Source organism: Saimiri boliviensis, chromosome 6, assembly GCF_048565385.1.
Source record: "Saimiri boliviensis isolate mSaiBol1 chromosome 6, mSaiBol1.pri, whole genome shotgun sequence".
Lineage (NCBI taxonomy): Eukaryota > Metazoa > Chordata > Mammalia > Primates > Cebidae > Saimiri > Saimiri boliviensis.
In genome coordinates this window covers 14,257,322-14,834,037 of record NC_133454.1, presented here as the reverse complement: position 1 = coordinate 14,834,037, position 576,716 = coordinate 14,257,322, and the positions used below count along the sequence as shown (strand labels likewise).

The 576,716-nt window shown below is 38.9% G+C and overlaps 3 protein-coding genes, 1 long non-coding RNA gene, 1 other non-coding gene and 4 pseudogenes across 23 annotated transcripts; 5 read left to right on the top strand and 4 right to left on the bottom strand.

Moving 5' to 3' along the window:
- The first annotated feature begins 14,518 nt into the window (after window positions 1–14,518).
- Window positions 14,519–61,002, top strand: PRSS23 (serine protease 23). 12 transcript variants are annotated; one of them, XM_039462285.2, is made up of 5 exons: window positions 14,519–14,593; window positions 42,645–42,879; window positions 57,486–57,528; window positions 59,178–59,280; window positions 59,441–61,002. In XM_039462285.2, the coding sequence occupies exon 5, from the start codon at window positions 59,454–59,456 to the stop codon at window positions 60,606–60,608; it is 1,155 nt and encodes a 384-aa protein (XP_039318219.2). In that variant the 5' UTR covers window positions 14,519–14,593; window positions 42,645–42,879; window positions 57,486–57,528; window positions 59,178–59,280; window positions 59,441–59,453; the 3' UTR covers window positions 60,609–61,002. The 12 variants fall into 12 exon arrangements, with proteins under 12 accessions (XP_039318219.2, XP_039318224.1, XP_074256473.1 ...); XM_074400372.1 differs by lacking the exon at window positions 14,519–14,593 and adding an exon at window positions 39,252–39,588; XM_074400377.1 differs by lacking the exons at window positions 14,519–14,593; window positions 42,645–42,879 and adding exons at window positions 52,317–52,461; window positions 56,438–56,485.
- A 45,334-nt stretch (window positions 61,003–106,336) lies between these two features.
- LOC141584797 (uncharacterized) lies at window positions 106,337–167,436 on the top strand. Its single transcript, XR_012517982.1, has 3 exons — window positions 106,337–106,425; window positions 158,793–165,018; window positions 165,744–167,436. It is a non-coding gene; the product is annotated as an uncharacterized LOC141584797 (long non-coding RNA).
- On the bottom strand, window positions 164,511–169,764 carry FZD4 (frizzled class receptor 4). The gene is made up of 2 exons (XM_010345661.3): window positions 169,306–169,764; window positions 164,511–166,998 (listed from the first exon to the last, which is right to left on the bottom strand). The coding sequence occupies exons 1-2, from the start codon at window positions 169,588–169,590 to the stop codon at window positions 165,670–165,672; spliced, it is 1,614 nt and encodes a 537-aa protein (XP_010343963.2). The 5' UTR covers window positions 169,591–169,764; the 3' UTR covers window positions 164,511–165,669.
- Window positions 169,765–170,129: 365 nt separating this feature from the next.
- Window positions 170,130–539,538, top strand: TMEM135 (transmembrane protein 135). 8 transcript variants are annotated; one of them, XM_074400364.1, is made up of 19 exons: window positions 170,138–170,222; window positions 240,492–240,603; window positions 241,079–241,157; window positions 246,389–246,486; window positions 248,905–248,965; window positions 289,951–290,078; window positions 292,882–292,974; window positions 315,499–315,532; window positions 373,083–373,148; window positions 447,583–447,629; window positions 504,677–504,718; window positions 511,337–511,483; window positions 514,670–514,739; window positions 518,233–518,400; window positions 520,586–520,649; window positions 521,647–521,723; window positions 525,053–525,151; window positions 525,977–526,044; window positions 528,418–539,538. In XM_074400364.1, the coding sequence occupies exons 6-19, from the start codon at window positions 290,056–290,058 to the stop codon at window positions 528,548–528,550; spliced, it is 1,131 nt and encodes a 376-aa protein (XP_074256465.1). In that variant the 5' UTR covers window positions 170,138–170,222; window positions 240,492–240,603; window positions 241,079–241,157; window positions 246,389–246,486; window positions 248,905–248,965; window positions 289,951–290,055; the 3' UTR covers window positions 528,551–539,538. The 8 variants fall into 8 exon arrangements, with proteins under 8 accessions (XP_074256468.1, XP_074256465.1, XP_074256466.1 ...); XM_074400365.1 differs by lacking the exon at window positions 170,138–170,222 and adding an exon at window positions 170,630–170,770; XM_074400366.1 differs by lacking the exon at window positions 170,138–170,222 and adding an exon at window positions 170,837–170,947.
- LOC141584795 (phosphoglycerate kinase 1 pseudogene) lies at window positions 178,253–190,070 on the top strand (annotated as a pseudogene).
- On the bottom strand, window positions 198,128–198,234 carry LOC120360992 (U6 spliceosomal RNA). Its single transcript, XR_005577356.1, has one exon. It is a non-coding gene; the product is annotated as a U6 spliceosomal RNA (small nuclear RNA).
- On the top strand, window positions 253,685–257,730 carry LOC141584737 (heterogeneous nuclear ribonucleoproteins C1/C2 pseudogene; annotated as a pseudogene).
- Window positions 318,461–319,783, bottom strand: LOC120360950 (E3 ubiquitin-protein ligase XIAP pseudogene; annotated as a pseudogene).
- Window positions 534,800–535,490, bottom strand: LOC101028089 (proteasome subunit alpha type-2 pseudogene; annotated as a pseudogene).
- Window positions 539,539–576,716: the final 37,178 nt, after the last annotated feature.

Below are 576,716 nucleotides of genomic sequence, written 5' to 3'. Positions count from 1 at the left end.
CTTTGTAAACTAGAATAGGATTATGAGAAGGACTCGAACTCTACTAAAATGTGAGCATAGTTTCTATAATCCCTTACGGCTCAGGAGTCATGTGGCCAGAGGTTATAAGATTTGTGGCTTCCCTAATTGCTCCTATAGATATCACAACTATTGTAGAACCTAAGATTGACTTTTTGAGATATTGTTCAGATTGACCCCACCTCATGACTTGGCTAATCCTGTGGCTCTACCCAGAGGCAGACTCAGTGCATGAAGACCATTTTTCACACCTCTATTCTTTCATCCCCAATCAATAAGCAGCACTCATTTCCTAGCACCCTGCCCACCAACTTGTCCATAAAGCCCCTAAGCTCTGAACCTTCAGAGAGACTGAATTGAGTGAGAACTCCAGTTCTCCTTTATGGGCTGGGCTTGTGTTGATTAAGCTCTTTCTCTACTACAGTGCCCCAGTCCCAGTGAACTGATTTTGACTGCACAGAGGGCAGGAAGAACCCATCAGACAATTACAACCTTGTGAAGTTGGTATTATCTTACAGCTGAGAGGGAATATAAGGCTCAGAGAAGTAAGGAGCATTGACCGAAGTCACAGATTCTGTAAATGGCAGAGCTGGAATCCGTATTTCCATGGTCTAAACTGCTTTCATTCTATACTGACAGGCTGTGGCCTGGAGACACTACCCTTGCAGCCATAGCTGATTGGACATCTGACATAAAGCAGCTAATCCATTGGAGCGACCCAGGATGTGTGTGGCCAGACTCAAATATGAGATCTGGGCCAATTTTGTTCCTCTCTTATGATTTTAGAGTGTGGAAAAATCACAGCCAGTTAGCTATGGAGGTTGAGCCAAAGGCTAATGAGACGGACTCAATAAAGGGGCAGCCATTCTGGGCTATGGGCAAACTACAGTGAGGAGCACTGCAGGCAGGAGAGAGGGAAAGACAAGACACCAAGAGACAGAGGGAGAGAGAGGTCAGAGACAGAGACACAGAGCCAAAGAGAATGGAGCCTAGAGCTAGCCACCTTGTCTCCTAACAGAGTCCCAATTTTAGTCCCAAGGAGTCCTAGCTGCACCATAGCATCTATCCTTGGCTTCCTGTGAGGTCTCTGTATTCTTACAATGATCCTTTCCACGTGAGCTCATGTGAATGGGCCTCTGTTGCAACCCCCAAAATTCTGATTTCAACAGCCTGATGCAAGAGCCACCTTATTATCTGACTGCAGGCTCCTCTCTTCATTTACAATAACAGCCACGCCCACCATGTGCCCCAAAACAGCTGACGAGCCACAGTTTCCATTGGCCCAGTTCCTCATCTCTGTTGCTTTGATTAACTTGTCACTGCCATCATCCCTGAATAGAGAATCTTCAGCCTCCAGGCCACTCCCTACTAGTCCTACCATTCCTCTTATGGCCTATCTCCAGGTCTTCTGCCTCCGTGGCTGCAGCAGCCACCATCTAAGGTCACTGGCCTGGAGCTCAAGGGATACCAAGGAGCAGGTGTTCAGCCCTGAACATTGCCTTCCACTCTCATTCCTATAGCTCCCAGAACAATGACCCCCCTCCTCCAATACCCAGATGTGGGTTCTTACAGATTAATCTGCACATATAATAAAGAAAAACAGAAGTAGTCTAGTCAAGAGATTTAGCAGACACTGACTTCTTGTCTAGATTGTCTTCCTAACTGGCTGTGTTACCTCAGGCAAGTTGACCGACATCTCTGGGTCTTGGATTCCTTACCTATATAGTGACAGGGAGGGCGGATGACATGTATTGAGGCCCCTTCCTGCCCTGACATTCTAAGATTGAAATTTGAATGCTAATCCATTTGATTGACATTTAGAGAAGGAATCCTGGATTCTTTCTGAAATGTATGCTTTATCATCACACCTGTTTGGGCAGCAAGTATAACGAAAGCACCGACAGCAGTGCAGACTGGATGTGGAAAAGAAACTGAATTATCACAGAAGATATAGCATACTAACTGAAGGTTCAGAAAAAAAGGGAGGTGGGTTTCATGTCTAAGAGAAGAAGGAAGGTGTGGGCAACTGTATGAATAGCAGAGGTGCAAGGGCATGTGCATTGCTGAATTTGCAAATTTCTAAGCATGTATCACAGCAGGCTGGGCTTGCAGGCTTTATTTAGGTAAAACTCCCATTGAGCTTCAGCTCCCAGTGCCCAGTCTGACTCAGAGCTTCAGAATTTTGGCCTGCAGTGCGATGAGTCATGGTGATGAAATTTCGAGAGAAAAGGACATTCTTAAAATTAGCTGCGAGACAGCAACTGGCTGTGCTTTTGCTCTGTAAGCACCTTTTCCAGGTTATTTGAGTGTCCCCTTTTCCTGGGACCTGGAACCGTTGGGAATGGAGGCCCTGGAATGGGTTTTTCATTTGCCTGCCCTTGGCCCCACAGATTCCCAAAACTCCAGGGCCTCTCAGTGCTTGCTCTTTTCAAGGAAGCAAGCCAAGGACTGGGCCACTGACCCTCAGGCCTGGTCTGACCTTCACTCTTCCGCCTGATATCTTGTGGTTCTAAGAGAATGGAGACCTCAGAGGAGCCCAAGGCTGAGGCTGGGCTCGGCTGGGTTGACCACCCCAGCTACAAGTTCCACCACTGAACAAAGATGGAGTGTGAGGGTGTCTTCTTACCCAACCTAATTCCTTTGACTGCACAGGCCCACTTTGTGCCTTTTGACCGTGCCTCCTCTCAGGGCAGGAAATCAAAGCTGACACTGGCTTTACAGTTGGAATATTTCCATCAGGAATGAAATGTAAACGAACAATTTATCCACTGTTCCCTGTACAACAGAGAGTTCTGTTGAGATTGGACAGGCGTGGCTCAGTTCTCCTCTTTTATTTACCCTGATGGAGAGCTGGTTCTCAATGTTTCCAACCCTCCTCAGGGATGTGCTCTCTAATGAGTATAATTGGGATTCTCTCAACAAATCCAAATATGCAAAGCGCTACCCAGGTCTTCAGGGAATGTGATTGGAACTACAAGTAGGAACTACGAGCCCAGTCCAGCTGGTGTGATTCAAGAAGCTTCAAAAGGCCTAAATATATCTCCCTTTTGCCAAGTTCTTCCTATCAACAGGCATATATTCATTTAGCCTTTCATTTAACAAGAATTGATTTCATACCATCCATATGCCATCACTGAGCTGGATACAGAGAATATTAGCATAAATAAAATACAGATACTACCACAAGGAACACACTTTTTAATATGGGAATACTGGTAAGCAATCAATTATAACGCAAGATGGTGTGCTATTATAGAAGCCTATACAAAGTGTGCAATGCAGAAAGAAGGAATGGAAAGGTAGGGATGTGATCAGGCTACGAGAGAAAAGTAAAGATGTATATTAGTAATTAGGTCAACAAACCAAGAAAAACAGACAAAACCTTTTCTGGTTTGTGTAACCAGTATGTTGAACAAGGATGACTCATGGCATAATACACTATTGACTTCTCCTGTCTTGGATCTCCCCTGCCCAACTCTCTGCTGTTTCAGATCCATCACAGTCAAAGCCATGGGCAGGAGAGGAGGCAAAGGGATAGGACAGATTTGATTTGAGCCTGGTCTTTGGCCAAAGAATTCTTCCCCTGGGTGGGCCAGAGTAGGACTCTTCTCATGGGGGTCAAGCCATGGGTTGCTCCAAGGTCCCTTTATGGAACCTATGTCCTACAGTTGCCTTGACCTTGATAGATGTGTCACTATTCTTGGAGCATTGAGGAGCAGCACATTTCCAGTCTTCCTGCCAAAATCTTTTTGCTTCTCTCACAGGCACTTTCAGACAAGATCTAAGATGATCCACAGAATGGTTCTCTTTCTGGTGTGGCCCACATCTAGTGCTCAGGAAATGACTGCATTCATTACACTGAACAACTCTGAGAATGCAGTCCGGACCCACCCAGCACACCTCCTGGTTCCTCAACTTAGACAGCAATTCATTCCTCTCTCATCCTCTGCCCACAGTGGGCAGGAGCCAGGTCCCAGTCATGGTCTGCCCTCCCAGACATTACTCAGGCACTAGTTCTCTGTGGTCCCCCACTGCAAAGAATATATTTTGATGTTCTCCTGCAGCAACTCCATGCCTCCCTTTAAGGGAAAGGGTTGTAACAGCTCTCTCCAGAGGAATCTCTTCTCTAATCCTCTCTCCAAGCTGGTCCCTCTGATGCTTTCCTCTACTCTTGACATGGCTGAGGGCCAAGACTGAAGGTAAATGACCCCTTTTCTTGAACATCTGTGTCTTGGGGCTATGTTGTCATGCTCATTTTTAAATCTTGATATTGATCATATTTGGTATGTCAGGTGAACTAATGGCAAGAAGTATCCCATTCCAAAGATCTTATGTTCCATCATAGAAACCACCCATACTGGGAATGGTGTCTCCCAGGATGCTCACCTGAGCTGTGTTCTGTTTTTCACAAGTAGGCAAAGGATGGGGACCTCTTGAAGACCTAATTGTTCCCAAGATGTAGTCTATGCTCCCCATCACATAAACTTCTGAGCTCCTTGGTCAAATCCCAGATGAATTTTTCATGCCAGAGTTTACGCAGAGGACTGTGGAGTTGGGGTTGTGACCTGGATTGAGAACAGGAAGCTGTCCCAGTTTTCTCAGTGTAGCTCAGAAAGGGCAGGTTTGGAGTGAATCCCTGTTTCTTCACAAAGAAAATTTTTCCCTCTATAGAGCACTGGTTCAGTCTGACAGCCCATTGCCGCAGGGCACCACCCACATAGCAGAGGATCCACACTCAGTATTACACAGCATCAGCAGAAATGGAGGCTGACCCCCTTGGTGAGGCCACTTCAGTTTCCTTGTTCTTGGTCTACCCATGAGCACTTTTGACAGGTTAAAGCATACTCTTACAAACCAAAGGAGAGAAGTATAGCCCAGGATTCCCAGCTTCTCCACATATTCCTAGCCTTATATCAACTCCACATAAAGCCATCCCTGGGAGCCTAACAGTCAAACTCTTGAGCCCTGCGTAGGCTGTGAAAACTGAGTCACAGGTTGGTGACTCACTGGTTTGAGACCACACAATGAGTCAGGCAAAGAAGGCTGGGGACAAACTTTTATAATCTGAATTCTCCAGACTGCCTCTAGAGAACCACCCTTGACAAAGAGCTGGCTCTGGGGTAAATGGCTGGGAAGACTTGTTGAGACATCCAACCCCACATCAGAGAATAAAGACATACCTTGGCTTGTTACATGTCTCACTGAGAGTTTGCAGTTTTATGCAATAGATTCTAATGTTGTTTTGTAATCCCTAACCCCATTTACTGATAACAAATTCATCAATCACTTCCAATCTGCTGGCTGCCCTTAGTGACTCGGTGTCTTTCATTATTTCCTAGCAACTGCTTATGCTTCAGTGTTTACGAAACCCTGGTACAGAAAGGTTGTCCAGGGACAGGGAGGTGACATAGAGCAGTGGTTAAGTTCACAGGCTTGGTGATTACACAAACCTGGATTTAAAATCTGGCGTCACATTTGATAGAATCTTAGGCAAGTCACTTGCTTCATTTTTTCCATTATTAAAATAGAAATAACAGTGCACTTGAAGAGTTGCCTGGAGGAATAAATGAAATCCTGTTTGTAAATAGCCTGGAATATGGGATATGCTCTATAATTGATTAAATATTATATTATTCATTAAGGATTGATTTCCTTTAATGACTGCTCTTCTTCAAAATGTTGCTAATTGTTTACAATGTTAAATAATCATTTATTAAGGTACAGAAAAAAATTAAGTTTATGCCAATATACAAAAACAGCAGCAGGGATCTAAACCACCCTCAGCACACATAGCCCTTAAGAGAAGGCCTACAGTTGGTCCATTTTGTATCTTTGGGCATGACACAAAGTGCCGAAAAAGTGGTTATAAAGAAATAAAAGGCCAAATGGTGTGTATTTCCACATGAAACATTTTTGGAGTTTGTGTCATGCATATTTGGGCACATTCATTTATCAGGTAAGAAATTTCAGCACATCTCTGCATTAGACATTATGTGAAACACGGTCTAGCAATCCACACACAAAACAGTATAAATACAAGCACACTCCAGGGTATGGAGGGGTTTCAAGGCCACAAAGTGATGTTAAGCTTAGGATGGTCCTGGAAAACATTTTTGAGACAGAATTGGTATTTGAGTCTGTTTGGGCTGCTGTAACAATGACATCAGAAACTGGGTGGCTTATGAATAACACAAATTTGTTCCTCACAGTTCTAGAGGCTCTGAATTCCAAGATCAAGGAACCAGCAGATTTGGTGTCTGGTGAGGGCCTGTAATCTTCATACATAATGCCTCCTTCTGTGACCTCACATGTGGAAGAGGCAAATGAGCTCCCTCGAGACCCTTTCCCATGGGTATGAATCCCATTCATGAGGGCTTTGCCCTGTGACCTAGTCACTTCTCAAAGGCTTCACCCTCTGACATAATCATCTGGTGAATAGGTTTCAACCTACAAATTTGGGGGTGGGGGGTGCAAGATACGAGCATTCAGACCATAGCAATTCAGAACTGGGACTAGAGAGAATAGGAAGGATGAGGTGGGGTATCAGGAAGCAGGAAAAGTTCTGGCAAAGTCTGGGAGAGGCAGAAAACGCTGAAAATACAGAGCTTAGTGAGGCAGTGGCCTGGCCAGACTTAACTGGGGCATTTGTGAGAGATGAGAGTGAACAGTAAAAGCCTTGGAGGGAGAACACCTCACCTACTGGAAAGGTTTCTTGCTTACCTGATAAGGGCCCTGTGGTCTTCACCATCTGGACCCTCCCAGGTGGGAGTAGCTTGCTCTGCATCTCGCTGCAAGGACGAGACACAGGATAGAGGAGGCTCCACTGACCACATGTTTTATGACATTGGCCCAATCACTTCCACTCTCTGAACTTGAATACCCTCAGCCATGTAATAAGTGGGTTGATCTGATCTGAGGTTCTACACTTCAGTATGCAGATGAATCACTGGGAGAGTGAACTAAAATGCAGATCCCTGGGTTTGACCGCTGGATACAGATTCCTAAACTTGGGTTGCATTTTACAGTGCTCCCTCCCCCACCTCAATAGGTAATTCTAGGAGGTGGAATTCTAGGAGGTAGAATTCTAGTGCAAAGTTTCACAAACTTTTCAAACATGAGGATGCATTTTTTACATCAAAAAATTTCCAGAACCACCTCTGTGTAAATGTAGATGAATTTTTATGTTGGTTGTTTGAGAAAACACATAACAAAAAAAAAGAGAGAGAAAACACTTAATTTAAAATTATCTTGAATGTGGTAACAGTTTGAGATGCGTTTGTAGTTTATTAATCTCAGCAGGGGCACATATGTTTGAGAAACAGTATTCTATGCATGTGGAGAGGAGAGGATGTGCTATTTCTTCATAGTCTAGGTGATGTTTGGCATTCCTCTGCATTAGAGTATTGTAATCCACAGACTCCTGGGCATGTAGCTCACAAGTTGAAAATCACTGACCTAAATTAACTGTAAGTTTCTACCTCAAAACTAATCTGTGATTCTAATTAGAGGCCTATGGCTAGTTGGATAAGCACTGTTTCTTTTGCCTGTTTTTGAAATCTAATAAAAAAAAAAAAATCCCAGCTGAGCAAGCACTGCTGCTTCAGGTAATATTGCCCCACCTCCCAAAATAAGTGGCACTGCTCCTTTTCCCATGGATTCATTTTTATCCATTGATTTCCAAGAGGGCTGGGGAGTCCACTAGAACAGGAAAAAAAAAGACTTAAATCTTTTTACCAGGGGATTTAAATACAATGCATACAAACTGTCACTTAAGAGCTAGTTTTGCCAAAAGGGGCTATACATTCTCCTGTAATTGAATCCTCCATCAGAGAAAAGAGATTCAGCAGGCAGCCAGGCCCAGCACAGGCCAGGGCTGGAGGGGAGCCGTTTTTCAAGATCCACTCTGTTAGCTGATGTTAGACCATGCCTTTCCCAGTCATGACACACAGCCGTAAACGGAAAATATGTATGAACTTAAATAGGTCTTTTAGAAAACATGTCAACTCTGTGGCTGAAGATACGAACCCCTGACTGAGGGCTACATGTAAGAAAGTCACTCTCCTCACTAGAGTGGTAGCAGCATGCAGCCTCAGGCAGCAGCTACTACACTTGGCAAGAAACCACCAGCACTGCTTCTCCAACACTGAAAGCATCCCTCAGGTTTCTCAGAATGTTTTGAATGGGTTTCTGTCAAAGACCGGTCTCCTGCATTGACATAGATGAAGGCTCGATGCCCTAAGGATTCCAGTACTACCCTTATATGTTTGCCTTTGCAATGACTGAATGTTCACATTATAGAAATGGAAAGTTGGAAACAATGTTCATCAAATAGACATTTATTGGCTGTTGCTTAGTTCTTTAGGTTTCTTTGACTGTAATGGCTGTTCAGTATAATGGTAACTGGTCTCAAAAACAAAAGCCTGGTTCTTACCCCAGCCTTTAAGGCACCCACAGCTGCAATCTCAGGGTGGTGGGAAGCATATCCAAGAGAACCTTCTCTCCATCAAGTCATGCTTTCTTCAGATGGCTTCTGGTTTCTCAGGGAATGGCTGGCATTTAGCTTTACAGTTGTAGGAGAGACCCTGGGGAATGACTGCAGTGAATTCCACTGGGCTTAGAGACATTCTTTCTTTTGCTCTGTCAACTGGGGTGTACCCAAGCTTTTGATGAGGGCAGCTTCAAAGTACATGAAGTCTCTGCACAGAGTATTCCTTTTTTTTTTGAGACAGAGTCTCACTCTGTCACCCAGTTTGGAGCTCACTATAACCTCCTCCTTTCAGGTTTAAGTGATTCTCCTGCCTCAACCTCCCCAGTAGCTGGAATTCCAGGCCACCATACTTGGTTGATTTTTGTATTTTCTGTAGAGACGGGATTTTGCCATCTTGGCCAGACTGGCCTCGAACCCCTGAGCTCAAAGCAATCCATTCTCTTTGGCCACCCAAACCGCTGGGATTACAGGTGTGAGCTACCATGCCCCACCCAGAGAATTCTTAAATTTCTGACACAAAAATGTCAGGAAGGCAGTATGGAATTGTTAAAATAATGCAGGCTTTGGAACCTGAAAGATGTGACCTCTCTGAGCCTCAGTTCCCTTGCCTATAAAATGGACTTGAAACCATGCCCCCCCTTATAGGGTGGTTATGAGGTTAAACAATAGTGTATGTAAGGTTACCAGCACAGTTATTGTTCAGGCAGTTTAGTGGGATTCAGATAGAGAGAGGGAAGCTTATTTTACAGACTACATCATGGGACTGTTTGTACTTCTTCCTTCCCAGTGTGCCAGACAACATCTGGGCACCTGGTTATAAAGATGCATGAACTCACCTCCCCTTCCCCTTTCACAGCAAGAGCTCAGGCTAGGAACAGTCCAGTTTCCTTTCCAGTGGCATAGACTGCCAAGCACTTACTGCCTCTGGAGGTGGAGGTCATTCTGGATGCCTCTGGCTTTGGTTGTGCTGGGAATGGAAGTTGGGTGGCCACAGGACGAAGACAACAGACTGGCCCAGGGCTGGAAAGCTGTTGACAGGAATGTGAAACAAGATCTTGGTTGAATAGCTATGGCAAATATTCTGAGAACATTCCTCCTCTGTTCTTAGGGTGAGAAGGAGGAGATCTCACCCCAATTGTGGGGGTGGAAAAATCTGCTTTTCATTAGGGGGACATTGTGTGTGGAAGGACCAGCCCTTCCAGGAGGCTCAGCGATCACAGCCTGGGTGTTCACTGGCTGAGGCCAGCTCTTCCCAGCACCCAGAACCAGGCTCCAGGCACTGGATGGGGATGCTAATTGTCAACATAAATTTGAGGTTGTCTCTACCCTTCTATTCCAGTTAAAAGCATCTTTCTCTTTCTACTCTCCAAAAGCAAAAGGAGGCCAATCCTCATCATAGCTTTCCTTTATCGAACACCTATTCACCAAACATCGGGCTATGAAGTCCCAACATCTCTAAGCAATCTCCTTCATATTCTCCTAAGCTTTACCCACTTTCTTTTTGCCTGATATCTTGCCTAATCATTCACTGAGAAAATAAATCCCACCAGCCAAGTACATTTCACTCATTGTAGCAGACAGGGTCCAGCAAGGGAAAGAGAACTGTCTTTAAGTACTTAAAACAGAGAATTTAATACCAGAAAATGGGTCAGGTATGGTGGCTCACGTCTGTAATCCCAATACTTTGGGAGGCTGAGGTGGGCGAATTGCTTGAGGTCAGGAGTTCAAGACCAGCCTGACCAACATGGTGAAATCCTGTCTCTACTGAAAATATAAAAATTAGCCAGGCACGTGATCTATTGCATAGCTGTCATGATAGATGCAGGCACAGAACGCTGAGTGAACAGTGAAGAGGGACATCAAATCCTCAAGTGTGTAGTGAAGAGGAACATCAAAGGCACCTGTGATCCCAGCTACTCAGGAGGTTGAGGCAGGGGAATCACTTGAGCCCTGGAGGTAGAGGTTGCAGTGAGCTGAGATCATGCCACGGCACACCAGCCTGGGTGACAAAGCAAGACTCTGTCTGAAAAAAACAAAAACCCAGAAAATGGTTAAAGGAGAGATGGAAGATGGGAGAAGCCAAACAAGTAGTGATAAGGCTGCCCAGAAGCTGTTGGCACCCTAGCCAGAGGGAGAAAGGGAGAAGGTAGCATGGTGTTCCTTGGACAAAGATGCTGGCTTTACTTGCCAAAGCCAGACCATGGTGGATATCCCTGCAGGAAGCTGGCCTCATGGAGGAGAGGCAGTGGCTGCTGGAGATTTCATCAAAAGAGAGGAGGAGTAATACTTTGCTGCTCCTATCCTCCCATTCTAAAATCTTTCACCCTACAATCACCCACCAGTGCCTCCCATTGACCACACTCAGGTGGAAGAGTTGAACCAGGAGCTAAGAGATACAGCCTGCAGCCCATTACACACAGAGTCAAGGAGAAGGGCATAGAGCTAAGATATACAGCCTGCAGCCCATCACACACACAGTCAAGGAGAAGGGCATGGAATATCTCCAAGGGAGGCACACCTGGGACAGAAATATTCATATTACCTTATTTAGTACACACACAATCATATTCTCAGGTAGGAATTATTGTTATCCCATTTTTCTGATGAGAAAACCAAGTATTATGAGATTTAAAAAAATTCTTAAAAGCTGAGCTATTTTGATATTCTATCTAATTTAAACTCTGCCTGAGATTTAAATTCTCAAACCTCTTTTTCTCTTAACAGTAGAGCTGAGTCAGCTTTAATGAGTTAGCCAGATCTATCTTTAAAGTAAATCAAAGGCTTTCAGGCCGGGCGCGGTGGCTCAAGCCTGTAATCCCAGCACTTTGGGAGGCCGAGGCGGGTGGATCACGAGGTCGAGAGATCGAGACCATCCTGGTCAACATGGTGAAACCCCGTCTCTACTAAAAATACAAAAAACTAGCTGGGCGTGGTGGCGCATGCCTGTAATCCCAGCTACTCAGGAGGCTGAGGCAGGAGAATTGCCTGAGCCCAGGAGGCGGAGGTTGCGGTGAGCCGAGATCGCGCCATTGTACTCCAGCCTGGGTAACAAGAGCGATACTCCGTCTCAAAAAAAAAAAAAAATTTCATTTTTGAAAAGCATCATTATTGAGAAGCACATTAATTGCAAAGAGCCAATACTAAGTAAAACAAGCGTATGGCCTGCTGGAGCTTGACAGCTGGAAGCCTTGGAGAAGGAGCAAGGGGCCTCCGGAAACCACACCGTGGCTGGATAGTGTGAACAGAGCATCACTGGGGTCAGCTCTGTGTCTGCTCAAGACTGCCTGAGGTCTTGCTGAGGCATGTGAGCATTTCTGCCAGTGTTCCTGCCTGGCAGCATTGTTCTAGAGTTCCCGGAGCTGTGTCAGCCACCACTATGAGCCACTTCTTCCTAAAATCTTCTTTGATATCCCTCTTCACTGTACATTTGAGGATTTGATGTCCCTCTTCACTGAACACTTGAGGATTTGGTGTCTCTCTTCACTGTACACTCAGCATTCTGTGCCTGCATCCATCATGGCAGATATGCAATAGAAATTTGAGGAATTAGTGAAAAGACATAGCAATGCAGGATCTCCTTAATGGCATGGGGCAGTGGAAAGAATGTACAGTCAGTTGTCTGTTAGACTTAGAATTACATCCCTATGTGCAACTCACAAGATGTGTGATTTTAAAAAAGCACATGATTTCTGAGCTTCAGTTTTCTTCTCTATATAGTCGGATTTCTATTACCTTCCTTAAAGGGTTGTTGTGGCTATTCAAAGAAATCACATTTCTCAATGACTATCATTTCCTTTCTACCTGATATTTTGAAATGAAACTACTCTGTTCTTTAAAATGTTTTGGGTAAACAGTGGGATTAAATATTGGGCTAGATGAGCCATGGCCTTGAAGCAGGATGAGGATATAAACTAAGATTCAGTACAGGAACTAGAATCCACTTTGGGTAATTCAAGAAGAAAGGAATTTGATGCAGAGATTAGAGAAATAAAAATTTTTGAAAGGGCTGGAAGAGTGGATGTCGAGGGCCACCACTAAACTTTTTAGTTCAAGGACATTCAGTCCACCGTGGCTGCAGCCCACGTCAGGAGGCTGCTACTGCTGCTGCCGTCACACAGGTTGCCACAACTACCTGCAATCCTCAGTCTCTCTAAACTTCTGTGTTCATTTTCTGTTGCTGCATGACAATTTTACCACAAGCTTGGCAGCTGAAAACAATACACATTCATTAGCTTGCCATTTCTATAGGTTAGGAGTCTAGGCACAGCTATGGATTCCCTGATTCAGGGTCTTATGAAACTGCAATCAAGGTATCAGTTGGGGCTGCAGTCTCAGCTGGGTCTCAGTTAAAGAAGGATCTGCTTCCAAGCTCATATGGCTGCTGCTGATGCATTCAGTTGCTTGCAAGATGTCAGAGTACGAGTATCAGTTTCTTACTGGTTATTAGCCAGAGGTCACCCTCAGTTTCTTGTCACATGGTTACCTGATACCTCAAAGCCGGCAAGGAAGACAGCATCTCCTAGCAAGATGGATGTTATAATCTTATACACACAATTCCATCACCTTTCCATATTCTACTGGTTAGAAGTAAGTCAAAGTCCTGCCCACACTGCAGGGATGAGGGGAATCATGGGAAAAGTACAATCAGTGTTGAGGGAATTAACTCAAAGTATCAACACCGATGTCATTTATCTAGCACGTGATATTGAATGTCTGCTCTAGTGGCCAATCTTATTAATATGATGATGTAACATGTATTGAAAACTTACTGTGTAGGTGTCAATCTTGCAACATGGTTAAGAGCATAGGCTTATAGTCATATTACCTGGATTGAATTCAGATTCTGTCTGAAAATCTTTATCTGTAAAGTGAGCATGGTAACAGGACCTAGGTTGTAAAGTGCCTCAGGAAGAGTCAGCACTCAGTGAAGGCTAAGTATCATCATTATGACAGGCCAAGTATTTTACAAACATGGTCTTATTCAGTCTTCAAAATGGCCTCACAAAGTAGCTATTGTTATTATTCCCATTTTACAGATGAGGAAACAGTTTCAAGAACAGTATGTAACTTCCCAAAGTTGGCAAAGCCAGTTATTGGCAGAGTTGACAGTTCTTAGTCATTAAGCTAAACTACCTCCTCTTTATCCTTTGAAGATAAATTTTATTTTCTGTAAATTGTTTTGTTCATTATATTAACAAAAATAATAATCCCTAAAAATGATATAGAACTTAACAATTTACAAAGTGTTTTTTCACTCCAGACTTCCAAAAGAATGATGTAATATGTATTTGTTGTATTGTTTGAGAATATGCAATTATGCTGTAGAAGAGGAGAAAACAAATTAGATCCATGGAATTCATAAAATATGCTAGAAACTATGGCAAGGGTGTCTTTAACATAGAAAGTGATAGAAGGACCAAGAAACACCTAATATTCGTAAGACACTGAATATTCACTGTGCACTAAATATAAATGATACATAAGTATATATGTGATACATGAGGCACTAAATATTCTGGATACAATAAATACACATGAGCAATCAATGTTCCTGAGGCCTTAATTCAGCCATAAATTAAGGGCATCCTTTCTAGCTCCATGTTCTTTGCTCAAGAAACACAAATGAAACTCATGGCTGCTCAGCAGGGTAAGCAAGCTACACCTATTGTTCAGATGTACCTGTCCCTGTATTGCTCCAATAGTGCAAGCATGGGTTCTTGGCCGGGGCACTTTCTGTCTGTGGGTCTCTTTATTCAAACCTTAACTTTTGTCCTGTAACCAAACCATCAGTGGGGAAGGCTGTTATGGCAGACAGACAGACAGGACATATGAACTGCCTACCCCAGAACTCAGGTAGTATGGTCCTTCTACGCTGATCACACCCTATATCAGAGTGCTAACATGCCCCATGTCTTTCCTTTTGCTTTTCACTGTGTGTTTCAAATTGATGTTATAACTTGTATGATTTGGGCATTTTAATTTGGTTACTGAGTCTTTCTGTTCTGTGACCCTTGATAGGAAGTACCAGCTTGACCTTGGAGGCTACCATTGCATCAGGATAATTTTCCACTTGACAAATGATGAGAGGTAGGTAAGCTTCATTATCCTCTCTTTAAATAAAAGGAAATTAAGAAATATAAAAGGCGTGTGACTTGTCCAATGTCAGACAGCAATTAGGTGAATCAACTGGAATTCACACACAGGTTTCTCCAACTTCAAGCCTAATCCTTTTTTTTTTTTTTTTTTTCGCCTAAGCAATATCCTCATGACCACCCTGCACCAAAGATATCAAGGAATATTATTTTTAAAAATTAGTTGGATATTTCTTGTAAGGCTGTAAATACAGTATGCAAATAAGAATTCAAGGCTGTTGTGAGCAGTGGTGTCCAGGAAAAATAGGACATCCCTTTTGCAAAGGCCTGGTTTTGATGGAGCCACACTCACTTGGCATGCCCATCCTTAACAGGACCTCCTTGTTTCAGATAACAGTCACCCTTTATCTGTTCCTCATTGATTCTGTAAACACAGGCTCCTAATGGGCAAGACCCCCAGCCAACAGACACGTTGAGACACTGATGCTGTTAGGGATTAGTTCCAGGAAAAGGAGAGGCTTGAGCCGGAAAGGGTTCCGACGTCTTCAGGTCCATTCTAAAGCTGAATTCCTTGCCAGACAATATCAGCCTTGGAGATTTGGTCTGTGTGTTTGCTCTGGCTCTTTTCATTGTTGACTTTTGGATCAACTCTAGGTTGGCTTGGATATGAAAATTGCTTTCCCCAAATTAAGAGTTAACTTGAATAAGCACTGTTTGGTCGTCCTTCCATTCTTTTACTTTCTGGCTATTTATTTATTTATTTATTTATTTTTGAGATGGAGTTTCACTCTTGTCACTCAGGCTGGAGTGCAATGGCATGAGCTCACTGCAACCTCTGCCTCCCAGGTTCAAGCAATTCTCCTGTCTCAGCCTCCTGAGTAGCTAGGATTACAGATATGCACCACCACGCCTGGCTAACTTTTGTATTTTTGGGAGAGACAGGGTTTCTACATGTTGGTCAGGCTGGCCTCGAACTCCCAAAGTGCTGGGATTACAGGTGTGAGCCACTGCACCCAGCCCTTTCTCGCTACTTCTGAAATCATGTGAAAATAAATGTTTCTGACTAGAAGGATGTGCAGTCTGTGGCCAAGGCCTTTTAGAGAGGGAAGTTTCTCTGGGAAGATAGGACTGAGCTGATTGTATTCTGATTGAATTTGAGATGAGTAAGCTCCTATATAAATCGAACTTTTTTTTTTTTTTTTTGAGACGGAGTTTTCGCTCTTGTTACCCAGGCTGGAGTGCAATGGCGCGATCTCGGCTCACCGCAACCTCCGCCTCCTGGGTTCAGGCAATTCTCCTGCCTCAGCCTCCTGAGTAGCTGGGATTACAGGCACGCACCACCATGCCCAGCTATTTTTTTTGTATTTTTAGTAGAGACAGGGTTTCACCATGTTGACCAAGATGGTCTCGATCTCTTGACCTTGTGATCCACCCGCCTCAGCCTCCCAAAGTGCTGGGATTACAGGCTTGAGCCACCGCGCCCGGCCATAAATCGAACATTCTTAACATGCTCTGAAGTAAATGAAGATGAGCCTCAAATACTTTCAATGGGAAAAAAGAGGTATTCTCATAGAAACTAACTTAAAAACCTTTTTAAAATTTAAGTTTATATGAAGTAGGTAAATCTTTGGCAAACAAAAGTTGTTGAATAATTTCGGTTTAATAAAAACAGCTTTATTTTCTCTGAGTTCGAATTAAGTATAAGTATGCATTTTTATCCTATTTGAGTATGGTTTCCCCAAATTTATCTAGGTATGCTGATAAAATAAGCTAGCATTACTTCCACTAAATATTTAAGATTTATGAAGAATACAAATTTGTGTTTAACCACATCTAATCATTATTCTGAAAAACTTTATTTCAATAGTGATCATGATTTTTAGTGTTCAGCTAGAAGATAATTTGCAAGATGTTTAGGTAACTTAAAACCTTGGACTGACACTACATTAATTAACAGATATTTATTAGATACATCGATCATTTATAAAAACTTAGAATACTGAAAGAATGTTACTAAGTATAATTTAAGTTTATATACATTTGCCTCTTATTTTTATACAGTAAAGAGAAGGTATATTCCCAGCACTTTGGGAGGCTGAGGCAGGTAGATCATGAGGTCAGGAGTTTGAGACCAGTCTGGACAATATAGTGAAACCCCATCTCTACTAAAAATAAAAAAAAATAGCTGGGCATGGTGGCCTGTGCCTGCAGTCCCAACTGCTTGGGAGGCTGAGGCAGGAGAAACATTTGAAGCTGGGAGTCAGAGTTTGCAGTGAGCCGAGATCACACCACTGCACGTCAGCCTGGGCGACAGAGCAAGACTCCATCTCAAACAAACAAAGAGAGAGAGGGAGAGAGAGAGAAAGAGAGAGAGAGAAGATATTTATGTTTGGATTGTTTAAAAACGTGCTTATTTTTTGCCACTTTGAGAAGTTATGCTATTAAAGATGTGTAATGAAGATAGAATGCTGTGGAAGGATTGTGGAAGCAGGATTTTATTTATCATAGCCAAGGCTAGCTAAGGTGTAATCAGTTTATTTATGAGATTTTCATGGTCTTTGAGCTATTTTACACCTCTCTGTAAATTGTAGGTGATGGATATGCAAACTTTGTCTTGTCTAGTAGAGATTAACTGACTTCCTAACTTCTTGTGGAAAGTCCAGGTTGGTGCCTACTTGCAAGTAGGACTGGATCCTGTTACCTTGCCCAAATTTTCAATTCTTCCGGATTCCTTTGCTCTCTGGCTACAACTTTCCAAACTAACTTTTTTGGTGTATCGCCCACGGGCCAAACAGCATTCCTGAGGACTGAAACCTCTCTGTCTATAACCCTCTTGGGACCTTAGGTTGCTGTGCAGTTGGCCATTTTTCCTAGGATTTGAAGAAGCCCTGCAAACTGAAGCTGGACAACTTGATATAAATCTGGAAGGACTCACCATCACTGCAGACCATGCATGAGCAGGAATGACATTCCCTGCGCCCAGGAAGATAGAGAAAAAAGGCTGGCTTGTTATGCGTAGGCAGGTAGGGCTTTACAAAGTCTCCCAGAGTTTCCTGTATCTCTGTGCACCACTGAACTCACAGAATCATTCCTGAGAGATCAAAACTGGCACAGACGTAGGAATGAAACCCAGGCCCAAAAGGAGATTTCAGATATGAATGGTGAATAATTTAAAAACCTGGGTGGGCAGGGAATTGAGGGTTCAAAGAACCACTGGACATCTTAGCAGATTCCAGCACAGGCACATAAGCTCACAGATCAAATGTACTATCCACTCTCACTTAGCCCTTAGAAATACCTCCAGGGAAAAACAGTCATGACCAAATGGACATGCTCTGTTTTGAGCTCTGTTTTGACTTACCACCAGACAGGATAATAGCTCAAAACAGAAACTCCATACAGCTAAAGAAAAGAAAGATATCTGTAGATTATTTGAACCCATTATACATGTCAAGTTGCTCCCCTTCAATTGTATACAAAAACGAAATGCAATACAACCCCAAATCTTTACACTATGGTGATCAATGCTGAGGGATGTAAGAGATACAGTAATTAGTGGGCAGAGTGAGAACACAATTGTCTGGTCTTGAGGTTCTAGTGACCTTCCCACTAACTAAGCACCATACACCAGGAAGAGAATGTTATTGCTGGAAACACATGCCCACTGCTACTGCTATTGTCACTGTGAGCCTATGTTGCCAGAGTCCTAGTAGGCACAGCTAGTGTGGGCTCTGACTCTGGTGAGAGGTCAGGTCACCTGACCTTGGCCTTGACCTTTATGACAGTTTGACATGACACATCAATTTTCTAGCTGGAAAGCAGAAAACTGACACAGGGCTGTATTAGTGCAATCTTTCTGATGGAATATGAAAATGAGCAAGAATTTGGGGAAACTTTTGTGACTTAGTTCCTGTATATGAGACTACATTGCTTCAGAATGCAGCTTTTCTCTTTCTTACTCTATCTTCCAACCTATCAGTTTCCTTTTTCTTTCATGAAATACTTTTGGGTACTTTCCTAGCATCTCAAAGGATCATCTGCAAGGAAATTCCCAGCCCCTATTTTTTTTTCTGTGTGAGGGAGCAGGGGCAGGTGAAGAGAAAGAACACAGCTGGGTATTGGTCAAGGTTAAATCCAACAGTCCTGCCAATGACGTTCTGAGCTCCGCACCAGCTCTTCAGGCTGTGTTTCTGGAGTCAATGCCAAGGACTACTCCTGGGACTAAGAAAACTCCAGTAGGCTGGCCTCATCACATCAGACTCCATGGATCTCATGTATCTGATCTAGAGCCAGAGCAAGGCCCATGGGATTCAGGACCCAGAGAGGCATGAAAGACACTTCCATCCCCTCCTCTCCCTCTTCCCCAACAGCCTACACCAGGTCCCACTTGAAGGAAAAGACATGCCAGATGACTGGGGTATTCAAAAGAGGTTTAAATCATAGGAGAAGGTAACTCAGCCTCCTCCAACTTAGAAAATGTCTGCAGAAAGCTTGACAAGGGAGAAAGAACCAAAAGAAGGCCAGAAAGATACCCTAATGAATTGTGCTTTCTCCATAGTGACCTGATGGAGAGAGCCACTCCGCTCATCCTCATCCAAGAACATGGGTACACAACAAGGGACCTCACCAGATTGCTTTATAGACCAGTGAGATACAAAGTCCTCTTCCAAAACCCTTCAGGTCATTTAGACACAGAATCTATACCAAAGTCCCCACAATGTTGACCCCTAATCTCCTTTCCTAAGGGCCTCTGGTCTTTCCACCAAAGGATATTTCAAAAAGGGTATCCATAACTGTCTCCAAACTCATGAAGAGGGGTTTTGAAGATGATTCTCTAGAGTGCTGTTCTTCATACTGAGCTCCTTCAGTCTCTAGAGTTCCCAAGATAAACCTTAGTGTCTCCACATAAGCAATGGGGAGGCCAAATGGGATGGATAGGCTCCTGATCACCAGTCCCAAGCCAACCAGAGCAGTCTGTTTTATATTTTGGACTTTGGGGTAAAATTTTATCTGCAAAAAGCTCCCAATGCTAGAAAAACTACTTTTAAAACTCTGAACTGGAGGATGCATCTCAGTATCCCTATCCCATCCCCACGGTCAGGCAGACTTTGAGGGAGGAGGTACATGGCAGAGGGTAGAAATGGGCACTGGATCCACAAGTTCCAGGTACTTCACTAACATTGTTAAAGGTCCAGAGAAAGATATAGCCTGTCTCAGCTTATAGCAGCTATGAAGAAATGGTTGTCTTGATAAAGAAATTTACTGTTACTTTCTCCCAATAAATAAAGCTCAGACCCTCCAAAATTTGGCCTGGAAGGAGAATCTCAGGTAGAGAATGGGAATTAGACCTAGAAACACTTTTTCTGTTCCTCTGGGTTCTATGTATCATTTTCCTCTTTGGATTTTCTCAATTGCTCGGTGTATCTACTCTGAGGCATTCCCCCACTATGCCTGGCAAGAGACGTGCTGCTCCCCAGCGTCTATCTGTCTTCAACATCTTTCCTTTTCCTCCTAAAATGGCAACGAGTCACTTCCACAGATTCCTCAGCTGAGATAAGACTGGAATTTTCAAGAAGCAATTAAATATTAAGGGGAAGCAAAATGGAGGGGGAGTACAAATCATTTAAATGATGCAACTTTCAAGCACATGGCTCTGATCCACCTGAACTTTCAAGCATGGGGCTCTTATTCCTCCTGAACTCTATCAGCAGTGAATATTTCAATATTTTAGATACTTCATTTAAAAATGAAATATTTCATAGAACCCGGCAATAGCATGGCCACTGTAACTTACGCGTGCAGCCTCAGAGCCCCATCTGCTTAGCTATAGCCCCATCTTGACCTACTTGCTCCCAACCCCAGAAGAACCCTAGGGTTCCAGAGCATGGAGTAAAACCTACTGTCTTAAACCAGCATGGAAGACGTACAACTGGTAGTATGTGAGATGATTTTAAGTGGCATAAAGACATAACATTAAATAATACTGACACCAATAATTTTTTAAAGCTATTTTCTCTTCAATTCTTTTTTAATTGTTTTGATTCTTATGAAGGGAAGTCTCAGTTTGGGATCAATACATCTTTGACTCCCCTCTTTCTCCTCCTAGGGCTCTAATATTAAAAGACAGCAAACCACAAGCTCAGAACCTTTAGCCAACAATAGTACCTAGCTAGAATTAATGCTATCAATCTGTATGGTTTCCATTGCTACCTGTATCATATTCTGTATGTTTGGACATGTTATTTGACAACAAACTTCACTTCCTTCATTCATGAGGATTAACCTGGATTTATTCTGAATGTATTTATTGAGTGACTTCTATGTGTCAGGCAGCATGGTGGAATACAGTGGGGAACCAGGCAAATGAGATCTTCATTCTCATGGATCTTCCAATCTAGAGGAAGATATAGATACAAACAGACAATTTATTTATATAGTGTGATAAGTGCCACTGGGGGCAGGCAGGATGCTGGGCAGACACTTTAGAGGGATGCCTAACTGGGACTTGGGTGAGGGGGTAGGCAAAGAAATAATTTTTTTTAAATTGCATCTCAGTTTAATTCTGAAGCAGTAGTATTTGATCAAGAATGAGAAGAGGAAACCATATGCACAAAGGCCTAGGTGGAAGAAACACTGAGATAAAATATTGAGTTTCTAGTATATGTCTGGAACATAGCTGGTAGTCAATAAATGGCAGCAGCCTTTAGAACTATTACAGACGAGATGGGGCATATTCAGGGTGGTATGGCTGTAGACCCTATAGAACTCTTACAAAGTCCTTAGCCTCCAATGGTGTTAGATTTATCTCTGTGGCCTCAGTTCCTGACACAAAGTAGTTTCTGGCACATAGTAGATCATCACTAAGTGTTGAAAAGTGAATAATCAAATAAACAAATGAGTGAATAAATGAATAAGTAATTATTAATTTCTGCCAAGGACCTCCCATACTAGAAGCCACATTCTAACTCAGACTTTACCTGGAATATTCTGGTTCCCTCGCACTGTAGAGAGAATGATGCTGCAGCCTGGTTTTGACTTTGGACTGGGGAGATATCCACTGGGTTCAGCTGGAATCATGTGGCCTCTTCCCCTCTAGCAGGGGAGAGAGCATGCTTTTCTCTTCTTATAGCTCTGATGCAAATGAGACACACATAGATGATTCTTGTTTGAAAGTCTGTCTGAATGATATCAATTTGTCATGCCAGAGACCCACAGAGCGTAGCAACTGGTAATATTGTGAAAACAACAACAGCAACAATAAAAGCCACACAAACAAAAAAGAGAGTAGCTGTGGGGCTGCCTTATCTTCTGGAGCCATGTCTGATTGTGGCTTATGGACAACTTAGCAGGTGGAAGTTCATTAAGAACCTGAGAATCAGTTATAGGGAAGTCTGAAGCTAACGGTCATATATTAATGAGTTCATGAATTAATGGGTTATCATGGGAGTAGGACCAGGGCTTTGAGAGAGATGTAGGTTAGCATGCTCAACCCCTTTGCCATGTGATGCCCTGTAACACTTTGGGATTCTGTAGAGTTTCCACCAGCAAGAAGGCCCTCACCAGATGTGGCCCCTTGACCTTGGACTTCTCTGCCTCCATAACTAGAAGAAATGAATTCTTCTCCTTTAAAAATTACCCGGTTTCAGGTATTCTATTGTAAGCAACAGAAAATGGACTAAGATACTGGGCATTGTGCTAAATGCTATATGTGCATTATTTCATCTAGCCCTCACAAGGACTCTTAGCAATAGAAACTGATATTATTCACATTTTGGAGGTGAGAAAACTGAGGCTTGGAGAGTGATGCAACTTGCCAAGGTCACACTTTTAGACAGGCATAGCTGGGATCAAAGCCAGTCTGTGTAACAGCAGAGCTTGTACTCTTAACCTCTTAACCACAGTGCCATAAGCAAAAGAGAGGGGCGGCGGGTGGGCGGTGCGGGTTCAGCATACTGCCTTATTGGAACACTGAATAAATGTTATTCAGAAATCAGAGAAAAGATAAGAAACAGATTGAAGTAGAGCTAGCCACTCAACCAATTTCAATAATACAATCTTTTTTTTTTTTTCTATTTTGAGCCACATTGCTTCAGATTGCAGTGTGGCATTAACTATCAGTTTAGTTTTTTTTTTTTTAAATTTCCTGTTAAGTCAGTTGTCATTATGGCAACAAGGTTAGTCCCTAACAGCAGAGACTGAGTTGTTAGTTATTTCTGCCTCTGGAATTATAAAATGGCCTCTTATTTTGAAAGTTTTTCCTATTTTGCAGAATGACTACTTCTTTTCAGATCTCAGCACCCACACGCTAGGGACCAGTGTGCAAACTACTAATAAAATTTTTCTTTAGATTCACCTTCAAATTCCAAAGTGGGATTAGCCTGCAGAACCATCACTACTCCCTCCAGGACTTGTTCCTTTGAAGTTAGGCCCCGAATATGTGCCTCCAAGATTCACCTTGAACGGGAATAATTTCTGTCGTTGATTAAGGACTAATCAATGTGTATGGAGCAGACAGAATCAGGAGGCCTAGCTGGAACCACTGAGGTCCAGTGAGAGCCCCTGACCCAGAATCCAAATCCATGATACAACCAGGCACTCTTCGATTCTCTCTGCTAGTTTTACCCTCCCTCCCCAAGCTGCTCAGTGTCCTGTCACTGGAAAAGGTCATGCAACTGCTATGATTAGCATGACTACAAATCTCTGTTATCTAATCTCAGTTGGGCCCTCAGTGACACTTGGAAGTCTTTATTAATCCTGAGTGACTCTCCATCACATTCCCCATGGCACATTTTCCACCTGGTTTCCTTTTAAGCCCCAACCCACTCCAGCTCCCTTACCCACATCCCTTTCCTTGCTTACCAGATTGGGGTTGACTTCTCTCTCATTAAAAACTTTCTCATTTCTTCCCATCCTTTCCTAGCTCCTCCCTGCCCTCTCAGGGAGGCCCATCCCCCAGGCTTTATGAGATACTCTCCCCCAACCATAACCCTGTCCTAAAGATTATACTCTCTGTCTCTTCCCCATGATCTCAAGTCTTCTCCTTCAGCTTCCCCAGCCCATCACCTCAGTTTATAAACAGCTTCCAGGGCTCCCCATACAAATAAATACAGGAATGCATCAACAACTTTTTTTTTCAGTGCTTTCTTCCCAAAATGCCATCTCAACTTTCCCTTTAATGGCTACTTTCTCTTCTTCACCTCTTGGACTTCATAATTTTAAATTATATAAGTGATGTATGTCCATGGTAGAAAAGTTAGAAGCTGCACATTAGCAAAAGAAAAAAATCTGCCATGACCCCTCAGGAGTAACCTTGCTATCATCTTGAATTATATCTTCTAAAGCGTTTTCCATGCATATATGTACAAAAATAGGTTAAACTGATTTTAAAATAAAGATAAAATCACATTCTACATTATATGCTGTAACTTGCTTTTCTTTAATTCACAGTCTACTCAACATCTTTGCTTTGGGACCACCAGCATAATACAGGATAATCTCCCATCTCAAGATTCTTAATCTCACTTGTAAAGTCTGTTTTGCCATGTAACAACATGTTCACATGTTCCAGCAGGGATTAGAACAAAGACATCTCTGGGGGAGGGTGGCATTATTCTGCCTACCACAAGTTGTCTGTAGCCTAGGGAAGTGGAAGGGGGCAGAGTGGTAGTTGGGGGTATTCCAGGCACAGGGAATAGCAGAGTGTGATGGGACCTCATTCGCTCCCCACTCCCAAAGTCTCCATGCTGATACATATAGATCTATACTCTCTTAAAAAAATAATGTTTGTAGCTATTATGGACATTTTGTGTGTGTGAACTCAATCTTTCTTCTTCTTGGAAGATACCTTTTTTCCCACAGTGTGTGATTCTGGAAGGTTTGTCAAGGAAGAAAGGTGCATGTGATCAGGCTGACCAGTCACAATACTCCACTCCTTGAGGCACAGTAACTGGGTGAAGGATGGGCAAGTGACCCAAACAGAGCCAATCTGACTCTTTGTGGGAGGGGCCTGATTTGGTTGCTGAGACAAGGAAGTTTTCTTGTTGATACTGTGAGCTCCAGAAATGCTGGAACCACTAGGGGCTATCTTTCCACATCTAGAGAGATCCTGTCTAAAAAGGGAGCCATCCCGGAAGAGAGAATTGACAGAGCGATCAGAGAACATCATCTGAACATTTATCCCAGCCTGCCTAAAGCCAGACAAACTCTATACTCTTCAATTGCATTGCATTAGCCAATAAATTCTTTTTTTCCCCTTTCCTTGAACTAATTTGATTTAGGTTTCTGTTACTTAAAACAAAGAGTCCTCACTAATAAAATATTATTCCTTAATATGGATGCATTAAAATAAAATTAACCAAATTCCCTAATTTCAGTCCTTGGACTGTTTCGAACTTGTACTATTTTAATACCATAGTAAACATCCTTATACTTATATCCCTATGCATATTACTGCTATTTTATAACATGTTTGAAAAAATATATTTAGAATACATTCTAATGTATTCTTTAGAATACATCCAAAGAAACCCAGCAATTAAGCCTACTGCAATCTGGCTGCAGCCCCACAGCTGTGCTTAAATTGTCATCTGCTAGGGCACTGAACATTTCCTGATTGCCACTTCCAGCAATTCTTTTCTTATCCTCATTCTGTTCAACCTAGTCATATTCCTTCTATCTGTAAAATCCTCTTGGGCTTCAATGTGTCTTTCTCTCATCTCCTGTTCCTACTTGCAGGGTTCAACTTGGGCACCAATTCTGAAGAACTGGTAGGACTACTGGGAGGAGTCCCAGTAGTTGTAAACAGTTTTTAAAATCGCAGCAAAGCTTGGCAGGAGAATGTGTGATCAATAATTAGCAGTGTTTCCCAATGTACTTATGCATGGTTGGAGGGGAAGGAGAATGCTGAAAACTGTAGCAAGAGAGCCAAACATTTGTCATTGCTATAACCAGAGTTTCTTAATCTGGAGCGTATAGGTTAGGAGATGCCCTGGGAGTTTCAAAGTGACTCAGAGGCTTTATAAATACCCTGGAGTTAGAGGCAAATATTCCGTGATCACATCCTTAAAGGTATCTAGGAATTCAAGGAAGATTAAGAGCCATTTCTGTAGGATAGTCTCCTGACCTGTGTTTTCCTCAAGTGGCCTTGAGGAACTTACTGTTTGGAGGAGAAAGTCAAGTCACCCAGTAATTACCCACCAACCTGATGCATTAAATGACATCATGAAGTTGTAGGTGGTCCTAGCAAAATTCTTTAGGGAGAAACACAAGGTCCTCTTACACTGCCCTTTGGTCTGGCCCAGCATGACTTAGCTGAGTAGGAAGGGAGCGCCAGCAAGTTGAGAGAAGATACAGCTGCTCTCCATGATGTGCATTTCATTCTTTAATCCTGTTCTCCTAACCCACTCCTGGGCAGCTCTACTTCAGCTTCTCTCAAAACTATTCCTAGCTCTCCAGTGCCCAAGAAGCCCGCACAGTGCACTACCAGAAGCCTCCCTCCAGCTGTACCCCAAAGTACAGAAGTTTGTGACATCTGGAAATTTGCACATTTGGGAAACAGTGCTCAGGTCAGCTACATTTGGCTTTGAATATGATTTGCTTCTGCCCTTTCTGTCTATTGTAGGGCTCTTTAATTACAGTGGCTCCATTTAGATCTCCTTATCTTGGTGACTATCAATGTTTTGAATTCCTTGCTTTTTTCCCCCAAGTTTAATGGGAAATATTTCCTGTCAACATTTCTTCTGTCCTCTCTGGTGATTGTAATTTCAGCTGTTATGTTATCTTCAGTGAAATTCATTAAAAAGGATGAATATCTCATGTTCCAAGATCACTAGCAGAGATGTCAAGATCACTAGCAGAGATGTTAAGTGGAATAAGATTGAACCACAGGCTTCTTCACATCCTCTTGAGACCTCCCAGAATTCAGCCTGAAAATTGTTTCTGTATATACCATGGTCATAGTTCCTCACTGCACCTTGACAGACTTCTCTGGATCCCTTCCAAGAATATAATTTCTTGAGACCAATGTCTCATTAATATTTTAATCTGCCTCCTGTGGCCCATGAAAATCTCTAACCCATGCTTTCCAAATGCCATTCAGACTTCCACAGAGCATCTAGAGTTGAGATTTTTCTCCTCACGTGATTACATGGAGCATTGCTTCACACAAAAATCTGGCATGCACACATCTCAATCTGGCATTCAGAGCCCTAAGTTTGGCGTCCTTTCCTTCTAGAAGTAATATGCATTTTATTCTTTAGCCCCTATAAGGATATGTGCTCTGGACTCAGATGACCTGAGTTCAGATTTTGATGCCTATACTTCCTAACTATGTGACTTTGGAGAAGCTAATTAATATCTCAGAGCCTAAGTTTCTTCTGTCATAGTGACTGACAGAATTAAATTGCATAGCATCATTAAGAGATTTAAATGAGCTAATACATGGAAAGCATTTAGCAAAGCAGAATGGCCCCTCAAAGAGGTCCACACCTTAATCCCTGGAACCTGAGAAAGAAACAACTCAGATGTAATTAAGGCTAAGGACCTTCAAATGGGGAGATTCCCCTGGATGGTCTGAGTGGGCCAAATCTAGTTACATGAATCCTTAAAAGCACAGAACTTTCTCCCACTAGAGGCAGAAGAATGCAAAAGGAGAAGTTAGAAAGATTCAAAACATGAGAAAGACTCAGTGTTGTGGTCTGAAGAATGGAGTGGGCCATGGATGCGAGCTGCAGATAGACCTCTAAGGGGTAAGGTGATCCCTAGCTGACAGCCAGCATGGAAGCAGGGACTTCAGTCTTACAACTCTAAGGAACCGGGATGGCCAACAAATTTGGAGGCAGGTTCTTCCTCCGAGCCTCCAGTAAGAAATGCAGGCCTTCTAACACCTTGATTTTAGCCTGGAGAGACCCATGTTAGACGTCTATCCTACAGAAACTGTGAGATCATAAATTTGTGTTATTTTAGCTGTTAATTTGTGATGGCAGCAATAGAAAATGAATCCATTGTTCAGCAATATTGGCTATGATTTGTCAGCCACACTGACCTATGTAAGCTTCCCCAGCTCTCCTGTCTTCTTCTTCCAGTTGTGGGAAAGTCCCTTTCCTCAAACAACTACCTTCAAAGCCTTGTTCAAATCTGTTTCTTTTAGGTTGTCTTTTATGACCCTTCTATGAGCATCAGTCAACCTCGAGCTTCCAGAGAACAAAATTATATGTTTTCCTCTTTCCCAAATCAGCATTTTGCTCAAGCCACTTACTACCTGTTGTCTTCTCAACTCCATGGAAGGACTCATCTATATTTTACAGACTATATATTTATAAAACTCCTTCTCTGCTGGCTGGGAATGGAAAGGACAATTAATACTCATTGACAGTTTTCTGTGTCAGGTGCTGTGCACATAAATTATGTTATTTTACTCTCAGAAGAACACTATGGGGTAGAGAGATGCTTTTAATAGATAGTTCAGTGAGAAAAACTTATCCAATGACCAACAGCCTCGAAGAGGAAAAGTTGTGATCTGATACCTGGTGGATTCAGGTCTGCTTGATTCTAAATTTGTTGTTCTTTCTATTGTACTGTGGTGTTTCTCATAAATATCACCTTTGTCATCATTACAATGAACATTCATATAGCCCTTTACAGAGTAGCTCACGCTCATGACAAACTTTTGAGGAAAGTTTTATTATCCTAATTTTTAAAGTTCACACAGTCCCTTAGAGACACCATTAGGATTTGAGCTCAGGATTTCTGACTGCAAAAACAGAGTGTTTTTTCCACCATACCACAGCTAGTTCCAATCAATGTCAATGAATTAAATGTTATGCAGCTTCAGGCTTGTGTGCACTTTCTCTCCCTCTTCTAAAATTACTGCAAGGCAGTATTTCTAGCATCTCTAAGTCAGTTGTTTCTCTGTCTTGATTATATGTGCACATCTTCCAGTTCTGGGTCAACTGCAAATTGCTTTTGTGTCACGCTGACTTTTCCCAGATTACACACCCAGATAGGGAATGAAACAGATTATGACACCAGCTTCCAAAGCCTCTTGCCCCCTCCACCCACAGATAAACCAGATCAAATTCCCGTTTGTTTAGGAAATGTGGTCAATTTTAAACCAACATGACTTTTTTAAATGTTGTAAAGTATCCTTAGTATTTACCATTTTAACCATTTTTAAGGGTATTTCAGTGGCATTAAATACCTTGTTGCACAACCATCACCACTGTATATCTCTAAAACTTTTTCATCTTCCCCAATTGGAAACCCACACTCATTAACAATAACTCCCCATTTTCCCTCCTTCCGGCCTCTGGCAACCACCATTCTACTGTCTTTCTCTATGAATTTGACTACTTTCAGGTATTTCATGTAAGTGAAATCACACAATATTTGTCTTTTTATGACTGGCTTATTTCACTTGGTATAATGTCTTCAAGATTCATCTATGCTGTGTCAGTATTTAATTCCTTTTTAAGGCTGAATAATATTTCATTGTAGGCTGGGCACCATGGCTCATGCCCGTAGTTCCAATACTTTGGGAGGCTGAGGCAGGCAGATCACAAGATCAGGAGTTCAAGATTAGCCTGGCCAATATAGTGAAACCCCATCTCTACTAATAATACAAAAATTAGCCAGGTGTGATGGCGCATGCCTGTAGTACCAGCTATTTGGGAGACTGAGGCAAAAAATCGCTTGAACCCAGGAGGCATAGGTTGTAGTGAGCTGAGATTGCACCACTGCACTTCAGCCTGGGTGACAGAGCGAGACACCGTCTCCAAAAAAATAAATAAATAAAAATAAAATTTTATATATATATATATATATTTCATTGTATACATAGCACATATTGATCATTCATTCATCAATCAATGGACTTGAGGTGCTTTCACATTTTGGCTATTGTGAACAATGCTGCCATAAACATTGGTGTACACAAATCTCATCAAGTTCCTGCTTTCAGTCTTTGGGATGTATATTCCCGGAAGTAGACTTGCTGGTAAGGCTAAGTTTAATTCTTTTTTTTTTTTTTTTTTTTTTTTTTTTTTGAGACAGAGTCTTGCTCTGTCACCTTGGGTGGAGTGCAGTGGCACTATCTCGGTTCAATGCATCTATGTTTCATTTTTTAAGGAACTCTCATACTATTTTCCACAGTGGCTACAACATTTTAATTCCCATCAGCAGTACATAGGGCTCTAATTTCTCCTCATCCTTGCCAACACGTTATTTTCTATCTTACTGATAATAGCTACCTAGTGAGTTTGAAGCAGTATCTCATTGTGGTTTTGATTTATAGCTCTACTGATTGTTAGCCATTTGTATAACTTCTTTGGAGAAATGTCTATGTCCTTTGCCCATTTTTTAATCAGTTGGGTTTTTTGTTATTGTCAATGTTACTTTTCGTAAGTAAACTTTCATTTTTTTATTTCAAAAATAACACATCAAGTGTTAACAAAATAAGTTTAAAATCATATTTAATTCCACCACCCAGAAAACCAAAGGAAGTTACATTTAAATTAAAACGTTCCTAGAAATAGCTTAAAGACTTTATATCTAATACTATAGAATGAATATATTAAATGCATTAGGGACCTACTACTTTATAAGCAATTTCTCTGGTTGGATACATTTTCTTTGAAAAAAAAAAAAAAAAGAAAACCCTTATTGCATTTTGCTTGTTATGTTTTTCCTTAAGTCTCTTATTATCTTCATACTTGTTTCATTAAGTTTATTACCAGATAAAACAGGGTCTACATTCCTCCTTGAATATAAATTAGTTTCCTAATTCTGTCCTCTAGAACTATCTTCATTTTTCTTTACTTTACACAAGTTAATGCAAATACTCACTTCCAACACCCCTGAGAACATACATCTAGTTCTGCTGATTCTGTAAAGTTCTCACATTTGCTAAGTGCTCCCCAGCCTGCTTTCCATCAAAAGTTACAACAGTGTCTTCACTACCTCCTAATTATCCATACTACTGGGTTTTGGGTTCCTTGTGAGAAAAAGCAAATAATAATTGGTGCAATGGCATTTTTGTTTAGGTTACTACTCCTTTCTCTATAGAGTTAGACTTAATGCAGCATTTTCTATTTTTGTAATTGTGTATGCAAACATTTCCCCCCAAACTCTAAACCTCATACTATTGACTCCTTCATTTCTGAGTAATTCCTGACCCTATGTCTGGGTGCCTTGATATAGGTTACTAGATTCTCTTGTGCTTCTCCTTTTCATAAAGTGAGGACATTGATTTTTATTTCTATTTATTTATTTATTTCTTCTGAGACAAAGTTTCACTCTTGTTGTTGCCCAGGCTGGAGTGCAATGGCACCATCTTGGCTCACTGCAACCTCTGCCTCCTGGGTCAAGAGATTCTCCTGCCTCAGCCTCCTGAGTAGCTGGGATTACAGGCATGCGCCACCATGCCCAGCTAATTTTGTATTTTTAGTAGAGACAGGGTTTCTCCATGTTGGTCTGGCTGGTCTAGAACTCCTGATCTCAGGTGATCCGCCTGCCTCAGTCTCCCAAAGTGCTTGGATTACAGGCGTGAGTCACCGCACCTGGCTGGGCATTGCTTTTTCTGTACTATCTTCCCAGATATCGCTCTTTAATTACCTAAAAAGTGAACCATTTAATCAAATTTTATTTGTAGAGGTTGTGCCTCACTGTTCAGTCACAGTAGAATCTATTGAATAGACCAACTGCTACTTACTGATAATCTACTTTGGTGAATTAATTATTACTTTTTAAAGTGTTCCATGGATCTGTACTCTGTCTAATAATAACAAAAATAACTTTTTTGAAGTGTTTAGTATATGCCAGGCATTATTCTAAGCACTTAACGTAAGTTAATTTATTCATCCCAACAAATTTGTGATAACTTTATTGTTATCATTTTATGATGGCATTCACATATAGAAATATTAAGTATATTGCCCAAGGTCACATAGCTAGTAAGAGACATGGCCACAGTTTGTACCTAGGTAGGCTGGGTGTTGTATTAGGTGTTGGTTCATGGGACGTGTCCGTGGCTGTCTAGATATATACATGAACTTTCAAATAAGTATGTATTCTCTCAGGAGTTACCGAATGTGTTCATTTATTCAAAGTGTACTTATTAAGCATTGACTTAATGCCTCCGTTATGATACACACCAAGGAGAGAGATTCAGCAAACCAGTATCTACACTTGAGGGAACTTAAATCTAGCTGAGAAAACCTACAGACACAGATACAACGCAATCTAGCTAAAGAGATCTAAGATGCAGACACAACACCATCAAATAACAATAGAATCAACATTTAAGTAAAAGATTGTAAAGAACAGCTTATCTGTGATACCAGAAATCACAAAATGGGAAAATAATTGTAGGATCCATTTTGTCAAGCCATACAATGGACTTGCATTATAGCATGACTACACTTAAGAAGATAAAGAGGAAATCTTGATAGTATGGCTTTATTGGATTAATTCAAAAAATGCTTATTGAGCACCTACTGTGTCAGGCACTGTTCTTGATACTGATTGTTAAATGAGGAAATGGATGCATTGTTGAGATAAATTACAAAATTATTTTCTCTTCAATAGCTTTAAAGAATAGGACAATCTTTATTTAGCCATGCACAGAGGCAGAGAGATGAGCTATGTGATGAAAACTGTACTTAATGATAACAGGATGACCTCGAAGAGGGACAGGGCATAGCCCCTTCTGTGCTGTCCCGTTGAGCTACCCAGGAAGAAGTCATTAAGTCATCTCAGGAGCTCACAGAAGTTCAAGGCTGGCGCTGTGTGGATCATTCAATCCAGTTCTTTATGCCTCCCTTTCCTCCCAAACTTTTTTCTAGAGCCCTCTGGAGCTACATCTGTGATCAGCAAACTGCAGTAGATCCTCATTGCTCTGACCACTCCCTCTCCTGACCTTGTTGAAACTTGGTTATCCTCCAGGACACTAGTTCCCCTAAAATTTCTCAAGGTTATGGTCTCTCTTATACCAAATGTATCTAAGAGCTAGGATGTGGGGTATTTTTTTTTTTGCTCTAATTACTGTTTTAAACCATTTGTCCTTCATTCTCTCTCAAAAACTGAAGCTCATGCCTTGAGATTACAAGAATACCTTGTCGTTGTCAAATATCTACCTCCCCAGATGCCAGTCACTCATCCTCCCTCTTTCACTGAGGGCTTTGGTTATGAGTTCTAGGTCTCCCAACTAGACTGTGAGCTTCTTGAGAACAGAGACCTTCTTTCCTTTGGTCATTCCTGGATCTCCAGCATCCAGGACAATGCTTGGAAGAAAACAGGTACTCAGTCAACATCTGTAAAATAAATAAATGAGTTTTAAAATATATGTTATATGCTATGTTCTTTTTCTCTCGTTTAATTCCCATAACCATCTTACAAGGAATTTTAACTATTATGTTATCTTCTTTTGACAGATGAGGAAACAGGTTCAGAAAAGTTATTTGCTCAGAGACACATAACTGATGCAAATTGTATTAGTCAGAATGGCTTGCTATAACAAAATTCCATAGACTAGGTGGCTTAAACAACAGAAATTAATTTTTTCTACAGTTCTGGGGAAAGTTCAAGATCAGTGTGCACAGGGAGAGAGAAAGAGTTTAACCCTAATTACTTTTTTAAAGACACCATCTCCAAATACAGCCACACTGGGGATTTGGGATTCAAAATTAATTCAGGGAGTGGGAGGAACACAAATATTCAGTTCATAACACTGACAGAGCCAGGATCCAAACCCAGACTTGTCCAGCTCCACAGCCTATATCCTAACTGCTGAATCAGGATGCCGTATTGCCTCTGGGTCCCTCGCTCTGCCCCTGTGTCCCTCACTCTGCCCCTGTCCTGAACCACTACAGGCCAGGCTTCATGCATTGCCAGGATCACCTATTTGTTTCTCTCACTGCACACATTCTCCTTGGAGTTGGGAGCTAACGGTGAAAGGCCTGACTTCGCTCTTCATTACCTTTGTGACCTGGAGCCGATAACTTCACAGCTCTGGATGTGCTTCCATTTCCACCTCAGTAACAGAAGATGATTCTAGGAACTTCTTTCAGGTGTTGAGGGAAAAAAGAAAATAGTCTTCTGACAAGTCCACTGAATGCTTTAGAGCAAAAGCGCCACCTGATTCCAATGTCTTGTTGTTGTGAGTATTTCCCTGAGTAGCACTAACAACTGTGTGGATAAGCATGTGAGAAAGCTGCCTCCATCCCAGCAGGGTGATGCAGCCTAGGGGAAAGGCCCTTAGAGGCTGTGACCAGTATTTTCTGCTTCTTTCTCATTTGAATCATTGTGCTTTTGTTCTGTTTGAATGAAGTTTTTTGTTTGTTTTGTTTTTTGCTCATTTGCTCTACTTATAGACTGGGAAGGATTATCTCAAGGGAATCATTCTAGTAGGCGGCCTCAGGATCCCACTGAAATAGATGTCACCCTGTCTGAAAGTTCTCAGGAACATTATTTATCCACTTGAAATCAATGGACATCTGAAGGTAACCTAAATTATAATAACAGCTAACACTTATACAGCACTAACTATGTAACAGGCTTTGTTCTAAGCACTACTTAAATATTAATGTCCTTAATTTCCACAATAACCACACCCTGAAGTAGATGATCCATCTAGCTAGGTACTATAATGATCATTCCCATAGCTACTAAGCAGCTGAGCTGGGATTGGAACCAAAAGACTTTGGCTCTAGAACCTGTGATCTGAAAGATGACAACATAAGGCTTCTCCTGACATCTGTTACTCCTCTCTGCCTGTCCCATAATCCCAAGTGCTGAAAGATAGGGCCATCCTAGAGGACAGGGAAAGGAAGCATGGGGCTTTATGGGTAGAGGTGAGTCAGGGAGCACCATTGTAGGAATAGAGGCAGAAGCCAGAAGTCTGTGGGACCTGCGGTCACCACCTAAGAGGGTTGGGGCTAGTCCTTCTCCAGGGCTCCCAGATCACCCTAACCAGAAACCTAACCAGCCTGCATTGTCACTGTTAGCTCAATTATGTCCCGCAGGGGGCAGTGGGTTCCTCCAGGGCAGGGCTGCTGTCTAAGTCAGCTCAGGGGTCAGTGGCAATAGGGCAGGGACCTGCGCCATCACCTGGACTATTGTGATCCTGGGCCCTAAAACAATGCACTCACAGCATAAGTGCTCATGAATGAGTAGATGAAAGAGGGAAAGGAACACCACAATAAGCACTTGTATAATGTTTCTTTAGTATTCCTAAATTCTTTACCTTTTATGTGTTTCCACTTCATGCAAAAGTCCTTAAACTTGAATCACCTGAGGAGTTTGGTAAGAAGCCATATTCTCAGGTCTGAAACCGCTGAGATTCTGAATCAACTGGCTCATGTGGCTTTAAGAAACATTTTACTGTAGGCCCTACGTGATTGCTCACGCCTGTAACTCCAGCACTTTGGGAGGCCAAGGCAGGTGGATCACTTGAGTTCAGGAGCTTGATACCAGCCTGGCCAACATGGTGAAACCCCATCTCTCCTAAAAAAAAAGAAAGAAACATTTTACTAGAATATAATATACAAATAGAAAAGTACTCATAAGTGCATACCTTACTGAATCTTCACAAATTACATATACCTAGGTACCCAGCACCTAGATCAAGAAACAGAATATTATCAGAACAGTTTTTAGACCTTTAAACAAACACCATTCTTAATGCCCCAGTAATTCTCATGCAGGTCCCTTGAACACTGAGAAAAATTACAGGAGTAATGAGCAGTGAAACTCAAAGTGGAAACCACTCATGTGTGCATCTTTGAGGATGACAAGGATAAGAGAATTAGAGATACTAGTTCCTTGGACACTGGAACCCCCCATAAACAGAGTAAGTGGCATCGGTATTGGGGTAGGGAGTGAAGAAGGCCAACTGAGTCGCCAACTGGCTTTTTGGATACAGGAGAAGCAGAGCTCATCAACTTCCAACACCTGAAGAGAAAACCTGAGGAGTCAAAAGTCTGTGAATGCCGGGCGAGGGCCTCAGGTTATTAAACAGCTAAAGCAAACAAGCTTTCAGAGCAAAAGCAGAGGGACCTCATGGGCCTTAGTCAGTAAGTCACCTGCTTAAAATAGACGTGCGTCCCTCCTTACGGGTTCCATCTGAACCAGAATAGATCAAGGCCTTCAGAGATTCATTCATTCTCTGTCTCTATCTCTGTCTCTCTCTCTCTCTCTCTGTCTCTCTCTCTCTCTCTCTCTCTCTCTCTCTCTCTCACACACACACACACACACACACACACAAACACACACACACACGGCCCAAGACTTGCTTTGGAATGTTCTTTCCCATGCTCCAGTTAGCGTCTTTTACTATGAATCAAACTAACTTGGATTCTTGAATTACCTCTGCTTTTTTCCTCCTACTTTCCCTGTCCTCAAAATTTTTTGATTCCTAATATTCAGATTTAATGACAAAACTGAAAGTTGAAACCTGACCCTCTGCAAAAATTAAAATATTGAGTGGTCAGAACAGAAGAGATGGTGTTATCTTGATGAACACTTAATCACACATCAGCAGATTATCAGAACACTGAAATCACCTTGACTGTCCCAAGCTGCATCTATATTTTCCCTCCTATATTACAAGTCCTTCAGACCCTAGCTGTTTATCAAGTATAGATACAGAAAGGGGAATAATGGGGAGACATTTGGGCCCTGGACTTTAAACAGTTTCTCTAGTTTTCTAATGTTAAATTACTAACAATCCATCAAACTTTAAAAACTATTTGTTTTTTTAGTGTTTTATATTCAACAGAGGGATGGAAATTTTTTTTTGTTTACTGGGTTTGGCTCCTGAATTCTTTCCCTAGAATTTGTTTACTGTGGGAAAAGGGTTGAAAACATTTCAAAATAACTTTGGAAAGGGGTTATCTGGGCCCTGTACATATTTAAGATGAGTAAACTGAGTTAGCTTTTTGCATAACTTTTTGCTTCCTAGCCAATCAGTAACAAAAATGGCAGTCTGCATCCAGTAGTCCTATGGTGAATTCAAGTATAGTTCATGCCCAGAAACATAACACAGGGAGAACTTTTCACATCCCACTATTGATTTGTTCAATCATTCGTTCATTTATTTATTCAACAGAATGTTATTGAGCATGAATTATGTGTCAGGCACTATGGTAGGTGCAGATCACCAAATGCAGATTCTCTTCCCTGGTCTCTCCTTTTTATATCTTGGTTGGGGCACTCAGATAAATGAAGGAAATACAGCTCTCTAAAATTGTCATCCTTTCCCTCCACCTGTCCCCACCTTCCCAGTGCCGAGTTAGGAAGTTGCATAATTGAGAAAAAAATTGATTCCCTTCGAAGCTGGATCTTCTATCAGTGTTGTTGTTAACATCTGTGTTTTCTCAGGATGATTTTTATGAGTCTAATGAGGGTCAAGAGGCTTCCCAGGCTTCGCAAATCCAGCTGACATACTGCAGCAAGGCTGCAGCCTCCAGAGAACTGTTGATTACAAGACCTGTTGATTGCGTTGTATTGGGACAACCAGCTCTGGCTGGCCCAGTACACCCATCTGCTTTTGCAGAATCAAAAATCAAGTGTTCCACCTAGATTCTTTTCTAATTTTTGAACTTTTGATCTCATTCCAAATTATGTGTTATAGCAGTTTGCATCAGCAGGATGATAGTCATTCCGGAAAACTGAAGGAGTGGCTCTGCCATGTAGCTAAAACTATGCACACAGCAGTGTGGATTTTGGTAACAACTTGAGTCAAGCTGCATTTGTGCTTTTAACACTTTATTTTAATTATTATTTTGAGTTTGAGTCTCTCTCTGTCACCCAGGCTGGAGTGCAGTGGCGCAATCTCGACTCACTGCAATCTCAGCCTCGCAGGTTTAAGTGATTCTCCTGCCTTAGCCTCCCAAGTAGCTGGGATTACAGACATGTGCTACCACACCCGGCTAATTTTTGTATTTTTAGTAGAGATGGGGTTTCACCATGTGGGCCAGGCTGGTCTCAGACTCCCAACCTCAAGCGATCTGCCCGCCTCGGCCTCTCCAAGTGCTGAGATTGCAGGCATAAGCCAAACATTTTTCAAGTAGACATTTTCTTTTTAATAAAACAGAGCTCAAATTTAAAAGTCTTATAATGAGATTCAACAATTTCCTTCATGCAGCTCAGGCATGAGTATCTGGCTTTAAAGCAAATCCAGTATGTGAAAATGGGAATGTGCACCCATCAGATCCGGGGCAAGAGATTCACTTCTCAGAATGAACAATTCTTTTCTTTATCAGAGGAATTTTCATAGTATTCTCTGGAAGGGATAAGCTTTCCTCAAACACAAAATCACTTTGTAAACTTTTAAGTACACTTTTTAGACATCACATGTGCTGTATAAAGAGAAGACTCAGATCAGGCAGATGGTGCATGTTATTTTTCAAGCCATTACCTTATTTAAATGATTTGTTAACATCTGATTGGCATTCAGTGCCTTGCCAATCAGATGCTCAGCCTGCCCTAGTAGCTGGGATTGCAGACGTGCACCACCGTGCCCTAATTTTTTTATTTTTAGTAGAGATGGGGTTTCAACATATTGGCCATGCTAGTCTTGAACTCCTGACCTCAGAAGATCCACCTGCCTTGGCCTCCCAAAGTGCTGGGATTGCAGGCATGAGCCACTGCAACCAGCCAAATTTGCTTCTTTATTTAGGCAACTTTGGGTGACTTTTTATCACTTCCTAATCAAAGGTCCCTTTTCTCCACCTCATTTTTATATCAATTACCAAGACCTAAAGTTTCTCCCTCCAGAATATCACATATCCATTATGTCATCTCCATCTCAATGTCCATAATCTAGTTTGGGTTCTCATGAAGTCTTGCTTGAATGTGCAAACTCTTAGTTTGTCTCTCAGACTTCATTTTCTCCTCTCGCACCTACCTTTCCACAAGCTACCCAATTAATCCTCATAAAGCACAGATACAATGAAGGCACGCTGCCCAAAAGCTTTCGCTGACTTTCATTGCCTACCGAATAAAGTTCAAATTCCTGAGTCTGATATTCTAGCCCCTCTATAGTCTACCTGCAATCTCCACCTTTCCAACTTTTATTTTCTGCTGTATTTCTCAATGTAATTTATATTCACAGGTTATGCTTTCCGGTTGGGTATTCAAATTTTTGAAGCAAGTTTAATACATAGGAACAGGTGAACTTGTTATTTCCACAGCCACATCTTCCAGCTTCTAACTCAAGTAACACCTTGTCCATGAAGCCTTCCCAAACACCATAGCTGAAAATTTTATCTCCACCCTCTGAGTGGTTACAGCCCTTTGTCCCTTCATTACTGAGCTATTACTTCCTCTTCTCTTCCTACATTTTATTATAGCTATTTACAGATATACTTTATCTAGTCCGATCTCTAGAATTTTTAACTACTGGATAGCCACTGTCCTTTCAGCAGGGTCTGTTTCAGATTTACTTTTTTTGTGTATCCCAACCCCTCCTCCCATGGTAATATTTTCTACATGTTTATTGAGTTGGTATAAATGAAGGGATGAGGAAAGTTGTATAATAACTTCTTAGGAAACTTGCTTTTTATGACTACTTTAAAATAACTTATAAATAACCAATCTTATTGAGCTATCCTAATTTATTTTATAAACCTTCTGTTGAAGTTCATCCAGTGCTTGAAAATTGGCTTTTTTAAGATCTAAATTTCATACTTCCCCCTATTTTATGCTATAAATTTGCCAGCATAAAAGTAAAATTTAGGTAAGTCTTTGGCAAAACTCATACAACTTCTAAACTAACATCTTGATGAGATTAAGTACTACAGATGAGTTTAATTGAAAAAGTGTCTCACGATCAACAGTTCCCTTTGAATCATGTTAATAGAAGCAATAATATGCATTTAAATCGTGTGTAATGCTTTACAAAATGTTTCTACAGACATGACTTCATTCCTCTTTCACAACAACCTGGTGAGATCAGTATGGCAGGAATTGTTGGCCTTTTTTACCAGTAAGGAAAAGGTAAGGTCTAAGAGAGGCTAACCAATTAGCAAGTTTCAGTAACTAAGTAGACGACAGAACTAGGACTGAAACTCAAGATCTCTGAACCCTAGTCCAGAGCTCTTCTGATTATTCCACACTACCTACCTGAGGCTAACTAAGGTAACTTCATTCCCTTGTCAGTAATAGGTTTAGCAAAGAATGTATTATGACTATTGACTTCCAGCCATTGCAATAAGAGGACAGGTCTGGGGCGTGGTATAAATTTGTTGCTCCTAAGAGACATAAGAAAAGCCCCCTTTTGATTGTCTTCCGTATATAACTTTATATGATGTTTGCTTGTATCTCCTTCCACCTTGTCACAAGCCTGAGGGCTGAGTCAATACAGAAGAGGGGGCAACAAGAGAAGCAGAGAGGGACCCTTGAGTGCCCCTCACCTGCAGCCACCCTGACCTTGAACTTCTTGATATGTGCAATTATTCATTTCCTTATTATTGTTTAAGCTAGAGTGAATTGAGGTTTTTCCATCACTTGCATCTAAAAGCATCTTAACAGAAACAACATGGGAAACTTAATGATATAAGAATTTGGGATAGAGAGTCCTGGATTTTCATCCTCTCTCCAACACTCTGAACAGAGAATGTTACTTAACTGTTTGGAGCTTCAGGTTCTTGCCAGTAAAAAGAGGGATTCAAGTTACTACTGCTCATGGTTATCTGGTCAAATGCAATAAGGAGAGGAAAGTATCTGGCACATGATCAATTGTAAGTGATCATTAATATTAAGATGGACTCCAATTATATCAATGCCCTAAGTACTTTTTTTAAAAAAAAAATGCAGAAGTAATTTGGTGCAAAAGTATTTGCGGTTTGGGACCGTGAATTTTAAATCATTATAACTAAGCTCAAACACACCTTTACTAATCAAAATAGGAGCCATTACAATCAACACATTTTTGCCAACAAGTAAGAAGTTTATTTCTGTAGTGTAAAAATCCATGCTTCAGGATTCGACGAACTCTTGGAAAGCATTTTCTAAATCCTGCTGGTCGAGGACGCGTTTTCCCTGCAAAAAGTTGTCCAATGCTTGAAGAAGTTGTAGTGTAGTCGGTTGGTGAGAAGTAAGGTGAATATCATGGATGAGGCAATTGTAGCCTGCTTTGTTCAACTTTTAAAGCATTGGTTGTGCAACATGCAGTCAGGCGTTGTTGTGGAGAAAAATCGAGCCCTTTCTGTTGACCTATGCGGCTGCAGGTGTTTCAGTTTTTGGTACACCTCATCGATTTGCGGAGCTTACTTCTCAAATATCATGGTTTTGCTGGGATTCAGAAAGCTGTAGTGGATCAGATGGGCAGTAGACCACCAAATAGTGACCATGACCTTTTTTTTTTATGGTGCAAGTTTGCCTTTGGGAAGTGCTTTGATGCTTCTTCTAGTTCCAGCCACTGAGTTGGTCATCACCGGTTGTCATATGAAATCCACTTTTGTTGCATGTCACAATCCAGTCAAGAAATGGTTCATTGTTGCATAGAATAAGACATCATGCTTCAAAACGACATTTTTTTTGCTCAGCTCATGAGGCACACATGAGTGCATGCTTACTGAGATTTTTTCCACCTTTCCAATTTGCTTCAAATGCCAAACAACTACAGAACAGTAGATGTTGAGTTCTTCAGCAACTTCTATCATTTTAAGAGGTTCAGCTTCAATAATTGCTCTCAACTGGTTGTTGTCAACTTCTGATGGCCAACCATTATGCTCCTAATCTTCAAGGCTCTCCTCTCCTTTGCAAAACTTCTCGAACCACCACTACACTGTACCTTTGTTAGCAGTTTTTGAGCCAAATGTGTTGTTGATGTTGTAAATTGTCTCCGCTGCTTTACAACCCATTTTGAACTTCAATACGAAAATTGCTCAGTTTTGCTTTCTGTCTCGCATCATTTTTATATTCTAAAGTAAATATAAGATAACAGCAAGTAGTAAGTCAGCAAAAAAAAAAAACAAAGTGAGAAATGTGCATTAAGATGATACATAACTACATTTAAGAATGTATTCCAATATACGAATGGTAAATTTCAACAATGCAAAAGCCGCAGTAACTTTTGCACCAACCTGTACTATTTAAAACTATAACTACACAAAACCATTTTATTGGCTAACTCATCCTTTCTTCTCTTGTCAGGTAAGGATCAGAATAAATTCAAAGGTTAATAGCCAGCACGCTTAAATCAAGAATACCGAACCTCTGAGTGAACTTCATTTCCCTGAAGCTTGGAGATCACTGGGCAGGGTTGGGCAGAGGATGAAAGAGCTGATAATAAAATTACAGATTGTAGTTGGGGTTGGGGACTGCTACCAAGACTGGAATTTGCCTTGAAGTCAGCAATCAACCCTTCAAAGCTATGCTAACAAATCAAAGGCTTCTCATTTATTTGTTTTTAATTTTCCTTCAGGAAGGTTTTTAAGGATTTAAGAGTTCAATTTTATTGCACTGAGAAGGAGATGGAGAGAGATTGCCATCTCTTGTCTAGTAAGAGCAAATAGCTTGAATAACCTCATTTTCCAATATGCTATTTATACAACTGTGAGGTCATGGTAATTTAGATAGTTTAGAATTCCTGGTTCTTCCTGGATTGTAGCCAAGTGACTTTTTCATTTTCATATTAAAAGGAAAATTGTCATGTCATCTTAGAGTGGTGTCACATTGCTGGCAAGAGCCCATTTAATTGGCAGCATAATCCTCAAACAATTGTATTACCTATCACCCTGCTGTTTGATGGAGTGGACCCACTACTTGTCTGGAAAGTCCATCCTCACCCTGACTGCACACAATTGCCCAAATAGCAGCTCTGCCAGCTTTGAGTAAAGATAACAAATATCTGTGTGCTCCAGGAAAAACCAGTGGACTCAAGATTGGCCCACTAAGAGTATGTAAGGCTTGTGAGTGTAGTGACATAAGAGCCACTTATTAACAGTTTGAGTTTATGCCTTGATTTCCCAGGGGCAGGGACGATAATGTGAGCAACTGCTTAGAGATCCCACAGGATCTAGGGGCTAACTTCTTCCCACTAATTTTAGGCTGCTGGAAACCCAAATAAAAAAGTCACCCCTCCTTGAGAAGTCCCTACCTGCAGCTGCTGGTGTCAGTACTGGAATCTCGTCCCAGTGTGACCTTCATTGCCTCTGTCAGTGTGACAGGTTCCACAGAGCTGTCACCCTGCAAACTCACCCTTCCTCCAGGAGCACAGACACAGAGCTGCAGTGGAGGGTACCCGTGTGACTTCCCCGTCTGACACAGAATTGCCTTCATGTGGTAAGTCCCACCTCACTCCCTTAGCTCCCAGAAAAGGGCTTTCTTAAACCAGCACAGCCCTGGAAGGACCTCTCTTGGGTCAAGTGGGAGAACCAGCCCTTATGGCATTCTGCAGGGCTTTGAAGTGAAAAGAACACGAATGATTATTCTTGTGGTTTCCCTAATCTGTGTGCTGAGGGCAGAAGGAGCCAGGTGATCCTGTGTTTGGAAAAAAAAAACAAAACAGGTTACTCTTCTGAAAGAAGAGGAAGCAATTTGCTTCTATAGGTATAAATCCTCCTGCTGAACCCCTGGGCCAACTGCCTCTAGCTGGCTTTCCAATGTGACAAATTGCTGCCATTTCCAGTGATGGCTGCGGGGCGCTCCTCACAGGCTCACTTGTTTTTCAGCAGCCTTCACCTCCACAAAGAGACAAAGGGAAACAAACCTAGAGGCCCAGGCTGGAGGGAAGAAGTGCCAGAACAATCTGCTGAAAGTTAAAAATAAGTCAGCACATTGCTCTTTGTTTTCAAGGTCAGATTGACTGATGATTACAGTCAAAACAGCCAAACTAGTCTCCTTGTGACCTCTGTTCAAAATGGCTCCCCATGGCATACCTGATGGCACCCATTCATGGCCCTGCTGCTCCTAGGGCCTGTGCTGAATGCATAAGAGCTGTAAAATGAGCAATGCATGACATCTCCCTCAATCAGCTTTTATACCAGTAGCTATTTATAGCATTGTTATAATGAGTAGCTAAAATAATTTGAGAATCAGGCTCTGTGCAATATGTTAATATTTGGATGCATTTTCTAATATAATTCCTACAATTTCCTTACAGCCCTGTGAGGAGGGTTCTGGTCGCTGCTCCTATTTTGATGCATGCAGGCTTTCCCAGTATGCTGGTTATTTTCTGTCTGCCTCCCTTCCATGAGTTCTCCACCCTTCACTACCCTGCACTGTGCGCAGTAGGCTGGTCCATAGAGATAGCACAACCCAACTCCCTTGTGAGCTGACTTTGGTAGGCATCAGGAGATCAAAATAGGAAGAGAAGAGGTCAGGGTGCTTTTTTCTCACTCCCTCTGCCTTTGGGGAGCCATTTCTTGCAGGAGTTGCAACTCTCTGTGAACTACTCTGCAATTGCAAGCCAGCTTCCCTCCAAGGTGCTTGTGCTTGCTGGGTTCTGGGACAGTATTTCCTCCTTTCTGCCTCCTTCCCGGAGGAGTGATGGCTTCCCACTGTTGCTAGACCCTGGATGCCTCTCTGGCTTCTTTGCTCCCTTTGCCCTGTCTTTACTTCCATAAGTAGCCACTTCATTGAAGTATCTTCATTTGAACTAATCCAGGGTGAATTGTGCTTTTGCCAAGACCCTGAATAATACCCACAGCTAAAAAAGGTGCAGGCCAGAGAGGCAAACTCATAGTATTCAACAGTAGGGGAGAGAAACATAAACTGAAAATAAAACAAATAAAATTACAAGAGCCATGAGAAAGTTGTAGAAAGTGTTACAGGAAATCAAAGGCAAAAAAAAAAAAAAAAAAGAAAAAAAGAAAATACTTTGTAGATGTGACATTGTGTTAGGCTTTTGAAAAATGGTAGGATGTAAATGAATGGATATGAAAGAAAGAATTTCAAATACGAGCAAAGACGGCGAGGCAAAAAAAGCACAGACCACATCTTGGGAACAGAAGTGGTTGAATTGTAGAAGTGGAGAAAAGTTGTGGATGATATTCCTCCAACTTCATTATTTTTTTAAGATAAGGTCTTACTTTGTCACCGAGGCTGAAGTGCAGTGGTGCAGTCCCAGCTCACTGTAACCTTGGCCTCCCAGGCTCAACTCCGTCCCCCTCCCCCTACCCCACCCAAGTAGCTGGGACTAAGCACATGCCACTAGGCTTAGCTAATTTTTGTATTTTTTTTTTTTATAGAGATGGGTTTTCACCATGTTGCCCAGGCTGGTCTTGGGCTTTTGAGCTCAAATCGTGGTCTTTGGGAGGCTACTATACTAGGAAATATCACTTCTGTATTGAAAAGAGGATTCTCTGGTCAAATAAGCTTGGGCACCTTTGAGATAAAGGAGCTTAACTAGATTTCTTTATGCAAGACTTCTCAGAGTATTTGAAATGATAATATGCATATTTAACTACCTTTTTTTTATAGGCAGTTTATTGACGTCTTCCAGAAATGTGGGAGGGAATAGACTCTGGGAAACACATATTGTCCAATGGCATTCTATAATCCTCTGGGACTCCCTGGTAGAGCAACTCAGAACACCCTGTCAAATTCAGAGCATACTGCAAAGTGTTCTTCAGAAAGCCAGTTGAATGTTACAAATCATGGACAAATGACACCTAAAGTACCACCATGTAGCCATAGTATGAGTAGTGAATGTAATTAGCAGACCACCTGGAAATTGAATTTGTTATCTAACATGACCTGTAAGGAAACGATGGTAAACAGACCTTGAACGGATGTTCATATTTATATTCTGGAGAGCGTGGGAGCCCCAGTGGTAAAACTTCGTGTACACTGTGTCCTGTTCCTAGTGCCTGGCAAGCCAAATTATTTACGATCTAATGTTTTCAACTGTTTCATTTTGTTCATTAGAATTTTTTTCTTAGAATTCAAATTTTATTCATTAATTTATTTAATCATTTATTAAGTTAACTTTAAATAAGCCTTTACAAGGAGCTAGATTCTCTGCTAGACTATAGCAGAAAACTATAAAGACTATAAGGAAAACAAGACAGATTTCCTACTCGTAAGAAGCTCTGGATTGTTTGAGTTTCAACATGTAAATACATATAATTACAACATGAGATATAATTTAATACAACCCTCTGAAAAACATAAATTAAACTTACAAATCTAGCACTGAAGGGTTTGGAAGCCTTCAGAGAACAGCTGATATTTGAGCTTAAAGGATGAATAGAATCTTCTAAAAAGAAAAGGAGAAACCTCATAAAAGACCCAAATTCAAATATCCAGACCCCACTTTGAGCCACATGAAAGCTTACTCCATATAAAAGAGTAAAGAGAGAATCCAACATTTTTGGATAAATATAAACATAAGTTGAAAACAAAAGAATTTCCCATAAAAGATTTTTAAAGTTATAAAGATTTCAGAGAAAATTTTCCAATATAAAATCTTCCTCTTCTCTTTTGTTCCTGATGATAAGATCCAGTATGCAAGTTAGAGTAGATCAGAGAAGCCCCATGCTGGTCACTGGAGACTTTTCAAATTTGACCAGAGAAAATGAGAAACACATAGTAATTCCAAAATGTTTCTAATTTTTCAGTTTACAGTAGTGCCCAGAGTATACAGGAAATTGTAAGTACTCAAGTCTGTTTTTCTTTCTGATAATTTTAGATCACCATATTCTAAGTAGGATTAAAGCTTCTCCTCACTATGCAGCTGCTTTTTCTTCCACATGTACCAATATGACAATTTAACGCTACAACGATTTTATATGTTGAGCTTTTATATATTACACCTTCACATATTTACATTCAGAGTGCCTGACTACCTATGTTCCCAAAGACTTAAAATGGGTAATCTATACTTAACAAAAATAGAAATTTTTAGAAAGTTTTGAATGTAATACAAATATATTTATTTTCTTGTATTAAATGCTGTCAAGATTTTTTGAGTGGTTTATCTTGTTGGATTTGTTTTTTATTACAGAAATTTTACTATGGGTTTTTTTTTAACTACATAAAATTTTAAATCCAACACTTATAAGAAAAATGTGGTTTTTCCCTTAAAACACTGATAAATATATAAACCTTGTAGTAATCATGGTTCAATAGATAATTGTTAAATGAATGAACTGATGGTGCAATAGAGGAGATTGGAGGAGGAGACAAAAAATACAACCATGGTTCTCATTTGAGTCTATAATTCTTCTTAAATTCAATATTAAAACTCTCTTGCCTGTAGACCAGACTGAAGACAACAAGAATTGGGAGAGTTGAACAGGAGTCCTGGGATAAATTTTTTCTTAGAAAGTCGGGATTAAATTTGTTAGCATTGATAATATAACAGTTTCATTTATTCATTTATTTACTCATTCAGCAATTTTCTAAAACATTTACTGAGCACTCACAGTAGTAACAGTAGTAGCAGTGATAGTAATCATAATAATAATACATGATGCCAGTTTAGAATTTACTTTGTGCTGAGCTCAGTGCTATGGGTTTTGTACTGATGATCTCACTCAATCTTTACAACAGCCCTACATTAGTCCCATTGTACATAGGAGAAAAGTGAGGCATAGAAGGTCACGTAACTTGCCCACATTTAGCCAACAAATAAATGAATTCCAAGTTGAATCCAAGTCAGTCTGACCACAGAATTTTACATCCTTCGCTACTCTGGGATTCCATGGTAGGCAACATGGGTGCCCAAAAATTTAAAAATGATGTGGATCATCTTCTCACAAGGATTACTATGTCATAAGCTCAAAGACTGTAACAGCAGGTTATCTAGGCTCTCTACTGACAAACAAAAAATCAAGGCCAATGAGTGTGGTGATTAACCCAAGGTCACACAGCACCTCTATGGTTAAGACACATTTAGAATGCTCTACCTTGTGCTATCATTCCAATTCTCTTTTCACTCACTACACAGAGCCGAAAACCCTCACTATCTGAGTAAAAGACAAGATCCACATAACACTTTATTATTATCATCAAAGAAATATGAAACCATATGGAAATGATTTTGAAATATGCCCATTTATTTCCTTAGAAATAATCGTTTTTGATAACTTTCAAATTGACTTAAATTGTTGAAGCTACAAATGGATCTTGGTCTCATGAAAAATAAGCACTAAAATTGAGTTGAGTTGTTGAGTTTAGAGTTGGCGCTGGGACACCTTCCTGCTACCCTGAGCTTCCAAGTTTCATTCAGTCCCATCTTGTTTCCTGCTTTGAGGTCATTTAACAGGTCATTAGTGAGTTATTGCATAACTGGAACAAAAGCAAGATAGAATCAATAGGATACTCAGAGCAGGAGTGACATCAGAATCTGATGCAACCTCTGTATTGCCAGCACGGAAAAAGGCAAGTCTGGGAAGCAATATAACACAACAAAATCCAGCAAAGGAATGGGGCAGACTGGGCATAGGTCACAGCTGTGGTCCTCTGTACTGTTGTATGGCACTGTTTTAAAACTTTGAACCTCAGAATCCTCATCTGCAGAATGAAGAAAATCATAGCTTCTCTATTTGTCTTAAAGATTACACATAATAAGATACATTCCACAGTACCTGGCATATAGTATACATTCATTAAGCATAGCTACAATTACAATTTAGTCATAGTTCTGCTCCCTTAATTTTTGCATCGATTTTCTCATCTATACTGTGGTTATTTGCCTTCTTGTCTGTTACAAAGTAGGTTTGTGAACACAGTGAGATAATGTCCAGATCTTTATGCTTCGAGCCTGTCAGCATCTACCAGAGTAGAAATTATTCCCTCTTCCATGCTCTCTAACTCATGTCTGTATGAGCCTATATCTTGCTTTCTCCTATATTTGATTTTGTTTATGTCTGTTGCATAAAATCCTCGAGGTAAAGGGTATTTGCTTTCTCTACTCCACAGCTCAAATAACCTTATACAGAGTGAATGATCAGAAAATGTGTGGGCTTTGCCCTGAATGAATTTTTGACAAGTAGATTGCTATGCGTTTAAAAAGTATTTGGGAGGCCAGGTGCGGTGGCTCAAGCCTGTAATCCCAGCACTTTGGGAGGCCGAGGCGGGTGGATCATGAGGTCGAGAGATCGAGACCATCCTGGTCAACATGGTGAAACCCCGTCTCTACTAAAAATACAAAAAATTAGCTGGGCATGGTGGCTCGTGCCTGTAATCCCAGCTACTCAGGAGGCTGAGGCAGGAGAATTGCCTGAACCCAGGAGGCGGAGGTTGCGGTGAGCCGAGATCGCGCCATTGCACTCCAGCCTGGGTAACAAGAGCAAAACTCTGTCTCAAAAAAAAAAAAAAAAAAAAAAAAAGGTATTTGGGAATTACAATTACAGAGTTGAACTGAGTTCTTAAAAAGCAGTAAGGATTTCAGGTTTAAGTTTGTTTGTTTTTTCCCCTGGGGATAAAAATGGGACAAGCGCAAAAAGAAAAGCAAACCTCTAGGCTTAGCATGAAGACGTCTGCTGTTTACATTGGTCATTTGCCTCAAGGTCAAAATACAGACCTATCGTTGTCGTGACAATCGTGATGACAGCCTAACAGCCAGGTAGTAGCCTCTCATTTTACTCTTGGAAGCTCCAGGGAACAGCAAAAGTGGTGGTGCATGTTGAAGCCCTGAGCCCCCTGGGACATCTGCAGTTAGAGTCCTGCCTATTAGCTCTTTAGACAGTGAGCAGTACTCCCTGAGACCAGCTGAGGGACTGTTGTGCTCTTGGGCCCTTCTGTCCCTCAGTTTTTCTCTCTGAATGATCGGAATAATTATCTGGTTCCTCATTACTCTAACTTGAAACATTGCAACTACTAGGAAAAAATGAGCAACGAATGTCAAAGCTGGTTGAGGTGGCGCAGGAGGACTGTGCTCGGAAGCAGAGCTACGCATGATAAATATAACAATAGCTAATATTCACATGTAAGACATTGTCCCTAAGCACACTATGTATATTCATTCAATTCTCAGTAGAACTCTGTAAGATAGTCCTAGTTTTCCTCAGAGGAGGAATCTGAGGTACAGAAAGGTTAAGCAAAAAGCCACACAACTAGTAAGTGTCAGACCCTGGATTGGGTTGGTACCCTATAGTCAGATGCCAGTGGCCACTCTTAATTATGTTGCTGTATGGTCCGCCTATAGCCATCTCTTTAATTTTGTGCCTAGTGCAATGTTTTCCAGGTAATAGGTGCCCATTATATATTTGCTGGACTGAAGTAAATCTAATACAACTTGAGCATGATTGATAAATCTCTCCTTTCTTCTCCTCCTTCCAGCTCCACCACCAGTTCCTCTATTAAGATACTTACCTTTTAATGGTGTTTCTTCAATTGGGAGCTACAGATCCTTAGAGATCTTCAATTTAATTTTAAAAAATTTTATAATAAAAGATAAATCGAAACACATTCTGGATCACTGGGATGATCATCTCAGCACCTGCGTGTACTAGTCTTTGGCAGCAAGTTAGCACTTCACTTGCTATGCTAATAAGAAAGAAACAGCACGAAGTTAATACCTAAATAATGTATTCGAGTCTATAGAAAGCCATCGCAACGACATTGCAGATGACACATTGCAATGACATATGGTGTGTGCAAAGGAGATGTGGTAGATGCAATGAAGGAAAGAAGTGAGATCATGAGATCATTAAGTCTGCATAGAGCACCTCATGCATCATGAGAGTGATAGAGCCACAGAGAAGTCAAAGGTACCCACTCCTCAGCCCTCAGTACATAGGACACTAGTAGTAGTCCAGGAAGTGTTACTAATTTCAATTTTATTATTCTGGAAGAAAATTTGTATAAATCTGTTTTGGTTTTATTTGCAAGTTGTTCAAAAGCTGTAACATAGTTTATGTATGGTTTTGTGTGTGTGTGTGTGTGTGTGTGTGTGTGTGTGTGTGTTTTGCAACAGGTCCTCCTCTGTCACCCAGGTTGGATGCAGTGATGATCATAGCTCACTGCAACCTCCACCTCCTGAGCTTAAGCCATCCTCCCACCTCAGCCTCCCAAATAACTGAGACCACAGGCATGTGCCACCACAACTGGCTAGTTTTTTGTTTGTTTGTTTGTTTTGTATTTTTTATAGAGATGGGTTTTTACCATGTTGCCCAGGTCTCAAACTCCTGAGCTCAAGCAGTCTGCCCATTTCGGTCTTCCAAAGTGCTAGGATTACAGGTGTGAGCCACTGAGCCTGGCCTAGATCTCTCTCTGTGTCTCTGGTGTGTGTGCGTGTGCGTGTGTGTGTGTGTGTGTGTGAATGCAACATTTTAAAAGAAAACAATGTAAGCCAAGACTGAAAAGGTCTAAGAAAAATTTGCCCTTAAAATGGTAGAAAATAAAGTTTCCCTTATATTTAAGAAACGCCAGGCCAGGAGCATTGGTTCACGCCTGTAATCCTTGCTGACAAGGGAGAATGCTTGAGCCCAGGAGGTCTAGCCTGCAGCGAGCTATGATCCTGCTACTGCGCTCCAGAATGAGCTACAGAGGGAGATCCTGTCTCCAAAAGAAAAGAACAGACCGCACAATAATGTGTTCAGTGCTTTCTCATTTAAAAGTAATTGCAAACACCAATGCATTAAAACATGTTATTAACACTTCGGTGTGAATAGTACTTTAAACCCTCCCTTTCTGACAGCAGGCTTTGATAGGAGATAGGAAAGCTAAGCTATCTTGATAGAAAGTGTGGCCTCAGTGCAAAATCTTGTCCTACCATTCAGTAGGTGTGTGGCTTTGGGCAAGTCATTAAACCTCTCCAAACCTCCTGTTCCTTATAAAATTAGTGTAATAACTGCACCTTCTCCACCACATGGCCTATATGTAAAGCTAGTTGACAGAAAACGCTCAATACATGGTAATCTATATCAAATATGAATGTATTTGGGAGACAATAGGAAGGCTCTAACACTAGGACCTTAAACGGCAAGGTCTCCAGCCTGGTTAGGAAACGAATCTCCGCACATCCCCAGTTCTGGCCCCCAAGCACCACCACCAAGATAACGGACCACTGAAGTGACTCAGGGAAGCAGGCCCACTGGGCGAGCAGGTGGCTCCACCAGCTGGTGCCCCGATGAAGAACTGAGGCCAGTGGGCTCGCCAGCCAACCTGCCGCTCAGAAGTTGTCATGCCCCTGCGGTGTTTTGGGCCCCACGCAGCGCACTGGGTGCCGTAAGGAAATGCAAAGCATTGGTAGCCCTGCCAGGGGAATGCTGGTTTCTGTTCTTTGGGGACACCAGAGAAACTAGGAGTTCGGTCACATCTTAAGGCGCTCAAAGTTTACGTGGGAGTGGGGAGCGCACAGGTTCTGAGCCAATGCTTCTAATTTGCCCAGGCCTCTCCATGCACTAGGTGTGGCCCGCATCCCTAGTTCTAGGCTGTTGGGACATGCGTCGCCTTTTGAGGGGACCTGGTCTTTTTGCGAGCTGGCAGCGTGCGAAGGCCGTAGGCTCGCTCAGGAGGCCGCGCCCCAGGCCGGGGGATGCGCGGTGTTCGAAGGGCGACGCCGCGCGCGTCCCGGGCAGGATAGTCCTCCTGAGCCTGCGCTGCCTGGGGCCGAGAGGCCGGGACTGGCGGGTGCTGCCGCGCCACCGGGGCCCACCTGCGCGGGGCCGCTCGGCCTCAGGCCCTCTGGGCTGCCCGCCCCTGTTCCGGCCGCAGGCGGGCGGCGACGCGAGGGGGCGCGGGCTGTGTGCGGTGGGGCGGGCGGCGGCCGCGCGGCTTCCCCGAGGCAGGAGGCGGGGCGGGCGGGCCTCGTGTGGCGCGGGGGGCGGACCCGCCAGCTGCCTGCGCCGCTCGCGACTCGCTCGCACTCGGCGGTGCGGCGGGGCAGGCATGGGAGCCGCGCGCGCCCTCCCGGCGCCCACACCTGTCTGAGCGGCGCAGCGAGCCGCGGCCCGGGCGGGCTGCTCGGTGCGGGTGAGTGCGGGCACCGACTGGGGCGTCCGCCTGGGCGCGGGAGAGGCGAGGCGCCGGGAGGAGCGGGACAAAGGGCCGGGCGTGCGCGGGGTGGGGAAACTGCGGGCTGCTAGAAGCACCGGAGACATGGCCTGGGCCGCCGTCGGGGTGCCACGGCCCGGACTGGGGGTCTGAAGGAGCTCTGGGGAGACTCGGGGGATGCAGGGCATTTGGATTCATGCAGTGTCACCCATGAAACGAATGCGGAAAAAAGGTTTTGCGACTGCTGTCTTGGGTGCAGGATGTTGGTTGGGAAGCGGAGAGAGCCGGCTCTGGGCAAGTTGTCCTTCGGCAGGGGCAATGGCTACACCCCCGCGCACCCCACACACACCACCACCACTACTTCTTTTCCTTGAGTTTTGCATATACCCGATTCCATCCAGTTCTGAACATTAATTTTTAACCCTGGGCACGTGATTGTGAACACACCTAAGCAAGCAAGAAAAGTGCAGCAAATACAGGCTGGGAAATAGAATCTTTCCTCTGTAGTCTTAGTGGATGCCCGTGTGCGTTCCGTGGGTGCTAACTCTAGACACTACAGTCTGAACGATAGTTGTTGGAAGCAAATAGTACTGCCTGTGGGCATTCACGACAAGTTAACTTTTAAATAAAAGTATTAAAGTTTTGAAAGGAGCGGGAGAAGACTTGTTCAAATGAAGGAACACCATCACCCCCCTCCAGAATACAAATTAGGTTTGCTTTCCACCACCTCAGGAAAAAGCAGCTGATAAAAATTGTTTGTTTTACTGCGCACTGAGCGACACCAGTAAGAATTCAGAAACGGCTGTGGCTGGTGCAAACTCCCGGTGGTTCAGTGTAGGTACTGGAATAGGGCTTGCTTCTCTCGGCTCCTGAAACTAAACTTGGGGGCTCCCTGTGCGCTCCTCAGGAACAGGTAGGCCCAGAATCCTCTTCACATGGCCATGTGAGAAAGAATTGAATTTATAGATGAAGTCAGCTGTGACCAGAAGCCCTATGTGAAAGTAGTATCAGGATATTTATTACACATTGTTTCAAGATCCTACTTGGGCATGAGAGCATTTGCAACAAGTTTAGAACCGTGTCTTCTATAAAGTCTGTCAGAAGTGGAATGGAGGTGAAGTGGGGAGAAGGTACTTAGAAATATGCCCCCAGAAACCACTGTGTTTGTTTGTGAAAGTGTTTGTAATCATATGCACCCCATCTGCATATGAAAAGGTTATTTTACTTGCAGTTTTCCTAGTTAAATCAAGTCAAGAGGTAACTTGTACTGTCCTGTGCTTGAACTGTGAAGTAAGCCTTTTTCCAAGGTACCTAATATGGATCTTATTTTTGTAACGCTGACGACTTATTCAGGTGGATGGTGAATATGGATGCGTTTTCTGGTTGTAGCCTAAGTGTCCATTAATGTGATGTGTCAGAACATTTTTGTCCCCAGTCTGCAGCGGTTAACAGTCTCAGGTTCTCCCACATATCTCTTCTCTTAGATCCCTTAGGATTTCATCCACCAGGCATTATTCATGCATGACTCCCACAGACTCCAGAGAATTTGTTTCTCATGTTCTCAACATCCACAGTTTTATGCACTCTGTTCTTGTTCTGCTGCCAGGTTTGTCCCAGGCTCAACTCAGTTTACCTAAAATCTGATAGAGAAGAAGCTAAAATTCATTTGACCCCAAGATTGTGTTTAGGGTTGCTGGACTTGTAAGTGCCCTGCAGTTTCCTGTACAAGACTATAATTCTTAAACTATTATGTGATTAGGTCTGTTTTGCCTTCACAGGTTCTGTGACTCAGGAAAATGAGAACAAGCCTGACTACAGAGTATTCACAGAGCTCAGTTCATTTTTAGGCATTCGCTTTAGGATTTAACATGGTTTCAAAGTTCTGTAGCCCTGACCACTGATTCCATGGAAGACCCTCCTTGGTCACCTTTCCAAATGGTGTCCAAAACCTGTATCTTTGCAAACTTTCCTGCCGTTTCTGTCATTACTGTTTATAGCAGCTGCAGGAATTCACAATGTGTACAATAGAGAATATGTGACCTAAGGATGAGGTTTTCCCTCCCATCACTTGTTTGCCATAGGAGTTAAATCATTCTCTCAATCAGTGGCCCTGGTGAGGAAACCTGTATTGTTGTAGTTTTCAAGACTAAAGTGCTGAGAAAGAGATAGTAGTCACTGTACCCAGTCTCCAAAGAGATTGTTGTTTGCATATCTGTTAATGTGCAAAGTCCTGCCACTGAGGGCCTATGCGGTGGCAGAATCCTCAAAAAGTGTAAATGTTTTCAGACAGTGGCTCATATTGAGTGATGGAGGGTGGAATGTGTAACCCATTTATGAATCAGATACCCAAATCCAAAAAAGGAATACAGTTTTACGTATTACTAAGCATGGTGAAAAAATATTTTCTTACCTTTATTTTCCATTCTTCCCTGCCAGTTAGGTGAAATGATACATGGAAATAGTTGGAAACCTTAGCAGATAATTTATGTATATGAGGAACCTTTATGCAGCAAAAGCTTATTCCTAAACATTGTAGACCTAAATTTTCTTCATGCAGACTCAGGTAAAATGAGGATTAAGATTTGAAAATCTTCATTCCTTTTTTAAGGGATGAGTCTTCCAGGCAGCTCCGCAAGGATAAGGTGATTCATTTATGAAGGTGAAAGAGAATTTAAAATTATGTAACTCACGAGTTACTTTTCCAGCTGTGAGGTTATTAATGTTTTCGTTACATCTGTGTATACCTTAGACAAGTGTTTATGTTTAAATAAACAAGTATAGCACAGGCTTACCCAGGGTTTATAAAAATGGGAACAATAATTATTTGTCTCCTGAGAAATTACTCCATTATCATGTGAGTTGAGAAGTTAATGTGAAGCCACCAACCTAATTTGAAAGCATCATAGTGGTGCATCATTGGTTGTGTCATTAATGATGATGAGTCGGGACAGGCTGCAAATGCCTCAGGAAAGACCATTAATGGACAGAAGGGTTGTTTCGCCTCAGGCTCTTCTTTGGGGCCTGTCCTGAGAGCATGCACCCCCAGCCATCCCTCCACGCAGTTCTTGAAAGCTGCCCTCTGCTGGAGTCACAATGTGTACAACAGAGAATTTGTGACCTAAGGATTAGGTTTTCCCTCCCAGCACTTGTTTGCTATAGGAGTTAAATCGTTCTCCCAAACATGGCCCTCTTGCAGACTGATCAGGGAACGCCTGTCTGCCAGACAGGTGAGAGATTAGTGTGATACATTTTCCTTTTTCTTTCCCCTCCTCCTCCTCCATCCTCCATAATTCCATGAATCGATGCTCGTGAGAAGTAAATGACAGCACAGACACTGTAGTCAGCCTGATCCCTGACCTGGACTTCTGTGATACTGAAAAATTATAAAATTAGGGAATCCTGGACTTGTAGAGACCAGAGCTGAAAAGACCAGCTGAAGAGATCATCTGGTTGAGGTTGCTATTCAGAGAGTTTTTTAACCACCCTAAATAAACATTTGGTAAAGGAGTAAACAACTTAAGAAGCTTGTAGCTTTAATATAGACATCAGTTTAAACCTATTTAAGGGCTTGAGAACCTACAGCTGTATCTTCTAATTTCTGATTAGATATTTTTAAAAATACCTAAGCCTAATCAGTTTGAAATAATTTGATGGGCATTAGTTCCTAAAAGTCTGCATTCGTTTCTAAATCTGAATTAAAGAGTTTTTTAATGCAATTTTATAACTTCTAGGGTTACACAGAAGCTTTCAGCAAGATATATTATGCTGTAAGAACAAAGTCTTATCACACAAGTTAGTAAATAGGGTTTAATAATATAGAGAACTTGGAAGCAGAGTTGCAATCTAATAGAAATTAGGACTTTTTAAGTCTCTGTAAAGTTTATTCTTCAAAGTTAAAGCTTCACCCTGTCCTGTTGGGTTAGCAGTTTGTTTTATTTTGTCTTTTTTCTTATAGATGGCTGGATTCTCCTTCACTCCTGGCTAAATGAACAGAATTTAAGTTGTAAGAACTCTGAATTAGTAATATTCTATTATACAGTAGACTCTTTAGCATCCTCAAACAGGATTCTATGATTCGTAACTGATCTCAAAGGTTCTTAAGGCATAATCATTCATCCTTTTGCCAAAGAATACATTTGGTCCTGTATATTGAGAGGTGGGAGTGAGACTGTGGCTGATCAAAGAGGATATTGTAACTGCCATGTTCTTCATGCACACTGAAAATATTCTCTGTAGCTGATAATAATACATGGTATAATGCTACTTCATCTCCTACTCTCTCTTCCCCAAGAATCATATTTTAAAAATGAACACTTGGCAGCTTGGACCTCTGCATTCTGTGTTTTCTTTCTTAAGATAAGCTGAAGTAAAACTTGGCTTACCATGTCTGCTGCTCAATGTAAGCCACATTAACATTCTCCACATTACTCAAAGGGAGGAGAGGATGGTACACTGGGGCCCAAGATACAGCCATGTGGGAGATACGTCACTCCTCCTAGCCTATGTCACACTTGGCAGGGATTCTGGTGTAAGTGGGGCATTTAGTCACCTAGACAGTAACTTACGTGGAGAAAAGGCTGCTTGAGTCCTAAATAAGCCCAAGGGCTGAGTCCTTAGTCAGTAGGTGGGAATAATCATGCAGAACTATGCCCCACAGATCTCCTAATGGGTTGTCATCACCACACCCATCCTACTGCCAAGTTCTCCATTGGCAAGTAGGGCTCTGCTAGCAGTGGCATCCCCTTCCTAGTCCACTTAGAACCTTTAGTCTTGGCAATACTCCCAACAAGCACATGCAAACACGTGCGTGCACATATGCAAGCACCCCGTGATTTCAAGAATTTAAAGAAATAAATGTATTTCCTTCCTACAAAAGGGAGCTGGGACCCTTCCTGTTTGGAAAGATGGAGACAAGTAGAGTTTCAAGGCATCAGGGAGTCCCAAGGAACAGGCTTTTCCAGGACCTTATTTCTTTCTTTTCCTATCCCTATTCTCTCTGACAGAAGTGGAAGCCAAGAGGAAGAGTCAAGCAAAAAGATCCCAGAGGTGGGTGGAACACATATATATTTTAGAAATGCAGAGTGTGGATACTGGGAATGAGGATGGGCATGCCCAGCTACACTACATCAGATCATTGGGGTTTTCCAGTTTTATGCAAAAGAGAGCAAAAGGCACCCGAAGTTGCCAGTAGATATGTACTCTCAAAGAGGAAAAGGATGAGAATAACAAAACACTTTCTTCCTGACTCCTGCTATGTTCCAAGCGCCTCTTGAGACCTATCCCTTCCTTGTCCTTGTTTTTGGATGCTTGGTTGTGAATGAGTTACCCTGCCTGCTGAGTCAGCTTCTGTTGAACCAAAAAAGTCAGAGCCACTGAGAGCCAACTGATGCTTAAACGTTTATGAAAGTACTTTCAGTCTTCTTCATCGTTGTTCTTCTTGTGGGATGATTGATCTGGACATTTGAACATGCCTTGGAGTATAAAATCCAAACTCCTTCATTTATACACATAGCCCTTCAGAATCCAGCTCTTGCCTGTTGCCTCCACCACTTCCTGTGCTCCACCCTCGCTGAGCTAAGTGTGATTCCCAAAGTGACTCACACGGTTGCATATTGCTCTGCCCTTGCACAGACTCTTGTTCCCCTTCCCTAGGTATCCCCTTCTGTCTTATGTTATCAGGCTTCTTTTCAACTTCAGCACCCATCTGAAGCATCAGGTGATGTCCGGAAAGTTTCTAGGGCAATTTGTTCATTTAGAGGGTACATTTAAATTATACAGCTTACTGAATGACCAAAGCATCAAAGCGGGACAGCTCCACAGTGTCACCCTTACTGGGACTCCTATTGCTTCAAAACGATGGGTGCATTTGAAAAGAATGGGTGCACTTGCCAAATAATACATTTGGTCCTCTATATTGAGTGGTTGGAGTGAGGCTGTGGCATGTAATTTCTCAAGCATCACTTCCCCTGCAAGGCCTCTCCTGTTCTTACTCCCCACAACTGGCCTCAAGCCCTTTCTCTGAGCTACCACATCACCCATGTCATTAGCAGTCAGCATGCACCATTTATTCACTTTTCCATTAATACAAGCATCCATTTAACAAATGTTTGTTGAGTGCTAAAATAGACCCAAATTTAAGGCATCTAGCTGGGAATGCAAATACAAACAACTGAAAAAGTAACCAACGGGAACAGTCATAATGTTATACTGATGCAATGTTAAAGCTTTAGATATTGACAAAGATCCTGGTAGTGTACAACATAATCCAAGGAAGGAGAAATATTTTATTAGAGGCCTAGCCACTCTGGAACTCAATATATAATAGTAAAGGTTGTTGTAAATTCAAAGCAAAAAACAAAAAAAGTCTCATACCGTTCTCAGATGCACCATCATTTAAAAACCATAGGAGTAGTGGTAATTATGACACCTTGGAGCTGTCTTTCTTTGATGTCTCAGTCACTCAGTAAGCCATGTAATTTAAATTGATCCTCTGAATGAGCAAGTTGCCCTGAAAATTTTCCAAGTACATGTTACAATGATAATGAGAGAGAAGAAGGAAGGAAAGGCAGGGGCATCAGGAAGATAGAAGAGGAGGTTTCGAATCAAGCACAAAGAGGGCTCAAAATTACATGGAAATTGGGGCCGGTCAATTGATTAGCCAGGGGACTAATGACTGTGTGCATGCTGCTCTGCAGGCTGCCATCGTTTGGGGCATCTTAAACGTAGAAGGGAAGGAACGCCCAATTTCACTTCAGGCACCCAGCCACAGGAACGTTCCCAAGGTCAAGCCCTTGCATTGTAAGTGAGACGTTATCTAAGGATTCCTCTCCACACCCTGATTCCTGAGGAGGGTTCACAGACTTAGAAACAATGACAGGCCTGCTGCTGGGCTTTACCGTCTGCAGCAAATGAACGTTCAGCCCTTGCCCTCCTGACCTGCTTGTCTTTGTTTCTGCAGAACAGTGCTCAGCATGGCGGGGATTCCAGGGCTCCTCTTCCTTCTCTTCCTCCTTCTGCTCTGTGCTGTTGGGCAAGTGAGCCCTTACAGTGTCCCCTGGAAACCCACTTGGCCTGCGTACCGCCTCCCTGTCGTCTTGCCCCAGTCTACCCTCAATTTAGCCAAGCCAGACTTTGGAGCAGAAGCCAAATTGGAAGTATCCTCTTCATGTGGACCCCAATGTCATAAGGGAACTCCGCTTCCCACTTACGAAGAGGCCAAGCAGTATCTGTCTTATGAAACGCTCTATGCCAATGGCAGCCGCACAGAGACGCAGGTGGGCATCTACATCCTCAGCAGTAGTGGAGGTGGGGCCCAACACCGAGACTCGGGATCTTCAGGAAAGTCCCGGAGGAAGCGGCAGATTTATGGCTATGACAGCAGGTTCAACATTTTTGGGAAGGACTTCCTGCTGAACTACCCTTTCTCAACCTCAGTGAAGTTATCCACGGGCTGCACCGGCACCCTGGTGGCGGAGAAGCATGTCCTCACAGCTGCCCACTGCATACATGATGGAAAGACCTATGTGAAAGGAACCCAGAAGCTTCGAGTGGGCTTCCTGAAGCCCAAGTTTAAAGACGGTGGTCGAGGGGCCAACGACTCCACTTCAGCCATGCCTGAGAAGATGAAATTTCAGTGGATCCGGGTGAAACGCACTCATGTGCCCAAGGGCTGGATCAAGGGCAATGCCAATGACATTGGCATGGATTATGACTATGCCCTCTTGGAACTCAAAAAGCCCCACAAGAGAAAATTTATGAAGATTGGGGTGAGCCCTCCAGCTAAGCAGCTACCAGGGGGCAGAATCCACTTCTCTGGTTATGACAATGACCGGCCAGGCAATTTGGTGTATCGCTTCTGTGATGTCAAAGATGAGACCTATGACCTGCTCTACCAGCAATGTGATGCCCAGCCAGGGGCCAGCGGGTCAGGGGTCTACGTGAGGATGTGGAAAAGACAGCAGCAAAAATGGGAGCGAAAAATTATCGGCATCTTTTCAGGGCACCAGTGGGTGGACATGAATGGCTCCCCTCAGGATTTCAATGTAGCTGTCAGAATCACCCCTCTCAAATATGCCCAGATTTGCTATTGGATTAAAGGAAACTACTTGGATTGTAGGGAGGGGTGACACAGCATTCTTTCCTGGCAGCACTTAAGGGTCTTCATGTACTTATTTTAGGAGACGCTAAATTGTTTTTTGTCATTGGTGTGCACGTGTGTGTGTGTGTGTGTGTGTGTGTGTGTGTGTGAGATGTGTCATATAATCCACCTAATTTCTTAAGATTGCGAGATGACTGGCTTTATCATTTGAAAACCGGTTTGTGTATCATATCATATCATTTAAGCAGTTTGAAGACCTACTTTTGCATAGATTAAAAAAAATACTGATGTTTGGGGCAATGGAGAATATTTGACAATTAAGTTAATCCTTCACATTTTTGAAAACTTTGATTTTTATTTCATCTGAACTTGTTTCAAAGGTTTATATTAAATATTTGGCATACAAGAGATATGAATTCTTATATGTGTGTATGTGTGTTTTCTTCTGAGATTCATCTTGGTGGCAGTGTTTTGTTTTGTTTTGTTTTTTTCAGTGCCTGATCATTAATGCTTCCATATGGTAGTGTTTCCATTTAGGAACTTTGACATTTCTTAGGCAGATAGAATATTTTGGATTTGGAGGCATTTGCACAGTAGTCTTTGAACAGTAAAACAATTTGTGTTGACTATATTGATACACATATTAAACTACACCTTATAGTAAACCAGTATCCCAAGCGACTTTTAGTTCTGAAAATAGTTTCTCTTTCACTGCTTTGTAGGAAGCATTTGCATATGGCTCTCCCACCTTTAACGTCTTACCAGAGTGATCAAGAGTGTTTATCCCAATCCTTCCATTTAACAGGATTTTACTCACGTTTCTGGAACTAGCTATTCTTCAGAAGACAATAATCAGGGCTTAATTAGAACAGGCTCTATTTCCTCCCAGCAAACAGTTGTGGTCACACTAAAAACAATCATAGCATTTTACCCCTGGATTATAGCACATCTCATGTTTTATCATTTGGATGGAGTAATTTAAAATGAATTAAATTCCAGAGAACAATGGAAGCATTGCTCGGCAGATGTCACAACAGAATAACCACTTGTTTGGAGCCTGGCACGGTCCTCCAGCCTGATAAAAAAATTATTCTACATAGTTTTCAGTGTGCTTTCTGGGAGCTATGTAATTCTTCAATTTGGAAACTTTTCTCTCTCAGAGTAAAAATACTTGGAAGTTACTTTAAGAAAAGCAGTGTGGCCTTTTCCCCACTAGCTTTAAAAGGGCTGCTTTTTCTGGAATGTTCTAGGTTATAGCTAATTAGGGATAATAGTAAAAATGAAAATTGGGAGATTGCAAGATGGATCGGCATCATGCCTTCCAATGAAGGCCTTCACAAAGGTTTTTATCAATATGATAATCAAATCACAGCATATAAAGAAAAGACTTGGACTTATTACATGTTTTTATTGTATGGCTCTCAGCCTAAGCACTCCTTTCTAAATGTATCAGGGAGAAAAAAGCAAATAGACTACAAGGCACATGTTTTCTGTGCTTGCACACCAGGTAAAACTGCATTGTAGCAATTTGTGAGGATATTCAGACGGAGCACTCTTGCTTAGACATTCTCTGGGCGGCCTTTTTACTTGACATTCTTGAGCTTTTTGAAAGGATAATTCTGATAAGGCACTCAAGAAATGTACAACCACAGTGCTTGCTTCAAATCATGTAAGAAATACAATGCACAGCAAGGAGACGCAGAACCGCCAGGAAAATTCTGAGTTCCAGCACAGTTTGCTTTGGAATCTAACAGGAATCTAGCCTGAGGAAGAGAGGTCTCCATTTTTATGTCTGGTATTTGGGGGTTTTGTTTGTTTTTGCTTTAGCTTGGTGAAAAAAAGTTCACTAAACACCAAGATCTGAATGGATTTTTTTTTTTAATAGATGCTACTACTTTTATGAAGCACCTTGATTCCTTGATTTTTTGCAAAGTTAGACAATGGTACAAAGTCAAAATGAAATCAAAATTTAGTTCACAAGTAGATGTAGTTTACTAAAGAATAATACAACCCATATGCTATATACAGCTTAACTCATAGAACCATAAAATAGTAAAATAATTCAACATGTCCATCTTTTTAGTGATAATAAAAGAAAGCATGATATTAAACTATCATAGTTGACAGAAAAAGAAAAAAAATGACTCATGGTATTATTAATACAATTAGTACTTTACATGTATTAATTACACACATTAGAAGCATATGTGCCTAGTAACGCTAGTAGAACCGCGTTTCCCAAAGTGTGTTCCTTAAACACTCGTGCCTTATGATTTTCTACCAAAAGTAAAAAGGGTCGTATCACCAAGTCAGAGGAAGATGCCTCTCCATTTCCCCTCTCTTTATCAGAGGTTTGCATGCCTGTCTGTACATTAAAAGCTCTGGGAAGATCTGTTGTGAAGAGACAAGTTGAGGTTATAAAATCTGCATTTAAATAAACATCTTTGATCACAAAACCCTTCTTTTCTCATATAATACCTATAAGCAATCTGGTGTTCTAATAAATACATTCTGGGCATCTCTGTAACAGCCTTTTGGTAGAGGTGATAATTAGAAAGAATGATGAGTCCCAGTGGGGTCAGGTGTCAGTGCCTTTAGGGTTTAACCAGACCCTGTAATCAGGATTTGGACATCTTCACAGTGTGAAATAATAAATTTGAAAATTATCTGTCCCTGAGAATCAGAAGTATGTGGAAGAATTGGGGACACATATTTTACATAGACTTTACTCCAAATTTTGAATTTTGGGAAGGAGATAGTGTTTTTAAAAGGTGGGAAAATAACCTTAAAGAAAATAGCCTTAAAGAGGAAATACGAGCCAGTAAATGGCAAAGTTGTATGTGTTTTCTTTCTTTTTACTGTTTTTGGACCAAAAAGGGATTGAAATACCAAGGTTATGCTCCCAGTTCCCTGTTCTTTGTGTAGCTCAATCTACCTGCTTGAAGGGAAGGGAGGCATGGAGTGATGCCTGGATCACGTATTCAAGGAATCACTCTCTCTCTAACAAACCCTACAGGAGGTCTTTAACTCAGAACTTGTTATGGATGACTAAGCCTGCCCTGGAATGATGGCTCTAGGCTACTGTCTGCTAACTGAAGGGTAAATGGCAGCCATCCAGGGCGTACAGAGGAATTCTGACAGTGATCCCCAACGCTCACTGAGGGCTTCCTTCGTACTTTGCCTGGGTTCTGCTGCTGTTTGTGTCTGCAGTTTTTCTTTGTTCTCGTCATGAACCAGCTCAAGTGTGTCTTGAAGTTGCCTCTGTCCGTTGATTTCTATGGATGTTTGATAAGGTAGCCATTTCATTTATCATTCAGAATGGGATTCTTTTGAGATTGCTATGGATAATGAGGCTGGGACAGCAGTTGTACGCCAGGTATGTCTTGACCAACAAGCATGTTTGGTCACTTAGTTGTTAACCTTTCAAAGCACTGTACAGGTGCAGACTGGCAGCCATTCTTGCTAATCAAGGAACAGGTGGGGCGGCAGCTCCCTGCATTTCTCCTCTCTGGGCTTCCATTGTGAATCCTGTGATACCTTCTCTGCCTGGCTCAGCATTTTGAGGGCCTCCAATAGGGGAAGGGCATTTAAAAATCCTTTTGATGAGGTGGGATCACAGTACATATATGGTAGACAGGAAGCCATTTCTGCAAGATGAATGACACATCTGTTTTTAGTCTGGGGTTCCCCCAGAGGAGGAAATAAACCAGCTTCCAGAACAAGAGTAAACAGAGCGTGCCTGGGCATGGTGGCTCACGCCTGTAGTCCTACCACTTTGGGAGGCCGAGGTGGGTGGATCACCTAAGGTGAGGAATTCCAGACCAGCCCTGCTAACATGGTGAAACCCTTTCTCTACTAAAAATACAAAAAGTAGCCAGGTGTGGTGGCACATGCCTGTAGTCCCAGCTACTAGGGAAGTAAAGCAGGAGAATCACTTGAATCCAGGAGTCGGAGGATGCAGTGAGTCAAAGTTGCACAACTGCACTCCAGCCTAGGCAACAGAGTGAGACTCTGTCTCCAAAAAATAAATAAATAAATAAGAGAGAGAAAAAGGAAAAAAAAAAAAGAGTAAACAGGGCTGAGAGCTGAGATAGCAGCCTGGTATGGGAAGATGATGGCCTTCGAGTTGGGCAGACTGATTCCATAGTTGCCTACTTAATTTTGGCAAATAAATCTCAATGCAGTATGGTTTAAAATTTAAACCATCCTATATGGTTTAAAGATCCTCCCTCTTCTGGATTTCAGCTTCTCAGTGGGTCAGTTGAAGCAGAGGAAGAGAGAAAGGAGACAAGCATCTTTATCTTTATCACTGCGATGATGTTCTCTCTTCAGTGGTTACTGCTTCTCGGATAACGCCAGCTCTTCTACCCTCCTTAGCTCTTACCTCGGTGATATAACCCTCTGTCTCCTGCTTTTGGGGCATCTTTATCTAAAAGATAGCTCTCTCAAGTAGACAGCCAGCAAGATGCTTCAAGCCTGCTCATCTTCTTTCCTATTTGCACAACCCACAAGAAACTCATAGGCTTGCTACACCTGTGTGTTAGTAGCTCATTGAGCATCTGGAAGGGAACATATTCAAACCTGAATAAACTGAAGTGCAAGGGACCCTGGCAGGATCAAATTCATTCTGTTTAAGAGACAGATGGGTAAGAGTTCAAAAAAATAGATAGTTCAAAAAGATAGCCAGAATCTATCTTTTTCATATAGAAATTAAGGATTCTGGCAAGATCTTTTTAACTCATCCTACTTGCCAGGGGGATACAGTCAAAGGACTTTAGGTAGGAGCCCTGGTGGGGTCTAATCAGGACTGCTTTATCTGTGAAGGTACAGTAGGCACAGTGCCTAGGGCCCACAGCAGGTTTAGAGATCACACAGAAACATTTTAATTTATTTTAAAATCAGAAGAAAGTGAACTTTTAGAACTAATAAAATGTGTTAATATAATGCTAATGTATTTATTAACACAGTCATAAAATATAATTTTTAATATTTTTAATGGAGGAGGAGACCCATGAAGGCAAAAGTGCTTTGTGCCTATGAAAGTCGCAGTGCAGCCCTGAAACGAATTCATATTTTACAATATCTCTTCAGATGCTGAACGGAAAATGGATTTTAGGCAGTGGGAATGGGAAAACTAGTAATCCAGGTAAGAAATGGCAGAAACTTTAACTGTGGAAGTAGAGCATGTTGAATAGTGGTCATATCTGGAAGAGTATGTATTTGAAAGTAGAGCCAACATGAAAAGGTGTGGTAAAGGAGGAATCAAGAATGACTGCTAGGGGTGGGGCCTGAGCAACCAGGCAGATTCCAGGTACCATTTGCTGAGACGGGAGAGACTAAAGGAAGAGGATTCGATTCTTCTGTGGAAATGAAAACCAAGAATTCCTGCGTCAGTCATGTTAGGTTTCTAGTGGATACCCAAATGCCGGTTGTCAAATAAACTGTAGGATCTCTGACGGTGAAGCTCAGTAGAAATATCTCAAATGCACTTGAAGATGGTATTTAAACCACACAGAGAGAACATTACCTGGGGAGAAAATGTGGCTTGAGAAGAGAGGAGGGCTGAGGACAGAGTCCCAGTCCACCAACATTTAGTTGCTGGGTTCAGTAGAAGAGGAGGAGGAGGATGCAGGAAGAAGCCACCAATAAGACTGAGGACAATAGGGAAAATGTGGCCTCAGAGAAACCAAGAGAAAAAGGTTGGAAGTCAAGTTGAGAGATAAAGAGACTAGGAGTGGGACAAGGTCAGGTTGTGCTTTAGGTTGTGTTGAGAAATGTCCCTCTGGCTGTGGTGGGAAAGACGGGGCAGAGGGCAGGAGACCAGGAGGAGTCTGTCTAGTCCTCCAAGCCCCAGCTGTTTTCATGACAAGCAAAACCCTGCCTTATATATCTCTGTGCGCCCACCATGAGAGCACAGGGCACTGTGCACCAGGTGTGCTTCTCACGCTGTGAATGAGTGATTGATTAACTGAATCCTCCGGGGATACTTGGGACAGCTCTGCCCACAGGAAGAGCAAGAACCCAGGTATCGATGGGGTAGTTCACACGTGGGCTCAGGGTGGCCCACCCCTCCTGCCTGGCCTAACATTTTCTGAGAGCCAGAAAGTACAGGGTGACTCTTCAGTGTGGTATTTGTCTATGTGTACATCAAGTGTGTAAAAATACCAAATGCTTTCTTAGCCTTGATTTATCACTGCCCTTGTCTTTGGGCTATTAAAAGGACTGAGGCCCTCTCTTCCATAAAGAGCAAGAACAGCTTTGAGGAGTGTCAAGTTCCAATCCAATGAAGAAAAACTGAAGTGTTTGCCTTAGAGAGTGAGAAGAGTCTCAGGAAATGAAATAAACAGAATAAGGGCCTAGAAACTGATCCGCAGTCATGGAAACAGTAGCCAGATCTTGCCAACCAATGAGCTGTCTTCTCAGGATGGCCTTCCCTGGCCATCTTCTCTGAAGTTCAATGCTTCCCAACCCCTGTGTTGACAGTTCTTATTGCCCTTCCCTGTTTTATTGTCTCTGCTTTGCACTTAACACTAACCCCGTGTCATATTTTTTTATTTGTCCTCTGCCACTAGATTGTAATCTCATGAGGGCAGGAGTTTTTGTCTGTTGTGTCCCCACAATGAGAACAGTGCCTGGCACGTAGGTTCTCAATAAATAATGCTATTCAAATGGATGGTTGGATGAATTATCCCAGATGGTTTATATGACCTAAAACATGATGAATTAGGATTACTTGAGCTTGGAGATTCCTTGGATCCCAAATGCATCCCAGAATAAAGCTCTTGTGATGTGTTGTATGTATTCTGTTCTATTCTAGCATGTATTACATTGCTGTTTTTATTTATGTGTCTGTCTTTCCTACTTGACTGAAAGCCTTGCAAGAGTAGGGGCTGAGTTCTGTTCTTCTCTGCTTTCCCTTTTCTGTCCCATGGTCTAGCACAGGAAATATTTGGTGAGGAAATGAACGTCTGTCTTTCTCTCTGTCTGTCTGTCATGACTTAGCCTGTCATGACAGAGATCCTCTCCCACATCTCACAGGCAACAAGTTAGAGTTTTGTGCTGTGCATTGCCTCCTCTCCGGCTCCTCTGTCACTGCCCTGATTTCACCTTGTTCTTTCTGCTTTAACTATGACAGCAGATTCCAATCTGGGTTCTGAGCCTTTTAATTCACCCACACCTGCCCAAGACACGTTTTAAAGCAAAGACCTGACCAGGCCCCTCCCCTATGTTTCTTATTGACTAAATATTGGTCACTAGAGGACCAAATTTAGTTTTCTTAACCTTGAATCCATTAACCATCCAATATAGTGATCAGATTTATCCTTTATTGCTTCCCAGAATCACACAGTCTGGCATCTAGTCAGGTTGTACTGAACACATCCGTGTTTTCCACCCTCTATCATTGTTCAAGCTCTCTTATACTCTAGCTAGGTTGCCCTTCCTCCATCTCTTCAATTAATGAATCATTCAGTTATTCATTCAGCAAATGTCCTCAAGCCCACCTTGGTGCCAGTCACTGTGCTGGGGCGGCAGAGATGACGGAGATGCATCCCTGTGCTCAGGGTGTTCATACGACTTCTCATTTTGAGGTTACTGTAATCATGACTCTTGCTGTACCTCCCAAAGTGATGAGGCTCAGTAACTACCCTCTCCACAAAAATATCTTGGTCTCAGTGCAATGGAATTGCCACTTTGTAAATTAAATGAGTTGAATGTTTCCCATACATTTTAACAAATCTTTGAGTTGCCATCCTGCCTGATTATTACATTTCCTTTCTTGGGTTTATTAATACTTGCTCCATATCCAGTTCCCTGATGGAAAATGCCATGTTTGGTAAACTAATATAACCCCAAGCATGACTAATATCCTCTGTGGATAAGCCATTCTGGGACATAAGGTCACTGTCCTTTTAAAGTGACACATTTTACCACTCTGGAATAATTTCCAGACCAGCTGAACACAGAGTCGGAATAGAAATGCCACCATTTTGTTTTTCTGTTCTCACAGGAAAGATGTGTTGGTTGAATATAACATAATATCAGGAAGAATCCATTCAATTCCTTGATTATATCTTTACCGATCAGCCTCTTTATGCTTTATTTTATTCTTCAAACTGTTGAAGTTCCCAAAATCTCTTCACTCTTTTTGTCTGAGGTCTCAAAAATTATAAAATCCTTATGAAGATTCATCTGCAAAAAAAGTTTAACTTGAAAATCCAGTTATTTATAAGACTCACTTTTGTGGAAGAATAAAATATAATGGTCATGCTTGAGTGTATAAATCTGGACATTAACATCTGTGATCAGATTTATTTCCGTTCTATATTTTTTTCAAAATGGCCTATTTTTGCTTGAAAATAAAGTTTTTGAGGGGCAAGAAAGACTTTTATGTGATTTTTTTTTTATTACCTTCTAACTGTGAGCTTCTGTTTCCCTCATGCTTTCTATTTCATGTATAGTATATCTTGGATCATGTTTTTCTTGACTCTGGAACTCCCTGTAACTTTTTATATGGTGTTTCTTTCAGATGCTATTTTTAAAAATTTTTCTTTTGAAATGTGTCAGTCTGTTCAGAGAGTTAACCATGTGGCTATTTTTAAACTCTTTGGATGGCTACAGTTGAAAAGATGAAAAACAAAGGGAGAAATCCTGTGACTGCAGATAGAACTTTTCCAAATGACTGACTGACATTTTTGAGACAAAACTCTACACTTTTATTGCAACGCCTATATTTCTGGCTCATAGATTGTCACCATATTCTAGAAGTAAGACAAAGGCTTGTCTGGTGGACCTGAATACCAATTAGAATGTCTTTTCAAGAGTGTCACTATTCCCCTCTCCTGTTTGCCACTGGCCAGTTGACTTTTTAATAGCCAATGAAAATGCATCCAGGCATCTTGCAGTTTCTTCATGAATTTGATCTTGTAATGAATTTATATTACGTTCAGGCTAGTATCAGATTATTCATTTATGAAACCAGCAAGCATGTATTGAGTACCTGTTATATGCCAGACACTTCTACAAATGCTTTACATATATGAATTCATTCACCTCCCCCTACAAACCTATGACGTAGACATCGAGTTTGTGTTCATGTCAGAGAGGGGCTAATTGAAGCCGGGTAACTTGCCAAAAAACACACAGCTAGAAATGGGATTAATACCTTAGCAATCTGCCTTGGGAGTTCTGCTCTTCTTCTACTAATAGCAAGGTGCCATGAGACTACCAACAATGGAGCAACTAACCATGCCTCCAGGTGAGGAGACGGGAGCCTCAGGGAAGGCAAATACAGAACAAGAGATGTTTGATCCTTGACCAAGATGCTTAGTCCTTGATTTAATCCCTGTTAGCAACTGGTTAGCACATGCCAAGTTAGCTGGAAAGAATATATACCAGAAAAAAAACATGTGCACATATCTGCAAAGCTGCATTACATACCTAAAAACTTTGTATCATTAGTACAAGCGTAAAACAAATCATTTGTTATTTGATTCATTTATACATGCTAATCAAATATTCTCGTTTCCTTTATGGTGTACCACATCATATATATCGTTAATTGAAATCTGTTTTTAATGGCCAACATTCAGAAGTTTCTAGAATGCCTGGGGGGATCTAAATTTTTAGGATATACTGTTGTTCCAACCATTGTTTTTCATTATAACATGATCCTGATCAATTTGTATTTAATAAGTGTTTCTGACCATTTAGGAATACCTTTCCTTTCTAAATCAACAAGTAACTTGAAAAAAATAAATAGAAATTTTGAAATATCACCTTGTTCTGTATATTCAGATTAAACAATCTCAGATTTCTTCATGTGTTGGAAAATGTACTTTAAAAAAAAAAATTTCCAAGGCATCTTCTTTGCCAACCGGACTGACTTTTGCTCATTCTTGGATTGCCCCCTAGTGGTTCATTTAACTTATGACTATTTCCCAGATGCTCATAGGCAATTCTTGGTTGCTTTGAATTTGTTTTTAGTTTGATCCTTTCCACACCTTCTCCCATTTGCACAGAGGGACCTCCAAAGACAGCATCTTTGAATGGGAGTGAGTAATGTGCAAAGTGGCCCAAACCCTTAGTGGTAATCAATAGATGCTATTGATGGTGGTGAAATCCTCCATTCAAGTTTGTTCTCTTCGTTTTTTCCTTTGTGCTCTTTTGAACTTTGCCCACTCCTTACTTTCTTCCCTTTGTTAGCATCCTACTGGAGTGGTGCCAGGTAGTCCAGTGGCACAGGATGACTTACAGGCAATGCTGCTTACAGGCAATGCTGTGTCTTGAAAATGCCAATTAGGAATGCTGAATGCTGCTGGGCGGGAATCCCCTGCTCTCACCCATATAACAAGTCAGCACTCCATAGGCCTCAGTCAGTTCCAGACATCTTGGCTCCTTCTGGGTAGCTGAGGCTATGACTTGCTGGCCCAGACACTTAGGCATCATCCAAATAGCAAGAAAAACCTTTGAGTTTCTAAAGAAAGCCACAGGGAGGCCCAGCCAGCGTCGCAAACCCGATTCTCTGCAGAACTCTGGGTCCAGGCCACCTGCACCAACTAGACCAGAACCAAGAAACTCAGTGCAACATGCCTTATTAATCCAAAACCTTTTTCAATAAGGAAAAGGCCAATTACTGGTTCAACTTAATAAGTAAGAGTACCAGTAATTTTTAATAAGTCAAATGGCTTTATTAAGGGATTTTTCAAGAAAAGGCACTTGCTTTTATCTGAATTTTAAAAGGAGAATTGATATGAAATGTTGAATGAAGATGAAATGAAGATGAATACAGGAGAGAGGTTCATACTTTATATGCAAAATAGTATCTATAAAATAGGACTAGTAATTTCTTCCTAGCAAGCTTGTGAGAACTAGAGATAGTGAATATAAGGTGACCAGTGAATTATCAAGCACATAATAGGGGTTCATTTATTTATTCATTAATTTGGCAAATACTTATTGAGCACCTACTCTGTGCAAGGCACCCATTTGGGTAAAACTAAAAAACATGTGTCTTTGAGAAATTTACATGGTAATTTCCCATCCCATATGCTAAAGAGATAACAGGGGAGAAATGACCACCATCTTTTAGAGACTTGTGGTATCATTTAGGAGATGAAATTTATATTTTATGTGGCTATAGAAAGCAGAACTAGAGGCAGGCACAGTGGCTCACACTTTAGGAGGCTGAGGCAAGAAAATGGCTTGAGCTCAGGAGTTTGAGACCAGCCTGGGCCACATGGTGAGACCTCGTCTCAGCAAAACATCAAAAAGTTAGCTGGGTGCAGTGATGTGTGCCTTTAGTCCCAACTCCTCTGGAGGCTGAGGTGGGAGGATAGCTTGAGCCCACGAGGTCGAGGCTGCAGTGAGCCATGATCACGCCTCTGCACGCCAGCCTGGGCAACAGAGTGTGGCCTTGACTCAAAAAGAAAAAAACAAAAGCAGAACTGGGACCAATGGATGGCCTTTTAAGGGCAGTGGTTTTCATTCAATGAAAGGAAAACCCTGTTTACAACCAGGACTGACCAGAAATGGGATGAAGCCACCTCTGAGAGCAGAGGGGCATGAGCTGGAGGTGATTCTGTTAGAGGGAGTGTTTTGTAGGGAATTTGAGACCTTCTACCAAGTATCTCTGCAGTGTGGGCAAGGAGGCAGTATGAAATACATGTTTGCTTCTGCCTCTTAATTCCAAGAAGCTGGAACTGGAATGGGAAGCCAAAGCCATTGGCCAGAACCAGGGCTACAACTTGAGGGCGAGTGTGGGAGTTTAAATGCAGGGTCCACCCTGGCTACAGCTGAACTGGAGCCACAGATTCCAGTCACTTTCTGCCTCCAGGGATCAAGTACCATGGGACTCCACCTGACCAGCCTGAGAGTTAAGCAGGGTTGCCCCACGGGGGCAAGTTTCTTTCCCTAAAAGAATAAGGAGGCTATATCTGATGACCAGACACAAACATGGAGGCGGAGGGTAATAATGGTAATACATACAATTTATTCAGTTCCTATTTCTTTTACTTCAGTATTCCTAATTTGTAAAAACGTCATGGAAAAAAAATGTATGATTAATCTCATTTGACAGATGAGGAGACTGAGGGTCTGAGATGTCCACTAGCTAACCTAATTTAATATAAACTAGGACTTGAACTGGCTGACTCTGTGCTTCTTCTACTTCAGATGTCCTATAATGAGACCTGTGTGCCACCCTTGGCCTGCTCCTCATGCCCCCACAACTGTGAAGTAACAGGGCTCAACAATTTCTAATTCAATTCAGCTACTACCTCCTGAATACTGACTAGGTTTCAGGACCTGGCAAGAAGCAGAGACATCAGGGTAGAGAAAACAGTGTTCTGCTCTCATGGAGTTCACAGAAGAGTTGAGGAAGTAAGTTTATATCAGATTATCACAAAGCAGTGTGCTTAATGGTACTTAAATCTTTTCATGTTTCCACATTTTCTAATGCATTTTAATGGAGCAAAACAATGTTACATTGGTTTTATCAAGAATTCAGAGCAAGGGGCTTTGGTGAAGAGAAGTTGAAGCCAAAAGAGGGCTCTGCCCTTTGGAAGAGGGGGAAATCATCCAGCCTGGGCAATATGATGAAATCCCGTCTGTACAAAAAATTCAAAAATTAGCTGGGTGTGGCAGCGTACCGCCTGTGGTCCCAACTACTTGGGAGGCTGACATGGGAGGATCACTTGAGCCTGGGAGGTGCAGATTGCAATGAGCCAAGATCAGGCCCCTACACTTACTCCATTCTGGGCAATAGAGTGAGATCCTGTGTCAAGAAAGAAAGAGAGAAAGAGAGAAAGAGAGAGAGAGAGAGAGAGAAAGAAAGAAAATTAAGAACAGTGGGGTGAGGCCTTTGAGCTCTGACACTATGACAGAAACTACTCTTCCTCTTTTCTTTGGAGTTCCTAAGCCCACAAAGCCCAATGAGCAATGGCAAAGAACTGTTTTTGGCTATCTGACCCTCTTTTAGGAGTGCCTAGATTACCTACTTCATTGTGATTTAATCTTAATCCTTTTCTACCATATCTCTCCTCCCAAATCCTACATTGAATCCTAGCCCATGGTGGATGTTATGTATGGACTGAGACAGAGATTTGGGTGCCAGGCATACCAGGGTATTGATTTGATTGGATATGGTTCCTTGATTATGTGTATACATTGGGTATTGCTAACTTAATAAACCCACTTTTAGAGTCTTTGCAAAGTGAGATAGTGGTAAGCCATCACTTCCTTCTATAGGCATAAGCAAATGAGGATGAGATTACAGTTAAATATCTACATCAACAGAGCAGTTCTGCAAACAGATTGGCATAACCAACAAGATTGCGAAGCAGAAGAATGTACAAGTCTCTCTTCAGTCTCCATCAATTGTGGCCCATTTTTTTCTAGGGAGTAAGCGTCTATGGCATCATTGAATCTAGAATCTAAATATTTGCTTTAGGAGATTACGGAAGGCTGGTAAATCATAAATGATGTCCTGATTTTGTACTACCAAGTACAGGTCATTCATTGTTTATTGAAATAGAGGGGGACATTATGTTTGTATCACTCTTTATTCCTTAAAATGTTTCTTCCAGCCTTCCCTTTCACTGTATTTATTTATTACTTTTCTTAAGCTATTTCTGAATTTTATAAAACACTTTACAATTAAGTATGTCTTGTGTTCTCCTCCCATTATGATCCTGATCATCACCATAATTATATTTTCTTACAATTATGTATTGCTCTTCACAGTTCACAAAACATATATTCATGATCTCATAAGTCCCCCAAAAGCCCATAAGACCAATAATGCAGTTATTACATGCATTTTGCAGGTGAGAAAACTGCAGGCTAAAGATGTTAAATCATTTGTTCCAGGGTCTAAGCTCAGTATTTTAGTTTGGAAGCCAACCCCCTGACGCTAAACTCTGTCTGTTAACCACTATCCTAGATCAACCAGGTCCCACATTTGGGCTGTGATTTGGACTTTACTCAGATCTTGGATTCTTCTTTCATAATGTTTTTAAAAATTAAAATAAGTGGCATAATTTACAAGACAAAATGTGTAATTTAAAAGAAAGTTACATATTTGGATGGTAAACTATTTATAGTGTAAAATGCCCCCTCCCCAAAATTTCCAAGATAGATTAATATCACTAGTCATTATTCAGCACTATGTGTTAGGTGCTTAATAAATATTCTGTTGACGGATAGATGGGTGGGTAGATGGATATCAGGCTAGCCATGTTCTGGGCCCTAAAGATACAGCAGTGAACAAGACAGGCAGGTGCACTGGTACACACCACTCACAGTCAAGTGAGCAGGACAAAGCTCACATAGGCTTCTCAGTTTATGCCTGATGACCATAATAATGTTAATAGAAGTAGCAGCTCTAGAGGCAGAGCAATGGAACCTAATTTAGTGTAGAGGCTAGGGTGGGCCTCTTTGAAGAAATTCTGTTTATTCTGAGACCTAAAGACTGAGTAGGAGTTGTCCAGAGGAAGAAGGTAGTGGAGCAGGCAGGCAGTGGTTTAAGCAGAGAGAATAGCATTGATAACAAGCATGAAGCTCCAGAAGTGAGCAGAGTATGACATGTTTAAGGAATGTGGAGAATTTCGGTGTCAGTACAGAGTAGCAGGTGGGTGTGGGGTGATGCCAAGTGGGCCTGGAGGCAGGCAGGGCCTTGTAGACCATGGTAAGAAGCCAGGACTATATACACAAACCATTTCCTGTTTGTGTTTTGGAAGTCTCACTGCAGAGAACAGATCAGAGAGGGGCAAGACCAGAGGATGGGAAACCACTAGATCAAATCATGGATCACCTTTTACAAGCAAGGGCTTTGGAATAAGAGACCTGGGAAATGGGAGCAGGAAGAGTGAGACCCTGGGCAGATAGAGCAGCAAAGGCCTGGAGGTTTCCAGAGCAATTCTGTGAGCAATTCACAGTGCTCAAATGTGGGTATTGTGGGGTGGAGTTTGAGGCTGGAGAGGTCAAGTGGAGTTACATCCTGGGAGGTCTTGAATGCCAAGTTAGGTTTGTTTAGGCTTGCTCCTGTAGAACATAGGGAGTCACTGGAGCTATGGGACCTAGGAGGTAGCACAGTCATATCTAAGGATGATAAAAGTCCGAGAAACACGATCATAGTTTCTACTTATGCAATACCACCCACCAAACACTTTCGATACTTGGCCTCATATAAACCATGATATAATCTCATGTTGTTAATATTTTTGTAATTATTAAGTATAGCTACTATGTATTAAATGCTGAATATTTGTTTGACACAGGGCCAAGTAGTACATATGTTACCTCATACAATTCTCACATTCTTTCTTGTAGAATTTTTATTCCAGTTTAGAGGAAGAAGCTGAAACAGAGAGATAAGTGACTTATCCAGAACACACAGGTGGTAAGAGCATAATGAGGACTCAAACTAGGCAGGATCTTCTGCCCATGTGGCCCATAGGTGCAGTGCTTGAGGCTCCCAGGCTCCTTTCAAGTCTTTCAGGGGCAGCGGCTGGGGAACAATAAGAACATTTGAACCACTTGCAAAACAAGAATGCAAAATGCAGTGACTTTAAAATATTGCAGATAATTTGCAAAAACTGAAAGAATAAGAATCTACATATCTGTAACCTATCTCAACTTTATTAAGTCAACTATACTGTTTATTATGTGTTGACATTTCCATTGCACTTCAACACAATTTAAGGTTACATTTTCTCACATCACAAGATTTCCAGAGAATGCACAAGGATTTCCCAGAAATTGCAAGCAATCTTAAATAACTTATAACCAAATAATTTCAAAAACATAATTATAAAAATATGTCCAAAAACTTACATGACACATGTGCATTTTAATATGTTTGATAGAACATGCTATAGAACGTGAGACCGTCTGGGTTCTGTGATGGTTAAAACACCCCCTGGCTGGCAAATCCAGCCTACTTGTGGGCTTTTCATTTCAGAGAACTGCTTGGATGTTATTATTCAGTTAAGGTATTTATAGGATGGTCTTTTAGCTAAAATAACTAACAGGGAGAGGGGGAGGGAGAAGAGAAGAAAAAGAAAAAGGAGAAGAATGGGAGGAAGGAAGGGAAGGAGGGAGGAAGAAAAAAATATTTAAGGTAACTTTGGTATGACTGCTGTCCTCAGTGGCAGCACATACCTTTGCCAAGTAGACATAAATAAGCTTCTAAGATACGGGTTTGGGAAATACATAATTTACTTTTCTTAGCTCTCGTGTTTGATACCCTGGCCATTCAGACACCATAACATTAATAACTGAAATAATCAAATACTTTAATAGCATCCCCTCTGCAATGCCAGGGAAGGTCTTGCCCAGGAATATTTACTGAGCTGAGTTCTTTCTCTATGACTGAGAGCAGGGAAGCAGGGCTATAGTGAATAGAGCAATGGGGTTGGTTGACAGCTCTGTGCAAACTCCAGATGAAAAGAGACTGAAGAAGTGACTGCTCCAGTTCATGCGTAATCTTGGATTAGATCCTCACATTGGGGGAAAATAATCGTAATGAACGTAAGGCAATTGATGAACTTTGAATGTTAATTTGCTTATTTTGATAGAGAATATCCTTGTTTCTAAGAAAAGAGCTTTGAAGTATCTAGGGATAAAGAGACCTATTTGTTACTATAGTGATAATAATAATAGTAGTTGTTAAAAGAAACTGGACACTCTCTTGCTGGAAGCGGGGGACATGGTTAATGTCTCTCTTTGTGCCCAGGGACTCTACACTTCCTGCATGCCCAAAGCATACCATAACCACAACTGCCAAGGAGTAAAGACTCAGCGAGTCCTAACTCATGTCATAGTAGGACTTGCTGATGAGAAGAGTGGGTGGGGATGTTCTAGTATTTGAGGGGTGGTGGCCAGAAATTCTAACAGTCAAGGCAGTGAAAGTAGGTCACTTGGCTCTAACAAGGCAGGATTTGTGAGCAGTAGAGACTTTTCTGAAAGTAGTAAGGCAGGACAGGCCATTTTAGGGAACGCCTTTTGTAAGAACACAGCAATCTCAGAGCCATCCAGCATTTCAAGCGAAAAACCCTTGTTAACTCACTCTGCTTAAAGGAGTGAGACATAAAGCAATTAAGGTTTAACATGACCTCTGGCCAGGCACTGTGCTAAGTCCTTCACATGCACATCATTTCATCTTTACAACTCCCATTTTACAGATGAAGAAACAGGGCCACAGAGCTCTCAGGTTACTCACCCAAGTTCACACAGCCAGTGAGTGGCCAAATAGTGCTCTAACTCAGCTGTCTAACTACTAATGACCAATCAGACCTCTAGGTATTTTATGTGCAGCAAAAGGCAAGAAGTGGCCAACTATGTATCTGTGAACTAGCCTTCAAGTGCCATGGCAGGGATCCAGAAAGTCCTTGGAAGAAAAACAGAGCTGAGATTTCCTTTGCAATTTTGAAGATTGTCTAGTACCGAAACTAGCAAACTCAGTCCACGGCAATTGTGTTCCGTAGGCAGAAAACAAACCCTGAACACTTGCTGAGATTCCTATGCGGTCACTGCTTGGAAAACTTTCAATCAAATAGAGCAAACAAAAGCTTGGGTGAGTCCTTTTGCTGTGAAAAACAATGAATGCATTGTCAAAAGCTTGAGGGCTCATTCTCCTACCTGCCCACCCTCCAAGAGCTAGTGAGGTTTACCCATCTGCAGCTCCTCAGCCAGAGAGCCAAGGACATCAGCCAGGAGAAAGCTCTCTGCAGTCTTACTAAATGGCCAGCACCTCACTCACCGTCTCCTGTTCATTAATATATTTGCCAAACATGTGTGAAGTACCTACTATTTAGCAGACAATGAGAAAGATACTGACATGGAGTGTGGCAATGCTTAAAATGGGGCTTCTGTGTGGGTTTGGGAGTTGGAGAGTAGTCATTACAGAACCATTACATAAGAATCAGATTTAATCTGTGACACAGTGATAATAATGGCTATACTTCATTAAGAGCACACTACTGCCAAGTATATTGTTAAGCCAGGTGTCCCCAAACTTTTTACACAGGGGGCCAGTTCACTGTCCCTCAGAGCGTTGGAGGGCCGCCACATACTGTGCTCCTCTCACTGACCACCAATGAAAGAGGTGCCCCTTCCTGAAGTGCGGCGGGGGGCTGGATAAATGGCCTCAGGGGGCCGCATGCGGCCCACAGGCCGTAGTTTGGGGACGCCTGTGTTAAGCCATCTATCTATCTATCTCTTCTATCTATATATATATAATTAACTTACATTTCAACCACATATATATCCCCTGTACAACATTGAATTGATAATATTCATATCATCTCTAATTTCTAAATATGGCACTTTAAAGCTACAACAGAGAACCCTTAGGGAGATTTGAATATTTGAGGTCACAGGGATATTTTTCATATGGCAGAATCCTAACTTTCAGAATTTAGATTTCCACACCGGCTTCAAATGCCTACAACACCAAATCCATTCTTTCTTTACTTGCCACTTACCAAAATTTCCTAGACCTGATTTCTTTTCTCCAAAATCCCTTCAAAGAGTCAAATGCTTCAGCAACCCACTAAAATATTTTTCAAATATTGACTTCCTAACAATTAACGTACAAATATGTAAAATAAAGCCACAAGCTGTAGGTAGAGGAATATAAATCCAAATTTAATTCTGTATTATAAAGCAAGGTTGCATTGCAATTCCCTTATTCTGTATTGCAGTGCAATGCCTGACACAAAGGAAGGGGTTGCCTTCTAAATACCCGCATGACTATTAAATCTGAGATTACTTGGGAGCTCGTGTCCATGATTAGTGTTTAAAATGTATAATCATAATACTAATCACAGTCATTTCTTGAGAATTGACTTTGTGCCTCACACTGTGCAGTATATTCTATGTAAATCATTTTCTTCCCCCAACAACCCTGTAAAGTAAGTGATCCTATCTTCATTTTACGGATGATATTCCCCAGGCTGAAACCCTGAGAGAATGGCCTTGAGTTTGTGACTGCAGCCATTACACATACTGTATACCCCATAATGGTGATTATTTTAACTTGATTTTTTTTTCTCCAAAGACTGGCATTCCTGGCCTGACCCAGGACTGACCAAAGGCAGAAAGGCAGGGAGTAGTTGAGGCAGTGCTGGAAATCGGACAGTTGCAACAGGCTCACTCCTTATGGGAGAGGCAGAGTCACAGGACGGAGGGGCTGATGCCATCGCACAGAGGAGGGACCATGTAGTCATGCCTGAGAAGCATGGCCAGTGGTGCCACCAATCCTGGCCAATGACCTCAGTCCCTCTGGAGCTGCCTTGAACAATCACCAGCTCTCATGGTGGCTCTTGCCCAGCAGTGACCTTAAGGACACCTCTCGTCATCTGGCAATTAGCAATATTTTCCAGGGTGGATTAGTTTCCCTTTGCTTCTATAACAAATTAACACATGCTTAGTAGCTTATGCAAGACTGATGTATTATCTTACAGATCTAGAGGTCAGAAATCCCAAAGTAGTTCTTATGAACTATGATCAAATTGTCAGCAGAGCTGTCTTGTTTCTGGAGGCTCTAGGAGAGCACTTTTTCCAGCTTCTAGAGGCTGGCCTCATTGATTGGATGTGGCCATATCCTTCATCTTTAAAGCCAACAGCTAGCATCTTCCAGTCTCTCTTTGAGTCTGCTTCTATCATCACACTGCCTTCTCTAAGTGTGATCTTCCTGCCTACCTCTTAGAAGGACCCTGTGATTGCTTTGGGCCCACAGAGATAACTCAGGATCATTTTGCCATCTCAAAACAATCCATAATATAACCACATCTACGAAGTTCTTTTTACCAGGCAAGGTTAAATATTCCCAGAGATTACTATGTGACCACCTTTAGTGGCGGTGGGAGCTGGGGACAGAGGCATTATTCTGACTACTACACAAGGGAGCTAGCAAGAACCCAGTGGGTAATTTATCCTAGAGCTGGCCCTTCTGCTCTATGGAGGCATCGCGGTACACTGGGGAGGCCACAGGCTTTGGAGCCAGGCAGCTGTGAATTTCGATTCCTGGCTCCACTATATGTGGTCTTGAGCAAGTTACTTAAGTCCTTGACTTCTTGGAGTTTTTGTTTGTGCTTGTGGGGATTACTGTAGTATGGCAAGGGTGATTACATAACTTGGACGTAACATATGCAAAGTGCCTGGTACATCCTTAATAGATGAGGGGCTATCATCACTGTCACTCTGATGTTGTTTCAGCACATTCTGTGAGTGTGATGCCAATGCTAAGTCCATGTTCTCTGAAGCAGAGTGCCTCCCTGCTGGGCCTCAGTGGCAATGCCAACTGTAGAATTCTTTGCCAAAGGACAGGCAGGTGGAGCTGCAGGAGGGAGGAAGCAAGCTGTGGTACAAAGCTCACGATACAGCTGGGTTCTGTTGGATCCTCAGTTAGCAGGTGTATGCTCATGCACTTGTTGGCAGTTTCTACTCAGATGGCCAGTTCCTGGCTTTGGTCCCACTGAGGACTCCATGGACAGTGCTGCCAGCTCAGGTGCCTACTCCTACCCACCTAATGCTGCCAAGGTGTTCTCATGCTCGTTGTAAACATCAAGACCAGACCAGAGGACCGCTAATTGCAAATTCATTTTCCATGCATGGAACAAATGGAAAAAGCCAACAGCTTACCCACAGTCCTTTGAATTGAAGTTGCAAATCCTTCTCACAGAAGTCCACATGGGATTTAATAACCACAGATGTGAGAGACTAGTCATAAGTAATCATTTTTTTCCATTTTACAGGTGGGGATGTCTGGGAGGCATGCTTCCTGTTGCTGGAACAAGAGAGAAGCCTTAATCTCCTTACTTCTTGTGCAGCCTCTTAGATCTTAATTGAGCTGGGATATTTCAAAGGTTGAGGTTCAGCCTGAACTTTTTCAATTTTTTCTTGCATTTAAAAACAGAACCACAAAGGGGTGATGTCCAGCCCCTCAAAGTGATAAGCTATCCAATGACCCAGCTTGATCATCCAGTGCAGCCCTATAGAGTAAACCCATCACTACTGCTGCTGATACCACCACCATCCTTCACCCAGAGAAGGACATGCCAAGGGAAATGTGAGTGATCTGACCATAATGCTCTGAGTACAGGGGTGGGGAGCTGTGGTCAGTAAGAAGAATAGTAGGGTACAGGAGTGAAGGGGTCGGTGCACACAGGGTAAAATGATATTAGGAGAGATTAGGCTCTTATGACTACATAGAGGACTACCTGCATAGTTAAGCAACATTGCCGTATGACTAAATTCATTTGTTTAAAATCCATTCATCATCTATTCATTCATGAATCAGCTCTTCAAGTCAGCATTTATTGAACACCATCTATATGCCAGGCACTGCATTAACTTCTGGTTATTTAAGGATGAGCAAGATACCCATTGCTGTGATTCCAATATGGTTTGCTTGTCCCCAACAAATCTCATGTTGAAATTTGATCCCAATGTGGAAATGGGGCCTAATGAGAGGTGTTTGGGTCATGGGGTGGGATCCGTCAGGAAGAGATTAATAACCTCTCTTGGGATGAGTGAGTTCTCACTCTACTAGTTCCCATGAGAGCTGCATGTTAAAAAGAGTCCCCCATCCCTCTCTCTTGCTTCCTCTCTTGCCACATGATCCCCACATCCAACAGCTCCCCTTCTCCTTCTGCCATGAGCGGAAGCAGCCTGAGGCCCTCGCCAGGTGCAAATGCCCAATCTTGAACTTTCCATCCATCAGAATCATAAGCCAAGTAAGCCCTTTCCCTTATAAATCACCCAGCTTCAGGTATTCCTTTATAGCAACACAAAACAAATGAAGACACCCATGGTGCCCTAGAGAAAGAGACTCAGCACATCAGTGGTGTGGCAGATACGGAACCAGGGTATCTAATTGATCTTTGAGAGCAAAAATGTCTTCACACTAACTAGTGAGTTTCTATGTCTTTGTTTACCTCACTCTTACCATCTGGAATGCCCTCCTTCACAGCTTCTCTGTGTTATAACCACCTTCATCCTTAAGGGCCTGGCACAAGGCCTCCTTCTCCTTTAAAACTTCCCCAAGCTGGCTCTCAAAACTATGCTCTGCTGCCTCTGTGCTCCCACAATGCCTTGCGCCTGAAATTTAGGCTCTATCAGGGCTGATTTCCATGGGAACTGTAGCTGACAACTGTCTTCTAGATCAAACCCCCAGTATCTTAAGAACAGAGTGTCATAAGGACAGGGTCTTGCCTTCGTCATCTTTGTTTTATTTGTTTGTTGGTTTTTGTTTGTTTGTTTTGTTTTTTCGAGATGTAGTCTCGCTCTGTCGCCCAGGCTGGAGTGCAGTGGCATGATCTCAGCTCACTGCAACCTCCGCCTCCCGGGTTCAAGCAATTCTCCAGCTTCAGCCTCCCAAGTAGCTAGGACTACTGCTCTAGGACTCCTGGAGTCAAGCGATCTGCCTGCCTCAGCCTCCCAAAGTGCTGGGATTACAGGCATGCACCATGGCATCCAGCTAATGTTTTTCTGTTTTGTTTTGTTTTGCTTTTACTTTTGCATTTTTAGTAGAGACAGGGTTTCACCGTGTTGGCCAGGCTAGTCTCAAACTCCTGACTTCAGGATCCACCCACCTTGGCCTCCCAAAGTTCTGGATTACAGTCTTTTTTTTTTTTTTTTAGACGGAGTTTCGCTCTTGTTACCCAGGCTGGAGTGCAATGGCGCGATCTCGGCTCACCGCAACCTCCGCCTCCTGGGTCCAGGCAATTCTCCTGCCTCAGCCTCCTGAGTAACTGGGATTACAAGCACGCGCCACCATGTCCAGCTAATTTTTTTTTTTGTATTTTTAGTAGAGGCGGGGTTTCACCATGTTGACCAGGATAGTCCTGATCTTTTGACCTCGTGATCCACCCGCCTCGACCTCCCAAAGTGCTGGGATTACAGGCGTGAGCCACCACGCCCGGTTTGGATTACAGTCTTGAGCCACCACGTCCAGCCACCTTTAGCATCTTTGTAGAGTGTACATACTGAGGAAGGGCTCAATAAATGAATGGCAAGATGCTTTACTTTTCCCCCAGCTTTCTTTCAGGTATAACAACCATCCCCATCCCGAGGCCCTAGTATACACCACTCTATGAAAATGCAAGATAAGTGTCAGGCACAATGGCTCATGTCTATAATCCCAGCACTTTGGGAGGCTGAGGCTGCAGTATTGCTTGAGCCCAGGAGTTTGAGACCAGCCTGGGCAACATAGTGAAACCCTGTTGCTACAAAAAATAAAATTAGTTGGATGTGGTGGCACATGCTTGTAGTCCCAGCTACTTGGGAGGCTGAAGAAGGAGGATCACTTGAGCCCTGGAGACTGAGGTTGCAGCGAGCTGAGGTTGCGCCACTGTATTCCAGCCAGGTGACAGAGTGAAACCCTGCCTCAAAAAAAAAAAAAAAAAAAAAAAAGCAAGAGGACTTTGTAACGGATGGAGTTTTGCCATGTTGCCCTGGCTGCTCTAGAACTCCTGGAGTCAAGCCATCTGCCTGCCTTGGCCTCCCAAAGTGCTGGGATTACAGGCATGAGCCACTGCTCCCTGCCAATTTTTGATAAGTTTTTAATGACTCTGAAATTCATTTGGAGTGAAAAACAGACATAATGTCAGCTATGCAAATGACTGTTGTGAGAAGAAAGGTAGGTAGACAAATGTATCAGCTTTGACAGCACATTGCTTGGAATGTAGTCAGCATTTAATAAACGGTAGATAATAACGTGAGGAGACTAAATACCATGATGTATCCAGAAAGCAGCAGCCATAATGCATGAAGTTCTTAGAAGTCATTTCTGGGTTGAAATGACTACATCTACATTCCTTCATCAAACATCAACTGGGCACCTATCAAGGGTTAGACACTATTTTAGGAGCAGAGGCTATAGCTATGTATGAGACAGACATGGGCCCCGCCTTCGAGTTGCTCAGAGCCTAATGAGACAGGCAGACAACCACTGCAGTCTGCCATGGTAAGTACCAAAAATGACATTGTCCACAGGGCACCAAGGAGAAAGGCCTTGACTGTTTAGGGAAATGGGAAGAAGGGACAGACTCAAAGGAGTTAAATGACATGTCCAAGGTTACACAGCTGGACTAGCTTCTGCAATGCCTCTCAAATGTGATGGTTTAGCTGCCTCATCATGATGCTCACCACCCTGAACTGCAATTGTCCCCAAGAGATGGACCCCAGGAATCTGCCAGATACTCACACAACACCTCCCAGACTGATCCCTGTGACATAAGCTCCATGTCTCCCAGATTATGAGCACTTGGAGGGCAAGAGCTACATATCTTTCAGAGCCCAACACAGGGTTTGAAACACAATGCGTCATCAATAAATATTGAATGTTGAATTAGTGAGTAAATGGTGCTCATAGAGGTTAACTGAGCTGCACAAGATTGCTTGGCTAATAAGCAGCAGGGCTGGTGCCAATATAAGTTATATGACTCTCCCCTTCAACAGTGAGTAAAGGGAGTAAATGAACAGCCAAACAGTGAATGACTCTGCCTGGCCTGCAAAAGCACAGATTCAAATGATTTTTTTTCCCCCCAAATCATTTTCATAAATTATGCTATGTCTCCATCTGACCAGCAGAGGGCAGGCTTGGATGGGACTAGCATCCCAGGCCCCCTGACCAGCGTCATCATCTGTGCCTTGGTTCTTCAGAGAAGGTAGATTTTTTTTTTTTTTAAGGGAGGCAGAAAAACAACAACAACAAAAACAAAACCTACCAGAGCTGAAAGTCTTTTCCAAATTATCCCACCCGTATCAACATCCTGTCTTATTTATTGAATTATTGACAGTAAGTTACTCTTTAGTATGTCAATAATAAAAGGAGGTGTTTGAGTGAACTAAGTTTCTTTCTTTGTAAAAGAATCTGAAACCTGAAACCTAAGTAGTGACATCGTTAACTAGATACTAGATGGTACCAAGGAAAGATGGATTATATCTTCAATTTTAGAAATTAAAACTGGAGGGGATCTTAAAATGATTCTTTACTGAAAACTAGAAAAATTACCATTGCCTAGCAGCCATCTAGGTAATGTCAAAACTGAGACCAAACACATCATCAGAATTACTTCTTTTTTTTTATTTTTCCAACTTAAAAGCCAGTGTGATAGTACAGAATTACTTCTTTATCAATATATTCATGAGTTTAGGCAGAGGATTTTTTTTTTAAGTCAAAAATGGATCTGTAACTGTTGCCCCCATCTGCCTGATGGTAGAGAATTTGATCCAGTGACTTTCATGTAAATTGAGTCAACGTTTCTGATTTCCCAGTCATGTCTGATTTAAATTTCCAAATTCAGGATTTCCACCTGCCCCTTTTCCCCAGGGCTGCATCTAAATTCTGAGGGAACCTGTGGTCATGCTTTAAGATGTGGGGCAGGGGGTCTGGTTGTTGATGGTTGTTGTCTATTCCTCACTGGCATCCGCTGAGGGAGACAGAGTTTCTCAGGTGTCATGGTCCTTCCAAATGGGCATGATGTGAGCTGACAGTGGCCTACTGGCCTGCTCGCGTTTTGTGTTCCATGCTGCTGTCTGGCTGATTTCCCTCACCATACCGTGAAACCCCTCTTGAGCCCTCCGTTTTTTCAGCTTTTGTGGAGAACAGAGGACATTGGGAGTTTTGCGTGCTGCTCCATGCCACTCACTCTGGGATCTCGGGAAACTCTGGGGGGTCTGTCTCAGGTCTTTCCCTAACCCCATAGCCCATCTTGGTCCACCTGACAATGTGTGCACCCCATGTTCTTGTGGCAGAAGTCACATATACAAAACTGCTGTCTCCAATAATTCCAAATGAAGAGCAGGATACAAGTTACTGCACTAATGTATCCCATAGAGGTGAGAATGTCATTCTCCCTCTTCCACGAATATGACCTAGGGATCAGGGACCTGGATAGAAATAGGGTTTCATACTGTGTTTAGTTCCCTGGATCCCTCGTAGCCTGTTGCCTTTCATCAGCCCAAAAGTAGCTTTAATCTCTTCTCCTTGGCAGAGTTAGGGGTGAGCTAGAACAGGCATGGAGGAGGGGGTGAATTAAGTCAAGAAAAGCTTCGCTTAGGTGGTAACATTTACGTTGCGTCAAATTTGAAACATTTTTGACCTTTATATTTTCAAAAGTGTTTTTCAATCTTTCTCATATTCTTCAGGGATTCCAATTACATATACATAAATCACCTGAAATTGTCTTACAGGTCAATAAGATTGTGTTTATTTTTTAATCTTCTTTTCGTATGTGCTTCAATCTTTTGTGGTTTCTTCTGATTGGTCTTGGAGATTTTCACTCCTTTCTTCTGCAGCATCCAGTCTTCTCTTTAACCCATCCAGTACATTGTTCATTTCAAATCTTGTATTCTTCGCTTCCAGAATTGTCATGTGGTTTTTACAGTTTTAATTTTTGAGCTAAAATTCCTCATCTCTGCAATCATTATGCCCACTTTTCCTTTAAATTCTTAAACACACTTATAATAGTTGTAAAGTCTTTGTCCACTAACTCCTACATCCATATCATCTCTGAGACTATTTATATTGACAGTTTTTTTCCTGATTATGAATCATATTTTCTAACTTTTTTCATATCTAGTAATTACTTATTATATGCTGGACCAGCTGAATTGGAGAGCCTAGACCATATTTTCCTCAGAAGAACATGGAGTTTTATTTGAGCACGCACTTGAGTTACTAGCACATCATCCTGATCCGATTGAGACTTGGTTTTATACCTTTTTAGGGTGGGTCTAGAGCTGCCCTGACTTCAGGGAATGATCCTTAATTCTAAAATGTGGTCTTTTAATGTCTCAATTAAATTCTCTGAGTTTTCAGTCAGATTGCTTCACTCTGAATGGTTGGAATGCCAACATCTCCAGGCACTGTGTGACCTCTGGAATCGTTGTTCACCTCTCAGCATCCCAGGAACTCTTCTCTGTTAGGCCTTCGGTAGTCTTACCCTGCATATATGAAGCTTAGTATTCAGTCAAAGACCTAATGGGTTCTCTATGCATATTTCTTATAGTTCCTGTTCCGTACAGTATTCTCTTCTACAATACCCTGTCCCACAAATTCTGGCCACCTCAGTAGCCCCAAACTCTATTTCTATTTCTTCCACTCAGCAAAACTTCAGAGAACTACAGTCTCTGACCAAATCATTTTGTGAGTTTATCTTCTGTTAAGCCTCACAATCCTGTGACTTCTAACATCCAATGGCTGACAACAGTGGCCTCATATATTTTGAAACGTTTTATTGTCACTGATAGTGAGAGGAGAACTCTGATCTTTGTAACTCTACAATGGAAAATACAGAAAGTCAGGAGGTAACATTTAAGCTGAGGCCCATAAGATGACAAGAAGCCAACTATGCAGAAAGCCACAGGAAAAGCATGTTCAGGCAGAAGTGTCAACATGTGCACAGGCCAGATAGCAAAGCTTGCTATATTTATCTACAGAGAAAATATGTATATATGTGTGACTGTATTTGTGTGCACACATCGGTGAGTGAACATCTGTAGAACTAAAGCTATCTCAAATGACATAATAGTAAAAGCATGGGCTCTAGAATCAAACAGCCCAGGGGCAAATCCTGTCACTTACAATTAGCAGCAAGGGATGTTCAGCAATTAACTCTTAATTTCAACTCTTCTGTCAGATGAAGCTTGTTATGTACATGCAGCAGGACTCTCATGGGAATTAAATGGGATAATGTATGTTAAGTATCTAGCAAAATAATAGAATAAATACTATATAATGCATTATTTCCTCTTCTGTAAGTTTTTAAATAATGTTCAAAGAGTGAAATATAATGTATAAATATTGGGGCAATGTATAAAATACAGAAACTATTTTCCAAATACAAATACCATTTTTCTGAGTTCTTCAAAGTTCTTGAACATCAAGTTATTCAACTAGGAACAAAGGAAAATTTCACACATATCCCGCACTTAACACATTCTTGATTTCAACATTCTCTCATTTGGGTTATTTATAAACATATCTGTACTCTGCCCATTCCTCCACCCTCAGGTCATCCTGTTAAGGTCATTTGAGTGCAGAGACAAGTTTTATTTATATTTGTCTCTCCTACAGACAGTGGCTCAGCACCTGGCACATAGCATGTTTATTCAAACATTATGAATTTTTTTCAAAGGAGTAAATAGACATAATTTTTCATACAAGAAAATAAAACTTGGAGTTGTGCATATACCACAACAAAGCAGTCTGTTATAATGGTGAAAATCCAGTTATGCCATTGTGATTCCACTAAATACTGAACAACCCACTAGGAGTAGTAGAAAGACATGGCAAAACAGAGCCCTGATTGCTTTTGTTTGTTTGTTTGTTTTTGTTTTTGATTTTTTTGGAGACGGAGTTTCGCTCTTGTTGCCCAGGCTGGAGTGCAATGGTGCAATCTTGGCTCACGGCAACCTCCGCCTCCTGAGTTCAAGCAATTCTCTTGCCTCAGTTTCCCAAGCAGCGGGGATTACAGGCATGTGCCACCATGCCCAGCTAATTTTGTATTTTTAGTAGAGATGGGGTTTCTCTATGTTGATCAGGTTGGTCTCGAAATCTCACCCTCAAGTGATCTGCCCACCTCAGCCTCCCAAAGTGTTGGGTTTACAGGCGTGACCCATCGCACCTGGCCAATGAGACCTGACCTCAAACCCTAGCTCCCTCCTATTTACTAAATGACCTTGAACAAGTTGCTTCATAGCCCAAACTTCAGTTTCCTTATCTATAACAAAGGAATAATAACTACCTCATGGGTCTGTTATAAAGATTATAAAGAAATAATATATCTAAAGACTCTACCCTAGAGCATCCATGCTACATTGTAGGAACTCAGTTCTTATCATTCAATGGATTCAATCGACCATTAATTAACTCTGAATTTGTATGTACAACAGTAAGTCTGGCTGACCTTCCACAGTATTTCAGGGTCTATAGTGGACACCCACATATGATATTGTCTATCCAACTCCTTCTGTCCATTTGAGAATCATTCTTCCTTCAACTGCAACCATGTGATTTGCACAGGAAATTCTATATTCTTTTTTTTTTTTTTTCCAGATGGAGTTTCTCTCTGTCACCCAGGCTGGAGTACAGTGGCGTGATCTCAGCTCACTATTACCTCTGTCTCCCGAGAAGCGATTCTCCTGCCTCAGCTTCTTGAGTAGCTGGGATTACAGGCACCTGCCACCATGCCCAGCTAATTTTTGTGTGTGTTTATAGTAGAAATGGGGTTTCGCTACGTTGGCCAGGCTGGTCTTGAACTCAAGCAATCTGCCCACCATGGCCTCCCAAAGTTCTGGGATTATAGGCATGATCCACCAGCCCCAGCCTATATTCTTAAAAATTCTACCCCTGGCCATAGCTATTGGCCCAGAGATGGACATCTAACCCAAGCAAGGCCACTCAGACCCCTTCCCTCAATTTTTCAAACTCAAAGTGGGGAAAAGAGTAAATGCCTCACAGATGGTGAATGTTGCAAGATGTGAAACTTGGGAGTTTTGACAACCATGTTCCATTATCAGATGGAGGAAGCCAATCTGTAGAGCAAAAGAATGAACAGATGAATCATGAGAGGCATAAAAGAGAAACAGAGAGGTAGATGTGGAAGCATTTGAGTTCCCAAAACTCAGTTGCCTCAGACCTCTTCCTGGGTTTTAGTCATTCAGACTTTCTTTCATGTGAGGCTCCTGTGTTATTCTGAGTCCTATGCACAGTTCTGAGATGAGATTAGAAATGTAAGGCATAGATTAGGGAAAATGTCTAATCTACATTTTGTGATAGAAAATGTGAGAGAAAATATGGATGGAGACAGAGAAGTCAGGGAGAGTCATCAGACCAAGAAGAGGGTTTAATCTTTGTGAAGAGAAGAATAAGGGGGAAAGTTTGGGTAGAAGAGTCTAGGCTGGGTGCGATGGCTCTCGCCTATAATCCCAGCACTTTGGGAGGCCAAGGCGGGTGGATCACGAGGTCAAGAGATTGAGACCATACTGGTCAACATGGTGAAACCCCATCTCTACTAAAAATACAAAAAAAATAAAATAGCTGGGCATGGTGGTGCACGCCTGTAGTCCCAGCTACTCAGGAGGCTAAGGCAGGGGAATTGCTTGAACCCAGGAGGCAGAGGTTGAGGTGAGCTGAGATCACGCCATTGCGCTCCAGCCTGGGTAACAAGAGCAACACTCTGTCTCAAAAAAAAAAAAAAAAAAAAAAAAGAGTCTAGGGCTGCAGTGCAATTCTAAGGAAGTTCACCAAGTCTGATGGAGAATCCTTGAGCCAAATCACCTACCAGAGGAGTCCTACATCTCCCAAGAACAGCCCAGTACAGAATCTTGCCACATTCACTCACTGGCTTGGAGCAACTTGTGTAGGGTTACCAGATTACATATAGGACACCCAGTTAAATTCAAATTTGAATTTCAGATAAACGATCAATCATTTGTTAGTAAAAATAGGTCCCAAATATTGTGTGGGCATCCTGTGTTTTTATTTGCTAAATCTGACACCCCTAAGCTTGTGGGGCACTTGTATTCACTGTAACACTGTAATAGATTTGAGTGCAGCAGCTGGGACCATCGGCCAATCACGCTCTCACGATCAGGGATCTGTGAGGCACAGCCCCGTGGCCGCCACTGTACACTTTCCAGTAGATTTCTCTTCTTCCTAAACTAGTCGGAGTTTGGCTTTTTCACTTGCAATCTAAAGAATTTGGACTGATTGCTGCAGTTACCCATTGATTTATAACACACCATCCCCAACTTTGTAGTGTAAAACAAAAACTATTTTATTATGCAGTGGGTTCTGTGGGTCATGAATTGAGACATTTTGGAGGGAGGATGGCTTATCTCTGCTCCACAATATCTGAGGTCTCATCTGGGATACAAAAAACAAAGAATCACACAAGTGGCCGGGAGACTGAGTCATCTGGAGGCTTCTTCACTGGCATGCCTGGTGCCTAAGCTGGGAGGACTTGAGGGCTGAGCCTAGCTGAGACTGTAAACCAGAATGCCTACACATGTCTTCTCCATGTGGCATGGGGTTCCTCACAACCTGACTACCTCAGAGTAGTTGGATTTTTTTCCTTAGAGGCTTAGGACCCCAAGTATGACTGTTTCAATAAACAAGGCAGGAACTGCATGACCTTTAATGTCTTAGCCTCAGAAGCCACACAGCCTTACAACTGCTGTATCCTACCAGTGAAAGCAATCACAAGCCACCTACATTCAAGGGGAGGGGACCTAGATCCCACGTTATGATGAAAAAGAATTTATAGGTGTATTTTTAAAGTCCCACAATTACCCAGATATGGTGGCAGGTGCCTGTAATCCCAGCTACTCAGGAGGCTGAGGCAGGAGAATTGCCTGAACCCAGGAGGCGGAGGTTGCAGTGAGCTGAGATCATGCCATTGCACTCCAGCCTGGGCAACAAGAGCAAAATTCCGTCTAAAAAAATATATTAAAAAAATAAAGCGCCACATTAGTTAGCTGACCAGGCTCAGCACACGATTTTTAAAAATTCCTCTTGCCTCTTAATGTCTATCAAAGATCCCGCTCTGGTAGGAATGCTGGCTCTTTCAGAAAGCAATAACTCGAATGCCTTGAGCCTATGGCATAAAGTTCTTTCCCAACATCTACCCAAGAGCATCCTCAGGGGCACCAAGAAGGTTGCTAACTTTTTCTACGCTCTTTCTTGACTAACAACCCTTTGATTAAAAATTTAAGCAACTATGTAATGTAGCAGGAACATCAGAACAAACTTCTATTCTTTACAGAGACCTCCAACCCCATCAATTATTCTCTGTCATTTGGTGTAAAGATGCAGATAGAGGTTACAGCAGCTGCAATGATGTGCAGAAAGTGAGAACAGCCTTTTTTGTCTTCAAAAAAGACCTTGGGCAGACCAACTATCATTCTCATGATCAACTTTCTAAAGACGTTGACAACCTGGATATCAGTAATAAATAGTTGATTGAAAAGCACTTCTTTGTTGTATCATCTGTGCAAGAATCCCTAATTTAAAATTTAAAATAAAACACTATGGGCTCCTTTATAAGGCAGACAAGGATTTAAATTCTACCTTTTCTCCCGTTTTTATTAGGTAGACTTGTACAAGTTACTCTATCTGCGACTTATTTTCCACACAGTGCAATGTCATTAATAACCCTGCCTGAAAGAGTGAGTGTGAGAATTAGAATAATGAATACAAAATAAAGCAGCTGGAACATTGCATAGTGGTGGGTGGGATAGAAAAAGAAATTTTGGAATAAACCATCATCAGATGCTTGCCATGTACCAAACACCACAGTGGAAACTGCAGGGGACACACGGGTGATCAAGGCACAGTTCTTGTCACCAGAAATAACACAGTTGATTAAAGTACTAGCATATCTGCTATGAAGGAATCAGACTGTGTGAGGCTGAGTTCCAAGTAAGGTGTGTCCTAGCATTCTCTGGCTAGCCATTTATTGCCCCAGTTTCCGCAGCTGTTATAATGGGAACAATAATAACCACCTTGCCTACCTCACAGGGTTGTTCTAAATGTTACCTAAATAGTGGGCATTCAAGTGCTTGGTAAGTACTAAAATATTAAAGGTGTAGTCTTGCCTCACTAACCAAAGAGTGGCCCATGGACCACCAGAATTGACATCACCTGGGAGCTGGTTAGAAATACAGACACTCAGGCCCCACCCCAGACCTACTGATTCAGAGACTCTGGTTTAACAAGACTATACGTGATTCCTATGCTCATTAATGTTGGAAAGGCAGTGATCTATGTAACAGTACAACATTACGGTGGAGAAAAAAAAAAAAGAAGCAATTTAAGATTCATTACAAAGCAACCTAGGGGCCCAGGCAAAATGATCTAATAAAAATTAAAGCCTAGTTTGTAAGAAAACCAATTAGAAAAACAAGTGGGCCCCTAAACAGGACAGGGCTATTTATGGAGGCATTCCCAGAAGTTGCAGAATTTTGAAAATGTGCTTTAGTCTCATCACCAATGTCAACTGAGTAAAGAGTCTCCGTTATAAGAAGGAGCTGTATAACCTGTCTTCTACCTGCGTGGCTGAGCCCTGGCCAAGCAGGTCATTTTAGCCGTCTCGGTGAGCGAGGCACTTCATGGTGCACTGGGCTCACTGTGGCAATTGCAGTCAAGTCAGGATGGGTAATGTTCAGTGTAAGAGCTTAGCCCTCACAGTGCCTCAGTCACTCTACTATGGCCTTATCCATTTTACCCTATTATGCGTGTTCAGGTCCGTCTCCTCCACTGCACTGTGAGCTCCTTGTGGGTCAAGGACAATGTCTCTGTTTTCTCTGTAATCCCTCAACTCTCAGCACGGTGCCACTGCAAAACTAATGGGAAGATTTAGTGGGGGGTTAAACGGAAGGTCCCCACTTTGGTCAGATCCAGTGTGGACACCTTTTCTTCTTACAGAGTTTCTGTTCATCTGATCCCCTTCTGTGTACTTGTCTCAAAAGTTTGTATTCTTCACCTGTGCAAAGTCTTTGGATTCATTTTAAACAGAATTCTATGAACATATTTTTACTGAGTGTTTTTCTATTTTGAATTATTATAACTTTTATATACAGTGGGAGATAAGGGAGGTGTTCAACTTTGTTGTTTACATATGGATATCTAGTTGTCTCAGCAACATTTGTTGAAAAGACTATTCTTTGCCACCATTGAATTGTCTTGGTACCCTTGTCAGAAATCAATTTACTGTATGAAACTGTCTCAGCTCTATTCCGTCAATCTCTATGTCTATCCTAATGCCACTGCCATGCAGTCTTAATAATGGTACTATTGTGTTACTTTGAAATCAGGAAGTGTGAGCTCTCCAACTTTACTCTTTTTCAAAATTGTTTTGGCTATTCAGGGGCCCTTGCAATTCCATATAAATTTTAGGATCAGCCTTTTCATTTCTGCAGAAAAAAAAAAAAAAGAAGAGGTAGGGTGAGGGGTGTGTAGCTAGGATTTTGATAATTATTGCATTGGCTCTGTGGGTCATTTTGTGGAGTATCACCATGTTGACAATATTAAGTTTTAACAATTCATGAACACAGGATGTCTTTCCATTTATTTAGATGTCTTCAAATTTCTTTCAGTAATGATTTATAACTTTTGATATACACAGCTTTTTGTATCAACACATCAAAATTGGAATTGTGTTATATTTGATATTACTGCATCCAAAAATAAAATTATTTTTTAAGTTTCGCTTTTACTTGTTCATTGTCAATATATAAAAGTACGCTTTTTTTTTTTAAGTTCCGGGATGCATGTACAGAATGTGCAGGTTTTCTACACAGGTAGACATGTGCCATGGTGGTTTGCTGCACCTGTCAACCCGTCATCTAGATTTTAAGCCCAACGTTAGGTACGAGTCCTAATGCTCTCCCTCTCCTTGCCCTCCACCCCAAACAGCCCCTGGTGTATGTTGCTCTCCTCCCTTTGTCCATGTGTTCTCATTGTTCAGCTCCCACTTATGAGTGAAATCATGCAGCATTTGGTTTTCTGTTCCTGTGCTAGTTTGCTGAGGATGATAGCTTCCAGCTTCATCCATGTCCCTGCAAAGGGCATGATCTCATTCTTTTTTATGGCTGCACAGTATTCCATGGAAAAATACCCTTGATTTTTATATATCGATCTTGCAATCTTCAACCTTGCAGAAGTTATTTATTATACTATTATTTATTTATTTATTTATTTATTTATTTATTATTACTATAGTAATGCTCTTGTGGATTCCATTAAATTTTATGCAATATGATGTCATCTATTAACAGAGACAGTTTTACTTCTTCCTTTCCAATCTGGATGATTTCATTTCTTTTTGCATTCATAATTGTCCTGGCTAGAACCAACAGTGAAATGTTGAATAGACATAACAAGATCAGACATTCTTTTCTTGTTGCTGGTGTTAGGGGGAAAGCTTTCAGTCTTTCACCTATTAAGTACTATATTAACTGTGAGTTTTTGCTAAATACCCTTTTCAGGATGAGGAAGTTCCCTCTAACTGTTGAGGGAACAGGTAGAAGAAACTTTGTTGAGCGTTTTTTTTGTTTTGTTTTGTTTTGTTTTTTATGAAATGGTGTTGGTGTTTGTCAAATGCTTTTTTTTGCATCTATTTCGGTGATCATGTAGGGTTTTTCCCTTTATTCTATTTATATGGTGTATTACATTGATTAATTTGCATATATTGAAACAAACTTGCATTCCTAAGATACATCCCACTTCAGCTTGGTGTATAATTTTTTTTAATATGTGGCTGAATGCAGTTTGCTAATATTTTGTTGAGGATTTTGCACCTATATTTATAAGAGACACTCCTCTATCATTTCCCTTTCTGGTGATGTCTTTGCCTGATTTAAATATGCTGGCCTCAACGAATGTGTTAGCCTCATAAAAAGTGTTCCCCTTCTATTTTTTGGAAGAATTTGTGAAAAATTGGTATTAATTTTTCTTTAAATGTTTGGTAGGATTCATCAGTGAAATCATCTAGTCCTGGACTTTTCTTTGAGGGAAGTTTTTTCATTAGTAATTCAATCTCTTTCTTTGTTAAAGGTCTATGCAAATTTGTTATATCTTCTTGAGTCAAATTCAATAGAGTGTGTCTTTCTAGCAATTTGTGAATTTCATCTAGGTTATCTATCTGATTTTTTGGCATATATATTAATTGTTCCTAGTATTCCCCTGTAAACCTTTTTATTTTTACAACACTGGCAGTAACGTTCCCTTTTTCATTCCAGACTTCAGTGATGTGAATCTTCTCTCTTTTGTTCATGGTCAGATCACCTAAATGTTTGTCAATTTGGTGGGTCGTTTCAAAGAACCAAGTTTTTGTTTCATTGATTTTCTCTATTGTCTTACTATTCTCTATTTCATTATTTCTATTATAATATTTATTATTTACTGCTACCTGGTTTGGGATTAGTTTGCTCTTCTTTTTCTAGTTTCTTAAAGTGGAAGCTTACGTTATTAATTTGAGATCTTATCTTTTTTCAACTTTTAAATTCGGGGATACATGTGCAGGATATGCAGGTTCGTTACATTGGTAAATGTGTGCCGTGGGGGTTTCTTGTACTGATTATTTCATCACCCAGGTATTAAGCCTAGTATTCATTAATTATTTTTACTGATCCTCTCCCTCCTCCCACTCTCCACCCTCTGATAGGCCCCAGTGTGTGTTGTTCCCCTCTATGTGTCCCTGTGTTCTCATAATTTAGCTCCCACTTGTAAGTAAGGACATGTGGTATTTAGTTTTCTGTGCCTGTGTTAGTTCGCTAAGGATAATGGCCTCCAGGTCCATCCATGTCCCTACAAAGAAATTCATCTCATTCTTCTTCATGGCTTAATGATGTACATGTACCACGATTTCTTTATCTAGTCTCTCATTGATGGGCATTTAGGTTGATTGCATGTCTTTGCTATTCTGAATAGTGCTGCAGTGAACATACACGTGTATGTGTCTTTATAATAGAATGATTTGTATTTCTTTGGGTATATACCCAGTAATGAGATGACTGGGTCAAATGGTATTTCTGATTTTAGGTCTTTGAGAAATTGCCACACTGTCTTCCACAATGGTTGAACTAATTTACACTCCCACCCACAGTGTATAAGTCTTCCTTTTTCTCTACCTCATCAGCATCTGTTATTTTTTGACTTTATTAATAGCCATTCTGACTGGTGTGAGATGGTATCTCATTGTGGTTTTGATTTGCATTTCTCTAATGATCAGTGATGTTGAGCTTTTTTTCATATGCTTGTTGGCCACATGTATGTCTTCTTTTAGGAAGTATCTGCTCATGGCCTTTGCCCACTTTTTAATGGTGTTGTTTTTGTAAATTTGTTTAAGTTCCTCATAGAGGCTGAGTATTAGACCTTTATCAGATGTACAGTTTGCAAAAATTTTCTCCCATTCTGTAGACTGTCTGTTTACTCTGTTGAAAAAGAGCCTAAATAGCCAAGGCAATCCTAAGCAAAAAGCTGAAGGCATCATGCTACCTGACTTCAAACTATACTACAGGGCTACAGTAACCAAAACAGCACAGTACTGGTACAAACACAGACATATAGACCAATGGAATGGAATAGAGAATCCAGAAATAAGACCACATACCCACAACTATCTGATTTTTGACAAACCTGAGAAAAGCAAGCAATGGGGAAAGGATTCCCTATTCAATAAATAGTGCTGGAATAACTGGCTAGCCATATGCAGAAAATTGAAACTGGTTCCCTTCCTTACACTATATACAAAAATTAACACAAGATGGATTAAAGACTTAAATGTGAAACCCTAAACTATAAAAACTCTGGAAAACAACAGAGGTGATACCATTCAGGATATAGGCACGGGCAAAGACTTCATGATGAAGGCACCAAAAGCAATTGCAACAAAAGCAAAAATAGACAAATGGGATCTAATTAAACTAAAGAGCTTCTGCACAAAAGAAGAGGGCTTAATCTATTTTTAAATATAGATGTTTACCTCTATAATTTCCTTCTAAGCATTGCTTTAGTGTATCCTATATGTTTTGGTATGTTTTATTTTCATTTTCATTCATTTCAAAGTGTTTTCTAACTTCCCTTGTGATTTTCTTTTTAGTCCACTGGTTATTGGGAATGTGTGTTTGATTTCTACATATTTATGAATTGTAAGCACTTCCTAAGCACCTGAAATTTAGCAGCCCAAAACTGAACTAACTTATTTGTCTCTTCTCTCTACCTCACCTTGCTTTTTATCCTACCTTTCTTAGCTTTATGATATGCATTATTATTTACCCACTTCCCAAGACAGAAACCCTGGAGATATGCCATATTATCAATATTTAATTCTATCTTATGGCTATAGCCAATAAGTCATCTAATCTTATTGCCTCTCCATCTGCTTCCTCCCCAGTTGTTGGCATGCATCATGTTCTCTGTCTTTACCAACACTACTCTATTCTAGATACTGTCATTGTCTCTCTCCTTGACTACAACATCTATCGCCTTTTGGCCTACAGTCTTTGACACTTCCAATTCACCCCCCACATTGCCAACAAAATATTCTTGCACTCATATTTGTTTTGGTTTTGTTTTGTTTTGAGACAGACTCTGTCACCCAGGCTGGAGTGCAGTGGTGTGATGTCAGCTCACTGCAACCTCTGCCTCCCAGATTCAAGCCATTCTCCTGCCTTAGCCTCCTGAGTAGCTGGGATCACAGGCACACACCACAAAACCCAGCTAATTTTTGTATTTTTAGTAGAGACAGGGTTTCTGCATGTTGGCCAGGCTGGTCTTGAACTCCTAACCTGAGGTGATCTGCCCACTTTGGCCTCCCAAAGTGCTGGGATTACAGGCATGAGCCACCTCACTCAGCCTTGCACTCATATTTGATCATATTATTTTCTTGCTCAAAACAATTTCCAAATATCTTTGTATAACACATAAGCCGTCAAGATATGGCCACTGTCTCCCTAACCTGCCTCCTGTCCCACCGTTCCCCTACACTATCACATCTTACTCCGTTCATCCAGAAAATGCAATATTATTGAAAATGCCATGTGTCTTTCATGCTACCATGACATTGAATGGTGTTACCTTAGCTCCTAGGTATCTCCTACCAAACTTGGCATCCCTCTAACTGACATCTTTCATGTCAGCTGCAAAACTGTCACCTCTGGAAATCATGCCCTGTTTCCCCAAACAAATGTAGGAGCTTCTTTTAAGCTCATAATATATTGTGTCTCTATCTTCAGTAAAGCAATTATTTTATTATATTGTGCTCATTGGAATATTTGTGTTCTAATTAGAACATCGCTTCTTGAAGACAGGACATTTATTTTATTCATTTCTGTATTTCCAGTGCTATAGTAAAGTTTGGCCCAAGATAAGCATTCAGTGATTAAATCTCATTGTTTGGTACCCAACCACATGCTATATTACAGCATTACATTTCTATCACCATCAGTGACTCAAGAATTTTTTTGATTTAACTATATCATCCCAAGAACTTTATAGCAAAATTAGCAAAGGAAAGCACAGAAACCTGAAACCCTTTCCAAGCACTATGTCTGAATAATATTATGCACACCATATGACCCTCTTTGTCAGATTTTCTGATTCCATAAATTAGAGATGAAGTCCTGTATTCACTCCTATGATGGTTAATTTTACATGTCAACTTGGCTAGGACACAGTGCCCAAATATTTGGCGAAACATTATTTTATATATTTCTCTGAGGGTATTTGGATGAGATTAACATTTGAATTAGTGGACTGTAAGTATGAGTAAACAGATTACCCTCCATAATGTGCGTGGGCTTCATCCAGTCAGTTGAAGGTCTTGATAGAACAGACTTACCCCCCTTGAGCAAGAAGAAATTCTGCCAGCCGACAACCTTCAGACTTGAACTGCGACATTAGTTCTTCCCTGCATCTCCAGCCTGCTGATCTGCCTTGCAAATTTCGGACTTGACAGCCTTGATATTCATAATCACCTAAACCAATTGTTTAAAATCTCTCTCTCTCTCTCTCTCAATTCACACATCCTATCCTACTGGTCCTGTTGCCCTGGAGAACTCTGACTAATACACTGTCTAGGAATCTTTTCCACCGTCATGGGCATTAGGTCTTTCATTTTAAAAGAAAAATTCAGAAAATAGGTCTATCCACTTCTCTTTAAGCAGAGCAATTTATTATGTTCTTGCTTGTAAGATGGCAAGTGTGCACCATCTGGTGATTAATGATGATGACGATGATAGCAGATAACATTTAGGAAGTGATTGCTCTTTGACAATCATTGTACTAGGTATTTTACATGTTATCTCACATAATTTGTGCAATAGGCCAGTGCAGGGGGGACTCATACCTATAATCCCAGCACTTAGGGAACCTGAAGCGGGAGAATCACTTGAGTCCAGGAGATTGAGACCAGCCTGCAGGGCAGTGAGACTCCATCTCTAAACATTATTATTTTTAATAATTTGTGCAATGGGTGCTTTTGGGCATATCGCCCCACAGTTGTCAGCCCTTTCCAAAAATTGCCCTCAGCTGAAGACAGCGACCTCATCTGAGGCCACACTCCCTTCAGGGAAAGGACGAACTGCTTCCCATGATGGATCCTTGTAGGAATATATAAAGACCCCCTGCACTGCAACACAACTCTGAAGTGCCATCCTAGCTTTAAACTGTCCTGTGAGGTTGGCTGAAGCCTCTGTTCAAACTGTACTGCAGCTTAGCTTCTCGACTGTCTGCCCAAGTCTGCTTCTGTTTCTCCCCCTTCACAGGTGTTAATCCTAAAAGCACTCACTAATAAATTTCCTGCAGGCTAATCTGCATCTTAGAATTTGCCTGTCAGAGAACCCAACCTGCAACAATCTTGTTATGAAGATCAAATGTAATCGTTCACATAAAATGTACTTGGCCAAGACCTAACATTAAGCAAGTAGTCAAACAATGGAATTATTATTATTTGCCACCTAAAAAGGTAGGAATTATTGTTATCCCCAGTTTACAGGTGAAGAAATTCAACTTTAAGGAGGTTAAATAACTTACCCAGTATCACTGTACAGCAATATTCAAGGTAGCTATCAAGTACAAATATGACTGACTCAAAAACTGTACTCGTTTTTATTACACTCTTCTGTCTTCTTTTAAAAATCATTCTGGAGACCTTCCCCAAATGCAATATCTGGAGGAAGGTACATGGTAGGTGGGGACTGGGTTCTTGGAGCAGTGTTCAGTATCAGCTTGGCTTGGAAGTGAATTACAGTCAAATGCCAACTCTGACCAAGATGTGAAATGGTAAATGAGAAACAACCAGAAGGGGTCACAAACACAGTCAGGAAAAAGAAAAAAAAAAAAAAAAGAAGCAGCAGCAGGAACGTCCCAGCAGAAAAGCCAGGACTATCTCAGGAGGAAAATTTCATAGTAAATCTGAGAGAATAGATGAAAAGATTCAGAAAATATTCCCTGTGAGCACTTGGAACACTCCTTTATGAAAGCACTTTAAAAAGTCAAATAGTTCTAATACCACTGTGAAAGAATATTATAACTGTCCCAGGAATCACATTCAATTCTACACATAATATTTACTGTGCACTTACATGATCTCTGTCTTCAAGGAGCTCATAGTCTCGTGTATTGGGAGTAGGGTGTGGGAGGGAAGCGAGGCAGACATATACACCAAACAACTAAATAATATTACACAATGTTGGCTGGGCGCGGTGGCTCACACCTGTAAACCCAGCACTTTGGGAGGCTGAGGCGGGCTGATCACCTGAGTTCAGGAATTCGAGACCGGCCTGGCCAACATGTCTCTACTAAAAATATAAAAATTAGCTGCGCGTGGTGGCGGTCTGTAATCCCAGCTATTTTGGAGGCTGAGGCAGGAGAATTGCTTGAACCCAGGAGGCAGAGATTGCAGTGAGCCGAGATTGTGCCATTGCACTCCAGTGTGGGCAACAAGAGTGAAACTCCATCTCAAAACACACACACACACACACACACACACACACACACACACACACAGAGAGAGAGAGAGAGAAAGAGAGAAGAGAGAGAGAAAGAGAGAGACATACATACACAATGTTACTGAGTGTCAAATTGGAAAAAAAACAAAAAACAAAAAGTAAGTTGCCACATAAAGCATGGTTAATTCTGCTCAGGAAGACCCTAGAAGGCTTTACAGAGGAGGCAACATTTGAACAGGACCTTGAAGGATAACAAGCCTGTCTGCAGTCAAGGGGAATTTTAAAAGACTAGACTCTTTTCTAAGAAGAAGAAGGGACACATGCTATTGTTGCTTTTCTCCAGAGTGTAGGGAGTACTCCGTAAGGAATAATCACTGCATTGTCTGATAATAAATCGTGGACACTTGGTATTTGCCTTATTTCAACAACTGGGGGTAAATCCTCTCGGAGAATCACTCTAAATCCAAGCACTTCACCCTCTGAAAGGCTTGTCATGGGGCAAAAGAAATGGTCCTTTGAATTCACATGTCATGCAATCCCCACCGGAAAAACATGTGTACGGAGAATGCAGCCTGTGCTTGGTGGAGTTACACATAAGAAACAGATGTTCTGCTGTATTCTGAGAGATTGTTGGTCGTTCCTGAGAAATTGTTGAGAGATTGCATGATCATTTCTGAGCCATGTCCCCTAAGACTTAAAGGAGAGCCCCATCTGTAAATCCTAGTAGTAGGCGTTTGTGTCTAGACCACAGGAATTCTATCTTCAGGTTCCAACACTGGGGTGTTTGAAACTGAGAAGGTAACTTCATGCTGACGGCACAGTTACCAACCAGATGCTTCAAAGCTGGAGGATCCAACTGAATTGCTTCAGAAGTTTTCTTGTTCCTAGCACTGCCTAGCAGATGGCAACTTTGTACCTGGGAACTTGCTGCCTGGATGAAGTAATGTCTTTTTGCAGCTACTGTCTCATTGTTTTCAATGAGTGTTGATGTGATGCACAAATGCACCTTTTAGAGCCCTGGTCACTACTCACGGTGGGGAGGTGCGTCGCCCTAATCCTTGGGAGGGGCAGTTTTAAGAAATTAAAAGAAAGTGAAAATGATTCTGTCTGCCCATCTCTGCTAACAACTAGCAGTGGGTAAGCAGCCTTTGATGAGTCCTTTGGTTACTCAGACAAACCTGGTGTGGAGAATAGGCACCGCCAGAGCCTCATGCCTTTTTGTATGGGAGTGGTGTACAGTTCCACAGATAGGCACGGCACACTCCTCTTTTGCCATTCAGAGAGGAGGCAGTATGGACCCTGTCTTAGTCTATTCCTATGGCAGTAACAAAATGTCTGAGACTGGGTCATTTCTAAAGAACAGAAATACATTTCTTATAGTTCTGGAGGCTGGAAGTCCAAAATCAAGGCACTAGCAGGTTTGGTGTCTTGTGAGGATGTGGTCTCTGCATCCAAAATGGTGCTGTGTTGCATCTTGCAGAGGGCATGCTGTGTTCTCACAAGGTGGAAGAAATGGAAGGAACAAAAAAGGAGCTGAATGCACGCCCTCAAGTCCTTTTATAAGGGTGCTGATCCCATCCATGAGGCCGAACCTCGATGGTCTAATCAGCTCCTAAAGGCCACACCTCTTGATATCGTTGCACTGGGAATTATGTTTCAACATGAATTCTGGAGGGACATGCATTCAAACCACCACAGATCTCTTGTGCCTAGAACTCTGGGGGAAGAGGCTGAAAACACTCAGATGAGACTTATCCATTCAGATATGTCAAATTCTGGATATGACCAGCAACATAAATCTCCCTACCCTTCTTTCTCTAATGTGCAGTGGTTCTGCCTGTTAGAATTATCTGGAGAACTTTTTAAAAATACCAATGTCAGGAGCTCAACCCTACAGATTCAAATTTAACTGATCTGGTGTGGGGCCTGGAAATCCTCTGTTTTTAAAAAGTTCTCCAGTTGAGGCCAGGTGCAGTGGCTCACACCTATAATGCCAGTACTTTGGGAAGATGAGGTGGGTGGATCACTTGAGGTCAGGAGTTCAAAACCAGCCTGGCCAACATGGTGAAACCCCGCCTCTACTAAAAATACACACACACACACACACACACACACACACACACACACACACACAAAATTAGCCAGATTAGGCTCACACCTGTAATCCCAGCTACTCAGGAGGCTGAGGCACGAGAGTCCCTTGAACCTGGTAGGTGGACGTTGCAGTGAGCCAAGATCGCACCACTGCACTCCAACGTGGACAACAGAGCAAGATTCCATCTCAAAAAAAAAAAAAAATGTTCTCCAGTTGAGTCTAATGGGCAGCTAACATTAAGAAGCATTGCCCTGGAATCTCATACCTCAAAATAAAGCATAAAATTTCTAAACATCTTTATGCCAGAACAAAAGTTTGCATCAGCTGTTGATAATACCAGTGAAAAAGTATTAATAATAATAATTGCTTAAATTGTATCCATGTAGGGTAAATGCCCCTGCTAGCAATAAGTTAAGCATACCCTTAGAATAACCCTGTATGGGAGACATATCTGAATGTGTGTGTTCCAAGCTAGGACATTCAGGAGTGGCCAACCCAGAAATTATTCCATGTTTATGAGGAACATCTGAGCCTCTGGCCTGTCCCACGGAAGTGGAACATAGACTATACATGAGATTGAGGCCCTAAGTTTTAGGTTAAATGAAGGTTGAGAGATCATCAGGGGAAGGTGTTTAAGTGAAAATACGTATTAAACTGCATGCTGTTTGCAAGTGGTTGCAGTTTTCCTGCCCAGCCCAAAGCCACTGGGCCATATGGTTGTGCTGTCCAGCCCACCACCACTGGACTTTCTCCTTTGTGCATAAGCCCTTAGTAAAACCCGCATCTCCTTTGCTGACTCTGGGTTTCTTCTTCAGCCTTCTGAGCCTGGTACTCTTCCTATTAAGGTTAATCAGGGTTCAGCACAACCACCAGTTAGCAGTTTATAGTTAGCCATTTTCAAAATGCCCTTTGGTTCGGTGAAATAAAGTTGCTAACCAGAAGTAAGCAGGTAGTACGTGCCAGGGCGTGGTCTAAAACACCTAATTATTTGGGCTCAACTCCTTCCACTGTTCCGCCCCGGCTCCTCAATTGCCAAGCCAGTTTTCTGTTATCAGACTGAGCCTGTGAGACATTTACAGCCACCCCTGCATCATTGGACTAAAGCTGAACAGCGAGGTAATTATCTGAGTAATTCAGGTAACAGCAGTTTATTTTTCCCGAATTACCTGGATAATTACCTCAAGCCTAATAAGATGGAGAGAAGCCAGAGCCACATTCTGATGGTTTTATTTCCCCCTCGACAATGCGTTCTTATTTAAAGGTCCTCCCTTGAAGAAATCATTTGTTGAAGCTTGTGTCTTCCTTATTTGCCACAGGATACTCCATAAATCATCTGGAAAGAGTTCCGGTGTGTAATTGTCCAGCTCCTGTGCCTGTTGAAAGCTCCTCCAGGCTGAGAAACACAGCTGGCCTGGATTTCTGATGTGTTCTCTGGGTTATGGGGAGTCTTTAACTCAGGTAATGACGTGACAAAGAGGAAGTCTTCTGAGTGTTAGATATTTGTTTCTCCTTTTCTTTTTGTGTGCTTTCCCACATTTCTTAAACTAAGTAACCAAATATGCTGCACTAGGTCTGATTTGGTTTGCCTGTGTTCCCACCCAACATCTCACCTTGAATCGTAACCCTCATAATCCCCACGTGTCAAGGGACCAGGTGGAGGTAATTGAATCATGATGGCAGTTTCCCCCATGCCATTCTTGAGATAGTGAGTGAGTTCTCACGAGATCTAATGGCGTTGTAAGTGTTTGGTAGTGCCTCCTGCATTCATTCTCCTTCCTGCTGCATTACGAAGAAGGTACGCTTTCCACTCGCCCTCCACCATGACTGTAAGTTTCCTGAAGCATCGCCAGCCATGCCGAACCGTGAGTCAATTAGACCTCTTTCCTTGATAAATTACCAATCTCAAGCAGTTCTTATAGCAGTGTGAAAACAGACTGATACATCATCTTGTTTTCCTGTGCTGAACTTGGTTTGTAAAATGAAGCCCCTTGTCCAGGAAACAAAGCCTGGGCTTTCACATCAAGCCTCATGGCTAGAAACTGGGGAACCCAAAGCCAGCTAACGGGACAGGAGCTTCCTGGTTCTGCTGCTGTCACTATTTGTCTTGTTTAAAGAACCACATGTCTCGCAGAAAGAGGTGTCCATCTCTTTCTGAGAGAGGATTCCTCCCCTGGGGCACCTGGTCCTCTCTGTGAAGACTTACTTCATTTTCACTCCCTCTCTTTTCTCTCTCTGCTGTCGTTGTCTGCTGGCTCCTTCCAGACAGGGTGAAGTCTTCTCCATCCCTGTAAGTAGAAAGTGAGGAACTGAGTAAGATTGGGTGGGAGCTGGCTATGGGTGAGAGTTTGATGAAATAACAATATTAGGAGATGGAAAGAAGAAAATAGAGGCCAGAAAATGCAGCCAGGTCGGATACATCCAGATCAATGCAGCAATACGGAAGCAAGGGGAGTTAAGTTCCAAATAAACATGATACGATGGAAAACCATGGGTTTGGAATTCAATCCTGGCTGCTTAGCTCTCTGTGTGATAATCTTTAAAACTGACATATCGTTAAAATCCACCTCCTAAGGCTTTATAAGAGTGAATTATTTGTTGCGTGTAAATTACTTGGATAAATTTTATACTCACTATTATTATTATTATTATTGCCAAAAAAGGAAATATAGCCAGCTATCTTGAATGCTTCTTGGAATCAAAGTGAAAAAGGTACTATGGGTCTTCTAGTCCTGTCTTTGAAAGATTTGAGACTTCTTCTCATAAGAAAAACAATTAACATATTGATCAAGAATTTACATATATATGTAATGGGTTGAATAGTGCCCCCAAAATTTATGTCTACACTGACCCTTAGAATGTGGCCTAATCTGGAAATAGGGTCTTCATAGATATAATTTAGGTAAAGATCCAGATCAGATCGTGCTGGGTTAGAGTGGGGCCTAAATCCAATGGCTGTGTCCTCATAAGGGCACAGAGAGAAGATGATGTGAAGATGGAAACAGAGATTACAGTTACGCTAGTACCAGCCAGAGGATGCCAGGAATCACTAGAAGCTACAAGAGTCGAGAAGATTCTCCCTTAGAGCTTTCAAAGAGAGCTTAGCCCTGCCACACCTTGTTTGCAGACTTCTGGCCTCCAGAACTGAGAGAATAAATTTCTAATGTCCTAAGCCACCCAGTTTGTGGTAATTTGTTATGACAGCCCTAGTAAACTAATACATATAAGTATCTGAACCCAAAGCTTCGCAAATTATACTTGCTGTGTGTGGTACAGTATGATAAATGCTGCTAATGCTGGTTGTAAACCACTAAATTGATTTCTGACCCACTACGGGTTGTGACTCATGATTGGGAGAAACTGCTTTACTACGTATCTCATTAAAGATGAATGGTGAAGGAAAAAAAATCTTTTTCAGTGATTAAGAGTCAGTGCTGTTCCTCATGGAAATAATTAAGGGGAGATGGCAGAAGCTATCTACTTAGCATAGAGATGTGATCATTATAGATAGATGGATATAAATATATAGATATAGATACACATTATATATTTTGTACCCAAAAGAGCAGTGGCTTAAATATCAGTATATTCTTGTTAAAGAAAAAATTTTAAATAAAGATAAATTCATCACTTTCATACAAATATAAAAGGAATGCATGTCAAAGATTTTAACTCACGAATGAGGAAACTAGTAAGATATTACTATCAGCTCAAAGGAGAATTTAAAATATCCCGCTTGTATAGGTCAGTCAGGAATGCTGAAGCAAATTTACAAATAGATGTAAAACTGGCTTATTTCAAGTGGCAGAAAGAGAGAGGGAGGAAAGCCGGGAATCAGTTCTCTCCACTGGACAGAATTTGTCTTCTGGGTTTTTTTTTTTTCTGTTTTTTGTGTTTAATTGAGATGTCTCACTCTGTCACCCAGGTGGGAGTGCAGTGGCACAATCTTGGTTCACTGCAACCTCCGCCTCCCAGGCTTCTCCTGCCTTAGCCTCCCAAGTAGCTGGGATTACAAACATGCACCACCAAGCCTGGCTAATTTTTGTGTTTTTAGTAGAGATGGGGCTTTACCATGTCAGCCAGGCTGGTCTCAAACTCTTGACCTCAAGTGATCTGCCTGCCTCAGCCTCCCAAAGTGCTGTGATTACAAGCATGAGCCACTGTGCCTAGCCAGAATTTGTTTTCACGTGAAAAAGAAATCATCTCTGCTCTGCTATCAGTTCTGTACAACTTATAGAGTTGTAAAATAGTTCACAGAAAATGAATGGTAGAAATGGCCTGCCTGGGTATGCTACTCAGGACACCCAAGAATCTTTTTGTTGCCCATTTCAAAACGCTTTGCATTAAAGTGAGATTTCAAATCATGAGTTTTAAGTCATATTCCATTTTGATATACAGTAACATAAAGATTTAATCAAATATAAAGACTTAATACAATAATTAAACATCTGTTCTACCCAGAACAGTCTGGGATATTAGAAAGTGAGAGAAATTTTGAATACCAGAGCCAGGGTACAAATCCTGGTCCTGCTATTCATTTGCATATGTGACCTTCTGTGAGTCACTTAACTTCTCTGGGCTTCTGCTTTTACATTCATTAAATTAGGATAATAAATCCACCTTGCAAGGTTATTGTGACATATGAGCCTATTGTATATACAATGTCTATCATAAATTCAATAGTATTCATTAATATTAGAATACTAAACTGAGAACATCTGGATTTTTGACTGCATTTATTCTTTTTTTTTTTTTTTTTTTTTTGAGATGGGGTCTCACTCTTGCCTAGGCTGGAGTACAGTGGTGTGATCCTGGCTCACTGCAGCCTTCACCTCCTGGGCTCAAGTGATCCTCCCACCTCAGCCTCCTGAGTAGCTGAGACCACTGGCATATACTATCATGCCCAGCTCATTTTTGTATTTTTTTATAGAGATAAGGTTTTGCCATGTTGCCCAACCTGCTTTCAAACTCCTTGGCTCAAGTGATTGGCTCTCCTTGAGCTCCCAAAGTGCTGGGACTACAGGTGTGAGCCACCGTGCCTGGCCTATAGTCATCTTTTTAAACAGATATTTGGTACTACTATGTAGTTACAACTGTAGATAGCAGAAGGTAAGTCAAATTCATGTCAAGTATGGCCAGATATGAAGATGAATTAACAAATGATCTGATCAGTCCATCTATAATTTCAGGCAAATTATCAGGAAGTATATAATTTGTATAACACAACCAGCTGTTCATCTTTCTGTGAAGTGGGTAAGGTGGGCATGGGTTTATGGCAGTAGCTGTACAACTTTTAAAATCTGCCTTTGTTTCTTATTTATTTGGAAATAGGGATCTTTTTAAACTTCTAAAAACTTGAAGTAAGTCTCAGAGACCCCCAACTAAAACTGCCAGTTAAGTTTGTACAGGAAACCTTTCTCTTTTCCAAATGTAATTACAGCACAGATATTTCAAGATGTATATTTGTGATAGTATTTTAATAATTTTGTTGAGCCTTAAGGTACAGTATCAAATATGCCCATTCCTTCCAGTTTGGGGGAAGGGGTGGAAATAATAGGGAAGCACAACAGAATGACTTATTCAACCTTCCCATTCTTCAATAAAGCATTGACCTTTATGAAAGAAAACACATAGACACATGCAGGTAAACAAGGACTTCCATTTACCTTATTTTCCATTTTAAATTACAGTATCCGGTCATTCATCTTTGTCACAATCCACAAAAAAAGTTTTGCAAGAACATGTTTCATAAACAAGCTCTCCTTTCAGCATCCCCCAGGAAGGTTAAGGTTTAGATCCTGGGTGATAGAAGCTCTTTTTGTAATTCTCCCCCAAACATCTGTTCAGTCAGTCATCATTAACATCTGTCACCCATTTCTGGGCTCAACCCAGACAAAGCTATGTTTTTCTAACAAACTCCATTTCAAATTGTTACCAAGTGATTCCTACTCAGACTAATCTTACACAAGGATTGAGAAGATGTCTTAATGGATCAAATTCATCTTCCACTAATGCAGCATCTACCCTGAAGCATTGGCAAAAGCCCAATGCCTCAGAGGAAGGGAAATTCCTCATAACATGCTAACACTTTCCTGACTTGAATTGTTAACACTGAACACTTTTAATGCTCTTTAACTTTTCAGGGTTAGCAAAACATCATCCTATACATCTTATGCATATGTATATCTTTAACATCGGCCCACCTACACAAGCCCCAGCAGGTTTGCTTTGCAAACCAGCTGAAATAAGAACATATGAAATGTTTTTTTTTTAATACTTGGCCCAATTATTTCTGTAAAATGGCCGATAAATATTGGTTCATTTGGAAAGGCAGTGAAGTGGTTAAAAATATGTAGAGGAGCCGTGCGCGGTGGCTCACACCTGTAATCCCAGCATTTTGGGAGGCCAAGGCGGGTGGATCAAGAGGTCAGAAAATCAAGACCATCCTGGTCAACACGGTGAAACCCCGTCTCTACTAAAAATACAAAACATTAGCTGGGCATGATGGCGCGTGCCTGTAATCCCAGCTACTCAGGAGGCTGAGGCAGGAGAATTGCCTGAACCCAGGAGGCAGAGGTTTCAGTGAGCCAAGATCACGCCATTGCATTCCAGCCTGGGTAACAAGAACGAAACTCCATCTCAAAAAAAAAAAAAAAAAAAAACTGGACAGAACCAGAGTGGGGCTATAAAAATGCAAAAAAAAACAAAAATGTAGAGGGACCTGAACTGAGATCTTGGAAAATCACCTCTAAGTCAGGTAATATTTTAGTTAATGGCCCTAGGCCCTCAACTACTTAAAGGAAAAATAGGTTCCTTATAGAATTAGAGTTAACGCGCTTTTTAAAAATTTTCTGAGAGAGAGACAGGGTCTTACTATATTGCCCAGGCTGTTCTGAAACTCCTGGCCTCAAGTAATCCTCCCAACTTGGCCTACTTTGAACATGCTGGAATTACAGGAGTGGGTCACCGTGCCTGGCCAAAATAAAGTAATTGACATAGTGCCTGGCACATAGTAAACAACTCAGTTTATAGTGACTCTTTATTTACTTATGTTTTTGAGATATGAAATCTTGCTGTGTCACTCAGGCTGGAGTACAGTGGGACAATCATAGCTCACTACAGCCTCAAACTCCTGGGCTCAAGCAATCTTCCTGCCTCAGCCCCCTGAGTAGCTAGAATTACAAGCATGTACCACCACACCTTGCGAGTTTTTTGTTTGTTTTTTATAGATACTGTGTCTTGCTATGTTGCCCAAGCTAGTTTAAAACTCCTAGCCTCAAGTGATCCTCCCACCCTGGGCTTTGGTTGCTGGGATTATGGTATGAACCGCCACACCTGGCCAGTTTATGGCAACTCTTGCCATCATCATCATCTTCAAAGAAGAAAAAGACCGGAATGGCTTTACCTTGCTCTTTGCTCTCAGCATCTCCTTTTTCTCATTTCTGTTTAACAAGTATTTATTGAGAGCCTCTTATGGGCTAAAAATGTGCCAAATAACATGAATGAGGCAAATTCCTTGTTCTCAAGGAGCTCTCCCTAGAGAAGATAGATAAATCTAGACTCTACTTCAAATCAGATGATAAGTGCTATAAATTTAACCGTAGCATTCCCCACAGTTTGCTTGAAGATTTTTACCACCAAATCTCTGATTTTCTTATTAGAAGTCTTTAATTGGAGGCTCATCTTACACAGTAAGTTAGGAATTTAAACCCCAGGGCAGATATTTCATTTCAATGAGAACCTAATGGTTATAATCTACGTCAATGTTTATAATGTCAATAGTGCGGTGAGGAGGAGGAGGGTTTTCGCCTGTAGTTCAATGAATTTTAAAAACAATAATATTGAAGAAGGCCCCCAAACTGAACCAGATGGGACAAGTGAATTATTATAACTTATTTCCATCAAGAAGTATAGTATAAAAACATTTCAGAAAGCTCCCATAACCCATTAGAGCCTATTTGATATAGAATGATGCTAAATATTAATGATATTTTTTGTTGAGGATCAGAATGCCAAGGACACATTTTCTATTGAATACAGTCAATAGGGAAGGAGTCCCTTTGAGAATTTCATTATGACCGTAGCCAGGGATCCCTTTCCTCATTGTCTGGGGAAAGGACACATGAAGCGGAGCACTTTGCAGAGCTACAGTTCTCTGCTGTTGTTCCTTCATGGTCCCTGTCCTGGAGGACATATGTCTTGTGAAGAAAATCAGTGTCACACCAAAGATGTGATTAATGTGCTGAGACCACACAAAGAATCTGAGTCCATAAGCAAAGGGGGATGGGGCGAGCAGAGGTTTTTCCAGGCAGAGGGAACTTCGTGGGGTGGGGATATCACTTCTCTAAACCTTCATTTCCTGGCCTCTATATGGAAAAAACAAGGCATACCTTTCCGAGTGCCCAGCAGCACTTATGTATACTATCTGGTAGTCATGGGTATTCATCTATGTTAGTTTGTTTTGTGGCCCAGAGTTACTGGACTAGGCAGTGATTAGAAACCAAGCCCAGGTATTCTGAGCACTAGGTCATGCAGGTTCCAGGGCATCACTCTACTACCAGGCCCACCCAGCAGGCAAAGTGTACATGCAAGTCCCAGCTGACCTGCCACCACGTTCACAGGGTAAAGTTGGGAAGTGTTTGTCCCTCAACCTTCAAACCTCCACCTGCTTCAACAGACCTTGGCCTGGCCAGCACGCATTCCTGTGCTCATCCCTTCGCCAACCCCACACCACACCCATGGGATGCTGGTAGGGGAGAATCAAGCTAACTCTTAACAAGTCAAGAAAAAAATACTACCCCGTCCAGGAGTAGTGGCTCACTCCTGTAATCCTAGAAGTTTGGGAGGCCGAAAGGGGCAGATTACATGAGCTAAGGAGTTTGAGACCAGCCTGGGCAACATGGCAAAACCCCATCTCTACAAAAAATACAAAAATTAGCCAGGTGTGACAGCTCACAGCTACTTGGGGGGCTGAGGCGGGAGAATAGCCTGAGCCTGGGAGGTCAGGGCAGCAGTGAGCTGAGGTCATGCTACTGCACTCCAGCCTGGACAACAAAGTGAGACCCTATCTCTTAAAAAAAAAAAAAATACTACCCCAAGGGAGGCCTCAGCCATGAAGTAAATAATAACAAGTGACACTGAAAAGGCTAGATTTTAAAAGATGTTTTTAGTTGTCTTGAAAAAAAAAATCCAAAGGCAACTCTGATAACCAAAGAATGCATGGTCTGTGATGGGGTAAAGTAGGAAACTGAGTTAGATGAGGGAAGGAACTGACTAAACACCTCTCTGAAAATAGAGATGCTTCAAAGTCAATGGGCCTTAAGGACGTGTTTCCTGAGATACTTATTGCAGAATATGTTCTTTTCTCTTAAGACTGGTGTCTTGTTCTCTAAGTTGTTGAGATCTTTAAAACTTGATCTGTTTCCTCCTTAATGCTTTACTCTCATTAAATTGCAGATACTTTGTACTTGGTTTCATAATCTGTAAACCACATTCTGCTTCCCAGGTAGGACATTTGGTAGGGGCAGGCAGGAGAAGACGGCTTGCATGTGCAGCATATGGTCAGGCTCTGTGCCCACCTTGTAATATATATGTGATGACCCAGGATGTGTACTGTTTTTCTTAAATGCATATCTGATATATTCTGCACCCAGAATTCAGAGATATTTCGTAATATAAGCAGATCACGCTACTTCTCTGCTTGCCACCTGCCTGTGACTTCCTACTGTACCCAGAATAAAATCCACACTCTTTACCAGGTGCCATGGGGCCCTGCATAGTCCGGCTCTGAGCCACCTTAACATGCTCACTTTGTGCCACTCTTCCCCACCATGACTATGGCACACCTGTGTTTGCCTCTGACAGTGTATAGGCGACATTCCCTTCTTTTCAGCTCAGATCTACGCATATGCTGCTCCCTCTCCCTGGAATCTCTTTCCCAGGCTCTGCCTGGCTAGTGTCCACTCCTTCAAATTTCAGCATTACTGTTTCTTTTTTTTTCTTTCTTTTTTTTTTTAAAAAAAAAAAAGACAGAGTTTCACTCCTGTAACCCAGGCTGGAGTGCAGTGGCATGATCTCGGCTCACTGCAACCTCTGCCTCCCAGGTTCAAGTGATTTTCCTGCCTCAACCTCTCAAGTCACGAGGATTACAGGCACCTACCACCACACCTGGCTAACTTTTGTATTTTTAGTAGAGACAGGGTTTCACCATGTTGGCCAGGCTGGTCTTGAATGCCTGACCTGAGGTGGTCTGCCTGCCTTAGCCTCCCAAAGTGCTGGGATTACAGGCATGACCCACTGTGCCTGGCCCATTGTCTTTTTCTTAAAGAGGTCTTACCTGTCTCCCAATCCAAATTAGGCCCACCAACTATTGTACATTCATAACAGCCTACTCTTTTTCTTATTACCACTTGTTATTTGTGAGGTTATTTGCCAAATGTCTGACATCCTACACCTGATGGAGAGTAAACCTCATGGAGACATTGACCAACATGCACGTCCATTGTATACCAAGACTGAACACAGCTCTTGTCACAGCACAGTGCATGATAAATGTTTAGAGAATGAATGAATGGCTGGCTTGAACAAAACTACCATCTTTTCTACTCCTGCTGTCAGAACTGAAAGAGTAGAGGTGGCCTCTATACCTTATCTCACAACAGAATACCAAATTATTAAAAGTTCCTGAAACCAAATTGAATTACAGTCAAAATAGTAGGTCGGCTGACTGTCTTTTCCTTCTAGACAAAGGAGGAGAAAGGAGGTCACTGGTCTAAAAAGTTACAAAGGAACTTTGAGGGGGAAAAAAGCACATTTATCAAAACCAAGGAGGCTCTAATTCAGTCTTTTGAGAGGGCTGATCACCTAAGTTTATAGTCATACAGTCACTCACATAAATGCCAAAATGTCAGAATTTAAAGTTGGCATTTGCAAGAGAAGCAGCTGTACCTCCAGGGAAACCTGGCCCCAACAGACCCTGCTCACATGGTACAGTATTTTCCAGTGTTATCCTGAGAAGCCCAGCTGTTCCCATAACTAAAGGCAATTTCCAGTCATTCCTTTGGTTTTCCACTAATTATAAATTATTATTGTAATGGTATAGCATGTCAAGCCATGGTCATTTTTGAAAACCAGGATACATCTGGGGGAAAATAGATAAAAAGGAAACTCATGTCTCTGTCCCTGCTGAACCAGACATGGGTGTTCCTTTAAGGTAGAAGATGGGTATTGCTCTCTTTGTTTACCTAGAGCCTAGAATGGTGCTGAGCACAGAGATTGCCAGTTAATGTCTACTGAATGTCTACATAAATGTGATATGGATGGGAGAGTGTCTAAGCAATTGGTGAAGTTTTCTTTCACTGAAATAAAGTTGACCCTTAGAATATTCATTTAGGAAGATGATGTACTTATAAACTGACCTTGTGCTCAGACCATATAGGGACATTCTCTACAACCCCCACCCCCAAACCTTATCTATTTGCTCCCAATTTCTACTGCTCTATTTAGACTCAGCATATCTTCTGACCTTTGGCAATATCTCCAAACTGGAGTCTTCTCTCTCCTTGGACAAGGCATTGGTACTTAATTCTTTTCTTTCTTAACACCTGTTACTCAGATTATCTCATTCTCACCTTTGGCTGACCTAGATAAGGGTCCTCACTCACTTTAGGTATACTTGGCTTTCTGTCAACCCAAGCTTTCTGAAACAGATTTTAAAGAGAGGTGTCCTAGAAATGGGATAATTGGTGAGCTGCCACCAGATGACAGGTAACAGGCATGATCTCATATATTTAGCTATCAAACTACCTCCAGATGAGGATGACTGAGGAGAAAAGATTAGTGTACATGACGCTACTACCTATGTCTTTTCTAGAAAGACAATTAAAAAACAAAATCCCAAAGCAAGACTTAAACAAAATGACAGCGAGACACAGATTGGTGCTTACTTTTTCTGCTCTCTGCTAATTCCACACTGCTTCATTCAACTACTTTGTTTTCAGGTCTGAATTAAAAGTATCTTTCCTTCCTCCCAAGGATCAAAGATGTATATAATGGTAGTTAAGGTCTTGGACTGTGGACTCTGGAAGGCCAGTGTGGAAATTCTGGGTCTACCACTGAGTAGCATGGGCAAGCTATCTAACCTCTTCAGGCCTTAGTGTTCTTCTTGCCAAAATATGAAAAATAACATCACAGAGGAAGACCGCTCACTGGGATGTCCAGGACCTCCCCTGTCCTGGATTAATGATATTTCTAACATTTAAATTTTTCAAAAGAACTTTTCCCGTTACCATTTGATCCAGTTCTTATATCTTCTGGATATATTTTTTCCTTCTTTCCTTCCTCCCTACCTTTTTTTTTTTCTTTATCCTCCCTACTACCCTTTGTTTGTCTATATGTTCTTACCTATTACATAAAGTAAAGGATAGATACCTAATGTCAATTTCCATGATCACAGTTAAAAAGGTATAAAAAATGTGATATCCAGCAAAATATAAACAAACAAGAATCATCCCAGCTTCTGTTTTACAAGCTACAGGTCACAAGGTCACTGCCCTCACCGGTAATGGTTCATACCCCACTATCTATGTTGTATGGGCTAAGCCTCTGGCATGCCCACTGGTCATTCACAACCCAGCCCTATACACTACCACAACTCCGAGTTGCTCCTTAAGTATTGTAATCTTTAACATATAATCTGTTAAAATCTTTTTGAACAATTAAAATGCTTCCATACCCCCGGGTAAGTGATCTATTTATTCTACCTCCCTCATGATCTTGAAGTTAGGATTAAGAGAGATAAAGTATGTAAACCACCTGGTGTATGATCAGCATAGGCAGGGTAAGCAATAATTTAGAATGTACTGAAATGGGACTGTTTCAGTTGGTAGCTTTTGTTTCTGAAGACCTTTCTCTAATAGCTTCAGAGAAAAATCTAAAATTTTCTCATTATGGCTGGAGTGAGGTAAATCAGAGATAGCATGTGGTTCTGACCTTGCGTACTCACTATGTTTGACAAATAGTAGCCACCTGGAGTACAAATAAAGCTGCAGGAAGGAGTTCTGTGCTCAATCAGCGCTGGCCACTGTGGACCCAGGTTGAAGGAATGACAACATGGGTGCTGTGTATTTGCTGTCCTTGCTGTTGTGATAAGCACATAGGATTGCCAGTTACAAAACCTGGATTTTAGTCCTGCCCCACCTAGACACATCGCCTGCAGCAAATCACCCAAGTTGTGGCTGATTTCCTTGTCTGCTTCCATCCCCATCTTGCATGTTGTATCCTAGTAATCATAAACTGCTTGTGGTTCTCCCCATATATCATTCTGTTGTCTAGTCCGCTGGCTTCCCTTTACCTGGAGTACCTTTCCTATCCTCTAACTGCCACAACTCTGACCCTTCAGCTCCTAGCTCAAGCAGTGCCTTTCACAGGAAGCCCTTCTCAACCCCCAGGTGGAACGAAATACCCCAACTCTGAATGCCCACCCACCTGAGCATTATTCCTCTATCCTATGGGTTAGAAAACTTTCTATAGAGGTTTGTTAGTCAATATTTTAGGCTCTGTAGGCCAGATTGCCTCTGTCACAATTGTCATACTAAACTCTGCCATTATAGCACAAAAGCATCCATGGACAACAGATAAATGAATGAATATAGCTGTGTCCTAGTAAAACTTTACCATTGGTAAAGTTTTGACTTGGTAGCTCATTCCTGTAATCCCAGCATCTTGGGAGGCCAAGGCAGGAGCATCGCTTGTGGCCAAAAGTTTAAGACTAGCCCAGCAACGTATTGAGATCCCACTTGTACCAAAAAAATTGTTTTTTAATTAGTGGGGCGTGGTGGTGCACATCTGTAGTCCCAGCAACTTGGGAGGCTAAGGCAGGAAGATCCCTTGAGCCCGAGTGTTAGAGGCTACAGTGAGCTAATGTCATACCACTGCACTTGAGTCTGGGGGACAGAGTTAGACCCTGTCTCAAAACAACAACAACAGAAACCTTTATTTTTTTTTTTTTATTTTTATTTTTTTTTTTTTATTTTTTTGCGACGGAGTTTCGCTCTTGTTACCCAGGCTGGAGTGCAATGGCGCGATCTCGGCTCACCGCAACCTCCGCCTCCTGGGTTCAGGCAATTCTCCTGCCTCAGCCTCCTGAGTAGCTGGGATTACAGGCACACGCCACCATGCCCAGCTGATTTTTTGTATTTTTAGTAGAGACGGGGTTTCACCATGTTGACCAGGATGGTCTCGAACTCTCGACCTCGTGATCCACCCGCCTCGGCCTCCCAAAGTGCTGGGATTACAAGCTTGAGCCACCGCGCCCGGCAGAAACCTTTATTTTTAAAAACAGATGTTGGGCTGGATCTCGTGATCCACCCGCCTCGGCCTCCCAAAGTGCTGGGATTACAGGCTTGAGCCACCGCGCCCGGCAGAAACCTTTATTTTTAAAAACAGATGTTGGGCTGGATCTAACCTATCAGGTAACATGTCATTCTGAAATGATCTATGTGCATATTTTTCTCCTTCACTAGACTGTAAGCTAAAGGCAGAGATAGACCTTATTTCTCTTTGTACCTCTAACATTCAGCACATAGTGGCTATTCAATACCTTACATAACAATGCTGGAAAATTGGAATAATAATCTCTTTCTGGCGATTCCACAGGGCTATGGATTTTAAGCATGATAAAGCATGTGAAAGGATAGGACAGTAAAAATGCACCATACAAACACATGATGCTCTTTCTACGGGCACATCACGGATGCTCCTGCTCTAGCCTCTTCAGGAGGTGGAGAGTCGTATATGAACCTGGTATTTCCTGCCACAGCAGACACAAAACACCAGCTAAAAACCTCACCCCTTTCAGACTTAACATCTAAGAAGAAATGAATCATTAGCTCATATGCTGAGTTGAGGCATATTAAACCATCCTGAAGTCCTGAAGCTACCCTGAAATGCATGAAAGGCCTAGCAATGTCTGTCTCCCTTTCTTTAAGCTTCTCTTTAACAAATTCCTTCACACTTTTTGAGAAAGTGTCAATATTTGTATCTGTTGAGTTTGTTGTCAAGCTTAATAGAAGACAGAAAAAATGTCTGAGTCCCCAAGATGTAGACACGAAGTCCCCCTCAGCAAGGGTTTCCACTCACTACGCAATGCTGCTCTTACCTAAAAACATGACCCCTTTGCACCAACCCGCTGTGACCAACGTAACAGTGAAAAATCTACAGATGTGAACAGAGAAGGTGAGGATGAAAGATGATCTTGCTGGTGTCCTGGGCTCTTCCCCAGTGATAACACTCATTCACTCGTTTGTTCATTCATTCAATTATCTTGAGAGCCTACCCCGTGCCAAATTGTGCTGGGCATTTATTGTCTTTGTAGAGAGAACAAGGCACCACTGGGATTTCTCAGGCGTACTATTGCCACACAGGCAAGGGCTCTAGGGCCTGGGGGTGTTGGGTGGGGGGTCTGGGGGCGCAGGCAAGAGGAAAGCTAATAACCGTAGTACTGTGTGCCAGTCAGAGGCCATGCCAGGATTGGGAGGGGAAAGGTTCCAGCGCCTTGTCCCGAGGAAACCAAACCTTGCAGCTATTGTTTTCGTCAAAGCCTTAAGCCATGAGCTCGGCTGCCGCCTCCCAGAGGCCCCCAGCAGCGCCGCCCTTAGCTTTTCACCCAGGATCCTCCGGAGCCTGCGCCCCACCCGCGAGCACCTTAGCGGTTGGCCGGCTCGGTGGGCTCGGGGAGGTCATGGCCAGCAGCACGAGGTTGCACCACCTGTAATCAGCCCCGCAGTGCCCCGCCGACTCCGGAAGATTTCACCATGAATCTCCAAAGACTGAACTGCCGCTTTCCTCCATGCCCTGCATTTCGCAGAGGGAGAGATGAGGTCCAGGGAGAGCACTGTTACTTAAAAATAAGACCTGGAACCAACCCAAATGCCCAACGATGATAGACTGGACAGGGAAAATGTGGTACATATACACCATGGAATATTACGCAGCCATCAAAAACGATGAGTTCACGTCCTTTGTAGGGACATGGATGAACCTGGAAACCATCATTCTCAGCAAACTGACACAAGAGCAGAAAATCAAACACCGTATATTCTCACTCATAGGCGGGTGTTGAACAATGTGAACACATGGACACAGGGAGGGGAGCACTACACACTGGGGTCCGTTGGGGGGAAATGGGGGAGGGGCGGGTGGTGGGGAGGTGGGAAGAGATAGCATGGGGAGAAATGACAGATACAGGTGAGGGGACGGAAGGCAGCAAACCACACTGCCATGTGTGTACCTATGCAACAATCTTGCATGTTCTTCACATGTACCCCAAAACCTAAAATGCAATAAAAAAAAAAAAAACACTGCTGGTTAGTGCACAATGAGGCCCAAACCCAGGGTCCTCTATCCCTAGCACTCATTACGACAAAAGCGATGTCTATGTAGGGAGCGCTTGCCTTATGCCAGGCTGTGTAAACATTTTAGGTACGTTATTTCATTCATTCTTCTCAGCCACCACATGGCATTTGTATCTCTGTATAAATTAAGGCACTGAGAAATTAAACAGTGCCTGAAGAGCAAGAAGCAGGAAATAGCAGGGCGAGGTTTCCATCCACTTTACTTAGTGATAGATTCCCGCTGATGTCAGTAAACATAGTCGTGTCCCGCCTGGCTGTTACTAACTTTGGTATATTTTTAAATGGCTGAAAGGAATGTGCTGTATCGTTTTTCATATTTGTGCATCCGGGGACAGAATACCATTGTTGGCCTACACTGGACCCAATTACTGATTTTTTTTGTCTTGCTATTCACATAAAACGTGAGTAGAAACATCTTATATATATGTACATGTGTATTTTTGTATCGTATATACTTTTTGCTATATGGATGACTGATGGGTAATTTTGTATATATGCTTAGACAGAAAAACTGTTCACTGTAGCATCCTCATGGATAACACTGAAACTAGCACGTACTAAGTTTATAATAAGCAGTCATTGAACAAATTAATGATTGGGAAAAAATAATTAAAATGTTAGCAGTGGTGTTAGGGAAATTGTCATTTAAAAAATACTTTTCTATAAGGATATTTTTTTTAATGCTGGTAAGAGCACTTAACATGAGATCTATCCTCTTTACAATTTTTTGTTTCTTTGAGACAGAGTATCACTCTGTCACCCGGGCTAGAGTGCACGCATCGTCATGGTTCACTGCACCCTCGACCTCTTGGGCTCTAGCAATCCTCCCATCTCAGCCCCTGAGTAGCTGAGGCTAGAGGCCTGCACCACCATACCCAGATAATTTTTGTATTTTTTGTATAGACAGAGTCCCTCTATGTTACGCCCAGGCTGATCTCGAACTCCTGGGCTCAAGGGATCTGCCTCCTTTAACCTCCCAAATGCTGGGATTTCAGGTGTGAGACACCATGCCAGCCTTAGCAAAATTTTAAGTGCACAATGCAGTGTTTTTAATGATAGGTACAATGTTATAGAGCAGATCTCTAGAACTTACTCAGCTGCATAACTGAAATTTTCTACCCAGTTGAATAGCAACTCTATTCTTTCCTGCCCCCAGTGCCTGGCAACCACCATCCACTCTCTGCTTCTACAAGTTTGACTATTTCACATACCTCATGTCAGTGGGAATCATGTGGTACTTGTCCTGTGACTGGCTTATGTCACTTAGCATAATGTCCTCAAGATTCATTCATGTTGTTGCATGTGGCAGGATTTCCTTCCCTTTTAAGGCTGAAAAATATTCCATTGTATGTATGTGACACATTTTTCTTTATCTACTCCTGTATCAACAGACATTTAAGTTGTTTCCACATCTCTGCTATTGTGAATAATGCTGCAATGAACATGGGAGTGTAAGATCCTGACTTCAATTCTTTCTAGTAAATACCCAGAAGTGGGATTACTGATCACATGGTGATTCTATTTTTAATTTTTTGAGGACAATCCATACTGCTTTCCATAGCAGCTGTACTATTTTGCATTCTCACCAACAGTGTACAAGGAAATATGTATTTTTAATAATCAAAATATGTATCTATCTATAATGTTGGCCTTTTGGAAAATAACAAGTCAAAAGAAACAGGAGTTCATGTAGATATTCACAGTCTTGAACCAGTTTACTCCTAGAGATTGATCCTAGCAAGGAACAGGAGGAAATAAGAACTGCCCTTGGGCCGTCCCAGAAACACACTGCTTCCTTTGCAGCCACTTCCTGGGACTCACTGGTCCAATGTGAGGGAAGCAACTGGATAAACGATGCTATTTCAATACTACGGGATATTGTGTAGCTACTCAATGATACTCACAGAAACTTTGCAGAACATATAATCTGTAGAAACACAGAAAACGTTTATTAGGTAATGGTAACTGAAAAATATCAGACATGAAAATAGTGTGAGGGTGGTGGAGTTTAGGTAATTCATCGTTATTTTCATTTTCAACTATTTTTATGGTTTCTGTGCTTGCTCATCTGAGTGTGGCCCACTCAAGCTGAGCAATATCAGCCAGGCTCACCCTAAAGCTTATTAGAAATGCAGAATTTTTAGCCCCACTCCAAAGCTACCAAATCAAGATTAGCATTTTATCAAGATACCCAAGTGATTTATATGTACCTTATGGTTTATATTATATCTACATTTTAAAAAATAATGTGTTTTTTGAATGAATTCCTTAATTTGGTCTTCAAGCAATCTACAGATGAAGAGGTAAGATTGGAATTAAGTGACCACCAGAGATGTGCACCAGTTAATATCAGCTGTCAAGCCCAAGTCCCCTGATTCTCAGGCTGCAGCTAAATATGGGTTAGCCACAGCCTGCCTGGCCTTGTGTTTCTGTGCCATGTCTTCCTCCCCTGGCCTGAGATGGACCACACACTGTCACCTTCCTTAGGCTAAACAGCATGGTCAGTGACTACCATCAACAGGGGCCCTTATTTCACAAAAAAGGACAGGCTGAGGTTTCTGAAAATACTCCTGTCGCTCCCATAAGTTCCTGATGGCACTCCCTTGAACCCAATCCAGGAAGCCAAGGATTTAGCTTCCTGTGAGCCCCCTTGGAGTCCTGGAGATGAAAGTTAGCAGGGCAGAGGGCCACCGCACATCAGTTGGAGCCACCCTGGTTTTCATCTAGTTCAACCCCATCCGTTTTTAGAAGAAGAAACGTACCCAGAGAGGGAAGTGACTTGCCTAAAACGACAAAACTAAATTAAAGGCCAAGAGGAAAGGGTGGCATAGAGGGCAACCCAGATATGGAAATTCAGGGTGGTGCGGCTGGGAGCACCTGCAAAGATACCTGCCAGGTAAGGAATGAACAGGGATGTCCAGAGTACTCCCTGAAGAACAGGTGTGTATTATCCTCCCATAATGCTGTGATACTTTGTCATTAATGTATCCCTTTCTGAGCAAAAGTTTATCCTAGCACTTCGTACTGAGAAAGGCTTGCTCCCCTGTCCTGTGTGTTATGCATCCTCAAATGCCTTTGCCCTCTTCAACCACTGACAAAGCAAAATGAGAGTCATTTGAAGGGTGGAGTTAAATAAATAAAATTAACACTTTAGTTAAGGTCTGCTAAAAAGACACAATTTTATTGCACACTCACAATATACCAGGCGCTGTGCTACTCATAAACACTCTTTTCAAAACAGGATTTGGAGACAGCCTTCTTCAAAAGAGAATTGCACATTCAATTAAAAATGTCCTAAGGCCGGGTGCGGTGGCTCACGCCTGTAATCCCAGCACTTTGGGAGGCCGAGGCGGGTGGATCATGAGGTCAAGAGATCGAGACCATCTTGGTCAACATGGTGAAACCCCGTCTCTACTAAAAATACAAAAAGTTAGCTGGGCATGGTGGCGTGTGCCTGTAATCCCAGCTACTCAGGAGGCTGAGGCAGGAGAATTGCCTGGACTCAGGAGGCGGAGGTTGCGGTGTGCCGATATTGCGCCATTGCACTCCAGCCTGGGTAACAAGAGCGAAACTCCGTCTCAAAAAAAAAAAAAGTCCTAAAAAATTCAACTATTCGAATTAGTCTCCAAGTCTACACAAACCACAGGAAATAGAGGATCACTAAAATACATGATTATACACAGACAAATGGACAAATGAAACAGTAATTAATATTGATTGAGTTCAGATTGCTCCTGTAAGATCTGCAAAACTCATATGACGGGGTAAGGTTTTGTAGAACAGTATTTCATCAGGAGATAATAGCTATATCTCATTAGACTAAAAGGAGATGATAGATGCTAGAAGATTAGTTTTCATTACAGCTTTTCTCTGTCTATAATAATACTGTGCACCTTCTCCAAATGACAAAGAAAGTAAATTTATACTCCATCTAAATAACCTCAAAACATTAAGCCACTTCAGGGGAAAATTGGTCAAGAATTGTTTGGTCCCAGTAAAAAGACTCAGCCACAAAACTTAGATTGAATGTGGTAAAATACGTTTTAGTATTTTGCAGGTAAACAGAAATTTATAGTTAACTATAAATAAGGAATCTAAGTGCAAAACATTTATATCCTTAACATTTGCTACTCAAAAGTAATTTCTAAAGTATCTAGAATAAGCTAAACATTTTTTAATAAAGACATACTGTAAGTGTCCACTTTTGGCATTCTAAATATTCTCTCTCTTCTTCTGTTTTGTACAGCAATACTGACTTTTATTTTCTTGAAATTGTCATATAGAGTATTATATTATATGTTTGTTTGTTTTCCTCTTGTGTGACTCATCTATTAGAGTGAGAGAAAGGTTTCTGTTTTTGTTTTTTAAACACTGTGCTTCCAGCAATAAGGATAGTCAATGGCACAAAATAGGTGTTCAATAAATAATTAATGCATAGTGAATTATCTAACCTTTGCTCTCCTCTATCTTGTAAATGTCCTATGTATGATTTTTGTAAGAAATAAAAATAATGTTATTTTAAGAAGTAACAGAATCCCAGAGTGACCAATATGGACCATTATATGATGGGTTTTAAAGGGTGAAGATTTCCTTATTTGTCATTATGTCTTCAGAATCTGCCCCCAAGTAGGTGACTAAACAGGTTTTATGAATAGATGAATAAATTAATTAGGGAATGAGCAAATTATCATAAATAAAAAAGGGCAGGAGAGTATTTTATATATAATTAGCTTATAAGAAATCCCATCCCTTTACATCACACGACTTTTCAAAAAAATTTTAAAGAAATAATTTACTTTTTATTATACACATGGGGTACATGTGCAGGTTTGTTACATGGGTATATTGCATAATGCTGGTTTTGGGGCTTCAAGTGAATACACCACCCAAATAGTGAACATAGTACCCACAACTTCCAACAGCTAATTTGCAACCCTGACCTCCTTCCACCTTCCTCCCTTTTGGAGTCTCCAGTGTGTCTAATATTTCCATTTTTATGTGCATGTGTATCTGTTGATTAGCTTCCACTTATAAGTGAAAACATGCAGGATCTGATATTCTGTTTCTGAGTTATTACACTTAAGATAATAGCCACCAGCTATATCCATGTGGCTATGACAACATGATTTCATTGTTTTCCACATCACATCACTTTCAAACTTTTTTTGTAGTTTTAAAAGTATTGTTATAGAACCAACAATATTGCTTGCATCTATACACCATGATTGGAAAAGAAGTGGAGTGTGTGTGTGTGAGAAAGAGAGATACACGGTCCTGCTCTGTTACTCAGGCTGGAATGCAATGGCATGATCTCAGCTTACTACAGCCTCAACCTCCTAGGCCCAAGCAATCCTCCCACTTCAGCCTCCCAAGTAGCTCAGACCAAAAGCATGTGTCACCATGCCCAGCTAATTTTTTTTATTTTTGTAGAGATAGGGTCTCCCTATGTTGCCCAGGCTGGTCTTGAACTCCTTGGCTCAAGTGCTCCTCCCACGTCGGCCTCTCAAAATGTTGGGATTACAGGCGTGAGCCATTGCACCTGGCCAAAAAGTGGATTTTAAGATGTTTTTGTATATGCCTCTCCAGATTGGTGAAAATAAGAAAGAGGGCAGTGATAAGCAGAAAAAGACAATGATCTTTGATTTTGCATCAAAAGTTTACAGACATAACCACGGGCTTTGTTGTTGTCATTGTAGTTTACTACTGAGTTATGTGATGGTTATCTTTGTACTTATCCTGTTGGGGAATTCACTGAGCTTCTTAATGTGGCTTTCATTAAATTTGGCTTTCATTAAATTTGGAAAGTTTTTAGACATAATTTCTTCAAAAATGTTTTCTGCCCCATTTCTAGCTCCTAGTCTTTGGGACTCCAATTGTACATATGATAGATAGTCCTTTGATATTGGCCCACTTTCCCTGGGACTCTGTTGATTGTTTTTTCCAATGTTTCTTCTCTCTATTCTGCAAGTCAGTGATTTTTAGTGACTGCTCTTTCACTGACCCTTTCTTCTGTCACCTACAATTTACTGTGAAGTTCACCAAGGGAATTTTTTTATTTCTCACATTGCATTTTTTTATTTCTCATTTTTGCATTTTTGCATATGAACAAATTTCATTTGGTTCTTTTTAAAATTTCTATTTTTCTAATGTAATTTCTTATTCGTTAATTCATTAGAAGCCTAGTCTTCTTATGCCCTTAAGCACAGTTACAATAACTACTTTAAAATTCTTGCCAGCTAATTCTACCATGTAGTTCATCTCAGAGCTTGTCTCTGTTAGCCCTTTCTCTTAAGTGTGAGCCATGTTTCCCTGTTTCTTTATACTAATTTTGAATTGTGTCTTGGACATTGTGAGTGATATGTTATAGGGACTCTGTCTTTTGTTATATTCATCCAAAAAGTGTAATTTTTTTTGTTTTAGCCAGCAATTAACATGACTAAATTCAATCTCTATTTCTCACTAAAATAGGCACTAAGTGAAATCTCTGTTTAGTTCTTTTTGGCCTTAGTTGGGCTGCTTGAAGTCTGTCTCACACATGCATAGTTCAGAGAATAGCCAGAGACTTAGGCAGAGTTTTATAAACAAAATTTTGGGCTCCCTTTTCAGTTGCCTTTTCCTTTCCTGGATCCTTCTGTCTTTGATCCCAATTTACAGCTGCTATAGGTACCCTGAATGTTTTCCTCTGGTTCTTCTACTTGGTTCTTCTACTTGGTACTGCATCTATCTGCATTTTAGCTGCCCTGCTTAGTACTGACTGGGGTCTGCCCTTGGCAAAAAAAAAAAAAAAAAAAAAAAAAAAAAATCCCTTTTGTCCAAATGCTAACTCTTGTCCAGCATGGATCTTCTCCATAGGCTTCAGGTTTGTATTGGTGGTTTTTTTTTTCCAATAGTCTATTGTTTTTAATTGTGAAAGTGTTGGTCTAATAGGAACTATTCTGCCAGTAGCAGAAGTAGAACTCAGATTTCCATGTTTTAGAAAGTACTCATTCTATAGGAGTGTTGAGAATGAATTTGAAATGAGACTAGGGATATAGAAACCAGTCAGGATATAGAGTAGCCACCCGGGGAAAGGGTAATGAGAGTTCACAGAACAGCAGCAATCAAGCACAAAGAAAATTTGTATTTGCAAGCTCCAGACTCTTAAATTCCAGCTCTGTAGTGAAATAGCTGAAAACAGTCTGCTCTAAAATATCAAGAGTTTTTGGATAAAGATGTAGCTATGGTGAGAGGGAAGGCAATGATCTTGGGTGGTATTTTCCTAGGACGGAGTGGGATGCGTGAGAAGGGAAGGCAGCAAGAGGTTGAACCCTGGGGGAAAGGCCGGAAATGATAGGACAATAAGGTAACTAAGAAGAGTCAGAGAAGCTGGAAAGTGGTCGTGATGACACTGAGATTAGAAAGTTTCAGCCAAGCACAGTGGCTCACACCTGTAATCCCAGCACTTTGGGAAGCTGAGGTGGGTGGATCATCTGAGGTCAGGAGTTCAAGACTAGCCTGACCAATATGGTGAAACCCCGTCTCTAGTAAAAAAAAAAAAAAAAAAAAAAAAAAAATATATATATATATATATATATATATATATATATATATATATGTTTTTGTTTTAATTAGCCAGGTGTGGTGGTGTGTGCCTGTAATCTCAGCTACTCAGGAGGTTGAGGCAGGAGAATTGCTTGAACCCAGGAGGTAGAGGTTGCAGTGAGCTAAGACGGCGCCACTGCACTCCAGCCTGGGCGACAGAGTAAGACTCGGTCTCAAAAAACAAAGAAAAAAAACAAAAGTTGTAAAAGGAGTGCTATTGATTAATAATATCAAATGCCTCAAATTCATCAGGTAAGCTGAGGTCTAAAAAACTCCCACTGGATGTGCCGTTGGAAAGTCATTGGTGGCCTTTGTGAGAACAATTTCAGAGGATGGTGGACAAGCCAGATTGGAGAGGGTTAAAAAGTGAATGGAAGGTGAGGAAATGCACAGCATTCTATGTCATAGATGCCTTCAAAGCATTTCAATTTCCCTTGTTCTTTTCCACATAAAATTTCTACAAATTTCATAATTGTGTATCATACAATTTTCCAAAAAAATGTAATTAATCCATACTTTGTTCCAGTTTTTATGTGACTATCTTTGAAAAAAGTACCATCTTATTATGCTTTCACATTAACAGAAATAAACAGTTGGAAAAAAGGAATATAAATGTGACAGGACCTTTTTTCCTCTTTTTAGTTGGCATGTAATCATTGTACATAAAAAAACTTCTAATAATTCTGATTTAAATGTGTTAAGTTTCAAAACATCTGAGTGGGTATCAAGTCCGGAATTTAGAAGAGGAAGCCTTATGTATTTTCTTAAAGTTTAATATCCTGTTTAGAATGTGCTGAGTTTCTGAGAACATCTCAGGTTTTGAAAAAATTGGGGGAATATAAATGGAAATTTGAATGGGGCACAAATAACTATGAGGGCTTTAGTGAGTGTGTCAGGATTTAGTTTTACAGCATAGAGACGTGATTAACCACGTAGACTGCCTATCTGGGAACAGCTGAGAAGGAAGAAGGACCAGAGCACATGGCACAGCAGTTGGGAACCATCAGTCGCATCAGTCCAGCTGCCTGGGAACTTTAAAATGAAGAGTGTTTAATTGGAAAGGCCAGAATCTGACTAAGGGGCCAGGGGATCCACGGGAACATGAAAAGAGTGAGACTAGGATTAAGTTTTTTATACAAAGGAGAGCACAAGAAAACTCTTTCATCACAAGTAATGATGCTCTGGGAAGACAGAAAACTCAAAGTGAGTTAGCACCAGGCATACCCAGGGTGTGGCAATGGGTAGTGTTGGCTCAGGAGTGAAACAGACCTGGGTGCAAAACCTGGCTTTGACCTTTGGACAGTTTATCCTCTTTGAATTCTGGTTCATTCATTTATAAAATAGTGAGAATACAATAATAATGTCTCCTCCGGAGGCTTATGATAAGGAAATGAAGTAATGTAAGAGAAGAGGCCAGTGGTGTCACTCAGTAAGACAAATATCTGCTAAAGTTGTAATAATAACATATATAACTAATATATAATACATAAAAGTATATAATATATAATAACATTATGTGTGTGTGTGTGTGTGTGTGTGTGCGTGTCTGTGTGTGTGTGTGTGATTCTCATGTCTCAGCCTCCCAAGTAGCTGGGATTATAGGCACGCACCACCACACCCAGCTAATTTTTGTATTTTAGTACAGACAGGTTTTCACTATGCTGGCCAGGCTGGTCTCGAACTCCTGACCTAAAGTGATTGTCCTGCCTCAGCCTCCCAAAGTGCTTGAATTATAGGTGTGAGACACTGCGCCTGGCTAGACTGGTAATAATATAATAACCAAAAGATAGAAGAAAATGTAAATGTCCAACAATAGATTAACCAACTAAATTATAGTGCAACTGTATAAGGAAATATTTTACATGTATATATAAATAATTTGTATTTAAATTTATATCTGAAAGAGCATAATCGAGTGTGGTGGCTCACAGTGCTTTGGGAGGCTGAGGTGTGTGGATCACTTGAGGCCAGGAGTTCAAGACCAGCCTGGCCAACATAGTGAAACCCTGTCTCTACCGAAGAAAATACAAAAAACTTAGCTGGGTGTGGTGGCACACACTTGTAATCTCAGCTGCTCGGGAGGCTGAGGCACAAGAATTGCTTTAACTCAGGAGGCAAAGGTTGTAGTAAGCAAAGATCACACCACTGCATTCCAGCCTGGGTGACAGAGTGGGACTCTGTCTCAAAAACAAAACAAAACAAAAAGAGCATAATATATAAGGAAGTATTAATCATATAAAGTTAGGCGACCAGACCAGAATAAATAATGCATACAAATACAGTATTTAAAAAGAAGTATATACATCAAAAGGTTAATAGTGGTTGTAGTTTAGACTGAGATTTTGGTTTCCTTTTTACAAAAAATAAAAACCCATAAACACGAATTGTGGTGCTTTCTGATGAGAATGAATTGCTTTTATAAGAATATAGAATTCGAATTGGAGATAATAAATAGTGGATGTTTTCATGTCAGAGGTGTTACCCTTATTAACATATTGTTCTTAATTGCTGTTCCCCAAATCCACCTTTGGCTTAGGCTCTGGGAAAATGGCAACAATCCAGCAAAAACTAAATCTATGAATCTAGAGGAATTAAAAGGATTTTTCTTCATTTTCTTTGGGTAGTTTTGTCCGGCTGGGTGTGCCTCATTCTGACAGGAAGTATATGTCACCAGAAAAGAATTTAATTCTTTGCAGCAAAAAGATGGTTAGTGGAAACAGAAAAACACTCATGCGTGTTTCTCACAGATTCTGCTTCATTGTGTCAAACTGGCTCCCCTTCCTAGCTGGACCCACCCAGAGAGGAGGTGCCCCCCACTCAGGGCCCACCCTGCTCTAACAGAGCAGGAATGTGTAGCAGCCTCCCAGTGCCCCAAGAGGCCAGCTTCTTTGACCCCTGGTATATAAACCTGGCTTTGCCTCTTGAAAGAGTAACCACCACTCTCTTTGCCTCAGTTTCTCGACTATAAAACCTAATACATCTGTCACCACCAGTAAAAAGTGAGCCCCTATGAACACAGGGACTGAGTTTTATACATTTCTGTATCTGTACAGCCTCGCCCAGTACTGAAGCTCAATGTCTATTGACTAAAATGACAAAGTTGTTTCAAGTGGCTTTTTAAATGTGCCATCCAGTGTTGGCAATTAAATTTGTGGGGCCAGGAATGGTGGCTCATGCCTGTAATCACAGCACTGTGGGAGGCCAAGGCAGGTGGCTCACCTGAGGTCAGGATTTGAGACCAGCCTAATTAACATGGCAAAACCCCATCTCTACTAAAATATACAAAAGTTAGCCAGGCATGGTGGCATGCACCTGGAATCCCAGCTACTCAGAAGGCTACGGTAGGAGAATCACTTGAACCTGGGAGATGGAGGTTGCAGTGAGCTGAGATTGCGCCATTACACTCCAGCCTGGGCAATAATAGAGTGAGATTCTGTCTCAATACATAAATTAATTGATTTGTGATCATGGCCCTCTGGAGTATATTTATACATGGTGTAATATTTCTGGGGAAAACAATTAAAGCAAACATAGGGAAATGTTAAGATCTGATAAATCTGTATGGTAGACACACGAATGGATCTAACTAATAGCCATGTTAATCATTGATTTTCAGTTTCCTTGTCCGCAAAATAATATCTACTTCATTGAGACTTTTGTGCCTTGAACAAGAAGTGTTATGTCAAGTGCTTAGCACATTTCTGTCCTTACTCTTAGTTTTCTTTTAGCAAGAGGAATGGAAGGTAGCTCTCATTAGTTGGTTTTTTAATTCTAATGCTTAAAATTGGACTATTTGATTTGTAGCATCTGACCACAGTCATCCTGGCTGTCATCCCACAGTGGCTGTATCCCATAGTGACATAGATATTTCAATGGAGAAAAGATTGGACCACATTAGGGCAGATGACTGATCTCAACCAATATCTCACCCAGTGTTGGAAGCCTTCTACAGTAATGTATGAAAGTGTAATTGATTGCCTATTCATTTACCAAACACCACATGCTAGGCATTGCACCAAGAAGAGGAAATTAAGAAATATGATGCCATAATTTCCTGGCCACAAAAAATTCACTGTGTAGTAGCAGACAGAGACAGAAGCAGAAACAAATTATTTCAATAGAATTCAGTATATGCTAGATTATTAGCCCAAGGGAAGAAGTAAAACATTTACCCACACTTAGCAATCAAATGTAGCTGTTTCATTTTTGGTAATGAGGCCTATAGCTCATATGCGTTTGAATTTTAGAAAATGTTAAGAAGATTCTTTTTGCTGAAAACAAAAAGATATCATCTTCCCAAAGGATGATCTCATTTACGTTAGAAAATAAAATTAAGCTAACGTGTGGCTATATACAGAAAGGAATGTAAATGCGGAGACAAAGCTTGGGCAGGGCACACACCACTGCCAAAGTGCTTGTTGGGAGAGAAGAGAAGGTAATAGGGGGATGAGAAGGTTGTTCCCTTGTTTCTCATATATTTCTGTATTATTTGAATATTTTAAGTTATATGTAATAATTGCATTATTGTATATGTACAGAAAGAAAGGGTCTTCCCCCAGATATCCACATCTGCTTCAGATCTTTGTTCAAATGTCACTTTCTGAATATCCTATTTTTAAATTGCCACCTCACCACCATTAAAATCCCCATCCCCTTTTCTAGTTTATATCTTCATAGAGTTTACCACAATCTGACATCTGACATATTTTACTTTAAAATATATATTATTGTCTGTCTCTCCCCGACAACTAGAACATAGGCTCTGTGAGAGCTGAGATTAGTGTGTGCTGGTTTTGCAGCTCTAAACCCAGGACCGAGGACACAGGCCAGGTGTTCCACAGGCTGACAGCCTGAATCTATACAGCATTATGCTAACAGCCATTATTTCTGAATGGAGAGACTACAGATGTCTTTTATGTTCTTCATTCTGCTACTTGGTATCTGAATTTTTGTAATGAGCACATATTAATTCTATTACCTGAGAAAACAACAAAGCTCTTTGAATTTATTATTATTATTTTTAATGATAACCTCAGAGCTAAGAAAGAGGCTTCACTAGAAGCCACCATGGAAGGTGTAAGGGCCTAGCAGGAGTCAGGCCAAAGAGCAGAGGAGGAACCTCACCTGCTGAGACACTTGGTGGAGTGAGGACAAAACCCCTCCCTTATGACTCCACCACTGCCTCACACTTTTCAGACACCCACACAAATGCCTTGTCTATGGGTCACTGGTTCACAAAGGATCTTCTGCCCCATAGCTTCCCAACCCCAAGCAGTGGGGCCCAGAAATTTGTCCACATCCTTCCATCCAGCAAACGTTTTTATCTGGGTCCTTCTTAGGTTTCAGCCAATTCTTTGCTGAGCAACTTGGCTTCTTGTTTGCGTTGGGAACTAGACTCCTTTTAAGTTGGAGCCATAAAAAGGATGAAATCCTTACCTGATACTTTTCTATTTGGGTATTCAGGCCTGCCACAGATGGAGGGCCTGTGGGCCACTATCTCATTGTGGGCGTTGGCATCTTAGCCCAGAACTTTGAATAAGGCACATGTGAGAGTGAATGCTGAGCTTTTCTCATTCTTTTTTTTTTCTACTTTTTTTTTTTTCTGTTCTGTTTCTAATTGAAAGCCATTGTCTTGAGTGAATGACTGTAGAGACGGCCTAATCCTCATCCTGCCATCGTAGGATCAATGGGAGAAAGCGGTCCTGCCAGTCTGAAAGTTAAGGGACTTGGTTTCTCGTAATTGTTCTGCCACTAACTTGCTACATGATCTTAGTCAAATCATGTTACCTCCCTGGGCCTCCATTTCTTTATCTGCAAAATAAAGATCTCTGCAGTGTTTCTGAAGTCCCTGCCCAAATCACTGTTCGTTCAACTGAGGATCGACAGTGACACCTTGTGGTTCTCCTTGAGCCCTGTCTTCGCTTTTTCTAGCCCAAGTTTAAGGGAGCCAAGGATATCTTTGCCTGTTCCCCTACCTGGCCCACCCACCCCATCAGCTTCACGTAGCACTGCCTTAACCTTGCCTCCTCCTAGATTCGGAAACGTGCATCCACCCTTTGTTCACCAACTGCTTCCCAGACTCAACTTGAACAATGTTGCTAAGATCAAACTACAGGTAGACTGCAGACAGCAGCGTGAAGGTCTGTGCTTCTACGGTGAAGTCTGCAGTTTGGGGTGAATGGAAGGGTGTCAGCCCCACGTGTTCTTTAGGGCTAGTGGTGTAGTCCCAGAGAAAGACCTGAGCAACACCCCAAGAGGAAGACTGAAGATTTTACTCTTTGCCAGCTGTCCTGCTAATTTGTAAAATTATCAGATTCCGAATTGTTCTATGCTTCTGTTTTTCCATTCACAAAATAAGAAAAACCTGCCATTGGCACTGCCTTCAAACTCACAGTCTGTTCATTCGTTTACTTATTTGTTCATCAAATATTTAATGAGCATCTTTCCAATGCCAAGTTGTATGCACCTACCTGTACCAGTAGTCCAAACTTGAGAAGACACAGTCTCTACTCTTCAAGATCCTCTTCTTCTCTAATGAAGAAGAGAGAGAGAGGAAAACCTTCTATTGCCATGCAATAGGGTACACCTTATGGCAGATAATGTATACACATAATGGCTTGGGAGTCTGAGGACAGACATCGAACCAGGCCTGGGAAGAACATTTGACAGAGAACAGGACACTTAAATATGGATTTTACAGAGTAAGTAGGAGTTTGCCAGAGAAGACTATCCAGGAAGAGAGAACAGGATGGGAAAAGGCATGTAAATATGATCTATCTAGATGCCCTGCCATAAAAACAAAGCATAGATCTCTACTGACTGAATTCCCTCCCCTTCCAGATATTACCCCATCTCTCTACTTCCCATTGTGGCCAAGCTTCCCCAAAATTTATGTTCTGTCTTCACTTCCTCATGTTCAACCACCCTCTTAGCTACTGCCCCTCAGTAACTACCTAGCCTGGGTAGAAACAAATGCCAGCATGACACTACACTCAATGACCCTCTGTCATTGTCGTCACTGTCATCATTCCATGGCCTTCCTTTCCCTCTCAGTGGCATTTGCCATAGTGAGAAATTTTCTTTCTTGACTTCTGGTTTCTGTCTCAACTTCGGTGACACCCACTCTCCAAGTCATGCTTCGGGTTCACTATCTGCTCCTTCCTGGTCTTCCTGCTCAGCTCCTCCTACTCCATTCAATATTAAATGTCAATATTCTCTTCTTATTTCTATCTAGGAAATCTCATTCTCACGGTTTTAAATGTCATGTATTGGCTCCTAAATTCTGTATATCCAAACCTGATCGCAACCAGTGAGGTCTCTGCTTAAACGCTACCTGAAGGTTGCGTGATCTTCCCTGACATTTTTCTTCTTATCTGCTTTCCGCTAGATTGAGAGCCCCATGCAGGCAGAGTCATCCTTACTGTCTTCAAACTTGCATCTTTAATGATTAGAACAGTTCCTAGGATACTCAAAAAGTATTTGTTGACTAAATTTCTAAATGAAATATAAGTAAATTTAATTATTTCAAATAAAACAAATCTGTGATTTTGATTGTTTTTAAGAAATTATCCACTCAATTCAGTTCAAGTTCAGCCAGACAAGCCTCACAAAAGGGCATATGCTCAGCGTTTCAGGATGTGATCTAATTTTTAATTGTTTCTTGATGCAAAGTATCACCCTTTTCTTTTCTTTTCTTTTTTGATACAGAGTCTTGTACTGTCACCCAGGCTGTAGTGCAGTGGCATGATCTCGGCTCACTGCAGTCTCTGCCTCCTTGGTTCAAGAAATTCCCCTGCCTCAGCCACCAGAGTAGCTGGGACTACAGGTGTGCGCCACCACGCCCAGCTAATTTTTTTTGTATTTTTAGAAGACGGGGTTTCACCTTGTTGGCCAGGATGGTCTCGATCTCCTGACTTCTAGTATCACCCTTTTCTAGTGACTGTTTGTCCTCCTTCATCATTTACTCTTGCCCAGTGGGAGATTTCCCCATGAAATCCCACTGATGATCTCAGTCAGAACATTTCATTTTCCATGGTTGTTTCAAGTTCACAGACTTCTTCATTTTTGGCCCTTGTGGCAGTTGATATTTTTTCAGGAAATACTATAGTTGCAGCAGGTACTGTTACAGCTTAGTGGGTATTCATGTTGTGGACAACTTTTTACCAAAACACATAATAACCAAATGTCCAGAAGCAGGAGCCGGAGATACAGTGGTCCAGACCTGTAGAAAAGGGAATGCCACTCCTGGCAAAGGGAAGCTATAGGCAGTGCATTTTGTTCAGGGAACAAGGTGGACCTTGTTGGAGGTAAATTTGAGGCTGAGATCCATTTCAGCTTGAGGTTTCCAAGGCACAAAGCAGCTCTCAGGAGCTGAGAGGGACCAAGACATAGAATATCCTCATCTTTCCTTTGTAGCAAGAGCCTTCAGGCAGGAGTACCACTGGTTGCCTGGAATGGAAAATTATCATTAAAATAAAGCTCCAGGCACCTTATTCAGGAAACTTGGGAAATGTTTATAAATAGGTAAAAACAGTAATGGCCAAGGAACATTCCTCTCTCCTACATCTTCATGAGACAATACTGACCAAATTAAACATTCCTTGGTCAACACGGTGGCTCATGCCTGTAATCCCAGCACTTTGGGAGGCTGACGTGGGTGGATCACAAGGTCAGGAGATCAAGACCATTCTAGCCAACATGGTTAAACCCCGTCTCTACTAAAAATACAAAAATTAGCTGGGCGGCGGTGCATGCCTGTAGTCCCAGCTACTCAAGAGGCTGAGGCAGGACAATCCCTTGAACCTGGGAGGCGGAGGTTGCAGTGAGTCAGGATCACACCACTGCACTCCAACCTGGCGACAGAGCAAGACTCCATCTCAAAAAAAAAGGAAGTCTTGTTTCTGAGATTGAGTGCCAGGTCTACCTCTAATAAATCAGTGGCCCTTGGACAATTACTTAACCACTCTCAAATTTTATTTCCTTCTCTTTAAAATGGCCATAAAATGACCAGGTGTGGTGGCTCTTCCTGTAATCCCAGCACTTTGGGAGGCTGAGAAGGGAGGATTGCTTGAGCTCAGGAGTTAGAGACCAACCTGGGCAACATAGCAAGACCCTGTCTGTAAAAAAATAAAAATATAAAAATGAAATGGGCAAAATAATGTCCTTATCCTGTCACTATGAAGATTAAATGAGACAATACCTGTCAAGTGTAGATACGATACCTGGGATACAGTAGTAGCTCAGTAAAAATAAATACTTTTCATCTCTTAATACCTAAGCAGAAGAAAATGCCCTGGAGATATAGATACTCTCTAGAGAATTTTTTTCTACATTTACTCAAACATTTGAATGAATAATACAGCAGCCTAACTAGGAAGGGACACCCAGCATTGAATTATAATTTGTGCTTTCCAGAGCTATCTGCCTATTATTCCGGTATGTTTGTTCACCTTCATATTCCTGCATCTAACAGACTGCCTGGCATATAACAGGTGCACAAAATGTTTGCTGGCTTGAATTAAACTAGACCCGCACTGTAGGTGCTAGCCTCATGTGACTATTAAGCACTTGAAATGTGATTAGTCTGAATTGATTGTGTTATGAATGCAAAACACACACCAGATTTTGAAAACTTAGTAGCCCTTTTGGGGGCTACTAAATGTAAAATATTTCAGTATTAATTTTTATATCCATTACATGTTAAAATGATAATATATCACATACATCCGTTTCAAGAATATATATTCTGATAATTAATTTCACCTATTCCCATCTACTTTTTTTTTTTTTGAGGCAAGGTCTGTGTTGTCCAGGCTGGAGTGCAATGATGTGATCATTGCTCACTGCAACCTTGAACTCCTGAGCTCAAGTGAGCCTTACACCTCTGCCTCCCGAAAAACTAGAACTATAGGCACACATTACCACGCCCAGCTAATTTTATTAAAAAAAATTTTGTAGAGATGAGGTCTTGCTATGTTGCCTAGGGTAATCTCAAACTCAAGTGATCCTCCCACCTAAGCCTCCCAAGTTGCTGGGGTTACCAGCATAAACCAACTTCTATTTCTTTAATGTGATTACTAAAAAATTTAAAATTACATGTATGGATTATACATTATATTTCTAATGGACAGAACAGAACTAGACTATAGGCTACCAATTGCCTGAAAGGTCATTGAATATGTGTATCCCATACTTTTTTCTCTGGGCCTTCTCTCGTTAAAGTTATACAAGCTTTACAAGGCACTTTCTAGTTCCAGCATTCTATGATCTTATGAACTTTAGACTACATTTCTTATGTAAGAATATTAAGTTGCTAGTCTGGGCCAAACACTTTGGTACACATTGATTTAGTCTGTATAACAAACTTAAGAGGGAAGAATGACCCTCCTCATTTAATAAGTGTACAAGAGAAGATCCGGCCGGGCGTGGTTGCGCATGCCTGTAATCCCAGCACTTTGGTAGGCCAAGGCAGGTGGATTGCCTGAGGTCAGGAGTTCGAGACCAGCCTGGCCAACAGGGTGAAACCCCATCTCTACTAAAAATACAAAAATTAGCTGGGAGTTATGGCGCACACCTATAATCTCAGCTATTTGGGAGGCTGAGGCAGGAGAATCACTTGAACCCAGGAGGTGGTGGTTGCAGTGAGCCAAAATCATGCCATTGCACTCCAGCCTGGGTGACAAGAGCTAAACTCTGTCTCAAAAAAAAAAAAAAAAAAAAAAAAACCACAGAAGTTAAGAAACTTGGCTAAAGTGACCTGGCTTGTGATAGAACTGGCCTGGAATCTTTGCCCATTTTCTCCGGTTCTTTGTAAGAATTCCCAACAGAAACAGAAAACACGATTCAAAAGTCAATGTGGGTGCTTTGGCTCGGTTATTCCCTAAGATGTACTTCCTTGAGAACAATCATGTATCATCAGAATCATTGTCAAAAGGTATGGAAGAGGCTCCTTAAAGAATGGAGAGGAAACCCCACTGCTTGTCAAGCTTGGTATATCATTGACACCTAGCGGTAAATGTAAGGAGGCTTCTAAGGAGAGAAGATTGAGAGCCAGAAAAGCAGGGCTGCTAGTGGTTAATTGTTCACCAGCTTCAGGAGACAGGCTGGGAGGGTAGCGGGTGAGTGAAACATTGACCAGTTCTGATTTAGATGCAGGAATGTGTTGGGGAGGCACAGAAAGGCCGGCACCTGAGACAGCTCCCATGAGTAAAATTCCTCTCCCAGAGACTGGGAAAGGAAAAGGGAATGTGCTCAGAGAAGAAAGGGCTGCTGGCCTCAGAGTGCACTTACTTTGCCAACTCCTACAGCCATTTCTAGGGCCTACAACAACAAAAACAAAATGATGAGGACGTGTTTGACTTTTTCAACCCACCAAATTCTGTTACATTTTGGAGAGCTGGGACCAGGAAGTAAGGGATAGATAAAACAAAAATCAGTTAAATAAGTTACTGCCCTTGCCTTGGAGCCAAACTGGAAAATGCAAACTGAACTTGAAGGCTCTTGGACCTGTTTTCAAGTCTTGACTCCACCTAGCCACTTAATCCTAGGCAATTCAGTGACTCTCTGAGTCTCAGTGTACTCAGCTGGAAAAGAAAACTAATAAAACTTATCTCCAAGAGTTGTTATAGTGATTACATGATAATGAGGAAGGTCCTGAGTCCTGGTGCAATCAATGTTGAGTTGAAAAGTAGGAAAGACTACATTCTTTAAAATGGTCCAAGGGCTCCCCATAGCCTTTAGGGAAATGTTCAGTATGACTTTCTTTCCTCTAAGAGCCCAGCTTATCTCCACAGCTTCCCTCCCACCCTCTGCCTCTTCACCCCTACCCAACCCAGGTCAGCTTCTGATTAGTGACACTTTTAGAACCAACATCCTGAATGCTGAGGCTCAGTGTTTCATTCTTTAGGATTTTTTGAAGCCTTTAAGTTACCCAGGGGAGTTGACCCTTCAAAGGCCCGTCTTTAGTACAACCCACCAAACTACCTTGGTCCTTTTCCGGGCTTAGCTCTTGGCCCTGTGGGGCCGAACTTGATCACCTCAGGCATCACTTGACAAGAAGCATGTTGCATTGCTCTTGAAATGCAAAACAAAAATTTGCTGGCTGGCTGCCCAGTTTCTGTTATGTAGACGCAGATTAAATTTCTCTTGGACTGGTTTGTAGAGCCCCTAGATGCTAGATGCTGGAATGAAAAGTGATTTATGTTTTCTCTTGGCAGGGAATTACCCAAGTGAAAAGTGCCCTGAAAAATAACTCTTTAGCTGGTGTGTGTGTGTGTGTGTGTGTGTGTGTGTGTGTACACGTTCGTATACATTTATATGCATGCCCTGGTCTGGTCTGGTAGATAAGTTGCTGCTTACTGGTTGACAAGTTTCAGAAGTAGAAAATCAAGAGCCAGGAAAAGGGACTTACAAATATGCCAACCTTACTAGTACCAGCTTTGCCATGATTAAGTTTTAAATTTGACTTCGAACTCCCTGGCAATCCAGGCAAAAATGGAAACATAATCAGGCATGTAGATCTCAATAACGGAAAGGAAGGCCCTCCTGACCTTTCTTTGGAGCATTGAGAATATTGCAATAATAAAATTCATTTACTGAGCACTCACTATGTACAAAGAGGACATTTTGTGCTTGTAACAACCACTCAAATTAGGTTTTTCTTTTATGATTGAAAAAATTAGGTTCACAGAGGTGATGACTTTTGTAAGACTTCCCAGTTAGTAGCAGCTGGAACCTGAATCACTATCCCAGTCTATCTGACTACAGCTACTAACCAACACTGTCTTTCTAGCCTGTTATAAACATGTCTTCAGCAATGGTTTCATAGCAAATGTGCTACTTTTAATGGCTGTTTGGCCTTCAAATATAAATTTCAAAATTCGTGTGTTTCATGTCATATTCAGACTGGAAATGAGTTGAGTGACTGAGCCTCAGAGGTTTGCTCCATTCCCTTCCCCATCAAAAAGTAAATAATAGCACTAAATATATATTGAGTCTACCATGCTAGGTGCCCTACATTTATTTCTCTATTTAAACTTCACCCAAGGCTAGGTGCAGTGGCTCACACCTATAATCCCAGTACGCTGGGAGGCCGAGGCCGGCGGATCGCCTGAGGTCAGTGAGACCAGCCTGAACAATATGGTGAAACCCTATCTCTACTAAAAATACAAAAATTATCCAGGTGTGGTGCTGTGCATCTGTAGTCCCAGCTACTCAGGAGGCTGAGGCAGAAGAATTGCTTGAACCTGGGAGGCTGAGATTGTGCCACTGCACTCCAGACTAGGCGACAAAAACAAAACTGTGTCTCAAAAAAAAATAAACTTTACCCCACCGAAGTGTGACTTAGAGTCTTAATGAAGGGCTTTTGGCTACCAGTTGCAAGACCTACCTGCAAGAGTTTAAATGACAGGGTATCCATAATTATAAATAATGTGTATCTGGGAGAACTCAAGGACAGGAAGTATGGCTGGGCTTCATAAGAGAGACAAGAAGCAGAAACTGGGAAGTCAGAACCCTGACTGGACCTACTTCTCCAGGGGGTATTGTTTCTTTTGACCCTGCGTCTCTATGCATCTCTATGTTGGGGTGAACCTTCTTGTTTCCAAGTATGAGAACCTCCATTAGCATTACACTCTTGAATTTTGGTTCATGAATTTGGGGAAGGGACCAAGCACTCATGGTTCAACTGTTTCCCCTCCCATTTTTCCCCTCCATCTACATGTGGCAGCCTGTGGCTATTCACAGTTGTCTATGAAAAGTCTGTCTCATTATGCATTCAGCATTGCCACACTAAAACATGTTTATTTGCAGAAAACTCATGCATTACTCTTCCTCTGCCATAACCTCATGCATCCCTTAATTGGTTTGGAAGTGAGGCAAGGAAAAGGGGGCTACTTATTGGGCCCCCGGAAACTCCAACATGTAGTCAGATAGGGTTACCCAGTCATGGTGTCACCCCCACTTCCCAGATCAAGAATGAATAGAACCTCTGGATTCTATTCTTAAATATTTTTTAGATTCTGATTGACCTAACTTGAATCAGTCCACTGTGGATACAATCAGCTCTGCCAGGGGCCTGGAGTCACGTGGTACAAACAGAGAGGAGGAGAGTAGCGGAGGGAAAGAATCAAGGGCTAAGCAGATACCTCAAGGTTTCTATTATAGGCAGGCATTGTCATCTCCTTTTCACCAGTGGGGAAATTGCATCGTAGGGGGAAGACAGTCAAACAGCTAATATCAGAGCTAAAACTCATACTGAGGTCCGATTGACTCTAAAGGTTTTGTTCCTAACACAGAGTTATAAGATCTCAGAAGCTGACCCTGAGCCTGCAGTCTCTAGGTGGCATTGAATAGAATATCCAGCATCATGTAAAGTATTCCAACAGTAAAACTGACAGGAAAGCAGAGATAAGATTTTTACCTTCTTGTTTTGTTTAACTTTTTTTTTTTTAATTTTAAAAATGAGATGTGGTCTCACTACATTGCCCAGTCTAATCTCGAACTCCTGAGCTCAAGCAGTCCTCCCACCTTGACCTCCCAAACTTCTGAGATTACAGGCATGAGCCACTGTGCTTGGCCTTCTCATTTTTAGTGACATCTTCTTTTCCTTTCTCCTTCTGAACTACCCTAGAAATATGAGCTGCGAAGACTAATAAAAAGTATACTGGACCAGACGCAGTGTCTCACACCTGTAATACTAGCACTTTGGGAGGCCAAGACAGGTGAATCACCTGAGTTCAGGAGTTCAAGACCAGCCTGGCCAACATGCTGAAACCCCGTCTCTACTAAAAATACAAAAATCAGCTGGGCATGGTGGCAGGCACCTGTAGTCCCACCTACTTCGGAGGCTGAGGCAGGAGAATTGCTTGAACCAAGGAGGCGGAGGTTGCACTGAGCTGAGATTGTGCCATTGCACTCCAGCCTGGGTGACAAGAGTGAAACTCCGTCTCAAAAAAAAAAAAAGCATACTGTACTTGGTCCCAGAAAGTCTCCACTTGCAAGCTCCATCTCCTTAAAACACACAGATTTAACCGTAAGCTCTTTGATCATCATTCAGTTTTTTTTTCATTTATTTAGCCTATATATATGTATACATATATATGTTAATATAATATATATTCAGCATATGTACTATATACTTATGACATTATGTATGACTATAATATATGTACATGTTAATATATAAGGCATATGTCAAATATTTTATACTTATAAGTATTATAATGTATATCATAGGTTTTATAAGTATATTTGTATGTGTATACATATATACTTATACATGTTTAATACGTATTACATAAACATATACATATATTATATGAGTGTATATGTTTAATATTACATTACATTAACATATATATAACTACATAATACATATGCTTAATATATATTAATGCCTAAGACATATACAGGATATAGCACATTATGTTATGTATTAACATATAATACATATGAGTTATGATTATATAGATATATATATTGAATATCTACAACATGCTAAGTAATTTAAAAATACAACAAATCCTACCAGATGCTTAGCTTCTAATGTAAGAAATGTAAATTAAAACTAACTACACTGAAATAATGTTTCTCTGCTCTCAGATCGTCGAATATCCAAATGTTCTGCAACACATGTGGGTGAGGCCAAGGGGAAACAGGGGCACTTAAACATTGTGGGTGGGAATATAAAGTGGTACAATCCCATGGAAAGCAATTTGCTAAAAAATTATTAAAATACAAACTCAAGGCTGGGCGTGGTGGTTCATGCCTGTAGTCTTAGCACTTTGGGAGGCCGAGCTTGGCAGATCACCTGAGGTCAGGAGTTCAAGACTAGCCTGACCAACATGGCAAAACTTCATCTCTACTAAAAATATAAAAATTAGTCAGGCGTTGTGGCACTTGCCTGTAATCCCAGGTACTTGGGAGGCTGAGGCAGGAGAATCGCTTGAATCTGGGAGGCAGAGGTTGCAGTGAGCTGAGATTATGCCACTGCACTCTAGCCTGGGTAACAAAGTGAGACTCCATCTCAAAAAAAAAAAAAAAATTTCAAATACAAACTCATATACAATTCGTTATGCTTCAAGTGTTCTCACGCTCATAAGAAATAACATCTGTATATGATTGTTATTGCAATATTGTTTATGATAGCAAAAGAATTAAAACAATTTAAATGGCCATCAGCACAGGCCTAGATCATCTATAGAGTAGAACTCTGGGCAACAATGACAGAGAATTTCGGCAAATTGCGAAACCATAACAGTGAGTGGAAAAAGCAGGATGTGAACAGTGTGTAGAGTGTGCATATGTGTAAAAGTTTTATACACTAATATTAGCAATACTAATAATAGTATAAGTAATTAGTTATATGCTAACATATGCAAATATAACAGATAATAGTATTTGTTATAATGGCATATATGTTTAATGCCTGTACAAGATTTTATATACAAACACATATGTATACAATGTTGTATAAGCATTAGAAAAAAACTGATACCAAGAAGTTCCTTTAAAAAAAAATGTGGGGTAGGAAACCAGGCAGATGGGGATAGGGATAGGAATAAAACGATGGAATATCTTTCAAGAATTTTTGAACCAACATAAATGTATAAACTATTCAAAAATTGAGATAAGTTTATGCAGCTGGTACAATGACAACAGTTCCGTGAATGTTAGGGGGGAGAAGCCCAGGGCCTCAGAGGAACATGGAGCGGTGGATCCCACTTAGTCTGCAGGGCGGGGGAAACTCCCTGAGGAAGCGGCTTTTAAACTGAGACTGGAAGAATAAATAGGCAAAGAAGGGAGGGGAGGAAGAATGGCTGACCAGAAAAAGGGTCCCCACATACAAAAGCCCTGAGCAGGGAAACTGCTTCACAGGCAAGGAGTGGAAACATACCCAGTATGACTGGAACACAGAAAACCAGGGGGCAGGGAGATGCAGGAAGGAGTAGCCAAAGCTGAAAGCAAAGTGAGGGCCAAATCGTGCAGGCTACGTTAAAAATGCCTGGACTTGATCCGAAGGGCAATGGGAAGCCATTGAAGGAGTTTAGCAGGAAAGTGATGGGATCAAGGTTACCTTTTAAATGGATTGCTCTAGAGCCTATGAGGAGAAATGACTGGAGGAAGCAAGGCTGGATGCTGACAACTCATATATCTGACAAACTACTTTGGAGAACTGTCTGGCAGTCTCTTATAAAGTTAAACATACATCTACCCTATGACCTAGCAATTTAAATCTTGGGTATTTATCCAAGTTAAATGAAACATATGTTCACAAAAATATTTGTACAAAATATGTTATAGCAGCTGTATTCATAGTAGCAAAAATGATACAGAAAAAGTCACTAAATTTCTATCAAAGAAATGAATTGATACACAAATTGTGGTGTATTTATACAATGGAATACCACTCGGCAATACAATGGAAGGAATTCCTCATACACATAACATGAAAGAATCTTAAATCCAAGAAAAAAAAGCACAGATATGTACATACTGTATGATTCCATTGATATGAAATGAAATCAATATACAAAAAAAAAATATTCCCTAGTAATAGAAATCAGAAAGTAGTTGCCTAGGGGAAGGGGACATTGACTGGAAAGAAAAAAATGAAAGATTATTCTGGGGCGATGGAAATGTTGTATGTCTTGTTGTACGTGGCAGTTACCCAATGTATACAATTGTCAAAACTCATCAAAGGGAACAACTGGACTTGTGCTTTTTATTATCTCAACTACTGAGCGCAAGCGATCTGCTCGCCTTGACCTCCCAAAGTGCTGGGATTACAGGCGTGAGCCAGTTCCCATCACGCTTTCTATTATCTATTAAGTATACCTCAATTTTTAAAAAGAATGGACATTGAGGAAGATAGGAGGCGACTTTAACAATCCAGGACAGGTTGGGGTCGGTGGCTCATGCCTGTAATCCCAGCACTTTGGGAGGCCGAGGCGGGTGGATCACGAGGTCAACCATCCTGGCCAACATGGTGAAACCATGTCTCTACTAAAAATACAAAAATTAGTTGGGCATGGTGGCTCGCACCTGTAGTCCCAGCTACTCGAGAGGCTGAGGCAGGAGAATCTCTTGAACCTGGGAGGCTGAGATTGCAGTGAGCTGAGATTGCACCATTGAACTCCAGCCTAGAGACAGAGCAAGACTCCGCCTCCAAAAAAAAAAAAAAAAAAAAAAAAATCCGGGAGACAGGTGATGGCAGCCTGGTGCCCTATTATTGGGAACCAAATAAAATAACATGTATAAGAGGCCAAACAATAAAGATTCATGCAAACTGTGAACCTTTGTGAGAAAGCGAGGACTGAGTCTAACTTAATCCCTATTAAATTTTGGAGGTGATAGGGACTTCCAAAATTGCCCCTGAGACAGAACCATTGTTTCCAAGCAAGGGCTTGGGGGCGACTAATCATGATCATCTGGTTGGTTTGTCACAATTTGGCAGGAAGTGGGACCGAGGAGTGCTGAGAGTCATCAGAATACTTCACCTTGGGGCAAAAAGCCGGGAAGGGGCAGGAGCTGCTTTTACCAGAAGTCGTTTTCTACTGAAAATTGGGCTTTCCCGAACAAGAAGTGTATTCAGAGATCGCGCCATTGCACTCCAGCCTGGGTAACAAGAGCGAAACTCCATCTCAAAAAAAAAAAAAAAAAAGAAGTGTATTCAGCTGCTGGGCTGGAGTCTTGAATTTACTTTTTGGAAATAATTAGGGTTTGAAGGATACAGCAAAAAGGAAGCAGACTGTCAGTTCCTGAAGCAGGGGCCATCACCATCAGTGACTCTGCCACACAGGCTTAGGAGAGTTTGCTGGGCGCTGGAGAGTGTGTGGGAAATACGGCAGGGCTGCTTGCAAGCATCTGCCTCTGAGTGCAGACATGCTTGGACAAACAGCTGTGTGGAAATCAGGCAAATGCCATCTGAAGAACTGCTCACTCACCATTTAACTTAATTCAACCTTGTTTCCGTGCCTGTTTCTTCAGTGTTAATAAATCTCTGATTATTTGCTTTAATTTAATACTGATTTTGTTTTCTCAAAACCACTTGAAATGAGCAGACACAGCTGGATCCTCCCTATCCTCCCCAGTGGACGCTAAATGCCCTGGTGAAGAGGAGACATCCCCGCACAAAGCAGAGCTGTAGATTCTGTGATGTCCTTTGGAGACCCTTTTCTGAGCTGCAGTGGACATTTGTCATATATTTATTAGTGAATATCTGTCATCAAATCTCTCTTTGTAAGGGTGGGTCACTATTGTGGCTTCTCTTGATGTGAGGTCGGACTCACCTTCCATATCAAAAGTGGACGAAATCACACTCACACTCTCTTGTTCACACATATACACACTCACTCACACCACCCTGGCACAATCTGAGGATCAGCAACTGATTTGGGCTCAGCTCACCAGGTGGTTTTGCCCTGAAGTGTGAATCTCAGAGAGGCAATACAAACAGGCAGGGGTGGGTGGCTGCCTCTGGAGACAGCTGGAGGCCATCCCTTCAAAAGCAGACTGGCCGGCATGCTGCCTAAACTACTCCTGCCAAGACGCCATTGCTGTGCTTCCTCTGGCCTGGACTTGTGACTCTCTCCCAGTTTGTACTCATTTCTAAGGTTAATTCTCTTGATTCTCCGATATGTTCCCTTTAAGTTCTGTAGAGTCTGTTTTCATTGCTGACACCTTCTGATTATGCACCTAAGATGGTGCATAATCATAAGCCAGTGTGATTTCATTGCCTATCTGAAGCCTTCAAAAAAATGCTCTCAAGCAGTATCTCAGACACTCAAATCCAAGGCTTGAATTTGGTAGCAATGGAAAGACACCTGAATGGGTGGGCACGGGAATAGGGTAAGAAAAGTAGAAAAGAGGAAGGGAAAAGGGGAAGTACTGCATATTTCACTCCCACTATAGTCCAGGACTGAGGCTACAGCAATGATCAACATAGGCAGAGGCTCTAACAGATGCCCGGAGCCATCTGGGCATTTTTCCGGCTACCTTATGGTAACATCATAGGGAGGGAGGTGCTCCCACGTCCCAGGTGGGAAGAGTGTGATTCACTGAGGCTGAGAAACTTGCCCTGGGTCACACAGCACATGACTACTGGATCTAGAATCTGAACCAGATCTCATTCCTAATGATATCTGCCCATTCCACTACAATAAATCTGTTGGACAATGGTGGGTAAACCATGGACCTTTTTTTCTTTTTATATTTTGATTTCATTGTTGTATCTATGATTCTGAATGAGTCCAACTTAGCCTAATGATGTAATGAGATCATTGGATTATATATGTATTTACTTTAAAAACACAAGGTAGAAAAGTTTACTGAGTCTAGGAAAAGAAAAGCTAGAGGCACGTCAAAGCCTGTTTTGACTTAAGTGGAATAGATCCAGCTTGAGCGTAAATTTGAGACTGTGTTTGCTTGTGTCACACTCTATTTTTCAAATTACTTTCATATGCCCCTTTTCATTTATTTCCCCCAGTTCTGGATGGGAAAACTGAGGCCTGGGACTTGACGTAACAGATGCATGTTTGCACAGCAAATTATCATGAGAGCCAAAACTCAAACCCATACTGTCTCAGCAAACCCCACTGCCGCTGCCAGCACACAAGAATTATTACTGTACCAAATAAGTTTAACAAGGTGACTTGGATCAATTCCTTCTGATGATTTGAGCTAGCTCCTGGGATCATTTGGGTAAATATTAGGCCCATATGTCTTTCCAAACATATTCCAGCTCTCCCTGTCTTTGTTTTTTTCTTATTTTTTCTACATTTGCACCTCTTCTCCATCATACCTCCCTCCTTTCTCTGTTAAACTCCTCCCCTTCTCTTCTTTACTCCCTTCTTCTCATCCTCTCACCCACAAAAACATCTGCGCATCTTAAATAGGGATAGTGTCATGTGACTAGGGATAGTGTCATGTGACTAGGGATAGTGTCATGTGACTGGGTGGCTGAAATGAGAAGTATTTTTTAAGCTCTTAGAAGCAGAATATTTTCTCGTAGATTTTTTATTGTTTGGATTATTCTGCCAGGCTAATGAAAAAACACTCTGAGGTTCCCTTATCTCAGGCCGACTAGAGGATGCCTTCAAGTTTTTGTTTTTCTTCCCAAGCTGGGTCCTTACAAATGCAACCAGAAGGTCATTCCCAGGTCTCCAAGATAGTGGTAGGTAATCAATCACATCCAGGACATCAGGATCACAGCGATAAGCTCATGCATGGGAGGATTTAGGAGAGGAGAGAGGGGAGCCTAAACTGTCCAGGAACTATGTGCTCCAGCAAAGGCAAGCTGAGGGATTGCTTTTTCTAGGCGTTCACTAGGACAGCCATAAGTATATTATATTCTAGCTCCAGTGAGCATTCTTCCCTTTTGATTTTTGACTCAAAACAAAAATATACATATATAAACTGCTTAAGTATTTCCTATATAATCTGATAAATGCAATTCAGCAAGCAATAAAGATTGTGTTTAACAGCTCCAAGGCCTGGATCCACACAGGGCCCCCAGGCAATAACTAATCCTTTGAAACAGAGAGGACTCCAGGCCTGACTTTGCCAAGGACAAGCTTTGTAAGCTTGATTAAGTCACCTAACTTCTCTAGGCCTCGGATTCCTCAGCTATAAAAGAATGAGCTAGTTTATTCTTTGAACCAATGCTTTTTAAACATCCACTTTGTGTCAGGCTTTGTGCAAAAGCTGGAAATATTTGTCAAGTATAGACACAGTATCTGTTATCAGAGGGTCTCAAAGTTTAATGGGGGAAGAGATGTGTCATAAGAGAAAAGTGCTGTGGAAGGGCAAAGGTAAAATTAACTCAACCCCGGAGCTTATCTTTAGGATTATTTCCAACCCCAAAAGTCTACATGTATGGCATTTTTTGTCTATTCATTTTGTTTTGGTCTTCTTTTCACATGAATTTATGTATTTCATTCTTTCTTGACTAGTTGTTCTCAAATCATTGTTGTTATCAACCATCACCAATTACTAAACACATACTGTTTAATTACCCCAGCTACTCTAAAAGACATTATAATCACCATTTTTTATATAATTACACTGAAGCCCAGAGAGGTTAAGCAACTTACCCAAGCTCATAGAGCTAGGAAGTTACCGAACGGGGATTTGAAACCCTGTCAACTCCAAAGCACATGCTCTTTCTCCTACTTGGTGCTGCCTCAAGTGTATGTAGCCAGTTGGGACAAAAAACATCACTTGCGGGAGCAGGTGTGACTATGAGGTGCTTTGTTCAAATATTATTGAAAATTTCAAGATAGCAACAGCAAAGCATTAAACGAAGTGCAGGGCTCTGAATGACTGCCCAGGTTGCACATCCAGGAAGCTGGTCCTGCCAGCCACAGTTGAGTTTGCAGTGGCATCTCCCACTGAAGCAGAAAAGCTTCATAGCAATTTGCAGGCCCAGATCCCAGTCGCAGAATGTTTCCGTGATCATGCTCTGCATGTAGGATTTCTGGCATTACCCAGAGGGTTCATTGTGAACCACCTGTCAAGACTTGGGGGCTCTGTGTGGTAGCTTTTTCAGAGCACCCCTGGCATCTAACCTAAAGAATATTAATATCATTTCTGGTAATGCCAGTTACTTTTTTAAATGTGGGAAAAGGCACATAATCTTGAGCTGAAAGAGTTTTGCTGGGTGCGGTGGTTCATGCCTAGAATCCCAGCACTTTGGGAGGCTGAGGCATGAGGATGGCTTGAGCCCAAGAGTTTGAGACCAGCCTGGAAAACAAAGTGAGATCCCCTGTTTCTACAAAAAATACAAAAATTCAGCCAGGCATGGTGGTACATGCCTGTAGTTCTAGCTGCTCAGGAGGCTGAGCTGCGAGGATCACTTGAGCCCAGGAGCCTGAAGCCGCAGTGAGACATTATCATGCCACTGCACGCCAGCCTGGGTGACAGAGTGAAAAAAGAAAAAAAAGAGTTCTGGTCACACCCTCACCCCCTTGCTCTTACATTTAGAACACGAGGAGGGGGAACACTAATGCGGTATAAATGGATGTCCATGTCCAAAAGCTCTTAGAATGCAAGCTTCTTTTTAAATTGCAGACTGGAACCGGTACTTGTGCCCTAACAGAGGGTGGTAGGAAAAAAAGCAGCAAGAGCTTTGCAGATGCTGGATTACAAACCTCTCGGCTGAGGAATTAACTCCTATTAGGGTGTTAGCTCCTAATGACCCAGCAGTGGTTGAGTAAAAATTGCCATTTTGGTCAATGACTGTTAATTGGTGGTATTGAATCTTTTGAGATCACAGACTCTTTGAAAAGTATGAACCGTCTCCCCAGAAAAAAGACAGGTGTACATAAAATATTTTTGCATTCAATTATAGACCCTCTGCCATAGCCCTCGATTTTTTAAAACCATATTTTAAAGCATAGCTCCCCTAATTATAGAATTGTCAGAGTGTCTGAACCAGAGAAATTCCATCTTGAGCAGGCACTTTGTAAAATAAGGCTGAAACCTACTGGGCTGCATTTTCAAACCGGTATTTTAAGTCACAGGATGAGATAGGAGGTCAGCCAAGATACAGGTCATAAAGACCTTGCTGATAAAACAGGTTGCAGTAAAGAAGCTGGCTAAAACTCACCAAAACCAAGATGGCCATGAGAGTGACCTCTGGTCATCTTCACTGCTACACTTCCACCAGCACCACGCCAGTTTACAAATGTCATGGCAATGTCAGGAAGTTACCCTCTAAAAGGGGAGGCATTAATAATACACTTTTTGTTTAGCATATAATCAAGAAATAACCATAAAAGCTGGCAACAGCAGCCTTCTGTCTGTTGAGTAGCCATTCTTTTATTCCTTTACTTTCTTAATAAACTTGCTTTCACTTTATGGATTTGCCCTTAATTCTTTTTTGCATGAGATCCAAGAACCCTCTCTTGGGGTCTAGATTCGGACCCCTTTCTGGTAACATAATCTTCCAGTGTTAGAACTAGACAGAAACTTGGAGATTATTTTTGTGAAAGCACCTTATTTCTAGTGGTGTGAAAGCCGAGGTCATTTGGGATAATAAATGGTTCTGCACATTTTCAAGGACCTAGTCCTCTGACTGCGAACTCTACCTTGAACTACTTGCCCCATTCCTAATTTGCTCCTGTCAAAACACTGCAGCCAAATGGAACGATCCAGTGCCACAAATGGCTGCTGCCAGGATGTCAGTGAACATTTGTGGAGCACCCAAACCAGCCAGGGTATTGGGCACAAGAACAGCTCTTGTCATTGAGAAGCTCAAAGACATCTAAAGGAGAAACAAACAAGAACAATATAATATAATTTAACACATGCAATGATAGATGTTTGAACTAGGTTCCGAGGTGACCTAACGGAGGGTGCTACAGGCTCTCCTTGATTGGATCACACAAAGCTCCCAGAAGAGGAAACTCCTATGCAGGGACTTGAAGAGGAAGAAGAAACACTTATGCAGGGACTTGAAGAATGAGCAGAAGGGCCATGGGGGGAAGAGTCTCCCATGGCTGAGTAGTTCAGCATGCACAAGCAGAGAAGGCTGAAACAGCCTGAGGACCTGAGGAGCTGGAAGTGGCTGGGATTGGCTGGAGCATAGAGTGTGTCTGAGGAAGAGGAGTGATATGGCTGGAAGACAGGGGAAGAGCCAGACATGAGGGTCTTGGATATCACTCTCAGGAGTTTGGACATAAAGAAGAATGTCAGCCCACGTGATGGATTAATGAGCTCTTTCCTGGGAATGGTGCAAGGAGGCCAGTTAGTAATCTGTCCTGGACGGCCCTCTGAGAGGTGGGGGTGGGGCTAGAGTCAGGGCAGCCTCTCTGAGATCCCTATCACCTCTTGCTTTAAAAAGCCACTGGAAAACACTAGAGAACCTAAGAGGGCCCCTGTAAAGCGTTCAGAAATGACAGGCACTCAGCCTAGGGTATACTTTTAAGAAGTCAATAAGACATACACAGCTGAAAAGGACAACGCTTCTCCATTAAAAGATGGCCAAATGGGAGGAGGCCTTCTCAAAAATACAAGGAAATTTCTCACTTGATGTATTGACGTTTTCCTCCGCAGAGCTTCACATTTTTCATTCATTCTTAAAATTGAGCCAGTTTAGCCCTAGGAGGTGGGCAGGCTCTGAGAAAACATCAATCAACAGAACATCGCCAGAAACACATAAGAGAAACTTTTCCATGTCACTACTTCTCAGGATTCCTAGGCATTAAGGGTATGTAGGAAGTGCTTGTAAGGAGTGTGTTTTCTCCCAAGCAAATGCATGAACAAAAATTCCTAATTACAGGGACACTGCATTGAGTCTGTTCTGAAGATGTTCTGTCTGTATTCACCACTAGGTGTCATGAGAGCCCTCTTTTAAAAGAAAGCTTCAAAAAACACCTCAGGAATAATTTTCCCATAGTGTGTTCCTATTTCTCTGCAAAAATATATGTATATATTTTTTAACATGAGTAAACATTGCAAATGTTCAGACTTAGCTCTTGAGTGGCTACTAAGGATTATGATTACTCAGACTAGCTGCAAATAGGAGTCCTACAGAATCATAACAAATACATTTTTATTGAAATATCCATGGTAAATATACATCTTACAGGAAATTCCATTGCGTTTACACTATTTATTTAATAGAAATAATCTCTTGGATTATTTGCATTTATTTCTGAAGGAGGATGTTTTTCCTTCCTCAGAATAAGTTCAGGAAATGGGTGAAATGTTCAGGAAGTTAGCTAAATGCTGATGTAAATCCAAAAGGAAGGTCTGTTGTTGTTTCTTTCTTTTTTTTTTTTTTTGAGGTGGGGGACACACACACAAAAAAGCTAGGAAGTGGTTCTCTCATTCACTTATGGAAAATGTTATACTGAATTTCTGATTTAAAAGGAAAAGAATTAGGAAAAAATGTGTGGAACCATGATATCTTTTTCTGTAGATCTGGTTAGGCCGTCCACAGTAGTTAGCAAAGAAAACTGTATCAAGAAACAAAATCTACATGGGAGACATGCCTTGGATTCAGTTTGTCCTAAATTAAATCTTCACTATGAAATTTGAATTGGCTACTCTAAGAAATAAGTGCTGTTAGAAAACTCTGAGTCCTGAAGAGCTGGTGGGGCCCCTGAACACTACATAAACAACTGAACGCTACCCTCTCCTTCCAAGGACCCTGTCCCCTCCACTAACAAACGGTGTTAGGCTGACTCTCGGACTGCAAAGGGGAGTCTAAATGCAGTGAAATTCAAGATCTCCAGGGGTATTTGGTCAGTGTTGCAAGCTGCTGTGGCCTTTGGCGTTATTTATCTGTAGCTTGCAATGTAGGGGTGTGCTGTATCAGGTGTGCAGAGCAAACAGAAACTCCTTGCCTCTGAAACACTGGCATTTTAGAAAGCAAAGATTCGGCTCATTGACCAGAGTCACAGAGGACATAATTTGTTGTGGTTTCTCTGAAAATCACCCCCTCCTTTCCATCTCTCTGCTACCACCTTCATTCAGGCCTTTAGAGTTTCCTATCCAAACCGGTCTTCCTGTCTCCTGCTTGCCTTCTTCCCAGCCCATAGTCCACAGGGCAGACAGAGCAAGCTATGTAAAAACACCAACAGGGACACGCGCCTTCCTTGCTTCCAAACTCTTGCCGACTCCCCAGTGCTGAGAACAGGCGAGAATACGGCCTCCAAGGCCTTTCATAATTTGGCCTCAGCCTACCTTCCCTCCCACTCCAAGAATCTCAAGCTCCAGTTACACTGAGCCACTCACTGCCCTGCACCTCCCGCCAGGCAGCTCTCTGCCAAGTTTATTCCCACATTTATCCTTTTCACTCTGGATAAATGAGGACTGACCATGTACTGTACTTCTTTTAACTTCTATAGAGCAATCTCTTAGTATTTATACAATTATGACTTAACAGTCATAAGAGAAGAAGGTTCAGAGGACATGAGGTGACACACCCACATAAACAACCTACTGGGTGCAAATATTGTAAATTAACATATGTCTAGAAAAGGTGATCAGATGCTGAACCTTGACTAAATACCCCCAATGGCACATAATGAGTGAGTTTCAGTTTTTATATTTTGCATACTGAATTCCAGGGGTGGTTTTGATGAGCAGATCAAGTTTTAAAAGAGTCTTTGGGATCCTCACTTGTCTCTTTCTCTTCTTCTCTGCACCTTCCCTACACATTTACATCAGCAGATATGTCTTTTGAGGGGTCAAATGGTGAGAGGACAGTGGTTTAGCAACTGTTTGCCCATTATGTTGGGTACTCAGCAGCTGTTCTATTCAAGCTAAACCACAAGACCTAGGGACTTAGGAAGAAATCACATAGTACCTGTGGCAGGACTAGTAGCACTGATCCTTTGTGGGGAGGAGGGTAGAAGGAGGCATGGGGTGTGCTGCCGAATACTTCTAGAGGGAAAGGTTGTTTCTTAATTGTCTGTGTCCCCTACGGTGCCTCCCCAGGACAGTGGCTGGCACACGATGGACCCTCATTCAGCGATTCAACAAATATTTACTAAGCAGTCGAGGATTTGTTTTTCCAGGTTTAGAGTTTTAAGCTTGTTAATAACAGCTGAATTCTTTGTCTGTTTTGTCATCTGCACTTTTGGACTCCAAGTTGGACTTCGTATTTCATGATTTTTAAAAAAATCAACCCCTTTCCCTTCCCTAGCTCATTCCGATGTTCTATATACAGTAGACTTCCAGCAAATATTTTTAAAAGGCACCTTACAATAGGCAACACAGTAGGGTAGTTGATCATTCCCTAACCTATCTTTGATGCTAGAGAATTTTCTCTGAAGCTAGTGCCCTAGCATCATTCCAGAAAGTCCTGCCAACCTGATGGTTGTTTGTTTTGTTTTGTTTTGTTTTGAGATGGGGTTTCACTCTTCTCGCCCAGGTTGGAGTGCAATGGTGTGATCTCAGCACACCGCAACCTCTACGTCCCAGGGTCAAGTGATTCTCCTGCCTCAACCTCCTGAGTTGCTGGGATTATAGGCATGAACCACCACACCCGGCTAATTTTTTGTATTTTTGGTGAAGACAGGGTTTCACCATGTTGGCCAGGCTAGTCTGAACTCCTGACATCAAGTGATCCACCTGCCTCGGCCTCCCAAAGTGCTGGGATTACAGGCGTGAGCCACCGCACCCGGCAACCTGATGGCTCTTGTCACCTTTGGTTTCCTTTCTATCCTCGTGACATCACCAGAGCCCTTCAGTTTCTCCACCCAACGAGGTTAAAACCCTGCGTTCCTCCCCTCCTTCCTTACTCCATTTCTTTCCTTCCTCTTCCTTCCTTATACAAATACTTTTGAAACTTGTGCTGTGTGCCAGGCAGTGTGCCAAACTCTTGACAGTACATAAATAGACAACTTTAGGTGCTCAAAGTCACACTCAGGGAGCACAGCTTAGCAAGGAAAATGGATGCATGCACAGACCATTGCAATCAGTGCAAGGAAGGCTCCCAGAGTTGAATGCACAGAGGTTTAAACCTACTTATCAATAAAAGGAAAGGGAAGGAGGAAGTGGCAAGCAGGAGGATCGGGGTTCTCTTCCCAGGAAAGATGACACAAGACTTTAAAAAGGACAGACATAACCTAGGTGAAGAAAGACGGAAGGGAGATACCAGGCAAAAGGAAGCAATGCATATACAAAGGCAAGGGGGCGAGGGGAGAACGATGAAACCAGGATAGGCTTTTCTGTGACTTATCTATTCCATCTCATTGCTTTATATTCTACCCATTTACCTCATAGCAAGTGGAATGATGCAATCCCCCGGCATTTCAGGAAATTTAGATAGCCAATCGTTTAATCTCTTAAAGAGAAAGGCATTGTAATTTGGGCTTTCCATGAGATTAAGCACGTTCTTGAGTGAAAACAGAATTAGGTGCTTATAGGAAACCAGGTGGAAAGCTGATGAAAATCAGCCAGTAGATAGAAAATGCAACACATTTGATTTTCTGTTCTCCTTCCCTGGGATTTTGAGAAGTTGGAATCCTTGGCAATGAGGGTAAATAAATTTATGGGACCTCTTAGCCTAAAGATGAAATAGACTAAAGGAAGAAAAAAACAGGGTAATTCTGAGTATTTCTCGCAAGGCCAAGGTCCATTTTTGGACTAAACTTTTGCCGGTCCAACACATTTTCAAAACATTTCGTGAGATCCTCCCAGTCCTACAATACCAGCTTGAATTGTGAAGGAAAACGAAGGACAGAATAAAGCCCTTCTCCCAGTCTGGTTTATTTCTGTACACAGAACCTCAAAACAGGAGGCCAAGGCTGACCTCTTTAGTCAAGAGTCAGCTCAACTTTAAAATTATAATTGCATGTGAAAGCTAAAATGGGAAAGAGAAAAAATCAGTTCTCAGGACCGAAATGCTAAAAACCCTTAGGTCACATTCCAGTTAGGGTCCTGGCCATGTACAGAGCTCCCATTGGGGGAAGGTGGGCAAGAGACCAGCCAAGACCAATTCAAACCACAGAGTGTCGGGGATCATGGCATTTACTCTAGAGGTGTCTGGTTTACAGATAAAGAAATGTACTATGGTGATTATGCTATATAATCTTTTAAAGAACAGAAGCTTATGGTCAGTTCTCATTATTGAGAAAGGTTCCAAAGAATCTACCCACTCAAAGTGAACTATTTGCAGTAAATACATCAGAAGAGGCTGGGTGCGGTGGCTTACACCTGTAATCCCAGCACTTTGAGAGGCTGAGGTGGGTGGATCACCTGAGGTCAGGAGTTCAAGACCAGCCTGACCAACATGGTGAAACCCTGTCTCCACAAAAATACAAAAATTAGCTGGGCATGATGGCAGGTGCCTCTAATCCCAGCTACTCAGGAGACTGAGGCAGGAGAATCACTTGAACCCGGGAGGCAGAGGTTGCAGTGAGCCGAGATGGGGACATTGCACTCCAGCCTGGGTGACAGAGCAAGACTCTATCTCAAAAAAAGAAAAGAATCAGAGGGATAGAGTCTGTACTAGTTTCCTTGGGCTGCTGTAACAAATTATCACAGACTGGTGGCTAAAGATAACAGCAATTTATTTATTTGAGACAGAGTCTTGCTGCGATGCCCAGGCTCAGGCAACCTCCACTTCCCAGGTTCAAGCAGTTCTCCTCCCTCAGCCTCACAAGTAGCTGGGATGACAGGCACATGTCACCACGCCTGGCTAAATTTTTGTATTTTTAGTAGAGACAGGGTTTCACCATATTGGCCAGGCTGGTCTCAAACTCCTGATCTCAAGTGACCTGCCTGCCTTGGCCTCCCACAGGGCTGGGATTACAGGCGTAAGCCACTGTGCCTGACCCATAGGAATTTATTCTTGCAGAGTTCTGGGGGTTAGAAATCCAAGATCAGGTTGTTTTTTTTCTAGAGAATCCGAGGAAGAATCTTCCCTGCCTCTCTCCTGGGTGGTGGTTGCCAGCAATCCTTGGTGTTTCTTGCTTGGCCTGTCGCGGCATAACTCTAGTCTCTGTGTCAGCCTTCCCATGGCATTCTCCTCTGTGTCCACATTCCCCCCCCCCTTTTTTTTTTATAAGGATACGTATTATTAGATTAGAACCCACCCTAATCTAGTAAGTATGATCTCATTTTGAATTTGATTTGATCTGCGAAGACCCTATTTCCTAATAAGGTCACGTTCACTGGTATCTGGGGTTAAGATTTCAACATATGTTTTCAGGGAGACACCATGCAACCCAGAGGAGTATAAAACAAAAAGAAAAGAAAACCCTGTGTAAAATAAAAATACAACCAAAACCCTGAGCAGGACATGGGAAGACCTGCTGACCAACCTTCTCCTCCCCTTTGGGTTACCCTCACCCTCTCTACTTCCCGGCTTCTCCACTGTAAAGGAAGGTTGTCATGCCTGCCCTGCTGACTTCAGAAATGCCAGGAGAACCAAATAGAATAATGTAAGTGAAAGTATAATTATAAGAAAATATTTCTTTAAGTGCAAGGAATTATTAAGAATTCATTCCAGATTGTGTTGACTTTCCTTAACTTCGTAACTACTTAATGAATAGGCAATGGAATAAGAAACACAGCCCTACTGGGAAGACAATTTAAATTACATACCTCCCTTCATTTAGGGTTTGAGATAAATGTCCAATAGCAATCTTTAGATAGGGATAGTAGTATTGCTGATCCTTGTTCAATGGGCTTTTTACTCACACCGAAACAGGGTGGTATTCAAGTGAAGCTAAAGGGTGGCAAGCAATTTAAAAGCAAGTCAAGAGACCTAATGTTCACATCCGGGGCATCAATAGACAGTCATGGCTCTCCTTCCCTGTCTGTGTGGTCCATAATGCTACTGGCTCCCATAGCAATATCCTGATAATAGCTTTGAATTTGCTTTGTCTGATGACTTCTCTGGATATAGGGACATAGATCACTCAATTTATAAAATTAGCTAAAGAAGCCACTTTCCTGACAAATGTTTCATATGCTCCTGTATATTACACAAACAAAACCATTGTGTAGCCAGAAAAAATAAAAAGATAATCTGATTTTTTTAAAAAGCCCCTTTTCCTTTCCCTTTTTTAAGAGCCCAAAAGTTCTAACAATGATAGGATAACTTTTTTTAGGCCACCAGATTAAGTCAATGGAACTTGGAAGGCAAAGATGGCCACATGTATTTAAAATGCCAAAAAGAGGTGTCATTGGGATAACAATTTGAGAACTATTGTTATATCCAAAGCATCATGTGACCTACTTGAGTGTTACTGATGACCATATTAGTGATCTATTCCATTGACCTTGGACTGTGGGGGTTTGCTGACCCAGGAGAAATCCCACAGGGGAAAAATAGCCCCAGTAAAAAAGAAACAAAGAGGCTCTCAGAAAGCAGTTTCCAATCTGCCCTGCAAACTGAATCCTCCATTTCTCACTGCTGGGTGTATAGGCTTCCCAGGGGCTGCTGTATACTTTCAGAAATATGCCAAAAGTCACACACAAGCTAACAAATGAAACTTTATTTTCCTTTAATACAAAAATTAAATAGCAAGGGGTTTTCTTTGTACAGTGATAAATTAGAAATTTACAGTACAGACATCAATGCAGACATACTTTTGTACATCCTTAAAAGCAGGGTCCATTTCCTTTGAAATTTAGCAATTTATTCAGGGCAGGTGTAGCAGGAAGTTTGCCTGGTACCTCTTTGTTAAACATCTGAAAGTCCCCCAGGTTGGCTTCAAGGTTCCTGGAGCTGTGGGGTGGCATGAGGTTCCAAGAAAGGCCACAGAGCATCCAGCCCGACTGCTGCACAGAGCAGGGGGAGTCACATTTTATCTTTTTGCAGATTATACCTGATATTTCATCCATCTTTCTTACAAAGAACTCAAGGGGCCTTCATTTTTTTTTTTTTTTTTTTTTTGCCTTTTTAAGCCTCACAACATCCCTGTGAGGTAGACTAAATTCAGAAACACCTCCATGCCTCACTGGGAGAGATCTAGAAAGCAGCTTACCCCTCCCAAAGCCCACAGCCAAGTCAGGGCCGCAGCCTATTAATATGACTTGAAAACTTTTACCACCTGGGAGAGAAGATGGACCCGACCTTTGTAGGGCAGAATGGCTCTTGCCCCTCTTTTCAGAAGCCTTCTGGGATGACAGTGGTCATGTACTGAATACTATAAAAGAGCAAGGAGGTATAAAAGCTTTGAGGACATGGCTCATTTAGGACCCCAAAAAGGTCCTTTACGAATTGCCTGGGTAAATTCTGGGAATTTGCTGATGCAAAGAAGAGGAGAAAAAAGGTACATCAGAAACAGAAACAGGTTACTATCAGGGCAACTGAGCTTGCAAAGGGGAAGAGGCATGTTGGGGGATCTCTAAGTCACTTGTCTCCTAGCACTGTCAAGTGTGTCATCACTGCACACGTGCATACCAAGAGACAGCAACAGAAAGCTCTATGTAGGCTAGACTGAAATGAAATCCATTATGTAAGGCTCTGGTATCTGATCCTTGGTAGGAGCAAAATGCTCTCGAACGAGTTTCCAAGATCTATGACCTAACCCCAGAGGAAAGTGATAACCCAGGTCATCTGCCAGACATAATACAAACCCAGATCAGAACTCTGAACTCAAATAAAATAAAGGAACCAATGAATTTTCAGAGTACAGTGTCTTGATATGACTGACTGGAATAGCAACTCTCTCCAGTGCCCTCTATCACAGAACAAAATACAAGATATAAACTGAATTTAAGAGGTTCCTTCCAGGCCAGGCATGGTGGCTCATGCCTGTAATCCCAGCACTTTGGTATGCTGAGGCAGGCAGATCATGAGGTCAGGAGTTTGAGACCAGCCTGGCCAACATGATGAAACCCTGTCTCTACCAAAAATACAAAAATTAGCCAGGTGTGATGCAAGCCTGTAGTCTCAGCTCTTGGGAGGCTGAGGCAGGAGAATAGCTTAACCTGGGAGGTGGAGGTTGCAGTGAGCCAAGATTGTGTCAGTACATGCTCCAGCCTGGCAACAGAGTAAGACTGTCTCAAAAAGAAAAAAAGAAAAAGAGGTTTCTTCCAAAGTCTGTGGCTCTCTTCCCTAAATGTAGCCGTGGACATCTCACCAGAAATCTAACATTGCACCAGTCTGGTGAAATACCTGAGTCTGTCCCTCTAGGGCTGAGGCTGTTGAGCTCTTTTTATCCTCAGGTCCCAGCTTGGTTCTCAACCCAATAAGCATTTAATTAGGTGACCATGAGGATGAGGAGCCAGAGAGCATAGAGGTAAAGGTGCTGGACAGAATCCCAATTCAGAATCTAGACACACAAGTTTCCCAGAACGAGTTTGGGGCAGGCGTCCCCAAACTATGGCCCCACGGGCCACATGTGGCCCCCTGAGGCCATTTATCCGCCCCCCCCTCCCCCGGCACTTCAGGAAGGGGCACCTCTTTCATTGGTGGTCAGTGAGAGAAGCACAGTATGTGGCGGCCCTCCAACGGTCTGAGGGACAGTGAACTGGCCCCCTGTGTAAAAAGTTTGGGGATGCCTGGTTTGGGGAGTGCAGGTGAGAGAGTGACCCAAGAGAGGAAAGTCAGAGAGCATCTCTGAAATTTAAAAAGTGTCACCCTTTTTCCAGTTTCAGGCCCAAGTAAGTTGCCAGCTCAAAAACAGTCTCAGAGATCAGGAAATGGGTCTCCATAAAAGAAAGAGGATGTGAATCAACCAAGTAGTTCGACCAGATGGTTCTGGCCAGCTCCATTCTACCCCATATTCCTTTGCCCTGAGGTTTGGCCTTTATGAAGCAGGAGAAAGGAGTCTTCCACAAAGTAGGTTGGACAGAGGTGCCATTGCACCATGTATAATCTCTGGAGCCCAAGGGACTTCTGAAAAAGCTACAATCAGACCCATTTACTGTAGGTTTCAGAAAAAGAAAAACAATGCTCACCTTTTCTCTAGCAAGATTCTGTCCTCAAATATACCTACACAAGTCACATGGAGCACCCCAAGCCCTGAACTGCCGGCTCCCAGAGCCAAAGCAGATGTGTGAGCCCGTGTCTTTGTGGCCTATTCTTAATAGTCTTCCTAAGGGATTTCTACAGAGATTGTCATGAAGCAGAGCTGGTGCTTTCTGTTAAAACCACCTGTAACTGACTTGGAAGGAATCCTCGGAAAGGGAAAAGAGATATGTTAAAGGTAGAGAGACCCAGGAAGAGATGTAAGGAATGGAGGCAGTGAAACAGATGGGAATTCCAGAGGTCCCTGCTCCTTTCCCAAAGGAACAGTAAAGTTCGGCAAACTTGGGTGCATCCCCACCCTAGATCAGTTAGAACAGAGATGATCTATTTCAGGGCTTTATATACAGTTGGCACCCAATAAATATAATGATAACTGACTTTTTTAAAAAACAAATACTGACTTAAGCGGTGATGGAGTTGATTGAAGGTCACTGGTAACTGACTCCTCAGCCACAGAGTTCTTTTCCTGAAACCATGAACACTCTCCATTGTCTGGAATGTGAAAGGAGAGGTCTATAACCCTTTAACATTGCTAAGGCTACTAATCCAACTGGCCACTTCTGATCAAATATACTTTGCTCCGAAAAGGCAAGAGATTTATGGAACAGGCATCTCAAAACACTAGCTCCAGAACTCAAAACTCAGAAATCAGGGGCCCAGGTTCACCCAAGTGCTCTTTTATTGTTAGTCATTGACAAGAATTGATCACCTACTCCATGCCTGGCTTTCTGCCAGATGCTGCCTTGGTCACACGATCACTGAAGTGTTATGAAGAAAACCGCATTACAAACCCCTATTCTCTCACGGCAAGACCAGTCCCCTACTGCCTGGTCTTCTTTCCCCTGCCTGGGCTAGAGTCCCTGTACAACTCCCAAGACACCAGAGCAGAGCGTGAGTAAGGGCAGGCTCTGGCCCTGGGTGCGTGCTCCAGGGCCCTGGACAGTTATGGGAACTGTCTACAAGCAGCACAGGGAATTCACATTTTACATTTCATAGGCAATGTAGGATCAGATGCAGTTAAAATGGTTCTTCTGGGGATCAATCTCATGCTCCTGGAGCCTGACCCAGAACCTAGCCAAGGTACTCACACTGGGCACACAGCAGCAGGGGCCACCTGTGCCCACTTAGCTTCTGTCTCAAAAGCCGAGACCTTGCCTTCCAAAATACACAATGGACCTTACATGCATCTTGATGTTATATAGCTCAAAAACCAAACAAAAACAGTAAGGAAAGAAGAAGGGAAATGTCAAACTATGGGCATAAGGCTCAAACCAAATTTAACAAAAGAAGAATGCTTATTTCCAGAATTTGACCACCTATTTTGAATTTTGAGTCCCTGGAAATGTTTTTCCACAAAGTGTGATTGAAAAAAAAAAAAAAAGAGCTTCTCTTCCTATTTAAAGCCATCAATTAATAAATAAGTGAGTCATTGCAAAGCAGTTGCTGAAGCAGATAGGTATGAGTTACAAGGAGAGAAACCTGTGACACAGTCAACAATTTGTCCCTAAGATCTCATGATTAGAAGGCCTAAGGCAAGGTAAGAGAAAGGCCAGTTACAGTTTTAAGAGAAGTGCAATTTTTGAGAGGCTGCTAGGGGGTACCCCCTTGTGAAGAATGTATAGGATAAATTTTAAAAGCTTTGGATACCTCCGTAAAAGGCAATTAAGACCTGTGCTATTAGAGTTTGCATTTCATTTCATATGGTCTACACTTTATTCCCTACTAACCAATCAAGCTTCTGGCTGGCATTCTGGAGATTCATTAAGCACCATATAAATACTCCAGGCCACACTGCCTCCAATGAAATCTTACAAGGAGACTTTGCCAATTACTAGGAAACAATTATGCACCAAGTAGTTGGATTAGCCGTCCTCAGTTCCCTTTATAAAACTGAAAAAGTCTCCATTGTCGTAAGTAGACCAGACTCTGATAACATTCTTATGCTAAAAAAAAAAAAAAAAAAAAAAAGGCACTATCACTCTGAGAATGCAAGTTGAAGCTGACCATAGTTTTAAAGTCAGTTGAGTATACTATGTCATGGTCCAAGAATGTGCTTTTAATTGTAATTGACACACACAAATTACACAGCTAATCTGTGTGAATGCAAAGTTGCCAAGAAACTTAACATTTCAGCTCTTCCAGACTGGCGTCTGCATAGATGCAATCACACAAGTAAAATATATTAAGTCCCCACTGCTCAATGCAATAGGTCTCTGGGGTCGGTCAGGTAAGTCAACTTAGTAAATTTCATTTTCCTCTGAATTAAGTGATTGTCAGAAAGTGAATCACCCTTCCTTTTCCCCTGTTTAAGCATGCTGCAGTGCAAAAATTCCTATAAAAATACCTTTTTTTGAGTCATTAATGTAAAATGAAGAAAACAGCAGCAGCCCAAAACAGAGATGTTGAAATTTAAGAGAGGAAAGAGAGAAGAAAAATCTACTGGATACCTTATGTGAGTACAGTACTTTTGTTTGTTAAACAATTCTGTTTTATGACAAAGGCACTGAAGGATTCTAACACCACCTCTTGGGAGTGCGATCCACAAAGTTCTAAACAGCAGACAGTGCACCACAGAAGATGTTTATGTTAGATCAGCCAAACTATAAAACTCTTGTAACACTTCTCTGAACCCAGTGTTTCCAGTGTTTATAGATTGCTTTGCTATCTGAAAGACCCAGTTAGTATTTAAAATTGTAAAGGGTTAAAAAAGTTAATCTTTCTCCCTGCAAGTTACCAACTCACAGCTCAAATCCCACCCTGCAGGGGAAAACAGTATCGCCCTGAACTTCCTGGAATCTAGGCAGGACCTCCACACTCCAAGCTGCGACCTGCTAAAGTGATCAACGTTTTGATTTTTCACAGCTTTGAAAGCCTCTAACTGGCTTTTCCATTTTGGATCATTCCAAAGTCTGCAGCAAAATCATTGTGTTTTTTTTTTTTTTTGATGCTGGGGTCAGGATGGGAGGCAGTGGGTTGATGGGAGTCACTTAATTGTTGCTAGTTTGTATGAGATTCACTGCATACAACTTTTAGTAGAATTTCCACCAAAATGCTGGCAATCCCCCCTCCTTCAAAATGAAGGAAGCTTGGAGGCTGGCTAGCCTTATACCACAGTCTCATTGCCTTTCCCAGGCTTCACCCAACCATTTCCTCTCTTCTCTCTCTTTACCTTTCCAGAATTCACCAATCTGTTGGAACACTTCTGCCACGTGTGAAGAGTTTTCGCAGACCAAATCCACATGCCTGAAGTGATGCCCACCAGCAAAGACATAAAAATTTTTAACATTTCAACAGCCATGTTGGAATCATCTGCAGAATACCGAAAGAGTGCCCAATTGGAGATTTCATAAAAATAACAGGCAATCACACACGTTGCAGGAACTGTGTACAGGACTGAGAAGACCCCAATCTTGACCATCAGTCTTTCTAATTTGTCTGTCTTTGTCCCATCCTTTTGGAGATTTGACCGAATTTTGAACAAAGCCACCAAACCTGCAGCAATGAACAAAGTTCCAATCACCAAATAAGTAAAGAGGGGAGCCACCACGAACCCAGTGAGGGCATCGAGATTTTGGTTTCCAACATAGCACAGGCCAGTTAGTTCATCTGCATCCACCAGTCTCATAATCAAGATAACAATGGTTTTCACTGCGGGGATGGCCCAGGCCGCAATGTGGAAATAAGAGCTGTGCATTTCAATGGCTTCGTGACCCCATTTGAGTCCTGCTGCCAGAAACCAAGTGAGTGTCAGAATAACCCACCAAATGGAGCTGGCCATTCCAAAAAAGTACATCAGCAAGAAAATTATTGCACATCCTGTGTTCTTAAGTCCTTCTTGGATGAGAACGGGTTCTGCTGCCTCTTCAAAATCACAGGATATCCTTTCCCGGCCTACAGTCAGCCTGACAATATAAGCAATGCTATAAATATTATAGCACATACTGAGAAATATGATGGGGCGCTCAGGGTAGGAAAACCTAGAAGAATCAATCAGGAAGGTCAGTACTGTGAAGGCAGTGGAGATGAAGCACAGGCTGGCCCACACAGCCATCCAGATATCGGTGAACTCCTTGGCTGGGCGGCTGTATAAGCCAGCATCATAGCCACACTTGAGAACACAGTTCAGGCTTCTTTTCACCCAGATGTACTGATCGGAATTGGTTCCCACAGAGTGACACTCTTCCCCAGGCTGGATGGGGGTTTTGTGAGGTAAGGGCACCTCTTCATCACCTGGCCCTTCCATGCACATATGGTTGTGGTCATTCTGTGGTGGGAATTTGCTGCAGTTCAAACTCTCTGGCCAGGCAAATCCAAATTCCTTCAGGACGGGTTCACAGCGCCTCTTGACTGAAAGACACATGCCACCACATGGGCCAATGGGGATGTTGATCTTCTCTGTGCACATTGGCACATAAACAGAACAAAGGAAGAACTGGAAGAGTAACAAATGAACAATGAAAAAACAATGACTTGGAAGTCTGACCAAATGTTCCCACAAAGCTGAGCTGAATGCTTCCAGGCTATGTACCTAACTACTTTTAAACCAACCTATAGGGAGTCTGTCTGTTTACTCAGACCTTAAACAAGGGTGCCTGATAATCCATCACTTACACACTTTTCCTAGTTTGGCTCTAGTAATCCTTTCTAGAGGAATGTACATTAAAAAAATAAAATAATTAGGTTCTAAAGAACTGCATAAGCCCTCTTTGCACAGCACTTGAAATAAACCTTAAAAAACTGGCTTTCCCATCTCCTTCCCTTTTAGATACTATTTGAAAAAGCTCAAGAAACTAATATGACTCAGTCAGTTAGGGGGTTTATTTTTATCCCCATTTCTTTATCATTTTAAGAATAAAAGGTAAAAAAAATATAGATCTTATTAGTATTCTCTTCTCCCTACTTTATCCCTTAAAAATTTGTTTAAACTAGACCCATACAGAAACAGAAAATGGCCCAACTGAGACACTGTTAGACTCAAGGATGGGATGCAGATTGAGGTCTATGGTCACTAGGGATTTGTTTGGCCAGGTTTCCTCAATGAATAATAATGAAGCACAACAGGAAAATGTAAATGTTAAGTCGCTGAAACTGCAATAACAGCAGGGGAGAGTCCAGTTGCTGTCCTCAATTCCTCCAGCATTGATAAACAGTCTGCTTGGCTCCTTACAGATGTTGTCTATGAAGTCTAGAGTTACAAGTAACTATTTTCCAGCATGTAAAGGGATCCAGTCTTGTCCTTCAAAACAGCCTGGCTGTCTCCCCAGGATACATGTAATTAAAAATATATATCCCTGCAAAAGCTGTTTCTCCAACAAATTGCCACTGATGTCAGGATATGTGCTGTTTCCAAACTGAGAGCTGGAGGATCATTTCTTAAGCTTTTATAACCTAGTTCTAAAGTTCTGAAACTTCCAAAGGGATATTTCACCAGCAACAGGTCTAATCCCGACCATCTTTCCAAAACCACAAACCAAGTTTTAAAATGACCTATGTAAAAACATGCACCTAATAAGTAAGCTGTATGTCTGTTTTTTATCTCTCAGAAGTTACAGCCAGAACCACAGATTTCTTTTCTCTTTTCTTTTTTTTAGACGGAGTCTCGTGCTGTTGCCCAGGCTAGACTGCAGTGGCGCTATCTCCCCTCACTGCAACCTCCCGGGTTCAAGCAATTCTCCTGCCTCAGCCTCCAGAGTAGCTGGGATTACAGGCATGCGCCACCATGCCTGGCTAATTTTTGGGTTTCACCATGTTGGTCAGGCTGGTCTCGAACTCCTGACCTCATGATCCACCTGCCTTGGCCTCCCAAAGTGCTGGGATAACAGGCGTGAGCCACGGCACTGAGCCAGACCACAGATTTAGTCTGGACAATTAAGGTCTACTTCTTCCCACAATTTCTCTCTTTTCTAAATTTCTAAAAATCACCCAGCCTCACCAATCAAAACATAATCCATGTTAACACTTTAAAAATGTTTCTTTCAGTCTTTTATTCCCCCAATGAATTGTTTTTCTTTTTATTTTTTTTCTTTTTGCAAGATTATAATAACCCTGTATAGGCAAATTCTTATTACTGTTGAATAAACATTTTCCTTATCATTAAATAAGCTTTACATTTTTTAACGACTGCAAAAACATTTCTTCTAATATACCAACTACCTTCCTGCAGCTTCTTCTCACCCTCCAAGCATTAAATGTGACTTCAACTCTGAGGATAAGAAAGAACTCAAACCAATCCAACCACTCCTTCATGCATGACCTCTAAAACTCTGAGGGACACGGTGAGGAGGGGTAACTCAGCAGAAAACGGTGCAGTAGTGTTTTAATACCTCACCCCAAAAATAGTGGGCAGAGGGAAGGTTTGTGAGGGATGGTCCCCTTATCTCTCCCTCCAAGTCTTAGCTGCAGCTGGCTCTCTCCCACTAGCCCACCAAGCAGTGGTGGGCAGAATCCTTGGCGAGATAACCCTCAGCTCCACTGGGCTAGGGGTCTGGCCAGACATGGGTGGGCAAGAGAGAAAAACGGAAGGGCGGGGCGTAAGAGTGGGTTCTTTCCCAGGCCAGATGACTTACACAACGTTTTGGCTTCCAGTCCCTGAGAAAGTGGGGGTGGGGATGGAAATCACTTTTCCAGGAGAGCTGTCCCCTTCGGGCTAGGATGATCAACTTGGCATGGGCTTTGCAAAGTTAGTTTGGAGCGTCCCTCCCCAAGGGGTCCCGCCAGGGGTGGGGGTGGGGGCGCCCACCTGCAGCTGGCTGGAGCAGCCGTACTGGATGAGCGGTGTGAAAGTTGTCAGCTGCAGCTCGGCGTCCGTCTGCAGCTCGTGCCCCACCAGGTTGGGCATCTTGGTCACGTTGTAGCCGAGGTTCTGGCACATGGAGATGCGGATGGGGTCGCAGCGCCGTTCCTCCTCGTCTCCGAAGCCCCGCGCCGGCCCCACCAGCAGCAGCAACTGCAGCAGCCACCCCAGACTGAGCCCGACGCCCCCGGGGGCCCCCGAGACGCTCGGCCCTGCGCCCCGCCAGGCCATGGCCAGCGTCTGGGGCAGCAGTGGCGGCGGCGGGGGCTGCTCCGACAGACACCCCCAGTTTGCACGGGGGCGCCGGCTGCCCGCGCTGCTCCCAGCTCCCGGGAAGGGAGTGCGATACGGCGAAGAGGGGGCAGCGGTCGGCTCTCCGGCAGCTGCGCGCGACTGTGTGGGATATCAGACGCCCCGGGCCGAGACCGAGGGAAAGGCTGCGAGGGTCATGGCTGCAGGCGGCGAGCCCACAAGCCGGCGCCGGCCGCGTCCGCTCGGCGTCTCAGCGAAGCCAGCCAGCACCCTGCGCTGCGCAGCTCTCACCGCCCGAGCCCAGCGCGGCGCTGGAGGCTCGCGGCGCGGCGGCGGGGCGGGACGGACAGCGCGCCTCTCCAATGGCGGGGCGCGGTGGGCAGCGCGGGGCGGGGCGGCGGGGCGAGGCCGCTCTCCCGCTGGAAGGGTCAGGCCCCCGCCCTCCGGCCCCTCCTCCGGCCGCCCCTCCTTCCCTCCCTCCCTCCCTCCCCGAGCGCCCCGCCCGCCCGCTTCCCGGCTCTATCTTCCCTCCCACCCGGATCGTGGCGCGCAGGGGCCAGGCGGGGCACCGAGCCCAGTGGCTCCAGCCGTCCTGCTCTCTCCTCCCCCAGGTGAGAAGTGCGCCCTGTTCCATCTGCCCCCTTTCCTTCCCGTCTCCTTCCAGCTGTCACCTAGGTCCGCGGCCACCTCCCCGTCAGGCAGGGAAACGCACACAAAGAACACGGGATTTGGATAGACAACGAATGTGGCTTTCAGTCCCGCTGTGTGACCTTGAGCAAGTTGCTCAACCTCTCGGCGTCAGTCTTCTCCTCTGTGAAGTCACTTGGGAGGGTTAGAGATAAAGCGTAAAGGCTTAGCGCGGTGCCTGGTACTGCGCGGGTCCACAGCTATTTTCACTCCCGACTCGCGGCGATCCGGGCCCGGCCTCTCCCCGCCCCCAGACTCGGCGGACCTGCGCCGGGAACCGCCCACCTCCCGCCGCCGGGGGGAGGCGCCCCGGAGCTGCGGAGCTGCAGACCCGCCGACGGTCTCGCGTTCCGATTTCCTCACCGCGTGAAATGAAATTCCACAGGGGGATTCGAAAGGAAATGAGACCGGGACTCTCCGTGCTTCTCGGCCCGCCGCCCTTCCTGTCTCGGGGACACGGTTTCTAAATAAGGTTGGGAGGGTGAGAGGGCGGGAGGGGAGAGGCTTGACCTGTGCCCCGGGGCCGAGCAAGGCACACAGCCACCGGGACTCCTTTCTCCCGGGCACCCCTTCCCGACCAGCCTGCGCCCCTGTTTTCCTTACTCTGCTTCTGCGTCGGTTCGTAGGATCTGGGGATCATGCGACCCAGGTTTGTGTTTCATTTCAACCCAACTTTGGTGTTTCATTCCCATCAGCCCAGGGCTTTGTGCTGGTCCGCCGTCTCTCTCCTTTCCAGTCCACCAGTGAAACTCCCAGCAGGTGGATTCCTCAACCATTTACTTGTTAGCTGTCTCTGGTTAAGCTATGATGCCTCGCTGAGCCTCAGAGTTGCCGGCTGTAAAGTAGGGAAGTTCATATTCACCTCACACTGTTGTTCTGAGAGTTCAGTGAGATAATGCCTGTAAATCATTTAGCACAGTGTCTGACACACAGTAAATGCTGAAGAACTTGGTGGTGGTGGTGGTGGTGGTGGTGGTGGTGGTGGTGGTGGTGGTGGTGGTGGTGTGTGTGTTTTCAAAACACCTAGTGGAGATCAATTATGGGACAGCATCCTACTTTCCAGCCTGGTGCTAAAGACAGCTCCAACAGCCATGGACCAAACATCTGGGTAAAAGGCTTTACCCCTCTTCCTGAGATCTTTTTGTCCAACACTTGCCGCTGTTTTCCTGAAACTGTTTTATGTATGTTTTTATCCTCCCATTTTAGCCAATTCTGTGGCATATGGCAGAGGCTAGATGCAAGTTGGAAGAATGTCTGTGCCACTCATGTGACACTCATATGCTGTCTTGTATTTTTAGTCTTCTTATATTGGCAACTAGACTTGGCTGAGAGCAAAAATGGAATCAACTTTTTTTTTTTTTTTTTCTGGTATTTGGCTCTGTGCCTAGAACTGTGTTGGACACAGAGAAGCTGCATTGTCTCCAGTCATCATCGTAAACTCCCAGTGAAGAAGGTTCCGTTAGCCCCTTATAGAGATTAGGAAACTGAGGCTAGAACCAAAGTAACAGAAAATGACAAGACCAACCAAACCAGGGTCAGAAGAGGCTCTTCAAAGATGGAAGGCAGGGCTATTTTCCCAGAAAAAAAATCCCAGCTGGAAATCAATGTACTCAGCAATAGGATTGAACCTCTGTGTGCCTGTGCTGAGTAAATGCATGAAACCCTTGGCCTACAGAGTTGAATAAAGGAGCAGATGAACAGATCCAATGATCAATTAATCATTTGGGTTACAGAGATGAATACATAATCAGATGAATAGATCAAATGAACACATAATCCTTATCCTTTAGGACCTCACAGGAGACAAAGGATGAACAGACAACAATAACGTAGGGTGCTAAGTGCACAGATAGGGAATTATGGATGAACTGAAGGTAGAGTCGGCTGAGTCTGGAGGGCTCCTCAAAGGGGGATGACTTGCAAGATTCAGAGCTACTCAACAAAGTTAAGTTAGCATGCATTTTGCCCTCCTCCTAGGGCAGAGTGTTGATGCTGGGGTGGGGAGGGCGCTGGAAGTGCTTTGTGCTGAAGATAAACTTACATGGTTTATTAAATAGTTAACTCCCTTAGGTCAAGGAGGAGGACCTGTCCCTTATACAGAGCCTGGCACACAAGGAACATCATTAGTGCTGGGTGAAGGAATACTATTTTCACATCAATAGCAAACCTTTTGAACTCTTACTCTTACTTTCAGACACCGTGATACATGCCTTATATTCTTAATTTTATTTATTTTATATATTCTCAGAGCTAAAACTGATGCTCTGAGAGGCCAAGCAATTTGCCCAAGATTGCACAGTAAGTCATGGAGAAGAACTCACGCACGCCTGCCTGGCCATAAACTCTGTGTGCATGGTGCTGCTCTTCCAGAGGAAACTGCTTCATGCCCAGCCTAATCCATAGTTAAAGATGACCCTTTTGTGATCTGGACCTCTTATTCCTAGACCTGGCATCCTGCCTCAGCTTGCTTGAAGCAACTGTCCCCCTTGAGAACACATGAAGAAGTCCCTTCTCTATCAGAAGCCTTTCCTGTCAACGGCTTTTCTTTTTAGTCGTGGAACTCATCACAGGTATTTTCCAAAAAAGAAAGCTAGGGGAATCACATTTCAGTCTGAATGTAGAAAGACAACAAAGACCATAACTCAGAGCTAAGTTTGAATGGCTGGGAGCCCCTCAGCCTCCCTCTCCTGGAGTGGTTTACACAGTCCACAATCTGCTCCTGGTGACAGGCATGGCATGTTTGTCTTTGTTACAGAAAACACTTCCCAAGGGAGTCCTAGGCAGAGGGATATCCACCCTGTGACATGCACAGCATTTCTGAGAGGAAAAGATAGGGATACCTGAATAAAGTGCAGGCCAAGGGCCCCTGCCAACTCTGGCTTGAGTGCCTGGGCAGTTTCCTTGGTCCAGCCTCTGAGCAGTAAAGATGCAACTACTTTGGAGCGGCAATAAACATGACTTCAACAGGCTGTTGTGCAGTTCGAGGGCTCTCCATTTGTATCTAATAAGAGTCTGAGTTCTTATTAACTCCGGTGATGTGTTAATTTTTCAACCTGACATTTTCTGCTCTAATAGATTCTTGTAATGATTACTAAATTAAAGGCTGCATTGGAAGACTAATGTTTAGGTTAAAATGCATCACCTAAGGGGGTGGGAGCCATAAGCATCCTTTCCCTCCTACGGGAAAACCTCTCATTTGCAGTTCTTTGCTAACCCAATTAAGTGCTGAAGTAGTTACCCTAGAGCCTGCTTTTTATTTCCTGTGAAACAATCCAACTAATCCATATTCAGTAGCTTCCAAGAAAAGTCTTATTCCAACCACTCATGAAGAAACCAGCTTCTTTGAATCTAGATAGAACATTTAGAACTCACAAAGAGCTGTCTTGACAGAAAATGCAAGAAAATGGTTCATTATTACCCTCCTTGGTTTTTGAGGGAAATAATTCACTGGGATAAAACCCTATAAGGATTGAGAATTTACTGTGGAACAACAGAAGTGAAGGAAGATGCTATGCCACATCCCATCCGTTTATAAATAGGGTGTTAGATCTCCCCTTGCACCCAAATTAGTTACAAAACAAAAATGCGCCTACTGAGTAAGGTGGAAGGGAACACTGATTTTACTTGAGGAATCAAAGTTCCCAAGAGATTAAGTAACAGCTATTAAGTGGCAGAGCCAAACACCCTTCTTAGTCCATTGCACCACTAGCTAGCAGAGAAGAATTGTCACCACAGAACTCTTGCATGTCAAGGAATAGAAGCTCAAAATTGTTCCTCCTACCCATAAATTTAGAAAGCATTAATTGGTACATCAGACATTCTTATTTATTGGTGGTGATGGGTTAATGCAAAGATGAACAACCAAGAACATCCATGGAAAGCAAAAAATAATGCAAACACACTTTTACCTCCGTAGCCTCATTTCATGTCAGTGAAATTGATCGGTCAAGCTATTAACAAAGTTAAGCGATAGGTTATTGTGAACATGTCACTGAGCTGGCTACTAGGGAGTATGCAGACATGTTAAAGGTGATTTCTGCCTTCAAGGAGCTTACAATCACATTGGGGGAAATTAAGACATGAGACCAATAGTGAATCAAGTTTTTTATGATTAAGTGCATTATGTGGATATGTGGAGCTCTCTTAATTCCAGTCTCCCCTTGCTGTTGTACATAAGCTTCTGTATTATAAAGTTATCAGGTTGTTTTGTTTTTGTCCCTTTCACTCTCCTCTGAAGTCAGAGGCTGTGTCTTTTTCACCACTGTGCTCCTGAACAGCATAGAACAATATTACCTGAAGCATAGAAAGCACTCAGTAGTTATTTGTTTAATACATAAATGAATGGTTCCAGCCATAAGCGATCTGATTATTCAGAAAAAGAGAGCCTGCATTATGAACTGGGTATAGGCAACCACCAAAGTACTACCTAAGTGGGTCCAGAATGATAGTTAAGTCAAGATTATAAACCACTCCTCCAAGCCAGGCATGGTTCACACTTTGAGCTTTCTTCTCAAGTCAGATGTTTTGCCAATTATTTACCTTCCTTTTTATTTGACTGTGTCGGTGTCCATTCTTAAATCTTTTAAGGTAGAAAAATATCTTTTTTTTTTTTGTTTTTTGAGAGAGAGTGCAGTGGTGTGATCTTGGCTTACTTCAGTCTCTGTTTTCAGGGCCCAAGCAATCCTCCAACCTCAGCCTCCTGGGTTGCTGGGACCACACGCATGAGCCAACATACTGTGCTCATTTTTATATTTTTTTTGTAGAGACAGGGTTTCACCATATTGCCCAGGCTGGTCTCAAACTCTTGAGCTCAAAGTGATCCACCCACCTTGGCTTCCGAAGTGCTAGGATTACAGGTATGAGCTACAACGTCTGGCCTACAAAAATAACTTAACAAAAACTGTTTTTCAATTAAGAAGCAAATATATTTCTATATTTCATGAATCAGGCTAAGACATTTTAAAATCACTGTTTATTACTATAGCTAGTCGACCACTCATCTCATTATTTAGTCAGCTGAAGTCATTAGGAATCATATATGCCACGAGACAATTGGTAAAAGCAGGGGTCTCAAGCCAAGGCATTTTAAGTCAAGGGATTATCTGTAATTGGTAAGTTTGTAGAAAAATTAGAATGTAAGCTTAGCTTTGAAGGATGGGTAATTTTTAAAGAGACATTGGGAAGCATGGAAAGGAAGGCACTTTTTTATATTGTGTTTTAGGTTTGGGGGTACATGTGAAGAACATGCAGGATTGTTGCATAGGTACATACATGGCAATGTGGTTTGCTGCCTTCCTCCCCATCACCTATATCTGGCATTTCTCCCCATGGTATCCCTCCCCAATTCCCCATCCACTGCTGTCCCTCCCTTAGTTCCCCACTGCAGACCTCAGTGTGTGATGTCCCCCTCCCTGTGTCCATGTGTTCTCATTGTTCAACACCCACCTATGAATGAGAACATGTGGTGTTTGATTTTCTGTTCTTGTGTAAGTTTGCTGAGAATGATGGTTTCCATGTTCATCCATGTCCCTACAAAGGACACAAACTCATTGTTTTTTATGGCTGCATAGTATTCGATGGTGTATGTGTAACACATTTTCCCTGTCTAGTCCATCATCGACGGGCATTTGGGTTGGTTCCATGTCTTTGCTATTGTAAACAGTGCTGCAATGAACATTTGTGTTCATGTGTCCTTATGGTAGAATGATTTATAATCCTTTGGATATATACCCAGTAATGGGATTGCTCGGTCAAATGGAATTTCTCTTTCTGGGTCCTTGAGGAATCGCCACACTGTCTTCCACAATGATTGAACTAATTTACACTCCCACCAACAGTGTAAAAGTGTTTCTATTTCTCCACATCCTCTCCAGCATCTCTTGTCTCCAGATTTTTTAATGATTGCCATTCTAACTGGTGTAAGATGGTATCTCAGTGTAGTTTTGATTTGCATTTCTCCAGTGACCAGTGATGATGAGCATTTTTTCATATGTTTGTTGGCCTCCTGTATGTCTTCTTTTATAAAGTGTTTGTTCATATCCTTGCCCACTTTTGAATGGGTTTGTTTGTTTGTTTTTCTTGTAAATCTGTTTTAGTTCTTTGTAAATTCTGGATATTAGCCCTTTGTCAGATGGGTAGATTCCAAAAATTTTTTCCCATTCTGTTGGTTGCTGGTTCAATCTAATGATTGTTCCTTTTGCTATGCAGAAGCTCTAGAGTTTAATCAGATCCCATTTGTCTATTTTGGCTTTTGTTGCCAAATGCTTTTTGTCTTTTGGTCATGAAGTCCTTGTCTATGCCTATGTCCTGAATGGTTTTACTTAGGTTTTCTTTCAGGGTTTTTGTGATGTTAGGTCTTATGTTTAAGTGTTTAATCCATCTGGAGTTAATTTTAGTGTAAGGTGTCAGGAAGGGGTCCAGTTTCTGCTTTCTGCACATGGCTAGCCAGTTTTCCCAATACCATTTATTAAACAGGGAATCCTTTCCCCATTGCTTGTTTTTGTCAGGTTTGTCAAAGATCAGATGGTTTTAGATGTGTGGCGTTGCCTCTGAGGCCTCTGTTGTGTTCCATTGGTCTATATCTCTGTTTTGGTATCAGTACCATGCTGTTTTGATTACTGTAACCTTGTAGTATAGTTTGAAGGCAGGTAGTGTGATGCCTCCAGCTTTGTTCTTTTTCCTTAGGATTGACGTAGCTATGCGGGCTCTCTTTTGGTTCCATATGAAGTTTAAGGTGGTTTTTTCCAGATCTGTGAAGGCCATTGGTTTCTTGATGGGGATAGTGTTGAATCTATAAATTACTTTGGGCAGTATGGCCATTTTCACGATATTGATTCTTCCTAACCATGAGCATGGAATGTTTCTCCATCTGTTTGTGTCCTCTCTTATTTTGTTGAGCTGTACTTTGTAGTTCTCCTTGAAGAGGTCCTTTACATCCTTTGTTAGCTGTATTCCTAGGTATTTTATTCTGTTTGTAGCAATTGTGAATGGCAGTTCATTCTTGATTTGCCTCTCTTTAAGTCTGTTATTGATGTATAAGAATGCTTGTAATTTTTGCACATTGATTTGGTATCCTGAGACTTTGCTGACATTGCTTATCAGTTTCAGGAGATTTTGTGCTGAGATGATGGGGTCTTCTAAATATACAATCATGTCACCTACAAATAGAGACAGTTTGACTTCCTCTTTTTCTAATCAAATACCCTTTATTTCTTTTTCTTGCCTAATTGCTCTGGTTAGAACTTCCAGTAGTATATTGAATAGGAGTGGTGAGAGAGGGCATCCTTGTCTAGTGCCAGATTTCAAAGGGAATGCTTCCAGTTTTTGCCCATTCAGTATGATATTGGCTGTGGCTTTGTCGTAAATAGTTTTTATTATTTTGAGATACATTCCATCAATACCTAGTTTATTGAGAGTTTTTAGCATAAAGTGCTGTTGAATTTTATCAAAGGCCTTCTCTGCACCTACTGAGATTATCATGTGGTTTTTGTCTTTGGTTCTGTTTATGTGGTGAATTATGTTTATAGACTTGTGTATGTTGAACCAGCCTTGCATCCCCTGGATGAAGGAAACTTGTTCGTGATGGATAAACTTTTTGATGTGCTAGTGCCATCAGTTTGCCAGTATTTTTTTTTTTTTTTTTTTTTTTTTTTTTTTTTTGAGACGGAGTTCCGCTCTTGTTACCCAGGCTGGAGTGCAATGGCGCGATCTCGGCTCACCGCAACCTCCGCCTCCTGGGTTCAAGCAATTCTCCCGCCTCAGCCTCCTGAGTAGCTGGGATTACAGGCATGTGCCACCATGCCCAGCTAATTTTTTGTATTTTTAGTAGAGACGGGGTTTCACCATGTTGACCAGGATGGTCTCGATCTCTCGACCTCGTGATCCACCCGCCTCGGCCTCCCAAAGTGCTGGGATTACAGGCTTGAGCCACCGCGCCCGGCCAGTTTGCCAGTATTTTATTGAAGATTTTTGTATCTATGTTCATCATGGATATTGGCCTGAAGTTTTCTTTTCTTGTTGAGTCTCTGCCAGGTTTTGGTATCAGGATGATGTTGGTCTAATAAAATAATTTGGAGAGGATTCCCTGTTTTTGGATTGTTTGAAATAGTTTCAGAAGTAGTGGTGTTAGTTTCTCTTTGTATGTCTGACAGAATTCGGCTATGAAGCCATCTGGACCTGGGCTTTTTTTCATTGATAGGCTATTAATTGCTGTCTCCACTTCAGCCCTTTTTATTTTTCTATTCAGGGTTTGACTTCTTCCTGTTTTAGGCTTGGGAGGATGCAAGTGTCCAGGAATTTATCCATTTCTTCCAGGTTTACTGGTTTATGTGCATAGAGTTGTTTTTAGTAATCTCTGATGGTGGTCTGTATTTCTGTGGAATCTGTGGTGATATTCCCTTTATCGTTTTTTATTGCATCTATTTGATTATTCTGTCTTTTCTTTTTTATTAATATGGCTAGTGGTCTATTTTGTTGATCTTTTCAAAAAACCAGCTCCTGGATTTTTTTTTTTTGAGGGGTTTTTTGTGTCTCTATCTCCTTCAGTTCTGCTCTGATCTTAGTTATTTCTTGTCTTCTGTTAGCTTTTGAGGTTTTTTGATCTTGCTCCTCTAGCTCTTTCAATTTTGATGACAGGGTGTCAATTTTAGATCTTTCCTTCCTTCTCATGTGGGCATTTATTGCTATATACTTTCCTTTAGACACAGCTTTAAATGTGACCCAGGGATTCTGGTATGTTGTGTTTTCGTTCTTGTTGATTTTGAAGAACATCTTTATTTCTGCCTTCATTTCATTGTTTATCTAGTCAACATTCAAGAGCCAGTTGTTCAGTTTCAATGAAATTGTGCAGTTTTGAGTTAGTTTCTGAATTCTGAGTTCTAACTTGATTGCACTGTGGTCTGAGAGACTGTTTGTTATGATTTCCATACTTTGCATTTGCTGAGGAGTGGTTTATTTCCAATTATGTGGTCAATTTTAGAGTAGGTATGGTGTGGTGCTGAGAAGAATGTATATTCTGTGGATTTGGGGTGGAGAGTTCTGTAAACGTCTATTAGGTTTGCTTGGTCCAGGTCTGAGTTTAAGTCCTGGATATCCTTGTTGTTTTTCCGTCTTGTTGATCTGTCTAATATTGACAGTGGAGTGTTAAAGTCTCCCATTATTATTGTGTTGGAGTCTAAATCTCTTTGTAAGTCATTAAGGACTTGCTTTATGTATCTGGGTGCTCCTGTACTGGGTGCATATATATTTAGGATCATTAGCTCTTCTTGTTGCATTGATCCTTTTACCATTATGTAATATCCTTCTTTGTCTCTTTTGATCTTTGTTGGTTTAAAGTCTATTTTATCAGAGACTAGGATTGCAACTCCTGCTTTTTTTTGCTCTCCATTTTCTTGGTAAATCTTCCTCCATCCCTTTATTTTGAGCCCATGTTTGTCCTTGCACATGAGATGGGTTTCCTGAATATAGCACACTGATGGATCTTGATTTTTATCCAATTTGCCAGTCTATGTCTTTTTATTGGGGCATTTGGCCCATTTACATTTAAGGTTAATATTGTTATATGTGAATTTGATCCTGCCATTTTGAAGCTAGCTGTTTGTTTACCCTTTAGTTGATGTGGATACGCATACTGATGGGTTTTGACTTTTTAACCTATTTGCCAGTCTGTGTCTTTTGATTGGTGCATTTAGTCCATTTACATTTAAAGTTAATATTATTATGTGTGAATTTGATCCTGCCATTTTGATCCTAGCTGGTTGTTTTGCCTGTTAGTCGATGCAGTTTCTTCATTGTGTTGATGCTCTTTACCATTTGGTATGTTTTTGGAGTGGCTGGTACTGGTTGTTCCTTTCTTTGTTTAGTGCTTCTTTCAGGAGCTCTTGTAAAGCAGGCCTGGTGGTGATGAAATCTCTCAGCAATTGCTTGTTTGTAAAGAATTTTATTTCTTCTTTGCTTATGAAACTTAGTTTGGCTGGATATGAAATTCTAGGTTGAAAGTTCTTTTCTTTAAGGATGTTGAATATTGGTTCCCACTCTTTTCTGGCTTGTAGGGTTTCTGCTGAGAGATCCACTGTGAGTCTGATGGGCTTCCCTTTGTAGGTAACCCAACCTTTCTCTCTGGCTGCCCTTAGCATTTTTTCTTCATTTCAGCCCTGTTGAATCTGACGATTATGTGCCTTGGGGTTGCTCTTCTTGAGGAATATCTTTGTGGTGTTCTCTGTATTTCCTGGAATTGAATATTGGCCTGCCTTGCTAGGTTGGGGAAGTTCTCCTGGATAATATCCTGAAGAGTATTTTCCAGCTTGGATTCATTCTCTGTCACATTCAGGTATACCTATCAAATGTAGATTAGATATTTTCATATACTCCCATATTTCTTGGAGGCATTGTTCATTTTCTTTTTATTCTTTTTTTTCTAATCTTGCCTTCTCATTTTATTTCATGGAGTTGATCTTCAGTCTCTGATGTCCTTTATTCTGCTTGGTCAATTCAGCTATTGAAACTTGTGTATGCTTCACGAAGTTCTCATGTTGTGTTTTTCAGCTCCATCAATTCATTTATACCCCTCTCTAAGCTGTATATTCTCATTAGCATTTTGTCAAACCTTTTTTCAAGGTTCTTAGTTTCTTTGCATTTGATTAGAACATGTTCTTTTAGCTCAGAGAAGTTTCTTATTACCCACCTTTTGAACCCTGTTTCTGTCAATTCATCAGACTCATTTCTCCATCCAGTCTTGTTCCCTTGCTGGTGAGGAGTTGTGATACCTTGGAGGAGAAGAGGCATTCTGGTTTTCGGTGTTTTCATTGTTTTTATGCTGGTTTCTTCCCATCTTTGTGGATTTATCTACCTGTGGTCTTTGTAGTTGGTGACTTTCAGATGGAGTCTCTGAGTGGACATCCTGTTTGTTGATGATGAAGTTATTTCTTTCTATTTCTTAGTTTTCCTTCTAACAGTCAGTCTTCTGCTACAGGACTGCTGGAGGTCCACTCCAGACTCTGCTTACCCGTAGCTCACTTACAGTTCTATAGTGGCTGCAGAACTGTAAGGGTTGCTGACCATTTCTTCTTCTACTATCTTTGTCCCAGAAGGATACCTGCCAGATGTCAGCCTGAGCTCTCCTTTATGAGGTGACTCTTTGGATGTATGGGGGTCGGTGAGCTGCTTGAGGAGACAGTCTGTGCTTTATAGGAGCTCAGGTGCTGAGCTGTGAGCTCTGTTCTTCCGTTCAGAGCTGCTGGGCAGGTACCTTTAAGTCTGCTGCAGCGGAACTCATAACCACCTCTTTTCCCCAGGTGCCCTGTCCTGGGAAGGTGGGGCTTTATTTCTAAGTTTTTGTCATGCTGCTGCCTTTTTTCAGAGATGCCGTGCCCAGTGAGGAAGTAGCCTAGTCACAGTCAGCCAGCAGAGGTGTTGCTGAACTGCTGTGGGCTCTGCCCAGCTGCTGTGTGAACCTCCTTGCAGTTTTGTTTATAGGGGTATAGTTAGAACTGCCTTGGTAATGGCAGTCTGCCTCGGTAATGGCGGACTGCCTTGGTAATGGGTGGCTGCCTCGTAATTGTGGACTGCCTCAGTAATGGCAGACTGCCTGGGTAGTAGTGGACCGCCTTGGTAATGGCGGACGCCCTTCCCCTACAGAGGTGGACCGTCTGGGGTCCAGCTGTGCTTGCTGTGAAACTCTCAGAGCGTTTTAGATTGCTGGTCTTTGTCAGGGTGGAATCTGCCGAGCCAGATCACCTGGCTCCCTGTTTCAGTCCCTTTTTTTTTTTTCAGTTGCATGGGCGACTCTGTCTCCCAGGTGTTTCAGTCGCAAGTTGAAAAGGCCCCTGGATTTTTGTGAGTTTTTGTGCGGAGACCCACTGAGCCAGCTGAAACTGCCGTGCCGGGGGCTCGTGGTGCTTTTTTGCACCACGAATCTCCTGGCCTGGCTCCCTGTTTCAGTCCCCTTTTTTTCAGTTGCACGGGTGACTCTGTCTCCCAGGTGTTCCAGTCACCAGTTGAAAAGGCACCCAGATTTCTGTGAGTTTTTGTGCGGAGACCTGCTGCGCCGGCTCAAGTGGCCATGCTGGGGGCTCGTGGTGCTTTTCTGCCCAGGAATCTCCTGGTCTGTGGGCAGTAAAAATTCATTTGGAAATGCGGTGATCACTCACCCTTGACGTTTTTGCTGGGAACTGCAATCCAGAGCTGTTTCTATTTGGCCATCCTGGATTCCATCCAAGGAAGGCAATTTTAATCATATTCTCATAGACAGCACTCTTATTAATTAATGGAGATGAGAAATAAATATGAATGAAAACAATGCTAAATAATGACCAAAGGGTGAACTGGCTATGACATATTGTGTATAAGCATGAACTAGACGAGATAAAGTCCCAGATGGTGGCTTCAAAACATGGCCTCAGATTCTTTGACACTTCTGTTGAAGGACAGAATTTATGTTCTCTCCCCTTGAATCAGGGAGAGGTTGTGCCTTCTTCATCCCACAGAGTATGCTGTAAGTGTTGCTCTGTGACTTCCAAAGCTACATCATGAAAGATCATGCAATTTCTACTTCATTTTCTGGAAAACTTACTTTTGAACTCTGAGCAGCCTTTTAAGTAGTTCAGCTACTCTAAGACTGCCATGCAGGAGAGGGTACATGCAGGTTCTCCATGAGTCCCAGGTGAGACTGTCCTTCAGCCTCCCCAAGCCAGGTGCCCAAATTGTGAGGAAAGAAGCCATCTTGAAAGTGGATTATCTGACCCCTGCCATTCCTAACCTCTACTGTTGGAATCATCCCAACATCCTTGCTGTGCTTCTTCCGAATTCCTAACACATAAAATTTGTGATGGTCATTGTTTTATTCCTATAGGTTTAGGTTGGTTTGTTGTTTAGCAACAAATAACCAGGACAGGATTAAATAACAAGATATCAAAGGAGAGTGTGACTCAGCTAAGAAAAGAATGATTGTCACCCAAAGATGAATAAAGGGACTTCTTAGTCTCTCTTGGGGAGAGACATGTTCCTCATGTTTTCAGTTGCATGAGGGACAATTGCATATTGTGAAGGGAAAGCATTATTTTGCTCTTGTCTTTATTTGTAAGTTAAGTATGGTTAAAAGAAGTGTGTATGCATCCCAGGCTGACAAGGAGTAGACTCAGGTAGTTTCATACCATGTTAATTTAGCTAAACTGGAATGACCTTTCTGAGAATCTCCTTCCTACATGGTTCCAGATTAGGATAAGCTAAAAGAAAAATTAACACAAAATTGGGAAGTAGATGTGAAGCAGCATTTTTATGTTCTGAAAGTCAGTGCTGGGTATCAGGCATCATGGTGGCTCATGCACACTGTTATGGCTCTGCTGGCTCACCTGTTAGCATGGGGTAGCACCTCGCCCTGCAGCTCCTCCAACTCCTAATAATCTTTATTTTCTCTGAGTCCTGGGCCAGGTGCTTGAGTAGTTCTGTTGCTAAGGGCCCCAGCTTCTTCAGGTCACCTGCATCATCAAGATTAGAGGTGATTAAAGACAGACATGGGATCTAGTTTGTTCCTATGGCTTCCACTTTGCCCCTGATTTCCCAAAATTCATACCAGCTTTCCTTTTTTTTAAAAAAATACCTTTTCAAAGGTTTTATTTTATTTTTAATTGATAAATAATAATTGTATATATTTATGAGGTACCTTATATGTATATGAGGTTATGTTTTGATACATGCATACTTACGGAATGATCAAATCAAATGAATTAGCATGTAAATTACCTTAAATCTTAATCATTTATCTGTGATAAGAACATTTAAAATCCTCCCTTTTAGTGATTTTGAAACATACAATACAATATTTTTAACTATAGTTATAGTATGTTGTGTAATAGAACACCAGAACTTATGCCTCCTGTTTAAATGAACCTTTTTATGGGATCTGTCAGTCAGCGTCTGATCAGAGAAGCAGACTCACTATTGGTATGGTAAAATAAATAATTTGTTATTTGTGTTAGATCTTACACACTGTGGAAGCCAGTGAAGTACTCTCTGCAAAGTGTTGCTCTGTGTCTGGGTTAGGCCTGAAATCACTGTAGTTCAGTCAGTCCTGCAATTAAGAAGGAGAGCTGACCTATCAAAATGCACACAAATTGAAAGTGGAGGGATAGAAAAAGATTTTCATGCAAATGAAAACCAAAAAAGAGCGGGACTATCTGTGCTTATATCAGATAAAATAAAGTTTGTCCAAACTGGAAAAAGAGATGAAGAGGTCATTAATTGATGGTAAAGGGACCAGTCCAACAAAAGGATATAACAATAGCAAATATGCATACACCCAGCACTGGAGCACTCAAATATATATGGCAAATATTGGTAGACCTAAAGAGAGAGAGAGACTGCAATATATGAATAGTAGGGGACTTCAACATCTCACTTTTAGCAATGGATAGATTATCCAGGCAGAAAACAAATAAATGAATTTCAAAGTGAAGCTATATTCTACATACAGGGAAGGGGCAAAAGAACCAAAAAAGAAACAAAAAACAAAAAAAAAAAAGTGAAGCTATACTCTAGATCAATTGCATCTAACAGACATTTCCTCCAACTGCTGCAGAATATGCATTCTTTTCATCAGCACTTGAAATAGATCATTTTTCGGCCAGAAAACAAGTCTTAACACATTTTTAGAAGTTGATATCATATGAAGTATATTTTCTGACCACAATGGAATAAAACTAGAAACCAGTAACTAGAGGAACTCGGGAAACTGTACAAATACGTGGAAAATAAACAACATGCTCTTAAACACCAATGGGTCAATGAAGAAATTAAGGAAATTTAAAAATCTATTGAAACAAATAAAAATGGAAACACTACATACCAAAACCTATGAAATACAACAAAAGCAGTAGAGAGAGGAAAGTTTATAGCAATAAACACCTACATCAAAAAGACAGAAAGACTCCAAATAAACAACCTAACTTCACCTCAAGGAACTACAAAAGCAAGAAGAAACTAAACCCAAAATTAGTAGAAAGCAAAAAATGACACTAAAGATCAGAGCAGACATAAATGAAGTTGAGACTAAAAAAAGATACAGTACAAAAGATCAAGAAAATTAAAAGTTGCTTTTTTGAAAAAATAGAAGACCTTGCATTAGGTCTCATTTGAATAAGAGAAGATTCAAATAAATACATTCAGAATTGAAAAAGTAACATTACAGCTGACACCATAGAAATACAAAGGATTATTAGAGACCATTATGAATAATTATATGCCAATAAATTAGATAACCTAGAAGAAGTGAATAAATTCCTGGACACATAAAACCTACCAAGGTTTAACCATGAAGAAACAGAAAACCTGTAAAGACTAATATTAATGAGTAACAAGATTAAAGCAGTGCTAAAAAGACTTTCATCAAAAAAAAGCTCAGGACCTGATGCTTTACTGTTGAATTCTGCCAGATATTTAAAGAAGAACTAATACCAGTTTTACTAAAACTATTTCAAAAAATAGATTAAAAGTATTCCTGTCCTACTCTTCAGTTTTCTTGTTGTGTCTTTGAATAAACAACAAAAAACTACAGGCCAATATCTCTGATGAACATAGATGCAAGAATTCTCAACACAATATTAGCAAATCAAATTCAACACATTAAAAAGATAATTCACTAGTATCAAATGAGATTCATCTCAGGGATGGAAGGATGGTTCAGTAAAATGAGCAAATCGTTAAGTCTCATATATGGTTCATGAAAAACTTTTTTAAATTAAAAAAAAGCAAATCCGTAATCGTGATAAATTACATCAGCAGAATCAAGGACAAAAACCAGATCATCTTTTCAGTAGATGCTGAAAAAACATGAGATAAAATTTAGCAGTCTTTTATGATTAAAAGCCTCAACAAATTGGGTACAAAAGGCACATACCCAACACAATAAAGGCCATACATGGCAAGCCTACAGCTAATGTCACGCTAAATGGGAAAAAGTAGAAGACCTTCCACTAACATCTGAATCCACACAGGAATGCCCACTTTTACTGCTTCTGTTCAACATATTACTGGAAGTCCAACAGCACAATTAGGCAAGAGAAAGAAATAAAGGGCATGCAGACTGGAAAGGAAGAAGTCAAACTATCCTTGTTTGGAGATGGCATGATGTTATGTTTAGAAAAATGTGACTACTCCACCAAAAAAAAGATTCTAAGAATTTGTAAACAAATTCAGTAAATTTGCAGGATATAGAATAAACACATCAAATAAGTAGTGTTTCCTTATCCTAACAATGATCAGTCTGAAAAAGTAATCAAGAAAACAATCCCATTTACAATAGCTACCAGAAAATACCAAGGAATAAATTTAACCAATAAAGCAAAAGATCTCTACAAGAAAAACTAGGAAACACTGATGAAACAAACTGAAGAGGACACACACAAAAAATGAAAGTATATCTCATGCTCATAGATTGGAAGAATTAATATTTTTTAAATGTGTATACTACCCACAGTGATCTATAGATTTAATGTAAAATACCAATCAAAATCCCTATGACATTTTTCACAGAAATAGAAAAACATTTCTAAAATTTATGTGGAAGCAAAAAATATCTAAAATAGCTAAAGCATCCTGAGCAAAAAGAACAAAGCTGGAGGGATCACAGACCTGATTTCAAAATCATACTACCTGATTTACAAAGTTATAGTAAACAAAACAGTATGGTATTGGCATACAAATAGACATATAAACTAGTGGAAAAGAATAGAGAACACAGAAATAAATCCATGCCTTATACGCATCTCATTTCAACAAAAGCACCAAGAAAGCATACATTGGGGAAAGGATGGTGTCTTCAATAAATGGTGCTGTGAGAGCTAGATATCCACATGTAAAAGAATCAAACTAGACCTCCATCTGTCACCATATATAAAAATCAAAATGAATTGCAGAATTAAATGTAACACCTGAAATTATGAAACTACAAGAAGGAAACATTGGGGAAACACTACAGGATATCGGTCTGGGCATATAATTTTGAAGTAAGACCTGAAAAACATAGGCAGCAAAAGCTAAAAAGCTTCTGCAGAGAAAAAAAAAAAAAAAAAAAAGCTCAACGTTAGGGAAATGCAAATTAAAACTGCAACCCAATTAGAATGTCTATTATTAAAAAGACAAAAAATGCTGGCGAGGATGTGGAGAAAGGGGAATGTTTGTTCACTGTTTCTGGGAATGTAAAGTAGTATAGACATTATAGAAAACAGTATAGACGGTCCTCAAACAATTAAAAGTAGAACTACTATATGGTCCACCAGTTTCACTGCTGGGTGTATAACCAAAAGAAAGGAAATCAGTGTATCAAAGATATCTGTCTTCACATGTTTATTGCAGCACTATTTTCAGTAGCCAGGATATGGAATCAATCTAAGTGTACATTCATACATTAATGGCAAAAGAAAATGTGGTATATCCACACAATGGGATATTATTCAGACATAAAAATCCTGTCATTTGCAGCAACATGGATGGAACTATAGGTTATTAGGTTAACTGAAATAAGCCAGGCACAGAAAGACAAACATTACATGTCCTTACTCATATGTGGGAGCTTAAAAAATTGGATTTCTGGCCAGGCTATGACTCACATCTGTAATCCCAGCACTTTGGCAGGGCAAGGCAGGCAGATCACGAGGTCAGGAGTTCAAGATCAGCCTGGCCAACATGGTGAAACCCCATCTCTACTAAAAATACAAAAATTAGCTGGGCGTGTGCCTGTAATCCCAGCTACTCAGGAGGCTGAGGCAGGAGAATCACCTGAACCTGGGAGGCGGAGGTTGCCATGAGCCAAGATTGCACCACTGCCCTCCAGCCTGGGTGACAGAGCAGACTGCATCTTGAAAAAAAAAAAAAGTATCTCATAGAGGTAGTGGATAGAAGTGGTTACCAGGGGCTGGGAAGGAAAGAGGGAGAGGGTGATGAAGATAAACTGATTAATGGATATAAAAATAGAGTTAGAAGGAGTCAGTTGTGATTCTGCAAGGCCCCCGAGCACAAACTGCAGCCGGCTCCCTCACAGTCTGAATCACCAGCCTCTCTCCACGCTGTATTTCCAAAATGTCTCTTTCTAACAAGGTGACACTGGACAAGCTAGACGTGAAAGGGAAGCCGGTCATTGTGAGAGTCGACTTCAATGTTCCTATGAAGAACAACCAGATAACAACCAACCAGAGGATTAAGGCTGCTGTCCCAAACATCAAATTCTGCTTGGACAATGGAGCCAAGTCAGTAGTCCTTAGGAGCCACCTAGGCTTATCTGATGGTGTCCCTATGCCTGACAAGTACTCCTTAGAGCCAGTTGCTGTAGAACTCAAATCTCTGCTGGGCGAGGATGTTCTGTTCTTGAAGGACTGTGTAGGTCCAGAAGTGGAGAAAGCCTGTACCAACCCAGCTGCCGGTTCTGTCATCCTGCTGGAGAACGTCCGCTTTCATGTGGAGGAAGAAGGGAAGGGAAAAGATATTTCTGGGAACAAGGTTAAAGCTGAGCCAATCAAAATAGAAGCTTTCTAAGCTTCACTTTCCAAGGTGGGGGATGTCTATGTTAATGATGCTTTTGGTACTGCTCACAGAGCCCACAGCTCCATGGTAGGAGTCAATCTGCCACAGAAGGCTGGTGGTTTTTGATGAAGGAGCTGAACTTCTTTGCAAAGGCCTTGGAGAGCCCAGAGAGGCCCTACATGGCCATCCTGGGCGGAGCTGAAGTTGCAGACAAGATCCAGCTGATCAGTAATATGCTCGACAGTCAATGAGATGATTATTGGTAGTGGAGTGGCTTTTACCTTCCTTAAGGTGCTCAGCAACATGGAGATTGGCACTTCTGTGTTTGCTGAAGAGGGAGCCAAGATTGTCAAAGACCTAATGTCCAAAGCTGAGAAGAATGGTGTGAAGATTACCTCGTCTGTTGACTTTGTCACTGCTGACAAGTTTGATGAGAATGCCAAGACTGGCCAAGCCACTGTGGCTTCTGGCGTATCTGCTGGCTGGATGTGCTTGGACTGTGGTCCTGAAAGCAGCAAGAATGTGCTGAAGCTGTCACTTGGGCTAAGCAGATTGTGTGGAATGGTCCTATGGGGTATTTGAATGGGAAGCTTTTGCCTGGGGAACCAAAGCCCTCATGGCCGAGGTGGTAGAAGTCACTTCTAGGGGCTGCATCACCATCATAGGTGGTGGAGACACTGCTACTTGCTGTGCCAAATGGAACACAGAGGATAAAGTCAGCCATGTGAGCACCTGGGGGTGGTGCCAGTTTAGAGTTCCTGGAAGGTAAAGTCCTTCTTGGGGTGGATGCTTTCAGCAATATTTAGTACTTTCCTGCCTTTTAGTTCCTGTGCACAGCCCCCAAGTCAATTTAGCTTTTTTTTTTCACCTCCATGTGGCATTAGCCAAAACCTTCCATGTCAAGATTCAGCTAGTGGCCAAGAGATACAGAGCCAGGAACCCTTAAACAGTTGCACAGCATCTCGGCTCATCTTTACTGCACCGTGGATATGCCTATATTGTTCAAGATCCCATTTGAATTTCTTAGTGACTAAACCATTGTGCTTTCTAGAGTGTATATATTTATATTTTGCCTGTTAGTGAGCTGTGTTAGCTTAGTTCTCTTTTTATGTAGCTTTATTCTAATTAGCTTTGCCACTGTTTCACTACTCAGTGTGGAAACAAGATGAAATTCCATTTGTAGGTAGGGAGATGAAATTGATGATCCATTAAATAAACAATAAAAGTGTCCATTGAAACCATGAAAAACAAAATAGGAATAAGTTCTAGTATTTGATAGTACAGGAGGAAAATTATAGTTAATAATTGTTTATTGTATATTTGAAAATACTAGAAGGGAAAGATTATAATGTTTTCAACACACAGAAGTGACAAATATTTGAGGTGATGGATATCCCAATTATCTTAATTTGAACATTATACATTGTATATATGTATCACTTGTATGCCAAAAATATGTACAACTTTTTATTTGAGATCTATCTCTCTCTCTCTATCTATTTTTGTTTTTTGATGCAAAGTTTTGCTCTTGTTGCCCAGGCTGGAGTGCAAGGGCACCATCTCAGCTGACTGCAGCCTCTGCCTCCCAGGTTCAAGCGATTCTCCTGTCTCAGCCTCCCAAGTAGCAGGGATTATAGGCACACACCACCACGCCCAACTCATTTGTGTATTTTAGTAGAGATGAGGTTTCATCGTGTTGGCCACGCTGGTCTCGAACTTCTGACCTCAGGTGATCCACCTCCCCCAACCTCCCAAAATGTTGGGATTACAGACATGAGCCACCATGCCCAGCCATGACTGCTTTTCTGGTGGGACCCTAATAAATATATACCATAAAAATGATTCATAAAAAGCTAGCAGTGGCAGCTACTTTAGAGTACATCTTGTTTACTCCTCATTTAATGGATAGGGAAACTGAGGTCCCAAATGTGATTTACACAAGTGGCACATAAAGGAATGTTTGAACGAGTTTGCTAACCTACACATTAGGTCTGTGACGTAAGTATTTGCCAGATTTCTCTGACCTATGGAATTGTGACTAGCCTGCTATATCAGATCATAATAGTCATTTATTGAGCCCCTCTGTCAGGTACTGCACTAAGTACCCAACTGCTAAGTACCCCCTGCTAAGTTTTACATAGATTATTTTACTTAATCCACATGTCCTCCAGAATAGATCCTAAATTTGAGTTACTTTTCTTCATTTCTACTACCACAAATGGTCTGGCTCTCTTTCATTATCACTTGGATAAATGTCATTACTGGTCTCCCTGCTTCTGCCATTGCTCACTGACAATCTCTTCTCTACACAGCAAAGGGGATCTTTTAAAACCAGCACCATAGATCATCTTTCTTTTTTTGTTTAAAACCCATCAGTGGTTTTCCATTGCTGAGGGAATAAAATTTGTCAGAGCCCAAAGACTTATGAGATCTGGCCCCACCTCTCCTCTTCAGTTGTAGTCTCTGTCTTGCTCACCACACTCCAGCCACTTGACTTTTCTCTCTTTCTAAAACATGCCGAGCTAGTTTTTGTCATAGGGTCTTTGCTCTCCTCTGCCTAGAATGCCTCTTGTAGATCTTCCCATGTCTACTCCTTCCTGACAGATGTCATTTCCTCTGAGAGGTCTTTCCAGAACATTTGTGTCTCATCCTTTCCTTCAGTTACTCACTCCTTAACCCCGTTTTATTTTTTTCTGAAGTATATAATAATGTATATCACTGTCTTGAGTATTTATCTATTTGTTAATTTTTTTTCTCTCCTAAGTAGAACATAAACTCCATGAAGATAGGGTCTACAGCTGGGCGCAGTGGCTCACACCTGTAATCTCAGCACTTTGGGAGGCTGAGGTGGGCAGATCACAAGGTCAGGAGATTGAGACCATCCCGGCCAACATGGTAAAACCCTGTCTCTGCTAAAATACAAAAATTAGCTGGGCATGGTGGCACATGTCTGTAATCCCTGCTACTCACGAGGCTGAGGCAGGATAGGTGGAGATTGCAGTGAGCTGAAATCACACCACTGCACTCCAGCCTGGGCAACAGAGTAATACTCTGTCAACAAAAAAAAAAGAAAGAAAGAAAGAAAGAAAGATAAAAGAAAGAGAAAAACAAATGTCATAACAATGTAAAGAAATAGTAGCAGCTCATAGTATCCGTTAGACTGTCAGAGACCTAGAAGGAATCTTCCAGATCATCTGCTACTGAACACCACTTAACAGATAAAGCAGTTGAGACCTAGTGAGTGGAAATGACTTATATAATATAGGGTTAAAACTAGAGGTTCCTTACCCTGTTACCAGTACCTTTCTCGCCATATCACTCTGTCTTTTCTCCACTTACCTTCTCCAGAAACTAGGATTTCTGTGGAAACCGGGTTATGGGGTAAATACCAGCCCTTTCCTGTTCTCTAAACTCCCGCCACACGTTGTCATTCACTCACTAAAAATAAATAGACATTCCCTGCTTGCCTGTCCTTCAGAGTGGCCAATCACTCCTCTACCTCTGCCATCCCATTTCTCCTTCCTCCTTGTCAAAACATTTGTGTTTAGGAAGACATTGTGTTGAATGACTTTCTCATTTCTGCCCCTGTGACACAGTTTAAGCCTTCCTTGAGGGACAAGCTAATGAGGTCTGAATTATAGCATCCACATGAGACCAGAGTGGTAGAGGCTCTGTGACTCAGAGAATGTCAAAAGTGGAAGATAACTTAGAGACCAAAAGGTCTACCTCATCACCTTATCTTGCAGATAAATGTAGATACCAAGAGAAAGGGAAATGTTAATTGACTGACCATGCTGATATTGCTAGTTAGATGCAGAGCATGACTAGAACCCAGGCTTTCTGACTTCCCAGTTCAGTACTTACTAGTAATACATTTCACTGAAGCCTTGGCACTCAGAACACAAGGGACACAGGGAGCCCCCAGGAAAAGATGTTGACCAATTGATAATAATTTCCAGCAAGGAAATGAAGAAATTCTGCTTCTTGCTTAGAGGAATTCCCCACCACAGTAACCTTCTCCAGGAAAAACAAAATTTCTTTGTCATCCTAGGGATTTCATGAAAATTGAAGAGATAAATATATGAAGGTCCTTACCACTGGGCTTGGAAAATACTGTTAGATGTCTTTTCCCTCCAGCTTTATTGAGGTATTTTTGACAAATAAAAATTATATATATTTATGGCATATCATATTTTGATACATATATATACCATGAAATGATTACCACAGTAAACCTAATTTACATTTCCATCATACTCACATAGGTACCTTTTGTGTATGTCTGTGTTAAGAACACTGAAGATCAAATCTCTTAGCAAATTTCAAGTGTACAGTACATTATTATAAACTGTAATTGTCATGCTATACATTAGGTCTCAAAAACTTACTCGTTCTGCATATCTGAAACTTTGTATCCTTTGCCCAACATCCTCCCATTTCCCCAATCCCTCAGTCCCTGGCAACCACCACTCTACTCTCTGTTTCTATGAGTTTGAGTTTTTTAGTTGCCATGCATACGGTGAGATTATGCAGTAAATGTCCATCTGTGTCTGGCTTATTTCACTTAGCATAATGTCCTCCAGATTAATACATGTTGTTAAAAATGAAAGGATTTTCCTTTTTATAAGGCTGAATAATATTCCTGTGTGTGTGTGCGTGTGAAATTTTCTTTATCCTTTTACCTATCACTGATGGTAGTTTGATTCTATATGTTGGCTACTGTGAATAGGGCTGCAGTGAACATAGGGGTAGAGATATCTGAGATACTGATTCCTTTTCCTTTGGATATATAGCCAGATGTGGGATTGTTGGAGCATATTATAGTTCTATTTTTAATTTTTTGAGGATATACTGATTTCCTTTCTTTTGGTTATTATTTTGTGTAATAGCTTTACCAGTATACATTCCCACCAACAGTGGACCAGGATTCCCTTTTCTCCACATCCTTACCAACACTTGTTTTATTTTGTCTTCTTGATGATAGATTCTAATAGATGTGAGGTAATATCTCATTGTGGTTTTGATTTGCATTTGTCTGATGATTAATAACATTGAGCACCTTTTCATATACCTGTTGACCATTTGTATGTCTTTTGAGAAATGTCCGTTTAGGACTGTTGCCCATTTTAAAAATTGGGTTGTTTTCTTGCTATTGAGTTTCTTATGTATTTTTGATTTAACCCCTTATCAGATACATTGTATACAAATATTTTTATCCCATTATATAAGTTATCTTTTCATTTTGTTGATTGTTTCCTTTGCTGTGCAGAAACTTTTTAGTTTGATGCCATCCCATTAGTTTATTTTTGCTTTGTTGTCTGTTCTTTTAGGGTCATTTAAAAAACTTCGGCTGGGCACAGTGGCTCATACCTGTAATCCAAGCATGTTGAGAAGCAAGTAGGCAAGTAGATAATGTGAGATTAGAAGTTCGAAACCAGCCTGGCTAATGTGGCAAAACCCTATCTCTACTAAAAATGCAAAAATTAGCTGGGTATGGTGGCAGGCACCTGTAATCCTAGCTACTCAGGAGGCTGAGGCAGGAGAATTGCTTGAACCCAGGAGGCAGAGATTGCAGTGAGTCTAGATCATGCCATTGCACTACAGCCTAGATGACAGAGCGAGACACAGTCTCAAAAAAACAAAAAACAAAAAACAAAAAACAAAAACAACAACAACAAAAAAAAAACAAGAAAAAAAGAAAAAAATGTATTGCCCAGACCAATGTCAAGAATATTTTCTCCATCTTTTCTATTATAGTAGTTCACGTCTTACATTTAAGATTTTTTGTTTTTGTTTTTTTTTTTTTGTTATTTTGTGGGTGTTTTTGGTACAGATGGGGTGGGAAGGGAGAGTCTTATGATGCTGCCGAGGCTGGTCTTGAACTCCAGGCTTCAAACAGTCCTCCTTCCTGGCCTTCTAGCATACTGAGATTACAGGCATGAGCCACCATGCCCAACCACATTTAAATCTGTAATTCATTATGAATTCGTTTTTGTATGTAGTTTAAGATATGGTCTAATTTCATTTTTTGCATGTGGATATCCAGTTTTCCTAGGACCATTTATTAAATAGATCTGCTACTTTAAAAAATCTTAACAGAAATTAGCCAAGTATGGTGGTGGGCACCTGTGGTCCCAGCTACTCAGGAAGCTGAGGGTTAAGAATTGCAGGAGGCAGAGATTGCAGTGAGCCAGGATCACGCCACTGCACTCTAGCCTGGGCAATAGTCCTCAAGTAGCTGACCTGGTTCCTGGGTGAGATGCTGTCTCAGAAAAAATTTCTTTGTTATCGATGTTTGAGAATTTGATTATAATGTCTTGGTCAAGATCTACTTGGGTTTTTTGGGGAGCTTCATGTATCTGAGTGTTCATTTCCTTCTCCAGATTTTAAGAGTTTTCTGTTATTTCTTTTTTTTAAATAAGCTTTTTGCCCCTTTCTCTTTCTCTCCTCATTCTGAATATCCTATAATGTTAGTATTGGTTCACTTGATGTTGTCCCATAAATCCTATAGACGTTCTTCACTTTTTTTGGTTATTTTATTGTTGTTGTTGTTTTCTTGCTGTATAATTTCAAATGACCTGTCTTTGAGATCACCGATTCTTCTGATTGACTGAGTCTGCTGTTGAGGATCTCAGTGGAATTTTTCAGTTTAGTCATTGTATTCTTCAATTCCAGAATTTAAAAAAATAATTTCTATTTGTTGAACTTCTCATTTTGTTCAAGTATTGTTTCTGTGATTTTTGTTTGTTTAATTGTTTATCTGTGTTCTCTTATGGCTCAATGAATTTCTTTAACACAATTATTTTTCATTGTTTGTTAGGCAATTCATAGATATCCATTTCTTTAGAGTTCATTACTTGTGCTTTATTTTGTTCATTTGGTGGTAATCCTGGTGGTCTTGTGTTGGTATCTATGCATCTGAAGAAGTAATACTTTTTCCCACCTTTGCAAACTGGCTTCAGCAGGGAAAGACCTTTACTAGTCAGCTGATCCAGTGATACTGGGTGGACTAACTGTTTGGATTTATGGATGAGCTTGCTGTTGGAGTCCTCAAGTAGCTGACCTGGTTTCTGGGTCTGTGAATGCATGGCTTGGTGTCTGAGTCCACAGTGGGCAGCTTGGTATCTGAGTCTGCAAGGTGGCCTGAAGGTCTGCTTGGGCAAACCTGTAGCTCAGGTCTATATGGGTGCACCTGGTACCTGGGTCTGCAGGAGCAGGCCTGAATCCTGAGTCTGCTAGAGTCTGGGCTGTGGAAGATGGCTTGGAGCATGAATTTGTGGTTATCAGCCTTGCACCTGGGGCTACAGGAGCCAGCCTGGCACTAGAGTGGGCCTCTGTCAGCTTTATTTCACATGTTTCTTGTGGCATTGAGCTCAAACTTGCCTGTGTTAAAGTATTTAAGCTAAATAATTTTTCACTCTCATTTTAAAGTTATCTTACAACTTTTAGTCAAGGTGATGCTGTGGTAAAGCTCTAGGGACATAATTTGTTTTATCTTTTTGGTGAATTGCACTCTTTAGAATTATACATTGTGTCATTCTTTATCCTATGGTGGGGCAGCAAATAATAGCTCAACTGCTTTGCATGTACTAAGTTAATATGATACTCTAAAAGATGAGAACTATTGTTGTGTCTATTTATCAGAAAAGAAAATTTGTAGGGATCAAGGCATTGGCCCCAAATCAGATCTATCAATAGCTACTACTAGCAAATTAGAGCCAGAGAGATGTTAGCAATTCTAACTTAGCATTGTATTAGTTATGTGGTATGGGTCAACTCAGTGTTCATGAGCCTCAGTGTTCATATATCTAAAATAGAGGATAATAAAAATTTGTGAGTGACTGGTATAAGAATGGGTATATGACATAATTCTAGCCAATAAGATTGAAATAGATATGGGGGTGGTGAATTTAGAGGGCTCACCTTTTGGGATATTTTCACTAACTTTTAGAAAGGGTGTGGCAAAAAGACCAACTTCCTCCTTTTACTCCAGCTTTTGGATGTCGTGTAAAGAAGTGATGGCTGTAACTGTTGCTGCTTTTTTGCTACCAGAAGAGGTATAGGCCAAATGATAAAGATGACTATAATGGTAAATTTTATGTCAATTTGACTGGGACCAATAGTACCCAGATATTTGGTTGAACATTATTTTGGGCGTTTCTGTGAGGGTGTATTTGAATGAGTTTAACATTTAAATCAAGAGATAGACTGAGTAAGGTAGATTGCCTTCCCTGATGACTTAATCATTTAAAGGCATGCATAGAACAAAGTGGCTGACCCTCCTCAGAATAAAAGAGAGTTTCTCCTCCCTGACTGCCTTCAAGCTGGGACATCAGTTTCTTTCCTACTTTTGGACTGGAACTTAAACGTCAGCTCTTTTTGGGTTTCATGCCTTCTGCTCTGCAGACTAGAACTACACTATTGGCTCTCCTGGTTCTTAGGCCTTCAGACTCAGACTATAACTATGCCATCAGCTCTCCTGGGTTTTCAGCTTTCCAGCTTACCCTGAAGAGCTTTGGACTAAGCAGATTCCATAATCATGTGAGCCATTTCTTCATAATAAACACACACACATACACTATTTATTCTTTTTCTCTGGAGAACCCTGACAAACACAATGAGAGAACAGGAAAGTGGAAAGAACATGGTCCTTGCAGATGTGGTTGAGTTAGTGAATTAATCAACCTAATAAATTCTGTGTCAGGACACATGGTTAAAAGAAATACTTTTCTTTCTTGTTATAGCTACTTTTAGTTGGTTTCCTATTTCTTGCATCTGAAGGCATCACAATAGACCTAGAAATCAAACTAAGGACTGTTGTGAAAATTTAATGGTGTTCAATAAATATTAAATATTAGTTCTCTTCCCAGCATCTAAATGATAGCTCAAGGCATACTTCTTTATAATAATAATCCCTTGATTGATATAATCTTCTATTTGTCACAGAGAGATTCCATAGACATTTTTCTACTAGACTGTGAGTTGCTTAAAAGTAGAAACCATGTTAAGTTTGTCTCTATTTCTAGTACAGGTGTTGAATGTTTCTTAGACTACATCTTTTTATTATAATTATTATACTTTAAGTTCTAAGATACATGTGCAGAACGTGCAGAGTTGTTACATAGGTATACACATGCCATGGTGGTTTGCTGCACCCATCAACCCATAATCTACATTAGGTATTCGTCCTAATGCTGTCCTTCCCCTAGTTCCCCAACCCCTTACAGGCCCCAGTGTGTGATGTTCCCCTCCCTGTGTCCATGTGTTCTCGTTGTTCAACTCCCACTTATGAGTGAGAACATGCAGTGTTTGTTTTTCTAAAAATATGAAACACTTCACGAATTTGTGTATCATCCTTGCACAGGGGCCATGCTAATCTTCTCTGTATCATTCCAATTTTAGTGTATGTGCTGCCAAGGCAAGCACTAGACTACATCTTTTAATGGATTTGATTTTCAATAACATTGCTGCTCACTTGGAAGTAATGACCTAGGAGCTGGGTAAAGTTAGCTTGACACAACTGTAGATGTATACCTCATAGTAGAGTTGTTGTTATAGAACAGTTAGTTTGGTTCTTTGATCGGCAAACCTTATGTTGACAAGGATGTGCTTACATGTTAACTGCTATTATGCTATTATTTAAGGCCTATGCTATGTTAAAGGTACCAGTTTAACTTAAAAACCAGGTGGCCTATAATTGAACCATTATGTAGAAACTCCATGACTGTTAGGACTGCCACTAAGGACAGACTTAGGATGCTTAGAAGGGCTTGGTCTACCTCAGGGCTCTGGGAAAGCAACAGAAAATGCTATATATGATTCTGAAAGGTAATTTAGAATTTCAAGGATAGTTATCCATCACCTAGCTCCTTCTGCCTTCTGGAGTGTATATCCTTCTGTGTACTATAGGCCAGAAATAGAAAAGAGACAGGGAAAAAAGGATCCCTGTAAGAGACATGTTTGTGTATATATAAGGGGGAGAATGGTGGAGTGGGGGGAGGTTATCATGAGAAAGGAAGCCTATGGCTGTGTGTCTTTTGGCTTCTTCCCGGAAGAGCCTTTCTAAGGAACTTTCAACTCTTTACCAAGACTCCCATGTTGACTTTGTGAATGAAGGGAATCCTTAACCAAGGAGCTTTTTTTCTGCTCAGCAAGCCTGTGAAAAAATGATTATTTCAGGCAGTTGTTTCCTAGTTTAACCTCTAGAGGTTCTAGAATCTAGGTCAGGTGCACGGTACAGGAAATTGCATTTTCATTCAAGTATCCCAGGTGATGGTGTTAGTAATTTTTCAGACTTTACTTTGGGTATTACTAATACAGGAAACATCTGAGGTAGGCAACTTATTTTGAGAAGGCCCCTGACAGCTAATTACCATGACCTAAAATATCTTTGTTAGGGTCTGCCTGAGAGAGTAGAGAATGTAAGTGGAAATTGAGTCTAGAGACCATGATGCTTAAGTGTTTTCTTTAGGAGTTTCTCATGGTCTCCTGTGCTCGCAACAGGAATCTGAACCCTAAATAAAGGGTTGCTTTTAGCCCATTTTCTGTGAGAATTAGTAAAGCCATTTCCTCTAGGTAGATACCATCCTGTGGGGTTCACGGCTTGGAAAGGGAAGTAAGGCTAGATTTTAGTCCCACTTGCCCAAATCAGGGTATTCTTGTGCACTGTACAATCTGTACAAGTGTACATGATGTTCTTATGAAACCCTTCTACTGGTTTTCACTGAGGACGGAGCATTTGAAGATTAATAAAATAAACAAAATGAGCTCTTTGGGGTACCCAATAGAGCCCTAGACAAACAGCATTATTTTCATTCCCGAGTTCAAAATAAATTAGTCAAAATATTACCTTTATTAGTGAGAGAGGCTGGACTGGTCAGTGAATGCTATAGCTCTAACTGTAGCTGCCCTTTATAACCTAACTTGTATAGATATCAGGTACTGAATTTATATTGTTTCTAAACCTCCTCCCCAAATTTTGGAGTTAAATATTATGATCCCCATTTTGTAGTTGGGGAAACTGAGTCAGTAAGTTAGAGAAGCAGGATTCAACGTAGATCTGACTAGACCCAAAGCTCCCCGCTTCGTACTTGGCACTGCTGCTTGTGGGGAACCAGCTGGAATGTCTACAACCAAAACCCAATTAAATCAACCCACAATTCTTAGGAGATTTCCGAAGTTGTATTCTGGCAGAGTTTTTCTCTTTCCCGAAGGTTCTCCTCTGGCACTGACCAGAAGCCCTGGCTCCTCCAGCAGATGCAGAAATGTGCAAAGCCTCAGGTCCTTCCAATTCCGGGTTATTTTTCGTTGCCCCTGGGAGCACTAGGTCTAATGCCAGCACAGATGTACTATTTTGAAACTACATGCATGTCTCAGAAAACTCAGGCAGAGTGCCATTCAAGGATGTATTTTATATCATCACCCCACAGTGCTGTATCACTGCTACTGTCCTTCAGTCTGGGCCTTGCTGTCTATGGAGAAGAGTTGCTTTATTTAGTGTTTACCTCCCAAGCATGTCGGGAAAATCACAATCACAAAACCCAAAGGGATAGGCTGCTTTCATCATTGAAAATGGCTTTCATCATTGCAAAGATACATTTTTTCATGTGATAGTTCTTGTCTTAGGTCACGTTCCTTAGAAACCAACCCTGAGATGGGAATTTGTGCTCAAGTGATTTATTGAGTGTTTTTAAGAAGAGGAGTGAGAGAAACAGGACAGGACAGAAAAAGGGGTTAAGCAAGAATTTGGCTTCTACTGACGTCTTGCTTCAGCCTGATCTCATGAGGAGCACCGAATCACAAATTGTCCCACAGAGTTAAACCCACTTTAAGGTTGAGGGTGGCAGGGCTGACCTTTTGTACTCCCCACGACAGTTAGTCATGGGCCACTGGCTGCAGAGATCAGGTCTGTGTGTGCCTGTGTATGTAGCCTCCCGGTCAAGGTGGCTCCCATTAGCTCAAGGTCTCTTCCTCATGGCCAAGGGTAATTCTCCAGAGAAAGTGGTAGCTGTGAGTTGTATTAGCCAACTCTCCCAGCAGCTGGAGGTAACTGCCTGGGTACACTGGCTGGTAAAGTAGATCTGGACAGGACACCAATAACACTTCTCATCATAAGACATAAGAGTCATTTGAATATGAGTATGGGTTAATTAATCTCAGAGTTCACAGAGACTTTGCCTCATTATATATTCCTTTCTATGCATTTAATTGGTGAGTAAACCAAAAGTGAAAATCACGTAACAAAATAGTCCTACAATTCCAAGTTGCTGTAAGTAAAGATAATATTCAGGTAACTTCACCCTATTTCAACATTCAGCCAGCCTGCTGAAACACGTACCTTTGGATGTTACAGCATATGCTCCATTTTATATGCATTTTCATGACCAACAATGTAGTTTAGTCTTACAGTATAACCAATAGGTGGCACCAGAAACACCCACAGTTATTCCAACTACATAGTATGTATATGTGTGCTAAAATTTCAGTCCCTATCTACTTAGTTTTTTTCATGTGGAAAAGGGACTCATAATATTAAATCTAAACCCGAACTTGGTAACTTACAATTTCCCATTTGCGATTTGACCTCTTCCTTGCAGGGTTATGTGAGCATGAAAAAAAAATAGGGTGATAGGGGCAGTCGATTCAGAAAGAAAACATCTATTCATTAGCAAAAGGAAGGAAAAAAGACTGGAGCCCTGCATCCTTTTCCTTCAAGGTCTCTTGAGTGTATAAATGCCGAAGATTATTAGGAAATATTTGAATAACAGGATAAAAAAGTCAAGGATACTGCCTCCAAAACATGAACTTTATTCCCCACTGAAAACAGAATTGGATGGCAACCAAGTTGTTCAAGGATTGCCCTGGCCAATATCTGACCACAGGGTTCCACTCCGGGAAAGGTTTTTGAGTCCAGCATTCACCATTTTCAAGTTTGTTTCTTTTGAAGTTTGTACTTTATTGTTGGTGAAGGGAAGTAAATGGTGGGGGGCGGGGTGCTACATCTTCCAATTTTTTTCCCAGCAATCCAGCATTGTGCTCTTTTTCTATATCAGACTATTCCAAGGAGCAGAATGACTTAGGGGAGAAAGTACTGAACTGGAAACTAGGCTGCAGTACACTTAATGTTTACCAGGTATTTTTGTAATCATTATTTGACCCTCCAACCATATTAAAAGTGGGTATATTGAATTTCAGAAAGGTCCTTTAGCTAGCAAGGACCTTAACCCAGTTCATCTGACCCCCAAAGCCAAGGCTAAATCTAGATGTGTTGTTATGGGCTCGCCATACAAATTGGACAACTCATTTCACTTTACTGGCCTTTAGTTTCCTCTACAACATAAGGAGCTGGACTGTATGGCCTCAGCACATCTTCCAGCAAGATGTCTCTAGATCCTGAATAGTACGTGTGGAGTGGAGTGTCTTGTGTACTGATTGGGACTGGAGGTGTGGTTTGGCACATAGTCAGTAGGAAGGGAGGGTAAAGCTCACTTTGATAGTGTTCCAGAGTGGAAGGTGACAGGGCTATTATACAATGCGTTCAACAGTCTGGTTCTTGCATTTTGGGGGGGAAAATCAATGCCAGGTTTTGATTAGCCTTTCCTATACCTGTCATCAGCTTATTATGCAGTAAACATCATGCCTCTAGCAGCGTTCCTTTCCAAATGAAATGATCCTAAGTTTTGGAATTTCTCTTTACATGGCATGCTCTTCTGTCCTGCATACCACAAATTATTTTCACTGCCCTTCTCTGAACCATTGCTATTTTTGCTCTGCCTTTTTGATAGCGGGACTGATTAAAGAGTGATTTTATTCTTTTAAAGATTAACTACAAAGATAGAGGCAATAGGACTATTTAAGGATACATATAAATTTCTTGCTCATAAACCTTCATAATATGAACAGAAAAGTCAGGAAAGGGGAAGAAAGGAAACTAACTTTAATTGAGTGTCTACAGTGGATCAAGTTTTCTTCTAGATCCATGTGATATCTTATTTCCCTTCATTCTCTCAGCTGGGAGGCAGTACTGTGTAGGGGTTCCATGCCTAGCCACTTCAGTCAGATAGACCTGGGTTCTCTTCAAGGCCTGAGTGCTACCTTATCATGTAACTCTGAGAAATCTATGCAACTTTTCTAAGCTTTGGTTTCCTCAGTAAGACAACATCCATAAAGGGCTTAGTATTAGCCCAGAGTAAGTGCTCAGTGAATGTTAACTCTCTTCTTGACCACCCTAAAGAGTATACCTTATCTACTTCACACTAGATTTTTAAAAACCTAAGGTTCTAAGAAGCTAAGTAAAAAAATTTCAGACCTATATTGATCTGACACTGATGAGTATCTGTTGTTTCTCTCTCTCTCTCTCTCTCTTTTTTTTTTTTTCACTCTTGTCACCCAGGCTAAAGTGCAATGGTGCAATCTTGGCTCACTGCAACCTCTGCTTCCTGGGTTTCAGAGATTCTCCTGCCTCAGCCTCTTGAGTAACTGAGATTACAGGTGCCCACCACCACACTTGGATAATTTTTTTATTTTGTATTTTCAATAGAGATGAGGTTTCACCATGTTGGCCAAGCTGGTCTTGAACTCCTGACCTCAGGTGATCCGCCAGCCTTGGGCTCCTAAAGTGCCAGGATTACAGGCATGAGTCACTGTTCTCAGCAGATATCTATTGTTTCTTTTTCCCAGAACCACTCTTTATTTAGGGAACCCATTCCTCCACCCATCCCTATTCTGTTTTGTTTTGCTAGAACAGATTTTATTAAGGCTCAAGAGTGAACTCTGGAGCAGATAATATGGCTCAAATCTCAGCTCTGGCCGGGTGTGGTGGCTCATACAGGTAATCCCTGCACTTTGGGAGGGTTAGGTGGGTGGATCACTTCAGGCCAGGAGTTCAAGACCAGCCTGGCTAACATGGTGAAACACTGTCTTTACTAAAAATACAAGAATTAGCTGGATGTGGTGGTAAATGCCTATAATCTCAGCTACTTGGTAGACTGAGGTGTGAGAATTGCTTGAAACCCAGGAGGCAGAGGTTGCAATGAGCAAGATCGTGCCATTGTACTCTAGCAAGACTCCATCTAAAAACAAAACAAAACAAAGAAAAAACCTAATCTCTACCACTTATTGGCTGTATAACATTTGAAAGATTCCTTAACCTTTCTGTACCTTAGTTTCTTCATCTATTAAATGAGAGTGTCAAAAGTCTACCACTTGGATTCTTGTGAAGATTAAGTAAGCTAATAGAAATGAAGTGCTTATAGCAGTGCCTCATGCATGGTAAATGCTCAGGAGCTATAAATCCTTTTTCTTCTCACCCTACCTGTCTCCCAGTGATAGGGTTGGGCACATGACTCAGATATGACCATCAGAGTGTCTTTCCTATCATCTTGTTTCCCATAATTGGTCTAGGGCAAAGTCAGCAACATTTTTCTGTAGAGAAGATAGCAAATATTTTAGGCTTTGTGGGCCATGTGGCCTCTGTCACCACTGCTCAACTTGCTGTGACAGCGGAAAACCAACCATAGACAATACAGAAACAAATGGGTGTGATTGTGTTCCAATAAAACTGAAATTTATGGACCTTGACATTTGAATTTCATATAATTTTCAGGTATTTTAAAATATTACCCTTCTTTTATATTTTTTCACCAATCATTTAAAAATGGCAAAACTGGCCAAGTGCGGTGGCGCACACCTGTAATCCCAGGAGTTTGGGAGGCTGAGGTGGGTGTATCATGAGGTCAGGAATTCAAGACCAGCCTGACCAACATGGTGAAACCCCATCTCTATGAAAAAAAAAAAAAATGACAAAACTCTTTTTAGTTCACATACTTCCCCAAAACAGGAGTCAGGCTGAATTTGGCCGGTGCATCATAGTTTGTTGACTCCTAGTCGTGGTATGGGCATGTGACCCACAAAGGGCCAAAGTCCTGCCACAGGATTTAAGACATGGACTCTGGAAGAGAGTGTGTGCCTCTTCCTTTTGGATCAAGATTACCATGGCCATCTTCATTTCCCACAGGGAGAGTTGCTGTGTATGGCAGGAGGAATGAAGCCGACAGCAAAAAGAATCAGAGCTAAGTAGAGCCAGCTAAGAAGTAAAGACAGAGACACCAAGTCCTGAAAATTTTATCTGAGCCTCTAGATCTAGCCGTGCCTATTAGTTCCATGAGCCAATGATTACTTTTTGTTTTTTCTAATGTAGTTTGAGTCAGGTTTTGGTCACCTATAGTGGAGTTCTGATAGATATTTAAGGGCTTGTTTTTCTTACACAACGTAATACCACTGTATGTAATTATTTTGAAAAAGGGAACACTAGCCTGTATTGTGTAGTTACCATGTGCCAGGCAATTTGATAGGTGCTTTCACATGTGAGCTCTCATTGACTTCTTACAACAACACTCTGAGGTTGGCATTATTATCCTCACTTTACCAAGAACACAGACACATTTGATGCCAGTAGATTGCTTGCTGAGGTACAGTATTTGATGGCAGAATGAAGCAGCTAAAGGGTTTGGGGGAGTGGACTGTTCAGGGCCCTTTTCCCACTCACCTCACTCCCTAAGAAAGAATGATGGCAGAGTATACTGTCAGGGCACACTTAATCCCTTTTCTGGGAAAGAGGACATGTACTGAACAGGAATCCCCACTGTTCCCTCTTCTGGGCAGTGGGGAGTGGCAGTCCTGGAGTTCTTGCCCAGCTGCCCAGCAGAGAGCGGATGAGCAGCTGAGGCACACTGATGAACAGCCTGGGTTAATCCGGGCTGCAGCTTGCAGCTCCCTTGCAGGACCTATCCAGGATTTCCTTCAGAAGTATCACATCACAGCAGCTGGCTGGCTTGAGTTTGCCAACTGCTTGACCCCTAGCTGCACAGGAAACTTCAGCAGGTAGAACTTGGCCAGCCTCAGGAGCAGACACACCCTGAGCTCCTTAGGATAGAACAGAAAGGCTTGCACAAACAGGGCTTGCACAATAGAGGATGAGAAAGCAGCCAGGGAAAATAATCCTTCACATCCATTAACCCTCACCTTGTCACATCAGCCCTTTGAGTTGTGGATTGAAGACAACTACCATATTAATAGCTGCTACTTACTGGACAACTCCTGTATCTCATTCTGTTTATTACAATTGTTGTATGCCAGGTACTTTACCTAAATAATAATAATTATTATCTTAATATTACATACATATATATACATTTTTTTTTGAGACAGTCTCACTTTATTGCCCAGGCTGGAGTGCAGTGACATGGTTTCAGCTCACTATAACTTTCACCTCCTAGCTCAAGAGATTCTCCCATCTCAGCCTCCCAAGTAGCTGGGATTACAGGCACCCACCACCAAACCCAGTTAATTGTTGTGTTTTTGGTAGAGATATGGTTTCACCATATTGACCAGGCTGGTCTCGAACTCCTGACCTCAACTGATCTGCCTGCCTTGGCCTCCCAAAGTGATGGGAATACGGGCGTGAGCCATTGCACCAGCCCAAATTTATCTTAGAAGCCTTGCTAAGTAGACATTAAATATTACCTACTATTTTATGGACAAAGAAACCAAGATGACTAGAGGTTACAAAATGATGAACACTAGGAGGGAAGGAGAATTTGTCCCGGGTCTGTCTCTATTTCTGTGCACTACCATGTGGGATGGGAGATGAAACAGGAGGAGAGGGACAGTTTTTTTCCGGCTTTCAGTAGTTGGACAGGACAGGTCTAGCCACTGGAAATGGATATGGAACATGAAGCTTGAATGCCTCTTCAGGCTTTTTGAAGGCAGGGAATTATGTTGTTTTGTATTTACCTGGTATACCATTAGCACGTAACTTATACTTGGCCTAGAGTAGGAGCTCATTAATGTTTGTAAAATGAATGAGTAAATGAGTCCTGGTGTCTCTTTCTTTTAGTAAAACAGGAGAAGGCTGAGGGGGCACTGACTTGATTATGTCCTCTCTTTAAGTTGTTTCCTGGAACTTTTAGAAGTCATATGAACTCTTATTGGCATCTACCCTACCTTTTAATACAATGGAGTAGAAGTTCACCCAGTTTCGTGGTAAATTTTATAGGATTGCTTTCCCTAATGCCGCGATAGAGGTCTAAAACAGTTAATTCATGTTTCAAAAATTTGTCTCTACCGGACTTCTGGTGGGGGTAGCTTGAAGCAGGGAAAAAATCTGATTTCACAAACTTACTTTAGGGTTACTTAACCAGGCGATCATAAGATCTGGCTGCTGAGAAAGTTAAGCAGAGACCTTTAAAAGGCAAGTCTTTAAAGTGGGGATGGAGGGCAAGGAAGGAAAAATTGGGCACAAAGGTCAAAAGTTGGAGCTTTGCCTATTCTATTCCCTGGCCAGTAGGCAGGCCCTGAACTCAGTTCCCTTTTGCTTGCTCTCTGGGCCAAGGCTGAGTTAGTGAGCTATAAATTCCACTAGTCTAAGTGTGAGGAATGTGGAGATGAATGTGGGGAAGTCTTCGTTCCAGAGGAAAGGGCACAACGGCAGGCCAGCTGGAGATGGAAGACAGAACATATCCCAAGTGCGAGCCAACAGAGATTTCAAATTAGAATCTGGGCTCAACCTGCATCTGGGTTTTAAATACTCTGTGATTGTAAGTGGATAGGGCCGTCAAGTAGTTGGAAGAAAGTGTATTGAGACCTGAGGTGACATGGAGTTGATTTGCCAAGAAAAATTAGTAGCATATTTATCTGATCATTTGTGTCAATATGTGTTCTTGGCAAGGAGAAGCATTTGTGCAGGAACTAGTGAAAGAGGAAGGTTAAAAGGAGGAGAGCCCCATGAGGTGAGCAGCAAGTCAAGTGGTACCCAGAGAAGCCCAGCTGGCCTTCCATCAAAGGCAACTTGATGGAGATGGCAAACCTAAACGACTGGCCACGTTTACCATGTGTTGTGGGTGACACCCTCTCCTAGAACCCAGCAACTGGGATCCAGGCCTGGAGCTTACTTTGGAAGTGCTGTGGAGGATCATTTTTATTGGGAAGTGTGGTTTGGAAGGTAAAACTGTGGAAGACTGTCTATCTTTGAAGATCAGGGTTTGCTGGCACTCACTGAGGATTTCTAGATTCTTGGAAATCTAACAACTGCCTCTTTCCTCACCACAACTAAGTAAAAACAATGAATATGTGGGAACTAAGAATTCAAGGATGAGGGCTCTCTTAAGGTTTGCTTTGAGTGCAAGGATTTAAAACTACAGATAGAGACAGGAAACAGCCAAGGGTCCTCCATAAAACCCACCTCCAAGCCTAAAAAAGCCTGAAGTCTGAAAAACTGGACTGCTAGTCCCAGATGAAGTGTACCCTTTGCCAATAGATTCTCTCTGGATAATGCCCACCTGCACACTGGAGGAATTGGGTGGAGGTAGGGAAAGTTCGTGCCATTTGCGGTGGGGAGGAGCCTGGCCTCTTCAGTTCCTGTATGGTAGCCTGGAAATCAGTCTGTGAGGCAGGAGATCTGTTAGCAGGACTCCATCTCACTTTGCTCAGATATTCTCTTTTGGTTTTTTCCATTTCATTTTACCCAATAAACCCTGCCCTACTCACCCTACAATTGTGTCTGTGTGCCTAAATTTTCCTGGTCGTTTGACAAGAACCCGGTGTTCTACCACACTATGTCCTCTTATTGTGACTTCATTCAGTCATAGGGTACATAAATAGCTAAGAAGGTATTGCATTAATGGCCAGAAAGTAGGCATTTCAGGAAAATGCTCCTTTAATGTGTGAGGTTGGGCAAGCCATTTAACCTCTTTGTGTCTAATTTTCCTTACCTTTTAAATGAAGTTAATAGTATCTTGTCAAAGTAAAATAAAATGATAAGTGGCCAAGTGTTTTTAAGTATGCAAATTGAGTCAACTGGGTTACATGAAAAGGGCTTGGGAATCTGGGTTTAAATCCCAAATCTATGATTTACTACCTGTATAATCTTTTCTTTCTTTCTTTCTTTTTTTTTTTTTTTTATAGACAGAGTCTCTCTGTTGCCTAGGCTGGAGTGTAGTGGCAGGATGTCAGCTCACTGCAACCTCCTCCTCCTAGTTTCAAGCGATTCTCCTGCCTCACCCTCCCAAGTAGCTGGGATTATAGACATGTGCAACCACGTCCTGCTAGTTTTTGTATTTTTAGTAGAGATGGGGTTTCACCATATTGGCCAGGCTGGTCTCGAACTCCTGACCTCAAGTGATCTGTCCGCCTCAGCCTCCCTGAGTGCTGGGATTACAGGTGTGAGCCACTGTGACCAGCCTATAATCTTGGGCATGTTTTCTAACTTATCAGTGCTTTGATTTCCTGGTCTCTAAATACTTCTCTAAAATGTTGTAAAGATTAAAATAATCTTATGTAAATGTCCTACCTTATATATGGGGCTTCATAAATTCTACTGATTATGATAATGACTCTTATAAGCAAGAAATACATGTTATGTGCTTGAACTAATACTTAAGTTGGTGCATGGTAAATGCTAATTATTACTATTTATCATCATTAATGTTTCTACCAGATATGAGAAACCATCTAGAGGCAAAATTCCTCTCACCTCTGAGAAATGATTGAATAAAACAGGAGTGAATCCAAGGTATGCAAAGCAATCTGGGCTTCATTGGATATAGAACTTTTCCTGCCACCTCTGGAAATCCTATTTCACAAGAGGTTTTTTTTTTTTTAATTCAAATGGGAACTGTGAAGGGAATAAAACCACTAATAATATTTAATGCATAGGCAAAATCCAAACAGAGGGTAAGCTCTGGACATGATTCCTCAGGAATAACTCACTAGCAACCACAGCTCCACCAGAATAGTGTTCTGCCAGAAACCTCAGGGCTGGGGTGGTGTCCTTCCACCAGCTCACCACAAGATGTTGTACCAAAGCAGTACAAGGAGTACAGGGAGCCCACATTTTAAAAATTACAGGATAAAGAAGCGGAAGTCCAAAATACTCATAGACAGAATGTATAATAATCTCATCATAATGCCCATAACTGCTAAAAGAGAACTAACTTTACTAGATGGTTTATCTAGTAAAAACTTATGATAGGAGGTCAGGCATGGTGGCTCATACCTGCAATCCCAGCACTTTGGGAGGCCAAAGCAGGAAGATCACCTGAAGTCAGGAGTTCGAGACCGGCCTGGCCAACATGGTGAAACCCTATCTCTACTAAAAAAAATAAAAAATTAGCCGGGTGTGGTGACACTTGCCTGTAGTCCCAGCTACTTGGGAGGCTGAGGCAAGAGAATCACTTGAATCTGGGAGGCAGAGGTTGCAGTGAGCCAAGATAACGCCACTGCACTCCAGCCTGGGAGACAGAGTGGGATTCCATTTCCAAAAAAAAACTTACAACAGGTTAACAAGATGGGTATAGGCTTCCTAGAATACTAATATAATACCTGGATATTTATTTTTCTAACCCAAGGATATAATGGTTACATCTAAATTATTTTCTTCCCATTACATCTTTTTGGACAGAGTTCTATTTTTCTGTTTAATGATGTCCTGAAAATTTAAATGAAAAGTATATTATATAAAAATCAAGCAATAACTTCACATGTTATGTGAGGAATTTTATCTCCAAGAGCCAAAAATAATATAAATTCCCCGTGATATATTATAAATATTTTAATCTTGAATTAAAAATAGAAACCCAAGTCTTACTCAATATATATGTGATTATTTAAAATGTTCAAAAGACAAACATTGAATACAGACAATAAAATTACTTATCTAAAGTAATTTCTGACCTCAAATTCTGGCTGTTAGCCAATTTATGTGACATTTTGTTGACATAAAACATTGATCTAGTGTTAGGAAGAAGGACTTTCTGATGGTGATTTTTTACTGGCTTGGGCAGGGTGTTTTGTAGGGGAATGAGTGGACTGATCGATAAATTATGATGCTAATTGAGATGGCTTATCGGCTTTTCACCAAATTTCTTTCTTGGATCAAGATGATGGAATGATCATGCAAGTCAATCTTGCTTTTCCCACCCCCCAAAGCCCTTAAATTTACATAAATGATTATTTTAAAGTTAAAAATTTTTTTAAAGATTTGCAGACTTAGCAAAAATAAAAATAAAACAATACTGGACACATTCAGTTAAATTTGAATTTCAGATGAACAATAATTGTTTTAGTATAATCATGTCCCAAATGCATTATTTTGGACATGCTGTATTTTATCTGGCAACTATAAAAGTAATAAATTCATAACACTGTATCATCAGTGGATTATAATTATGTAGAATTTTGCGATTGGATTAGATTGAGTTTGTCCTGCAATTCTACTTTTAGGAACTTATGAAATGAAAAGATAATGTTCATAAACACATCTATGTAAGAATATTCACAGAAGCTTTACTTGTAATAGTCAAAAATCTAGAAACAATCAAATGCTTATCAGCATTAGTATGTATGAACAATTTGCCTTTTTAACAAGCTCCAGGGTGCTGCTGGTGCTTCTAGTTCAGGCATTATACTTAGAGAACTTAGAGAACTACTGTTCCATAGCTCAGAGTCAGGGTGACTACAAGTTAAAAGCAGGAGGGGGTCCTGAGACAAGTGTCAGGATAATTAATTGCAGACCTGCATCCAGAATAGCAAAGCCCACCATGTCCTGGATCCCCCATTACCACCACCACTGAGTAGCCAGCAGCAGCAGTCTTGGGCCCTGGGTTAAAACCTCAAGAGACTACCCTTCCAAATAATCTAAACTGCTGATTTGGGAGGGATAATGTATGGGGATAGAAGGCTGGGAAAGACAAATAGACACTTCCAAAATAGACCCAGGAGAAATAAAAAATATGTCATCTTTGCTTAGGAAAAAAATTTACTTAAGTTTTCCCATGCCAAAGAAAAACCCTACTTCTTCTAGTAATGAGGTAGGGAAGGCAAAGGGTCTTCAGCCTGCTTGTCTGCCCTATGCCCACGCTCTCTAAAGTGACATCTTTTGATCACTCTCCATCCATGTACATGCAGCCACAGCCACCCTTTCTTTTAGGGGAAAGACCTGTTGGGAAAACAAGTCTGAGCAGCTGCAGAGGAAGCTCATGCCAGATACCTAAAATCCAAACAGATAGCTAGTGATCACCCGACAGACAGCAAGATTAAGAAGGAGAAAGAACAAACTGACCAGAGGAAGCAGAGATATCTCAGAGAGCAGAGAACATGCAAGGAATACCAATTTATGTACTAGGAGATATGTGAGAGGCTATCACGTTCATAAAACAAAAATAGGCACAATCATAGCCTAAGACTGCCAAAGAAATGTAATAGAAACTAAACATGACTGAGGACAGTTTCTCTCTTGTTTTCTCTATAAATAATCACGGCAAGATTCAATAAAATATGCACAAAAACTGCTGAACAGAAAAAGATATGGCCCTGCCAAAGTAGAGCTGTGGGCTGGCAGGTGGTGCAGCCATGGGATACCTCAAATTGCTCATTAAACTGCAAGAGTATGAAATTCCAGATTTGGTGTGGGAAAGGCATTTTAGGGGTGGTATGTGTAATGTGTGAAAATCAGGCTGTATAAAAGTGGACTATGTGAAAGTTAAGAACCATCTGTGCCCACATTCCTCTTGGCTTTCCCCAGAGCTTAGTAACGTAAATCCATCAGCTTAAACTCAGGGTCACCATTACAATAACTGTATCTATATACCACTTCACAACTTATGGTTTACAAAACACTTTTACTGATTATTGTATTTAATCCTTATCTTGGAAGGTAGTTAATATATCATTTTTTTTTACCCTTGAGGGAATAGAGGCAGCCAGCAATTTTTATCAATAACCTTCCAGGAAATACAGAGACTGGTCAAATGGCATTTTTGCAAACTGCTTCCCAAAGAATGATCTGCAAATTATTGATTCCATATGACAGTAGTTCTCAAACTTCTGTATATCAGAATTGCTTGAGGACTTGTATACACACACACACACACACACACACACACACACACACACACACACACACATTGCTGTCTCTCCTTCCTCCCCGGTTTCTGGATTCAGTAGGAGCCCGAGAATTCACATTTTACCAAATTCCTAAAGTGATGCTGGTGCTGCTGCTGCTGATCTAGGATCAACATTTCATGAACCACTATCATAAGTTGCTAACTGAAGAAAGGTCTCCATGGTTAAACTGAGGCATATTTTTTTGTATAATAGCATAGAAATAGCACTAGCTCTGAAAGGAAAAGAGTAGGAAAAATGAAAATAGTTATACTAGAATAATAGGATTATGAATGATTTTTACTTGAAAAATCTTTTTATATCCCATGAGTTTATCTTTTAAACTAAAGTGGTGAGGGAGGATATAATATACTGAAAAATAACTAAAATAAAAGATAATGCACAAAACTTAACAGAAAATTATTGATGATCTGGGAAAATGTTTATGATGCACAATATAATCTAACCATAGATATTAAAACAAATCTTTCTTTTTCCATGAGAGAGAGGAAACTAGAAGAACTTCTCCAAAATGTGTGCAGTGATTATCTTTGGACGTTTGGGTTTATGCATAATTTTAGTTTCTAGGAAAATACACCTGTAATTTTTTTTAAAAAGATGCTTAGATTCTATAGGAATTCCAGTTTTTAAAAGGAAAAGAAAATCTCAGCTTTTTAAAGCCCACCTTTAAAATTCCACCCCCTTTGTTTAAGCAATCTCTCAGACACAATTACACATTTCTTGTAACATAATTCATATAAAAGGCAATTTGGGGCTATTTACCAGTGCAAAAAAAGGATTATACCATTAAATCAACTAGTGTCAAATTACCACATTTCATCACATATAGACTGTAATTAAGGCAAGTCTAAACTAGACTTATCTCTTTTTTCCTGCTTCCCACAATAATCTAGTTTTGTCTACTTCCCTAGTACTTTGTGTGTGTGTGTGTGTGTGTGTGTGTGTGTGCGAGTGAGACAGAGTCTCACTCTGTTGCCTAGGCTGGAGTGCAGTGGCACATCTTGGCTCACTGCAACCCCCACCTCTCCACCTCCTGAATTCAAGCTATTCTTCTGCCTCAGCCTCCCAAATAGCTGGAATTAGAGGTGTGCGCCATTACACCCGGCTAATTTTTGTATTTTTAGTAGAGACAAGTTTTCACCATGTTGGCCAGGCTGGTCTTGAACTCCTGTCCTCAAGTGATTGACCTGCTTAAGCCTCCCAAAGTTCAAGGATTACAGGCGTAAGCTATCACACCCAGCCTTCCCTAATACTTTTATGTATTATGCCCAACTGTGTTTGAAAACTGCCTCAAAGTAACAGGCCAATCTCTGATATTTATACATAACAATGAATGTTTTATGTATTTCAGAAAAAGAAAGTAAGTAAATCTGTATATGTTGTGGTTTGTTGATTGTGACAACTGCATGCTAGAATGAGTTCCCATGGCACAGGTTCATAGTGTACAAGTTTCAATGTAGAGAAAAATATTCTCCTTAGAGAATAAATGAATCAATAGTTAAAACATTAGGTGGATTTTTCCAGACACACAATATGACTTTTTTGCAATAGGTAGCTTAAATCAGACTGAGGCTGATTAAAATGAACCCAAATGATTATTTCTATAATAATTTCATGAAAATACCCCTTCAAAAATTCAATTAAGGCCAGGCCTGGTGGTTCATGCCTATAATCCCAGCACTTTGGGAGGCCAAGGTGGGCAGATCACTTGAGGTCAAGAGTTTGAGACCAGCTTGGCCAACATAGTGAAACCCTGTCTTTACTACAAATACAAAATTTAGCCAGGCATGGTGGCGGGTGCCTATAATGGCAGTTACTTGGGAGGCTGAGACAGGATAATTGCTGAAAACCAGGAGGCAGAGATTGTACTGGGCCCAAATCAAGCCACTGCACTCCAGCCTGGGTGACAGAGCATGATCCCATCCCCCTCCCCCTCAAAAAAAAAAGGGCTAGGTGTGGTGACTCACGCCTGTAATTCCAGCATTTTGGGAGGCTGAGGCAGTCGGATCACCTGAGGTTGGGAGTTCAAGACCAGCCTGACCAACATGGAGAAACCCCATCTCTATAAAAATACAAAATTAGCCAGATGTGGTGGCGCATGCCTATTATCCCAGCGACTGTGTACGCTGAGGCAGGAGAATTTCTTGAACCGAAGGATGGAGATAGCGGTGAGCAGAGATCACGCCATTGTACTCCAGCCTAAGCAACAAGAACAAAACTCCATCTCAAAAACAAAAACAAAACAAAAATTCAATTCATAATGTATATGTTGTATATCCATTAAGTGCCCAATTCTGTGAGATCTACAAGAAGTTGCCTGCTGTAAAAGAGTTTCTGTCTAAATTGGTAAAGTTTGTACACATGAAACAATAAGAGACAAGTGAAAGTATAGATGAATGGCTCAGGGAAGTTAGCCCACTAAACAAGGGAACGACATCTAATATGCGTCCTAGGAAGCATTTTAGAGGTTGTCACATTCATAAAACAAAAATAGGAGCAATCATAGCCTACAACTGCCAAAGAAATGTAATAGAAACTGGCCAGGTACGGTGGCTCACACCTGTAATCCCGGCACTTTGGGAGGCCTGTGTGGGCGGATCACAAGGTCAGGAGTTCAAGACCAGACTGGCCAACATGGTGAAACCCTGTCTCTACTAAAAATATAAAAATTAGCTGAGTGTGGTGGTGCACACCTGTAATCCTAGCTATTCAGGAGGCTGAGGCAGGAGAATTGCTTGAACCCGGGAGGTAGAGGTTGCATTGAGCTGACATTGTGCCAGTGTACTCCAGCCTGGGCAACAGAGCGACACTGTGTCTCAGAAAAAAAAGAAAAAAAAAAAAAAAAAAAGAAATGTAATAGAAACCAAACATGGCTGAGGATAGTTTCTCTCTGGTTTTCTTTATAAATTATCATGGCAAGGTGCAATAAAATATCCACATCTTTCCCAATCATCTTTAAACCTCTTTAAACACTACTGTAGCAGATCAATGATAGTTGAGAGTGTTTCATAGCATCCAATTCTAGAAGGATTTTAAAGTTTACTAAATTAAAATGAATTCTTGCTCCGGGAAGTCTAGAGTAAGACGCATTTCTTTTCTTCGTTTTTTATCCTACTGTTACCAGCCTTCAGTACATTTAACATTCCACTGCAAACAAGTGAGGAAGTAGACAAATGAGAGTATTTCCTCTTAGGGACATCTGGTAGCAAGGATGCCCTTGGCTACAAGTAAAAGAAAAGGCCACTTAGACATAAATGAAGAGGAAATTTCATATCTCCCAAGATAAGAAGCACAAAGTGAGGGTGAGTTCTAGATGCATCAGGATTAGAAGCTTCTGTCAAGGAACCAGCTCTTTTCTTTATTTGAAACTATCTTTCTCCATCCTCAGGCTGGTAGCAAAGTAGCTGTTGTCATGCCAGGAGGCTCTCCCAGACTGTATCCCAGTGGAATAGTCCAGGGAAACGATGGGAAAACTACGACCATCAGGCGAATTTGGAACACTACCTGATTTGTAAAGTAGGTTTTACTGAAACACATCCATGTGCATTTCTTTTCAAATCATTTGTGGCTGCTTTCACATTATAGCAGCAGATTTGAGTAGTTGCAACAGAGAATTTGAATAATTCTCACAAAGCCAGGCCAAGACAGAGAAGCAGCCAATCACTGCTGTTCATTGTTCACATTATCCTTTCCTATTTCTTTTTTTTTTTTTTTTTTTTGAGACGGAGTTTCGCTCTTGTTACCCAGGCTGGAGTGCAATGGCACGATCTCGGCTCACCGCAACCTCCGCCTCCTGGGTTCAGGCAATTCTCCTGCCTCAGCCTCCTGAGTAGCTGGGATTACAGGCACGCACCACCATGCCCAGCTAATTTTTTGTGTTTTTAGTAGAGACGGGGTTTCACCATGTTGACCAGGATGGTCTCGATCTCTTGACCTCGTGATCCATCCGCCTCGGCCTCCCAAAGTGCTGGGATTACAGGCATGAGCCACCGCGCCCGGCCTATCCTTTCCTATTTCTAATGGCCCATCTATCTGTCCATCCACCAATTTACATGAAGAGAAAACATTCTCTTTAGAGAACTAGTGAATCAGTAGTTCAAACATTAGGTGAATTTTAAAAACATTTTCCAGACACACAGTATAATTTTTTTGCAGTATGTAGCTTAAATCATGATGAGACTGATTAAAATGGCCCCAAATGATTATTATTTCTATAATATGTTCATGAAAATGCCCCTTCAAAAATTCAGTTTATAATGTATATGTTGGCGTACATATTAGTGTTTAAATATATATTAGTATATAAGTAGCAGGGAGGTAGACAAAACTAGATTATTGTAGAAAGCAGAAAAAAAAGATTAGTTTAGACTTGCCATAATTATAGCCAGTATGTGATGAAATGTAGTAATATGACATTAGTTGATTTAATGGTATAATGCTTTTTACATTAGTAAATACAAATACAGAAAATACATTTATCTTCACATCTGAAGTTAGATTTAGGCAGGCATAGGAAACCTTGGGAAGCCACCCAGAAAAGGAATGTAGAAGGAGACTTCCATTGGTAGTTACTAGAGAGAGTGTGTATCTCCAATTTGCTTGACGATCACCTCTGACCTTTTCATACTCAGGCTCCTGCTAAACTAGATATTAATTCTAGTCCTTCCCTTTCCTAGTCTTCCTGAGGTCTTAGAAACCTTAGAAATTAGGCTGGCCGTGGTGGCTCAGTCCTGTAATCCCAGGACTATAGATGGCCAGTGCAGGTGGCTCACTTAAGGTCAGGAGTTCCAGACCAGCCTGACCAACATGGTGAAACTCCATCTTTGCTAAAAATACAAAAATTGGCTGGGCACAGTGCCTCATGCCTGTAATCCCAGCACTTTTGGAGGCCAAAGCAGGTGGATCACAAGGTCAGGAGTTCAAGACCAGGCTGGCCAACGTGATGAAACCCCATCTTTACTGAAAATACAAAAATTAACTGGGTGTGGTGGTGGACACCTGTAATCCCAGCTACTCAGGAGGCTGAAACAGGAGAATGGCTTGAACCCGGGAGGCAGAGGTTGCAGTAAGCTGAGATCGTGCCACTGCACTCCAGCCTGGTGACAGAGTGAGACTCCCTCTCAAGGGAAAAAAAAGAAAAAAAGAAAGAAACTTAAAATTAGACTGAAACTAGAGATAACCCTGAAAAAAATATACAGTTAGGGGACTTAGTCTTTTTTCTTTTTTTGAGGCAGACTCTTACTCTATTGTCAGGCTGGAGTGCAGTGGTGCTATCTCCGTAAAACTCTGCCTCCCAGGTTCAAGCGGTTCTCCTGCCTCAGCCTCCCGAGTAGCAGGGACTACAAGCGTGTGCCACCATGCCCAGCTAATTTTTGTATTTTTAGTAGAGACAGGGTTTAACCATGTTGGCCAGGATGGTCTCGATCTGTTGACCTTGTGATCTGCCCACCTCAGCCTCCTTAAGTGCTGGGATTACATGAGCCACCTCGCCTGGCCCAGCTGGGGTACTTGTCATTTTTTTTTTTTTTTTTGACGAAGTTTTGCTCTTGTTGCCCAGGCTGGAGTGCAATGGCGTGATCTCCACCTCCTTGGGTTCAAGCTATTCTCCTGCCTCAGCCTCCCAAGTAGTTGAGATTACAGGCATCCACCACCACACCTAGCTAATTTTGTATTTTAGTAGAGATGGGGGTTTCTCTGTGTTGTTCAGGCTGGTCTCGGAACTCTGGACCTCAGGTGATCCCCCAGCCTCAACCACCCAAAGTGCTAGGATTACAGGCGTGAGCCATCACTCGCGGCCGGGACTTAATTCTTAAAAGGAGCTTGTGCAAAATGTTAATACTTATCATAATGGGAATGGTACCAATTTTCTGTGAAACAAGATGTGAAGAGAGCCATCATTTATTGAGCATCTGCTATATGCCATGTGACTTACATATTAATTTCAGTGAATAGTCACAATAAGCCTGTGATATACTAAAATTCTTTGGTGATAGATCTGGCTAGAAAATGTAGAAAATCTGAGTACAGTGGATTAAAATTTATGGGATTAGTAGTCCACTAGGTGGTGCTGATACTGATGCAGCTTCTCAGTGATGATAGTGAAAAACTAATCTCTGTCTGCATTAGTATCCTTAGCAAGTTAACATGTAGCTTTATGCAGTTATGGGCTCATAATTGCAAGATGGCTACAGTAGCTCCAGATATCACATCCACATTCAAGTTAGAATTGAGGGAGGCCTGGAGCAGTGTTCCACCCTTGTAATCCCAGCACTTTGGGAGGCTGAGGCAGGTGGATCACATTAGGCCAGGAATTTGAGACCAGCCTGGCCAATATGGCAAAACCCTGTCTCTACTAAAAATACAAAAATTAGCCAGGTGTGGCCTGGTGCAGTGGCTCACGCCTGTAATTCCAGCACTTTGGGAGGCTGAGGTAGGTGGATCACAAGGTCAGAAGTTCGACCTTCCTGGCCAACATGGTGAAACCCCATCTCTACTAAAAATAGAAAAATTGGCCAGGCGAGATGACTCACGCCTGTAATCCCAGCACTTTGGAAAGCCAAGGTGAGCGAATCACGAAGTAAGGAGTTTGAGACCAGCCTGGCCAATATGGTGACACCCAGTATCTACGAAAAATACAAAAATTAGCCCGGCGTGGTGGCGTGCGCCTGTAGTCCCAGCTACTCAGGAGGCTGAGGCAGAAGAATCGCTTGAACCCAGGAAGGAGAGGTTGCAGTGAGCTCAGATCATGCCACTGCACACAAGCCTGAGTGACAGAGGGAGACTCCTTCTCAAAAAAAACAAACAAAACAAACAAAGAAAAAATTAGCTGGGTGTGGTGGTGTGTGCCTGTAGTCCCAGCTGCTCTGGAGGCTGAGGCAGGAGAATTGCTTGAACCCAGGAGGCAGAGGTTGCAGTGAGCGGAGATTGTGCCACTGCACTCCAGCCAGGGCAACAGAGCAAAAACAAAACAAAACAAAAGATTAGCCAAGTGAGGTGGTGCACATCTGTAATACCATCTACTCAGGAGCTGAGGCACAGGAATTGCCTGAGGCATAAGAATTGCTTGTACCCAGGAGGCAGAGGCTGCAGTGAGCTGAGATTGCACCACTGCCCTGCTGCCTGGGTGACAGAGCAAGACTCTGTCTAAAAAAAAACAAAAAACAAAAAAAACGGCAGAATTGAGGGAGAAGGATAAGGTCATACATAGTCTTCCTTTGGTTAGGAATGAAAAATTTTCCCAGAAACCCCATCATCAGACTTGTACTTAGGTATTATAGATAGCAGATGGGTCACATAGATACCCTTAGTTGGAAAGGAATCACAGAGAAAGTAAGGGATATAGAATTGTCAGCATTGTGTTAGATTAGGGGTGGACAAACAACCAAATCTAGACAACTGCCTGTTTTTGTAAATAAAGTTGTCTTGCACCACATCTATACCCACGCATTTACATATTGTCAATGGTAGTATTCACACTACAATGGCAAAGTTGTAACAGAGACTGAATGGCCTGTGAAGTTTAAAATATTTGCTATTAAATGCCCATCGATGATAGACTGGACAGGGAAAATGTGGCACATATACACCATGGAATATTGTGCAGCCATCAAAAACGATGAGTTCATGTCCTTTGTAGGGACATGGATGAACCTGGAAACCATCATTCTCAGCAAACTGACACAAGAACAGAAAATCAAACACCACATGTTCTCACTCATAGTCGGGTGTTGAACAATGAGAACACATGGACATAGGGAGGGGAGCACTACACATTGGGGTTTGTTGGGGGGAAATAGGGGAGGGACAGTGGCGGGTGGGGAGTTGGGGGGAGATAGCAGGGGGAGAAATGCCAGATACAGATATAGAAGGCAGCACATCACACTGCCATGTGTGTACCTATGCAGCTATCTTGTATGTTCTTCACATGTACCCCAAAACCTAAAATGCAATTTAAAAAATTTACTATTTGGCTTTTTTTCAGGAAGATTTGCTGATCCTGGCCTTAAACCACTTGTGAGCCATCATCTAGGCTAGGCACTTTCCTCCCCCAAATAAAACTGGGAGAGCTTCTGATAGCAAAATGAGGGGACAGTGTCACTGAGTAGGTCACTGACATTGTCTGTCATATAGAGCTGTTGTTTCCTCTGTTTCAGATGAGGAGGATCAGAAAAGTTAAGTAACTTGCCCAAGTACACAGGTTGAATGGGGGCAGTCTAAGTTCAAGTTCAGATTCAAAGTTGACTTCATGTCCTTTTGATCATATCATATAATTTTATGAGCTTTGCCCTCTGTGAAGAAGCTATAAGACAGCCATCTGTTATTCAATGCAGCCCTTAAATTAATTGTACAAAAGGACAGAAAGCTAATGAGTCTATCTACATGGGTTCACAAGACAATTATTTACTTTTTTTTTTTTGAGATGGAGTCTCACTTTGTCACCCAAGCTGGAGTCAGTGACATGATCTCAGCTCACTGCAGCTTGCGCCTCCTGTGTTCTAGCAATTCTCCTGCCTCAGCCTCTTGAGTAGCTGGGACTACAGGTTCACGCCACCATGCCTGGCTAAGTTTTGTATTTTTGGTTAGAGATGGGTTTCACCATATTGACCAGGCTGGTCTTGAACTCCTGACATCGTGATCCACCCGCTTTGGCCTCCCGAAGTGCTGAGACTACAGGTGTAAGCCACCGCACCCAGCCAGTATTTACTTTTAAACTGCATTTCAATGTTCGACTTGTGAGTCAAACGCTGTAAAATATTGAAGAGATTTTTTTCTGAGCCAAGTCTGAATGACTGTGGCCCATGACACAGCCCTCAGGAGGTTCTGAAAATATGTGCCCCATGTTGTCAGGGCACAGTTTCATTTTACACGTTTTAGGGGGGCATGAGACATCCGTCAGCTACATTAAGAAATTCATTGGTTTGGTTCAGAAAGGTGAGACAACTCAAACTCGGTTGGTGGGGGGTGGAGATGAAGGCGTGGGGACTTGCATGCTATAGGTAAATTTAAACATTTTCTAATTGACAATTGGTTGAGTTTACCTAAAGACCTGGGATCATAGAAAGAAATTGTTCTGGTTAAAAATAAAAGGTTGTGGAGACCAGGGTTCTTTTGAAGTCTTATAGTGGCTGCCCTTAGAGATGATAGATGACAAATGTTTCCCATTCAGATCCTCAAAGGTGCTAGACTTTTAGTTAATCTCTTTGGAATTGGGAGGTCTTGGAAGAAAAAGATCTAGCTATGTTAATAGAGATTCTTTATAGATACAAATTTTTCCTCCACAAAGGACAGCTTTGCAGGGCTATTTCAAGATATGGCAAAGAAACATGTTTTGGGGTAAAATATTTTTATTTCCTTACTTGTCCAGTAATGTTATGCCAGAGTCAGGTTGGAAAGCAAGTCACAATATATAGGGTTAAATAAAACCCATCTGATGAGAATTTATGATTTGTAGGGCATGACTCCCTAGACCTCTTAGATAGGAATTTGGGCAAGATTTAAAAAATCAGAGTTTAGTCCTCAGTTTTCCATTTGGTTCTCTTTTTGTTACATATAAACACAGGCTATATGTAAACCTGAGCTACTTTAGAATAGTTTTGTGTCTTTTTTTTTTTTTTTTGGAGATGGAGCCTTTCTCTGTCACCCAGGCTGGAATGCAGTGGCATAATCTCAGCTTACTGCAACCTCTGCCTCCCGGGTTCAAGCAACTCTCCTGCCTCAGCATCCCAAGTAGCTGTGACTGCAGACACATGCCACCACGCCTGACTAACTTTTTGTATTTTTAGTAGAGACAGGGGTTTTACCATCTTGGCCAGTTTGGTCTTGAACTCCTGACCTCGTGATCTGTCTGCTTCCACCTCCCAAAGTGCTGGGATTATAGGCATGAGCCACCACGCCCCTCCTAGAATAGGTTTTTAAAAAATTCGTTTTCTCCCCAGTACTTCACATACACCTAACACACAGGGCTCAAGAAAAGTTTGTTATACCCCACACTTCACTATTGTCTCATATTAAGTAAATATATAACATTCATAATTTAGTATATTATCTTCCCAATGAGGCTATGAATTACATCCATGGATACCCGCTCTTCACTTAATATATGTAAAATGGATAAATGACAACTCCATCCCTTAGCATCGGCCCCTTAGAACTGAAAATGATGGCAGTTGCAGCGTTTAAGGGCAATATGAGTGGTCAGCCACCTTTGGCCTGCCTGGTCAGTCTCATCTGTGTGTGATGGCAGCAGCATCTATATGCAGCTTAGGCCTGAACACTGGGCTGTCTCTGTCCCTTCATTTCCTCTGCAACCTCGAAGCAGCAGCAAACTGGTAGGAGAGCTAAGAACAGCAAGGTCAACACAAAAGAAAAGGGCAAAATTTTGAGAGGAAAAAGAGGAAAGTTTTAGAATATTCGTTCTTTTTTTTAGTCTCTCCATAACTCAATCCAAGGGGATCTGGAAGAAACCACCTCCCCTCTTCCTGACTTTCATTTCAAGTTTCTGAAGCTTCTTTAAATTTGTGCTCTATCTCTCTTGGCTGCAGGTCTTAGCCATGCCTGGAAGAATCTTCTTTTTCACTCTGCTGCGCCACTGTCAAGCTAACTTTTCTTCTAAGGTTTTACTTTAGAGTTAACATCCTCCAAAAAGCCTTCCAGAGGTGCCCCCTGATATCACAGCCATGGCATCCTGTACATTGGACCTAATTGTCTGTCTGCCTGTATGAGTCTATAAGCAAAACCTGTAAGAAGCCCCATCTGGCTATTCTATGTACTAAAAAAATAACAGACAAGCGAAAGAATGAGGAAAAGGAGAAAAAATTCAGAAGGTTCCTACCCCTTCCAATGGGTCATGTTAGGCATTTCCTACCTGCTTGTGATTCTGTATGCCCTGGAGGGTTTTATTTACTCCTCAGACCTTGGAAACTGTTAAGCAGAGTTTCTGTTTGGAGATCTTATCTGTGTGCTTCTCCATGGGTATTGTTTCACTGTATCTCTCCAGCCATGCATTCCTCAGCTCTTAAAGTGGGGTAGCCTGTCTGCCTGGATAGAGTGCAAAAGCTACAGTGTAATCTTGCTTTCTTTCAGGACCACTGACCAGAGGAGACAAAAACTGGGCTGATTGGGCTCTTCTGATACAAACCAGCTAGTAGCCCTGTAGTTTCCTTCTGTGTTTAAAATTCCTTATCTGACATTGCTAGCAGATCAGCAGGCCCACAGGTCAACTGAGGGCTTATTTCCAGAGCTGGAGCTTCAAAGAGATGCATGCACACTACTCACTCTCCTGGGTCAGATGGGCTGTGTCAGTGAGTTGGGAGTAATTTGGGATCAGTTAACTGAACACTCGTAAAACAACCCATTAGGTTTTTTTTTTTTTTTTTCAAAAAGCAAAGTTTACTTTTTCCCATTATGAAAGTCGTCAATGCTCGTTGTAGAAAATTTGGCAAATAACAGAAAGTAGAAGGAAAAAACTTCCTTAACAATTTTGTATGCTTGATATATTTCTGTTTAATCTTTTACTATGTTGTTTAATAGTTGTGATTATATACTTTTTGTAATAAATGTGTATTTGTGTTGTGGCTTTTTAAAAATTTAAAAACATAACAAGTATTTCCCCAAATTTCTATATCGTTTGGGTAAACAGAATTTTAATAGCTGCATACTATTTAACTGTTTTCTCATTGTTACGTATTTAGGTGGTGGTTTTCAATATTTTTTCTTTCTTTCTTTCTTTTTTTTTTTTTTTTTTGGAAATGGAGTCTCACTCTGTTGCCCAGACTGGAGTGCAGTGGTGCAGTCTCTGCTCACTGTAACCTCTGCCTCCCAGGTTCAAGTGATTCTCCTGCCTCAGCCTCCCAAGTAGCTGGGATTACAGACACCTGCCACCACCCCCAGCTAATTTTCTTGTATTTTTGGTAGAGACAGGGTTTCTCCATGTTGGCCAGGCTGGTCTCCAACTCCTGACCTCAGGTGATCCACCTACCTCAGCCTCTTAAAGTGTTGGAATTACAGGCATGAGCCACCACAACCAGCCAGTCCCATCTTCTTTTGTGCTGGTCTTACAAGGCTGTCTAGCATGGTAAGAGGCAGTGGTATAGCAGTTAAGAGCAAGAGTGACAGCATCAGACACACCTAAATCTGTGCACAGCTCAGCTTTGCTACTTTGTAGCTGTCTTACCTTGGTCAAGTTACTTCCCTAAGATTCTCTTTTCATTTTCCCCCTTTTTTTTTTTTTGAGACTGAGTCTTGCTGTACCGCCAGGCTAGAGTGCAGTGGTGTAATCTTGGCTTACTGCAACCTTTGCCTCCTGGATTCAAGCGATTCTCCTCCCTCAGCCTTCCAAGTAGCTGGGACTACAGCGGCGCGACACTACGCCCTGCTAATATTTTGTATTTTTAGTAGAGACGGAGTTTCACCATGTTGGCCAGGATAGACTCAAACTCCTGACCTCATGATCCGCCTGCCTCGGCCTCCCAAAGTGCTGGGATTACAGGCTGGCCGCTTTTCATATTTCTTTTTCTTTCTTTCTTTTCTTTCTTTTTTAGAGACCAAGTCTTGCTGTACCGCTAGGCTGGAGTACATTGGCAACTCACTGCAACCTCTGCCTCCAGGGTTCAAGCAATTCTTCTGCCTCAGCCTCCTGAGTAGCTGGGACTACAGGTGCTTACCACCATGCCGAGCTAATTTTTTTTTTTTTGTATTTTTAGTAGAAATGGAGTTTCACCATATTGGCCAGGCTGTTCTCCAACACCTGACCTTGTGATCCGCCTGACTTGGCCTCCCAACGTGCTGGGATTACAGGTGTGAGCCACTACACTTGCCTTTCATATTTCTAAAATAAAATAGGAGTAGCAATAATAGTACCTGCAGCAGCTAGGCACGGTGGCTCACGCCTGCAATCCCAGTACTTTGGGAGGCCACGGTGGGCAGATCACCTGAGGTTCAGAGTTCAAGTCTAGGGAGAAACCCTGTCTCTACTAAAAATACAAGAAAATTAGCTGGGCATGGTGGCACATGCCTGTAATTCCAGCTACTTGGGAGGCCGAGAATGGCTTGAACCCAGGAGGCAGAGGCTGTGGTGAGCCAAGATTGTGCCACTACTCTCCATTCAGCCTGGGAAACAAGAGCGAGACTCCGTCTCAAAAAAAAAAAACAAAAAAAAAAGAAAGAAAGAAAAAGTACCTGCAGCAATCCAAATATCCATTACTGATAGATGGACAAACAAAATATGATACATCTATGCAACAGAATATTATTCAATTATAAAAAGGAAGTATGATACATACTACAGTAGAGATAAACCTTGAAAACATTAAGCTAAGTGAAAGAAGCCAGGCACCAAAGATTATATATTTTATTCCATTAGGTGAAATCTATAGAATAGGCAAATCTATAGAGACAGAAAGGTGATTAATGGTTGCTTGGAGCTTGGAAAGATGGGGAAAGTGAGGGATGATATCTAAAGAGTATGAAGTTTCTAGTTAAGTCTCGCATAGTTTACACTGATTGATGGTGCTAAAGTGTATTTGCGTCTTTGTTGCAAGGGAGATTGGGAATTTGAGTTCAATTTTTCTAAATGGAGAAATTTGCCACTTAAATATGGAAATTTCTCCTAACATAGAAATGTTAATCAAAAGACAATGGACGAGGCCGGGCGCGGTGGCTCAAGCCTGTAACCCCAGCACTTTGGGAGGCCGAGGCGGGTGGATCATGAGGTCAAGAGATCGAGACCATCCTGGTCAACATGGTGAAACCCTGTCTCTACTAAAAATACAAAAAATTAGCTGGGCATGGTGGCGTGTGCCTGTAATCCCAGCTACTCAGGAGGCTGAGGCAGGAGAATTGCCTGAAACCAGGAGGCGGAGGTTGCGGTGAGCCGAGATCATGCCATTGCACTCCAGCCTGGGCAAGAAGAGTGAAACTCCGTCTCAAAAAAAAAAAAAAAAAAAAAAAAAGACAATGGGCAGTCATGATGATAATCAGATGCTTACTATAAGGACAAAGCATAGACTTCTAGAAAACCCAAAATCATAGGAGTAAACAGGGGAAGAGGATCCAGAGAAGAATACAGAGAAGGAAAGGTAGTACAGATGGAAAGAAAATCCCAAAAGAAGAAGAAGTCAGAAAGTGGGTTAGATAAGTTGAAGGAGGGAGTTAGCAAGAGTGATAGTATTATATATAGGTCAAATCAAATAATGATTGAGAATTGTCCACTGGCTTTAGCCATTAGGAGGTCATTCATATCTTTAGTATGAAAGGAATTGCAATTTCAGTGGTCTAAAATGGGAATGATGACATACATACTTATACAGTATCTCAAGACCTGGGAATCTAATCTCAACATGTAGGTGTTGTAATGAACGTCATCATTTTCAATCCTTGTAAAGCCTTATGATGAAGGGACTATTATTACCCCCATTTTACAGATGAGCAAACAGGCTTTGAGATGAAAGGTCACATAGGGGCAACTCTGGGTCTCACAGTCAGACTTGCCTGACCTCAAAGTTAGAAAGAACTCAAGCACTAGATCACACTGCCAATATTTTGTAATAGCTGTGGGTTTTAGGACAGTCCCCAGAATCAGAGATTTCAGAATGGTAAGGGTTTTGAACTCAGTTCCTTTGGTTCTACTTCAGTGGTTCTTTCTTAGATCTGTAAAGCCAGACTATGTCTCTACCCTTGTCTGCTCATTATATTATGTTCTTCTCTTTAATATTTGCTTTTGGATCAATTTCCTCCTCTCTGATGTCTTTTTCTTTTTTAATAGAGGCAGGGTTTCACTATGCTGCCTTGGCTGGTCTTGAACTCCTGAGCCTAAGTGATCCTCCCACCTTGGCCTTCCAAAGTACTGGGATTACAGGTGTGAACCACAGTGCCCAGCCTTTTTTCTTTTTTCTCTGAGTAATCACCCTTGGTGATTACTCTACCTTGGTCCATTTGCTTTGGTAAGTGCTAACCTCTCCTCTGTCTCCAGGGCTGGGCAAATCACTCAGACTTGTCCAGTTAGAATATGCCATTCCTTTGGCCACTGTGATAAGTTTAGGGATAAGCTTGCAATCAAATTCAGGCCACTGCAAGTCTTATCCAAGACTTACATCATACTATTGCGGAAAAGAAGTTATGTTTTCTGTCATACTTAAATCAGGAATACATACAGCTAAAGCTGTAGGAACCACCACATAGAGTGAAGGCTACACTTTGGAGAGCAGATCTGGAATGTGAATGGATTTGGGATCCCAATGACAATTCTTGAGACTTTTGATCAACTCCCATTTAAAGCCAGACTTTTCGTAATGTAAGTCAATAACTTTTTTAAAGGTGGGGTCTTGCTGTGTTGCCCAGGCTGGAGTTCAGTGGTATGATCACAGCTCACTGCAGTCTCAACTTCCTGGCCTCAAGTAATCCTTCCACATCAGCCTTCCAAGTAGCTGGAACTCCACGCACATGACACCATGCTCAGCTGTTTTGTTTGTTTGTTTGTTTTTGTATAGATAGGGTCTCACTGTGTTTCTCAGGCTGGTCTGAAACTCCTGACCTCAAGCAGTCCTCCTGCCCCGGCCTCCCAAAGTACTAGGATTACAGGTATGAGTCACCATGCCTAGCCGTGAATAATTTTTTAGTTTGTTTGTTTAAGTCAGTTTGAATGGAGTTTTCTCTCACTTCATACCAAGAAAGATCTAATGCATGGCTTATTACTGCCTGCATGGTATTTTCTCCCCCAGCTGAATCTTAACTCCAATCCTGCCATGTTTCTCTTTATGCTCTATCCCCACCAATGCCTAATGGTGTCCTGTATATAAGATGTGCTCGGCCGGGCGCGGTGGCTCAAGCCTGTAATCCCAGCACTTTGGGAGGCCGAGGCGGGTGGATCACAAGGTCGAGAGATCGAGACCAACCTGGTCAACATGGTGAAACCCCGTCTCTACTAAAAATACAAAAAATTAGCTGGGCATGGTGGCGCGTGCCTGTAATCCCAGCTACTCAGGAGGCTGAGGCAGGAGAATTGCCTGAACCCAGGAGGCGGAGGTTGCGGTGAGCCGAGATCACGCCATTGCACTCCAGCCTGGGTGACAAGAACAAAACTCAGTCTCAAAAAAAAAAAAAAAAAAAAAGATGTGCTCAGTAAATGTCTGATAGAGTCAGTAGATTGAATGTGGGTTGATTCTGCAACATTCCCTAAAAGTTGTTTTAGAAAAGCTTCCTGTCTGTAAGTTTGCTGACTGCTGCTTTTATCTCTTAATCATGAAGTAATCTGTAGAAGAACTTTCAAATATTTGATCTTTCTATTTGTTTGAATTGACATTCAATGGAACTTAGTGTAAATATGTACTTGGAATACTCACTACATGCTCCAACAAAACAGATTGAAAGATGCAGAGTGAATTGCTGTGTCACTGGCTCAATCTAGTAAAATGTTTACTTTGTAAAAAAAAACAACTTTTTTTCTATGGAACATGATTTCTTTCACACAAAACTACTGATATTCTCTCCACTAAAAAAGGGATAGAGAAATACGACATTTTTCTGTTTATTACCGAGAAAACGTGGCCTCAATTCTGTATCAGAATGGCCATGAGCTCTTGCTACTGTGCACCTTTTAGGAACATTGCTCTTTGGGCTGGGCTCACTAAACCTGAAAGACTCAGACTGACAGAAATACTTTCAGAACTCATTGAAGACCTATGTGAAGTGATGTGTCATAGCTGTGAATAGCTGGAAAATCCTGATTTGCTAAAACAGAAAGAAATAAGGAAGCAAAAAATAACTACTGAGATGGCTGTATCACATTGAAATCAGCAAGGAGAATCTTCTACTATATCTTGATGACAAAAAGCACTGGAGGAAATGTAGTGAATTGATTATATTAATATTTCACTTCATCATAACTATGATGACAGCTGACCCTTACTGAGTACTTATTATATACTCAGTATACTCAGGTACTGTTCCAGACATTTTACACATATTAATAATGAGTAGCAACAGTTATTACCCCGTTTTACAGATATGAAACTGGGGTACGACATAATTACTTAACTTGCTTGAGGTCACACAGGTTGTAGTGGAAGAGCTAGGATTTATACAAGATAGTCTTGATTGAAAGCATCTGTTCTTGGCTGGGCGTGGTGGCTCACACCTGTAACCCCAGCACTTTGGGAGGCCTAGGCAGGCAGATCACCTGACGAGAGTTTGAGACCAGGCTGACCAACAGGGAGAAACCCCATCTGTACTACAAATACAAAATTAGCTGGGCATGGTGGCACATGCCAGTAATCCTAGCTATTCAAGAGGTGGGAGGCTGAGGCAGGAGAATCACTTGAACCTGGAAGGTGGAGGTTGCGGTGAGCCGAGGTCATGGCTTTGCGCTCCTGCCTGGGCAACAAGAGCAAAATTCCGACTCAAAAGCTTACAGGAATATAGGAATACAACCTTTGTAAAAAACAAAAACAAAACATTTTTTCTCTGGAGCATGATTCCTTTCACACAAAGCTACTGACATCCTCTTAAATAAAAATCAAAACAAGCTTGTAGGAATACAACCTTTGGGAAAGGCATCTTGCAACGCCTATTAAAATTTAAATTACATGTACCTTTATTTTTATTTATTTATTTTTTTGAGACAGAGTCTTGCTTTGTCACCTGGGCTGGAGTGCAATGGTGTGATCTCAGCTCACTACAACCTCTACCTCCCAGGTTCAAGCGATTCTCCTGCCTCAGCCTTTGGAGTAGCTGGGATTACAGGCATGCACCACCATGCCTGGCTAATTTTTGTATTTTTAGTAGACATGAGGTTTCACCAGGTTGGCTAGACTGGTCTCGAACTCCTGACCTCAGGTGATTCACCCACCTTGGCCTCCCAAAATGCTGGGATTATAGGCATGAGCCACCAAGCCAAGCTACACATACCTTTAACTCAACAATCCAGGAACATATTCTACAGAAGTAATAGATATATACTAAAGGAGGTACATACAAGACTGTTAATTGTGATATTGTTGATGGTAACTGGAAAATCCTGATGTCCATTAATAAAGGTTGAATTAACAGCAACACAGTCATATTTGGCAGGTTTATTTTGAATGAATTGGATCTAGATCTATTGGCTGGAAATATATCCATGGTGTACCATTAAATGAGGAAAATAAATAGCAGGAACTATATGGAATGTGATTCACTTTTATCAAACAATAAACAAATTATACACACACACACACACACACATTCATAGGTGGTTTCATGAGAATTGAGTGGAATTAGGGTACACTGGGCAGAGAGTATTTGAAAAAAGGTAAGAAAACAAAGACTAAAACAACACAGAACAATAGGCATGGCATAATGTCAAATGGAAGTGTCAAATATAAAATTCTATGTAGTGTTATTGCAAATATGTAGTAATTGAGAAATGCATTTGGGAAAAGCTAGGCAATAACAAGAACAAATGTTAAATCAAACATTAATTTGGTTAAATAGTTATTGTGTGAGAAAACTTTTTCTTGGATTTTGCTTGTTTTTTAATATAGATTTTTGTAATAATGAACCATAAATAGGGGGAAAAAGATTATAAGTCATTTTAAGAGATGACTAAGTCTGGGACTCACAGGTGAAATTAAGGTGAAATTTTAAGGACTAGGCACATTGGCTCATACCTGCAGTCCCATTGCTTTGAGAGGTGGGAAGATCGCTTGAGGCCAGGAGTTTGAGACCAGCCTGGGTAACATGGTGAAACCCCATCTCTACCAAAAAAAGAGAAAAATTAGCTAGGAGTGATGATGTGCACTTGTAATCCTATTTACATGGACTACATATAGTCCTGTTTATATGGAGACTGAGGTGGTAGGTGGGTAGGTGGAATAAGTGGGCACAAAAAAGGTAAGTGAGCCCAGGAGTTTGAGGTTACAGTGAGCTATGATCATGCCACTGTACCCCAGCTGGGGAGACAGAGCAAAAATCTATCTCTAAAAAGAAAAAAAAAGAAATTAGATACTGTGGTCAGTTTATTGCAGTGTGAACATGGGCTCTGTGAAGTGCTATGAAGGTAGCATTGCCAAACCTCATGGCTAGGAGTGCAAGAGGAAAAAGTTGAAGCAGCACTGAGCTGATACGAGACTGATTCCCACATTCCTAATTTGTGACTTGTTTGTCCTCATACCATAGCTGCCTTGAACATATATATTTATTTGGGTACCCATTAGCAACTTGAGAGCTTTGGAAACTACTTATCCCCATTACAAAATATCGGGCATCCATCCATCTAGCTGTTCAGCTAGCAACAGTTGTGTGCCTACCATGTGCCAAGCCATGCACCAGGGGGTCCTTTTATGGCAAAGTTGCTTCTATAACAGAAGATAAATATATTCCCTTTCTCTTCCTCCTCCCATAAACTTTATCTATGCATAAGCATGCTCACTTACCCTGCTCACTATGCAAAACAGAAAGGAAATTGATTTTTTTTTTTTTTTGAGACGGAGTTTTGCTCTTGTTGCCCAGACTGGAATGCAATGGCACAATCTTGGCTTACTGCAATCTCTGCCTACCAGGTTCAAGCGATTAGCCTGCCTCAGCCTCCCAAGTAATTGGGATTATGGGCATGTGCCACCATGCCTGGCTAATTTTGCATTTTTTTAAGGAGAGATGGGGTTTCTCCATGTTGGTCAGTCTGGTCTCGAACTCCTGACCTCAGGTGATCTGCCCGCCTTGGCCTCCCAGAGTGCTGAGATTACAGGTGTGAGCCACTGCACCTGGCCAGATTTTTTTTTTTTTAATTTTTAAGGTCGGGGTGCATGTGCAGGTTTGATATATAGGTAAACTTGGTCATGGGTGTTTGTTGTACAAATCATTTCATCACCTAGGTATTAAGCCTGGTACCCATTAGTTATTTTCCCCATCCTTTCCCTCTTCCCACCCTCCATCCTCCAGTAGTCCCTAATGTGTGTTGTTCTTCTCTGTGTGTCCATGTGTTCTCATCATTTAGCCCCCATTTGTAAGTGAGAATATATGGTATTTGTTTTTCTGTTCCTGTGTTAGTTTGCAAAGGATAATGGCCTCTAGCTCCATCTATGTCCCTGCAGAGGACATTATCTTATTCTTTTTATGGCTGCATAGTATTCCATGGTGTGTATGTACCACATAATGAAATATGAAGCTGAGCGTGGTGGCTCACACATGTAATTCTAGCACTTTGGGCTGCTGAGGTGGGCAGATCACGAGGTCGGGAATTTGAGACCAGCCTGGAGTGAAACCCTGTCTCTACTAAAAATAAAAAAATTAGCCAGACATGGTGGCTTGTGCTTATAGTCCCAGCTACTCAGGAGGCTGAGGCAGGAGAATTGCTTGAACCTGGGAGACGGAGGTTGTGGTGGGCCAGGATCATCCCACTGCACTCCAGCCTGCGTGACAGAGCGAGACTCCATCTCAAAAGAAAAAAGAAAATATGTATATCACATATACACCATGTACAAAGTGTTCCATGATGTATATGTACCATGTTTTCATTATCCAGTCTATCACTGATGGGCATTTCGGTTGATTCCATGTCTTTGCTATTGTGAAAAGTACTGCAGTGAACATACACGTGCATGTGTCTTTATAATAGAACAATTGATATTCCTTTGGGTATATACCGAGTAATGAAATTGCTGGTTTGAGAGGTATTTCCATCTTTAGGTCATTGAGGAATTGCCACACTGTCTTCCACAATGGTTGAACTAATTTACACTCCCACCGACAGTATGTAAGTGTTCCTGTTTCTCCACAACTTTGCCAGCATCTGTAATTCTTTGGCTTTTTAATAAGAATCATGGAATGCTTTTTCTTTCATTGGGGTTAGAGCAAACAATAGGGGGTCACTTTTTAGTAGTAATGGCCCTGTTGAATACCTAATACTGACCATGAGACATGAAGCCCTTTACAATCTGACCCGGACCTGTTTGCTTAGTATCCTCTTCTACCATTTCCCACGTTCTTGCAGTACAAACACACCAAACTTCTGAGTGTTTCCAGAACACAGCATGATTTTGTAAGCTGTTTGTCTTTGGAAATGCCAGTCACTTTGCCTAGAACCCCTATCCATTCTTTAAGAATCACCTCAGATGTCACCTCTTTGAAGTCCTCAATCCCTTTCTCAGATAATTTTGAATTTCTCAAGTATTTCTCCATTCTTATTGTCAGTGCCAGTGATAGTGTGCCAGTGAAACCCTAAGACAATGAATAATCAGAGTAGACACAGAACATCAACTAAAAGATAGGAAAGTTTCAAAGCCTATAAAATTTGACTGTAACTTGATTGAAAGAAAAAAATTACAACTCTAAAGGAGATTGCTCACTTACAAGGCACAGAAAAAAAATGTTCGAGAAGTATATGTGAACAATTTATATCCCAGTATTGCCCTAAATGGTGAAACTTCCTTGCTCAAGGTAATGTAATATTGAGGTTCAGGGGTTCACAGTGCCATCAGCTCCCCTGAGAGGACATTTCTCCCAGTTCTTGGTCTCTTGCCCTCTCAAGAATGAGAGAGGGGACCACGGCACAGTGCACAGTAAATGCCGTACTCAAAAGTGTTGTAGAAAGTGATTTATTTAGGAAGAGACAAAGGAGAAGGAGAGAGAAAGAGCTAACTCTCACACTGAGTGAGAGAATCCAGAAAGATGAAATCCAGGAGAGGAAAGCAGCTTCCACACTCAGTGGAGGGAATAGAGAGAGAGAGAGATGGAGTTTAGGAGGGGCAGACAGGCTTCCACCAGAGATCGTGGAAGGGGACTCCAGAGGGGAAATCCAGGATAGAGAAAAACAGCTTCCATAAAGGGAGTGTTCCTGGAAAGGGATCCAAACATGGAGTCCGAAGGGGTGTGGAAGAAGGGGACTTTTAACCTGGGAGGAACCCCCACCTTCTCTAAGACCCCAGGCCAATGAAAGGAGTTCCCTAGAACTTCCACTGGGGTGATTGACTATCAGTTTCTTCCTGCGCCCGTGAAATTTAAACATAAACGGTTAAGTCTCCCAGATGGAGAGAGATGAGAAGGGGGCATGGCCCTAGGAAGTTCTGGCCCTTAAAACTACACCCCCTTGTGGACCCGGAAAGAGAACACCTTCCCTTAGTAAGATTTGAAATATTTCAGGGTCTCATGACAAAGGTATTAGGGTAGAGGTGGATATCCGGAATTATCAATTTCAGTCCCATCAGCAAAACCATTTTTATTGTGACAATGATAGAACAGGGTATTTTAGCCAGGCCACAAAGCAATATTCCTTAAAAACAAGAAACAAAATACAATGTTAATATTCCAATACGATGTTAATATTCCAGTCTATTTGACAGTTTTATTTCTCATTGACGCGTTTTTGTTGTGGTGGTGGTTGTTTTTTTGGTTTTCTGTTTTTTTTGGAGACGGAGTCTCGCTCTGTAGCCCAGGCTAGAGTGCAGTGGCACAATCTCAGCTCACTGCAACCTCTGCCTCCCAGGTCCTGGTTCAAGCAATTCTCCTGCCTCAGCCTCCTAAGTAGCTGGGATTACAGGCACGTACCACTATGCCCGGATAATTTTTGTATTTTTAGTAGAATCGATGGGGTTTCACCATGTTGTCCAGGCTGGTGTTGAACTCCTGACCTTGTGATCTGCCTGCCTCTGCCTCCCAAAGTGCTGGGATTATAGATGTGAGCCATTGTGCATGGCTTGACAAGTTTTTAAATAAGCATTCTGGTTTTTATTTTTAGTGTCCTGTGCATTTCATTTATCGTGAGTCAGTGAAGTAGGCCCCTATTATCCCTGGACGCTAGTCACAGCATGTCTATGGGCTGGCAAAACAGAGAGATTAATCTTGGAATTTGGCAATCCTTGACACACAGGCCAGTAGTTTTCAACCTTTATTTCACAACCTACATAGTGAATAGTTTTCACAGTCCCTGATATGAATTTCCAGTGTGCTAGATGTAACTTCATTTATTTTCCACTTAAGGATATCAGAATACAAATGAGTACAATGTTGCCTTAGAGATGACCTTGAATTTGCTTTACTTTTTTTTTTTTAAATTTTTTTTGACAGAGTCTTGCTCTGTTGCCTAGGCTGGAGTCCCGTAGCGTGATCTTGGCTCATTGTAACTTCCACCTCCCAGGTTCAAGCAATTCTCCTGTCTCAGCCTCCTGAATAGCTGGGACTACAGGTGCCTGCCACTACACTTGGCTAATGTTTGTATTTCCAGAACACAGCATGATTTATTACTGCATGGCTTATTACTGCCTGCATGGTATTTTCTCCTCCATCTGAATCTTAACTCCAATCCTGCCGTGTTTCTCTCTCTCTCTCTCTTTTTTTTTTTTTTTGAGTCTGGCTCTGTCACCCAGGCTGGAGTAAATATTTGTAAACCATATATCTGATAAGGAGTTAATGCAGTGGCGCCATCTCGACTCACTGCAATCTCCTGAGTAGCTGCGACTACAGGTACCTGCCACTATGCCTGGCTAATTTTTGTATTTCTTGTAGAGACAGGGTTTCACCATATTGGTCAGGCTGGTCTCGAACTCCTGACCTCAGGTGATCCGCCCACCTTGGCCTCCCAAAGTGCTGGGATTACAGGCATGAGCCACCATGCCTGGCTGAATCTGCTCTAATTTTTGAAAGTAGGTGTGGCGCTGAGATTATGCCATTGCACTCCAGCCTGGGCGACAGAGCAAAACTCAATCCCCCCCGCCAAAAAAAAATTAAAAGTAAATTATTATTGCTTGCTTGCTTTTTTTTTTCTCCAATCCAAACAGCTTTATTAAAGATACTTTCCATAAACAATCATGGTATTTCAGGCAGGACATGGGCAGACAGTCGTTAACAGTATACAGCCACTTTCAAACACCCTTCTTCATTGGACTACCAATAATCAGAAAGCCACCATAAAACCCAACTAAGTTTTCATCTGATGCTCTGAACAGGGAAAGTTTAGAGTGAGGGTTGACATTTCACATTTAACAACTTTTCACAAGCCGACCCTGACTTTCAGGAAGTGAAATGAAAATGGCAGAATTTATCTGAAGATCCACGATCTAGAAATGGACCCACTGCTCTTTTGACAGGCGCCATCTCAGTGGGATCACTGGAAAGTCCAGATTGCCTGACGGGTCAGGTCCCAACAGATGTCTGGGCTTAAGGGTGTTAAGTCTGTTCTGAGAGATGGAAAGGGAGAAGAGGACATAGAAGCGAATTTGTGTTTCCATACCACAAGGCTTTTGTGTGCCAAGTGGTCATGTGTGTCGCAGTCAGGGAATCTCTCCTCCTGAGAGCCAAGAGGAAGTCTCTCAAAACTGGAAGGGGAAGGTGTTTTTCCCATATCCATCTAGCTTTGGAGACATTCTATTAGTGAAACATGCCCCTTCCCTTAAAAACAACAAGGAAGTGTTCTGTGTGCTAACAATATAGCTTAAAAAAAAAAAAAGTAAAATAAAATTCTGCATTTTTATAGCCCCACTCTGGTTCTGTCCAGTTTTTTTTTTTTGTTTTGTTTTGTTTTTGTTTTTTTTTTTAATTGAGACGGAGTTTCACTCTCGTTACCCAGGCTGGAGTGCAATGGCGCGATCTCGGCTCACCGCAACCTCCGCCTCCTGGGTTCAGGCAATTCTCCTGCCTCAGCCTCCTGAGTAGCTGGGATTACAGGCACGCGCCACCATGCCCAGCTGATTTTTTGTATTTTTAGTAGAGACAGGGTTTCAGGGGTTCACCATGTTGACCAGGATGGTTTTGATCTCTTGACCTCGTGATCCACCTGCCTCAGCCTCCCAAAGTGCTGGGATTACAGGCGTGAGCCACCGTGCGCGGCCTCTGTCCAGTTTTGAGGGTGAGTTCTGTAAAGGATTTTAGCTGATGAGTGTTAAATTGTATTTTATAAATACAAAATGTAGAATACTACTGCAATATTTGGGCGAGAGAAAATGATGGCCTAAATAAAGGTTCTGGCAGTGAGGACGTAGAAGAAAAGTTAGATTTGATAGGTGTTTAGGAGTAGAATAAATAGAATGAGTGTGTATTGATGGAAGTGGAGTGAGGAGTGGTGTGGTGAGAGAGAGGGAGAAGTTACAGTTAACATCAATTTACTTGAATGAATGTGGAAATAGTAACACCACTAATAGAAAACTGACTATGAATTAGGAGGTGGTTTGGGGTGGGAGGGGATATATTTTACTTTATATATCCCAGGTTTGAGGTTCCCAAGAGAAATCCAGGTGGAGATGTGAAGTAAGATGTCAAAAATACAGATCTGGAGATTAACATAGAATAATAAATATACACTTAAGAGTGGTTGGAATAGGAATAACAATTGAAGTCAAGGTAGCAGTGTGCCAGGTGGAAAGGAATACAGGTGAATAATCAAATCTGGAAGTAATAATACATAAGGTCTGGCTAACAGAAGAAGATGCCAAGTAAGAAAACAGAGAAGAGAGACATTGTGACTCATCAGGGAAATGAAGAGCATGGATTGTCATGGAAACAAAAAGGAGAGAAATCCAAAAAGAAGAGAGTGTTTAGTGATATCAGATACCCCAAAGAAAGCAGTGGAAACAGTGAAAAGTGTTCATTGGCCTTGGCAATAAAAAAGTCATTGAAGACCTTTAAAACAACATCAAAGTACGCAAGCAACAAAAGCAAAAATAAGTAAGTAGGACTATATCAAACTAAGCATGTGCACAAGCAATGGAAACAATCAACACAATGAAAAGGCGACCTATGGAATGGGTAAAAATATTTGTAAACCTTATATCTGATAAGGGGTTTATATACAAAATGCGGCTGTATAAGGAATTCATACAACTCAGTAGCCAAAAAAAAAAAAAAAATCCAATTAAAAAATGAACAAAGGGCCTTAGTAAGCACTTGCCCAAAGCAGACATACAAATGACCCAAGGGTACATGAAAAGGTGCTTACATCACTAATCATGAGGGAATTGCAAATCAAAACCACGATGAGATATAATCTCACACCGCTTAGAAGGGCTATCATCACAAAAACAAAATATATCGACTGTTGGTAAGGATGCAGAGAAAAGGGAACCCTTCTCCACTCTTGGTGGAAATGTAAATTGGTATAGCCATTATAGAAAACATTATGGAGGTTCCTCAAAAAATTAAAAACGGAACTACCACATGACCCAACAATCTCACTCCTGGGTATAGATTAAAGGAAATGAAATCAACATCTCAAAGAGAATCTGCATGCCCATGTTCACTCTAACATGATTCACAGTAGCCACAACATGGAAACAACCTGTCTATTGATAGATGAATGGGTAAAGAAATTGTGTTATGTACAGACAAACAGAATATTATTGAGCCTTAAATAGAAGGACGTATGATAATTTGTAACATAAATGAACCTTGAATGCATTATGCTAAGTGAAATGAACCAGATAGACAAAGCCAAGTACTGTATTATCTCACTTACACATAGACTCTAAAAAAGCTTAACCCATAGAAACAAAGAGCAGAATGGTGGTCGCCAGGGGCTGGTGGCAGGGGAAATGGAGAAATGTTGGTCAAAGGGAACAAACTTTCAGTTATAAGATGAATAAGTTCTGCGGACATAACATACAGCCTGGTGACTGTAGTTATCATGTAATACTACACACTTGAAATTGTTGAGAGATCTTAAATGTTCTTACTCATACCCCAGCCCCCTGAACACATACAGACGTGGAAGTTCACGAGGTGAAGTGATAGGTGTGTTAACTAACTTGATGTGTTAATCATTTTACAATATACATATATCAAATTATCACATTTATACTTTATAAAATTTTGTCAATTATACCTCAAAAAAGCTATAAAACTTTTCAAAAAAAAAAAAAAGAAACTGTGAGGAGATGGATATATTAATTTGGTTGACTATAGTAATCGTTTCACTATGTATATGTATATTAAAGTATATTATATCCCTTAAGCATATACAAAAAAAAGAACCATTTAACATGAGAAAAAAACCCATTGAAGTGTGTAGGTCATGAGTACTGGATGGCAGTAGATTCAAGTGTGAACACAGGGAAGGTGTAAGAGGATGCAGAGTGAGGCTGGGTGGGGTGGCTCACACCTGTAATCCCAACACTTTGAGAGGCCGAGGCAGATGGATCACTTGAGGTCAGGAATTCGAGACTGGCCTGGCCAACATGGCAAAATCCCATCTCAACTGAAAATTACAAAAAGTTAATAGAGCACGGTGGCGTGTACATTTAGTCCCAGCTACTCAGGAGGCTGAGGCAGGAGAATTGCTTGAACCTGGAAGGCAGAGGTTGCAGTGAGCTGAGATCATGCCATTGCACTTCAGCCTGGGTAACAGAATGAGACTCCATCTCAAAAAATAATAACAATAAAAGGATGCAGAGTGGAGTTTGGTGATGAAGGAAATAACAAATAGTGATAGCTAACATTCATTAAGTGCTTATTTTGTGTCAGGCTTAGTGTCTGACATATAATATCTCATCTAATTTTATGAACCATATACAGTTGTCCCCTTTTATACACGAGAAACACACTTAGAACTTAAGTGAGTTGCTAAAGATCACAAAACAAGTATGTTGCAAACATGGCTCAAACCTAGTGTTGACTCAAACCCAGACCCAAGATCTTGACAGACACACAGGGGCCAGAGAAGGTAGGGCTGGGAGTTTTCCTCTTTATATGGTTATAAAATTATAAAAGGAAAGCTTCTTAATGAAATGATAGATTTAGTGGTTTTTTTTTTTTGTTTTTTTTCTTTTTAGATGGAGTCTTGGTCTTGCTCAGCCACCCAGGCTGGAGTGTAGTGGTGTGATCTTGGCTAACTGCAACTTCTGCCTCCCGGGTTCAAGTGATTCTTCTGCCTCAGCCTCCCGGGTAATCTGGCTAAATTTTGTATTTTTAGTAGAAACGGGAAGAAACTTAAGACTATGTAACTATCCCCTGGTCATAGCTGGGGCAATTTGAACATCAAAATGAGTAATGATAATAATGGAATTATAAACCCCTGGATAAAATAGGAATACTTGTGTATACACTAATGTTAGTAAGTGAATAAATTGAAATTTGATGAAGAACAGGATAGTTACATAGTCTTAAGTTTCTTCCCTGTTTCTACTTCACCATATTGACCAGGCTGGTCTCAAGCTCCTGATCTTGTGATCTGCCCATCTTGGCCTCCCAAAGTCCTGGGATTACAGGTGAGAGCCACCACACCCAGAAGCTATTTTTTAAAAAATAAAATATATTTTCTGCTCCTCCAGCTACTTCATTATACAAATAATAATAGCTATCATTTAATCAGCAGATGTGGTGCTAATAATTTACAGGCAATGTTTTATCTCTGTTGCAGAAGAATTGAGTCTAATAGTGGAGCTACAAAATACAGAAATTATAGTACAAGGTGGAATGCGAAAAAAATCACGAGTGAGGTAAGTGCAAAGCACCAAGGGAGCTCAGAGGAGTCGGGGGGATTATTTCTTACCAGAGAAACTCATTCGGTCAACATTCAAAAAATAATTATCATGTGCCTGTTACATCTTGGTCTCAAGAATCTCACATTCCGTTGAGAAAAGGACAAGGAAACAGATAATCTCAATAGTGAGATGTCATTTGATAACTGCAATCAAGCCATCAAAGCAGGCTCCTTGGAAGAGGCAGTACATGAACTATAGGTACTGAAGGTTTGGGAGCTTCTGAATAGAACAGGTTGGGGACCGCTGATATCTCAGGGGTTGCACCTGGATCTCATTACACCAGCCCCATCCTCTAGAAGAGAGAGAGAAATAAGGAGTTGTTAACTTCACCATTCATTTCTCCTCTGAGGTCCTAATTTTGAAGCCTTTAATGGTAACCAGTCCTTCCCCTCTGTGCAACTGGCTTTTCTCCCACTGCAGATTGCACTGCACTTTGCTTAAGTCCACTCGGTTTGTAACCTCCTCTCCAATTTACCAATTCTGATTCACATGCCCTATCTTTGTCCCACAGAGAAGAAACAGCTGGCTTTTGGACTTCCAAACCTCCTGGAAAAAAGCCAAGCTACCATAAATTCCAGAATATGATTGTGTGAATTAAAATGTTCACATGATATCAACCATGCAGTTACTCCAAAGTTTATTTTGGAAAATATTACATTTGTAAAATGGGAAGCATTCCAGAGTATTCCCTTACCTTGAAATATCAGTAGACACAAGGGTATTTTGAGATCATTTCTTGCACAAAAGTTAGCAAATAATCTGTACAATTAGACACATAAAATTGCCTTAAATAACATTAGTTAAGGACTCTGGGGTGTAAAATTTTCTATAGAGTATTTGTTGAGAAATTTGGGACAAAAGGCTATAATTTTTAACTCACTGAAGCAAATTTTCAAAATGCCTTTGAGTTAACTCCCAGTTGCCTTTTATTGCACGTTTCACTTCCAACCATTGATGATTAGACCTAACTTAGTTACAGGTTTCCCAAAATCTTACGTGCTTCAAACTCTATCCCTCTGGCTATAAGAGGCAAAAAGAGTCTAGAGTCCTAGGGAGAACTGCATTTCAACCCTAACAGCCCTGGCATCCAAGGGCCCACGGGGCCTATACATTTCTCCTCTACTTTCCTCTTCCATTCTTTTCTTCTCAGATTGGCTTTGGAGTGCTAAGGCCACAAAAGGAGGGGTTCTACAAGGTCACATGTCCCAGGGAGATCTTATTGATGCACTTCTTTCTTTAATGCATCTCAATTCCCAGTGCCTCTGGTATGTTTGCAGTGGCTACAATACAAATGACATTGGAAGGCATTGAGAAAAAAAGACCTAGAATGATAAACAGGTTACGGTCCATGTATATTTATTCTGGCTTTGAAATTTGAAAAGGCCTGAAACTCAATGTTGTCTATTATCTCATTTATGAAAAAGAAAACCCAATGTGTGTGTGTGTATGTGTGTGTGTGTGTGTGTGTGTGTGTGTGTATAAATGCATGAAGAAAATGGTTACCTCTGGGAAAGAAGTGTAATTAAAGTAAAGGCAGACTATTAAATGTAGATAGATAGACATTTTAAGCTGGAAATGTATTCATGTAGTGTGCGAGTAATTAAAGAAAAATGGTTAAAATAACACGAAAAACAGTCTTTAAAAGGACTAAATGAAATTCTGTGTACTAATACAGAAAGCCTCTCAGAGAAGTGTCAAGTTAAAAGTACCAAGTTTAAAAGTGACATTTGAAGTTCAATTTGGGGGAAAAATGTCAAATTTACCTGCATACAATGGATAGTATATGCATAGAAAATATTATGAGGAATGTATAGGAAATTATAACTGTAGTTACTCCTGGGTGATGAAATTAAAGAAAAATTTAACTTTCTACACTGTATAGTCTCTATAATATCTGAATTTTTAATATTAGTATATAATAATTTTTCTAACAAACTAATTGGCTGACATAGTATTATGCCCTTGTTTACTTGATATTGCCCTGAAAAGACTTACTGGTTAAGTCTCAAAAAAAAACCAAATAGTATATGGGAAGATGTGTATAGATTATACGCCAACACTATGCTATTTTTTGCAAGGGACTTGGGCATCTATGGATCTTAGTATCCCTGGGGTGTCCTGGAACTAATGTTCCAGAGATGCAGAGGGATGACTGTGTGTGTGTATGTGTGTGTACCCCATTAGTTCTAACAACTTGAAGTGTTGGAAACAGCAATACCCAAGTAGCAAGGGACGTACCTAGCATTTTTATTTCTATATACTGTTCTTCACTAAAAAGAATCAGAGTTTTCTGGAGAACTGGCTGATTCTAGGGTAAGGGCAGTGAAAGTAAAAAATGAGCTTTGACTTCCTGTCCTTAAAAACTGTTCAAACAATAATAAAGTACATGTCTAAGAAGCACAGGAGGCAGCTTAAAGGAGTTTCCCCTGGTCATAGCTGGGGCAATTTGAACATCAAAATCAGTAATGATAATAATGGAATTATAACCCCCTGGATAAAATAGGAATACCTGTGTATACACTAATGTTAGTAAGTGAATAAATTGAAATTTGATGAAGAACAGGATAGTTACATAGTCTTAAGTTTCTTCGCTGTAAAAAAACTTTTTAATTATAGAGAGAAAAAGAGTGACTCTGTACAAGACAGCGAATACCATCTTATTCAAGTGACCAAAGTGCCCATTACCAGTAATGGGACGAATCAACACCATCCAAGAGGATGTGATGAGAAGACATGGCATCACTTCTGTGTTATTCCTTTCAGAAATGCATAACAGAATCCCATCATGAGGAAACTTACCAAATTAAGGGTCATTCTAAAAATGGCTTGTAGCCGGGTGCGGTGGCTCATGCCTGTAATCACAGCATTTTGGGAGGCCGAGGCGGGCTGATCACCTGAGGTCAGGAGTTCAAGACCAGCCAGGCCACCATGGTGAAACCCTGTCTCTACTAAAAGTAAGAAAAAAAAAAAAAAAAAAAAGGCTGGCGTGGTGGCGGGCTCCTGTAATCCCAGCTGCTGGGGAGGCTGAGGCAGGAGAATTGTTTGAACCTGGGGGTTGGAGGTTGCAGTGAGCCGAGATTGCACCATTGCACTCCAGCCTGGTGACAGAGCAAGACTCCATCTCAAAAAAGAAAAGAAGAAAGGCATGCAATTTTAAAATGTCAAGGTCATGAAAATCAAGGAAAGACTAGAGAACTGGTTTCAGAGTAAAGGAGACTAAAGAGATATGATATAAATACAACAGAAGAATCTACTCTCTTTTTACTTTGAAGAACACAGAGGGAACAATCTGCAAAACTTGAATGGACTAGAGAGTAATGAAGTGTCGATGTTAATTTTCCTGAGTTTGATGGGTTTTCTTTTGCTGTATAAGGGAATGAGTGATCTTGTTTTTAGGAAATGCTAAAGTACTCGAGAGGGCTAGGGCATCACGTCAACAACTAACAAATGGTTCAGAAAAGAAGGTACCTGTGTTCTTCTTGCAGCTTTTCTGTAGCTTTGAGATTTGTTTTGTTTTGTTTTGTTTTGTTTTAATCAGGTCCAAAGCATCTGCTGGCTTTTAAAGTTACTCAGGTGATTCCAATGTCCAGGTTTGGAAAGTACTGAGTTAAACAGTGAAAAGTGGATTCTTACTCATTAACTTGGGTTTTTTCTTCTCATTTGAACTCCATCATATGAGGGTGCTTGGAAAAATTTAGATTCTTAGGGGTGACCTGAAATCCACTGAATTATAATATCCAGAAATAAAGCATGGAGAGAGAGAGAGAAAGAGAGAGAGAGAGAGAGAGAGAGAGAGACACGTGTGGGTGTGTGTGTATGTGTGTGTATAATATTATGTCTATAAATATATATAATATATATTTAACATATTTATATTTACATATATTTTTTATATTTACATATATGTAAATATCTTTATACATATATATCTATATGTATAAATATCTGTTTATACATACATATCTATATGTATAAATATCTGTTTATACATACATATCTATATGTATAAATATCTGTTTATACATGTATATCTATATGTATAAATATCTGTTTATACATGTATATCTATATGTATAAATATCTATGTTTATACATGTATATCTATATGTATAAATATCTATATTTATACATGTCTATCTATATGTGTAAATATATATGGGTCTTTTTTTGAGATGGAGTCTCACTTTGTCACCCAGGCTAGAGTGCAGTGGCATGATCTTGGCTTACTGCAGCTTCTACCTCTTGGGTTCAAGCGATTCTCCTGCCTCAGCTTTCTGAGCAGTTGGTTGGGACTACAGGTGCACACCACTGAAAGCATGGATATTTTTATTTATAATAAGTAGCTCTTAAAATCAGAAAAGTTTGGGAGACAGTAATTCATCAAGAAGCTCACTGAATCTTTTGTCCAAGGCGTGCAAGAAGGGTTTGGTGATTAGAATAAAAATAGTGAATTGTATCTGTGCAATGAGGAAGGAGAGGTGACTAAAGCAGAGTCAGAGGACAAATATGGCATTCTCTTCCAACAACCCCTTCATAGCTGGTCTGCTGAATTTTCACTCATGTCCTTGGCAGCTCTGTGGAACATAAACCAAGGGGTACAACTCATCATTTTAAGGTCATTTCAGTTGTTACTATCTACTCAGGAATAAACAATGGCTAATTTTCTTGGTTAAGTTCCTTTTTTTTTTTTTGAGATGAAATCTCACTCTGCTGCCAGGCTGGAGTGTGATGATGCGATCTCAGCTCACTGCAACCTCTACCTCCCGGGTTCAAGTGATTCTTCTGCTTCAGCCTCTCGAGTAGCTGGGATTACAGGTGTGTACCACCATGCCCAGCTAATTTCATATTTTTAGTAGAGATGGATTTCATCTTGTTGGTCAGACTGGTCTCGAATTCCTGACCTCAGATGATCGGCCCCCCTCAGCCTCCCAAACTGTTGGGATTACAGGCATGAGCCACTGTGCACCATGCCTGGTGGTTAAGTTTCTTAAACCCTCCAAGTCTCAATTTTTTCATCCATAAAATGATTTGTTATGTGAATTAGGGGCGAATGCTAATTAACATATGAAGACACCTAAAACAGTATCTAATTCAATACAATGATAATTATTATTGATACTTTTATAATCATTATTGTTCTTTCTCCAATTATAATTCTTCTTACTTTTCTTTTTTTTTTTTTTGAGATGGAGTCTTGTTCTGTCACTCAGTGCAGCAATCTTGGGTCGCTACAACCTTTGCTTCCCAGGTTCAAGCCTCAGCCTCCCGAGTAGGTGGACTACAGGTATGCACTATTATGCCTGGCTAATATTTTGTAGTTTTAGTAGAGACAGGGTTTCACCATATTGGCCGTGCTGATCTCAAATTCCTGACCTTGGATGATCCACCTGCCTCGGCCTCCCAAAGTGCTATGATTTCAGGCATGAGCCATAGAAGCTGGCCTCTTCTTACCTTTTTCTGTTGTTGTTTGTTTTCAAAACCCCTTCGAAATGCATTGTCTTCTTGTGTTATCAATTCTCATCAGCTTCTAATCATCAAACACTTTATGGTAAAGATACAAAATATCTAAATAAAAATAATTTTTAAATTCAATTATACTTTCCCATTTTGCAAAAAAAAGTGTTATATACCATGTGTGCCTTCTGTGATTGGTACTGGGATAGAACTTGGATTTTGTCTTTACCTGGAATGCAGAGATGATTATTGAAATGCAGGCTCCATGGAGCTCCTAGTCCAGTGGAAATGATAGATAGCAGATAATTGCTAAGTACATGTTCAGAGATGTCTGAAACTGCCTTTCCTTCTCATTGGTGTGTGGGAGACTGTCGTATTCCCTTATTAAGTATGGCATTTAGGCAGAAAACTTCAATTGGAAGTAAAACCCCCTGATTTCTGAAGAGAAATCAAAGGGTAGCTCCTGCCTGCCTTCCCAGCTAATTGCCTTCTATTACAATGGTGCGGGGGGCACAGGACAGGGAAAGGAGACAAGTAACTAAACATGAAGATGAGGCAGAGGGGCAGAGAGTGCCAGGAAGTAAAGAAAAGGAAGCAGTGTAGTTAAAAGAGGCAGCTGGGGGATGCTTGTTATCAGGACTAAGCAGAATGGCTGAGGGTCCAGGCTCTGGAATCGAAATGCTTAGGTTCATATCCAGCTCTTTTACCTGTGACGTCTTTGACCCTAGGCAGTCCTCTTGATCATGAGTATCCCTGTTTTCCTCATCTGTTAAATGGGGGTCATAAATTATCATCTTCATAGGGTTGTTGTGAGAATTAAATGAGATCATAGATCCAGAACAGACAGAACCTGGGACACAGTAAATGTGTAATAAATACTGGCCCACCTTATGTTGGTGGAAGATGTCTAGGGTGATGCTTGTTGTCTTGGGCATAGCTAGCCATGTAAGACTGCCTGCTGGGAGGACCTGTGTGACTCAGCCACTTGAGGGACACAGACAACAAGCTGCTTGCCTTCCACCTCCAAGAGAGCGGGAGAGTTGCTTGCCTTGCTTCTTGCTCTACCCACAGCAGCTAGAATAGTGTCACTCACTTTGTAGATAGTTAGTAGATAGTCACTGAATTAATGATATATGAATGCATACTTAGAATGTGTTTTAAGGCTTTATTCACCAGGAAAACACCGACTATTTCTTCAAGGCGTAATTCAAACTCTTTGGACTCCTCTGGTCTAACCCTCCAGAACCCCAAAATAGTTAGGCACTTCTGCCTCTGCCTTTATTTACTCATATATCTTACATTATACTTCTATTTTAATTTCCATACATATCTTCCCTATTAGACAGGAGAAATCACAGAGGCATGGACTGTCTTTTAACCTTTGGCACAAGGATGCCTTGCAAGGGGCTAAACATAAGTTTTGTCTCCTCTGCTTTGGGAAGCTTTGGGCTTGAATTATTGAGACACAAAAGCCAATTGCCTCTCAGAAGGTGATAGATGGGATTCCTGAAATTTGGAGTTTGAGATTCATGGCAAACTTTCTAAATCGTATTGCCAAGGGAGGACCTTTTTTGTCTAAGGGTCAACAGAAAACTGCTGCCAGGGGAGGTGACCCTGGAGACCACCTAGATAGTCACTTTAGCTGAGGACATGAAAGGGCCTTTTGTCTGTGAGATGTATAAATATAGAACTTTTGTATTTTTACAATTGAAATGAAAAGTGGACTGGCCTCTGGTTTTTCAATCTGTGAGATGCTAGCACTTCAGCCAGTCTGAATGAAGGTGGATTGATGGTGGGGATTGAAGGGAAATGGTTTTATGTGATGCAAAGGACTCAGCACTAAATGCTGTAGGCTGGGAGATCCAGCAAGGGACATTCTCTGTTGATCATGGCATCAAAAGAATGGAGTCTCTCATGAAGACACCTTCCATCAAAATACCCCTCTAGCTGGTGCAATAAACTGGGTCAGCAGCAGTGTCTGACAGTGAGCTGCTACAGGGCCTGGCTGACAGTGGAAGGCCAACTTTGAACAGCGCACCATGAGGCATGCAGGAATAGTAGTAGGTGCTTGGATATGAGAGCTTACCTTAACTTGAAGCAAAAGTCAAATGGACCTCTCATTTGGAATGTGTACACCCTCCAGAGTTCTCAGAAAATCTAGAAGAAGGGAAAGGGGCCCCAAGAAAGAGACAACAGTTTCCCCAGAAACCTGACATGAGGAGACTCAAGTCATTTTTCATTTGAATAGGAAAACTGAATATGCTGTCATACTTCTACCTTGAGCACTGAGGAGCTGACACCAGCTACAGGTCAGTGGATGTACTTTGGTTTCTATTGTACTGCTTGGCACATGATGGGGTTCATTACATGATTAGAGTACTAACAAATGGATAAACGGAATGTGACTATAAAATAATAAGACTTCCACAAATTCAACTGGGGAGCCATTTTTTTTAATTTTGCAAACTCATGTTAAATAGGTTACTAAGATACAAAGACTGTGTTTATGGTGTGCTCCATATACATATAGCCAGTCTACCTGGATGTACCAGACTATGATTAAAGATGAGATCAGATTTACCTTGTAATGTCCAAATTACTGTGGCTTAAACTTTGATCTCATCTGATGACAGAAAGTCCTGTCTTTTATGAGGCTTCTCTCCACAAGTAGGTCTTTTCACCTTCCATGTTCCACAAACCCATACTGCCCTAGCCACCCCTGTGGTGGCAGACTGCTCATTATAGGTCTACCACTGTCACCCCTCATCTCCCACAACCCCAGGATTGATGCCACTGCAGCCATGCTGGCCTCAGGGAGAGAAAGGCTTTTCTTCCCTTTACTGGATGATACAGGGGTAGACGTAGACCCTTTTATTTCCCACAGCATGATGAACACCAAACTGCAAAATGCTTAGGGATATGAGAAAGGAATTATTAAACTGACAAACAAAAATGCCTACTAATTCTGAATGTTCTCAGAGTCCACAAGCCAGAGCATAGGCTGCCTTGGGCTCTTGGAATGGCAGTCCCCAACCGTTTTAGTATCAGGGACCAGTTTTGAAGAAGACAATTTTTCCATGGATGGTAGTGGGAGATGGTTTTGGGATGAAACTGTTCCACTTCAGATTATCAGGCATTAGTTAGATTCTCATAAGGGTCACACAGCCTAGATCTCTCTCACGCATAGTTCGTAGTGGGCTCCATGCTCCTATACTGCCGCTGATCTGACAGGTGGTGGAGCTCCGGAGGTAATGCTTACTTGCCTGCCACTTACCTCCTGCTGTGTGGCCCAGTTCCTAACAGGCCATGAACTGCTACTGATCTGTGCCCAGGAGTTGGGGACCTCTGTCTTGAGAGTGCCTCCCTGTTCTCGAGATTGGGCCTTCTGGCAAGGTTTGTTTATCTTTTCCCTTTAGGAACAACCTTCAGGAAGTCTGCCCTACTGAAAGTCCAGGCCCCAATATCCAGGAACCCAAGAAAAGGCCACATTTCTCCCTCTGTTTCTTGGGTCTCAAGCCTGCCTCCCCATCCTCTTTTTCTGTTTACTTCCTGTGGGTAAACTCCAGCACTTCCCCATTCATGGGGTTAGGCATCTTCCTATGGCCTCTGTAACATCATCATATAAAAGCAAAATATCCAGTGTGATGTTTGAATATTAATGTGTATGAGAAAATAGCAGGCCAATCTTTTAGCATTAAACCTAGCCTAGTCCCATTTTTTTTACAACATTTTATCCAGCATGAACTCAAAATCAGAACTGCAGTTTCTCTGCAGTCCTAAAGTCTTCTCTCCCAGTCTCCTGTGAGAAGCTGTTTAAACAGGAAGCATGAGCATTTCTATTGCAATAAACAATACCATACAGGCTAGGGTAGTCTACACCCACACTTTAAAGGAAATATTTCTGCAAAGGCATAGTAAACTACTGATATGTAGCTTTGCCCATAACAAAAACAATATTTATATTATTAGGCAGAAAAGTTTAGTTCTCTAGAGATATAGCTGTCAAAGTCCCATTCCTGAAAAGGGTCTGGCTTAATATAAGCATATCTAACCTCATCCATTTAGATAATTATCCCCAAACTAAGAATTAATCTGCCTCAGGATGAATGAAAGTTGCCACCCGCTGCAAAAACTACTTGAAGATCTGAGATTACAACATTCAAGCCACCATCCCCACTGTAGCCTTCACAGATCTCAGGCCCATTTTTCATGAGGGCTCTGGTTTCAAGTATTGTGTGACTGCCTACCCGCAGTGGTTTCTGCTTTTCTTAAGGGTATCACTCACAAAGGGGAATCTAGCCCTAAGAAGAGAGCAGAAAGGAAACTGCTGCCTGCTTCCAGGGAACACGGCCATTTCCCTTTTCCATGGCCACACAAATATGGAACTAATTTTGATTTCTTTTTCTTGAAACTTAGATACCTGGCTTGTCAACAATAATTCAAAAATAATTTTATAAAGGTTTAAGAATTAGAGTTAAATAATGAAATTGAGATTCTTTAGAGATTCAGTTTTTATAATAATAAGTCATACAGAACTAAATAAATTTGGAGGTGTGGATTCTAATGGGTTTAGGTTGCAGAGACTGTCAACTCAGATACATTGAAACAAAAGGTGAATTTTCTCAATCACTTTCTGAATAGACTTTAAGGTTTTATAATGAACAACAGCTGGCAAGTGCTTACGTGTCTATTTCCACTTATTTCGGCCAGTAGCCCAAACAATGAAAATAGATTTTTGCCAATCACAGACTTAAACATCATCAATGGGAATGCCATTTTAAATTTAAAAACACAACTAGGTATGCAGTATTCAGAAATGAGTCATAAAGAACTTTCTATTTTCTTGCCTTCAGTTCTATTCATTCAAGTATTTAATGCCTACCATGTACCAGGCATTGTGCTAGGTCCTGAAGTAGATAGCAATACAGATAAGCAAAGCTGCCATGCCCTTACCTCCTGGTTGGGGAATAGAGGTGAGTGGGGTGACAGAATACACCATTAACTAAAATATTAAAATAAAAAACCTGTTCTCAGTTGATAACAGAGGGACGGGCCAGGTTCAGAAAAGACAATTAGCTCTACCCAAAAGGCTTCACAGAGAATTTGAGTTTCAGTTGGATCCTGAAAGTTAAATAGAAGGTCACCAAAAGAAGGGGAGAAAGATTAAGTATTTGTTGTTTATCTTTGTTACTGGACTGACTATAAGCTCTGTGTGGGTAGGGACTGGATCTTGCTCAATGTTGTATTTTGGTGCTTAGTGCTTGGAAACACCTCAAGTGTTGTAGACTGTTGACTAAACAAATGAACAGTATTTCAGGCAAAGAGAACCATATGTACAATAACACAATAAATAACATAGTGATTTTTCTAGGCTATGGCTTGTAGTATTAACACTATTAGCTCTTGGAGAGGAAAGACATGTATTGTAAGACAGCTAAAAAGGGAAGGTGCTATAGAAGAAACCAGCGGATCTAAATTCTAGTCTCATCCTAGTTATTAACCAACTACATGACTTTGAATAAATGCTTCGATTGTACCACCTGTAGTTTTCCCACTCGTAAAATAGCTTTGGAAGAGTATATTATTGTAAGAAAAAAAATTAAAGATCAAGAATGTATGACTGCATTTTTCCCTTCTTTTTCTAAATGAGGTTTTGCTCTTGTTGCCCAGGCTGGAGTGCCGTGGTGCGATCTTGGCTCACCGCAACCTCTGCCTCCCGGGTTCAAGCTATTCTCCTGCCTCAGCTTCCTGAGTAGCTGGAATTACAGGCACACACCACCATGCCCGGCTAATTTTTGTATTTTTAGTAAAGACGGGGTTTCTCCATGTTGGTCAGGCTGGTCTTAAACTCCTGACCTCAGGTGAACCGCCTGCCTTGGCCTCCCAAAGTGCTGGGATTACAGGTGGGAGCCACTGCGCCCGGCCTCTCCTCTTTTTCTAAATGCAAAATTAATACATGCATCCCAGCTTTAAGATGGCCAATCACATGCATACCGATCATCTCTTTTTTCCTCAATAAGACTCCAGCACTGACAAAAAATTTAATGAATGTTTAAAAACAGGACAGGGATGTCCCTTGGATCTGAAGCTGTGAGTAAATAAGAAACCAGAGCAGTGAGCTGTGGCTCTTCCCACCTCAAAGCTGCTGTTCTTGGTCGTGTACTGCCCTAACTAAGGGCCTTCTATCTTTATCACCTAGCTAAGGAGATAAAAAATTAGAAAGATTGAAACAGAAAGAAGAAAGCTAAGAGATATGGAGGTTACAGAAATTTTACTATCAGTCTAAGGCAGGCATTTAAAAGATGTTTTTGTGCCAGGAATCTCTGTAGCAGTTCAGTGAAGACTATGGATCCCTTCTCAGATTAATACCTTTAAATGCATAAAATGAAATATAACAGAGGACAAGATGGCCGACTACAAGGAGGCAACTGGAACAACTCCCTCAACCACCAGGGACACTTGAGGTAGCAGGGAAAGCTGCCTTGAGAAGTGGTGGGGCAGCAAGCCAGAGGGTTTGGTGCCAGAGTATTTGTAGTGGAGTACAGCTAGGGACAGCCATCCCTCTAGGCTCGACTTGCTCCCTTAAGAGATTTTACCCTGGCCAGGCATGGTGGCTCAAGCCACCTGAGAGAAAAAAAAAAAAAAAAAAAAAAGACTTTAGTCCTAGGGTAACTGTCAGACCTGATCTCTGGCAGGGCGGGCTGGCACATCAGATGTGGCTGGTTCAACCTGAGCACTTCTTGGTCTGCTGGCCTTTTCAGGGCCTCTAGCATGGCCACACCTGCTTACAGGGCAGTCTCAGATGTCCTGGGGCCCACACCATGGCTTCTGCTCCAGCAGACAGTGCCTGACCTGTGGAGAACTCCAGTGATATGGCCCCTATGGCCACGCACCAGTCTGCGTGTTCCCTCCCTATACTGCAGCCTCCCTCAAGCCCACAGCAGCTTCCCACATTGCTTTACTGGCCCATGGCAGGTTTTGCTTTCTTTGCCCTGCCTGCATGTGAGAGTGCAGTCCACTATCCCTCCCTGGCCACTGCTCCCTGTCCCCACCATTGCAGAGGAAGCCTTGGCAAGCACAGAGCCAGAAAGCCCTGTCAGCACCCTGCCCTTCCCCTAACACTATGCAGAGAATACTGTGCAGGGGATCCTCCTGCACCCTGAGGGATTACTCCTGCTTGCAGGCCACAGAGAGGCACCCAGACTTGCACCAGCCAGCACCCTGCCCCTGAGACAACACCACCTCCAGTACGATAGTGCACAGTCTCCAGCAGCCATCCCCCACGCCCCCATGCTCCCCATAGCTACCTTGCCTCCACTACTGTGGTTAATGAATGCAGGGAGACAGGCAACTCTGCATCCTCTAGCACTCTGCTGTAGCTGCCACACTTTGGCCCCCACAGCACAGTGGACTCCAATCTTGAGGATCCAGAGAACAAAGTCAGGTCCCAAGACAAGTCCCCCAGAGTTTGGGCACACAGGCCAGAAGTTGGGAGCTGAGTGTTGGCCCCTAAAATCTCCCAGAAATGAAGCCAGCCAGCTGAATCTACCTTATACTATAATCAAACCCTCAAGGTCGTCAAATAGGATACAAGGGAAAAAAAAAAAAACAAAAAAAACAACCATCCAAAGGTCAATAGTCTCAAAGGTTGAAGGTGGATAAGCCCACAAAGATGAATAAGAATCAGCACAACAACGCTATAAACTCAGAAAGCCAGAGTGCCTTCTTTCCTCCAAATGACCATATCATCCTTCCAGCAAGGGTTTGAAACTGGGCCGAGGCTGAGATCGCCAGAATGACAGAAATAGAATTCAGAATATGGATAGGAGCAAAGTTCACTGAGCTATAGAAGTACATTGAAACGCAATGCAAGAAAGCTCAAAATCTTGATAAAACAATGCAGGAGTTGACAGACAAAATAGCCAGTATAGAGATGAATGTAACCTACTTGACAGAGCTGAAAAACACACTATAAGAGCTTCATGATGCAATCACAAGTATTAATAGCAGAATAGATGAAGAGGAGGAAAGAATCTCAGAGCTTAAAGACTGGCTTTCTGAAATGAGATAGTAAGATAAGACTAGAGAAAAGAGAATAAAAAGTAATGAATGAACCTCTGAGAAACATGGGATTCTGTGAAGAGACCAAATCTATGATTCATTGGTGTCCTTGAAAGAGATGGAAAAATGGAACCAACCTGGAAAACACATAGCAGGATATCATCCATGAGTATGTCCCTAACCTAGCAGAGAGGCCAACACTGAAAGAGATGGGAAAAATGGAACCAACCTAGAAAACACACAGCAGGATATCATCCATGAGTATGCCCCCAACCTAGCAGAGAGGCCAACACTCAAATTCAGAAAATGCAGAGAACCCCAGTAAGATACTCATAAGAAGATCATCCCCAAGACACATAATCATCAGATTCTCCGAGCTCAAAATGAAAGAAAAAATGTTAAAGGCAGCTAGAAAGAAAGGTCAGGTCACCTACAAAGGGAAGCCTATCAGACTACCAAGGGACCTCTAAGCTGAAACCTTACAAGCCAGAAGAGATTGGGGGCCAATATTCAACATATCTTTATTTTTGTATTATTTTTGAGATGGAATCTCACTTTGTCACCCAGGCTGGAGTGCAATGGCATGATATCGGCTCACTGCAACATCTGCCTCCCAGGTTCAAGCAATTCTCCTGCCTCAGCCTCCTGAGTAACTGGGATTACAGGTGCCTGCCATCACTCCTGGCTAATTTTTGTATGTTTAGTAGAGACAGGGTTTCACCATGTTGGTCAGGCTGGCCTTGAACTCCTGACCTCAGGCGATCCACCCACCTTGGCCTCCCAAAGTGCTAGGATTACAGGCATGAGTCACTGTGGCTAGCCAATATTCTTAATAAAAAAAAGGAAATTCCAACCCAGAATTTTGTATCTGGTCAAAGTAAGCTTCATAAGCAAAGGAGAAATAAGATCCTTTTCAGATAAGCAAATGGTGAGGGAATTCATTACCACAAGACTTGCCTTACAAGAGCTTTTGAAGGAAGCACTAAATATGGAAAGGAAAGACAGTTACCAGTCACTGCCAAAACACACTGAAATACACAAACCAGGGACATCATATAGCAACCACATAAATAAGTCTGCAAAGTAACGAGTCAACATCATGATGACATGATCAAATCCACACATAGCAGTACTAACTTAGATGTAAATGGGCTAAATGCCCCAGTTAAAAGATACAGAGTGAGTGGTAAGCTGGATAAAGAACCAAGATCCATTGGTATGCTATATTCAAAAGACGCTTCTCACATGAAATGACACCTATAGGCTTAAAATGAAGGGATGGAGAGAAACCTAGCAAATGGAAAACAGAAAAAAGTAGGGGTTGCAATCCTAGTTTCTGACAAAACAGATTTTAACCCGAAGAAGATCAAAAAAGACAAAGAAAGGCATTATATAATGGTAAAGAGTTCAACAAGAAAATCTATCCTAAATATACATGGACTCAACATGGGATCACCCAGATTAATAAAGCAAGTTTTTAGAGACCTTCAAAGAAAATCAGGCTCCCACACAATAATATTGGGAAACTTTAACACCCCACTGACAGTATTAGATCATCAAGATAGAAAATTAATAAATATATTCAGGACCTGCACTGAGCACTGGATCAAATGAACCTGATGGATATCTACATAATTCTCCATCCCAAGACAATAGAATATGCATTATTCTCATTGCCATATGGCACATACTCTAAAATAGATTATATAATCGGAAATAAAACACTCCTCAGAAAATGCCAAATAAGCGAAATAATTATAAACAATCTTTTGTACCACAGCACAATCAAATTAGAAATCAAGACTAAGAAATTCACTTAACATTTTGTGAAGAGACAAAGACTGAGCTGTTGTGGCCTGTTGCTGCCAACCTCAAGTAGCAGTTGGCTTTCTCCACATAGAACCCAGGAGTAGGAGAGTCAGAATCAAATATTTTCTCCCTCCTTGCTCCTTTTTTCAGCTTTGGGAGAAGTCTTATTATCAAACACAATGGCCAGCAACGTTACCAACAAGACAGATCCTTGCTCCATGAACTCCTGTGTGTTCATTGGGAATCTCAACACTCTTGCCGTCAAGAAGTCTGATGTGGAGGCAATCTTTTCGAAGCATGGCAAAATTGTGGGTTGCTCTGTTCATAAGAATTTTGCAAAGGCAAAATTTAGTATGTTAATAAGAGATATGCCCAGGCTGCTGTAGCAGAAGAGGAAGGCACAATGATTGCTGGCTGGGTTTTTTATATTAACTGGGCTGCAGAGCCAAAAGTGAACCACATGCTCCTCTTCCTTCTCCTATTGCTCAGGCTGTAGTACCCTCAAAATGCCACTGTGTATCAGGAAACACCTCAAGAAGAGGCAAAAATGGCTTCAATTCTAAGAGTGAATAGTGGGGATTTTCCAAGTCTGGTAAGTTGAAAGGAGATGGTCTTCAGGCCGTTAAGAAGGAATTGACCCAAATAAAACCAAAGGTGGATTGTCTCCTGGAAAACCTGGAAAAAATTGAAAAGGAACAGAGCAAACAAGCAGTAGAGATGAAGAATAATTCAAAAGAGGAGTAGAACAGCAGTTCTGTGAAGAGAGATGAGACTAATGTGAAGATGGAGTCTCAGGGGGATGCAGATGATGCTCTTGAAAGGGGAACCTACTAGATGATGATGATATTGAAGAGCGGGTGGGGATGAACAGCTGGAGTTGATCAAGGATGATGAAAAAGAGGCTGAGGAAGGAGAGGATGACAGAGACAGCGCCAATGGTGAGGTTGACTCTTAAGCACATGGTGGCGTTTAGAAATCTTATCCCATTGTTTATTTACCTAGGTGCTTGTCTAAGACCAAAATTTTCACCAGATTCTCTCCCCTAGTAACTTCAGGACATGCTCACTGTTCTCCCAGTCCTTGTCCTTGCTATGTTCGTTAATTCATACTGCCTGTGCCTACTCCCATTTTCACTTCCTTTAGTGCTCCCAGTAGTTTGTTAAGTGTTACTGTGTAATTTTTGCTTTTAATTTTGAAGCCTCTTTATAACTTAACAATAAAAAGGATGTATGGGCCGGGCGCGGTGGCTCAAGCCTGTAATCCCAGCATTTTGGGAGGCCAAGGTGGGTGGATCACAAGGTCAAGAGATCGAGACCATCCTGGTCAACATGGTGAAACCCCGTCTCTACTAAAAATACAAAAAATTAGCTGGGCATGGTGGCACGTGCCTGTAATCCCATCTGCTCAGGAGGCTGAGACAGGAGAATTGCCTGAACCCAGGAGGCGGAGGTTGCGGTGAGCCGAGATCGCGCCATTGCACTCCAGCCTGGGTAACAAGAGCGAAACTCTGTATCAAAAAAAAAAAAAAAAAAAAGGATGTATGGGTTTTCTCAAGTATCCCCAGAAAAATCTTTTGTTTTGCAGGGAGTACAGTTCTTTTTATTCATATGTAAGTTCAGTAGATATTTCCCTAAGTGCAAAGGCAATCTCAATTGGTTGAGTAGCTCCTGAAAGCAGCTTTGAGTTAGAAATATGTGTGTTACATCCCCATCTAAGTGTGCTGTGTGGGGCAGTTCAACACGAATGTAACCATGTATTTTTATGAATGAGAGTTGTCATGTCAAATGTATCCTTCAGAATAATAATTAGTGCTATAGTCTTCTAAAGTTGATACTGTGGGTTATTTTTGTGAACAGCCTGTTTGGGACCCTTTTTCCTCAAAATAAAGAAATTCTTATTAAGCCAGGAATTTGGAGGAAAAAAATCACTCAAAACCATAAAATTACATAGAAATTGAATAACCTGCTCCTGAATGACTTTTGGGTAATGAAATTAAAGCTAAAGTCAAGAAGTTCTTTGAAACTAATGAGAACAAAGATACAATATACTAGAATCTCTGGGACACAGCTAAAGCAATGTTAAGAGAGAAATTTATAGCACTATATGCCCACATCAAAAAGTTAAGCAGATCTCAACTTAACAACCTAACATCACAACTCAAAGAACTAGGGAACTGAGAACAAACAAATCCCCAAACTAGCAGAAGACAAGAAATAACCAAAATCAGAGCTGAACTGAAGGAGATTGAGACTCAAAAAAGAATTTAAAAACACAATAAATCCAGGAGTTGGTTTTTTGAAGAAAATTAATAAAATAGATTGCTAGCTAGACTAATGAAGAAAAGAGAGAAGATTCAAAGAAACACAATCAGAAACAACTCCAATGAGATACAAACAACCATCAGAGAATGTTATGAACACATCTGAGGGGAAATTTACTTGAATTCTTTTTTTTGAGATGGAGTTTCACTCTTGTTGCCCAGGCTGGAGTGCAGTGGTGCGAGCTCAGCTCACTGCAACCTCTGCCTCCTGGGTTTAAGTGATTCTCCTGCCTTAGCCTCCCAAGTAACTGGGATTACAGGTGAGTACCACTACACCAGGCTAATTTTTTATATGTTTAGCAGAGATGGAGTTTCACCATTTTGACCAGGCTGGTCTCAAACTCCTGACCTCAGTTGATCCACCCACCTTGGCCTCTCAAAGTGCTGGGATTACAGGCATGAGCCACTGTGCCAGGCCTGTAATTCTATAGATAACAAAATCGTCATTAGTTTGAGGTAGAATGAGGGCAAAATAATGATACATTCAGAACAATTAACACTCATTACCTGAAAATAAACTCTAACAAAATGAAAATTTCTCTAGAAGGAAGTATTGGAATGTAAAAATAATGCATACTAGTTGGGAAAAAATTAAATAATGTATTAGAATATATATATAAAGTAAAATGTGAAAGGGCTCTGCCTATTCCTTTATTTGTTGTATATTCTCCTGCACCTTTTTCTATGACTATATAAACATACACACACACACACACACACACACACACATACATACAATATCTTTTATTCTTTAAACAATGAGCTCACTCTATATAAAATACTTTGTGTTTTTTTCCCCCTTATTCCCTATGGAATATCATGAATATTCTTCAGTATTAGCATGTGCAGACCTACCTTACGCTTTTTGCTATCTGCATTCCATGATATATCACAAGTTTATACATGTCCCATTTAACATGAACGTTTAGATTATTTTAAATAGTTTTTGCTCTTATAAATAAAGCATGGCTAAGTTTTTTGTTAGCATTTCTATAGGATAGAGGCCTAGAAATATAATTGTTGGGTCACAGGATATGGATATTTAAAATGCTGAGAGGGCCAGGTACACTCCTGTAACCCCAGCATTTTGGGAGGTTGAGGCAGGAGGATTGCTTTAGCCCAGGAGTGTGAGACCAGCCTAAGCAAAATGGGGAGACCTCCATCTCTACAAAAAACAAAAAACAAAAATCAAAATGTTTATAGAACCTGCCAAAATGACTTCTAAAAATATTGCTCATTTATAGTCAGACTAAAAGTACATGGAATGTAGTATTTTAAGAAAGAAAATCTTCTAACATGAGAATATACACAAATACAGAGAATCTGGTTGATATTTTTAAAAAGATAGAAAATATGCATTATTTTGAGTGCATGTAACACATGGCTCTGTCTGTCAGACCATGTGGAAAATATATTTCCAAAAGGGATTACAAAGTAGTCCAAAGAGATTTAGTAAGCAAGGAAGTCTTCAACTATTATTATGTCTTATTCTATTAAAAGCAGATCATCAAATAAATTCTTGCACATTAGTTTGTCTTTTTTTTTTTTTTTGACTCTTGCTCTGTCACCCAGGCTGGAGTGCAGTGGTGCCATCTTGGCTCACTGCAACTTCCACCTCCCGGGTTCAAGCGATTCTCCTGCCATCACCTTGAGTAGCTGGGATGACAGGCTTGCGCCACCATGCCTGGCTAATTTTTGTATTTTTAGTAGAGATGGGGTTTCACCATGATGGCCAGGCTGGTCTTGAACTCCTGACCTCGTAATCCACCCGCCTCGGCCTCCCAAAGTGCTGGGATTACAGGTGTGAGCCACTGCACCCAGTTCAGTTTGTCTTTTACAAAGTAATCTTAATACGAAAACCTCTGCCTTTAGACTTGATTGTAACTATAATAGGATACTGACTTGTGCCACGAAAGTGACAAGATCCTTAGTAAAAAGTATCTGCACCATCTTAAAATTTGTACTGTGCAAGAATATGACTGATGAGCATGTTTAGACAGGTACTTAAGGGAAAACAGATATTGAAAATTTTAGAGAGAGAAAAAATATAGGACCCATTATTTGAGTCTTCAAATAAGAATGTTACTGTGGAGTGCTAACTATAGAGGTTTACCTATATAAATGTATTTTGAAACAGCATTTTACTAATCTAACAAATGTTTGAGTGTGCCTGTATCGTAGATCCAGGGCTAGGCACTAAAGGCACTGCATTAATTTTGGAGGAAATTGCAGCTTTGAGGAATTTAATATATTTGATATGATCAGTTCTCTGAATTACTTTTAGCAAAAATGTGTCTCCGTTTTGCAAATGAGAAAATGGGACTATCAGTTGCAAAGGCAAACAATAGCATTTATTTTAAAAGATTATATTGATAACCTATTATGAGCACCATCTGTCACACAAAGAAATACGAGTCCCTGACTTCAAAGTACTTGCAGTTGTTTTAAGTATTTGAGTTTCAAAACTATATATATATGTGTGTATATATATATATGTATGTATATATATATGTATATGTATATATATAGTTTTAAAAAAGCAGTATAACCTTCACAAAGTAAAATAAAATGCTGGTACTGCATGTCATGCAGGGATTTTCAAAGGAATTGTGAAAACTTAGAAAAAGAGGCACCTCACCATCAAAAAGAGGCACAGAGCATAGAAATAAGAACACTGAGGATATAGCAAATCCCAAAATTAATAATTGAGAGTCACAATATAGTCAGCAAATAAGATATTGTTCCTATGTTTGGCAGAGGCTTCTGATAAGGATAGGAGTAAGTAAGCTCTGTGCTTAGGGGCAAATGTTGCCAACTGAGTGAGTGGTACTGTCTATCAAAAATAATCATTTATTCCAAAGGACATGATTAAGGATAATTGAAAGCCAAGGTGGTTGAGAAGAAAATAAGAATGTCTCTATTTTCCATGAATTCAAGTGTTCAGGCTCAAGTAAATTACATCAATTACGTATGGTAGAACTAAAGTTAATTGGCAGCAACTGTGAAATTGTGACCCTTATGGATAGTTTTGTGTGCTTATAGGTAGTTCGAGAGGAGAGAAAGCTTGAGGTTAGGCTATGAACATTCTAAGTTTTTGTTTGTTTTGAGATGTCGCCCAGGCTAGCGTGCAATGGTGCAATCTTGGCTCACTGCAACCTCTGCCTCCTGGGTTCAAGCTATTCTCCTGCTTCAGCCTCCCATCTGTACCCCCAGTAGCTGGGATTATAGGTGCACACCACCTTGAGTAAAGGCAAATTACAAAATTCATCAAGCTGTACACTTGAATTCTGTGCTTGCTGCTGTGCACAATAACTAAAAATTATGCACACATTAAAAATTTAAAGAAGCAGCTGGGGATGGTGGCTTACGCCTGTAATCCCAGCACTTTGGGAGGCTGAGGTGCGTGGATCACCTGAGGTCAGGAGTTCAAGACCAGCCTGGCCAACATGGTGAAACTCCATTTCTACTTAAAAAAAATATAAAAATTAGCTGGGTGTGGTAGAGGGCACCTGTAATCCCAGCTACTTGGGAAGGTGAGGCAGGAGAATAGCTTGAACCTGGGAGATGGAGGTTGCAGTGAGCTGAGATTGTGCCAGTGCACTCCAGCCTGGGTGACAGAGTGTGACTCCATCTCAAAAAAAAAAAAAAAAAAAAGACCACTGAAGGCCTAATGCAGATGGAAGAGGCTTTATTCTTGAATCACTACTTGCAGGGAAGTTGTCTTGCCCTGAAAAACTGGCCAGTCTGCTTTGGAGTTTGTGTAAACACAAAGGAAATCTTTCTGATTTTAAATTCTCTGAGATTTAGTCTGTGTGGTATCTCAGCATAGCCTAACCGTTCTTGGCTAATACAGAATTCATCATCTACTAACAACCAAGGTCAAAAGCCTGGTTTTGGCAGCATACCAGAGAGGCTCTTTCTTTCTCAGGCTAAGTGATATAAAACAAGCTTACAAATGAGTGTATAAATCAAGATGCCAATTTATTAAATAAGAATAGAAAATAAAAACCTCTCATACAAACTGGGATATCTGTTACTATGATAATATATAAACATTCTTTCTCTCAAGACAGACCTGCATGGGAAGCCAAACCATAAGAGAAGTTTATTTTATCCTCAGAAAAAAAAAAAATTAGTTGGATGAACCAATTGTTTAATGACATCTGTCCAGGGGCAGATATGCATCCCATTTCATAGTTAATTCCTGAGGTCTCTGGGCTGCAGTTCTTACTCCTAGCCATGTGCCTGAATTGCTTCAGTGGCTCCTCCTTTTTTTTCTCCCCAATCCTATCAATACACTTGTCTTCTATGGTATTGCATTAAGTGTACTGTTTTTAGAGAAATGTGGCTGGCCTCTAAAGCATTCCTTGGATACATCTACTCTCATCTATTACATGATGATTTTGTGTTTTTCCTCTCAAAGAATAATCATAAATCTTTTACTTTTAACTTCTGTGGTTGGAGTGGTAGGGGCTTGAAGTAGAGAAGATGGTGTCCTTAGCTATAGCTTCTAAGTACTGGTAACATCATCAAACTAATACAGATACTGAGATTTCTAGACAGTGTATGTACCTGAATATTTTGTAAGGCCATTTGAGAGTATTTTGTACAATCTTTGTACAATCTTTGAAGGGAGGAAATTGTTATCAAAGGCTGGAGAAAAAGGGATGCCTGTTATATAGTGACGGAAAGTTTGGCAACACTGTTGCATGCTGAAATGCCAAAAATAGGAAATATATCTAACAAACTGATGCATTTGGTTAAGGAAATTTCCATACAGACTGTTGGAAGTGCCAACTGACTAAAAAACAAAACAAAACAAAACTATGTGAAATAAGATGTAGAGAGGTGAGATATAAAGGGAATGATTCCATTTTTAAGCAGAATTTAGAGAAAATATACAGAATCTAGGAACTTTGGATTCAAAAATAAAACTGCCTTTTACTCCAAGCCTTTCCAGATGGTAAAAGGTTCTGCATTTAAGGCATTGCCTTAAGGGTAAGGTAAAATCCAGAGTGTGGCTGTTTAGATTTTTTGTAAAGACTGTAAAAAGATTTAAAGCCATTTTATCTAGACCATTTCAGCTAGACAAAAGCCCTTCTAAGTGTATAAGGGCATTTTCCATCAGCTTTCTGACTCTCAGCCCAAGATGGGAAGTGTTTGTCTCAAACAGGCTTTTCTTCTGGTGGAGTGGATTATAATTTGATGTATATGAAGTCCCCAAAATCTTAAAGAGAATTGTATTGGTAGACACACTGCCTACTTGGACTGAAAGGGAATATGCATCTTTTAATACTACAGATTTGAGTATTAAAATTTATATTTACATCTTAGAAACTCAATATTTTAAATGAATGACTTAAGGAAAAATCTGAAGTTATATTGCAACAAAAATCAGTAGAAAATCAGAATCATGGCTGGGCTTGGTGGCTCATGCCTGTAATCCCAGCACTTTGGGAGGCCGAGGTGGGTGGATAACATAAGGTAGGTAGTTAGGGGCCAGCCTGGCCTACATGGTGAAACCGTGTCTCTACCAAAAATACAAAAATAAGCTGGTTGTGGTGGTAAATGCTTGTAATCCCAGCTAGTTAGGAGGCTGAGGCAGAAGAATTGCTTGAGCCGGGGAGATGGAGGTTGCAGTGGGCTGAGATCGCGCCATTGCATTCCAGCCTGGGTGACAGAGCAAGACTCTGTCTAAAAAAAAAAAAAAAAAAAAAAAAAAAAAAGGGAAATAAGAATTATATGTAGCTATTCTGAAAAGCTTGGTTATTGAATGTTGCTGGAATCAAGAGCTACTACAGTATCATATTTTGAGTGAGCCATACTTTGTCATTGTGCTTTTGCCTGATAAGTATTTCTACAATGACTACATATAGGGCTAAACAAGTTTAGCATTGTTAAATCCTGTGCATTAGATCTTTTTTTTTTTTTTTTGGAAATGGAGATTCCATCTTGCTGCCCAGGCTGGAGCGCAATGGCATGATCTCAGATCACTGCAATCTCTGCCTTCCAGGTTCAAGTGATTCTTCTGCCTCAGTCTCCGGAGTAGCTGGGATTACAGGCGTCTGCCACCATGACTGGCTACTTTTCATATTTTTAATAGAGATGGAGTTTCACCATATTGGTCAGGCTGGTTTTGAACTCATGACCTCGGGTGATCCACCAAGCTCGGCCTCCCGAAGTGTTGGGATTGCAGGTGTCAGCCACTGTGCCCAGCCCATATTAATTGTCTGGTGAATAATATGCTATTTGTATAGGACTGTACATCCTAACATGGTAATTTTTTTTTTTTTTTTTTTTTTGAGACGGAGTTTCGCTCCTGTTACCCAGGCTGGAGTGCAATGGCGCGATCTCGGCTCACCGCAACCTCCGCCTCCTGGGTTCAGGCAATTCTCCTGCCTCAGCCTCCTGAGTAGCTGGGATTACAGGCACGTGCCACCATGCCCAGCTAATTTTTTGTATTTTTAGTAGAGACGGGGTTTCACCATGTTGACCAGGATGGTCTCGATCTCTCGACCTCGTGATCCACCCACCTTGGCCTCCCAAAGTGCTGGGATTACAAGCTTGAGCCACCGCGCCCGGCCACATGGTAATTTTTTGTTAATATTTGCTAGTATATTTTAATACTTGTTAAGAATTTTTTGGTTGAAATGTAATGCATTTTAATTTTTCCCATTTAAAACTAAGTTCCTATTTAGCATTTTTTTGTGGAAGGATTATAGATTTTCAGGAATGGATTATTGAAGAAAAATAAGCCTGCACTGCTATTTCTGTAATTTTTTGGACAATTTATGCTGTGTTTTTGATCCTCTTAGTTTCTGAATTGGAGATTTGAAAAAAAATGTGATTATCTTGTTCCTATTCTACCATTGCATATTGGATGTGTTGAGGGGGAGGATAACTTTAACATGAGATCTGCTTCTGGTACTGGGAAATATTCTGGACTTTGGCTAAGATTCAGCAACTGCATGGGATTTTAGGTTGTGTCCCTTGAAAAAGGAAAGGTATATCTATCTGTAGAAAGAATGATGTGCCCAGATATTTGGGTAGCCAGAGACATAGGACTATGGCAGACACTGCTAGTTGCCCCTCATCTCCTCAAATCTGTTTTTTTTTTTTCCTTCCCATTTTTCTCAGTAATAAAACCTCAGATGTTAGCTGGGCATTTGTCCAATTAATTAAAAAAGATTGTATTCCCCAGCCTCTCTTGCAATGAAGTGTGGCCATGTGATTAAGCTTTGTCCAAAGAATGTAAGTCTAAGTAGTTTGTATGGATCTTCTGGGAAAGTTTCTTTTCTTTTCTTTTTCTTTTGAGACAGAGTCTTGCTCTGTTGCCCAGGCTGGAGTGCAGTGGCCCAGTCTTGGCTCCCGCGTTCAAGGGATTCTCTTGCCTCAGCCTCCCAAGTAGCTGAGACTACAGGTGCCCACCACCATGCCCATCTAATTTTTGTATTTTTAGTAGAGATGGGGTTTCACCACATTGGCAAGGCTGGTCTCAAACTCTTGACCTTGTGATCCACCCGCCTCAGCCTCCCAAAGTACTGGGATTACAGGTGTGAGCCACTGCAGCCCAGTCCAGAGAAGTTTTCTTAAAGAAAGGAAGTATGCCCTTCTCTTCCCTACCTGCCCCCCACCCCACCTTTTTTTTTTTTTTTTTCTGAGACAGAGTCTCTCTCTGTTATCCAGGCTGGCGTGTAGTGGCATGATCTTGGCCAACTGCAACCTTTGCTTTCTGGGTTCAAGCGATTCTCCTGCATCAGTCCCCGAGTAGCTAGGTTTACAGGTGCATATCACCACTTCCGGCTGATTTTTGTATTTTTAGTAGAGACAGGGTTTCCCCATGTTGGCCAGGCTGGTCTCAAACCCCTGACCTCAAGGGATCCACCTGCCTCAAGTACTGGGATTACAGGTGTGAGCCACAGTGCCTGGCCTCTCCTCCCTTTTTGCTGGTCTTCCTGGCTAGCATACTGATATCATGCTAGGTGACGTAGTTATTTTATAAGTTAGGGTGGAAATCACAGGTAGCAGTTGGCGTAGCAACCTGTCAGAAAGAGGCTGGGATCCCTAATCGTTATGGAGCCACTATTTTATCCTAGGACTGTCTACCTTTACCTGAGAGAAAGAAACTTTAATCTTTTTGCCATTGTTGTTTTGGGCTTTTCAAATGAGTATTCCACTTTTATTTTCTTCGAACAACTACACCCATCTGATATTATCTTGTTCACTTTTCTTGTTTTCTGGCTTCTCCTTCTACTGTGCTAGTTTCATGAAAATAAGTAACTTTCTGTCTCTCTTGTTTCTGTTTCCTTAGCATAGTGCCTGGAAAATAGTAATGACCCAGTAAATATTTGTAGATGAATGAATGAAGACTAGAAAATTAGCATGGAATTCTTTTAAAGGTAGTTCGTTTCTGCTTTAAGAGACTATGGAGTTTAGAATTCCAAAGAAACTGGTAGGTCGTTATACGCGAGGAAATTGACAGAGGGGTTATATGACTCAGGCAACACACGACCCTTGTCATGCTAATTGTTGGTCAAGCCTAGCCAGGTTTGAGTTCTAACACAGCAGTGCTGCCTCTACAGTGTGTGCTATTTGGTTGATAAGCCCTATCTAGGATGCTGTGGACAGGATTGCAACGTGACGTAGAGTTTGGACAGGATGACCTAGTGCCCTTCCCCACACGGTCGGGGTATGAACAGAGCTGAGATTTGTCAAGCCTTCCCAGGTACCACATAGTTTGGAAAGCCCAGCAACTGGGGGCAGTTCAGTTGCAACTAGCAGGCAGCCCTAGCTTTTTATTACCTAGGACTCTCGGGAAGGCGAGCTGGCAGTGCTGGGGAGGACGTTTCTCCCAGGCATTCCTCTGGCAACCCTCTTCCTCCACCAGGTCTCAACAAAGACATTTAATCCTTTTCTTCCACTACCCTCCCTTCTACTTGGCTTGGTTTCGGAAGCTGAAGTACAGTGTGACCCAAGCCACCTCCCACTGCACTTCTGCCAGAGGCGGCGCGTCCCCGGGCTGCTCTCCCTCGCGGACGGCCAGCGCTGGGTGGGCGGAGCCTCCGCTCACCTCCCGGCACCGCGTACTGAGCGACCTCGCGCGCCGCCGCCGCCACGGGAGCGCGCCCCAGCGGAGGCCCTCTTGAGGGAGCGCGCACGCGCCGCCTCTCCCCGCCTCCCCGGTGCGCGTCCCGCCCCCTTGAACAGCGATACGCCGAGCGCTCAACATCCGAGGACTTTGGCCCAGAGTAACCCCGCTCTCGTGACCTTTCCCCTCCATTCGGCACCTCCGGCGGCCGGCGGGGACGGAGGCTGGCCGCTGGGCTCCCGCGCCCCTCCCTGCAGGGCGCAGGCTCTCCCCCTCCCGGCTCCTCCGCGCTGTTCCTCGTCATGGCGGCCCTCAGCAAGTCCATCCCTCACAACTGCTATGAGATCGGCCACACTTGGCACCCTTCCTGCCGGGTCTCCTTCCTGCAGATCACTGGGGGCGCTCTGGAGGAATCCCTGAAGATCTATGCCCCTCTGTACTTGGTGAGACCCGAAAGCCCTCCCGCAGGGCGAGTTTAGTGTGGAGGTTAGGCCGGGGGCTGCAGTTGGTGCTCCCGAGGGGCTCTGGGGGACTTGCATTGTGTCGGGCTCTCTTTTGGAGGGGTCGGAGTGTTTTGGGGGCGGCTGGGGTATGGGGGAGTCGCAAGGGGAGGATATCCCAGTTCTTGCACGGGAGAAGGAGGAGGGGAATTAGAGGTTGAGCTGTCATCTGAATGCCTGTTGCTAGGCAGAGGATAGGCTCCCAACTTTTAGGATTAAGTTTAGGACACTTAAAAACGTGAATTCAAAGACCACCGTTTTTTTCCTCTGGCCTGCCTTGTGATGGAGAGGTATTTGTAGGTCAGTGAGGCTATGAGAAGAACCTGCAATCGTTCATCATTTGATTTCCCGTTTTATTTTGCCTTTTTTTTTTTTTTTTTTTTTTTTTTAATGAAGAAGGGGTATTTGACCCTAAATCCCTGTGGCCTCAGATCTTGACTCAGTTTTGAGATGACAGGATTGTGATTTGGGGGTTTTGCAAGCATTTTTGCAAGTTCACAGAACGAACTCTTGGGATGAGATTGTTTGTGGTGATGTAAAGGGTGATGCCAGTCTTTGAGTCAGTGAACTTGGTTAGGACATCTGACTTTGTGTCACCTAGTTCCTTCTGTTACACAATTTTATATATAGGGCAATTTATGGAGAAATACTTGGCAATATACATACACATATATATATATATATATATATGTGTGTATGTATATATGTAACACTGAGGACTATTAAAGATATTCTTAAATGTTCTCTCCAAAATCTTTTTTCAATAACTTTATCCTTGATATTAAAGGTTTATTATTAATTGGGCCATTGAAGTGCATTGTCTCATTTTCTTGCCTTATAGAGTTTGTGTCCTAAGAAGACAGAGATCATATTTTTGTATGTCTTCTAAAAGTTTCAATATTTAGCAGATGATCAATTATTATTTCTCATTGAAGTAATTTAGATTTATACCCTAATGTTCCTGAAAATGTGTCATGGCTATATCTGTAAAACTACTTGAAAAGTCGGATTATTTATTTCAGAGATAACACAGGTGAAGGTGATACTTTGTCTGTGGTTGCAGACACCCATTTCATTTTTACTGTGTGGACTGATGTTTCTCAAATGTTAATGTGTGTTAGGAATCCCCTGAGGATTATGTTAAAATGGGGGTTCTGATTCATTAGGTCCTGGTGGGGCCTGAGCCTCTGCTTTCCTAACAAACTCCCAGGTAATGCTAATAGTGGGGGCTGCACTTTGAATAATAAAGATCTAGAGTAGAGGCCAATAATTATTATTGGAGCTAGATTTTTTTTTTTTTTTTTTTTGAGATGGAGTCCTGCTCTGTTGCCCAGACTGGAGTGCAGTGGTGTGATCTTCTCTCACTGCAACCTCCACCTCTCGGGTTCAAGCAGTTGTCCTGCCTCAGCCCCTCAAGTAGCTGAAATTACAGGTGCGAGCCACTGTGCCCAGCTAATTGTTTTGTATTTTTAGTAGAGATGGGGTTTCACCATGTTGGCCGAGCTGGTTTCGAACTCCTGACCTCAAGTAATCTGCCCACCTCTGCCTCCCACAGTGTTGGGATTACAAGCCACCACACCTGGGCTGGAGCTGGAAATTTTTTCCTCAATTTTCTTTCACAAAGATTCATGTTTATCTGCTTTTCCACATTCATTGTGGCCAGTCTGTTTTTTTTGGAGACAGAGCCTTGTTGCATTGCCATTCAGGCTAGAGTGTAATGGCACAATCACAGCTCACTGTATAAGGTCAGATTTGTAAAAATTAAAACATCTACAAACATTGAGCTCTTGATAAACAACTATACAAAAGATTGTTCCTGTCCTCAGAGGATTATGATGTAGGTGGGGAGAGAGTTTATGCTATCTACTTCTCCCTCTGAAAATCCATAGCACTTTTCATTCATTAATTCATTCACCTAACAAATACTTGTCGAATACCTAATACTTGTTATATCTATAGCCTAGATAATTTATGGATTATATTCTATGATAGGGAAGCTCAGGGCAGCAACAGGAATGTAGGTTCTCCTACTCCAACAAGGTGAGTTGGAGGGGTGTTTAGGAAAGAGTTGTGTTTTACTGTTGTATCTCTAACCAGATTAAGTACTTATTGAGGGTAGATTTTTCCATCTCGTGGCCTTGTACCCTTTCATCTGTATATTTGAAACTTTGGGTTGCTACTTATCGGTAGTTGTGAAATAAAATTAGTGGGAACTGAATAGCATTTTATTTTATATTAAGTGACATGGAAATATAGAAAATGTTAGAGCACATTGCACATACTAAGGATAAGCATTGTTTCATGACAGTTTTGTTTCAGTTATCTATGTAGGTGTGGGTGGGGTTACTTGGAGCATATAGCTGTTCTCTTTATAAGTGTTGCATAGTTGATTAAATGTATACCCCCGTGTACTAAGATGCAAGGTGGGTGTGGTGGAAAGAAGTTGGATTTTAAAAAGGGATCAGGCCAGGCCTGGTGGCTCATGCTGTTAATCCCGAAACAGAGGCCAATGTGGGTGGATCACCTGAAGTCAGGAGTTCAAGACCAGCCAGTCTGATCAACATGGTGAAACCCTGTCCCTACTAAAAATACAAAATTAGCCGGGTGTGGTGGTGTATGCTTGTAATCCCAGCTACTTGGGAGGCTGAGGCAGGAGAATTGCTTGAAACTGGGAGGCAGAGGTTATAGTGAGCTAAGATTATGAGATTGCACTCCAACCTGGGCAACAATAGCAAAAGTCCATCTCAAAAAAAGAAAAAGGGGATCAGGGATATCAGGATTTGAATCTCAGCTCTATCAATTATCAGCTCTTTGACTTTGTATATGTTACTTTATCTTTCTTTTTGAGAATTAGATGAAATAATGCATTGATGTATCACATATTTTCTAGTTTATCATAGGTTTTGAATAGTTAGGCATATTCTTCTTCCTCCCTTCTCCAGTGGCACTTAAGAGTGAAGTTCATGGAAGATGGGTAGGGAAGGCTCCCTGAAGGAAGTGGCCCTTGACCTGTGCCTTGAGGATAAGGTGGTACAGACATTGATTCATGCAGTAGATATTTATAGAGTACCTATTCTTAATGGAGAGGAGGGAGGATAATGTAAATTGAGGCAGGTTTTGTAAGAGAAGCAGTGCACACATTGTCTGTAACAGAAGGTTTGCGTACAGGAGTTGTGAGCGATAACAACGTACACTTATTATGCGCTTAGTCCTTTACGTATTTTATCTTTTTTAATCCTTACGCAACTCCATCTTATTATCCCCATTTTATAGGTAAGACAACTGAAGGTTAGAGACATTAAGTGAGTCACAAGATTTAGAGCTAGTAAGGAAAAAGACAGGATTCAGTTCTTGTGGGTTTTTTTTTGTTTTTTTTTTTTGACTCAAAGTCAAACTGAAGGACAGGCTAAAGGAACCACTGAGGGTTTGTGTGTGTGTGTGTGTGCTATTGAGGTATTTTTTGAGCATAGGGGTTACAAGTACAAAATGATGCTTTCATATGCTAAATCTGGTAGCACTGGGAAGACTGGAGAGGAAAATTTTTTGAGAAATTGATGCAGTAGATTCACTAAGTGGCAGAAAGAGAACTCCTGTGGAATCTCACTCTGCTATTTACTATCAATGTGATATTCAGAAAAATTACTGAATCACATGGAGCTTCAGTCCCCTTGCTTTGCAGAAGATGATTGTACGCATTTTTTAAGGGCTGTTCGGAGGAGTTAAATAGGGTAATAGTGCATTAATTATGATCTCTGTCTCTTCCTGTTAAAACAGTGGTTTGTATTTAGACTAGCATAGTACCTCATTAAGTGCTTAATACGTGTCTAAATGATTGAAGGTATGAATGAATGAACTCATGAATAGTATAGGAGTGAAGAGATATTTGGCAGATCTGCCAGGGAAAATGAAACCACAGTTCTAGAGGCATATCCCAGGTAGAATGAGCAGGACTTAGAGGCTAAGGATATTGGGGCAGGATCAGGACTTGTTTATACTTTTAGATTGTCAAGTCAGATTGTTGCAGTTGCCATTATTGCCAGAAATGGAGAAGTTCTAAAGGCAAGCTGGCGTAGGGACCAATGGAGAGCTTTCCGCTTGACCCTCTGAAGGTTCACCAAAAATCACTGACTGGAGGCAGATTGATTAATAGGAGGAAAGGCATGTACAAATTTATTTATCATATATACATGGGAGCCTTCAGAAGGAAGACCTCAAAATACAGGGGAAATTATCTGTTTTTATGCTTAGGTTTAACAAAGAATAGACAGCTATGTAGAAATGTGATCAGACATTAAGGATATGATCTAATGCTAGTAGACTTGATTGAGCAAGGAAGGCCTCTCTGTCTAGATTCTTCTTGGCCTCTCTGAGCGTACATTCTTTTCTTCTGGGGCAGGACCCTCTCTGGAATGGGGGCTTATGACCTACAGTCAAACAAAGTAGGTCCGATAGTTTATGGCCAGTTTTTACAGGGAAAAGCAAAGGGAAAGTTGGTATATTTTAAGGTTTTATGGCTGGCTCTGGGGAAAATGGATTCTGGTTTTTATAACCTGCCTTGGGGAAGATTCTAGTTTCTCCGGCTAGTTCAGGGGAGAATGGGCCTAGGAGACAGAAGAACAGATCAGAGAAAAATTTCTGCTTCTAAGGCTGTTTCTGAGGACTTCATTTTGGAGTATTGTATTCTGAGCCCCAACATGAAGGAAGATTTTTATACAGAGTATTTTCTGGCACCTGTAAAAAGGGTCTTCTATGTCTGCTTTTCATCTGAAACATTATCATGTGTGTTGTACTAAACTGATTTCTTCATGTTTACTTTCTGGTTCTATGCATCTGCCCTCTTGCTTCTTTTAATCTTGATATCTACAATTGTTCTTAGTATTCACCTTCTACTGTTAAAACCATTTCAAAATATACATGTGTGATTCCTTTTATTATAATAGTGAATCTTTGTTTTCACAATTTGTAAAGAACATCAACTCTCACTCATCAATTATTTCTGTGGTTTTTTTAAAAAGCAGATTCTTACGTGTTTTGTAGTATATGGTAACAATGTATGAATATACCAAAAATATATTTTAGGAATTTATATATTTTATTTACTTATTTATCTATTTATCTATTTATTTATTTATTCTGAGACGGAGTTTCACTTTTGTTGCCCAGGCTGGAGTGCAATGGTATGATCTTGGCTCACTGCAACCTCTGCCTCCTGGGTTCAAGCAATTCTCCTGCCTCAGCCTCCCGAGTAGCTGGGATTATAGGCGTGTGCTACCATACCCAGCTAATTTTTTAATTTTTACTGGAGATGGGGTTTCTTCATGTTGGTCAGGCTGCTCTCAAACTCCCTACTGCAGGTGATCTGCCCACCTCAGCCTTCCAAAGTGCTGGGATTACAGGCGTGAACCACCGTGCTTGGACATTTTATTTCTTGAATGTTAATTATTGCCACATATTCTAAATAGGTGGTACCCCTTGCCACACACACATACACATGAACCAGTTATTAAACTGTTTAAGCCCTAGACTACCACTAAGATTAAGGAAAGCATAATGCCCTTGTTTTCGTGCCAAATTTAGAATATACAGTTGTCCACTTAGGAGTATGGATTCTATGCTATTAAGATTCTTGGGTACCCTCCTGAGGAAGGATAACTTGTTCACTAACCTCAGGTGGTTCTAAGACTAACGCTTTTCTTTTCCTAGGTGGTTTTCTTCAGAACCTCTAGATTAAGGTACTGGCATTTACCTTTAGTTGAGTCCTAAGTAGAATCTTTTGCATTTTTGGGAAGGAATGACTTAAACACCATTTTATTCACTGACCTTTAGATGTTTAGGCTCTTCAGTGGATGAACATATTTACTTAATATTTACTCCCTTTGAACCATATAATCTAAGAAATCTATTAGGTTACAAAGGATCAGTTAATCATTTCTAGGCTCTGAATAAACACTTAAGCCAGAGTTGGAATTTCTAGGAATAAAAAACAATTTATGGACAGTCTCATTGCTAAGGGCTCGAAAACCACTGATTGACGAAATCAGTTCAGTGATACAGACTGAGTGTTTAAAGGCAGGGAGTGCTTAAGCAGGTTTTCTGGAGACTGCAAGACCAGCAATGAGAGTATAAAAAGTTTTTGGTAATAGGCATTTGTTTTTATTTTTGGTTTAAGAAAAAACAACAACAAGAAATCCTGAGGTCATTAAAGAATGCAAGCTACTAAGAGTATCTGTCTGGATTGTCTGAGCTTTGGAGACCATGGAATTGTAAATCTCTGCGTAATCCCCCTTTGATTTTTGCTAGAGACCTAGTTTATGGGGTTGTAAATAAGGGACTGACTTTATCTTTCTATTCAATAACCGAATGATTTTTTCATAATTTGTTATTATCCCTTTGGAGATACAAGTCATTCAGTCTTTTTTTCTTTTAAGTGAACAACTGAATGATGGATTTTCCTGTTTATTAATGGGACATTTTGAGTTTGTTGAGGTTGTTTTTATTTGTGACTTCTTGTTATTCTTCGGCTGCTCTCTGTTGAGTACAAATTACAGCTTCTAGCATATCATTTCCAGTTGAGAGGTGAGGACTTAATATTGCAGTAAACACTTTCTCAACTCACTGATTTCTGTAGCAGCTAACTCTAAGTAGAGCAGGCCAAATCTGGTTTACCATTATTTGCCTCTTAGTTGTGGTAGATCAGGGATAAAAATGCATATTGGTAGAAAGAGATCCACCTGGAGGAATGAGGGAGTCAATTCTATACTAATAATTCCTCTGGTAACAGATTTTCCATCAGATTGCGTTCATATCCAACTCATTAATTGGTTTTATTGTGATACAAATTAGTTTGACTAATCAGGCCTTTTATTCATGTTTTAAAAAACTATATATGCCTGAGCTTTTTGACTCTTAAAAACTTTCCTTCAGTTGTACAAGAGAGCTCCGGAAAAAACAAAACGAAACAAAACAAAACAAATTTTCTTTCGGTTATTTGCCAATAAATATTGATGAAATATATGATGAAGGGGAGACTGTGAGATTTGATGAGGTTAAGTAATATCTGAACCTAGACTATTGGTATTGGAATATTTGTCCCCTGTTTGTTTACCAAGTATTTACTGAGTCTGCTATTTGCAAGGCGCTGTTATGGCAGCTGTGTGATATGTGGTATGGTGAGGAATAAAATGAATGAGACATACCTCTTACATTGAGTTTATAGTTTAGGAGGGGAGATTAGGCACATATACTCCTATAATACAAATTCATTGAGATAAATGCCATAAGGTACAGATAAAATAAAACTAAAAGTTGCCAACAGGGATGGTATGCTTGGAGTTGTTTTATAAAGCTTAATCTGACAGTGGCATATGGAACTGTTAGATTAAGTGTAACTCAGGCCGGGCATGGTGACTTATGCTTGTAATCCCAGCACTTTGGGAACTGAGGCCAGAGGATCACTTGAGGTCAGGAGTTCGAGACAAACCTGGTCAACGTGCTGAAATTCCTCACTTATTTAAAATAAAAAACTAGCCAGCGTAGTGGTGGGCATTTGTAATCCCAGCTACTTGGGAGACTGAGGTAGGAGAATCGCTTGAACCCCAGAGACAGAAGTTGTAGCCGGGAGGCAGAGTTCGCAGTGAGCTGAGATCTTGGCTCTCCATCCTCCACGACAGAGACTGTGTCTCTAAAAAGAAACAAACAAACAAGCAACAACAACAAAAATACCCAGTAACTCGGATGTAAAGATGTAAGGTAGAAGAATCAAAGAAAGCCGTAAGATTTTAAGCCTTGCTTACTGGGATATGTAGAAGGTAGTGCTGTGGAAAAAATATTTTTGGTGAAACAAACTGGCTTGCTTTGGGGCATGTTGAGTTTTAGTTACTAGTGCAATATATAAGTGAAGAATGACTGAGGCATTGAGAAATACAGGGCTGCTGTTCTAGAGAGAAACTGAGGCTAGATATTTAGATTTAGGTGTCATAATCATCAAGATGAAAGTTGAAGCTATGATTATGGGTTAGGTCAGTAAGGGAGAGAGAGTTTAGAAAGAGAAGACAAATTGGAAAATGCTTATAGTTGGAGCAGCGGAAAAGAAAGAAGCAGACAGAGCTGTATGAAGAGATTGAGGTGATAATGTTACTAAGTCTTCAGGTAAATGAGTTTTGGGAGGTATTCTAAGAGATGGGAAGAGCGTGGGCTTGAATCTCAGTCCTGCTTCTTACCAGCTTTGTGACCTTGAGCAAGGTTCTTAACATTTGTGAACCTCAATGTCCTCATCTATAAAATGAGGATAAAATACCTATCTGTTATCCTTTAAAAATGCAAGTCAGCTTTTGTTATTCCTCTGCCAGGGGCTTATAACTTTCCAGGGACTTTTCAATGTAAGACAATGTGAAATCCTCACCATGGCCTTCAGAGCCTTATGTGGTCTCTCTGTTGCTTGTTGAATTACATTTCATGCCATTTTCTCCTTTGCTTTTTCACCTCGATTCAGATTTAATCACGCTGTTTAATATTTTGAGTCTATGTTTTATGTAATTTATAATAGAGAGCTCTTGATTTCTAGGGAATATCTTAAATTACACAACAGCCAGTTTGTAAAAAAAAATGAGTATTTTTATGGAATACATAAAAGGTAACTCATTTTATGAGTTATGACTTTGAGAAAAAAATTTGTGCCTCAATTTGTGTATAAACAGTGTATATATGGATACTTTCTTTTATTGATTATGAAAAGATGATGTGGATTGAAAGGCTGGAACGTAGACTTGCTTTGCGTAAATCTGTATAAGCTTTGGAAATGAAAAATGTGATAAGACCTTGACAATAGATTGATCATTTGCTTATGACCAGATTAGTTATTGAGTACTTAGGTGATAGGTGGTAATTAGGGAAGGGGAGTTAATTGAAGTGACTGCTTGACAAATAATAAAACATTTTAAAGAATGTCTTTTTAAAATGTCAGTACAATTTCTTACATTACAGTTACTTCCATTACTTTTACAGTACAGTGAATGTGAAATATCTTTTTATCCCCAGGGACTTAAACTGGCCACATAGAAAGCCTAATAATGGTTGATGCTTTGATGGTTAAGGGTCTTATAATATTTAAGATTTATTATTCTTCCATTATCGTAGTATAGTAGATAATAGAGTACTGTATTAAAGACTTAATTCAAAACTGTATTGACTAGGTTAAACTTTTTAATTTGCCTTTTAATTAATCACTAACCTTAGTTTTTTTCCTACTCATTGATATGCTCTTAAGCAATGTTGTAATTGAGGTTTGTGTATTTTTTCCTTCATGTAATAGGAAATGAATCTGTTTTATCTTTGGATACTAGGAATATAGTTAATAAATATTTGTTAGTGAGCCTGAATAATTAATGAGTCAAGTTAATATGGTGAATTTATCTTACATACCATATATGAGGCTCTGTCTTCCTCATAATTATACTTGAGAGGAATCAGTAATTGAAATAAATAGCCCAGGTGTGGTGGTACACACCTATAATCCCAGCACTTTGGGAGGCCAAGGTGAGTGGATCACCTGAGGTTAGGAGTTTGAGACCAGCCTGGCCAACATGGTGAAACCCTGTTTCTACTAAAAATACAAAAATTAGCTGGGCATGGTGGTGGGTGCCTGTAATCCCAGCTACTTGGGAGGCTGAGGCAGGAGAATTACTTGAACCCAGGAGGTAGAAATTGCAGTGAGTCGAGATCACACCACTGTACTCCAGCCTGGGTGACAGAGCAAGACTCCATCTCAAAAAAAAACAAAAAACAAAAAACAAAAGAAAAGTATTTAGTAAAATGTACCTTAAATAATTTACATGTGAAAGAAAAGTATTAAAGAAGAGTGCTAAATCAAGTGTCATCAGATTGGAGCAAGTTCCTTTTATAAGAATGCTGAATTTTTTCAACTTACTGTCATTTATTTTATATAGCCTTTTGACTCATTAGATTTGTCAGCATGCTTTGGTTTCTTGATTCTTACTTGATCTTGGGGGTTTGGATTGTGATTAATTCACTTTGGGAGTTTCCTTGAAAGATTCTGCACCTATTGGCAGTGATGAATGAAGTCTCGTTTTGATTAGCTTCAGTTTTTAAGCTTTGAAAGAAATAGACATGGGATCTGTTTTTTAGACCTCCATGTCAGAAACTTGCAAGTACAGGAGGCACTGAATTAACCAGGACTAGCCTGAATTTCAGTGTGCCTCTGGCTGCATTTAGAGCCCATGGAGTGTAGTATAACTGTTTTTACTCTGAATCTAAATTTCCTTTCATTGTCTCTTTTCTACCCTTATTTCATTCATCAAATATTACATGTAACCTGCAATGAGTGAGAAATACTGGAGTGAGGAGAACCTGGAGGTTAACAGTGAAGGGGGAAGATAAACTTACATACACATGAAATTATCTGTGATAAGTGCTATTAAGAAGACATACAGAGTGTTACTAGGCTGTCTTACAAGAGGATCCATTCTAGTATAGAAGGTTTGAGAAGCCTTTCCTAAGGAAGTGACATGGTGATTGTATGAATATAATGAAGTGAACATATGTTAGGTTTAACATTTATGGGACAAAACCCAAATTTTAACATGAAGAAATCATGAGAAATAAGGAGCAATTACTTTATAGAAAGAGAGTTTATTTGACAGTTTCACAAATCCAATACCGTGGTCGAGAATTTGGCCTTTACTTAACTTGAAGGCAAAGGCAGTAAGAAAACTTAACTGCCTACAGATACTTCAATTAACAAATTCTCTGAATCTGAAGGTTCCTTTTAATAAAATCTATGTTTTAAATTATAGTAGTCAGAAATTTTCAGTTACAAATGTTAGAAAAAGTATTTTGAACAACTTCTCTTTGTCTTCACCCATTTAAAGGTAAGTTGAGATTGTTTTAGACAAAATTGTGAAGTCTAAGAAGTTAAACATCTTTTTTTTTTTTTTTTTGAGTTGGAGTTTTGCTCTTGTTGCCCAGGCTGGAGTGCAATAGTGCAGTCTTGGCTCACGGCAGCCTCTGCCTCCTGGGTTCAAGTGATTTTCCTGCCTAAGTCTCCCAAGTAGCTGGGATTACAAGTGTGAGCCACCATGCTTTGCTAATTTTGTATTTTTAGAAGAGATGGGATTTCACCATGTTAATAAGGCTGTTCTCAAACTCCTGACCTCACGTATTTAGATCCCAAGAGAGGGTTCTTGGATTTCTTGCAAGAAAGAATTCAGGGCAAGTCATTAAGAAATTAAAGTGGTGAAAGAACAGCTACTCCATAGACAGAGTAGGATGTTCCTGGAAGTAAGAAGAGGATCACTTCCACCCTAGGTACGATACTTGTGTATATGGGGAGATGTGCTCTGCTACAAGGGTTTGTGATAAAGGATTAATTTTCTTAATTACTATATTTTGCAAGAATTGATATTATTATTGTTAAAGCAAAATTAGGAATGTCTTTGTTATTCAGCCATCAGGATATCTGGGCATTCCCAAGTCTGGCTCTGTTTAGGAAACATTATTAATTTATTGCCTTAACTGTAAACATCTAGAGGCTAGGAATGCCTAATTTTCTGAGAATGCAGCCCAGCACGTCTCAGCTTCATTTTCCTATATTTCACTCCAAATGGAATTTCTCTGGCTCACATACCTCTAACACCTTGGCCTCCCAAAGTGCTGGGATTACAGGCGTGAGTCACCACACTCCGCCAAGCATCCTTTTAAAGCTTTCTTTTTTGTGCTGTTTTCTTTTTTTCCAGTGGTTAAGTTTCATGATTAGATTTCTGGTTCAGGTAGGTGGTTAGGGTTACCCTATCAAAGAATAGTAAAGGATTTTTTATTCATCAAATGGTTGATGGACTCATTATTAGACTTTAATATGAGTGAGTTGAAGTGTAGTTTAAATCTTTTAGCATTGGCTTAATCATCTTTTTAATGGAATTTATGTATCAACAAATAGTGAGGCAGTTGTTATTTTTTAGTCAAGATAGCTACTGTTATCTGTGATTTCTTCTCTTTCTCAAATCATCCTTACTTTCTGGTTTTGAACTCTTAGTGTTCATGAGTTCTGTTTAAAGGGTTCAATTCATTGCCCAATATTCACTCAGTTTATCACCCAGTATTCTTATGGGAGAGACTGCAACAAGTATGTATACTTTCTATTTTTCATCTGAATATTCTTGTTCAATTAGAAATGTATTAGATTTTTTCTATTAATTGAAGTATTTCACATTAGAGTCCATAATATTTGTATTTAAGTACGCAGAAGATGGTAGGGTATGAAAGAGTGTTTTGGTTTAAAGTTGTTGTGCTGCATGTAAGTTACATCACTGAAAGTTGAAGAGTGACAGGTATGTGTTTTCAGGATTGTCCTTATATTATAAAAATATTGGTATTACTCAGTTTTGAACATGGGTATAATGTATGCAGGGTTCAATCTGAGTCTTGTTCCTGATCATATTTTGTTTCAGTATTGTAACTTAAGTATATTTTTATGTTTATCTTGAAAGCCTATCTCAACTATTACGTAAAAATTTTTAAATGTAGGAGAGGAAGGCTATTTCAGGTAGGGTATGTAGTAAGGCGTAATGATCATCACTAAAGTTTGATGGTATGATTTTCATTATAGGGAGGCTTTACAGTATAATAGTGATGGAAAACTTTTGAAGGTTGCTTGTATCTTCTCACATATATTATTAACAAGTTGCCCTAGTTTTTTGGCTTGTTGGTTTTGTTTTTAATAAGCTGGTTGTTTGTCTGTTGAGGCAGCATGGTGTAATGCACTGGGTGTGAGTTACAAGATCTGAGTTTTTGTTTTGCTTTCCGATTTATGATGCGATTTCTTCATTTATAAACAAAAGAGAATCCTGCCTTAACAACTTCATGGCTTGCTATGGGAATCATATGAGATAGTGCACATATAAAAACTGTAAGAAGATAGGTAAATATTGCTGTATGATACTGGTTTCTTGTCATTTTGTTTGATATATTTATATTTGGCTTTTGTAGCTTATGATTCTAACCTTAAAAATAAAGATGTTGGAAACAGTTCAGATTTAGCTTATTAGAATTCTTCAAAGAAACAGAAGCCTCGTGTGTGTTTGTGTGTGTGTGTATGTGTGTGTGTGTGTGTAAATAAGGAATTGACTCACAATTTTGGAGGCTTAATAAGTGCCAAGATCTGCAGTTGGCATGCCGGAGACCCAGAGAGCCAATGTGTAATTCCAGTCTGAGTCCAAAGGTCTGAGTACTAGAAGAGAAAATGGTGTGAGTTCCAGTCTGAAGGCCAGTAGGCTGTAGACCCAAGAACTGATGTTTCAGTCAGGTCTGAAGGCAGGAAAATACCAGTATCCTAGCTCAAGAAGTCACGCAGGAGGAATTTGTATTTTGTTCTCTTCAGGTCTTTAACTGAGGAGATGAAGCCCTACTCACATTAGGAAGGGCAATATGTTTTTCTCAGCCTACTGATTCAGATGTTAATCTCATCTAGAAGCACTCTCATAGACAAACCCAGAATAATAATAATTTGACCAAATGTCTAGGCGTTCATTGGCCCAGTCAGGTTGATACATAAAATTAAACATGGTATGGTATGCAGGAAAATTTGTTTGTTGCAACAAGTAATTTTACTTCCTTTATTATGCTATTTTTTAAATTTTTTTATTTTTTGGAGACAGAGTCTTGGACTGTTGCCCAGGCTGGAATGCAGTGGCCCAATCTTGGTTTGCTGCAATCTCTGCTTTCTGAGTTCAAATGATTCTTTTGCTTCAGCCTCCTGAGTTGCTGGAATTATAGGAGTGTACCACCACACCCAGCTAATTTTTTGTATTTTTAGTAGAGATAGGGTTTTTGCTATGTTGGCCAGACTGGTCTTGAACTCCCGGTCTCAGGTGATCCACCTGCCTCAGCATCCCAAGGTGCTGGAATTACAGGCATGAGCCACCACACTTGACCTTTCCCAGGTATTCTGATTCCCAGAGACAGAAATCTCTTCTAAACGCTCAATGAAACAAACCTGCACAACACAAAAAGGAATTGGGGTTGGAGCAGGAAGTAATTATGCAGAGTGAAGGAAATGAGCATTTTCAAAGTGCCTACTATGTGCAGATTACTCTGCTAAATACTTTATATTTGTTATCTGATTTATTAAAAAGTACCTATAGGCTGGGCCCGGTGGCTCAAGCCTGTCATCCCAGCACTTTGGGAGGCCAAGGCGGGTGGATCACGAGGTCAAGAGATCGAGACCAACCTGGTCAACATGGTGAAACCCCGTGTTAACTAAAAATACAAAAAATTAGCTGGGCATGGTGGCGCGTGCCTATAATCCCAGGTACTCAGGAGGCTGAGGCAGGAGAATTGCCTGAACCCAGGAGGTGGAGGTTGCGGTGAGCCGAGATTGCGCCATTGCACTCCAGCCTGGGTAACAAGAGCGAAACTCCGTCTCAAAAAAAAAAAAAAAAAGTACCTATAAATAGATCTTGGACAAGGAAGGAAGAGGGTAAAGTTAACTGCACAGCTGGTTGTTGTCCGCTCTCTTCTATTGGAATTAATTCTTTTTGTTTGCTGGTTTAGTGTGAATGCTGTGTTTCCATCTTCTTTCCTCTTTATTTTTTGTAGACTGGAAATGTAATTTCTATCTCCTGAGTCATCATGGGTGCCTTATTTAGTCTTTGTGCAGGTTGGATCACCAAATTTCTGAATAGTCAGGTTATTTTTATATCATAGTTGTAGTTTCCCTGTGTTTTTGTGTTTTTCTCTGAGAATAGGCAACCTGAACTTCTGTGGGAGCTAGGAAATGACAGGTTTAAATTTATAACATGCAGCACAGATAAGTGATAATTCTCCTCATGTAGAATGTGTTTGGACTTCAACATCAATTCATAGTTAAGAACCACTTGCCTGACTTCAATCCCTGCTCTTCCTCTGTCAGTTATGTCACTTTGGTAACTTCATCTCTCTGTACTAACTTTTTCCTGTCTCTAAAATGGGGATAATAAAATCATTCCCATTAAAATCATGTCCCATAAAATGAGGAGATAGAAATCTACAGAGCCTCTAAACAAGGAGTTTTCAAAGAAATAGTTGTAGGGTTGGTCCACCTTCAGCCTGGTGTAGGCCTTTAAAACATATAAAAATGGCTTCCAAAAGAGCTCTGGTTATCCTGGCTAAAGGAGCAGAGGAAATGGAGACCATCATCCCTGTAGATGTCATGAGGCGAGCTGGGATAAATATATATATATATATATTTCTTTTTTGAGACGGAGTTTTGCTCTTGTTGCCCAGGCTGGAGTGCAATGATGCTATCTCGGCTCACCACAACCTCTGCCTCCTGGGTTCAAGCAATTCTCCTGCCTCAGCCTCCCGAGTAGCTGGAATTACAGGCATGTACCATCACGCCTAGCTAATTTTGTATTTTTAATAGAGACAGAGTTTCACCGTGTTGCTTAGGCTGGTCTTGAACTTAGGCGATCCGCCCGCTTTGGTCTTCCAAAGTGCTGGGATTACAGGCGTGAGCCACCGCGCCCGGCAGTATTGTTCTTATTTATAATTACTATAATTATATGATGAAAATCCTTATGTGTGCTGTGGTTTACATAGAAAATGATAAAAATACGTGGCACACTGGGGAAAACAGAGGTGTTGGTCACTCTGCCTTGTTACCTTGTGTCTGGCTTGGCTAACTAGACTACTAAGAGGGTCAGTGTTTTAGCCACTTGTAAACCTTGGTTAGAAGCTCTGGGTTACAGCAAAGTGATGATAATAAGGTACTAGGTTATTTTCTGTGTCTTATGTTGGATATTTCCCATTTCTCACTATAGACTCTACAGTTTGGTTTATCAATATGGTAAATATATATAATTTATGTACTTTTCTGTTAATGGACATTTAGGTTGTTACAGTATTTGTAATTATGGGCAATGCTATAAATGTCTTTTGGTGGATATAAGCACTTATTTCTTTTGAGTAAATACCTGAGAGTGGAATTGCTGGGTTATGGGGTAGGTACACATTTAATTAGATACTATCAAACAATTTTCCAAAGTGACCACAATTTTACATTGTCATGAGCAGTATATGAGAACTAATCTTAAAGCTACAAACTGTATCAGAATTGCAGTTGCTCTACACTCCCACCAGCACTTATTATATCATCAGTTCTTTGCATTTCAGCCATTCTAATGCGTGTATAGTGATATTTATTTCTTTGATGACTAATGGTGCTGGGAGCTTCTCATATGCCTGTTGGTTGTGTGAATATCTCCTTTTTTTAAAAAAAAAACAATATCAAACTATTTTATTTTGAGATAATTATAGATTCCCATGCAGTTATAAGAAGTAATAGAGAGATTCAGTGAACTCTTTATCTAGTTTTTCCTAATTGTTTCATCTTGCAAAATAGTAGTTTAATATCCCAACAAAAATATTGCCTTTGGTACAGTCAAAATACAGAACATTTCCATCACCTGAAGGATCCCTAATGTTGCCTTTTATAGCTATACTCACATCTTTTCCACTTCCCCACTTTCCCATAATCCCTGACAACCACTAAGTTATTTATTTATATAATTTAGTCAGTTCAAGAATGTTATTGAGGCTGGGTGTGGTGGCTCATACCTCTAATCCCAGCACTTGGGGAGGCTGAGGTGGCCTAAGGTCAGGAGTTCAAGACCAGCCTGGCCATTATGGCCATCTCTACCAAAAATACAAAAAGTTAGCTGGGCATGATGGTGGGCACCTGTAATACCAGCTACTTGGGAGGATGAGGCAGGGAAAATCCCTTGAACCCAGGAGGCAGAGGTGGCATGAGTCTAGATCACGCCGTTGCACTCCAGCCTGGGCAAGTGTGAGACTGTCTTAAAAAAAAAAAAAAGAATGTTATACAGATGGAATCAAACAGTGTGTGTAGCTTTAGGATTACTTCCCCCCCTGCCCCCCACTCAGTATGGTTCTGTGGAAATTCATCTAGTTTATTTCATATGTCCTTTTGGTTGTTCATTTTTGTTGCTGAATAGCATTCCATGTCATGGATATATCACAATTTGTTAAACTGTTTACTTATTGAAGGACATCTGGGTTATTTCTGGTTTTTGACTATTATAGACAAAGCTGTTATAAAACATTTCTTCACAGGTTTTTGTATACACACACATTTTTATTTCTCAGAGATAAATACCCCAGGACTACAGTTGCTGGGACATAATAGTAGTTACTTGTTTAATTTTTTTAAGAAGTGCCATACTGTTTTCCAGATTGCTATACCATTTCATATTTCCACCAGTAATGCATGAGTGATCCAGTTTTTCTGAATCCTTGCCAACATTTGGTGTGGTCACTGTCTTTTATTTTAGCCATTCTGATAGTTGTAATACCTCATTGTGGCATGCGCTAGCATTTTCTTAATGGCTAATGTGCTTATTTGCTGTTTATCCTGTTCTGTGAAATGCCTGTTTATATATTTTCCTATTTTCTAATTGGATTATTTGCTTTTTTATTGTTGAGTTTTGGCACTTCTTTATGTATTCTAGATACTAGTTCTTTATTAGGTATGTGATTAGTAAGTATTTTCTTCTATTCTGTAGATTGCCTTTTTAATCTCCCAACAGGTCTTTAATAGAGAAAAAGTTTGAATCTGGATGAAGTTCAATTCATCAATTTTCTCTTTTATGAATTGCGCTTTTGGTGTCAAGTCTAAGAATGCATCGTTCAGCCTTGTAGCCATAAGATTTGCTCCATTTTTTCTCCTACACGTTTTGTAGTTTAATGTTTCACATTTGTGCCTGTGATCCATTTTAAATTAATTTTTGCATAAAGTTGAGGTTTGTTTTTTCTTTTTTTTTTTTTGAAATGGAGTCTTTCTTTGTCACCAGGCTGGAGCTCAGTGGCATAGTCTCAGTTCACTGTATCCTCTGCCTCCCGGGTTCAAGTGATTCTTCCGCCTCAGCCTCCTGAGGGGTTGAGACTACAGGTGCTTGCCAAACACTCGGCTAATTTTTGTATTTTTAGCAGAGATGGGGTTTCACCATGTTGGCCAGGATGGTCTTGATCTCTTGACCTCGTGATCCACCCGCCTCAGCCTCCCAAAGTCCTGGGATTACAGGCGTGAGCAACTGCGCCCGGCCAGTTTTTCTTTTATTTTAACTTATAGATATCCACCTATTTTGGCATCATTTGTTGAAAAGGCTGTCTGTTCATCATGGAATTGCTTTTGCATCTGTGTCAAAAATTCTGTTGTAGCTGTATTGTGCAGGTCTACTTCTGGGTTCTCTATTCTTTTCTGTTGATCTATTTGTCTGTCCTTCTGCCAGTATCACATAGTCAGATATTTTAGCTATGTAAGTCGTCTTGAACTCAGAATGATTCCTTCTACTTTGTTTTTAGAGTTGTGTTTTAGGTGTTGTAACTACTTTGCTTTTCCCTATAAATTTACAAATAATATCGTTTATATCTACAAAAAGCCTCCAGGCATTGTGATAGGAATTGTGTTAAACCTGCATATCACTTTGGAGAGAATTGACGTATTTACTATGTTGGGTTGTCCAGTCCATGAATGTGTTATACATCTCTATGTATTCATGTCTTCTTCAGTTTCTTTCATCAGCATTGTGTGTTTTTCATCATGCAACTTTTTGTACATATGTTGTAGATTTATATCCAAGTATTTCATTTTTTTTGAGAAGTTATGTATGCTGTTGTATTTTTTCAATTTTGGTATCCATGTGTTGATTACCCTTATATAAAAATTCAGTAGATTTTTGTATGTTTATCTTGAGTCCTAATACCTTGCTCTGAACTGACTTACATTTTCTGTATTCCTCTTTTTATTTTTATTTTTTTTGATTCGGAGTCTCTTACTCTGTTATCAGACTGGAGTGCAGTGATGCGATCTTGACTCACTGCAATCTCTGCCTCCTGGGTTCAAGCAATTCCCCTGCTTCAGCCTCCCAAGTAGCTGGGACTACAAGCACACACAACCATGCCCAGCTAATTTTTTGTATTTTAGTAGAGACAGGGTTTCACCATGTTGGCCAGGATGGTCTCAATCTCCTGACCTCATGATCCTCCCACCTTGGCCTCCCAAAGTGCTGGGATTACAAGCGTGAGCCACCACACCCAGCCGCCTTAAATTTTCTGTGTAGACGATCAGGTTAACTGAAAATAGGGTTAGTTTTGTTTCTTTCTTTGCAGGAATGGAGAATAATGTTTTTTTTTTTTTTGTTTTGTTTTTTTCTGTAACTACTTGAATTTATAACAGTACTAGATCCTGCCCATTGTTAAGTCACAAATGAAGCAGACATTATGTTCCAAATCTTGAAGATACTGGGAGACCACAAGAACTGATGAGGTGGTTGAGGATCAGAGTGGAATTGAAAATGACACTTACCTTTTTGTTTCTAATTGGATAGACAAGATGCTGTTATTTGAGGTAGGGAACTCAGAAGTAAAAGGATATTTGGAAACTACAGTGGTATCTACTTTGGACATGTTGGTTTTTCCAGTGCCTATGGGACATCTACATTTACATGTCCAATAGACATTTGAAGTTTGAACTTAGAATTGGGGAACAGGTTAGGGTTATATTAGGAATTCCCACACTGAGATGGTAGTTGATGTTGTGGGAGAAAATACATGTAGAATGAGTAGAGAGATCTGATGAAGAAATGCTAACAATGGAATAACGTTTAGAAATTGGAGAATGAAAAGAACGCACTGTCACAAAAACCGTAGAAACTTCTCCCCTGTCAAAATTCTACCTGTTTGTCAACATACATCTTAGATGGTTCAGTGAAATCTTCCTGACATCATCACCTGCCTACTCCCTTTAATAATTTCCTCTTTAATAATTTCCTAATACGTGTTTTCTATAGCAATTCGTTCTTCTTCTAGTCTAGCATTTACTACACAGCCATGCTATAGCTTATTGCTTTTGTTTGTGTCTACTTCCCTGTCAAGGTTTTATGTTCTTTGAAGACAAGGGTTGGGTCTTATTCATCATTGTTTTTCCTTTGTATGACAGTTGAAGTAATAGATCAGGCGTCCCCAAACTACGAGACGACGCATGCGGCCCCCTGAGGCCATTTATCCGGCCCCCCTGCCGAACTTCAGGAAGGGGCACCTCTTTCATTGGTGGTCAGTGAGAGGAGCACAGTATGTGGTGGCCCTCCAACGGTCTGAGGGACAGTGAACTGGCCCCCTGTGTAAAAAGTTTGGGGATGCCTGTAATAGATGGTCAGTTTCAGAGGCTTGAAGAGGAAGAGGGTAACAGAAAAATTGAGAATATACCATTAGATTTCTTGGTCACTGACTTTAAAGAAAGTGTTATCTGTAGAAAAGTGGGGAATAAATGGAGAGTTTTATAGTGTTTCTGCTCTCAAGTTAGTTTTCCCTTTTTTACACTCCCTTACTCCTTCTCTCATTATGTTCTAACCTTTTTTGATATATTGTTTCATTATGATGGGGAAGTATTCTTTTCCACAAAAAAGACTAGTAAGGTGTCTGCTATTCTTCCTAATTCAGGTCATATCCCCTTCTCCATGCAATTCCTGCCTTCACCTGTATTAAGCTCACTCTGCTAAACTTCTGTGTTACTTTCTATTATATTACTAACACTTAATCAGTCCTTAGTATCTATATTTCTTGTGCATATTATGATTTATATTGCTTTATTTCCTGGAATGTTAACAGTTTGCTCAATAAATACTTATATGTCATGTCTATCCATATAATTGCTGAATTGTTTCAGGGCTTCTTTGGTTCTAATCTAGAAATCTTCCTTTTATGTTCAGAGCTCACCAAAAAAAAAAAAAAAAGTTTTCAATTTAAAGTTAAAAGCTAAGTCATGAAGACTGATAGGTTGATACTTTTTATAAAACATTCCTGTGATAAACTTCTGCAGTCTTTTGTATTGAAACTTGTTCCTGTATCTGTGTTCTGGTAGTATGTGATACTTATTTGTGTTGTTAAGTAGATTCTTAATATTATTTTTTCAGGCCTTTTTTAATGGACTCCAGGAGGCCAGAAATCATTACTTTTTAAATTTACTTTTTGTGTTACCCACACCCTCCCCCACTTTTTTTTGGCCACACAGTCATCATGTTTGAATAACTGAATGAATTTCTCTGGTTTCTATTAGTAAAGCTCTCTGATAGTAATAGGCTGATAAAATCTTTAATATAGTTTTATTATAGCATCCAATTTTTATTTGAATTGCAATTTTTTTCATTTAAAAGTATATTCCATGTTTTAGCTTAAAACTGTTTTAAGGCATTACAAATATTTATCTCAGTATATGGAAATTATTCAACAAATGACTCATGTTGTGATTTCTTGTTGTATATTTTACCCTTAAGAAATTCAGCTTTCTTCCTTTCTATCCTGAACATTGTATTTTTATAGAGGAACTAGTAAAATGCCAGTGTTTTTACTTTAATTTTTAAATATATGCTTTTATTCAGTAGCTTCCACTTACAAGCTAATTTAAGTGGGAAATGTTGGTTGGATTAAACAAAAAATCCTTTCTCTTTCCAGATTGCAGCAATTCTCCGGAAACGGAAATTAGACTACTATTTACACAAACTACTCCCTGAGATCCTGCAGTCTGCTTCATTTCTAACTGCTAATGGGGCCTTGTTTATGGCTTTCTTTTGCATTTTAAGGTTGGTACTCATAATCACTATAGATATTAATATAGGTTCTTTTGTTGAAATGAAAACAAGTATGTGTTTACATAAATGTTACTTGGGTTACTGTCCCTGTCCTCGTTTTTCCTTTAATCTGTGAAGTGACATTTATGTCAATGAAAGCTTATAAAACCAGAAACTGTGGGCCTCTTGACCTCAAGATGTAATATAAACTTACAATTATTAGTGTAATTCTATAGCAAAAATGCTTTAAGATTTTATACATATTCTGAGGCCTGTTATAGTCACCAGGTTGTTGAATAGGATTTCTTAGCTTTTCAACTTCATAGATCAGGAATTCGAAGTAACTGTCTATGATACAGGTTAGGCCCACCTGCAGTGAATAAACTTGAAAAAGACTATAAAATATACATTTTTATGTATAAAACAGTAAGTTAACTTTTTGTATATTCTATTGTTGGAACTTTTGGTCTTGATTCAGTCTTATATATATTAACTGTGCTGCATCTTTATACGTTATAGTGATGCAGATAGAATTTAGTCTTTTGAGTACTCTCACTTATCTGACGTATTTGTTAGCTCTTTACTTCTTTTTATTTTTTTCCTTTTGATTGCTGAAAACTCAAACTTATAGTGTTTTATTTTTTTATAGCTTCCTATTAGTGTTGCACAAAGTAGTTGTGCAGATATATTTTAATTGCAATTAAAAATATAATTTCCAAATGTCTTTTACAGATTTTTCCCTCAGATCATCAATATTTATAAGCTTTCAGTTTACGCAGAAATTAATTGATAAAGCTTTTATACTGTTGAACAAATCATGCCTTTAAATTGACGTGAAACTCTAAGGAACTTTTTTTTATCATATGCTCTCTAGAAAGTTTCTATGACTTGTTAATTCTCTAATAATAATGGCTAGATTTTTTTTTAAAAAAAATCGCAGTAAGTATACCTTGATATTGCAGCATCTTTCTTTATGTTCTGTGAACCTGTTTGGTTAGGTTCTTAGAGCATGTATCTTGAAAAAATACTAGGAGACTGTAAAACTTACAAGGTCATTGAGGATCAGGGTGGAATTGAAAATGACACATTTTGTTCCCATTTGAGTAGATAAGATGCTGTTACTTGAGGTAGGGAACTCAGAAGTAAAAGCATATTTGAGAAATACAGTGAGATCTGCTTTGGACATGTTGGTTTTTCTGATGCCTAAGGAACATCTATGTTGACATGTCCAGTAGACATTTGAAGTTAGAACTTAGACTATATTTAAAGTAACATCCATGTTATCCCTATAACTGATTCACTGAGTCCGTTTTTCTTCAGATTTTACATTCAATAACTTAAGTCGTTTATGGATTTCATATTGGAGGGAAAACCACTCCAGTCTTCCCTGGATGGAAGTTTTCTGATGTCCATTTCAAAAAATACCCAAGTTATGTGTCCTCAATAGCTTTTCTAATCTATTTAAATCTGAGCTTCAATTTAAGAAATTATTTCAGGCCAGGTATGGTGGCTCATGCCTGTTACCTGAGCGCTATGGGAGGCTAAGGTGTGAGGATTGCTTGAGGCTGGCAGTTTGAGACCAGCCTGGGCAACATGATGAGACTCTGCCTCTTAAAAAAGAAAATTAACCAGCCTTGTTGGTGTGCCTGTAGTCGCAGCTAACTTGGGAGGCTGAGGCAGAAGGATCCCTTGAACCCAGGAATTCTGGGCTACAGCGAACTATGATTGCAGCTCTGCATGCCAGCCTGGGTGACAGGGCAAGACGTTGTCTCTAAAAAATGAAAAATCTTGATTCTTATATATCTGTCTATATATAATTTTCATAATGTATAATTTAGCAGTTGACCACCTTTATTCAGATAATTTCTTGTAATTTTTACTTTGCTACTGCTCCCTTTCTTAGGAACAGATTGTTTTGAAAGGAAAGAAAAAAATCTTCCTCATGTCTCCAGATATTTTCTTTTCCTCTTAAAAGACCCAGGCAGCTACTAGTAATTTGTAATTTATGAGGCACTATGCGGATGCCTACTTTCAAGGAACATACTCTAGTAAATGAAAAATGATGTACACATGAAACTAAAATATTTAAATACTTTAGTAAGTGCTGTAAGAAAAAGTTATCAAGGGTTGTGGAAGCAAAGAAGGGAAAACGTTTATTGAATATCTACCATGTGTTGAAAAATAGTCATAATAATAGTAATAACAGCTAATACTTTCTGAGTACTTGTTACGTGTCCTGAATGGCACTGGGAAATACCTCATATAGTTCTCTTAACGGCTGTATGAGATAGGTAGTATTTTTCTCATTTGATAAATACAGGAAACTGAGAAGCCAGAGGGTTTGTATAGCCAGCAGGTTTGGAGCCAGGGAATCCCTAAATGCTTGTGGTGGGCTATTATTGAAAGGAGTGATACCCATTAGTTTTTATTGTAGTAGCTTTAACAAGAGTTGGTGAGAGGCTTAACTGTGGCAGGGACAGTAGTTTGGAGAAGAATTTGAAAGAGAAATTGCATCTGTAATAATTTACGGGAGTCATTTAATAAGTGGGGTAAGGGAGAAAGAAAGTTAAGGATGACGTGTGTCAAACGTAAGTGGATAGGTGGTTGTTGATGCCATTAACCTAGGAAAATAGAGGAGAGAGAACAAGTTCATGGGGATAGGGAAGAGAGATAATGAGTTTGATTTTGGATATGTTTATTTTGAGGTACTGTGGTACATTTAAATAGAGGATGGATGGAGATGGGAAACTTCTGTTCATAATAACTGAAGTGACCACCTAGGAATTTGATAAAAAATTTCACATTTGAATTTCAGGAAGATACTTGGAAAATTCTACTCATGGAGTCCTGGCTTTGGTGCCGCTTTGCCAGCGTCTTATGTGGCCATTCTCATTGAACGAAAAAGCAGGTAAAATTTTACGTATCTATTTGATAGAACTGATTACTTGTCCCCAACCCCAGCTAGAATTTTTTCTTTTTACTTATCACTTACAGCGATGAGAAATATTTCTAGATATATTTTTTTTGGTTCTGCAGGTATTTGACTGAAAATTAATTTTAAATGTATTAATTATGTATTTATTATCTATAAAATATAAAAATTAACATTATGGGCCGGGCGCAGTGGCTCAAGCCTGTAATCCCAGCAGTTTGGGAGGCCGAGGCGGGTGGATCACGAGGTCAAGAGATCGAGACCATCCTGGTCAACACGGTGAAACCCCGTCTCTACTAAAAATACAAAAAATTAGCTGGGCATGGTGGCACTTGCCTGTAATCCCAGCTACTCAGGAGGCTGAGGCAGGAGAATTGCCTGAACCCAGGAGGCGGAGGTTGCGGTGAGCCGAGATCGCGCCATTGCACTCCAGCCTGTGTAACAAGAGCGAAACTCCGTCTCAAAAAAAAAAAAAAAGAAAAAATAAATTAACATTATGGAGCAATAATAGTCTCTTTTTACTAAAAGATTAGAGAGGTCTGTGATGTGACCTAACTAAAATATGGCATATGCAAGCTGTAGGCCAGGTGGCTCATGCCTATAATCCCAGCACCTCGGGAGGCTGAGGCGGGTAGATTGCTTGAGCCTTGAATTTGAGACCAGCCTGGCCAACATTGCAAAATCCCATCTCTTCAAAAAAATACTAAGAAAATTAGCTGGATGTGATGATGTTCTCATGTAGTCCCTGCTATTCAGGAAGCTGAGGTGGGAGGATCACCTTAGCCCTAGGAGGTCAAGGCTGCAGTGAGCCATGATCATGTGCTACACTTCAGTCTGGGTGACAGAGTGAGACACTTGTCTCAAAAACCAAGCAAATAAACAAACAAATTCTAATAAAAGGTCTTTTCCATAGCCATATTAGCATTTCGTTAAGCGTAAGTACGTAAGAAAATTAGTAGTAGTTTAGTAATAGTTTTTTTATTATCGTCTAGATCTGTACTTCGCTTAATTTGCTTCAGGCTCATTGAATGATCTCAAATCAATTATTGTTATTACTATGATTTTTTGAGATGAAGTCTACCTCTGTTGCCCAGGCTGGAGTGTAGTGGTACCGTCTTAGCCTACTTCAACCTCTGCCTCCCAGGTTCAAGCCGTTCACCTGCCTCAGCCTCCCATGTAGCTGGGATTACAGGTGCCTGCCACCATGCCCGACTAACTTTTGTAGTTTTAGTAAAGACGGGGTTTTACCATGTTGGCCAGGCTTGTCTTGAACTACTGGCTTCAAGTGATCCACTCACCTTGGCCTTCTAAAGTACTAGGATTACAGGCATGAGCCTCCGCGCCCGACCATGAAGCCACTCTTAATACATTTTTGTAAGTGTCATAGTATCTACATTTTTGTGGTTCTCAGTTTGATTATATCAATGATTATAATACTTACATGTTTGGATTATTAGAATGATTAAACTCAAAGGATTGGTGGATGTTATAACCTCAGTAAAATCAAGTCATTAATTCCAGAAACATAAGGTTATTCGACCTGGAAAGAGAGTACATCATGATTGTTGAAGCATGGACTTTGGAGTTGTGCTGTCTGGCTTAGGAGTCCAGCTGTGCCACTTGCTGTGTGATATTCATTACTTGAAAAATGAAAATAGAGATAATCTATTGGTAGAATATCATTAAATTATTTATTTTGAGACGAATTCTTGCTCTGTTGTCTAGGCTGGAGTGCAGTGGCGTTATCTCGGCTCACTGCAACCTCTGCCTCCTGAGTTCAAGCAAACTCAGCTTCTGCCTCAGCTTTCTGATTAGCTGGGATTACAGGCACCTGCCACTGCACTTGGCTAATTTTTGTATTTTTAGTAGAGACGTGGTTTTACCATGCTGGTCAGACTGGTCTAGAACTCCGCACCTCCGGTGATCTGCCCTCTTTGGCCTCCCAAAGTGCTGGGATTACAGGCATGAGCCACCACGCCTGGCCTTAGTTTATTGTTTTTTTGAGACAGAGTCTCCCTCTGTCATCCAGGGTGGAGTGCAGTGGCTTGATCTCGGCTCACTGCAACCTCTGTCTTCTGGGTTCAAGCAATTCTCCTGCTTCAGCCTCCCAAGTAGATGGGACCACAGGCATGAACTGCCACACCATGCCTGGCTAAATTTTTGTATTTTTATAGAGATGGGGTTTTGACATGTTGCACAGGCTGGTCTCGAACTCCTGACCTCAGGTGATCTACTTGCCTCGGCCTCCCAAAATTTTGGGATTATAGGCATGAGCCATTGTACCTGGCCTTTGGGATTGTTTAGATACTTAAGTGAATTAATAGATGTTAAAATGCTTAGAACAGTGTCTGACACATAGTAAGAGTTATATATGTGTTAAGTATTCTTTTTGCTTTGTTTGCCCATAAGTAATCAGAGAGTTATTCTGGTGATGGTAATTTCCTAATCAATTAAAAGTTGTGAATATGGGTTTTGAAAATATATTTTTGAAATACGTCACATATATGAAACTAAAGATGCTTTAAACAAGGTAGCTACTATTTACTCATATTTAGCATTCGAATAATAGCATTTTTGTAGTTACGTACCTGCTTTTCGACACAAACTGTTGAACACCTTTGTAACAGCCAACTAGAATGAATGGTTATTAACATTTTGCCATTTTACTTTGTGTCTGAATGTATGTGTTTTCTGTGTGTGTGAACCGTATGGAAACATGTTATAGACATCATGCCACTTCACTCCTGAATACCTCAGCATTATCTCTTATAATAAGGATAGTTTCTTACAGAATTGCAACACTATTATCACACACAAAACAATTAGCAACCATTTTTTCATACTATCCAGTTCATATTGTCCTAAAATGGCTTTTAATGCTATATTTGAACCAGAATCTAGTCAAAGTTTATGTGTGTTGATATATTTCTTTTGTTTCCTTTTTCTTTTTTCTTTTTTTTGAGATGGAGTCTTGCTCTGTTGCCCAGTCTAGAGTACAGTGACGTGATCTTGGCTTACCACAACCTCTGCCTCCTGGGTTCAAGCTGTTCTCCTGCATCAGCCTCCTGAGTAGCTGGGATTACAGGCGTGCACCACTGTGCCGGGCTAGTTTTTGTATTTTTAGTAGAGACGGGGTTGTACCATGTTGATCAGGCTGGTCTCAAACTCCTGACCTCATTATTCTCCTGCCTCGGCCTCCCAAAGTGCTGGGATTACAGGCGTGAGCCACCGTGCCTGGCCTCCTTTTTCTAAAAGTACTTTTTCTTGAGATAGGGTTTTGATTTGTCGCCCAGGCTGGAATGCAGTGGTGTGATCATAGCTCACTGGAACATCAATTTCCTGGACTCAAGGGATCCTCTTGCCTCAGCACGACCCTCCCACCACTCCCCTGAGCCTCCAGCCAGTGGCTGGGACTGCAGGTGCACACCACCACGCTCGGCTAATTTTTTATTTTTATTTTTATTTTTATTTTATTTTATTTTTTTTTTTTGAGACGGAGTTTCGCTCTTGTTACCCAGGCTGGAGTGCAATGGCGCGATCTTGGCTCACCGCAACCTCCGCCTCCTGGGCTCAGGCAATTCTCCTGCCTCAGCCTCCTGAGTAGCTGGGATTACAGGCATGTGCCACCATGCCCAGCTAATTTTTTGTGTTTTTAGTAGAGACGGGGTTTCACCATGTTGACCAGGATGGTCTCGATCTCTAGACCTCGTGATCCACCCGCCTCAGCCTCCCAAAGTGCTGGGATTACAGGCTTGAGCCACCGCGCCCGGCCTAATTTTTTATTTTTATGTTAAGTAGAGATGAGGTCTCACTATGTTGCCCAGGCTGGTGTGGTCCTGAGCTCAAGTGATCCTCCTGCCCTGGCCTCCCAAACTGTTGGAATTACAGGTGTGAACCACTGCTCCTGACCTATTTTCTTTTAATCTAAGATAGTCTCCCCACTTTTTCCCTCTGCAGCATTGCTTTATTGACCAGGCCAGTTGTCTTGTTGTATGTAATACATTTTTGATTTGTCTGAGTTATTTCTTCATGTAATTGGTGAATTGGTTCAACAATTGGTCCCCAAGCCCAATATCTTTGTGGTTTTGCTCACTTTTAGAGGTACGTACTGCCCTGGTGGTCTTGGATAAGATCTGGAAGAATTCTTTGGATTGAAGCAGAGACTCTTACTCTTTTCCCTTACTTTCTCCCAAATAAATAGGGTCTCTGTCTCTCTGTCTCTCTCTCTCTCTCTCTCTCTCTCTCTCTCTCTGTCTCTGTCTCTGTCTCTGTCTCTCTGTCTCTCTCTCTGTGCTGAGCTTCTTAGAACTGGGAATGAGGTGACACAAACATCCCTGTGGCCACCATCGCTGGGACTGTGCTGGGTCAGACTTGAAGCTATCATAGAAGTGGGTCTTGCCCAAGGCTTGCTATAACCATTAGCTGGCACCACCTTTGTTCACTCAAACCCCTAGGGCTCTATAGTCAACCAGTGGCAAAGCCAGCCAGGTTTGTGCCCTTCCCTCTGGGTGCCTAGTTCCTCCAGGCCCTGCAGTCCAAAGATGCTTTCTGGGAGCCTGGGATTGGAGTAAGAAAAGTTTGCCTAATGTTCTTTCCTACTGTGGCTAAACTGGTACACAAACCACAATATAAAGTCCTTCCCACTCTTCCCTCCCCTTTCCACGGGCAGAGGAGCCTCTCCATGTGGGCACCACGACCACCAGCCCACGGCAGGCTTCTGCTTGGCGACCGCTGATGTTCACTGAAATACCACAGGCTCATCATTCAGCTAGTGGTAAATGCTGCCAGGCCTGGGACTCACCCTTCAGGGCAGTGGGCTCCCTTCTGGCCTGCGGTAGGTTCAGAACTGCTGTCCAAGAGCCTAGACCTGAACTTGGGGACTCCAGGAGCCTGCTTGTTGCTGTACCCCATTGTGTCTGGCTGGCACCTAAGTGCCAAATAAAGTCCCCTTTGGTTTTCCTTCTGCTTTTCTCAGATGGAAGAAGTCTTTTGCTGTAGCCACCACAGCTGGGAATGTGCTAGGACACATCTATAGTCAGCATTTTTCAGAGCGCAAGGCTTATGATGTGCTCCTCCCTGGGCATTGCTCCTGGTTATTCAGGGTCCAAGGGCTTGTCAGTCGGCAGTTGATGAATCCTGCCAGTACTGGTGCTTTCCTTCAAGGCAGAAGGTTCCCTTATGGCCCAAGGTATGTCTAGAATGTCATCCAGGAGCAAGGCTTGGAATGGGGCCTTCATGACTCTGCCCATTGCCTTATCCTACTGTGGCTGAGCTGGTATCCAAGATGTAAGACAAAGTCTTTTTTACTCTTTGTTCTCATCCCCTTAAGCAGAAGGAAGGGAGACATTTCTATTACAGTGAGCTTTTCTGCCTGAGGTTGGGGCAGGGATAGCATAAACATTCCTTTAGCCACCCTTACTGGTGTTATTCTAGGTCACGTGCGACCCTAGTCCTCTGCCTCTGAGCTGTGGCCAGCCCTAGGGATTGCTTGGGAATTGCAGTCCTTGTGTCCTAGACTGCCTTTCAGGTTTACCCAGGACCTCAGAGTACTTTGGTTTGCGGTGGCAAGTCTTGCTGAGAAACTTGAGTTCTGACTGCTATGATGGGTGATTCCTCTCTGACTAGGTCTGGTCCAAATGCTTCTTCTGTGCACAGGCACTGGTTGAGCCCAGCATAGCTTTGCTTTCCACGGTGACAGGGCAGCACTGAGTTCCATGTGAAGTCTTTCAGTCACTGCGCTTTTCCCTCCCCAAGCGCACAGACTGTCTGCACTGCATGAGTGCTGCTGGGGATGGGGGAGGAGCGGTGTCGGTGCTTCAAGACTGTCTCTTTGATCTTCCTCAATGCCTCTCAACAATATGAAGTTAAAACTAGAAACAGTGATTGCTCTCCTGATTTTTGGTTTTTGTGATGGTATGTTTCTGCGTGCAGATCATTTTTAACATTTGGTATTCCTGCAGAGAGCATGAACAGGGTAGGCTTCTATTCTGCTATCTTGCACCATGCTTTGTTTTTCTTTCTTGATTTCTAAAAAATCCACAACTCAAACCAAAGAGCATTAATGCTTACTTAAAGCTTAATGCCCTTTGGCTTTTGTTCTATGTTTTTTAGATATCAAGATTACAACTCTAGCTTTCTTTTTACTTGCATTTTCCTACTATATTTTACCTTTCTGTAATAATTTGTGTCTGTTTTATACACAAAGTAAAGTAGGGTTTTATTTGGTGAATCAATCTGAAAGTCCATTTATTTTAATGTTAGTTAAACCTATATACATTTACTGATACCACTGATATCACTTGTGATACCACTAATACCATTCATCGATACCTCTAATATGTTTGTTTTCAGTTCTGCTACGTTGTTTTACATTATTTTTACCATGACTGTCATTACGTTTTTTAACTTTTTATTTTAAATGATTACACACTCATAGAAAGTTGCACAAATATTGCATAGGGTCATTTGAACCCTTAACCCATCTTCTTCCAATGATGACGTCTTAAGTAACTGTAGTATAATATAAAACAAGGAAGTTGACATTACTGTCAACTATACTACAACCTTTATTCAGTGTTCACTAATTTTTATGCACACTCATTTGTGTATGTGTATGTGTCTATGCAGTTTGTTCTCATGTATAGATTTGTTTACCCACCACCACAATCAATGTCCAAAACTGTTCCAACATTAACAAGGATTGCCCCTGGACTATCCCTTTGTAGTTGCACCCTTCTTCATCAATTCCTGTCTCCTGGTAACAACTAATATACTTTCCATTTCTATGTTTATGTCATTTTGAGGAAGTTATATAAATGGAGTCATGCAATGTATAACCTTTGGACGTAGGCTTTTTCTTTTTTAAACTGAGCATGATGCCCTTGAGATCTCTCGAAAATGCTGCTTCTATTACTAGTTTCTTCCTTTTTATTGCCTGGTAGCATTCTACTATATGGATGTACCAGAGTTTGTTAAACATTCATCTGTTGAAGTACATTTACGTATGTTGTTTTCAGTTTTTGGCTATTTCATTCATGAACGTGGTATATTACTCCATTTAGTTAGATCTTTTATTTCTTTCATCAGTTTTTATAATTTGCAGAATACATTTCATACACATATTGGATTTATACCTGTTTCTCTTTTTGGGAACAATTGTAAATGATTTTTTTCTCTGTTTTTGTAACAGCTTTATTGAGTCATAATTCATATTCCATACAGTTCACCCTTTTGAAAACTACACAATTCGTTGTTTTTTAAAATATATCCATAAAGTTGTTTAACTACCATCACAAACAATTTTAGAACATTGTGTTCACCTCAAATAGAAACCCCTTGAACTGTCACCCCTAATATCTCATTCTCCTTATCCAGCCCTAAGGAATCACTAATTTCTGTCTCTATAGATTACCTATTCTGGACATTTTATTTATTTATTTATTTATTTATTTATTTATTTTTTTGAGACGGAGTTTTGCTCTTGTTACCCAGGCTGGAGTGCAATGGTGCGATCTCGGCTCACCGCAACCTCCGCCTCCTGGGTTCAGGCAGTTCTCCTGCCTCAGCCTCCTAAGTAGCTGGGATTACAGGCACGCACCACCACGCCCAGCTAGTTTTTTGTATTTTTAGTAGAGACGGGGTTTCACCATGTTGACCAGGATGGTCTTGATCTCTCGACCTCGTGATCCACCCACCTCGGCCTCCCAAAGTGCTGGGATTACAGGCTTGAGCCACCACGCCCGGCCGACATTTTATATAAATGGAGTCATACAATATGTGTCATTGGTGACTGGCTTCTTTTACTTAGTATAATGGTTTCAAAGTTTAATGTCATATGTGTAATTTCATTACTTTTTTTTGTCAAATAATAATTGTATCAATATGTCATATTTTATCTAGTCATAAGTTTATGGAAATTTGGATTGTTCTACTTCCTGGTTATGAATGATTCTACTATAAACATTTGTGGACACATTTTTGTGTGGACATATGTTTTATTTTTCAGGATTATGTACTCAGGAATGGAATTGGTGGTTTAATATGGTATCTCTGTTTAGCTTTTTGAGGAACTACCAAGCTGTTTACCAACTATATAAAGGATCTAATTTCTTCATTTTTTTCACATTCTGGCTATCACTGTTATTATATGTCTTTCTAATGATAGTCATTGTAGTGAGTGTCAAGTATTTCATTATGGCTTTGATTTTCATTTCTCAGATAACTAATGATATGATATTGAGCGTCTTTTCATAGTGTTTGACCATTTATGTATCTTCTTTGGAGAAATGTCAATTCAAATCCTTTGCCCATCTTTTAATTGGGTTATTTATATTTTAATTGTTGAGTTGTAAGGGTTCTTTTGATATTCTATATATGTCTTTCTTACCAGATATATAATTTGCAAATATTTTTCACCCAGAGTGTTGTTTTTTTTACCTCATTGATCTTGTCTTTGAAACACAAACTTAAAAAAATATATATTTTTTGAGACGGGGGTCTTGTTCTGCCACCCAGATTAAAGTGCAGTGGTGTGATCTTGGCTCTCTGCAACTTCACCTCCTGGGTTCAAGCAGTTCTCCTACCTCAGACTCCTGAGTAGCTGTGATTACAGGCATGTGCCACCATGCCTAGCTAATTTTTTTGTATATTTAGTAGAGATGGGGTTTTTCCATGTTGGTCACGCTGGGGTCATACATCTGACCTTGTGATATGCCCACCTTGGTCTCCCAAAGTGCTAGGATTACAGGTGTGTGCCACCGTGCGTGGCAAAAATTTTTAATTTTGATGAAGAAGTTCAAGTTACGTATTTTTTCCTTCTGTGTGTGTGTGTGTGTGTGTGTGTGTGTGTGTGTTTTGTTTGTTTGTTTTGGGACAGAGTATTGCACTGTCATCCAGGCTGGAGTGCAGTGGTGCAATCTCTGCTTACTGAAACCTTCGCCTCCTGGGTTCAAGCAATTCTCCTGCCTCAGCCTGTTAAGTAGCTGGGACTACAGGCATATGCCACTACCCCTGCTAATTTTTGTATTTTTTTAGTAGAGATGAGGTTTGCCATGTTGTCTAGGTTGGTCTCGAGCTCCTGACCTCAGGGGATTTGCCCACCTCTACCTCCCAAAGTGCTCAGATTACAGGCCTGAGCCACTGTTCCTAGCCTGTTGTGTTTTTGGTGTTGTGTTTAAGAAATTATTACCAGCATGAATATTTAGCTCCATGTTTTATTTTATTATTTATTTATTTGTTTATTTTTTGAAGTGGAGTCTTGGTCCATCACCCAGGCTGGAGTGCAGTGGCATGATCTTTGCTCACTCACTGCCCTGGTTCAAGCAATTCTCTTGCCTCAGCCTCCCAGGTAGCTGGGACTATAGGTGCGTGCCACTGTGCTCAGCTAATTTTTGTATTTTTAGTATTGATGGGGTTTCACCATGCTGGCTGCGCTGGTCTTGAACTCCTGACCTCAGGTAATACACCCTCCCTTGGCCTCCCAAAGTGCTGGGATTACAGGTGGGAGCCACTGCGCCCAGCCATGTTTTCTTTTAAAAGTTGTATAGTTTTAGTTCTTTTATTTATTTATTTTTTATTTATTTATTTTTTAAATTTATTTATTATATTTTAAATTCTGGGATACATGTGCAGAACACACAGGTTTGTTACATAGGTATACACATGCCATGGTGGTTTGCTGCATCCATTACCCCGTCATCTACATTAGCTATTTCTACTAATGCTATCCCTCCCCTATCCCCCAACTCCCTGCTATCCCTCTCATAGTCCACCACCCCCTGACAGGCCCCTGTGTGTGATGTTCTCCTCCCTGTGTCTCCATGTGTTCTCATTGTTCAACACCCACTTATGAGTGAGAACATGCGGTGTTCGGTTTTTTTGTTCTTTTGCAGTTTGCTGAGAATGATGGTTTCCAGCTTCATCCATGTCCCTGCAAAGGACACGAACTCATCTTTTTTTTACGGCTATGTAGTATTCCATGGTGTATATGTGCCACATTTTCTTTATCCAGTCCATCTTTGATGGGCATTTGGGTGGGTTCCAAGTCTTTGCTACTGTGGACAGTGCCATAATAAACATACATGCACATGTGTCTTTATAATAGAATGATTTATAATCCTTTAGGTATATACCCAGTAATGGGATTGCTGAGGACCCAGTATTTTTAAGCATGGTGAGAGGTGTCAGGATGCATATGCAGAGGGGGTGTCTTTTTTTTGCTGTCCTGCACTTCTTCCTTTGGAAAGTCTCCGTCTGCCCCCACTAACTTGCTGCTGCTTATCTGGAGGCTGAATTCAGAGCCAAAGAATGACGTCTGGTTCACTTGGCTGGAGGAGGTAGGGCAGGGACTGTTCCTGTGCCCCACTGTCATTTATGCCAGAGTTCTGAGTGCTGAGTTTTCCCAGGGGCTCTGAAAATCAGAGTGGGTTGTTGTTTTCTAGCTGGGGTTCAGGCCTCCAGTTTCCTCCTTTAAGGTACTGTCCGCCTCACCCAACAACTTTCTGACTCAAGTCTGCTGGCTCAATTCCTCTTCTTATCTACTCCAGCCTTGGGATGGCATCTCTGATGAGTCCTGCCATACCCATTGTCAGGTTCACGACCATGCCACAGGCCATGTTGAGGTCCAGAGGGAGTGGGTGGATGGGCAGAAAGAATGCTTAGGGGTCTATAGTCAGGTGAGTTATTATTTTTTTCAGCGGCAGCTCTCATTGACCACTTTCTCACACTGTTCGCCCCGTCTCAGCTGCTTGGTCTGGCGGCCTTCACACATAGCCACATGGCCCGCTCTCCCTTGTCTTCAGGGTCAACAACTTAACTCTTTCTCTCTTTGGGCACCAGTGTGTGCCATGCCGTGGCTCCCCTCTGTCCATCTTGCAGTTGGACAGCTTTGGCTCTCTCTCTGTCTGGGCACCAGAATGCCTTTAAAACGGTTCACGTGACTTGATTCTTCCTGGACGCTGGACAAGAACCCAGGTACAAAGAGGGCAGGGGCTGCCACCCTGACCCTCCACTGGGCTGGTTGGCACTTGGCCGATCCCAGATGGTAGAGCTGTAGTTTTAGTTCTTATGTCTAAGTCTTTCATCCATTTTCAATTCATTTTTGTATATAGTGTGAAGTAGAGAGTATTAGGTTTTCAATTTTATTTTTCATGTTTGTTGCTACAACATTTAAATATAATTGATTTTTTTGTGTTTTATCCTGACTTCTGTGACCTTGCTGAACTTAATAGTTTTAAGAGTTTTTGGTACATTCCTTGAGATTTTCTAAATAGACAATTATGTTGTCTGTAGATAGGTATGGTTTCATTTCTTTTCCAATCTGTATATTCTTTATTCCCTTTTCTTGCCTTATTATACTGGCATATTTTTACCTTGTACCTCCTCTTAGGGGAAGGCCTTCAGGTTTTCATCATTAAGTTTATTGTTAGCTGTGGGGTGGTTTTTCAGATGCTGTTTGTCAGTGTTAGGATGTTTACATTCATTTTTAGTTTGCTGTGAACCTTTTTCATGAATGGATGTAATTTTTGTTATATGTCTTTTCTGCATCAATTGATAATCTTTAGCCTCTTTGTACTTGTTTTTTTTTTAATCAGCAAGGACAAGGTCTTTGATAGCGTTGTTTGTCTACAGCTGGATTTCTCAACTTTGGGACTGTTGACGTGTTTTGGGCCAGGTAATCTCTATTGGGAGGGCTCTCTTGTGCAGTGTTCCTGTATATGCCATTAACACTGCCTTCCCCTCACTACCAAGTTGAGATAACCAAAAATTTCTCCAGTCAGTGCTACATGTCCACATGGGACAAATCTCTTCTTGCTAACTAACTACTTACCTATTTTTACTAATTTTCTTAGTCTAGTTTTATCATTTGCTGAGAAAAAAGTGTAAAATCTGCAACCGTGATTCTGGAATTGTCTGTTTCTCTTTTTAATGCTGTCAATTTCTGTGAGCATTTTATTGGTATATGCACTTTTTTTGTTGCCATTTCTTCATGATGTCATGATGAAATGAACCTCTTATCAATATGGAATGTCCTTCTGTAGTTCAGATATTATTTGCTCTCAAGTTTATTTATTTTTTATGTTTTTTGAGACAGAGCCACACTCTGTTGCCTTCCGCTGGAGTACAGTGGCCTGATGTCAGCTCACTGCAACCTCCACCCACCGAGTTCAAGTGATTCTTGTGGCTTAGCCTGTCGAGTAGCTGGGATTACAGGCACATGCCACCACGCCCTGCTAATTTGTGTATTTTTTTGGTAGAGACAGGTTTTCACCATGTTGGCCAGGCTGGTCTTGAACTCCTGACCTCCAGTGATCCACCTGCTTTGGCCTCCCAAAGTGCTGGGATTACAGGCATGAGCCACCTCACCTGGCCTATTTTTATTTGATATTGATATAGCTATTCCAACCTTGTTATGTTTACAGTTTGCATAGTCTGTATCTTTCTTTCCAATTAATTTCAGACATCTATGTCTTTCTAGGTAAAGTATGTTTTTAGCAGATAGCATATAGTGGGTTCTTTTTAAAAAATCTATTCTGCTAATATTAGCTTTTAAATTAGATTATTTAGTTCATTAACATTTGATGCATTTATTGATATGGCTAGATTGAGTCTGCCATTTTATTTTTTTTTCTGTTTTTCATTTGTCTATTCCTTCTTACTTCCTTTGCATAATTTGTTTTTTTTTTTAGAATTCCACTTTAATTTTAATTATTATTATTATTTTTTTGTTATTTTCTTTTAGTGCTTGCTCTGTGGACTACAGTATAACTCTTTAAAGTTTGTCGATGTTACTATTTTACTACCTCTCAAAATGTGGCAGTCTGTCTAGGCTCATCTTAGGACTGCTTACCATTTAATTTGTTTTTTGTTTGTTGGTTTGTTAGTTTGCTTTTTCTCTTTTTTGAACAGTAACATTTGTTCAAACAGAGTAATACCAAAGCAAAAGAGTGTTACTATTACTAAGAGCAGTACCTTCTTAGGGTGTAGGTTTCCTGGATGTGAGGTGATAACATGGATTTGGGTTATTAATTTATTTTCTATTTTACTTTCATTTTTGATAGATTAGGGTTTTTTCTTTTTTTAAGCTTTCTGTTTTTATTTCCTGTAAATGAGCTTTTGCACTAGTGTTTCATTCTTAGATACTGGTTGTTCAAAGAAAATTTTTAGATATTACAGATTATGACCTATTCTAACTATTAGCTGAAGTGTTTTTATTATTTTAAAGACTTAACAAGAAATTTAAGTCTAGCTTTATGTAGCTTCCTTATAACTGTTACCACATTGTTGCTGAAGAAAAATTGATCCTTCCCTTGATCCGATTGTCATATTATTGAACTCTTTGTGTGTGTGTTGATTTAGTTCTTTTGTTTATTAGGCGATACGATTAACAATACTGGGAAATAGCTCTGTAGTTCTTTCTGTTGAGAATTACCTATGTCTGTGTATATCAATCACAATTCCTGGTTGGGTTTAATTAAAAACTTTAATTTTTGTTTTTTAGTGTTGTTCACAAGCCTAGTGACTTAAAAAAAATCAGGTTTTGTATTTTTTTTTTTTCCTTTGGAGTTAAACTTTAAAACAGAGAAAAGCAAATCTTTTTGCTTTATCTCTTGACAAGTCGCGTGTCTTGTTTTAAGTAAATGTGTCTGTGCTTTATCTGGAGTTTGCAAGAGTTAACTTAGTAGCTTAATTAGCTCTGAAAAAGTATTCTTTACCCTCCACGAATTTATGTAAGATTATATTAAATATCAAGGTCATTAAAGCTTATAAGTAATTTGCTGTCATTGGAGTTACGCATATTTAAAAATCATTACATCTAGCACCAAAAATGAAACGTGTAGTATTGTAGTTCTTGTTTGGTAAGGAAAAAGAATTATAGTTATGCCTTTAATTCACAGAGAAAATCAATGATATGTGAGCTGGAAATGTGAGCCTAGGTTCAGGGGAAAGATGGTAGTTAGAGAAATAAAAATGGGAAGTTTTCCTCTGATAGGTGGTCATTGAAACTATGGAAGTAGATTAGTGTGTGAAAGCCGAGTATGAGAAGAGGTCTAAGGTTGGACGGTTAGAGAAGCAGTGTCATTTAAGGAGCCAGTTGGCAACTGAAATGTGTACAGTTCAGTCTTTAAGTTTAATATCAGCAATATAGTAGAAAGAGTGGAAGAAACATACTGTGATAACTAGCAATTTCTTTTTTTGAAATAGTAAATAAATACTGGTAGTCCTAATTTTTAAACCTTTAAAGCTTTAGTAGTGCAATCTTTACTCTGAGATTTTACATTCAGTTGTATAATCAATTTTTCTAAAAGTATTTAATGAGGTGAGAACATATAATATGCACTTATCTCTCTGTCTGGATATAGGTATAAATACATAGATAAAGATCTCTCTATCTGTAAATGTCTTCATCTATACTGGTTTATAAATGTCTTTATTTATGTTGGTTTAAGTTTCTTTCTTCCTAACTCTTTTTTTCTTCTCTCTAATCCATCTATCTATTACCCCCTCCCTTTCTAGTAGTATTAAGCATGCTTTGCTTGCCAGTTTCTGACACCTAGTAAGAGGGCAGCTTACTTAAATCTTAATCTCATCATTGTGGGGTTATGAGAAAGCTTTGAAGTTGTTTCCAGGGTTGCTTAAAAAATTTGTGCCACAAAGGATTCTGATCATAGTAACTCAGCAGGAAGCATTGGTAACATCTAGTTTATCTGTAGGAGGGCTGTTAAGAACTAGTCTTCTTTTTCTTTTTCTAGGAAGTGCTTTGTTTGTGGTTTGGAAAGAAGTTGTTCTGATGGATTTTGTTTTGTAGAATTGCTGTGGAATTTGCTTTGATATTTAGTATTTAGATAAGTTAAGAATTGCTGTGTGCTCACCCATGAACATGGATTAAAATATCAACAATTGCATATTTATTGCAAGCATACTCATTGGTTGAATTATTAAATTGTACTAGAATACTTATGAAACTCCAAACCAGGTGTGACCAGAATAAATGAACTATATAATATGCGAATAAAAAATATCATAAATTTGGTCTGTAAGTTCTTGGTATCTTCAAATTTCATTGGCAAGTTAACTTCACCAGAAGATTAAACACTTTGTAACCTTCTATAAAGTTTACTTTTTATGTAGTGTGTAAGATAGAACATGATCATAGATTCTCGCTATAAATTAGAAATATATTCTATTAATTCCTATACCTTAAGGGAGTATTTTTATATCTTCTAAAACATTCTGATAGATAGAACCCAGTTATACTTTAAAAGATTTTCCAAGATGATTAAATAGCATTTCTTAGTAAACCATTACAATGTTTAGGAATTTTCACTTTCTTTTATTTCTAATATCTCCTTATTTATAGAACATATAATTATTTTTATATGTATATTTCATATGCATATATATGATATACAAATATTTGGAATTTAGAAGTTGCATCGTTCCTACTGTATTCCTCAGTGGCCTGTTATAAAATGTGATATGTAATATGATTTAAAACTTTGAGAAGGTTAGCTAAATAATATATACACCAAAGTTTCTGGAAAAAAATCCCATTATTGATTACACATCTAATTAGTACTGATAATGCTGTTAGATGATAACAATGCTTAGAATTTCAGCAGGATGTGTGGATTCATTTTAATCTACTAAGATATTATAGAACATTTATTTATTTTGTTTTAACATTTTCCTATAAGAATGATGAAACTTTGACTACACAGTTCCTATAGCAGTGGTTCTTCTTCTTCTTTTTTTTTTTTTGAGACGCGGTCTCACCTGTCATCTAGGCTGAAGTACAGTGGTACACTCATAGCTCACGGCAGTCTTGATCTCTTGCGCTCAGGTGATTCTCCTGCCTCAGTCTCCCCAGTAGCTGGGACCACTGGCATGCGCCACCGTGATCAGCTTAGTTTTTTAGTTTTGGTGGAGATGAGATATCACTATGTTGCCCAGGCTATCTCAAACTCATGGTCTTAAGAGATCCTTCTATCTTGGCCTGGCACAGTGCTGGGATTACATGTGTGAGGCACTGTGCCCAATCCAGCATTGATTCTTAGTACTTTTTTAGATAACACCCCTGGAAGTGCACACACATTTAAATTTTGTATGTTGCAACTTTGAGAGATTCAGCCCCTTCTCCAACCAAAATAAATAAATAAAAGAAAGAAACAATGAAAAAAGCCTATGTGTTGTAAAGAAATACTAGACTGCTTATTTGCTGAGCTTTCCCAGCCTTCTAATCTAGTGACTCAGTAGAATGGGAGTATAGGATATGGGTATCGGAATCTCCTGTGAAGTTTAACAAGTTATTTATTGTGCTTGTTGGCCCCAGCTTCTCCGCTTTAGACCTATGCCATCATCTAGTCTAACTGGCATTTCCCCCTCTCCATCACTGTGTTAGCCATGTTTTAATAGGTAACTTGGTTTCCAGAGAGGATTTACTCACCAGAAAGGGAGTAGCCTATTTGTCTTCAGATTTAGGTGAAATACAGTCAAGTGTAAAACAATAAAATGGCATTTAACTAACTTCTCAGTTTTTGTAGTGCTTAACATAACTGAAGTAGTGGTAAATTATTATTCTCATATCATACAGTTATAAGATTGACATTGGAACAGAGGTTGAAGACATTGCGTAAAGGAAATCCTGTCAAAGAGTGTGGCCCTGTAATCCAGCATATCATGCCCTTCACAGATAATATTCTCTCTGGGTGTGTGAATTCAGCAAAAGCTATTAAGGAGGTGATTTGGGGAAAGATAAATTGAAGTTTTGAGAGCAGAATAGGACTTAATCTAATAGCAATACATTCTCTGTTTTTTCATAATAGTAACAGTATGTGAAGGCTTTAGTCTTCCTCAAAGAATAGAAGCCTGTTAGGATGCCATGTTAAACAAGTTAGTGAATTACAGAACTTAAAAATAATTTAGAGCCAGGTACAGTGGCTCATGCCTGTTATTCCAGCACTTTGGGAGGCTGAAGCAGGCAGATCACTTGAGCTCAGGAGTTCGAGACCAGCCTGGCCAACATGGCAAAATCTTATCTACCCCAAATACAAAAAATTAGCTGGGTATGGTGGCATGTGCCTGTAGTGCCAGCTGCTCGGGAGTCTGGGGTTGGAGGATCCCTTGAGCCTGGGAGGTGGACATTTCAGTGAGCCGAGATTGCACTACTGCACTCCAGCCTGGGTGACAGAGCAAGACTGTCTCAGAAGCAAACAAACAACAACAACAACAATAATTTAATAATGCAAGTATTTCCTGAGGAAATAGTGCACTGGATAGAACCTGAAACTGAAGTCAGATGAACTGACTCTGAATTCCAGCTTGTCTTTTTCTTACTTTTACCTTTTTAGGGAAACCACTTCACTTCTCTGATTATTGGTCTTCAATAGAGTAAGGATAATGGTATCTGCATTATACTTCATGATACTGTTGGGTGGATAAAATTTGATTTCCTAATATTGATTCTACCTTGCAGATTGTTAAGTTTTAATGCAACTGTAAGGAGGTCTGAACACTTCTTTGCTTGCTAATAAATTGGTATCATTAATTGGCCCACCTTTGTTCTAATGGTTATCTTTGGTGATTATGTCTCTGTAATACACTTTTTTCTGTGAGGCTGTGTTCTTAGAAATATGTTGTTGGCTATGTGCCTAGTAATTCCATAATCATTTGTTTAGTGTCTCATATGCCTTAGGTGTGAGGTATTGATGCAGGAATTTTCTTGTGCACTTTGCCAACCAGGACCTCCATGGCTGGTAGTGTCCCCTTACCCTGCACCCAGGCCTTGCTTTAGCCCTGGGCCTGCCACTGAAGGCATCCTGCCTGTTTGGCCCGCCTGTGTTATGACTTGTACCCACATTTGGTGGTTCCCAGGTTCTTGTACCATGTCCAAGAAAAATTAGGATATACTGACATATTTGAAGGGTGAGGAGGGCAGAGAAGAATTTTATTGAGTGGCAGAGCAGCTCAGCAGAGGGGATGCGAGTGTGGTCTGCTACACCTGCAGTTTGGTGTTTTTCTTTTGTTTTGTTTTGTTTTTCTCAATGTGGCTGGGTCTGGGGCTTTTATGGGCTCAGATAGGGAAGTGTGTGCTGATTGGTTTGTGAGTATGAAAAAAAAATTAAACCAGAGACTCCATTCAAAGATTGGCACGACAGTGTAGAAAACCAATTACGAAAGGGTAGGTATATGTAAAATAGGTGAAGGATGGGGATCAGTTGGAGGAAAGTGTGCCAAACAGGAAGACTTTTCTCAGTCCAGTCCGTGGATTTGACTTGTAGCTTGGCTTTCAGGCTTTAAACTGTCTTCAGGGTGGATGTCAGATTTCACCAGGGACCCACCCCTATCTGCCTAGGCATTTGACTGCCTCCTGACACTATCAATTTCCCCCTCCGAAGAGGTACATCTAACTGCCTTTAGTTTAAGGATGATGATCAATCTTAACTGCTTCCTATTGACAGGGGGTGCTGTTTTGGGAAAACGGCAGTCAGAACTCCTTCAGAGGCCTATCTAAGGGTCCCTGGTAAAAGAGAGCCATTGGTGTCGAGGCTCTGGTTGCATGAGTTTGGAGTTTGATGGCCTGAAGGTGAGAAGAGACAAACCAGGTTATTAGAAGACATGTATCAAAACAAAACATGGGGTTAAGGACAGCTCAAAAATCCGGAGGCTGCTGACATGCCCAGATAACTGGCGGCTATAGTTATGCCTGCTAAGGCATGGGTGCACGGGGCTTGGTTTGGTTAGCTGCTTTGGTCTTATTTTCCAAAACAAAAAGAAACCGTCAGGTTATGGGCACCCCATTTATTCTCACCACCTGGCAGGATTTGCGGGATAATTACCCAGAATTGGAATATTGATCCAGATTTTTACATTATCCATCCCTTTTGTTTCTTCTGAGCTGTGGCCAGAGATCAGTGATTGGTTCATAGAAATAATCAGTGTTAATCCAAAATGCAGACAAAACTTAAAAACAACTAATGAGACTAGAAGTTAATGACAAGTGTATGATAAGTTTTGAAACTTATTTCTTTCTCTCCGGTCTTCATTTTGTTACAAACAAATCATGATAGGACCAAGTTGTTTGTAAAATAAATTTTAGTCTTATATTCAGCCTAGTCATTTGCATAAAGTGCAGCAAAAATAATTATTTTCACATAAGGTTTTAAAATTGGCTCTGATGGAGCTCTGTTTCATATGGAATCTCAGATAAGACTTTTAAAAGCTAAGCCCAGCCATGGGTTTGTACCCTCACATACCTGTGAATTGAGTAAATTCCTCTCTTTTTGAGGTCTCAAAATAACTTGGGGCTCCTGGGCCGGATAGAAAGTGGCATTCTTTATTCACCACAAGTTAGGAACCCTGTAAAGGAACTGTGTAGACATGGCATGAGGCCAATTTCCTCAAGGGACTTTTATTGGCTCTGCGAGTCAAGCTTAATTCCTTAAAGGGAAGCATACCCTTCCAGTCAAAGCCTTGGTGAAACAACCAGTCTCTCCAGTTGGTTGCAAAAGAAAATGGATTCTTATTGCAACAACTATATTGCCATTTGTCAAGAATACTTACAAAGTTTCCAAATTCTGGAGAAAGCAAGCAGAAAGAAACAGATATTCTTCCAACTTTGTTCATAGGAGTATACCTTACTCAATTGTTAAAAACTTTAGATATCTCAAAAGAAAAGTTTCCTTGACTCTGAAAAATAAAACAAGGATCAGCAATGTTTTAAGCAAAAAAGTTAGAAAAGATTACTTAAGTTTTCTATTAGTTCTGTCCATTCAGTTAACTCTTGTTCTGTTTGACATTCATGAACATTTCATCTCTTCATGAGTCCTGAATGGTTTCCCTTTATTCCAGTGCCACAATTGCCAAAGATCTCAGAAACCTGCATTTAAAGCTGCCTGTCAAAGTCCTGTGACTGTTTATAAACCCATCTTTTGAAGAGGATCAAGACAATTGTCTGTGAATGATAAAATGTCCAGGGTAGTTACAGTCAAAAACACAATTGACAAAAATATTTATTTCTGTGATTGATAATAGCAACATAATAACCTTAATTATGATTGAGCACCAGCATGATGCTGTAAGTGGAAAATTTCACAGATAAATACTGAACACAAACTTTGTTTCATGCACAAAATTACTAAAAATGTTGTATAAAATTACCTTAGGTTATATGTAGTTAGGTCGGTGCAAAAGTAATTGCAGTTTTTGCCAAGTATAGTAAGGTGTATAAGAAACATAAATGAATTTTATGTTTAAACTTGGGTCTCATTCCCAAGTGATTTCATTATGTATATGCAATACTACAAAATCAAAAATAAAATAAAATAAAAAATCCAAACCCCCCCCCCAAAAAAAAAAAAACAGGAAACACTTCTAGTCCCAAGCATTTTGGATAAGAGATACTCAGCTTTGAAATGTATTTATCAGTGGGTGCAGTGTCTCATGCCTGTAATTCCAGCATGTTGGGAGGCCAGGGCAGGAGGATTGCTTGAACCCAGAAACTCAAACCAGCTTGGACAACACAGTGAAACTGTGTCTCTACAGAAAATTATAAAATTAGTGGGCATGGTGGTGTGTGTCTGTAGTTTCAGCTATTTGGGAGGTTGAAGCAGTAAGATTACTTGAGCCCAGGAATTTCAGGCTGCAGTGAACTACGATTATCCTACTGCACACCAGCTTGGGTGATAGGGTGAGATACTATCTCAAAAAAAAAAAAAAATTTTTTTTCAGGCTTTCTCACAGAAAGTAAGGAAACATTTTAATTTTGGAATTTGTAATGCTTTTTTTCTTCATATGTAACCAGCTTTTGGTAAAAATAGGTATCCCTTGAGACGCACTTAACTTTTCTTTCTTCAGTGTATGCGAGACTCTTGGATGTTAATGTTACCTTAATTTTTCTTAGTATAACTTATTTAAAATAAGCAATATTAGAGTATTTTTGATTTAGAATTTAGTAGGAACTAACAAGAATGGTGAGAACTAGTAAGAACACTTTCCATCCATATATAAAAATTATAGAAAAAATGACATTAAAAAAACCTTATAATCTTACAAGTGATTTTATTTAATTGTTTTCCATCACTTTTAAGTTCAGGAGTAAATGTGCAGAATGTGCAGCAAATGGTGGTTTGCTGCATAGATCATCCCATCACCTTTACCAGGGTTTTTTAAAAAATTCTTTTTGTAAGGGCTGTTGGGTTCTCTCATTCTGCTGAAATGCATTAGGATCTGAGGAGGGAGATTGCCAGGAGAGTACGGTACTGTGGGTCCTATAACCCCTGCCTCTTTCAACCATAGTGGGTCCAAAGTTATCTTTTATATATTGGTGACAATGTACATTTTTTCTTTAATCATTTTTATGTTTAACAATATGTAAGTAGATTTAATTAGTAGATAACTAGTCCCTCAAATGTTCCCTAATTTTGATGACTAAATTACGGAGTCCCAGAGTACCTAACTTGACTTTAGCACTGTTCAGTTAAATCATACTGCCTCCATGTGGCTTTAGGAATATTAAAAATCTTAGCAAACCATTTAAAATAATGAACATTGAAGACTGTAGGAATCAAGCATCAAGAAGATTTCATTGACAGTATCACTATGAAGATATGGTGTATTTAAATGAAAGTGATTTGACATTGGTACTTTAGATATATATACTTTATTTTCTTTTGAGTACTGAAAATGTTCATAACTGAAATGAAAATAAATTTTTGTAATTTTCAGAGGTTGAACTCTGCCCTTGAACTCTTAAAATCTGTTAAAAGACATTTCCTAGAGAATAGAATGTGCTTCATTCATTTCTTATATGTAGTATAAGATAAATAGACTGATTAATTGCAGAAAAAGGTTTTTATGTTTGACTTTCTACCTGAATTTTTATTAAATACATTTGGTAAAGAAATACACAATTTTTCTGTAAAGTGTTTATAGAACTTTTGTTTGTCTGTTGGCATTAGAAAGTTCTTTTAGTGCCTGACTTTTTATTTAACAATAAAATTAAAACCAATGTGATTTAGTATGATTTGTAATTTCATTTAATGAAACAAACAATTATGTTGTTGTGAAACAGACAGAAGGCCTGTTTTATTTATTTTTTGTTCAATTTTTATTTGGTTAGAATTGTTCTGTACTTTTTGGCAAGATGAATTAGGATTCTTTATTATGAAATATAGGTTTTTCTAGCATAAATATAGACTAGTAAGGAACTGTACCACTCTTGCCAATAACAAGTAACAGTGGGGAAATAGCAATTTAAAAAATTTAATTACTGACCACTAAGAATATTTAATGACAATGAAATGAATGATTTTATAGAATTTATTTAGAAGCAGCTAATTTTAGGGCACAGAAAAATTAGTTCAACACAATTTACCTTTTTAAAAATTATCAGTTATGTTTCTCAATTCCTGATAATTCTTTATTTATAGGATTCTAATAAATGATAAAGTGATTATTAAGTCAAATTGAAGTTTAATGTCTTCCTTTTAAAATTATTTGCAGGAGAGGGCTGCTCACAATTTATATGGCCAACTTGGTAAGTGTTTTTTTTTTAAACTTTGATGTTTTCCCATGAACTATATCTTTTTAAAATCATGTTTTCTTAAAAAACATAAAAAAGGAAAGACACTCGTATTTGAGGATAATCTTCTCCGTTTTAATGGATAGACCTAAATGTTCAAAAATGCCTTGATACCATCTGGTTTGTTCCTGTTACATAGGATTGAATTTCACTTACTTTAGAAGGAAATCACTGTCTTGTGCCCTTCATTGCCTTTTTTTTGTTTAAGTTTACATCTTCATCTTTGATAGGCTATACATCTATATGGATTTATCTATTTCTTTTTATCTCTTTATGTATATAATTTCATATTCTGCCTCTGTTGCTATTTCTTATGGGAAATATGATATAAAGATGGGTTTTTATGATGTATGTTCTTCTTGGATGTTAAAACAACATTGGTACTATCTCCAAACACTCAATTCACTTAATAATATAATTAGCTAGGCTTCCAAATTTCTAAGTTTACATAAATTAAGTTAATAAAATTTGATATTTTTAAAATATATAATCAAGGTTATGTAAATTTTATTGCCAAGAAAAACATTTGCATGAAAATATTTTAAGGTTGTTTAATAGACTTGATAGGCAACATAGAAAAATTTAACTAGGAAAGATTAATAATTATTTATTTACCTGAGGTTAAGTTCCTGAATTCTGTAACAAGGGAGTATATTTCAGAGTTATATTTAGCAATTCATTTTAGTTATATTTACATTTTGCTCTGTACTTTTGCGTTTCTGTGCTAGATGGTGGTAACAAGAGATAGCTTTTCCATTCATGGAGTTTTACTCTCTAGAGGGAGTAGTCACAGTAGAAATAATAATGTATGAAAAGGACTGAAAGATGATTTATAGGGTCCTGTGGAAATCATATAGCACCAAGCTATTCTGGGTATGTGGGGTTGGGTCAGAGAAAAGTGGGTGGAACCCTTTTTTAGTCATAGACCTGTTTGAGAATCTGATGATAGATATGGACATTCTGCACAGAAAACTGCTCATGTAAGGAGCGATTCCCAAATTTTCATTTCAGAGTGTTTATGAACCACCAGTTCGGAAAGCTTAGGGTATGCCATCAGGTAAATTTATTTAAAAATACTCCAGGAAAATTAGGAGTTCCAATCTCTTTTAATTGTAATGAAATAGAAATTTCAGGACAGCAGGAGAGCAGGATTTCTTTTTGGCATTATTCTTCTGGAAAGAATTCTTACTAGAATGTAAGCTCTGGAACATTTAATTAGAGTCTGTCATGTAGTAGAAATTTGATAAATACTTGTTGAATTAATAACAATCTTGTTGGGTATAGATTCTAGATTTACAATGATTTAAAGATAATAATCCTTTATCTTTGTTCTCTATAGATACTTTCTGGAGTCTGTTGTCAGCCTGTTTTTACTTTTTAGGTAATTTCTCCTTTTTTCTCAATTGTTTTGAAGACTTACTTTTGAAGAATTTATTTTTGGCATATTGGGTTTACTAGGATTAAATTTATTTTTATTTAGTTTTATCAGAACTCAGCTTTTGCAGTCCAAGAATTAATAGTTAGTTCTGGAATTAAAATCTTATCCAACCCCTCTTTGAATCTTGCTTTTCTGCATTCTCTGCATTTTATTATTTTGGCGCATACTTTGAGATGCATGTTAAATGTTCTTATGTTCCTCTTTGTGTTTTCTTAATTGCTCTTCAACAGTTTCCTACTTTTTCATCTGTTTGTGCTGAATTCCGGTTATCTTTTCAGATTTGTCTTCAAGTTAACTCATCTATTTACCCGTTTTTTTTTTTTTTTTTTAATTTTAGTTTTTGGTCTCATTGTGTTGCCCAGGCTGGAGTAGAGTGGTATGATCACAGCTCACTGCAGCTCGAACTCCTGGGCTCAGGCAGTCCTCCTACTTCAGCCTCCCAAGTAGCTGGGACCGTAGGCATATACCACCATGCCCAGCTATTACTTTTTCCTTTTTATTTTTGTAGCAATAGGATCTCACTATGTTGCCTTCACTGGTCTTAAAAGTCCTGGGCTCCAGTGATTCTCTTGCCTTGACCTCCCAAAGTGCTGTGATTATAGGCAAGAGCCACTGTGCCCAGCCAATTTACCTGTTTTTAATGCTTAACCTGTCCAGTAAAAATTCAGTTTGAGTGATGATATTTTAATTTTAAAAAAATAATAAACACCAGACATAACAAAATTCAGAAAATTGCATAATATTTTAATTAAATAATCATCTAATGTATCTCCACAATACTTTTTTCCATCCTATATTGGTTATAAACTCTATTCATTTCTTCATATGATTTTATAGTATTATTTTCTTTTGAAAAAATTGTTATCTAAGACCATACTAAATTTATAAAAAGAATTTCCATCATGATTTTTCATTGATTTCTATAATAACAGACTCTGGGTTTTTAATTGGTCATGAAAATTTGATTGATTTCCTGTCACCAGCATTAGTTGGGGACTACCTGGAATATTTAAATGTCAATGTAAACTTTGCTCCCCAGAAGCCAAATCACATATGGCTGGACTTCCTTTTTAGTTCCTATTTAATACTTTTCCGAAACCCTCACTTTATAGGTTCTTATTATTTGTGTCTCATTTTCTTCTTACAACCTCGGACCAAATCTGTGTTTGATATATTTCACATTTTGTGAATAATTTCTCAGTAATTTAGAGGTCTTGGAATCAATTCTTGCTGTTACTGGCAGATTCTGGATCTGGAGCACTTCATTACTTCTTTTCCCTTTTTTTCTTTTAATAATACTTCCTTCAATTCCCTCCATTCAGTCTTACCTCTGGCTCATTAGAAATTACAGTATAGGCTGGGTATGGTGGTATGGGCCTGTAGTCCCAGCTACTTGGGATGCTGAGGCGGGAGGATTGTTTGAGGGCAGTTAGTCCAAGACCAACCTAGGCAATATAATGAGACCACTCTGTCTCTTTTTGCAGTGAAATCTGACTTGATTCATCTTGTATCTTTCTGAGCACTCAATAAATCTGCAACTAGAACCTCAGGTGACTTACATTTGCTCCCAGATGCCTGAATTTTTTCTTCCATTATTTTCTTAATGTCCTTGAAACTGAATCCCATTGGTATAGCTTCTTGGATCATAGGATTTTGAAAGATGGTGTAATCTGTTCTTCTGGTTAGTAATGATGTTTTTTTGAGCACTTCTCACCAGAGATTCCTCAAGAGAATGGGTTAAAGGGATGTTACTTAGATATTCTTGTTCCTTCTCCTGTAATAGATATTTACACCTTGGATACCACTTAGGATGCTGTTCTCAGGGGTGTTCATTGGGCTTCCAATCAGTTAGCCTTCCTCCACAGCAAAAGCATTTTACTTTATCACCGTAACCTAAAGCATAAAATTCAGTTCTTGCAAGCTGCTGCTTGTTAACTTGAGTACATACACATCCCCAAAGTAATAATCCATGCTTCACAATCTGTGATGAATGGATTTTTTCAGAGGATTTGTTGAATTGGGGAAATTCCTGTCAGAACTCACAACGTCAGATTCACTTCAAATACTAACGTTCTGGCCTACAACAAAGAAGAAGTTAAGAAAGTATTGCCCATGTTCTTCTGCCACCAGTTACCACTATAAGGTTCCCAATTTTTCATTTTTCTGCCACCATAAAAGCACTGCACTTGGTCATCAATACTTGTCGAATAGATTTCAGCTCTAACTAACTCTCTTGGAGGTGAGTGGACATAGTTTGGCCAGTTCTGAAATGACTATAATCGAGCTTCTTCACTATACATGTTGGGTTTCTTGAGTATATGGTATCTGATACATCGAAAGCCTGTCCAATTATCAAAACATAATCTGCATGAATTTCAGATGGCCTGTCTAAGGCAAATTGATTACTGTTTCCCACTTTTCAACTTTGTACTGACCATTTTGGATACCAGGAATAGCAGGTTGTGTGGCACTATTTTAGAAATAAATGCCATTGATTTATTTGGGGATACTTTCTTTTGTCTTCCAATTGTTGAGTCTCCATATTGCCTTCTACTTCTATCCACTGCTGCTTGATAACTAAAGGATCACATGGTATCTCCTTCACCATATAAAGAAAATCTACTTGTGCCAGTGGTGATGCTGAAACAGGACTACTACTTGGGAAACTAGCAAAAGTTTTTAATTCGTTAAACTCTTCTACAAATTTCTCATCCTTGTTGATGTCTGCAGGTACGCAGTTTTTGATCTTCAAAACTATTAAAAGCCATCTTCTCTTGAAAATAGGACTTACTCATCTTTTCTTAGGTGTCATGGAATTCATAAAGGTGCTGTTGGAGGGCGTAAGCTGCCCGCCCAGCTGTGCCTTCCTTCAGCAGTCCTGGAAACCTGGTCATGTAGCCCCTGCTGGGTGAGTGCAGCTTTCTTGCCCTCCCCAGCCACTTATAATATCATTTTATACAGTGAAAATAAAAAAGATAATTCATTATTTCTTCTTGCATTATTGATCACATGTTTTAATAACTTTGTATTTGGAATAGTTAAAACCATATTACTTAATATACAGATTTATATTTATATTTATATACAGATTTATATTTAATATATTTATATAATATATTTAATATATTATATATAATATATTAATATAATATATTTAATATACAGATTTATATTTATATTTATATATAATTGAATACTGATACAGGTAGTGCTTCTCAAACATAGGCATTCTAAAAATTTTTGTAATACATTTTCCATTGGGACAAAAACCTCACACAGTTATGTTGCATTTGTAATAATTACAGTTGTATTCACTTCATTTAATTGACAGGAGAGAACTTGGAATTTGGCTAGTCTTTGCTAAGAATCAGATCTTCTGCTTACTACTTTGCGTGTCTGATGATTGGTAGAACTTTTGATAATCTATCTTTTAGCTATGTGCATTTCAAATTTATTTCTTTTTCATTACTCACGTATTTTCAGGGCTTGGCACCCTAGGACATATCTATATGTCATTATGGCCTCTGGTTCTTCATATCTGTGTCATGACAGGGTAAGTTGGCACAGTAGATGATAGAGTATTCCTGGAAGCCACTCTTTTTTTTTTTTGAGACAGGGTCTGACTCTATTACCCAGGGCAGAGTACGGTGGTATGATCTTGGCTCACTGCAACCTCTGTCACCCAGGTTCAAGTGATTCTCTTGCCTCAGCCCCCAGATAGCTGGGATTATAGGTGTGCACTGCCACGCCGAGCTAATTTTTGTATTTCGGTAAAGATGGAGTTTCACCATGTTGGCCAGGCTGGTCTTGAACTTGTGGTCTCAACTGATCTGTCCATCTTGGCCTCCCAAAGTGCTGGGATTACAGGTGTGACCCACTGTGCCTGGCTGCCACTTAATGAGCCACTAGGAATTAATTTTCTATACCTAGAAGCAACTGGAAAGTAAATTAATGAATATATCATGCTAAAGCAAAACTCAATATATCTTGCTAAACTCTACTAGTAAGCTGGATCCCAAAACCTAATGCTGTTGACCACAAGGGGAAATGTGACAGAGAAATCAGAACATAAAGCGATAGTGATCTTAACTATCTGTGGTTAAAATACCATACTTTTGCAGTTGTTACCAAAATGTGACTATGCAAACAGATTTTGTAGGGCTCTTTTCGAGGCTTGGAAGAAGCCTGTGGTTATGAGGGGTCTGCGCTTCTCCTTCCTCATTCTCCACTTTAGTCACACTGCCCCCTCTGGTGTTCATTGAGCATGACAAGCATGCTTCCTCTTAGGACTTTGATACTTGTTGCTGGCTCTGTTTTGAACTCTTACTGTCACATATCTGCATGGCTTGCTGGTTTTATTTCACTGAGACTGTTGTGAGGCCTTCCGTATCTATTTCACGTGACGTTACAGTCATTCTTCATGTCACCTACAACCTTGCAGTCCCAAACCCCTGTATCTTTTTTTTTTTTTTTTTCCCATGGAATTGATCAACATCTAACATGTATCTTTTTTGGTTATTATTTTATTGTCTGTCTTCCTGCCTTGGAGTTTAAGCTTCATGAATGTAGAGTTTTTGTGTGTTTTATACATTGCTATATCATACCTAGAACAGTGCCTAATGTGTACTTTGTGCCATGATTTGTTAAATGAATTATAGATGAATGTGTTTATTAACCTATTTATGCTGGAGGTTGCAAATATTTTTTTGTGTGTGAAAAATTGACCTTGGCGATGACCTTGAGCAGTAGGATATAAATAACTCCCACAAGCTTAGCATTTCAATAATGGAAAACTAGGCATAAATGGGTTAAAGAGAAGGATTTATGGGAGACATACCAAATTATACCTAGACATTTATTTAAAAACTTGTTTTAAATATTTTAGGTTTGTGCAAAAGTAATTATGGTTTTTGCCATAATATTATTTACTTTACTTTATAAGTAACAACTTGCTTTATTTGACTGCACTAATGAATTTTAGATTAAAAGATACAAAGATTAAAAGTTTGTGGTTGTAGTACTTAGATGAAGCATGTGACTTTATTTTGAACTGAGTATGAACACTCCTGTTTTGCCGGCTTGTGGTGGTGTAATCAGAATTCAGAAAAATAAATGACTGCATAAAATCATCTACTATAAAATGATAAATTATTAAGTGATAATAAATACTACAACTTCAAAAAAAGTTATTGTATAACAAGGTGTCTTAAATTTTCTTAAGAAAATTTGTTATTGTGGCTTTGTTATTGTGCTGCTTTTCTTTCTTATGTTTTCAAGAAAACTTAAAAATATTGTGTCTGCATGCTAGAATAAATAGATTTGAGGGTTTTTTTGTTTGTTTTTCTGAGACGGAGTTTTGCTCTTGTTGCCCAGGCTAGAGTGTAATGGTGTGATCTCAGCTCACCGAAACCTCTGCCTTCCAGGTTCAAGCAGTTCTCCTGCCTCAGCCTCCTGAGTAGCTGGGATTACAGACATGTGCCACCATGCCTGGCTAATTTTGTATTTTTAGTAGAGATGGGATTTTTCCATGTTGGTCAGGCTGGTCTTGAACCCCTGACCTCAGGTGATCTGCCTACCTCAGCCTCCCAAAGAGCTGAGATTAAAAGATGTGAGCCATCGCTCTTGGCCCAGATTTGAGTTTTAATGTAGTTTTTTTTGGTTTTATTTTTTATTTATTTATTTTTTTTGCCACTCACATGCTTTTCTATAGTAGCACACAGCTTATACTTCAGTACCCAAATACTGTACGTATGTATACGTATTTATACACTTATTTTAAAATTATAAGTAAACTTTCTAAAACTTTGTGTGTTGCTTGTTTTAGATTGTAAATTCTTGGGAAGGAGATCTTTGACTTTGATATGATCAGTGTTGGAGAGCACACTTAAAATACTGTATTAAAAAAATTAAAACTTTTATTTGGAAATAATTATAGATTTATATGCAATTATAAAAAATAACATAGAGATCTCATGTTCTCTTTAGCCAGTTTCCCCCAATAGTAGCGTCTCGTAAAACTATAATATAATATCAAAACCAGGATATTTGATTGATACAGTCAAGATACAGAACATGTCCATCACCATAAGGGTTCCTCATGCTGCCCTTTTATAGCCACACCTACTTCTTTCTTCTTCTCACCCCTTCTTAACTCCCATTCATGGTTTTTAGCTATTATGAATAAAGCTGCTATAAGTATTCATCTACAGGTTTTCATGTTTTTATTGGTCTGGGATGAATGTCTATTAATGCAGTTGCTGGGTTTATATTATGGTTACATGTTTAGTTTCTAAAGAAACTGCCAACTGTATTACTGAGTGGTGGCTGTACCATTTTGTTAGGGTTTGCAGTCTAGAAGAAACCTTTGTATTTCTAGGTCTTTAAAATGGAAAGCATTTTTTTGCGGGGGTACATTCATCTGTAAATTTTAGTATTAGAAAAGTTTCTGGGGAAAATACAAACTATGAATTGGTGGTTTTTGCCAGTTGGTTGTAAACACCCATTCATTCAAAACATTAATGAGATTGAAGACTTGACACATAGATTTTGACTATGTCTAAGGGAAAGTGAATTTGAACATGATCATAATATTTTCTGGGTACTAATAATAATCTGATAGGCTTCATCTTCCTTTTTATCTAAGCAGAGCTATTTATTTATTACTACATAACTTTTACTACATGAAGAGGGTGCTTGGTTCAGAATAGGTAGGGATTTAAACATTCAGGGAGAACTGAATTCAATCTAAAGAAATAACTTTTTCTTACAACTTGATTATATTGCTTATGAGACTAAGTTGAAATTGTTGGCTTATAACATCCAACAGTAAAATTTCTAAATGTTGGGAGGTTTTATTTAAACCAAATATTTACTATTTTTTGGTATGTGTTTCTGATTTGGAGAATAAAGAGGAAAGTAAAAATGACCTGTGATTTTACCATTTAGTGATTACTAACATTTAATTATTACATTTTATCCCTTTTTCTGCAAAGTACAGACATAAATATGTAAACACACACACACACACACACACACACATGTGTATATGTGTGTGTGTGTATATATATATGACATTTTAGATCATCATTTAAAAAAAATTGGGGGCATATTGTTTTATGACATAAATTTTGATTGCTGTGCCATATATTTTTATTGCTAATAGGATTTAATCCCGCATTTTCATTTGCTTCTTAGCTATATCTTCCTTACAGTGGGTTGGTTTTATACATACACACATGTATACAGCCCCACTGAAATTGTTGGGAGATGATGAAATAATAGTTATTTGGTTAATAATAGTATTTTGTTAGTTTTGGCTGTGGCAATTATCCATTTCTTAATTATTTTGATTAGAAAGTTTCAAAGACATTGCCGTGTCTTTGAGTGAATACGTGATAGAAGAATATATAGAACTAATTCCACATTGTCTTACTTATCTTTATCTTCATTTTCAGCAGTCAACATTTATTTAGCACAAAGAGATATGTTAAATATTGGTACACAAGCCATTATTCTGCCCTTGCACTTGATTTAGTTGAAGAAACAAGGTATATTTACATATGGATTTTAAATTAATGGGTAAGTAGCATTCCAAGATAGTGTATTCATGAGAAATATGTGATTAGGTCATTTAGAACTTTAAGAAAGAGAGGGCCGGGGCCGTGGCTTTCCCAGCACTTTGGGAGGCCAAGGCAGGCTGATCACCTGAGGTCAGGAGTTTGAGACCAGCTTGACCAACATGGTAAAACCCTGTCTCTATTAAAAATACAAAAATTAGACAGGTGTGGTGGCATGCACCTGTAATCCTAGCTACTAGGGAGGCAGAGGCAGGAGAATTGCTTGAACTCAGTAGGCCATCAAGATAGACAATATTCTGGGTAATAAAAAACATCTCAATAAATTTCAAAAAAAAATTTAAGTCATACAGTTAACTTTTTAGATACAGTAGAATTAAATTAGAACAAATAACTAAAAAATACCTGGAAAATCCCCATGTATTTGGAAACTAGCATGCTTCAAAAGGTATCAAAGAGAAACTAGACAGTATTTTGAACTGAGTGAAAATATAACAGAGTATATCAAAATTTGATATATGTTTATTGCCTATGAGAAGAGAGAATATACAAATTTCTGATATCAAGAATGAGAGAGGTGCGGGAATATGATAGTTCTAGTTCCTGTACATCCACACCAACATTTGAATGTGGTTTGGTAGTTTCTATCAGAAAGGGTTAAATGCCACTTGGTCAAGGTGAATGATCAAATGGGAACATTTTTCGTTTTTTAATTACAGAAGACTTCTGTAGTGTTAGGAACATCTTAAATCTTTTAGCTCTTTTAAAATATACAGTATGTTGTTAACTATGCACTGGACGGTATTTAGTGTTCTACTGAACACTAGAACTCATTTCTTATATCTAACTGCATGTTTGTAGTCATTCAACAACCTTTCTTCATCTCCCCTTCCCCTACACAGCTTACTAGTATTTTTCATTCTGCTGTCTATCTCCATGAGATCAACTTTTTTAGCTCTCACATATGAATGAGAATATGTGATATTTATCTTTTGTGCCTGGCTTTTTTCACTTCATATGACCTCCAGTTCCATCTGTGTTGCTGTAACTGACAGTATTTCTTTCTTTCTTTCTTTCTTTTTTTTTTTTTGAGATGGAGTCTCTCTCTCCTGCCCAGGCTGGAGTATAGTGGCGTGATCTCAGCTCACTGCAACTTCCGCCTCCTGGGTTCAAGTGATTTTCCTGCCTCAGACTCCCTAGTAGCTGGGATTACAGGCACCCACCACCATGCCTGACTAATTTTTGTATTTTTAGTAGAGACGGGGTTCACTATGTTGGCCAGGCTGATCTTGAACTCCTGATCTCAGGTGATCCACCTGCCTCAGTCTCTCAAAGGGTTGGGATTACCAATGTGAGCCACTGCAACCGGCTGACGATATTTCAAGTGAAAGATTCTTTTAACTTATTATTAGATTCAGTTTGCTAGTATTTAGTTAAGGATTTTTGCATCTATGTTCATCAGGGATATTGGCCTGTAATTTTCTTTTCTTGAAGAGTCCTTGTCTGGCTTTGGTATCAGAGTAATACTGGCTTTGTAACACGAGTTTGGGTATATTCCTTCTATTTCAGTTTTTTGGAAGAGTTTGAGAAAGATTGGGCATTAGTTTTTCTTTAAATGTTTATTAGAGTTCAGCAGGTCCTTTGATTTTCTTTGATGGGAAACTTTTTATTATTCTATTTTCTTACTCGTTATTGGTTGTATAAGGTCATTCTTGCATTGCTATAAAGAAATACTAGTATCAGACGCTAGATATTTATAAATAAAAGGGGTTTAATTGGCTCATTGTTCTGCAGACTGTATCAGAAGCATAATCCTGGCATCAGCTTCTGGGGAGTCCTCAGGAAATTTGCAATCATGTCAGAAGGTGTGAAGTGGTAGCTAGCATGTCACATGGCGAAGGCAAGAGCAAGGGCAGGGATTGGGGAGTGCTATACACTTTTAAATAACCGGATCTAACAATAACTCACTATCACTAAGGCAGCACCAGGCCATGAGGGATCCACCCCCATGATCCAAATACTTCCCACTAGGCCCTACTTCCAGCACTGAGGATTGCCATTCAACATGAGATTTCAGTGGGGCAAATATACAAATTATATCATTGGTCTATTTAGATTTTTTTATTTCTTCATGACTCAGTCTTGTATGTGTCTTAAGAATTTCCTTTACACTATGTAATTTGTTGGCATATAATTGTTCATAGTTGTTTCTTATGATCTTTTCTATTTCTGAGGTTGGAGTTGTAAAGTCTCCTCTTTAATTTTTCTTTTTCTTTTTCTTCTCTTAGACTAGCTAAGGGTTTGTCGATTTTTTTTTTAAACCAACTCTTCGTTTTGTTGATTTTTTTTTCTAGTGTTTTTCTAGTCTCTATTTTGTTTACTTCTGCTTTGACCTCTATTATTTCCTTCATTTGTTTACTTTGGGCTTTGTTTGTCTTTTTATAGTTCCTCAAGTTGTAACATTAGATTGTTTGTTTGAAGTCTTCTTCTTTCTACTTTAGAACTGCTTTTGCTGCATCCCATAAATTTTGGATTGTTGTACTTCCATTTTTGTTTGTCTTAGGCATGTGAATTCTTATTTCTATGTAAATACTTGTATATGAATATTATTAGAAACTTTGGTTGTTTGCCAAAATCTAGAAGCAATCAAAAGTTGATTAATAGGTGATTTGATAAGCATATTGTGCTATGTCCTAACAGTGATATACTGAGTTCTCATGTATAAAAGGGAAAGAGCTTTGACACATTGACTAATATGGATGGATCTCAAATCATTAGGTGTGAAAGAGGCTAGAAAAAAAAGAATCATGTAATGTATAGTAATAGAAAGCAGAAATGTGGTGGGAGAGTAGGGAGTGAAGGGATTGGGTGAGAGACAGATAGTACAAAGAAACACAAGAAAACTTTGAAGGTGATAGGTATGTTAATTATTTTGATCGTGATGATCATTTTAGAGTGTATACATACATAAAAGCTTTTCAGAATGTCCTCTGTGAATTTTTGGTGTTTATTGTAAAGTTGTCCCCTTTTATCTGCTGCTGTTATGTTCTAAGACCTCCAATAGATGCCTGAAACCATGAAGAGCAGTGAAACCTAGAAACATGATGTTTTTCCTATGTATGTATCTTGGACAAATTTAATTTTTAAATTAGACACAGTAAAAGATTAACAGCGATAGCCACAATAAAAGAGAACAATTATAATAATATAATAAAAGTTATGTGAATGTGGCATCTCTCTGTCTCTTGAAAATTCCTTGGTGTACTGTGCTATCCTTCCTCTTGTAGTGTTGTGAGGTAATCAATCAACTGCCAGCATGACAAGATGAAGTGAGGCTGATGATGTAGGCATTGTGGCATAGCATTTAAAATTTATGAGCTATTTTCTTTTGGAATCTTCTATTATATATTTTGGGACTACAGCATTTATTTTTGGTAAATAAAACCATGGAAAGCAAAACAATGGATAAAGGGGGACTACTATATGTCAGTTTTACCTCGATAAAGATGTTAAAAAATTACGTTTGCAGCATCAAAAACCCTTCAAACATCCTAGAGTTTTACTTGTTCCTGCAGTGTGTTGACGTAAATCAGCTTTTGCTAACATACTTTTGAAATAATTTAAAAATACCATCTCTTTTTTTTTTTTGCCATTGTTATTGTACTGCATGTCAGCATATTGGTGGATTTTAATTTTTTTATGTGTTAATTAGATAGAGAAGTAAACCGTATATGAATAAGTTTTATTGACTAGCAAACAAATTATCTTCCTTTACTGGAATGGATAATAGAATGGCTTTCTCTGGGTTCTTCCTTCTCTGCTGCCTGGCTTTTTTCAGTCACTCTAGATTTGTTGTTGAGAGAACTTAGTTCAAGTGTTCATCCCTAAAGCAATCATTTATGACCTGAGGAGCAGTATACCCACTGTGGACGTATAGCTGGTTGTGGCAGTATAGAACCTCCTCAAGGAGAGGGCAGTTCTCAGTGGTATTATTTTTGGGCTGCATACCACTTATGCAGAAGGATATAGCATAGTAAAGTGGTTAAGAACACGGGCTGTAGAGTTAAATGGATTTAAATTTGAATCCTGGAAGGCCAGGTGTGGTGGCCCGAATCTGTAGACCTAGCTACTTGGGAGGCTGAAGTAGAATTGCTTGAGCCCCACAGTGAGATTATAGTGAGCCATGCTCGTACTCCAGCCTGGGGACAGAGTGAGACCTTGTCCCTGAATTAAAAAAAAAAAAAAAAAAAATTGAATCCTAGTGTACCATTTAATAGCTTTGTGACTATAACTGCAAATCTGAGTTTCCTCAACTGTCAAATGGAATAATTCATGTATCCTTTTTTGGTGATTATTATGAAGACTAAGTCAATATGACCCAAAAGGAAAAAATGCTATTAAACCTAGCACTTCTACATAGTGATAATGCATTATTCCACTAGGTAAGAGTTGAGTAATTTAAAGAAATGTTTGATTGTTTTGAAACATTCTTTGATAAAGAAACATAGAATTCTGTTTTTGACTGCTTCTTTTAGGAGTGAGAGAGAGAGAGAGAGAGAGAGAGAGAGAGAGAGAATGTGTGATGAATAAATGAGTAAATTTATTTATACATGTAAAGATTATACACATATTAAGGAAGAAGTAATATTTAGGTTATTAGCATTGCACAGTCCTATTCATAATGTGTGATTAGTTTCTTGGAATATTTGACTGGAGCTGACATGAAAGTAAGTTCTGGGACTTAGCCCTGCCACAGATACCTTATATACTTCAACCTAGATGTTTCCTTTTCTAGTTCTGTATTCTTTTACTACCTCCAGACTAAATAGGCCATTGTTGATGTCTTATATGTAGTTTCCTAAACATAGCTATACAGTATATGTAGAAGCTTAGGACTCCTTAGCAAAGAAGGCTTAGTTATTTCTCTCCTCTTTCTACTTTCTTTAATTAATCCTAGGAGTTTTTGTTGATGGCCTATGTTTTGGTTGTGAATCTAAAGGGATTTTTAAAAAATATCTTTTAGATATTTAATATATGGATTTCTGTATTTTTATTTTTTCTGAAATAAGCTCTTCCATGTCCGAAATTTTGTCTTCTGTGCCTGTCTTTGAAATTTCCTGTAGTAATAACCTGAATGCTTTGTATTTAGTGAATTATACCCACATAGAAATATGGCTCATGTTTGTTTATTGCTTTATAACATGCTCCCATACATTTTTACATTTAACCTGTCAAAACCACCCTGTTAAATAGGCCTGGCAGCTTTTATTGTCCCATTTATAGATGAGCAAAACTGAATATAGAAGGATATATGACTTCTCTGTACTCTAATAATATATACAATAATATTGAAAACTCAGGATTTGATCCTGGGTTTAGTGCTTTTACTCTGCTGTTGTAGCCTATCTAAATGTTATTGATTGATGACCTTCTAGAACGTGAGGCATTTTAAATGAATGATACCAGGAAACTGACCTTATATGTGGCAATTATTGCATTCTAGAGGATGATTGTTTTATTTACAGCCTTTTAATTAACATTGAATCTAAAGGTCTGGATATAATAGCAATGTTTATTAAAATTTAATGCTACTGTGACAGCCTCAGGCAACCTTAGCATGGATATTAACTCAGCTTTGTTAAATCATTTTATGTGACTTTGATCTAGAAGATAAGCATTACTTGTACTTCTAGGAGTTAAATTATGTATGTTTAAAATCGAAAAAAAAAAAAACTTACTTAGTTTATATTTGTTCAGTTAACTATTTTAGCCCTAAAAAATTGCTTCCTGTTTTACTGTTGTTCTGTAGCACCCTGGTCATCTAGCCGTATTTCACAGAGTTTTTATCATCTGTATGTGTTTCTTTCATTGTGGTATCCACGGCTATGGTTTATATTTAGTAATTTTCAAAACCAGAAGCAAACAACTATGTCTTTTCATGTGTGATATTTATTGAACTAATTTCTCTTGTGAGACATAGTTTAATTGCTAGATAAAGTATCATCTTTACAATATTGCATGTAAAATTATTATACTAAAATGTAATGGTAAATGGTAAAAACACATTTACTAATTTAAGAGTTTAAGTACTTTAGTTTTAAAACAATGCATTATATGTTAAATTTTTGGAAGGAAATTGTGTAGGACTGATTCCTAGTGTGATGTAGGTTCTTATCATTTGTTAAATTATATGGCTGAATGGCATGTGATAAGGAAGTTTTTCTGCTGGTAATGAATTATATCATTTAGGGTACTTCTCAGCAGACTTTCATGAAAATAACATAAGTTTAACACTTAATTGTACCACTTATAAGAAATGATTAATTGAGGAATTATGCCTAGTTGTATCCTATAATGCATAGATTCTGGAATTTTTACACTTTGGAGTATAAAATATTGGTAGTTGTTTCAATAAAGTGAGCTGTAGGATGAAGAAATTTAAGAGATTATAAATGTCTTATATGTGTAGGAAAAAGTATCTCATTTAGAATATATCTCTAAGGCATGCCCTTTGCATCTCTAGTAGTGATTAGCAAACAGTGGATGAAAAGTCATGGCCCAACTTATAAATGCCAGTTGATGAAAGATGTTCACATTGCAATTTCCATTTTTGCTATAAAGCTACAGGAATCAGACAAGAATTACTTTTCTTGAGACTTGATCTTGTGTTTGTGAGGAAGTATTTATTTGAAGAAAAATAGAGAAAGGAAACAAAGAAAAGTGAAAAGGAAAGAAAAACCTGTTTTCTCTAAAATGCACCTTGACAATGTGGGCCTGAATCTTTCAGTTCTGGCATGTATTATTTTACCTCTGCAGTTATTTTCATTGTTAGCTGATTGGTGAGAATAATAATTTAATAAAGATGTTTTAAATATTTAACTCTTTCATAACACCAAACACTTGTAACAGGATCTAATTTATTGTATTGGTTATTATTTAAGTTGGCTTTCTATTGTGAATGTGGCAGCAACCTGGTAAACATGAAGAGACAGAAAGAGAAAGCATGGAAGATTGGAAAGAAAACTTACAGAATATGGAGACCAACATTTTGGTATTAGTTTTCACACTAATTAGTGTCCACTTGTCTCCTAGGCCCCTGAGTTACTAACCTGGGAATGCTGAGATCTTTTCAGTACTATTTCAGGATGTTGTTTTGTCACAAAGAAAGATTTCTCAGACATTGGTTCTTACTGATTGTATGACGATCTTGGTGAAACCATTTTTCTGTTGTGCCTCCGTTTTCTCAGTGTGAGATATAGGGATCATAATACCTACTCCATAGAGTAATATTGTGAAAAATAATACATATAAAAGATGTACTAGTGTATAGGAAGATCTCAATCAGTGTTTGTTTTTATTATTCCTTTGTCATTGTCATTGTCACTGTGATTATGATCATGTCTGTGAAACATCTTCACAATTCTGAAGGAAAATGATTTGGATCTATGTCCAACCAAACGGTGAATCAGAATCAAGTGAAGGCAAAATATAGACATTTTCAGCTATTTGAGGACTCAGAGTTTACCTCTCATCTAGTCTCTCTAGAAAGAAAATTCAGAATGTATTCCAGAAAAAAGGAATCCAAGCAACAGAAGAATAACAGATCCTAGAAACAGTGAAACCAACCCAAGAATGCAACACAAAGAAATTTCAGGATAACAGCTATTCAGCACATCTTGCAGGGTATTCATCCAAGTTTAAATAGGAAGTCAGAGAAGGCCGGGCATGGTGGCTCACACCTGTAATCACAGCACTTTGGAAGGCCAAGTGAGCAGAGCATGAGGTCAGGAGTTTGAGACTAGGCTGGCCAATATGGTGAAACCCCATCTTTACTAAAAATACAAAAGGTAGGCTGGACGTGGTGTCTCATACCTATAATCCCAGCATTTTGGGAGGCCGAGGTGAGATGGGAGTTTGAGACCAGCCTAGCCAACATAGTGAAACCCCGTCTCTACTAAAAATATAAAAAATTTGCCGAGTGTGGTGGCACATGCCTATAATCACAGCTACTTGGGAGAATGAAGCAGGAGAATTGCTTTGAGTCTAAGAGGTGGAGGTTGCAGTGAGCTGAGATCACGCCATTGTTCTCCAGCCTGGATGGCAGAGTGAGGCTCAGTCTCAAAAAAACAAAACAAAACAAAACAAAAAACCCAAAAACCAAACAAAATGAAAAACAAAAACTAGCCAGGTATGGTGGTGTATGCCAGTAGTCCCAGCCACCCGGGAAGCTGAGGCAGAAGAATTGCTTGAACCTGGGAGGTGGAGATTTCAGTGAGCTGAGATTGCACCACTGTACTCCAGCCTGGACAACAGAGCAAGACTCTGTCTTTTTCTTTTTTTTTTTTTTTAAATAAAAGGAAGTCAGAAGCTCCAAGAATGTAAGTATCATTTGAAAATATTGATTAAGAAACTGAAAATTCAGTGATGTACTAAAACCATGTTTCTTCCAACAGTGAGAAAAGAAAAACAGTTACAGTCTCCATAAAAAACAAAAAGCTATACAGGAAAGTGATAGAACGAATATGAAACAGTAGGACATGATTTTGAACAACTGATGGATAATTGACCTTAACTTTTGGAAAACACGTATAGAGCAGTACAGTTTTAGTTCCTGTCATTACACTGATACTCAGTTAAATGAGTCCCATCACAATAATTGATTATGGACTTTATGTATTTAGTACTTTAAACATTTATTCATTTTTAACTTTTGGGTTTTCTTAACTCATTGAGCTGTATATGTTAGAAAAGTGGACTGTTTTATTAACAGTTAAGCTGCTTTTGTATCTGTTAACAAACCATTGTAAACATGGTGGCCGAAAGAACATAGTATTGGCACTGCCTGAGAACTGGGGAGCATAGATGTATAGGGCTTGGAAATAATTGTACACACTAGTTAACCAAGGATGCAGTACCTGTAATAGCATGCTTCTTTTATAACAAAGGGCTTTGACAGACAAGTTAGTCTTGCAAGTAGCTAGGAAAACAGAAGTCTAGACTAGATGGCTGACCATATTCCAGTATATTCATGCATAGTTACCATTATCGATTATCTTTATGAAAGCAGTATATACAAAGAGTTTTGGAGGAATGTTGAATGTTGAACTATGTAAGAGAAGCTCTGGTCAAAGATGGGGGATGATTAAGCATTTAATAGTATAATGCATAAGGTAGATTTAAAATTACATCAAATAAATTTATTTAATTTTATTTAAGAAATTCATGTAGGCCAGACCTTAAGAAACATCTCTGTGCTGTCCATTATTTTGTTAAAAAACTATGTCATAATGCTCAAATCCTATAGCATATTATTAATATCTCTTTAATAATTAAACCTAAATTCCAGATCATTTTATTTTATACTCATTTTGTCTCTCCATTGGAAATGACTGTAGTGAATTTAATCTTAAAATATCTCTATCCTTATATTTCAAGTAGAGCATTTAAAAAAGTAAAATAAAATGATTTTATTTGGCATCAGAGCTATGATTTACCCCCACCCCACCTAATACCAGACCCTCTTTAAGTAAATACTTTTGTAATTACCTTGCCTTTTATACTTCTGCAGCTGAGCTGTGTTTATATTGAATTTACAACCTTTGAGGTTTATAAATTGTTCAGTATAATGGCTTAATTGGCATTGATTCTTCTAAGTTTTTATATCTAGTTGATTTGAAATAGCTAAATTTAGAAATATTTACTCTTGACTAGAATATTCATGATTCAACTTTTTAGAGAGTATTTATATGAGAATTTTACTTATAACATCAACATTTTTCTTTTTAAACGAAAAGTAAGTTTAATACACGTAGCATTTTGAATTTAATATCACAAAGAGGAAAATAAATCCTGTGATATTTAAATTCATTATTGGGCTGATCATGTTTGAACCTCAATCCAAGAAGATCTTAGGGAAACCTGTAGCATAGTCTTAGAAATTTATTAAACATTAAATTGATTTATATGATATTTAGTTTATTTCACCTATCAGTGAAATAAAATAAAAATATTAACGTATTTTTAAAATTATAGATTAATAGTAAATTTTAGTTACATTACCAAATCGGATTAAAAAATAGATTTATAGAATAATTTTTCATCTATTACTCTTGAAGAATATAAATTAACATTCATTCTATTACTGCTTTATAGATTCTACCCCACTTTGGCCACTGATATGTGTATATATGAGAATAAGTATTTATTAATGTGCCATAAGTGCATGTATTGCCATAGTTTCTAGATCTGAAATTGACAGTTTATGTGAATAATTGTTAGCCTTTATAAACTCAGTTTTATTGTGCCTAAGACAAGAAAGCAATGATATTGAAAGCCTATACTTTCCAACATATGGCTTCAATTTGCATTTCAATCAGAATATGGAAGTCATTACCCTGACATCTGAAACTGAGGTAGCAATAAAAAATTATCACTAACAGGACAGCAGACACAATTTATTTTGTGTTTATTACTGGGTGGCCTACTTGAAACTTTTCAGAAACTTAATTGATTCCAGATATTAGAAAATTAAAATTAAATTATGATATTTATTTTTGATGCATTTAAATTTTAGCTGTCTTAATAGGATTGGTATAAATTGGTGATGAGTATCTATTAAGATTTATAGCATCTATGTATACACACACACACACACACACACACACACACACATTATAGGCATACCTCAAAGATATCATGGGTTTGAATCTAGACCACTGCAATAAAGTGAATACTGCAATAAAATGAGTCACACGAATTATTTTTTTGCTTTTCCAGTGCATATAAAAATGTTTACATTATACTGCTGTGTCTTATGTGCAAAGAATTATTATTATTATTATTTTTTGAGATGGAGTCTCATTCCCGTTGTCCAGGCTGGAGTGCAGTGGCATGATCTTGGCTCACTGCAACCTCCACCTCCTGGGTTCAAGCAATTCTCCTGCCTCAGCCTCCTGAGTAGCTGGAATTATAGGCATGTGGCACCATGCTTGGCTAATTTTTGTATTTTTAGTGGAGACAGGGTTTAACCATGTTAATCAGGCTGGTCTCAAACTCCTGACCTCTTGATCTGCCTGCCTCAGCCTCTTAATGTGCTTGGATTTCAGGCATGAGTCACTGTGCCCGGCCAAAGCATTATGTTTTAAACAATGTACACACTTTAATTTAAAAATATAGCTAAAAGTTGATAATGATCATCTGAGCCTTCAGCAAGTCATAATCTTTGGAAGGCCTTGCTCCAGATGATTGCTAATTAGGGTGGTGGTTGCTGAAGGCTGGCCAACAGTGAAGTTTGGCAAACAATAAAGTTTGCCATATTGATTGACTCTGACTCTTTGATGAAAGATCTCTCTGTAGCATGCAATGATGTTTGATAGCATTTCATGCATAGTACAATTTCTTTTAAAATTGGAGTCAGTTCTCTAAAGTGCTGCTACTGCTCTCTCAATTAAGTTCATGTAATACTCAATTTTTTGTTGTTACTTCAATAATGTCCACAGCATCATCACCAGGAGTAAATTTCATTTCAAGAAGCCTCTTTTTTGCTCATCCATAAGAAAAACACAGAAGTCCTCATCTGTTCAGGTTTTATCATGAGATTTGAGGCATTCAGTCACATCTTCCAGCTTCACTTCTAATTCTAGTTTTGTTTCTCTTTCTACCACATTTGCAGTTACTTGCTTCACTGAAGTCTTGAATCCCTCAAAGTCATCTATGAGGGCGAGAATCAACATCTTTGAAACTTCTGTTAATATGGATATTTAGACCTCCTCCCATGAATCACTAATGTCCTTAATGGCATTTAGAATGATGAATCCTTTCCAGAAGGTTTGCAGTTTGCTTTGCCCTGATCTGTCAGAAGAATCACTCTGTGTGGCAACTATAGCTTTTTGAACTAGTTGTAAGTAATAAGATTGGCAAGTTTAAACTGCTTCTACATCCACGGGCTGCAGAATGGATATTGTGTTAGCAGGCATGATAACAACATTAATCTTCTTGTACATCCGAGTTCTTGGGTAACTTCGTTTGCTGTCAATGAGTAGTAATATTTTGAAAGGAATCTTTTTTTTTTTTTTTTTTGAGTAGCAGGTCTTAACAGTGGGCTTAAAATATTCAGTAAACCATGCTGTAAACAGATGTGTGCTTTGATGTTCCATTTATAGAACATGGGCACAGTAGATGTAGCATAATTCTTTAGGGCCTTAGTATCATCAGAATGGTAAATGATCATTGGCTTCAACCTAAAGCCACCAGTTGTATGGAAAGTTAGTCTGTTCTCTGAAGCTTTGAAGCCAGGCATTGAATTCTTCTCTCTAGCTACGAAAGTTCTAGATGACATCTTCTTCCAGTATAAGGCAGCTTTGTCTGAAATTTGTTGTTTAGCCACCTTCACCAACAATCTTGGCTAGATCTTCTGGAGTACTTCCTGTAGCTGCTATGTCAGCACTTGCTGCTTCACCTTGCATTTTTATGTTGTGGAGATGGCTTCTTCCCTTAAATCTCATGAACTCACCTCTGCAGGCTTCATAATTCTCCAGTTTCCTCACCTTTCTTAGTTTTCATACAACTGAAGAGAGTTAGGGCCTTGCTCTGGATTAGGTTTTGGTTAAGGGAATGTTGAGGTTGGTTTGATCTTCTATTCAGATCACTAAAACTTTCTCCATATCAGCAAAAAGGCTGTTTTGCTTTCTTATCATTCTTGTTATTCACTGGCATAGCACTTTTTAATTTCCTTTGAGAACTTTTCCTTTGCATTTACAACTTGGCTAACTGGAACAAGAAGCCTAGCTCTGGCCTGTCTTGGCTTTCAACATGCTTCCTCACTAAGCTTAATTATTTCTAGCTTTTGATTTAAAGTGAAAGACATACAACTCTTCTTTTGGCTTGGACACTTAGAATTGCAGGGTTATCAATTGGCCTAATTTCAATACTATTGTGTCTCAGGGATTATGGAGGCCTGAGGAGAGGGAGTAAGATGGGTAAACAGCCAGTGGGTGAAGCAGTCAAAACACACACACACATTCGTCAATTAAATTTACTGTCTCACATGGTTTGCGATTTGTGGCACTCAGTCTTGAAAGCAATTATAACGGTAACATTAACGATACCAGGCCAGGTGTGGTGGCTCATATGTGTAATCCCAGCACTTTGGGAGGCGAAGGTGGACGGATCACTTGAGGCCAGGAGGTTGACACTGGCCTGGCCAACATGGCGAAACCATGTCTTTACTAAAAATACAAAAGTAGCCGTTTGTGCTGATGCATGCCTATAATCCCAGCTGCTTGGGTATCTGAGACATGAATCACTTGAACCTGGGAGGTAGAGGTTATAGTGAGCCGGGATTGTGTCACTGCACTCCAGCAGAGTGAGACTCTGTCTCAAAAACAGAAAAAAACAAAAACATTAGAGATTCCTGACTATATTATAACAGATATGGTCATAATGAGAAAGTTTGAAATGCTAGGAGAATGACCAAAACGTGATTCAGAGACAAAGTGAGCACCTTTTCTTGGAAAAATGTCATGGATACACTTGCTCCTTGCAGGTTGCTGCAAATCTTTAATCTGTAAAAAACATAGTATCTGTGAAGTGCAATCAAATGAGATTCCCTTCATATGCATACATAGTCATTGTATGTTTGTAGTCATTTGTGTGACACAGGACTGAAAAGATTCATTTGAAAGTCCTGAATGGATAAATAATTATAGTTAACATTTCTGAATGGAGATCATCGGTGGAAAAAGGATTTCTTGTTATATAAATAAGCTTATTTGCCTTTTTTTTTTTTTCAAGATAGTCTCATGGTGTCATCCAGGCTAGAGTGCAGTGTGGTGCAATCACAGCTCATTTCAGCCTCGATCTCTGGGCCTCAAGCCATCCTCCTGGGTAGTTGAGACCACAGGCATGCACCAGTATGACCCGCTAATTTTTAAATTTTTAATTATTGTAGAGATACCATCTCACTATGTTGCCTAGGGTGGTCTCAAACTCCTGGACTTAAGTGATTCTCCCCCTTTGCACTCCCAAAACTCTGGGATTTACAGCCATGAGTCACTGGACTACTTTTTAGTCTTTTAGTGGGGATATATTACTTGTTTAATACAATATAGCATGACATAAAATTTCATTCATTTCTTTTTTTTTTTTTTTTTGAGATAGATTCTTGCTCTATCACCCAGGCTGGATTGCACTGGCACAGTCACAACTCATTGCATCCTCTGTCTCCTGGGTTCAAGAGATTTTTCTGCCTCAGCCTCCTGAGTAGCTGGTACTACAGGTGCACACCACCATCGTTGGCTAATTTTTGTATTTTTAGGGGTTATCCCCACGTTGGCCAGGATGGTCTCAATCTCCTGACTTTGTGATCCTCCTGCCTTGGCGTCCCAAAGTGCTAGAATTACAGGCATGAATTTCATTAATTTTTAAATTTTGTTTGAACTAAAATATTAATCACAATCATTTAAGGCACTTCAGTGTATTGTTAAAGCAAATTAATATCTAAGTGAAAAATACATGATCTAGAACTTTATTTGTTGTCTTGAATTCAGTTTTCAAGATAATGTTAATTCATTTACCCACCAAATTTTGACGATTCATACGTTCCTTACATTGAATTAGTTGTTGTGGAAACAATGATAAATTGAGAAGCTTAAGGTTTAGTGAGATATAGGTACCAGTAAATATGTATATTACTGTATGATATGATAAACATTATTTTAGCAAAGTGGAAGAAGGACAGAAAAACTGTGAGAAAATGTAGGGACATATTTTCTGTGGAGTCTGCATTCTTGAAGCATGAATAAGAATTTTCTGGATAGGTAAGCTAAGCAAAGCAAAGAGAATTCTCACCTGAGGGAGCCTTGTGTGCGAACAGGGAGTCCTGAGTTGATGGGATGTATTTATTCATCCTTTCTTCGTTCATTTATTTATTCTTTATTCAACTAATATTTATTGTATACCTATGTACCAGTTTGGGTGCTGTGGATATCATAGTGAACCTGACAGACATATTCCTGTCGTAAAATGCAGTATAATGTATAAGAATAAATAATTAAAATTTTGATGAGTGTTGCATAAGAGAAAGCATGGGGTGTTACAGATGTATGTACCAATGTTAAATATAGGAGAAGTTTCTGGAATATTGAGGAGTGGTATGAGATGGGACTGGAAGGAGGGATTTGGTCCAATTTTAAAAGGTGTTATATACTGAGCACAGGAGTTTAAATAACATTTTATTGATTTAAAAAAAAATTAGCTATAGAAGTTTTACAGTATGATTAAAATTTCTACTTTACGACAATCATTTTGAATGTACAGTGTTTTTTTTTTCTTTTGAGATGGAGTCTTGCTCTACTGCCTAGGCCGGAGTACGGTGACATGATCTTGGTTCACTGCAACCTCCGCCACCTGGGTTCAAGGGATTCTCCTGCCTCAGCCTCCTGAGTAGCTGGGACTACAGGTACATGTCATCACACCTGACTAATTTTTGTATTTTTAGTGGAGATGAGGTTTCACCATGTTGGCCGGGCTGGACTCAAACTCCTGACCTCAGGTGATCCACTTGCCTCGGCCTCCCAAAGTGCTGGGATTATAGGCATAAGCCACCGTGCCTCACCTGAATGTCCTCTTAAGGATAGATTATAGTAGGACTGGATTGATAACATGGCCGGTTAGGTTCTTACAGGGTTCAATTAGTAAAACATTTTAATTGCTTAGATGTGAACATAGGCAGCAAAGAGAAGATTTTGGGTATCAAGCTGCATCTGAATTTTTAAATATTTTTTTTTTCCAGTCCATTTTGTACTATTTTCAGGAGATTTCTGCTAGATATTTTCTGCCTAAGTTATATATACTAAGCAAATTAATAGTTTTATTGTGCATGCTTTCATTATGTCCAGCTTTCCCATAGCAATGACTGTTATCATCTTAGTTATTTCACAAAGAAAATAGCCTATTCTTGACTGGTGGCTTTATCTTTTGCTAGGTGTTGTGTTTTTTTGTTTTTTGTCAAATCCTGATTTATTTTAAAACTTTAAGCCATTTGTTATCATAAAAATCTTCGGAGTTTTAATTTATTCATTTAGTTTTTTAGTCTATTCAGCCATTGCTTAGTCATATCTCATTGGTACTATGCAGTACTCATCAGCACTTAGTACTGTACCTGAACCCTCTCTCAGGTATTCATTCTTCTCTTAGGCATTAATGCTCAAGTCTAGAAGTTGAGTAACTTTTTCTATTTAGAGCTACATGTAACTTTTTCTATTTAGAGCTACATAGTAAATTTTGCCAGCTTTGTGGGTCATATGGCCCCCTGTGCCAACTATTTAACTTTGCCAGCATAGGATGAAAACATACATAGACAATGTATAAACAAATGAATGTGGCTGTCTTTCAATAAAACTTTATTTATGGATACTGAAATTTGGATATCATATTATTTTCATGTGTCAAGAAATACCATTCTTTTGATCTCTTGAAACTGTTTATGTGAGTCTTCTAGGGCTGCTTCTTAGGCAACAGAAATTTATTCTCTCTCAGTTCAGTGGCTAGAAACCTGAAAGCAAGGTATTGGCAGAGCTATGCTCCCTCTCAAGTTTCTGGGGGAGAATCCTTTCCTTGCCTCTTCAGGCATCCGGTGGGTCCTGGGAATCCTTGGTGTTCCTTGGTTTATAGTTGCGTAATTCTAATCTTTGCTTTTGTCATCACATGGCCTTCTTCTCTGTATGTCTGTGTGACTTTATATTCAGATTCCCTCTTTTTTCTCTTAGAAAGACACCTGTCATTGGATTTGGTGCTTTCTCTAATACAGTATGACTTTACATTAGCTTGATTACATCTGCAAAGACCCCATTTCCAAATAAGGTCGCATTGACATGAACCAGGATACAATTTGTCATTTGTGGGGACAATATTCAACCCACTACACTGTTAAAAAATATAAAAATAATTGTTATTTTGTGGTCCATACAAAACAGGTGGTGGGGTACATTTAGCCATGTGCTGTATTTGCTCATTCCTGCTTTAGCCAGAGTTGCCTTTTTATTTATTCTCCCAATAAACGCCTTATTCTTACTGAGAAACATGGTAAGAATTAATATTTATTGAACCTCTACTACCTTCCAGACATTTTGCTGGGTTTATTGACATCTTTTCTCTTGTTTATTCTTCAAACAATCCTATAAGGCACATATTATTATCAATAACTCATGAAGCAAACTGAGAACATTATTACATTTACTTGCTCAAGCTTACATAATATAGCTAAGAAATAGTGAAATTTTTTTTTCATTGACATTTTTTGAGTCAAGTGACATTCACGAGGCTTATCTGTGGCACAGAGGATCACGTGGAATAATCTTCATTTAATACATGAGCATGTAGCCGGGTGCGATGGCTCAAGCCTGTAATCCCAGCACTTTGGGAGGCTGAGGCGGGTGGATCACGGGGTCAAGAGATCGAGACCATCCTGGTCAACATGGTGAACCCCATCTCTACTAAAAATACAAAAAATTAGCTGGGCATGGTGGCACGTGCCTGTAATCCCAGCTACTCAGGAGGCTGAGGCAGGAGAATTGCCTGAACCCAGGAGGCGGAGGTTGCGGTGAGCCGAGATTGCGCCATTGTACTCCAGCCTGGGTAACAAGAACAAAACTCCATCTCAAAAACAAACAAACAAACAAATACATGAGCATGTATTGTAATATCCTGGATATGTACCGATGGCAGTGATAAATCTGAATTTAGAAATCTTTCCCCTACAGTAGGTTATATTCTCTTCTGTTCTTCCATGTTCGTTAGTTAATTATTCTGAAGAAGTAATATATTCTCTTCTGTTCTTCCATGTTCGTTAGTTAATTATTCTGAAGAAGTAATTTTCCTTCCTTGTTCCTCCTTCCCTTCATTTATTCCTTCCTCCCTCTTTTTCCCTTTTATGGCTTTCTCTCTTACTTCTGTTCTCATTACACTGATAAGCTTTTCCAGAGCTGAGATTTTATTTAGTCATATTTATTTTTTAATACTTGAAACAGAAAATGCTGTTAAATACTAATTTTGCTTCCTTGCTTTAATTGCTACTTCTCTTACTTCACAACTACTTATTGAGTACTTGCTGCATGTCTGGTATTGTTTTGAGGCTATGGCACAAATGAGGCCCTCTACTTGACTAGACTCTTTAGAACTTCTTTCAATTCTCTGAGCCATTAAAGTGTCTTTCCCCTTAATTCCTATTTTTATCTTAATCAAATTGGTTTCTGATTATAAAGCCAAAGCAACTAGTTAGATATGAAACACTGTACATGTGTATTATGTTTGAGGCCAGGACACAAGTAGCCAGTGCATCTGTCTTTGTAGACCTTACATAATAGAAGGAAATTGGGACAATAATCCAATAAGTAAGTAAATTAAAATTGTAAATGTCAGAGGTGGAAGTGCTAGGTAGAAAATAAGCAGGATAAGAGTGGTTGGTGGGGAGTAGAGGTGCTTTTGGTCTGGAAAGGCTTCTCTGGAGAGATGACATTGAGTACAGTCTGAATTATGTAAAGGAGCTATTAATAGATCTTGAGAAAATCTTATGCAAGAGTGTAATGAATAATAAGTAAACAGGTCCCAAGATGGGAACAAGTTTGATTCATGTGATTTATAGCTAAGGAGTCTGTTATGTCTGGACAGAATGGTATGAAATGAGGTAGAACGGTAGACCAAAAACAGATTGTATTTAGGACACTGTCCTTAGGCTGTGGTAAAGAGTTCAGACTTTAAGTGTAATAGAAAACCATTGGAGACTTTTAAAAAGCAAAAACATGATGTGATAGGATTTGCATTTTTACAACTGTTACTCCAGTTGATTTGGGAAAGAGTAATTGTAAAGGGGATGGACAGCAGTTTTGGAAGATGGGGAACGGTTCTCAGACTACCTGCAGCAGATTAGGAGAGCTCTAGAAAATTTACATATAAATGTTTTACAAAATTCATTTAATCAATCTTTACAGATAATTAACTTAAATGAAGATGAATTTTATTTAACTCCTAAAGTTTATACTGATTTTACTCTTTTTAACAAAGCGTGTTTTGTACTCAGTACCTGGAACTGAGTACCTTTTAGTTCCCTGCCATTTTCACTCACCCTTTTTTGTTTATTTTCAACAGTGGTATCAAGAAACAGTATTGTATTGCATTGGGATCTGCTGTATGGCCAGGCTGGTCTTGAATTCCTGACTTCAAGTTGTCCACTCGCCTTGGCCTCCCAAAATGTTGGGATTACAGGCATGAGCCACTGTGCATGGCTTAGAGTACCTGTATTTTAATTCACAAAATCAATGTAAATCTTTATTGATTACTTTGAAAAATAATTAAATAATCTTCATCAGTAGGATCTTAAACTTAATTTTTGTGACTGTCTCTTTAGAAGTTCATACTATTTTGCCTATGTGCATAAATATATATGTATATAATAGTGTCAAAAACATATTAAAATTACTTTTATCAAATATTTTATAATATTAAATTAAACATTTACTAATAATTATTCATCCTTTCAACAAGCAACAGTTTAAAAATGACTATAATTAAAACAATTACATTAACTTTCTAGTGAAAACCTTAGTATACTGTATTCTACTTTTTTTTTTGAAGGAACTTTAGTTCTCACTAAAAATGTATAATTAAAAAGTGCTAAGGGTTTTGTTTTGCTTTGCTTTTTAAAATATATACACTATATATACTTGCAGGAGAAAGGACTCATTGTATGGTTAGAATGTGATTTTTTTAAAAAACATGTTTTTCATTTTTTGTGTTAAAAATTGCTAATAAAGTTCCCATGTAGTATAAGCCAATGCATGTTTAGAAATACTGTAAGGAAGCATTACCCTTAATGAAGGCTGGCTTTAATTACTAAGTAGGCGTATGTACTATATGTGTTTATAAAATTTATGTTTGCATTCTGAATTCTTCTTAGAGTAATTTATGATGGAAATAAAAGTCAACAACAGAGGTGAACTAGTACATGAAATGGTGAGAAATTATGGAATAAGGGGAAAAATTAAGAATTGGAATCTGTTACATCCTTTTCAAGAATACACATATAAGCGTAGATAAAAAAGTCTGAGCTTATTTACGATATATTTATTAACAGCCTTAGCCTGGTAAAAAGCAAAATCGATTTGAACAGTTTTGGATATTTTCCAGCTCCTGCTTACTTTGTTAAAACCATAAAAACGTTCCTTTTGACTTAAATAAGACAAAGAATTCAATGCCAAGGCCCTGTTTATAGGTTGTTAAACATTTCACTTTGGTGTCGGAGGATAATGTTTAGCATTGTGTTCAATTAGTGTGAACTAATCTACGTTGAAGTGTCAGATTCGTAAATGTTTTGCTTCAATTAATACAAAATACTAAGGGCTCCATTCATTCCAAATTATTGCTCCATGGGTGCCAGCCACACAGTCTCCATAGCAGGCCTTTCTGTGGACTGATCAAGATTCATGGCCTCCAGGTTTTGTGGCACTGGCATTTTAATATCTGGAATGTCACTTTCTTTTTGTGAACTACTCTGTTTTGATCCCAAGTTCTTTCTCCCATTCTTAGTTATGTATGGAATTGAGCTTGTATGATACCCTGATGTAGTTAGAAATAAGTGTAATTTGGTACAGTGTACTGGAAATCTATTAACTTATATAAATTCAAACAAAACTATATGCCAATTTAGGATGTTGGTCTTCAGTAGACTAAGTTTTATAAGAGGTCAGTTAAAGACAACAGCATCTTTGTTTCTTCTTACCAGTGTTAGGGCTAGGTGTTAAGTGGTGAAGTGGGCACATTTTTTGTTTGGTACTTTGACACCTTTTTCAGCATGTCTCTTCCTAGTTTTGGTTTTATTACTTTTTTCAGTTGCCTATTTTTTTAAGTTTCCTGTGTCCATAGATATTTTAACTTAATGCAAATGTTTGTTATTGAATGAAGAAAAAGGCTGAATGTCCAACAGAATACAGTAATGTACATGTGCCTTTAGGCACTGTGAGAAGAAATACCTCCTTTGGAGGTGGGAGGAACTTAGAAAGTTTCTTAAATTCAAATACACGAATAAGTGCTCTATCTCATCATGCTTGAACTAGAATCTTACTTTGGCTTTTTGTTTCTAACTCTAGTTATTCTCTGAAGTGGTTACACAGACAATAGAGACACAGCTATAGATAATAGTGGTATGGTAAAGTAAAACTCTTGGTTTCTAGCCTTTCTTAAATTTCTGTTAAGGATATTAGAGCTGGAAAACAAAACTACAGCCCCTCTATATGCTGATTACTCCCTTTTTTGCTAGTCTTAATTGTATCCGTATGTACATGTATGTTAGTATGTATGATTAGCATGTATGCATGTACATATACGTGTGTACATACTTGCTTCAAATCTCTTATTGATTTTCTTCCTACTAAGAGAAGTTTCAGGAAATGGTTTTGGTTACTGAGTTACTACCCTATGTATGGTACCATTAAGCAGGTAGTCAATAAATACTTGTTGAACAAATAATTGTGCTTTGAAGTATCTTTAGATACTTTCAGGATACTTGAACTGTTTTGTTAACTCTAAGAAAAATACTAGTAGGAAATGAACTCTCATCTGTTAATGGTAGGAGTCCCAATTAGTGTAACCACTTTGGAAAATAGTTTACTTTTAAATAAAACTGAACATGTACACAATAATCCATTCTTTATATTCTAGAGAATTTCTATGTGAAGAAAAATGAAAAATTGAAAAATATCTAACTATATGAAGAAAAAAGGAGAAACCAGAAAAAATATTTAGAGTGGCATGTTCATAGTTATGAAAACTCAATTCAACTGGAGGGTCTATTAGTAGTTAAATGATTAAGTAAATTATATAATTATGTGATGGAATATAGCATATAAGCTTAAGTCGATTCTAAGAAACGCCAATGAATTATTTCTTCCAAATGCCCTTGCTGTTTCCCATTTGGAAATTAAGCATCTTTAAGGTGTTTTTTTTTTTTTTTTTTTTTTTAAACCTGGAGTTATAGCTTAACTCTAAATATCTGGAGCTTTTGCATCTCCTAACTATTTGATTTTAAAATTTAAAACCTCTGCTTTCCTTGTAAAGAAAAAATTTAGTAGCAGCATAGGTTTGTAGAGTTGAAAGGAACAGCAAAGTTGGTATTATTAGCAGAGTTTGCTTTTTGTTATGCATGTTTCTTATTCCTTTTTTTTTTTTTTTTTTTTTTTGAGACGGAATCTCCTTCTGTCACCAGGCTGGAATGCAGAGGTGCGATTTCAGCTCACTGCAATCTTGGCTTCCTAGGTTCAAGCAGTTCTCCTGGCTCAGCCTTGCTAGTAGTTGGGATTACAGGCATGTGCAACCATGCATGGCTAATTTTTATGTATTTTTAGTAGAGATGGGGTTTTGCCATGTAAGCCATGCCTGTATTGAACTCCTCAGGGCTCAAGTGATCTTCCCTCCTTAACCTCCCAAAGTGCTGGGATTACGGGTGCGAGCCATCATGCCTGGCCATTATTGCTTTATGTTTTTGCCATAAATACTATAAAACTGCTTACATGTTGTTTTTGGAAAAAATGAATACTAAATTAATAGAATGTAAATATTCAGGATATGATTTCATAATTCTCCAGACATCTAGAACAAAGAATATAGGAATGCAGAGTGTATACTCCAAGATAATGATTTCATTTTAGTAAGTTGAGGAGTTCTTCAGTGGGCTTCTAGAATTCTTTGTATGCAAGTAGCAGGACACATAACTATCAGTGAATCACAGTATAAGTACATTTTTTTTAAGTAAATTACAAGGAGTTCTGAGAGTACCAGTTCCAGGATTCAGTGATATCAAGGGCCCAGACTCTTTCCACCCTTCACTCTGCTGATCTTGCTTCATTGGCCTTTTGCTTTTGTGCTTATCAATAAATTCTGTGATAATGGTGATAGTAGTGATAGTAAAGGACATAAAATTTCATCTTTCTGCTGTTTTCCTAAGAGGACGTGGATGAACCAACTGGAAGTTAGGACATACCTCTTTGAAAGTGATGTTCTATTGATAACCATGTTAGAAATCGTATGACTAAATTCCTGACATGGAAAGGGAGTGGCCTTTCATATTCCTCCTCCTGCCCTACCATTCCCTCTTCTTTCCCTACTGTCCTTTTCATGGGTTATAGAGATTAGACTGTGTATCTGGGTATCGCCATCATTATCAATGACTCTTGGGACTATAGTATGGGATAAGTAGCTGTTAAACCTTTTATAATTTTAGTTTCTTTTTATTTTTTATTTAATTGTAGAGACTGGGTCTCAATATGTTGCCTAGGCTGGTCTTGATTGAGCTCCTGGCCTCAAGTGCTCCTCCTACCTTGGCCTCCCAAAGTGCTGAGTTTACAGGAGTGAAACACTGTACCTGGCTCATTAGATGTTTTAAAATGAGTTAAAGTCAAATTGTTAGAGTGATCTAATTTCACCCATTTTTTTTATATTGATTAAAAAGATTGGGTAGTATAAAAGGTGCTAATTCTAATTTATGTTATTTTATAGTTTTGTGTTTTTTCTTCTCTTTTCCTTTTTTTAACCTTGGGATATGATCTTTTGGTTTCTTCTTTCTTTTTAAATTGTACAAATATCCTTTTAAAAATTAGGCTTTATTTATTTATACGTATCCTATTTTGCTGTTAAGCTTTTTTTTTTTTTTAAACCAGTTTTTGCTTTATAGAAACTTTGAGTGGAAAGTACAGAGAGTTATAGCCCAACTCCAACTCCAAATATCTGGAGCTTTTGCATCTTCTATTTGATTTTAAAATTTAAAACCTCTACTTTTCCTTGTCAAAAAACTTAGTAATAGTATAGGTATGTAGAGTTGAAAGGGACAGCAAGGTTGGTATTATTAGCAGAGCTTGCTTTTTGCTATACATGTTCCTTATTCCTTAATTTTTTTTTTTTTTTGAAACAGAGTCTCCTTCTATCACTCAGGCTGGAGTGCAGTGACACAATCTCGGTTCACTGCAACTTCTGCCTCCCAGGTTCAAGCAGTTCTGGCTCAGCGTCACTAGTAGCTGGAAGTACAGTTGTACCCCACCACAACCAGCTAATTTCTGTATTTTTAGTAGAGATGGGGTTTCACCATATTGATCAGACTGATCTTGAACTCTGTCAGAAGTTCACCCACTCAGGTGATTCACCCACATTGGCCTCCCAAAGTGCTGGGATTACAGGTGTGAGCCACTGCGCCCGGCCAATTTTTTTTTTTGAGAGTATTTTAACTTAATTACCACCGTAAAAATCCTATCTCCAAATAGTTACATTCTGGGATATTGGGTGTTAGGTCTGTAACATATGTATTTTGGGGGGGATGGGAGGTGCACAATGAAGCCCATAATGGAGATTATATGGAAGGCACATGTCTGGTATTTAAAAATTTTGTTTCGTTTTATTTTATTTTTATTTATTTATTTATTATTTTTTTTTGAGACGGAGTTCCGCTCTTGTTACCCAGGCTGGAGTGCAATGGCGCGATCTCGGCTCACCGCAACCTCCGCCTCCTGGGTTCAGGCAATTCTCCTGCCTCAGCCTCCTGAGTAGCTGGGATTACAGGCATGAGCCACCATGCCCAGCTAATTTTTTGTATTTTTAGTAGAGACGGGGTTTCACCATGTTGACCAGGATGGTCTCGATCTCTCGACCTCGTGATCCACCCGCCTCGGCCTCCCAAAGTGCTGGGATTACAGGCTTGAGCCACCGCGCCCGGCCTTGTTTCGTTTTATTTTTAGAGACAAGGTCTTGCTCTATCATCTGGGCTGGAGTGCAATAGTATGATCACATCTCACTGCAACTGCAAACTCTTGGGCTCAGATGATCCTTCCACCTCAGCCTCCTGAGTAGCTGGGACTGTAGGCATATGCCACCATGCCTGGCTAATTAATTTATTTATTTTTGTAGTGATGGGAGTCTCACTCTGTTGCCTCAGCTGGGCTTGAACTCCTGGGGTCAAATGACCCAACCACCTTTGCCTCTTGAGTAGCTGGGACTATAGGTGTGCATGACTGCACCCAGCTGTATATCTTTAGTATTTTAAGAAGTAACCAGCCGGGCGCGGTGGCTCAAGCCTGTAATCCCAGCACTTTGGGAGGCCGAGGCGGGTGGATCACGAGGTCAAGAGATCGAGACCATCCTGGTCAACATGGTGAAACTCCGTTTCTACTAAAAATACAAAAAATTAGCTGGGCATCGTGGCATGTGCCTATAATCCCAGCTACTCAGGAGGCTGAGGCAGGAGAATTGCCTGAACCCAGGAGGCAGAGGTTGCGGTGAGCCATTTCATTCCAGCCTGGGTAACAAGAGCGAAACTCCTTCTCAAAAAAAAAAAAAGAAGTAACCAGACTGTTTTCCAAAGTGATCATACCATTTTACATTCATACTGGCCCTGTGTGAGAGTTCTAGTTGCTCTGCATCTATACTAACACTTGGAACGACCAGTCTTTTAAAAAAAAGTTTAGCCATTCAAATAGATAAACAGTCATAGCTTTAATTTGAACAGTTCTGATGACTAATGGTGATGAATAAAAAATTAAATTTTTATGTTATTAAGTGTCAGGTTGTTCTCAGTGAACTGTTTTTAAATCTATTGCATATTTTAAAATTCAGTTGTTTTTCTTAATATGGGGCTTTGAGAGCTGTTTATATATTCTGGATACATGTCCTTGATGTACCTATATTTTGTGAAAAAACAGTTTCCATATTCTGGTTTCTTTTTCATTCTCTAAACAATGTTTTTTTTAAAAGAGAATTTTAAAATTTTGATTTAATCTAATTTATAATTTCTTTATTGACTCACTTTTGACATATATCTAAAAAAATTTTTGCCTAATCTAAGGTCTTAAGAATTTATCTTAAGTTTTCTTACTTCATAGTTCTAGATTTTATATTTAACTCTATAAGTTTGCCCTAACTTTTGTGTTTGGTGTAAGATATCAATCACAGTTCATTTAATGTCATTATTTTTGCATATAGTTGTATAAATGTTCAAGTACCATTTATTGAAGAGTTCATCCTTTTTTTTTTTTTTTTTTTTACAGAATTACATTTGCACTATTGTTGAAAAATCAGTTTTACACATATATGTAGGTCTTTTTCTGGACTGTCATCACTTTTATTGATCTATTAGTCTATTTTTAAACCCAAACCATACTGTCTTAATAACTGTAGGTATATGATAACTTTAGCAGTCATGTAGTATTAGTCTTCCGATTATATTCTCTTTAGAGTTGTTTTGACTGTTGTAGGTCCTTTGCATTTCAATGTAAATTTTAGAACAGGTTTTAAATTTTTGTATAAAAAGCCTTTGAGATAACTGTTAGAATTATATTTAATCTCTAGATCAATTTTGTCAGAATTAATATCTTGAGAATATTGAGCATTTTGACCCGTGAAAATGGAATAGTTCTGTGTTTATTTATGTTTTCTTTAATTTTTCTCAGTAGTGTTTTTACTTTTCGCTGTACAGGTCCTACATATTTTTGTTAAACTTAACCACAAGTATTTAATATTTTTTAATGCTGTTCTCAACAGTCTTGTTTTATTAGGTTGAATTTTCAATCATTCATTGCTATTGATTTTGTATGTTGATCTTATATCCTGCAACTTTGCTAGAGTCAATTTTTAGTTCTAATAGCTTCTTTTTGGCATGTTTCATAGCATCCTCTACCTAGATGAACATGCCATCTGAGAAAAAGAGAAAATTTTACTTCTTTTTGAATCTGTATGCCTTATGAGAGTTTAAAAAAATTTTGGAATGGAAGTTTGATTATGTCAGATGCTTTTTCTGTATCTATAGCGATGATCATGTGCTTTTTCTTTTTGAGCTTAATATAGTGAATTACATTGCTTGATGTGTGGCCTTGTATCCTAGAATAAATCCCATTTGGTATATTATTATTCTTACATATTGTTGGATTCCGTGTGCTCAAATTTTCTTAAGAACATTTATAACTATGTTCATGGGGGATATGGGTCTGTAGTTTTCTTGTTAATGTCTGTGTTTAGTTTTGCTGTCTAGGCAACACTGCCCTCATAGAATGAGTTAAGTAGAATTTCCTTCTTTTCGAATTCTTAGGTGAGTTTTGAAAATAGGAATTATTTCTTCCTTAAATGTTTGGTAGAATTTACTAGTGAAGCAATCTGGTCTTTTTTTCTTTGGCAAGGTATTTTACTACTATTTCAGTTTAAAAAAAAAACACACACACACATTAATGTTATTTAGGCTATGTATTTCTTCTTGTGAGAGCTGTGATAGTTTGTGTCTTCCAAGCAGTTTGTCCATTTTCCATTTCATTTAAGTTGTCAAATTAATAGAAACAAAATTGTACATAGTATTTCCTCATTATCCTTTTCATTTCTGAAGAGTTTGTAGTTTATGTCACTTCATTCCTGATAATGGTAATTTGAGCCTTCTCTCTTCTAGATTATAACCTATTTTAGGAAATGTCTTTTGTGGCTCTGAAAAGAGTATTCTACATTTGTTGAGTACAATGCCATATAAACATATTAGATCAGATTGATTAATAGTATTCTTTACTAGGCTTGTATCTTTACTGATTTTCTTTCCACTTTTTCCTGTCAATTTTTATAGAAGGATGTTGAAATCTCTGACTATAGTTATGGATTTGATTGTGAAGTTGTTTCAGTTTTGATTCATGTATTTTAGATGTGTAAACATTTAAGTTTGTTGTGTCCTCTTGATAATTTTTTCCTTTTATTGTTATGTAACAACCTTTTTTATCTCTGGCATTATGTGCTTATATCTAAAAAGAAATCATTGACCTGAGGAATGAGATTACTATTATTGTCTTAGTTAAGTGAATGTCTTTGTAAAAGAAGGTGAATCATTTAAACAAAATCAGCTTTCTGTGAGAACAGAGGAAGGAACTGGAGGAAGGAAGAGGACTGTTGTATAGTCATCCAGCAATTATTTATCACATATGCTAAGTTTGCCTACTTAAAAAAATTATGATAATTAAATGAAGGGTCAAATTTAGATATAATTCTTTATTCCTCACTCTCAAATTTGAAGTAAACAGACTCTCAATTATTATAATATTTGGTATTATCCTCATTTAATGGTTGAGAAAACTCAGTTCTGATAGGAAGAGGGACTCTTTTTTTTTTTTTTCAAAGAGTGGAAGTATAACTCTAAATCTCAGAATTTTTAAAAATTATCTTTTGTTTGTTTTGGCTTAAGTGTAAGAAGATAGCATTGTAGGAAAAAAAACTTAGTGCTTTTTTTTTTAAGTTTTATTATATTAAAAGAAGCAAAGCAGGACATAACATAGTATGTTATTACATCATTGTCACATTGAATAAAACGTGACAACATATATTTACAAAAATATACTCTTCTTTAGAGCCAGATGACTGCTCTCAATTTGGAAACAAACCATCTGCTTATCATTTAAATTCCTGAATTTCTTATACCAGCCCACATCTCTAAACAGAAGTAACGTACTGTTACTTCTTAAAACCACAGTTGAGGTCCACTGTCTCCATATGTAATGCATATTTCCTGTGTACTGAATGAAAACCGATTAGACATTTATGATGTTTAAAAAGACCAAGTTAATTTCTTCTTCTTTTTTTTTTTCTTTTAGATGGCGTCTCGCTCAGTCACCCAGGCTGGAGTGCAGTGGCGCAATCTTAGCCCACTGCAACCTCTGCCTCCTGGGTTCAAGTGATTCTCCTGCCTCAGCCTCCTGAGTAACTGGGAATACAGGTGGCTGTCACTATGCTGGCTGATTTTTGTATTTTTAGTAGAGATGGTTTCACTATGTTGGAATCAGGCTGGTCTCAAACTCCTTACCTCAGATGATCCATCCACCTCAGCCTCCCAGAATGCTGGGATACAGGCATGATCTACTGCGCCTGGCCCCAAATTGATTTCATTAACACAAAAAGCTAATGAATTATTCTTTCAGCATTTGAAATTGCTTTAATGTAGTTAAGTACGTATTTGTTCACACTGCGCTAAACCACATACCCCAAAATAATCAGTAAGTAGGCACTTACTTGACATACTTACTTAATGAGTAAGTCCAAACAACGTCTTACTCATTAGCTGTTATATCTTGCATTTATTCTGTATTTATTGAGTGTTTATCAGGTTTAAGTGGTAGAGGTATATTAGTGAGTGAAATGCAATCTATATTCTAGTGAGAATTGTAAATGAATAAGTAGTTACTATATAGTATGATAAACTGTGGCAGAAGGATTCACATCTGATTCTTAACTTTTTGCTGGGACAAATGGTGGATAAAAGCACAGGTATAAGACCACACCTGCAAGTAAAAGTGAGTTTGGCAATGCTTGTTTGCCAACTTGCTGGTTTTTATGAGCACGTATTTTTCTTCATTGAAGTAAAGTGTATACTAGAGCAATGGTTCTTAATTGGTGACATGTGTAGAATTTTGTATGGAATGAGGGTTTTCTTAACAACTACATTTCTTGGATCCACAGCCTACCTATGAGTATGACATGCAGGCTCTGTTTTATCTTTCCTGGATTATTCATCTCTAGCATTTATTACTGACTTTATTTAGTATTTCTGTTGCTTTGGGCAGCTTCCACCTCTGCTCCCAGTTTATAAGAATTTAAGAAGTTTATATGAATTTAAGAGGAAATCTATCTCTAAAGCATATGAATCTCTGTCTAAAGCATATGTATACTTCCTAAAAAAATTTCCATTAATGTAGCACCCAGGTTTTTCCCAATGATTAGTGGGAATTGAATTATCACTGAATTGAGAACTACTTTTGGGTGGAACTGGGGAGGAGGGACAGGTAGTCTTTTCAGAATATAGTTTTGTTTATATTTGATGAACATCATGTATTTTCAGTTTATAGTTTGATGAGTTTTGGATAATGTTTATAGTCATGTGACTATAAGTACAATCAAGATATAGAATATTGATTTCTTCCTTAAAAAGCCCCTCTGTCCCCATTGCAGTTTTCTCTCCCTGTGTCCTAGATCACAAGCAATCCCTCGTCTACTCTCTATCACTATAATTTTTGGCTTTTTTACAGTTCATATAAATGGATATATGTTTTCATTTATCTTGGGTAGATAACTAGGGATAGAATTGCTGGGCCTTATGTTAAGTATATGTTTAAATTGATAAGAAACTGACAAATTGTTTTCTAAATTGAATGTACCATTTTGCCTTCCCACCAGCAATATATGAGAGTTCCACTATCTCCGTATTCCCTACATCACTTGGTATTGTCATTGATTTTACTTGTTAGCCATTCTAGTTCATGTGGAGTGGTATCTCATTTTGGTTTTAATTTGCATTTTCCTAAAAGCTAATGATATTGAACATCTTTTTGTTGACTTTGGCTATTCATAAATATTTGTATGTGTGTACATACATATGTACACACACATATATATGTACATGTATATATACATATATGAGTATAGGTACATACATGTATGAGTATGTATATATATGTATGTACATATGTATATACATAAGTAGATTTTTTGGGTGAAGTATGTTGAAATCTTTTGGTCATTTTAATTTTTTGGGTTGTATAGCTTATTTTTAACTTTAGTAAGAGTTATTTATATATTTTAGATGTAAGTGCTTTGCCACATATATATTTGCAGATATTTTCTCTCTGAGTTTGTTGTTTACATTTTCATTTTTTCAATTAAGTAATGGGCTATCATGGGCAAACCATTTCACTGCAAGGAGTGAAAGATTTTTAATTTTGATTAGGCACATTTTATCAATGTATTAGTTAGCTGGTGTTGTGTCACAAACCACTAAAAAAATGTAGTGGCTAAAAATAACAGCAGTATTATTTTTGCAGGAATCTGTAGCCAAATTGTTTGTGCATGATAGCCCATTACAGCTTCACTTGATTTTGGCTGGTGTATTTTGACAGCTAAGTTCTGGAATCATCTGAAGACTCACTTATATGACTAGCACCTGAGCCTGAGATATTCAAATAGCTGTATTTTGAAACAGAGGGGACACCTCTCTGTTTCTGTGTAGTTTTTCTTGGCATGGTGGCTTCAAGGTAATCGGATGTACCATGATGACTTCAGTGCTCCAAAGGTATGATGTCTGAAGAGAGTGAGAACAGCATGCAGAAGTCATTTTGCTTGTTATGACTTAATCAGCATCACTTTTCTGTCTCCTATTAGCATCACTTTTCTGTCTCCTTCTGTTACAAAGATAATTTTTAAAGGTTAGTGGTACAAGGAGAGGGAACGTGTATGGAGGAGAGTCAGTGTCACATTTCAAGAAACACATGTAGGATAGGATGTATATTTTGGTGTGGGCATCTTTGGATGGTACAATTTGCAGTGGTGAATTTTTTCTAATGTGTGTGTTTTTTTTTTTTTTATCCCCTAATGTAGTATATCTTTGCCCAAATCAAGATGATAAATGTTTTCTTCAGTGTTTTTTTTTGCAGAAGTTTTATGTTTTGAGTTTCGACATTTAAGTCTGTGATTTATTTTGAGTTAGTTTTTGTGTATGGAGTGCGGTATGGGTTGAGGTTCATATATTTCCGTTCGGAAATTTCATTGTTTCATCTTCTTAGTTGAAGAAACGATTGGTTCTCCATTGAATTCCATTGATATATTTGTAAAAAATCAATTGGACATACAGTGTTGGGTCTATTTTTCAATTCTAACTTTATTACAATACCACACTGTCTTGATTACTTGACTCTTTTTGTAGTAAGTCTTGAAATGATAAGTCTGCCAACTTTGTTCTTTTTTTTTTTAAACATTGTTATGACTCTCTTGTAGCCTTTGCGTTTTTTAATGTATATTTTATGCTCAGATTGTCATTTTCTGCAAGAATGCCTGTTAGATTTTGATTGAGATTGCGTTGACTTTATGATCAATTTGAGGAGATTTGATATTATTCAATCTTTCTGTTTATGTGCATAGCATATTTCTACATTTATTTAGGTTTTTAATTTCTTGCAGCATTATTTTTCAGTTTTTAGTGTTTAGATTTTATACTTCTTTTGTTAAAGTTATCCCTAAATGTTTAACATATTTGTATTCTAATGTAATGGAAATGTTTTCTAAAATTTCATTTTCTAATTATTTTTTTGGTAGGATGCAGAAAACAGTTGCATGTTAAATATGTACATTGTTTTTAATCAGTTTGGTAAACTTAAGACTAGATCACTTTCTTATACATTTCTTAGGATTTTTCTACCTACACAGTCAAAAATATCTGGAAAGTTTTACTGCATCTTTCCCAACATGTATTCTTAAAATATCTTTTCCATGTTTTATTTCACTGGGGTAGGGTAACCAGAAGAATAGCAAATAGAAGTGGCGAGAGTGGCCATCCTGACCTTATTTCTCATTTTAGGTAGAAAGTTGTTTACGTATAAGTCTGATGTTAGTTGTCCTTTGTCAGATTGAAGAAGTTTCATTTCATAGCAGTGTCTACTCTGCAGACGGAAACTCTATTAGTTATTAGAACAGGAATAAATTTTAAAATTTAAAATAAAAATGTAAAAATCTAAAATTTTTTAAAAATTTAAAATTTAACAAGAAAGGCAAAAACTCACAGTTTTTACATTATATAGCAGAAGTCTTTCATGTTTTAATATAAAGAAAGATTAGCTATTGAAAGGTATCTTAATTCCTGGAAGGGGTACAAGAGGAATTTAAGGAATCTAGTAGTAGCAGGTAAAAGCTAGGGCAGGTTAGCAAACGGAGGAACCAAGAACTTGAGAGAGGTTTCTCCTTCCCAAATCCCCTCAGACTTTGCTTTAGATCTTTTTGGAGAGAGTTTGTAACTCATGATTTGCTGGTAGTGTAGAAACTTGTTAAAGGTCATGGACCACAGTGGTCTGTAGAAGAGTCTGCTCTTGCCAGAGTATGGATGAGCTAGAGCAGGTGTGTAGGAAATGTCCGCTGTTTTGGTAGAGAGTTACCTAGGGGTGCAGCTGAAGCTACTGTGCAAGTCGTCTTCAGGAGGTTCCCAGAAGCAGTAAGTAGTTTAGGAAAGCCTGACCTGAGGTTGTGGATGGAATACTGTGGAAGCAGCCCCATGTAGCTGTATCGTAAGTGCTGCTGGAAAAAGCTGATCTGCGTGCAAAAGATTCTTTTGTTTTTTCCCTATTTCAATAATCTTTATTTCGTTTGCATTTTTGAAAAATAGTTATCTTGGATGTAGAATTCTGGGTTGACAATCTGGCATCTACTGTTTGTATCAAGTCTGCCATTAAGTGTATTTTCTCTCCCTAAGTACAAACTGTCTGCTTTTAAGATTTTTTTTCTTCATCTTTGGTTTTCAGAAATTTGAATACGATGTATCCATGTGCAAATTGCTTTGTGTTTTTCCTTTCTGGAGTCGTTTTAGCTTTCAGATTTCTTCCTCCTCCTCCTCCTCCTTTGCCCTCCCTTTTCGTCCCTTCTCCCTTCTTCACTCCTCTCCCTCCTATCTTCCTTTTTTCCCTCCTTTTACTTTTCCTTCTGCTGCTTTTTTCTCTTCCTCCTCCTTCTTTCTTCTTCTTTTCTTTCACTTTTTTCTTCAACATTTAGGAGGTTTTTGACAACCATTTTTTTGATTTTTTTTTTTTCCCTGCCTTCTTTTCTATCTCCTTTCCCGTTGGGGCCTCAATATATGCTGTTGGACTGTTTGATACTTTCTTCTTGGTCTCTTGAGTCTTTCATTCCTCTTCAGTATTTTTTTCTCTGTCTTTTTCAAATTAGAAATTTCTGGTATCTATCTTCAAGCTCACTGATTGTTTTTCTCTGCCATCTCAACTATTCTGTTGAGCTCATCTATTACAATGTTATTTCTGTGATTGTACTTTTTTAGCTCAGTTGTTTCCATTTGGTTCTTTTTTCTAGTTTCATTTTTCTGTTGAAATTCCTTATTTATCCATCTGTTAAAAAACATATTGCCAAGAACTTTTTGAATGTGTTTTCTTATAACTTTTGAGCATATTTATAACAGGTATTTTGACATCTTTGTTTTTGAAATGCGACATCTGGACCCATTTGGAGTCAGTCTTCATTGACTTCTTTTCTTTCTTTCTTTCTCTCTCTCTTTTTCTAACTTGACTATGGAGCACACTTATCTGGTGTTTTTTGTTTGTGTGTCTAGTTATTTTTTTTATTGGGAATTAGCCAGTTTAAGCCATATATTTCCAATTGTTCCTCCAACCTTAAGTTCTGTCCTCTGAAACTTCAAGCCAATAAGCATTTGCTTTCTTTCACCTGAGCTGTTTGCAGTTGCAGAACACACTTAGTGAAAGGTACAGCAGACACAGAGCATCTTTGTCTTTTAGGTATAGAACCTTTCTAGTTTTTGCCTGACTTACTGTCAGGCTCCTGAGTATTTCCCACATGTATGCAAAATTAGGCAGTCAGTCAAGCATTTGAGTATAATTTATATTCAGAATTTGTGTCAGTCTTTCTATGGATTTTTCCCTTCCAGAATTCCCTTCTTAAACTATAGTGGCTACAATTTTTGAACTTTGACATGTTACCACTTTGTGGTAAGGGTATAGTTTTCTGCTCTTGGAACCGCTGGGGAGTTTGGTGAGCATTCCTTGGCAAGAAAGGCGAAAACTCAGTCCTTACATTATGCAGTAGCAGTCTTTCATGAGTAAGTTCTACTTGCATTTGGTTGTTTTTCCAATGTTGCTTTAAGTACTTTTGTCCAGATTTTATATTGTTTTCTGTGAAATGAATGATGTAACCTTTATCTCACCATTACTAGATGTTCCTGATAAATTTCTTTTAAAATTTCAAAACTAATGTATGTACCTGGTTAAAGAAAATTGGGAAAATAGTATAGTATAAAATAAAAATATCTACAAAAATTATCAATAGAACTGTAAATTGTATTTGCTAAGTTATTGCTTATAAAAAATAATTAACAACAAACAGAAGTAAATATTTACAATGAATTATCCTGATGAATCCATACTTGTCCCAGTAGATGAATATGGTGTTATTGTATTAAATTCAATCAGTGGTTACCATACCTTTTTTCTAAAGGGCCAGTAAGTATTTTTGGCTATGCTTGCCATACAGTCTCCGTTGCACCTATTCAGTTCTACTATTGTAGTTTGAAAGCAGCCCTAGACAGCAGGTAAACAAATGGGCATGGTAGTGTGCCAGTAATACTTCATTGATATAAACAAGTGGCAGGCTGGATTTTGCTGCAGGCCTTGCTTTTCTTTTCTGAGGAAAGAAAGCCATTCCTTTCGTGGGAAATGTTTGGTAATGTGAACTGCTGTTTCTCATCCCGAGGGATTAGTCCAAGTGTCAGTTTTTCATTTGTGATGAAGAAAGTGTTACCTCTAATCTTCTAGTTGGGAATATACTTTGGAATTCACTCTATCTAACCATAATGTTTTATTATATGTAATTTGTGTGTGAAAGTGTGTATGTGTGTTTTCTGGCTACTTTCAAGAGTTTTTTCTTTACATTTATATTTTATGATTTTGTTTATGATGCCATCTGGGGATGGTTTTTCTTTTTTTATTATAAATTCACAGTTCATAATTGTATACATTTATGGGGAAAAAGTGATATTATGATCTATGACTACAATGTAGAATAATTAAATAAAGCTATTTAACATATCCATCACCTCAATTACTTCACTTTTTTGTGGCAGGAACTTTTGAAATTTACTCTCTTAGCAATTTGGAAATGTGCTGTACTCTAGTCTATTCTCATCTATATTCACCATGCAGTGCAGTAGAACTCAAAAGAAGAAAAAAAGAGCCATATTTCTCCTGAGATTTTGTACCCTTCAATCACATCTCCTCATTTCCCACCTCCAGCCTCTGTAACCACCATTCTCCTTTCTGCTATGGGTTTGATTGTGTTGAATTCCAAATAAGCGAGAACGTGTGGTATTTGTCCCTCTGGGTACAACTTATATAGCATAATGTTCTCCAGTTTCATCCATATTGTCTCAAATGACAGAATTTCCTCCATTTTAAAGGCTGAATAGTATTCCATTGTGTAAAGACCCCACCTTTTCTTTATCCATTCATCTGTCGATGGACACTTAGGTCGATTTCATACCTTAGCTATTGTAAATAGTTGCTGCAGTGAACATAGAGGTGGAGACATCTCTTCAACAAACTCATTTCAAATCTTTTGGGTAAATACCCAGCAGTGAGATTGCTGTGTCATATGGGAGTTCTATTTTTAGTTTTTTTTGAGAAACTTCTATATATTTTTTCATAATGCCTGAATTAATTTATTATATTCCCTCCAAGAGTATATAAGGTTCCCTTTTCTTCACATCCTTACCAACACTTATCTTTTATCTTTTTGATAAAAGCCATTCATAGGTGTGAGATGGTACATCATCGTGTTTTAATTTGCATTTCCCTGATGATTTCTGATGTTGATTTTTTTTTTTCCCACGTATCTGTTGGCCATTTGTATGTCTTCTTTTGAGAAATGTCTATTCAAGTCAATTATCCATTTTTTCAATTGAGTTTTTTGTTTTCTTGTTATTGAATTGTTTGTGCCCCTTACATATTTGGGATATTAATTCATTATTGGATGGGTGGTTTGCAACCATTTTCTCCTAATCCATGGGTTGTCTCTCTACTCTGTTGTTTTCTTTGGTGTGTAGAAGCTTTTTAGTTTGATGTAATTTCCATTTGTCTTTTTTTGTTTTCGTTGCCTGCACTTTTGGGATCAAATTAAAAAAATCATTGGCTAGACCAATGTTGTTTAGTCTTTATCCTGTGCTTTCTTTTAGTAGTTTTAGAGTTTCAGGCCCATAGTTAAGTCTTTAATCCATTTTGCACTGGTTTTTGTCTTGTGGTGTGAGACAAGACTCTAATTTCAGTCTCCTGTATGTGGAAATCCAATTTTGCCAGCACTATTTATTGAAGGCGCTGTTCTTTTCCCATTGTATATTTGTGGTACTTTGTCAAAAACCAGTTAAAGCCATGTGTGGTGGCATGTACCTGTAATCCCAGCTACTTAGAAGGCTGAGGCAGGAGGATTACTTGTACTCAGGAGTTTGAGACCAGCCTGGGCAATATACTGAGACTCAGTCTAAAAAAAAAATGGTTGATTGTATATGAACCTGCTTTAGTCTCTGGGGTAGTCGGGAGTAGTGCACCATCATGTCAGGCTAAGTGTTTTATTTTTATTTTTTAGAAAATAAAACTGGCTTTCGGATGGGTGTGGTGGCTCACACCTGTAATCTCAGCACTTTGGGAGGCTGAGGCAGGTGGATTACAAGGTCAGGAGTTCAAGACCAGCCTGGTCAACATGGTGAAACTTAAAAAATAAATAAATAAATAAATAAATTAGCCAGGTGTGGTGGTGGGTGCCTGTAATCCCAGCTACTCGAGAGGCTGAGGCAGAGAATTGCTTGAACCCAAAAGGCAGAGGGTGGCAATGAGCTGAAAGTGTGCCGCTCAACTCCAGCCTGGATGACAGTGCAAGACTCTGTCTCAAAAAATAGAAAAGAAAATAAAACTGGCCTTAAGCAATCTTCCTACTTTAGGTTCCCAAGTAGCCGGGAGGCTACTTAAATGTGAGAGCCACTCTACCAGGTGATTTTTGCTTTTTGTATTCACAGCTGTAATTAGCATTCCTTTGTTTTTGGTTTTTCGTTAGTCCATCCCATATTTTTACATTTGAAAAGTCAAAATTAGTATTTGTCAAACATCTATTAATCTCAAAAAGTGCTGCACTAAACTAGACTTTGGATTCCATGTTTTACGCCATCTAACTCTTTACGGAGTGTTTTCATATATGTTAACATCTGCATTGACCACTTTCAGACAGATTGATATTAACTGTGACCATCTTACAGACAACATCAGTGTGCAGAGAGTTTAAATGACCTGCCTAAGGTTACCCAAGTAGTAAACAGTTGGAAGTGAGATAACTAGAAATATAGTTGCCTGACTAATGGGAAATAAATATCTGCTAAATACAACTATTTTTGTTTTTATATTTATAAATTCATGTTAAATTGACCCAATAAAATATTTCTATAGATAATGCCTACGTGATTAAAGATATTGTAAGATGATGCTGTAAATGCATTATAATCATAATACTCATGCCTGTAATCCCAGCTCTCTGGGGGGTGGAGGCTAGGAGATCACCTGAGGTCATGAGTTTGAGACCAGCCTGGCTAATGTAGTGAAACCCTGGCTCTACTAAAAAATGGAAAGATTAGTCTGGTATGGTGGTGCGTGCCTGTAGTCCCAGCTACTTGGGAGACTGAGGCACGAGAATCACTTGAACCCAGGAGGTGAAGATTTCAGTGAGCTGAAATCCTGCCACTGCACTCTAGCCTAGGAGACAGAGCAAGACTCCATCTCAAAAAAAAAAAAAAAAAAAAAAAAAGTAACTGTATATTAAGCATATATTTCTTGTTTATTTTACTTACTGTGTGTTGGTTTAATGAATTAAAAAGTATTGGACTATGGAAACATTGAGTCTCTGTTGAATTTTAAATATTTTCACTTTAGGAGCTACTCAAACTACCTCTGCTTATAACATTTTATATTGTTCCAAAATTCTGCTTTAATCTTTTATCTTGTCCAGGCGTGGTGGCTCATGCCTGTAATCCCAGAACTTTGGGAGGCTGAGGTGGGTGGATCACCTGAGGTCAGGAGTTTGAGACCACCCTGGCCAACATGATGAAACCCCATCTCTACCAAAAATACAAAAATTACCCAGGCATGGTGACAGGTGTCTGTAATCCCAGCTACTCAGGAGACTGAGGCAGGAGACTCACTTGAACCCGGGAGGCAAAGATTGTGGTCAGCGGAGATCGTGCCACTGCACTCCAGCTGGGTGACAGAGCGCGACTATCTCAAAAAAACCAAAACAAAACAAAAAAACAAAACACACACACACACACACACACACACACACACACACACACAACTTTTATCTGTTAGTGTAAGAAAAATTGTTACTTTCTCTTTAAGAGAAGAAGTCTCTGTACATTTCCCACTCTGGCCTCTTACTCCTGGACTCAAAGGATCCTCTTGCCTCAGCCTCCTGAGTAGCTGGGTAGGCATGGCCACTATGCCTAGCTTACCGTTATTGTTACTTTTTATTTTTATTATTACCAAACAGTATGTGTACATGCAGAACACAGAAAATAATTAAAGAAGACACTTACCCAGAGATTGCTACTGTTAACCCCTCAGTGTACATCTGTATAGATCTTTTTGATGCATGCACATATATACACAAACACACGGAAGTCCGATCCAGAAGTTTGCAGTTATTATATCTAGGTTTTATGTCTCTTAAGTCTTTTATTTAGCACTGTTCTTAAAAACAGTGCTTCTTAACTTATTAGTTAATTTATTATTATTTTTATTTTTTGAGACGAAGTCTTACTCTGTTGCCCAAGCTGGAATGCAGTGGTGTGATCTCGGCTCACTGCAGCCTCCACCTCCTGGCTTCAAGCGATTCTCCTGCTTCAGCTTCCCAAGGGTAGCTGGGGCTACAGGCATGCACCACCATGCCTGGCTAATTTTTGTATTTTTAGTAGAGACAGAGTTTCGTGATTTTGACCAGGCTGGTCTTGAACTCCTGACATCATGATCCACCCACCTTGACCTCCTAAAGTGCTGGGATTACAGGTGTGAGCAACCTCATCTGGCTGTTAACTTGTTTTTTAAAAAGGACATTGTAGACAGTTATTTCCCCCAGCCACTGACATAGAAAATATTGATTGAATGTTTTTAGTATTAATCAACTTAGATGTAATGAAAACTCAAAGGAAAGGGACATTTCAATCAAGAATTTGCTATAAGTTTATTTACAAATGCTGAGAATTTGCTCTGTATTCATTATTTTTGACCCTTGTTAATGGTTGTTTAGGTACAAAGAAATAAAAAGCAGTCTCTAGCAGAAGTCAAAAGAAAGTTCTATACTTCACTGCTTTCCTATAGAAACAAAGGAAGCTTAACTGAATTGGCAGAATGCTATTAGGATGAGATATCCTTAAAAATGGTGGGAAGAGCTGATGAAATAGATCAGTTGGGAACAAAGGCTTGAATTTGGTATTCTTCTTCTACTGGAGAAGGTACTGAAAAATCATTTGATCTTCAGATTGCCTAGGGTTTTGAGACATGAGAAAGAAAGTAATTTGACCTGGTTTTGAGAAATTATTGCATTTTTAAAAAAATGCTTGTTGCCTCTACCTTTCCCCTTTTGCTCCACAAACATATAAAGCAAGTAGCCTGACCTACATGAGAACTGGTAAAAATCATATCACTAGATTAAACAGAATTAAAAAAGAAACAAAGATTGAAGGCGTAGTTTAATATATGTGTCATTAAGAATAGAAGAAATTCAATAACATAATAGTTGAGAAATTTTTTTCTTAATAAAAATTTCTGAGAGTAGATAGACCTTTCAACATTTACACATGCTTTAATAAAAATCTATCATAGTGTGGCCGGGCGCGGTGGCTCAAGCCTGTAATCCCAGCACTTTGGGAGTCCAGGGCGGGTGGATCACGAGGTCAAGAGATCGAGACCATCCTGGTCAACATGGTGAAACCCCGTCTCTACTAAAAATAGAAAAAATTAGCTGGGCATGGTGGCGCGTGCCTGTAATCCCTGCTACTCGGGAGGCTGAGGCAGGAGAATTGCCTGAACCCAGGAGGCGGAGGTTGCAGTGAGCCGAGATCGTGCCATTGCACTCCAGCCTGGGTAACGAGAGCGAAACTCCGTCTCAAAAAAAAAAAAAAAAAAAAAAAAAAAAAATCTATCATAGTAAATTTATAAGTTTTGTTTGAGTATGTAAATAACCCTTCTTCTTCCCATTATTGGTATATTATAAACCTTTCAATAAATTATAGTTTGGGTTTATGTTCATATTGTGCTGAATTTACAGAATTTAACAGTTTCCTTTAAAAGATTTAAAAATTTTCTAATTTACCATTTAGATACTAACTCCCCCCATACCTTTGCGTGCGTGTATGTGTGTGTGTGTGTGTGCCTGCATATGTAGAAATGTTTTAAAGATTCTTACCTCTCATTTAAAAAAAGTTAGAAAACTTTTTGCTCTTGCTTATAAATTACATACTGTATTTTACTAATAAAGTCTATAGCCTTGCTTAACTTTGTCTTGACAGTTTCTAAACTGTGAATCTTTCTATTTTTCTAATGCCATAACTGGATTTGCAGCAACAAAGATTTGTGTTTTAGGTGGGCTTAAATGCTGCTTGGCAATTCTGTGTTCTGTTTGCTTATGTGTTCCTATACTCTCACCCCTGTCCTTCTGTTAGTGTCTTTGTCATTCTAAGAGGTTTATTTTTTCTTCTAATTCAGAGAGGGAGAGGGAAGGGGAAGAAAAAAGGGGGAAAGTTACACAGCGGGAGAGGGACAAGGAAAGGGAGAGGAAGAGAGTTTAGTTGTATTTGGACCTTATTGCTTTTAACATAGGTAACAGATTGCTATGTATGTTCTTAATCCTATCTTAAATAGTTATCTTTCTTAGTCATAGCCAGTTTTCTTCTTGTATCCGTAACTTCTTACACCTACTGACTACTTATTTCTACTTAGCTGGTAAAAATGTGTTTAAATCTCTTCTATCCTAAAAATATCCCGTTACCATTTTCTGTCAACTCTGATTCTCTTTCTAGCCACAACTCAATCTCCTTCCTTATCTTTAGTGTCAAACATTTCAAGTTTACTTATACTTTACTTCTCATTCAGTGCTCAACTATGCTCTCATCTGCGTTGCTCTGTTAAAATTGTAAAGTATTTGACCAATTGGACACTGTTGATTACTTCTATAAAGTTTTTTTCAAAATTTAATTAAATATTTGTGTGTAGTTTAAAAGGGAAATGGTGGCCGGGTGTGAAGGCGCATGCCTGTAATCCCAGCACTTTAGGAGGCCGAAGTGGGTGGATCACCTGAGGTGAAGAGTTCGGGACTAGCCTAACAAGGTGAAACCCCTTCTCTACTAGATACAAAAAAATTAGCTGGGCGTGGTGGCACCTCCCAGCTACTTGGGATGCTGAGACAGGACAATTGCTTATACATGGGAGGCTTGCTGTGGTGAGCTGAGATTGCACCGCTGCACTCCAGCCTGGGCAATAAGAGTAAAACTCTGTCTCAAAAAAAAAAAAAAAAAGTGAAATAGTACATTGCAAAGGTTGTAGAAAACATTGGTATTCTTCTTCACCCCTTCTAACACCTGAATTCCACAATGCAGAGGCAACCACTTGCAGTCTTTGTCTTATTTCCTCTGTTGATTTGTTATATCTAAATTAACTTGCTTACACTGCTATTCTTGTTTTGGTTTACATATTACTGACTTCCTACTACAGAAGATGGGAATTTGGTTTTCTTTATATTCTGCGGTATTGGTGGGGATGTTCACAATATGGCAATACATAAATTTTGTTTAAAATAGTATTTAATGTTTAACATATTCTGTTCAAACTGTGTAACAATTATTCATAGCTGAGCCATTGTACAACTTTTCTTGCTACCTTACATTTCTTTCATAGTTAATAATTGCTTCACTTTTTATTTGTTTAGTTTCTTTGTACCTATTACTAATTTGCTTCCTAACTTTGTGACATAAGATTCTTTTTGATATTGTCAAGGATGCCTCATAATTTTTCAGTTATATTTCTCCCTCCATGGAGCTACATCATTTGTGTAAGTTTATCATCTTGTTCCGGTCTTGTCTGACTGCTTCGGACTTACATTTACCTCTGTAATTTGTTGAATCCCAGTTGTCTTTTTGGATTTACTTTGTATTTTACTGATTGTGACTAGGAGGTAGATATTTTTAGATCTTGCAAATCTAAATATTTTTATATTATCTTCAGAATTAAGAGTTTGATTAATACAGAATTCTGTGTGGGAAATTCCTTACCTTCCAAATTTGAAAGCATTTTATTTTATTGTCTTCCAGTTACAAGTATTGCTGTTGAGTAGTCTGGGGTGGTTTTGTTCTTGTTTTTTTGTTTAATGAAATTTCAGGATGTGGTTTAATGTGGGTCTCTAAAAAATCACTGCGCTGAGTATGAGTACTTAGCAGGCTTGGGCTGTTTTTTCTTTTTTTTCCCTAGAGAGGGATCCTCTTATTGCCTGCCTTGAGAATGGAAAGTGGTTGGGGTATAAGCATAGTTTCACTGTTTTTGGATCAATGGAAAGAGATAGAGTAAGTGGTGAGTTGGTATGGGTGGTGGCCTAACATTCGCTATGTACAGTTTGACTTAATATCCCATAGTTATTAGTATAGTGTCTCACTCCTACCCTAATTCTCCTAACTCTGATTTATTTCCTTATGAGAATCTTCTCTTGGTATGGGAGTGAGGTGATCAGTGTCTAACTGGGCAGGCAAGAAGAGAAGAGTCTAACTCCTTTTTAGACTGCTTTGCAGCCAGTCCACCAGTTCTGAGTCTTACCTGTACGCTGGCCTTTTGGTGCCTTTTTATTGATGCTTCCAATTCCTAAAGTTCTGCTGAACATGTTAGTATGTCTTCTGACTCTTGAGAGAGTGAAGTTATAGATACCTTTGTACTGTTAAGTCAGTTACTCTCTTGTTCATGCTCCTAAGTTTCCTTGATATTTTTTGTGTTCCTACAACTTCCTTATTGTGATCTTTGTTTCTTTGTGGTTTATATTCTTTTATTCTTCCTTCTTTCATTTTTGTAGTATTTCTCGAGAGAGTGAAGTTAAGTCTGTATGTTCATTGGAGTATATTTAACCTAATGGCTTTTCTTTATTTTGAAACTACTCTTCACTTCTAGAATTTTATTTTTCTGGAATGCCTTCTGATTCTCATGTTACTTTTTTTTTTTTTGAGATGAATTTTCACTCTTGACTCCCAGGCTGGAGTGCAGTGGTACGATCTTGGCTTACTGTAACTTCTGCCTCACGGGTTCAAGCGATTCTTCGGCCTCAGCCTCCCAAGTAGGTGGGATTACAGGCATGCTCCACCTCACCTGGCTGATTTTTTTGTATTTTTAGTAGAGACGTGGTTTCACCATGTCGGTCAAGGTGGTCTTGAGCTCCTGACCTCAGGTGATGCACCCACCTCAGCCTCCCAAAGTGTTGAGATTACAGGCGGGAGCCACCAGCCTGGCCCTCCTGTTACTTTTTAGCCTTCCCTGCTGTATCCTTTTCTTTTGCCTCACTTTATATATTGTTATTTCCTCTTATTATTTTTCTTCAGCTTTCCTAATTTGTCTCATCAAGTTTTCTGGTTACAGTCAACTTTTTATACACTGATGACACCAAAATGATATTGATAGTTCTTACCTATACTCTGAGGTCCAGTTCCATAATATCTGTTAGGCATCTTTTTATATACATCTCCCATATATATCTGTTTCCTTACCTCTTCTCCAGTTCTCTACCTCTTGTACCCTTTGATTTTATTAGATATATATTTAGTTTTTAAATTAAAAATTCTGTGTTGTTTCTAGTTTATATATAAATTCTTAAAATTTACATTTGGTAGAGTATCCTTCAAATTACATATTTTTGATTATTAAAGGTTAGAAATGCACTCCTTTTATACCAGGTTAGGAAAATAAAAGCACATATTGAACAGAGGAACATGCATCCTCTTCCTGTCTCAACCATCTCATTCATTCTTTTTCCTTCAGCACCAATGGCCTTCTTACTTGTCCTCAAACATGCCAAGCATGATCCTACCTACAGGCTCTTGTGGCCTTCTGACTAGAACCTTCTTTCCTCCAATTTTCAAATTAGTTGATATACTGAAATCTTGTAGAGGGGGTTTTGGCAAAGTGTAAGTATTGAGTTAGTGTCAGCAATTATTACTGTCATTAGAATTGTAATATCCATGCTGGCTATTCACTTTTTCGTTTCACTTAGTTTCTGCTGAAATTATCATCTCCTAAAAGAGGCTACCCTTGATTTAGTGTATTTAAAATATCCCTTCTGCCTCATTGTTCTTCATATACTTATCATGTTTATTTTTTTTATTGTACATATTTACATGCATATGACTTACTTATTTTTGTATTTATTTGCTTCCACTGTCCCCTAGATGTAAACTTCTTAAAACTAAAGGAGTTGTCAAATTGACCCTATCGCTAATTCCTTCAGTTTGCCCTTTACAGTGCTTATGAAATAATTGTTCAATAAATTCTAAACAAATCAATATCCTTTTCTTTCTGTATATTATAGTGTTCTACATGGTATCAATGGAGTTTCCATTAAATATTCTTTGGATACAGTCCTAAGGAGTGTTTTACTAGTGTCTGAATCCTTGGCAATTGTAAGATGGGGAAGCATTGGAAATAGCAAAAACTATTTTTTTTTTAAAATTGTGGTAAAATATATGCAATGTTAAATTTACCATTTTAGCCATTTTTCCATGTACAGTTTACTGGCATTAAGTAGATTCACATTATTGTGCAGCCACTACTACTAATCCATCTCCAGAACTTTGTCATCAAACTGAAACTCTGTCCATCATGTAGTACCTCCCCATTTCTCCTCTCTCAGCCCCTGGTAACAACTGTTCTGCTTTCTGTTTCAATGAATTTGACTACTCTAGATACTTCATATAAGTAAAATCATTCAGTATTTGCTGTTTTGCCTCTGGCTTGGTTCACTTAGCATAATATCTTCAGTATTCACCCATGTTGTACCATATATCAGAATTTCATTCTTTTTAAAATCTGAATAATATTCCATTGTATGTATATACCATATTTTGTTTATTCATTTATTCATTGATGGACACTTGGGTTGCATCTACATCTAGGCTGTTATAAATAATACTATTATGAACATGGATGTGCAAATAACTCTTTGAGAGCCTATGTTCAGTTGTTTTGGGTATATACCAAGAAACAGGTTGCTGGGTTGTATGGTAATTTTATATGTAATTTTAAAAGTAACTGCCTTACTCTTTTCTGCAGTGGCTGGACCATTTTTCATTCCTATCCGCAGTGCACAAGGGTTCCAATTTCTCCACGTCCTTCTCAACACGATATTTTCTATCTTTTTGATAATAGCCTTTCTGATGGGTGTGAAGTGGTGTCTCATTGTGGTTTTGATTTGCATTTCCCTAATGATTAGTGATGTGGAGCATCATTTCAATGTGCTTATTGGCTATTTGTATATGTTCTTTAGATATATTTCTGTTCAAGTCCTTTGCCCGTTTTTATATTAGGTTGTTTAGTATTTGTTTGTGAGTTGTAGAAGTTCTTAGTATACTCTGGACATTAACTCCTTATCAGATGTGCAATTTGCAGATGTTTTCTGTTTCATGAGTTATTTTTTCATTTTGTTGTTAGAGTCCTTTGATGCACTGAAGTTTTTAATTTTTGGTGAGATCCAGTTTCTATTTTTAGTTTGTTTGTTTTGAGATTGAGTTTCGCTCTTGTTGCCCTGGCTGGAGTGCAATGGCGTGATCTGTGCTCACTGTAACTTCTGCCTCCTGGGTTCAAGTGATTCTCCTGCCTCAGCCTCCCCAGTAGCTGAAATTACAAGCGTATGCCACCATGCCCATCAAATTTTTGTACTTTTAGTAGAGACAGTGTTTTACCATGTTGGCCAGGCTGGTCTTGAAATCCTGACCTTGGGTTATCCACCTGCCTCTGTCTCCCAAAGTGTTTGGATTACAGGCATGAGCCACCATGCCGGCCTATTTTTAGTTTTGTTACTTGCGCTTTTGGTGTCATATCCAAGGAATTATTGTCAAATCTAATGTTATAAAGCTTTTATCTTATGTTTTCTTTTAAAAGTTTTATAGTTTTAGATCTTAAATTTATGTCTTTGATCCATTTTGAGTTGATTTTTATACATGGTAGAGGTAGAAGTCTAACTTCATTCTTTTACATGTGAATGTAACTGTAATAGGTCTGTTTCCTAACGTGCACAGCAAGTCAGTATAACAAGACACTAGATTGCAGCAGAGACAGATGTTTAATTGTAGGGCCGCTCAACTAAGAGATGAGAGAAAACCTCAAATCCATCTTCCTGTGGAGTTTGGGCCTAGAGTTTTGAAGGGTTTTGGAGTGTGCCAGAATTTGGAGATGGTTGGTTGGTCTAAGAGTAGAGGGTGAAGTCATGGGACAGGGACATGAAGAAACTGTATTCTCATGCTGGTTTGGTTTCTCTTTGAGAATCTTTAAGTTGGTTGGTGTTAGCTGTTCTACTGAAATTAGAAGTGCAGCTGATTTATACTTAATTATGACTATATTTCTATTCAGAATTCTTGTTAACCCTGTGAGGACAGCTTCACGGATATCCAGTTTTTTACGTTCCATTTTCGAAAAACTTGTCCTTTGCCCACTGAATAGTCTTATTACCCTTGTCCAACATCATTTGACCATATATGCAAGGATTTATTTTTGGGTTCTCTGTTCTATTCCATTGTCTTAGATGTCCATCTTTATGATAGTACCAAATATTTTTGATTACTAGGTTTGTAGTAAGTTTTGAATCAGAAAGTGAATTCTTCAACTTTCTTCTTCTTTTTTTTTTCAAGTTTGTTTAGTCTATTTGGGGTCCCTTAAAGTTCTAAATGAATTTCAGGATGGGTTTTTCTGTTTCTGCAAAAAGTGCCATTGGGATTTTAACAGGGATTGCATTGAATCTGTGGATCACTTGGGTTGTGTTGTTATCTTAATAAAGTGTTCCAAACCATGAGCATAGGATGTCTTTTTATTTATTTGTGTCTTCTTCAGTTTCTTTTGGCAATATTTTGTTGTTTTCAGAGTAAAGTCTTTCACTTTTCCCCCCCTAGGAATTTTTTTTGATGCTGTTGTAAATGGAACTCTTTTCTTAGTTTCCTTTTCTGATTGTTCATTGTTAGTGTATAGTGAGCAATAACTATTTTGGGGTGTCACTTAATATATGACGTTACTAAATTACTTCATCTCCTGTCTGTTCCTTAGTAACAGAAAAGTGATTTGAACTAAATTCAAATGGAAACTAAAATTCAGAATAAATGATAACTTCCGAATTGAATTTAAATGCTAAATTTTAACTTAATTTTTGTTCATTAAACTAAGGTTTAAACTTGTCTAAGCAAACTAATTTGAAACTGTAGTCCTGGACGAATACTAGATTATCAGAATAACCATTTGAAACAGTAAGTTTGAGCTCTTAAAAGATTGTGATAATGATATTTCTGGGGTATAATTTAGAATTTCTAGGTCTTATTGTCCCTTGTAGATAGTTTTCTAGTTGCCTCTTTTCTATTTTATTTTGTTGTTGTCGTTGAGAGGGTCTCACTCTGTCATCCTGGCTGGAGTGCAGTGGTTTAATCATAGCTCACTACAGCCTTGAACTCCTGGACTCAAGCGATTTTCCTGTCTGAGTAACTGAGACTATAGGCATATACTACTTACTGATGGTTCTCTAGGGGTTGCTCTCTGGATATATAATAGTATTGAATGTTTTTCACATTTAGGGCATGAGATATACAATTGAGGAGAGATTATAGATTATATGTATATTTTTTAATTTACAGGCCACAGAAACGCTATTCAGAATGGCTGTAGCAAGAGGAACCATCACAACATTAAGAAATGGAGAAGTAAGATGAGAATTTTGATATAGTTATTAGTTGTTAATTTTATAGTTTGTGATTTTTTTAAATATAAAATGTGATAAAATCTATGATGCTTTGTCTAAGAAATAGAGAGATATCTGATGTATATGCTATTGAATATACCTGATGAACAAATCTGTTTTAATTCACAGTCATATTGGAACCAGATCTTAGGTTGAAAACAAATTGCTGTCTTCTAATCTTTAGTTATCAAATGTCCTTACTCTTGAAAAATGACATTTTATTAATAACTTCTACAAATGTTTTTAATGAAAAAAGAATCCCTTCTTTTGCCTTCTTTCTATTTTGCGTTATATAGAATTGATACTTATTTCTTAAGATAAAATAATTGGAAATACTGACATTTACCACACATGGAGAGAAGGGAAGGAAGAAGGAGAGGGAAAGGGAGAATAAAGCTGGAGATAATTTTGTCTGTAGTGCTTAGTTTTGACTTTTTAAAATGCTCCTGTCAATCCTTTAAAAGATTTTTCTATCACCTCAAATAAATTTTTATTTTAAAATTATTACCAGATTGATTACCACTCTGTCTGCTCTTTATTTTCTTTTTTACTAAGAAAAATTTAGGTAGAGGTCGAATGTAATACCGCACTATTATGTTCCTTTTTCTATTCTTTTGGCAGGTACTTAAGAACTCCCTGTTCTTGGGGAGATGGAGTCTTGCTGTGTTGCCTAGGCTAGTCTTGAACTCCTGGCCTCAAGCGATTCTCCTGCCTCAGCCTCACAAAGTACTGGGATTACAGGCATGAGCCACCATGCCTAATCCTTAGAATTCCCTATTATTGAATTAAGTTCTATGATATTTAATGTAATGTTTATAATCGAGAAACTTTAATATTTAATATTAAAAGTGAGTAAATATCTATGGAGTTAAATAGAATTGTATTACTTCATGGCTATAAATGTATTGGTTGATGTATTTGCTAATCAGGCAAAAATGTGCCAACATTTGAAAAGTATATACATTCTAAATATTTAAGTGTATACTGGCAAATCACCTTGGTATAATTTGTAACATATGTTTTGTCTATGCAGAGAGACTTAATTGATCCCTTTGTATTCTTAAACATTGAAGCATGTGGTGTCATTTCGAAAAAAGAAAACTTACAGTAATAAGGTCATAATAATCTGCCTTTAATGTGTAAATATGAGTTTCAGATTTTAGTAATTAATATATATTTTTTCAATAGGGTAGGCAATGAACTGTTGAACTTATCTTCTTTTATAGGATGGTTAGGGAAATGTATACAGCACAGTGGTATAAGTAATCATCTGAGCATATCAACACATGGATATATACTGAATAAGGAGGAAATAGTTAAAATAGCTGGCTTTTGATCCATTTGTCTACTAATTATTGTATGTTGTTCCATGTGGTAAACCTGGTTAACAATTATTAATGTCATCCAAAGTGTTTAAGCATTCTCTGACCTTCAGTTTCTGTAATGAGGTTAAAGTGTAAAATGCACATTTTTTTCTTACATTTTAAGAGCTCCAAGAGTGGAATGTGTCTTCTAATTAATGGCATCTCATATTTACCATCTGCTATTTTTTACATTTTAATGTCTCTAAAATTAGGAAAGTTCTTTTTTTTTTCCCCCACTGACATTTTTGGTTCTCAGGAAATTTGTCTGTGATATGTTAGGGCTGATAAAATAATGTTTTATGGTTTAAAAAGTACAGAGTGATGTGTAGCAAGCATTCAGTAAATGGTAGTTTGGATAAGCCACTAATTAGTTTTAATTTAATGATTTGATTTTTGGAAGTAGAGGAGACAAAACAAAACAAAGGTATTACTGAACACATGCATACACACACACACACACATACAAACACATGCACACACAGGGACACACACACACACTCACACACACACACACACCCCCATAGATTTTTGGAGATGGTGGGCTAAATGCTATGGAAATGGGTGCTATAATTCCTGACTTTAGAGGCGCTTACTCACTGGTGGGGGAAACAATTATATCAGTAACTGGAAAAAGGAAGATGTTTGGGAGAGTGGAAATGCTTAGTTTAGGCTGAGTCTGAAACTAACCAGTGTCCATATACCACTTGGATTGTGCTAGCTTGAAACTGTGTTTTAGTATGAGGACAATAGTAGAGAATCTGTTTGAGAGTAAGAGATAAACTAAAAGGTTAATTTTAAGTGATTATTTAAAACATAAGCTGAAATCATTATATTTATCAGTATCAGAAATTTGTAATATGCTAAGGGAGGAGAGTGGCAAGGAGTTTATTTATTTGTCCTAGGACATTTAAGAAAATATGCTAGGCCAGTACTGCAAAAATATTTGTTAAGCAGGGATTCATAGGTAACCTCATGACAAGTGTAGCAGGTCAGAGAAAAAAACTGGTATATCCAAATTACAAAAATAACAGTCTTTCAGCAAATTTATCCAGATGCACGATGACAGTAAACTTTGCATGTGTTTCATCTTCCTTGTTCTGGCTTTAATGCTGTATTTTGTCTATTTACTGGACGTTTCTGGTTGGATATTTGAAGAAATTTTAAAATGGGAAAACATTTTCCCCAACTAAGATAGTCTTTGAAGGTGTTCGAAACTTACTTTATAGGTTGTAATGTATTATAGAAGGTCTTAAGCAGAGGAGTTACACTTTGTCTTTTAAAAATCCTCCTCTTAACTCTCCAAGGGAGAAATTACACTGGTCATCTTATAGATAAACTCAGGCTTAGATAGTTAAACATTTTGCTTATGGTCAAATAGCTAGGAATCTGGAGAGCTAGAATTTGAACCTTGTCTCCAAAGTTCATTGATTCTGCTATGCAATATAATTGCTCTCAATGTACGATAATTCACTTAGCCTAAAGCTTTCTAATCTTCATTAGCCATAGGTAATAAAATTCCAAGATTATGTAATCAGCAATGACTTTTATGCATTCTAATTATTACTGTTATCTTTTCATGTTCATGGGATAATATATGGCTTAAAATGAATAGGAAAAAAATACCCTTCACAAATCTGTTACCTCATTGAATATTTAGCTATGGTGGTGGTCTTTATAAAGTCCTATATGGAGAGTAGCTGGATCTTTGTGTCTTAAGTGACTTACATAAGCTGAAAAGCAGATCCATTTTCTAGGTTGAATTTTTTTTTGTTTTTTGGGTTTTTTTTTAGATGGAGTCTCACTCTGTTGCCCAGAGTGAGACTCTGCAACCTTTGCCTCTGGAATTCAAGTGATTCTCCTGCCTCAGCCTCCTGAGTAGCTGGGACTACAGGTGCCTGCCACCATACCTGGCTAATTTTTGTATTTTTAGTGGAGATGGGGTTTCACCATGTTGACCAGGATGGTCTTGATCTCTTGACCTCCTGGGCCTCCCGAAGTGTTGGAATTACAGGTGTGAGGCACTTTGCCTGGCCTAGGTTGAATTTTTTAAATGGGTTTCTCTATTTGAGGGGCTTTTAAAATAGTGACTGTCTATCACTAGTTATTGAATGTGCTTGGCTCCAAAGTGATATTTTTCTGTTTCTAATGGAAAGATGTAGTCCTATCTTCTGCCTTCTGGGTGTTTATGTTTAGGAAGAAACAAGAAACAAGAGTAAAGCAGAAATTGGTGTTTTTTCATTTGGTTTTTCTTAATCTTAAGTTTCGAAAGAGAACCAAGTTTAACAATTCTTCACCATAGGAGGGCAGGATTTCAAACCCTGCTTCTCCAGTAAATCATTTACTTTGTTTTTATAAGCTGCTACTATATATCCTTCTTACGGTAGTGACAGAGAGTCACTGGGAACGTGTAATGAACAAGCTGAGAGACTTCTGTAGCCAGTGAATTGATTAATCCATTGTGACTGTATTAACTTGTTTGAATTTTTTAAGTTTTCAAAATATCAGGCATATCTATTTTCATTTACTCAGGCATTTAAAGTTTTCATATGTGTGTGTTTAGCATTATATCTGGAGTTTATAGAGATTCATGAACGGGAAGAGAAATATACCTGCCTGTTAATTCAGCAAGTATTTGTTGAAGAGTTCTATATTCCTGACATTGTTTTAGATGCCTGTGATCCATCAGTGAATAAAATTGACAGGTATCCCTAGCCTTGGAGAGCTTATAATCTAGTGTATTAATAGCTTATGTTCTAATTTTGAAAGAAAATAAAAAACATACACAACAATTAGGAAGTAATTGCAGTTATTAAGCTTCGAAAGAATATCTAAGCAAGTAGTATATGGGTTAAAAGTACAGATAATTTAAATGATAAGGAAGAAATAAGTAATTAAAATGGGATTCAGTTAATTCAGAAGATTTCTTAAAGGAGGTACATCTTTTATTTATTTTTTTGGAGACTTACTATTTATTTTTCTAATTATACTTTCAGTTCTGGGATACATGTACAGAATATACAGGTTTGTTACATAAGTATGTACATATACATGCCATGATGGTTTACTGCACCCATCAACCCGTCATCTACATTAGATATTTCACCTAATGATATCCCTCCCCTCATCCCCCAACCTCCAATAGGCCCTGGTGTGTGATGTTCCCTCCCTGTGTCTATGTGTTCTTATTGTTCAGTTCCCACTTATGAGTCAGAATATGTGGTGTTTGGTTTTCTGTTCCTCTGTTAGTTTGCTGAGAATGATGGTTTCCAGCTTCATTTATCTCCCTGCAAAGGATATGAACTGATCTTTTTTATGACTGCATAGTATTCTATGTGCCACATTGTCTTTAATTGTCTTTAACCAGTCTATCACTGATCGGCATTTGGGTTGGTTCCAAGTCTTTGCTATTGTGAACAGTGCTTCAGTAAACATATATGTGCATATGTCTTTATATTAGAATGATTTATAATCCTTTGGGTATATACACAGTAATGGGATTACTGGGTCAAATGGTATTTCTGGTTCTAGATCCTTGAGGAATTGACACACTGTCTTCCACAATGATAGAACTAATTTACACTCCCACCAACAGTGTAAAAATGTTCCTGTTTCTCCACATCCTCTCCAGCATCTGTTTCTTCCTTACTTTTTAATGATCACCATTCTAACTGGTATGAGATGGTATCTCAATGAGGTTTTGATTTGCATTTCTCTAATGACCAATGATGATGAGCTTTTTTTCATATGTTTATTGGCCGCATAAATGTCTTCTTTTGAAAAGTGTCTGTTCATATCCTTTTCCCACTTTTTGATGGAGTTGTTTGTTTTTCTTGTAAATTTGTTTAAGTTCCTTGTAGATTCTAGGTATTAACCCTTTGTCAGATGGATAGATTGGAAATATTTTCTCCTATTCTGTAGGTTGCCTGTTCACTCTGATGATAGTTTCTTTTGCTATACAAAAGCTCTTTAGTTTAATCAGATCCTATTTGTCTATTTTGGCTTCTGTTGCCATTGTCTTTTGAAGTCTTTGTCCATACCTATGTCCTGAATGATATTGCCTAGTTTTCTTCACGATTTTTATGGTTTTAGGTCTTACATTTAAGGCTTTAATCCATCTTGAATTAATGTGTGTATAAGATGTAAGGAAGGTGTCCAGTTTCAGTTTTCTGCATATGGCTAGCCAGTGTTCCCAACACCGCTTATTAAATAGGATATCCTTGCCCCATTGCTTGTTTTTGTCAGGTTTGTCAAAGATCAGATGTATGTAGATGTGTGGCATTATTTTCTGTTCTGTTCCTTCGTCTGTATATCTGCTTTGGTACCAATACCAATCTGTTTTAGTTACTGTAGCCTTGTAGTACAGTTTGAAGTCAGGTAGCATGATACCCCAGCATTGTTCTTTTTGCTTAAGATTTTATTGGCTATATGGGCTCTTTTTTGGTTCCATATGAAATTTAAAGTAGTTTTGTTTTTTTTTTTTTTTTAATTCTGTGAAGAAAGTCAATGGTAGCTTGACGGGGATAGCATTGAAGCTATAAATTACTTTGGGCAGCATGGCTATTTTCACAATATGGATTCTTCTTATCCATGAATATGGAATGTTTTTCCATATGTTTGTGTCCTCTCTTATTTCCTTCATCAGTGGCTTGAAGTTTTCCTCGAACAGGTCTTTCACATCCCTTGTAAGTTGTATTCCTAAGTATTTTATTCTCTTTGTAGCAATTGTAAATGGGAATTCACTCCTAGTCAGGAGGCATGGGGGTCAAGGACCCATTTGAAGAGGCAGTCTGTCCCTTAGCAGAGCTCCTGTGCTGTGCTGGGAGATCTGCTGTTCTCTTCAGAGCTGGCAGACAGGAGTGTTTAAGTCTGCTGAAGGGGCACCCACAGCTGCCCCTTCCTCCAGGTTCTTTGTCCTAGGGAGATGGAAGTTTTATTGTTAAGCCCCTGACTGGAGCTGCTGCCTTTCAGAGATGCCCTACCTAAAGAGCAAAGGTGGTACATCTTTAAATGGAGCTTTGAAGAAATTGATGAGTAGTATTAAAGGGGAAGAGGCCAAAAGACTTTGCCAATTAGGAGAAACAATATGAAAAGGGACATAATTGAGGACCAAACTGCAGAATCAAAAAGGACAGTAGGGTGAGTGGTGTCATGTTAAAGGGAAGTAATGGTTGTTGAGTGCCTATACATAAGTGGATTATAATTACCTGTCTTCATTCATACATCAGAATAACTTTCCGTTTTTGGTACTCATATCAGTGTTTTTCCAAAGGAGGTATTTGAGGTTCAGAAAGGGTAGTGTTTTCTTTTAATCACATTTCCCCGAGAATTTGTGATGTGAATGCTTAGGGTATTGATTAAGTTTGTGGTGGAATCAAGAATTAGTATGCTGTCTCTCAAGCAGAGTAGCCAGTGTCCTGTGCTAAGCCAGTACTGTAAAAATATTTGTTAAGCGGGGATTCACAAGTAACCTCATGATAAAAGTATCAGGTAAGAGAAATAATGAAAAAATACTGGTCTGCATGTCAGTAGACTTTCCTATCTGAAACCTTGGTCAGTTTACGGAACTCCTCACAACTTCAGCTTTGTACTTCAGAAAACGAGCTCCGTAGATGATGTTTAACATCCTATATGGCTTTAACGTTTTCTACTTACAAGCAGCTTTGTATGCCCTTTCTGCCTAGGCAGCAGTTTTCAACATTTTTGGCATGAGGGACTGACTTCACAGAAGACAGTTTTTCCACCAGGGGCTTGGTTTTGGGATGAAACTGTTCTTCCTCAGATCATCAGGCAGTAGATTATCATAGGAAGCATGCAGCCTAGATCCCTCCCATGTGCAGTTCACAATAGGGTTCACACTCCTATGAGAATCTTCTGCCTTGGCAGATCTGATAGGAGGCCAAGCTCAGGCGGTAATGCTCCCTCACCTGCTGTTCACCTCCTGCTGTGTGGCCTGGTTCCTAACAGGCCAGGGACCAGTACCTGTCCATGGCACAGGGGTTGGGGACCTTTGTGCTTAAGCCTTTAAAGTTGTGGTTATCAACCTTGACTGAGCTTGAGAATTGCCCATGGAGCTCTGCAAAGCTATAGGTACCTGGGCTCCATCACCAAACACTTTGTCTATACGGTCTAGTTTGGGACTCCAGTATCTGTATTTTTTAAAAGGTCCACTGATTTTAATACTCAGCTGCTATTGTAAACCACTGTTTTAGAAGCATTTTAAAAAATTCTTCTTTCTTCTTTGAACCCAAGGAGGTACAGTCTCTATGAAACAAAACAGATTAAGAAATAGCAAAGAAATTTAAAGTATATTTAGAGATTTTTGTATGTAAAGTAGATTTATGTATTAAGGTTTGTTGCTGTTTCAGTAAGAAGGAAAAGTATTTTTTTTTAACCTCCTTTTGTTTTATATTATGGCATGGCATTAGGTATTCTGAATGATTTAAGCTGAAGAATGGATTTTTTTTAACCTTCCAGGAGCATGCCATACATAAGTAACATAGAATATTTAATATTAGACTGATTGCTGCAATGAGGGCAGGAACTCTTTGTTAGGGATTTTTGTTTCTTAAAGTATAATACCTGGCTGGCATAATAAAGATCTCAGTATATGTCTGATGAATAAGTATAAGATTTATTTAGACAGAACTCAAGTGGTAAATACTACTTTAATTTAATCAGGTTTCAGATTAAGATAAGTATATCTTTATAGGTTTTTGTGGATAAATATAAACACAGTATTGGTGTTATTTTAAAATCATATTTATAATATAGTAATACTTATTTTTGGCATTAATTTTCCATGAATTAAAGAATATTCATGAATTAAATAATTAGACTAAACAATATAATTTATATATTTGATATTTCTTACGCACAGATACTTGATTATTTAGATATTAAGATATATTTCCAACATTACTGAAATTATTATTATACTTAATTTTAATATTATATTTAAGGAAACCAAGCATGTGAATTCTTTATATAAGGCAACCTAGAAGTAAACTCTCAAATTTATATTTTTAGTGAAATCTATTTTTTCTTAAATATTTTTGTTATTATTTTTTTTCTTTTCTGCTTCTCTCCTAGCACTACCTCAGGAAAAAATTTAAGGCTTTAATAAGCAAAGTATTAGTTCAAGTAGTGAAATCTCTGAGACCTGCTGCCTAGTAGAATACCAGGAACTAGTGGCTTGTAAAATCTAAGCAAATAAAGAGATGTTTATTGATAGTGTCCTAAAGGCCAATGTGATGTGAGGCACTGAAATCAGATCTAGTGTTCCTTGTTTTTTCTTTCTTTCCCTGAATAATTATTGTGAGGTAGATTACTAGGTACTGGGTTTCAATTGTAAACTAAACCAAAATGGTTTCTGCTTTTAAAAAGTTTTATAGTCTAGTGGCTGAGTTGTAACCTGCTACTTAGGAACTTGCCAGTGTTGTCTTCTGTAAATAGATGAGCAGCAAGCTCATGCATTGCTTTGTGAGAAATAAATTAGATAACGTGTCTAAGGCAGTTGGCACAATATCTGATACAGAATAAGCCTATTAGAATTAACTTGTTCTAAATCTTGACTTATTTTTATATATAAGTTGTTTTATTTTCTATATTGGGATGAGTAAATGGAGATCTTATGTTTATTTATAACAGTGTGTGAACTGTTAGCTGATAGTAAAAGACAGAGTTTAGATACTTTGATCCACAGCTATACTAATAGCAGTGTTATTGGCACTTTTGAGTGGTTATTTCCTTCCTGTGTGAGTCATGGTATTTGAGTTGGCATATGTTGCCAGTGCCCTCTGCTGTCGAGTGCCAGTATCTCAGTAATACAAAACTTGTTTAGTCACAAACTTGCTGTGTACTACTCAACCAAATTCTGCTGATGATGTTTTTGTTTCTATGCATAGAGTAAATATAACAAAGGAAGTGCAATAATAGAAAAAACTGAGTTCTGCAAACAAACATAAGAATCCTATTAGCCAAACAAGGTAAAGTTTCTTAAATGATGGCAACTTAGTTCTAACAATTACAAGTCTTAGTTGGGCAGAAGTCCCACTGAGATTAATGAGACACCAGCCTTCCAGAAATGCAGACTAAGGCTTACTTGATCCTGTCAAAGAAAATTGGACTATCACTTCGGCAATAAGACCTCTGATTTATGTATCATATTTTAACGGGAAGAAAATATTAAGATACCTTACACATGTCTATTGCCATTGTAATACACATTTTATTAACATGATTTGCTTCTGCCCCGTATCATGTAGGAAAGAAAAGAATTCTGGCCACTCTGGAATATTCCTGAATAACTTTTTCAAGTTTATTCTTTTATTCTCCTGTTGTTGGTTTTCAAAGTGGATATTTAATAAGCTATACATAATCTATTAGAATACAGCTTAGAAAAGTTAGATTTGTTGTTGTTGTTGTTGTTGTTCCTTTTTAAGCAGCAGCTCAAATACAGAAGTTTAAAAAAGCATGTGGGGAGAATGGATAGCATCTAGAGAAGGAGAGAGGAAGTAAGTATGGAAAAGAATCTTGATAAAAAGGAAGGAGATATGACATGACCTAGGGAGTATTTATTTCAAGCAAGGTACAGTAAGTCCTCATGTCATGTTGTGGATAGCTCCTTGGAAACTGACTTTAAGTGAAATACCTTACAGCAGGTCCTCTAATAGCATCCCTTTGTTCAATGCCTTTTTCTTATAACATTAATGAGCGAAAAAATAGTTTTGTTTGTCATACATTGTTTCACTTAAAATAGCAGTTTCCAGGAATCTATCAAGGGTATTATATGCAGAATTAGTTTATATACAGAGACATTCCAGTCCTTTCTCTAATGTAGTCTCCTATTTCTAATGAGTTTTGAACACAGAACAGAAAGTTTGAGATAACCCAAGCTACTGGTCATCACTCTCAGGGTGATAAAGCATTAAAAGAGGCTTTCAAGGAGATTGTGGAGTTACTATTAATATCTTGTTCATGTAGAAAAGATGCATCTTTTAGTAGCCATTAGTCTGGATGGTATATTTAACTGCCAGAGTCAGAAGACTGGACTAAGTATAATAATGTCTTGGTATTTATTTCAGTTTTCCAATTTTGTGAATCAAAGCAACATATCATATTTTGTCAGGTTCTTAGAAAATTTAGAGTTAATGCCAGAATCACATCATAAAACATTAAGCTTCAGAACTTGCTGGATTATTTTATCCTTGTCACTAAATCTACTTTAAATAGTTCACCATGTTATGTGCATTATTGCATTCTCCTGATGAACAAATAGTTTATTTTGAAAATTTTGGTATAGGCCAAGAAGGCCAAGGGTCAAACCAAGATTTAAAAAATATCAGATCTCAATGTTTAAGTTTGTTGGCTTTGTCTATGCCAACTCTGTGTGTGCCTTTCTACACGGAGATGATTATCTTTTGAAATTCCCTTATTTTCTTCATAATAGTAGCTCTGCTTTTGATTTAAATACAAAAATAAATGTGTCATAATTTTGCCTTAAAACCAACAATGTCTGTTTAAGTATGGAACATTTAGGTTTTATTTTTCAAAAATTAGAAGAGTTCTTAAGATAACATCAGTTTGTTTTGATTCTAATGGGAAGAGCTTTAGGTCAAGAAAGCAATTATTTCCACATGGGTAAGGCCAAGCCTAACTACCTCCCCTACACCAACCACCCACTAAACTTAAATTTGTCTACTCTGGCTGTATAGCTAGATGTGGTTGAATGCATTAAAAGACACAGGATTTATTTAAGAAATAAAGATTTTAGATACATAGAAAATGTTTCTTTGTACAAACATACCAAAAAAATTTTGCATATGATATTGGGTAAGTTCAGCAGCAAGTAACTTAAACTTTTGGAATTAGCAAATAAATTTAACTTTATGCATGTATGTATGTCCAAATGTAGTTTTTAGCATTTTGTTTGTACATCATTTTTCTTTTAAATTGACTCTTGTGTTCTCCATAGGTAAGTGCTGTAGTTTGGATAGTTGATCCTCCAAACCTCATATTGAAATTTGATCCCAGCGATGGAGGTAGGGCCTGATAGGAGGTGTTTGGGTCATGGGGGCAGATTCCTCATCAGTGACTTGGTGCCTTCCTTGTGGTAATGAGTGAGTTTCAGTTCTGTTCGTTCCCATGAGAGCTGGTTGTTAGAAAGAGACTGGCACCTCCCTGCCCTTTCCTTTCACCCCATTTGATGTCTGCACATGTCGGCTCCCCTTTGCCTTCTGCCATGAAGAGAAGCGGCTTGAGGCCCTCACCATATGCATATGTTAACCCCATGCTTCTTGTACAGGCTGCAAAACGATGAGCCAAATGAATCTCTTTTTAAAAACATGAATTACCCAATCTCAGGTATTCCTTTTTAGTAACACAAGTGGACTAAGATAGTGAGTTTGCTATATAATGGCAAGTATTGTTTGAGATGTTTCAGTAGGGATGTGGCAGGTCGGAAGAGAAGATTTGTGTTTAATGATAAGATACATCATTAACTTCCAATAGGAGATTGCACAAATTTTCATATACCTTTGAATTTTAGATGATTGATGTCCATGGGAAAGATTGTTAAGGTAGGTTGAAGAATTGAAGGAATTTGATAAAAGTCTGTTTTACTGATTTTCAATGTAGTGGTTTTAGCCTAGTGGTTGGGACTGAAGTCAGATTATAATGGAGTAGGGAGTGAGTGAATGAGAGGGGAAGATGAATAGATTTAACACATGTATACCTCTTTTTTCAGGGAGGTGGATTCAAGAAGGGAATTGCAGGACAGTTTCAAGAGAAAAAGCTCAGGGGTTAAAAAGCAGTGCATCTCATGCATATAACAACTTCCTTTCTCTCTTTTCTTATTGTTTAAAGCGTCCCATTAGCCAGTGCTGAATGCAAATCTGGCTTTAATATTAATATAATATACATGATAGCAGTCCTTTAGATACAATTTACCATAATGGATTATAAAATCATCAAGTGAAAGAACATTTAATAGGCAGAATCGCAATTGACTTTAAAATCCCTGGGGCTAATGAGAGCACATACGGCATTGGCTAGCCCCAGATTGCTGCAATTTAAAGCACTTTACCATTGCTTCACCTCTTCCTTTTAAGATCTTTTCCATAAAATGTGGACCTAATCCATCCTACATGTGTGAGATTTGTAACCTCATTTAGCAGTGCTAACTTTGATAGAGTTCTTCTGTATATCTAGTGGAATGCTCCTAACGGCAGTTGAAACCCTTCATTTCTTGTTATTTTTTTTGCTGACTGTTGCTTTTGGTAAGTATTTAGTGTTCATTATGAGAATACAAAATGAAGAAGTATGAAAGCTTTCTATAATTTTGGAAACTTATTGATTAGATTTTACAAGCCAGTTTTATTCCAGTATAATATCCATAAGTTATACTCAATGAAAGTGAACAATTCAGTGATTTTATGGAGTGGTACAGCCATCATCAAATCTAGATTTTGAATATTTCTATCACTCTAAAAAATACTTGTTTCTATCACTTCCCATTGCTACTCCCAGCCCCAGGTAACCACTAATCTTTTTTTCTCTTTTTCCATTTCTGCCGCCTATGGGTATATACAGTTTTGACACCAACTGCCCATCAATTAGCATCTGACTCCACAGGTTTAAGAGTTTAGCCCTCCAGAAGACTGTTCTTAATTCAGATGCTAGCCACAAATGCAGAACATTCCTATTTCTGACGACTGATTATAAAATTGGAGATTCCCAAATTTATAGGTTCAGTAATTCTCTGGAAGGACTCACAGAGCTCACTAAAAATGTGACACAGTTTTATTATAAAGGGTACACATAAGGTGTGAAGGGGACCTGGACATAAAGCTTTCATGCCCTCTCCTCTGGAGTCAGGGTTCATTACCATTTCTGCTTATCAGTGTGTCCACCAAGCCTCTGTATTCAGAGCTTATATTGGGATTTGAGTATATGGGTGTAGTTGATTACATTACTGGCCATGTGACTGAACTATCTCCAGCTCCCCTCCTGTCCTTGGAGGTACAGCTGGTCTAGAGTTTCAACCCTCTAATCATGTGTTTGGTTTTTTTGGTGACCAGTCCCTATTTCGAAGCTATCACCAGGAGTCACTTCATTAGCATAACAAAGACAATGCAGTCACCCCTGAGATTCCAAGGGTTTTTGAAGCCCTGTGCCAGGAACAAAGTTCAGATAAACTTTTATTATGCTACAGTCTGAACTCGCTTTTTCTGAAAATGTTATATATATGGAATTATACAATTTGTGTCCTTTTGAGTCTGCCTTTCTTGCCTTAACATAATGTATTTTTTTTTTTTTTTTTTTTTTTTTAAAGACAGAGTCTCACTCTTTTGCCCATGCTGGAGTGCAGTGGTGCGATCTTGGCTTACTACAACCTTTGCCTCCTGGTTCAAGTGATTCTCCTGCCTCAGCCTCCTGAGTAGCTGGGATTACAGGTGCCCGCCACCATGCCTGGCTAATTTTGTTATTTTTAGTAGAGATGGGATTTTGCCATCTTGGCCAGGCTGGTCTTGAACTCCTGACCTCAGCTCATCCACCCACCTTGGCTTCCCAAAGTGCTGGGAATACAGGTGTGAGCCACCGAGTCCAGCCTGTTGGTTTTTAGACGGAGTTTCACTCTCTGACCCAAGCTGGAGTGCAGTGGAGTGATCTCGGCTTACTGCAGCCTCTGCCTCCTGGGTTCAAACAATTGTCCTGCCTCAGTCTCCTGAGCAGCTGGGACTATAGGGGTGCACCACCATACCCGGCTAAATTTTGTATTTTTAGTAGAGGTGGGATTTTACCATGTTGGCCAGGCTGGTCTCAAACTCCTGACCTTAAGTGATCTGCCCATCTTGGCCTCCCAAATTTCTGGGATTACAGGTGTGAGCCACCATGTCTGACCAGCATATTTTTGAGGTCCATTCATATCAGTAGGTTTTTTTTTTTCCTTTTTATGAACGAATAGTATTCCATTGTATGGATAACATTTTGTTATAGACATGCTAATGGACCATTTGGATTATTTCCAGTTTTCATTTATTATGAAAATACTCTGTGACTATTTGAAGAGAACTCTTTGGGTTGACATATGTTTTAATTTCTGTAAGCTTGATACCTAAATGTAGAATTGTTAGGTCTTAAGAATAACTCTTAAAGAAAAAAGTAGTTGTTCCATTTTACGTTCCCTCTTGGCAGTGTATGAGGGGTCCAGTTTATCAGCATCCTTGCCAACATTTTGCATGACCAGACTATTTTATTATAGCCATTCTAGAAAGGTATAGTGGTATCTTTTGTGGTAATTTTCTTTTCCCTAATGACAGTAGTGTTGGACTTCCTTTCATAGTACTTATTGGACATTTGTATATATTTTGTGAAATGTCTGCTAAATTTTTTTGCCATTTTTTCATGGGGTTCATTGTCTTATTACTGAGTTGCAAGAGGTGAGTTCAAAAAAATTTTTTTTTTGGATTGAATCTTTTATTAAATATAGGACACGAAAATGTTTTTTCCCAGTTTGTGGTCTGTCTTTTCAGTTTTTAAATAGTGATTTTTGAAGAGAAAATCTTCTAAATTTTGATGATGTTCCATTTATTAATTTTTTTCTCTTATGAGCTATACTTTTGCTATCATATCCAGTAAATCTTTACCTAGTTGGGGGTCACAAAGATTTTCTCCTGTGTTTTTCATTTAGGTCTGTGATCTGTTTTTAGTTTACTTTTAAATACGGTGTGAGATACTCTGGTTTCTGTTCAGATCATATAAATCTTTTGCCTTTTAAATACAGTGTGAGGTGGAAATCCAAGTTCTTTTTTTTTTTGCCTATGTATGTTCAGTTTTACCAGCAGCATTTGTTGAAAAACCTATCTTTGCCCATTGAATTGCTTTGGCATCTTTGTTAAAATCAGTTAACTATAAATGTCGGGGTTTATGTCTAGAATTTTTGTGGTTCTGATTCTGCTAAGACGGAGGAAGCGCAGACTCTCTCCCATGCATTCCAACTAAAGACTCTGGACAGAATACAAAGCACAATTATTTGAGGTCTCTGAAGAGTAAATAATAGCAGAGGTTCGATATACAGTTCCAAACTGGAGGTGCAACTGACACTGGCAAGTTTTCTTTTTTTTTTCTTTTCTTTTTTTTTTTTTTGTTGTTGTTTTATCACCCCTTTCTTTATCTCCCAGCTTGGACTCCAGGGCATCTTATCCTTGGTCTACACAACAGATGCAGACAGAAAAATACCCTTTTTCTGTATATGGTCAGAGGACTGGAAAGAAGGGCCTCTATGTGCAGGAGTCTTTTTGGAAAATCAGTTTTCTTTGTATTTTGTATGCTGGTTTGTTTTACTTTTCTGGTGGGACCCCAGGTAAGCCTTAATCATGAGGCTGTTCTCCTGCAATGGTGGTGGTAGTGGCAGTGGCAACCATGCAGGCATTTAAAACTCTGAAAGATAATCTTTTTCTTTGACCAGGTACACTGGAAAAACGGGCCCCAGTAGCCCAAAGAATGAGGGAATATCTGTTAATTTTTGCTTTTTTCCCTACTTCTTGGCACTTCTCCCCAAGGCAGATGCAGCTGCAGAAAGTACGTGACTGTGTGTGGAGGCAAAAACACCAATTTTGTAGCCAGAGAATCAAGAACAGGGGTCTAGCAGACAGGCAGTGTTAGGGAAATTATGGAGAGGAAGTAGGCACAGAAAAAGATGACCCAAATCTGTGCATGAAGACCCAGACTCCTCCCTAAATTGAGCATATGTGGAACGTTTTCAAGGAGACTAAATGAAAAGTTTGATAACTGAACTACATTGTAGACCACCATCTTTGTCCTAGATTGGCCTTTAGGTGACACGTAGGAGGATAGAGTGAATATCACTAAAAAGACTTTGAGAAACAGAATTGACATTGAAGTCACAGCCCACCAGGTATGTTGGGACTTGAGGTTTGAACCTAACAGGGTTGATTGCCAGCAACAAGAAAAATATTAAAAACAAAAACAAAAACAAATCCATTTTCTAGAGGACCAGGAGGCTTTAGCATGACCAAGCGTTTCAAAATGCAATATTCAAAGTCTCCCTTCCCTTTGTGGGATACACTTCAACATTATTGAACATAACCAAGACTCAGGGAAATCATGAACTGTTATAGGAAAAATAGCAATTAACAATTGCTATTCCTAAGATGACCTGGATGCTGGAATTGTGACAGAGTTTTTAGAGCAGCTATTATAACTCAGTTCTGTTAAAGTCATAGCAAACACTTCTGAGGTGAAGAGAAAGAATGAAGTTCTCAGCAAGGAAAGTAGGAAAAGAACCAAAAGAAAATTTAGGGTAGGAAGTAGCAATAACCCAAATATATTAAAATACTAAGATACCTAAAACTTTACTAGATGAGTTCAGTAGCAGAATGGAGATGATAGAAAAAAGATTAAGTGAAATTGAAGAAGGGGCAATAGAAATTACAGTATCTGAACAATAAAGATTAAAAAGGCAATACAATGAGCAGAGACTAGAGATCTGTGGGATGATAGAAAAGGTCTAACATTTGTGTCAAAAGAGACCCAGAGGGAAGGACAAAGAGATTGGTACAGAAAAATACTGAAAAAATAATGGCTGAAAACTTGCATCTTTGGTGAAAGACACATTTACAGATTCATAATATTCAGTAAATTCCAAAAATGCTAAGTATCATATGATTCAATTTATATGACATTCTGCGAAAGCAAAAACTCTAGACATGGAGACCACAGCAGTGTTTGCCAGAGATTGGAGGTGCAGGGAAGGGTTGATTACAAAGACAGAATGGAAGAATTTTCTGATTGATGAAACTATTCTGCATAATAATACTAATAATGGATACATGACTCCATGCATTTGTTAAGACCTATAGAGTAAATTATATGTGAAAACTTATGAAGTAAATTTTATAATTAAATTAAAATATTAAAAAAAATTCTTAAGATAAAAAATGTATCGAGAGCAGTAGTGCTCAGAACACTTTGGTTCTAATGATTTCACCTGATATATTGAAGATTAAGGAGCACAATTACAGAGGCTAGTTCTACAGATTCATTTATGAGAATTGAATCATTGTAGTTTGTATTTCTGTATGAAGATAAAGTATTCAATTTCCTTTTGAATGACAGTGCTTTTTTTAAAGAGAGAATTGTTTTCATGGAGTATATTTGAAATGAGAGTAAGCTTTAATATTCTTATTAAAGTGTAAGAAAAAGGTTTTGAAAAGCATTTGCCATAACTAAAAACACAGAACAGTATTTTTATATGTAATATCTACTAGTATTAAAATGAAATTTCTAGCCTTTTCATGAAAACTTTTTTAGTGTTTCTATTTCAAATGAAATATACGTTTTTAAATTTTCTATTAATATTAGGTGTGAACAGTATACATTTTGTGACCTACATGCTCTTTTAAACAGATTTTGCACTCAAATTAACATAAAGAAACAAAGGCTCTCTTTTGGTTGTGTTTATTTGAGTTATGGTTTCTTGTCCATTACCCAGACTTGTAATACTGGATCTTCTTCATCTGTTACAGGTTATTGAATATTATATGTAATAATTGCATAGACCTGGTTATGATAAAATGATTTAAATGATGGCACCTTAACCAAGGTGTTTTGTGAGTTGTAGATGATGAGAAATAGTGTTTGTGATCAGAAATTTGAATCTCCTTGGATCACTAACATCTGAGTATATGGCAAATATAATTTCTATTTGCTTTTCTTCTTTCAAAGTGTTTGATCATTAAAACAATTGACTTTAATGTTAATATTATGGCGATGTCTGAAAGTACTTTTTGTCATTTACAAATACTTTTTATTTTACTTCATAGAAAATCGGATTTCCTTTATGAAAAATTTTTTTCTCTAGAAAATTATTGTTTTTAAATTATGTTCTAGACACAAGTAAATGTAATAATAAGCTCTGGTTCCTGCTTTCATAGATCTCACTTTTAAAGTTGTTTTATTTGTGTTTTTAAATTTTTCTCTTGAATATTTACTGATATATAGATATAGATATAGATATATATTTTTTTAAGATGTAGTCTTGCTCTGTCACTTAGGCTGGAGTGCAGTGGCTCACTGCAACCTCTGCCTCTTGGATTCAAGAAATTCTCCTGCCTCGGCCTCCCAAGCAGCTGGGATGACAGGTGCACACCACCATGCCCAGCTCATTTTTTGTATTTTTAGTAGAGATGGGGTTTTACCATACTAGCCTGGCTGGTCTTGAACTTCTGAACTTGTGGTCCACCTGCCTCGGCCTCCCAAAGTGCTGGGATTACAGGCTTGGGCCACTGAGCCTGGCCACTGCTAAATATTTTAAATATGTTTTTCTCTGTGTAATGGCCTACTTTTATAGAGAATGTAACTAAAATTGCATTTATCTTGTGATCTTACTATGGTATTAGATGGAGTTTTAATCATATGCATATAATCTGTTAGAATTTAATTACTTTTAATTTTAGTAAAACATATTGTCAAGAGTTGAGAGAAAACTATTGATGGAAGCTAAAAGCTCAACTGTATCTGCATTGTAGCTGTCTAAATTACTGATTTTTTAAAATTAGCATGAGTCAGTAATCACTAAAATTTTTTTGTTGTTTTCTGTATAATCAATAGCAATGTTAAAGGTAAGTAAAATTTAGCTTTTAATGTTCTAATTCCTAAAACACTTTTTCAAAAAGGACATTATGGTTAAATTGTCTGATAAAAGTAAGGTGGATTTCTTAGGATAATTGAAATGTGTGCATTAACATTAAAACTTGCGAATGGACTTACTTTCTATATGCTGTTAATTCCGACTGAGTGCGGTGGCTCATGCTTGTAATCCCAGCACTTTGGGAGTCAGAGGTAGGTGGATAACCTGAGGTCGGGAGATTGAGACCAGTCTGGTCAACATGGTGAAACCCCATCTCTACTAAAAATACAAAAATCAACTAGGCGTTGTGGTGGGCACCTCTAAATCCCAGTTAGTCGGGAGGCTGAGGCAGGAGAATCACTTAAACTGGGGAGGTGGAGGTTGCAGTGAGCCAAGATCGTACTATTGCACTCTAGCCTGGGAAACAGTCAGAGTCCGTCGGAAAAACAAAACAAAACAAAACAAAACAAAACAAAACAAAACAAACCAAACCAAACCAAAAAACCCCCAAGAGTTAAATGAATCTTTACCTTTTTTGTTCTAAGAGCATGTTCAGTGAACATTTTTCTACTTAGAAAAATTTTGCAATGTATCTTTCAAGTATAGTAGAATTTTTTAAGTTCAAATAGTACTTAGTCTCATAGTTGTTTTGTTTGTTCTTTTAGAATATTGTTTTATGAGAAATTAAAACTTTGTTCCTGATTTGTTTTGTGAATTATCTCTGATCCAAAGAATTCATCAAAAAAATTAAAGAATGGATATGTGAATGTTATGTATTTATTGCACAAGAACTGTTTAATTTTCAATAGCCTTTCTCTTTGATATTATCTGAATATTGGAATAATTATTTTATTTAACACAGTTTTCAGTCTTCAGTAGTAATAGAGTATGACTTTTAATGTTGGTCTGGGAAAAATGCATTATGAGGGATTAATCTGTAATTTAGACTAAGAAAATGGCTTTTGGGTAAGTAAAAAAACCTCATAGAATGAAGGATCTGACAATTACTTTAGGTTTTTAGAAACAAAGGCAATACATAGTGAATTTTAGAATATTAATGCTTAGCTCATATAGTAAATGAAGGCGTTTCTAGTGCCAAATATGTTTGGGAAACTATAGACATGACAAACTGTGTGGCTTTTAAGTATATTTCATAGTGTATGTTAGATGCCCTCCTCTTTTTTTACCCTTAAATAATATCGTTTTATATAAGAGACTCTAAATATAATGAGATAATTGTCTTTATTCTGTGTATATTACTTTTTGTATTGAATGCCTGTAGCCTCTAGCACAATGCCTGGAATGTTGATGTTGTTACATACTCTTATAAGTTAACATTGATTTATAAGAATTTAATATACCCAAGATGAAAGTATTAACACACACTGGTTTACCTCCATGAAAACTCAGTATGGCAGATATCCTCTTTGCTAAACAAAAATTTAGATTGCTATTTTGTATATTATAAAATAATTTTCAGTTCAAATTTCTTTTTATTTTAGAAAAATTTGAACTTATACAAAAGTAAAGAGGATAATAATCCCCCAGTGTAGCCGTCATCCAGTTTTAATAATTATTCACTGATTGCCAGTCTTCTTTATATCCCTAATCACTGCTACCTTCCTTTAATAATTTTGAAGCAAATTTCAGACATCATACCACTCTATGTAAATATTTCAGTACGTATCCTTAAAAGATAAGGACTCTCCTTTTAAAAATATAAACACAATGCTATTTTTCTCTGAAAATTTTTTTCTTATTATTGCATTTAATCAGTGTTCACATTTTCCCAGTCATCTCTCTCTCTCGTTTGTTAAAGTCGGAATCCAGATAAGAGCTACACATTCCAGTTGGTTAAGATTTTACATTTATTTGAATTGGTTGGTTCCCCTTTTATCCCTCTCTCTATGGTTTCTTAGAAATTTATTTATTGAAGAAACCAGACTATAAAGTTTCTCACAATGTGGTTTTTGCTGATCCTTGTGGTATTCTTTCATGGTTCTCTGTATTTTCTGCCAATCAGTAATAGATCTAGAGGTTTGATTAGATTCATATGTGATTTTTTTTCCCTCTTCTCAAAAATACATCGTCATTGGTTTTGTGTATTTCTACGAAAAGATAGATAATATCTGGCTGGCTTTGTTTGTGTGTCTTGTTAGTAATCATTGGTGTCTAATTCCTATCATTGCTTATGTTTATTAAACTTGAAATGAAGATACTCTTTTAGCAGTTAGAATACTTGTGTAAAGAGAAACTTATGTTCTTCAACTATTTGGTGCCTTTCATATGGGAAAGATAAAAGTCTTCTCCCTTTAACATTATTCAAAATGGTACATTAGTTTATAAAAATCCTCAAAAGATGAATATTAAGGTTTTATAAATGATTATTAGGAAATCATAGATTTAAACCAATTTTGTATGTTTCAATCCATTGTAATTATCCTTCTTGACAGTAAAGTTGTCTGTTCTTTGGCCAGTGGAAGCCTCTACAGGTTGACTTCTGAATCCTTTGGATATAACCCTAGTAGTAGTGTGGTAAGATAATATGTTCTAGGTTCATCTTATATAGCTCCTGGCCCCAGCTGCAATCAGCCATCCTCAAGGGACTGTAGTTAGTTTACAAAAAGATTTTTATCTTATAAAATGTTTTATTATTTAAGAATTACTCGGCCGGGCGCGGTGGCTCAAGCTTGTAATCCCAGCACTTTGGGAGGCCGAGGCGGGTGGATCACAAGGTCGAGAGATCTAGACCATCCTGGTCAACATGGTGAAACCCCGTCTCTACTAAAAATAGAAAAAATTAGCTGGGCATGGTGGCGGGTGCCTGTAATCCCAGCTACTCAGGAGGCTGAGGCAGGAGAATTGCCTGAACCCAGGAGGCGGAGGTTGCGGTGAGCCGAGATCACGCCATTGCACTCCAGCCTGGGTTACAAGAGCAAAAACTCCGTCTCAAAAAAAAAAAAAAAAAAGAATTACTCACCCCTGTGAATTAAAATTTTCATTTGATGTAATTTGATTGTATAGCATATGTGAGTGGATGATTTTAAAAGATTTGTCCACTTTTGAAGTTAGTAGTGTGGGATTTAGTTTTCCCTCTGAGGAATCTGTTACCTGTAATAAAGTTCATTTTTTAAAAAATAAAGTTTATCTTTAAAGTTGATTAAATTTTTCTCATGGGAGATTTGAATAATTCACATTGTAATACTCATTTGGCCTCATATTTATTAAAATTATCTCCACTTAATATTAAGAAATTGTAAAGATTTATAAAATTTTGATTTTGCGTGTGAAACATTTTGAAACTCAGTAATTAGTTACCTGATTTATGGCCTAATATTTTTGCTCTGTGATAGCCCACATTTTGATTTAAAATTGGTGGAGGAATGAACAGAAGGTGTTTTGTAAAACAAGAGAGGGGAAATATTAAGCATAATAAAACAATGTGTATAGGGAATGTACTAAAAAATGTAATTTTTATTGTGTAGTTAATATTATGGGTACTTTGATTTTATAATTTATAATCAAATGAGTCTTACCTAAAAAAATAGTTTGAGCAAATGCTTATGATTAGCTAAGAATATTTTATTTTATCCTATTAGGTTCTCAAACTTATTTTGACTTTGAGATTTTAAATGTTTAGTGCTTGCTTTGTGTCTCATGGGGAGATATGTCAAACCAAGTTAAGAATTCATTAATAAAACTCTTACAATTTATTTCCCCTAGAGGGTTAGCTTGAACTTATGTGCCAGAGGTTACATAGCGATACTTCACAGAAAGTCTCTGAGGTAAAGAACAATAAGTTAGAGGGGCCAGCAGGCAAATTATGTATACCAAGTTTACCAAGTGGAATACCTGAGGCCAGATTCTGATTAATGTGTTCACATGAGATGAAAACAGGGAATGGAGAAATAATTACTGTCTGTCATAAAGTTTTGTGGTTGGGTTGGAACACTAACTGCCAAATCTAACAGATTCTATTGAACTCAATATAACCCTCCCATGGGCCTTGGGGATCTTGCAGATTTTGACCTTAACTGTCATGGATCCTCAAACCACACCGTCTTTGTGCCCTAACGGAATGTAGTTTGTTGTAATGATTGTATGGTAAGATGACCTGAAACATGCTGTGCATGTATGTGTCTGTGTGCACTCGTGTGTGCATATAGTTGCCATTAAATTTACTTAATGCTTATAGTACTTTGACTGTTGAGAATCTTTTGATGGTATGTTGTAACTTCAGATCTTAAAGATTGAAACATTTTTCAAACAAACTGTAAAATGGTAAAGAAAATGTCTAGCCACCATCTAATCACAACAACTTCTTGTCATTTGTGGTAAAATAAGCAAAATCAGATTCTTTTACTGTTCATTCATCTAGTACAGAATATTACTTATGCCTGGCTAGGGGCTGTTTATCTGCCAGTCTTTCAAAATTAAACCTTCTTAGACTATATTATACTTTGAGACTCAGTTAAAGTTGTCTTTATCTGTCTTTGTTTAAAAAGAGTGTTTTGTGCTTATGCTGCAGGATATTTTGCTGAAGATTATTCAGAATTTCCACTTACAAGTTCAGTGTGGAACAATGAGAGAGCTCTCTTACCCCTCTTTGTTGTGATGGTGAAATTCAGCAGATCACTATGTGCTGTTCTGATGCTTGTTTCTTTAGAGTTGTTGTACTTTAGAGGAAACCAATGTAGTTTGTACGGTCACCTTTTCGTTCATACTACACCCCTCAATCTCATACAGAGGGTTTTATGAAAAAAAAAAAAAAATTAAGTCTTGGAGTTTCTTTAGGTTAATTGAATTGAGCTGATTTGAATTCAAGTCTGAAAAAATAAGAAGTTACAGCCTAGCATTCTGTATTTTGTTTTGTTTTATTTACCCTGTTTTTACCCTTATCTTGTCTTTTAAAGTTTCCACAGGGTTGCTAAAGAATTATAGAAGTAGGCCTGGCACAGTGGCTTATGCCGTTAATCCTGGCACTTTGGGAGACCAAGGTGGGTGGATCACCTGAGGTTAGGAGTTTGAGATTAGCCTGGCCAACATAGAGAAACCCCATCTCTACTAAAAATACAAAAATTAGGAGGGTGTGGTGACTGCTGCCTGTAATCTCAGACACTCAAGAGGCTGAGGCAGGAAAATCGCTGGAACTCAGGAGACGGAGGTTGCAATGAGCCAAGATTGTGACCTTGAACTCCAGCCTTGGTAACAAGAGTGAAACTCCATCTCAAAAAAAAAAAAAAAAAAAAAAAAAAAAAAAAAAATATATATATATATATATATATATATATATATGTAATATATACTATTAATGCTTGATAAAATTTTAAAATATGTAAAAATGTATAAAGTAGACAGGCACGGTGGCTCATGCTTGTAATCTCTGCACTTTGGGAGGCTGAGGCAAGTGGATCACCTGATGTTGGGAGTTCGAGACCAGCATGACCAACATGGAGAAACCTCGTCTCTACTAAAAATACAAAATTACCTAGATGTGATGGTGTGTACCTGTAATCCCAGCTACTCGGGAGGCTGAGGCAGGAGAATCACTTGAACCTGGGAGGTGGAGATTGCAGTGAGCTGAGATCTCACCACTGCACATCAGACTGGGCAGCAAAGTGAGGCTCCGTTTCAAAAAAAACCATAAAATAAATATGCATTAAGCTTGTTACGTTCATGTTTAAGCATCCAAAAAAATCTCTTTTGCTAACATTCAAATTTTTATGATTTATACTGAATTAGAGATTAGTGATGAAAAAAGATCACACATAGCACATTTTAAAAACTTGTCAGTGGATACAACTTAAAATGTTGTAAGTCATGTCTTAATTAAATATATTTTTTTCAAACACATGGTTAACTCTTCTTCCTGGGAAGATAAATTGTTAATTTTGTGCAATGTTTTTATGGTCAGTTTTGAGTCTTGGTCAGCTACAACCCTTTGCTACTCTTATCTTTGAAATATTTTTCTTCAATATTATTTTCTGTTGCCTTTGTAATATGCTTGGGAATTCAAGCTAATCTTAGTAAGATTCTATGGAAAATATATTAGGACTATAAATCTTTTGCAAAAAGCATCCTACCAAAATAATTTCTAATGCAAAAGACACACCTATGTTTTATATGCTTTCTAGCTTAAGTTCTGGCTTTTTAATGCACGTTTCTTCCTAAGTGTTTTATCACAAACTGGTCTTTTTGCCTTGATTTTGCAGTAGTTTTTGTTTTCCTTATATTCTCTTTAGCCACATCATAAATTCCCAGAGGACAGGGACTGTCTTTGTCATTCTTTGAATTATAGACACATTTGAATCTTCCCAATGCAGTGTATTCTCTTCATGATTGTATAAAGTAAAAAAGTTAAAGAAGAAACACTTCTTTTATTGGATTATTGCCATACTTTTTAAAGGCTTAACCAATGCCATGCATAGGACTATTTTCTCTTATATACCAGCTGTACTCATGATGTTTTTCATACTTCCCTTCTAGGAATCCCAAGTATTCTCAGACCTTTTTATCTTCCTTTTTTAAAAAATTCTTTCTTTCTTTCTTTCTTTCTTTCTTTCTTTTTTTTTTTTTTTTTTTTTTTTGAGACAAAAGTCTCACTCTGTCGCTCAGGCTGGAGTGCAGTGCCATGACCTCAGCTCACTGCAACCCCTGCTTCCTGGGTTCAGGTCAGTCTCCTGCCTTAGCTTCCTGAGTAGCTGGGATCACAGGCGTGTACCGCCAGGCCTGGCTAATTTTTGTATTTTTTAGTAGAGATGGGGTTTCATCTGTTGGCCAGGCTGGTCTCAAACTCCTGACCCCAAGAGATACACCTGCCTCAGCCTCCCAAAGTGCTGGGATTACAGGCATGATTCACTGTGCCCCACCTCTCAGACGTTTCTTAGTTGATAGAAACATGTCAAGTTTGTACAGTGATGAGGATGAGAAAGATATCAACTATTATTTCACTTATAAATAAGAGAAATAAGCTTTATTCCATGTAATTTGAATTTTTGTTTTAGATCTATTCCTGTTTATACAGGAGGGCTTAAATTCATTTTTAATAAAAGCAGTTTGCATACTTATAAGAATGTGCTGATATGTATGGGTGAGCTCTATATTCTGTTTGTAATAAATATTTTGGTTGGCTGGGCAGTAATCCCAGCACTTTGGGAGGCTGAGGCAGGCAGACCACTTGAGGTCAGGAGTTCGAGACCAGCTTGGCCAACATGGCAAAACCCTGTTTCTACTAAAAGTATAAAAAATAACCAGGTGTAGTGGTACCCAACTGCAGTCCAGGCTTTCCAAGCTACTTGGGAGATTGAGACAGGAGAATCGCTTGACCTTGGGAGGCAAAGGTTTCATTGAGCCGAGATTGTGTCACTGCCCTCCAGCCTGGGAGACTCCATCTCAAAAAAAAAAAAAAAAAAAAAAAATTAGTTGTAATTTTTTGTGTATTCATTTCTTTTTTCATCGCATATAATAGGTGATCATTAAGTTAAGACTGAGTGATACACAGCAGTGGAGATCACAGAGTTCCTGCTCTTGAGGAGCTTGTGTCTAGCCAATTCTAAAAGAGTGGGTAGTGGTGAGATCTAATTTAAGAAATATTTTGGAGATACGTGAAAATTGTAAGACAAATTTATGTAATCATTTAGAGTTTTCATTGAGATTGAGATACAGATTATTATTTAGCATCTGCTGATTTTTATTCATTTTCCTGCAATCTACAAATGTTTCAGGTTCTTCTGTTTTATTTACTCATATTTTTCCCCAGCACTAAATATTGATGAGACCCCAGATATGAAATTATTTTAATTCCATAACAAGAACTGAAAGTCGTTTTTTTGGTTGTGGGGGGTGCGGTGCATACTCTTAGTTGCTTCTAAGTACCCAGGGAATAATTGTTAAGTTTTTAATTTTGTGGTTCATGTAATTAAGAATATCTGGGCCGGGAGTGGTGGCTCAAGCCTGTAATCCCAGCACTTTGGGAGGCTGAGGCGGGTGGATCACGAGGTCGAGAGATCGAGACCATCCTGGTCAACATGGTGAAACCCCGTCTCTACTAAAAGTGCAAAAAATTAGCTGGGCATGGTGGCACGTGCCTGTAATCCCAGCTACTCAGGAGGCTGAGGCAGGAGAATTTCCTGACCCCAGGAGGTGGAGGTTGCAGTGAGCCGAGATCGCGCCATTGCACTCCAGCCTGGGTAACAAGAGCGAAACTCCGTCTCAAAAAAAAAAAAAAAAAAAAAGAATATCTGACTTCTCTTTTTAATATATAGTCGAAAATAGAGAATTAAGAACTCAATTAGGTCTTTAAAATTTTTCTTTAGTTGGTTCATATTTAAGTCTTTTTTTTTTTTTCTTTTTTTCTTGAGACGGAGTTTTTGCTCTTGTTACCCAGGCTACAGTGCAATGGCGCGATCTAGGCTCATCGCAACCTCCGCCTCCTGGGTTCAGGCAATTCTCCTGCCTCAGCCTCCTGAGTAGCTGGGATTACAGGCACGTGCCACCATGCCCAGCTAATTTTTTGTATTTTTAGTAGAGACGGGGTTTCACCATGTTGACCAGGATGTTCTTGATCTCTTGACCTCGTGATCCACCCGCCTCGGCCTCCCAAAGTGCTGGGATTACAGGCTTGAGCCACCGCGCCTGGCCCATATTTAAGTCTTTAAGTGTTCGCTTAAAGAACATATATGTTCTTTAATATATATTATATAATATATAACATGTTATATAATATATCTTATATATAATATATGTTTATATATGAAGAGTCATATATTATATTTGTTTTGAATTTTTTAATAGGCCTAGGATCATGCTAGGATATATTAGATACACAATACGTTTATTTAATTTGTGTGCATTGAAGTGTTGCTGTGGTCTATGATAAAACGTTTTTGTGGTAAGGCATAGTCTTGTTATCTTTGCTTTTTTCACTTACTGGCAGAGAAGATTAATGTAGTAATATTCATGACATTCACGCTTATTCTTTAAAATCTTTATAAACTGTTTTGAATCAGCTAAACACATTTCGAAGAGTTTGCTCCTGTGTGAATTTTAAGCCTTTTAATGTTTTTTACTTCCATTTCGTTTAATGAAAAAGGAACTGTGGTTCCACACAAAAGGCAACATATTTTCTGCTGAAGTTAAAGAAAAATTGGTAAATGTAGATCTTTGTTGATTGAAGTGCTGGGAAAGCTGCTATTTCTTGCACATATTCTTTAAATCAACAGGATACCTCAACAAGACAACTGGCAGCTGTGGTTGAACTTAAAAAGCACTGTTACTATGCTGAAGTCTGCAGTATCATAGTCCAGCTAACTATATACTATTCTGCAAAGTAAAACATCTCTAATCGTTTAGTGGACAAATACTTTTGAAATTCTCTTGTACTATCCTGTGTGAGAGCTTTGCTACTATTTACTTGTACAATATAGTTTATTCTACATTTTATAATTCTACCTAAAGAACTGTTGTACGTGTGTGTGTGTGTGTGTGTGTGTGTGTGTGTGTGTTTTGTGTATGTATGTATGGTGTATATACAGTGGAAAACTTGATTGTCGTAAAATAGACAAATTAAAGCTTTCATAAAAACTCTGGTTAAAATATTTGCCTTCTTATTCCTAATAAGTTATATGCTCTTCATATTCTCTGTTCATCTTCCATAATTCTCTTCGAAGTTAGTGGTTGCTGTAAGTCTGATAGGCTTCCCTTTGTGAGTAACCTGACCTTTCTCTCTCTAGCTGCCCTTAGCATTTTCTCCTTCATTTCAACCCTGGTGAATATGACGATTATGTGCCTTGGGGTTGCTCTTCTTGAATGTCTTTGTAGTGTTCTCCGTGTTACCTAGAGTTGAATATTGTCCTGCCTTGCTAGATTGGAAAAGTTTTCCTGAATAATATCCTGAAGAAAGCTACATATTCTTTTAATTTAGTGCAAGAAATTCCAATTGGGCATAAATGGTAAAACACATCAGACTGTCATACAGACTACTGTGAAGTAGAATAAAAGGAAAAACACTAGATTGTTTTGTCAGTCCCATAAAACAGGAAGCATCTTAAGCTGTTGGATGCCTAAATATTTGTATATCAGAATCAAGAAAGGAGATGGTAACCTGTAAATTGATATTAGATACAGAATTGTCTGTGAAGTTACTAAGTGCAATTTGCTAAATTTTTTCTATTGATAAATTTCTTTGTGATGGGACTTTCCAATTCCATTAAAATTGGTAGTTTTTAAATTATTGTCATGGTTTACTTATGGCCAGTATAGTTTTATGTGTGGTTTGGCAAAAAAAAAAAGTCACTTGAGGCTGTGAGTTGGCAAGAGTCTAAACTTAAATCCTAATTTCATATTGGATTATTTGATGTGTTTTTTAAATGCATTTATTAGGGATGTCATATAAATACAATACTACTTAGAATGAAAAAGTGGCTAAAAAGTTTTTTTAATTTGTGTATTATCAAAAAAGAAAATTTATATTTTATTTGTTGGGAAAGCAGCAAAAGCACAAATTAATTCCCTCTCAAAATTGATTTAGAAAATGTTTATTGATTTTTGTTTTTAGTTTTTGGATACTTTTTTATTTTTATCTTCTGAGTACATAATAGTTATAAATCTTTATGGACTACATGTGAGTATTTCTTACATGTAATGATCAAGTTAGAATATTTGGGATATCCATCACCCTGAGTGTTTAGCATTTTTATGAGCTGGTGTCATTTCAAGCCCTCTCTTCTTGTTTTTAAGTATATATAATATTGTTGCTAAGTATAGTTACTTTAGTCTGCCATCAGACATCCTCCCAACCACCCTCCTCAGTTCTGTTCTTTATGTCCACGAGATTAAAGTTTTTTAGTTCCCACATTTGAGTAAGAATGCATGCCAAAATTCATTTTAAAATTTATTTTATTACGCATTTCTAGTAGGATACCTCTTTTAGATCTATTGTTTCTGTATGGAGGGTTGTGGCATTCTAAGAGCAGAAACCTTGGAAACCTTTAAAACCTTTAAAGTATTCTAGGAAAAACCGAAACAAAACAAAACAAAACAAAATCAGCAACAAAAAAGTTAATAAGGGTACTTTCTGAGCTGAAAATGTCTGTTGCCTGAGGTTTTTTTTTTTAGTGGGTCCTTCCTTTCCTCCGCTCCCTGCTCCTCTCCTCCATCTCCTCTCCTTCCGTCTTCCCTCCCCTCTCCCCTTCCCTCTTCTCCTCTGTTTCCTCTCTCTTCCTCTCTCTTTCCCTCTGTCTCTTCTCCCTCTCCTCTCTTTTCCGTGTTTGCAATGAATGAACAAGTGCTGATTGAGCATGTACCATATAAAGGTACTATACCATGTGTTAGACACAAGTATAAATAGTGGAAACAACAGTTGAAAAAGATGCTTAGAAATGAAGAACATTTGACTGAGTTCCTAGCTTTATACAGTTACTCAACAAACATTGTCTGTGTCTTTTTTTGTTTTGATGGGCACTAGGGATTTTCTTGCTCTTGAGAGACTTATATTTTAAATCTATGCAGTGCTAGAATAGGATTATGTACAAATTGCCATGAGAATTTAGGGAAAGAAGCATCTTAGCCTTAGAAAATATTCTTTATACTCTGAATTGGAAGCCTAGTACAGACACCTTGTATTATGAGTAGTTATCTAGTTAATATTAGAAATTACAAATTTCAAGCCTACATTGTGGCACAACCAGCTTTACTACTATCCCGTTTGTCAGAGCAAAGTCAAAGGCAGTATTCTAAGAATGAATTTAGAAGTTGAAATTATTTAAAGATTTAGAAACCGAAACACATTTAGACTTTTATGTGGCCCTTCCAATTCCTACATTTGTTAATGCACCAAAGTATATTTTATTCTGTGCTAGATTTGTTCATTCTCACATTGCTATGAAGAACCTGAGACTGGGTAATTTACAAAGAAAATAGGTTTAATTGGCACACGGTTTGGCAGACTGTACAGCAAGCATGGCTCCAAGGCCTCAGGAAACTTAAAATAATGGCAGAAGGCAAAGAGGAAGCAAACAGGCCCTACATGGCTGGAGTAGGAGGAAGAGAGTGAAGAGGGTGGTGCTACACACTTTTAAACAACCAGCGTTCGTGAGAACTGTACCACAAGACAGCGCTAGGGGGTTGGTGCCTGAACCATTACAAACTACCCCCCAGAATGCAGTCACCTCCCACCAGACCCAGCCTCCAACACTGGGAAATATAATTCAATATGAGATTTGGTTGGGGACACAGCCAAACCGTATCATGTACTAAACTCTATATACAAATTAATGATTGTTTCTGCCTTCAAGTTATTTACTTCTTGGGTATGTGGAATCAGTACAGGTTTTCTCAGATGAGTTTTATCACTATTATTTAGCATGACTTTCTGTGTCTCACAGACGGAGCCCTCTTGCTTCCCTTCTTTTTCCCTCCTCTCCTTTTGTCAGTGAATAGTGGGTTTGCCAGTTTTGATTGTTGATATCATAATAGACTAAATATTTTAAGAAATCGCTCCATAAGAGGAAAATTATTTGTTAAAGCACTCTGTATTATGGCATATAAATGTGAAATATTAAATTACTACAACTGTATAGGTCAATGCAAAAATATTGATTAAAATTCACAGGGCATTTGAAGGTTAGTGAGCCATTGTCCCTCTTCTTCCAGAATCTTAATTCTAGTTGGAAGGCCAAAAAGTATTTAAGAATTTCTAATACAATGCAGATTTTAATTAGTGCAATAATAAAGTAGCTTCTAGGTTTAGGGATAGATTGAGAAATTTGTTTCTTTTAAATTCTAAACTTTTTGCTTTTCCCAGTACTTTGGAGGAATTTGGAATTAAAAAAGAAGAAAAGAAGATTGGAAACTTTAAGAAATCTATTTACTGGTAGTTGTGTAGGAGTGTACTAGCAAGCAAAGTTTAAAGATTGACATTAGAGTTGGCAAGGCCTTAAATGCCTTACAATAAACTCCAATTGTTATGTCATTACCCATTGGTATGTCATTCATAAGTAGACAAATAAGTGAACTAACACTGATCAAATGTTTAGATATTATAATGGATTGCTCTAGGATATACAAGCTTGGATCTCTGCTAGTATTTTTTATAGATCGATGTTTGTGTGTGTGTGTGTGTGTGTATGTGTGTGTACATATATATATGTATATATATATATATACTTCTGAATAGGTTGCTTTTTGTTGCCTTGTCAGAGTATATAATATTATATATTTAGTCTTTCACTTCAGAGACCTTGGAGAAAGCACAGTTGTTCAGTATAAAGGAAATTAATATGGGCATTAATTTCTTGCTAGTAATAATTTTAAAACACAATTCTCTGTATGATGAATCATAAGAATGTTTTATTTTATTTATTTATTTTTTTGAGACAGAATCTTGCCCTGTCACCCAGACTGGAGTATAGTGGCTCAGTTTTGGCTCACCGCAACCTCCACCTCCTGGGTTCAAGTGATTCTTGTGCCTTAGCCTCCTGAGCTAGGATCACAGGTGCCCACCACCACGCCCAGCTAATTTTTGTATTTTTTTTTTTTTTTTTTAAAGTAGAGACCGGTTTCGCCGTGTTATCCAGGCTGGTCTTGAACTCCTGACCTTAGGTGATCCACCTACCTCGACCTCCCAAAGCGCTGGGATTACAGGCGGGAGCCTCTGCACCAAGCCTATAAGAATGTTTTAACAGATGACATGCACAGCCATTACTGCGAACGAACGTAGGAAACCTCTTCACTTAAATAATTGAGAAGGGAAATCCTAGTGAAGCACTAAGGTTTGCATTTAATCTAACTTATCTGATTATTTTACGACAGAATTGTAACTTTGAATGTATTTTACTTTCTCAGCTTTTGCATTTCTTTAGCTCTTATCTCATTTTTCTTGACCAAAAGATTCACAATTTTGGAAGAAAATTTAGATGAAGACTTTAACTTCGTTTTTGGGGAGATAGTGAAGATACATCCTTTTATTTTTTACAAATTCTAACTTCCATTAAGTATATATTCCATAATACTTATTAAGGATATATTCTAGCTTCTGTTGTGTTTTCAGTTATCTTTATAAATGGATTTGTAGGACCTGATTGTGAGAACTATTAAAGACTTAATTGGTGACATTTTAATCATATGGTAGAATAAAGACTGATAAGTTAAAGCCTTTTGGTTATTTTATAATAAATTAAGAATTGCTTACTTAATACTTGGGTTTAAGACAAATAATAAACTTGTAAGATGGCCTTGTGAATTACAGTGTTTCAAATAGCAATATATGTCTTCTTTAAACACCTTTAATGGTTATAATTTTTTTATTCACAACTTCATATTTCAAAAATCAGTTTTTGAAGTTAATAACACTGTTAGTAGTTCTTATAATGATATCATCATATTAAAAAGTGGACCAACAGTAAAGACTTTTTAAATAAAATCTGTCAAATACGGTGTTTGGGGATAAGTTTCGTTTGCTAGTAGTGTTAGTAATCAGTTGTTAAAAACTTACCAAGTCTATGTAGTATGTTGCTCCCCCAGCAGACTGTTTCCACTACAAGCCTATACCAATGGAATGGAAGGCATATGGCAATTTTTACAGATTCTGAACTAAGGACATTTGGCAAAGATGTTGTCAATTAATGAGATCACTTAAAGTCATGCCATATTTGAAAACAAAAGTGGAGACATAGGCATGAAAGTGTCCTTATTTACTTGGTAAAACATAAAGTTGTGTTTTTAAATTAATTTTTTTTTTTACTGTAGAAGTGACTTCAAGCTACTATTTTTTAAGTCACAGAAACAAGCTTTTCTCTGCAGTTAGGCATGTCTTAACCTGTGAGCATGCACTTATGCCGCATTATGAACAGACTGATTGATGAGAGGAGTATAACTTACATGCGTAGGTTTTCTCTGTTTAAAAAGAGTATTTTTTCCCCCCATTTTAAGTGTTACTCTGTAATGTGATACTTTTCCTGTACTATTTTGTTGGATAGGAACATTAGTTTATACAAGTCATGGTGTAAAAACAAGTATTTGTTTGAAGTGCATTTTTTCCCCCTATGTTTGGAAATAATTGTGAAATAGTATAGGAACTACCTTTGGAGGAAATTCATGATCAGGTACTCTAGTGACTTTGAATTCACATAATATTTTTCTTATATTCATCCATATCTTTGATATAATATTGATATAAATGACCTTTTATCACAGTTTAGACTTTAATAAAGATAAATTATTAATTTACATTTTGAAGGAAAATAATTTTAAATCTTAGCAATTATTCTTTCAGCTCTGTTTTTGATGAAATAGTATGGCATCACATTGGAAATGGGGACTGTTACTTGATGATAAACTCTTAATTGTTTTTTCAAAAAGCTGTTCATGAAGAAGGGAACATATTCAGACTGCCTTTTGTAGTCTGAATAATGTAGCACTGAAGATAAGAGAACTTTCTTAGAATCTCGACACTGGGAACTCCTTGTGCATGCTTTTACAAGTGGTTAATGTTTCTGAAGAGGGTAGGTTAGAGGGAGTGTTAAGAAGATGGACCTCCTTGTATTGACCTCTGTGAGATAATGCATTCATGTTAAAAGCTAATCAACTGCAGCTGCAAGATAAATTGTGTGAGGAAGCTGTAAATATAGAAAGCTATGGCCTCTACTCAGAGCTCTGTTTTATATACAAGCATTTCCTTTAGAACTACTGTCTGTAAATCTGCATGAGCATTTGCTCACTTGAGCATATAGTGGTAGTATTTAAAAATTACTGAGCTTGTAGAGCATGAGGTAGATACAGTTAGATTTCTAGATGAGGCATTTGAGGAAACTAGAGTAGGTCTGAGTAATGGAGAAAATGGAATAAAATAATTTGAGTTTGTAAAGCCATGAGAAAAATTTGGCATTATTAACCTTTGACTCTTTTAGCCCTGTAAACTAAATGAAATTTCAGTTTAGTCTTCAGTATGGTTTGTTTCCTTCTCTAAGTTTCATTAATAATTGTTAAAAAGTTCGCATTGAAATTATACTTATTAGTAATTTTCACTCAAAAATTATTGTTTTAGATAAGTAAAATAAGATTTTTAAATTATGGGATGATAGTTAATTTTGAATTTTATTAGGAAATAGCTTACTGACCTAAATAGTTGTAATTGATATGAACATCCACAGGTTTTAGACTTTTCTAAATACATCCAAAAATGTAATAAGAAAATAACCTAACTGAATAATTGAATTATCTTGTTAGGATTTTGGTAATCTTGGAATTTAAGATGGTCAAAGTTATAAAATGATTTCTCTGTAGAGTATATAGGTAATTTTATGATTTCCATTATTTTAATTTTTTCTTCTGGATTAACAGACCGTATTTTTAGAGAAGTTTGAGGTTCACACCAAAATTAGGTGGAAAATAGAGAAGCTTTCCATATAGAGTTCCAAATACAGAAAGGGTACCCTGCTCCCCAGCGTGCACAGACTTCCATGATCAACATCCATTTTGATGGATACAAAGAATGATACACTTTAGTACAATCAAAGAACTTATGCTGATATATCATAATCATTCAATGTCTATAGTTTACTTGAGGATTCATTCTTGGTATTGTATCTTCTGTGGGCTTTGACAAATGTGTAATGACATGTATCTACCATTATAGCATGGTACAGAATAGTTTCACTGCTCTAAAAATCCCATGTACTCTACTCATTTACCCTTTCCTCTGCCCAAATCCCTGATGACCATCAATCTTTTTATTGTCTCCATATAGATGGAAATATATGGTATGTAGCCTTTTCTGGTTGGCTTCTTTTACTTTAATATGCATTTAAGACATTTGAATATTCAATAATATGCATTCTTTCATGTCTTATCCTAGTTTGATTGCTCATTTCTTTTTGGTGCCAAATAATGTTCTGTGGTATTCTTTTAACTTTTAGGAAGGGAAGAAAGCTTATATATATTAGCACTGCCAATTTTTTAAATCTCAATTTCCATTTCTGCTAAGTACAGTTATTACTGTTTGTATGTGAGGAAGATGAGGTACAGAGAAGTTATATGACTTTCCCAAGATCATATTGGTAGGAATGATAAATTCAGGATTTGAAGCTGGAAGATCTTGCTCCTGATACATCATTTTGTGTTGGAGAAGGAATATGTAAAACATACATAAAATCTTATGTATTATAATTTTAAGTACAACTTAATTTTCATTAGAAATACTGTCTTTTTACATCCTTCATGTTCCATGAATTTTTTTGGAGGGGGGCATGAAAAATAAATAAGTGGCTTTTGGAAAATCAAATGAGTTTGTATAGCATATATTACTGTTTCACTGAAGTTTTAATTAAGGTCTCAATAGATGCAGTTTAAATTTCACCAACTTTAAGTTTTCATTCAGTACAAAGTAACCCTGGCTTTCCTCCTTCAGTAATCTTATGATTATACATCTTTCTCGAGGCAGTCAGTGAATAAAACATGGTAATTATTAAGGTAATTGTTAAGATGCCCGCTAGTTGGAGGAATTAATTTTATCGTATGATAGTTAATGTTAGCTCTACATTATAAAAGCCCCTGCTTTGGGAAATGTGAGGAGTGAATTCGAATCATGTTTAACAGATGTCTTTTTCTACTTCATATTCTTAGAAAACTGACATGAAAAATTACATATGTAATTAGTAGATTGAAAAATCTCACTTAGTTTGCTAATGTTTATTAATACTTACTCTGCACTAAGCCATCCAGAACTTTGTTTTAATGTTTAGTGCAGAGGCATTTCATACATATCATTTTTAATGAAATCTGTCTTATGATGGCGATTAAAAACACACATACACACATCCATATATGGATTCACTTTTGGTTTTTATTTTATTTTATTTTATTTTGGAGATGGAGTCTGGCTGTGTCAGCCAGGCTGGAGTGCAATGGTGTGGTCTTGGCTCATTGCAGTCTCCACCTCCCTGATTCAAGTGATTCTCCTGCTTCAGCCCCCCCAGGTAGCTCAGACCATAGGACAGCACCACTACTCCTGGCTAATTTTTGTATTTTTAGTAGAGATGGAGTTTTGCCCTGTTGGCCAGGTTGGTCTCAAACTCCTGACCTCAAGTGATTCACCTGCCTCGGCCTCCCGAAGTGCTGGGATTACAGGCATGAGCTGCCATGCCCAGACTGCTTTATTTTATTTTTTAAGGCAAGGTCTGGCTCTGTCGCCCAGGTTGGAGTGCAGTGGCACAATCTCAGCTTACTGCAATCTCTCCCTGCTGGGCTCAAGCCATCCTCCCACCTCAGACTCTTGAATAGCTGAGACTATAGGCATGGACCACTATGCCTAGCTAATACCTGTATTTTTTATAGAAATGAGGTTTCACCAGGTTGCCCAGGCTGGTCTTGAACTCACAGTTTGCATTTTTATAACCTGTGTAACTGTTGAGAGGTACGTGGCAAATCATATGTGTGTGTATTTAAAATATACTTTTATATTATGTAGATGTGTATGTTTAACACTGCATATAAATAACAATTGACATTTGTTGTCAAGCACTGTCTGTCAAGTGAATTTTTTTAAACAAGTTTTTTTTTTTTTTTTTAAACAGCAGTTTTAGGTTATGAGCAAAATTGAGAAAGTCTAGAGATTTCTCATATACCCAATGGCCCCACACATGCGTACCCTCCCCCATGATTAACATCTGCACCAGACTGGACACTTGTTACAATTGATAAACCTATATTGACACATTATCATCACTCAAAGTGCATAGTTTACATTAGGGATCACTCTTACTTAATGTTGTACATTCTATGGATTTGGACCAACATATAATGACATGTATCTATCATTATAGTCTCATACAGAATATTTTTTGCTGCCTGAAAAATCCTCTGTGCTCCCTCTGTTCATCCTTCTCTTCCCCATGAAACCCCTGGCAATCCTGAATCTTATTGTCTCCCTGGTTTTACTTTTCTACAGTGTCATCTAGTTGAAACCATACAATATTTAGCCTTTTCAGATGGGCTTCTTTTGTTTGGCAATATGCATTTCAGCTTCCTCCATGTCTTTCAATGGCTTGTTTCTTTTTGTGGCTCATTTCTTTTTGGAGCCAAATAATATTCCATTTTCTGGATGTACCAGTTTATTTATTTACTCACCTACCAGAGAACATCTTGGTTGCTTCTGTTTTGACAATTAGGCATAGAGCTCTAATGAACATTTGTTCGCTGGCTTTTGTGTAGATGTAAGTTTTAAACTCTTTTGTATAGGTACCAAGGAGCACAACTGCTGGATTGTATGGTAAGAATATGTTTAATTTTGTAAGAAACTACCAAAGTGTTTTCCAAAGTGGCTGTACCATTTTATATTTTCATCAGCAATGGATGAGAGTTCTGGTTGTTTCACATATTTAACAGTATTTGGTGCTGCCAGTGTTCTGAATTATGGCCATTCTAGTAAGTGTGTACTGGTATCTTATCATTGGTTTTCTAAATGAAATATTTTTGCCTTTATCATTTCTTTTCCTTTTCTCCTCTACTCAGTTTTTACTAGGTTCTTGTAAATCACGCACCATAATTTTTAGAATTATCCTTTTATTTTCAACTTGATTGCCCGTACACAATTCAGTACCCAGCTCCTCTTTTGGCCTGTTTACTTTCGGTAACCTAGGAAATCTTTTCTGTTGGATTTTATCTCCCACTCATTCATTTTTTTTTCTTTAAATCTAAAATGGTTCTATCTGAAAGCCCCGTATGAATCTTTGATGGGTTTATGTAACCCATGTTTGTTCAAGGAATGAATGAATTGAATATTAATATAAAGATTTTTACCAAACGCAGGCTGCTTTGCCTAGTTTGAAAGGCCATATACAGTCTGATTTTTTTCTTATCCAATTTTTCTTTTCTACTTTTTCCCTAGAGAGTTCCTTTTGTCCCATTAATGCACTTAGGCAATCCAGGTGACCTTTGAACAACACTGGGATTAGGAGTGTTGATCCCTTACACAGTTACAAATTTGAGAATAATTTTTGTCTCCTCAGTTATTTAGCTACTAGTAGCCTACCGTGGACCATAAGCCTTACCTATAGCATAAACAGTCAATTAATATGTTTTGTGTCATGTGTATTATATACCGTATTCTTAGAATAAAGTAAGTTACAAAAAAGAAAATGTTATTAAGAAACTCATAAGGGAGAGGAAATATGTTTATAGTTTTTAAATGGAAGTTCGTCATCATAAAGATCTTTTCCTTCATCATCTTCAAGCTGAGGAAGTTGAGGAGGGGGAAGAGGAGGAGGAGAGGTTGCTCTTGTTTTCTTAAGGGTGGCAGAGGTAGAAGAATATCAACATAGAAATGGATCTGCACAGTTCGAATTCTTGTTCTAGGGTCAACTTAAATTACTTGTTTTATGACTATTCTTTAATTATTTCTTCTATCAAAAATTCCCTTTGTATTCTTTTTTCTAAATTCTACGTTCTGCTTTACTTTCTCCATGAGAACACTGAATATTTCCATTTTGTAAACTATGCACTTTTAAAATTAATGCTTTATTGTTTAGTACGAATTATTCTCTAACTGAAATCATATTTTGCCATTTTAACTCTTGCAAAAGTCAGAGACTTTGTCATCTATGTTCTTTGTGTATCTGCTGCTGAAAGAAGTGTTTAACTTCAGAAGAAGAAATGAGAAGTCACATAGATGGAAAATAATGGAGATCTGAAGATGATTCTAAATAAGACATGGGAACATGATTGAAACATGGGTCTGTTTTATGGAATAATCTGAGAGTTAGACTAGACAGGGAAATGATTATTTGGTAGAGTAGTAGCTGTAGATTTTTAGTAGGCAATAAGGAGCTACTGTAGATACTTGAGTAAGCAGGATGTGATGAAAACATCAGGAAGAGGTATCTCATTAGTTTATCATAGATTGGAAGAACTGAATACTAAGAAACCCACTAGAAGATGCCTGTAGTAATCTAGATTTTGATGGATAGTGTATATATTCTAGTGTCAAAACTCATAGTCGAGCAGGATCAGAGGATGGAGTAGGGTCGAAGCTTTCCCATATTTGTAGAGACACATAGTTATACCAGTTTATGTGAAACTTTGATATTCTTTGAAGGTTTCATGCAGCAAGCTATGTTATAGCCAGCTTTTAAAAATTATTCATCATTTACATTTGTGATGTTAATATTGTAGGCACTAGAGACATAGAAATAAGACAGTATCTCCTCATATTCTTTCTAGCCTAACATAGAACGTGGCTGAATATAGTATTTTAAGTTAAGTTTTGTTCTTGCTCTGTATCCCCTCGTTTTGAATCTGGGCCACATTCTTTGCCTCTCACTGTTTCCCAGCATGCTGCTGGTCAGAGGATAGGGAATTGGGACTTGGGAGAAATAGTGAGTACCCGAGTGACTGTCAGTTCTCCCGGAGTTCACAGAGAACACCTCTTTTGGCAGATAACCTTGATAGACTGAACATGAGGATTCACTTTCTTACTAATTATTATAAATCTTCTTTGTTTTTCTTGTATCTGTAGGTTTTATCTGGTCTATCTGCGTTACTGGTTGTGAACTACTGCTCTAGTCATTTAAAGTGTGATTTATTTGTAGTATGTTTGTTGAAATCCAACTTTGTAATAACATTTTATAAAGTGAAGAAATAATTTACATCTGGCTTGAAAGGACCATACTCTGTTTTAGACTGTTGGAAAAACTTCAGAAATAGCATCTGAGACTAACTAATATGCAATTTGTGAAATGTTGTAATTTAGTGTTCAGTAATACTAGTAATACATGTATGTATCTAGTAGATAGAAATTGAAGATTGCTGTATTGTTATATTTAATATGTAACATGTTCTAACTGAAGATTGTTATATCTCATCTGAAATCATTTTAGGACTACAGGAAGGCAAATGATGGTACATGTAACTCATTCAGAAATTTTTGAATGTTGTAATATTTTCCTCCTGTTATGTGGTACAAATTACTTCTATAGTTGTTCAGAGTTCAGGATATATTGAAAAAACAGTATAAAAATGAGTCTAACAGTGAAGGCAAATTTTTATGAAGTATCAGTAATATAACGTGTGGCAGTATTGCTAAGAGGTTAATCAGAAGTATCTGTTAAGAATATGAACATTTAATGTTAGCTTAAGAATATTTATTATATACATATAGTACAGATAGCTAAAATAAAAAATTTAGTCTACAGAAGTTTAATATTTAAATATATTTTGTCAGGATACTAATAGTTTTTCAACTATTATAGTAGGAACTATTAATGTGGGCATTTTATTTTCAGTTTTACTTTGCAGTCTTGTGCATGCATTTGGTAATTGCATTAGTCATTTGAACTTGAAACTATCTCTGTGCCTAGATGCTTTGTTTTTAATATGTAGTTTTAGTTTGGTATGTATTTTACAACCTGTATGGGTCAGAATAACCTGCTCAAGAATAAGATTTTTTAAAATTCTCTAGCTTTTTATGATGCCTAAAATCGTGAAGACATGCATTTTATCTACTTACAACATGATTAGGCAGGATAGCTAAGCTACCAAAGTGGTAGCTAGTTGCTACTATAATCAGATATTTTTCTGATTAAACTCACTGATGATTAGTATAGAACAGAATGCTGGGAGAATAGGACAAACGATGGGAGAAGAGAGGTAGAAAACTTTTTAAAACCTGTAACTCACATATATTTTACTTGGGAGCTTTGGGCTATTTGCTTTAGGACTTTGGGTTCTTGGGAAGGATCCTGAAAGCCACAACACGGATAAACTTTCCTTGCAGAGTTTTCCTGAGGTTGGTAAAATGAATAATTCTGCTTTTTTATTGACTTTGGAAGTTCCACTGTGACTCTCTTACCTTATGGCTCTTTTTCTGTTACTCCCTGTGGTCTTTGCGGTACTTGAAATCATTTTAGTAGAGTTTTCAGATGTCCCTTAAATCTCCTTTTGGGATTCAAGGACTGCATATTTTCAGTTTAATGATTTGTCATTAGACAACACTGTTTACTTAATTAAAGGCATAAAATTTCTCAGATATGATAATAATCATCTCCATTCATTGAACCTCATCAGTGTGCCAAGTAACGTACTAAATGTATGGTGTACATTTATTATTTCATTAAGTTCTGTAAACAGCTGTACAAAGTATGCATTCTTAGTCCCTTTAAATAAATTTAACACTGTCATTTTCTGTTGCTATAATAGAATACTGCAGACTGAGTAATTGACAAAGAAAATCTATACTCCCATACTGGAGCACCTCATACCTGTGGTGCCCTGACTACCTCCACTGGAGCACTTATGCTCATGGCTCCCCTGCCATCCCCATGGAGTGCTCTTACCAGTAGTCTGGGAGCACCTTGTCCCCTCTAGTCCAGCTGAGGCTCGACCTTGAGGACAAAACTGTGAACCCAGTCTCAGTCTTGTAGGTTTAGGGTATACAGCCCAGGTATGTGGAGCTCAACCTTGCCTCCTAAAAGAATCAAGAAACAAAGCCATTCAACTATACCCAACTTGCACCACAGCGAAAGCCCTCAGTCTAAAGGTAGTAAATATCTTCAAATAAAAAAGCCTCATCCAAAGGACAGCAGCTTCAAAGGGTAAAGGAACATCAGAGCTCACAGATGAGAAAGAACCAGCACAAGAATTCTGGAAAGTCTAAAACCAGAGTGTCTTTTTACCTCCAAACTATCACAGTAGCTCCCTAGCAAAGGACCCAGGTTGAAATGGCTGAAATGTCATACAGTATTCAGAATCTGTATGGCAAGGAAGCGTATCAGGATACAAGAGTTGATTCAAATCCAATGCACGGAAAACACTGAAATGATCCAGGAGTTGAAGACTACATAACCATTAAAAAAACAAACAAACAAAATGAACTTCTGTAAATGCAAAACTCACTACAGGAATTTCAGAATACAATTGGAAGCATTAATGATAGAATAGACCAAGCTGAGGAAAGAACTGAAGAGCTTGAAGACCACTCCTTTATGCACATATGCAGATAAAAATAAAGAAAAAAGAAATAAATGACACCTTTGAGAAATATGGGATTAGGTAAAGGGACCAAATCTACACCTTTGAGAAATATGGGATTAGGTAAAGGGACCAAATCTACAACTAACTCATTGACATTCCAGAAAGAGAAGTAGAGAGAGAGCAAGCAACTTGGAAGACATATTTCAGGATATATTTCATGAAAATTTCCCAGTCTCACTAGAGAGATTGACATGCAAATTCAGGAAGTTCCAAGAACCCCTGTGAAATAGTATGTAAGACAACCATCCCCAAGATATATAGTCAGCAGATTCTCCAAGCTAAACACAAAAGAAAAAATCTTTAAAGGCTGCTAGAGAGAAGGGGCAAGTCACTTACAAAAGGAACCCCATCAGGCTAACAGTGGACCTTTTAGCAGGAGCATTACAAGCTAGAAGAGATAGGGTGCTTACTTTCAATATCCTTAAAGAAAACCAATTGCAACCAGTAATTTCATATTTCTCCAATCTAAGCTTCATAAAGCAAAAGAGGAATGAAATCCTTTTCAGACAAGCAAATGCTCAGGGACTTTGTTGCGACCAGACCTGCATGATCTCCTAGAGGGAGTACTAAACATGGAAAGGAAAGAAAGATATGAAAACATATTTAAGGATATAACCTCATTGACACTATAAAGCAACTATATAATCAAGTCTCCATAACAACCAGCTAACAGCAAAATGACAGGATCAAATCCTTCCATATCAATATTGATCCTTAATGTAAATGGGCTGAATGCCCCAAAATTAAAGGCATAGAGGGGCAAGTTGGATAAATAAGCCAAGATCTGCTTTCTTCAAGAGGCCCATATCACAAGTAATGACACCCATAGGCACAAAGTAAAGAGATGAAGAAAAGTCTTTTAGGCAAATGGAAAGCAAGAGCAGAGATAGGTATTCTTCTATCAGAAAAAAACAAACTTTAAACCAGTAATGACAAGAAAGGACAAAGAAGGGCATTACGTAATGATTAAGAGCTCAATCTAACAAGAAGACCTAACTTAAATATATATGCACCCAACATTGGAGTACCCAGATTCATAAAACAAGTTCTTACAGATCTACAAAGAGATTTACATAACCATACAATGGTAGTGGGAGACTTCAGTACCCTGCTAGACAGATTGTTGAGGCAGAAAACTAACAAAGCTATTCTGGACTTTTAACTCCACACTTGACCAATTGGACCCAACAGAGATCTACAGAACACCCAAGAACACCAGAATATACATTCTTCTCATCTGCATATGTTATATACTCTAAAATTGACCACATGCTTGGCCATAAAGCTGATCTTTTTGGACAAATTAAACAATTGAAACACCAGTCACATTCTTGGACCACAGTGCAATAAAAATTACCAAGAGGATCTGTCAAAACCATAGAATTACATGGAAGTTAAACAACCTGCTCTTGAATGAGTTTTGGCTAAAGAACAAAATGAAAGCAGAAATAAAAAAAATTATTTGAAACTAATGAAAACAAAGACACAACATACCAGAATCTTTGGGACACAGCTAAAGCAACATTAAGGGGAAAGTTTATAGTGCCAAACACTCACCACAAAGTAGAAAGAACTCGAATTAACAACATAGTGTTGCACCTAGAGGAACTAGAATAACAAGAGTACACCAACCCCAAAGCTAGCAGAAGAAAATAAATAATCAAAATTAGAGCTGAACTGAGTGAAATTGAGATAGGAAAATCTTTACAAAAGATCCATGGAATCAAAAGGTGTTCTTTTAAAGATTAAACAAGGTTGTTAGGCCACTAGCTTGATTAATAAAGAAACAGAAGATCCAAATAAACACAATCAGAAATGATGAAAGTGATATTACCACTGACTCCACAGAAATTAAAAAAAAAAAAAAATTCTCAGACTATTACAAATACCTTTAGGCAAACAAACTAGGAAACTTAGAAGAAATGAATAAATACTTGGAAGCACACCCCCTCCCAAGATTCAACCAGGAAGAAATTAAAATGCTGAGCAGACTAATAATGAGTTACCAAAATTGAATTAGTAATAAAAGTTTACCAACCAAAAAACAAGCCTTGCACCAGATGGACTCACAGGCAAATTGCATTAGATGTACAAAGAAATGCTAGTACTAATCCTACTGAAATTATTTAAGAAAATCAACGAGGAAGAACTCCCTAACTCATTCTATGAAGCCAGCATCATTCTGAGAGAACAATGAAAAAGGACAACTTAAGGCTAACATCCCTGATGATTATAGATGCAGAAATCCTCAATAAAATACTAGTGAAACAAATCCAGCAGCACATCAAGGAGTTAACTCACCATGATTAAGTAGGCTCCTGCCTCAGATGCAAGGTTGATTTAACATGCAAATTAGTAAATGCAATTCACCACATAAATTGAAATAAAAATGAAAACAGTATATTGATTTAACATGCAAATCAGTAAATACAATTCACCACATAAATAGAAATAAAAATGAAAACAGTATGATCATTTTAATAGATACAGAAAAGGCCTTTGATAAAATACAATATCACCTCATGCTAAAAGCCTCAACAAATTAGGCATTGAAAGAATATACCTTAAAGTGATAAAAGCTGTATATGACAAACCCATAGCCAACATCATACTGAACTGGCAACAGCTGAAGCATTCCTCTTGAGAACTGGAACAAGATAGGGATACCCACTATCACCACTGCTATTCAACATAGTCCCATTTTATCAATTTAAAACTGAGGCCTCTGAGAGGCTACCTAATTTGCTTCAGGTCATACACAGTAAGGACTTGAACTGCAAATACTTAATACTTTCCAGAATAACACACTACGTCTTAGAATATGAACTTTTAACGAAGTTGGATTCTGTTATTTCATGTGAATAGACTCATAATTACCCTTATACAGCTTCATACTTTTTATGTATCCTTGGTTCATAGAGTATTTTAATAGCAGAGCTATCATTGTGAACTGTATATCCTTGGCCTTATGTGGCATCCTGTTGTCATGGACTCAGTGAGATCCACAGAGTGAAAAGTATGTTGAAGAGAATCAAGGAAAGAACATAGAAGGTAAGGAGATACTGTAGAATTGAGGAAGCCACAAGGACCATTGCAGAATTTGGTGACTTTGGCCAATTTACTCTCTTGAATTGGTGCTCATTGTCTTTCTATGTCTTTTAAACATTATTTAGCTGAATGGGAGGAAGAAAGTAGAAAGAGAGCGGCTAAACAGATCTGTTTTTCAATCACTCTTTTCTGTTGAGCCCTTATTTGTAAAGATTGTTAGTAAAATATCATTGGAATTCTCTTGGGACAGAATAGCAGGATAGTCCACTGTTTAAGAAAAGGCTCATTGACCTTATACCTTTGAGATCTTGGGCTTGTTTTTCAACTTTTCTGAGTATTTTTTCTCATATGTAAAACAAATATAATAATAACTAATATGATTATTTAGAGGAGATATTATGCATCTGTCTAACCATTTGTAAAGGGTAAGACTTGATGCATAGCAAATGCCCAGTAGCTGGTAATGAATGTTACCAGGTAGTACAATTGATGTGCATAGAAGTTTTTAGATTTTGAATTAAAATATGTAGACCTCTTTTTGTTTTCTACCCAAATTAGCTCTTCTGCTTTTTTTTTTTTCCTAGTGAATGGTAGTAACTGTTAATATCTTTTCTCAGTTGTGAGAGTCATAAATAGATTAAATAGAGATATTTAGCATAGTTACTCTAAAGGGTCAGAATTGTTCCCAGGTCAAAATAAAACTTGGCTGAAATACAATTGAATACATTAATAATTCTAAAGGATAACTTTGTAAATTACAGAAGGTATTGGTCATTCAAGAAAGAGGAGAACAAAGAGTTGCAGATCAAAGCAGTGCCCAAGGAGAGTGATACTGAGGCCCAAGTATATAAATATTATGGCCGGATATGGTGGCTCATGCCTGTAATCCCAGGACTTTGGGAGTCCAAGGTACGTGAATCACCTGAGCTCAGGAGTTTGAGACCAGCATGGGCAACATGGCAAAACCCTGTCTTTACCAAAAATACAAAAAATTTTCTGGGCATGGTGGCATGTGCCTGTGGTCCCAGCTACTCAGGAGATGAGGTGAGAGAATCACTTGAGCCTGAGAACTGGAGGTTGCAGTGAGCTGAGAGCACCATTGCACTCCAACATGGATGACAGAGTGAGATCTGATTTAAAAAAAAGAAAAAGAAAAGAATATAAATATTGTCTAAGAATGGGTATGTTTTTACCGATTTCGTAAAAATCTACAAATTTATAGAAATTGCTATTTACAAATTAGTAATTACTAATAGAAATGATTGGTTTTCTTATTTTGATATCACTGTGTAATGGTCAGACTTTAACTCATCTTTCTCTGGTCTCATGTTCACAAACAAATCTTGTGATTTTAATCTGGCTCCTTATGGAGCTTACATTCCAAAGAGAGTATGCATTGATAAGAGTCTAAGAATGTATAGCCCTTTTACAATTAAATTTTATAGCAAAAATTTGTAAATTACATTTCTGCTGGATCTGATTCTCACAGCTTAGTGTAATGAAGTGTTCATAAAATGGTCTCTGTGCATGTTAAGAAATCAGATTCCTTTGACTGCTAAGAGTCAAATTGGTGCTACTCTACCAGTATCCTATGGAAGGTGTACCACAAAATTTTAATAAATATAACTTCTATTATTGCTGCAACTATATGATTCTGTTTTGGCAGTGTATGGCAGGACATCAAGCTGAGTAAGTCATAAAAAATGATGTAACCTAGGATACCTAGAGTGTAATGAGAAGTAAGCACCAAAGAAAGATTTCTGGACCATTTGCATCTAGAGTCAGTGATGGAGCACAATTAAATCACTATCTATTTCTACTCAGAGATCATCTGCATTAGAACTTTCAAGCTTCCATATTACTAGGTTCTATTTTGTTCTTTCTTACTATATATAATAGGTAGTTTCTGTTTTGTTCTCTACTGAATCTCCAGAATGGTAGTAGGTGTTCAGTTAATTTTTGTACAGTGAATGAGTGAATAAAATAAATATTCAAGCAGTGTTGAATAGAAGGTCAATTGTGGACATATTAGAACCTAGAACATACTTTTTAATAACCTAATAAAGATGCAGAATTTGAGTGGTAACATATCCATCATCTTGTTCTCAATGTAGGCTGAAAACAATAATATAACTGTTCAGTTTAACAGTAGAAAAAAATATATGTAGGGAACCATAACTTCAGCCTTTGCTTCTTTAACATTCCACAGTGACATGATATATGAAAAACAGTTTTTAATACGTAAAATGAGAATTTGATTAAAAATGGATCTTTTTATGGGTACTGTGAGACATTTCTCTATGGTGGTTTGGTAGTAGTATTTGCTATAATCATTACTGACTTTAGTGTTTTACTGAATCTTAATTCTTTAGTTCCAAAGTGCTCTGAGACAACAAAAGGATGAGATCCCTGTTCTAAAAAATAAAATAAAATTTAAAAATAAATAAAAATAAAAAGAGATTCCTTTTTTAGAGTGGGGTGAATCCTCAAGGTAATGTAATACTTCTAGGGACTTATAGTGCCACCAGGTGATCCTCTCCTGGTACCTTGCCAGTGCAAAGCAGCCTTTTTTTCAAACTTCCATTCACTCAGTCAGATTTTAACTATTATAACTATTTAACTATTATAGCAGTGCAGCACAGTTTTTCTGGTGAACAAGAGAAGTGAGTGGTAGGATTAGTTGTAGGCATGCTAACGTTTTATTAGCAGAAGACCTGTATTGGGAAGTTACATCTTTTCAGGCTATTGTATAGATTATCACGTGAATGAGAGTTTTCTTTAAGGAAAACACCTTACCTATGTAGATCAGACTCTGTAACACTTACTATTTTTGTATTTTCTTTTGGCTACAGCACCAGGTTATGAGGCAAAATATATATAAACTAATTATTACAGTGTTTGCTTAGTTAAATGGTTTTATTTTGAGTATTTAAAACTTTCCCTCCCTCTGTATTACATCACTATGGAATGTTATGGGAAGGAAAAATTGAAGCTATGGTTAACTTATGTAGAGTTTTTTTCTGTAACAACTGATTAGTTCCAAGATCTTTTCAGCCAAAGTTCTTAATACAGAGTTAAGAAGTGTTAGTAGCCAAAGTATGCATATTATTAAATCATTTTAAAGTACATTCTAGAGTTTATATAACCATAATTGACCTTCTATTTTATTTAACACTGATGGAGTATTTAACGAAGTATGGTAGCTAAAGAATTTTACTGATTATATTGAATGTTTAAGATCAATAGAATTTGTTATTTGGTAATGCAAAAATCCAAGTTTTCTGTGAGTTTGGGATTTAAAAAATATTTTTAGTTGTATTAAATTGTTTCTAGAAGATGTCACATATTTCTTTTTCTTATTTAGAACATAAATTGTATCATTAGTTATGAATGTGAAATATTTTATAATATAATAATATTTACACATTTAGGACCTGCTGAATTGGATAGGGTTCTTTATTCTACCATAAGGTGATTTCCAGATAACTATTAATCTGGAGTTTTGGTTGCTTATTATCTATTACTATATAATGAACTACCCACAAACTTACTGGCTTTAAAACAGCAACAGTTTTATTTGCTCATGATTCTGTGAGTCAGCAATTTGGTCAGGGTTTAGCTGGACAGCTCTTTGGCTGGTATCTCATGGGATTAGTCATGCAGCTACAGTCATTTGGGACCTTGACTGGGGCTGCATGGTCTTAACATGATATCACATGTTAAGTTTGTCATTGTCTTCTCTGTCATTGTTGCCTCTCATCCTCAGGTTGGCTAGTTCAGATTTATGTAATGCCTTCAAGGTTCCAAGAAAGGAAAGTTGGGCATTGGAGTTGGAAGTTACACAGAGTTACTTTTGCCATATTCTGTTGGTCAACATGAGTAATAAGGGCTAATCCAGGAAGGATGGGGAACTTATCTCGCTATCTCTGTCTCTAGTAGTGGAACAGCATAGTCAGATAGTAAAAGAAGTATGCACACAGGGTTGGGAGAAATTGTTACGGCCAGCTTTGCAAACAGTATATCATTCTTATTGATGCTTTACTTTTCCTTTGCTTTCAGTTATACCTTCATTATTATTTATATGTCTCCCTCTAATATCTCCTTTTCCCTTTCCCTTCTATGCTGAATTTCCTGCTATCTAGTAGTCTTCTCTTAACCGTAGTATCAACAGTTTTGCTTTTCCTGGTTTTAGTTACCTGTGGTACAGTGCAAGAAGATGAGAGAGAGAGAGAGAGAGAGAGAGAGAGAGAGACAGACTATTCACATGACTTTTGTTATAGTATATTGTGCTTGTTCTATTTTTTATTATTATTGTGCTAATTTCTTAATATCCATGATTTATAAATTACATTTATCATAGGTATGTATATATAGGAAAAAACATAGTATATATAGGGTTTGGCATTATAAGCCGTTTAGACATCCACTGGGGGTCTTGGAATGGATCCCCTGAGGATAAGGGAGGACTTTAGTCTATTTGAAAACCTCTCAACTTGTATTGTCATAATGATATGTAAACTGAGAACACACGTACCTTGAGAGAGTACCTAAGATATTCTACTACAAATGAAGTGCATGGTAGGTGTGTAACTTTTTTTTTTTTTTTTGAAGACGGAGTTTAGGGGAGAGGGTACAGTGGCTTACTCTACTCTTTTGTTTGACTAGGTGTTGATATAGTATTTTCCAAATTATTCTCAGTGTATTCCCAGAGTTTTGCAGAGCCTACCAGGAACTACTATGTAACATAGTATGAGAGGCAAAGCAGGAGTTTAGGGTCCCTACCTTCTCAGGCAGAGCATTTCTGCATTTATTTGTTTTACTCAAAGTTTTTGCAGGTCTGGTTTTGTTTGAGCAAAGAGTTTCTTTGCCTAAAAAACAAAACTTTAAAACTACTATTTTAGATAATTAGACTTGTTGGCTGAGTTTTAGATATGTGATGTTAATTATACAGTTAAACCATAAGTACTTTAAGGTTTTATAAAAATATATTTGCCTTAAGCCATTTATAAAATATATTTTCCAAATGAGGGACTTAAATGCTTTGATTTTATCAATTACTTTAAAATCATGCTTTAAAAACACATTCTAGAACTTAGCAATCCAAAATTTAGAGCATCAGTTACACAAAAAGTAAAATTGTACAAAATTAAGGGCTTACTTACATCTAAGTATGCAGTATATGTAATAAGATAGCATAATAAAAAGGCTCTGAGTATATTGATGGAAGCATATCATTTGGTCCATCAATGAGGGAATATCTTTTTAAAAATTAATAATCTTCTTTTAAAAAAATATTTTATTGCACTTTAGATTCTGGGATACATGTGAAGAATGTGCCGGATTGTTGCATAGGTACATACATGGCAATGTGGTTTGCTGCCTTCCTCCCCATCACCTATATCTGGCATTTCTCCCCATGTTGTCCCTCTCCAACTCCCTATCCCCCCACTGTCCCTTCTCTACTCCCCCCGCAACAGACCCCAGTGTGTGATGCTCCCCTCCCTGTGTCAATGTGTTCTCATTGTTCAGTACCTGCCTATGAGTGAGAACATGTGGTGTTTGATTTTATGTTCTTGTGTCAGTTTGTTGAGAATGATGGTTTCCAGGTTCATCAATGTCCCTACAAAGGACACGAACTCATCGTTTTTTATGGCTGCATAGTATTCCATGGTGTATATGTGCCACATGGTGTATATGTGTCTAGCCTATCATCGGTGGGCATTTGGGTTGGTTCCAGGTCTTTGCTATTGTAAACAGTGCCTCAGTGAACATACGTGTGCATGTGTGTTTATAATAAAACGATTTATAATCCTTTGAATATATACTAAGTAATGGGATTGCTGGGTCAAATGGAATTTCTATTTCTAGGTCCTTGAGGAATTGCCACACTGGTTGAACTAATTTACACTTCCACCAACAGTGTAAAATTGTTTCTATTTCTCCACATCCTCTCCAGCATCTGTTGTCTCCAGATTTTTTAATGATTGTCATTCTAACTGGCGTGAGATGATATCTCAGTGTGATTTCAATTTGCATTTCTCTAATGACCAGTGATGATGAGCACTTTTTTATATGTTTGTTGGCCTCATATATGTCTTCCTAACCATGAGCATGGAATGTTTCTCCATCTGTTTGTGTCCTCTCTTATTTCCTTGAGCAGTGGTTTGTAGTTCTCCTTGAAGAGGTCCTTTACATCCTTTGTTAGTTGTATTCCTAGGTATTTTATTCTCTTTGTATTAATTGTGAATGACAGTTCGTTCTTGATTTGGCCCTCTTTAAGTCTGTTATTGGTGTATAGGAATGCTTGTGATTTCTGCACATTGATTTTGTATCCTGAGACTTTGCTAAAGTTGCTTATCAGTTTCAGGAGATTCTGGGCTGAGACGATGGGGTCTTCCAGATATACGATCATATCGTCTGCAAATAGAGACAGTTTGACTTCCTCCTTTCTTACTTGAATACCCTTTATTTCTTTTTCTTGCCTGATTGCTCTGGCTAGAACTTCCAATACTATATTGAATAGTAGTGGTGAGAGAGGGCATCCTTGTCTAGTGCCAGATTTCAAAGGGAATGCTTCCAATTTTTGCCCATTCAGTATGATATTGGTTGTGGGATTGTCATAAATAGCTTTTATTATATTGAGATACGTTCCATCAATACCTAGTTTATTGAGAGTTTTTAGCATAAAGGGCTGTTGAATTTTATCAAAGGCCTTCTCTGCATCTATTGAGATAATCATGTGGTTTTTGTCTTTGGTTCTGTTTATGTGGTGAATTACATTTATAGACTTGCGTATGTTGAACCAGCCTTGCATCCCTGGGATGAAGCCTACTTGATTGTGATGGATAAGCTTTTTGATGTGCTGTTGCAGTTGGTTTGCCGGTATTTTATTGAAGATTTTTGCATCTATGTTCATCATGGATATTGACCTGAAGTTTTGTTTTCTTGCTGAGTCCCTGCCGGGTTTTGGTATCAGGATGATGTAGGTCTCATAAAATGATTTGGGGAGGATTCCTGTTTTGGGATTGTTTGGAATAGTTTCAGAAGGAGTAGTACCAACTCCTCTTTGCATATCTGGTAGAATTCGGCTGTGAACCCATCTGAACCTGGGTTTTTTTTTTTTTTTGGTTGTTAGGCTGTTAATTGCTGCCTCAACTTCAGTCCTTGTTATTGGTCTATTCAGAGTTTCAGCTTCTTGCTGGTTTATCCTTGGGAGGGTGCAAGTGTCCAGGAATTTATCCATTTCTTCCAGGTTTACTGGTTTATGTGCATAGAGTTGTTTGTAGTAATCTCTGATGGTAGTTTGTATTTCTCTGGAATCAGTGGTGATATCCCTTTGTTTTTTATTGCATGTATTTGATTTTCCTCTCTTTTCTTTTTTATTTATCTGGCTAGAGGTCTATTTTGCTGAGCTTTTCAAAAAACCAGCTCCTGGATTTATTGATGTTTTGCATTTGCTGAGGAGTGATTTACTTCCAATTATGTGATCAATTTTAGAGTAGCTCTGATGTGGTGATGAGAAGAATGTGTATTCTATGGATTTAGGGTAGAGAGTTTTGTAAATGTCTATTAGGTTTGCTTGATCCAGATCTGAGTTCAAGTCCTGAATGTCATTGTTGTTAATTTTCTGTCTCGTTGATCTGTCTAATATTGACAGTAGAGTGTTAAAGTCTCCGATTCTTACTATGTGGGAGTTGAATTCTCTTTGTAGGTCGTTAAGAACTTGCTTTATGTATCTGGGTGCTCTGTATTGGGTGCATATATATTTAGGATAGTTAGCTCTTCTCGTTGCATTGATCCTTTTACCATTATGTAATGCCCTTCTTTGTCTCTTTTGATGTTTGTTGCTTTAAAGTCTGTTTTATCAGAGACTAGGATTGTGACTCCTACTTTTTTTTTGCTCTCCATTTGCTTGGTAAATCTTCCTCCATCCCTTTATTTTGAGCCTATGTGTATCCTTGCATGCAAGATGCGTTTCCTGGATACAGCACACTGATGGGTTTTGACTTTTTATCCAGTTTGCCAGTCTATGTCTTTTGATTGGGGCATTTAGCCCATTTACATTTAAGGTTAATATTATTATGTGTGAATTTGATCCTACCATTTTGATGCTAGCTGATTGTTTTGCCCATTAGTTAACACAATTTCTTCATTGTGTCGATTCTCTTTACCATTTGGCACGTTTTTGGAGTGGCTTAGTGCTTTCTTCAGGAGCTCTTGTAAGGCAGGCCTGATGGTGATGAAATCTCTGAGTAATTGCTTGTTTGTAAGGATTTAATTTCTCCTTTACTTATGAAGCTTAGTTTGACTGGATATAAAATTCTGTGCTGAAAGTTCTTTTCTTTAAGGATGTTGAATATTGGCTTCCACTCTCTTCTGGCTTATAGGGTTTCTGCCATGAGATCCACTGTGAGTCTGATGGGCTTCCCTTTGTGGGTAAGGTGACCTTTCTCTCTGGCTGCCCTTAGCATTTTTTCCTTCATTTCAACCCTGGTGAATTAGACAGTTCTGTGCCTTGGGGTTGCTCTTCTTGAGGAATATCTTTATGGTTCCCTCTGTATTTCTTGGACTTGAATATTGGCCTGCCTTGCTAGGTTGGGGAAGTCCTCCTGGATAATATCCTGAAGAGTGTTTTCCAGCTTGGATTCATTATCTCCCTCACATTTTGGTACACCTATCAAATGTAGATTAGGCCTTTTCACATAATCCCATATTTCTTGGAGGCTTTGTTCATTTGTTTTCACTCCTTTTTCTCTAATCTTGCCTTCTCATTTTATTTCATTGAGTTGATATTCAGTCTCTGATACCCTTTCTTCTGCTTGGTCGATTCAGCTATTGAAACTTGTGTATGCTTCACGAAGTTCTTGTGTTGTGTTTTTCAGCTTTATCAATTCATTTATATTCTTTTCTAAGCTGTTTATTCTCGTTAGCATTTTGTCAAATGTTTTTTCAAGGTTCTTAGTTTCTTTGCATCTGATTAGAACACGTTCTTTTAGCTCAGAGTTTCTGTCAATTCATCAGATTCATTCTCCATCCAACCTTCTTCCCTTGCTGGTGAGGAGTTGTGATCCCTTGGTGGAAGTGAGGCATTTTGTTTTGGTTGTTTTCATCCTTTTTGCACTAGTTTCTTCCCATCTTTGTGAATTTATCTACCTGTGATATTAGTAGTTGGTGCCTTTCGGATGGGGTCTCTGAGTGGATGTCCTTTTTGTTGATGAAATTATGTCTTTCTGTTTTTTGGTTTTCTCTCTAACAGTCAGGCTCCTCTGCTTTAAGAGTGCTGGAGGTCCACTCCAGACCCTGCTAGCCTGGGGATCACCTGCAGTGGCCTCTGTGTTCTCGCTGGGAACTGCACTCCAGAGCTGTTTTTATTAGGCAATCTTGGATGTCCTCCAAAATTGGTTAATTTCATAATATCATCACTGCTGGGAAGGGACAAAGCCATAATCTGTCAAAATCTACACCATCCTTGCCAGGTTTGAGAGTTCTGTAGAGTAGTTACCACTGCCAGGTCTGACTGCCATAGCTCAGGAAAAGGGTGCAGTCATTTCTCTTAGCATAGAATAATATTGAGAAGATGTTTAAGGAGCCAAGAGAATATTATCACAAGGTTGGACAAACAGGCTTCCAACTCTTAAGGGTCAGTAAGTCAGATCACACAGGGCGAGCAGGCAGGCAAGTGGGGAGTGGGGAGGTGGGAAAAGGCAGTGCTTGATTCAATTCAGCATTCACTGCGCCACTTACCAAGCACCAGAAAAAGAAAAAAAAAAAAAGCCAGAGTTGGGCATTATTTGGAGTATGGGGCCCTGCAGGTGGGCAAGAGCCTGTGGGAGGGGACCCCGCACCCCTGAGGGAAAGGGCTGGCTCAGAGATGCTAGCCGGGTGGAGACATCAGCCGGGTGGGGACGACCACCCAGCACTTTGCACCCACACACTCGCCAGCCCAGCTGCCCGCATGCCAGCCAGCCACTGCCGCGTACCAATGGCGCCTTGCTGACTCCCTGGGGGGCAGCCCTTCAACGGTTCCCCTGTCAGAGCACCACCCCACCGTGGGGTACGTCCAGCCCGCTGGCAGCTCTGGATACCCACAGCCAACAACAAATTTCTTTATCAGAAATTGCCTGTTTAAGTGAAAGGGAAATAATTTTAAAAGAAAAAAGTGATAAGTAGAGGATAGGTTTTTGAGGATATAAAAGTTTAAGTATTAAAGTATTTATAAATACTAGTATAAACGCGTGTGTGATCTAAGGCTGAGCTCATCTGGGGCTAGGAGGTAGGCCAATTTCTCTATACCCTATGGGTGGCTTGGGTGACTCCTTGACCATTGGTTATGGAGAACGTTAATTGATATTATTTGTGTGTCTCTTGTAGTTCTCTTGACCTACAACAAATCAAGGTATAGAAGTTATCCTGTATTTGAAGGACTAGGTTTGCAGAAGAATTAGTTTTTTATAAATCTAGGAATTATGAATATGATTTAGAGAAAGGCAGATTTCAGTATAATAATGAGAACTGACCAAAAATGGATTTCAGACAGAACTGTTCTAAAAAGGGATTTGGTTGCCTGGTAAAGTTAAGTTGAATTTCCTGTTCTAGTAGATGTTTAAGCAAAAGCTAGACAGTGATCTTTTAGTATCATTGCAGAAGGGATTCATGTCACAGATGAGAAGATGGATTAGATAATTCTCAAGCCTTTTTTAGTGCTTAAGATTGTATGAATATTCAAAGTCTCTAAGCTTCTTCTAAGGCAGTATTTCCAGCTGGAGGCAATTTGTACATCTTCCAAAAGACATCTGGCTATGTTTGGAGGCATTTTTGGTTGTTATCATTGGTGGAGATGGCAGAGGGGTGCTGTCTACTAGGTAGAGGCCAGCAATGCTACCAAATATCCTATAATACAAGACAGCCCTTCTACCTGCCGTAAGCTTTACCCAGACAACAAAGAATTTATCCACCCACAAATCTCACTAGTATCAATGTTAAAAAAAACTCTAGGGATTGAACTTAGATGTGGTCCATTTGATCTTTAAAAGTTTTCTGGGCCTGAAGTTATTAGGCCAGCAAATACCTGCCTTTGGCAAAGGTGTGAAGTAGGAAACACTTATTTTGAAAAAATTCTTGCCATGTTTGTAACACCATCACTTCATTACTCTCATACTCTGTACCACCCTTCTAGACCGATCCTTGCTAATGATTTGTGGTCTCATCAGGCATAGCTCTCTTGGGCCCTGTTTCTTTAACATCTGCTGTCTGTTAACTAGATAATCTGAAAAATGAATTCATCAGCCAATATTGTTGTAGTACTTTTTCCTTGTGGTGATAATATCTAAATGTTTTTTTCTCTCTCAGTGATTTATGGTAATTCTATTGAAGCCATTCATAATTCCAAGCTATCAACTCACAGGACCATAAAAATGTGCTGTCGGCTGGGTGCAGTGGCTCATGCTTGTAATCCCAGCACTTCGGGAGGCCAAGGCAGGTGGATTACGTGAGGTCAGGAGTTTGAGACCAGCCTGGCCAACGTGGTGAAATCCCATCTCTACTAAAAATACAAAAATTAGTCAGGCGTGGTGGCATGCGCCTGTAATTCCAGCTACTTGGAAGGCTGAGGCAGGAGAATCACTTGAACCAAGGAGGCAGAGGTTGCAGTGACCTGAGATCATACCACTGCCCTCAAGCCTGGACAATAGAGTGAGAATTCATCTAAAAAAAAATGTGCTGTAAAATTTACAAGTTGTGATTCACACAAAAAAATATATACATGCTTTATTAAAGCAAGACAGTATGATTCTTGTCTAATATCTATTCAAAATAATTTAAATAAAATTATAATAAAATATTAGAAATATTTACATGCATTTATATGTAGCTATTTAAAGCTAGCAACTAAGGTAGATTAGAATTTCAGTAGAAGCAGTTTGAGTACTAGAAATTATCAGTACTAAGAATTGTCTACAGTCAGCTGGGTAGAAATCTCTTAACTTTTGGAGGTTGTATTATTAATGTACCAGGGCTACCATAACAAAATACTACTGACTAGATAGCTTAATCAATAGGAATTTGTTTTCTCAAAGTTCTGTAGGCTAGAAGTCTAAGATCAAGGAGCTGTCAGGGTTGGTTTCTGGTGAGGGCTCTCTTCTTTGCTTATGGACAGCAGCCTTCTTGTTGTTTCCTTACCTGGGCTTTCTTCTGTGCATGTGGTTAGGGGTGCGAGGGGTCTGGGAGGAGAGAGCCAGAGAGAGTAAGAGACCAAGAGAGCAAGACTCCAGCCTGGGTAACAAGGGCGAAACTCCATCTCAAAAAAAAAAAAAGAGTAAAGCTCATGAGCAAGTGAGAGCTCTCTTTGGTGTTGCTTCCTCTTCTTATACAGACACGAATCTTATTGGATTAGGGCCCAACCCTGAAGACCTCATTTAACCTGAGTTATTTCCCTGACAGCCATCTCTTCAAATACAGGTGCATTGGCGATTAGGGCTTTAACATATGAATTTCGGGGGGACACAGTCAGTTTATAACATGAGGTAATTGGCCATAAGTTTTATATGAAATAATCAGACAATAGTTTTCTGTTAAAACTTAATTGGTACAAGTAAACTGCTCTGATGTGTTTTGTAGTTTAGTGTCATAACAATCCAAAGTGAAATTCATGTCACTATATTATTATAGATAATTTGCAAACTTTTCTTCTAGTCATTCATGCTGTACTCACTACTGAGTGTATAAAATTAGAGAATTTATTTTTGCTCAGATAGGTCTCAATAAAAATGCATGTAAAGGTCTAGGTTTTAGTGAAATTTTTGAAGCAGAGTAATTAGCAATACCTTAATGTTTGGTTTTCATTAACAACTGGTCATTTTACCCACTTTCCTTTATATAAAAATGAAATCATGCTCCACAAATGATGGTTTATGATTTGGCTCCTAACTTCATTAAGATGAAGGAATGTATGCTTAGGGATAGCTCAGACACTGAGATATTGTATACCAGGAACCACCTGCTTTCCTTAGGGCATTTTCTGTTAAAATATTAATCAAACTATTTGTTATTAAAGGCAGAATTTCCGTGTGAAGATTTTGGCTAACGTATATAAACATACCTCATTTTTGTCATGTCCTGTATTTAACACACTAAAAACAGTACATTTAGAAATACTCCTCAAGATTTGTAGCTTCCACCCCAAGTTAGTTTGGCTTATTGCTACTAATTAAATTTTGAAGACTGAGAAGGCCAAGTCATAGCAGTTTCAAAGTGCTTTGGATATTGCAGAGACTTAGTATTGAGTTTATTACCCTGTTTCACTGTAGATCTTCCTGGTGACAATATGGAGTTGTTCTGCTCTGCTAAGATACTGCTTGTTCATCTCATTCTTTGTTTAGAGACAATAATGGTATTTAGATATGAATATCCCAGGGAGCATTTTCTACATGTTTTGGTTTGTAGAATTTTATTTCTAGAAGGCTCTAGCTTTCTTTCTAAACTGTAAGATATTTTTAAAAGTAGACACTTAAAAAACCTGAGAGTTGGATAAGAGATATGCCTATAATATATATAGGTGATTACAATGAATTTTTAAAGATCTTAACCATGAAATCAATGTCTAGTATGTCTATATGTTTAATAACCTGCATTTTCAAGATAGATCTTTAGAATAAAACCTAGAATAAATATACATTCATGTTACTGCTATTTTAAAATAGAAATCATTGTGGGTGTATTCACAAAATAAAACAGAAGTAAGCTATATCCCATTGCTATGCTATTGCTTCTTTAAAAAAAGCCTGGAAACATTAAGAATGCTATGATCAGAAAAGATAACCTTTGTTCAGTTCTTCCCATGCCTTTTAATGACATCTTCTGAAGAAAAAAGATTGGGAAGAAAAAACAAAACTGGTTTTGCTTTTTGTGACAATTTCTACTGGAATTGATGATTATCAGGTTGCGAACGTAACTGAGAGACTAAAATATCACATGAGGATTGCATTCTTCATTATGAAACCTCTTAGTCTTCTTAGCCAGCTAAGGTAGAGACTATACTCAGATTTTTATAGTACATTGTTCTGGGTTTATTTAGAAAATTCAGTGAATATTTCCTTTGGTAGGAGGATTCCAAAGGGGAATTGTGCATATAAACCTATTTATTTATACATACATGCTAAATAGGGACACCATTGTTGTAAGAGTAATGTTATTTTAGGGGTTAAAGTTTGTACAGACATTTCAAGATTTTAATTCCTAAAATTATGGTTTTGGCTTTAGACAGACACTGATTGCCTCTTGCATTTTAGGTCATATGGACCAGATTTGTCCTTGAAACTCTCTGTACACAAATTTTATATGAGATCTTAACCATATGCAACTAGAATACAAAATAAAAGAGGCATTTCCTTAATAGAGGTACCTCTGGTCTATAAATCTCTTTCTTCTCTTTTATCACTTTGGAATTCATAACTAAGTACTGATCCTAGATAAATGTGATTTTACAGTTGCACTGGATATTTATTCTTATGTTTATTCTTAAAATCATTTTTACTGTTGAAACAAAGCTAGCTAAGCATTTAAGTTTTTACTAATCACTCTAGGTTCACTGGATATTGAACAAAGTTGACTGAATTTTTAAAAATATTACTGGGCTGGGCATGGTAGCTCATGCCTGTAATCCCAGCACTTTGGGAGGCTGAGATGGGCAGATCACTTGAGGTCAGGAGTTCAAGACCAGCCTGACCAACATGGTGAAACTCCATCTCTACTGAAAATACAAAAATTATCTTGGTGTGGTGGCAGGTGCCTGTAATCCCAACTAGTCAGGAAGTTGAGGCAGGAAAATCACTTGAACGCGGGAGGCAGAGATTTCAGTGAGCTGAGATCACACGAGTGCATTCCAGTGTGGACAACAACAGTTGAAACAACGTCTTTAAAAAAAAAAAAAAAAAGACTTGATTGTTGGTATCTCACTCTCTAATCTATAAACTGTTAAAATACTTTTTTAGGCGTTTTGCAAAACTATTCACTCTCATTACATCTTGCAGTGATAAACTGGATTGCTGAGTTTGTCATGGTGATTGGAGAGGGGAAAAAAAAGCACAGAAAGTGAAGTTTTTTAAGATTACACAACACAACGGACAGGTTGTTGTTAATTGTTTCCTTGCTTTAATAAGCATGGGAAGCTTGAAAGGAAAAAATCTTGTGTGTCTCATCGAAAAGTCTATAGTCTGCAGTAATTTGAGTTGAAAAGCAGTTCTGCAGTTCATCTGATTTGGAATTAAGTGCATACACTCATTGTGCTTTAAGAATTCTTTTAACCTCATTAGAAAAAAACCCGTAAAAGGCTGGGTGCCATGGCTCACACCTTTAATCGCAGAAATTTGAGAGGCCAGGTGGGTGGATCACTTGAATTCAGGAGTTCAAGACTAGCCTGGCCAACATGGTGAAACCCTGTTTCTACTAAAAATACAAAAAAAAATTTAGCTGTGCATGGTGGCGCATACTTGTGATTCCAGCTACTCAGGAGGTTGAGGCAGGAGAATTGCTTGAACCTGGGAGGCAGAGGCTGCAGTGAGCAGAGATTACACCACTGTACTCCAGCCTGGGTGAGAGAGCAGGATTCCATCTCAATAAATAAATAAACCCCAAAACATTAGTTTAGGACCTTTTCTGACTGAAGAAATGATAATGGGAACTGAATATGAACAGAGGAATCTGCAGCTGGATAGGAATGGTCTGAACCAAACCAGATATGAGCAATACCATGCCTAATTTAGGAAGGATTTTCTCAAATGAATTTTAGAATAACCATGTGCCCAAGGAACTGGTAGATGGCTTGAGGATGGGCAACAGGACACACTATTTGGGAGAACTAAGTGTTACTCTATTATGCTGATATATGAGTAATATACTCATGTGCTGTATTTAAAATAACAGTAAAGAGATTATATGTCCTTCTACTTATTGTTGATGGGTGCTTTTTCTTAAATTATGTATTGGGATTAAATTGGCTATTAGTTTACACTGTTAAAAAAGGTGGAACTCAGCTAGAGGGCTGCTGTTGGCCTTTTGTCCACAAAACATTGTAGTTTAGTGAAGTAGTAAGTCAGTGCTATCTTATTGGCCACCTTAGTGAGCAATAATCTTCATTCTAGTGATCTTTCTTAGTCTTTATCAGATGACAAAAATCTGAATTGCCGTATCGGTATGTGCTGTTTGTTGTGTGGCCTTGCTGTGACCTTCCTAAAGTAATCTAGACACTCTTCAATTATTTATTTTTTTAATGTCTTAGAAGGAAAAGCATAATATCACATTAAGCCTTGTTCTTATTCTTCCTTGAGGTTAATGGGAATACCACCCTTTGGATGAAAATAATGAACTTACTACAAATTTGTCCATTCATAACAAATAGGCTTCACATAGGTGACTTGTCTACTTTGCCCCACTGAAAACATAATATTTTTTCAGCTGTAACTTTGCCCTGAGTTCATATAGCACCTTTCTTCTCCTCCTCCTCCATATGCTGAATGATATGTGAGTTTTTTTTTTTTTCCTGAATTGAAAAAGTAACGTGTTTGGTAGCATTAGGATAAAGAATGGTCTCTTACAAGTTTATATAAACATATTGAAAACCTTACTCATGCAGTTTATCCTCTCATCTTACTAGATATGTAAACAAGTGAGGTTTTAGTTTTTGTTCATAATATTTAGATTATTTATTTTGGAAATTAAAATATTATGCTTCTTACATCTGCTGTTCTTCACTAAAATAAATAAGGATTATGGAATCTTCTTGTCACCTTTTCTTAAATCTGGTTCATTATATAGATAATGAGCTTCTTAACACAGACATATTTTAACTTACTGTTGCATCTACGATACGCAAAAATAGCAGATGTTTCATGATTAAGTTGAATGAAATTTTTAAATGCTGTAAATCTTTAATGGGATTTTAAAAAGTACTTGAGAGAAATCCATAACAGCTCATGGGCTTTGGAATCTTGCCTGGTTTCAAAGCCTGGCTTCATTGTGTAACTATCTGTGTCTCTCTAAATCTCATCTCTGAAGTAGGGGTAATGATCTCTACATTGCAGGGCAGTTTTGAACATTACATAAAACAGTATATTAAGGACTTCATATTACATGTAGCATATGACAATCATTCAATGACATCTGCAATTGATGATGTTACACTCTCATTTTAATTATTATTATACTGAATTCTGAGATTCTCCTTACTCCCTTTTTAAAAAGGACAGACACAGCTTGTCAAAAAAAGTATCAGAAGCATTATGGGGATCACTCCTACCTTGGAAGCACAGTAGTCACTAAAGCAACATTAATAAGAATAAAGTACTTTTTAGAGGCAGAGGGGTGTAATTGAAAGCTTCAGTTTCAAGTCAGATGGTCCTGGCTTTGAATCTTGGTTCAGCTACTTAAACATTCTGTGATTTTAGGTGAGTAGCTTAACTTTTGAGTTCAATTGCCTCATCTTTAAAATAGGAATGGTAAAAATTTATACAGTTCCTGGTACCATTAAGAAATAGTTTATTATTATTTTATTCTTCCTCTTTTCTTTTCCTCCATGTTCATTGGTCACTGTAAAAAAACTTACCTTCACTAACTATCCATCTTCAGTGACTATCCGTCTTCAGTAACTATCCATCTTTAAACTCTCCCATGCCTCCTTTTTGTTCCTTGCTCTTCCTGTTCACATTCATTGTTTTTTTTCTTGTTTATTTTGAATTCCCTTTTTAATGATAATGACTTAAAATGAGCAATTAATTGACCATAAAATAGAGGAATGAGTGTGGGAAAGAAAAGAAGCAGCTGAATATCTTGGTAGATTTTAAATATGAGCCATTAGCTAATTACTTCCAGTAAATTGCGTTTCCTTTACATGGTAAATAGAGATGTGAATAAGATGTTGTGGGTGCTTGATGATTTCTAATTGGCTTTTATAGTCCCAGCTCTGAGAGTATGCTTGAATTAGTATTCTGTTTAATGAATGATTTCATGTCTTGATTGTCATTTGACCTTTGAATTTTCTTTTATATTTTAAATAAAGACTGGATTTTTCCATATGTGAATCTCTATCTGTAATCTTTCAAGTAGCAAGTTGTTTTAAACTGTTGATTTTAAAAAATCTGTCAGAAGAATTAGAGTTTTGTTGTAATAAGGACTGTAAATTCCAGGATATATTTAATATTACTTACTGAGTATGGAAAACTTTAAATTGTCTTGTTTTTACAGAAGATAAGATGCAACTACAACTAATCTACTTACCACAAAAGTATCATATAGGCTGTACTTCACCCAGCGATTCTCTAACATTTCTGCTTCTACAAATGGAGTATTTCAAGGTTAATGTGTTACCAGACTCTGTTTAGTGGCCCTGATGGTATAAATCAAGAATGGTGGGGCAGGTGTGGTGGTGGTTCATACCTGTAATCTCAGCACTTTGGGAGTCTGAGGCAGGTGGATCACCTGAGGTCAGGAGTTCGATACCAGCCTGCCTGGCCAACATGGTGAAACCCCATCTCTACTAAAAATACAAAAATTAGCTGGGTGTAGTGGTGCATGCCTGTAGTCCCAGCTATTAGGGAGGCTGAGGCATGAGAATCACTTAAACCCAGGAGGTGGAGGTTGCAGTGAGCTGAGATTGCACCATTGCAGTCCAGCCTGGGCGATAGAGTGAGACTCCATTAAAAAAAAAAAAAAAAAAAAGAATAATGTGAACAGTGCAAGGAAGAGACTAGACCTAAGTTTCTGGCATATTTACTGTGATTTCCCACACTCAATTAAGTGAAAGTAATTTTATTTTCTAGGCATATACATAAATTCTGAGACTTGGCTTATTCTATATTATTATGATATTGTATATTAGTCACAATGTGCATTGAAATGTTTATTGTACACTGAAAAAAAATTGACTCATGATATGATAGAACTTTGAAGTTCTGAAGTATTGTAGAGATTAATATAACTTCTTTTTATGGATGAAAAAATAAGGCTTAAAGAATAACAGTGATTTCATCAAGTTTACGGTTTTAACATGGAGACCTAAGATTTCTTTCTTACTTCCGGTCTGGCAATTTCTGGCTCTAAATTCTCTTTAGGATCTTTATGCTTTCTCTGTATTTGTTTTATCAAGGAATAGAAACTTAAAAAAAAAAAACAGGTAAAGCTGCTAATCCGAAACAAATGAACTAATTAAAAAAATGGACTATGTATTATGGGAGACTTTAATTAAACAATGATTTAAAAATTTTATTATATAGCAGCGCATAACTATTTAACTTTAAGATAGCATTGCTTAAAATTACACATAAGACAATATTATGATAATGATGGGTTGCATATATTTTGACTTTGAACACACATTGTAAATTATAATGATACTTGTCCAGTACAAGCCGTATTCTTGAGACCATTCAATGCTCTGTTTTCAGAAAAGTTGAAGATGCTTACAGAGACTAAAGTTTAGTCTTTTAAAAAAGTGTATGAGTGGGAGTACTATTTAGTTTCTTGAAAGACTGTTTCTCTAAATAGAACTAACATTATAAAAACTCTTATTATCGGTAATGTATCTAAGCATGTAGTTATATAAAGACTCTGCCTTCTGGGACTTTGTGTTCTAATTAAGTTCTTGTAGAGACCTAAAGTATACAAACTTTATTTGATTAAACAAATTTAACCAAAACCATTGCTTAAATATATTGAATAATTAAGATGACAATATAATCAGATGTTTTGGTGAGTATCACCTATAGGATGAAGCATAAATATTTCTGTTCATTTGTATTGTACTGAAATGATCTGTTAATACGCCTGCATTTCCACCAAACTGTGTTCCTCAGGGCAACAAGAATCAAGTATTATTAGGTAGTTATTTTCCTCTAGTGGGTTGGGACTATAGCAGATATTGAATAAATAAATGAAAGAGGGTGAGAACTTGTTGTTCCTTGTCTTTTCTGTTTTATTCAAAATCATGAAGGCTTCTGAATCTGGAGCTTACCTTTCTACATCTGCCTTCCTTCAAGTTGCTGAGTTATAAAATATTAGAAACACATGACACCAGATTAAGTTTTGTTGAATGGATAGGTAGATACATGGCTAAAATATGAATGAAGTAAAGATGAAGCAAGAGGAAATTTATTGATCATCTTGAGAAGAGCAGTGAGTTTCAGTATTTATTTGAGTCATGGAAGGAAAAGGATCTTACTGAACGTGCGGGGGAGATGAGCTTGGTGAATAGTGAACGCTAGATTAATTACTGTGATCAGCGGCAAAACAAAATAATAATAATTAAATACACTAAAGAAAAGCAGAAGAGTTCCGTGGTAGGAAATAGTTAAATGTACCATCTGTTCAGATCTCTAGTAGAATTCAAAATGACTCCAGGATATATGTTTTAACCAGTTTCAGGCTTAAATAGTAAAAACAGCTTTCTTTACCAGGCTGTGTTTACATTTGGCCATATTCACATTGTTGATATTTCTGATTATTTTAAGGACTTTGTGTATTGTGATTTTGTTCCTTTGCTACTACTTACGAGGCGTAGTTTTCATGTAATTCTACATGACATAGTGATGATGGCAATAGTACAGTTTTTCTTGAAAGTTTTGAAAGTCCTGTAACAGGAAGCAATATATTGTAAATCTGTCATTTTCTACAAAGTCTTTCCAGAGAGAAAACACTATTTTCCAGCTGAATGAACTTTATTTGCACATTATTTGTTACACCTTTTGTACCTTCATGTTATATTGGCTTAATACATTTTGAAGTTTCTTTTATGTGATTGCTTTTATTTAACCACTCATTTTTGGTGGTAATAATGAAATTAATTCTATCTTTTCATATAAATATATTTAGTTTCAAAAAACAGAGTGGTTTCTAAAAGGCCATTAACCCAACCTAAAATAAGCAAAGCATATGAAAAAGTAGCTCAACCAGCCAACCAAAAAACAAACAAAAGGACTATGAGCCAGGGAGGCTCAGCTTCACTAATAAAAGGGATGTAACTATAATATGAGATAATATTTATTTCACCCATCAGACTGGCAAGGATAAAACAGTTTGATAAAACACGGATTTGTGGGCATAGGAAAATAACTAGTGTAAGGAAATAGCTACTTTCATATGCTATTGTGGGGAGTATTTATTGATATGGCCTTCTTTGGAGGGCAATTTGGCAATATTTGTCAAAATTAAAAATGTACATGTCAAAGGACTTGTACTTGTCCTTTGACTTGAATTTGACTCCAAGGATATGTTTACACAGTATACTTTGATATTTAGAAATGCTTATTGCATCCGCTTTAAGTATTCCTAGGAGACTTTAAATAAACTTTAGCATATCCGTCTATGTATATGCTTTGTGTATATAAAGTAGAAAAGTGTATGTCTTTAAAACAATGTCTTTATTTGATATGTATCTATGTACAAAGGGTATGTGCTTACTCATAAAAAATTCTATAAAAGCCTGAAGACCTTAGAAGGGAACTTTCTTTTCTTCATATATTTGTTATTCTGTTTGAATTTTTGTTTTTATCATGTACATGTATTCCTTTTTTGTATCAGTTTAACAGCTTTTTGAGGTGTAGTTTATATGCTATAAATTTACCAGTTTAATGTATCAGTTTCATAGGTTTTTCATGTATTTACTGAGTTGTATGTGCATCCAACTCTATAATATAATTTTAGAACCTTATCATTGCCCCAAAAGAATTCTTGTACCTATTAGCAGTCTTTTCCCATCATTCCTTAGTAGTTCCTCTCCATCACCCCTTCCTCCTCCAACTCTAGGCCACTACTGTTTTACTTTCTGTAGATGGACTTGCCTGTTCTGGAATTTTATATTAACAATATCATATATAATTGGTCTCTGTGATTGACCTCTTTCACTTAGCCTAATGTATTTGAGGTTCATCTGTGTTTTAATATGATACAAATTATTTTTTGAATTTAAAAATATTTAAAAAAATCAAAGTGAATACAGCAGTTTCAGAATTATTTATTCTGCTGAAGTACATTGCCAAATATCTGTGAAATGGTAATGAAATAACATTTTTTCAAGTTAAAAGTCATTATGTATTGAGCATCCATGATGTGCTAGTCACATTATTAGGCTTTATGTATGTTATATATAAATCCTTATAGCATATGTAATAGGTAGTATTATGTTATTTCTACAAATGAACAAATTAAATGATATGATCATTAATTTTTTGTGTCAATTTACACATGAAAGTGTGAAGTGTATGTGTGTGCAGATGTATAGTTTGTAGCTAAAGTTAAAATATATAAACTGCTAAAACATGGCTGTAATACACACTGAAAATGTCATTTACTGTCTAGAGATGTACAATAGAACCTTTTGCAGTAATGGGAATGATCTATATCTGCTCTGTCTATTATGGTATCCGTTATCATATGGCTTTTGATTACTTGAGATATGGCTAAGGTGAATGAGAAAACAAATTTTAATATTATTTAATTTTAATTAATTTAAATTTAAATAAACACACTCTAATTCAGTCATGATTTGATATCAGTGATAGATTTACTTTTCTGATTGGACATTGGAAACAACTCAATCAAAAACATGAATAAAATATATGAAAAAATGATATGCAAGATCCTGGATAGTAAGCATCGAAGGACAGGGTTCCCTGAGATACAGGAAACAAATGTGCTCTGCAGTTACCCAAGCTTCCTGTCTAGAGAGAATTTCCAGGAATGGATCAAAGAGGAATCACTCAGCCAAAACCTAGAGGACTTTCTGAGTTGAGGAAATAAAGCTGAAAAGTGTAGGCAGACCATACTGGCTAGAGTTCACAGAACAGAAAACTCCAGAGGAAGGTACTCAGCTGATTACTGAGTGGGGCTTGCATGTGAGGAAACTGCTCCAGGCCAAAGAAAGAACAACCTGAAAAATTAGACGTTTTTAATTGGGTATTTAGCACTCAAACAGGAAAAGGAATATTGTCTGTTTCTATTAGCCAGACTGGAAAATCTCCAAGATTCATGTGGCATTGTGTAAAGTATGTGTAAGGTTTTACCTTAGTAATGAGGAATAATTAGCCCTGGATTTCACCTCTTATTAAAATATCTTAAAAGCAAGTCCTTAAAAGATCAAACTGTTTCCAAGTAACTTAACCGTATCCCACAACAAAGCTCAAGAAACTTTATGGGATTGCAAACATAGGCAATACCCATTAAGGTAAAATGTAGAATGGCTGACAGCCGGTAAAAAATTACAACTGTGAAATAAGAAACAGGAAAATTTGACCCATAATGAGGAGATAAATCAGCAAATGAATGCCAAACAAGAACTTGTAAATATGTTAAATTAGCAGGCAAAGACATTAAAAAGAGTTATCATAACTAAATTTTATAGTTTCCAAAAGTTAGAGATACAGAAATGGGGGAAAAGGAAAAATGAAACTTCTAGAGATGAAAGTTACAATTTGTGAGATGAAAAGCTTACTGGATGATATTAATGGCAGATTGTACACTACAGAATAAAATATTAGTGAACCTGAAGATGTAAGAATGGAAACCATCTAAAATAAAAAACTGATAGAAAAGACCTTTTTTTTGAGACAGAATCTTACTCCATCAACCAGACTGGAGTACAGTGGCGCAGTCTCAGCTCACTGCAACCTCTGTCTCCTGGGTTCAGGCAATTCTCATGTCTCAGTCTTGCAAGTAGCTGGAATTACAGATGTGCTCAACCATGCCTGACTAATTTTTGTATTTTTGGTAGAAACGAGGTTTCATCATGTTGGACAGGCTGGTTATGAAGTCCTGACTGTAAGTGATCTGACCAAACCTTGGCCTCCCAAAGTGCTGGGATTACAGGAATGAGCCACTACGCCTGGCCAAGATTTTTTTTCATCACCAAGTAAAGATAACATCTGTGAGCTGTGGGTGACCTATTCATGTAATTGGAGTTCTTGAAGGAGAGAAGGGAGAAGAAAAAATATTTGAGAAATAATGACTGAAAATTACTGAAATTTGATAGAAACTGTAAACTTACAGATACAAGTAGCCTAATAAATCCTACTACAAGAAATATGTTGAGGACTACTCAAGGTACATCATAATCAAATTGTGAAAAGACAATGGCGTGACATTTGTAAACTACTGAAACAAAATGATCCATCAACCTAGAATTCTATACCTAGCAAAAGTATCTTTTGAAACAAAATGAAAACGCTTTTTTGCAGACCTACCTTTTTAAGTCAAAGTAATTAAAATATAATAATGAGTTTAGATATATCTGTACATACACACACACAATATGGATGACAACAGCCCAACGGTCAAGAGGGGAGAAATGGAAATATATTATTGGAAGATTTTTATTCTATATGTTAAGTTCTATAATGTTATTTGAATATAGACAACAATTTAAAGATGTGTATTATAAACCCTAAAACAAACACTAAAATAACAAAGGGAAGAAATGGAACCACTGAAAAATAGTTGTTGGGCACAGTGGTTCACACCTAATCTGCCAGCACTTTTGGAGGCTGTGGTGGATGGATCACCTGAGGTCAGTAGTTTGAGACCAGCCTGGCTGACATGGTGAAGCCCTGTCTCTATTAAAAATTCAAAAATTAGCTAGATGTGGTGGCATGTGCCTAAAATCCCAGCTACTGGGGAGGTTGAGGCAAGACAATTACTTTAACCTGGGAGGCGAGGTGCAATGAGCCGAGATCATACCACTGTACTTCAGCCTGGGTGACAGAGTGAGACTCCATCTCAAAAAAAGGAAAAAACAAACAGATACCTTAGTTAATCTAAAAGGGGCAGAAAGAAGGGGAAAAAACAGTAAGAGAGAAGTAGAGAAATAAATAGAAATTAAATAGATTTAAATATAAGCATACCAATAATCACATTAAATGTAAATAGTCTATCTCAAGAGACAAAAATTTTTAGATAGGATAAAAAAGCAAGAAACTATTATATGCTGCCTATAAGCAATGCACTTCAAATATAAAGACCCCAATCAGTTAAAATTATAAGAGAGCTAACATGCCAAAGAAAGCTGGAGTCACCGTCAAACAAATAATGGGAGAATGCTGTAAGCAGCTTTTTGGGTGTGATGAATATGTTTATTATTTTGCTTATGATGATTATTTTACAGTTATATATCTATGTCAAAACGTATAAAATTGTACACTTTAAATATGTGTAATTTATATTAAATAAAGCTATTAAATCATTTAGATAGCCACAAGTGTCCAGTAACTACAGTATTGGACGGCAGTATTCTGTAAGGTCCTTAAGGGTCAGAACTGTATTTAAATAACCTCTCGATCTAGCAGGTACAGAGTAACCACTTGGCCAATATTTGCTTAATGAAAGAATGCAAGATACAGCTAGCTCATTGTGTATGGGCATATCACTTACCTTCTCAGGATCTGAGTTTCCTGATATGAAAAAATATGATCATTTATTTCAAAGTTTCTGTTAGCTTTAAAATTCTGTAATTTCAAACATAGAGGAAATATTCTTCATTCTTTAGCTGTGGATTTAGATTTATTTGCAAAAATACTTTGTGAAAGTCACAGTGATAAACTAGCACAGTTTTAAAAATTTGAAAAAAAACTTAGCTAAAAATAAAATGCTATTTTTACCATCTTTAAAATAATAAAGTCATATTTTGCATTAAGTTCCCATCTTTCTTGATAAAGTCCAAAATCCTTCCAGTGGCTCTATTCATATGGTCCCCTGGCTTTTCTCTTACAGTGTCCCTGCTAACAAATCTTTTCTTCTTTGATCACTTTGCGTAACAATCCTGTCTCCTTTATTTCTCTTTCCTTATTCTGCTTTATTTATCTCCAAAACTCCTACTGCTGTCTAACATCCATCTTTTTAAAAATATCTCCTCTTCCTGACCTGAAGATAAGTTCCATGAGGGCAAGGACTTTGTCCATTTTTGTGTATTGTAAGTTTTAGAACAGTGCCTGGCACATAGTAGGAATTCAATAAATATTTGTTTAATGACTCAGTTGCACAGTGATATCCTTTTGATTTATTCTTCTAATTTTTGGTGATATTAGAGATTTCAAAAGGGCTACCTGATTAAAAATAATTTCTTTCCAGATTTATGTCTCTAGGTTAGGTTTTTACATATAGATCACTTATGTGAGTAACAAAACAAGATAAAAACAATCTGCTGAATGCCTCCACTTTTATAAGCATCATCTCACTAATTCTTCCAAATAATTCAAAGTATGATAGTATTATTCTCAGTTTATAGATAAGGGATCTATGGTTTAGGGAAATTATATAAAGTAGAGTTTCACAGAACTAGGATTCAAGCCTAGATCTATCTTACTCTAAAGCTTGAATTCTTAAACATGCACTTTTTCTCAGTTTCAAGTGTGTTGACTGTAAAGATAATTATCATCTTAATGTGAACACATTTAGATTAGTATATTAGGATAGAACATAGCAACATTTCGAGGGAAGGGAGACTTTGAATATTTAGAGAAGATGAAGAGTATGGGAAAGATTTGTGGGATACTTCTAGGGAAGTTTCTAGTGTGATCTGTAAGGGGGACACTGATGGGTGCAGGAAAAGCCTGAAGTTTTGAACCTCTGAGAAGGATGGCATTTTCCAATGGTGATTGAATGATAGAGAAGTTTAAAAAAATTGAGTATCATGACTGGGTTTTGTTAGACAAATTATAACCAGTAAATAAACTTACTTAGACTTTAATTTATAATTAATTAGAAATTATTAAATTGTTTTATATGCTTTAAGTTATGTTTCTAAAAACAGTGAAATGGTGAAATGAACCTCATGCCTCATGGATAGGATGTTTTAAGTCAATGGAGAAGAGAGATGGATGGTCAGAGGAAGGAAGGAGGGAATGAGGTAAAGAGGGAGGGGAGAAGAGTGTGTGTGTTTAGCACAGAAAGAGATTTTACAGATACAATACATAATGTTACATAAATCTGTATAGTATTTTCTTCATATTAATTGATGCTAATCCTCTTTTGGTTGGTATGTTAGTATATTTCTAAGTCATTCAGGCTATATTTATAATGTTTATCTTAGGCTAAGACAGCAAACTCATCAAGCTTGATTTGTAACAGCGAAACTACCATGCTTTCCTCAGGTTGAGTAGAAATGATTTGTGTTAGAAATAGCAAGACATTTTTTTGTGCTGCTTTCATTTCTGTTTTTGTGGTCAGCCTTTCACAACTGAAGGAAAGTTCAATTCTTATTTGTCTGTGATGTGAGGCCTTTGACGATTCTTATGCTTAATTTGTACTTTTTTTAATCATAAGAATGCGTTTTACAACTTTTTTACAAGTTTTGTGATTTAAAATAACCTTTCCAATCTGGTTTTTTTTTGTTGTTGTTGTTTGTTTGTTTGTTTTTTGGCGTAACTAAGACATTAGTCACTACTGGAGTTCTGGGTTCCTTCCACATACCATCTTAGAATGTTGTGCTTGCTATGATGTTTTTGAGATCTTCATTTCAGATTTATTACATGTTCTTATGCCTGCTTCTAGGGGAATTACTTTTATAGCTAGTCTGTATTCCACAAAGGAGTATTGTATTTTTATGAGCTTTTCTTATTGATTAGAACTGGTAGACAACTGGACTGCATTTTACATTAGAAAATCTGGTCATCTTTATATCATAGTTAATAAGCTTTCTGATTTATTCACTGACTTGATTACACAACAGCTGTTGTCCTTGTTTTTGTGTTAAACTTGCTTCTTTAGGCAATAGAACAGAAAGTTAATGTAATAGAAAGTTAAAAATTAGCTGTTCCCTTTTTTTTTAACGCTGTTACCCTTCTCTCCAGTCTATATAACTTGAGTGTGTTTATATATATATATGTATAACATATATAATTATGTACATGATGATAGTTACATATAAGTATTGCAACTTATTATTGTCCTAATATGGGTTATATAAGGGGTATTTAATCTTTTGCCTTTTCTGGGCCACATTGGAAGGTGAAAAATTGTCTTGAGCTATACTTAAAATACACTAACACTAATGATAGTTGGTGAGCTAAGAAAAATTGCAAAAAAATCATAATGTTTAAAGAAAGTTTACAAATTTGTGTTGGGCCACATTCAAAGCTGTCTTGGGGCTCATGTAGCCTATGGGCCTCAGGTTGAACAAGCTTGGATTATATGAAAGGTAGAGAATATGAAATGTGTGTGACTGATTTCTATATCCTTTTATTGTTTCAGGCACAAGATTTAATAGTATTTTGCTTTTATGAATATCTCAAATGGTGATGTCAGTATTTCTTTGCAAATAATGTATTTTCTCCTCATTACAGGTCCTTTTGTTTTGCATCACAGCTGCCATGTACATGTTCTTTTTCAGGTATGTTCTGTTATACCTATTTACTTTAATACTTCAAACAGTATCTCTTTGTAATTTCATCAACCATGAAACTAAAGTATTCCCCGAATAATTATCCCCTACAAGTAGCATACTTTTTCCCCCCTCTAAAGTGGTCAGAGATAAATCATTGCTCCTTCTTTAGTAGAGAAAAGAGAGAGGAAAGATTTACTTCCCTCCCTCCACTATTCTACTTATAAGTTCATCCTAGAAAGTTGAATATGTCAATTAATAGAACTCAAATCCTGAGAAGTGAATTTTTATCTTTTGTGGATCTGATTTTAGATATTTTTCACTTCCCTTGTTAAACAGTCAACATTTTACATTTAGGTAAGAAAAAGTGACAGTAGGGCTCTATCTTAGCCTTCTGCAAAGATAATCTAGCACACTAATAATAGCCTGTAAAATATTGTTTGTTATAATGTCTAAGTTGTACTTCTCATTGACTCTGGTCTCAGGTTTGTGGGGGGCTACAGGGAGGAGTCTTAGGATGGCCCAAGATTTAAACGCCAGTAGGTGGGATGTCTGTCATCTTCATATAATCCCAGCAGTGTGCCATATGATATTTGATTAGGGAGAGTCCCCTCCTTTATAATCTTTATTTCTTTATTTTTAGTGATACCAATTAATTTTCATTTGCTTTACTCTTACTGCCCTCATTTGAATAGATCTTCCTTGATATTTATGAATCTAGCAAAATTCAATCATGGCAGACGCGACCAGGCTTTTAAAATTAAAATTTACACTTAATTAACAAAGACAGCTGTGGATTTTTAATAGGCTATATTTGGTATAATCCTTTTTTAAGAATAAAACAATCCAACCATACTAGAATTTTTTAAAATTTATTTTTAATTTTTGTGAAGACATAGTAGTTGTACATGAGATGTTTGATAGAGGGATATGATGCATAATAATCAAATCATAGCGAGTAGGCTGTCTGCCTCCTCAAGCTTTTATCCTATGTGTTACAAACAATCCAATTTACACTCTTAGTTATTTAAAAATGTGTAATTTATTATTGACTATAGTCACCCTGTTGTGCTATCGGATAGCAGGTCTCATTCTTTTTCTATACCCATTAATCACTCCCACCTCCCCCAATTCCCCACTACTCTTACCACCCTCTGCTAACCATCATTTTACTCTCTATGTCCAAGAGTTAAATGTTTTGATTTTTAGATTCCACAAATGAGAACATGTGACATTTTCCTTTCTGTGCCTGGCTTAAATCACTTAACATAATGATCTCCAGTTCCATCTGTGTTGCAAATGAAAGGATCTCATTCTTTTTTATGCCTGAATAATACTCCATTGTGCATAGGGACCACATTTTCTTTATTTATTCATATTTCAGTGGACACTTAGTCTCCTTCCAAATTTTGCTATTGTGACCAGTGCTGCAACAAACATGGGAGTGCAGATAGCTCGTCAATATATTGATTTCCTTTCTTTTGAGTATATACCTAGAAGTGGGATTGCTGGATCACATAATGGAGATCATCAATTACTATTTTTCCAGAATTTTTAAACCACTAATTTCCTGCTAGTATGTCCTAATAAATAATTTGTAAAGCACAATTATATAATTTCAAATTATTTTGAGTTTTAAAAATGTCATATACAAATATATAATGATGATGTTAACTGTTATTATTCTTGTAAAGAGACAGCCAGGCTTTTAGAAGGGGAAACATAGATGAACAGTCAAGATAGGGAGGACTTTGAACTGCAGAGGATTTTATATCAGTCATTAGGATGCATAGTATTTTGTGTCAGTCATTAGGGACTGAAGAATTATTTGAGTTATCTGGTTGTCTTTGTGAAATTGTTTGATCTATTTATTACTTTTACTCTGTCTTCATATACACTACACTTTTCCTGTGGCCTCATTTCTGTATTTTAATAATTTAGAGGTGGGTTGTGGGAGTTATGAACAATGACTCATTGATTTTCAAAAACTTCTTAATTGCATTCAATATTGCAAAAAGTTCACATAGTTTGTCTTTATATATTTATGTTCTATCTAGTCTGAGGATATAGCATACCCAGTGGGGAAAATGCAGTCATAAAAAGCTTAAATATTAGAAAAATAACTTGTTGATGCACAAGAAGAAAGTCCAATCTCAAGTAAATTTTCTTTTTTTGTGAAAATTCCTAACATAACAGATATTTAAAATCCTTCCTATTGTGTCACTTAACAACATATGTGATTAATGTGTCGTATTTCTGAGTCATCAGACGTTTTTGAGGTTTAAAAATTAAATACGCTGATAAATGCCCAATATATAGCATGGTTCTAGGAAATTATGTTTTGAAAACTTCTGCCATCAACCCAGTATTTTTGGTGGAGAAAGAAAATCAATCCTATAAATATGTGTTTTGGTGCAGAGCTACAGAACCTTTTCCTGTTTCAGTCACAAGTCTAGGTTAAAAACAACAGTTTAAAATACTTTCCAGCAGGCTCAATACAAGGTGTAAGTGCCAAAATAAACACTTAGAATTTTCTGAGAAAAGGGGTTGTTTTTCTCCCAAAAGAAGTACTATCACCAAATTCAGTGTTCTTGGCAGAAGTTAGTTGGAATAGCTCAACAACAGAGGTTTGGTAAATGGCAAAATCAAACAATTTATAAAGTATTACAACCAAACAAGACAATATTAGATTTGTCTGCATGTTAGCTTGTGTTGGGAATGAACAAAGACTATTGTACATAACACTCGGCAGGTCCAATTGCATTTGCATATTTTATTTAAAAATTAAAATTTTTATAAATACATATATTTGAGGACATATTTATTTTATTTATAAACAATTATTTTAAATCTAATTGCATGAAGTTGGATAGTCAAATGATATTGTCTCCAGGACTCCATTTATGGTAACCTCCTTTGAGAAGAGGATAGGGAAGAATTTTATATTTAAAATAAGTCAACTTGTGTTTTTATCCTAATCTGTAAATGGGCAAAAGGGAAATGGGGAAATGAGGCCCACTTTCAATAAAACGTAAATGTGCCAATTTTTTTTTTCAAACAAAGAACTTGAGAAATAGTTTCATAAATATTTTCTAAAGATGTCATAAGATGTGATGGCCATACTATGAATTTACTTAAAAGCAACACGTTTTTTATATTAAAAGCTATGGTTAACATAATGTGTAAAGAAATAACTTACTTTTACATAGCTCTTAATAGTTGTTTAATAGTTATTTTATATATATTATCTTATATGTTATGACCAGATTTTCACATTATACACCACAAGTAAGGCTTATGTTCAAATGGAATCATCCACTTAGTTCTGGTATATAACGTGAAATGCTTCAAAAGCTTGGGCTGGGAAAAGGTAATGTGTGAGGAGAGAGCTCTGGTTCTGGCCAGCTGGTCTGCCAGCCGTGTAGTGAGCCCTCAAAGTGTCTCTTGATACCCATACAGCTATGAATTCTGTTAGGAACTGGATTAGGAGGGAAGGCGAACATATTTTGAGGATGTTTTGAAAGAGCTCTTTGTATAATCTCAATGGGCATTCTTCATAATAGTTTTACCTTCGTTGCTCAATCACCTTGTTACTATTATGCATGCTATTGTCATTGCTGTACCTTAGAGCATTGCTTTTTTCTGTCACTTTTGGCCAAGCAGAAGTCATGTTAAAAACTTTTTAGAAAATTTTGTCTCATGCACACCTCTTGAAATCATTTCTTTCCTTCCAAATCTGTATTTATGGGCAAAGCAGTCTGCATTCATCATAATTTTTCGTTCAGGATTGATTGGGGTCTTCCTAACAGTCATGTGGAAAAAGATACCAGTTTCTTTTGATCACTAACTCTTTTGTTTTAATTAAGAAGCAAAAGAAAGAATCAACAACAAACATCAAAACTATTGCACTTAATACTACTCACACACACAAAATAAAAATGCAACATTTTAAAACATTAATTCATTGATTTTATATTCACCACTAGGTATCTGTCTATGAAGAATATTTGAGAGAAAGGAAGTGTTTAGCATAATGCTCTTATAGATTAATTTAAAATGGTATTGTACAGTCTACTATAACAACTTCGATCCCAGATTAATTTAAAATGGTATTGTACAGTCTACTATAACAACTTCGATCCCAAGCTAGAAATTCTTTCCACATGCCTTTGCAAAGGCAACAAGAAGTCCAGGTTTGTTTTAACATATAGATTGAATGGTTCCAGCTTGTCATAGCAGTTAATCTGTAGACTATATGGGACTGATTCACAGTAGAAACATCGTAAGTAATCTGATATCAACATTGTGCAGCATGGCATTTTTAGTTAGAAACCAGGGCAAGTTAGTTTATTGTTATACTTTAAACATTTAGAAACATTATTTCCTTTTGCCACTTGAGAATTATAATCAGTTATCTCTGAAGGCACAAGTAATAAATGATTTTATTAGTCTCAAGGTGTGGATTTAGTTTATCTATTCGAGAAAACTGGCTGGGCGTGGTGACTTACACCTGTACTGCCAGCACTTTGGGAAGCTGAGGTGGGCAGATCACAAGGTCAGGAGTTCCAGACCAGCCTGGCCAACATGGTGAAACCCAATCTCTGCTAAAAATCAGTGCAAGTTTTTGCTGGGCATGGTGGCACATGCCTGTAATCCCAGCTACTTGGGAGGCTGAGGCAGGAGAATTGCTTGATATGGGACCTGGGAGGCAGAGGTTGCAGTGAGCCAATATCACGCAACTGTACTCCATCCTGGGCTACAGAGCAAGACTCTGTCTCAAAAAAAAAAAAAAAAAAAAAATGGAAAAAGAAAACCACACTGTTTATTGGCTGGACAATCTGCGAGTCTTGAGTGAAAGACATTTGTGATTATTCTTGAATATCTTTATATAAGCATACCTTAGTATATTAGATATAACTTTGGCAGCAGGTAAAAAACTTTTGATCTTGCCCTTTCAACCATTTACTGAGATTTAAGTGAAAGGTCTTTAAATGTTGATTAGGATCTATGTTTATTTTAAAATTTTTAATTTTTATATGTATATATATATATAGCAGGCATATATACTTATGGGTCCATGAGATGTTTGGATCAGTCATACGGTGCATAACTATCACATCAGGATAAATGGTGTATTTGTTGCCTCAAGCACTTGTGTCATTTCTCTGTGTTACAAACATTTTAATTATATTCTTAGTTATTTTAAAATGTACAATAACTTTTTGTTGACTCTAGGCAGCCTGTTGTGCTATCAAATAATAGATCTTATTCATTGTGTCTAAGTATATTTTTGTACCCATTAACCATCCCCACTACCTTCCACCCTGCCCCACCACTACTTTGACCAGCCTCTCGTGACCCTTATTCTACTCTCTATCTCCATGAGTTCAATTGTTTCAATTTTTAGCTTTCATAAATGAGGGAGAACATGTGATGTTTGTCTTTGTGTTCCTGGCTTATTTCACATAAAGTCCTGAGTCCCATCCATGTTGCTGCAAATGACAGCCTTTTTTTTTTTTTAAATGACTGAATAGCATTCCATTGTGTGTATGTACTATATTTTCTTTATCCTTTCATGTGTTTTTGGGCACCTACATTGCTTAGAAATCTTGGCTATAGTGAAAAATGCTGCAACAAATATGAGAGTGCTTGATATCTCTTTGATATACTGATTTGCTTTCTTTTGGGATTATACCTAGTAGTGAGATTGCTAGTTCATACTGTAGTTCTATTTTTAGTTTTTTGAGAAACCTCCGAACTGTCCTCCATAGTGGTTGTACTTATTAACATTCCCAGCAACAGTGTACTAGGGTTCCCTTTCCTTTACATCTTCTCCAGCATTTGTTATTACCTGTCCTTTGGATAAAAGCCATTTTAACCGGAGTGAGATGGTATCTCATTGTAGTTTTGATTTGCATTTCTCTGATGATCAGTGATGTTGAATACCTTCTTATATACCTACTTGCCATTTGTGTGTCTGCTTTTGAAGAAGTGTAATTGCAGTGTAATTTGAAGTTGAGTAATGTGATTCATCCAGTTTTGTTCTTCTTGCTTAGGATAGCTTTGGCTCTTATGGGTCATTTGTGGTCCCATGTAAATTTTATGATTTTTTTTCTATTTCTATGAAGACTGTCATTGGTATTTTGATAGAGATTACATTGAATCTGTAGATTGCTTTCAATAGTGTGGACATTTGAACAATATTGATTCTTCTAATCCGTGAACACGGAAATCTTTTCATTTTTTGGTGTCCTCTTCAATTTCTTGCATCAGTGTTTTATAGTTTTCATTGTAGAGATCTTTCATTTCTTTGGGTAATTCCTAGGTACTTAATTTTATTTGTAGCTATTGTAAATGGGATTGCTTTCTTGAGTTATTTTTCAGATTGTTCACTGTTGGCACATAGAAATGCTACTGATTTTAGTATGTTTATTTTGTACCTGCAACTTTACTAAATTTTGTAGTTCTAATATTTTTTGGTAGCGTCTTTAGTTTTTCCATATCTATCATTTGCAAAGAAGGTTAATTGAACTTCTTTGTTTCCAATTGGAATGCCTTTCATTTTGTCTCTTATCTGATTGCGTTAACTAGGACTTTCACTACTATGTTGAATTACAGTCGTAAAAGTGGGCATCCCTGTCGTGTTCCAGGTCTTAGAAGAAAGGTTTTCATTTTTCTTCTCATTCAGTATGATACTCTGTGGGTCTGTTTTATGTGACTGTTATTGTGTGGAAGTATATTACTTCAATAACCAGATTTTTGAGGGTTTTTTAAAATAATGAAAGTATGTTGAATTTTATTAAAGGCTTTTACAGTGTCAATTGAAATGAGCATATGTTTTTTTTTTTCATTTTGTTTATATGATGTATCACATTAATTTATTTGCATATGTTGATTTGTATATGTTGAACCATCCTTGCATCCCTAGGATAAATCCCAGTTTTTCATGATGAATTATCTTTTTACTGTGCTGTTTAATTTAGTTTGCTAGTATTTTGTTGAGGATTTTTGTATCAGTGTTCATCAGATACACTGACCTGTAGTTTTCTTTTATTGCTATGTCTTTGATTTTGGTATCAGGGTACTACTGTCCTCTCAGAATGTATTTGGAAGTATTCTTTCCTGCTTTATTTTTAGAATAGTTTGAGTAGAATTGGTATTAGTTCTTAATTAAATGTTTAGCAAAATTCTGCAGTGAAGCTAGTGGGTTCTGGGCTTTTCTTTGCTGGAAGACTTTTTATTACAGTTTTGATCTCATCCTTTGTTGTTGATCTATTCAGGTTTTGGAATTCTTCATGATTCACTTTTGGTACATTGTGTCTGTGTAGAAATGTATCTGTTTCTTGAAGTTTTTCCAGTTTATTGGCATATAGTTGATCGTAATAGTTTCTTAGGAGCATTTAAATTTCTGCTGTAATTCAGTTGAATTACATGAGTTTTACTGTCTCCTTTTTCATCTCGGATTTATTTTTTTGGGCCTTCTTTATTTTGCTTAGTTAGTCTGGCTAAAGGTTTGTTGATTTGTTTATCTTTTCAAAAAACTATTCATTTTGTTGATCTTTTATATTTTTTGTGTGTATTTCATTTATTTCCACTTTGATATTTATTATTTTCTTCTGCTAATTTTGGGTTTGGTTTGTTCTTGCTTTTCTAGTTCTTTAAGATGCATTATTAAGTTATTTGTTTAAAGTTTTTCTGCTTTTTTGATATAGGTATTTATTGTTATAAACTTTTCTCCTAGTACTACTTTCACTGAATTTCATAGGTTTTGGTTTGTTGTGTTTCCATTTTCATTTGCTTCAAGAAATTTTTAAATTTTCATCTTAATTTCTTCATTGGTCACTCAGGCGTATATTGTTTAATGTTTATGTGTAGTTTCCAAAGTTCTCTTTATTATTGACTTCCAGTTTTATTCCATTGTGGTCAGAGAAGAGACTTGATATGATTTCAAGTTTTTAAATTTGTTAAGACTTGTTTTATGGCCAAACATATGGTCTTAGGTTCTATTTTTTAAAATATTGCTTAAAAATACACAAGAACCTAGCCTAAAAAAATTAAATTATAAATGGCATTTTGAGGTTAAAAGCTGTATTTCAGAGTTAGGAGATGTGCAGGAATGCAGAGAGTGAATTTGGGATTTGGAGGGGTATACCACAGGTAATAGGGGATGCTGTTACAGTTATCCAGCAGAGAAGTGGTGAGGACTTGACCAAAGCTTAAGGCAATGATATGGTGGACAGTAAGTTTATATGAGGTATGAGGATTGTTGCTGGATGGGGAAGAGGAAAAACACTGGAAGGTAAGCAAATTATAAAATAGGAAAAATGTGTGGAAGTTGAATACAGGTTTTGCAAATACTGAGGCTGAGGTGCGTTTAGGACATTCAGGTAGAGAAATAATAGATACAGTTGGGTATTCAGAGATCAGGTGATAAATCTGGGCCAGGGATAGAAATTTAGGGGTTATTAGCATGTAGATAATAGTTTAAACTGTGCAGGTTGACAGTGTTCTGTAGTGAGAATATGGAGAGTAAGAAAAACAAGTATGGACTGGAGAATCTTGATGTTCAAAGCATAGGCAGTAGGAAAGGAGTCAGTAAAGGAGAGGCTGTAGCAGTGGCAAGAGGCATTATAAATATCTTACTAAATTTAGAGGCTACTATTAGCTGTCACACTAGCTCTCTGACATTTGACAAATTACATAACTTTGCTACACGTCATTTTCTTCATTATGAAAAGTGTAAATTACCATATGGACCTCATAGGGCTGTGAGGATTCAGTCTGACACAGTGTCTTTCAGATGTTTTTGATGTGATCCAAAATGAAAACTGTATTTTATGTACTATGACAATATGACTATATATGCATGTATATATATGTATATAAATTTTCCTGAAAAATACTTAACCTGTCTACATGTAATAAAGTTGGATATTTTCTCTTCTAATTTATTTACTTAAAAAGCTGTGGCTGGGCGGGGTGGCTCACGCCTGTAATCCCAACACTTGGGGAGGCAGAGGTGGGTAGATCATGAGGTCAGGAGTTCAAGAGCAGCCTGGACAACATGGTGAAACCCCATCTCTAGTAAAAATACAAACATTAGCCAGGTGTGGTGGCACATGCCTGTAAACCCAGCTACTTGGGAAGCTGAGGCAGGAGAATCACTTGAACATGGGAAGTGGAGGTTGCCATGAGCTAAGATCACACCATTGCACTCCAGCCTGGGTGACAGAGTGATACTCTGTCTCAAAAAATAAATAAATAAAAAGCTGCTTTGACTCACTGATGGATAACAGCCAGTAATGAGAACACTGAACTAAAATGTATCAACACCCAGAACAGTGAGTGATTCCTTAGCAAAAGCAGAGTTAAGAGTAGTGGTTGTTATTTTTAAACCTAGAATAAGTTGACTACAATACAGAATTTCAGCAATAACACCATTATCTTTATTGTTATTGTTCTAGACGTATCCAATAATGTAAGGGTTAAAAGGTATTCATCTGCAATCTGATGGTCAGTGGTAAGCTGCTAGAGAAATTTCTGTACTTGGGTTTGGGTAGTCAAATAAGCAAATGTGAAATGAGGAAGAGAGTTGAGTTTAGTAAACTCAGGAAGCTTGAGAGAAAAACATAGGGCCAGTTGTTAAAGGATTAAGGGTTTTTCTTTTCTTTCTTGTCCGCTTCCTGCCCTCCTTCTCTCTCTTTCTTAGACTGGAGAGACTAGACTATGGAAAGTTAAAGGGAATAAGAGAAGATTGAAGAAGCAAAGATTGATAAACTGGGGAATGGGAAAGAGAATAGAGTTTAAACTCTGGTCTAAAAGGTCAACCTGTAGGGGTAGATTATTAAAATTGTCTGGGAGAAATTATTACAAGTGATTAGGAGGAAAGTAAAACTGTTTGGAAGCGCTGCAGATGTGTTTAAAGTGAAAGAAGACTGAAAAAAGTAGGAAATAGATTAGAAGTTCTAGCCAGAACAATCAGGGAAGAAAAAGAAATAAAGGGTATTCAAATAGGAAAGGAAGAAGTCAAATTGTCTCTATTTGCAGATGACATGATTGTATATCTAGATGACCCGTCATCTCAACCCAAAATCTCATGAAACTGATAAACAACTTCAGGAAAGTCTCAGGATACAAAATCAATGTGCAAAAATCACAAGCATTACTGTACACCAATAACAGACTTAAAGAGAGCTAAATCAAGAACGAACTGCCATTCACAATTGCTACAAAGAGAATAAAATACCTGGGAATACAACTAACAAATGATGTAAAGGACCTCTTCAAGGAGAACTACAGACCACTGCTCAAGGAAATGAGAGGACACAAACAGATGGAGAAACATTCCATGCTCATGGTTAGGAGGAATCAATATCGTGAAAATGGCCATACTGCCCAAAGTAATTTACAGATTCAACACTATTCCCATCAAGCTACCAATGACCTTCTTCACAGAACTGGAAAAAACCACCTTAAACTTCATATGGAACCAAAAGAGAGCCTGTATAGCCAAGTCAATTCTAAGAAAAAAAAAAAAAAAGCCGAAAAATAATAAATAAATAAATAAATAAATAAATAACAATTAAACAAAACAAAACAAAAAACAAAGTGGGAGGCATCACACTACTAGACTTCAAACTATACTACAAGGCTGCAGTAATAAAAACAGCATGATACTGGTACCAAAACAGAGATAGACCAATGGAACAGAACAGAGGCCTCGGAGGCAACACCACACATCTACAACCATCCGATCTTTGACAAACCTGACAAAAACAAGCAATGGGGAAAGGATTCCCTGTTTAATAAATGGTGTTGGGAAAACTGGCTAGCCATGTGCACAAAGCAGAAACTGGACCCCTTCCTGACACCTTACACTAAAATTAACTCCAGATGGATTAAAGACTTAAACATAAGACCTAACACCATAAAAACCCTAGAAGAAAATCTAGGCAAAACCATTCAGGACATAGGCGTAGGCAAAGACTTCATGACCAAAACACCAAAAGCATTGGCAACAAAAGCCAAAATAGAAAAATGGGACCTAATCAAATTCCACAGCTTCTGCACAGCAAAAGAAACAGTCATGAGAGTGAATCAACAATCAACAGAATGAGAAAAAGTTTTTGCAATCTACCCATCTGACAAAGGGCTGATATCCAGAATCTACAAAGAACTAAAACAGATTTACAAGAAAAAAAAAAACAAACAAGCACCTTCAAAAGTGGGCAAAGCAGGTGAACAGACACTTTACAAAAGAAGACATACAGGAGGCCAACAAACATATGAAAAAATGCTCATCATCACTGGTCATTAGAGAAATGCAAATCCAAACTACATTAAGATACCACTCACACCAGTTAGAATGGCGATCATTAAAAAATCTGGAGACAACAGATGTTGGAGAGGATATGGAGAAATAGGAACACTTTTACACTGTTGGTGGGAGTGTAAATTAGTTCAACCATTGTGGAAGACAGTGTGGCGATTCCTCAAGGACCTAGACATAGAAATTCCATTTGACCCAGCTATCCCATTACTGGGTATATATCCAAAGGATTATAAATCGTTCTACTTTAAGGAAACATGCACACGAATGTTCATTGCAGCGCTGTTTACAGTAGCAAAGACCTGGAACCAACCCAAATGCCCATTGATGATAGACTGGACAGGGAAAATGTGGCACATATACACCATGGAATACTATGTATCCATAAAAAACGATGAGTTCGTGTCCTTTGTAGGGACATGGATGAATCTGGAAACCATCATTCTCAGCAAAGTGCCACAAGAACAGAAAATCAACCACCGCATGTTCTCACTTATAGGTGGGTGTTAAACTATGAGAACCCATGGACACAGAGAGGGGAGCACTACACACTGGGGTCTGTAGGGGACAAATAGGGGAGGGACAGCTGGGGGTGGGGAGTTGGGGAGAGATAGCATGGGGAGAAATGCCAGATATAGGAGATGGGGAGGAGGGCAGCACATCACACTGCCACGTGTGTACCTATGCAACAATCTTGCATGTTCTTCACATGTACCCCAAAACCTAAAATGTAATAAAATAAAAAATTGAAAAAAAAAGTAGGAAATAGAAAAATTTGATGCTTGTAGCTTTCTAAATACATGGTCTTTCTTCAGAGGTAATTTAAGTTCTTATAAAAACAGACATGGACATATATGAAGCCATTATTCCTCAGAACATATATACAGATTAAATGAGGCATTTCTATTATTGACAACCAAACCTGTGAGTTTACAAAAAATGCATTGTTCAATAAAAAGAGTATTGAGATTGTTAGGACTGTTACTTTCCTGAAAACAAATGGAAAAGATGAGAAAACAGGTTTATAGATGTTGTAAATCATTTCCTGTGAGAATACAAAGCTTATTAACAAGTCACATGACTGTGATGTGACTTTCTTTATTGGTAAAAAAAAATTAGCCTGGCTCCTTCCTTTGTTGAGTGTACTCCAGCTAAGAATGAGAAACCTGTGGCAAATCTGTTGTCATTTTTTACCTGACAGTCTTTGAGGTAATTGTGCCCAGATAAAGAAATTATTTCAACATTTTATAACAAATTTATATTGTTTTAGTAGAAGGCAAAGAGAAATATTGTATGGAAAATAGTGTAAACCTAAAATGCAACACTCTAAGGTAAGGACTTAATGGGACACAATCAGGTTAAAAATGGCCAGTTGCCTTTCAAAAACTTGCAATAAAAATGACATTATTAGGTGGTTTTTAAAATGTGAATATTTTGTTTGTTATTTTCACTGACGTCAGGGTTCAAAAGTGGATAACATTTGCATGTTATTAAATCAGTGGAAAACTCACACCACGAATGTTATCATTCATTGCCAGTTGGCTTATTGTAGTTTTACAATAGTTCTCAGAGGTTCCACTGGAACAACCTCTTTATCAATCAAGGTGGTTGTTTGAAGTTAAAATAAAGGATGAGCCATAAATATAAATATATAGCCTGGTTATGCTTCTAACCTGATGTAATTTTAACCTGTTAGCATTGTTAAGGTAAATCAAGTTGGCACTATATAATATTATTTCTCTCTAAGTTACAATTTACCTAAAATCTATTAGTAACAATCGTTGTCTCATGAAAAAGTAAATTTGTTTCATATTTTACAAATTCCTTTTATATTATTGATAATTAATAATTCTTATAAATTCAGTTTATTCTTTAGAAGTTATGAGAAATGAAAATAAATTATCGTTGTTTTGAAAATGACTGTCCACAAATTTTAAAAAAGCATTTTTCAATAAAGCATTTCTGTTTTGAGCAAGAAGTGTGCCTTGTATCTAACAGTCTGCTACCTTTGTAGAAGTCTCAGCACATCACACATTCATACCTAAAAGAAATAATCATTATAAATTTCTAATAACAGTGATGAGTCTTTAAAATAATTTGAGTATTTATTTCCTTGACAATGTCAGTAATAGCTTATTAGTATTGGTGATTATTGGAGGGAGTTTTAGGTAAAACAGTACCTAGTAAATGTTTGAATGAATGATACTCAGTTTAAAAAAAATTAAGGATTAAAAGTAAAATTTTTAGCCTTTCAGAGTTTTCATTGACTTAATTAAAAACATACACGTGTTTTAGGAGGTTCGTGGTAGAATAGAAGTTATACAGTCTCCAATGCCACACATAAACAGACCCCTCTTTAGGTTTTGGCTCTACCACTTACAAACTTACGGCCTTCAGTAAGATACTTGGCTTCTTTCATCTTAAATTTGTCATTGATAGAATGATCCCTGTGGCTATGAAAACTTAGAACAAATAATCCTACAAGAACATAATATTTTAAAACATTATTTATGTTTCCAAGCCCATCTTTAAAAGTTATTCAACCTGTAAATGAATCTATAAAATATAGTTGAAATACAGTGCCAATGGTATTATAGAAACAAATAATACTTACGATAATATTTCTTTGGGAGAATACATTGATGTCCAGCATGTTAGCACTAAAGCAAAAGGACTGGGAATTACCCAGATTTGAATTACTTCACATAGTCCCCTATTTGGAGCGAGTTCAACATGTGGGGAGTGGGGAGTGACGGGACAGGAGGATAGAATTGGAGATCTTAGGGCGAGAATGGTTAAAAACAAACAAATGGCCTGGTGCAGCGGCTCATTCCTGTAATTCCAGCACTTTGAGAGCCGAGGCAGGAGGATTACTTGAGCCCAGGAGTTCAAGACCAGCCTAGACAACATAGGTAGACTCCCATCTCTACAAAATATAAAATAACAAAACTAAATAGGTTAATACTACAAATTGAGGAGCCAAAGGATTGAGTTTATGATTTAAAGTGGGGCTTTCCCTTTCATTCCTCTTCTTTCCCACCTCCATTTCTTCCCCACTCTGAAACCATTCTACTAGAGAGCTTTGCAACAGCACAATAAAAAGGACTGAACAAAAAGGGATCTTGGAGTATAGGGTGGAGATCAGCCCTTCAGGGCAGGGAGGGGCTGGGAGGAAGAGGGCAGGGCAAAGTAACAAATGTGTTGGTTCTGAATTTGCAGAGCAGCAAAATTCTGCCATCCTTCTCTCCATTGCCAGCCTCACTCTAACTAATTGTTAGTCGATATATCCATTGAAAACTGGATTTCAAAAGCTAGAAAGATTAAAATGAGTGATGAATGAAGCCAAACAAGGTATCCTCTTATTCTTCATGATTCAGATCTTTCTGGACATTGTGTTTTATTGTAACTCAATAAAGGCACAGGTCCTCTCAAAATATCTGCAAGAACTGATCATGGTGGCACATGTCTACAGTCCCAGTTACACAGGAGGCTGAGAGAGGAAGATTGCTGGAGCCCAGAAATTCAGGGCTGTAATACACTGCGATTGTGCCCGTGAGTAGCCACTTTACTTCAGCCTGGGCAACATAAGGAGAATCTTGTGTCTTGGGGGGAAAAAAAGTATCTACGAGCACTTTAAAAAATTTTTATAGCCAAACAGCTGTCATGCAGCTGGCCTTCTTTCTTTATAGTTGACTGTTTCTCTTCCTGCCTGTAAGGGAGAAAGTGAAGGTGAAGAGGAAGCAGGGTTAAGAGGAAATTTTTGCTAGAAGCAGTAAGGTAAGAGGAGGTCTTCAGTATTTATCTGGAGTAGCCCTTTGTATTTAAAGGATGTACATTCATTTTGTGTGTATCTTCGACGTAGTTATAAGACATTTTCCCAGAATTTGCTAGTATATCATCTGCTTGATAAATGACAAAACTGGGAATAACTTTTCAACTTTATAATGAAATACATTGATGTTTCTATTAAAAACATTGGAATCTATTAAAAACATTGACCTCAAAACCTGCTTATTACCCCGTGTGTAGGTTACTCCCTGTCTCCATGTAAGGACAGTCTTTTAAAATGTGGTTTGAAGTTATAAACTTACTTGAATTTACTTTTAAATTAAATATCACTTTATGTTTAAATATTATTAGAGGATCCATTATATTAGCCAAAATAAGTGATTCCAACTATATAAACTTATACACCTTTATACCTCAGTTATAATTACAACTAATTCCATTTCATTTAGGCTTGAGATATAAATATAACCTGATTTTGAAAATATGAGACTAAGTTATTTGGAATAAGATATAATTTGCAAATTATAAATATAGAAGTGGGAAGCTGTTTGCTATGAAAAGATAAAATGCAGATACCTTAAAGAATTAACTTTTGGGTTTGTTTACTTAAATTATGTTGTAATATGTAATATGGGTCGAAAGATTTTTTTTAATTTGGGAATTTATGATGAATATAAAAAGATTCATTGAGAATTAGGAAACTTTGTATTAAGACATGATGCCCAGTGAACTAAAGGCAATAACTGGAGTTTTGTAGAGCATTTTACAGGGCAATAGCCTCAAATTAAGATTATATTAGAATGATTTTTTACGGGCAAAAACATGTTTTTTGCTCATTATGGAAAAATGAGCAAATATGACTAAACAAAATAATAATAATTATCACCCATAATTTCTTCTTTAAGAGATAAATAACTACCAACTTTGTCTTTTAGTCTGTTGGCTGCGCCTCTCTGTCTGTGTGTCCTGCTTGCCCTCCCTCTTCCTCTTTCCCTCCCTTCTTTTCCCGTTTCCTTCCTTCTGCCTTTACTTCCTTCCTCTCTCCTTCCACATATTTATGTGGGTGTGTATATGTCTTTCAGCTTCCCAGATGACAATATATCATGTAGGCTACATGTTTATATGCCTTTGTATTTCCATATAAGCCATAGAAATGGATTCTGATACTAATCTTCAATTCTTCACTAAGAAACTGGTGATAACTCTTAGCAATGTGAATGTGACTAAATATCCAAACGATGTCTTTTCGAGTTCTGGAATCCTCTTTTGTATGCTAAGATGCTCCTTCTTGTTTAAGGAGAACTATTACTAATCACAGAAAGTTCTTAGACGAGATTTTGCTGATACAGATCCTCAAAGTTGAAGCAGTTGTATTTAACTGTTTGCTTTACCACTTGCGAGGTGCTGTAACTCACTGTGTCTTTCTCAAACCTCTTTCTTTCTGTTATTTTTTATTGTTTAAGTTCTGTATCAGAGATAATCAAAGGACACTGTAGTGTAGTTGAGAGGGAACTCTGGAGTCCAGCTGTGTTAGTTTAAATTCTTTCTCCGTCTTACTTGTTTTGTGACCTTGGGTAAGTTACATAGTCTCTCTGTGCCTCACATTTCTCGTCTTCAGTGGGATAATAATAGTACTTACCTCTTGGGGTTACTATATTGAATGTCTACTTTATAATAAGCACTCAATAAATGTTAGTTGTTTTTGTTATTTAAATCTGAGCTGCAAAGATCACATATTATATAATAATGTTTACTGAAAATTTCCAGAATAGAAAAATCTGTATAGATAAAAATTAGATTGGTGGCCTAGGGGCGTTGGGGGGTATAGGAATGACTACTAATGGGTGTGGGTTTTTTTAGGGGTGATGAAAATGTTCTAAAAGTAATTGTGGTGATGGCTGTACAAGTCTGAGTATACCAGAAACCACTGACTGATACACTGTAGGCAGTGAATTGTGTATTATGTCAATGATATCTCAATAAAACAGTGAATATATTTTTAAATATAAGTCTGGCACATTCCTGAACAATATTAAGTCACAGATTGCCAGATACAAACTGTGACCACAAGCACATACTTCCTATATCATATGTACATCTAGGTCACTTGCTAAGAATAAATTCCAATTTAGTTTGAATAGAAATCACGTTTATAGTCTTTAGAAATATAATCAGTTAATAACTTGATTATATTTGGAGCATATATTATATATATTACATTTGATTATATATTGATATTGATTATATTTTGCAGAACAATGATTTTACTGTGTTTTGTGTTAATTTTGGGAAAAAGGCTTTTTTTTCTGTTGGAATCACTTTTAATATTTAAATACAAAAAGTGAGCACTGGCTTCTGTTTTTTTAAACACCCACACAGGTCTAACAGCCAAAATGTGCAGAGGAAATGAGCCCCTGCTCTGTCTTCCATAGTCCCCATCCTGTGACGGAAGCCGCAGCCAGTCTCTTTCCTCTTATGCACAGGGGTTCATAGTAGCCACTTTACACTACAGTTGTAAGGCATTTTGTCTGTTTCACATTGTGTGCATGTTCCTCCCTAACAGCTCCAATCTTTAAGAAAGAAAAAAAAAGGAAGCAGTCATTAATCGTCAGGAGCACATCCCTCCCACTGGCATCAGTTCCTACTCCACAAGGGGAAAGTGAGGTCTTCCAGTTAGGAGAAATTTTGTGAAAGCAGTATGTGGCAAGAGCTGGAATAACCATGGCTGTACTCTGGTATCAGAGCGAAGACAGAAGTCAGTTAGGATAGCGTGGAGGCCACAGTTGCAAGTCTCTCCACGAGAGTGCCAGGAGAATTCCCCCCACCAGGTTTAGATAGATGAATGTGCCAAAGGTAAAAAAAAACCCCAAAGAATCAGCAGTTCAAACACTATTGATTTTCAAACTTCTCCCGCCGGGACAGCTCATACACGGCAGTAACAATCTAGATCTTTCCAGGAAGTGAAGGTAGAGACCCTGGTATTCCTCCTGAGAGCCCTGTTTCCTGGTATTCCTCCTGAGAGCCCTGTCTTAGGGACTGCTGCAGTTGCTGCTGTTGATCCATTTGCAATGGGAATAACCAGGATTATAAAGGAAGTGGTCCCAATCCACAGCACTGCCGTGGCAAACCTGTACATTTTCTGAACCACAAAGAGGGTGAGATCAAAAGTGGCTTCAGCTCCCAACCGGACCGTCTTCTGAAACATCTTTATCAGGCCCCATAGTCTCTCCAACAAGGTCTCACTCAGCTGCTCCTCTAGCTCATCCTCAGTCTTCTCTGCATTGCCTTTTGGGAACAATTTGTCCGGGAACAGGGGTTCCTCTGGAACGGCAGTGACCATGGCTGTAGGGGACACTGGAAGCAGGAAAATGATAGGGAAAAGGTATTTCAAAACCACTGTACCAGCCATGGATAATTTTTGAAATGAATGGTAACACAGAAGGAAATTTTATGTGTGTGTGTGTGTGTGTGTGTGTGTGTGTGTGTGTAGAAAGAGAGAATACACACACGCACACACACAATGTATACATAATATCATGTCACTTTTCCTCCCTTTCCATGGTCTATTTTAGACATTTTAAGAATTATCATAGATAGCACAAATGGGAATTATTTGGCCTCATTACCGTCTACATCCTTAAAACTTCAAATAAAATATCCATATTTGGAGCCTTCTTTTTTATGTTGCATAGTTTCAGTGAATGAGTTCACTGGGAGAGAAAGTACACCATCTACATACAAACTCAGCTAAAATTCACAGCAAAACAGAATATTTTTCTGCCATTATCGATTTTCAGCAGATTTTGTTTCAAATGTGTGACGGAGTCACTGAGCCAGGAAAGTGTTTACCTGCAAAGTGAGCTAATAGAAATGGGAGAAGCTTTTAAGTTCTAAAATTTCAGTCATTTCTGTCTAGTGTCTTCCCTAGAGGAAGGAAAAAGTGGGTCTCTTTCCTTTTTTATTTTCCTTTGTTAATCACAAAGCCTCTTTGTACTTGATGTTGAGTGAGTGCAGGCTGTTTATCATGTTCCTGTCATCCTCAAATGCAAAATAAAAAGAGGAAGAGAACACAGCTTTGGGTTTGCAAGCTTTGTGACAGCTTAGGACCTCTGAAACTCAGCTGCTCTCAAATGCTTTCTAAAGTGATTTGATTACTGAAATGGATTATGCAATTTTTATGGTTTTGAGCTCTTTGGGCATATTCAGAACAAGAATTATATTAAAAATCAGACAATGGAAAACAATTGAGCTTATCGGGTTAGATTTATTATCATGAAAGCATCAAATTCTAGTATTGGAAACAGAATTATTATCTTAACTTCTGTTTCTTCCTTGAATGTTAAAAAATGTTTGTTGTATTTGATCATTCCAAATTCTAATAATGTGGATGAAACTTCCTTGCAGGGTGTCATTGTAAGATATTTCAGGGATTCTTATGAAAGATAAGGCTTTCCTTATCTCACTTTTGAAAACCACCAGCAGCTTTTACTGGTATGAAACACATAATGACATTTATTATAGCAAGCATCACTTGCTAAAATTACTTGAATGCTAAGAAGTTTATAATCATTAAAGTTTTTGGTCAGTTTCCTGAATTTATTATCTATTTCTTTTGGATTTGTATTATATGTCTTATAATTTTTGATTACATTGTAAGTATTAATAAAAACTGTGTGAGAAAATATAAGTTGGACTGATGGGGCTTTTACCTTCTTAAAAGAAATAGGCCTAATAAAATAGGGCATTAATTTTTTACTGTTCTTTGAAAAAACAAATAGTACTGATAAGGATGAAAAAGAAAGGTTTTCTGATCAAATGAGGTATTTCTCTTTATTGATTCTTAATACCCAGTTGTTGTTAATAAACTGTTACAAGTTTAAATGTCTGATATAAGGGCTGTAAGGCAGTTCCCGAACTTTAACATACGTCTTTTAAAAATTCAGATTATGATTCAGGAGTTCTGGGGTGAGATGTGAGCTTCTGTAGTTCCAGCATGCTCCAAGGTGATGCTAGTCCTGGTCCTCGTATCACACTCTGAATAGCAAAGCTGTAAGTCACATCAAGAAATAACTTATGTAATTGTCTTTAAAATCTATACTTTTAAGAAATTCCAGAGAATTTAATTCCACTGCTCCTCTTGGTACCCTATTCTAGTAGTTCATAAGTAGAGAGACTCAAGACATTTTTCTCAACGTCTTCAATTTCTGTAATGAGGGAATTTTCTCAGTTAAAACAGAAAACAGCTATTCATATAATTGCTTTAGAAGGTCAAAGATTATCAGGTTTCTTTTCCCTCCCTCTTACTTTCTTCTCAGCGCCGACTTCCTTTAATATTTCCATATGTATATTTTGCCAAAATACATATCCTGCCTTGATTTATTGCCTAGTTTTAAGTACAAATCATCTATGTTAGATGTTAGTTAGAAATTGCAAGTCTGTTACAGTAGATGAATTGATAAAATGAGACTTTTCTTATCCAAAATTTCTCATGAATTAATGTGTGAAACAAAAAAATGAGAAGTCTCCTTTGTTTCTTTTTAAAAATTTTATTAATTGTTTAAATAATACCGTTTCATTGAAAAATTCAAACAGTGCAAAAGTATAAATAATAAAAATGGAAAATTCCCACACCTTTATCTACCTCCCTCTTTGTACTTCTCTTTTTTTAGTTGAAACCCTATTAATAGTTTGCATATATTCTTCCAGAATGTTTTATTTATTTTTATTTTTTGAGATTCTTTCATTTATGCTGGATTGCGGTGTCATGGCTCACTGCAGCCTCAAACCTCTGGCCTTAAGCAGTCCTCCCACCTCAGCCTCCCAGGTAGCTGGGACCACATGTGTATGCACCACCATGCCTGTGTCATTTTTTATTTTTATTTTTTAGAGGTGGTATCTCCCTATTTTGCTTGGGGTGGTCTCGAACTTTTGGGCTCAAGGAAACGGACTACCTTGGCCTGCCAAAATGTTGAGACTGTAGGCGTAAGCCACCAGGTCCAACACAGAATTCTTTCTATATATACCTATGTTTATATTTTTAAAAATGAGATCACACATTTTATATTGCTCTGTGGTGTTTTTCTATTTAATAATACATCTCAAGATTCTATCCAAATGTCAGTACATATAGGTCTACTTCATTGTTTTTAGGGGCTGCAAAAAAAATCTATAAGCCGGGCGCGGTGGCTCAAGCCTGTAATCCCAGCACTTTGGGAGGCCGAGGCGGGTGGATCACGAGGTCAAGAGATCGAGACCATCCTGGTCAACATGGTGAAACCCCGTCTCTACTAAAAATACGAAAAATTAGCTGGGCATGGTGGTGCGTGTCTGTAATCCCAGCTACTCAGGAGGCTGAGGCAGGAGAATTGCCTGAACCCAGGAGGCGGAGGTTGCGGCTCACCGAGATCGTGCCATTGCACTCCAACCTGGGTAACAAGAGCGAAACTCTGTCTCAAAAAAAAAAAAAAAAAATCTATAAGTAAATACTTAAACCTTCTCAACAGACATTTATACTATTTGCAGATTTTCATTACTGCAAACTGTACGACCATGAACATTGTTTTTAAATGTTTCACATTGTGCTCCTGTTCCAGTATTTCTATAGGTTAGATATTTAGCTACAAATGGATTCTCTGGGTCAAATGTACTAGTCATATTTAACTTTAATAGATAACAATAAGCACATTGATTCCCACATCCTAGTTAATGGTGATAATTTTTACCTTTTTGTCAAATGATGTAAAAGGTAGGTAATACCTCATTTTTGCTGTACTTTGTATTTCTTTGTATGATAACTAGTGAGGTGGAACACATTTTCGTTGGTTTATTAGCCATTTTGATTTCCTACTCTGCCCATTTTTAAAATTTGTTGCTCTGATTTGTATGAGCTCTTTAGGTGCTATTAATATTTGTTCTTTCCTGTTATATTCTTACATCAATCAGCTAGTATAAACACATCCACAAAGTCTGAGTGGCATATAACAGTAAGCCAATGGTCTGGCCACCTCTGTGTCATGCTTTAGGTCTGTGGGGGCAATTGGAGCAGTTCAGCTCCCCATATCTTCATTTTGAGCCCTGAGCTGAGACGACAGCAGGGAAGGCTGTCCTCCTAGCAGTAATGAGATTGTTTCTATTAACATCGTCTATAAAATATGGATACATGTATATGTTACGTACTTTATTTCAACTTAGCACACATAAATATCTGCTCATTTATCAAGGGGGTTTTTGTGAGTATGAGTTGTCTAGGTGGAGTTCTGAGTTGTTTTTGTTGTAAGATACTGTTTTTCCAAAGCATTCAACTCAGTTTTCATGGGGGGAAAAAAAAAAAACAACAACAACTTTCTTCCTTTTTGTTTTATGTAACATGTAAGTCAGTTATATAAATACATTAAGAAGTACAACTGACATGAACACATTTGGGGACAAATACAGCTGAGTCTTGACAAGCATATAACAACTGATCTGAACAGAAGAGTATGTGGTCCTTTTTGGAGTGGTGTTTTATTTTTGAGCAGTCAATGTGCACATTAGAATATTTACAGAGAAAATACGGAAACTAGGATGAATTTGTCCTATTTAGTCTCTTAAATGGAGATTGGATATAATAACTTCTACTGTAAAGAGCACATTTTGAAAATATTTGCTAAATTCTGATTCTTCGTGTTATGTCACTGCAATATCATCATCACTGTCATCTTCTCTATTCCTTTATAACTGTTTCCATGCCTTAAAGCTGTTGAGATTTGGCTCCTACCAGTTTTGTTTTGGCTCATTATTCTAGTAGAGCTAGATTTCACTCATACTTTTACTGTAGGAGCTGGTTGACGTATTTGACATGTATCTTGATTCTTATATATTAAAAGTAACTGAAATTCAAAAAATTCATAAACTGTAGGCTGATTTAGTGTTCTTTTTTGTCCAGTGTTATTCTCTATGGTGAATAATACCAATACTTAATGTTTCAGAGGATCAGAGGGTTTTAGAATATGAAGCAAATTAGAGATTATGTAATACAGCATTGTCAATTTTCTGGTGAAGAAAATGAATCTTGAAAAATTTTTGTAGCTTATCCTAGATCACACAGCAGTTAGTGGCAGAAACAGAAGTAGAATTTTTGTGTAATTTACTTTCAAATACCAGTAATTATTCTAAAACAATTGAATATTTTGAAAGTTATGTGAGGGACATGGCAAAAGACCCAGTATTATTTTTGTACTTGTAAATACCATGTGATGGCGAGCCTTTTAGAAAGGAAATATGAAATTAAATGAAGGACCTAGAAGTTAAAAATAGAAGTTTGGTGAAAATTTTCTCAATGTATATTTTATATCTTATGTATGACATGGTTTAAACAGCAGTGGAAATATTACACTATGTCATGGAACGCTTTATCTTTCTATTTGAAATAGTAAATATTTCTAATTAATGTTGTTAAAAAACTTTTGAAATTCCTTTATTGTGACTAGATTTTAAACTAGAAAAGAGGATGAAACCTGCTTTGTAGTTGGATGTCTGTGATCTCTATGTTTCAGTCTCTCTCTTTCTCCTCTCCCCCCCCACATCTCACTTACTTTACTTATTTGTTGTTGTTGTTGTTGTTGTTTTCTGCTTTTGCTTTAATTTATAATGTCAAGGAAATAACTAGTAATCCATTAGTTATGGCACCTAACTTTATTAGTCATATCATTTTAAGTAGGACAATACGTGGATGAATGGTATTTTAGATCCAAATGAATGGCATTTTAGATCCAAATTAAGTTTATGTTACTGTTTATGTATTATTGATAGTTTCTTTTTAATAGGAAGGAACTATATGTTATATTAGCATATGTTTATCATCTCTTCTTATCTTTTATCTTGAATTGATCACTTTTTCTTATGAAATGTATTCAGATATGTGTTGAAGACTTACTTGAATCCAGCCTGTATATTTTAAGAATTTCAGCTGTTTAATCTCTGCAATGTAGTTCCAGCCTTAAGCTCACTGTATATTGTAAGTTGTCATTTAAATTCAGTCTTCCAAATCTATGATAGGTTAATTTTATCAGTGAAGTCAGAAATATCTTAAGCTTTATTCTTTATTAGCTTTGAAGACATTATCTTCCTTATAGAATTAAAGTTCTTTTTTTTTTTTTTGGAGAATAATTGACTAGATTTTCAAAGAGACTTACAAGAAGAGATTATATGTTACTTTAAGGTTATGAATTACTTGAAATTTCATTAGATGGATCTGAAATTAGTTGTAGAGTATAGTTACATTATAGATTTTACATTCTTATTTTCTAGAGTAAATTGGCCACAGTAATAATGAGCTACAATTGAAACATGAAACTTTGACATAAAGAAGTTGGAATGTTATTAAAAGCTGTTGTCATAAAAGAGAGTGACTAGAAATTTGTTGTCTATTCACGCTTAGATCAGCTCTTTTGGAAGGAAGAAATTTTGAGCTAGAACAAATAATGTTTAATGCTCATTTTATAAACTGATAGTGAGAAATATAGCAAGAAGCCAAGATTTTTAGTCCTACACATCTGGTTGTGATGATTTTGGACTCTTTGTACTATGATAATATGTCTTTGTTATGGTTTTAGAATATTTTCTGGCCAACTCATTAAGCAGATATGGAAGCAAGTCCTGAGTCATACCAAATTCCTATCATCCGTGAAGAATACTGGACTCTTTTCGTTCTGAAAGAGAACAATTCTTTGGATGGTTTCAGGGAGTCATTTTACCATACTGCATGTAAATGTAGTCTATTACTTCTCAGTGTCTTCTATTCTCTTCTTCTTCCTCTCTTCCTTCAAATTTGTTTCCTTTGAATAGTATGTCACACCAAATTTTAATAAGGATCTAAACACTTCTGAATAATAATTGGTATGGACATTTTATGAAATATTTAAACATTCTCTTAAAGATGAATTTAACCTAATCAGCCGCCATTTCATAGCATATTTAAAGAAAATAAAAGACACACTTAACTTTAAAATAGTGTTTAGGTGGCTTGTATAGTATGCCAAATCATCTCTGAGATAAAAACAGGTGCACAAGATGTTTTGTATTTCATTTCATCCCTTAGGTCATAGCTTATTAAACATTGTCTAGAAAATGTCATAATCATTGTATGCACGGAGTCAATTTATTTCTTCTTAGTTTACTCAGAGTGTTCCTTGAGATACTAAGAAAGTCATTTAAGATCTCTTTACATGCATATAATTTGTGGTAGTATACTGAACTCTGTATCTATTAGACTTACAGTTTAAAGGTTTCCTTAAAATCCTTTCTGTTTTTGAACAAAGATTAAATGTTTTTCATAACTCAGAGTAATGAAAAAGGAAATATTTATTTTGAGGATAAGCCAATTTATGTATCATTGGACATTGCATAGACCACCCAAGCCTGAAGCCTACTGTTTATAGTTAAGGATTTTAAATCTACATATGCTTTTGAGGAGCCAGAGTTATCTATGTTCCAAATAGAAAGTTTTGTGTCTGCAAAGGGTAATAATTTCATGTTCTCCACCCGTAAATCCCTCACCCTTGGCTGGTAAGATTCCTGTCAAGATTATTTTATTTCCACAGGGGAAAAGGCTTCTTTGGACCTCAGTAATAATAACATTGCAAAATTTCATCCATCAAAGGACTGATGTTTTAATATTGTTGGAAAACACTAGAATTATATTTGCCTTCAAAATCAATTTGTTTGAATGTATATGTCTGTATGTATAGCAGAATATAGATGACGTGTTTTTAGTGCAGGTTTCTAATTTCTTTGAAGTTTTATTTTCCTGGCCATCAAACTTTAGAATTCTTCAAGGATTGGTTTTAGGCTCTCTTATTGTCTCTCTCTCTGTTTTCATTGTAAATAATTTATCCCATGCTTATAGCTTTAACTATTATCTAATGTAATAGGAGGGGAGAAAAGAGAAAATGGTGCAAAACAGAAGCTATCAGACACGAATCTCCTCAGCTTCCCACTGGAAGGTCATATCTGTTAGCTTTTATGGTTATCAGTAAAGCAGGAGGCAGGATCTTTGCTGAATCAAAGGATAGAGGGGCAAAGGCCTGAAGAGAATTTATGTGGTTTGAAATACTTGTTTTGTGTAGATCAAAGTAAAATGACAGACTTACTTGGGCTGTGTTCACGATGCCTTTGAGCCTGGTGATTATGTTTTGTTGTGTTGTTTTCCCCAGCAGTTGCTTCATTATAATCACGAAGAAAGTGATTAGTTTCATCCAGGGTTGGAGTTTTGCCAGGTGGAGGGGATGCAAGAATTGAGGAGAGAGGAGCTTAGGGTAATGGAATGTTTTCTAGGGTTATGGAATTTAAGCTGTATAAGGAGGATAGTGAGAAGAAAGTATTGGAAATGGAAAAAAATATGGAGCTAATGAATCAGAAGTGACTTAAGACTCCAGAGAACTAATGATGAGGTCTAGTTATACATTCATATAGAATGTGTGTTATTAATAAGTTAACAAAAAGCAATATTAGAATTTTAGTTTCTGCATGGAGAGGGAATGGATAAAAAAATCACGTATTTATTTCATTTATTTAGATATATAGGAGAAGATTGATTTTGCGCAGAGAAAGTCCTAAATGATAAGTAGTATGTCAGTTTCTAATTTCTTTCTCTTACACAAGATAAGCATTCTAGCCAGTCTTCTCTAAAGAGTGGAAAACTTGCTGAATCTGATTTCACCTGATTGTGGGGGCTTTATTTTATAGTAAAAGGAAAACAAAAGTGTTTTCGTGGGAAAAAAAAAAAAAAAAAAAAAAAAAGGACATTTCATTGGAAAGGTATTTTTGTCCATGGAAGATAATAGTAAACATTAGTTATTTAAGCTTATTTCTTGTTTTATTCAAAGCTTGGATTTTGTAATTGGATTTTGTGATGCAGTATCTAAAAACTTTTCATGAAAGTAGAGAATTATATACATGATATACATTTCAAAAACTAAGACTTGAAACTGAATATCCTGATCAGTATTCTTATTTCCTTATAAAACAGTGTGCCCTGGAGTACAGGATGACAAAACAAAGTCCTGTTCACTTGTTCACTTTCAGGGGAGATTAAGTACCTACTCTTTTGTGCCCTGCCCTGCTCCCCCTCTCCCTCTCTTCCCTCCTTGCCCTTCCCTTGCTTCCCTCTTCCTTTATTTTCTTTCTTTCTTTTTTATTGTTTTTTTTGAGACTAGGTCTCACTCTGTCTCCCAGGCAGGCACCTGGCCCAATACCTAGAGAAATTTTCTTTCTTCTTTTTTTTTTTTTTTTGGTAGGTATTGGGTCTCCCTATGTTGCCCAAGCTGGTATGGAACTCCTGGGCTCATGCAATTCCCCCACCTTGGTCCCCCAAAGTGTTGGGATAACAGGTGTGAACCACCATGTCAGGCCCTTGCTCCTTTCTAAAGATGGTCTGAATATGAATATTTACATGTCTTACTCATTGTACACCCTTTGTCTATCAGTGATCACATTTTAGATGACTTAAAGTTCCAATAAATGATTTAAGAATTTAAACTGGGATGAGATAACCTTCTTAATCTTTGTTTTAAGAGTGTATTAAGAGCAAAATTAAATTTTAAAGGTCAAGAATATTGAATGCATGCTCATAGATTTCACAAAGCATTCTATTCTGTCTTCTATTTGCTGTTATTATTATTATTTTGCTGCGCAATTAGTAAACTCAATTTACTAATGTTAATGTTCTTTATTTGTTTTGGATGTTTTGTTGCTGATTAGAAACCTGATTAGAGCTTTTGAGAGTGTATTTCAGTCAGAGGTGATTTATTTTGTATATTTAAGATGGATTCCAGCTGTTTGAGGTTTTTCTCTTAGAAGTCTAAGTTTCAGAGAGCATCTAGATTGAAAATACAGTTCTGCTTAAGATGCCTATCTAGTCTTTCTTAAATAGTTTAAATTCTATTTCTAAGTTTCTCATAAGTTTACTTAGATTTTTTTACCTTAAAAATAATCTCAATTTATGCTTTAATTTGTTATAGAGGTAGGATTGTAGATTTTCAAATTCGCTTTTAAAAATGGCTAGTTTTAGGGAATGTGTGAAAACACTTCTTGTACTTTAAGGATTTTAATTAGCTAAATTCATAGCATTCAGTAGGTTGTCTGTTAGAAGTCCTATAATATATAACAAAAGAACATTTCCTTAGTGTTCTAATTCAGAGGTTAAATCCTCTATTAATATGAAGAAAATGCAATTATTCCCACCATATGACTTGTCATATTTACTTTTTCCTCTGAAAGTAAGTAAGACTTTTTGTAGCTCTTCTGTACTGCAGAGCACACTGCTCTTGTGGAGAAAGAATAATATTGATCATGACATTTAGTTTCCGTAAACTATTGCTTTTTTATTTTAGTCACCAAAATATAAGCAATTTTGTGTGTAATTTTGACTTACAGGACTTGTCAAACTTTTCCAGTTTATTATTAAAATTGAGTTTTTAAAATAATTATAGTGTCATAAATGTAACAAAATTGTATAAAACAATATTTTCTAGTCAGACATGAGCCGTTATTATTCTTAGGCTACAGAGTCCAGTGTATTTTCTTTCACAATTTCTTCTTTTTTTTTTTTTTTTTTAAGAAACTTTTTCAGGTTCAGGTAATATATACCTGAAGGAACATCTGAATAAATCATAATTCTTTCTGCCTCATGTGACTCACAGTGTTAAAATACTTTTTATGAAACTTGCTGTATCAGGTTGCCTATCAGGTTACTTTTCAAAAGGTCGTAATAATTGCTTCCTCTTTAACTATAATCTTTAGAAGCAAGACCTTCTTGAAAGTTATATACCACCACTGAAAAAATGTCTGAAATCATTGTCTTATTTGGTTTAGGAGCTGTTCAGTTTGATCAATAACCAGGACCCAGGAGTTACAGTATGGTCACGTTAACATACTATGAATTTCTATGATGTTTTTATGATTCCATTATCAATAAAGAGAAAAAAGTTGTTTCATGTATCTTATTACCACTAATCTTTAGAAAGTCACTTGATATCTGTAGGCTGCAGTGACTTTCATGATTATGTTAAACAGCATTGTCCAATATGGTAGCCACTAGCACATATGGCTATTGAGCCCTTGAAATGTGGCTAGTAAAATGTACGTTGCTGTAAGTATAAAGCATACATCAGACTTCAAAGACGTTGTATGGATAAAGACTGTAAATATCTCATTAATAATACTTTTATATTGATTGTTGACATGATAATATCTTGGATATACTGGGTTAAGTGAAATATATTATTAAAATTAAAGGCTGGGTATAGTGGCTCATGCCTGTAATTCTGCATTTTGGGAGGCTGAAGGGGGCAGATTGCTTGAGCCTAGGAATTCAAGATTAGCTGGGTCAACATGGCGAAACTCCCTCTCTACAAAAAATACGAAAAAATTAGCTGAGCTTGGCAGCATATGCCTGTTGTCCCAGCTACTTGGGAGGCTGAGGTGGGGGAGTTTACTGAGCTTAGGGAGTCTCCTGAGCTGAGGAAGTCAAGGCTGCAGTGAGCAGAGATCATGCCACTGCACTTTAGTCTGGACGGCAGAGTGAGATACCTGTCTCAAAAAACAATTAAATTAATTTTATTTACTTTTTACTTTTAAAAATATGGCTACTAGAACATTTTAAATTACACATATGGCTTGCGTTATATTTCTATTGGACGGCTGTGCTCTAGAAGATGCAAGATGACCTTTATGAACCTTTGTAATCCCAGCACGGTAATGATTCTTATTTTTTTTTTCAATTTTTATTTTTTGAGATGGGATCTTGCTCTTTCACCCAGGCTGGAGTACAGTGGCATGATCACAGCTCATTGCAGCCTTGACCTCCCAGGCTCAACTGAGCCTCCCACCTTAGTCTCCTGAGTAACTGAGACTATTGGTGTGTACCACAATGCCTCTCTAATTTAGAATATCTTTTTGTAGAGATGAGGTCTTGTTATGTTACCAGGCTGGTCTTGAACACCTGGGCTCAAACAATTCTCCTGTCTCAGCCTCCCAAAATTCTGGAACTTCAGGTGTGAACCATCATACCCAGCGTCCAGCACTGAAATGATTCTGATTGATGCTCTGATTAATTCTGGAACTATCATTTTATTTTTAATTGTTAACGATGATGAAGTTTCTATTAAGGATTTTTACAGTATGTTAATTTGTAACATAGAACTCTTGGAAACTTTGTCTTAGTACATTAACCAAACTCTGAAAGAATTTGGCCTATAAGCTTTTAGACTATATCCTATGAGCCTAGTCTTATCATTTTTGAAGCTGGAATATTCTGCCTTGTTACAGCATTTGTCCTGCCTGTCTTCAATCTTTTCATTGTTAAAAAAACCCACAAATTTATTAATTTAATCTCAGTGATTTTATTTATTCTATCCAAAGCTTTTTACTTCTTTCTTCACTAGGGCTAGGATAGTGTACTAGAAATAGAATGTAGGATTTAGATTAAAGACTTAGATTCTAAATCAGGTTTCTTTTTTTATTAGCTGAGCCATTCTGGACAAGACACTTACTTTGCTGAGCCTCCGTCTTTTCATCTGTAAATCTAATGTTGTGAGGATTAAATAAAATATGATACAGCTATTGGTATTACCTACCCATGTTTATCAGAGATCTTTTCTTTTCAGACTTCTTGACAATATTTGACTTCAAGGATACTATACTTTTCTAGTATCTTTTATTATTGGCCATTTATTCTTTTTATCATTTTGATCTTTTCTTTCCTTTATCTGTTGGTATTTTTGGTTCTACCAATCTTTAGTCCTTCCATCAGACTATGGTTATAAAGAAAAATAGACACATACTGTATTGCTCGCAGAATGAAAATCATCACTTGGAACCTGCACCTAGATTTGTAAAAACTGAAATAATAGATTCAGAAAAAAATCTCAGACACCAAGTGGGAGAAAGTAGACTAAGACAAACTGTTGGAAATCAGATGCAAGGGAAAGAGAGAAAGGAACTTAACATATATTGAATATATGTCATATTCCTGGCATTGCTGTTAATAGATGATTGATATATTACTTAATATTATGCACAGCAAAATCTTTTATTGATAAATCTTTCAAGGGATGGTCCCACCTATTTTATAGAGAAGGAAATTGAGTAACAGGCATATTAAATAACATGTTCTTAGGCCATTTGGGTCCTTCATTATTGTTTATTTGCATTTTCCCCCCCAGACCATTGTTTTGATAAACATTGTTTACTTTGGACAGTTGAATTCTGTGCTAATTATGTAACTAGAGTTGGTCTCAAGTACGCTAGCAAAGATAAATGAAACTTGAGTGTTTTTAAACAAGGATACCAGATATGAGGTTTATATATATTTTGTACTATTTTTGGGAAAGTAGTTCTCCTGACCAGTCTTTAGAGTGGGTCGAGCGGTGAGTAGTAGTAGTAGATCGGGAAGCCAAGCCGTTCCTTCCTAATCTAGGTGTGTCAACAAAACTTTCAGGTCTGAAAGCTGCTCAACACTAAAAAAAAAACTCTAAATAAATTAAATAACTAAATAATTCTAGCTATTCTGCCATCTATATAGGCAAAGCTAAATTGGTAACTGTAAATCTGTGAATTATGCCATGACTTTCAGGGCTACATCCAGACTTATTTCAAATGTCTTCACAAATGTGGCTTATAACAATCTCTGCCCACTTCCCTCAAAGGTTTTCTCTCCGTCTATACTTTTCTGCTTATAAACTCCTTAATGCCCTATTCTCTTACATGTCTTTCTTTGGTCTACCAGTACATTCCTCCTTTCTGAGTTTCTTTTTCAGAAAGACTAAAGTATGCTAATATCTTCCTGTGCTTTAGAAGTCTTCAGCAAAAGTTCTATACTGACTCAGTGTAGAATAGTTAGCAGGAGTGAATGAACTCTTGAAAAATAAATATTGTACCTTCAACTCCATGTCCTCCTATTCTCATATTAAAGAAGATTAAACAAGGTTATTTATAAAATATTATATGAGCCAGGTATGGTGGCTGATGCCTGTAATCCCAGCAACTCAGGATACTAAGGAAAGAGGACTGCTCGAAACCAGCCTGCACAACATAGCAAGACTCTGTCTGTCTCTCTCTCTCTCTCTCTCTCTCTCTCTCTGTGTATTTATATATTTATATATATGTGTGTGTATGCATATATATTTATATATGTTATAGATAAATAAAATCATTTGTAAGTGAACTGGTTTCTGAAGAACACTTTTTACCCCCTAAGGAGTTCTAAGAGACATCTTTTGTATTTCTAGGGCAAATAAACCTTTACTTCTTTTTTTGTTGTTGTTTTATTATTAAATGAATATTTTGTTGTAATATTAAATGAATATTTGAGATGCCTTGTCCTTATGTTCAGACCCCTGCAATTTTTCTGTTAAAATGCAAGAACAATGTAAAGTGTTACTATGACATTCAGCAATTTTTTTACAAAGAACTAGATATACAGTAAGAATGTTATTTTCTTCTCCTCTGCTGTATGACTGTCTTTTGTGTTTTCAGTTGATTTTCCTCTTTATCCTCTTGGAATTTAGACTCTGAAGCTTGAATTTCCTTCCTTTTTTTCAACAAAGTGAGATGCAGAACAAGGCATGGCATGAAGTCAAAAGTAAATTCCTATACTTAAGGGCTAGCAACCATTACAGGCTTCTTGAGGCCAAAACCTGTCTATCAGACGCTTATTGATTGGTTGACCATATGTTCTAAGGCAAGGACACTTGACTAACTTTAAAGAGGTTTGATACACTGTTGTCCAAAGTTTTTATAATAAAACAACAACAACCAAATACATCACCCTGTGTATTAAGTATTTGTCTGACAGGATACTGAAAACCTAAAATATAGCCCACACATGCAAACTTGTTGGAAGAGAAAGTGCATATTTCAGCAAGTTAGAGTTTCAGAGTAAGAAAAGCCATGCTAGTCTGGATTTTAACATTGTCCTCTTACCTTCCTCTATTGCCAAGCTCCACACGGACCCCAACCCTGTGGCATGGAAGAGAAAGTTATTTTTTGCATTTTTAAATCATAGTATTGCTTTTGACTCAGCAGCATTTCAATTTACATATGCAAAGGAAAATATAAAATTATAAGGACTGGAGACTAACTCACATAAATCCTCCGTTGAGTGAGCGATTCTGAGATTTTTATAACTCTTACTATAAGCATTTAATCCTCATTGCATTGTTCTTGAGCATTTTCTCTGTTTCAGACTGTATAATCTTTAATTTTCACAACAGTCTTATATAGTAAGTAATAGTATCTGATTTTACATTTGAGAAAACTGAAGCTCTATGATTTCAAGTACTTAACCAACACTGGCCAGTTTTTAGAACTTGAGTTATAACTGCTTCAGAATTTGATTTCTGAGGGCATCAGAACTCTGATCAGGTCTTCTTACTTTAATCTTAGACTTTTAGCCAATTTTGTTACTCAAGTACATTACTATCGAAAGTTTATATATATACATACAGACATACATATGTTTATGTAAGAGTGTTTATGTATATGTGTGTGTGTATTTATTGGAGTAGTTTCCATTGAATGTAACACATAGAATTTTATATGCGTAAGTTATACAAAACTTATTTTTAGGATGTTTGTGATTTTTTTTTTCTTTTTTGGAGACAGTCTCGTTTGTTGCCCAGGCTGGAGTACGGTGGTGCTATCTCAGCCCACTGCAACCTCTGCTTCCGGTTCCAGTGATTTTCCTGCTTTAGCCTCCCTAGTAGCTGGGATTACTGGCACGTGAGGCTACCATGCCTGCCTAATTTTTGTATTTTTTATAGTAACAGAATTTCACCATGTTGGCTAGGCTGGTCTCAAACTCTTAACTTCAGTTGATCTGCCTGCCTCAGCCTCCCAAAGTGCTGGGATTACAGGTGTGAGTCACTGCATTTGGCTTTTTTTTTTTTTTAATAATTTAATATTTATGGAACTTAGGAGAATTTAAAAAACACAGAATTTATATTATGAATTTTTAAGATTAATAAAATTTTGAAGGTTTCAATATATGTATTTTTTACCCAACATTTCTCACCCAGAAGTATTGCTACAATTATGTAAACATAAGTTTTTCCAAGGCTGAGTCTCTCTTTGTTACCCAGGCTGGAGTGCAGTGGTGTGATCTTACCTCACTACAGTCTCCGCCTTCTGAGTTCAAGTGATTCTTTTTCCTCACCCTCTGAGTAGCTAGGATTACAGGTCTTGTTCCTACCCTCTGAGTAGCTAGGATTACAGGTCTGTGCCACCATACCTGGCTAATTTTTGTGTTTTTGTAGAGACGGGATTTTGCCATGTAAGCCAGGCTGGTCTCCAACTCTTGGCCTCAAGTGATCTGCCCGCCTTGGCCTCCCAAAGTGCTGGAATTACAGGTGTGAGCCACCGTGCCTGGCCCAAAAACAAGATTCTTAAAAATGTGAAACTACCATATTGGATCACATTTGTCGTATTCTGAGAATAAAGAGTAGTAAACAACTCTTTTTTTTTTTTTTTTTTGAGACAGAGTTTTTCTCTTGTCGCCCAGGCTGAAGTTCAATGGCGTGATCTCAGCTCACTGCAACCTCCACCTCCTGGGTTCAACTGATTCTCCTGCCTCAGCCTCCCTAGTAGTTGGGATTACAGGTGCCCACCAACATGCCTGGCAAATTTTTGTGTTTTTAGTAGAGACGGGGTTTCACCATGTTGGCCAGGCTGGTCTTGAACACTTAACCTCAGGGAGGTCAGAATCCCTCCTCAGCCTCCCAAAGTACTGGGATTGGGATAACAGGTGTGAACCACCATGCCCGGCCAACAACTCTTAATATAAAATGTTACTCCTGTAAATTCGAAAGACTTTTAATTGTCTACCCCATGACCTAAACTTGCTTCTTAATGATACTCTGGAGTCAGTCACTCTCTAATAGACCTATAGATGATTTAAAACATTTAATCTATTTTTTCCTGTAATGCATGGCTATGATTATGTCATTCTGTTCAGAAGTCCTCTGTGATTTCCTGTTGCCATCAGGACAGTCTTAATTCTTGGACCAAGGCCTTCCATTTTCTATCTTTTCTCTACCTTTCTAGAATTCTCTTCACTCAACCCAAGCTGTGGTGCTGTTCCTCAGGCTTTTTACCTTGTACCTTTTGCTAACCTTTGCACCCTTACTCTGTTACCTCTATATTAAAAATGCAGTCTGCACAAATGATATTGTTTCCCTAAAATCATCTTTGATTCTTTAGTTTTTAGCAATTTGTTTTTTGAATTTCCTAAGTTGTAACATGTTTCATAACACATAAACATTTGTAATCTCTAAAATGTATAATTTCATACCTCTATTTAGTTCTGTTACTGATTCAGGCAAACTTTTAATCTTTTAAAATTAACTTTGAGTTATAATTTACATACGATAACAATGTACACATTTGAAGAGTATGAGTTCTATTGAGTTTTGACAAATGTACACCTAAGGGTAACCACCCCTATGGTCAAATCGAGAATATTTTCGTTATCCTTTAAAAGTTTTTTCTGCTGTTTTGCAGTCGGTTTCTATTCTTCCTCTCATCCCTGGTAGCAGGAAAAGATGGATCTGCTCTCTGTCACTTTAGGTTATGAAACTTTTTTCAGAGTTTCATGTCTGTGGAATCATATAGTGTCCACATTTGTGCCTGGCTGCTTCTCAGCATTTTTTTTTTTTTTTTTTTTTTTTGAGATTAATCTGTTTTTGTTGAGTGTATCAGTAGTTAGTTTTTTTTTTTTTTTCTTTATAGCTGAGCAGTATTCTATTATATGAATATGCCACAGTTTGTTTATGCATTCACATGTCAATGGACTCATTTCTAGTTCAGGTCAATTTTTTTGCTTGGCAATTTATATCACATGTACTATTATCCTCAATTAGTAAATGATTGTGTACTAGTATGATTATATCAGTTTGTATCTTTGGAGGGAGACCTGTAATGATGTATCTTTTAGATAATTGTGTCAATTTCAGGGAATATGTTGTATCTACTTCTTTTTTCTGTCTCACTATTTCCCCTCAGGATTTAAGCCTATGAGCTTAATACAGGCAGGGAGTGTAAATTTTTCTTACGGTCTCAGTGCATAAGACAGCAACTGCTATATCCTCATCTTTGTAGTTGTGTTTGTTTTAGTAATAGCAGCAGCAGTAGTAATAATGAGTAACATTTATTGAGCACTTAGTATAATAATCATATGATGTAGGTTCTATTATTTGCATTTTACAGATGGAGAAGCAGGCTCGGAATGTAAACAGCTTGCTTCTCTGAATCTGTAGCTCTCCTTTTTAACTCTGCTGCCTTAGCCCTTAATATTGCTTGTTGAACAAACATATGATTGTGTAAATGAATAACATTTGCTTCATAGATCTTTGGACATAGTGTTAATTACTCAAAAGTATATTGATTACTCCACCTCATGTGACTTATTAGTATAGTCTTGGGTTTCATCATCCTTCCTTGTCCCCACAATACATTAATGATGTGATTTGATTAATCACATAGACAGAGAACAATGTCTAGAATGACATTATAGTTGACTGAAATGACAGAGACAGCCTGGGTGAATGTCAGAGTAGATGGTGATAAATAAGAAATGGACCTTTATTATGTTAAGGCATTCAGATTTTTAAAATTAGTTTGTTCAAACACCTAGTATTAATTACCTGAATTTTATAGTTTAATTAAGTTTGATATTGTATGTAGATATCGTTACGTAGTTGTAGTTTTGAAAGTTATTTTTAAACTAATTTATTTATTTTTATTTTTTTTTTCTTTCTTTTTTTTATTGCATTTTAGGTTTTGGGGTATATTTGAACAACATGCAAGATAGTTGCATAGGTACACACATGGCAGTGTGATTAGCTACCTTCCTTCATTTCACCTATATCTGGCATTTCTCCCTCATGTTATCTCTTTCCCTCCCCAGTTTTCCCCAAACAGACTCCAGTGTGTAGTGCTCCCCTCCCTGTGTCCATGTGTTCTCATTGTTCAACATCCGCCTATGAATGAGAACATGTTGTGTTTGATTTTCTGTTCTTGTGTCAGTTTGCTGAGAATGATGGTTTCCAGGTTCATCCATGCCCCTACAAAGGACATGAACTCATCATTTTTAATGGCTGCATAATATTCCATGGTGTATATGTGCTACATTTTTCCTGTCCAGTCTATCATCAGTGGGCATTTGGATTGGTTCCAGGACTTTGCTGTTGTAGACAGTGCTGCAATGAACATTCATGTGCATGTGTCCTTATAGTAGAATGATTTATAGTCCTTTGGATATATACCCAGTAATGGGATTGCTGGGTCAAATGGAATTTTGATTTCTAGGTCCTTGAGGAATCGCCACACTGTCTTTCACAATGGTTGAACTAATTTACACTCCCACCAACAGTGTAAAAGTGTTCCTATTTCTCCACATCCTCTCCAGCATCTGTTGTCTCTAGATTTTTTAATGATCACCATTCTAACTGGTGTAAGATGGTATCTCAATGTAGTTTTGATTTGCATTTCTCTAATGACCAGCGATGATGAGCATTTTTTCATATGTTTGTTGGCCTCATGTATGTCTTCTTTTGTAAAGTGTCTGTTCATATCCTTCGCCCACTTTTGAATGGGCTTGTTTGTTTTTTTCTTGTAAATCTGTTTTAGTTCTTTGTAAATTTTGGATATCAGCCCTTTGTCAGATGGGTAGGCTGCAAAAATTTTTTCCCATTCTGTTGGTTGCTGATTCACTCTAATGACTGTTTCTTTTGCCATGCAGAAGCTGTGGAGTTTGATTAGGTCCCGTATGTCTATTTTGGCTTTTGTTACCAATGCTTTTGGTGTTCTGGTCATGAAGTCCTTGCCTACGCCTATGTCCTGAATGGTTTTGCCTAGATTTTCTTCTAGGGTTTTTTATGTTTAAGTCTTTAATCCATCTGGAGTTAATTTTAGTGTAAGGTGTCAGGAAGGGGTCCGGTTTCTGCTTTGTGCACATGGCTAGCCAGTTTTCCCAACACCATTTATTAAACAGGGAATCCTTTCCCCATTGCTTGTTTTTGTCAGGTTTGTCAAAGATCAGATGGTTTTAGATGTGTGGCGTTGCCTCTGAGGCCTCTGTTGTGTTCCATTGGTCTATATCTCTGTTTTGGTATCAGCACCATGCTGTTTTGATTACTGTAGCCCTGTAGTATAGTTTGAAGTCCAGTAGTGTGATGCCTCCTGCTTTGTTCTTTTTGCTTAGAATTGACTTGGCTATGCAGGCTCTGTTTTGGTTCCATATGAAGTTTAAGGTGTTTTTTTCCAGTTCTGTGAAGAAGGTCATTGGTAGCTTGATGGGGAGATAGCGTTGAATCTGTAAATTTTGGGCAGTATGGCCATTTTCACAATATTGATTCTTCCTAACCACGAACATGGAATGTTTCTCCATCTGTTTGTTTCCTGTCTTATTTTGTTGAGCAGTGGTTTGTAGTGGTTTGAAGAAGTCCTTTACGTTCCTTGCTATTTGCATTCCTAGGTATTTTATTCTCTTTGTAGCAATTGTGAATGGCAGTTCATTCTTGATTTGGCTCTCTTTAAGTCTGTTATTAGTGTATAGGAATGCTTGTGATTTTTGTGCATTGATTTTGTATCCTGAGACTTTGCTGAAGTTGTTTATCAGTTTCAGGAGATTTCGGGCTGAGACAGTGGAGTCTTCTAGATATACAATCATGTTGTCTGCAAATAGAGACAATTTGACTTCCTCCTTTCCTATTTGAATACCCTTTATTTCTTTTTCTTGCCTGATTGCTCTGGCTAGAACTTGCAGTACTTTACTGAATAGGAGTGGTAAGAGAGGGCATCCTTGTCTAGTGCCAGATTTCAAAGGGAATGCTTCCAGTTTTTGCCCATTCAGTATGATATTGGCTGCTGTTTGCCATGAATAGCTTTTATTATTTTGAGATACTTTCTGTTGATAGTTTATTGAGGGTTTTTAGCATAAAAGGCTGTTGAATTTTGTCAAAGGCCTTCTCTGATTCAATTGAGATAATCATGTGGTTTTTGTCTTTGGTTCTGTTTATGTGGTGAATTACGTTTATAGACTTGCATATATTGAACCAGCCTTGCATCCCTGGGATGAAGCCTACTTGATCATGGTGGATAAGCTTTTTGATGTGCTGTTGCAGTCGGCTTGCCTGTAGCTTATTGAAGATTTTTGCATCTATCTTCTTCATGGATATTGGCCTGAAGTTTTCTTTTCTTGTTGAGTCTCTGCCAGGTTTTGGTATCAGGATGATGTTGATCTCATAAAATGATTTGGGAAGGATTCCCTCTTTTTGAATTACTTGGAATAGTTTCAGAAGGAATTGTACCAGCTCCTCTTTGTATGTCTGGTAGAATTCGGCTGTGAAGCCATCTGGACCTGAGCTTTTTTTGGGTGGTAGGCTCTTAATTGCTGCCCAGACCTTGTTATTGGTCTCTTCAGGGTTTTGATTTCTTCCTGGCTTAGGCTTGGGCGGAGGCAAGTGTCCAGGAATTTATCCATTTGTTCCAGGTTTACTAGTTTATGTGCATAGAGTTGTTTGTAATAATCTCTGATGATGGTTTGAATGTCTGTGGACTGTGGTGATATCCCCTTTATCTTTTTTTATTGCATCTATTTGGTTATTCTCTCTTTTCTTTTTTATTAATCTGGCTAGTGGTCTGTCTATTTTGTTGATCTTTTCGAAAAACCAGCTCCTGGATTTATTGATTTTTTTCAAGGGTTTTTCGTATCTCTACGTCCTTCAGTTCTGCTCTGATCTTAGTTATTTCTTGTCTTCTGCTAGGTTTTGAGTTTTTTGATCTTGCTTCTCTAGCTCTTTCAATTTTGATGATAGGGTGTCAATTTTCGATTTCTCCTTGCTTCTCATGTGGGCACTTATTGCTATATATTTTCCTCTAGGTACTGCTTTAAATGTGTCCCAGAGATTCTGGTATGTTGTGTCTTTGTTCTTGTTGGTTTTGAAGAACATCTTTATTTCTGCCTTCATTTCATTGTTGATCCAGTCAACATTCAAGAGCCAATTGTTCAGTTTACATGAAGCTGTGCGGTTCTGAGTTAGTTTCTGCGTTCTGAGTTCTAACTCGATTGCACTGTGGTCTGGGAGACTGTTTGTTATGATTTCCCTTCTTTTGCATTTGATGAGGAGTGATTTGCTTCCAATTATGTGGTCTATTTAAGAGTAGGTGTGATGTGGTGCTGAGAAGAATGTATATTCTGTGGATTTGGGGTAGAGAGTTCGGTAAATGTCTATTAGGTTTGCTTGTGCCAGGTCTGAGTTCAGGTCCTGCATGTTCTTTTTAATTTTCTGTCTTGTTGATCTGTCTAATATTGACAATGGGTTGTTAAAGTCTCCCACTATTATTGTGTGGGAAGCCAAGTCTCTTTGTAAGTCATTAAGAACTTGCCTTATGTATCTGGGTGCTCCTGTATTGAGTGCGTATATATTTAGGATCGTTAGCTCTTCTTGTTGCATTGATCCTTTTACCGTTATGTAATGTCCTTCTTTGTCTCTTTTGATCTTTGTTGCTTTAAAGTCTATTTTATCAGAGACAAGAATTTCAACTCCTGCTTTTTTTTGCTCTCCATTTGCTTGGTAAATCTTCTGCCATCCCTTTAGTTTGAGCCTTTGTGTATCCTTGCATGTGAGGTGGGTTACCTGGATACAGCACACTGATGGGTTTTGGCTTTTTATCCAATTTGCCAGTCTGTGTTTTTTGATTGGTGCATTTAGTCCGTTTACATTTAGGGTTAATACTGTTATGTGTGAATTTGATACTGCCATTTTGATGCTAGCTGGCTGTTTTCCTTGTTAGTTGATGCAGATTCTTGATTGTGTTGATGCTCTTTACCAGTTGGTATGTTTTTGGAGTGGCTGGTGCTGGTTGTTCCTTTCTATGTGTAGAGCCTCTTTCAGGAGCTCTTTTAAAGCAGGCCTGGTGGTGATGAAATCTCTGAGTACTTGCTTGTTTGCAAAGGATTTTATTTTTCCTTCATTTATGAAGCTTAGTTTGGCTGCATATGTGATTCTGGGTTGAAAGTTCTTTTCTTTAAGGATGTTGAATATTGGCCCCCAATCTCTTCTGGCTTGTAGGGTTTCTGCTGAGAGATCTGCTGTGAGTCTGATGGTCTTCCCTTTGTGTGTAACCCGATCTTTCTCTCTGGCTGCACATAGCATTTTCTCCCTCATTTCAACCCTGGTGAATCTGATGATTATGTGCCTTGGGGTTGCTCTTATTGAGGAATATCTTTGTGGTGTTCTCTGTATTTCCTGGACTTGAATATTGGCGTGCTTTGCTAGGTTGGGGAAGTTTTCCTGGACAATATCCTGAAGAATATTTTCCAGCCTGGATTCAATCTCTTCGTCACATTCAGGTACACCTATCAAACATAAATTAGGTCTTTTCACATAGTCCCATATTTCTTGGAGACTTTGTTTATTCCTTTTACCCTTTTTTCTCTAATCTTGCCTTCTCATTTTATGTCATTGAATTGATCTTTGACCTCTGATATCCTTTCTTCTGCTTGGTCAATTCGGCTGTTGAAACTTGTGCATGCTTTGTGAAGTTCTCGTGTTGTGTTTTTCAGCTCCATCAATTCACTTATATTCCTCTCTAGTTTGTCCATTCTCATTAGCATTTCGTCAAATCTTTTTTCAAGGTTCTTAGTTTCTTTGCATTGGGTTAGAACATGTTCTTTCAGCTCACAGAAGTTTTTTATTGCACACCTTCTGAAGTCTGTTTCTGTCATTTCATCAGACTCATTCTCCATCCAGTCTTGTTCCCTTGCTGGTGAGGAGTTGTGATCCCTTTTAGGAGGAGAGGTGTTCTGGTTTCGGGTGTTTACATCCTTTTTGCGCTGGTGTCTTCCCATCTTTGTGGATTTATCCACCTGTTGTCTTTGTAGTTGCTGACTTTCATATTGGGTCTCAGGGTGAACTTCCAGTTTATGGATGATGAAGTTTTTTCTGTTTCTTAGTTTTCCTTCTAACAGTCTGGCCCCTCTTCTGTAGGACTGCTGAGGTCCACTTCAGGCCCTGCTTGCCTGGGAATCACCTGCAGCAGTTGCAGAACAGTAAGGGTTGCTACCAGTTTCTTCTGCTATCTTTGTCCCAGAAGGATACCCGCCAACTGTCAGTCCGTTCTGTCCTTTATGAGGTGACTCTTTGGACATATGCGGGTCAGGGAGCTGCTTGAGGAGACAGTCTGTTGTTTATTGGAGCTCAGATGCTCAGCTGTGAACTCCATTGTTCATTCATAGTTGCTGGGCAGGTGCATTTATGTCTGCTGCAGCAGAACTCATAAACTCCTTTTTTTTTTTTCCCCTAGGTGCTCTGTCCCAGGGAGTTAGGGCTTTATTTATGAGTTTCTGTTGTGCTGCTGCCTTTTTCTTTCAGGACTGCCCTGCCCAGCCAGGAGGCAGCGTAGTCACTGCCTGCCTGCAGAGGCTTTGCTGAGCTGCGTGGGCTCCGCCCAGCTGCCATGTGATCTTCCCTGCAGTCCTGTTAATATGGGTGTAGTTAGAACTGCCTCGGCAATGGTGGCCCACCTCTGTAATGGCGGACTCTCTAATGGCAGGTTGCCTCGGCAATGCCGGGTTGCCTCGGCAATGGTGGGCTGCCTCGGCGATGGCAGACCACCTCTGTAGTGGTGGAGTGTCTTGGTAATGGCGGACACCCCTGCCCTGCAGAGCTGGACCGTCCTGGGTTCAGCTGTGCTTGCTGTGAAACTCAACCCAGAGCGTTTTCAATTGCTGTTTTGTTTTTCTGGGGGAAGGGGGTGGATCCAGCTGAGCCTGATCTCCGGACTTCCTGACTCAGAGTCTGGTTTTTTTGTTGTTGTTGTTGAACGGTCATCTCTTTCCCAGGTGTTCCAGTTGCCTGTTGAAAAGGCCCCGGGATCTGTGTAATTTCCCGTGCAGTGACTTACTGCACCGGCTGAAACAGCAGCACCCAGGAATCTCCTGGCCTGGCTCCCTGTTTCAGTCCTTTTTAAATCAGATGAATGGGCGATCTGCCTTCCCAGGTCTCCAATCGCCAGCTAAAAGGGCACCCGGACCAGTGTATTTTGTATGAAGAACTGCTGTGACAGGGCGCCAGCAAATGGGCCAGCCAAAACAGCCGCTCTGACCAAAACAGCCACTCCGGTGACCCATGGGGCTCCTCTGCCTGGGAATCTCCTGGTCTGTGGGCAATAAAAATCTGGAAATGCGGGGTCCACTCACCCTTTGAGCTTTCCCTGGGAGCTGCAATCCTGAGCTATTCCTAGTCGGCCATCTGGGGTCCTGTCACTACTAATTTATTAATCTATCAAAAAGTAATTAAACTCTATTTTAAAGTTAATGTGTGATTTAATCTTTTAAAAATAAATCACAAAGTATGTGTTTAGATGGCTTTGATATCAGTTGCTTTCAACAGAATTCAGCTTGTAGGGTGTCATTTAAAAAGTTTAAATGGTACCAAATTAGATTATGGTTTAAAAATAAACAATGGAGTGAGATTTGGTAATAGGTCATAGATGTTAAACCTTGGATATCTTTGTTAAACACAGGTCTGGTTATGTCATTCCTCTGGGTAGTGGCATTTTTTGCCTTAGAAGTAAAGTTCATATTCATTTTTGGCCTGGTGTGACAGTCTTTCTCCATTTGACTTCCATGTCTCTATGTTACAGTCATATTAAATCTCCTTGGTTTTCAGAATATCTACTGTTTTCTTTTTGCTAAGTCTTATATGTATTTTTCCTTCCTACTTTTTTCCTCTACTTCTTTTTTATAGCAACTTACATGTCTCTGCTTCTGAACAGACTTTGTGACACCAAAATCAGTGTTAGATACACTTCCTTTATGTTCCTAAAGCACTGTGTACTTTACATTAAAGTACTTTCTATAATGTAGTGTCATTATTTACTTGTATGTATCCCCTCTGGATTGTGAATTCCTGAAGTCATCAACAATGGCTATTCTGAGCACTTGGCATCCTGCCTGGCACATTGTCAGCTCTCTGTAAATACTTCTGAAACACTTAACTGTATGAATGAGTGAATAAATGATATAAGGTGAACAACACTCCAACTTGTAAACTTCGTGGTCTCACCTCTTCTGCTGGGTTTCATTTCCAAGTAACGGGATTAAAATGCCTATCAACTGTATCTCCATTCCTGCCTTTCAGACTTGATAACTTCATATTATAATCACTCTTATATTTCATTTGTGGTATTAAAAATAGCTCCTAATTAAGAAAAGACTGGAAACTCCTATTTATAATATGCATATTTATGTCTAAATATAAATTCATAGCACATTATCAATGTAAAGAAACTAATGGAACTTTATATTAAGGATGATCCCTGGAAGTTGTTAATGAGTATAGAGGTAGTTGATTTAAAAATAAATTTCTTTAGAAATGGAAAATTAAAACAAAATCGCAATAACAAAAAACTCCTGCAATTGCTGTCAAAGAAACAACTACAAGAATTTTGGCACCCAAATGGAAATAGTTACTATAAAAATGCAGTGTTTTTCAGTGACTACATGGACAAAAATTTCTTTCATCCTGTATTTCTTAAGTAACTCATATACTATGCACTGTACTAGGCACTGGGGATACGTAATCAAACAGTGAAAAAATCCTGAATGCTTTGGTAACTAGAAAAAAATAAGCTCAGAGGATACATTCATTCATACACACACACACACACACACACATTTATATATTCACATATACTGTGAAATAGTACCTGATGTGTTGTAGACTATCCTATTTCTGAAACCAGTGCCAGAAAGATCTTAAATATTATCATACTTAAAGTGAAAGAAGTTATTGTGAAAAAGACTAATGATAGTATTTTTGGAAGAAAAGGAAATTGTGCTTTGAATTTTCTTAAGTATAAACAAATACAGTTACTCTTCAACAATTATATGCTTGGCCTGTATGGTAGACTGTGTTATTGTTCAAAAACCTTTGCAGCCTCTCCCTGGAGAAGTTTTATCTTTCCTTCCCTGTTGACATCATGCCTGGAGTTATGACTTGCTTTGGCTAAAGAAATATGAGTGGAAGTAATTTATGTATACTTATGAGCAAAATCTTTAAGTCAGAATGTAGTTTCCTGTGTTCTCTCTTTTTTTTTTTTTATGTCCTCTGCTCTGACAATCAGCATTTGCAGATAAAGTTTCTCTATTACTCTAAGGTACAAAATGAAGATTTCCTGTAGTTGAGCCATAGCCAACTGTTGTTTGACATGTAGTGTGAGCAAAAAATAAACTTTTTTTTGTTAAAAGGCACTGAGATTTTGTTACTGCAGCATAACTGAGCTCAGTGGTTTTCAGGCTTTAGCATTTTTAAGAACCATGTGGAGATTTTGTTAAAACACAGATTCCAGAGATTGTTTGGCCCCACACTTAGAATTTCTGAATTCAGGAGGTCTGAAGTCAGGACCAAGAATTGTTATTTCTGATTTGGAAAGCTTATGTGAAGGAGAGGTGGATAAGAGAAGCCAGCATGAAGTCTTGACCAAAGGTACACTCTTAGGCAATCACCTTTAGATAGGAGAACATGTGGAAGTGAGGGACTGGACACTGGTTCCTTTTCTTTCTTTCTTTTTTTTTCTTTTTGAGACAGAGTTTTGCTCTTGTTGCCCATGCTGGAGTGCAATCTTGATCTTGGCTCCTACTGGGTTCAGGCAATTCTCCTGCCTCAGCCTCCTGAGTACCTGAGATTACAAGTGCAAGGCACCACACCCGGCTAATTTTTGTATTTTTAGTAGAGATGGGGTTTCACCATGTTGGCCAGGCTGTTCTCGAACTCCTGACCCTCAGGTGATCCACCTGCCTCCGCCTCCAAAAGTGCTGGGATTACAGGTATGAACCACTGCACCTGGCCAACACTGGTTTCTTTAAAACTATCCATGCCCTTGTAAAGTATTTGCATGATACCAGTTGGAAGACCATTGTTTTCTACCTTTATTTAGGTGATTTGTGTTTTCTTTCATATAGTCCAATATCCCTTTACTTGTCTGTAATATTTCATCTTCACAGTTGAGACCTCAGGAGGCACAGTTGATTGGGATGAATTTACAGTTTGATCACCTAACCTTCTTGAACCTTGGTTTCTTAATCTGTATAATTCTTTCATGTTACCTTAGTTCAAATATTTTATTTTTCTAATACCATTCTGTAGGCTAGCAAGATTCCATTATGTGTTGACTCTCCCAGTTTCTATTATTTATACCACAGAGTAAGTTCAAAATCTTTGAGAGGAAGTAAGCTGGAGTTTTTGAAATTAATATTTCTCTTTCTTGGGGGTCAGGATATGCTAAGTCCTCAGTTAATCAGAAAATGGTAGTTTCCGACCAGGCGCGGTGGTTCATGCCTGTAATCCCAGCACTTTGGGAGGCCGAGGCAGGTGGATTACGAGGTCAGGAGTTCAAGACCAGCCTGGCCAAGATGGTGAAATCCCATCTCTACTAAAAATACAAAAATTAGCTGGGTGTGGTGGCGGCTTCTGTAATCCCAGCTACTCGGGAGGCTGAAGCAGAGAATTGCTTGAACCCAGGAGGTGAAAGTTGCAGTAAGCCAAGATCACACCACTGCATTCCAGCCTGGGCGACCGAGTGAGACTCCATCTCAAAAAAAAAAAAAGAGAAAGAAATTAATGTTGAATGGAAGATTGTGTTTAATTGAAAACATTTGTTTTCATATTTTTCACTATGATTGTAGAAGGGAAAAAACAAAGTATTTCCTTGTCTTAAAGTCTTTAAAAAATAGATTGTTTCAGAGTTATGATTATAATTTTGTTTAATGTAAGTAATTTTGGTTCATAGCAATGCCATAATTTTAAGACACCTTCTGAGTTTTTCCTGGATTTACGTGAAACACTATTTTGATATTTTTTGGTTGTTGCCTACAGTTAATTACGTCTACACTCATGCCATTCCTTGGGAACTACTAACAGGCCTTTCAGTTTAGGTCCAGTGAAACCACAATCTGCTCCTTTTACAACTATTTTAAAGTTTGTCTAGTGTTACTATTACCAGTTCATTTTGAGAAGGAAATTTATCCTAATTAACATTTCTTTTAGATACAGTCTGAAGGTGATTCTTGGTTTCTTAGCAATTTAAGGCTGCTTGGAACATGACTTTCCTGGTTTGGATTTTAAAGCAGAAAAAGTTCCAGCTTCTCCAAGTTTAAAGAGAAATCTGATTCTATTGGAGTTATTACTGTAAGTTTAAGTCCAACTGTTTTCAATTTATAGTTAGGACACACCAGAAAAAAGTGCACAATAATCATCTGGGGACTTACAGTCTCACTTGATTACCCATAACTGTGGCCTGCTTCAACAGCTTTGCTTGGGCTCTTGAAGACAAAGCCAAGTATCAGTGTTCCATTCTGTATGAAATAAATGTACTGTGAAATGTTTATCATAATAGAAAATAATATTTTTAAATACACTGGGGAATTTCACTATTTAAAGGAATTCTATTGAAAGTTATTGGAGATATAATGTGTTCATGAAGGGAACAAAATAATCTTCCCCAAATTTCTTTTTTTTTTTTTTTGAGACGGAGTTTCGCTCTTGTTGCCCAGGCTGGAGTGCAATGGCGCGATCTCGGCTCACCACAACCTCCGCCTCCTGGGTTCAGGCAATTCTCCTGCCTCAGCCTCCTGAGTAGCTGGGATTACAGGCACACGCCACCATGCCCAGCTAATTTTTAGTATTTTTAGTAGAGACGGGGTTTCACCATGTTGACCAGGATGGTCTCGATCTCTCGACCTCGTGATCCACCCGCCTCGGCCTCCCAAAGTGCTGGGATTACAGGCTTGAGCCACCGCGCCTGGCCTCCAAATTTCTTAATTTCGTGCCATTCCAACTTCAGATGTTTGTATGTGAGGTTTCTAAAAATAGGGATACAACATTAGTAGTTCATTTTTCTCATGCTAACTGCCTTATGAAGGCTGAAACTGAACTTTCTTAAGTCCATTTTATTACTCAAACAAAAAAATTCAACAAAAAACCTGTGGTATATATGTAAGCCATGTAATGTATTTTAACCACACATAACAAATTTTGCGTTGTAAATTGCAATAATCAATTTAACCTATTGGAATATATTTCTGTGATTAGAATATTGAACATTTAAAAAAAACAAAAATAAAAGTGTGAAAGTAATTTCATATCAGTATTTTCTTGGTGATCTTATGATAAGCATGCATCAATCAAAATGTACAATTGTTGATCATGTCTCAAATACTCAATTATAATTTAGTACTAAGGTAAGCTTGTATACTTGAAAATGGGTTGGAAAATTAGTGTATTTTATTAAAAACAAAACAAAAACAAAAACAAAATAAGAAAAATTTAATTAAAACTACATAAAATTGCCTATAATCCCAGCACTTTGAAAGGCTGCTGTGGGCGGATCACAAGGTCAAGAGATCGAGACCATGTTGGCTAATGTGGTAAAACCCTATCTCTACTAAAAATACAAAAATTGGCTGGGCATGGTGTCACATACCTGTAATCCCAGCTTCTTGGGAGGCTGAGGCAGGAGAATTGCTTGAACCCGGGAGGCAGAGGTTTCAGTGAGCTGAGATTGCGCCACTGCACTCCAGCCTGGTGACAAAGCAAGACTCTGTCCAAAACAAAAAAAACAAATCAAAAACGACGTAAAATTGCATGATTTTCTTTAGAATAAAGAGAATTGAATTGGGAGTCACAAATTAGAGGCATTTAAATAAGCATTCTGGTTCCTTTTTAATTTTCAAATTAAACTTTTCAATTCACTCTGATTATATTTGTGCTTACAGTAATTAGACTAATCAAAATTTTGAAGTTCAGGCTATTATCTGTAACTGTAATTTATAATCAATTTTATATGTAATACTTTTCATAAATCCAATATAGATGTTTACATTTGAACTTTCAGCATTTTCTTTTTAAATTAATTTTGTTCAAATAAAATAATGTAACAATTTTTATACTGGGTGACTTAGTTGGCTAATATAATCAGCATAGAATAGAATATTTTAAGAATTATCAATGTGCACAACATTTTAAATCCAATTTGTCTTTATTGTTTGCTACTTGATTCTTTTCACATATTTCATTGTGCTTTAGCAATAATATAATGTAACATTTTATTCCAATTGAGTAACTTAAGGAAGTAGATGAGGTAAAATGCTGAATTAAAGAAATTTAGAACTGAACTCATTAAGTACTTATAGAGTAGCTCCTAAAAAGCTACCTTTGCATTCTTTGAGTGATCAACAGCACAATGTCTTCTGTATATTACATGCAAAATTAATGTTGAGTGAATAAAAATAGATCATGTAATATTTAATGAATGTTTGAGGTTCCTTCTAATTTAATGAGTAAAAGAAGAACTCTGAAGTGTCCCAATTGATGCTTAATAAATTATTATTTTCATTATGGCTACCTAATTATCAGTGTTCATTGGGATCATAGTTTCAAAGTATTTCAGCCTAAATCATTTATTTTAGATAGTTGTTTTATGCCTCTTTCTAGCAAAACTTTTACAATCCTGTTAATTAGTAAAGTTGACTAGTTTGAGTTTTATATTCTTTGCCATTGTGTTGGTGGAAGATGAATAACTTTTACACTGTTCAGTCTGTTCCTAAATGATGAAAAATTGATTTTTATGATAAAATTATGCAAATAATGTATAAATATATGCTTTTTGTAAAAATTTAAAGTGATATAGCCCCATAGGAAGTAAATAGTTATATTTTCCTGCATGCCTCTTAATTCATCCAACTTCAATAGGTAGTGCAATATAGAAATAATTTATTTTATCATTAATGAGATTATGTCTATAGAATTGCTTCTTTACCTAACAGTGTTTCATGCACGTCTTCCTATAGCAGTTTATGTCTATCCCAGTAGTTGGTTATGAAACACCAAGTTTGAAACTTGGAAAGTTTCTCCTTGAACCTTTGCATGAATCCCCAATAAGTTTTATAAAATGATAAGCAAGTACAATACGCTTAGTAGCAACTGGTAATCTTAAGAGATAGTCAGAGTTTTGTTTGTATGTTTGGTTTTATTCTTGGGGCTAGTGAGATCATTTCTCTTATTACATCATAAGCGATTTAGAAGAATTCATTCTATTTTTCCATTATGATTTTAATAATAAATTGATGATGAAATTAGATAAAATGATGAAATTTCAGAATCGAAAACCATTTAATCGGCCAGTTATGGTAGTCATTTACTTTCAGTTTCTTTTTAATATACAAGGATGTTGAGCCCTAAAGTTAAGTGATTTACTCGATTGTAGAGAAGTTATGGTTAGCATCTGTATCCTTTCTCATATCAAGATTTTTTTCACTACACCATGCATTGCCTCTGAAGAAATATTTTTTTCCTTTTTGTTTTTAGGTGTTTATTTAATATGTGTAATATAAGCACAGTGGCACATGCCTTTGATCCAAGCTACTTGGGAGGGTGAGGTGGGAGGATTGTTTGAGTCCAGGAGTTCAAGACCAGCTTGGACATCATAGGGAGACCTCGTCTTGGGGAGTGAGGAGGGAGAAGTAATAAATAAGTAAATAAAACATGTAATACTGTTTTTGATGTTTATATTTTTCTCATGTAAAAATTGACACATTAAGTGTATTGTGAAAACATTACAATCAGAGACAAGCAGTGGAAAAAATCCCACATTTTCTGCACCTTCTGAGACCACATTTTGTGTATATGAAATGTATTTTATCTTTTAAAAAATTGACAAATAATTGTACATATTCATGGGAGTACATAATGATGTTCTATAATACATACATAGTTTTTAGATCAGGGCAATTAGCATATCTATAATGTCAAATATTTATCATGTCTTTGTATTGGGAATGTTCAATATTCTTCTAGCTATTTGAAACTATGTATTACTGTTAACTGTAGTCATCCTACAGTGACATAGTACTACTAGAACTTATTCCTACTACATAGCTGTAATTTTGTATGCTTTAACAGATCTCTCTATATCTTTACCTTCCTCCCACCGTTTCCAGCCTCTATTTTCTGTTCTACTTGCTACTTTTCACTTCTATTAGATAAAGCGTTTTTAGCTTCCATATATGAGTGAGAACATGCAGTGTTTAACTTTGCTATTCATGGCTTATTTCCCTGAACATAGCGTCTTCCAGTCCATCCATGTTGCTGCAGATGACGGAATTTCATCCTTTATGTGGTCATATAGTATTCCACGGATGTTTTCTGGATATTAATCCCCTCTAGGATGTATAGTTTGTAGATATTTTCTCCCATTCTGTAGATTACGAGAAATATTTTAAAGGAGATTTATAAAGTACATCTTTTCCAACTTTTATATTTACCAAATGAGTGAAAACTGAATAGACAATAAAAAAAATTTTAGAAATCAAAATAGTTTGTTTTCATGCTTTTCAGCTCATTAGAGAGCACACAGTGAAGCAGCACATTTACATTATCAAATTTTATGTTGGTGCCAAACAGCAGGGTGTCTTAAACATTTTATAATGGATGGATTATAGGAGCATCACACAGCATTAAAATTTTAATATGATATTTACTTGGGAGAACTTAATGCACTTTAATTAAGATTAGTAACATTTTTCCATCCCTATAAATGTATTTTTAGAGGAAAACATGCAGTAAAATGTTTGCATTAGAAGTCACACCAATGAACTATAAATTCTTCCAAAAACAGTTTTCTAGTGACATCTAGTGGTACAATGTAATAAAGATGACTATCTCATGAGAATAATTTCATGGAAGAAAATATCTTTGTGGGTAGAATTGTTTATTTTGCTGTCATCTACATTTCTAATTGAAAATCTGAGCATTTGATCAAGTGTATTATCCTGATAATGATAACACTGAGCTGCTTTATACTTTCCTGTATATAGTATGCAATTACAACCTCAACCTCTACAATTATTTGTGTATTGTCCAAGTTGTTTGATATTATTATGCAGCATATTTCTTTTCCTCCCTATCTTTTTCGTCTCTGTTTTATGTCATAATTTGCCTTAGCACAGAACCTTACAAGAAGAGATTCAGTAAATATAGATTGATTTGTAGTACTTATTTTGTCATTTGCATAGATTAAGTCGAAGTCTAGATATAATGTGCACTTGAAAAAAATGCGACTTTATACTAGAAAATAATTTGATTAGGATAAATGGATTTTTATTTTTCTTCCTTTGAAGAGATTTTCTGCATTATAAGTTATGGAGAAGTAAAATATATTTAGTCCTTGGATATTTTCTTTACAATTATTTCCTGTATGATTGTATCTAGTCTCATGCATTCAAATACTACATATAGACAAATCAGACCTCTTCCTTGATCCTTAGACTTGTACAACCAGTTGCTTGCTTACTCAGCATTTCCATTTGATTAGTTAACACACATCTCAAACTTAACATGTCCAAAACAAAAGTTTTGATTTTCTTTTTGAAACTTCCTGCCGTAGTATTCCCTTCTTTGGTGAGTGACCATATTATCCTGCCATTTGATCAAACCAAAAATAAATTCAGTAATTTGTAAATTTTCTCTCTTTTACTCCATGTTTAAACCATTGAGAATTTCAGCCAGCTGTACTTCTCTCCACCTTCTACCTCTGTGATCTGGTTGACCATTATTATCTTTCTCCCCCTAATTAGCTTCCTTGCTTCTAACCTTGCCCTCCTGTAAGTCTACCTAGCAGCCAGTGATTTTTTGTTTTTGAAACAGAGTCTAGCTCTGTCACCCAGACTGGAGTGCAATGGCGTGATCTTGGTTCACTGCAACCTTCACCTCCCGGATTCAAGCCATAGTCCCTGCTATAGCCTCCCAAGTAGCTGGGGTTACAGGCAGCTGCCATCCTGCCCAGCTAATTTTTATATTTTTAGTAAAGATGGAGTTTTGCTGTGTTGGCCAGGCTGGTCTCGAACTCCTGACCTCAGGTGATTCACCCCTCTCAGGTGATCCACCCACCTTGGCCTCCCAAAGTGCTGGGATTACGGGCATAAGCCACTGCTTCAGGCCAGAAGTGATTCTTTTAAAATTTAAGATAGATCTTGCCACTTTGTTGAAAACCTCCCAAAGTTCTTACCTTGCCTAAAGGGCTTACGTGAATTGTAGACCACTCCCTCTCTCCACCCCATTGCTAGAATCTCATTCCCTACTACTTCCCCCTCCTATTTTGCTCCAGCTACAGTCATCTACTTGCTTCTCCTTACATGCCAAGCTGACTCCGCATCATGGGCTGTGTTCTTGATTACCTCAAACGGAAACGCTACCCTCTACTCACTAATGTTTCTGGTCAGATTACCAAATTTTACCTCTCAGAGAGGCTCTTCTCTATGTAAATAATAAAGCCTGACTACATCACCGTTTCTTCCCTTACCTTGCAGCTTTTTTTTAATACCAATTATCACTATATGACATTTACTTTTTTATGTATCTCTTTCCCAACTAGAATGCCAGCTCTTCGAAACCAGGGATTCTTTATTGTTCACAGTTACTTCCTCAGAACGTAAGGCAGTACTTATACATGTTGGCCATTTAGTTAATATTTATCGAATAAGTTGGTGGGCCTTAATACTTAAATGGAGAATATGATTCGATTTACATTATAATAATGGAATCCACAGAATAACAAGGAACCTTCTAATGGAGTCTGTTTTGTTTAAATCTTTATATCATATTTTCAACATTCAACACAGATTACAGTTGTGTTTCAGAGTTAGGTTAATGCTGGTAATACTCTTGGATTCAAAATGCGGGGCCATATTACTAGCTTACAGATTCTTTTTATGGAAATAATTACTTTTTTGTTCTTTTGACATAGACATCTGACCCTCAATTACATTAACAAACCTTATACACATGAATGGAAAGAAGAATAGCCCCTTTTGAATTCATGCTAAGACTTTATCAATATGAAGTGCTTCCCACAGAGTTCTGCTGAAAGAACTGAACTTCCATCGTAATGAAATTGCAAATTCATTTGTATATGTTCCTTTTATATTTGAAAGCTACTTTTTGATGTTTTGGTCTGCAATTAAATTTATTGTTTAAGTTCACAAATATGCAATTGTGACTAGACCAAGTTGCTAGAATTCTTTTTCCTTTCAGCATGGCACAAAGATAAATGGCTGTCTTTTAACAAAAACATACGATAGCCAAAATTTGTTCCCAGATATATATAATCTTTTAATCAATCTACTAACTTCTGTTTTCCAGTCGATAGACCCCTTAACCTGCTTCCTTACCATCTTACCTATCTAGATTATGGGTTTTTAAATTACTGTAAAACACTTTCATCAGATGGAAAAAGATAAGTTTAAACATTTTAATGTTGTAATTTTTCCATGCACATTTTATCTTTCCATCTGAGTTATTTTGCCTTTACCCCTATTCTGTGTAAGGTAGATAATTATGTAGTATGTTAGCTAAATTCTGTGTTTATATTTCTCACTGGTAACATGACCAGGAGGTAGATCATGTTGCTTAACTGAAATGAGTTTTTCAGTGTTTTTTTTTCTTATAACAAAAATGGGATACATGTGCAGAAAGTACAGGTTTGTTACATAAGTATACGTGTGCCCTGGTGGTTTGCTGCATCTATTGACCTGTCCTCCAAGTTCCCTCTGCTCACCCCACACACGCCAATAGGCCCTTATGTGTGTTGTTACCTCTCTGTGTCCATGTGTTTTCAATGTTCAGCTCCTACTTATGAGTGAAGAAATGTGGTGTTTGGTTTTCTGTTCCTGTGTTAGTTTGCTAAGGATGATGGCTTCCAGCTTCATCCATGTCCCAGCAAAGGACATGGTCTCATTCCTTTTTATGGCTGCAGAGTATTTCATGGTGTGTATGTACCACATTTTCTTTATTCAGTTGATCATTGATGGGCATTTGGGTTGGTTCCAAGTCTTTGCTATTGTGAGTAGTGCTGCAATAAACATATGTGTACATGTGTCTTTATAGTAGAATGATTTATATTTCTTTGAGTATAAACCTAGTAATGGGATTGCTGTGTCAAATGGTATTTCTAGTTCTAGATCCTTGAGGAATCACCATACTGTCTTCCATAATGTTTGAACTAACTTACATTCCCATCAACAGTGTAAACGCATTTCGGTTGCTCCACAGCCTCGCCAGCATCTATTGTTTTCTAACTTTTTAATAATTGCCATTCTTACTGGCCTGAGATGGTATGTCATTGTAGTTTGATTTGCATTTCTCTGATGATCAGTGATGTTGAACTTTTTAAAATGTGTTTGTTGGCTGCCTAAATGTCTTCTTTTGAGAAGTGTCTGTTCATATCCTTTGCCCACTTTTTGATGGAGTTGTTTTAAAACATCTCTAGGGATGTGGATTAACTTATTTTCTCAGATTCTATGCTGCCTCTAATACAAATATATATAATTTTGATTAAAATAGATTTCTTAAATTTTTATGCATTTCCTTTGTGACCTTTAATACAGAAGACATAGAGGAAGAACTGCCCTATTTTATTTGAGGTTTAACCCTGTACCTAAGAATATCCAGTGTCTTTATAGATTTATTCAAGGAATTTTGATAATAGATACTCAACACCTCCCCTTTTTTTTTGACAGAGTCTTGCTCTGTCACCCTGGCTGGAGTGCAATGATGTGATCTCGAATCGCTGCAATCTCCACGTTCTGGGTTCAAATGATTCTTCTGCCTCAGCCCTCCACATAGCTGGGATTACAGGTGCCCACCGCCACACGCAGCTAATTTTTTTTATTTTTAGTAAAGACAGGGTTTCACCATATTGACCTGGCTGATCTTGAACTCCTGACTTTGTGATTCACCCTCCTGGGCTTCCCAAAGTGCTGGGATTACAGGTGTGAGCCACCATACCTGGACTTCAAAAGCTCTTTTTTTAAGTTGATCATTTCTATAAAGAAGAACAAAGACATTGAATAACAGCAGCTGGATGTTGTAAAGCCAGCACAGTAATGTCCCCATTTTAAGATCTTGTTTAAATATTTTTTTTTTTTTTTTGCAAATCTGAGAATCATTTTTTTTTCTTAATTACCATGTAATTTGAATCTTCCCCAGCTGAAGAGAGTGGACTGTTTCAGGATGATGTATAAGAAAAAACATAACTTTTAAAGTCAGACATTCCCCTCTAGCCCCTGAATTCCGGAATTCTGGCTGCTATTACTTTTGTGACCTTAGTTATTGCAAATTTTTTGAGCCTCTATGTAGCAATGGAATAGAGAAAAACCTTTATTCATAGAGTTTAGCGATAGGATTAAATGAGACAACACATATAAAGAGCTGAAAACAGTGCCCAGCAATAGTAAGCACTCAGTAAATACCATTTGGAGTCCTCTCTTTCTGCTCTCCCCGCACCCCAGCTCTGTTCTTCATGCTCTGTGATCTATTCTAATTGAGCTTAATCAGAAATTAAAACTGTTGGACTAAACTTGAAACCTTTTTGTGTCTGTCAACTCTATATTATAAGTAGTGTTCATTCACTGATTTAATAGGTAGGATGAAGTCAGGCCTTGAATTGATCTATATATAACACCCAGCAGGTGTATGTGGTCTTTTTCTTCTCAGCAAATTGGTCCCCCAGGGATTTGTAGAATGGTGAGTGCTCTACTCCCAGACCTCATTTTAAGTCCAGATGGAGATCTTAGATTTACTTAAGGCTTTCTTCAACCTGCCTGAGAGCTGAGCTCTTAAGTACTGTTAATATGACATAGGAAGGCATTATCATAGTAATCATTTTTGTAAGGTAACTTGCATCATTGCTTGTTGCTTTTTTGACCATTCATAATGTTAAAATTTTTGCCTTAAGAATTTCATCTTTTAAAACATTATTTTCAGAAAAAAAAACTAAGTTATATAATATATGATTTATATCTAAAAATATGTTATTTTATTATCATAAATTTTTATTGTTTTAGATGCAAAGATGGTTTGAAAGGATTTACATTTTCTGCACTTAGGTAAGTAACATTTATTTTCATGTTGAGAGAGAATTTACAAGCTAACTTGAAAAATTACACATAATTATAATGACTACCTACTCAACTTTTAAACTGAAAATAATTTTAGAATTCACAAAGATATTTCCAAGCCTGCAGATAAATAGCTCACTGAAAGAGTAATTTGTCAGATTTTTTCCCCTAAAAATGAATCAGCTACTTCTTTTGGACCTATTGTGTGCTTTCTACTGTGGGGTGTTAGAAAAGAAATGCAAGAACCCACTTCAGGGAGCTTGGAAGGAAAGAGCTGCACTTGAACAATTACTGCAAAGTTAAGTATTTAATTGTGTGGTACCAGATTATGGGTTTGCTTTAGGGCAGGACTCATGCACGGTCGAACACATTCAATTTTAAGCATCACTACAGCCTTTTTTTTTTTTAAACCTCATAGCTCGTCTCTTAGAATAGCAATTGGCATATGGTATATACACTGTAGAAATGTTGGTTAGCATTAGTATTATATTTTATAGTTCACCAAGAATTTTCACATAGGTAAGAAAATTGAAGTTTTGCAACAGTTCTGTGAGATGTGTATTTTTATGCCCATGTAACATGATCAGAAAGTGAGGCTTAGAATGTTTGACTAGTTTAACATCACACATGTTAAATACATACACTGAATCCATACCCAGTGTTTGTCTAGTTTATATCATGAATGTTGCCTGTTTTGTAATCTGTAAGTTCTATGGATTAGATGCTTGGTGGGATTAGTAGTATGATTTTTACTACAAGTATTGGAGGGAAAAATTAGGGAAAGCTTCAATACTAGCAAAAGTTTTTATATAATTGTCTCAAGGTTATTCTGAGGATCAAATGAGTTAATACGTGAAAAATACTTCAAACAGTGGCCGGCATATAGTAAGTACTCAGTAAATGTTGGCTATTATTTTTGTTACTATTCTCATAGATGATATGCCTTAAACTGTACTTTAAGAATAGCTCTCCATAACTACAGGGAAGAGGAAGTGCACCCTGGGTGGAAGTGAATAATATTAGCAAGAGAGTGAAAATTGTAAACGTGAAGTACGAGGTAACAGTGAGAAAATGGACTTAATTGGTATGAAAAGTTTCCATTAGAAAATACATTTTTTTATAATGTAGAGTAAGGCCAGATCATGAAAGACCTAGGGGTAAAGAAAGACAAACCTGGATTTGATAATGTCAGCAGTAGGGAGCTGCTGAGGCTTTTTGAGCAGGGTAGTTGACAGTGTTTCAGAAAGATTAATCTGGCTGCAGTATTTGGGACATTAAGAAGAGAGAACCAGAAGATAAAAAGACAATAAGAACTAGATTTGGGTGACAGTGGAAGGATTAAAGAGAAGGAGAAAAGATAAGACTTGCAATGAATGAAAATGACAACCAAAGTGCCTAAAAGAAGGTACTATTAACAAAATCACATGGCCTGCAGGAAAACTGGTTTGGGAGGGAACAAAGGGAGTCTACTATATGATATCTTTGGTTGTGAGAACTCTGTGGGAACAATAACTTTCTAATCATAATACGTAACAGTAATTTTTTTACTTTTATTTTTCAGTAATAGATTATGAAATTTATTAGAAAATAAAGTTTTTGTTATTGTTGTTACATTGACTAGAAAGCATTTTGTGTTAAGTTTAAAACTGATAACAAAAACAAAAGTTAGGTTTTCAAAAGAAAAGGAAAAACTTAGTCTTGTTCTCCTACATCTCCTTAGACTCCCAGAATTCTTGCAAAAACTTAAAATGTGTCAGATGGTTTTGTGTCTCTTCTTCAAATCCTTTTTAACAAAGGGCTAGTATGGACTATTTGCACTTAATATTATGTAAAAATATTCTAGAAAAAAGTTTAATTCTTCCTAATATTCTTGTTGCTAAAGCAAGAAAATTGTTAAATATCGTGAATTGTCATATGTTTATTTGTATATCTCCTTCCACTAAGCGAATTCTGTTTCTTTTTAGTTCTGTTTCATAATCAATCTGCAGTGTGGTGAATATGGATTCAAGAAATGTGACTGTTTCTTGAATTTATGGTGAATATGAATTCACCACATTGCAGATTAATTAATCTCAAACTTACAAAGTTGATTCTCAGAAGAATGTTACTAAAAGCCAAATGTATTTTTTATTGTCAAATTGCATTGTCAAAAAAGAATGTGAGTTAACGTTTGTGCTTCTTGTAGGCTTTCAAAAAGTATTATCTGACATGTCGTTCCTGCTACCTCTTTGCAGTCCTGGCTGTCCTGATTTTTATTGCAGACATATGCTGTAAATTTATAGCATGTCAAAAGTGCAAAATTTAATATTAATTACAAAGGGAAGTGGAAAGAAAAATGCTTATTGCAGTGCAATTAAATATGACTTCCTGACAATATTAAACTTTGGTGAGGAAAAGATACTCAGTGCTTGATACATTTGAGAATGGTGAGATTTAAATGAATAAAATCGTAAAATGGCTTAAGGAAGTTCTCATCTCATACAGATCATAATTGTTGTATCATGAAAACATACATAGTTCATGCAGAGGAAAACTATCCTTTATCCACAAAGGACAAATATTTACAAAGTATACCAGTTTAATGTCTCCTAATTAGACATAGACTAAAAAGCTTTAAAATATTAAACTTTACTTCAGGCCAAGCACAGTGGCTCCTGTAATCCCAGCACTTTGGGAGGCCAAGGCTGATGAATCACCTGAGGTCGGGAGTTAGAGACCAACCTGGCCAACATGGTGAAACCCCATCTCTATTAAAAATACAAAAATTAGCTATGTGTGGTGGTAGGCACCTGTAATCCCAACTACTTGGGAGGCTGAGGCAGGAGAATTGCTTGAACCTGGCAGGCAAAGGTTGCAATGAGCTGAGATCACACTGCACTCCAGCCTGGTGACAGAGTAGGACTCTGTCAAAAAAAAAAAAAAAAAAAAAAAAAAAAAAGCAAACAAAAAAAACACTTCAGTTCAGCACCCTTTTAAAAAATCACTTGTGTTAGTCTGATTCTCACACTGCTATAAAGATACTACTCAAGACTAGTTAATGTATAAACAAAAGAGGTTTAATTGACTCAGTTCTGTTTAACAAGGGAGGCCTCAGTACAATTGTGCTGGAAGGCCAAGGGGAAGTTGTCTTCTCCTTCACAAGCTGGCAGGAGAGGGAGGGCGCTAGTGTGAGGAAGTGCCACACTTTAAAACCATCAGCTCTCCTGAAAACTAATTCACTTTCAAGAGAACAGGCCAGGCACGGTGGCTCATGCCTATAATCCCAGCACTTTGGGAGGCCGAGACGGGTGGATCACGAGGTCAAGAGAACGAGACCATCCTGGTCAACATGGTGAAACCCTGTCTCTACTAAAAATACAAAAAGTTAGCTGGGCATGGTGGTGCACGCCTGTAGTCCCAGCTACTCGGGAGGCTGAGGCAGGAGAATTGCTTCAACCCAGGAGACGACGGAGGTTGTGGTGAGCCGAGATTGTGCCATTGCACTCCAGCCTGGGTAACAAGAGCGAAACTCTGTCTCAAAAAAAAAAATAGAGAACAGCATGAGGGAAACTGCCCTCATGATCCAGTCACGCCCTCAACATGTGGGGATTACAGCTTGAGATGAGACTTGGCTGGGAACACAGAGCCTAACCGTATCAGCGCTCCTCCACAAGTGTGAGATAATACAGGAGCTACAAAGCTAACATTCATTGATAGATATATTTAGTATACATTTATTCTGCCCTGGGTCTTGTACTAAGTGTTGAGAATACACTGGGGAATGAGTCAGATATAGTCTCTGTCCTCAGAGAGGCCCTATGGTCTAGTGGGGAAGACAGTATTAATTATAATTGTCCTGAATGTTGCAAAAGAGAAGTGTAGGTTATCTCTCAAGAATATATTTTAGGCAGACCTAAACTAGTATTTTTCCCCAAGTGGTGGATAGGAGCAAATGGAGAGAAGAAAGCAGGGAAGTTGTACAAAATTACTTATAGACTAGAAAAACCCAAATGTAATAACAGAAGTTAAGGGTTCTACAATTCACAACTTAGTAATACTTTTTTGTTCCCATGGGGATGGGTGAGAACAGGGTGGAAGGAAGGAGCATTTAAGATAGATTTTAAAAGACAAATAAGATTTTTAGAAAAGATGTAGGGAAGAATGATTCAGATAAGAAGAGCAATACAGATGCATGGTTTATTTGGAGAATGTCAAGTAGTTCATTTAATTGTACATAATAATCGCTCCTATAGTGAGTATTTACGCTTTCATATTCTGTGCACTCACTCTGCAGCTGATACTGCTTTAAGCGTGAAGTTTCTATTTAATTCAGTAGGCCATAAGCCCTTGAAATTCTTTAAGGATATTTGTTGTCAGTTCAGATATGCACTTTGGGAAACTTCCTCTGGAAATTGTATGTAGGATGATTTGAAAATTATCCGTGTATATAGATAACAGTAAAGTCATGAGAATAGTGTCAAGGACACCACCACAGGAGAAAAGCCAGTGTCAGGCTCTGAAGGGGGCGCTAGCCTGATTCATCATAGTTTAAAACGTCGTTAGAAATATATGTAGCTTAGTGATTAAGAAACCAGACTTTAGGTCAGACAACTCTGGGTCCAAATAATTAATGATAATTTATTGGTTGTAGACAAGATACTTAACCTCTCACGGGAATTGTGACACCTGTAGGGTTGTGGTAAGGATTAATGAATCAATTAATATTTGTAAAAGGCTCAGTTGGCACTGTGCCTGTCACGTAAGATATGCTCAGAAAATACTAGCTGTTACTATATTCATTCATTCAATATGTATTGATTAAATATTTACCATGTGCCAGACACTGCTAGATGCTGGGATATAATAGCAAAGAAGATGTACATGGTCTCACAGACCTCACAGTTGAGTAGGGGTAGATTGCTAAAATGGCACATACTTTACTGTACTGGGGGTTAATTGGGGTATTCTAGCACAGAAGAAAAATTTCTCACTTATTCTGGCCTAGGACAGGATCAGCTCCAGGGAAATAACCTCTAACCTGAAATAGTCCTGGCCAAAATAACAACATATTTTGAAAGGTATAAGAGAAACTGTCGTATTTGTTCTGGCATAGTTTTACCCTTGTTGCTGATAACAGCAATACGGATCTTAAACTCTTTACGTACACCCGCAAGTAAGAAACAACTTCATTTGAACTGACAGCTGCCAAAGATGCACAGCTGCCATCTGGTGACAGACAAACCCCTTGCGTACCCCTTACGGTTTGATAAGTTAGATATTTTACCAAAGTTGTCTGAACAGGATAGGTTGCAGTTGTTGGTAGTAACAGCTTTTTCTTTCTTTCTGAGTATTTGCAATTCCATATTCTATTTGTCACAGGTCTCAAGTTACAGATTTTTTTTTTAAAGAGACAGGCACTTACTGTACTTAATGTATTGCCTAGGCTGGAGTGCAGTGGCGTGATCATAGCTCACTGCAGCCTTTAACTCCTGGGCTCAAGAAATCCTCCCACCTCAGCCTCCCAAGCAGCTGGGACTATAGGCCTACACCACCATGCCCAGCTGATTTTTAATTTTTTTGTTAAGGTGGAGGTCTCACTCTGGTGACCAGGCTGTTCTTGAACTTCTGGCCTTAAGTGATCATCCTGCCTTGACTCCCACAATGATGGGGTTACGGCTCATCACTGTGCCTGGCTCAAGTTTCAGAATTTTAGTGTATTGAATTTGAATCAATTTCAATAATAATTGATCCTGTTCTATCTGTGTTTTACTATATTTTCTGAAAGCTTGGAAGGTAGTATTGCCTTGGGAAAGCTTAGTTATTCTTTATATGAGCCATGGCTCTTACAGGATAGGTGTAAACAGTGATACCGCAATCTCTGAGAAAGGATGCTTCTTGAGAGATATCTAATGGTGTTAATATTTTCTATTCATTGACTTTAGAAAAATATAGTCTAGCTTTGATGAAATAGGAATGATATTCTTTTTCAGATATTTTTTGTTTTTCCAAAGAAAAGTAAGTAGATTAGCATAACATTGATTTTCTAGTGAAATAATATGAGGACTTGGGGAATCTTGACTGTTTTCTGATTCCTGTTCTATAGTGGCCTCTATTTGCCTGTGTATATACAGATGACCTAGTGTGCTGCAGCTGTTGGTGACTCAAAGTGACATTAGGTATAAATGTTGAGTTTTACTGCAAATGAGAAACTCATTCAATTGTAACTATTGCCAAATATAAGAAAAAATATATTATTTTTGTGATTTAATAATATTCCCAAGCCCACCTGTTTCTTTTGAAAAACTCTAAGCCATATGTTTAAAGAGCAGTGTCCTAAGTTCACGGGTGCTTCAGAAAAGTGCTGCGCTGTATTTTACTTGGTCAATTTGATTTTAAAATACCTGCATTATCAAACAAATGACTATTAAATTTTTTTGAGTATTCAGATTTTAAAAGTCTGTTTTTCTTCATAGGATGATTACATTTTATGTAAATTGTGAAAATATTATTTCAAATGATAAGATACTTGCCAAAGTGTGTTTGTTTGTAAGCGAAGTCTTTTTCTTTTTTCCATCATTGTCTTTTTTTTTAAGTGAAAAATGTCTCACACTGTGCTCTTTTCTTTAGGTTCATTGTAGGGAAGGAAGAAATTCCCACACATTCTTTTTCACCAGAGGCAGCATATGCAAAAGTGGAACAAAAGAGAGAGCAACTAGAGGAAAAACCCAGAAGAATGAGTATGATTGGTCTACTCAGGAAACTCGTGGATTCAGTGTGAGCTTTTCATCTTGATTTCACCCACTTTGTCACTGTTTCATATGATATTTGTACCATGCCAAGGTATTGTTGTTTTCTATTCCGGTAATGATGATCATTTTTCACCAGAAACTGTGGGTAGAATTTTGTGAAAGGCACACAATTGCAAGTGAATATTATTTATTATTTCTGGCAAGACTGTAGATCATCATATGCCTTTAAAATAGGCTTGCATGAAATTGGAATACTTTTGTATTTCAAACCAGGCAAAATTACAGGAGGCTGTGATGGAGAACTTCAGGAAACTGATAAATATGTGCTGATTTAATGTGCCAAGTATGGAAAGAAGAAAGCAAAATTCCTGAGAAAAATTGAAGAAGATTAAAGAAAAATAAGGAGCAAACCTTAAGTAAAGAATATTTTGTAAGCGTGAACATCTTTAGGGTTCTCAAACCGAAATGTTTTTATTTGTATATTATAAAAAGTTTTCATGTTTGATACAAATTTTCATTTATATTTCTAGTGTAGATATTTAAGAAAATTAATAGTTCGAAATTAGATTATCAGCCAATAAATAAAATCTTGGTAGTGATATTTTAGAGAGGGTGGAATGAGTAGGCAATTGATCCCCTATAATTAGGGGATCAATTCTAGCAAGGGTGTCCAACCCGTGGGCCATGGACCAGTACTGATCCATGGCCTGATGGAACCCAGTCGCACAGCAGGAGGTGAGCAGCAAGTCAGCGCACATTACCATTTGAGCTCCTCCTTCTGTCACATTAGCAGTGGCGTTAGATTCTCATAGGAGCACAAACCCCATTGTGAACTGCACGTGTGAGGGATCTAAGTTGTGTGCTTCTTATGAGCATCCAAACCTCCCTCTCCCCTGACACCCAGTCTGTGCAAAAATTGTCTTCCATGAAACCTATCCCTGGTGCCAAAATGATTGGGGATCATTCAATTATAGGAAACTGAGTTCCTTTAAGAAATTAGAAAACATATGTTTCACTCTTATTTTCCCTCTACCAGCATCATAACTTTGGACCAGAGATTTAACCAACGTGTATTTCCAAATTCTTATCTGTTAACTGGGGTTAATGATCTCTATTAAGGATTGCTGTGAGCATTAAATGAAATAACGTCTATGAACTTGCCTGACAAAAAATATGAGCACAGAGTGGGTACTCACATTTTTATTGAATTTAGAGATTTTGTCTTCATCTTAACATATACCACATCTAGAAGATAACAGGAATAATTATGGTAGTTGAATTTATTAAACTAGTTCAAAAGTAGGTATGGCTTACCTCAGTGGAGAAAAGGGAGAAAGGATCGTATTAATGGAAATAATTTCAACAGGGATCAGAGGGGAATGCAGAGAATGAATCACATTGGTAAATGATGTCTTGGGCATCTGAATTCATCAGGTCATGGCAGAACTTATCAGAGTAGCCTCAGTGGGCCCATTGGAATGAAAGCAGATGCAGAGTAATACAGAAGCAAAGCAAATAATACAGGAGACAGGCAGTCCATGACCTGGGAATCCATTTATATGAAGTGACTAAGAAAGACTAATTGACGGTACAGTTGATAGCAGGATTTACCTTCACTAGCAAAGAAAGTTTAGGCCAGGCATGGTGGCTCACATCTGTAAAACTTAACACTTTGGGTGGCTGAGGTTGGAGAATCACTTGAGGCCAGGAGTTTGAGACCAGCCTGGGCAATATAGCATGACCATGTCCCTAAAAAATTTAAAAATTAGCTAGGTGTGGGCATATGCCTGTAGTCTTAGCTATTCAGGAGGCTGAGGTGGGAGGATTGCTTGAGCCCAGGAGTTTCAGGCTGCAGTGATCTGTGATCATTATCATGCCACTGTCCTTCAGCTTGGGTGACAGAGTGAGACCCCATCTCAAAAACAAAACAAAACAAAACAAAAAAATGGCAACAACCAAAAAACCAAAAGCAAAGGAAGCTTAATGATTTCAGTGTAGTTCTGGTAGCAGTGGCTGAGAAATGCCTTTGAAGGGGACACTTAGAAGTGTAAAGAGTGATGGCTTGCATGAGGCAGTCGGTCTCTTATTCACTGCTTTTCAGGCCTCCAGCTTTAATCACTCAGCAACTTCACATGGCCAGATATGCCTTATCATTCTAATGATAGAAGGGCTATGGCCGGTGTGAACTGAATTGCTGCTGTCACCCTTGACTAGGAAATGCTGTATGCTCCAGCTGTTGTGCAGAATTGGATTTCTGTAAAGGTCTTGCTAATGTTTGTGAATGGGATTGGAGAAGTGCAGAGCAAGAACATTGCTCTACAAGTTATTGTTATAAACAGGAAAACATTCATGTGGTTCAACCATGAAAATAATTAATTAGCTACAGTCTGAAAGAAATTATAAAGACTGCTTATTTTGGAACATGAACGCTCAGAGAGAGCTAGACCCATGTTAGATATTCTTAGATATTCTCTTACATTTTTATGCCTAGGGTGAATAAATAATCTTGGATTCAACATACTAAATAATTAAAATGAGTGCATCTTGAACAGTAGTCCTCACAGCAGAAATATTTATTAAATACTAGAGGGTTAAGTGGTTTACAATTAAGTCACAAATTACCTACTTTTGAATTACCACATGATCTCTATTTCTATATTTATTTCAACTGAATTTTGAATAGTAATACTATATCATGTTTCTTTTCCAGATGTTTTCTCTCAAATCTAATTAAGTATAAATTCATGTAACCTGAGCATATTCTCATTATGACTTTTGCTCAAGTACTGACTTCATGGATGATTTATTACCGTTTTATTCTACAATAAGCAATTTAAAGTTTCCAAAAGACTTGGCAGAGTATATACATAATACATACATTTGTTTCATATTTAATCACAAATACTTAAGAGCGTGGTTTCTCTATTCTACATTCAAGTATTTTGACTGCAGTCAGATACGTTATACAATGTGTCAAATGGTAAGCAGCAAATTTAAAAAAGCAAAAATATCTATTATTATTACCTCTGTATGTCCTAAAATACCAAAAATGTCACATGTTTAGAAGTAAGTGAGTAATGTTTTCTTTTCTTTTTCTTTTATCTTTATTTTTGGTTAGAAAGCTTTAAACAGATCTACAAACATATACAAACATATGCATATATGCACTTTAATTATAATTAGTTTAATTTTTTTTTTGGTTCAATTTCAGATGCAAACATGGACCAAGGCATAGATGTTGCAAACATTATGAAGATAATTGCATCTCTTATTGCATTAAAGTAAGTATAATAAAGTAGGTACTTTATTAACAATAGGGAATGGGTATAGAAATAACTTATTTATTTAGAAATAATTTAAAAGTAAATGGAAAAGTTGACAATAATTGCTATCATTCTTTGACTTCAAGAGTGAGAAATTTATGACAATTAAGTGACAATTTAGTTCACTTACCAGATCCTTAAATAATTTAAAAATTAGCTTGTTTAAAAATTGGCTTATTTAAAACTTATGACATAGAAGAGAAGATGGGATAACAACAACAAGGAAACATAAAATCATTAAAATTTGTACTTTGTAATGTGTCCTCATTAGAGCTACATCCTAGAACAAGACCCCCAGACTGTGCTGTGTGCTAGCTGGATCAGCACTCACACACACTGTGCCCAGTGTGGCACAGCAGCATTTAGATTTGGACTTGCAAAGCTATTCCTTTTTTTAAAAAAAGACATGGAGGTAAACTGGAGAATGTCCACAGTTGCTCTACATTAAGAGAGCTAGCTATGCCCCCTGGTGTAAATTCCCGACTCCCTGGTGGATCTGCGCACTAGCGCGTCTCTCCCTCCCACCACGCTGTCGTGCTCTCCCTCCTCCCTCCCCTCATCACCACCACTTCTGGGAAGAAAGTTATTTTCTTTGCAGTTAGCATGCCACAGGTGGCACCACCTGCTGCAGGTTCCTTAGTTTTTTTTTTTTCGGCAGTCTCACTCAGCTGCCCAAGCTGGAGTGCAGTGGCACGATCTCAGCTCACTGCAACCACCATCTCCTGGGTTCAGGCAATTTTTCCATCTCAGCCTCCCAAGTGGCTGGGATTACAGGTACCCTCCATCATGCCTAGCTAATTTTTGTATGTTAGTAGAGATAAGGTTTTGCCATGGTTGGCCAGGCTGGTCTTAAACTCCTGATCTCAGGTGATCCACCTGCCTTGGCCCCCAAAGTGCTAAGATTACAGGCATGAGCTACCATGTCCGGCCAGGTTCCATAGTTTTGAATGGTGCTCTAACAGTTCAGTGCTGTAGAAAGTTTATGTTATTCTTACAAGTTTTAGTCTCTACTTAGGTGATAACAAGAAGAGCAGGACAGCCCCTTTATGGTTACTCTCGAAGGAGGAACTGTCCCACATTACTGCTCATGAGGGTAAACATCCGTGGCCCAGTGTTGACAGTGCTATTTGCCCAGACCACACTTAGCTTCACAACTCCCCAAAATGACTAAGGATTAGGCAGTAGAGTTTTTTTTTTTTTTTTTTTTTAATTCAGTGTGCAATACTTTCTGGTACATTCTTTCTAAATTTGATTTCCTGCCTCAGTTTAAAGTTCCCCTCCTGCCCCCACAAAAAAAGTAACATTGCTGGCAGTCCAAGTTAGCTGGTACCTGGATTTATTATTTCTTTCAACTGATCATGATTGTAGTTCTAAGGAAAACTTTAGATGGGGAACTAATAGAAGTATTTAGATTAAATCAGAGGTATTTGAGAACTTTGGAGTAGGGGCAGTGATATTAAAAAAAATTATTTGAGAAAGTTAGAATTTCCAAGCAGTAAAAAAACTAGCGATTCTTTCAAATGTGTACCAGTACTGTAAACTTGGCAATTTATGTATAAATTGGAATACTGTATTATACCATGAATATAAAACTATCTGGAGACCTGTGGGTAAGGAATTTACACCATAAACATGGTAGTGAAATTTCTTGACAGTGCACCTCGTTATTCCACAGGCTTAATTACACCATGTGTTAAATTACATCCCTGAGTAAATACTCATGTTTATGACATTGCCCTCAACATGCTGTGCTTTATTCACACTATCATTTTCTTGGTTCCTTATACCTGCCAACCTCTTTATTGGCTTTATGTTTTCTGTCCGGGCTGTCTGAAATGTCTTTCTCATGCTAGCTGCTTCTTTTGGGTCTGTTTAAATGTCACATCATTTACATGTCTGCCGTTAACATTTAATCTAATATAGATTGCCCTGTTATGTCTATCCTAGTGTCTTACTGCCTTCATAACACTTATTATAATATTTTATGTTTGTTTACTTATTTTCTTTTGGGCTAATGAGCATGAAAGCTCCATGAAGGCAAGGACTCAGTGTCCTCTTCTCTGTTATCCCCAGCATCCAGTGTAATGTTTGCCACATAACATTCAGCAAATATTTCCTGAGTACATTAATGAGTGGATGAATAGTTCTCTTGAAAATAGCATGAAAAAGATTGTAATGTAATTCTAATCCCTAAATCCTTAGATTATCATTATAAAGTTATCAATGGCAACATAAAAGTGTGACCATTTCATGCATTTAACAAATACTAGGCAATTTCAGTTAAGCAAATGCTTGAGAATTCACAGTAATTGATTGGACAATTTGATTTTGTGTTTTAATAAGGTATTAGATATTTTCAGGTAAATTAACCAATGTTTTCTCATAGTGATTAAATTATTTATAGAAAAGAAAACTGCAGTCCAGAAAATACAAACCTGACTTTTGGGCATGCCCTGCTAAGAGTAGATTATTTTCCCATTCCAGTCAGGGTAGAGTGGAGGAGGATGGGACACCAGTATTAACAAAGTATTGGTTGGATTGTATAGAAAATACTATTTTTGGGGGTTAATGTTTTGTGCTAATTGGAATTTTTCACTCTCAATATTAATATTTAATTTTTAGTGTCTCATACATCTAAAATTCATCTTTGTAAATATGGAAATGAAATTGACCAATAATAGTCATCCTCCCTAGATCTCTTTCGCACTATGGACAGTTGAAGGAAATACAGAGAAATGCTGACAGCAAATATAGATTTGTAGTGGGTTAGGTTTTTCAAGTTTAGTTTAATATACCTTAAAGCTACTACTCTCTAGAGATGTTTTAGCCTGACATACTGGAGCACGAGAATGAAAACCTAGATATAATTCCGCATCCCTCGCCCCTCGGAAGTTCTTCTTACCTGACCATTTTAAAAGTTAGCAACAAAGGTCCGAACAAATAATGAAAATATTTTTCTGTGAAAATAATCCCTACTCATGCTAATCATTAAGAACAGTTTTCTGTTAAAAATTTTAAGAGCATTTGATTTTACTAAGTAGTTTTTGTAATGTTAGTGCTTTTGTATCTAAAACTCATTTGTGGTTTAGGAAGTGCTTTTGTATCTAAAATTCATTTGTGGTTTAGGAATTTAAAATCCTGGTTATTGTCAACAAAATGTCAAGAAATGGAATTTTGGTGCATAGGCAAGCTTGGACAGTGCTTGTGAGACTTTTTAAGTCTTTGTAAATCAAAGAAAGTAAACTCACTCCAAGATTTCACCCTTATTGTTAAGGTAATTGTTTTAAAACTATTGTTTGAGGTTTTAAGGCTTTATTTTGAAAACTGCTGTGCTATAAACTTAGATTAAGTTTGTTTTGTCTTGTTTCTGTTTTGAGATGGTAAAATTCATATTCTATCAAAAACTTCAAAATTTGTTTGTAAATCAGATTTTCCTCCCAATTTCCTCTAGGGTTTCATCAGAATGTTTAGTGTGGGGTACTTGATCCAGTGCTGCCTCCGAATCCCCTCTGCGTTTAGGCATCTGTTTACACAGCCATCCCGGCTAATTTCTCTCTTCTACAATAAAGAAAACTTCCAGCTTGGAGCTTTTCTTGGCTCTTTTGTTAGTATATACAAGGTAAGGCTTTTAGAAGAGGAAAGAAAAATGGGAAATAAATAGCATGGCTATTGTTAGAATAAGAGATGGCCTTAGTTCACTTACTTTTTTAATGCTTCTTTCTGGAATATTCATAAATATTTTGACATAACCAAATATATACAATATATTGAGAAGTAAGGATGGAGAAATTTCTTCTTTTAAAATATTATTTAATATACTCGAATGCATAGACATGTTTGCATTTATGTATAGTATTAAACATTGTCAGACTCGTTCAATACATAGACACTCAGGAAATTTTTTTTTGATATTTCCAACATCAAAAATGATATTAATATGCCTGTTTTATTTGTTCTTTTAATCATATTTACTGCCTGGTTATTAATGTAAGCATATTTCAGATCTTTCTAGCGGAAGTCAACACTTACGTAGGTAATACAAACAAATGACATTAAACTAAGGAAAATACTACTGGGTCAAAGTATTTCAGAAAATATTTATGTGGTGTGTTCAAAAGCTGTATGTGATTTTTCAGAAACAAATTATCCAGACCATAGTATCTTTTTAAGAATGTTGAGAGAAGGGCAGGCGAACACACCTTGTTTTTTCTGTTTCTTGGTGAACTGACCCCTTTAAAAAAATTTGTAAGGTTCCTCTTTATCTCTGTTAATATTCCTTGTTTTTAATATTAATTAATATTAATATAGCTACTTTAACTTTTTTTGATTAGCATTTGATGTCATAATGTTTCTATTCTTTTACTTTAATTTTTCTGTTTTCATTGGAAAAACTGGATTCTTTTAGGCTGCATGTAGTTGGCCCTTTCTTATAGAATCTGGTAATCTCTGTCTTTTAATTGGCATGTTTTTACTGTTTACATATAATATATTATACTTATGATGTGGCTGAGTTTAAACCCACTTTCTTGCTAGTTGTTTTGTATTTGTTCCTTTTTTTTTCTTCCTCCTCTTTTTTTTTTTTTCAGCCTTTTCGTTTGATCATGTACTTTACTATGACTCCATTTCTATCTTCACTATTGCTTTATTATTTATACTTGTTCTAATTTAGTGGTTTCCTTAACATTTTATAATATACATTTTTAATGTATTGGCCAATCTTCAAGTAATGTTATACTACTTTACCTATAGTATAAGACCTTACAACACTATACTTCCAATTTTTCCTTCCCATCCTTTGTTATAGGATTTAACATTTATTATTTATCTTTACGTACGTTATACACTCCACAATATATTGTTGCTATTTTTGTTTTAGATCAGGGGTCAACACACATTTTCTGTGAAGAGCCATATCATGACTATTTTAGGCTTTGTGATCTTATGGTCTCTGTCATAACTACCCAACTCTTCTGTGACAGTGTGAAAGCAGCTATAGACAATATATAAATGAATGAGTGTGGCTGCGTTTCAGTAAAACTTTATCACACTAAAGTTAGAACTTTACATAATTGTTACATCACTAAATGTTGTTATTCTTTTGATTTATTTTTTATTTATTTAGGACTGTAAAAATTATTATTAGCTCCTGAGCTATATGAAAACAGGTGGCAGGCCAGATTTGGCTAGTGAGCCATAGTTTGCTGACCCCTGTTTTAGATAATTAATTCACTTTTAGTGCAAGTAAAGATAAGAAAAATATGTCTTCTGAATTTACTTTCACTTTTCTATTTCCAGAACTCTGCATTTCTCTTTATAGTTACAAATTTTATAAGTTTTTGTCTGGTGTCATATTCCTTCTACGTTTAAAATTTCTGTGAGTTCTGATCTGCTGTTGACGGATTTTCTCATATCTGGAAAAAGTCTGTTTTACCTTCAGTTTTGAGAAATATTTTCTCTGCCAGATTTGTAGTTTAGGCAGCTTTTTGTTCTTGTTAAAATGGGATGCTTTTCCCAGCATTCGATAGCTAGGCGAAAGTGGAATTATGGATTTGTTTTGAAAAATCAGTGCAATAAAAATATTATGTGTGATTTCTTAATAGGGTCTATACAGAGTAACAACTGTATAAAATATTATTGTTCATAATTTTTCCAGTCATGTATTCAGTTTTATTTAGATAAGATCACTAATTGGCCTGCAAGGTAATTTGATGAATTTGTTCATTATAGTTTTTTTTTTTTTTTTGTATTGTGCTATTTTTCTAGAAATAAAATAACTGAAGTCATTGTATTTTCTCCTTAACTAGGGTACTAGTTGTTTCCTGCGCTGGATCAGAAATTTAGATGATGAACTACATGCTATTATAGCTGGTAAAGCAATAATAAAAAATGAATGGTTTTTACTGTATTAATCAGTGGTAGTAATGAATCAGGAATACCATCCAATTCATCCAATTTCTATGAATCTTCCTTTCTCTGTTGTAATAGAATCCCAGTTGAGGTACTTATCCAAATACTTTGTGATGTTTAACATATCAAGGCATGTTGCCATATGGTGTTTTGAGTTGGCAGTATAATGACTTAAGTATCTGTCATGCCATAGGCCATAAATCCTAGCGAATGTATCACAAAAGACATCTAGTGAATGTGTCACAAAAGAACGTAATGCCTTATAATACCATATAAGTGATTAAAGTTTAGGTAGAATTTCATTGAAAATTCTGTTTTTACCACTGAAAAATGACGTATCTTTTCATAATAACTTTTTAAGGGAACTTAATCATTTTATTTAAAAATCTAAATATTATCTGTGAGTGCAATATATGCATTAAATTAAATAGATAACGTATCAGGTATTTATTAGGAATAATCTTAGTTATTTGTATGTGACACCTCCCCTCTTCTCCCTGCCTTGGTTTTCCATTTATAGAATGAAAGCAGTGCTATGGAGAGAAGTATTATGATAGCACTAAAAATTATTGGAACTATTTAATATTAGAAGAATAGATGAATAAATATTTCCACTTAAAATCAGAAATAACCAAGAGCCTTTGAAAAGTTATTTTTTAAAAATTGTATTTGGTAAGACCACTCCTTTTTTTGAAGTTAAAATATAAATGTAAAAGTTCTTGTTATACATAAAACAGAGCTGTTTATTTCTAACTCTGAAGATCAATTTTTAAAATGCAAAAATATGCAATAATAACTTACCCCATTTTAACATCATCTGGTGTAGTACTGTCCTTGATTGTGTTGTAACAAGAGGTAGTGCCGATTCTTTCTGTGTCGGTGAATTAATATTTCTGTTGACATAATAACAAAGAAATACTTTGCGATCTGATCAGTTATTTCTTATTTCTTGTTTCAGGATTTTTGGCAGGTATGTCAATGATGTTTTATAAAAGCACAACAATATCCATGTATTTAGCATCCAAATTGGTGGAGGTAAGTGAAATTTTTATGCATGAACAGTTCCAAAGAATATAAAGATTTTAACTGCTGTTTTAGCAGCAAATATATATCGCAATGGCAAACATAAAATATAATCCTCTAAAAGTACTTCTAAAGTCAGTTCCCATGTTTTTCTTTGTATGTGTATTTTCAAATATACATCAAGTGTAGAAAGAATAGTGTAATTAATCCTCATGCACCCAGCATGCAGCTTCAACAGTTATCAGCATTTGGCCAGTCTCCTTCCACCTATACTCCTAAACCCCACAGGTACTGAGTTATTTTAAAACGAATTCCAGACATTATGTCATTTAATCCTTTAAAAAACTAGGCATAACGACTCTTTAAAGAATAAGTACTAAAGTCGTCTTAAAAACAAACAAATCAACAATACCACCAAAATTTAACCACAGTATCATTATCATACATTAAAACCGCCTCAGTAATTTCATAGTAATATAATATATCCAATTCATCGATTATCTTATAATCTTTTTGCAATCACTTTATTTTAATCAAGTTCTAAACAAAGTTTCTTTTAGTTTATAATAGTTATCCTCCTACTACAGCTGCTCTCCCCCCCTCCCCTCCCCCCTCCCCCCTCCCCCTCCCCTCTCCCCCTCCCCTCTCCCTCCTCCCCCTCCCCTCCCCCCTCCCCTCCTCCTCCCCTTCCTTCCCCTCCTCCTCCTCTGCCTCTTCCCCCTCCTCCTCCTCCTCCTCATATTTAACAAATATGTGAAATTTAACATATTTGATTTATTTTAACACATTGCAATTATTATACTCAAATTCTTCCCTTCTTTGTCCATGAGCGCTTCCTTAAGTTGACTCCTGTTTGTTTTAACATAACACCATTATCTTTGATAGCTTTCTTGCTATAAAACAATATATTCTGGGCTCATCTGGGACATTTTCTGCCTCAGACATAGAATCAGTCTTCTCTGTAATGGCTGCTAGTTTGTTCTAGTGGAAAATGGTATTTTAAGATTTCAGTCCAGGTGCTAGAGGTTATTTGCTCCTGGGCTAGTTATTGATTCTTGGCTTTCCCAGTGGACACAGCTAGAGAATCTCCCTCCCCTTTCTTTTTAGAGAGACAGAAAGTACATTTGAAGCATATTGACATTTCTAATTTAAAGTTAAGAGTATACATTTTATTTAACTTGTTTAATTACTTGCTTTACCCAAATGTGTGTGTGAGAGAAAGAAAGTGAGAGATTGAGAGAATGTATACATCATGAAATCAGGAAGACAGGCAGGAGACAGATCATGTAGGATTTTAAAAGCTGGGATAAAGAATTTTCTTTTTCTCAGTGCACTGGAAACCACTGAAGAGTTTTAAGCATGGAAGTGACAGGATTTAATTCGCATTTTAAGAAGAACCTTCTAGCCATTATATAGAGGGAGGCAGGACCAAAGCTGAGAGAAGAGTTTCTGTCAGACGATGGTGGCTTGCACCAGGCTGGTAGCAGTAGAGGTGAGAGAACTCCCCAGATTTGGTGTATGTTTAGGAGTAGAGTTGACAAGACTTGCTAATGGAGAGGAAAGGGAAGTGAGAGAAAGAAAATAATCCTTAGGTGGCAAAAAAATATTCTTTAACACAGAAGAAACCAATATTGAGACCTGGTTTATTAAAGGTGTTTTATAGGCCAGGCGTGGTGGCTCACGCCTGTAATCCCAGCACTTTGGGAGGCCAAAGTGGGCAGATCACAAGGTCAGGAGTTTGAGACCAGCCTGTCCAACATGGTGAAACCCCATCTTTACTAAAAACACAAAAATTAGCCTGGTGTGGTTGGCACGTGCCTGTAATCCCAGCTACTCAGGAGCCTAAGGCAGGAGAATCTCTTGAACCAGGGAGGCGGAGGTTGCAGTGAGCCGAGATTGCGCCACTGAACTCTAGCCTAGGTGACGGACCAAAACTCTGTCTCAAAAAAAAAAAAAGTGTTTTACAACTAAGTGGCCAGAGTTTTTTAAGGCAAGCAATGGTATCTCTGTTTCTTGTGTCATCAGGCCATATCTGATCCTGGCAAAAAAAAAAAATTGGCATATAAACTGTGCTGATGCAGACTGTTTTTTTTTTTTTTTAAAAAAAAAAAGGAATGTTAGAAATTTGAGCTTCCTTTTATGGAATTCATTGCTCTATTGTTCTATGATTGAAGTTAATTTTATATTAAAATGCTGTATCACTGTCCAGTGAAAATGATATAAAATTCAGCTGTATAGGCCATTGTTTTCTTGGAATCTATGAGCCAAATGCATATATTTATTTAGTATATATTATGTTCTCATTACTGTGCTAGGTACTGGAAAGAATATAGAAGCATAGGATATGGTGTTTATCCTTCATTAACTTAGAATCTGGTTTGTTAAATAAATTTTATGATAAATAATTAGAAACACAGTTATTCTATCTATTGAGAAATAGCTGGTTCACTTAACATTTCTGTGATGCAGTTCTACCACATCTGAATTAAATTTTTCTTCAACATGAATATATCTGCACAATATATCTATATCTTGCAATATATTGTTATATTTTTATCAAAATAATGGCCAATGTATAATTGTTTATTTTGTTTCCAAAATAGTTTATAACTCAGTATATACCTTACAGTTCTCATAAATCCCACTCTCATATGCATTATGTACATTTACTCCTTAGTATATACTTTTGAGTTGGTTTGTATGTAAAGTGTTCATCTCATCATTTCCTTTGTTTGCTCTTTGGTTATGGTAGCTTATATAGATCATGAGGATTCTTTTGATGGCAACTCAGTTGGGATACAATTTTAAAAGAGTGATTTGCTTAGCAAATATTTTAATGCTATGGTCTAGGGTAGGCACTGAAGACCATGCAAAGTTGAAGAGAAGGTTGTTGCCACCTGCCAGTGACTTCCTTTTAGTTCTCATCCTCTTTACGTTCTTTATTTTGTGAAGAATAGTGCGCAGCATGTAGTTGACACCATTAAATCTTTACTGAATAAATTAATGAAGGATAAACAGATCTAACAGGGAAGGGAGTACATGAGCACTGTACAGAAAGCATTGAAGAATAAGTGACATTTAAAAAGCAGAAATAAAATGCTATTGAATTTACAGAAAAGTATTACTACTTGCAGTTGGGATTTGGAGCAAAACAATGAGAGAAAGGGAAGGGTTGACTCTTAACATCATTATGAAAAATGTGGCATGGTTTGAGCTCTGAAGGCAGTATTAGTATTCAGAAAAATGGAAAACATAGTTGTAGGCAGGGAACACAATGCTTAACTATGTTTCTAATGTGGAAGTTTTTATAACTCTTGTCTTATCTTATGCTTGTTTTGCAGACAATGTATTTCAAAGGCATTGAAGCAGGGAAGGTTCCCTATTTTCCTCATGCAGATACTATCATCTATTCCATCTCTACAGCAATTTGCTTCCAGGCAGTAAGTACAGCTTTTTCAAATGAGAAATTGAATGATTCCTGTTTCTGATGTACATTAATCAAATGGGGGAAAAACAAACTCTGGGAACATTTCAGTTTACAGTATTGCATTTTAAGCTCCTTTTGTTTTTGTGGTTTTGGTTTCTTCAGCAAGATACCTTACAAGCTTCTAATCTTTAAATATGTTAACTTAATGGGCTAAGTCCTTTTTATGAGTACACCAATTTTTAGGTTTTAACACAGTACAATTTATAAGTAAATTATTATTCTAGTCCCTTGGGAAGAACGCCCCAATTTAATTATCCTTCCTTTTGATAAAAAAAAAAGAATAATAGGCATATGCTGGTAATAGGCATAAATATAAATAATTGCATTTCTCTAATATTATTCAGAATGAGGATGAGGGAGAACCCGTTTCATATAAGCATCGTTCAGTCTCTAAGTTCTGTGACCATTATCACTGACATTAATGGTGTTAGGGCTGTTGTAAAATTTTGGGGAAAACTTTTATTTGCTCTTTCTCATAAAATGCTGCAAGGTTGAAAAACTAATTAAAATTAATAAAATGTCAGCATCTCAGTAAATGCTTCCTGATAATGACTGTTCAGTTAATCATTATTTCAAAAGCAACATTTTTATTTGAAGGCATATTTACAAAGATTCTTGATAGTTACCAACTTAAGCATCAATATACTTTTGCATATTTCATCACTTTCAGTTTTAAAATACAATGAGTAATAAAGATACAGGTAAAACTATTCTGTTATCTAAGACTGCTGATAATGTTTGTATTTACTAAAAGAATCCTCAAATTGAATAATCATAGGCTGTGATGGAAGTTCAGACCTTGAGACCTTCTTACTGGAAGTTCCTTTTAAGACTCACCAAGGGCAAGTAAGTGACTAAACAGTTTTCTTGAAAATATTATGAGTGGTTTTATCTTTTTGAGGGAATATTCTTTCAGTGGTAAAGTAGGTATTTATGTATAAATCAAATATGAGCAAGAATAATATGGGGTATTTTTTTGAGTGAGCCTTATTCTGACTATACTTTTCCCTATAATATTGTAGATATTTTAGATAGTCTAGATTAATATCATGTTGATTCGCCAATTACTAATTAGTTGCTACAGAAATATTAAGTCTAACTTTTTGAATCATTGGCCATTTCATTTTGATTAAAAATATTAAACAGATTCATTGAAAATCATCTCTACGTAATTAACCGATTTCCATTTTGGAAACAGTCATATTGTGTTGCCTCTCGTTGTAAGTATGCTTTCCTCTGCCTTATATATCATTTTTGCTGTGTTTTTTTTTTTTTTTTTTTTTTTTTTTTTTTTTTTTGAGACGGAGTTTCGCTCTTGTTACCCAGGCTGGAGTGCAATGGTGCGATCTCGGCTCACCGCAACCTCCGCCTCCTGGGTTCAGGCAATTCTCCTGCCTCAGCCTCCTGAGTAGCTGGGATTACAGGCAGACGCCACCATGCCCAGCTATTTTTTTTGTATTTTTAGTAGAGACGGGGTTTCACCATGTTGACCAGGATGGTCTCGATCTCTTGACCTCGTGATCCACCCGCCTCGGCCTCCCAAAGTGCTGGGATTACAGGCGTGAGCCACCGCGCCCGGCCGTTTTGTTTTCTTACCTGATCTTCATCTAATTTTTTGAGAGGCATGAGCTTTGGAGTCAGACAGACCTAAGTTTGATTCCAGTTCTAGTACCTTCAGCTGTGTTACTGTGGAAAATTATTTACCTTCCTGAGCCTAAGTTTTTTTCTCTCTACAGTGAAACAGTAATATATACATTCTATGATTGTAGAAAAATTAAGATGCTTATAGTAGCACTGGGTAAATTGCACACATTACTATCGTTATTAAGCATAATAGCAAAGGGCCAGGCGTGGTGGCTCATGCCTGTAATCCCAGCACTTTGGGAGGTCGAGGCAGGTGGATCATGAGGTCAAGAGATCGAGACCATCCTGGTCAACATGGTGAAACCCCGTCTCTACTAAAAATACAAAAAATTAGCTGGGCATGGTGGCGCGTGCCTGTAATCCCAGCTACTCAGGAGGCTGAGGCAGGAGAATTGCCTGAATCCAGGAGGCGGAGGTTGCGGTGAGCCGAGATCGCGCCATTGCACTCCAGCCTGGGTAACAAGAGCGAAACTTGGTCTCAAAAAAAGAATAATAGCAAATACTTGTGTAGTGCTTACAGTGTCCAAGATATGGTTTTAAGAAGCACATGTACAATATACATGTATACATAAATATGCATTTAATCCTTAAAACAGGTCTATGAGTTAGGTACTATTATTATCCCTGTTTTACATATGAGGAAACTAAAATGCACAGAGGGATTAGATGGCTTGCCAGAGTCACCCAGTTAGTAAAGGAAGACGCTGGAATATAAACCAGGCAGTCTGGCTTCAGAATCTTCCCTCTTATCCATGTCACTGCAGATCCTTTATATGATTATTGTTAAATCATTTTTTTGACACTTAGTTTTTTGCACATTAATGAGTTTTACTAGTTGATTATTTTGGAAGGGAACTTACTTTGGAAAAGTACTAGAAGTCACATTTATAGGCTCTCGGGATAACTGCTGGCCAGTAATTTCAAAACCAATTTCATTCAGCTGTTTTCTCCAGAGAGAAAATTCTTGTGAATAGGCACAGAAACACAGAAGGTCTATGCTGTACATTAGCTAAATTTGTGTCTTTAAAAAATGTTACATAACTTAGGTTAGGTAATGGATAACATTAGGGTATGTTTTTACTGTGTTGTGTCAATTAGGCATTTGAAAACCTACATGCGATTTGCCTTTTAGTCATTAAATGTTGGCACATTTGAATGTGTTTTCTTTTGATTGTGAGACATTAAGATGTCAATTACAAGAGAAATTACATTTAATGCTTTTGCCTCATCGGTAATGTTAACTCATTCATTGTTTAGTTTTCCTGTGAATTCATTCGTCGTAAAAATCATAATGAACCTAATTTTCTATTCGATACAGTTTAGTGGAAAGAACTCTAGAAGGGTTTGAAGTAATGATTGTAATCTATGGTTTCAGATCTGGGCATTATCTCTTTAAATAAAATATGAGACAGTTTATCTCAAAGAAGAGCATTCATGTGACTTGAATCTGCCATTGAATTTAGATCCTTTGCCATGTTAGTCTTTCCCATCCCACAAAAGATAAGTCAACTAAAGTGAATTATTTTCTTTTATAAACTACATTAACATTTGTTTACTGTATTCTCTGTTTTATAGATTTGCTGTCATGAACCGAAAAGTCCTTGATGTTTTTGGTACTGATGCATCTAAACACTTTCAGGATTTCATCCCCAGGTTGGATCCAAGATACACAACTGTAACACCAGAGTTGCCCGCAGAGTTTTCTTGAAGATGATTGTAATTTATTAATGTGACTAAATGTTTCATAATTATCCTGGAGAGTTAATTATGTTGAACGCAAAGAAGGGGGCCCAAGCTCGAACCTCAATGTTATTTCAATGAGAGATACTCTTTTCCTTTGTTTTGTTTTCCTTATGAATCAGAAATTCAGAAGCTTTTTAGGAAGGTGTTGCTTAATAATTAAGCTTCCTCCATAGCTAGAATAAGATTCTGGATCACTGTAGTGATTGACATTATGATATATTATTGATCAAATTATGTCCACAAGCAATATTATATAATCTATGTAGAAGTGTAATAACAAGAGTACACTTAAAATTACTTTAAAAAATGTCTTTAGTTCATTCCAATATAATTCTTGACTAAAACTAGGATTATTTCTACATTTTAGGATTTACAAAGGATCACGGGTACATGGATTTGGTCTGTATTTTTTTTAATGTTTGAATTGGTATCTGTAGTAGTGGAATATTACAGATTTGAAGTAACTCTCCACAGACAGTGCTGCTTTCGTGTGGAACAATTTAATTGGAGAAGTGGCCATTCTTACTTCAGGGATACAAAGATGGGTCTCATACCATTTGGATAAATGTTGTGGTATCCATGCTCATTTTTAAACTAAAACATCATCTGTCTTCATAACCAGTTAGTTGGGCTGTTTGGCTGCCCTGTGAACCTATGTACTGATGGCAATTTAGGGGCAAATGGAAATGGACACATCTGATAGAGTTGAAATGTATGTTTTAATCTTTTACAGGAGTATTACACTTGAATATTTAAAAACAAAACTTTTAAAGTTCCTGTAGGTGTATTATGTTTGTTTTCATTTATATGGACATAATTCTTCATAGCTCAGTTCATATGCCATTGTTGTACTAGAAGGGATCGAAATCCTGTGGAACAAAGGCGTCTTGCCAAGTCGGCAGTTTGTGTCCTCTCAGCTGTTTAACTTATGTAATAGATGTTTTGCACCTGAAAACAATATAAAAATCCAGTGGTTGTTTAAAAAGTCCATTTTGTCACTAACTGGATTCCAGTTCTCCAGCCTTCGTTTTGAAAATCATTGTCACCATTTTTACTGTTAGCACAAAGAGGTTCTGCTGATAATGAGAAATTCAGGACAGCTGTGATTGGAATATGGTCACTATTTACAGGTTTTCAAGGAAAAGTTATACTTTTCTATGTTAATAAAAGACTGACATCGTCTATAGTTAACGTAACATGTAGGGATGATGGTATTTTTAAAATATAATTTTGTTGCTAAAAAGATTTTAGGCCATTGTAAATTATGTAGTAGAGCTTGTGTTGCTAAAGGAATTATAACCCAGACTTTAAAAATGCTGAATCCCCCATATTCAATGTCATCAAGCCTTGTGTATTTCTGTTTAAATGTAATTCAATCCTTGGTTGTTATGACAAATAGAAACCCCAACATAAAGACAAACACTGGTACCATGGTAAGAGAACCACTTTATAATTTGGTCAAAATTTGGCATCATGATTAGCTTTTTAGAATTGACCTGTTCGTTTGGCAATGCTGTTAAAGGATCATTTTGGTTTCAGACTTCAAAAGTGATTAATAAATTTAATCTTCACTTTTTATTCACTGGAATCAAAATGATTGGTACCGTGTTTACTGTTTAAAATGAAGTATTAAAGCACTGAGAAAGCACTGCTACCTGCACCTCATTTTCTCAATCCAGAAATTAGGTTTATATATTTTCCTGTCAGGTTAAAAAATATGTTTAATTCATAAATTATTGTTTTCATTGACATTAAAAGACTGTGATATTAAAAGACGAATTACGAAATTTGCTGAGATTGTTTAGTAAAATGTTGCTGGTCAAAAAGGTGTATATCTACAATTTACTTTTTCATTTTTTATTAATTGCAGTCATTTTTAAATTTTTATATAAAATGTAAAATGAAATAACTGTCGTGAAGCAGAATACAATGATGAATGTATAGCTTGAGTGAATAGTTAACCAATTTGCAGTAGTGGGTTGAGAAGTCCAGTTTGATTTCACTGGGACAGACTGCAAAGTGTAGTTGTTTGAGCAAACACAAAGACACTTTGTGTTTTTGAAGACAATCAGAATGATTACGTTTCTACCTCTAACTAATCAGGTATTGATTGTTGACTTTTTGGCATTATAAATAAAGTTAAATAGATCCTGCATTCCAAAACATGTTTTTTAGTTTATTTATATCCTGAAGAAATAGTAAGTTTTCACTGGAACTCATTACAGTAAATAATAATATGTCCCCTTAGTCTTTGTGACATTTTTATTTAGATTGAGATTGAAAAACAGTGCAATTGGCACAGTATTATTATGTTCATTTCATTGCTATTTTCTGTATTAATAAAATCCTAGAACTAGTACCAAGCGAGTGAAGATTGAGTTTGCAAGATGACAGATTGTCTCAGATCTATTCAATTCTTAACAGTTTTTCATTAGATAATTCCAGTGTCCATTTTATTACTCATTTTTGAAGTAACACCTTTAGTTCAGTTATATTGTCCCATAAATTCTGCATTTGCTTCTGTAACTTTTTTCTTAAACTATAAATGTAGTTGTCACTCAGTTGATATCTAGTTTATTTTTTGCCTTCATTTGTTGTCTAATCAGTTGTTATTTAATTTAGAATTTTATCTTTTTATTTTTTGCTCTCAGATTTTATAATGAACTTTTATTAGAATGGACATGTCTTTTTTGATGGAATCCAAATTGAGCAAATTTCATACAGTAATTTCCTGCTGTGCTCAAGTGTTCATCTCCTTGTAGATTGTATCTGGGTTAACATTTTATGTAGTTGTTAATGCTGATGGAATTGTTTCCTGCTTGTATTTTATCATATCTCTGAGCTGCTACGTGCTCTGCATTTCACAGGTAATGAAAATCAATGTCCTTTACTCTCAATGAGCTTTGGCCACTTGCCTGTGTCACAGCCTCTCCCTTGGTGCTAATTAGGACGCTTCTTGGGCGGGGCGGGCGGGGGGTGCGCTGAAGGGAACTGACCACTGGAGCAATGGCTCAAGTATTGTTTTTGTAGCAGAGAAATCATTAGGTGAGAGATTCTCCATGTGATTTATTTTTTATTTTTTGAGAGGGGGGCTCACTCCTTTGCCCAGGTTGGAGTACAGTGGTATAATCATAGCTCACTGAAACCTCAAATTCCTTGGCTCAAGCGGTCCTTTCCCCTCAGTCTCTAATGGAGGGGACAACAGGAATGTGTCACCATGCCTGGCTAATTTTTAAAATTTTTTTTTGTAGAAACAAATTGTTGCTATGTTGTCCAGGCTGGTCTCGAACTCCTGGCCTCAAGCAATCCTCTTTGCTTGGCCTCCAAAGACTCTGGGATTCCAGTTGTGAGCCACCATACCTAGCCATATTTTTATTTGTATGAGTAATAAGTTGTTTGACACAGCAACAGCATTGCCCTTTGCTTCCCAAAGGCAAAAGTATACATTCCTTGCTAAGATATAAACATTCTCTCTCCTAACACCTTGACCTGTTGCTTCTTCTCCCTCTAGTAATCATGTTCACATAGAGAATTTATTTACTTTGCTCAGCTGAAAATAGTGGCTAAGAAAAAATACAAGAAAAGGAATAACAAACAAATTCATATAATTCTTATATAAATGCAAGAATTTATATTTTCTTTAGGGCTATGCTTTGAATGTGATAAGTAATAAAGTTACCTTCATTGTGAAGGCGATGTTTACAGTTGCCTCAAGCCCTTTACTGTTGGTGCTAAAGCCGCTGTTGCTGCCAGCTCTATCATTTCTTCTTGGCGAGGAAATTAACAAAGAAAGGAGTGTCAAGGACGTAGATGACCCTGAGATTGGGGTGCTGTCTGGGATTCTAGGACTGTGTGGTACTGTGTTTCTGTTTAAAGCAGTAGCCTCAGGTGCCTTTGTAATAACCCTGTGGTTTCAAAATGGGTAATTACAAAGAAATGAAAATGACTCTGGTGTGTGACTTCTAGAAGCAGAAGGGGGCAGTAACTTGGTGATAATGTAGCTTGTGTCCTAGGACTTCAGCAGGGTAGTGAGTGAATGGCCTTAAGCTTACAGCTATGGTGAATAAGAATGTGTGTGGTTTTACACACAGAGAAAAGTGAGTGACTTTTGGTTGGAGGAAAGAATTTATATCTGATCTTTGGAAATGATTCTGTTGCTGTTTTATGTGGGCTCTCTCTCTCTCGCTCTTTCTCGCTCTCTCTCTCTCTCTCTGTCTCTCTCTCTCGCTGCCCCCCGCCCCCCCCACCTTGTCCATTCTCTGCTTGCTGGTGTTACTTTATGCTAACTGTTCTCCTTGGACTTCATTGCACCCTCTTACGCCAGCCGTTCAAGTGAGGGGTTCTGGAGAGATCATAACAGTGATAGCAGTGGAGTAAACATTTCCAGGTACAGTGATTTTTTTGTATGCTCTGTATTTCTTAGGCAGGATGATGTAGAAAATAATTGCACAGATATGGAAAGAGATGTTTCTCTCTATATGAGGCCTTTAAATCCAGAAGAATTAATTTTTTCCCTTCTTACAACCCCATAACATCACTTGACTCTGGAATTTCCTATTTCCTTTTATTTTCTCCATTTTTTTTTTTACCATCTGTCCCTCCTACAAATGTGTTTTACATGAAATAACGTATTGGGTTTTATCTTTTGTTGCCGCAGACCTGAAAATCCCAGTAATAACCACAGACACATGTACCATCTGGTCAACATCAGGGCCGTCAGGGCCAAGTGCAGTTCACACTTCTTTGTTTAGCTCACAAACTACTGTAGCTTGCCTGTTCTTTTTTTTTTTTTTTTTTAAATAATGTTCAGTTTTGCGCCATACTCTTCCCCAACCCCCAGCCTGCTGCCTCCTCACAGCATAACATTCTAATCTTGTCAGACTGTGGGTTCTGGATGTTCCGTGTTCTTGGAATAGAAGCCATAGGCATACAACATGCCTTTATTTGCCTTGCTCAGACTCAGCAACCCTCTCTGTCTTGAGAGGTCCAGCCCTCCACAAAGTAGATCGGTAGATCTGTGTTGGCTCAAGTCACCCTGCATTACTACTTTCTTCCATCCCTGAACTTAAACCAGTTAATTTTGAAGTCTAGTTTCTCCATGTTTTAAACATTTTTCAGTAGTTAATTGATCTTTTAAATTAGTTTTCTTTTCAAATTATTTTTGGTCACCTAAGAGGACCCTGAAGCTATAGAGAAAGATTAGTGCCAAAGGTTTAATGCGTGAAGTACATCCTGTGGTTGGTTATTATGGGATTGAATGCCAAAAGGAATGGGAGAGAAGAGAGTAGAAACACATTTCAAGCCTCATCTCTTTTCTCTTATTCCTTTCTTTACCTTCCCTGGCCTGTGCTTTCCTGCCAGACCTTTGCTATGTATTTCTTCATCTTGAGTTCTCAAGGGAAAAAACAAAAGTACTCATTTTTCTGTTTATTTCAGGGAAAATTGAAAATAGATAATATCTGCAAATCTTCGGGAAGAAATTCGTTTGCATCTAAATCTGAGTCTGTAGTTTTTGGTAGCCTATCATTGCCCAGGGATAGCACTAAGGCTCTCTTCAGACCCAAAAGGGCAGGATGTGTGAATCTATAAAACTAGAGGCATAATTGAATAATCTGAGGATTTTTTTTCACTAGAAAAAAAAGAACTTCCTATAACTTGGATTAAAATTCAAAAACGGGATTGCAGTCATTGTTAATTGTGCAACTCGTAGCAGTTTTTCCTTGCTGAGAGAACATTGATGTTTAAGAAAGTTACATGCCTAGCCCTAGGGCTGAATCATAGTTGTTCTAGGCCTTTAGTGTCATTCCTTTCTTCTTGTCCAGATACTTTTCCAGCCAGTAACGTGGTCATGGCTGACTGCAGGCTCAGTGTCCCAGGCTTAAGTAACCTTCCACCTCAGCTTCCCTAGTAGCTTGGGACTACAGGCACATGCCACCATGCCTAACTAATTTTTTTTTAAATAGAGACAGGGGTCTCACTGTGTTGCCTAGGCTGGTTTTGAACTCTTGGGCTCAAGCAGTTCTCCCTCTTCAGCCTCCCAAAATGCTCCAATTATAGGCCTGACCCACTGCCTTATAAGTATCATTGTAAAAACATCAGTTTATTAACTATGTAGGAATAAATCCAAAAAGAGCCTGCAAAACAAAACATCCTTTAAACATGTTTAAGTAGGTAAGATATCTGAAATTCTGGATTTTTTTCAGTCACTTCGTTGTTATTCTATGGCAGCCAAGTAATCCTTAACTTCAGTTGGATGAAATAAACTTTCTAAATCCAGCTTTGTTGCAGATTCCAACTTCTAGGTTATCTTCAGTCATTTGCCTTTTAACACTTTCCTTTAGGGTTAAGATGGCTATATGAATGGTATTCTTAAGTTTCACATCTTCGTTGTATATTCTCTCAAAGAAAGTTTTCCCATTCACACAGTTCTTTCCCATTGCTGTGGCATTAAAAAAAGCTCCCAGTGTATCTGCCTGAATAAATATGCCCACAACCACAAATAAGTAGAAAGACTCCAAATGGACAAATACCACCTGATTGGGTGTCTTCTTGCGTCTCAGGAGCTAATTTCTGTACCAGCTGAGTTGTGGGAATGGGCTCTTGGTAAACAAGATAGTATTGCTGAGCTAGCTTTTGAACTCTGTGCACAAGCACTCTGTAATCCACACCCATGCCAGTATACACCAAACCTGTGTGTTTGGTAATTGGTTCCACTCTGTATACACTTTGCTCATTATTTAGAATAGATTTCTGCTCTTCTCAGTTGCTAATACCATGCCACTGGTTGCTTTAATTCCCACTGATAGGGCTTCTCCAGCTAGAGAAGCCAAAGTCTATTCAATATGGACAGATGTACTAGGCAGACTCAATGTAGTCAGTGAAAAGCTGTAACTATGTTCCTCCATCTTTATCCAGATAACCGTTTTCTCATCTTTTATCTCTGTCTTAGTGCAGCAGTTTGCTGATACCCCTAATAAAGCACATTTCATTTGATTGTGATTAGCTATATATTCACCTCTTGCTCTTTTAGGTTGTGGTATGTATATTTGAAGAGCAAAGACCACAGCTTATCCTCCATCTGAGTATATGTCAGGCCTTTCTATAGGGAGTGGCGTTGGGATGGGAAGTGGTGTTCTCAGCAGTTGCCTGTTGGATGCCTGCTAACTTTATAGAGTCTGCAGACTAAAAATTCACACTTAATTGTCCCTATAAAAGTCTGGAAAATATTATTCTTATAAATGATTTTGTAAATACTGCAGGAAATTGGCTCCTACTACTATTCTAGCAGCTATTGAAGCCAGTTTGGCTTCAGGTCCTAGATAAATGATTTGTCATCTGTTTCATTTGTTTGGCTTTTTCCCTGACAGAGCTGGAATTCTGGACTGTTACCCACTTTAAAAACTTTTAAATCCAAACCAGAAGTAGACAGGGCAGCATACAAGGCTCCCACTTCCCGCTTAGTTTCATGTAGTGAAGAATCAAAGGCAGTTTGCCCAGAATTACATTTTATATCTGGCTTTTCAGTGGCATCTTATGGAAAAAAGTTATTCTTGTTGATTTCTTGTTTTTCTGTAACAGATAGGGACCTAGATATTTGAGAGAGAAAAAGTGTTGGAATTACTCTTTTTCAGTATAGGTAGACTCATTTTTAGAGGAAAGAGAAACAAATACTAGCAGGTCACATTCAGCATTGGGTATTCAGAGACCTAAGGATGACAACAATAGAAACTGGGAACTACTGAGGAGGAGGCAGAGAGAGGGGCAAGGATCCAAACTGCTAGGTACTGTGCTCAGTGCCTGGGTGATGGGATCATTCATACTCCAGACTTCAGCATGTTACAATATACCAACATAACAAACCTGAACAAACATGCACCCCCTGAATCTAAAATAAAAGTTGAAAAAAGTATTAAATAAATAAGTGAACATAAATTATTTCTGTGACATCATCTCAGCATTACCTCTTATTAACTGAGAGTTTCTAAAATGTGCCCAATTTGGGGATAAGAATAATTGAACTAACTTAATTTAACTTCCAGCAAGAGTGCATTAAAAAGGGTGGTAATTTACCCAAGGTAATAATACTGGAATTTGAACTCAGAGCTGTAAGAATTGAAAGTTTAAGTAGCATCTTTATTCACTTTCCTTAAAATTAATTATAAAACATGGAAATAAAAAACTAAAAAACCTTGTCTCCCAAAGTGGTTGATGTTTACTTTCAGCTTAACTTAAAAGAATAGGAACAAGATTTACCTTTTCATCCAAAACAACTAGAAGACTGGACAATACTACATGTAATAAAACAATAGTTTTCAGACACTGGTCATGAAGCAGTGAAGAGCAACAATCCTGAAAGAAGGAACACAAATGAGTTAAGCTTTATGATTGCCCTAACTGATAACTGGAGATAGATTACAGATTGCAGCCAAAGGAAAGAGAACTAAGAAACCAGAGATTTCTCTGAGTTGAGTGAACAGAGGTGGGAGTCCAGAGAGGCCAAAGTAGATGAAGTTCATAAGGCAGAGCACAAAGGAGGAGAAAGCTGCACAGAAAGAAGGCTTGCATATCTGAAGAAGGTCCCCCTTGAGACAAGCTGAGTACTTCGACATGTGTGGGAAAATTACCAAGGCTGGAGAAAGAACCACCTGAAAGCAGCAGAGGGAGCAATCATTGGAGTTCACACAAGGAAGTGAGTAGTTTGTGTTCCTGCTAACCAGGGTAGGACAATTCATTTTTCAAAGGGCACTAGACGGAGCAGTCAGGAAAATACAGTCTCTTAGGGGAGCAAAATTAACCCTAGACTAAAGGCTGGTCTCATCTTACCTGTTGAAGTTTAAAAGCCTCAAACGGTTTCCAAATAACTGTCTCCTAGAACAAAGTACAAAAAAACCCGAAAAATACAGCCTGCAAGAGAAAGAAAGAAGTGATAGAAATAGACTCAGAAATGACACAAATAGCAGAATAACTGCAAAAGAATATCATAGCTATATGCCATATGGTCAAGAAAGTAGTTTCACATATTAAGTAGAGATTTAGAAGATATAAAAGGGACCAGAAAATAACTTGTAAGCAATGAAAATTCAGTGTATTTTTTAAAAACCTTTTTGTTATTTTTAAATCAATTTAAAAGATAATTGATTGCTTTAAGCAAAAATAGTAACAGTTTATAGTGGAGTTTATAACATTGAAATAAAACAGTCACACAAAGTTCAGGATGCAGCAAATGGAATTATACCATTTTAAGTTTCTTATGAGCTATGAAGTAAGTATGTTCATTACATGAGGGAAAACTGCATTAAGTGACAGATGCATAATATAAACCCTAAAGTAATTTCTTTCCCCCCACAAATAAAATTATAGCTGGTAAGCTAACGAAATACAGTGGATTCGTTAAAAACAATTTAGTTAATAGAAAAGAAGGAAGAAAAAGCGGTGAAGGGAGAACAAGGGTACAAAAATAGATGGGACAAAAAATATTTGGAAAATTCCCAAGTACTCAGAAATGACATGATTCTAATGAAGAAATGAAAATAAGTTAAGGCCAGGCACGGTGGCTGACACCTGTAATCCCAGCACTTTGGGAGGCCAAGGAGCGTGGATCATTTGAGGTCAAGAGTTCAAGACCAGACTGACCAATGTGGTGAAACCCTGTCTCTACTAAAAATACAAAAAAATGAGCTGGGCATGGTGGTGGACACCTGTAATCCCAGCTGCTTAGGAGGCTGAGGCACGAAAATGACTTGAACCCAGAAGATGGAGGTTGCAGTGAGCTGAGATCATGCCATTGCACTCCAGCCTGGGGTGACAGCGTGAGACCCTGCGCCCCCCAATAAGTTAAAAAGTAGATTGACCAGATTGAAAATAAAATTATGATATATTGACATTTTTGATACAAATAATGCGATCTTTAACTTTTCTTAAGGGAAAAGGAGGTAATAACGGTAAAATCAGAAGTCGAAGAAAATGGAAAAACCATGGAGAAAGGTTAATAAAACCACGTTTGTTCTTTGAGAAAAATCAATAAAATTGATAAACCTCTAGCCAAACAGATTGGAGGGGAAAAAAGAGAGAGAAGGCATAGGAATATTAGGAATAAAGAGAGGTGACATCACTACAGCTTCTTCAGAAATTTAAAGTATAATCAGGTACCACTGAAAACAACTTCATGCCAAAAAATTTGGCAACTTTGATGAAATGGATAGGTACCTTAAAAGATGCTACAGTGGTTTGAATGGGTCCTCCAAAGTTCATGTGTTGGAAATTTGATCCCCAATGCAGAAATGTTGGGTGGTGGCACCTTAAAGAGGTGTTTACATCATGAGAAACATGTCTTTATAAATGGATTAATGCCATTATTGCAGGAATGGTTTTGTTATCATGGGAGGGAGTCTTCATAAAAAGACAATTTTGGCCTCTTCTTGTTTTCTCTTGCCCTCTTTTGCCCTTCTGCCATGGATTGACACAACAAGAAGGCCGTCACCAGATGCTAGCACGTCAGTCTTGGATTTCCCAGCCTCCAGAACCGTGAGCCAATAAATTCCTGTTTGTTATAAATTACCCAGTCTTTGTATTTTGTTATAGCAGCACAAAACAGCCTAAGACATACGCAAACTAACAAGAACTAGATTGTCAGTGCAATACTGTATTTATTAAGGAAATGATACTTTTAGTTAAACAACATGTTTTTTGCTTAGTCAAATAAAACTCTAGGCTGGGTTCACTGATGTGTTCTATAAAACATCTAAGGAAAAAAAAATACATCAATTCTGCACACTATTTCAGAAAATAATGAGGAGAGAAGACCTCTCATCTCATTGTCTAAGGCCAGAATTTATCTGAAACCAAAAGCAGGCAGGAAGTTACAAGAAAATAAAACTAAAGCCTAACATCTATCCTGAACATAAAGACAAAAATTTTTAACAAAATTTTAGCAAACTGAACAATAAATAAAAAGAGTAATATGACCAAGTGAGGTTTTGTTAGGAAGTCAAGGTTAGAAATCAATGAATTGAAAAATCAATCATTGCAATCCATTATATTTACAAAAAAACAAAACACCATATGATTATCTCAGTAGAATCAGGAATGCATATAGTGCAACTTAAATTCATTTCTCATAACTTTCAGCAAACTAGGAATAGAAGGGAATTTCCTCACATGAGGAATATAAAAGATTTTCTAATAAAGGGCATCAACAAAAACTCTGTAGCTAATGTCATACTTAACTGTGAAAGACCAAATGCTTTTCCTCCAAGATTATCAACAAGGCAAGAATGCCTGCTTTTGCCACTATTTAACATTGTACTAGAAGTTCTAGTCATAGCAGTAAGACATAAAGAAGGAATAAACCCATTCAAATTGGAAAGCAAGAAGTAATTCTGCCTTCATTTAGTTTTTAAATTTTTATTATTAATTTTTTGAGTCTCCCTATCATGCAGGCTGGAGTACAGTGGCGCAGTCATGGCTCACTGCAGCATCGACCTTCCAGGCTCAAACGATCTTCCTGCCTCAGCCTTCCAAGTACCGAGTAGGTGGGCCTACAGGTTTGTACCATCACACCCAGCTGTGTGTGTGTGTGTGTGTGTATGTGTATAATCTCTCTCTCTCGCTATATATATATATATATATATATATATACACACACACACACATATATTCTCTCTCTATATATATAAGCATATATCTATCTATCTACCTCTGTGTTTATACACACATATTGAGAGAGAGAGAGAGAGAGACAGATTCCCACTGTGTTGCCTAGGCTGGTTTTGAATTCCTGGGCTCAAGTGATCCTCCCACCTTGGCCTCCCAAAGTGCTAGGATTACAGGTGTGAGCCACCATGCCTGGCATAATTCTGCCTTTAAAGGCAGACAACATGATCATATACTTAGAAAATTCAATGAAATATACAAAACTATTAGAATTGATGAATGAATTTTGCAAGATGATTCTAAAATGTATATGGAAATGGAAAAGGTATAAAGTAGCCAAAATTACTTCATAAAAGAACAAAGTTAAGGGACTTATGTTAACTGATTTGAAGACTTATTCTAAAGCTATCATAAGCAAGCCTTTTTAGTATTGGTGTAAAGATAGACAGATAGATAAATGGAGCATTGTAGTGACTTGAGAAATCAACTCAGATATATTTGGTTAACTGATTTTTGGCAAAGGTGCAATGGTAATTAAGAATAATCTTTTAAGCACATGCTGGGAGAACTGGCTAGGCATTTTTTTTTTTAAAAGGAAATAAAATGGGAAAAAGAATATTAGCTTCTATTGCAAATTATTACAAAACTAACATATATAAATTTAGTTAAAATATCATTTTGAGACCTAAAAGTAACATGTAAAATTATAAAATTTCTGGAAGAAAAGAAAAGAGGGAATATTTGTCATCTTCATTTAGGTAAAGATTTTTTTTAGATATGACACCAAAAATACAGTCCATAAAAGAAAATTTTGATAAGCTGAAGTGCCTCGAAACATAAAGCTTTGGTTTCCTCAAAAGACAGGATTAAGAGAATGAAAAGACAACTTAATACTGGTAGAAAATATTGCAAATCACTGTCCAGTAGAGAGCTTTATCTGCAATATATAAAGAACTGTTGAACTCAATAGGAAGATTGACTCTGGCGTAACAGCATGAAGAGTTCTATTGATACATTCCCTGGTAAAACTGGTGAAGATTATTTTTTCCATCTCTGCTGCTTGAAGGAGAAAAAAATTAGTAGAATCTCCAGCTATTTAAAGTCTCTGGAAATGGTCCCGAGGACAAACAGCAAATGGAGAAATTTCTCTTTTAGAAAATTTAGTAAGAAAGGTGAGATTCTGTGGTATTTGAACAAGACTGCCTCCACCCTCTCCCCTCACAGCTCGGCAAGGTAGTGACTCCACTCTAGACAACTGCAGCCAAGAACACAAAGCTCTTTCCCTTCTTAGCTTCCAATCAGACGCTTTTTTTTCCCAAGAGAGACAGGACTTCAGCAACCCTCATCCTGCCCCTTGTTGCCTGTTGCTTAGGTTAAATCCCAGGTGAATGTGATTGAGAGGTGGAAGCTCCCCTCTTCTATCCAACTCTTACTCTTGGAATGGAGGTTCTACCTTGGGTGTAGCATACAGAGACTATTGGGTTCTCACAACCCTTCCCCCATGCAGAGAATATTAGGCCCTTACTGAGGTGGTAGTTCCATGCCAGAAGAGGAAAGCTAAGAGGACCAGACTACAGCCCCTCCCCATTCCCACTGAATTCTCAGCTCCTAGTATGTGAGAATGACTTGGAGAGAAGCTTGCCATTTTCCTTACTCTCCAGCTCCAAAGTCAGGGAAAGATGGAAAGGAGCCCTACCAGTACCACTCTCATCCCAAGGTGATTGCAGGCATATCCAAAGCTGTACCATTCTGAAGAGCAGCATCAGAGGCTGGACACTGTAGGGGAGAAATAGACTTCACTAAAATAATTTAGTCACTGGACAAGCAGATAAGCAGCAACGAGACTGAGAATGGGGTATTCAGTATCTAGAGTTGCTACAGTATATTATCTAAAATACTCAGTTTCCACCCAGAATTTTTTTGAGTCATGTAAGGAAACAGGAAAGTGTGACCTATGCACTGGAAAAAACAAAAACATAAAAATAACCAGGCAGCGCCGGGCGCGGTGGCTCAAGCCTGTAATCCCAGCACTTTGGGAGGCCGAGGCGGGTGGATCACGAGGTCGAGAGATCGAGACCATCCTGGTCAACATGGTGAAACCCCGTCTCTACTAAAAGTGCAAAAAATTAGCTGGGCATGGTGGCACGTGCCTGTAATCCCAGCTACTCAGGAGGCTGAGGCAGGAGAATTGCCTGAGCCCAGGAGGCAGAGGTTGCGGTGAGCCGAGATCGCGCCATTGCACTCCAGCCTGGGTAACAAGGGCGAAACTCCGTCTCAAAAAAAAAAAAAAAAAAAAAATAACCAGGCAACAGAAACTGCCCATGAAAATGGTCAGATGTTGGCTTTGATAGGAAATTATTTTAAAGTAACCATTATAAATATGTCACAGTAAAGAAAAGCTTGACTAAAAAAGGTAAAGGAAGGTATAGTGACAATGTTACATCAAATAGAGAATATCAATAATATTCTAATGGAAATTAGAATATTCTAATGGATATTTTAATGGAATTCTGGAGTTTAAAGTACAATAACTAAAATGTAAAAATTTATTAGAAGGGCTTGACAATAGGTTTGAATTGGCAGAAGAAAGAATTTCTGAGCTTAAGGATAGGTAAATAGAGATTATTTATTCCTGAACAGGAAAAAAGAATGAAGAAAAGTAAACAGAACTTTAGAGAAAGATAAGTACACCAATATACATGTAATGTGAGTACCAGGAAGGGAGGGAAGGGAAGGAGAGGGGAAAGGTCAGGAGAAAAAATACTGAAAGAAATAATAGCTGAAAACTTTGCCAATTTATTGAAAAACAATAACCTACACATGCAGGAAACTCAGCGTACTCCAAGTTTGGTAAACACAAAGAGAGCTGTAAACAGATTATAGGAAAAATGTGGAAAAATTGAAGACAGATAATTTTGAAAGAAGAGAAAAATAACATATCACTTTCAGAGGAACCTCAAAGATTAACAGCTGACTTCCTAGCAGAAATAATGAAGGCCAGAAGGCAGTGGTATTAGTCAGTGTGCTCAAAACCAATAATAAGAAAAACAATCTGACTTTTAAAATGGGCAAAATATTTGAACACATTTTACATGAGAAGATACATGGATAACAGATAAGCACATTAAACGATGCTCTATATCATTGAAAATTAAAACCAGTTGCAGATTAAATGTCAAAACCAGAGTGAGATACCACTGTACACTCACTAAAATGACTAACTACAAAACTGTCTATACTAACTGCTAGCAAGGATGTGGAGAAGCTTAACTGTCATATACCGCAAGGGGCATGTAAATGAGAGCAACCTTATTGAAAACAATTTGTCCATCTCTGAAAAAGCTAAACATAACAGTAGCATATGATACAGGCATTTCAATCACAGCCATAGCTACCCAAGAGAAATGAAAGTCTTACATATGAATGTTCACAGCAGCTTCATTTGTAATAGCCAAAAAGTTGAAAGAACCTAAATGTATTTCAGTAGGTGAATGGATAAACAAATTTTGTATATCATATAATAAAACACTTTGCAGAAATGAAAAGAATGAATCAGTGACATTTAACATGCGAATTGTTTTTAAAACCTTTTATTGTGAAATATACATATAAAAAATTATTCGCCAAAATCAAGAAATAGAATGTTGCCAACACCCCCAGAAGCCTATTTTGTACTCTCTTGTAATTACAACCCTTACCGCTCCCGAAGATAACCATTGTTCTTTTTATAATAATCATGTCTACCTTAACGGGCATTCCCAAACACTAGAGATTATTTCATTGACTAGTACCTTACGTAAATGGAATTATACATGGTTTGTCGGTTTTGTTGTTGTTGTTGTTGTTGTTTTGTTTGTTTTTCGAGACAGAGTCTTGCTTTGCTACTCAGAGCAGCAGTGGTGAATGGCAGTGGTGTGATCTTGGCTCACTGTAAGCTCTGCCTCTTGAGTTAAAGCAATTCTCATGCTTCAACCTCTTGATTAGCTGGGACTACAGACATGCACCACCTTACCTGGCTAATTTTTGTATTGTTAGTAGAGATGTGGTTTTGCCACACTGGCCAGGCTAGTCTTGAACTCCTGACCTCAAATGATCCACCTGCCTTGGCCTCCTGGGATTGCAGATGTGAAACACCAGACATGGCCACAGTATGTTCTTTTGTATTTGATTTCTTTCATTCAGCTTTATATTTATTACTGTGTATAGTTATGTTTATTTTCATTTTGTTCAGTATTCTAGATAGGCCATGGACATGAATTGTCCTGTTTAGAACTATTATAAAAATGTCATTGTTAGCATTCTCATGAATGGCTCTGGGTGCATTGCATAACTTTTCTATGAGTTATATACCTAGGAGTGGAGTCCCCGGGGATAAGGTGTATTATATCTTTAAGTTTATTAGATGTCATGTTTTCTAAAGTGGTTGTCCCCAGTGTACAGAGTTCTGTGGTGGCCACAGCTTTGTCCAGCCTCAGAGTCTCTCAGCTAAAGCAACCCCAAATGTTGGACCCACCTTTCTAGGCTTGACTTTTCTCTGGAATCTGGCTCATTAATTCATTTTCTTGTTAGCTCTCTAATGCTTTAAAAAGTCGTTTCTTGTATCTTTTGTCCATCTTTGATGGTTGTTTTTATTTGGAGAGTTAGTTTGAGTTGTACAGTCCACCGTTACTAGAAGTAGAACTTCTACTATTTAAAAACATTTATTGTATGCCCACTGTCTACAGACACTACTGGGTACTAAGGAATCTTTTTCAGTCTTAAAAGAGTAATTCTTAGGATTACTGGGGAGTGTAGGCCTACGATTTTCTCACTTATCCTGAGTGTAGGCTTTGCATTGGGATAACATGCGTTTTTAAGGACCAGAAATTAGCTGGACAAAGAAAGAGGTATCAACGGCTTCTGGTGAAGGGTATTCTGGTCGTGCTATAGTGATGAATCAGTTTTTTCTAGGGGACTTTAGCTCATTATTCATACTATTTGGATCATATTCCTGAGAGACACCATCCTGAATGCCATAATCCTGAATGTTGAAATCTCAAAAGATCAAAATCCGTGAAGGTCAAACTCTCTAAACTCTAAAATATTGAACTGCTCAAATACTAAAAATCACAGTCACTCTGTTAGGTGGAACTGTTACCTTGTCATTGTCTTTATTTGGAAATTAAGTGGCTTAAGGACATGTTTGTGGATGCCATTTTGACAAGGGGTAGACTTGTGGATTTAATTATAGGTGCCAACTTGACTGGATGAAGAAATGCCTAGAGCTCTGGTAGAGCATTATTTGGGGTGTGTTCCAGAGGAGATGAGTGTGAGTCTGAGTGGGCTAGATGGAAAGATCTGTCCTCAGTGTTGGTGGATGTTATCCAGTCAGCTGGGGGCCTACAGAGAACAAATACAGAAGGCAATTTGGTCTCTCTGGGAGTTGAGAGAGACTTTTCTTCTGCTGCCTTGGACATCAGAAATGCCTGTTCTCCAGCTTTGGGACTCCATGACTTAACACCAGCAGACCCCTGGGTAAGTTACAACGTCAGCTTCCCTGGTTCTGAAGCCTTCACACTTGGACTGAGCCATGCTACCAGCATCCCAAAGTGACTCCAGCTTACATACAGCCTCTTGTGGGACTTTTCAGCCACTATAATTGCATGAACCAAAACTTCTAGTAAATCCCTCTCCTATCTGTATACATATCCTATTGGTCCTGTCTCTCTGGATAACCCAAACTAATACAGATGTGGTGTTAGAGAAGCCAGATATGATTCCTTCTTACTAAATTCCTTCTGACACAATGGAAGAAATCCATGAGATTGTTCACTTACAAAAAGTATATGAGTTTACTTAATGGTGAAAGATAAAAAGTTTCAAAGCTAATTATTATTGGTGCTTCAGCAGCAGAAAATTCCAATGGCTGAGCAGTAACTAGACTTTCAAATGGACAGCATATACTTACAAAATTTGTAGACCACAACCACCAAACAAATTACAAGTGTGGGTAGTGTTTTGAAGATCATAGAAGTGGTGAAAATGCAGATGAAAAATACACATCTCCCCTGCCAGATTATTTACTCATTTACAACTTCTGCCTCTTCACAAACATTGCCAGTTCACTATGCTATGTGTTTTATTTTCACATCACTTCTAATACTGGAGGTTTAAATTGTGTACGTTCTTTTAGAGAGTTCTAATTTGTGCTTTTTTTTTTTTCAGATTTGACTCCATGCAAGTACATTATCACAACATTGACTTTGTGTGTAAGCATTGTACATGTATGTAAAAACACTGGAACTTCCTCAATAAGTGATGTCCTTTTTGTATGTGAGCATTTGTGAAAGATAAAATTTTTTCGAGATCTCAGCTTTTTGGGTGACTGCATATGCAGTGGTGACCCATCACAGTTTTGGATTAAACTTGTCAAAAGCCTTAGGTTGTCTATGATGGGATTTCAGACAACTGCATTTATAAAGCTTGGTGATATGTGTGTATAAATTTCCCTTTTTTGACCTATTTCTTTATGAATATAGTTTGTCTGTCATAACCATTGTACTTCTGAGACTTTCATGAGCAAACCTGAATGTTGATGCTTGTACAGCTATGGACTTTGCTATTGCCTAGTTTACTGTGAAAACGTGGCCTATTAAGTGTTCTATCATTTTTTTCTATGTTTCTCAAATAAACCTCTTTAAAAAATACAAATATCTTTTAAAGAATTACCAAACTCTTTTATCAGAGTTATATTTTCAGGATTTCTATCTTTTGAGATTTCAACATTTGGAATTACGGCATTCAAGATTGTGTCTTGGGGATTATGACCAGCTTTTTCATAGGTAGGTCATCATTCCTCTTTGGATCTTGAATGCTTCAGTTTCTCTCCAAGAGAACTCTCCTTTTCTGTTTATAGATATTTGTATTTGACAACTAATTCAACACAGTTTTAACTTCTAATGGCAGTAAACCTAGTCTGAATTTTCATGGGATGGGAAAGATGGGTCGATGTAATGTAATGTTGATTTTCTGGACCCAGAGTTTTTGCTTTGGAGTTGCTTGTTGAATTTACTGATTACCGAAGCAGACTCATTTCTTTTCCCCACAGACCTGCCCTTTTCTTTCTGTTCCAGCACTGGGTGGCTTCACTGCTCCCTCTTTCTCTCATTTAGGCAACATCTTTTACTCCTTCTTCTTTCTTCCACTTTGGACATCAGAGTCCTGGAGATTCAGGACTCTGAATCTCTTCTGCAGTACCTTGCATCTGTATCCTCTCTATCCCTCCTTCCCACTCCCTCATCAAACTCCAGCATGTAGGTTTCATCGGAGAAGAGATTTTTGTATGAACAGTGCCTGGCTCATAGCAGGCTTGTCATTATCTGTTGGATGTTGAGTGAATTATCTTGTAACAAATGCTGCAGCCATTTTTCCTAACCAATCTCTGCACGCTTGCCTCTTAAATAGACCTTTAAGAAACAACCAGTATTCTTGCTTCAAACCTTTCAGTAGCTTATCTTAGCCCTCAGGAGAAAAGTTCAAACCGAGAAACCGGCTTACATCACAAATGATCATAACTTCATGTTCCAACTGTTTCTGGGTCCTGGTGACATCCCCCCTACACACACATACAACACACATACACAATATTCAGCAGCTACATTTTGCTGTTTCCTGGACACATTGTGTTTTCACTGTCCCATTCCTTTGCTTGGAATGTTTTCCTTTTTGTCACCTGCTGAAATCTTACCCATCCTTTGCATCCTTGATGACACCTAAAAACCAGCTCCTAATATTCAATGACCTATCACCTCATCTGAGCCCACACAGCTTGTTGAATCTATTTTGCCACTGTGTCTCCTATTTTGGTTAGTTGCAAATATCTGAGCATATGGGTCTTATGAAGGAAGGGATCTTAGCTTGGTGATTTCTAACCCCGTGTGCCTAGCTCAGTGTATGGCACAAAGTAAGTGCCCAATACATGGTGGAGAGTCTTGTTCTTTCTGATGGAGATGCTACTCGTTATTGTAACTAATACGGTTATGATGCCAGAGGGATCAGTCTGAACAAAGGCTGAGGGCAGAGGGCAGGATGGCTGGAAAGATACGTGGTGTCGATGTAGTGTTGATGTCATTACTGTCATGCAGTGGTGGCCGTCATGATCTCTGCTGCACAAGCAGTTCCCTGGGACCCCTGGGCGCTAGTCATGCCAGATCTGGCCACGAGGTGGCACTCGTGGTCCATGAGCGCTAGTCGGCGAGCAGCCCAACTTCGTGCAGGATCTGGCTCAGACTCAGTGCAGTATCTGGCTTGGTGGCGCCTGCCTGGCCAGGTTTGCGTTTAGCCCTGCCCCATGTTAGCACCCTAGGCTAGGCAGGATCTCTCGACTGGCCACAAACCAGGCTTCTGCAAGCTTGACCCCAGTCAGGCTGCACTAACATTGATTTGTAATTACTGTTTCCTGAAGATTGGGCAATACCCCTCTCCTAGACAGCCCATCTGGCCATTAGTCGGGTTGGCAGGAAGTGCTGAGAAGGTCTGAGTCCCAGATCGGATGGGTACAATTGAATTATCAGCTCTCTCAGTCATTGAGTCAGCCCTTCAGTGGTGTATACCCAGAATCCCAGATCTGAAAAAATATTTTCTCTAGGCAGCCTCCCACTGCCCTGCTTCCCTGCACCCAGCCTAGCCCCTCACATATCTACCTGTCTTTGTCATTATGACCCAACCACTGTCTAGCATTTCCTCTGAGCAACAGATGACTGGCAAGAAATGGGTGTCACAGGATGTTGGAGGGAGATTCGGAGTAGCCTTCTGCAAAGAGGATGCCCGGATGAGCTCAGGCAGGTGAGCTGGTCCCCTTTGGGGCCCATCCTGGCCACATGTGCCATCTTACTTCTGCAGCTGTCTCAGGCTCATCAGCCCAGCAGAGGCTTCCTTCTCCTGGACACCTAGGCTCTGTGGACTCCCAGACCTTGTCCCTAAACTGTCAGTGTGTAATAGCTCTTGGCATGGTCTGTTTTGAAGTAAAAGGCTGTTAAGGGCTTTTAGTTCTCATTTGGAAGCTGGAATTCTTATTCTAATTGTGCATGAGTTCATGGAAATAGATGGGTTTAGTTTGTATGTTTCACACTCAAGCACGCAAGGGGAGTTGATGAGACCCCTCCTGTACTCAGGTACTTAGGCATGATATGCGTCACATCTGTGCAGGGTTCTGGAAGAGGTGATAACTTTGAGGTGTTTATGTGGCCTGTGACACAGGACACAGCGGGCTTCATCCTTCCCCACCGCACATCTGCACATGCACGGGGGAATGTGTTACCCAGGAAGAGCCAAGCTAGGAAGGATTCTGCCTGGTCTGGTGTGTGGAGGCAGGGAGGGACTGGGGGGAAGGCAGGGTATCGGAAGCCATTTAGAGCCTGGATCGCAACCAGGAAATTACTCCTCTGCTCCAGAAAAGCTTAAAATACCTTCTCTTCCACCAAAGAAAACTCACAGGATGAAAATACATCCAAGAGAGGAACCCAACAGAGCATGAAACAGAGGTACAGTTTTATCTGCTCTAAGGGTTTTGGGCCTCGGGCCCCAAAGGAAGCACACTGCCCCAGCAGGTGTGAGGACAAAAAGACAGTGTTTGGCTTGTCAGGTAAACCCTGAGAAAGGGTATATAATTGCCAGGTAAACCCTGAGGAGGGATAGAATTCCTTCTGTGAATGCCACCTAAGGCCCTAGTGCTGAAGAATAGGAGGCCAGCCTGGAGCACAGGAAAGACGACTAGCAGAGTAGAGGGCCCGCTGGCCAGGCGCGGTGGCTCGCGCCTGTAATCCCAGCACTTTCGGAGGCTGGGGCGGGTGGATCAATTGAAGTTAGGAGTTTTAGACCAGTTTGGCCAACAAGGTGAAACCCCTGTTTCTACTAAAAATATAAAAATTAGCCAGGCAGTAGTGGTATGCGCCTGTAATCCCACCTACTCAGGAGGCTGAGGCAGGAGAATCGCTTGAGCCTGGGAGTCGGAGCTTGTAGTGAACCAAGATCATGCCACTGCACACCAGTCTGGGAGAAAAAATGAGACCCTGTCTTAAAAAATATATAGGATCTGCTGAGGAGAAGTGGAAATAAAGCAGATTTGAGGACTTTTGTCTTGGACACAGGAACATCAGAGGCTTTTCACCAGCCCTTGGGGAAGAGGAGATTGGAGCTGAGATCAGGATGTCAGAACCCACTGTTCACTGGAGACACTTGATCCAAGTGATACCAAAATGCATGTTCAGAAACCACAGAAGCAGTGGATGCATGTTTTTGGTTTTTCAAACTACCAGCAGAGCAAAGCCTTTTTTTTTTTTAGCACTTCAGACAAATCACCCCTCCATCCACCTTCCCCTCTCATGGTGCTGATCTTCCAGGTTTAGCAAAACAAGCTTTCTGGTTCCTACTCCTGGTGAGCCTTCAAGGAGAATTCCATCTTCCTCAGAGAGTTCAGGCCTGAAAGGGCATGGAAAGAGGGCATCTTTTTGCACCTGTAAAATGGGCAGCAGCCTCTCCATCCAGGCTGCCTTTCAGAGGTAGCGTGGGATCGTGAGACAACACTTGAGAAGGCACTTTGCAGAGCGTGGAGTAGTGCTATTGCTCCTGGGCAGGGTTCTATCAAGTTAGGTTTTGTCCCGGCACCCCTAGTCACTTGGTTTGATTGGTTGCTTTGCGTTTATTTAATTCACACGTCGATCCCGGCCTCCTCAAACTACAGTTCTTTTCTGCAGAGGTCCAAAGTTACCCCAAGATTTCTGCAGGTTCCCAGGGCCTGAGAGCAGCTCATCTGCTCAGAAACACTTCTGCCTTGTGACATGGATCCAGACAAGAAGCTCAGCCCCTTCTTCAAGGCCTTAAAAAAGTTCCACTTGGACAGCGTTCATGAGTGTTACAGAGTTTGCGAAAACTTTGGAGGGAGATGAGTGGTTTTGTACTTCACAGCAACGAGCTTTCGTATGGAACATTTGGCATCCGCGTCTCACAATTTGCTGGCACTAAATTATCTCTGGGGTCAGGATCTAGACTCCACCCTACTCTGGGGGCCTACCAGTGACTTGGACTTCATCTTAACATCTAGACTTCTTTTAATCTTAATTCTCCTTCTTCCTCTCCTTTCAGTCTCCATCGCTCTGTTTCTGCTCCCTCTCCAGAGCAAAACAAATTCCTTTCTTATATTCTAGGTCTGTTTCAGCCAGTGGCTTTGTAGCTGAGCTTCCCGTAGGTCCCACTTTCTACCCCAAGGTGTTTGTCAAGGTACAGTCCCAAAACAAAAGTGTTTCCCTCCCTAGGGACAACTCTAGGTCCAGCTGTTCAGATGACAACATTTTCACCCCAGGCATTTATCGTAACAGAATCGAAAAATGTTTTCAACAGCTTGGATATTGGGAACAGATTTGAGCTGAGAAAAGTAACATAGAGTCAAAAATGAAATTATAAAGGAAACTCAGAATGACCTGGAGGGAAGGGGATAAAACTCCCCCAGAAATTCAAGCAGCGCTTTCCAATAGCAAATGTTAAAATGGAAGCGAGTGTGCACCTTCTCAATGTAACACCTAATTCCAAACCCCCCCCCGGGCCTAGTGGTGTGGGGTGGCCTTCTGGCTCTGAACCTCTGCATACAAAAGCCCCTGCAGGAAATGGAGGCTGGGGCTCACCCTGGATGTCTAGGAACACTGGGAGACGTGGGGAAGCTGGTATTGGTAGCTGTGGCAGCGACATGCCTGGTAAAGCCCAGAGTGATTTCTAGTTCCCCGGAGCAGGCTGAAGTTGGGGCCCTGTGCTGCCTCTCCACACCTCACTGTCCGCCACACCACCACACAGCACTGTCACTGTCACAGGCTGGCCTCCCCCTCCCTCAGACTGCACCTTTGTGCCAGCAGCCACCAGGTGCAGTTTATTGCTATGTACCTGGTACACAGAAGGTATATAATACATGTGGTAAGAAGGAAGGAGAGAATGTTTGGATGCCTGGCTAGGGGGTTCGGAGCCTGATTTCTCGCTTATCCACCGACTTGCTCTGAGGCCTCTAGCAAGCCTGCAAACAACTGTGAAACCTCGCTTTTTGAATGGAGTGGGAGTAGATGCCTGTCTCGAGGGGAAGACGTGCTGGTCTAATGAAGACCAGTGCAAGCGCTTGGGAAGTCAAAAACAAGGAGCAACGGTGATGAGGTCAGAAGCTCCCGGGCCTGGCACCCATGCCTGCGATGTTCCCACATGCAGAGCTTGATACAGTGTTCTCCAGATCCCTGCGGGAACAGCTGCACCCGCCGGCTGACTTGACTTGGCGTAAATGGAGTCGCAGTGGGTGAGTCTCGTCCAAAGCTCTCTCCTGACAGAGCTGAAATACAACCAGGCCTTGTAACTTCCTGCTCCTTCCTAGCTGGAGCAGGGCTCTGGAAATGTGGGTGGTGCTGGAGAAGGGCAGGTATTGTTAATAAGGAGAGCATGTTGCAGAAACTGCAGGGCTGCGCCTGCTAATTTTAGAAGGCATTTTGAACATAAACTCTAAGGTTCTAAAATTTAGTCACGGACAGCCTGAATGTAAAGAAAAGAAAGCTTGGGATGTATTCACAATTTAAATTCTGCCCACTCTGTCTAATTTCCCTTCCTTCCCTCACTTCCCGCTTGGGTCATTTTTGCCCTATGAGTGCCACTCGTGAATACCCAGGCCTCTCACCTTGTTTCTCCCCCACACAGCCAAGGTCAGCTGGTCTGACATGCAAGAGAGACCAAATTCATGTTTGAGATGGAATAAATGAAAATGAATGAAGGAATGAGTCGGTAAGTGCATGAATAGGAGGCAGGAGCGTGAGATGGACAAACGGGCATAACTTCTTGACGGAGGAGTGCCGTCTTCCCTCCCTTTACCTTTATTTGCACAGACCTGGTGTAGAAAGCCCAGCGTTGTGGTTCCTTTGTGCATGATGTTCTTTCTAGCTGGAATCTACCTATCTGTGCTTCAGTCCCTTCAATTGAGAAACAGAAGCAATATGAATCCCTACCTTACAAACTTTTGCGAGGCCCAAATGAGCACATGGACAGGAAGGTGCTTGGGTAAGGAGAGATGCTCACAGTATTAGCTACTCCATTACGGAGAGGCAGCCCTCCAGCCCTTTGCTCCTCCACTCACTGCCTTCCTCCACACCCTCACAGTCCACACACAGCAGGTACCTGCATATGCACAGAAGTATGTACATGTTTACGCTCTGCACACATCGCACAAACTCACCACACACACATACAGACCCATGACATACCCATATATACACATACTATTACTCAGACCCAACATATCTGAAAACATGGCTATTTCCTGGTTGCCACCTTGCTTGAGAGATAGATATCTCCAATATTTCATCCGGGGTCATTCCTCGATAAAATATTTTCAGCAGTAGTAACTGGTTTATCTCCTACTCCTTTTTGAGCCAGGGTCTCACTCTGTTGCCCAGGCTGGAATGCAGTGACACGATCATGGCTCACTGCAGCCTTGACCTCCCAGGCTCAAGTGATTCTCCTGCTTCGGCCTCTTCAGTAACTGGGACTACAGGCATGTGCCACCATGACTGGTTAATTTTTTAACTTTTATAGAGACAGGGTCTTTCTTTGTTGCCCAGGCTGATCTCAAACTCCTGGGCTCAGGTGATCCTTCTGCCTCAGCTTCTCAAAGTTCTGGGAATACAGGTGTGAGCCATCACACTCGGCTTTGGATCATACTTCTAACACTCGCAGAAAAAACACCTGGGACTTCCTGAGAGCCAGCTTGGGCTTTTGTTACTGCCTCCCCTGCCCATGATGGGTATTTACATATCGTTAGACCCTCAGTTTAGAAGAAGTTGCACCTGAGATGAATCTCTGGCAGAGTTTTGGTCCAGGAAAGGCCCTGACCTGTGGCTGGGAGTCCTTCTTCCCTTAACGCCAAGTGGCCAGTTGTGAAACATGTCCCTCTTCTTGAGGCCCAGAGCTTGTTGCTTGTCAGCTCTTTGTTCCTTATCCACCACCTGATAAGCTGAGGAACAGACTCAGTGGGAGATGGAGGGTTGGGGTGGGCAACGTGATAATGAGTTTGATTTCGAGAATGTTGCCATTTGAGGCAGCTGGCACATCCAGCTAGAGGACAGCTCTGGAATTATTAGGAGAGATCTGAACCACTGATAAAGAAATGTATGGATCTGATACATATTCGTAGTGTGTTTGTTAGGAATTACATTTAGTTACTAGAAGAAACTTTCTTGTCAAAGACCAGAAGCAACAATGGCTGAAACAAGACGGAAATATATTGTGCTTCACCTTAATGGGCCGGTGCGTGGGTATCGTGGTGTTTTCAGGGACCTATCTATCTTTCTGCCCCACCATTTCAGTATGTATCCTCCATCTTGGATTTGTCTTATAATCAAATATTGCTGTTAGAGCACCAGTCATCATCTTTACATTTCAGGCAGAAAGCAGGAAAAAAGATGGAAGGTTGGTTGGTTGGTTTGTTTTCTAAAGAAAAGTGCTATGCTTGCAGCTGTCTACCTTCCCTTTAAGTCCTACTCAACGACTTCTATTTATTTACACATTATGAGGGAAATGGCAGCACTTGAGTGAGGCACCACGGGATTCATCGGGCTTGGGGCTCAGGTGCGCGACTCCGCACATTACGTCACCACACCATGTGGGGCGCATCAGGTGAGCAGTCACGTGAGCTCCTGCTTCACTCGGAGCCACTATTGCCTACAAAAGGTATAATTACCCTGCTAAAGCGGGGCCCAGGGGTCGCGCCCGGAAAGAGAACAAAACCATATCAGAGCTTCCTGCAATTCCTCCGGTGTTTTTCCAGCTGCCCGCCACCCGCCCACCGATTTCCGTTGGACCTCAGTTTGTGATAGAACCTGAGAAATGGTGTCGTGGACAGGATCCTGAGGTGAGTGAGCCTGTGGCCCTGCTGACGCCAGGCCGGCCATGTGGTTGCAAAGTGGGTTTTAGTGGCAGCTGTGCTGCTCGGATAGGCTTCGATGGAAACCTGGGTGTGGGTAGACGTGTCTCCCGCGAGCGTGGAGACGGTGCTGAAGCCACTGGAAGCACACAGCACTGAGGAGGGAGCCTTTGCCGGCAGAATTGGATGGGTGTTTTTGACTGTGCTACGAAAAGTCCGCCCCCAGTTCCTGAGGGATGCAGCACAGGTGAGGGACCTCCAGGCGCAGGCAGGGTGCCTGGAGGCCTGGCGACACAGATCAGGAGAAGAGTTAGAGGCTGCCGTGAATGGGGACCTCCAGGTGCAGGTGGGGCCCTGGACCCCGGCTTCATAGCTTGGAAAAAGAATTAGAGGCTGCCATGAATGCAGGCCGGGGTCGTCCTCGATTCAGCCAGAGACCCCCCCACTCGATCTGATACCGAGGAGGAAGAACCCAAATGCGGGGTCGCCCAGTGATCCATCAGAAGGTAGATCACAAACAGCTGTTGGGACCCCAAGGGCGCGCTCAGGGACGGCCCACCGTAACACAACACACTTCACGTAGTGCCTCTGCCACAGCTGAGTTGCAGAAATTAGGCAAGCCGGGCCAGCAGCGTCCAGGGGAACCCTGCCTGCCTGGTTGCTTCATGTGTGAAATGAGGGAGCGGATAGTATTTCTTGTTCTGCCTCTGAGGTGGAAAAGCTGGCCACCATCAAGACTCATCCCTTGCTCCGTCAGTGGTTGCAAGTGAGGAGGCAGTTAACGGCAGGGCAAGGTGACCACACCCTGATTGAGTGGCTGTGGCAGCCATACTGACTGTGTGAAATGACGCCAGTGAAATACCCGAAACTGTGAGTAAGTGGCAGTCGTGTGCCAATTTGGTGCAAGTCATCTGGGAGATGGCTATGCGTCACGCTATGATTGACATGAATACCTGGGGGCAATGATGAATGTTTCAAATCCAGTTGAGGGATTCGGTGTTGAGATCTGTGCCCTTGAGTGCCTTTGACTCCCTGGCTGCTGTCGTCACCCCTTAAGGAGGGTGCCACATACATGAAATGACTACTGCTATGGTGGGGTCTCAGGGAAGCAGAAGGCCATGGGTGGGACCTAAGGGTCCATGCCATAAAGAAGGGGAAGCTGTCTACCTGCAGGGGGCTCCCCCACGGGAAAAAAGGAGGCCCCAGTGAGTAACACGTTCACAGGTGTGAAGAGATTCGGTTTTGGCCAGGGTTGACTGAGAGAAAATCAATAAGCAGCCCAATGAAATAGTCTTAGCTTTGTGGAGAAGGTTATCTCTGAGGCAGCAATTTCAGAATGTCCAAGGGGTAGAAGGACATTGCTGCACAGTCCTGTCCTGCCTGGGCGTTGGTTCCAACTCAGAAACTGCTTATTGCAGCCAGGTGGAAATGCTGAGCCTGTTCTGTTTGGTTAGGGAACTGGCTGAGGTGCCTGGTTTGGGAAAACACGGGACGACTGGAGGCCACAGGTGGAATTAGCAATCCACTGGTCCCTCACCAGTGTACAGTGGGTGCTGGTGCTGGTAGATACAGGCGCAGCTTGTAGCCTTGTTGATGGGAACCCAGATAAGTTTCCCTGGGCAAAGCTGCAAACATTGACACTTATGGAGGCTGGCCAGTGAAAGTGAGACCTGTATCTCTGTGCCTCAGCATTGGCCGCTTGGCTCCCCATTTATATACTGTATATGTCTATCTCATATCAGAATGCATTCTGGGGGTATACATTTTACATGGCCTGGTGTTGCAAACCATGGCTGGGGAGTTCAGACTCCCAGTGCATGTGGTGAAGCTGGCGCTGTGCGGACACACGCGTCATCAGCCTCAGGTCGTGCCGCAGCCCTCACAGGTTACTTCCACGCATGAGTACCATTTGGTGGGTGGGCATACGGAGATAACTGAGACAATCAAAAAGCTGGAGAAGGTGCAGATAGTGTGTGGCCCTCACAGCACCTACAAATCTCCAGTGTGGCCAGTTTGAAAGCCTGATGGAATTTGGCAGACGATGGTGGACTATGGGAACTGAATAACATCCCCTTTGCATGCAGCTGTACTGTCAATCATGCATTTAATGGACCATTTGACCACGGAACTGGCACAATATCATTATGTATTGGACTTGACCGATGCACTTTTCTCCATCAGCATCACTCCAGAGAACCAGGGACAGTTTACCTTCACATGGGGAAGACGACAATGGACTTTGACAGCGTTGCCGCAGGGCTGTGTGCCTACGCCCACCATATGTCTTGTTTTGTTTCCATAGATTTAGCCTCCTGGCAGTGTCCAGAAGGGGTCTGCCTATTCTGTTATGTTAATGATGCTCGCCCCTCTTGTGGCAAGATTTGGCAGCATGTGGTTGGGCTGTCAGCGAATCCAAGGTCCAAGGGCCTGGATTATCTGCCAGATTATTGGGAGTTATCTGGTCAGGTAAGATAAAGGCCATATCAGAAACCATTATTGACAAAATTCAGGCGTATCCCCAGTCCACTGCATTGAGACAGCTGCAAAGTTTGGTGAGCCTCCCGGGATATTGGTGGATATTTTTGTCCCATTTAGCTCAAAGGATAAATCTGCTGTAATCGGTTAACAAAGAAGGAGCTACCTGGGATTGGGATGATATGGCTGAGACTGCCTTCCTGGCAGCCAAGCGGTCTGTTCAGCAGGCACAAACCCTATAGGTCATTGACCAGGGGCGCCCATTTGAGCTGGATGTGTATATGACCACAGATGGTTTCTGTTGGGGCCAGTGGCAGTGGACAAAGCACCTGAGAACGCCAGTAGGCTTTTGGTCCCAACTATGGAAGGCATCTGAGCTCCAGTATTCCTTGATAGAGAAACAGCTAGCAGGCTGTTTCTTGCTGTTCAGGCTTGTGAGAGTATGACAGGATGGGCTGCAGTCATCTGGAGGGTGATTTACCTGATAGTAGGATGGTGGTGCATTCACGGGTAATATTGTTGGCTATTGGTTAGCAATCCAGTCCTCAGCCCTTCTGCTCTCCCTGGAGGCTTGGAGTTGGGGATGAAAGTTCCAATCCTCTAATAGAGGTTGCTTCCCTGGCAACCGGACCTATCCTGAGGCCATGCAGGAGCCCACAAAGAATCACCTCATAAGAACAAAAGATGCTCAGATTGTTCTAATGAGGTAATTAGAACCCAGGAGATTCCAAGGGATTTAGGAAATCTGTGTCAGGAACTGTGGTCAAAGACCAAATATTAGAACAAAAGATTCTCCTAGAACCCCTGTCTACAAAGGTCTTAGGAGCTATATGTCAGGAAGCAGGGGCAGATAGATATATTTCTTATTATATCACAATATCACAACCTGCCATGATGTTTGGATGTCCTTTCTTTATGGTGACCTGAATACTTCAAGGCCAAGCTGTCTTTGCACCTCTCGGCACACTCAGTATGCAGTGGTGTAGCAGGAATGGAATGACCACTGTCACTGTTGAAAAAGGGGAGACATGACGTAGTCACTAGTCTGAAACAATGTTCACTCCTCTTGATAGGGTTTCCAAAGACTGCTTGACATTATAGAGGACTAAATTTCTCTGTCAGCCCCCAGTTCTGCTTTCCCTAAATATCTCCCTTATCCATTGTTTCCTGGGTACCCAGGGCTACTGTTGGTCCATTCCTCATTTTTATATACATTAGAAAAGGGTCACCCTCTAGGTGGTCATTGCCCTGCTCTGGTGCATGGCTTTGGCAAGCAGAGTCTTTGTGCTTATAAGGAAACAACAAACCTTCCCCTGGGTGCATGCAGCACAGCAGCAGAGGGCTTGGAGAGCGGATTACAGGCTGGATTTCAGCCTGAGCTTGCCATTCCTCTAGGTATCCTAGTGCAGTGCTCAGCACGCACATCTGTAGGTGGCTATGGTGGTCCCTGGCTCTCCTTTCAGGAGAGGTCGTCTTTGTTCACAATCTTCTGTGGACATATTTGAAGTCTGTTCAGAGGAAAGGATTCCCTTCCTGTATTGAACAGCTTTAGCAGCCCCCATCCTATAGGTGTGGATTTAGGGACCCTGAAATCATATTAGGAACTTAATAGTCATGGGCTTTTGCAGAGCCCGTAAATGAATGACATGGCCCAAGGAAAGTGTATGGTAAGAAGAGAGCCTCTAATCCCTGAGAAACAGGAAGATTTAAGAGGTTGGTTTGAAGTGAGGTATCACTAAAGAACACTGAGAAGGTAGGAACAAGAAGTCAGGAGGGAGGGACACAATGACAGCCCTGAAACCGAGAGAATACTCATCAACATGGTGAGAGAGGGTTAGATGTCAAGGAAGATGGAAGCAGAAATGGCCAGAGAATTTGGCCTTTGACTTCCAATTACACTTGGACTCATCTTACAGCAATTTCTTACTCTACCTTATAGCCCTGACATGAGTGATGAGGGAAAGGGGTGTTTTCCAAATTTTCCTATAACATGATAATTTCTTTCACTTTTCTGTGGTGTTTGGCTCTGCTGAGCAATCTCTTCTTTGATGGAGTCCTCCTTCAGCTATGGCATAAATTCTCTCTTTATTTTCCCTCTGCGTCTTTGATGACTCTTGCTCAGTCATATTGGCTGGATTCCCCTTGCTGTTCTCCCTACAGGCTTGGTTATGTATTTGTACCCCACAAAGGGCAGGCCTACCGCTTTTTTTTTTTTTTTTTTTTTTTTTTTTTTTTTTTTTTTTTAGGAAGGCACTTAATGCTAAGTCTTTTTTTTTTTTCTTTTTTTTTAATTGCATTTTAGGTTTTGGGGTACATGTGATGAACATGCAAGATTGTTGCATAGGTACACACATGGCAGTGTGCTTTGCTGCCTTCCATCCCCTCACCTGTATCTGTCATTTCTCCCCATGCTATCTCTTCCCACCTCCCCACCCCCCGCCCCTCCCCCATTTCCCCCCAACAGACCCCAGTGTGTAGTGCTCCCCTCCCTGTGTCCATGTGTTCTCATTGTTCAACACCCGCCTATGAGCGAGAATATACGGTGTTTAATTTTCTGCTCTTGTGTCAGTTTGCTGAGAATGATGGTTTCCAGGTTCATCCATGTCCCTATAAAGGACGTGAACTCATCGTTTTTGATGGCTGCATAATATTCCATGGTGTATATGTACCACATTTTCCCTATCCAGTCTATCATCGTTGGGCATTTGGGTTGGTTCCAGGTCTTTGCTATTGTAAACAGTGCTGCAATGAACATTCGTGTGCACGTGTCCTTGTAGTAGAATGATTTATAATCCTTTGGATATATACCCAGTAATGGGATTGCTGGGTCAAATGGGATTTCTATTTTTAGGTCCTTGAGGAATCGCCACACTGTCTTCCACAATGGTTGAATTAATTTACATTCCCACCAACAGTGTAAAAGTGTTCCTATTTCTCCACATCCTCTCCAGCATCTGTTGTTTCCTGATTTTTTAATGATCGCCATTCTAACTAGTGTGAGATGGTATCTCAGTGTGGTTTTGATTTGCATTTCTCTGATGACCATTGATGATGAGCATTTTTTCATATGTTTGTTGGCCTCCTGTATGTCTTCTTTTGTAAAGTATCTGTTCATATTCTTTGCCCATTTTTGAATGGGCTTGTTTGTTTTTTTCTTGTAGATCTGCTTTAGTTCTTTGTAAATTCTGGATATCAGCCCCTTGTCAGATGGGTAGACTGCAAAAATTTTTTCCCATTCTGTTGGTTGCCGATTCACTCTACTGACTGTTTCTTTTGCCGTGCAGAAGCTGTGGAGTTTGATTAGGTCCCATTTGTCTATTTTGGCTTTTGTTGCCATTGCTTTTGGCGTTTTGGTCATGAAGTCCTTGCCTACACCTATGTCCTGAATGGTTTTGCCTAGATTTTCTTCTATGGTTTTTATGGTATTAGGTCTGATGTTTAAGTCTTTAATCCATCTGGAGTTAATTTTGGTGTAAGGTGTCAGGAAGGGGTCCTGTTTCTGCTTTCTGCACATGGCTAGCCAGTTTTCCCAACACCATTTATTAAACAGGGAGTCCTTTCCCCATTGCTTGTTTTTGTCAGGTTTGTCGAAGATCAGATGGTTGTGGGTATGTTGTATTTCCTGTGAGGCCTCTGTTCTGTTCCATTGGTCTATATCTCTGTTTTGGTACCAGTACCATGCTGTTTTGATTACTGTAGCCTTGTAGTATAGTTTGAAGTCCGGTAGTGTGATGCCTCCCGCTTTGTTCTTTTTGCTTAGAATTGACTTGGCTATGCGGGCTCTCTTTTGGTTCCATATGAAGTTTAAGGTGTTTTTTTCCAGTTCTGTGAAGAAGGTCATTGGTAGCTTGATGGGAATAGCGTTGAATCTGTAAATTACTTTGGGCAGTATGGCCATTTTCACGATGTTGATTCTTCCTAACCATGAACATGGAATGTTTCTCCATCTGTTTGTATCCTCTCTTATTTCGTTGAGCAATGGCTTGTAGTTCTCCTTGAAGAGGTCCTTTACGTTCCTTGTTAGTTGTATTCCTAGGTACTTTATTCTCTTTGTAGCAATTGTGAATGGCAGTTCGTTCTTGATTTGGCTCTCTTGAAGTCTATTACTGGTGTATAGGAATGCTTGTGATTTTTGCACGTTGATTTTGTATCCTGAGACTTTGCTGAAGTTGTTTATCAGTTTCAGGAGATTTTGGGCTGAGATGATGGGGTCTTCCAGATATACAATCATGTCATCTGCAAATAGAGACAATTTGATTTCCTCCTTTCCAATTTGGATACCCTTTATTTCTTTTTCTTGCCTGATTGCTCTGGCTAGAACTTCCAGTACTATATTGAATAGGAGTGGTGAGAGAGGGCATCCTTGTCTAGTGCCAGATTTCAAAGGGAATGCTTCCAGTTTTTGCCCATTCAGTATGATATTGGCTGTTGGTTTGTCGTAAATAGCTTTTATTGTTTTGAGATACGTTCCGTCAATACCTAGTTTATTGAGGGTTTTTAGCATAAAGGGTTGTTGAATTTTGTCAAAAGCCTTCTCTGCATCAATCGAGATAATCATGTGGTTTTTGTCTTTGGTTCTGTTTATGTGGTGAATTACGTTTATGGACTTGCGTATGTTGAACCAGCCTTGCATCCCCGGGATGAATCCTACTTGATCATGGTGGATGAGCTTTTTGATATGCTGTTGCAATCGGTTTGCCAGTATTTTATTGAAGATTTTTGCATCTATGTTCATCATGGATATTGGCCTGAAATTTTCTTTTCTTGTTGAGTCTCTGCCGGGTTTTGGTATCAGGATGATGTTTGTCTCGTAAAATGATTTGGGAAGGATTCCCTCTTTTTGGATTGTCTGGAATAGTTTCAGAAGGAATGGTATCAGCTCCTCCTTGTATGTCTGGTAGAATTCAGCTGTGAACCCATCTGGACCTGGGCTTTTTTTGGGTGGTAGGCTCTTTATTGCTGCCTCGACTTCAGACCATGTTATTGGTCTATTCAGGGTTTCGGCTTCTTCCAGGTTTAGGCTTGGGAGGTTGCAGGTGTCCAGGAATTTATCCATTTCTTCCAGGTTTACTAGTTTATGTGCATAGAGTTGTTTGTAATAATCTCTGATGATGGTTTGGATTTCTGTGGAATCTGTGGTGATATCCCCTTTACCGTTTTTTATTGCATCAATTTGGTTATTCTCTCTTTTCTTTTTTATTAATCTGGCTAGTGGTCTGTCTATTTTGTTGATCTTTTCAAAAAACCAGCTCCTGGATTTATTGATTTTTTGAAGAGTTTTTTGTGTCTCTATTTCCTTCAGTTCTGCTCTGATCTTAGTTATTTCCTGTCTTCTGCTAGGTTTTGAGTTTTTTTGATCTTGCTCCTCTAGCTCTTTCAATTTTGCTGATAGGGTGTCAATTTTAGATCTCTCCTTTCTTCTCATGTGGGCACTCATTGCTATATATTTTCCTCTAGAGACTGCTTTAAATGTGTCCCAGAGATTCTGGTATGTTGTGTCTTCGTTCTCATTGGTTTCGAAGAACATCTTTATTTCTGCCTTCATTTCATTGTTTATCCAGTCAACATTCAAGAGCAAGTTGTTCAGTTTCCATGAAGCTGTGCGGTTCTGAGTTAGTTTCTGCATTCTGAGTTCTAACTCGATTGCACTGTGGTCTGAGAGACTGTTTGTTATGATTTCTGTTCTTTTGCATTTGCTGAGGAGTGATTTATTGCCAATTATGTGGTCAATTTTAGAGTAGGTGTGATGTGGTGCTGAGAAGAATGTATATTCTGTGGATTTGGGGTGGAGAGTTCTGTAAATGTCTATTAGGTTTGCTCGTTCCAGGTCTGTGTTCAGGTCCTGGATATCCTTGTTGATTTTCTGTCTGGTTGATCTGTCTAATATTGACAATGGGGTGTTAAAGTCTCCCACTATTATTGTGTGGGAGTCTAAGTCTCTTTGTAAGTCATTAAGAACTTGCCTTATGTATCTGGGTGCTCCTGTATTGGGTGCATATATATTTAGGATCGTTAGCTCTTCTTGTTGCAGTGATCCTTTTACCATTATGTAATGTCCTTCTTTGTCTCTTTTGATCTTTGTTGCTTTAAAGTCTATTTTATCAGAGATGAGAATTGCAACTCCTGCCTTTTTTTGCTCTCCATTTGCTTGGTAGATCTTCCTCCATCCCTTTATTTTGAGCCTTTGTGTATCCTTGCATGTAAGATGGGTTTCCTGGATACAGCACACTGATGGGTTTTGGCTTTTTATCCAATTTGCCAGTCTGTGTCTTTTGATTGGGGCATTTAGTCCATTGACATTTAGGGATAGTATTGTTATGTGTGAATTTGATGCTGTCATTTTGATGCTACCTGGCTGTTTTGTTGGTTAGTTGATGCAGATTCTTGATTGTGTTGCTGCTTTTTTACCATTTGGTGTGTTTTTGGAGTGGCTGGTACTGGTTTTTCCTTTATGTGTGTAGAGCCTCTTTCAGGAGTTCTTGTAGAGCAGGTTTGGTGGTGATGAAATCTCTGAGTGCTTGCTTGTTCACAAACGATTTTATTTTTCCTTCACTTATGAAGCTGAGTTTGGCTGGATAGGAGATTCTGGGTTGAAAGTTCTTTTCTTTAAGGATGTTGAATATTGGCCCCCAGTCTCTTCTGGCTTGTAGGGTTTCTGCTGAGAGATCTGCTGTGAGTCTAATGGGCTTCCCTTTGTGGGTAACCCGACCTTTCTCTCTGGCTGCCCTTAGCATTTTCTCTTTCATTTCAACCCTGGTGAATCTGACGATTATGTGCCTTGGGGTTGCTCTTCTTGAGGAATATCTCTGTGGTGTTCTCTGTATTTCCTGGATTTGAATATTGGTCTGCCTTGCTAGGTTGGGGAAGTTTTCCTGGATAATATCCTGAAGAGTATTTTCCAGCTTGGATTCATTCTCTTCATCACATTCAGGTACACCTATCAGACGTAGATTAGGTCTTTTCACATAGTCCCACATTTCTTGAAGATTTTGTTCATTCCTTTTTGCGCTTTTTTCTCTGTTCTTGCCTTCTCTTTTTATTTCATTGAGTTGGTCTTCGACCTCTGATATCCTTTCTTCTGCTTGGTCAATTCGGCTGTTGAAGCTTGTGCATGCTTCACGAAGTTCTCGTGTTGCGTTTTTCAGCTCCATCAATTCACTTATTCTCCTCTCTATGCTGTCCATTCTCGTCAGCAGTTCGTCCAATCTTTTTTCAAGGTTCCTATTTTCTTTGCGATGGGTTAGAACATGTTCTTTTAGCTCATTGTAGTTTCTTACTACCCATCTTCTGAAGTCTGATTCTGTCATTTCATCACCCTCCTTCTCCATCCGGTCTGGTTCCCTTGCTGGTGAGGAGTTGTGATCACTTTTAGGAGGAGAGGTGTTCTGGTTTCGGGAGTTTTCATCCTTTTTACGCTGGTTTCTACCCATTTTTGTGGGTTTATCCACCTGTTGTCTGTCTCTGTCCCAGGGAGTTGGAGCTTTATGAGTTTCCGTTGCACTACTGCCTTTTTTGATTTTTTTTTTTTTCAGGTCGGACCCGCCCAGCTAGCAGCACGCCTAGCCTCTGCCTGCCCGCAGGGGCTTTGCTGAGCTGCTGTGGGCTCCGCCCAGCTGCCCTGAGCTCTTCCCTGTAGTCCTTTTTATATGGGCGTAGTTAGAACTGTCTGGGCAATGGTGGCCCCGCCTCTGTTATGGCGGACTCTCTCTGTTGTGGCAGGTTGCCTCGGCAACGGTGGGTTGCCTCGGCAACGGCAGCCTGCCTCCGTAGCGGAGGAGAGTCTCAGTAATGGCGGAAGCCCCTCCCCCACGGAGCCGGACCGTCCCGGTTCAGCTGTGCTTGGTTTGAAGGGCTCAACCCAGAGGGTTTCCAATTACTGTTTTTGTTTTCGTTGTTGTTGGGGGTGGAGGGGTGGGACCAACGGAGCCTGATCACCTGGCTCCCTGACTCAGAGTCTTTTCTTTTAAGTTGAACGACCCCGCGTTCCGGTCGCTTGTTGAAAAGGCGCCGGGATCTCCCGTGCTGCGACTCACGGAGTCGGCTCGGACCGCGGCGCCGGCTCCTGGCGGATTTTTTGCCTAGGAATCTCCTGGCCTGGCTCGCTATTTCAGATGAATGGGCTATTCTGCCGTCTCAAGGCTCTGCTCGCCAGCTAAGAGGGCTCCCAGACCAGTGGCTTTTGTACGGAGAACCGCAGCAACAGGGAGTGGTCACAGCAGCCGCGCGGGCGGAATCAGCCCCGCGGGGGCCAAAACAGCCGCACCGGCTGGGACTGCGACGCTGGCGACCCCTCTGCCTGGGTATCTCCTGGTCTGTGGGCAATAAGAGTTCGTCTGGAAATGCGGCGTCCACTCACCCTCTGCACTTTCACTGGGAGCTGAAGTCCTGAGCTGTTCTTAGGCGGCCATCTTGAAAGTCGGATCGCCTACCGCTTTTTCATCCATGTACCCGCCATTGACTGTGACATTCACTCCTGAGATTTCAATTCTCATGATGGTATCTCCAAATTTGATGCCTCCTGACAGTCTCTTGAGCTACAGGCATATTTTGGATACATCCATTGGGGTGGCCCAGATATATCTAAAATTCACTATATCAGGACAAAGAACCCATTGAATTTTGACAAGAAAAAGAAATTATTGGTTTATGTAATTGAAAATCCCAAGATGTGTAAATTCTAAATTGCCGGCCTGCCTGGAGCTAAGGCTTCATGCCGTGTCCTTCACATGCTCTTTCTGTCTGTTTCTTTCTAGGTGTCTCTGTGTCTCCTTCACTTTGGCTTTAGTCGCAAACAGCCTTTCTCCACATAGTCGCAAATGGCCCTTGTAGCCTCCACTCACATGCTGTCAATTTAGCAACCTCACCTGAATGAAGGTTTGGAAAAATAGATTTGGAAGAAGTCTCGGAAGATTATTGTTGGTCCACCAAGGGTAATATTCCTGCTCCTGGCCCATTTCCTTTGGTTGGGATCAGTAGCAGGAATATTACCCTTCCTGACAGTGGCTGGAATTTCTGAGTTGTGGATGGCAAACCCTGTGAAGCACGAGTGGAAGGGAAAGGTTAGGCCCCCTGAGCCATGCGCTAGGGGTTCTTACCACTCCCCTTTAGCTGAACACAATCACTTGTTTTTCCTCTGTTTCCTTAAAGGTTCTTTGACATCACCATTCCATTGCATATGTTATTTTTCTTTGCTCTAGTCCTGATCCTTTCCCTAGCCACTTCCTACCCATTCTTTATTTTCCCATTGAGTCACCTCCTTTGGAAAGCTGTCCTTTATGTCTTAATTAACTGAGCCATAGGTCCTTATTTGTAACATTAGAATAAGTAACATCTACATCTTATTGTTATCAGAATTAAATGAGAGAAAGAACATGTAAACGGCCGGTAGAATGTCACAAGGAAGCTCAACACACGTATGTCCTCTTTGCTTCTCCTTTAGATAGGTGGTTGTCCTCCTTGGGGGTGTCTTGGGTTACAGCTGTTGCATTGTTTTATTGTAGTTACCAGCAGCATATTCTTTAAACAATGTCCTGATTGGGGTGATAAATTATATTGTTACTCTGTTAATAAGCTATCTAAACTGCTGCCAATCATGCGACCTGACATTTGATAATATGACAGCTGGGAGCCATCCCAAATTAGATGACTCAAGGTAGGGAGCAAAAGCAGCTAGAAGCCACAGCCTCTAGGTGGATGCATCTGTATACAGTAGCGACCATGGCAGCCGTCGTGGCACTTACATATCTGAGGGGTAACTCCTAGTGTCACTCGCAGTCAGCAGTGTTCAGAAGCTTTGCTTTCCTAAATGGGACAGAGAGACTTGCAGTTTAAAAAATTATTAGAACCATATGGATTTAAAAGACAAACTCCATTTTTTTTCCCCAAATCTCCTCTTTCAGAACCTCACCTGTCTGCTGGATGTTTCCTTCCTGGAAATAAAATTACCTCCGTTCAACACTCAACCTTGAGTCACTTGGCTTTTATTAAAATAGTTATATTTTTATAACCGCACTTAGGTTAAAATACTATTTGATGCTAAAAGAAGCATCCTTCTATGATTACAATGCTAGCATTTGTTGTTACCTTAGAATAGCTGAGTTCCTCCAGGATGGGGACCATGGCTTGCTGCCATCATGTCTTTATGTATTTAACACAAGTGGATTGAATGGATGGGTAATCCATATGAATGAGATGGCCCAACTGCCCTTGGCTTTGAGTGAATTTGCCAGACTGGAGTGGGCTTTGTGTGACTCTTCCATGGCCCCTGTGGATGCTGGGGCTGGACTCATCTGCAAGAGATCCCAGGAAATAGGATTCCTATGCTGGAGGTGTCTCCATGTCTTGGTAAGGATTTCCTTTAGGTTTATTGCAGGGCATTGGCTGCCCCTGCCAGGAAACCAAACTGTTAATTTGCCCAAATGAGATCCTCCTGGGGAGAATCAATATTTATTAGCATTAGTTAAAAAAAAAAAAAAAAAGCCTGTGCATGATTTTCTTAGCTCTTCTAATAGCAAAGAGGCAGACAATTTTTTTTTAAGATTTCTTTTTTATTATTGCATTTTAGGTTTTGGGGTACATGTGAAGAACATGCAAGATTGTTGCATAGGTACCCACATGGCAGTGTGGTTTTCTGCCTTCCGTCCCCTCGCCTGTATCTGTCCTTTCTCCCCATGCTATCTCTTCCCTCCTCCCCACCCCCCATCCCTCCCCCATTTCCCCCCAATGGACCCCAGTGTGTAGTGCTCCCCTCCCTGTGTCCATGTGTTCTCATTGTTCAACACCCGCCTATGAGTGAGAACATTCAGTGTTTGATATTCTGCTCTTGTGTCAGTTTGCTGAGAATGATGGTTTCCAGGTTCATCCATGTCCCTACAAAGGACGTGAACTCATTGTTTTTGATGGCTGTGTGATATTCCATGGTGTATATGTACCACATTTTCCCTATCCAGTCTATCATTGTTGGGCATTTGGGTTGCTTCCAGGTCTTTGCTATCGTGAACAGTGCTGCAATGAACATTCGTGTGCACGTGTCCTTGTAGTAGAATGATTTATAATCCTTTGGATATATACCCAGTAATGGGATTGCTGAGGCAGACACTTTTGAGAAAGAAGCTTAAATGAGTGAGGAAAGGATTGAGGGCATAGTTGAATGAAGTCAGCAGGAAGGACGGTTATTCATCCACACACAAGTAATCCACTCATCTGGTTGGTTCATCTGGCTCAGAATGGACCACGCAATTCAGACTTTGCCAGCATTCCTATTCCTCGTGGAATAGCAGGGTCCACTCAGTCTTGCATTTCATTATATGCAGTCCGTATTAGTCAGGATTTGGTTAGAACAGAAGCTACTCTAGGTATTTCAAGTAGGAAGAGGCTTAATACAGGGAATTTGAGATTTCCATGGCCACTGGAAATGGAGATTTCTGCTTTCAGAAAACCACTAAGTACAGAGGTCTCAGCGAAGCTGTTCCACTGATCTCAGCAGCCACCTCTCCAAGGTGAGTAATTCTCAGGAGGCTACTCAGAGGTGATAAGAGAGGTAATTGGTGATTCAACATTCTGCACCACCAAAAAGGGTGATTCTCAGGGTGACATTCCAAACATCTGCCTTCCACCAATGCCCACATGCCTGCAAACAGCTGCCCCTGGGAAGTAATGACTTTACTTTGGACTTCCGAAGCTCTTTCAAGAGCCTCTCCTTGACAGAACTGACCCAGAACCATACTAGAAAGAGATTCTTGGAAAAGAAGTTCCAGACTATTCCCTTGAGTAGTTGGAGGGAGGATGCTGACAATCCTGCACATGGACCTATCTATCCTCATTCATGCAATAAGTATTTAAGGGAGATCTACTATACACCAGACTCTGCACTTACACCAATCTTATTTCTCTAAGATTTTTCAGTACAGTTCTGTATCTTCTATTTTTTTTTTTCTATTTTCTGTAGTATGTGGCACAATTCTGGGCACATAGGTAGATAGATGCACACTGATTGCCCATTGGCTCAGCTGACCTTAAACATAGCTAGTCTGCTATTTTCAAGGGAAGAGCATAAAATGAGAAATATAATTTACATATCTTTTTCTATTCATCGATAGTGATTTATGAATATATGTTGAGTATAACCTAGTATTATACAGGTATAATAAGCTAGTTAAAGATATTTTAAAAAGCTAATTAAAATTTTAAAATCATTTTTAATTTATCATTATTTAGAAAAACAGCCATTTACCAACATTTTTGGTCTATCTTTACTGTTTTGTATTCTATTTTTGTCTTTTAGTTAGTATTAATATATTTTTAATGGTTTTATGTCTGTCTTAATTATTTAATAGGTATTTTAATGTTACTATATTTGTAAAAAATTTGATAGCTGGGAACGGTCAATTGAATGGATTTTTTATTGTTTATTTAATCACTCTGCTAGTACTGGATACTTAGATTGGTTCCAACAGGAAGTGTTGTTTAAGCCTTTCCTTTTTCTTTGGAAGCTGGTTGGTAGTTTGGGTCCTGAGTGAGTCTGGGCTTGCGTTCCATCCTTTCTCAGTCTCCCAGCCCTTGATATGAACAAAAGGTCTAGAGGGTATTGTTGACTCAGGGCTGTTAGTGCACAGTACAGCTCCCGGTCTGTTGGCCTGCTTTTCTGTCTTTGCCCCAGGGACCCTTGCTTTAGTGCAAAGGAATCCAGGCCTGAGTGGTAAAGAGGAAATCTGGCTTCCAGTCCTGGCTGTGTCACTTAGGGCTGTGTAATACTGATCATGTGTCCTTACCTCTCTGATTCCAAGTTTTTCCTCATTTGAGAGAATGACCAGTTAGTTTATGGACCCCTCCGGCTCTGCCATTCCTTGGATTGATCTCATTCCTAACCTTCCTGGGCATGAAACTCTCTCACAACTCTTCCTCCCATTCTGATTTGCAAGGTGACTTTTCATTTTGGGGATGTTTTATAGCCCAGCTCAGGTGGAGATCACTTTCCACACCGCTCTGCATTTGCCTACACTGCTATCTCCACTTGCATTGCCTTTCTTCTTAACTCAGAGATGATGCTTGTGTGATGCCAAGCTCTGAATGCCCATGTTGCTTTTTCTTCTCCTACTATTAACATCACTTACTGCTCAAATGCTCCCCGTCAGAAAGTCTCCACTATGTCGGGGCTGCTGCAGCTCAGGGTACTGCCCCCAAGGCCCTTACGACACCACCCTGTGCTGTCTCCCCTCACTCTTGTGAATTCCTCGAGGTTTACATCATGTCTCCCTCATCTACAGCAAGGTGCCTGACACATAATGGGTGTTCCCTGACTGTGTTGAATCAGCAAACAAAGTGCCCTGTCGGGAGCAAGCTTGCATTTCCCTGACAAGTCTGGAGTTGGCGGAATCAGCGCAAGCCACCCTTCCTCGATTGAAAAACAGGAAAGTGATTTGTGAAGGTTTCCTTTCTTTCCTGGTCAGAGCAGGATGCACATTTTTAGTGCAGAGTTCTGGGTGGCAAGGTTTTACCTTATAAGCCATATCCATTTCCAGCATCTCTTTAAATGCTAATTAGTCTCTCCCCAGGGAGATCTGGCAGAATGATTCAGCTTCACTCTGAATAATGTCTCCTCCCTGCAGACAGAAGCAGGTATGGAGTGAGGGTGTTACCTGCCTGCCTCTGAGTCCTCTGATCTGCTCTCATGTTTGTCTCACTTCAGTTCCCTCTGCTCACTGCCTTAGCAGCTCCTCCTCTGGCTTCGAGAAAAGGCTGCTCATAGGCACCTCCTTATGGGGAAGTGGAGACAGAAGTAAAAGTGAATCGCATCAACTAATTTAATCTCCACGACCACCTTTTCCAGTAGGTTTTATTATCCCCATTTGAACATTTGAGGAAACTGAGACCCAGAGAATTTTATTAACTTTATTTACAAAGTCACAAAGACTAAATAGGAGAGTTAGGATTCAAACCTGAGCCTGGGTCCAAATTCCCTGGCAGTCTCCCATTACTGAGGACTTCTCAGGGCCAAGTTTTATACTAAATAATGCTTTATACATAGTAACTTATTTACTTTAAATTAATCCTCACAAAATCCTATGAGGCAGATCTGTTAGTCCCAGTTTGCAGTAAGGTGAAGAAACTGGTGCACACGAGGGTAGCAGCTGTGCAAGGTCACAGGGCTCATACGTGGTTTCACCTTAGTGTCTGACTCTAACTTCTGTCTCTGCCCATGCCTCTTCCTCCTCTGCCCACTGTCTCTTCACTCGCTGAAACGAGAGAGCTGTGTTCAACTCACCGGGCAGTATCTGCCCTGCCAGGAGTGACTGGAGACAGCCTGTAGCTGGCTACCCAAGCCCTGACAGGGGGATTCTGTGGAGACTGGGTCTCATACTCCAGAAACTCCTGTCAGCTGGTCACTTAGCTCTGGTCTAATAGGCAGCATGGAGCTCCTCCGCAAGTAGTTCCTGAAGCTCTAGTAATAAGAGTCTAATTGAATTGAATTTTTCCTCCCACGGGTGGAAGAGTTAATTATTAGTTTTACAAGAGATTTCCACAGTTGAATAGTGTTTTCCTTCGATGTCCTGGTGCTTGGGAGCACATGTAGATTATTCTTCTAGATTAAAGCAATGCCTTCTAGCTGGCCTCCCAGAAACCTCTCTTGCTTCTCTCCAGCCTATTCACCACACAGTAGCCAAAATGATCATTAAAAAATACAAAGTTAGGCTGGGCGTGGTGGCTCACGCCTGTAATCCCAGCACTTTAGGAGGCCAAGGTGGGTGAATCATTTGAGGTAAGAGTCCAAGAAGAGCCTGGCCAACATGGTGAAACCCCATCTCTACTAAAAATACAAAAATTAGCCAGGTGTAGTGGCACGCACCTGTAGTCCCAGCTACTCAGGAGGCTGAGGCAGGAGAATCGCTTGAACCCAGGAGGCAGAGGTTGCAATGAGCCGAGATTGCACCATTGCACTCCAGCCTGGTTGACAGAGGGAGACTCTGTCTCAAAACAAACTAAGAAAAAACAAAACCCAAAACTAATGATGTCGCTCATTCCCTGGAAGCCCTTTCACGGTTTCCCATTGCTTTTAGGATAGGGCCCAAATCCCTTACGTCACCACTGCATGAGAGTGACTGGCCTCATTCTGTTTTAGCCACACTGATCTTCTGGCCCCCGGATTTGCTCATTTCCACCTTAGGAATGCCACCTTTTGCTCACAGTATTCTTTTATTCTAAAGCGTTTTCTATGCCACGTCAGGCCAATACCTCCTCATCTTTTAAATCCTAATTTGAATGTCTCTTCCTCAAAGAACTATCCCTAATTCATGCAGAGCTAAACCAATTTCTCTTGTATTCCTTGTTCTTCATGATATTTACCATAATTTCTCATCATAATTTATTAGTGTAAACAATGTTTTAGTGTTGATTCTTAATGGAAATATAAGCTCCCTCATGGGGCAGGGTCCTGCTTGTCCTGTGTTCCCATAACCCAGCATGGAACCATCTGCATAACAGGCTTTGACTAATATTTGTTGACTAAAAGGTGTATATGTTAAGGATGGGGCTACTCAAACCTCAGAAACAATTTCCTGCAAACACTTCAGTTTTTTCCAAGCCTGGTTTTTCAGAAGCTTCTCTTGAAAACATTAAATAACATTGTCCTTACATGCTAAACATCAAGGGCTATGGGAAACACAACTGGCAAGAATTTCTGCCCGTAATTAAATTATAGCCGAATAAAGTAAGTGACATGTTGATCTGTCTCACTGCGTGCATATCTGGACTGCATGTTGAATACCAATTTCTCATCTAAATCAATTAAAATCCTATGGAGAAAACTCGTTCTCTCTTTAGAACAGAAGATAATGCTTGGAGAATCATGGGAGACAGGCTCTAAGAGGGTGGAAACCTGCAGGTCCCTCATTGCTGCTTTCAATCAGCCTTGACTGAGAGAAAGGCAGATGAATGAGATGTAGGTTTCAAAACCTTAATCGACTTGGACTATGGAACTCCAACTCACAATCCACTGTGATTCTTCTTAGCCCTCAGGTGAGGCAAACGACAAGAAAATAATAGAATTTCAGGGGTTTAGTCTAAACAGCATCTCAGAGCTATCCCATGGTTAATACAGCTTCAGTGCAGTTTTCTTCTCTAGCTACCTTACCAGGCAGGGAGAACTGCTGTTGATAATGAGACCCTGGTGGTTCTGTATCATCCTCACACACCTCAGATGGCTTGATCAGATACAGAATGCTCCACTTAGGCAGGAAAGTAAAAATTCTTTATCAAGATTCATAAAAATTTTACCTTTTTTTTTCCCCTGGCTAATTGCGACCTCAATCGCTGTACCAGTGTTTTTGGAAAAAATGATACATAAAGGAGAACCAGACATAGTACTGTCCTTGGGGCCTGTGTCCAGTAAATAGAGTGGAAAGTGTTCTAGACCAAGCATGGTTATGGGCTGGGAGGTGCTGTAATAAAATGTACCCTATCTATTCCTATATATATGTGTCTCTTTTGCACTAAGTGGGCTTTATTGGTTCATATGCTGAAAGGAGAAGTCAATTTAATCTATAGGAAATGGTCCAGTATGTAGATGAGTGTTCTCTGAATATATTCTCACTGTCTGTCATTCATGGAAGAGGTAGGGTTCTCAGACAGAGGCTTTCAGTAGGAAGGACAGAGAACTCGTGTTTCTCTCAGGGCCTCTCTGGGTTCTACTTTAAGGCAGTAAGATGTCTGACTCACCTGTGGACACTTATTAGGTGTCAGACATTCTCACTATGATATTTCCTTGAATACTCTCAGTCCCAAAATGGAAAGAGTTATTATCGCCATTTTTTACAGAAAGGCAAACTGAGACTCTGATAGATGAAGAATTTTATAACTAGTAAGAGACGATCCAAGGTCCCAGGACCAGGTCTGCTTTAGCACATAGTCTTCACTCTTAGCCGGTTAAGGAGCTGGGTGAAAAGTTGATGGTTACTTAATTAAAGGCTCTCTTTTTCTGTGTTTTCTGGAAGTCTTTACTGAAGTCCAGAATGAATGCTTCTTTTTTCCCAGGTTTACTAAAAGGAATTAAATAATAGGAGAAAGCCTCTCTTATACCCATCCCCACTGGGCTATGATGGTAGCAGAGATGGTAAGTGAGACATCCCAAGGGAACAGGGAACCTTAGAAGATTTGGGGTTGTGACTGTGTCACCTCTCTTGAAACTCTTCTTCCTTGTCCATCTTTGATAAGTTAGGAAGATGGCAATTTTTCCCTTAAAGAGGCTTTGAAAATGTCCTTTGATATGACTGAGCCCTCCCACTTTTCCATCATTGTATGTGGCCATGAAAGTCATCATCGATCTTGTTTCTCCATTTCTGTCAGTTTCCCCTTTCATGTGTGATTCTGACTGCCTGTATGAGAATCACCTATGGTAATTAAGGAAAATGTGGGTTTCAGGCCCGGGGCCTGCATTTAACCGGCTCTTCACTTGATGATTGTGCTCAATGTTTGAGAGCCTTTTCACTAAACTACATTTTCCAAAATGCCTCTAGCAGACTCAGAGATTATGGGATGTTAACAAGCATTATGTAAAAAAGGGCACATGAGAAAGGAGTCTGTGGCAGGTGATCTGTAAAGAGCTCAAAATCTAGCTGTGGCCTGTTTCTGTATAGCCCTTAAGCCAAGAATGGTTTTGATATTTTTAAAGTGTTATTCTAAAAGAATAGTATACAGTATCAGATTTATATCTGATGGTTTCTCACTAGCCACCCATGCCAGAGACCATATATAGTGAGAAAAGCTAAAATATTTACTATCTGACCCTTTACAGAAAAAGTTTGCTGACCTCCTCTCTGTGGTCAAATGAATTTCAGAAAGTGCTGAAAAAAATTAAACACTTCTGGGTGCTGCTGTATTATCGAAATGCTGGGTGTGTTCAGTTTGTGAAAGTTAATTAAGTAGTACCATTATGTATGTTATAATTTAATCAGAAGTTTAAAAAACATTGCAGAAGCTTCTTGATTGCAGGAAGACTTGGCACCTTTAACACATACACTGATGTGCACTGGGAGGGTGTATGACATTTCTCAGTCTTGTTTGAACACAGAATTCCTCCTCTTTTTGTTTTGACTTTTTAAAATAGAGCATATTGTGGAACTAGTTCTCTGTGAAATATGTTCTGAGCAATACTTTTCTAAACAAGTTCATTCTAATTCAGATTTGACAATCCGTTTCCCTCGAATCATTCTTCATAATATTTTCCTTCATCTTCATCAGGAACACCATTCCTTCTCCTCTTATACTCCACTACACTCCTCTTATACTTCAAATCATTCTTCCAGACTTTCTGTTCAAGCCTTCTCTCTTCCAAAATCCACTTACCATCTCCTACATCAAACACAGGGACAGAAAGCTTTGAACCATATGGAATAATTTGCTGACTAATTTTAAGGACAATTCTGAACCTAACTTAACCTTATTTTCATGACGTGGTGTGGAGGGAAAATCATTTAATGGAAATACGTGTTTCTGGCTCAGGTCAACCACTAACGAAGTGGGAGGCTTGAGTAATTCACTTTTCTACCCTGGCCTTTAATAACATTAGTTTGTTGGCCTAGATGTTTACTTCAAGTTTCCTTACAGATCCAACATTCTGTAATGTTCTGGGATTGTAGAATTCCAGGAAAGGGAGTGATATGAGGCAAGTCCATTCAAGTTGATATTTGATTTATATCTGATGATTTCTCACTAGCCACACAGCCAGTTGGTATTGCTAAATTGTGGTTATGATACAGAATTTAAAAGCATTCTAATTGATACTTAATTCTATTTGGTGAACAAAAGTCATATTTTTACACAGCGGCAGATTAAAAATCAAAGATTTTCTTCATCTTGTTAAGTGGATTTTCTTCTTCGTGAGTGAGCCTGGCAAGCCTTTGATCATGGACTTGGACAAAGTGTTGGTATTTTCATGCCTTCTAGAAAGCCTCAGCCGTCTGAGACACTCTGCCCCCAAGGTCTCATAAATCTGATTTGATCACTTTTAATTTATTTCCCGGATAAAGCCATTGACTGTGGGAGTGAAGAGAGTTGCTTTTTACTCTACAGAAAGGTCATGAACTTCAATTTG

Excerpts from the sequence above, each read along its gene's own strand:
- PRSS23 (XM_039462285.2), top strand. The coding sequence starts at position 59,454 with ATGGCGGGGATTCCAGGGCTCCTCTTCCTTCTCTTCCTCCTTCTGCTC.
- FZD4 (XM_010345661.3), bottom strand. The coding sequence starts at position 169,590 with ATGGCCTGGCGGGGCGCAGGGCCGAGCGTCTCGGGGGCCCCCGGGGGC. Across the intron at positions 166,999-169,305 it reads GCTGCTCCAGCCAGCTGCAG|TTCTTCCTTTGTTCTGTTTA; the intron begins GTGGGCGCCCCC and ends TTACTCTTCCAG.
- TMEM135 (XM_003935075.4), top strand. The coding sequence starts at position 268,237 with ATGGCGGCCCTCAGCAAGTCCATCCCTCACAACTGCTATGAGATCGGC. Across the intron at positions 292,975-315,498 it reads CTCATTGAACGAAAAAGCAG|GAGAGGGCTGCTCACAATTT; the intron begins GTAAAATTTTAC and ends AATTATTTGCAG. Across the intron at positions 525,152-525,976 it reads CAGCAATTTGCTTCCAGGCA|GCTGTGATGGAAGTTCAGAC; the intron begins GTAAGTACAGCT and ends GAATAATCATAG.